The sequence below is a fragment of the Lepisma saccharinum genome, chromosome 15 (genome assembly GCF_977018435.1).
Source record: "Lepisma saccharinum chromosome 15, izLepSacc3.1, whole genome shotgun sequence".
NCBI classification, from domain to species: Eukaryota; Metazoa; Arthropoda; class Insecta; order Zygentoma; family Lepismatidae; genus Lepisma; species Lepisma saccharinum.
Window position 1 is genome coordinate 12835378 of NC_139243.1, and position 576716 is coordinate 13412093.

Here is a 576716-nt window from a genome sequence, read left to right on the forward strand (position 1 = left end):
CCGATTTTTGTTTCAGAAAAAACACGCGTCGGAATTTCGAAAAGTCATCTTTGAAACAAACAAAATATAGTGCACCACCCAATGATTTTGTTTGCATTGGTCCACACACGTCAGCATGGATTCTTTCACCTGGTTTTTCTGCACGAGTAACCCGCTGTCCAAAACTTTTACGATGTTGCTTGCCAACCACACAGCCTTCACAAAACTGATCATCAGTTTTTACATCAATTCCGTGCTGCACTAGAAACTTCCGAACATGTTGCTTACCTTGGTGTACCAACCTTTCATGCCACAGCTGCAATGTATCGGAAGCTGACACTAAGCACACTTCAGCAGGATTTTTGGGGGGTAATGCACGCATGTGCATTTGGTACAAACCACTTAAAGTAACACTTCCCCATGCATGTACCTTACCATTCCTTTTTAGTAAACACTTCATGGAGTCTGCACAGAATAGAAAACCTCTTTTTGTAGTGGAGTTCACAGAAAATAAATTCTTACTGATATTTGGCACATACCACACATCACGAAGATGATTTTTCACCCACCTACCATTGACCAACATTTCCACATTCACTATACCACTGCCATGTGCTAATATGATGGCTTTATTTCCCACCTGTAATTCCTTTGGTGCTGGGAATTTTTGGTACTGTAGAAAGTAGTCCTTCCGGTTAGTCATATGTGCTGTGCTTCCAGTATCTGCAATCCAAACTTCCGAAACAGGACAGTTCGATTCAAAGCTCACAAATGCTCCTCCTTCTGGAACACGCCCACTTTCACTGGTTGAAGATCTATTTAACACCAACTTGCATTGTTTGGCAAAATGGCCTACCTTGTGACATTTAAAACACTTTTTCGCTTTTTCTGGACGTTTCTTGTGTTTCTTCGGATCATCACTTTTTACCACAAAAGCTGTTGTGTCACTACTCTTGTTGGGAAGTCTCATTTCAATTAGCCTAAGTCGTTCAGTTAGCCTGTCTACAGTACGCTCTTCCACTGGAACTGATTCCCATACACTTTTGAATTCAAAATATTCACTAGGTAAGGTAGACATGATTCGACTCATTAGAAGCAGTTCTGGAACCTTGGACTTTGTGAGACGTTCCATTTCGTCATTCATTTCACGAAAATTTCTCTGTAATTTGGACACGTATGTTGCAATGTCTTCCGCTGCATCTTTGGATTGATTGAAGAACTGCTCTGACAATCGATCCAAACGCTGTGCTGAACTTTGTTCATATACTGACATTAGTTTGTTCCAAATTTCCTTAGACGTATCACACGTGCTGGTAAGTTCCGAATTTGCATCATCCATACTATTCACCAATATCATTTGTGCCATAATGTCCGCCTTCTGGAATGTTTTACACTCTGCTTCGTACTTACGTCGATCTTCGGTAGTACACTCAGCACCAAGTTCCTGTGGAGAAGTACACGTGCCATCCACAACTTTTAGGACATCGTGGTGTCGTAACAGCAGCTCCACTTGTCGTTTCCATCTCGGCCAGTTCTTTGCACCTTCTAGCTTGTCTACTGTTGTCTTGAACTCCATCTTCAGCAGCAAACGAAACACGCTTCTTCCGAAAGTGTAAAACTCTCACCAGTCCGGTTAGGAAGACAAAGGACACTTCCTGTTGTACTCCAAACAACGACGACACTTACTGTTGCACTCCGACAAACTACCAAATTTCACGGGCGCAGTGGGAACGTATCTGGGCCCATAACCTGTTGAACTTCAACGCAGATATTTCCGTGACTTGGTACAAGGAGTAACAACACGTGCTAACAGTTAATTAACACTTTATTACTGTCTAACGCGACCGACCGCGACGCGATGTACATTGCTACATTCTTGGTACAATACAACCTTCTTGGCGAGCATTCTCCACAGACTACTCACTACAGAGCAAAAACAAATGATAAGTCAATTTGACCATGTTGGGAAAGTGTGTCTTTTGTACAACGTTCAACAGAATATAACAAAGAATCTATGCTCTTTAATGTACAAACTTATATCTTCATGGAGGTTTTCTTGTTTTAAATGTTTGTATTTCGAGATCTTTCCTTATCAAAAAAATTCTCAAAGTTTGTGAGTCCGGATGTACAGTTTAAAGCGATATCCGAACCAGCATGTGGCCTCCCCGATGGCACAGTGGTAGCGTCGTCGCCTTGCTAACATAAGGGCCCCCGGGTTCGATACCCGGTGGATGCACATAGTGGTTCGGATCCCACTTTAAACTGTAGGTCCAGTCCCGATTAGCCTTACTGTGCATAAAGTGGACGTAAAAACACCAATTCAATCAATCAATCGGGACATCCCTAGATCGAAATACCTCTCGCATTTTCCTTTCTTTCGGATGAACGACAAATTTGCCAAATAATTCTAACCATACGCGTGTCGAGACTTTTTATCCCCAAAAGGGCATAAATCAAAACTATTTTCCAGGGGGACAAAGAATATGTACCCGTACTTATGGCGATGCTTTATTTTGAATTAATTAGTAAGGGAATAAATAACATTTATATTTATTTTACTTTCCAAGGTAAAAAGAACAGTGCACCAAATGAACAGCACTATCTTTTTCCAAGGGGGGTGACAAGTGCCCGTCTTGTCCCTCCCTGGTTCTAGCCACTTCCGCTTTTTTTTTCCTCTGACGAGGAAATTTCCTTTGAAGACCACATTAGTGGAAACCCGTCCTATTTCCCTGGGTGCCGGTCAAGCGGAGGAGGGAGGGGGTTGGTTCGGGTATCACGTGACTTGCTGGAATTTTGTTTTCAATCGCAGGCGCGGAGTGTGAACAAAGGGACCAACTGTTTCCCCCGAGCGCTCGAGGCGTCTTTCAGTCTTTCCTATGCGAGCACGGAGCGGTTTCGGTATTCGTTCGCGACTGAGCCATTTCGAAGCGAATCAGTGAACCGGATCAGTCGTTCGTTGAAAAGATTCGTTCAAAAAGATTCGTTCGTTCGCGAACGACTCATCTCTAGTTTGGACTATTTTTTTCTGTGTAAATCTTGGCAGTTTGTACGAAAAAGTAGATGTGAACCGCCATGAATAAAATATGATATACATGTGCCTAAAAAAGAATGCCATTATTTCTTATTTGTAATCTCAAATCTCGCCCATTCAAAGACAATATGTACGTAGCTAGCATAGATTTGTTGCAACGGGAAAATAATGGTGTCATTGTCGTCATGTGATATGATTTATTAGTACGCTTCGTGTAGATTTTGTTGAACGGTATTCATGTTGATGAATTAAATCGAGTGTCTTTAAGGGATAAATATTAATCTCTTTTTATCCAATGATAAACGTACTGTCCTTTAAATGGTACGATTTGTCAAACAAAAACCAGCTGTAGAACTTAGTGGTCTTGCTACTTATCCAGGGTCGTACTCCGAAGAAAGAAATTGTGTAGTCAAGAAATATAGGTGGAAAATATAAATTTATATAATCACAACACCGTCTCACCTAACCTAACTTAAAGATCTAAGTAGTATATGACGTAATTTTTTTCTTATTGGTTGCTGTGTGAGCTGGGACTAGTTGCATAACCCAGCAATGTAATCACGTAGTCCATTCTGTTTGACGTGTTTTTATTTGGGTACAAAAATTTACGTCGATTTGACATGATTTTCCAGGTGTTGTGTAGTGCAAAACATAGTGAAACATGACTGAAGACGAGAAGGCAATTGTAGTGAAAGCGAAGGGTGAGCGCAAAGTCTTCAAGCCTTCACCACGCGTGAAAGTGCTGAATAAAGTGCCAGATGAACTACTGCATAATGTGGAACTTCAAAGTGCAATTAAAATTCTTCCAGAAAACTATAACTTTGAAATTCCCAAAACTATATGGCGAATAAAACAAGCTGGAGCAAAGAGAGTTGCTCTGCAAATGCCGGAAGGTTTACTATTGTTTGCAACAACGTTATGTGATATAATTGAAAAGTTCAGTGGTGCTGACACAGTTATAATGGGAGATGTTACTTACGGTGCATGTTGTATTGATGACTACACCGCCAGAGCTCTTGGTGTAGACTTTATGGTTCATTATGGACATAGTTGCCTTGTTCCTATCGACGTTACAAAAGACATAAAAGTTTTGTACATTTTTGTGGACATTAAGATAGATACTCTTCATTTTTTGAATACTTTGAAACTGAATTTTACTGGTGAAACAAGATTGGGCCTAGTTAGTACTATACAGTTTTTGACAACATTGCATGCAATTTCAGCAGAACTGGGAAAAGATGGATATACTGTTACTGTGCCTCAGAGTAGACCTCTTTCTCCAGGAGAAATTTTAGGTTGTACATCCCCGCGGTTAAAAAATGTTGATGCTTTAATTTATTTAGGAGACGGAAGGTTTCATCTAGAATCTGCTATGATAGCAAATCCAGAGTTAAAAGCATATAGGTATGTATTATGTGTGCACTTAAAAATATTTTTGGTAAATGTCTGTTATATCGGAGACACTTTTGTAACGCGAATTTTCAGTTTCAAATGGTTCGTACTTACCAATTGTGTATTGCGGAACCTATTTCAAGGTGCCATTATGCTTTTTACACGAAAATAACTTCCATTTTTCACATTACGAGTAATTATTTTGGGTCCTTTCTTTCGTTGCGGAACATAGAATATTTCGCGCACAGCTGTGGATCATCACGTGTCGTGCTTGTGTTTTGTCGATTTGGAGTGGGCATTCAGTGTTGCAACTTTCTTAACCGAAAAATACCTACTTTCATGTTCATTATGTCATCACAAACCATTGACAGATAGCTCCAAAAACCATTCCCGATAGCCCCAAAAACCATTCACGATAGCATCAAAAACCATTGACGGATAGCCCCAAGAACCATTCACGATAGCCCCAAAAACCATTCACGTTAGCCCCACGAACCATTCCCAGCAATGTTAGTTTAGTTTAGGTTGGGTTAGGTTAGGTAAGCATAGTTCAAAAAATAAAAATAAAAAATTCTGGTAAAAAAAAGGCACGTTTGGAAACACTTCTTCCTCTCGCGAGACCGCGTGACTTTCGACACTCGCGCCATCTGCAGGTTCATAATGGAAACAACGGCATAATGTTGTCGCTTCGTACAAAAGGCTACTTTATTACATCACACGTGCTTATTTTCTGTTGTGCAGCATTCAATAGTGACAAAATACCTCTACGAAGTTTGATAAATGCAACAGAAACACATTTCCGTAAGTAGTTTCTCCTGTAAATTTGAAGAAAAGTGTCTCCGATGTAACAGACATTTACCATATTTTTACCCATAGGTCTAATCTTAAGAGAAATTGTAGGTTGTATATATTCTCACAATTAAAAGATGAAAATATTTAATTTACTTAAGAGGTAGAGTTATAACTCACACATGCTGTCGATTTTCACAAAGTGCACAGAAATATTATATTTATGGGACTGGAAATCTCAGGGAATTTGAAAAAGTCAAATTCTCTGGGAAATCACCTAAATGGACAATGAATCCCAGTGAAGTCCATCTGAAGGGTTAGAATATGCTCCTACCTGTTTCATTTCATTTCTTTATTTGTCCATCACAGGACCAAAGTCCTATTTATGCTGAACATGATGTACACAAAGATAATGTTAATAATATACACAAATATTAACAATAAGGGGAGCGAATTTACAATACCGGAAGTATCTTCAATTGCTTTCAAATTCGGCATACTCACTAATTTTGGCCTTGTAATCACGAATCTGCAGTTAAAAATTGGCAGTCATGTCTAGAAATTGCAAAATAAGTTGAAAAAAGTGGGTCTGTGAACAGAGTAAACGCCCTTGATTTATGAAGAAAACAACTATTTTTTGCAATGATTAGCATTTCAAAACTATGTTTATGATGACGCTTAATTTTAACTATGCTTGCCTAACCTAATCTTACCGTGAATGGTTCGTGGGGCAAACATATTTTCCACCTTTACGCAAGATGCCATTTTCTCGCATGCAAATGTCACTTATTGCACAAAACTTGAGCAACGTTGTGTTATGACACAACCCAAGGTAGCAAGACCGTTGTGCGGGAAGGAAGACGTCTTCATAACAGAAAACATGGTTTCCTTGATAGTGTATGGAGAATCATATCGGTAATTGACAAGGTTATTTTGCAATTTCTAAACGTGACCGTCAAATTTTAACTGCAGATTCGTGATTACGAGGCCAAAATTAGTGAGTATGCCGAATTTGAAAGCAATTGGAGATACTTTCGGTATTGTAATTTCATATCCAATAATGTTAATACATAAAATAATGTTAAAATTTATGATAGTGTGACAACATATACATACAGTTAAAACTCCTTTGCAGGCAAATCCGATAAAATATAATGTTTTACAGAATTTTGCACCTAATAACATTAGTAACATTAGGATGAATCGAAAAATTTGTCCAAATCATGCACTAAGAATAAATCATTAAACAATTCCTGAACTCTTACTATTGGAGAGTTTTTGTGTACATGGACATTTATTCTCTCTAACAACTTGGAAGATAGCCAATCTTGTCTTACTAATTTACGTAAAAACATTAGATCATTAAAAACTCTTCTTTCTTTCAAGGTATTGAGACCAAAATGGCTACATAAAGTTACATAATTTATATTATGATATTCAATATAGCTTTTAAAACACAACCATTTCACCATTTGCATTTCTACCCTTTCCACCGTGTCCAAGTCCTATGCTGAGGATTCCAGATTGAATTGAAATATTCTAATATCAGGCAAATTAGTGTGATGTATTCTGGTCACCATTGAGACTGAAAAATTATGCAAAACGTTTCTCGTGATGAATCCTACAAGCTTCAGATTTATTTTTATGATCGCTTGATAATGACAATTAAATGTTAAGTCAGAAGTAAAAGTAACGCCTAAATCTATGACATTGTTTGTTCGTTGAACTATTTTATTATCTGTACTATAGTCGTAAGGGGCAACTCTTTTCTTATTACTAAAAGATACAATCTTGCATTTATCTACAGTCAGGATCATTCCTGTTTGTGTGCACCACACGGCAAAATTGTTCAAATCGTCTTGCAGTTTTATGCAGTCTTCTACTGACCGAATCTGGTGGTACAACTTTGCATCATCATAGCGTTTTGCATTTTTAGGGGCACATCATTTACAAATAATAAAAACAAGTACGGACCTCATTTGGAACCTTGGGGCACTCCAGATGACACCTCCCTTTCAGAAGATGAAAAACCATCCTATACAACAGTTTGCATGAGGTTTGATATATATGGCTAGTTAACAGTTCTGATAGCTGAACCGATACCTCCACTGAACTTAGTCTTTCTATGAGAATTACATGATTCAGCATGTCAGATGCTTTGCTCATGTCAGTGTAAATAACATCCATTTGTTGTCTGCCATTAAAGCTATCAGCAATATGTTATTACAGCTAAGTTTGTAACCGTTGATCTTCCGCTTACAAAACCATGATTTTGGGGTGCAACAGCAATTGGTTTTCTTGACACAAGCTGCTTTGAAGATGTAGTCTTTAGATGTATGTTTGTTTTTCCATTACAGGTTAATTGATATTTTGTCCATTTGTAAACTTGTGTTTCTCAAAAGTGTGAAAATATTTGTTATGTATGTGGTGTGTTTCAATGTTATTTTGTGTACTGGGATGCCAATTTATTCTTTATTTAGTTTGGTTTCAGAAAGTGAACTAACATGAATTTTCTACAGTACTGTAAAACTACTGATGTACATTTTACCAATTTTGATAACAGAATAGCTACTGAACCAATACACAATTGCAAATGAACTGCATATTGAGACATTTACTTTACGCAAAAATTGCTAAAATTATCAGAAATATTACTGATACACAGATATGCCCATACCAACATAGTAACAATTAGTCTGCTTCTGCTGGGTCCCCAGTCATGTAGGCATTAAGCAAGGACGTATTTAGGGGGGTGGGGGGTTCAGGCCCTCCTCTCCCTGAAAGACTTACCAAGTACTAAATTTAAACAATGAAGATATGCTTCTTTAGGATTTGTTGTGTAATCAATTGTTATTAATTTTGTCTGAACTTATTGGAAGGCAACAATTACATTGGGATGGTTCTGTCCACACTACTATTTATGATAATATGCATAAAATCTTAATAAGGAACTTTACTTTTCGTAATATGGACACGTGAATCAAGCTAAGTATTGATATGTGTATGTTGTAAATAAAATGCATAGCTTTTGGGATATTTGCATTTTCCTGGGTCTTGTTGGGAAAGAATCACCTTGTATGATGTATGTGTTCATTATTGCGTAGTAACTGACTCTCCTTCAATCCTTGTAGGTACGATCCATACGACAAGTCATTTACCCAGCAGTTCTATGACCATGACGGAATGAGAAGCACCAGAAAGCAGTCAATAGATGTTGCAAGCTCTGCTGGAAAATTTGGTTTGATTCTGGGCACCTTAGGTCGCCAGGGCAACACAAAAGTATTGCATAATATTCAGGTAATATTACATTTTTTTCTGCTAGAAATGAAATGTTAACATTGTAGCTATCATGTTGGCCAAGCAAATTATGTAGCCAGCTCAGAGTCTTACTGCCAGAAAAAAAAAATGGGTTATGAATTCCCAGCCAATGTAGCCTTCATGGTTTGTTCCTTAATCACTTTCACTTAATGACCATTCATCCACATTATCATGGTTAGCATAGAAAGTGATGTGAAACAAGAAAAACCCATGTATACAATATATTTTGTAGTTAACAGTTGATGTTTGCAGTGGACAATTCCATAGTTAAACAGGGTGACTACTCACCAGGTTGAATTCCGGGAATTATGCATGAATTATTGGCTCCGGGAATTGTGTGTGAATTCTGCTTGAATTTTTCTCCGTAGATGTGAAAAATTGCAACTTTTTAAAATCCCAATTCCATTGAATTTATACATATTTGTTAATGACCTGAGACAAGTTTTTCACAGTTTAGATTTTATTTTTATCAAGGACTGAAAAGAAAGCTGCGTGGAAAGTAAAACAGAATTCTCTCAATCTGTTTGCTTTGTTAGTGTCCTTTGCGAAACAATCTATCTGATGGACGGAAGATTATTGCAAGATAAAATATCTTGAAGTTGATTAGGCAAATTTAAAATTCTTATAGAATTAACAATTTTTCGTTGATTACTATTTCCCGTAGCATTTGTGACTTGTAGATGTATTTATAGTCTGAGTAGCTATGTGAAATGACAAATAAACTCTGCACTTTAAATTATATATATGTACTGTTCAATTGAATTGAATTAGAATTTTTGGATTCATTGGAACCATTTATATTGTTAATATAAGTATTTGTGTGTGTGTAGGTGGTGAGAGACGGCAAAACCTTAGTTTGAAATTATAGAAAACACCTGCTTGGCCCCTTGAAAACCGGGAATTATACTTGAATTTTATTATGGTCCTCGACCACCCTGTTACAGATCAAGGGGTCCTGGGTTCGATACCCGGTGGAGGCACAAGTGGTTCGGATCCAAATTTAAACTGTAGGTCCAGTCCTGATTAGCCTTACTGTGCATAAAGTGGACTTAAAACACCAAATCAATCAATCATAGTTACAGATGTAACACTGAAACTTTGGCAGTGTGTATTCTTGAAACTAAACATATGAAAGTTGTGGTTGTAATGTGTAAAGTTAGTACTGATATGTAGTTTAAACAATCATATTTTAGAGTTTTAGGCTGTAATCTTTCTTTATACATTAGTAAAACTATACTGTTAAAGACATAAGGAAACACACTTTGATCAGTTAAATCAATTCCAAATGAACTACAGTGGAACCCTGATTTTACGTTCCCAGATTTTATATTTTCCCGCATTACACGTTCAATGTTAATGACCCCCTCCCTCCCCCTCCCTCCCCCTGCATACCTCCCTCTTTTCCTGGGTTCAAGGGGGCATCCCCTCCCCCGGAGGGTGAAAGAATGGGGTAAAAAGGGGAAGGACCAGATAGAGATAGAGGTCTGTCTCTCTCTCTGGGCCTCCTCGATGGCACAGTGGTAGCGTCGTTGCCTTGTAATCAAGGGGTCCCGGTTTCGATACCCGGGGGACTCACATAGTGGTTCGGATCCCACTTTAAACTGTAGTTTATTTCTGTAAACTGTAGTCCAGTCCCGATTAGCCTTACTGTCCCCCAAGTGGACTTAAAACACCAAATCAAACCAATCTCTCTCTCTCTCTCTCTCTCTTTCTCTCTATCTCTCTCTAACTAAGTGGAAGCTACAAGGTTCCACTGTATAGGCCATAGACAATAGAAGTGTTTTCCTTCCTACTCTATCTTATGATGCAAACAAGAAGTTCATATGCCTGTTATAAAATAATCAATGTCCAATTTATAAATATGTTGTGAATAATATTATTAATGTGTCGGGATCTGTGCATTTAGGTTTATTATTTTCAACACTTCTTTGTACAGTATTATTTTCCTGTAGTTTACGGTTATTACAAGCATAAGAAAACAGTTTTTTCTTTGTGACGTTTCAGGAGAATTGCAAAATTTTTTAGAAGTTTTAATTTCAAAATTGTTTTTAAATCACCAAGAAGTTTGGAATGTACATTTAATGAATTCAAAATGAGAAACTCGCTACCAGATGTGGAAACCACAGGAATATATAATATAAGTTGTTCATGTTCAAAAGATTATGTGGGACAAACAGCAAGGAAAATGGCAATAAGATGGCACGAACATGATTTGGACATTATAAATCTAAACCCAAGAACAGGTTTGTCAACTCATATCATCGAAGAGAAGCATTTGATTAAAAAGAGAAGGGTTTTTAAAAAGATTAACGGGAAAAACAGAGTTGAATGTCTGGGAAGCCTCGTTCATTGCAGAAGAACACTGGAATAAATTAAATAATGAAAATGGTAACATAGATCCAGTGTGGAGTTTTCTTTTTCACAAATGGAGTAAGCCACCATCTTTAAAATTTAATGTAACAGAAAACATCAAGAGACTTTGTGAAAACAACGATGAATTTGAATTACCTGATGATATTTGGGATTCATAATTAAAAAAAAAAAAAAAAAAAATAGACTGCTTTATTCACAGTTAAGTTGCTATATTACAACAATGTAACATTGACAACATCCATTATATAACAGATTCTTTTTGTTTAAAAATTACTAACCATTGTTATAACTGTATCTTTAGTCAAAATGAAAATAAATGTCTGATGAAAGGAGCGTGTGTTCTCCTGAAACGTCACAAAGAAAAAACTGTTTTCTTATGCTTGTAATAACCGTAAACTACAGGAAAATAATTCTATCATGCAAGCAATGCGTACATACAAGAAAAACTCTTTGTACAGTGATGTATAATTGTGTACCTCGCATTTTTAATTCACTTTTACATATTTTTTGTATATTTACTGCTAGTACATATACACAATAGTAGAATTGTCAAGATCAGGATAAAAATTTCAAGGTTTTTGTCCCTCCCTAGATTTTGGTGTTCCTTTGAAAGTATGCTTTAATCAATTTCATGTAATCATTTATCTTCATTGTCATGATTAGAAAAAAAGTGGCAAGAAAGTGACATAAATTTAAAATATGGAAAGAAAAAGATAATTTGCTATCCAAGGTGCTTACATTATTATATATTGCTTTATGTCTTTTCTGGCACTTTTTGCTAATTGTAACGGCAAGAATAAATAATAGATAACATTGATGAAGGGACAGTCACACAAACACCTAGTTAATGTGCACCGCAAAACATTTAGTGCAAAATTGTGAGTGAAGCACTCGATGAACTCTTTAAGCGAGGCAGCCACTAGAAATTTGGAGGCCCCATCATATGAATTGAGCTTGAGTTTTGGCCTTTAAGTCCACTTTATACACAGGAAGGCTAATCGGGACTGGACCTACAGTTTATAAGTGGGATCCGAAGCACTTGTGCCCCCACTGGTATCGAACATGGGTACCCTTGATTACAAGGTGACGATTTTACCACTATGCTATCGGGAGACTCCCTTCATATGAATTATTTGGATTTCCAGGTATCTGGGTGTTGCAGAAAAGTGGTATGTGCAAGGGGATGCTGGTATGGGCATATATCCCTCCCTTGGCCCAGAAAAAAAAAATGGGAAAGGTGTCAAAATATAGGTCTGATTAAAAAGAAAAGGGAGGAACACACATCCCTCCCTCTCCTGGGCATACCACTGGCCTAAATATCTGTCATTCAGATTTGTTGGCCATTCGGCTTTGGTCACTAGTTCAGTATATGAACTTACAGGTGTAAAAAGAAAACAAAAACCCATTGTGATGTGCATGACAGTAGGAGGTACAAAAGTTAGCCTAAAACATAAAGGGGGGGGGGATGTACCTCGCAGTTGGAAGTGACATGTTACTTTGTCAGAAATTGAGGTAGTATCCTGTAACAATAAAATGAGTAACTGTGGAGCAAACAAATATTCATTACTTTACATGTACACTCGCCGCAAAATGACTTTGGATCTCATAACAAAAGCACAAAAAATACAGAAAATTCATGTGAAAAGCTATTATTAAGGTATTAGATACAGCAAAAAATGCATACATTAGTACGGAGTCATGTTGCCTTTACTTTTGAGAACCATTTGGATGTGCTTGGGCATGGAATCACTAGGACTTCGGAAGTAATTTAAGTCCATGTCAATGTATCACATTTTCTTCAGTTCTGTGTGGAGGGTCTGTATGTTCTGAATCTTCTTCTTTCCCAGGAATTGCTTCATACGATGCCAACAATTTTCAATTGAAGACCCTGGTGCAAGAATCAGACAGCTCCACAGATTTGATGCGTAGTAGGAATGGAAAGGAGTTGTCTGGCATGTTTCTGCTGGCACATGATCGCAGACAGCTCCTGGAGCATTCTGGGTCTTGCAGCGGCTATAGTTCAGTGTCCAGCCACTCGGCGCCGTGCAGCAGTTGCTATCGAGACTGTACACTTCAATATGCATGTTACTGTTGCCTCTAGCTATTGTATACATGAATACCCATTACTTCTTCGACATTTCATTATTTTATTCAGCTTTTCGTGTCTCCTGAAAACTTTTATAATTTGGAGCTGTCTGGTTCTTGCACCGGGGTCTTGAATTGGGTTGGGATCGGGGCTATTCCCAGGCCACTCTAACATCTTTATCTGTTGTTCCTCAAGCCATTTATCTTGTTAGCCATGTGACAAGGAGCGTTATCATGCATGAAAAGATCACACTCCTGGATCTGAAGCATATCCACTAAATGGTCCTTAAGAACATTGATATATCGGTCTGCGTTCATTGTCAAAATTTTGCGGTAAGAAATATAAACCTGCCCTACCCTTTTCACCTGAAAAAAAACCCACACCATTACAGACTGGGGATGCTTAACGGTCGGAACCGTATACTTTGGGTCGTATCGATCTGAGGATGATGGACATCGACATTAGCAGCTCCCCTTTGGAACAGTTGGAATGAGCTTTCATCGGAAAATATGACTTTCCTCCACTGTGCTGGTGTCCAGTGTGCATGTTTCTTTGCAAAAGCAAGACTGTCTTTCTTCATGCGGGCGGTGAGTAATGGCTTCTTAGCAGCAGTACGACACGGCAAATCCAAGTCTTTCTGTAAACGGTGCTGGATCGTGCAAACACTAACGTTTTCCACAGACTTGGGTGAATTTCTTTAAGATCTGACGCTGTCAGTCGAGGGTTTTTCTTTATTTCTCTCATTAGGAGAGCGTCTGTAGATTTGGTTGTTTTTCTTTGCCTCCCACCACCGAATTTGTGCTTTGGAATGACCTTCATTATGGTTGATTTTGCATGACCTGTTTGTTTACATATCGTCTTTATTGGGACGTTTTCACTTCGCCATGCAATAATGCTGGCTTTTTCCACACTACTACAGTACTTTCCCAGCATATCACAAATACACCTGTACAGTAGTCAAATATCCAACACAAATACAGTAGGAGAATATCAAACACAAAGTGCACCACACGAAAACACTGCAATTTATCACACACACTACAGCAGAAAGTCACCCTTCCTGTGTGAACTAACAATACGAAATGAAATGAACTCGCTTATCAGCAGTAATACACTATTGCCAGATACATTCATGCAGGAACAATTCCGTGTTTGAAACAAAACAACACTAGATACAAGGCTACAAAGTGATAGACCGCTTACTACGGCAGATTTCACATGAGGTCCGAAGTCATTTTGCGGCGGGTGTATTACCTTGCTATATTTAGAATTGGACATTTTCTTCACTATAAACCATACTTTTCACAAATGAAGAATTGTAAGTTCATGGCTGACAACGATGCATACTTAAATATATGTATGTGTGTGTGTTGCTACTGTAACACATATATTTATGGTTCAGTATACATTTCTTATTTGTGTGTATTGTATAACAAAGAAATGCATTACTATCGAAGTAAAGTAATGCATAGTTCTGGTAATATGTTATTTTGTGCAGGAACATTAGTAACTAGTTACACAACCTTTTCTTTTCTTTAAAGAGAGAATGTAACTTACCCCCACTGTGGTATATCTACATTACAACTAATTAAAAAATTTTCATAATTGTGACAGAGGTCTTTTGATATTGCCATACTTTTTATCTGCAAGCCAATTTTCTCATTTCTACAACTTTGATTTTAGTGTATGTTTTTGTGTCCTATTTCCATTTGTAGTTCTCGTAAGAATAATTTTGTTTACTGTAACAAATACTCAATTTATTTTTCTCTTTCGTTGTCTTTTCCACAGAAACAAATAGCTAACTTATCCAAGAAACATGTGATAATACTATTGTCGGAAATATTTCCTGATAAACTTCGCCTTTTCCCAACCATCGATGCCTGGATTCAGATTGCCTGCCCTCGTCTTTCCATCGACTGGGGAGCTGCCTTCCACAAGCCCCTCCTCACACCTTATGAAGCAGCCGTGGTTCTGAAGCAAACAGAGTGGAGGAAGGAGTATCCGATGGACTTCTATGCTTCCAGTAGTCTTGGTGCTTGGACTCCCAATCATAAGCCGTGTGTGAATATTGAAAAGAAGAAAGAATGTTGCGGGAATAACTGTAAATACTGATATAGATGGTTGTAATTTGCTGATATGATTGTGGGCATTTTGTGCAGGCAATAAAATGTATGTTTGCCAGGAAGCCATAATTTTATTTTATTTAAAAATCAGGTTTCCCTTGACATCATTGTTGACCTAGCATCATGACAGGTAGGGAACAAGAAAGGGAGATTTCTGTTAAGAGAGCCAGATAATGGTGATGACGGGACTCAATGTACTGACTACACATCAACCAATACAAAGCTTTGGTCTTAAATAAATTGTTACATCAGAGAGATTAGTGTTAATTAGGGCTGAGCCAATACCGACTGATACCTTTACGACATTTTGGTCTACCACAGCCTTCTCAAAAATCCCTCCCGGCACTTTCGCAGAGTCTAATTTTCCTGGAAATTATGCAAAATTCGAGGATTCTCTTTATTTTGTACCAGTTTTGTGTGAAAAAACTTAATTTTGTGGTGACATCACATGTAATTTAATATTCTAATGTAATTTTTGTATATTTTAAAGCAAATATCTTGGTCAGTTGATGCATATAAGTAGAGTGTAATACTTACGCCTTATTGTTAATGAATATTTCAAATAACTTTTAATTGTTACAATTTTCAAGTATTGGTATGGTTGGTTATTGGTGGGAATTGGCAAGAGAATTGGTTCAAAGTGGTATTGGCTCAGCCCTAGTTTCAATTTCCCTTTTACATAAATTTTGTGGTCTGAAGAAATGTTGTTTTGTTACATTGTTCTGATGTAGTGCCTCCTCTTTATATTGTCACTGGATCCAGTTGCCTGGTGTTGACCCAGCATTAGGAAGGCAACTGAGAAGACAGGCAACAGGAAAAGTATCTGTTTCCAGCGAGGAGTGACTACTCTTAAACAACAGTAGTTATATATACAGGGTGTTCTGGGAGGAAGCGGCAATACTACGGGAATTGGTAGTATGGGTGATTCTAAGCATGAAAGTTCATATGAACATGGGTCCGATTTTGAATAATAACGGAGATATGAACAGAAATAAAAATGATGTAGGAAAACGTAAACAAAAACAGTAACAAGTAAAACATGGCAATGTAATGGTAATTGTGTAAGTAAATACGAGAAAGGACATGCTGATACTAATCTTTATTGCATGAATTTGTGGTGTAGCAGTAATTAGTACTCGATAATTAAGAAAAACTAAATATGCTGACCAAGGCAGTAATTTATTTTATTAAAAACATAAACTAACGTAACGTTTCAACCTTCTAGCAAGGTCTTCTTCAGACTCTGTATCAAGTACAAAAGTAACCAGATACAACAAGAAGGGTAATATATATACACAAACATTACTCCCTCCAGACTATTTAGAAAGTTGTTTGGAACTTTCTAGCAGATGACTTTCACTTTCCAACTTTACTTTCACCTAAAAGGCTAAACACAATTACTTCCATATAGAATGTGGTTGGACTTTTTAATCTCACGCTCTTTTCCCTTCATTTTTCTTCCTTCTCCTCTCCTCTTTTTCTTTTGTCCTTTCCACTCTTTCCAACATCTTCTTCCATTCTTTGTTTAACTTCAGTCCCCCATTCCAGTTTAGTTAGTTTATGTTTTTAATAAAATAAATTACTGCCTTGGTCAGCATATTTAGTTTTTCAAAATCATGGAAACAAGGTTTAATGGAGTTATAATCGATAATTAAGTAATGAAGCAAGCAATAAATGTAGAAAAATGAAATGTTAACACCTGCTGATCAGTACTCACATGAACGAATGTAGGGAGGGAAAAGGCCACAGAAATGATAGCAGGTCAGAGCAGATTCTCAAAAATACCACCACCAACATCAATGCACTTCTGAGTGCGTCGGAGGACATCTTGTGTTGCACTACAAAGTTCCCGGATTAATGCAGTTCAGCCCTTGTATTCACCCTGTCCCAGTAAACCTCCTGCTTCATCCACCCCCATAAACAGAAATCACGAGGGGTTAGGTCGGGAGAACGAGGTGGCCACGGAACCAAACCACGACAACGACCAATCCATCGATTAGGGTAGGTGGAATTCAGATGTTGAATGATCAACCGACTGGAATGAGCAGTTCTACATATTTACTTACACAATTACCATTACATTGCCATGTTTTACTTGTTACTGTTTTTGTTTACGTTTTCCTACATAATATTTATTTCTGTTCACATCTCCGTTATCGTTCAAAATCATACCCATGTTCATATAAACTTTTTTGCTTAGAATCACCCATACTACCAGTTTCCAAAGTATTGCCGCTTCCTCCTGGAACACCCTGTATAGTGTAGACCAGTAGTTCCCAAACTTTTTGTGTCACAGTACACTTTTCAGGAGAGAATTTCATCATGGAGCACTTTCGCCACCTATGCCAAAGACATGTGCATTCTTGGCTGCTTTTACCAACCTGTATTTTTTTAAAGGTGCAGTCAAAATATTACTTTTTTGATTCTAATCATATTAAATTTTAATCTAAATTTGTTTTTCCGCATTGATAGTCACTAAAAATGGAGGCTTTAAATATTATTGTCTCTACACATCGTACATGTCTTTGGCATAAGGCAATAGTTCCCAAAGTGTCAACCTTGGCTGGCTTACAGGGGCACCATGAAATGTTCCTATATTTTCATTGAAATGACACTTATTCCAAATATGTGTTTATTTAGTATAAAATGTTTCTGAATTTGAAATATGGGTTTATTTTTTAACTAAAGGCAAAGCAACCTACGCATATTTAACCAAGCGTTGCAAGTGTTATATAGACCTACAGGGTGTTCATAAAGTCCCGGTACCATTACAAAAAACATAGCTCAGAAACTACATGCAATAGAACAGTGCTGTTCATTGCAAAATGAGGTACAACTCTCCGCGTTTATGTCATACATCTCAATGTGCGTCCCTCTAGTTGCTCTCAGAACATCAAGGTGGTAATCCACTTCTCATACACGCCCCAGCATATCACCAGTAACAGTTAGAATACTCTCCGTTATTCTTCTTCAAAGAGTAGCAACATCTGGAACAGGAGTGTGGTAAACACATTCTTTGACATACCGCCAGAAGAAGAAATCCAAGGGTGTGATATCAGGAGAGCATGGTGGCCAGGGAATATGTCCATCACGGCCTATCCACCTGCCAGGGAAATGCCTATCCAGAAGACCTCGTACATCCTTGGACCAATGAGGGATCCAAATTATGGTTGGCTGGAATTCCTCCAACTGAGGAGAAGGCACTGTTCAAGCATGTCGTAGTAAATGTTACTGGTAATTGACTTCTCAGCAAAGATAAATGGACGTATCACGCATCAGTCGACACCACACATTCAATTTTGGGCTATCACATATGTGTTCACGAGTGGCATGGGGATTTTGCAAACCCCATATCCAAACATTATGGTGGTTAACATGTCCAGACACGTGGAACGTGGTTTCGTCACTTTCTGAAGGTAGTCGTCGTCTTCGTCTATTGATTGCAGCATGGCACTGGCGAAATCATAACGCAAAGGATGGTCATTTGGTTGCAAAGCCCGAGTGATTTGCACTTTGTACGCATTAAGCTGTAGTCGCTTATGCAACACTTTATGGATGCTTGTTGGCGGCACCAGTAATTCCCGTGAGGCTCGTCGAATTGACTTCTGGGGGCTGTGTTGAAATGCAGTTTGGATTTTGTTGACAGTTTCATCAGATACACTTGGTTGTCCACTCCGAGGCAAGTCCTTAACACTACCAGTCTCTGAAGTTATGCAACCATCTCATAATGCTTGATTTATACGAAGGATCTCTTCCGTATCGATGGCGAAATTCTCGCTGAACAGTTAGTGGTGATTTGTACTCAGCATACGACAGCACGCATTGTGCTTTCTCTTGTAGTGTTGTCATTTTGGTCAATCACGCCTGCAACAAAAGTAAACAAAGAAACCATCATTTTGCAATCAACATCATTGTTCTATTGCATTTGCATGTAGTTTCCGAGCTATATTTTTTGGTAATGGTACCGGGACTTTATGAACGCCCTGTATATTCTGACTTGGTCGCCGTGAAACGAAGAAGTTTGGGAACCCCTGGCATAAGGACAATGATGTTTTCACCAAGCACCTACATAAGTACCAAACAAAATGGCAGCAGCATTGACAGTGAAATGCATTTTTAAGCATGTAGGCATGTTAAACATCAAAGTTTTACTTAATTTGCAATTTCATTTACATTCAAAGAAATAAGGACCTTGACTATATAAATGAAAACCAGGGCACTTAGAGATGCTTCATTGAGCACAGTTTGGGAATAACTGGTGTAGATTATGTAATCTATGTAAAGAACAAGTTGACAAGGATGGGCTTAATACCAGGCATTGTAGAAGTTACATATAATCATTCTGCTTTCAGTTGTTGAAGAAGTGTAAGAAGTACCTTGTTCAATTTTTGTCAATTGTGGATAATTTTGTGCTGTGAGACAATATATGAAATCCATGACTTCTACAAAAATATTACCACTTTTGTCTCTCAACAATCTATTGCTAGATAATACAATATTTTTTTTATTGTAAACAAGATTGTTTTTAACTGATACATGTAGAATCCAGCTAAAAATACAGGCTCGACCAGGACTTGAACCTGGGGGTCTGGCATATTGTGCAATTGCTCTACTGACGTACTGAGCCTGCTTGGTTTTGCCTGATTTTTCACTGTTGCTGTTTTGCCTGTGTAGAATTGCCTCTGCCAGTGCTACTGCAAAGGAATATGTTGCCTTTTGAAACACTGATGACGAAGAATAATGGAGATCTGTGATTAGGAGTGGATATAGAATCTACTAGTGTTTCTTGTGCTTTGTGATTTAAGTTAGGAATATATTCGTATAAACTGAGAGTTTAAAAGGTAATATATAATATAATAATTGTGTGAACAAAGTGAATTGATAGATTAAGTGAAGATAAAGTGATTAATATGATATAAGTGTTTAATATGGCTCGACGCCATTAAACAAAATTAATTCCCAAGTAAGTGACACAGACACTTCGGAATGTATGGAAGTTTGGGTTCCTGCTAGCGTAACTAGTCAAGACAAAAGTGATGTCTCTCAGAACAACCTGTCACAGGATACAGTAAATACACATCAAGTTAAAATATTAAAGATCATGAAACAATTACATACAAAAATACTCAATTGGGGCCTTATGATATATTTGTAAGAAGTGCAAATGAAATTAATGGAACAAATAGAAGAAATATTGGACAGCTACATATACTAAAATTAGGGAAAAAACTTCATGAAACCAAAATAGAAGGTCTAAAGACAATTGAGACCATGGGGAAAAATCTGGTGAAATTGGAATTCAAATCTGCGAAAAATGCTAACAACTTTCTCTCTCATCCAGTTCTAATGAACAATAACTGGTTTGCTTATGTACCAGCACATAAAGTGAGGAGAATGGGTGTAATTAAAGGAATAGATACCTCATTTACAGATGATGAGTTATTAGAAAACATAAAACCTAATGTTTTTAACATACTCAAAGTGAGACGAATAATGAAATACAAAATTGACGAAAATGCAAGTCGAATTGCTGAGCCAACGAGATCAATAATATTGACATATGATGCCCAAACCTTACCAGCATATGTAACTTTATATTATTCAAAGATTGATGTAGAGCATTACATTCCCATGGTAAAGCAATGCACAAACTGTTACTATTATGGGCATTTCAAATCTAACTTTAAGAGTAAATTGAAGTGTAAACGTTGTGGGCAAAATCATGAATTCTCAAGCTGTAATAATAATGTCATATGCATTCACTGTTCACAAGAACACTGGGCAACAGACAAGGACTGTCCAGAAAAACAGCGACAAAAGGATATAGTCAAGACTATGACGCTTGAGGGCCTATCTTATCATGAAGCTGTGAAAAAATACCCCAAAAGCTACTTTAACTACTGCATCAGTAGTACCGAGTGAGAACAGAATATACAACATGCCCTACGCATCAACATGCAAGCAAACAACACAGACCCAATATAATATTAATGCAAATACTTATAAACAAGAAATCCAATACCAAACGCTTCATCACCAACTGCCTAACAAAAGAGCTTTTAATTACGCTCAACAAGTGGATCGTAACCAGGAAACAAGGAAGTTATCTCAGGGAAAACGTCCAAAATCATCAGAAACATCTGAAAATCGAAAACAAAAAGAAAGACAGAAGCCAGTGACAATTGACAAAACAAAACCACATTGGAAAGAAAAGCAGCAGAGTGGTTCAATGAACTCGGCTTTAGATCGAAAAGACAAATTACTTCCACTATCGCAGAAAATGCAAGCGAGTTCAGATTGTGGATCATCAATGAATGACCCTTTTTTAACAAATTTTTCTAAGTATCTAGCAGGAATATGCAACGTCTCCAATACCTCGTCATCACATAACATGAAACAGATTGGTCTGTTGTAGCATCAAGTATAATAAATTATCTACAAAAAGAAACAGCCGTAGAGAAAGAATGCATCTCAGCTGTGAACATTTGCACAACAAACTTTGAGCAAACGCGAGAATTCTTTCGCCAAGATTTGGATGCCGATAGGCTCTCCTTACACATGTCCATGCTTGGTGATATCGCCAAACAGAAGAAAGTGGTTCTAACTACCATGCGTGACATAAGGAAGTTTCTCTTGGAAGACAGCACCCTCCAGGAGCCAAATTCATGATGGTCCTCCGCACTGTGCCAGTGACGACAGCCACAGCCGAAAGGTCATTCAATGCTATTAGCCGACTAAAGACATATTTGAGATCTACAATGAGGCAGAAGAGACTAAGCAGCTTAGCGGTACTCCACATACATCAAACTGTGCTTGATAATTTGGACCTGAGACAGCTCGTTAATGAGTTCATAGAAAAATAACCCACTGCGTAGAGCAAATTTCGCTTTATTTTTAAATCATGTTCATATGTTTTTGTTGTGTATGTCACTTTATATCTTAGTGTACATGCTATTTTTTTATTCTTGCAAAATTAAATTTAAAAAGTAAAATATTGTAGCAAGAACAAAAAAGTAAAACTATTTTCCTGCGATTTGTGTTAGCATTTATGTAAATAATTAAATAAAACTGTTAAATATTGTAAATATTCGTTATTTTATGGGTTATTTGCAACCCATCACATGTCTGTTGCGGACATTAAAACACACCCATGCCCTCGCCGGGACTCGAACCCGAGACCCCTGGATCAAAGCGAGTTGAGTCGACCACCCAACACGCTCGGCTACAGAGGCCAGCATAAAACTGTTAGGTTGGTCTCTTAATGTAAATACATACTTTTCAATAAAAATGTTAATTGTTATCTAAAAAATAATGAGCAGACACAAAAGACATAGAGAGACTTTGAAACATTTTCTAAACGTTTTTCATGTTACATTTCATTTGCATGAGGAACATAATAGCTGCTTAAAAACTGCTATACGAAGACGTAATTTTTATTTTTAAAAAAGGGAGGGAGAGAGTCATTCATTCATTTATTTCAGTAATCAGAGCCCCCCCCAGTAATTTTGACAAGTCGGCGCCCCTGGTTGGAGTAACAATAGATAGTACTACATTTGTTACACTATATAATCCACCTTCGTCTAAATTACTGTATTCGTTCTGGTTTAATCTCTTCCAACAACTTCCGGCAAATACTTCTATCATAATCGGAGGGGATATTAACGCACATCATCCATTGTGGGGTTGTTATGGTTCAGATATGTCAGGGAAATCTCTGTGCAGATACATTCAAGAGTCAAATGTAACAATACTAAACGATGGCACTCCCACATATATCTCGAGACCAAATGAAAATCCTAGTGCCCCTGACATAACACTCGTGACAGAGAATATAGTTGCCGATATTAACTGGAGAGTTCTGCAAAATCCATATAATAGTAATCATCTTCCAATTTTGATATCATTTGATTCTAATATAGATACAACACTTATATCTAGTAATCTTCCGGAAAGACCAACACGTCCATACTATTCTAAAAATATTAACTGGAACGAATTTTCAAGACAAATCAATCTCTCTACTGAAAATTACCAACAACAAACTTTAGGGAAAGATTACGAAAACTATACAATACTAATTAAAGAGAATTTGAACAGATCTACATTTCCCCGTCGACGTGACTCAAAAAGATAGATTGCTCCGTGGTGGACGACAAACTGCCAGAAATTGATAAACGCTAGACAAAATGCATTCATCAAATACAAGGGTTGGATAAAAAGTAATGGCAACACTGGTATAATTGGTACTTGACTGTATTGGCAGAGGAGCACGTGTTACATTCCTTCAAAAGTAATCGCCCCTCATCTCTACGACCTTCTGCCAACCGTATGGAAGGCGCCGTACACCGTCAGCGCGTCCATCTCTATCGATGTCCTGCAGTGACCGCCCTATAGCACGTATGATGGCTTCGCGCATGTCGTAGTGCTTCCCGCCCAGTGGTTCCTTCATTTTGACAAAACGGTCGTAATCACACGGTCTCATACCGGTGAATACGGCGGATGTTCCAGTACTTCCCACTACCAGTTATGCAGGAGCGCCGTCACATTGTTCGCAGTGTGACACCTTGCATTGTCAAGCAGGATGATGGGACACCGTGCCGTCGCTTCCTTCTTAATGCGAGACGAAGGTGGTGTTGCAAGAAGGTGCAGAAGTAGGCTGCGTTGACCGTCTGCCTGAGAGACGTTGTTCTTCTTGCCTAAACATATTGTTAGGGCGCTTGCACCATATGCTTGCACTCTCGTCTTCTTCTTCAGAGCACTGCTGTTTTTGACTGAATAACATACAATCGCTCCCACTCACTATACTTCCTCGTCTGACATTCCTTTATCAGCCACGAAACGCTTGTGGAGCTGTGACTCACCCCTTTCACTGGACAGCAGTGTTGCCATTACTTTTTATCCAACCCTTGTATAAAGAAAACCCAACAATGAACCATTTCTTGAAGTACAAAGAAACAAAAGCCAAAACTCAAAGGCAAATTAAGGCAGAGTTTTGGAAAAAGTTTTGTTCCTCATTAACAAATGAATCATCCTTAACCACAATGTGGAAAGTTATTAACAGAATGTCTAATGCCAATAATATAAGTAGATATATTGGAGGCAACATAAGCAATAAATGAATAACAGAATTTCATCAAACCCTAACACCAGACTCCAGCGACTGTGATTTTAATGCCATATTAAATTCAATGAATGAATCCACACCATCAACATTGGAATGTCCATATACCAGTCCAGAATTAAGAAAAGTTATAAGTGAAAGGAAACCTTCGTCGTCACCAGGAATGGATGGCGGCATATCATATGAATGTATACAAAACTTACTTTAACTGGGGATAGATAAATTATTAGAACTTTATAACGTGATATGGAATAGTGGACAAGCTCCCCTTCAATGGAAGGAAATTGTTATAATTCCAATCCTTAAACCAGGAAAAACACCAGGATGTTCTAAAAATTATCGGCCAATAGCACTAGCGTCATGCTTATCAAAAATTTATGTATATCTTATACTTAATAGAATTACTTGGTGGATTGAATATAACAATATATTACCAAAATATCAAATGGGATTCAGAAGATGAATGGGGACAATAGATGTTTTGACTACACTTATTTTAGACATACAGTTGTCAATTGTTTGTCGCGAATTTTGTATAGTTGTGTTTCTGGATCTTTCTAGTGCATATGATGCAGTCCTTATAGATTTGCATGTTAAAAAACTAAAAAATCTCAATCGTACTAAGCAATTTATTAAAAGTATAGTTGGATTATTACTACAGAGAAAAATTTATGTTCGTTAAGGTCATCAACTTTCGAATGCTCGCACAACTAGTCAAGGACTTCCACAAGGTGCAGTGTTAAGTCCAACATTATTTAATTTGTATACTTATGATCTTGGTAAACAAGTATTGAAGTATGCTAGATTATTGCAATATGCAGATGATATTGTTATATACAAAAGCAGCAAGAATCTATCTGATGGTATAGAGAAAACACAACTAGCTTTAAACGAATTATGCACATGGTGTGGTAACAATGGCATAAACATTAACGTAGAAAAATCATCTGTAATTGTGTTCCATAGAAAAAGATTACAAACTCCAGTTGTGTTAGACATTAATGGATCACACATAAAACAAAGTAGGACACACAAATTTCTTGGTATTATTTTGGATGATAAATTGAAATGGAAAGCCCAAGTAGAACACATGGAAGAAAAGGTGCTTATGGCATTTAACATTATAAAATGCCTCACAGTCAAGAAAAAGTGGGGAGCAGATCCTAGACTACCCCACATTGTTCACAAGCAAATGCTAAACTCAAGATTAGAATATGGATCTTTCTTGATTAACAATAATCTAAATTGGGCATTTGGAAAAATATCTTCAATACAAGATCATAGTTTATGTAGAATCTCTGGCCTATGGAAAGGAACACCGAAACATGCTACATTTGTTGAAGTAGGAGAACCACCATTTCATCTACGGGCACAATATCTTGCGAGAAAATTCTTAATGAAAAAGATGTCTTCCATATCCAGTCCGATATACCAAAATTATCACTTTTACAATCCTTAATGTCATCAAACCATACAGCTAAATATAAATCAAATCTTCCAATCTTATTCACAGCATACAAGTCGATTAAGGATTTCATACCGAAAGTTATTAGATTTTCAAAGTCTCCGTGCTTTACAACAGACTATTTTAAATTAGCAACAATACTTCCTGTTCACTTTCCTCCATATCCAGATAAAGTTACACGAACGTCAATGCCAAGTATGGTGAATAACATATTCATGGAATATGTACACTCTGTAGTGCATGAAGATTTTTTCATAGTATATACAGACGCATCAAAGTCCACAACTGGTAACACTGGAGCTGCAATATATTGCAATAATCTAATGGAATACAAAATCTACCCATTACCAGCAGAATTTTCAATATTCACGGCGGAAGCGTTTGCTATTCGTCAAGCATTGTTGTATATACAGGAGAAAAACCTCAAGAGGATAGTGATCGCCACTGATTCAGCGCCAGTCTTACACGCCCTGGAATCGATTACAGCTGATTACTATGTAGACTGGTACATTGTTAACATAAAAATTTTGTATCACAAACTAACCAACTCAGGATACAGTATTTATTTTGTCTGGACTCCTGGGCATACATCCATAGAAGGGAACCACATAGCAGACGCATTAGCCAAGTACGCAGCTGAAGAATCAAGTCACCGATCGCTTCGAATCAAATTTTCTGCAAAAGCGCTAGAACAGAATTGTTGAAAAGTTGGCAGAAACAATGGACAACTACAGGGAAGACTAATGGGAAAAAATATTATTCAATTCAACCAATTATACCTAAAGAACCTTGGTATCAAGACATTAACCTTTCAAGAAACTCTTTAACAAGTATTCTTAGATGTCGGCTAAATTACACCCTAGCCCCTAAAGACCTGTATACTAAGAAGATTGTTCAATCCCCAATCTGTCAGTGTGGTGCAACTGAAGGAACACCTGATCATATTATATTTGAATGTCATCTTAATGCTACTACGCGTGATTATTTCTTTAGAGACCTAAAAGAAGCAGGATATAATGTCCCATATGCCTTGTCAACACTTTTGAGGAACCCAACGAAGAAAATAATATATGTACTTATCAACTATATTGTGAGAGAAAATATTGTATTATAAAATTAGGAAATTGTAAAATTATGAAATTTAAAACAAATGCAACTGGTGCATAGCAGCAAAGCTACAACCAGAGGCATGGCGTGCACGTAGCCGCTGTTACCGCAGGTAACACCAAAATATAAAGAATTGAAGAACCCGTCTTAAAATATTATTACGTACATAAACTGGTAATATTGTCGTAAAGTAAACATTGCAGACTGACATTTTTTCTGACACCGGCAAAAGCGAAGAGGAGGACTGATCCGGTACCCTCCACAGGCAACATGAGGAAAGGGCCCTGAGCCCACGCAAGGAAGACTTCGCGTTGCGGCAAAGATTGACCGCGGGAGGAGGAGGCGGGTTTTTGGCATGCCTGTTTAGCCGGCGCAGTTGCCTGTGATCCTTACCGGAAACATACCAGTGTTGCCATATTCAATTGACAGAAAAGAGCTAAGTCGCCTAATCGGGTCTATCTTACTCTGAAGGTGTCCAGTCACACTGGGGAACGATGGCGCAGTGGTAGCGTCGCCGCCTTATAATCAAGGGATTCCGGGTTCGATACCCGGTGGAGGCACAAGTGGTTCGGATCCAACTTTAAACTGTCCCGATTAGCATTACTGTTCCTGAAGTGGACTTAAATCGCCAAATCAAAATTTAAAAAAATCAAATCACACTGGGGCAAAAGCAAACTACCAAGTGATATTTTGTATTTACACTAAATATCAGCGATTATGAAAGTCCTCTTTGTCATCATGGGCGAGAAGGAGAGGAGAGGGATGGGTATGGTCAAGGGGTCCGCTGTCCTTCTAAAAATGTCAACCTAAAATTCTATATTTCACACATATAATATTATTTCGGTTACAGGAATTTGTGATAATTGTTGATGATACTGATTGAGATTGACATACGTTGTCGCAGGAATGCCATAATTTGGGATTGAAGCAATGTTTTTGAGGTGGTAGAACTGTTTTTGGGTGAAAACAATACTTACAAGCATAATTTCCCGATTGTTATCTTAGCACGCTCTGAAGTGTCAGGTGTCGCAGGTTCGAATCCTCAGCAAGAAATGGTTATTTCAATGTTCGTTGTTATTATTTTACTTACATAATTATAAAAATTAATAATTACATACACAAAGAAATAAAAATTTTATTTCAATAATTCACCATGCATCCTCATCGTCACGATTATCCTATAAAGCGAAAGCCTTAAAGGTAGCAAAGGACGTAAAATATACGAAATAGTAGTGGTGTCAGAAATGAGATTTCAGTGGATTTAGCGAAACATGGGAGTGGGAGTAGTTAGGAAACAGATGAAGACTACATCTACTCTACATTTGAAACGAAAAGTTTCGCGATTTGGGCAAATCTGGTTTCAAAAGAACTAAGATGGCAACAGTAGTAGAACTGGACTTCTTGCAGGTTCCGAAGGAAATATTGGGGAAGGGCCGATGCTGAGAGGGGAGGGGGCAAGGAGGGTGCTTCACGTGTTACAAAAGTAAACAACGGTTTGTGGGAGGGACTGTGCAGTGGGAGTTTTGTGACCGGTGTCTTTATGTTGTTTTCGGGCATTGTCAATTAATTAATGAAGCTTGCTCCGAGTTCCGAGGTGGCGGGTTCATCCTATCTGGACAGTGTGTGTAATCGTGCGATAGAAGATATTTTGAAGCAATCTTTCGGTTCGTTATTTTGCAGAAAAAATCGAAATTGTGGCGAAAGGGAGGGCAAAGCCTATTTTGAACGATTTAAAAAACAAGTCGTTGCTGGATATGACCGACATTTCAATGTTTCGTGGTATAACGACTATCCGTGGTTATGTGGATGTGTGCAGTTGTCGAAACTCTTTTGTTGGACATGTACTCTATTTTCGGGTGAAAAAAAAACGTGTCGAATTCAGATGTGGATAACATGGACCATGACCATGACGCACCCAAAAATTCAAATTCAAATGAAAAACTTCTCTTTATGACAGCATCATAGAAGTTTTTTGATTTGATTTGATTGATTTTGCTTCGCTTGTGCCACTTTTGGCTAATTTGCGAAGATGGGGATGAGTGATGATATGATTAAATTGATGAATAGACGTCACAAACGCCCATGCCCAAGCTAGGTTTCGAACCCGGGATCCCAGCATCATATAACTATTTTCAAAGTCGGATTGATCTGCTCTATAAGTAGCCTTCGATGTTTCTGTAAGTATCAAATTACGTATTATTGTGTCAACAACCAATGTTTGTGATTTCACTTTAGTCCTTATGTCAACATTTTTTTTCCTGATTAATAACTTTACCAAAATCTAGTATTGAATTGCATACGTACCAGATTAATATTATATGAACTACTTGGAAGACATGGGGGGGGGGGGCATGAGGTGGGGAGGCGCCCAAGTCTCCCTTAAATGTCCTACTGATAACCGGTAACACTTTTAAAAATCCACGCCACGCCACTGGCTACAACCAAATATTCATTTATATAAAAAAAAAACAATAAAGAACACTGATGACGTCGACAGTGATTAGTTTCTCCCAGCGTAGAGTTGTAAATTATGTTACGATTTGGCACCCACATTTTTTGTTGGAATTTCTACATAATACATGTCCTGTGTGTGCCAAATCGTAAGGTCATTTACAACTCTTACATCGAACAAGGAATCCGTGACTGCAGGCGAGTCTATTGATGAAATTGCCAGTAGAATTTAACATGAGCCATGGCTCTGTGTGCAAGATTATCCATGATGACCTTGGGTATAGGAAGTGCATAGCTGATGGGTTCCAAGATAGCTGTCCAATGATCACAAGTATTCACGGTAAATGAGTTGTCAGGAGCATTTGGACCGTTATGCTCGTGAAGGAGATACTATTATCAATTGAATTGTGGCAGGAGGAGAGGATATAAATCAACATCATGTTGTCTTCTTTGTAAATGAATGAGTTGATATTGGTGCTTGGTCATTTTTGCTTAAACACACAGGGATAGAGCTTCATCTGAAGTGTGTGGCAATGATGAAGATCTGTGTTGCTACCCATGTTCCTCAAATTTTACATGCTCTTGTAAGCAGTGGTGGCGATTGGATTCCAAAACCAGGGGGGCAAGATGCCAAAACTGGGGGGGAAACACAGTATATTTCCCTTTGTGGATAAGGTTTAGCATACTGCGGGGGCAAAAGTGGCGAAAAGTGGGGTTCAACTGCCCCCCCCCCAATCGCCGCCACTACTTGTAAGCATTGTTAAAGCTGCTGCTTTCGCGATTTAAGCTGCGTCCGTTTTTCCATCTAATTGAAGGCTAGTACGTACTTACCATATGTGATAGTATAGCAGATTGAGTTTCATGTAAATATTCATTTCTTCTACCAGAATGCTTCAAATAGCTTGTGTAGCCGTCCTCTGTTACATTTGAAAACAGAATTTTCAGTATCCTGTTGTAGATCATTCGCAATTCCAGGTGTCAAAGAAAGTCTATATGCAGCAAATGCGATTTCACTTTTAGGAAACATTCCTTGTTCTTTTATATTTCCCCAATTTCTTTGTTAATTTATTGCAGACGGTTTTAATGATATTGTTGAAATCATCTCTGCATTTACTCAATGGAAGAACCTTGTGTTCCTAAATTACAGGCAGCTTCATGTAGCAATCCCCTTGACATTGATAACAGACTTCAAATATGTACGTCTCATCATAAAATTAATGCTGTTTCTAGGACAGGTGGTAAGACACAACACAACAAAAATCATTGCAGTTATTTTGTTAAACATTAAATTACACTAAATACTACGTTCTAATGCAACGCTATTTTATGCAGGCTTATTTGTCAGTGTGAAGTTGTATGCAACTGGCATTCATTTTACATCCCTTAACTAGACAGAGACAAGAGTTGGCAGGCTCTCTTGAGTGCATTAATAATTGAATTGGATAATTGAATTATTCAGCATAAGCATCTTCACTCTACCTCATCCCAGAAATGTTGATAGCTAAAGGGTATTGTGGAACCACAGGCAATAGAGCCTGCACAGATCCTCGACTCTTGTGCATTGTCCTCCTGCATGGAGGAGAGGAGCAGAGTGGCCTGAGTTGAACTGATGGAGAGGAAGGTGTGCGGAGACTTTTGGTCAAAGGTTATGTTCCTTGTGGTTGCTCTGTAGAAACACACATCATTGCAACTCGGCTGAAAATGGAGCATATGAATCTGCTTGTATAACAATGCCCACAATTCAGTACATCAATTCATGTTCCACACAAAGTACATACCTTGATGATATGTAGAAATGTTTAACAGAACCCACACAGTGGTAATTCAGTATCACACCCAGGCTCAAGCCCCCCCGAAAGTTTTTAAGTTTACCCTAGATAAAATGAGGTTTTTGGTTCCTTGTGGTGTGAAATAAAATAAAATGAGGATAATTCAAGGAGAGAAATAATTATCGAGGCAAAACGGGGAATGTTCTATAACCCTGTTATTGTTAATAGCGCGTATCCAAGTTGGAGATCTGGGCCTCGAGCCCTCCCCCCTCCCCAGGAATTTTTTCAGTTTACACTAGATAAAATTAGGCTATTGGCTTCTTGAATAATGTGACGATAATTTAAGGAGATAAATAATTATCGAGGCAAGACGGAGAATGTTCTATAAACTTATTATTGTTAATAGCACGTATCCAAGATGGAGATCAGGGCGCTCGAGTCCCCTTCCCTTCAGGAAATTTTTCAGATTACGTTAGATAAAATTACGTCATTTGTGCTTGAATAATATGATGATAATTTGAGAGTAATAATTATAGAGGCAAGACGTAGAATGTTCTATAACCTTATTATTGTTAATAGCATGTATCGAAGGTGGGGATCAGAGGGCTCGAACCGCCCCTTCAGGAAATTTTTCAGTTTGCACTGCATAAAATTATGTTTTTGTCTTCTTGAATAATGTGACGATAATTTAAGGAGATACATAATTATAAAGACAAGACGGAGGATGTTTTATAACCCTGTTATTGTTAGTAGCATGTATCCAAGGTGGTGATCAGGGTGCTTGAGGCCCCCCCCCACACACACACAAACAGAAAACTTTCAGTTTACACTACATAAAATTATGTTTTTGTCTTATTGAATACTGTGAAGATAACTTAAGGAGATTCGTAATTATAAAGACGGAGAATGTTCTATAGAACCCTGTTGTTGAAAATATTGCACGTAAACTTCGGTGTTGTCGCAGTGAACTTTTTGGAAGCCGCACAACAAAGGTAGCGCCACAAGTAGGACGATTCGTTGTAATTTTTAATCTCTGCAAAGTCCGAGAGGGAACGTCCTTGAATAAGATAAGGAGTCGAACTACTGGCAATATTAACGAATCGTTTTATCTGCGGAACGTTCTAGAATATAATGAGGATATAAATATGCGGCTTCAATTTATCGGTTGATCTGTACACAGAATCCGGTTAATGAGACTTCAGAATTTTCAGAGTATGGCAATTCATACAGTCGATTAGTGATCTGTGAGTGTCCATTGCTTGCTTTGTAAGATCTAGTGATTCGAAAATAAAAAGGACTGAATATCGTAAAGTAACGAAGTCTACTAGTTCGGGTTCAAAGCTGAAGACACTGACGACAGCGGAACTTCCAGAGCCTCGGTGTAGTGCAGCTAGTTCGGATCGAGGGCCGAAGAGATCGAAGGTCTCTCTCTCTAAAGTGAATATTTCAGCTGTTTATTAAAACAGAAATAAGCTTCACAGATCAACTAAAAATCAAAGTTTTGAGTGATGATTTAGTTGTGCCCGAACAAAATTTCAAGTATGCAGTCCGAGAATTTCATGGCATAAAATAAATAATTTTGTTTAAGCCTACTAGGTTCGCACACACACAAATACTTAACTACCATGAAGGGACAACCGAAAATTTTATGAATGTCGAGAAGAGAAAGCAAGAAGATGTTGCATATGTAGTTATTTTAACGGAAATTGCAGGCTCTACCAGGACCCGAATCAGGGCTCTGGCATACCATGCCATTGCTCTACCAACTGAGCCACCGAGCCACCCTTGACTTCGACTGAGCTTGCGCTAAAATGTATAGGCTACATAGTACATGTTCTGTGTATGTCAAATTGTAAGATTTTACCTGTTTTATTAACAAGCACAGGAAATAAAGGAGAAAGAAGAAATCTGAAGGGCATTCCCATCGGTTGAGGAGACATTTTTCTTCGGTGGTCAATGCGAGCTGCCGCTTCGAGGTGACGATGACAGTGGCCTACTAAGGGAGATTTCACATTGTGTTGCCTGAGGATTTCACAAGTCGAACGTTGGGTTTGTGAGGCCTTTTGTGTCGCTACGGTGTGAAACGTTTTTGTTGATTGGCTCATTCCATACGTCATGTATCGCGTATCACTTCGGTCTCAAATCTACTTAAGTCTTGAAGATCCAAGTCACAAGGATGGAGAATTAGGGCTTTGTTGTTAAGGTTAGGTGCGAAGGCAGGCGAAAGCACCCTAAAGGATAATATCCAAACCTGCAGGAAGAACGCACTTTACCTAAGTCTCGAATACGAAATGAGAAAAACTTCTGGTGAGTTGATTTTTAAAATATGTGTCCGAGATAAAGAATGGCGTGCCCAGGATTATCGGTAGGGAGACGGGTCACGAATACTATTTTTGGTAGTCAGTCCTCATTTTACCATCTTTTCCTGTCTTTGACGTTCCTTTTTTAAGGAATACTGGCTCAAATGGGGTTATGACCCCACCAATCCTCCCTTGGGCATGTCACTAGAAATAAATAAGTAAGCATTTGATCATATTGGGAGACGAAACATTAGATGTGTTAGGAACGGAAGAGTTTTCAGAGGCCTGAATATGAACAATTTAGTGGGTTTCGGCTTTTATAAGAGCTGCAAACATGGGAGGACAAGACACAGTAGTGGTGTTCAGGCTCGAATCAGATAAATGTCTGCGTCCACCTCGCAGCCCACAGTTTGAATCTCGCGTTGTCGAGTGGATTGTCCATCTCGTGCATGTGTAACGGCTTCGTAAAAACACTCAGACACCATAGATGTGTTGATGCCTGATGAGAAGAAATGGACAAACACACACACTCAGATGGTTCTGGCACACAATGTTAATGCATGGAAACAGGGGAGTCGAGTGGTAAAAAACGTTCTGATTAAAATGGCAGCCTTAAACAGTGGCAACCATTTAGGGGATAGTTGCTCCCCTTTTTTGCCTCTTAATCCTAGGCCTTGTCTACCAAGAGAAAGTAAACTTTCCTTGCAACCCCCCCCCCCCCTTCGTTTTGGAACCCAATCGCCACCACAGGCCTTAAACATACAATTGTAAGGTTCTATCTATACCCTTGAAAATATGATGTTCAGCTCCCCCTCCCCCGAAAGGAATTCCTGGATACGTGCCTGATCACACCCAATAATGGACGTCCGTAAGGAGTGCCACGTCCCCTGAAATATGAATGTCAACCAAACATTGCACATATATTACAAACATATAATTTCATTTCAATGACAGTAATTAGTATAATTATTGTCAGGACGTTGCAGGAACATGATAACTTCAACTGAAGGGGTGTTTTTTGATTGAGGGTGAAAAATATGACTCGTTTCCCCTGCCCTGGGAAAAACTACACTGCTCAAAATAATTAGGGGGTCAGGGAAAAATAAGTATGGGATCAGACTAGATATGTTGTCAGCGCCTGTATGAGCTACAATCAGCTGCTAAAGCCTCGTAAACGAAAGTTCCAGTGCCTTAAACATGACGTAACCATTGCACTGGTGATATCAAAGGGTAGAGGGGAGGAGTGTGTGCATGCTGGTGTTATATGCTAGTCGTCTCTGGTTAGCGATACAGTTCAGTTGGGGAGGCAAAGGTTCAGGTGAGAAAGGCAAATGCAGCACCAACGTGATTTACCGGAAGCTATGGCTTGGAGGGCCATGGGAAGGATTGAAGCTGGGCAGTCACAATACCAGGTAGCACACGCCATTGGAGTGTCGCCAAGTGTGATTTCCAGAGTATGGAATCGTTTTTGAAACAACAGGAAGTGTTCGCAGAAGACAAGGCCAAGGTCGTCCACAAGCAACAACATCGAGGAAGGACCATTATCTCTTAATCACAGCCCGTCGGAACAGGGGGTAGCAACGTGCCTGGCAAACAGCAACGGGACGCAGAGTGTCATCTCAAACTGTCCGTAATAGTCTTCATGAAGGTGGCCTCTATGCACACAGGCCCATGGTGTGTGTTCCATTAACGTTACAACACCGTATAGCCCGTAGAAGCTGGGCGGAGGACATCGTGGTTGGGGTCATGCCGAATGGAGGTCCGTTCTGTTCTCTGATGAGTCGCGATTCAGTGTGGAACCTGACAATCGACGTGTTCTCATCTGGAGGGAACGTGGAACATGAAACAACCCAGCTTTTGTGCACGAACGCTCCCGATATGGTGGCGGTGGACTGATGGTGTGGGCAGGAATCAGTTTTGGTGGACATTCGGACCTGCACATCATCCGCGATGGCACCTTTACAGCTCGAAGGTATAGAGACAAGATCCCCCGACCTTATGTCGTGCCTTATGCTGGTGCCATTGGTGATCCTTTCCGTTTCATGGATGATAATGCTCGTCCACACCGAGCTGGGTTGGTGGACGACATGCTGGACCAGGAGGGTATCGAGCATCTGCCCTGGCCAGCTTGCTCTCCAAACTTAAATCCAATCGAGCACATCTGGGATGCACTAGGCCGACAAGTTGCAGCTCGATCAGCACCTCCCACCTCCAGAGCTGAAAATTGCCCTTCTGGCAGAGTGGCGACGTATCCCCCAACAGCTCATTGACCAGCTTATTGATTCCATGCCATGTAGGTGTGCAGCAGTATTGGTCGGTAGGAGAGACCATACACCGTACTAGACGAGAGTTGCTGTAGTGTTTGTGTCTGTGCTTTTTTTTGTGCTGTCCTACTGATGCTCTAATTATTATATCGCGTCACATGTCATTAATGTCATTATCATCAGGTATCATGACAGCATATCTTGCTGTAACTAATCTCAGAATGAAATAAAGGATCTGGTATTAGTATGCCTACATGAGTTTTGATATCTGGTTTGATCCCCTACTTATTTTTGCCTGATCCCCTAATTATTTTGAGCAGTGTACAGTGGGATCCATGAGTATTACCGTGCAAATTGTCCATCATCATGTTCGTGCACTTTATTTGACCCAATAAGAGCTTCAAGAATTAAAAGAAAACTCAAAACAAGCTGTTGACAATTTCTGCACCAGCATACATAAAAATCCATCGCTTAAAAACACACAGGATGTAAGTTAAAAATTAATGAAAATAGTCATGGTCGATTTGCACGGTAATACTCATGGATCCCACTGTACATAGCTGTCCCTCCCTGGATAAAATCCTACGGATGTCCATGCTCTCAATGGATAAAACTGAGTGTGAGGTGTCTGTGAAATGGTCCCAACTCCACACCCTTTACCCCATCAATAGTCAAGAAAAATACATCGAAATTAACTTTTAACTCAATTTCACATTTTCCATGTGAAATTTAGGGACAAATTAATGAGATTGCCCCTCCCCCACACCCTGTGTTCTCGTCCTCTCTCTCCCGGTAACTGCTTTTTGAAGGCCAACGAGGTTTTGGCATCTGGACCTGCGGCCACTATAATCCTGTGTGTGTCAGAGGCGCAACTACGAATTTTTGTCGGGGGGGGTGCAAGTATCAGGAGAAACGTACCAATAATAATAATAAAACATTATTATTATTATTATTATTATTATTACTAGTGGTGGTGGCAGTAGTAGTAGGATCAAAGATGTTATTATCCTCATACATTACGCAAAAAGGCGGGTAGAAGTCTCTCCTAGAGCATTGGTTTGGAACACACGATTTGAAATTTTTTTTTTAACACTGTGAATTTCACATTAACTAATAATGGAAACAGCACACAAACTATTTTTTGAATGGCAGAAAATGAATGATAAGTGCATTCCGAAGATAATATTTTTTTGGTACATATAACATGTATAACTTTCATGAACAACATACGTATGCAAGATGCTGACACTAAAAGGTGTACGTATTCAAAGTTTATTCAATACGGTAAAATTCAAGTTTCCCCGAAACGCATTTGTTTAATTTTACAGGAGAAAGTACTTACCGAAAAGAGTTTCTGTATATTCTATGAAGGTCTCGGAAGTGTTTTTTCGCCTAGCTGAATGAATTTTCACGGAAAATCATGTATTTTTTGAACATTAATGTCTCTCCGATGCACGAAACCTGTTCCATTGATGATGTCCTTCTACGTGAACCAAATTTTGCGGGCGCTTGACGACGTAACTACCTGTCAGTGTTTCCAAACACGCGGTTTTCCTACTGTGTAACAGTAGTATAACGTAAATGAACGCATGTAACTGTGCATTATTTCTGAATACGAACTTGTGAGAAGATGACGTGCACAGGATGCGTGGTGAAATTGCAAGGTGTCCAAGATCCAGTTGAATTTATTCTTCACTATTTTCGTTTGAAATTTTCGAGTCGAAATTTCCCACCGATTCCGGGCTCCGCCCCTGGGGTAATTGACCTACCACCCCCAAGCGCTAACGCGGCCCCGCCTCCGCTCCGGCTCCCCGGCTTTTTCTATAGACTCCCTGTTAAAGGCATGTTAGAAATTGCCCGGAGTCACCTGCCCCCCTGTCCTCACAATAGTAAACTAGTACCGTAGGTATTTTTCGATGAAGAAGGTTGCAACACTGCGTAACCACTGATCATCCACAACGCTAGTCAAGATTTCTACGCCATATTGCGTGTAACGCAAGCGAAAACGAACAAACAATAATTACTCGATTTGTCGAAAATTGAGATTATTTGCGTGAAAAAAACGAAATGGCACCTTCAAGAATCCTTAGGAATGCAGAATACGTAAGTACCAATACCCCAATGTGAAAAAGAAGAAAATAAAGAAATTCCAGCCGTTTCGGGGATGCTTAACATTTAATGTTAATGTTATTTATGTTAACGAACACTTAGGTATTGTGTAAATGATGTGAATTATGTATTATGAACCTGTAGCAACGATCAGTAGACGGGAGTACGAATAAAAACCGTTGTCACCTTCCACTTCAGCAAGGTAAGTGAATGATGAAAACAATTTTCAAGTATTAGGCTAGCGTTCTTTAGAAAGCTTTTTAATGGCCTCGAGTGAAGCTATAAGCGTTAGTTGAACGTGTCTTCAAACACTTCTCATAAGCTCACAATAGAAATAAATTTTCTTCTTGAACTTGTTACACCACGGTAAAGAAAATAATCAAGGAAAGTACTCGCAAGGGAACGATCCACAATTTGAAACGACATTAAAGATTTCCTTTGTAGACAGGAATGCATAAATATTACCGGGCAAATTGTACATATTTCATTCGTATTTATCTTACAGCATTGTGTTTAAGGAATGGAATTATACTGCTTCTGAGGTTGTCAGCTACAGCGTTCCGTTGCAATGAACCTTGCATTGTGTAGAACAAACGGAATGAACTTGGGCAATTGACAGTTTTTATGCTATCTATGCATCGCACCCTACCCTCTGTTTTCGATACAATTAGAAATGTATGTAGCAAATAAGTCTACAATTGTAAGCATGCAGTATTAATTGATCGTGTACCAAATATACCTTTTTAAAAAGAAAGCCTTATTAGTCTAGCACGAAAAATTGACGTCACAAGTGTACCGAGGATATGTAAAATTAGCGACGTGAAATGTGAACTGAAGCCGATTCTTGTTTTCAGAGTCTCTTAACGTAAGGGGCTAACAAGACGTTGCAGAAATATCCTGTTCATTTATCTTCATTAAACTAGCTTTCTGGCACGCCATGCCTGGTAGTTTAAAAACATTGGCTGAAAACAGCGGCTTTCCATGACTTACTGGTTAACACGAGTTCTCCCCTTGCACACCACTGTTTACAGAAATGACTCAGTGAGAAGAGATTACGTTTCGTCGATAAACTAACTCGTTGCAGCCAGCAAGGAAGCAGGTTGTGGAATTGGAAATTTCCGTGCATTAGAGAGATATTTGGGAAGGAGGCTAAATTGACTAGGGTTAATCAGGAAAACCCAGTGCAGCGCCCCCTCTCGACCTCTCATTTGTCCAGACGAGTCGACATCATTACTCTTACTAAATACGCTGTAAAAGCAAGTCTGCCGTCTCTCCGAATAAGCTAGGCTGGCGAGCTCAGTAGGGGCATCATTTTCGTGTAGTGGCGACGCTAGAATATTTTTATGGGGGCAGGGTAACAGAAACAGGCGTACGCGGGCTTTTTTTCGGGCGGGGCTGTAATTGGTGGATAGTATATACATAGATTCGTTCTAGGGTGTTGGGCATGGTGGAATGACAAACAGGTAGATGCACGCGCATGGCTCTTTTCCATACGTCAGAGCTCTGACGTCAACATAGTGGCCACAGCCAGGAGACGGGGTGATTTTCAGAGGCTGACAAGTGTTGTTTTCGGTTTTGTTCTTTTCTGTAGACCATTGAACTTTGAACTAAGTGTTTCTTCCTTTTCTTGTTGCCTTCGTTTCACTTTTAGTGAGAAGAATCTAAGTGCATTGCGAAAGAAAATATGCCTAACTGTGCTATTTACGGCTGTAGCAATCATTACAAAAAGAAGAAAGGAACAAATATCAAGTATTTTGGATTTCCTGTTTAAGATGAAGAAAATTGTCACAAATGGGTATTGGCTTGCAGGCGGAAGGACAAAATAAACCTCAGAAATAAATGATAAGTGTTTCATTTGAAAATGTAGATTTCTCAAAATTTCGGGAAGGTCTGTAGGCCCATCAGCCCCCTCTCTGCGTACGCCAGTGATAGCAGGTGAGGGTTAATAACAAACTCTCTGGGTAAGATATGCAACATTTCTACTTTTTGTTCTTGCAATAACACTCCACATTTATTGTTATACTCGGCAAAATCGCTTCCCAAGTCAGGGTGCGAAATCGTTGGGGCAATAGGGGGATTCCCCCTACCAACAAACTTGTCCTAAGAAATACTCCACCAGAAATTTCTGGGGGAGGGGTTGTAACAAAGATAAACAACTAGTTTTGACTTAAAATAGCCTATGCTTTACTTACAATTACTATTGAAAACACACGCAAAGAGCGAAGATAATCTCTGTGTGCGTTGGTGAGTGTTGCATGTTTTCTAAATCTCTCTTTCAAGAGACCAGATTTGTTTGTTTGAGTTTGTTTCTAAGTCCACTTTCTGCACAGAAAGGCTAATCGGGACTAAACCTACAGTTTAAAGTGGGATCCGAACCACTAGGTGCCTTCACCGGATATCGAACCCGGAATCTCTTGATTACAAGGCGACGGCGTTAAGGTATCTATTTCGTCTCAAGTTTCGGATGGGTCTAATCTCGTTCTCGTCTCGGATTTTAAACGGTGTCGTCTCGTTATCGTCTCATTACCATTCGCACTTCAAATCTCCAGAAGGATTAAAAAAAAAAAAAAAGTCACGTCCAATATTATCGATCTGCGGACATCAGATTTCCCCTTTCTTTAGGCCCCACCCAAACGTTCTTTTAGTCTTTCTCTCGAAGTAGAAAACTGCAATTTTTCCCAAGATCAAATCGTCGCCGAAACCAAATCGACTGTATTGATTATCGTTCTAGATTCTTGTGTCCCGGTCCTTGGAAATTTTCTTCTCCAGCGACTTCCACGATTGTCTCTGCTGTCTCGATGGGAGGGGAAGAACCTTGAAGTGATGTCAAAAACAGAATAAAAACCTTCAGTTGATGGATTGCGTGGCTTCGTTTCGTATTCCGTTGCTCCGATGCCAGAAAATGACCCACCAACGCATAGAAAGCAGTTACTACATTATGGAGTTTCTTTTCGCTAAACCGAGTCGCTTAGGGAACTAGTTTTTCTACTAGGAAGCCCCACTGTCTGCTAGAAGCAAGGGCGTATCCATTGATAGGGCTGATGTGGCTGTCCTCTAAGTTCTTGTTAAACGAGACGAAGATATCGAACTTAAATATAAACGTTGAGGATATTTGTGTCCTTCTCGTTTCCAGTTTCCTAACAATCTTGCACATACAATTATTCATTACTTCGTACTTTGTATATTCCATCAGCAACAAACTATATAAACTTCTCTCCCTAGACGTCACTTTGATCTCGATGCGTTACCGGTGCGGTAAACAAATTTTAAGGCTTTTTCTAACACCTCGAAAAGGAGCAAATTAGTACAAGAATTCAGTCATAACTTTTTATTGGTTAAAGATACATAAAAAAACCTTCACCATTGCATTTCTCGTGAAATTCTAGCCTGATTTGATATATCATATCACCCCCTTCCCATTTAAAATTCTAAAATTGAATTCAAGATGGCGGACATCAAGATGGCCACCGACCGTGCGGGTGGCGTCAATGTGGTTCCCCCTTGGCCTGGCAACGATTGGTCATCACCATTTCCACGTTGCGCGCTGCAGTGGCCTTGTACCGGGGGTGTTAAGTGACTTTTTGAGCCACCCTGTATACTTTTCCACCTGTTTAATCGACTCCAGCGCCCACCCAGCGTCGTATAAAGTGGGTACCTGGAGGAAACTCTGGGAGGTAAAGGCCGCCAGGTGCTGCTCACACCACCCCCACCTTCGGCCGTGATCAAGAAAGTGTGGGCCCTCATTCCATATCCCTTATACGCCTTCATGGTGTAGTGCAAAGCACAGGGGAGCACCTTGTTTGCAAACCGACAAGTGTTAATTTAACATTGTACAAATGTTTTCACGGGACGCCAACAATCGTTCGTTTCTCTTTTTCCTCTTCTGCGGGTGTGGAAATCTTTAGCAACGGCTATGACCATGGCGCAAACAGTTATACGGGTATTTGCTGTCAGTGTCTTGTTAAATTCCACAAAAGCAGCTGTTCCGTTTCCATTGTTATCGCGATAACATGAACACCAGCGACTTAACATGCAACGTAAATTGGACAGTATCCATTGTTTAGTGCAGTGGTTCTCAAACTGTGGTACGCGTACCCCCAGGGGTACGCAATCAGCTCGGAGAGTGGTTTTTCATCCATTGTGCACCTAAGAAACAAGAACTGAAATTGTCTAAATTTGGAGCCGAATCTCCACTTGAAAGTTTCAAGTGCACAACCGCACATCAAGAACCCCCCCCCCTCTTTCCCGACGCCCATGGTCAGGAGACAGCACATCAACTCGTTAACAGCTGTGATAGCCAGGAAGTAGCATGGGTTGTTCTTACCCCTAATCGGAGCGGACCTATTTGTAGAAGCAACAGAATTTGAATTGTTGTATTAAGTCCGCTTTACGCACAGAAAGGTTAATCGGGCCGGATCATAACCACTGTGCAATGTGCCTCCACCGGGTATTGAACCTGGGACCCCTAATTTTAATTGTCGCCGCGCCAAGGTAAAGAATCTATAGCTTTTTAGGATCGACCGACTCGAAAAAACAACAACATGTGTTGCACATTGACATATGCCGTGAAGATATATGGGAGATACGGAGATAGAGACCTACACATTCACAATTTCGGACATTTGTGGAGATGATGTGATCAGTACCGCCCTTTGGACTCCGACTTATTAGAGGCTGGGTGAACTCCGGAGCCGCTACTGAGGGACAATGCTGGAAAAATCCGACCTGAAATCATCCACCCACAGAATCGAACCCTGGTCTCCCACGTGGTTGTCAGACGCCTTACCGATTGGACCACCGGGACTCTCTTTTCATGAGTGTATCATAGTGAAATTGAAACAAACAGCAAAAACAAAAATATTAGAGATGTATATAAAGGTGTAAATGAATTTAGAAAGGGGTGGCAACTTAAAGTTAACTTGATAAAAGATAAAGATGGTGATTTTTTGGCTGATCCAAGTGATATTTTAAATAGATAAATCAGAAGTAAATGAAGTACACACAGCAGAACCTTTAGTTCCAGAACCTAACTTGACTGAAGTTAAAGATGCTATTAAAAGGCTAAAGAATAACAAAGCACCTGGCATTGATTTAATACCAGCTGAGTTAATTAAATATGGTGGAAATTCGTTAATATTTCAAATTCATAAATTAATTTGTTTAATATGGAATAAAGAAAAAATCCCTCAACAGTGGAAAGAATCCATAATTGTTCCTGTGTTTAAAAAAGGTGATAAAATGAACTGCAATAATTACCGTGGAATTTCTCTACTCTCAACAACATACAAAATATTGTCTAACATTCTTATAACAAGACTAACCCCATATGCTAATGAAATTATAGGTGATTATCAATGTGGATTTAAACGTAACAGATCAACTACAGATCAAATTTTTCACATCAGACAGACACTTGAAAAAAAGTGGGAATGTAATCAAAATGTCCATCAGCTATTCATTGATTTTAAAAAAGCAATTGATTCGGTCAAAAGAGATAAATTATATAATATATTAGTCGAGTTACCTACGTAAGAAGCTTGTTAATACGATAAAAGTATGCACCAGTGAAACAGAAAGTAAAATTCGTGTGGGTATTAATGTGTCTGAAAAATTTACAATTCATGATGGGTTAAAACAAGGAGATGCATTATCTCCATTGCTCTTTAATTTTGCCTTAGAATATGCTGTTAGGAAGGTAAAAGAAACTAAAGAAGGACTAAAATTAAACGGTATGACTCAGTTGTTAGTATATGCAGATGATATAGACTTATTAAGGGATGATATAAATACAATTAAGAATAATGCTAAAATATTTTTCAAAGCAGCTACAGAGATGGGTTTGGAAGTTAGCAAAGAGAAAACAAAATATATGCTTACAAGCTGAAACCAAGTGTTAGGTAATAATCGAAATCTAATAATTGATAACAACTCGTTTGACCCAGTTTCCAAATCCAAGTACTTAGGAGTAATACTAACAAATGAAAATGATATTAAAGAGGAAATAAAAAGCAGGCTTAATTCAGGAAATGCAAATGCATGTTACTTTTCTCTTCACAAATTTTTGTCTTCTCGTTTAATATCTAAGAAACTAAAAGTTAAAATGCACAAAACAGTAACTTTACCTGTATTATTATATGGATGCGAAACTTGGTCCCTTACATTGAAAGAGGAACATAAATTGAGAGTATTTGAAAGTAAGATCCTTAGGAAAATCTTTAGACCTAAAAGGGATGAGGAGACAGGTGAGTGGACAAGGTTACATAATTTAGATGTACGTAATTTGTATTCATGTCCAGATATTATTAGAATGATGAAATCAAGAAGACAGGTGGGCAGGCCATGTGGCACGAATGGGAGAGCAAAGAGGAGTTTACAGGATTCTTGTTGGGAAACCTGATGGTAAGAGACCTGTAGGAAGACCAAGACGAAGATGGAGGGATAACGTTGGGATCCACCTAAAGGATATCGGTAGGGATGGAAAAGAGTATATATAACTTGCTCAAGATAGGGACAGATGGAAGGCCTGTGTTGCTGCAGCCATGAACCTCCGGGTTTAAGAAGGCTAGAGAGTTAATTAGTTAGTTAGTACCATAACTTTATGCGGAAAATGGCTGACCCCCGTGACGGAGTGGTTAGCACACGCGCTTCCACGCCAGGGGTCTCGGGTTCGAATCGCGGCCTGCGCATGGGTATTCTTTGTGAGAATGCCTTCATCATATCATTAGTCATCCTCATCGTCGCGATTAGCCAAAACTGGAAGAAAGGCGACGCTAAATATATCGAAGAAAACAAATCAAATGTGGAAAGTGTCAAGAGTCACTTTTGAGTTTGACAGTCACTTTAGCGGCGTACATTGTAATTACTAGCTTTTAATGAGACGAGAATCTCGGTCTCGTCTCGATTTTACAAAAGGCCTCGTTCTCTCCACAATCCTCGCTCGAAGGGGCTGTCCTCGGTCATCTTTCCTGAACATTTAAAGTAAGAAAATAAATAACCACGACAAGAGAAACATGTAGCTTGGGTTAAGGTGGTGGTATTTTGGCCCATGTACTACATCGAGTCAGAAATTTTGTTCTCTTGTTACTACTAAGTGCAAAAGACAGCGTTAAAATATGACAGAAGAACAATTTGCATTCGGCTGCAAAACAGCATGTTTCGCCCCCTCCCCCCTTGCGTGCCTTCTGTATTCCCCATCCCGCCATTGTGTTTCCGTACATAACGCTGATTATTAAACAGGTGATCTGTAAAAATATCGATCCGCATGCAGTATTGTGGAAAGGCGGCAACGTCGCTCGGGAATGGCCGTGTGCGCAATGTCGAGAGTGCGCAGGATGTCTGATATCGACTATGTGAAGCGCTACGTCAGTGTTGCCTCTCGGAGGGAAATTTCCCTGTTGAAGGGAAATTCGAACCGAATTTTAAACCGAAAGGGAAATTTGATGATACTAAGTTCATAGTACACTTCTATTCACATAAAGTGGCACACGGTTGAAGAATCTGCCACTTTATGTGAACAGGAGCATATTAGGTTTCGATTTCGTATTCACAAATCTTTCCTGTTACATCTTATATTCACTACTTTAAGTACTGTATTTGCGAGCTACGACGTCAGGGGGCCCGGGTTCGAATTCTAGTCTGCGCGTGGGTGTTCTTTGTGAGTGTCCCTTCATCAGTTTCACCGTATCATCACTCATCTTCATCTTCGCGATTAGCCAAGCGAGGTGGTATATGTCAAAATCAATCAATCAAGTCTATTAACATTTGCATTTTGTCAATTTTACATTGCTTTTCTGCTACTTCGGTTAATACCAACCAAAAGGATGAATGATGAATATGGAATGAGTAATGGAAGTAACACAACCGTACATTCATACCTGAACAGGCTTCTATTCTTTGACATCTGGCCGGTATAGCGAAAAGGCTGGCTGTAAACATTCATATGAAGGTTTTTATACATAAAATCTAGAGCTGAGGCCACACCACATCGGAAGGAATCAGTCGGAATTTATTTACCAATACCGGCCGATACTCATTTGACATTTTGGTCTCTCGCAGTCTCCGCAAAAAAGCCGAGCGACGCTTTCACGAAGTCTAATTTTCCTGGATATTATGCAAAATTCAAAGTTTCTATTTTGAACCAGTTTTGTATGAAAATTGGCTTTTGCGATAACATAACATGTGATTTAATGTTCTGATGTGATTCTTGAATATTGCTATGTGGCTTTTACGCACACAGCTGCAAAAAGGGGGAAAAATATGTAAAAGTGTATTTCGGTGTACAAGCTCTGGCTCAGGTTGCTTTTTGCCCGGTAGTCGGGGAAGCCAACGGTTGTTGTTTTTTAACGGCTTCCCCGTTTTGAAAGGTAACAATGGGACCTTGCCTCGGTGGTTGGGGGGCGGGTCGTTTCTCGGAGGTATAAAATACCCGTTCCGACTTGTTACGGTCTCTCTATTTTGCCTTGACTCATCTCACTCAACAGGTCGCTAGGTGCCGTGGCTTGCCGCGAGTTGATAGCTTCCTGGAGATGAGGCCTTGCTCGAAAAGGTTTATTATTAGGGAGCGGAAGTTGATGAAATGTCATCTTTTTTCTGACATCTCGGACATGATGCCCATTAGATACACACAATATTACACTTCGTCTAGAACCCAAAAAAGGTAATTTTAAAGTGCATTTTTTTTTTCATTTTTGGCCAATTTTCAGGTTTTAGGTCATTTTCCCCGATTTTCGGCATTTTCAGTCATTTTTCGCAATATTCGGTGCATTGTTTCGTCATATATTGTCACTTCTTTCATTTTTGGTACTGTTCTTGATTCAGTGTATACGACTTTTTCGTTAAACTGTTTTGAAATTATTCGGTTGTTTCCATTGGAAATCCTCGTTGTAATATTTTAATTGAATGTGCATGTGGTATCATTTGGTGCCTTTTTTTCTTTCTTTTTGAAAGCAAGATTGCATTTTGTTTAATTTCCTTCTCATTTCAATTTTTAACCTGAAATTCACAAATTTAATGGTCATGTTTTGCATTTTTACGTCATTTTCCCCCATATTTTTTTAGGACATTCTATAGGTCATATACCTATATTTTTAGGTCATCAACTTCCGCTCCCTATTTATTATCCATTATCCCTACGGTCTCTCATATCTCAGAATCCCAAGCTCGCAGAGACTTCGATACAAGGCCCGATGGAGTGAGACCGTTTTTATGGATGTATAGAAATACACACAGAGTGAGCGCCGTAGTGTAGGGTCCTCTGGGTGATAATCTGCAGGTGCGGGTTAGCGCTAGTAAATAGTGCGCTCGTAGAGTGAAAGTCTTGTGTTATGGGGCAAAAGTCAACAGGGAGCAGTTGATAATGGATTTGTTATGGAAAGATGTATATATAGCGACGGGTAGAAGTGTAAATAAATGCTGTACATCAAGCGATAAACTACATGAGATGTCAATTCTTTATAACTATATTTTAAAGCATAAATCTCGGTAAATGAATGCATATAATTCGAGTGAAATGCTAACACACTACTATTACTCAATATATTTTAGAAACTTTTAATATGACAATTTTTAAGCACCGGTATCTGTACAAAGAGAATCGGTTATATGGGGGAACGAAAATAATAGGACAACAACTATTATTATTTATGATTGTTGTTGTGGTTATTATTACAGTAAAACCTCGTTAATCCGGATTAATGCGGGATAAGTTGACAGGTTTAACGAAAACCCGGATTAACTGAAATAACCTAAATGAACAGTAGAAAGTGCATTAAAACTCAGTTTATAGCAACAAAACACGTTTATTATGGTGTATTGAAAGGGCATAGGCCTAAATACACTATACAGTACAGTACAAAGTCTGCGGGAAACAGAATTTCATCAGTGGTTGATGCCTTTTCTATGGGAAGTTCTCTTGTTGACTTAAAACCTTGCATTCTGCTTTTTTTTCTTCTTTTGCCTGTCCGGATTAAGCTAAGTCCGGCTTATCGGGTCAGGTTTTACTGTATTATGATTATTGAAATTACCCTCACTTTGTTGTTGTTGTTATTATTATTATTACATGGCTTTAGTTGAATGCGTCTCCCGATGGCGCAGTGGTAGCGTCGCCGTCTTGTAATCAAGGGGTCCCGGTGGAGGCACATAGTGATTCGGATCCCACGTCAAAGTTTAGGTCCAGTCCCGATTAGCCTTACTGTGTATAAAGTGGACTTAAAACACCAACTCACAATTCGCTTTAGTTGAATGGAAATTCTGGGTGAAAACGGGATTTTTTTCCCACTGAAAGGGAAATTGTGCTCTCGTATTGCGGCAACACTGCGTTACGTTCGCCTCTCCGCTCCCCCCCAGACACAACTAGTCGCTGGTTGGAAAGCGCGAGAGTTGGAGTGCGTGCGTACGAGGTATCCGGGCCAACGTACGGCAGAGACTGTGACATACAGTGCAAGGAAGGAAACGGTTATTCTCGCATACGCTGCACAAAAGAAAAAAAAGTAGTGACAAGGGGGCGGTTACTGGTACGTTCCATGTGCACTGCGGGCAACGTGTTGCAAGTTCATTTTTTTGTGTGCGCGAGTGAAATTTGTGGTGTTTTGTTTGTGTACCCTGGAGGCAAATGACATCAATGAAGAAGAAAGCGTCTTGATAGTGAGAAATTTTTTTGGATCGTAACTGCGTAAAGGAGAATAATGTCGATTTCGGCACAGGGGGTCGTGGAGAGGGCAAGTGCCGAGCTGTCAAAGAGGATCAACGGGCTTGGGTTGCGGAACAAGCACAGGGACAAGGAAAACGGGAACGACGGGAGGTCGGGAATGGGGAAGACCAGCGTCATGGAAAGAGTGACCAATGTTTTCTGCGGCGGTGCCGGCGGGGGGAACGGGAGCGTCATGGGGGTCACCGGGAAGAACGGGCTCCCGATGGGCAAGGCGGACAAGATGAGCCCGCCGGAGAAACCAACCCGGTACCTCGCGGGCAAGGTGAAGTCTGTGGCGGCGGTGAACGGGTCCGGGACTCGCAAGGTCCCGCCGGTAGCTTCCCTGGCTCTCTTGCGGCCGGGCCTCAGCTGGGACGAACTCATGACGGACGAGAAGTTCCTGTCGAAGTTTTTCCTCTACTTCAGCCCCCACGAGCGTCGCACCCTGGCCCAGGTGTGCACGCGGTGGAGGGACGTGCTGTACCAGCCTCGGTTCTGGTCCGGGCTGGTGCCGGTGCTGCACTGCCGCGAACTGAGGGCTAAGAGTGCCGAGGGTACCACGGAACTTCGAAGACGCTTCTACCAGTCACTTCACCGTCGCGGGTTCGACACGGTGTCCCTGATGGGCGCCAGTGACGAGGACGTCTTCGACTTCATCAACAACTACCCTCACTCCTCCAAGCACGTCCATTCTATCAGTCTCCGATGCTCCAACGTCAGCGACAAGGGACTGGAGACTCTATTGGACCACCTACAGTGCCTCTTCGAGCTGGAGTTGAGCAGCTGTAACGAGGTGAGCGAGGCTGGACTCTGGGCGTGCCTCACCCCTCGAATAGTGTCCCTCACCATCACCGACTGCATCAACATCGCGGACGAGGCGGTGGGGGCCATAGCCCAGCTGCTGCCGTCTCTGTACGAGTTCAACCTGCAGGCGTACCACGTGACGGACACGGCTCTGGGGTACTTCAGCCCCAAGCAGAGCAACACCCTCAGCATTCTACGGCTGCAGTCGTGCTGGGAGCTCACCAACCACGGCATCGTCAACATCGGTGAGTACAACGCTCCGCCGTAACCACGTGGAAGTATGCCAAACCTTCTGTGCGCCACGGCAAGGTTTTCCATACTTCCACGTGCTTATTATTTAGTGATTCCCCTGAGGTCCTTCTATAATGACACCAGAAATAATAAAAGCAGTTGAGAAGACTGAACGTTGTGGTTTGGTCTTGAATCTGGAGTCTACTATAGACTGCAAGCATAATTGTTAAAGTTTTCAGGTACAAATAGATTTGCTCTTATATACAGGGTGTCCCCAGTGTTGGCGATTGGGCGGGGAACTAGCTTCCCACTTTTTGCCCTCCGCACTATGACCTCTTAATTTTACTAAGCCTTGTTTACCAAGAGAAAGTAAACTCTCCTTGCCACCTCTCCCCCCCTAATTTTGGCACCCAATCGTCACGATACAACACTAGCGTATACAGGGTTTCTTTTTTCAGAGAAGATTGGATAATAATTAGCTGCGTTCCAGGAAACGAGCGAAATACACAGTAAGATATTTCGCAATTACCATTTTAACTCCTGTTTTAAACGTTATGCAAAGTAAAAAATGGTTATCCGGATTCATTTTAAGAGGATTTTCCGTTTAAAACTTCTGGTTTTCCCGAGCTCTTCAATGCTTTTTCATTTGAAAATTTTGATTTTCTCCAAATTTCTTGGGGCTGTACTCCCATCATTTTCCGATGCGTACACCAGTGCGTAGAGATCATCAAAACGAGCAGCTTTTCTTTGTAACATGTTACTGCGAAAATTTGTTCGTCTTGTTCTACAGGAGTGTGAAGTTTGTGGTTGTTGTACGGTGACATTCTGTGTATAAATATGTGTGTGTGTTATGTGTAGTCTTTATTTTGATGTAAAAGCTATTTCCAAGCTTTTTTGTATGTTGAGATGTTTGTAGAGGGTGACCTTCCCTTGTCTTTCTTCTCCTAAGGTCAGTAGTACAGAACTCTTTGGGTAACTCATGACTAGGGCCCGGGACTTTATGTCCTATAAAACTGTAAAATATGTATGTAATTATGTCATATAAATTGGAAAATATGTCATGAAAAATTACAAATATGTCAGAAATGCAGATATATTTCCAGTAAAGCCAAAAATATGCACAACAGTACTCTTGAATTTCTCCCATACTCTATAGAGTAGAGTAGGGGCTGTAATGTACCTAATGTTTACTTTTGACTGATTTTTGTGAAAAGCGGAAAAGGCAAAGAAATGAGAACGAAACTTCTTTACTTCCCGTGCAACAATGAGAGAGAACATTTTGCCTCAATAATGTTTGCATGGCTATCAATTGTCGGCGGGATAAAAAAAGTGGGATATTATATTGTTCTGTACTAAGAAAAGACGGCACCTTTCTTCCTCCGTAATTTCAATATCCTGCCATCGACAATATGAACTATCCGTTGTGCTAAAGTTACGAAGAAAGAAATTATGAAATAACCGATTATGTGTTAGAGAATTACGAAATTATACAGAAATATGTCTTATTACAACAAAATTGAAGAAATATGTTGTAAAAACGCGAAATTGGTGAAATATGTCAAAATATGCTTTGTCAAGTTTGTCTATTTCGGCTGATTTTCATCAGATATGTAAAGATCTCACCCCAATAATAGATCCGAAGCCAATTAAAAAATATGTTGTAACATAAGTCCCTACTCATGGCTATTGTAAAGTTACAGCGTAAGATTAAAAGGACACCAAAGAAAGTTTCAATACAAACTCTTAACCAAGTAGATAGGTTAGTATAAAGTAATTAGTAAAAATAACTTTTTCACTGCGTTAACAAGATATTATGCAAATGATTCGAAATGTTCTAGTTATTAATTTCGTACTTTGAAATATACGCATATTAGTATGAAACGTAATTTCTCACCTGTGTTTCAAAAATTCACTTTTTTCGCGTATTCATTTGATGGGGCTGCAAGCTTATCAGCCCCTCCCGTCAGTACGCTCTTGTCCTTCAATATTATTGGTTAAAGTTTCGCTAAACTTTTGACCTGTCTCACCAAATACTTTTTAGCATACTCATTCCAAATTCTGAAAAAAATACAACTATTTAAAATACTTTCTTTACGCACCGAGAGCTTCAAGAATTGAAAAGCCAATCAGGCTGCTGACAACATCTGTACCAACATACGTAAGAAATTATTTCTTAAAAACACATAGGATGCAAGAGAAAAATTATTGAAAATAGTCATTGACAATTTTCGGAGCAATTTTTATACATCCTACTGTACCTAAATTGACGAGTTGTACTAATTTTAAAACCTCGATTTCTAGGCACCAAAATGTGTACAAATAGAAAGGAAAAAGACACAAAAATACGAAACAAAGGTACTAAATAAAATACTAGAAAAGTCACAATAATAGGCAATGAAAACAAAAAAAGATATCACAGGAGACATAACTTTCAAAATTGCTAATCCAAAAATTTAATATTGCCTTAATATTAACCAGAGAAGATTGTAGAATTTTTTAATTAACAGAAACAATAAGCAGTATTTAATGATACGTATTATATTTACTCAGTTACAGAACAGAGAAGTATTTAAATATATATGTTCCCTAACTTTACGAAATAATAGGAGTTACACAGTACACGCAATCAAAAATTGCTTCAGTCATTAAATCTTCGTTTTGTTGTCCGTGACGTCAAGCGTAGTCTCTTGGAGGCCAAAACTCCTCCACTCAGGTCCTATTTTCTTGAAGAAATAGTTCAATATAATTAACGGCATTCAAAATGCTTTCTCAGCAGCCTGATTCCCCTAAAAACCTTTTGGATGTAATAATCGTGGCTTGCAGCTAAAAGTTATCCCCTTGCATTGCACCGTACCATGAAGGTACAGTCACCGCCAATAAAAACTGAATTTTAATAGCAAATTTTCATTGGCAACTTCTACCACCGCCTTAGAGTGCCGCAACACACATAACGCCTTGCAGGGAAGCGAGAATTTCAGGATGTACGTATCCAGTTTTTATTGCCGCTGACTGTATATACCGGCTTTGGAAGCATTCTTAATCCTGACCATACTGGAGGTAATATGATCGGCACCATGCTCCGGCCATCTTCGGCGCTCAGGGTTGCACTCAGGTGGCTGGGCGAGTCCTAGAGCAGCTTTATGCAGGGCATTGTTGGAGAACTTACAATCTACCCCGGGAATCGAAACTGGGACTCCAGATGGCAGTGAGATACAATACCCATGTGACCACTGCGGTTTAGATGGGCTATGCAGGAAAATGTCTGGCTCCCAATGGATAAATCGAAAAGTAATATTTACGAAGCAAACACCATGTTTTGACACTGTTTACGTTGTTACGCTTATTTCCCCTCAGTCTTCTATACTAACCTACATAGGAATAGTAAAGCAATTACACATGAATTGTCTTCATGTTTCTTCACACGTGTGTAAGTCTTACACACACCAGTAAACATTTGGCGCGTTAATTACATCTTGGCCAGAAACTTATGTAGGCGAAGCCTGAAAACGTGATTTTATGCTCTGTGAAGGGCCTCGACGTGCAGATTTGGAATTTGAATCTTGTTCTATGTACCACGTGATAAAAATCAGATAATAAGAACCAAAACCTTGATCTGCCTAACCTACTCGTGTAAACATAATGGTGGGATGTAATTTTTCACACGAGAAATATACATATGAGTAGATTAGGTTTGGGCGAGCCTTCGAATAAGGCATACAATCGAGTTTACATATATATATATATCTTGCAGATCTATGTTTCTCTTTATGTAACGACTCAAATGTAGTTGTCTAAACTTCAAATACAAAAATGTAGATGTGAAACCTAACTATGTGGACGAAAAGGATCCATACACAAAAGCAACTATTACTGAGGATCATAACTGTTCTAGTTCCCGCCAAAAGAGCAGACGATAATACGGCGATGTGTCAGCTAAACCCAACCACGTCGTCGTACCGGCCCCAAGCGTTGCCAAACTTCATCCCACCCCTGTTGGAAGAGTCAATCCCTCTGTGTGGTTCATAGTAGAACGCGTGTGGGATATGGAAGGTTTGTTAGTAGTGATTCCAGCAGGTTTGCGGCACGGAAGATTTTAACGTTCGGCTGCGTGAATGAATGTGTAAAAGCAAATGGAAAAGCAACGTGTGTAGAATTCTTTCAATAAGCAGATGACACTAGTGTAGCCTATCGATTGATTGATTTGCATTATTTTACTTCGCCTTTGTGCCACTTTTGGCTAATTTGCGAAGATGGGGATGAGTGATTACATGATGAAATTGATGAATGGACACTCACGCACATCCATGCCCAGGCCGGGATTCAAACCCGGGACCCCTGGCGTCGTAACGCGATGTGCTAACCACTTCGACACGGGGGCCGGCACTAGTGTATCGGTAACAGCGCAGGAAGCCAGTACCTTTTGCCCTGCAAATGACTGCACATTCATACTGCAGGCTTTGAGATCGTTGACGTATATAATACCACGACAATTTCCTGAACACACTGAAAGATTATTCGGTATACAACCCTGTGTTTCGACAGTGTTATGTGACTTGCCTGACGTTAAGAAAACGACACTGTGTTCGCTTTCCTTAGCACAACGCAGCATTTCTAGAGAGCACTTCTCCCATCTTGAGTTCAAATTTGTTTGCTCCTCTTGCCGTTGGTGAGAGTGAAACGTACGACCGTCCCGTGAATAGCTATTGATCCAGTCAGTTAACCACTACTCCACAACTCCCCCAGGAATTCTGTAATATTTTGCTCCTTTAAATTTGTTTACCGTATACCCTTTGTACTTCTTGAGTAGGGCTAGCCATATTTGCCTGAACTTTAGACATGGATGACTTTTTAGTTTCGAGTCTGGGATATGTACAAGGGTCGTTCAAGGTTGACCAGGACTTTAGTGCGTAAAATATTAATGAATCAATGTAGCGCTGCATTACTAGGGCAGGACAGACCATGATTCCTTGCGAGTAACCATGATCCTTTGCGACACATTTGGCGGATGCGCAGTAGTGTAAACAAAGATGGCGGCAAGTAGTGTATCTGTTGCTGTGGAACAGCGGTGTATAATGAAATTTCTCGTGAAGGAGAAGGTGAAACCTGCTCAAATTTGGCGTAGACTGCAAGCACAGTATGGTGAACAAACACTGTCACGGGCAAGAGTGTACGAATGGTGTCATAAAAGTTCCCCTCCACCCAAGAAAAGCAAAGCGCTGCCGTCTGCCGGTAAGATTTTGGGAACAGTCTTCTGGAACATGAAAGGTGTTATCCATGTGGATTTTGTGGAGAAGGGTGCCAAAATTAATGCCAAGTATTACTCAACACTGCTTCACGGTGCTGTACGTGGGGCTGTTCGGAAGAAAAGACCTGGAATGTTGTCGAAACACGTCATTCTTCTCCATGACAATGCCAGGCCCCACACCGTCCATTTGACTCAAACATCACTGGCCAGCGTGCACTGGGAGGTTTTACCACACAGTCCTTACAGTCCAGATTTATACCTCAGTGATTTCCACTTGTTTGGGGCACTTAAAGAGCATTTGGGCGAGATGCACTTCCAGACAGATGAGGAACTCAAGAACGCTGTCCTGCAGTGGTTACGACACCAACCTACTTTTTTCTACGCCAAAGGCATCAAGGAACTTCCACAACGACGGCAACGGTGTCTGGATGTTCAGGGGGAATACTTTGAAAAACCGACATAGTTTGGTGCTTCTATGTATGTATATTTCCTGTTTAGAAATAAATGTCCCGGTCAACCTTGAACGACTCTTGTATGTTGCTTCTTTGATTTTTCGTTGCCTCCAGTTTGGTTCTTTGTGATGCAAGGTTATGTTGCTCTTCTGTATTCTAAGGGATTCATTCCACACATATTTTTCTACTTCAATTTTCCCATTTCTCATTGTGTTCGTTTTCTTGCGGTCCTCTTTTCTCTTCTCCAGAGGGCGTTTCGATTGTCTCATGTAAGTTCTCTTGCATTGAAGTGGTATTTCACCCATGCGTGCACTTTTACTGAGGGTTTCTGAGTAAGTGGTTCATAGTACAATTCTTAGTGTTTTCTTGCTGCCGAGTTTGTTCTTATTTGGAATTTGGACCTAATAAAAACATAGTTCACGTGAAAACGAGAGAACAAACACTCCCTATCTTGAAACGGTGTTAGTTGACACAACCTATTAAGGTATGTCAGTGGATCTCTTGAAGATAATTCAGTCTCAGACGGTACTTATATCAGTCCTGAATTCAGGATAAAACTCCAGTTTCCTTACTTCAGGATCGTGTGACAGCTTTGTTGCCCCAGGCCAGAAAGAAATAGAAAACGTCCAGAAAAACCATCCTCAAGTCCATTCTTAGTTAACTAAGTCAACTGAAGATAGGTAAAAGAAGGAAAAAGCGCAATAGGTGTTGCACTGTTTATTTTAGGTAGCTTGTTTTAGACACGAATACATATATGATTGAGGGGGAAATGTTTTTTTTTTTTTATTGAAGAGTCTGTTAATTATGATTGTCCACGTGTCTAAATTTCCTACTATTGACATTTCATTCTCGCAGTTGCATACGGATAATTTGAATGAACACACATGCAATTCTGTAATATATACTGTCACGGGCGTCCGGAAGGGGGGCAAGGGGAGGCCGTGCCCCCCTGGAAAACGAAAGTCAACCAAAAATTACATATTTCACACATATAATTTAATTTCAGACACAATAATGTGTGTTAATTATTGCACGAACATGATAAATTCAAATTTAAGCAATTTTTTTTGAGGGATGAACACTATTATTGGGGAAAATATGCCATGTTGCCCCCCCTGGAAAAAATACCTTCCTTGCCCCTCCCTGGAAAAAATCCTGCGGAATTCCATGTACTGTACTGTGTATAGCAGTTCGGGAAATAAATATTTATGTTTATTATGATGAAACACTCAGAAAGCTAATCAAGGCGGAATTTATTACAAAGTAACACACTATAAACAAATTACATTTTAGTTTGGTTCAGAGTCTGAGGAAGACTTTGCTATAGTTTAAAACGTCACGTTTATAGTGTGTTAATTTAATAATACAATAAATTCTGCCTTGGTCAGCTTTTATGGAAACAAGGCTTACCAGTGTTACCGTTATTATGATATATTAGAATGATCTTAAAAAGAATTACAATTATAAATTGTAAGACTTACAAGACTTGCAAGACTTTCGAAATAAATCTCCCGATAAGTATTTAGTAACCAAAGAGAGGTCAATGTACACTCTTAAAAGGATTTCATCAAAAATGAATGCGAAGTAATCTCTTGTAACGTAATGGAGTGTTCACAAGTGACAACCAGCATGTAGCCATCGTCTGTATCCCTCTTACCGTAACACCGTAATGTTCAACACTAACTCACTAGTGGTTGCATGAAAAGCCGTTAGTTTTACGCCATACCCCGCGCTACACAAGAGGCCCAGGGTTGGGCATGGATGTTCTTTGTGAGCGTCCCTTCATCAATTTAATCATGTCATCACTCATCCTCATCTTCGCGATTAGTCAAAGTGGCAGAAGAACGAAGTAAAATACACCAAATCAATCAACCAATCAATTTCGTATAATGCCAAATATGCAAGAATGCCAAAAAAGTTTACATTTAGTTAATATTGACTACGTCATTTTTAACAGTGTGATATAAACACTGTACCGCTTTCGTGCTTTGAATATTGTTCCATAAGTAGCTTATTTGACTAATACGTATCACGGAATAATTTTCAAAACAAAAAATGATTCATTACAAGATGTAACCCCTTATGGTAATACAGGTAATGGGATTCTCTACCAGGGTGTCTGTAAAGTGATAACTAGTTTGAAATATTTTTTTTATACCCACATTCACTACTACCATTAGCGCCAACTTGAAATACATGGAGAGGGGGCAAGCTTACCATTAACAATATTATATATACAAGGTGTATTATAAGTAATAGAAGCAAAATAGTCTCAGTAATCATGGGTCTGCAAACGAGCCGTTTTCGAGATAATCGCGAATGTGTGATTACAAGCCGCCACTGACTTCATTGTTCGTAAACGTCGTCCTAGTTGGTAAAATGCTAATAATACAATAGAGTCATTCCATGCCAAATCAACACAGATATGTGCAATTTTTAACCTGACCATCTCCGATTTTCATGAAATTTGGGGAGTTGAAACTATGCATGGAACTTAGTAACTATGAAAATTGTTAGTCTCGAACGTCTTGTAATTGTTAAATTATTCAAGGTCAAAGTTAGCAGAAATTGCCCTTTTTGGGCCCGCTTAGCTATACTAAATGTGCTGTAACTCCGCCACTATTTCGCCTAGAAAGCTCAAATAAAGCTTATTGTACAGGGAATTGAACAAGCTTTCCAGTGATATATAACAAGCCCACCTTTGAATTAAAATTTAATTTTGTCACGTGACCTTGACTTTTGACCTTGAATATCTCAAAACATGTCATCACCTAAAATCGTGGAAAAAATATATTTGGTCCCTCATGCCATACTCTAAAACATATCAAAAAATTATTCTGGGACTGCAATGGGATCAGAAGACACAAAATAATATGTTTAACTATGTGACTGATAAAAGCTTCATTACATGAACTGCGACGAGTCAAATGTCCCTTAACACCCCCTACAAAATGTAAAGGAGTTATCCTGGTCATGAAAGAAATATGTTAGGCACAGGGAGATCTCTAGCTGTGTGTGTCAAGCGCAGGTCCGGCATATTGTTGACCGCCATATTGAATTCAACGCAAACATTTCAAAGGAAAGTGGGTGATGTGAAATATCAAATCAGGCTAGAATTTCACGAGAAATGAAGCGGCGAAAGTTTTTCCAACTTATTTTTAGGCAGCAAAACGTTATAGGCATATCTTTCACTTACGATATATACACATTATAGTGTTTTCAATATTCCTGTGAGCACACTTGTTGACGTCTCTCACACTCACATAGAACATTTGGCAATGTAGCAGGTGCAACATCATCGCAAGCAGCAACTATGCCTTCTCTCAGATGGTCAATATCAGGGACTTTTAGTGCATGCACCATTCTCTTCAAATGTTTCTGAAGGTAAAAGTCCTCCTAAGATGTTAGATCTGGGGAATGTGCAGGCCTTTTAATAGATCCCCATCTGCCCATCAATCTACCTAGAAATTTACCATGATGACATTTCCAAAATGTTCACATAGTGTGGTCACACACTGTCCCGTTCCAAAACTCTGGAAAAGTGCCATACCCCGTAAGCAAGGATGAAAAACCTGTTCACTTAACATAACACATCCAAGAAGCCCTCACCATTTCAGGTTCCGTTGTTGAATATGACCAACCATTCCCGTTCTCTATACACTATAGCACATCATTAGCTTACCAGCAACAACCATTCGGCTGGGATCTGTCTACTGTAGATTATCAAATCACAGGTATTGCGTATAATTTTTATTAACTTTACCGGGAACATAAAAATTAGCATCGTCACTGAAGAATTTTTCATTCCAAAGGAAGTGTCACGTAATTGTTTGAGATACTTTTCTCAATATTCTCCACTATTCAAGTATTTGGTGAATGTTGCTGATTAAAATCATATGCAATGGTGCGTATACTTATTTCTGTCCCAAGATGTCAGCGTGATCTCGACGAGTTCCTAACCCGTTAGGAGCATTCTTAATACTTTGTTTTTAACACTTCGAAAAGGGGAAAATGATTACAATTATGCAGTAATTTTTTTTCTGGTTAAATATACTTTGGAAAAACCTTCGCCGCTTCATTTCTCGTGAAATTCTAGGCTGATTTGATATTTCACATCACCCACTTTCCTTTGAAATGTTTGCGTTGAATTAAATATGGCGGTCAACAATATGCCGGACCTGCGCTTGACACACACAGCTAGAGATCTCCCTGTGGAAATGTCTTCATGGTAAATTTCTAGGTAGATTGATGGGCAGATGGGGATCTATTAAAAGGCCTGCACATTCCCCAGATCTAACATCTTAGGAGGACTTTTACCTTCAGAAACATTTGAAGAGAATGGTGCATGCACTAAAAGTCCCTGATATTGACCATCTGAGAGAAGGCATAGTTGCTGCTTGCGATGATGTTGCACCTGCTACATTGCCAAATGTTCTATGTGAGTGTGAGAGACGTCAACAAGTGTGCTCACAGGAATATTGAAAACACTATAATGTGTATATATCGTAAGTGAAAGATATGCCTATAACGTTTTGCTGCCTAAAAATAAGTTGGAAAAACTTTCGCCGCTTCATTTCTCGTGAAATTCTAGCCTGATTTGATATTTCACATCACCCACTTTCCTTTGAAATGTTTGCGTTGAATTCAATATGGCGGTCAACAATATGCCTGACCTGCGCTTGACACACACAGCTAGAGATCTCCCTGTGCCTAACATATTTCTATCATGACCAGGATAACTCCTTTACATTTTGTAGGGGGTGTTAAGGGACATTTGACTCGTCGTAGTTCATGTAATGAAGCTTTTATCAGTCACATAGTTAAACATATTATTTTGTGTCTTCTGATCCCATTGCAGTCCCAGAATAATTTTTTGATATGTTTTAGAGTATGGCATGAGGGACCAAATATATTTTTTCCACGATTTTTGGTGATGACATGTTTTGAGATATTCAAGGTCAAATGTCAAGGTCACGTGACAAAATTAAATTTTAATTCAAAGGTGGGCTTGTTATATATCACTGGAAAACTTGTTCAATTCCCTGTACAATAAGCTTTATTTGAGGTTTCTTGGCGAAATAGTGGCGGAGTTACAGCACATTTAGTATAGCTAAGCGGGCTCAAAAAGGGCAATTTTTGCGAACTTTGATCTTGAATAATTTAACAATTACAAGACGCACGAGACTAACAATTTTCATAGTTACTAAGTTCCATGCATAGTTTCAACTCCCCAAATTTCATGAAAATCGGAGATGGTCAGGTCAAAGGCTGTGTTGATTTCGCATGGAATGACTCAATAGGAAAAGTCATTGCAGATCTCATTGCTTTTATTGAACACCCTACTTACTTTAACAAACGTTACTATGTTACATGTTAGAATTACTGTACACTCGTACCTGTTAAAGGAGGTGTTCAAAGTGTCGTCCTTCCATCTGGATGCAATACTGTACGCGATTCCGCATTGAGTTTCGAATTCTTTCGAACACCCCCGGTTCATTTCGGAATTGGTCACAAGCATGCACAATTCTCTGTACTGATTGTATTCATCCTGTTTGATTACAACGCCACCTCTCGGAAATGTTATGTTTTGTAAACAAAGAGCAAACCTCGGAACGCGCAAGGAGTAAAGCACTCGGTGTTTACAAAATGCAATCAGTGACGGCTTGTAACCACACATTCGCACACATTATAAGCATTTTACCAACTAGGACGACGTTTACAAATAATGAAGTCAGTGGCGGCTTGTAATCACACATTCGCAATTATCTCGAAAACGGCTCGTTTGCAGACCCATGTTTACTGAGACTTTTTTGCTTCTATTATCGTGTAGTTTCAACTGTGTCAGTTTGCGCTATTACTTATGATACACCCTGTATATATACAATACAATTTTGGCTCCTCTTGCTGACTGGGGGGGGGGGTCAGAAAGTACCTCCTGAAGTCGTAACCATAAACAGTACCAATGTTAATCTATTGTTCTTTCTTCGAGAAAACATTATTTTTTTCTCTCTCCCCCTCCATTTCTTAAACAGTTATTAGCATCTAAATGTGTGAAGCAATACATCATGTTTGTGCAGTTATCATTTTTAAGGCTACTAATTTAAGGATCGTGGGAGAACCTTCTTGCTTCCTTTCTGAACTGAATATATATATATATATATGAAAGTATGGTAGTTTCAAGCAGATATTTCGTCTTCAATATTAAGGGTTGAATTAAGTACCCGGTACTGCCAGTAGAAATTCCAATCAACAGAACATTTTTTTCAGCATTTTTTTTTAAAAACAAGGAAATGGTCGTGCTAAATAAACTTGAGCTCGGGCGAGAAACGTTAGCATGCTTAATCGTTAAATAAAGGTTGAGCTTGTAATCAGGAGGTCGGGGTTCGATTCCTGATGGAGGCACATTACATAGTGATTACGGACAACGCTTTAAACTCTATCCTATCTGCACATTAGACTTGAAGCAAACTTTTCAAAATGAAACATTTATTCTGAATCTTACTCCTCGAGCAAACAAATTTATTTATTTATTTATTTATTTATTTAAACAGTATGTCTGTATTTTGTATGCTTCGCGTGCCATAGTTTGATAAAGGCCAGTAAGTTCAGCCAGCGGAAAGACTTAATTAATTTCTGCCTACTTTCTCTATTGCGAAGCCGAAAGCTGTGCGTGCGTACCGGCTGGTCTTCCTCCGAAACAGGGTTGCCAACTGTCTCGGCAAATGTCCAAGTCTGGAGATTTTTCCAGTTGCGAAAGTACCGTGAGTGAATTTTGTGGTCATTTTCTTTGCTGTCTACTCTTAGTATTTTTAAGGTTAGATGGTGCCAAGCGACGATGCTTGGTCAGCGCTTCGAGTCCCATCGACGCTGGTTTCTGGCTGTCGAGACAGGAGCCTGTAACTTCTTTTCAAGCAGCTGGGTGGTGGAATAACCGCTAAAGGGATTAACCGCGAAATGTAACAGGATTAAACGCGAGAGGGATGAATTGCGAAACCAAATTAGAACACCAGAATAAGCGCAAAAGGAATTAGAGCGAAGGAAATAAGAGCGAAAGGATTAAGCGCGAAAATTTCAGTTTCGCGCTTAATCCATTTCGCTGTTATTCTGGCGACCGCATGTAGCTCTCTCAATTGTTCGCACGACGCTGGGTCAACACCGGGGGTTCTCACCGGGAATCGAATCGGGGTTCGCTCGCACCAAACGAGAGAGTTCCAATCATTTGGTCACGTGGAAGTCCCGTGTTACTTAATTACTGATGCCTATTTGCTTTGATATACATTAGACGGAAAAAAATCATGAAGCTATGAAAAGCAATGAATTATATTAAAGAGGAAATAAAAAGTAGGCGTAATTCAGGAAATGCATGTTACTTCTCTCTTCATAAACGTTTGTCTTCTCGTTTAATATCTAAGAAACTAAAAGTTAAAATATACAAAACAGTAATTTTGCATGTAGTATTATATGGGTGTGAAACTTGGTCCCTTACATTGAAAGAGAAACATAAATTGAGATTATTTGTAAATAAGATCCTTAGGAAAATATTTGGACCTAAAAGGGATGAGGAGACAGGTGAGTGGAGAAGGTTACATAATTTAGAACTACATAATTTATATTCATGTCCAGATATTAGTAGAATGATTAAATCAAGAAGACTTAGGTGGGCTCTGTGTTACGAATGGGAGAGGAAAGAGGAGTTCACAGGATTCTTGTTGGGAAACCTGATGGTAAGAGACCTGTAGGAAGGCCAAGACGAAGATGGAGGGACAATGTTGAGATGGACCTAAAGGAAATCGGTAGGGATCGAAAAGAGTATATATATATCTTGCTCAGGATAGGGACAGATGGAAGGCCTAAATCTCGTAATTTACTGTGTTACATACAAGAAAGAGAACGGTTACGAACAATAGCGACACCAAGTAAGTTTTAGAAGGTGGTAGCGGTGAGAAGGGGGTGCAGAGTGATAGATGGGGAGGTACACAAAAACATTCTCCGAACTTCGAAAGTTAACACAGAATATTGTGTATGGTAATAACGATGCCGTTATGTATTGAAAGTCGAACGATTTTTTTTCCATGAAAACTGAGGAACACGAGAGACTGTGGTTCACCCTGATCCCCCTTTAGGTTCGCCACTGACAAAGAAAGCATCAATAATTATTAAGTACCTTTTCCTGCTTAATAAGCATATTTTTAGCACCTGACAAGTTTTGAAACATCATTTACATTGTGTGTTTCAAAACTTTAATAGACAGTACAATAAATGCACGTTTTATCCGAATATGCGTAGCTATTGTGGTACGCAGTTTCAGCAATATTTTTGCCCCTGCAGTTGACAACACTGCTTTGAAATGATAGCACCTTACGTGTCTATTGGAATGCGGCGCGTGTATCAGGTAGAAAGTAAGACGTCTGGCAATGACTTCCAAAAACATGACTCTGACCCACTTTCTAAGCCGCGTAATCTTATGAAACTTCTGCGACTGACAATACGTAAGTCATTGCTCTGTTCGCCGCTAGGATTCTGCAACAGCTATGTTAACATATTAGAAGTATGCGTTGTATGGCTTCTCCAAGAATGCGGAATTCCTCGTCTTGTATAGTAACAATGGAACAAGGATTCTTCACTGTAACTCTTCTTTCTAGAGCGATAATTGTACTAGAAAAGCAACACAGTTTCTCCTTTATTATTTTCGTGTTCATTGAAATGGTACACTGATGTGTGCCAATGGGTAATCCTGATTTTTTTTTCGGAAATATATTATTGCTAATCAGACATTGTGAAGGTGGTCCACAAATACAGTATGGCCAAAATATACAGTACTGAAATTAAAAGACGAGCATTACATTGTTGTCATCTGTGAGTTTATTTATCCTGAAAGAAACACTAACATACACACTGTTAGCGAGTTATAACTTCCTTTTCACTACTGAGAACACGAGCGGCTGGAGCTATGTCCCATCGACAAACGCACATGCGCGTTCGAGGTGCGCGAGTTTCAGTACTGTATATTTTGGCGCATACCGTATTATGAGAGCATTTTCTTCTTGTGTGTGAGGCAAAGATGAATACATTATTTGGAGTTCCTTTGTAGTCTTGCGAAATGAACTTTTGGCTAATCGCGAAGATTGAGTGATGATATGATGACACTGATGACAGGTTCGAATCCTGGCCTGGATTCGAACCCGGGACCCCTGGTGTCGTAGCGCGCGGTTCTAACTACTGCGCCACGAAGGCTGACTCCAATGGAGTAGTGAAAATGCTGTCGCCTTGTAATCAAAACGTCCCGGTTCATATCCCCGGTGGAAGCACACAGCATAGTAGTTCGGATCTCCAACTTGAACCGTAGGTCCGGTCTTGATTAGCCAATCTGCATAAAGTGGATGTAAAACAAGCCTTTGGAGAGGGGAAGTGTGAGAGATATACTCTCTCCCTGGAATATGTTGAGCAGAAGGTAGAGAAGGGGGAAAGTTCCTGTGGGAGTAACGAAGCAGCACACGATGCTCCTAACATCTTGTAGCCACAGTCGCATTTTCCTCTCCATGCACTCACTTTCCCTCTCATACGTTCATCGGTCGAGCACTCTAGTCACTACTTGTGCAGAAGACTTGTTTTCGTTGGCCTGCTCCAGAGATTCCCGGGATAGAGTAAGAGAAACGGATGGAACTACAGTAAAACCTCGTTAATCCGGACTAATGGGGGATAAGTTGGCCGGTTTAACGAAAGTCCGGATTAACCTAAAAGAACAGTAGAAAGTGCATTAAAGCTCCGTTGATAGCAACAAAACACGTTTATTGTGGTGATATTTAAAGGGCTATACAGTACAGTACAAAGTCTGCAGGAAACAGAATTTCATCAGTGGTTGACTGCCTTTTCTTTGGGAAGTTCTGTTGTTGACTTCTAACCACATTTAATACCTTGCATTTTGCCTGTATTAAGCGAAGTCCGGCTTATCGGGGTCTGGATTAACGAGGTTTTACTGTAAAACAGAGACGCATGCACATACATACAGGGAGAAAGAGGTATAAAGGCCGAATCACAGGGGAGTGGATTCAAGTTAGTTGGCGCTAAGTGGCTGGCTGCCTGGTTGATTGACTTGTTTTGAGGAATAGGCCATTTTCTAATTGCTACTGGCTTTCCTCGACTGGATTATGTGGAACAGCCAATCAGAGCAAAGTTTGGCCATGTTAAGTTAATCCGTGAGTTTGCAAAAGGATAGTTTCTTGTCTGTGGTTTCCGAGTGTTAGCCTTTTTTTTGTTAGTTTCCCGATAAAAATAAGTAGAGATATGACGCGCAGTACATTCGTGTTCAGTTCATTAATATTTAGGTATGATTAGCCGAAAATGAAAATCCTTATTGTTACATTAAATGTTTGTTTTAATTTATTTATTATTATTATTATTATTATTATTATTATTTTTAAGTAATCCTGCGAATCTCGTGTATGAATATGCATACCAGAGTTCATTAAAAAGCTTGTTCGGTACGTTTTGATTACCATATTTTTTTCGAGCCAATTTTTCTCAATACTTTTCTTTTTTAATTTTTTATTAAAAGCACAAAGCAGTAATTCTCCTACAACATTCTTCAAATTGCTCGTCCATCATTACAGATTGTCTGCTCTGCACAATGTCTTATGGGAACAAAAGTCTATCGACAAGTACTGGTAACAAATATCGTGTGAGCCGAAAAGTAGCAAATGGGTAGCCAGTCCAGCGCCAACTAGGGCATACCTACTGGATATCCAGTTCCGTGTGATTCGGGCTTAAAAGACAGAAAGGGAGATAAATGTCCCGTTTTGAACGGGACAATCCCGTTTCAGAGGCGTGTTCCGGTCGTCCCGTCGATATGATTGAAAAAAACACTATTTGTCCCGTTTTAGAAAAGTCTGTGAGTTATCTTGGAAAGCAAATATCAATTTGAGATATATTTCATGCTAAAAAAATGTTGATGGAATTTTTAAACTAGCGTCATGGCAAAACAGCTGGACTGTGTTTCAAGCACTTCATAACAATCAAAATTTTCCATTATTGTCGAGAATGTTCGAGCAGACAGCAGTTTACTGTTTATGATAGCTCTTGTATAGTCCACTCGTTTACTTCGTTAACTTCGAAGAACAAAGAAAGCGGCCGCCACAAACGTGGGTGGGGATAAAGAGCGTGCGAGTTGTTTTCGTCCAATGACACTCAACCTTCAGCCAATGGGCGCAGCTGTCATTGTGCTTGTCTACTCCACGTGGAGTCCGTGAGCCAAGGGCGCGTTCCGTCAACTTCAAAGCCAGCCGGTCGTTAACGTAGCTAGCGTGTCGACTATAACGAGTTTTATTGCTTTGTGTGTGTTCTGTTATACAGGGTGATTCAGAATTCCTATTACAAACTTCTAGGGGTTGTAGAGGGGACGTAATAGATCAAGTTTTGATAAGGAACCCATGCCTAGGAACGTACCGTTTTGGTACTACACAGATGACAAGATCGCATAATTTCACATGTCCCACTTTATCTGCGTCACTACAAGAGCTGCTCGATGTGGCGACCCTGAAGTTCGTTGCAAACAGTGTTACCTCCGAAGGATGTTTGCATGCACACGCTCAAATATACCTTGTGTCTGCTGTAGCCAGAACTCGTGCACTACAGGAGTCTCATAAACAAGACTCTTCATGTGGCCTCATACGAAAAAATCAAGAGGAGTTAGATCCGGCGATCGTGGTGGCCAAGTAGTTGGTAAAGCGGAAGATGTGAAATTATGTGATCTTGTCATCTGTGTAGTACCAAAACGGTACGTTTCCAGTCATGGGTTCCTTATCAGAACTTGATCTACTAAGTCCCCCCTACAACCCCTAGAAGTGTGTAATAGGAATTCTCAATCACCCTGTATGTAGAGCAATGATTAAGAATGGCCAAGAAGTGTATGTGCATAATAGTTTTAATACAGACCTGCAACTAGAATTTGAATCCCTGCATCTTGATACAAACTTAAAACACAAATCTCGCGTACTGTGTACATTGTGTGGGGAGTTTTATGAACAGTTGAGAATAAAGTTGTTCTCAAGAAGATTGGTTCTTCTGATAAATACAGACTTCTGCCACTGCTCAACTTCAGTGTAGGACCAACATCAAAGGTCGATATCTTTTGACAACGGGAGATCATTTTTAATTTATTTATGAGGTGTGATTTATGTGGCCTATACTTTAATTAATCAATGGCTGAAGAGAGTAGGAAATAAGAGAGATGAAAGGAAGACGGCATAGATGCAAAGGATGGATAGATAGAGAGAGAAAGCGCGATGCAAGGGGAGAGAAGTGAAGAAACATTAAAAAAATAGAATAATGTAAGAGACGTGGAAGAGAACAGGTCTATATAGAAAGAAGAAGAGGGATATATCTCGAAATGCAGGCAAACAGTGCATAAGCCGACCCCGTTATGCGAGAGACTAAACTACACAGGACAATAGCTGCTAGATGAGTACACAGGGCTGCTGCAGTCTCTCTGAGCAAATAGCCTGAGCCAACCAAATTCCTGGGCTTAACTTGAAGATCCCTCGGCAATGCAATGCCTCGGATCACTGCGCACATCTTGGCCCCGCGTAATTGTTTCTAGCGCAAAGATCACAGCGAGATGCATCGTGTCGGGAGCCAGCGGAGATCAGCTGCTGTTTTGGCGAATCCAGTGCCAAAGTCCTCGTCTTAAAATCCAATGAGTAAATACAGTGTCGGATTTCTTGCTAACTTAAATCCTCTCCTTCAACCTTCCACCGAAATATTTTCCAAACGGAAGAATTAAGAAACTGTGTTTGCACACTCCCCTTATATCGCAATATTTAACCTTTAGTCGGCCGAGCGGGTTTTCGCATGTAGCCTCTCTCTGGCCGCCGCCTTTGCGCGCGATTTTTAAATTTTACACTTATTTCAGAAAAACGTTATGTCTCGGAGACTATTTGAGCAATCTACTTCGGGTAACTTTTGTTTTGCAGCTAGAACATCAGGGCATGCAAACGTGCAGGAATGAAAACGCCAAAGCCAATAAGAGGGGTTGGGTGGTCCGCAGCCCCAACTTTCAATGAAAAAATCAAAAAATGGGGAGTTTTTCACATATTCTATAATGTAATGCACCCAGGAACATGAAATGACTTTCATTCGGTTGAGAAGGACCATTCTTTGAAAATAAGGCTAAAGTTTGCCTCCCCTTCCTAAAATTAATACGTTAATGTAATTTATAGATTATTCATAATTCGTACATTAATTAATTCTGTATTATACGAGTATGTATTCATTATCTAGCTTACGCACAGTTAAGACCGCCAAAATTTGTATAAGAACAACTGTACAGGTAAGAAAATTAATGTCAAAATGACAATGAATTGAATATTTATTGAATAGCAAAAAAGGATGTTAGATGCAATTGATGAAAAGCAAAGTTTCTGATTAATATTTTCTGCATAAGTAGTAGCGTGCATAAATCTTCTTTGCTACTGTCATTCAAAGCCGTATGATCCCAATATAATCCTTGCCTTCCAATAAGTTCGGCGGAAAAAAATAACCCATAATTATACAACAAACGCTAAACAAGTATATTTTCATCATTTACCTGGTAAGTCTTTCGGTGGGGTCCAGGGACTGCCTAAAGCGGGACGTCTGGTAGACATGCATCAATGGTTAGAAAAATTTCTAGTAGACTGCACACTTCTGGAATTTGCCTCTCTCCAAAACAAACCCATTCAATTATGCAAGGACAAAACATATTTTTTTTTACAAGTTTGAAAAATCGTCGAAGTTATTTTCGTAGCTTTTTATAGGTTCACATTTAAATATTTCATAGCTCGAGGGGTAGAGCATTGCCTCCGTGGCTCCTCCCCTGGGTACGGGCCTGCATGTAACTCATGCTCTCATGTACGTACATAAACCAAAGGAAACAAACAGCACAAAGACGAAATTAAAATATAAAAGATACAAAGAAAAAAGAACAAGAAATGTCAAGAGACTTTTGTATCACCCTGTATTTTGGAGCGAGAGATATCGGGCCGAGAACTTTTTGAGCCTCCCCTCGTAGTATACATGCAACTGGCCAGAAGTCCTTCTCGTACTTAGCAGCGGTAACGTGGAATTCACTCCCGACGAAGGTCCAACTCAGTACCAGCAAAGAGCAGTTCTGTCGTCTTCTACGTTCACATGCATATAAATTCTAACTCCAGTAACATTATTTTCAGTGCTTCACCCCCCCCCCCCACCACCATTCCCACCACACACATATGCTTTAAAATTTTCATCCATGTACTCGAACATTAATGTCATACACACTCATACCCAAATTCACACACCCTTACATTTTCCTTTCTTCTAAATGTGTATAACTCTCAAACTTTCTTTATTTCATTGCTACTATAGAACACTTTATACTGTATACTCATGTACATTCATCTAATTTTCTTTAGATGTAGCTTTTGTATATTTTTTACCACATAGGGCACCAAGTCATTATTTGTATTAATATTGTTCTAAATGAAATGTTGTATGGCTTAATTGTAACCCTATTGAGATAATAATAAAAAATAATAGTAACCAGCAGCCTTGGAAGCGGTTTCTTCTCGCTCCTTTCTGGAGCGGACAGAGCGAGAGAGATCTCCCGTCCCATCGACGCTTTCTTCGGGAAATCCTCGTTCTTTGTGACCTTCACTTTATCGATCTCACCACAGAGGATTCTGTCAAGCGAGATATATTTACCGTCATCCAAATCCGGCGCTGGGAGACCCACGGCTCCCCCTTGCAATTGGTCACCGCGGCTGCAGATTGTGGTGGCACCGATTTTCGATGGTGGACCGTTCTATTCCGGATTGTCCTCTTTGAAAGCGCCGTGGTCGTCGGTTCGAAAGAAGCAAATGCACCGCTTTAACACAATAAACGGTGGAAACGAAGCGGTCGTATGAGCGACGTTTGGGGTGTAGGGGGCGACACTTTCCAAATACATTCAAATGTCAAACTCCTTTCCTGTATAATCCTCTGTGGGCAGGGCGACTGGGTGGATGACACAACATGAGCCCCACAGAAGCCTATACTGTCTATGAGCCAGATGGCAGAGCTTCGCTAGCCTGCAAAATGATGATAAGCAGTGGACTGAGTGATAGTGCCCGGGACTTAATGTCCTATAAAACTGTAAAATATGTATGTAATTATGTCATATAAATTGAAAAATATGTCATGAAAAGTTACAAATATGTCAGAAAAGTGCAGAAATATTCCCAGTAAAGCCAAAAATATGCACAACAGTACTCTCGAATTTCTCCCATACCCGATAGAGTAGAATAGGGGCTGTAATGTACCGAATGTTATTTTAACTTTTGACTGATTTTTGTGAAAAGCGAAAAAGGCAAAGAAATGAGAACGAAACTTCTTCACTTCCCGTGCAACAATGAGAGAGAACATTTTGCCTCAATAATGTTTGCATGGCTATCAATTGTCGGCGGGATAAAAAAAAAGTGGGGTATTATTGTTCTGTACTAAAAAAAGACGGCACCTTTCTTCCTGCCATCGACAATATGAACTATCCGTTGTGCTAAAGCTACGAAGAGAAAAAATATGAGATAACCGATTATGTGCGAGAGAATTACGAAATTATACAGGCTTTGTCAAATTTGTCTATTTCGGCTGATTTTCATCAGATATGTAAAGATCTCACCCCAATAATAAGATCCGAAGCGAAATGGAAAATATGTTATAACATAAAGTCCTGGGCCCTAGTGATAACTGTTTCTATATTATCTTTCAGGTCTACTCCTATCCTATCATATTAGTTTTCCCTGGCAGTTATTTATGAATATTTGAAAATCTAAAATTGTATTGGTTAAGATTTGTTCAGCTTTCTTTCTTAAGAATTACATTCTTGTATGTGTGAAGTTTTGTACGAATATTAACTAAAGTAATGTGACCATTCCCCATCCAGGATGAAGTCTGAATCATTAACGTTTATATGCATTGATATACAGTCTAAATCTCTTGTTAAAGAAGTTCGATACCCGGTGGAGGCACACGGTGGTTCGGATCCAACTTTAAACTGTAGGTCCAGTCCCGATTAGCCTTACTGTGCATAAAGTGGACTTAAAGCACCAGCTCTTGTTAAAGAACAGTTTCAGATTTAATCATAACCGGACTTTTGATAGGAGTTCTTTATTAATCAAAACATATTTTCTTATTTGCTAATTTCCAACTTATCTAAGCAGGGGTCGATTAACTAAAGGTTAATAAAAAAATGTTAAGAAAAAAGTCAAGAATTTTATATTTGTTATTTTGTTCAGACACCTGAAAATCAATCAATCAATCCAGAGGGAGAAAGCCAGGTATTTATTTACCCTCTCACAAAACGCTCGTTAAGTTTTAAACTATCGCGTTCTTGCATCGACTCTGTAGTAATGTTACGCGTAATCATCATCAGTTTTACATAATGCATATCACTGTGACTGAAATAAATGTGCAATACATTTTTTTTACATTAGTTTTCCAAGCGGGGCTATGACCACCCTTCCGGACCTCTTATGGTTATTTAATTTGTCGAAACGTATGTTTCTTTTTATATTGTTTCAAGGTGATCTTATAAACCCTGGTGAAGATTTCACTATTTTCCTCACTGTTATGGACACAGTGTAAACTTACGGGGTAAATTTGGTCACAATTATCTCTAGAACCGGTAAACAGCAAATGTTCAGATTTGACGTGAGCACTGAGAAATGATGTTTCTAGAGAACTGTTGTTTGATATTTTCATTCACTACGTCACATTCCCTAAAATAAATTCATTAACTTTATTCTTGAAATGTCGAATATTCGTTCACTTTTCATGACAGGGTGTAGTGATAATGTCGCCGCCTTGTAATCAAGGGGTCCCGGATTCGATACCCGGTGGAGGCACATGGTGGTTCGGATCCCACTTTAAACTGTAGGTCCAGTGCCGATTGGGCTATCTGTGCATAACGTGGAAGACTTGAAAACTCACTGTTTAATTTTTTTTATTCATTATTTCGATCATCCTTATCGTGACAATTCAGAAAGCTGGTAAAGTGATGTAAACATTAAGAAAATACAAAGATAACGGTTGATGCCGCTGAGTGCGTGCTTGCCTCACCTACAGAGAGACGCATGATGGAAAATCCAGGTCAGCAGCCGAAGTTCTGCAGAGACGGATTATGAATTCGTTAGACACTGAGTTTCCTGTCGTGCCGCCGGCGACCTTGACTTGATGTCGCTGACGGAGCGAGAAGACGAGCCTCGGGAACGCACGCATGGAAAAGCCAAACAGGCGAGAGCTCTTGCCGTGCGTGGCTGCCTGTGTATCTCGATAACGGTGTATTGTGTGTTTGGTCACAAATATTTGTGTCTTGTACTTTATTCCTCAACGGGAAGATTGCTGCAAGTTTTTTTTCATGGCAGACGCCTGATGGTGTGGTGGTAACGTCGTCTTCGTAATTAAGAGGTCCCGAGTTCGATACCCGATGGAGGCACGTAGTGTTTGACGCTGTGCGTAAAGTGGACTTAAAACAGGAACTTAATTCCAACAGACGGAGAATGGATATCGGTATAGAGAGAGAGATAGAGAGAGATAGAGATAGATAGATAGATAGATAGATAGATAGATAGAGATAGATAGATAGATAGATAGATAGATAGAGATAGATAGATATATAGATAGAGATAGATATATAGATAGAGATAGATATATAGATAGAGATAGATAGAGAGAGAGAGGGGGATATACAGAGAGAGATATAGAGAGAGAGATAGACAGAGAGGTAGACAGAGAGAGGTAGAGAAAGATAGATAGAGAGAGAGAGAGAGAGAGAGAATGGGAGAAATGATACAGACAAAGGGAAAGAGAAACAAAAATGCAGGAAAGAAAACATACATTAGAACTAGAAATAGTAATAGAGCAAGAAGAGATAAACGAGAGTAAGAAAAAAAAATATGTGATGAAAGAGAAAACGAGAAGGAAAGAAGTGTAGAGAAACTGAGGAATATACGAGGGTCGTTCGGAAAGTAACCGCCGTTGTGGCGTGGCGCTAGTAGTATGATTTCTTTTTCTGTTTCTGTATTTTCCTCTTTTACTCTTTATCTCTGTCCCTTTCCTACATATTGTCTCTCCTTTCTCTTTGTCTCTAATTATCCCCCCTCTCTCTCTCTTTCTTTCTATTTGATTAGTTTATTTGACTTGCTTTTCTATCACTTTGGTTAATCGCAAAGATGAGGATATGATGAAACTGACGAAAGCACACTCACAACATTCCCAGATCTGGATTCGAACTCGGGACCGCTATCGTCATAGCGCTGTGTGTTAACCACTACTCCACGGAGGTCGGCATATGTGTGTGTGGCTCTTAGTTTCTATGAAATGGGTACCTGAGAGCAATCCGGGCGGGAGATAAAGTGAAAGTGGCCGGAGCGTGGTGCTTATCACATCACTTCCACAAATGGTCGATATTGTGAATGTGTGGATCCCTACCAGCACATCCCGCTTTCATCGGATGCAACAATGTGCAAATATAGCTTTACCTTACATGCGTGTTTATTCATTTTCTCACACACTATATATCTCCGTCCATCTCTGTTTATGACAGGTGTCCCAAAATTAACGCAGGATTTAATTTAAGGAAAAAACATTTCATGTATTTATTAGTTGGCAAAGTTATTACATTATATGAAAGACTGAACATTCCCATTAAATGTGGAAGAGAATATCTGACAAAATGTCCTCCACGACGCATTTGACACTCGAATTGTTTTTACAATATTCTGAATCACTTTTTCGCATAACTGTGGCTCAATGCAGTCGATAGCTCAATGAATGTCTGCTTTCAATTCAGGAATCGTTATCTTCGCAGCATAAACTTTGGACTTAATGAATACCCAGAAGTGAAAGATCGCATAAAGGTAAAGTGTTCCCCTGTGCATAGCACCACGCCATGAAGGCGTATAGGGAGTGCGGGGGTAACGCCCCACACTTTCTTGATCCGGTCGTGAGTGGGGGTGATGTGATCAGCATCACGCCCCTGACCGCCTTTACCCCCCAGGGTTTCCCCCAGGTACCCATGTTATTCGACGCTGGGTAGGCGCCGGGGCCGCTTCCACCGTTAGAAAAGTTCCCGGATTTGAACCGGCCGGGGATCGAACCCGGGACCTTGAGCATGGTAGTCAGACGCGTTACCGACTTTTTTTTTTTTTTTTTTTATTAAAAGGAAAGCCCCTATGCGGAAGCTTCCCCCATCACACTTGATTCACTCATATCATTTCATATTTCAATTTCAAGACTTTTCAGGACAGACAATCACAAACATCCATGGCCGAGCCGGGAATCGAACCCGGGATCCCTGGCGTCGTAGCGCGATGTGCTAACCACTCCGCCACAGGGCCGCCCAACTGAGCCACCGCGGCCACGCATAGTTGTTTTATTTGGGGCGCTTTTCCTATCGAAAGTGTCAGGTAATTTGCCCACAATTTCCGTACTTGTAACGAATTTTATCGATCGTCACTCGCTCCTTCGTCATGTAGCGCTCCATATTGACTAACCGCAATATTTTTCCTACAACATGTGACCTCTCAGAACGCTGCTAACCTTTCGGGAAAAAAATGGCGCACAATTAAAATCGTGCGTTACTTTTGGGACCCCTATATTTAATCCATGCTTACTTATTATTATTTTATCAATAGCGTACGTGCAACTGAATGGTTAGCGGTGCTATCAGTTCAATTCCCGATCTGAGCAACAAAATTTTGAACGGTTCAGAAAGCCATGCAATAACGGCGATGGGACTTGATAATTTGACCACGCGTTACGCATTGAAGAAAACTTGGCAGACATTGGCTCTCAGAGGTCTGAATTCCCATTACTCTTATTATTACGAACTTTTTACGACTCTGAGGTCTTCCCCGATGGCGTAGCGGTATCGTCGTCGCCTTGTAATCAAGGGGTTCCGGGTTCGATACCCGGTGGAGGCACGTTACACAGTGTTTCGGAGCCCGCTTTAAATTGTATACCCTAGATGTCTTTATCTTATATTAATAGTATTTTTGTTGGTATTGTAAATACATATATTGTTAATTAATATTTTGTTCGGGGTGATGGGAAGATAATAGTTAACTATTTTGATTTTTAGTAATTTTTGTCTAATTATTCTTCGGGCCGTTGCTCAAACAATTTCTTGTGAGGTAAGATTTGTTTTAATTTTGTATCATTTTATTTTTTGTTCCCGATTACAATATCTGTGCACAAAGTGGATTTAACAATTGAAGACTAAAATTGGTAAACGCTGTAAGTGCCAAAAATTCAAACACCGTTTTCCACGTGTCATGCTTTATAATGTGGTAAACGTGAAATGTGGCTGGTAGCCCTCTAAGTAGTTTAAAGGGCGTGCAAGGAGGTCACTAGTGTGCACGTTCTTACGGGCTGATGTGCGGAACGATGCGATTTCCCAACACTTTCGCTTTTGGCACTTACAACGTTAACCACTTTTAGTCCTCAATTCAATTCAATGTTCCCGATCCTGTTTCGAGGTTGTTCTAATCAGAATAGATAAATAATCCCAAAAGTTATCTTTTTACATTGCACCCTTAGCTGTCCCTGACACTGAGCCCCTTGTAGGCCGCGAAAGTAATTTACCAGCGTTTATCGCCCAGGCTTTAAAGCTGTGTGAAGTTATTTCCGGTAATCCCCACCCACGCACACGCCGACAGGACAGGGGAAGTATCAACCTAAAGGAGAGGTTTATTGGCTTTATGGCTGTTATCCGGAACGAGGGCGATAAGGCTAGGGGTACACCGAATTGCTGGACAAACGGCGGAGACGTTTTTCTAGGCCGTGAAGGGGGCAGAGTGTTTGCGTAACGCTCCTTGAAGTCATCAACAGGCGAAATGTGTGCCATGTACAAAGTAGACTTTGTCCGCTGGCTTGTAAGCTTGGAATTGCTCTGTGAATATGAATTTTTTTTCCTCAGTTGCAGCATCCGTTCATTCTCATCTCGAGAGTGTGATGCACATCTGTTGCTCTGACCTTGATAGCAGTATTATCCGCAGCCCTGATCTTGCAGCAGTGGAGCTACAGATGCATCAATATATCTGTAGCTGTGAGCCGACCTTTGTGGAGGAGTGGTTAGCACAGCGCGCTACGGTCACGGGTTTAGAATGCCGGCTTGGACATGAGTGTTCTTTGTGAGTGTCCCTTCATCAATTTCATCTATCATCACGCATCATCAAGCCAAAAGTGGCAGAAAAGCTAAGTAAAATAACCTAATTAAAGCAATTTGCATATATGGCCTTGTTTCATTGACGCTATAGATGCACTGGTGTGTGCGTGTGTGTATGTGTGTATTTACATGTGTGTCTCACCATGAAGTATTGATGCTATAGATACACCCCACCAGCATATGGGTAATAAGAATCTCAGGGACCATTAAAATAGGGAGGACAACATAAAGCTATCCTCTAAAGCTCCGTTTCCATTACTACAAATTTGCCGCGCGGCATGTGCCAAGCATTTGTTGAAATCGAAACTGACAACGCGACGCAAGTGCCGGGCACAAAATTGCCCCAAACGATTTTGACACAACATGCGCCGCGGACAATGGAAACAGCCTGCAGCAAGTTCCTGGGGCACGGGCATGCGCACTAGAGTAGAAACAGACGACGCGAGTGCAGGACAGTCCTGTTTTTCGTAATCTCTGGTCCAACAAGATTTAGTAACAATTCAAAATCACTTGCAGTCACTCTTACAAAGTTTTCGTATCCACTTTGAAAACGTAAGTCTCTCATCAACGAGTTATGCGCTCCATCGGAATTTATTTTCGCTGGAAAACTTCTAATCCACCATCTACGTTGTTTTCGTCTCTTTTTTAGAAGTTCATGGTACGCGCCTGTCATAACCACAAAACCCACCATAGCTGTATTGTCCATCATTACACAAGTTAAATCACCACCAAATGATTACAATACAAGAGAAGAAACACTGACTACTCTAAAGCACTGCACAACGCAACACTGCGGTCCTGCACTTCAGTGTTGTTGCTGGCGTATTTTGCAGAAGTAGTTTTGAATTGGAAACAGTGCAGTAAATGACGCGCAACAAGCGCCGGCGCATGCTGCGCGTCATCAGTCTGGAACTTGTCAGAATGGAAACGTAGCTTCAGGAATACATGATCCTTGGTCTATATTCTTGAGACAAAGTATGCGCTTCGCCTGTCTCTCCCCTTTTTACTTGCACCTTTCCACTTAGTTTGGATTGATTTGTTTTATTTTACTTCGCGTTTTTGTGCCACTTTTGGCTAATTTGCGAAGATGGGAATGAGTGATGATATGATGAAATTGATGAATGGACACTCACAAACATCCATGCCCAGGCCAGGATTCGAACCCGGGAGCCCTGGCGTCGTAGCGCGATGTGCTAACCACTCTGGAATTTCAACTTGGTTAACATCATCTAAATCGTAAAGGTTCAAATGAGTGTATCGAGCGGAATGTATATTTATCCCCATAGGGAGTCGGGGGCTACTGTGGTCAAATGTTTAGGAATTGGTTTATTAATAAAAGGAAAAGCAACAATGATTACTTACTTAGACTATGTTCTCTTCATAATAAAGTTCAGAGTAATTGAAATTTAAAACATTTTCTAATTTCATAGCGAGGAAGATGAAGAAAGAGATGTTTCTTGTTTACTGCTATATTTCTTCATGTTTCGTCTATTCGCTAGTTTTAAGGTGATGTAATATCCGAGATAACATCCCCACCAAGCCCTCTTGAACTATTTCTTGCAGTTGTCGTAAAATATTGCCCATTTCTATCGTATTTGTTTGCACACATTCTATTTATTTGATTGATGCATTTGGTTTATTTTAGTTCGCTTGTCTGCCACTTTTGCCTAATCGCGAAGATGAGGATGAGTGATGATATGATGAAATTGAACGGACATTCACGAAGAACACCCATTCTCAGGCCGGGATTCGAACCATGGCCTCCCCGATGGGCTAGTGGTAATGTCGTCGCCTTGTAATCAAGGCGTCCTGTGTCCGTACCCGGTGCAGACTCATAGTGGTTCGAATTTCACTTTAAACTGTAGTTCCAGTCCTAATTAGCCTATCTGTGCATAAAATTGGACTTGAAAGAAAAACTCAAACTAAAAAATACACCCAAAGTCAAACCTGGGACCACTGGCGTCGTAGGTGCTAACTATTCCACCATGGAGGTTGGTGCCAAGACATTCGAGAATAATAGTTCTACCGCAGTAGCTTTTACAGGAATTTTGTAAGGGAGGATTTTTATAATTCCCAAATATGAGTGAAGTAATAATACTCCCTACTAACACGTGTAATAAAGCATGAAAGTTAATCAATATTTAAATTACCAAATCGACCCTACTCATATACTATAATGAAACCCATCAAATCTTCCTCAAAAGTTTCTCTGGACACCCCTGAATATAAATTTTAAAAATCAGAGGTATATTTTCAATTGTCCTTCCATGAAAACTGGGGAAAATGGGGTGGTTATAACCCCTTGTGATTTGTGCACACACCCAACACATCCTTGTGTTTCAAAAAAGCCACATTTGTGTAATTTTGATGTTAAATTTACTCTTATATCTCCTAATAAACGACCCTACATCCTCAAGAGGTAAAAAATTCTGGAAATGCTCTTTAAGACCTTCCCCCGGACACGTCATTGTACTACGCACTCGAAGTAAAAAAAATCCAGCAAGACGCCATCAGAATTCATTGTACATCTGACGCCATTGATACGTCACCAGCCCACTGGAGCCTGGAAAGCAGCCATCGATAGCAAGAGACACCCAGCATGAAACTATGACGTCATAGTTGCTGAAACCCCGCACCGTTTACTGCATCCCCATTGTCTCGCTCCAACCGGGACTCCTACCGCAGCTATAAATAAGATAAATCGCCGAAGGAATGGATGTCAAAGGAACGGTTTTCTTACTCGATCTGACAGCCGAGGGGGCGTTGTTGGCAGCTTCCCCTGCACGCTGTCTGAAGCTGGGGGAGTTCTCTCAACTGTCGACGGATTGGAACGCTTTTGGAGAGGGCTAAGGTTTCCAGAGAAAACAAAACTTCCGAGAGCCAACGTTCCTGTTTGTTTCTCCTGACTTAATGAACTGCTGCCTCCTCCAAGCTGCGCCCTGAAGATCATCTTGTAATCTCTCCGTTGCGATGAAACATCTGGCCCAGACACAGGCTACTCACCAAGGCCGACAGAAATAGGCGCTGCGATGGACTCTTGAAATTGAAAACACACTAAAACAAACAAACAAGAAATAATATAAAATCCAAGATTTGTTATCCTAACTTATCTTATTCAGAAACTTCAACCAGAATTTTCTATCCAATGTCAAGATATTCCATCTTAATCTCCAGCTACAATTTCTATCCGAATTTAGGATCCAGGACTTGTCGCATTTACAATCAAACGAGTATATTATGTCCTAATTTAGAATCCAGGATAACCTGTCCGTCGAGTCAAGATTTAATACCCGAATCTGAAACTAGAATTTTCTATCCACATTTTTAATCGATGATTTCCAACCCCAATACTCGAGGTGAAAATTCATAAGTGGGGGAAGCTTGGACGAGTTTGGGAATGAAAGTAGGTAGGATGCTTGAGTGGATCAACATGGAGATAGTGTAGTAGATTGGGAACGCTTAATGAAAAGACCCCCCCTCCGCGGTCACATTCACTTAGAGCACTGCTCCAACCAAAAATTTTCTTCGAACGCTGTAATCCCTTATTTCTCGTCAGAATCAGAAACAAGGATTTGATATGATATGCTATACGAATCTAGGAACAGAATTTTATATCCAAATTTCTAATCCATGATTTTTCTATCCAAATCTCGAACCAATCTATCACATACGGATATCGAAATGGATTTTCTCTCCAAATCTGTAATCAATTATTTTTCTATCCGAATATCGAACCAGAATTTACAATTGGAAAGTCGGATCAGGATGTAATGTCCTAATCTCGAGCCAGGATTCTCCTATCCAAAACTCCAATCCACGTTTAATATCGCAATCTCGAACCAAGATTTTGTATCTAAATATTTTCATTCTATGATTTATATCGCAATCTCAATCAAGGAATTACTATCAGAATTTAGAATCTAGAACATTCTAGAGAAATTTGGAATGCGGATTTAGTATCCTAATCTAAAACAAGTATGTTCTAGTCACATCTCCAATCGGTCTCGGCCATTGGCGTAGTGGTAATGTCACATTGTAAATAAGTGTTCGATACCCGGTGAAGGCATATAGTGGTTCGGATCCCACTTTAAACTGTAGATCCAGCCCCGATTAGCCTTTCCGTGAATAAATGGATTTGAGAACAAACTCAAGCAAACCAAATCTCTAATCCATGATTTGATATCGTATAATCTCAAAACCAGGATGCACTACCCGAATATACGTACTTCAGAACTTGTTATCCGATACCCGAATCCCGTGTTCGAATCTTTAGAGAATCTGATCCGCCAATCCTTGGGGGAGAACTGTATTTCGCTGCCAACTGCGAGGGTTTGGCATTTTAATGACCCAGACCTGACGACGCGAAAATCGTTCTTGATCTTGTTCGCGTGCCGCGGGACAAATGGCACGTTTCTTTGGGTTTGGCTTCGCTTCGAGTAGCGCTCCGGCCAGGTGCGAGAAAGAAGAAGAAGAAGAAGTTGGAGACAGTTGCGGAATCATTACCGACCCTAATAACTCTCCTTAATAACTCCGACCGTGTTCGTTTGCGTTGGCAGAATTCCGAAGTAGGTCGATGCAGGCGCATTTTTCTTCTTCTTCTTTTCTGTTTTCCCGCGTAAAAACCATAACGTTCTGGTGAGTGGCACAGTTTACAAACAAGCCCTGACCATGTTTCTTTCCAAGTTCGAAGGCCAACGCGAACACAGGCTATTAAGGGCATTGAAAACGGTTGGATCGGCGCAATACCTTAGTAAAGGAACATTTATGTGCAGAGCCGTACTTGAAAACAGGCAAATCTAGATTTTTTTGCATAAATTTAATTTTTTTGTGTAAAGAAACTGGGCGTTTTCGCTTTTAACCTTGTCCTCCATTCGATTTCTCCAATTTTTAGTGCCGAATCTTCGAGTTAGTCACCCGTTTCGGCATTGACACATGGAACCATTACCTGTTCCCTACGAATTTGCATGATCTCAACCGTTTCAAACATGGTGTATTTGTTTATACACCGTCTTAATCAAGATGAGGGATTTATAAAACATGGAATGAATTTTTTTTCAACATGGGTGCTCAACAGAGAGGGCCTAGTGTGGAGGTGAATGGGCCTCCCTTGGAATATGGAAAAATAACACATTTTTTAAAATTATTAATTTGTTTTCTCTCTCTCTCTCTCTCTCTCTCTACATTTTTGGCTTTCTTCAAATGTATTAGAATCCATTTACACTTCATTACTCTTTCCTTCTCTCTTAAATAATTATATTATCAATTTTATTTCTATTTATATTATATTTGCTTCGTAAATATGACGTCACATGATTTTCGGTGCAGGCATATCCAGTTTCATAACCCCCCGCCCACCTGACACACACATACATACACAGATATATGTGATGAGATCTAAAGTGTCGACCAATTAACGCGATCCACTGAGCCGGAGTATGCTGTATGAATGTGAGTTACATGGGGTCCACAGAGAAAGTTTTTGAAGGGGTTAAAATATTAATAGTAAAAAAAAAAAGGTAAAGTGTTCCCCTGTGCATAGCGCCACGCCATGAAGTCGTATAGGGGGTATGGGGGTAATAGTAATAATAATAAAAATTTATTGTATGTATTTTATATATATATACCGGGTGGGGCACGCCATTCTTAATGATTTTTTCCGTACTTTCAAATCAGCTGAAAATAAAATGGGGTTTCCATTAAAAAAAATTAAGTTTCTGTTGGAAATCGTACTTCCTTACGTAGTTGATCGTATTGTGTCGATTAATTTCATGAGCCCCTCTCATACCTATATATCTGCGAAAGCAGTTTTTCAATATTTATTGTTCTTCACGAAATATTTCCGGTGGTACTTTTAGGTGTCCCACCCGGTGTGTGTGTGTGTGTATATACAAGTATATATAGGTATAGTTCCCCGTGGATGTAGCACCGTCCTTTGAAGGCACATTTGGACAGTTGTTCTGACGTCAGTGCGTTATTGTGTTATGCCCGCTTTAGACGAAAGCATTTTCCTTAGCATTTTTCTTAACATTTGTGCCATGACCAAAATGCTACCTTGTAAAGTGAGAAATCTTATGGCATTTCAGATGCCATGGCATATTTCATGGCATTTCTCAAGGATAGGCTCGGTTCGTAGCATTTTTCGTAGCGTAACCAATCAGAAGCGACCTCTAGGTCACGAGTGAAGTTGTAATGGCGGCCGCGTGAGATGTAAACAATGTATCACTTCACATTTTTAAGAGGCAATAACTATTCAACCGAGAGGAATAACGTTTCGTATAAAATGTTATTAGGTACAAAACAATGGCGCTGCTTAAATACATACTTTACAACGTTTACTGTACACGTATGGAAGAATATTTAAGTTGTTTCAAATGTAAACACAGTGCACTCAGCATAGATGGTGTAACTCGACGTGCCTTTCATGCTGTATATGTTATACATTGTAATCGCAAAAGCTAGCCGAAAAGTTACATCAAATGTTCGCGTGTAAAGTTACTAACTGCTATAAGATATTTGGAAGCATTTATATAGCATTTACGCTAGCAAAAATATTAAAAGAATAGCATTTATGCTAGCAAGAAAAATATAAGAAATGCTTTCGTCTAAAGCCGGCGTTAGGCTTGATAGTTTTACTTCTCTTAGCATAAATAATAGGTAGTGATTGCTGCTACAACTATTTTAAGCACTGCCATTGGCTGGTAGCTTTTTGGAGGTGGTGGTTAGGTTAGGCTTGTTGGGTTTGGTTCTCTTAGAAGAAGAAGACGACGAAAAATGCTTGTAGCAGCCACACCGACCTAAATAATACAAGTCCCGGAGAAGCCTCGAAAAATTGCAGTGTATTAATTGTTACATAACTAAACCCAACAAGCCTAACATAACAATGAAGGCATTTCGAACTGACGTCGGAACACCATGGTGTATATTTTCCGTGCCATGAGTGAGACCCCCGAATGTGGGCTGTGAAACTGTGTTCTGCATTTGTGTCCCGCTGGAGAAGAACGTAATACAAACAAGTTCAACAGCTTGTATATATTATGCTCTTTCCACTCTGTTGCATTTCTCCAGCGAAAGGCGGCAACAACAACACTGCTGTAAGTTTTGTTTCCTAAAGCTTCAAGATCGTACTACTTAGTTTTGAAAATGTCGAAAATGGACAAGAGGTGGAAATTATATACAGACTAGAGGCTAGTTTCAACGACATACTCGTGATCCTACATCGAAATCAAGGCATTCGCGGTGGTATCGCATTGGCGTATATCAGTGGCGGCGATTAGGTGGGGGCGAGGGGGCAGTTGCCCGTCACCCAGCGCCGACTTGTAAAAATTATTGGGGGGCTCTGATCACTGAAATAAATGAATGAATGACTCACTACCTCCCTTTTTTGAAAAAAATAAAAATTTCGTCTTCTACGTAGTAGCAGCTTTTAAGCAGCTATTACAAAGGCTGTCGCAGAGAAGGTGAGACTAATTCCTGTATAGGAAAACAGTGACCTCCATTGGCTAGCAAATGTACTAGTGTGAAAATTTGGTTCATTAGCTGCCGATTGAGACCAAAATGAGCGCAATAGGTCAAAAAGTCGAGACTGCGTAGCAGTTAAAAGACAAGCATGTACATGGACCCCTCCAAGAAACATTAAAATGAAACAAAAAAATTACAAACCACAAAATTTTTATTCAGAATCAGCAGTATCGAGTAGACGTACATCTTTTTCAAAATAGGCACCATTGACAGCTAAGCAAGCGTCCACACGCTCCTGCCACTTTGTGAATGTCTTTGAAAATTCATCGTCAGGTAGCGAACTGAAGAAAACTTGCGCTGCGGCGATCACTTCTTTGTTCGTCATGAAATGACGACCACGTAAAGCGGCCTTTAAAAGTGGAAATTGCCAAAAGTCGCAGGGTGCAAGGTCCGGGCTGTATGCTGAATGCGGGAAAATTTCTATTTTTCTCTTCGTCGCGTAATCCTGAAAAGCGCGCGCGGTAGGCGGGCGTGCGTTATCGTGGTGCAAAATGCAGGAGTTCTTCAAATGCGGCCTATTTTTTGCTACGTGCTGGCGCAGAGTCTCAATGACTCCTTGGTAATACTGTGGCTCTACTCAGTCTGTCTTGATCGGCATATGCCTGTTGAAACATTGCATATGTTTCCGCAGCACTTTTCCCTAAACGCCAACAAAATTTTATGGCATGTCGCTGTTCATCTTGAATACTCATCGCGAAAAGCAATGTTATACACAAAAACCTGGAAGGGTAAACGAAACACCTTCCACGTAAATCAATCCAGCTGCTCACTAACGTGGTTTCGCAACATGTGACAACTTGCTACGGAAACAGAATGAGTCATCCTACACGACGCGATTAGTACCGAAACCATAGACAGTGTTGCCAAGCCAGGAAAAAATCTGTTTCACCTTCTCTGAGACAGCCTTTGTATATTCCTCATGCAAATAAAATGTAACATGAAAAACGTTTAGAAAATGTTTCAAAGTCTCTTTATGTCTTTTGTGTCTGCTCATTTGTTTTTTAGATAACAATTAACATTTTTATTGAAATGTATGTATTTACATTAAAGGCCCAACCTAACAGTTTTATGTAAGCCTCGGTAACCGAGCGTTTTGGGTGGTCGACACAAATCGCTTTGATCCGGAGGTCTCGGGTCGAGTACCGGCGAGGGCATGGGTGTGTTTTAATGTCCGCAACAGACCTGTAAAGAAAGGACATGTGACGGGTGGAAATAGCCTTTGATTATAGGCGTTCCTGTTTTCGCAATACAGACTTTTCATAAGCTTTCCTTGCGTCCTTTACTGCAAGCGAGGGTTAAATAAACTCAAAGACTTTAGAATTATTTTCCCCTTATTCAAGGGACTGGAGGAAGAGATTTCGAGGATAACTAAATATCGTACATATCAATATTGCCTGAAAGTCGTGCTTACGACCTCAAATTGTTCAGAATTCACTAAACAACATACTGGTATAATTGTCATATCACCTCGTCATTTTGAAACTCTTTTTAGTAAAAATGTTAACAATACTCAATACTTAGTATATAGTAATAAGTTATGTGTTTTGCTGTCTCCGGTCATAGCCCCCCCCCAAAGTTGATGGTTTAGCGGTCTCAGCCCCCCAAATTTGATGGTCTACAACATTTCAAATGTGTATTTAAAGTTAAGTTCATGTGCCACAATTCAGAGTAAACTTTACAAGAGAAGCAAAATAATACTTTAGATCCTCTTAAGCAAAATTATTTTGGGGACTCTGCCCCCACATCGTTAACATTGGTGGGGCTCAAGCCCCATTGAGTCGGCGCCTATGTAGAAAGGGAAATATACTGTCTTTGCCTCCCTAGTTTTGGCACCTTGCTCCCCCCCCCCCCTAGTTTTGGGACCCAAACGCCGCCACTGGGCGTATTTCAAGAAAAAGCTTTGAAAAATACACTAAAAGACATCCACATTTATGTCCATATTTTGGTGCTATACCACATTTCACGTAAAATAGTCATGGGTAAAAGTTTACCAATTTTCACAAAAAGATATAAAGTTGTGAAAGCGACGACAAGACAAATACAGTACGCACAAACGTGTTTCGCAATGGCAAATCTTCTAAGTAGGAAGTATTCCTGTTTATCGTTAGAATCGCACAAAACACGAATAAGACCGAACAATTACGAAGTTAATTACAGCTAATGACGAAATTTAGAAAGTCTCCTTTTGAATTCCAAGGATCAAGCGTTAACTAGGAACTCCACGGTCTTTTGTTGTAGCGATCCAATTGTTGCTCTGAGGTAAGCATTTGTGACATCATTTGCATAATTAAGAACCGCGCATTCTTACTCAAAAGCGCATTGTTATTGCGTATTGCCGGATGAGGGAGGGGCTTTTAGGGAAATGCCTTGGAAAGCAAGGAAGAGAGTGATTTGTTACCATGCGTTATTTATGAGTCCATCAGAACGGACTGAAATGGGATGTCATCGAAGAACAACCAGCGAACCCAACGTACATTTTGTTGAAGGTAATTTGATTCTGACAGGGTCCTTCAGAAATTTTGGGATTGGGAAGCATCAAAATGAATTGCAAATTGACAGTCATTCATCTACAGTCTTGGATACGTTTTGCATACGCGTCAGATAGCAATTGTTCAAAAGTTTCATTATTTACTTGTACTTTTCTGAAGATGTTTTATTTTACAAATTTGGTCCGCAACTGTCTCTCTCTCTCTCTCTCTCTCTCTCTCTCTCTCACACACACACACACACACACACACACACACACACACACACACACACACACACACACACACACACACACACATACATACATATATATATATACAGGGTGTCGCAAAACTCTTTCAACAACGCTTGGGTGCTGGTAGATATCATAAAAACAAGTAACTTTTCCCTATAAAGTTTACCTCGAAAGCGCTTAGTTTCTGCGCTATAAGCGCTTAAAATATATCCTGTACGTATGCAACCCAACACAGCAAACGCTTGCTCTGACATAACTACCAGGGGCGCGTAGCAGGGTTGCCACTAGCGTTCCTCGTTAAGAGAGACGACTTGAAAACAACAACTTGTGAGTCTTGCCTGAGCAAAATCCAAAACATTAATGATACTTGCGATGTTGTAAGAAGCATTGACAGTATTTATAAACTGACCAAGATAAATAATGGGCAGACTGAAATTCAAGATTACTCATTCTAAAATATCTCCATAATTGATTGATTGATTTGGTTCATTTTAATTCATTTTTTTGCAACCTTTGGCTAATCGCGAAGATGAGGATGATATGATGAAATAACAAATGACACCAATGTCTGGGCCATGATTTAAACCCGAGATACCTGACGCCGTAGCGAGCGGTGCTAACCACATCACCACGGAGTGTTTCGTGTATCATGCGATATCAACAATTGCAAGAGAGACGTGAGATATGGGAAATCCACAAACGAACAAATGTAGACATAATGTGTTTGCTGCCTCGTTTCGAACACGCAGACTGTAATGTTATTACAATTTATTTATTAGAAAGTTATTCCTATCTGTGCTAGCGTTATTGCTAATCGTGTTCGTCTCATATGGAAATAATTGCAATGCTCTTTTAATTTAATGATTGATTCATCCATTGATTGATTGATTTGCTTCATTTTACTTCGCTTTTTGTGCCACTTTTGGCTAATTTGCAAAGATGGGGATGAGTGATGATATGATGAAATTGATGAATGGACACTCACAAACATCCATACTCAGGCCAGGATTCGAACCCGGAACCCTTGGCGTCGTAGCGCGATGTGCTAATCACTCCGCCACGGGGGCGGCTCTGCGTGTTCGAAACGAGGCAGCAAACACATTATGTTTACATTTGTTCGTTCGTGGATTTCCTATATCTCACGTCTCCCTTGCAATTGTTGATATCGCATGATACACGAAATACTCCGTGGTGATGTGGTTAACACAGCTCGCTACGGCGTCAGGTATCTCGGGTTTAAATCATGGCCTAGACATTGGTGTCATTTGTTATTTCATACTATCATCCTCATCTTCGCGATTAGCCAAAGGTGGCAGAAAAGCGAATAAAAATAAACCAAATCAATTATGGAGATATTTTAGAATGAGAAAGTAATCTTGAATTTCAGTCTGCCCATTATTTATCTTGGTCAGTTTATAAATACTGTCAATGCTTCTTACAACATCGCAAGGATCATTAATGTTTTGGATTTTGCTCAGGCAAGACTCACAAATTGTTGTTGTTTTCAAGTCGTCTCTCTCGGCCTCCCCCATGGCGCAGTGGTAGCGTCATTGCCTTGTAATCAAGGGGTCCCGGGTTCGATACCCGGTGGAGGCACAAGTGGTTCGGATCCCACTTTAAACTGTAGGTCCAGTCCCGATTAGCCTTACTGTGCATAAAGTGGACTTAAAACATCAACTCAAACCAAACTCAAGTCGTCTCTCTTAACGAGGAACGCTAGTGGCAACCCTGTCACGCGCCCCTGGTAGTTATGTCGGAGCAAGCGTTCGCTGTGTTGGGTTGCATACGTACAGGATATATTTTAAGCGCTTATAGCGCAGAAACTAAGCGCTTTCGAGGTAAACTTTATAGGGAAAAGTCACTTGTTTTTATGATATCTACCAGCACCCAAGCGTTGTTGAAAGAGTTTTGCGACACCCTGTTCATATATATATGAGGAATTGAAGGGGGAATGAATGGAACAGCGAGTTTCTAACACAAAGCACGCACTAAATCATAAACATGACTCATATTTATCTTAAAACTGCACGAAAGGAAACGACACGGGTAACAACAATACGCACTCAGTTCAACTCCTCGACGGCCAAGTGAAGCAGGTAGCTTTCTTTGTTCGCAAGTCTTCACTGGCCGAAGGCCTAAACTCGAGCCCAAGCAGCGTCTTCACGGTTGTCATGGCAACCAACGTAAACAGTTACCCTTGTGTGCATGGATATCCCTTTCCCGGCCATAGCTCTGCACTTCGAGATGGGTCGTTACGGCAGAACCTGTTTCCTAGAGCGCGTAACAGACTACAGTGCACAAATACATTACATTTAACACCAATACAAGTGTTAAGGATAATTCAATAAGAACATTTTGTATATTAATATGTGGCGCCACTGCACATACTTCTCCTGAATATCCACCGGAATGGAATGAATCGGAGAAAATGACCGATTTCCAACGACAAGATTTATAACAAGAGGGACTGCAGTAAGAAAACAATCTGGCAAGGAATTAAAAACAAAGGACTGGGGTGAATAAATCTGGTAGCCTTATCACAATGATAGGTGCTTTAGTATTATACGGACCACACTTATGGACATAATAGGAACAGTGTATTTGATTAGGTTAGGTTAGGTACTTATCATAATGAATGTCGATCACACAATTACACAAAGCAATACATCACTTGAGCAATGCAATGAGGTAGTCCGTATAATACTAAAGTACCCAATAATACGAAAATGAAACAGAAAGTGAAAACATGGTGGAAAATACAAATGAAGCTAAGGAAGTAACAGAAACAGGAGACGCACAAGAGAAAACTTAAAATCTAAGCAAGAGAATGAAGAGATGGCTAGGAAACGACAGGTAAAACAGGAACTAGAGAAAACTATAGATCTATTGTGAATATAAATGTGGCAAGTAAATAAAAACAAAAGAAGTGCAATATCGGATCTCTCCGATGGTAATTACGATATAAGGGTTCGATTTCAAATGGAAATCACCAGCGTAGCATTATTTTTTTTTTCGGAGGGGACTGGAATTGTAAAGGAGAATATTACATAACTGCGTTGTAAGAGGATGGATGAACAACAAAAGAGTTTGTAATTACTATTTTTAACCTTCGTCTTAAAAGTTGTTCAAAGATAAAAATGGGAATTGGGGTCACTTCAACGAAAGTTTTGTTTTTTCTCGAGCAGTTTACTGCTCTACATTTCTGGAGGGGCTGTAACCCCATCAGCCCCTGCCTATGCCAGTGCTTCGAGTCCTACTTTAGACGGTAGCTTGTCTGAGAATAATGTGTACTTAAACACAAACTTTGACTTCGAAACTGCAATAACCGAAAGTGCAAATACGAAAACTATAAAAATTAATAAATAAAAGTACAAAGCTCGTTGTGTGCGATAACAGTACCCAGAGATTGCAGTGAAACAGGCTGATTTACGCCACCTGAATGAGATCGTATCACAACGAGTTCGCAAACGGCACGTTTTCCTATAATTACGCCATCCAGCGAATGGGAATTAATATGCGCCTGTGCATTCACTTAAACGACTTCTCTGAAGCATTCGACTCTGAAGAGCTACAATTAGCAAGAATCACATGGTCGTCTGCTGCAGTCCCTGGAAATGTGAAATTATAATCTTTCCAAGGGCCTACTTCGTGGGTTTACAGCTCCGCTATTACGAATGACGTAAGGGAAATTTTCATCTCGCTGCAACAATACTGCCGTCTCTTTCACGATGAAACTGTATTGTTTAGCAAAGTGCCGTGCTCACCAATATTGCGGTCTCCGCATCAAATCACTCTGCAGAAACGATGTACAAAATTCGTGGTAAGAGATCAGATTTCAACGCACTAAAAGCTACAACTGTCTCTCCTTCGCTATATCTGGCATTGATGAATTATGACATCCATCAATCAATGATTCCGTGCTCGTAGCGAACACAGGATGGAAAGGATTTGCAGGTGCCTGCTGTTAGCGAACACACAAACTTGCCCTGTCTTGTTTGTCCTTGAAAGTGGTCAACATGCAAGTGTTGCCAGTGATACCTTATAGTTAGGGAACGGAACTTTATGTGCTAAAAATCTCAGAAATATTTTTTTTATGTGTCATAAATCTTGAAAATATGTGATAAAAACAGGAAAATATGTGACAAAAATAACAAAATCATTTGGTAACAAAAACAAAATATTACGTGCATTTAAAACACCTGAAATCAGTTTCTAAATGCTTACCTCTTAGTGAGCTATTTTTTGGAAGAGTTGCAGTGGATCACCATTGTTTTTTCCAAATTCTCCATTGTAAATCTGTGACGATTATCTCTAAAAAGCATCTTATATTGTGAGAAAGATCGCTCCACGTCACAAGAAACATTTCTTGCATATATGAAGGTTTCCAAAGCTTCCTCTACTTCACCTTCCAAAACACGTGCAATTTGGCACAAAGTTTGAAAACCTTGGTTTTCCCCAAAAATTTCTGTACATTTAGACATTAGCACTTGTGCGTTAGATCCAGGGGGGTAATATTTTTCCCCATAGGATCGTAGGCGAGGTGCCAGAAGTCTGCCAGCGAGCGTGTTCAAAGACAAAACAAACCTAACACTCTCCATATGAAAGAGGTGCGGAGAATAAACATTTTTTCCTTCGTGGATTTCGAGGTAGCTGAAGTCAATGAGCGATTTTATGTATTTAAAATGAAAATTTGCAAAATATGTATTTACATACGGAAAATTGGAAAATATGTTTTATGTAAAATAAAAATTGCTGTGTTGACATATAAGGCTATGATCAGAATTATGGCAAAAAACGAGGGTCTCTATCTTATCGCAAAAAAAAAAAAAACATTTATTTACCTATAGTTCCGTTCTCTACTTATAATAATTTTAGTTTGAAATTAACTAAGTGAAGGATCCTCAACAATTTAGGTTAACTACATGAAAGTTTTTGTTAAAATATTGATGTATTTCATCTTCCTTAAAATCAAATTTTGCATAGGAAATGTAAATGTTAACCAACCTAGGTTACTTTTTGTACAAAGGATAACTTCCTAAGACATTTGTAAATGTTATTATCAATTTTAGGTTAGGCTAGCTAAATAGTAATAATTTTTCATTGTATTTATGCTAATGGAACCTAACCTAACAGGCCTAACCTAACCTTGTAGGCATTTCTCGTCATACCTACGAACAGAAGGTAGCAAAACTGTTGTGCGACAAGGAAGACCCGATTGAAGTATGATCAGGGGGGAGTCAGGTTAGGTCAAGAGGCATCAGTCACTGAGGTGATTCTCCACGCAAGTTGGCTTATCACTGGCGACATTTGCACGATGACCAGTTTCAAGGACAAATAAGACAGGACAAGTTTGCGTGTTCGCTAACAGCACGCACCTGCAAATCCTTCCGTAACTGTGTTCGCTAAGAGCACGTTCGCTAAGAGCACGGCACCCAATCAATTCCAAATATCCTTGTCTAACTAATATTCATCTCTGTCTCTCATTCTTCACATCTTCATCTGTATTTTCCTCTACCTATCTTCCTTCTCTGTTCCTATCTCTTTCAGTATACTGCGTTACTCGACTAGAGGCGACTCAACGTCAAGCTCCCTTCTTTTTTACTTCTCCTCTGTCCGTGGTGGACTGGCTGCAGTGTTGCCAGTATAGTGTAATCACAAACGAGAGAACCTGCGCTGAGCCGCGTGTTGTGCGCATCGTAATCGCGCATGACGGGGAGTGGCAGAATGGAGTATTTGTTTTGCTCTGGAAAATAATATATCCGTTGTTAGATGCTTTTAAATCAAGTCAATCCTGCACTAACTATATCCTATATGCATATTTAGTATTGTTTATATCTGGAGATATACGAAACCATGGGCGCTGATATCTGCATGTATGTGCGTTTGTGTGTGTGTGCATTGAGGAATGTGCGACGAGATGTTTATGTGTCAATGAAAGATAAACATATTTTGGATTTACATTTACAATCAATCAATCAATCGCGTTAAGCGACCCAAAAAGAGATACATAAAGATATCATATTCTCTTCATCATAACAATCAATCGTCAAAATTTGTTGACCAGTTTTCTAAGACATAACAAGATAGTTGAGAATCTAAAGGAAGAAAGGCAGAGAGCTAAACGAAACAAAAGGGATACAAATATATAAACAAATCATAAGTGATTAAGCGAGTTTTCATATTCCAACGGTGTCATGTGACCCTACTGTAAAATTAAACTGCATGTCCTTGAGTCAACGTAACAAGTCCTTAAGATAGCGTATATATCGCCTCAAATTATCTAAGTTTGACATTTCATTTTAAAAGTAACCATTTGTTACAACTATACCACATGTACACCATTGCCTCACAATTAGGGAGGGACGATATCGGAAATTTGATATCGCGATATATCGTCAAGAAAATATCGTCACAGACGATACGATATTTTTTCCGTATCGTGATATCGGCGATATATCTTCTCCACGATATCGCCATATATCGTGACGATATATCATCGACAAGATATATATCGCCAAATATCGTGACGATATATCTCCGACACTATATATATCGCTAAAATATTGTAAGGATATATCGCCACAATATCGTGACGATATATCGCCAACACGATATATATCGCCAAATATCGTGACGATATATCGTCGACACTATATTCAGGGTGTACCGAAAGTCCCATTACCCCCTCTTTGAATTGTAGATAAACCTGCAAAATGTTATTTTAACAGCATGCGTATGATGAGAGGATGGTATACCATTAAATCAGACAATTGGCCACCATTTACTCTGTGTGCACACCGTCATTTTCATGGCACAGTATTATTCGCCTCCAGGTGCGATGTGAAACCCTCCGTAACTTGGCTGGCGTGAAGGAAGCAAACGCACTGCGAACAGCTTCTTGAAGTTCCTCAGTTGTCTGATAACGATTATGGCCGACTTTCTGTTTGATGTGCCCCATAGCGCATTATCATAAGATGTCAGATTTGAACTTGGACTGGTAAATTTGGCGATCCTTGTCTATCCGTTTGTCTCTGAACACATCATTGAGGAATTCTCTTAAAATGGCCACCCCGAAATCCAGATCTGGCATCTTATGTTACGGAGGATTTGACATCGTACCTGGAGGCAAATAATACTGTGCCATGAAAATGGCGGTGTGCACACAGATCCTCTGGAGTAAATAGTGGCCATTGGTCTGATTTAATGGTATACCATCCTCTCATCATACGCATGCTGTTAAAATAACATTTTGTAGGTTTGTCTACAATTCAAACGGGGGGGGGGGGTAATGGGACTTTTGGTACACCCTGTATATCGCTAAAATATCGTGACGATCGCCTGGACGATATGTTTTCAATATCGCGATATATCGTCTGGACGATTATTGCCCAACACTACTCACAATTCATATCAACAACAGAGTTACAGAATATAAAGCTCTTTGTTCAAATTTGACCTCCGTTCCTAGAACATTTAGCCATCTGTAATACTAGCACCTACTTTACTCTCCATGTGGACGTCCATGAGGGAAACCCATACAAATCCCTTCACAGGAATAAAATTGCCATCTGGGGTTAACGTACGCGCCCTTCCCGTGTCGACGGGTGACGTCTGGTTTGATTTCGCGACCAATTTACGAATCATAATCGGATGATAGGATCATCAGCTGACGCAGTACGTCAAACACATTGGGGATTATTAAATAACTGGGTGAAGCTGCCATCCACACTGTTGCAGTGTCTAATGAACATGGAGTTCTATGATGGATTAATTAATTGACCCCACCCTTCGCGTGTGATACATGAAAGGGTTTGCAAGTGCTGCTTGCAGTGTTACGGGTGGAGGGTGTGAATTAATGCCAGGCAAAGGGTGGAAAACTTGAAATGTTTTATCCTTCACCATATTTCTCTCTCTCTATCCTTAAGTTTGAGTTTCTTGTGTTTTAAGTCCACTTTATGCACAGTAAGGCTAATCGGTGCTGGACCTGCAGTTTAAAGTGGGATCCGAACCACTTGTGCTTCCACTGGGTGTATTGCTCGGGATCCTTTGATTACAAGGCAATGACATAGAGAGACCCCTCTCTCTATCCATAAATAAATTATACGATGCATAATGGGAACTGTAGTAACATGTGGTTACGAAACTTGGCTACTCAGAGAAGATAATCGGAAACTGATATTTGAAAGCAGAATATACGGTAGAGGAATAAACACGAATGAAATAGTTTACCTTGTGGTAATTATAATTAAAATTAGTATTGTATGATCATGGAAGAATAGTATTTGTTCTATTAGTGGGGAAGATCCATCTTGTAATCCAATTTGGTTTCAGGTGGCCATTTTTAAGAAAGGGTATCCCCTTATATTTGAATCTTAAATTCATTGCACTTTTCTGCCACCTTAAAAATTGGTTAATAATGTAGGGAGTTCTGAATACGTATGTTCGGACGGGGGAGTTGCTTGATATCATTCAATTGATGATGTTTGTTGTATATTAAATAGTGGTTCGGATTCCACTTACTATAGGTCTATTCCTTAGCATTTCTGTGCATAAAGTGGACTTAAAAACTAAGACAAATGAATTGGTAGATATACTAATAAGTAGGACCCTTGATTTTTCGGTGATATTTTCCCCAAAATTAGCGTTTTTATTACTTTTTTTTGCCAAATATCTACCTAAAATTATACCTTTATTATGCTTTTAAACTAGTATTTTAAAATGTAAAGGTCACATGACATACGCTTGTTCATGATAGTATGATACGCTGAACCGATTTTTGAGGGAGTTATTTTCCATTATTTCTCACTCCACAAATGGCGATGTTACGGCTCCCGTGTGACGGTAGGTGCGCACTCGATCTTCTGTCAAAACCTCGCCACTTTGCCCTGTGATGCAAGGTGAGAAACGTGGTATGTTGAGTCTAAGACCTGGTATCTGACTATGACACCTGGTCCTAGGCTATGGATAAGGGGAGAAGACTAGGCTAATTCTTGACGTCTTCAAGGAAGCCACATTGCCATCCCAACGGTAGTCAGGTTGCAAATTTATAAAAAATCAAGTTGCCAACTCCTAAGAATTCAGGTTGCCAACTTATAAAATTCAGGTTGCCAATTTATAAAAATTTAGGTTGCCGACGCCAAGAATTCAGGTTGCCAACTCCAAGAATTCAGGTTGCCAACTCCAAGAATTCAGGTTGCCAACTCCCAAGAATTCAGGTTGCCAACTCACAAGAATTCAGGTTGCCAACTCCTAAGAATTCAGACTGCCAAATTCAGAATCGCCATTATCTTCTCTTTGAAATCAGGTTAATTCGCAGTTTCTAATCGATTTATCTTCAGTATTTTTACTTTCTAAGATTCAGGCTTCGCAGATAGCTTAGCTAGTCTGGATTATACGCTCCTGGGTTTCATGAAGCTGTCGGAATTATTTCATGTATAACATACATTATAGCTTTCTCTTGATATTGTTGGAAAACGTGCCCATTATACATTTAGAGTATTATGATTTTTAAAGCTTAAAACACAAAAATGTGTTTTCGCGTAATTTTTCGTTGCTTAAGTACAAAATGTGCGAAAAAGGCCACAATTCGCATTTTAAACCAAATTCCCGCTATTTCGCGATTTCGAATGGGTGAAAAATGTGTTTGGAACATGTTACTGCACATTCACAAACACTATTTTGCAGCAATTAACATTTTTCGGTGTTATCGCGTTTTCGAAGACTCAAGGTCCCTACCAATAAGATATAAAAACAAAAAGAAGGTCTAACAAAGATCAAGTTGTCTGTACCGTAAAAAGATGATTGGAGAAATAACGGTCAATTTTCGCACCCATTTCAACTGCCGTGAACAAGTTAGCCGGCTTTTTCCAGATGTGATTGTAAGCAGTGCTTTTTTTCTGGGGAAGAAAGGATCCGGTGCTCTTCAAGTTGGTTTGTTCTTGCGTTCATCATAAGAACTACTAAAAATATTGTGCCATGATCACCTACAAGAAGGTGCCGGTACGGTGTACCGTTGCATACGGCCAGGAAAAAAGAACTGGATATAAGAAATCCATTTTTAGAGCTTCATTTATTGTTATTTGCATTTATGGGATTCATGAGCGCCTCCCGAAATTATGCAAAATTACACTGCAATTATATTTTTACAGTAACAAAAGAAAGAGCCTTCTTTGTAAATTTTCTAGTGCTGATTTTCAGTTAAGTTTACATTAACTATTGTTGATTGGATGTGCAAGGGGATTCGTCCAGTCCCCTTTTGCCCAGTACGTAAGAACTTGTTTTATTCGCCCAAGTGATAACCCGCGCCAGAACGGAAGTACCGTTTCGACCGTTACTGTTTCGCCCAGAGGGAAATGTGAAAGTAAAAATTCCCAGTCGTGTAGAGCCAACGTGTTCTAAACTATTGTGTTTGCCTAACCTAACCTCACTGGCTAATACTATTGTTGATGTTGTGTTTGTATTGTGTATTCTTATGTATACATGTATATGTATTTCTGTTATTAATGCATTAAACAATGAGACAAGGCTCTCCCCTTTGGAAGCCACATCTAATTATTTGGCTTTTTACTTTCACATTTCCCTTCACATTCAATCCATCTTTTAAAAATTCCCTCTGGGCGAAACTGTACTTCCGTTCTGGCGTGTTATCACTTGGGCCAATAAAACAAGTTTTTCGGTACTGGGCGAAACGGGAAGACACGGTGCAAGAGATTGTGATTGACACCTGTAATTGTTGTACGTGGGAAAGTTCTCTTTCCACAATTCTGATAAGAAATCGAAAAACATGTATTGTTGTCCCAACGCACAACAGCGAAATTATTAACATTTAGTATTTTACATGATGTTTAGTATTCTCACAAATGTCACCATATTCTAATATTCTGTGAAAAATCCCGCAATGATTATAAAGTTTTTTGTAAGTGAGTTGAATGTGTTCGATAACTTTAAGAAAACAGTCAAAAGTCCCATTACTCCCTATGTATTCAACCCTACATCTTGTTTCATGTGCCTGCGTAATGTTGTGAATGAAACTCCCAATTCTTGTGATCGCTTGCGGACTGATTTTATTGGTGACCTTTCAACGGATGCAGCAGCCTCTGCTCTCGTCGATGGGCGTCCGGAGCGGGTCCGTCTTTGATGGAACCGGTTTCGAAAAGTTTTCTCCCCCATCGCAATATCGTTTGCTTTGGCGGGGTTGGCTTGTTAAATCTTGCAACAAAATCCCTTTGGTTGTTCTTCATTGATTTTCCTGTGTGAGTTCGCTTATGTGCCCAGGTGCTCATGACAATCCGTTCCTCCAAGGTATACGTTGACTCATCAGCCATGGTTCTTACTGTTTGTAATGACACAATGAAAGACAAATCGTGAGATGTACATCACTATCTGCACACAACTACTACTACCACTTAGAACTACAACCACTAAGTATTGTTACGATCCACTACCACAGGACAGACTCACATACCTACGGGATAATGGGACTTTTGGCTCACCCTGTACAAATGGCAAATACATTGTTATTATTCCTGTACCAGCCCACTCCCATTAACAAATTTCCTACCCACTTTCCTTTTGTCGAAGGCTGAGCCAAACCTGAAAAAAAAAATCTGGGTCTGATGGGATTCCTTGTTTGTTTGTCATTAACACCCATTGATATTCATAAATCACTTAGAATTAATACCGGAAATTCGTACTTTACGGAAGTGGATATATATATCATTCTGCTCGTAATAGAAATTCAGCAAGTGGAAAGTTTGAACGTCAAAGTCGAGGTCAGGAGACAGAAATAGAAGGAAACAAACTGCCTAGCTAGCGTGTTTTGTTAGAAAATGTAATTTACAAAGGAAGTTCCCGATAACCCATTGGAGCCGCGTGTTTATTGGCCAGGAATCCATCGAATTCCGGGAATTTTCCCATCGGCTCTGCGATTTGTTTGCACGTCCCTAAATAAACCATAATTTTCACCACATCCTATGCGCGTCTCGAAAGATTTGAACTTGACAGTTGACCCTCTGGAAATTGTCATCGTTAATTTCACAATTACAAAAAATGCATATAAAGTTCAGTTCACTGGCATTCCGGCAAAATAACCAAAAGGTAAAAATGAGTTCCAAAAATTCAGTGTAAAATGCATGAAGCATGTTCGAATTTCATATTTTGATATTGCACCATTTAATTCAAGGAATAAATTGTTGCAAGCGTTTTCAAAATTTAAATAAATAAAAAAAATCGCGTGGAAGGCCAAACAACGTTAAATTCAATACTAAAATTTCGTTTATGAGGTATTTTAAAATTAATAATATGATATAACAACAATGCACTTCCGTATATTGTTAGTATGAAATGTGAAAAATAAAGAAAGACAGACTGTGATGGATATTCCCTCATCTGGTGTATTGGGAAGTCTCTCCACAAAGGTATAATAATAATAATAATAATAATAATAATAATAATAATAATAATAATAATAATAATAAATGAATAAATATTACAACACTTTATTATTAGTTTGTGTTAACTATTGTTATTACGTGTTTTTATCGCTTTTCTGCCACATTTAGCTAATCGCGACGATGAGGATGAGTGATTAGATTCAACGACGCTGACAAAGCACCCCGATACACAGGCTGGGAATCGAAGCCGGGAAATGGACCCCTTAACGCGCTTGGCCACCGAGCCTACACAATTTTAATTGGATTATTATTTCTCCTATTGGATTTTGTAACAACAGCCTCACTCTTTTGCAAAACTTACATGTCTACGCGTATAATTTTCACAACATACCACACCATTTTTCAGAGAAAGCTGATTTGGCCTATAGTAGTTTTGACAGACCATATTCTGTACACGTTATGTTGTTTACGATGGTGCTGAAGTTAACAGTTTATAATCTTCCTCCACACTGGAGTAACTATAGTTTTGGTTTTCAAAAACGAATGCGATGCATGGTATTGGACAATTCGATCAATGTTTTGTTATACCAAATTACCAGGGAACGGCTTTACATGTAAATATACGTACATCTTCATATGATGCTAAGATCAATGTTATTATGTATTATCTTTGCGTACCGTGATATTCAAGCTTGGAAAATGCTATTTTAATTTTCTATGTATTTACATGTAAGCTTTTAGTACATATTTACATTTATTTTCAAACATATATTCTTTATTCATATTATTACTACATTTTTCTTTCTTGGGTTAAATACCAAAGGTTTTCCGTTCGTCCGTATTCTGTCAGTTTTGTAGGCTCTGTTTATTTTAAATCTTGATACAATAGACATTGCGTGTTATTGTAGCATTCTTGTCAACAATGAAGATCGCAGGCAGGGGCGTAACGAGACTCATGGAGACACCGAGGCAGACTACTTAAGTGGGGCCTTCCAGTTACTGTAAATATTACAAATAAAGAAAACAACTTTAAAGACATCAGTGTTTTGAGAGTTGGGTTCTGCTTATTTCTTGTTCAAGACTTTAACTCTTGCCATCGCAGAATACTGTTACCAAAAAAATATATAGGAATTCTGAACTGTTACAAAAATACAGGGCTCTTTCACGGTCACATTATACAGTTAAATTATGACTAACTCGGGGCATAATTACTGCAGACGTGAAACCATACGAAACCACAAGCTGTGGGCCTCACACGTCAATATAATCTGCCTGGGTCAGTATAACAAAAACATAAATTAGGAAAAGACATTAGAGTCTTCCGGCTTTTCTGGGCCCCTTTAGATCGGGGCTCCGGGGTACCGCCCCGGCTGCCCCAGTCTAGTTACGCCCCTGATCGCAAGCTCAAGCTTTCGCGATGAAATTCATTGCATGTTTGAAATATACCCCCATTACTTCATACGGTATTGAACGCAGATTCAACTAACTAACTATCTCTCTAGCCTTCTTAAACCCGAAGGTTCATGGCTGCAGCAACACAGGCTTTCCATCTGTCCCTATCTTGAGCAAGATCTATACACTCTTTTCCATCCCTACCGATTTCCTTTAGGTCCATCTCAACGTTGTCCGTCCATCTTCGTCTTGGCCTTCCTACAGGTCTCTTACCATCAGGTTTCCCAACAAGAATCCTGTAAACTCCTCTTTCCTCTCCCATTCGTGCCACATGGCCTGCCCACCTAAGTCTGAACGCAGATTCAGTCAATATAAATTTGTCTTTGGGGACAACAGGAGGGAATTCACGTTTCAGCACTTAGAAAGAAAAGGTTTTGGTAACAAAACATATATAGTACATTTTGTATTTGAACTGCATCATGGATAATGTCATGCAAGGCTAATGCATATTATTTATTTGGGTAAGCCACTTGCTTAATGAAAGGTGCCATTTTACCTAATTTTAGGTCCATATTTAATTCCATATCTTGACTAAAATAACTGATTGGTTGAATTAGGTTATTTAGGTCGCTTTTCTGCCACTTTTGGCTAATCGCGACGATGAGGATGAATGATATAATAAAGTAATGTAGGGACACTCACAAAGGACACCCATGCCCAGGCAGGGATTCGAATCCGGGACCTCTGGCGTCGTAGTGTGCTGTATTAACCACTCCGACACGGGACTAATATATATGTATTTACATATCTAATACTTTTTAAAAGCGTGTAAACCGTTCTCTGCATATTACTATCCTTCCTGCAAGTTCTTTGCACCCTTAATTTTTATGCCGTAGTTTGATTTATTTGTTGTTTTAAGTCCACTTTATGCACAGGAAGGCTGATTGGGACTGGTCCTACAGTTTAAAGTGGGATCCGAACTACTGTGCCATGTACCTCCATCGGGTATCGAACTCGAGACCCCTTGTTTTACGCTGTAGTGTTCACTTCTTAATTCATCTGGGTTCATCCAGGATGCTATGGTTTTAGGACAGTGCTGTGGCCAGGAATTTTAAAACCCGGTAGTTATGTCTTAAGTTTTTAGTAGTCCGCCATATATTTTGGGTAAATTTCTGGTATCGGACAAACGGATTTCTTCAAATTTGCAGGAGAAATTACTTACCGAATGCAGTTTCTTTATACTTCTGGAAGTTCGGGGAAGTGTTTTCTCGCATCGTTCATTGGCTTTTGCCGGTAAATCATCTATTTTTCGATATAAATGTGTGACCGATGCACGAAAGCTCTTACATCCATTTACTTCCAGGTGGATGTAGCCTGTGTGTGATGACGTAATCCCAGTCAATCCCGGTCAGTGTTTCCAAACACGTGTTTTTGTAACTGAAGAAGGTACGTTTCCGCAAATGGTTTGTGGGGCTATGTGTCAATGGTTCGTGGGGCTATGCGAGAATGGTGTGTGGGCTACGCACATTTTTTCTAAACCAATTTTTAATTATTGTAACCTAAACGTGACCCTACCTTTGCTTTGCTACCTACCTTACCGGAAATGGTTCGTGGGGCTATGCGTTAATGGTTTGTGGGGCTACGTAGTTATTTTTGGGTGCAGTGGGGTGGAAACACTGCATGCCGAGTACGGTAGTGAAACTGTGACCGCCATTTTGCATGTTACCGAAGGCCAAAAGAAACGAAGAAAACTTACTCGATATGTCGCAAATAGAGCTTATTTCCGTGAAATAAGCGAAATGCCATCTTCAGCAATGTTTCTCAATGCAGAATACGTAAGTACAATATTTGAAATTAAATGAACTAGCAAATTTCAGCCGTTTGTCCGATACGAGAAATCTACCATGTTTTGTCACATTTTCCAGCATTTAAGTTATTTTTAGAGATGACGAGCCAAAGGGAGGGAGTTACAATACCCACAAATCCCCCTTAGGCACGCCACTGTTTAAGGATCATCATCGCATGGTATTATTGAGCCAATGTTTATTTACAGATTTTTTCAACTCTGGGTGCGGTAACGTTAGATGCTTTGAAGGTCTGATTTTGCATTCCCTGCTCATGTCATAGTCGCTTCGCTCTCTTGAGGGACGACAGATAATGTGTCCTCTTTCCGTTTTCCTTTTTTTTCCTCCCCTTCTGATGTTTATCCTCCGCCCTTTCCCCTCTTCGTACTGAAATGACGACGCAGTGACTCACCCCAAAAGGAAGGAAGGAGTGGGGGATGGTTCTCTCCCCTCCAAGGCTTTCTCTACACTTGCTCTCCATATTTCTCTACTCCCATGGATGAAGCAATGTGTTTTTGCATTGTTTTTCCCCCCTTGTGTGTGGGGGCGCTGCTTCATGCTTGCAAGCAGCTGTGTCTCCGTCACGTGGACAGACTACGTCACCTTCCAGTTTTGGGTTTATTTGCCCGTTGTTTTCGGGACGGGAAGACTACGTAAAGGAAAGGAATTCCAGAGTCGATTCCTGAATGTTGATCTGATTGATTGATTGTTTAATTTGCTTCGCTTTTCTTCCACTTTTGGTTTGATTGATTGATTGATTTGGTGTTTGTGCACAGTAAGGCTAATTGGGACTGGACCTACACTGTAGCGGCTCGTGCCTAAAATAACAGGTGAAGAAGTACATTTATAGGCAATGAAAAACAAATAGTGTCAGTGGGCCCCCCACAATTTAAAATGTATTTTTTGTCTTCATCCGTCCATCTGGAAAATGGTGTCTGCAACAAATTACACACTAAGTCATTTACTGGGTTCATTGTACAAACCACAGATCAACACATGAACACAACACACGATAGGAAACGCGAAACACACACGTGGATCAAGATCTCGCGAGAACGCAACGATTTTGCCACAACCACTGGATGCAATTTTTTCTGTCGACGAGAAAACTGCTGCACCTAGATGGCGACACCCGTTCAATTCCAACGCAAGGTGACGTCGCCGTTGCCATGACAACCGGCTAAAGTCTTCCGCAACCTGGCGGCGTCTGCTCTTGGTTTGTTTATGCTACGACGAACTCTTCGCGTGCGTAGCGCCGAGCGGCGTATTATTTGAGTATTATCGTGTGCGTTCTGCTGGAAAATAGTTTAATTTAACAAGCAAATGAAAAATGTCAATATTAATTTGAAAATTAGGTGAAAACATCTGCACTTGTTGCACTTGGCCAGCCGCCACCGCTACAGTTTAAAGTGGGATCCGAACCACTATGTGCCTTCCACTTTTGGCTAATCGCGTAGATGAGAACGAATGTTCAAAAAATGAGATGGTCATACAGGAACGACACAACACGAGCCCTACAGATTATCTGACTGCAGATCCAGACGCCGGAGCCTCGTTAGTCTGCAGAATGCAGTCCACGGCGTACTACGTTTCTTCGGAAAGAGTCTCTCTCACCCTGATGTTGATTTGATGTCTTTATTTTATTCTACGTCGCTTTTCTATTAACTTTGTTTAATCGCGACGATGAGATGAAGCTGATGGAAGGCAATTGCTGATCCAAGCCCTACAGAGAATTATACTTGCTGTTTGACCAGTCGCCAGAAGCTCGTTAGCTTGTAGGTTGCTGTGCATACCACGTGGAAGTGAGGGAACCAAATTTGTTCAAATCGCAATTCAGCGTATGAATACGTCGAGATCGGTTTATCGGAAAATGGAAAATCGATTATTTTAAGGTAAAGGGAAAGTTTCTCGTGCACATAGCACCGTGCCATGAAGGCACTTTTAGGAGATGTGGGGGTAGGAGCCCACACATTCCCGATCTCGGCCATTTTGGAGGTGATGTGATCAGCAACAGGCTCCGGCCGCCTTTAACCCCCAGGGTTGCCCTCAGGTAATTTAATGTACGGTAATAAATTATGTTTTGGTTTACAAAAGCGAGAATGTCAAATATTTTCAATACCATTATTTTCCATCTGTTTGGTTGCAGGGGAGGAACCGAAGGCATAACGGGTGTAAGAAACACGCTCAACTAGTTGTGGTAAACATCCCTTCCAAAGACAGTTTCGCGAGAATTGTGAATTACGGTAGGGTGATCAAAAAGTCGCAATCCGTTAACTTCAAGAACAGTCTGTGAACGTAACCAAATTATTGCGGATTGTCCGGTATATTTACGTTAAAAATATGGGTAAATATTTTTATGTGAAATGTGATTCTGTTCAGTGTATTAATGCTCAAGTTGCCACGTCAAGAAACTCAGTGACAAAAGCCGAACAGTTATTTCAAATTGCCGTTTTGTAATTCATGCATGGACATTCACGTGGAATTGGTTTGATTTAATTTTTGTTATTTAGCGTCGCTTTTCTACCACTTTCGGCTAATCGCGACGATGATGATGTGATGAGATTGATGAAGGGGCACTCTAAAGAACATTCATGCTCAGGCCGGGATTCGAACCCGGGACTAATGGCGTCGTAGCGCGCTGTGATTACCACTTCGCCACGGAAGTCGGCACGTGGGATCGGGTGGCAGGCCACTTCTGCAGTAATGTCGTCATAAGAAAGCGATTATTATTATTATTATTATTTATTATTTGAAGTAGGGTTACACTTAAGCTATTTTTACACAGATTATCTTACTATACAAACAGCTTTTTGCCCTACATGGATTAATTTGTTAAGCTATACAATTCTGCTAAATGTTTATAAACGTATAAAATATGGAAACATATAAGTGTGCCTATATAATTGAAACACAAAAGGAATAAAAACACACAAGAAATAGAAATTAAGTAAGTATATGTGAAGGAGGCAATGAGGCAAATGAGGCACGGTGTCAGTATTCGTAGATTAACATCTTATTTTGTTGTTTAAATTTGGCCAAATTTCTCTCCTTTCTCCAGGCTACAGGCAGTTGGTTCCACGCTTTACTTGCCAGCGATGATAGGGATTTTGGTCCGTATCTTGCATTGTTAGATTTTGGTACTCGGATACTGTTGGTGTTATTAGATCGCAGATTGGGATAATGCATGTTACTACATAGGGTACAGGAGGGGAAGTTCGCCACCAAAATGCTTTTCATTTTTTCCCTTCTAAACGAATGGGGGAGGACAAAATTTGTACGATACAAAAAGTAGTCATTGTGGATTATGAGGAATATGACATAAATACTGTGTTACTTATACTTATGACGTAATATTAAAAATACTAAAACGATAAAAAGTGGCGAAATTCCCGCCACATGCTGGGAAATTTGCCATATAACTTATTTATCATTTTTTCCTCAGTTTAAGTGTATGAAATACCAAGTTGTTGTCAATAAGTCAGACAACAAAGTGTATAAGACCTACAAATGACAATACAAAACTGCTTAAAAAGATACAATACAAACATGTTTAAGATACATAGGCCTAAATGTTTATATGCATTGTGAACAAGTTGTGTGTGAAGATCGCCTGTAAGAAGGGGAATTCAACACATTTTCTGTTACTCTGGCGAATTTACCAGCATATGCATAGTCGAAAGAAAACAACTTATGTTTACTTGTACATGCACGCTTTCCAAAGCAAATCTTTTCACGACATTCTTAAGGTTTGAGGTTACGATATCAATAATTAAATGGAAGAAAAATAATTCTTATCTGCCACGAAATGACAATTTTAAACGTAGTATTGAAATTCGGCACCTTTCTTTGTCTTCTGTGTAGACGCAACTGCGCATTCCAAACTGTACTGCTTGCTTGCTAGTTCGCTCACCACACTGTAGTTTTCAGTGGAAACAAGGCACATGTTACTTGATTTTTTACAGGCATCAGTAAGTGTTTCCAACCTATAGTTTCTATCTACGATTACAAAAACCACAAGTACGGCGAAATTCTCAGCATGGCGAACATCCCTTCTTTTACCCTATAATTACCTTGCCGTTTAGTAAGTGGTTGTGTGTGTGAATTGCCTGATGAATTTTGAGTAGAAACGCATGGGTCGGGGTGAAGGGAAGACAGTTTTAATATGCCTCTATCACAAATGAAATGCACATTTCAGATCGGCGGCGTGTCCATGGGAGGATTTGCTGGGGAGTCACAACCCCTCTCATCCTTTGGCAAGTCTCAACCTTTTTTTTGAGTGCAGGGGAATATGGCAAAATATAGGACTAACTGCTGGGGAAAGATGGCAAAAGCCACTTAACGAAATTACTAGGCAAGAGGTGAAAGTCAATCGAATTTCCAACCCCCTTTTTGGGTGGGTGGTGACGACTTTGCCGCCCAGGAACGTCCTCCCCGCTTTTCTCTGGCGATGTCTCTGAGCTTCTGCCGTCTCTTCGAGATCCTGGTTCCGGATGCTGCGTCTTCTCCAAGGGAGGGCATCTCCTCGTGAAAGGAGCTGACCCACGGGATGAAGCCTTCATCTTCTTGAACGCTACCTGCAGTGTTGCCAACTCTAGTAACAATACCCCAAATTTGGTATCTACCATTTTAACAACAAATTTTTGAATTTTTTGGAAAAATGGTCTCGTTGAGAGCAGAATGTTAGGGTTCTCCAGTATCATGGGTTAAGTCTTTTGACAGCCAGCCTTCCTTGCAGATGGAACTTGTCTAGATAGGACTCTTTTCCTGAGTATATGCACCCACGATTCGCGTTTCATCTGTCTATAACGGATTAACTTTCCAATGATGTAATGCAAAAGATATCACTCATTTATAAGGCGTAAGGGGAGACTTTTTGAGAAGGCAGCCAAAGGTCAACATGCATTTAGAAGGCCAACGAGGCTCTGGTGTTTGGACCTATCCCCAGTATAATCTTGTGTAAGAATGTGTGTTGTCCTGTGTTTTGTTCATGTGCAGAGTGCCTCTTCACAGCCTCAACTCTTAACTAGGAGTGCGAGCACGATAACAGCCGGTGCGGGAAACGCCTGTATGGCAGTGACCAGTCCCGGATTTTTCCCAATAGGCCTCATAGGCCCGGGCCTAGAGCGGCACTTTGGTAGGGGCGGCACGATTGTTTCTTTTAAATTTATAAGGAATACCTAATTCTCGGATTGCCTCTTCTTTTCTCCGGACACACGAATGGAATGACTTAATGTAGTTGGATTGTAAATATAAGTTAACGAAGAATATTTCTTAAGAGAGGAAGGCTAGCAGGGCTCGGAACTGGTTTACTAATTTGTTGTTTTAATTACCGACGTTGTTGTTTCGAATGTACAGTATTGTGCTGAGCCGGGTCGGCGATTGCGGCAAGAACGTGGAGCCTGCCGCTTGCTTTTGAAAGACAACACTGGGTTGGCTGCGTTCCAGGAACGCCGTTCCTTGTTACTGCCGGCATTGGCCGCATATCAAAAGCATGTGAAGAAGAAGGTCTTCTCTGAAAAAGAAGGTAAATGTTAAAATGTAATTTATATAATTTATGTCATGTCGCTTTGTCACATTTCTTGTATGTAACTATAATTTAATTAATACTGCATGCCGTTAATAGTAAAAATAGTAATACAAAAAATAATGATTTTTTCATTCTTGATAAACGGTATGGGGGCGGCAGAGCTTGTTTGGCCTAGGGGCGGCAAAGAGGTGACCTGGCAGTGACCCTCTGTTGTCTCGTATAGCTACGAAGAAACTTGCGGTCAAACTGCCAATTAGGCCTACCGCTGTTCTCATGTTTGGACATGAATCGGCAACATCAAAATCCCTTCTCCCCGAAGCAGTCAGCAGGGAAACAGGATTTTGTCAAAATAGCCGTTCTGCGCTGTAAGTAGGGACCGGTTTCTACAGTGGCTGAGGTAAGGAGATTATAGTCCTCAGAGGCAAGTGTTGACTTTAGTTATGTTAAGGGGCTGGGCTTCGTATAATGTGATGGATGCAAATAACCAAAGTGTTGACGCACCCAAAAAGTTTGTTTCAATCTATATATATAAAAATGGATGTATGATGTGTTTGTTCCGGCATAACTCTCGAACGCCTAGAGCAGTTTCAACCAAACTTGGTACACATATGACTTACAATCTGGAAAGAAATGCTGTGGGGGGTAAGACACTCCTGGCACCCCTAGGAGTGGGGGTGGGAAGGGGTGACATGTGGAAACAATCGAAAATGACCGACATTAGTGTGGAATCCATAGTTTTCGGGGTCGCTAAGATGAATACTGACACTCCGAATGCCGTTTAACTCCACGTTCACCCTACCTGTGGCTGATCGCGGCGATTGAGTTGAAACAAGGTCTGTCTAAGGTTAAAGATGGCCGTGCTTGAAATGAAACACCACCTCTTATGCCTTTAGAATCGGTTTGGATTGGTGGGGGGGGGGGGTGCTGTTCGCATTAATACAAGGTTAGTCGAACAGACAAACTTTTAAGAATAAGGTTCAATACACTAACAATGTCAGTGAGCCTGAGAGGTTTTGTACGTTTTATGTTAGCAAACATGAAAGTGAAAATAAAGTTCTTAAAGTAAACATATATTGCTTAAATATGTCTGTTTTATATTGTTCCTCAAATTTTGTTTGACAAAGATAATTTGAGTAAATAATTCGGCATAAAGGGGGGGGGGCGGGGCGAATGTTCTACCATTTTTGGGGGGAGTGCGTCATAGGCCTTGCGGGGGATGGGTTTAATCAAAGGGTTCCAGATTCGATACTGGATTCCACTTTAAACTGTAGGCCCAGTCTCGATTAGCCTATCTGTGCATGAACTTGGTTTTTGGTAACTTCTGTCCGTACACAGTTGGCAACATTTAAAATAAAAAAAAAATCAATTTTAGGAGAACTGCGAATCAAACCAACCAGAGAAACCATTCATTAATCACTTTAAATTATTTACTGTCTCTACCCAGGATGCTTCGATTCGCGCTCATGATTCATTCAGAGATTCTGGCGTGAATTTTAAGGTGACATCTTTCCATCGACCGTTGGCAACACTGTGTGCGAGATGAAAGGATATCACCAAAGGTGCGCTGGAGCGTAAAATGACGTCGGTTGGATGGGAGCTAATTAGTATTCTAATTACCTTTCAGCCTTCGTGGATATTTTACGTTTTCATTGGCATGAATAGGGGGAAAAATAGAATCCCTTATCTGAAAGCGGAAGTGGTAGAAATGTCACAGTAAGAGGCAGTATTTTTAAAAGATTTTGTTCGAAGCTTTCTGTTTTTCTTACAAAGGTAAAAGAGCATACAGTAGGCAAGCAGAAATCTTGGCGAATTTTAATTTCGATTTTTATATTTCCTATGTTTCCCGGAAGGAAAGTTGGAATGAGAGACCCAGGGAAACGAGTAGTTGTAACTGGTGGCCAGTGTTGCCAACTGGGCGGCACCCAAATGTCAATCTCTCTTCCACGTATTACATTGTTGCAGGCTAACGAGGCTCCGTCGCCAGAACCTCCAGCTAGGATAATCCTGTGTAGGAATTTTGTTGTGTCGTTCATTTGTGATTGTCGTTTCATCCATTTCACCTTCTCGCCGTTCATCCTCATCTTCGCCAAGGTGGCAAAAAAGGGGACGTCAAATCAATCAGAACTTAAAGGGCTGTCCGGGAACTTATGAATCTCTATGTACGGTCACTGGCAATAAAAATGGGACACTTAGATTCTCAAGGCGTTATGTGTGTTGCCTAATTCTACGGCGATAAGATATCTTTAATAAAGGGTTGTTTTAAGTTTAAATTCATTCTGAAAAAAAGGTTCCCGGACCGAATTTAAATTTATCCGGATAAAAGGTTCCTGGACCGAATTGAAGTGCTTTAAATATGAAAGGGTTATACACTGTCTGGAACTCATTTACATTTGCTGATTTTCTCTCCCAGTCCGGGATTTCATTTATTTACAATTCCTGAACCAGGGCTGACCGATCAAAAGTTACCTTCTAAAAATGTCCGCGAGTACGTTTTACATTAGAATGTCACACTGCGGTTGTAGAAAACGTAGCGCAGGGAATAAATCAAAACGCTGTTGTTCTCTCGTGGGCCAGGTTCAAAAACGCCCTTGTCGAAGAGTACATACGCGTAAAGCAATGGACTATATTAGTGTGGCGTCACATTGAGTTCAAACAAACCCGTCACGTGTTGCTCCGGCATCCGATCCAGGAACCGCAGCCAATAGGAGCCGTCGATGAGGTAACGTGAGGCTGCTGTGTTCCCAGCAGGTATCACAACAGGGGCGGGCAATGCTGCTACAACCAAGTGAATGAACGCGCGCGAGAGAATGGGGCGTATTGTTTCATTTCAATACGGAACTTGGACCCTATTTAAATTGATCCGGAAAAAATATTCCTGGACCGAATTGAAATACCTTACAGATAAAACGGTTCTTTACAATACAGAACCCATTTCCGCTTGCTGATTTTCTCTCCTGGACCGGAATTGAATTTAATTAAAATTCCTGGACGTTTAACGACCCTGCTTTAATAGCAAATTTTCAATGGCAAGTTCTACCATCGCCGTAGTGTTAGGCAACACACACAACACGTTGCAGCGATGCGAGTATTTCAAGATCTAGGTGTCCCATTTTTTTGCCGGTGACTTTACAAGGTGATTCGGATTTCACTTTAAACTGTAGGTCCAGTCTCGATTAGCCTTTCTGTGCATAAAGTGGACTTACATTCAATTCAGAAATAAGGTTTGGAGATAATAAAGGGGCCAGCCTCCTGTTTTCCGATTTTTTAACTGTGAACATTTTTATTTTTAAAAATTGAAAAAAAAAAAACATTGTTCTCTATAGTGCTTTCACAGCGTTACTGTGTTACTTTCGATCCTGAAATCGTAAAGGCAACGTTCGTGGGAGACAGAATTTACGCGGTGGGGCTATCACTCCTCCCCGTTCTTCTTGGGATGTGTGTTCCGATATACAGGGTAAGTCAAAAAGAATGAAACAACTTTACGTATTTATTAGGAGAACGTACAAGGCACCAAAATACAACACAACTCTCAAAGTCTTGCTACATGACAAAGATTCACGCACTCTTGGCAGGTGCGGTACGTACACTGCTTCCCTCACACACCCCCACAGAAATAAATCACAGGGGGTTAGGTCAGGTAACCTGGGTGGCCACTTGCTACATGATAGGTCACACGGCATACGAATGTCCAGGCGGTAATCGAGTTCTTGCCATACACGAGACAGAATGTCCACGTCGATGGTTACGATGGCAGTAGCAACACGCTGTCGTAACTCCGGCATATCTCTTGGCAGGTGCAGTGCGTACACAGCGTCCCTCCCATACCCTCACAGAAAGAAATCACAGGGGGTTTGGTCAGGTAACCTGGGTGGCCACTTGCGATATGCCAGGTCATTGGTAGTAGCACGGCCAATCCAGCGGTGAGGCAGATGTTTATTCAGGTAACGCCGGACTGCAAGGTGATAATGGGGTGGTGCCCCATCTTGTTGGAACAGGTAGTCCGTGGAGTCCTCATCTAGCTGCGAGATTAGCCACTGCCCTCATCGAAGAAGAATGGGCCTTTGTGATATGGCGCAAAAAATGTTGATCTTGGGTTAATTCCGGACGTGCTCAATGATGGCATGTGGGTTATGTGTGCCCCATATGCGCACGTTATGACGATTGACATTCCCGTTAAGATGGAATGTTGCTTCGTCCGAGAAAACTAGGCGGCGTAAAAAATCTTCATCCTCCACGTCCTCTTGCATCTCCACGCAAAATGTGTGACGCAGGATCTTGTCATTTGGTCTCAGGCTTTGTACCAGATGCAATTTGTACGGCTTGGTGACCAGTCGCTTACGAAGAAACGCCATACGGTTTTTTAAGGCAGCTGCAGCTCACGACTAGCTTGGTACGTTGATTTTTCGGGCTTCTTGTGAAAGTTTATCTGACTCTGTCAACGTTCGAATCTCACACACGTGGCCGCCCTGTGCTCTGTCGTTTACACACGAAACCAGCCTCTTCAAACTGATGTTACCATCGATAGATGTTTTTCCGAGATGGTGCATCTTTAACAAAACGTGTGCGGAAATGCCGTTGTACCATTGTGATGGAATCTGTCTTCTCCAACTCCAACACACAGATGCCTTCTCTTTATCAGACGCCATTGTTGTCGCACTAAGCTCCACGAACTTTGTTGGTACAGCGCTCGTAGGTTCTCCTACCTTCAATAGTTTTTTCATAATAAATACGTAAAGTAGTTTAATTCTTTTTGACTTACCCTGTAGAATAGAATAGAATAGAACAGTCTTTTTATTTTCTACTGAGCGAGGTTCAGCCTACCACGTAACTCAGGACAAGGTATTACAAAGTAGGATTACATGTGAAAAGCATTAAACAAAATGGTTTAGAATATATGAAATACATGAAAAGAAATAGAAGCACACATACCAGTTCACACACACACACACACACACACACACACCCACACACACCCACACACACACAAACATAATTCAAAATTGTATCTAAAAAGAAGTAATGTGTACACAATTCGCATTATTATGTCAGGCGGGTGTATGCATATTTTGGGGTGAATACAGATACTTTGAGAGTTGATTTAGCCATATGAGGAGTGACAAAATAGTTTTCTTTTTGTTCTTTTTTCAATAAATATGATATAATATTTTCTTTGAAGTGTTTGATTTGATATGACACTAGCGCATGGGCTGTGCATTGTTGGTAATTGTTATCTGTTAATAATGATAGTTTAAAAATTATTATAATTACTATATAACTGCACCTTTAGCATTGATGCAAAATCAGTATAGGTTTTTTTTACTGCCTCCCCGATGGCGCAGTGGTAGCGTCGTCGCCTCGTAATCAAGGGGTCCCTGGTTCGATACCCGGTGGAGGCACAAGTGGTTCGGATCCCACTTTAAACTGTAGGTTCAGTCCCGATTAGCCGTACTGTGCATAAAGTGGACTTAAAACACCACTTTAATCAATCAATCCATCAAGTATAGGTTTTTTAGTTTTAGAGTTTCAAAAAAAGCTTTGGCGCCCTTGTCGCCCGTCCCTTAAGCTGCCCGTGCCTCCACGTTACTCGCGCACGTGTTTCCGAGCGCCGAATGGAGACCGCCTGTCGTCGCAAGAGTCGCGATGGCTGTGGCGCAAAATTTAACGAGCTGCCATTTAGGCAAATTGGCACGAAGTGGCCATGAGCGAAGGCACAATGTGTCATTCCGGAGGAGGAAGGAAGGGGAAGGAGTTTTCTCGGCGTGTTCATAAAACCCAGACGTGACTCTTCCTAACGGCTGCGTCGTAAATGCTTCATGCACTTTTGCGGCAGCGGGTGAATTATGTGCATCAGCGCTTGAGTGAGCGCGAAGGCGAAATTATCGCACGTATCGCGTCGCTTATATTTCTTTCGCTGTTATTGTTTGGTTCGCAGGGTGGTTACTCACCGCGAATCCCTGAAATTATGCGTGAAATTTTCTCCGTGGACGTGAAAAATTGAAACTTTTATTAATGCAAATCCCATTGAATTTATGTATATTTGTCTCTTGTTGTTGAGGGCCTCCACGATGGCGCTGTGGTAGCGTCGTCGCCTTGTAATCAAGGGTTCCCGGATACGATTGCAGAACAATAGCCTATATCTGACAGACGGAACATTATTGCCTTGAAGTTGATTAGGTATATTTGAATTTGAAATTCTTATACCGGGTGTTTCAACAGAAACGCCGTGATTTCAAATGGCATTTTAAAAGAAAAATATACATAATCTGATAGAGAAAACCCAAAAGTTTATTGGAAAACATGTTCGAAATGTCAACCTTGATGATTTATCACTTTTCTCACCTGGTTGTACATCTTGTCAAATACCTGACAAAGGGTTGCACGACTAACTTGTGCAGTACAGTGTTCGATGTTTGCTTTCAAATCATGTAGTGATCGCGGTCCTCGTTTGAAAACTTCCTGCTTTAGGTAACTCCACGACAAATAGTCACATAGGTTTAAATCAGGGCTAGTTGGAGGCCACTCTAAACCATTTTGAAAGAAATGTGTGTAGCGATTTCAAATCACACGATTGTTGAATTTTAAGTGAAGGAAAGTCAGGACAGGTTCAGTTTTATGCGTCCTAGCTTCGTCTTGCTGGAAGCATTTCTGACGAATTGGAGAACGTTTCCGACGAAGACCAGGACACGTATTCTCCAGCCGGAACCATCGTTGGACAGAAAGAAGAGAGTGCGACTCAATAGACCAGGTCACCAACTGAATCTTTTGCTGGATTGAAAGTCTCCTGTCCTCCATTACTGTACTACTGTACTACGAACACCTGACAAACACAGATAGAAAAATATATTAAATTAAATTTTAGACTTTTGTCAATCATAACATATACAAATTATTACTGTGAATATACTCAATATTTTTTTAGGATCATTTGAAATCACAGCGTTTCTGTTGAAACACCCGGTACAATTAACAATTTTTCGTAGATTAATATAGCCCGTAACATTTGTGACTTGATTTGTAGATGCATTTCGTGTCCGAGTACAAAATATCAAATGTGAACTCCGCATCTTAAATGAAATATTTTAAATGCCGTTTAACTTAATTTAATCAGAATTTTTGGATACGCTGGATTCACACAGAGCCTTTATATTGTTAAAATATACATGTGTGCATGTAGGTGGGTGATGAGAGACGGTAATACGTAAAGTTGAAACAAAGAAAACATGTGCTTATACCATTGAATTTTTGGAAAGTTCGCATACTTAAGGCATAGTAGTGGGTTTTGTGGTACGGACAGGACGAGAAAGTACGAGCCCCCCCTCAAGCAGCTTTGCTACACTTAAACAGGCTCAACATGTCCATATGAGCTTTTTGAGCAAGTGTGGAACTCTTGCCTAATCCAAGATTTTTGTAAAAATGCCCTCGGGAATTTTTCAGAAAGTACGAGCTCTTCAGATTGATTTGCACATACTTACAAAAGTTGCATCAGCCAGATTTTTGTTCATAAATTTGTCAATTTTTGACCATACCAGAAATTAAGCTTATAGTATGTTTTTTTGTCAAAATCCCAGGAATCTTGAATTGATATCTATTGGGTTCTGAGACCGAGTGGAGTGTAGTGTATTGCCTTGTAATCAAAAAGGTTCGGGTTTGAGTCCTCATAAAATCTGATGGCAAAATGTTAATATTGTTGTTTTGTAAATACGGAGCTTTGGGTTCGAGTCCTGAGAGATGTGGCATTCCATACGTGAGATTTTGCTCTGTTGATAGCTCCCAGATCTTAAATTTGGTATAACAGAGCAAAATTATTCTCTATTAAGAATCGCCAGAGTTTTGTTATCTGGGAGCTCAACAATACGGGGCAAAACTGCATAATCAATACATTAGAATGGAGGTCAAGTAAACATTGCATGCTTTTTCCAATCTTTTGATCAGTTCCATGTCTCGGCCAACAATAAATTATTGCATGGCCGGGGGTTGTATGCCAACTGATATAATCTATACTGCGTCTTTTCAGAGTTATTCATCGTCATTAGATTATATCTGTTGATATTACCTCTATTGTGCCTTTTCCGAGGGAAATTACATGTCATTTGTCATGGAACTCAAAGAGAAATTCTTATCTATACTATGTACTCTTTCAGGGACCATCCATCATATTGAGGAATTGTCTTCTGGATATTGTCATTGCAAACTGAATTGCATTTAGGCTTGGTCTTGTTGTACATAAGTCTGTAACTTATAGAATAATTATTGCAATATTTCTGTATTTCTTTTGTATTTTGGATAGGTATCTGCTACGAACAGAGGTGGTATAAAATGGGTAGGTAATATATTTTCTGACGGTAAAGTATTGTTTTATATCCAAAGGGTTTCTGTGTTTAAATCGTGTTTCTAGTTCGAGTTGCTGTTTTAAGTCTATTTTATGCACAGTAAGGCTAATCGGGACTGGCCCTACAGTTTTAAAGTGGGATCCAAACTACTTGTGCCTCTACCGGGTATCGAACCCGGGACCTCTTGATTACGAGGCATGGGGGAAGCCATGGGGGAAGCCCTGAATTGTGCTTCTAGAACTGCTCTGTGACTCTCTCATTTCTCACATCATAAATATATGATTTTTCTCCTATGAGAATGACACTGCATATGGTGTCTTCAGGTACTGCCTCGTGGAATTCACAGATAATTTTAATGTTTGTTCTGTCATTAACCACAACTTGTTTTCTTTTTGAAGTGTTGATGACAAACATGGGTCTCTGTGTTTTGAATTCATCTGGTGTGTAGTACAGGTCAGTATTGCCAGTAGTGACGCGCTTGAAGGAAGAAAAAGCTTCATATAATTTAAGAAAATCATCCTTGGAAATGTCTAAATTATAATTTTCTCTAGGAAAAACCTCATTTCTGCCATTTTTAAGATATATGTTCTTGATGTTGCAGTTATCAAATCTACTTGAATTTTTTTCCTGATTATTGTGTCTTCCGGTCTGAAACAGTACCACCACGAAATCAGGCATGTCAAATTGAATACTGGAGAATGAATTTGTGGCATCAAACTCATAATAAGTGCCAGATGCGGGCTTCTGTACGCATTGATATGTGTAAAATTGCAGAGGAATCTGTGGATTTTTTACTATATCTGCTTTGTGTTTAAGAGCGTAACTGGCCTCATATTCAACAACTGGGATTCTTAACTCCATAGTCTGAATAATGCATTTTCCTGCATCAGGTAAGGTATTAGGCAAAGCTTCCCCTGTAGAGTTTAATGTGCTGTACCTCATAAAAGCATTGTTATCATTGGCAGCTCTTCTAAATGTAATTCTTAAACCACCCTTCCACATAATTTCTTTGTAATCCGAGAAGAATCCTGGCAACAGGCGCATCGGGAACAGCACTGTGTGATTTTTAGATAATATCTTATCACCAGCTTCAAATCCACCTATTTGGTAGTATGAAGCCTCGGTTTTGGATAATTTTAGTGTGGCCAAAGCCGTGGAGGTAATATTCTTTGCCATTATCTGTTTGCAAATAGCGCGGTGATCTTCCTGAATGATTGATGATTGTCCTGAGGGCTTCTGTAACGCATTTTCCAGTCTTGGATTTGAGTGGCACAGCCCAGGCAAATTTTGAAAATGTGTCTATTACAGTGAGTAGATACTTGTAACCCTTGTTGATTTTGTCTAAGTTTTTCAACTGCCCACTTGACAACTCAATCAAGTCGCTCTGCCATAAATCATCTATGCCCTTTGTGACTACTGGCAGTCTCTTAAAATTATGCCTGGCTTGTCTGTGTAATTCATCAACAATAATTTCTCTAGACATAATATGTAAACAAGAATATTGCAACTATGGGGTATTCAGCAGCTGATACTGCAGGATTTTCTAAATATAATTTGTCCCCTATTTGTATATTAAATTCCAGAGAGCCATCATCTTCAGTATAGGCTGTTTCTAATGTATTGGGATCTGTAAAATCCTCCAATTCTACACTGGTGATTTTCACTTTGTTCTCAGCATTTGTTATTGATAAGGTAGGGTAGTGGTGTGCCTGTGGCTGATGCCAATATTTGATCTTGATTGGTCTCAATGTGCCCCCAACAAAAAACTGGTAATAAAATTGTGCAGGGGACAGCATATATATTTTGCCACCTGGTGTAAATGGAGAATCATATTCTTTGTTGGGGATGCTGTACAATTCAAGAATTACTGTATGTTTTGGATTCTCGATTATGCCTGTTATTTCCTTTTCTGCTGTGAGCAATCTACTTGTTACAGATTCAAGGTGCTCATTGATGGTCCTAACAACATCATCGTGGCCTGGCTTGATTTTTATGTCCACAACAAGTTTCTTGTATTGTTGCACAATCTCTTGAAGCTGGGTGGCAAAAACAGACAGAGCATTTGCTTGATTGGATTCCATGGTCCCTAGCTGCTGCTTGATATTAGCTACAATTTGTTGCAAATTTTCAACAACTGCCAATTTTGAATTTTGAGCAGTAAGATCATGGACCTGTCTTCTGATATCCTCAAACAGGGCATGCAGTTCATTAATATGTTGATTGGTTGGTAGAGTGGCCACTGTCTGAGTGAGTTGTTTGATCTCTGCTTGGATATTCTTGATATCTTCTGATTTCAATATCCTATTCACTGCTCTCTTAATATTTTTAAGTTCCTGTGATGTAGGAAGATTTGATACTGTATTTTGCAAAGATTCAAGTGCCAATTTCACATTCTTTAATTCAGATGCATCAGCCACATTTTGCATAGCATTTTGGAGCAGAGCTATATCTGCCTGAGTGGGTGTTGATTGTTGTAAAATTTCAAGCTTTGTTTGGATATCATCTATCAAGTGATGAAAATGAGACAGTTCAGATTCAGTGTTGAGGTTTTCAAGCTTTGTGATTTGTTGCTGGACACTGACAAGAGTGTCTACAATCCCAGGCAGGCGAGTTTCTTGTACATTTGCCAAATCACTTTGCACTGCTGCTATTGTACCTTCAAGATGGGTTATGGTACTTTGAATTTTTCCAAAATCTTCATATGTTTCAAGTTGCAGCTTAATATTTGCTACACTCCGAGTTATTGCATTCAAAGCATCAGAAGATGGCAAGTTGTTCATAAAATTTTCAAGCGTCTCAATTTTTTCTTTAACCTCGGCTATGGCATTGTGCAGAGGGTCCAGATTAGGTATCTGGAGTGACTGAATCTGTTCTTTCAGAGTGGAAATCACTAGATCAAAATCTTCCTGTGATTTTATGCTTTTGACAATTGTTTGGAGCTGTGCCTGGACATTATTTATCTGCTCTTCCAATTGCTGTTTCAATTGCTCGGAATTGGTGGCCTGGGTCTTAAATTTGGCTTGAAGAGCTGCTACAGCTTCTTCTAACCTTTGAAAATTATCTAATGTTGCCAGATCAGTATATTTCTGAAGCAGCACTTTGAGTTCAGAATCAATTTTAAGAAGAGGGTCCATGCATTGTGATTGTAAATTTGTAATTTCTAATTGAAGACTGGCATTGAGTGTGGTTTGTAAAGCTTGTAAATCACTTCTTAATTTCTTGACTCTGACATCAAGCATCAGAATCTCATCACTGTGATCTTCATGTCTTGTATGGCCAAATATATCATTAGGCATTTTCTTTTAGTGGTTATTTATTATAGAGTATCTGATTCTTAATTCTATAAAAAAGGGTATAAGCTTGTCATAGGATCCAGGGACCTCAATATATAAGCAGTCACCAGCAGAAACAGTATATACAGTGCCAGAAACCATGTTTGAGTGCTTAATTCTGTAAATATTTCTCCCTACTGAAATCTTGACATCACCCTCAGGGGTTGTAATAAATTGCAATTGCCCACCTACAGGTAATTGGTAATGATTTAAATTATTGTTAAATATGTACAATGTTTTACCTGTTTCTTCATCAACATCTGTAAGTATGCTGTTCAGATGAATAATTAAGAAACCACTCAGTTTAGACAGCATATCAGGAGAGGGTTGTGGTGTCGGCAGCTCCATAATAGCCTGTTTCTTGAACCCAAATAAGTTCATAGGCATGTTTATTTATTTCAAATCATGCTCTGTAATTGGGCATTGATTCCCATTTTTCAAATCACAATGCCCCCAAGGTAAAGTATGCATGCCGCATGATAAAATGCATCTCTTGTCATCATGTGGGTCCAGAGCCACTTTTGTTACAATATTTGAAGTCAATAAGTGATTCTCACTCTGAATTCTATTTTCTGATGTTCTAATTGAATTCTGTGATTTGATGCAATTTTTATAATCTTCAAATACAAGCTCTTTTTCCACAGTAACTCTGCCAATGCCCTTGGCCTTTTTGACAACAGCACTACATGTTTTAAAACTGTACATCTTGGCACTTAACCCAGCAAATTCCACAATAACATCGCCAAGTGTCTCATCTTTTAACTTGCCAGGCACCTTTTTGTTGTGGTGTTGTTGAATCTTTGTATGTTCACTGGTATCAAAATATTGAAACAATTCAGGCTGTGACATATCTTGATAAACATCTTCTGTTTGAATTTCAAGAATAAAACTATCCGTGTCCATGTACAATAATTTTACACGATCACCATAAAAAGGTTTCAGCACATCATAATACAATATTAACATGTGTAATTTGGACGATTCCAATATCGCAGCCCCTTCATAAATAGGTTTATCAAACTTGATCTTTGTTTTCATCATGTTGAAAAGTGCCATGTGCTCATCATAAATTCTTCTGTAATTGAAGTTGGGCTTTGCAACCAATTTTTTGCTCCGGCTGGGGTCAGTAATTATTTTAACATCGGTATGTTTCCTGACATTTTCAATTGTTTTGCCATACACTGAATTCACCATCAATTTAAACAAGCTCTTATCAAATTGGCTCTTTGCAGATGTTCGAAGCTCTGTATTTGTGTCAATATATGGTTTCAGCCATTCTGAGTGCCTGAACCTCAAAACTTTGCCAACTTTGGTCACTTGGACACCATGTTTCATCAGGAACTGGAGGTTTTTGTAATATATGACATATCCCTGTTTCGGCTCCAGGGTCATCATGAGCTTCTTCTGTTTAGAGCCAGGTGGGCACCTAACCTCGGGAATTGGGGGCAGATCAGAAAATTTGTTGTGCAAATGATCTGGAATTATCAGACCAGCCTCTAAGAAGAGGCCATGTTCACGGTCATCAAAATTCTGAAGATCCTCAATTTTGAAATCTTCAACCCACTCAAGCTCTGCATATGGCAGTTTTTGCATCATGGCGTGACCATAGAGGTTGTTTGCATCCACATAAAGTATATAATTTGATGGCCGTGCTGGATCATAATCAGGCATATGCTTGTTATTTGCTCTGGCATATCTCTGGGAACATTGCACCATCCCTCCTCTTATACATTCCTCCATAAACAGATACTTATCTTGATCGTGGATCAGATCCAATTGCATTTTGGTGTTGAAAAACGTTGCGGCCCATGCTAGACCAGGGGCACTGTAAAAATACACTGGGTCCAGTCCATAATTTTGCATGGAAGATTTTCTGAATGTTTGCAATATATCAGCTGAGAGAGCGACATCAAGTTTTAAATACGCCATGTGATAATCACCAAATGTCTTGCATTTAAAACTGTTCCACATCAATTTGGCATGGTGATAATCTTCATCAGTAATTCCAGATCCTCTGATTTTGCTATAAAATGCTTCTTGTGGTGGCAGGGAACACTCATCAAATTTAGAAAAATCTGTGACATAGTCGTATGGATATACACCCTTTCGCCTAATTAATTTCAGGTCCTGATCTGGAAACAAGGCACGTGTGATTTTGAATTGATCATCAGATAATTGAGTTGCCAGTGTAGCCAGGCCAGCAGGTAAAAATCTGTAAGAATCAAGAAATCTTAATTGAATAGAAACACCATCAACTTTAATTATCTTGCTAATAGATATATATTTTTCATCATTTTCAGCTAAAATATTTAAATTCTGCTTGTCAAACCCCTCGTACCTGATCAGATGATGGAAATCATAATTGGATGCTCCATGGCAAAATATGGGGATAAATCTTGGTCTCTTGATCTTAATATTACAGCTATTACACAGGGCCTGTTTATATCGACCATCTGTATGAGAATGGTGATGAACCTTGATATTTGTATCTGAAAATTCACAATCACATACCGGGCATTTTTCTGCATTGTTGAAATCTTCAATCTGTTCCTCTGTTAAAGGCAGCATAGGCTTTGATTTTAATAAGATGTTAGATGCTATGTCACGGCACACATTTTCTATTCTATGTGCAAATATTTTGATGGCATTTGGTCCCTTGTATGAATATTCTTTAATAACAACACCATCCCGTACAACTACATAACAAAAACTGGAAGGTTCATGTAACTGGTATGGTGTAATTGAGGATTCTTCAGGATCTGGATTGCAGAATGCAAGAGATTTGAGATTCGATTCAAAATCATAGACAATAAATGCTGGGTGTTCCAACAAGGCTTCAAACTTTTTGAATTTGCAATTTTCACTTGGATTGGGCATCACCATATGAACAGGTTTATGGTTGCCACAGTATTTCAGATGCTCAATTAACTTGTTTTTAGCAATTTCTGCACTCTCTTCACAAACACCATTCACCATTTTTCTACCATCAAATACAGTTAAACATCTTCTACACAACTTGAATATTGTATGAGTTTTGTCTAGTTGTGTTCTCACTAAAGCTTCAAGATTATGTATTAGAGTGTAATGGCATGTATCATCCCCTTCAATTAAGAGCAGATCAATCGGAATTGCAGCTTCATCATCAAGTGTACTGATTCTGAGAGGTGCTATCGGGCAATTGCCAGTGGAACAAATAAATACATTAATAGATAATTGTTTGCCATTGATGTGCCTGGCCTTTTTTTCAAATTTATCAATATTCTGAACAGACATTGGATATTCCAAACCCTCCATTGCATCGTCAAAATCGTGTTCATGTTGTTTGTAATAACTTATTCTCTCAGGATGCCTTGAAACTGGATACAGAGCAGCTAATATACACCACAAAAAGCATTTCTGGTCGGCGTTTTTTATATTGACCACGGCTCTTTTGTTTTTGATATTAGCAGGCAATGGCACATAAGTGGATCCTTGTAATGGGTTGAATTCAGAAATATTAACATAGAGCTTGTGTGATGAACCGCATAGGCTCCATCCTGACTCTTTTGCCGCAAATTCAGAGTGTTTGATATTCAGTTGATCCATCAATCTGCCTATTATTGTGTCTGAATTTGAATTTGAATATACAGGTACAGTTTCTGTTATGTGGGGCTGTGTAAATTTTGTGCCGTTTGGTTTCTTATATTGTACAAACAATTTGAGGGACAGCTTATAAGAGCCATTTTGTGCATTAAGAATTGCCTGCAGATCAGAATTTACACTGTTCAAGAAATTCTCAATGCCACATCTTGGCTCTGATACAAACCGGTGATCCCTTAATTGGCCGTTAAAACTGCTACAGATAGGTTCATAGCGTGGCTGCTTTGCTGCTCTGGCATTAAGAGGTGCTTCGTGCATTCTCTTCAGACCAGATGTAGATGGTTGTGCAGAGCAAGTATCTTTATGTTTATATGTGAAATATTCCATGTTATATTTTCTATTGCATTTGTGGCAAGTTATTGTGGGAGTTTTGTATTTGTCTGGATTACAAATTTTTTGATGCTTGGCCCAATTAGAGCTGGATATATTCTTATTGCATTGATTACAATATTTTTGATTCGGCATTTTTGTTGTTGTTTATTATATACAATTTCCTGGGCTTCAATTCAAAACTTTATACTGGATAAAAAATATCAGTTGGGTTCAGCTGTGTGATTTGTATGTGTATATGTCTGTATGTGTGTATACACTTAATATTTTTGGTTTTGGTATTTATATAAAATTTCCTGGGATTCAAATCTAATCTCTATGGATTAATATTATTAATATTAATCTTATGACAGGTTGTAAAGCCAATAGCCCACAAGTGGAAAATCATTCACACTGACCCAGCGCAAATGCCTGCACAAACATGCATATCTTGAATAGCAATAATCTTGTTATATATAACAGGCTGGGACAAATATAAGCTTGACTCTAAATATGAGTGGATTACAACAAATATCAGATTTTATATTGTTCAATATGAATTTAAACCAGTAAGTATGAGAAGCACTGTATCAACACATCTGTTCCCCTCAGTCACTCTCACATAACTGGCTGATGCAATAATCGGGAATTTCTGTAAATACTGGCGCTGAGGAAAAAAATCAATACTACCGTCTCGGGAATTCCACACACTGACGCAGAGGAAAACATGCAAACACGAAGCAATTCTAGAGGTAGGCTCTGCATATTACATTGTTTTAATATTAGATAAGCAAATTGAATAGTATCCAATTAAACTTAAACCAGAAGTAAATATGTATAGGCGGGTATAGATACGAGTTTATAGACAAACTGATGCAATTTTGTAAATCTGCTTGAGGGGGGTTTGATCTCGAACCCAAAGCCCCCTGTTTACAAAACAACAATATTAACATTTTGCCATCAGATTTTATGAGGACTCAAACCCGAACCTTTTTGATTACAAGGCAATACACTACACTCCACTCGGTCTCAGAACCCAATAGATATCAATTCAAGATTCCTGGGATTTTGACAAAAAAACATACTATAAGCTTAATTTCTGGTATGGTCAAAAATTGACAAATTTATGAACAAAAATCTGGCTGATGCAACTTTTGTAAGTATGTGCAAATCAATCTGAAGAGCTCGTACTTTCTGAAAAATTCCCGAGGGCATTTTTACAAAAATCTTGGATTAGGCAAGAGTTCCACACTTGCTCAAAAAGCTCATATGGACATGTTGAGCCTGTTTAAGTGTAGCAAAGCTGCTTGAGGGGGGGCTCGTACTTTCTCGTCCTGTCCGTACCACAAAACCCACTACTAGGCATGATATTTCACTCACACTTAAATATCCAATATTGTCTTCCTATTCATAGTCCAATACATTTGAAATGTTACACAATGATTTCTTTCTGGGAAATCTTAAAAAGAAATAAGAAAATTTAAGTAGATATGAAATTTTATGTGGAATTTCTGTGACAAAACATGCACTTTATGCATTTATGAGCGAATCTTATAAAAATGCGTATTTTCATAATAAAATAGAAAATATGTGTTTTTATGTGAAATAATATTTGGTATATAGGCTCCAGTTATCATGATCGGAATTTGTAACTCACGAGGTCATATCTACTCGCAGAAAAAAATATTAAAAAAAATCGCACACTAGTTTTAAACGCAGCTCCAACATCTTTCCGCTTGCGTGAACTGAAAGCCCCCTCTTTTCTTCCGGAAGCGCGTCGACGCTGTCGCCACCTAGTGGCGGCAGGAGCAGTCACCTTGAGGGTTCATTGCATTACGGAAGAGGAAGGAGAATGTTTGGCGAAGAAAGTCTCTCATCGCTAACCACGTGATAAGAAGACAATCGACGATCGATATCGCTCGACAGTCCGACTCCTGTCAGCGACTGAAGTTTCTTTTATTTGCTCTGTTGCTCGTTTATTTGAAGCTGTGCAATTCTGGGTTAAGCCGGTACCTTCTGAAGACAAGGCCCGTGCAGAGACTACTCTTTACTTGCAACGTTATCATTGTAGGTCGAGGATCGCAGCACGTTATCAGCATCACAATTACAAATGTGTATTGAAGAGGCGGAAGATTGACGTGGTTTGTACGTGGGGCTATGTAATTTCGACTTATAGATATCGAACTTCGATATCGTTCGAATCGAGAATTAAAAATATCGACGTCAATTTCAATAATGAATGTTTAGACTTAATTTTAAGTAGGAAGACCAGAGAATCGTGTTGATGGTTGAATAAGCGAAAATAGGAGTCCCACAACAGAATGGTTCGCTTTGCACTCTGTAGTTCTCAGGGGTCAGGGGTCCTTGGTTCGAATCCCGGCCTGGGCATGTGTGTTTGTGAGTGTCCCTTCATCAATTTCATCATATCATCCCGCATCCACATCTTCGCAATTAGCCAAAAAGTGGCAGAAAAGCGAAGTAAAATAAACAAAATCAATCAATTGTGATGTTTTCGTGCCTACTTTAGGAGATCTTAGAGCGTGTTTAGACATATTTTTTTCTACAAGATTCCAGGTTGGAAAGTGTTCATTGTTGACCGTCAAATTCAATTATAAGGAAGCCGTTGGAAATTATGGTGTAATAATTGTTATTCAACGAATTTTAATATTTAGTGTGTCATGGTAAGAAGAACATCTGTGAATCTGCAAAAACCTTCATACATTGGGAAGGCTGTCCACTCATTTACTGTAGGCTATTTTGCTGTTTTCCTCTGTGAAAAGTTTTGTTAGGTGGAAGTGCTTCTGTATCGAAGTGGCTGGCGGGACGTGAGTGGGCGGTCCTTCAAGAATTATTCTACTTGAAGCCTTATTTCTTTTGTTTGATCTTTGAGGTGACCCCACTCCACACACCACCCACTCTGCTTTCTTCGGAAATCGTCAGAACTTCGCGAGAAAGAAGAGAAAGATAACACAAGGCCATTTCTCTTGGATGTGGCATTGATTGTTGCGATGGGTATGTTCATAACGACAATGAAGAACGGCAACGTCATCATCTATTGTAGAACTTACAGCCTTAGCTTTGGTCACTTTTGCCCAGGATAAGAGTCCTGCCACGCTCGAGCGTATACAATCGAACATCATTTTAATGTTACACGTTCACACATCCATGTAAATTATCCGCCTTGGTTGTTTCAGTCCAAAATCATCTATTTAATTTTCATGTATCACTGTCATAGGCGTAGCTACGGGGTGTGCCGGGTGTGCCTAGGCACACCCTAATGGGCTGCTTTATGAAAGAGAATTAAATACAGATATTTCAATAAGAGCGCGGCAGTTTGTAAGAAGTTGAAAATGTCATTACTTGGTACAAACGTGTGCATTATCGCTGATGAAACGAGTGTCTATAGATTTTCGATTTTTTGATGTCATTGGAGAAAGAAGATATTTACTGCATTCTACTCTGTACTGCAGCGCTTTTCTTCTATACCTGTCACAAGCTGCGCGTATGAGAGAGCTTTCTCCAAGCTTACCCAAGTTAAAACTAAATTAAGAGCAACTCAGAAGCAGGATAGATTGGAAGCCCTGTTCTTGCTATTTGTGGAACAGGAAAAAGTTTAGTCTATTGATGTAAATAAAGTTATTGATGAGTCTAAGAACATTGTGCCTTTTGACAGACGTCTGTTGTTATAGGTGACGTGTATTTTGATGTATTTGTTTCTAACATTTATGAACATTTTGTTTGTGTGTAATTTCTACGCAATTTGATTTTTTTCTACTACATATATTCAGAAATTTTCAACACTGTCATTTAGTGAATTTATATTCCTTTACAAACATCAGTGCAGTTAAAGAGTCAAGTGATTGTGTTGCAAAATATGCTATTAAAAAGGTACAAGACCTCACTTTTATCTTTGTGCACACCCAAATATAAAGTTCTAGCTACGCCTATGATCACTGTGTATTGGTAAGATAAACTAAACATTTTAACATGGAGATGGTGACTATGTTCACCACTTCGGGACGCGCACCATTGAAAATTTTACAACAGCGTTGTTCTTTTGTTAATAACAAAGGCATTTGTTATCGTTGCAACGTGACGCCCGTGGCTATTCTTTGATTTGACTCCCCTCCACGACTTCCATAAGTTAAAGTAACTCCCCTAAAGGTTTGCCAGTGGCAAATAAGGTTTCGAACAATGAATGTCAGTGAATGTTGTACTTTTTACAACACGCGCCTTCTCGCGTAGTGTTTTATTTTTGGTTGTACTTTTCGCGACCGATTTTGTTTCATTCACCATATAACACGGATTAGATACAAGTGAAATAGAACGATTTCTTCAAGAACTTTCGGGCGAGGAGAACCATATAGGCGTAATTAGTGATTTAGATCAAAGTGAAAGTGTCCTGAGTGAAGAAAATATTGAGCATAACAAGAAGCAGCATGTCCAGAAACAAAACATGTGCTTACAGTGTGTGGACAGGGTCGGATTAAGGTGGGTGTTATTGATGCTGCAGCATTAGGCCCATTCCTGAAATAGGCCCAGATGAAACAGACGAGAATTTTCCGAAAGCTGAACAGTTTTCTTTTGCTATATTAACCTGAAAATAAATCTTAGAATGAAATTTGGAGCCCCAATTTCGGACGCCTAGACACAACGTTACTTATTATACAGTTACTATTATTCTTTGCGCTGTGACGTAACTCTAACGTTGTTGTGTTTATTGTTCACCGAAGATTTCAAGCATCAGGCCCAATTTCGTCTTAATCCGGCCCTGTGTGTGGATGGTAATTTATATTGTATTCTTGAAAAAAAACCTTGTCGCCGATATAAAAAAATAAAATAGAATATTAAAATTGGAGTTTTAAGTCCACTTTATGCACACGGAGGCTAATCGGGACTGAACCTATAGCTTAAAGTGGGATCAGAAGAGAACCATTGTGTACTGTGCCTCTAAAATTAATAAAATAATCTCACCCAGCAAAATAAATTAAAACAATTTATAATAAGAAAATATATAAATATAAAGACATAGCCAAGAAATACAAGATAAATAAAATTTGTAAAAGCAGCTATGCATATGTTGTAAAAAGTACAACACGCGACTGCTCGCGGAAGTGAAATAAGTGAAGTGAAGGTTACATTTCAATTTCACTCATGGTCCATATTTGAGGGTTCACTATTACAGTATACGTGTAGTACGGGCCTTCGAGTGTGTACCGCTCGTTTTGCCTGTTCGAGCGTTATTCGCTCGAGCGAAGAAGCCCTCAATTCTTTACGCTATCTAGCGTCGTCCGTGCGAACTATTTGACGCTCGAGCGAAATACTCTCCCTGCAGCACTTTACCCAGCATACAGTTCAACATGTAAAATTCAAATACATCCATAAATATCATTCGTTATACATACGTACACTCATCGGCAATTAAATTGAAAACACCTAGATCCTGACATACTCACATCCCTGTAATGTGGTTTACCTAGCTCGTAAGCGATGGGTAAAGCCTGAATCACACGGAACTGGATTTCCAGTAGGAATACTCGAGTTGACGCTGGACTTTCTACCCATTTGCTAGTTTTCGCCTCACACGGTACTTGTTACACCGTACTTGTCGATAGTGTTTTGTTCCCATAATGGCGGCCGCGCGAGATGTAAACAACGTATCACTTCAGACTTTTAAAACACGATAACTATTCAACCGAGAGGAATATCGCTTCGCATTAAATGGTTTTAGGTAGAGAAGAATGGCGCTGATAAACTGCATACTTTACAATGTTTACTGTACACGTATGGAATAATATTTTAGCTTTTTCAATTGTAAACACCGTACACTCACCATAGACGGTGTAACTCGACGTGCCTTTCGTGCTGTATGTATTATACATTGTAATTAAACAGCTAACCTATATGATCCATAAAATGCTTTAATGTTATATTATATCTGTTATAATATTTTTGGAAGCATTTACGTAACATTTATGCTTTCGTCGAAAGCCAGCTTAAAGGTGGACGAGGTCGAGCAATTTGAAGAATGTAGGAGAATTACAGCTTTGTGCTTTTATTAAAAAAGGAAAAGTATGAACTACAGATTGGGTCGAAAAGAAAATGGTAATCAATGCGTACCGAACAAGCTTTTTAACTCGGGTTTGCATTATTCGTACATGAGATTCGTATGATTCATTCACACACACACACACACACACACACACAAAAAGTCAAACATGTATTAATACACATGTAATAATAAGGTTTTCATTTTCAGCCAAACATTTTTGTCACGTACACATCTCATCGCTTTGCATAAATACCTAAATATTAATGAACTGAACACGAATGCACTGCACGTCATCTCCTTACTTTTCTTTTATCGAGAAACGGAGAAACTATAACATAACCAGCCAGCACTCGGAAACCACAGACAAAAAACGCACCTTTGCAAACTCACAGATTATCTTCACATGTCCAAAGTTTGCTCTGATTGGCTGTTCCACAGAATCCAGTCGAGGAAAGCTAGTAGCAATTAGAACATGTCCTATTCCTCCAAACCAGTCAAGCAGTCAGCCAGGCGGCCATGATTTCTACCTAGAAAGTCAGTTCAGCGCCAACTAGGGCATTCCTACTAGTAATCCAGTTCCGTGTGATGGGAGCTTTATTTCATATCAATTTTTCCCTGGCAAGTTCGAATATCGCCTTAGAGTTAGGCAACAGACATTGCAGTGAAGTGAGTACTTGAGGACCTATATAGGTGATCCATTTTTATTACTGCTGACTACATTTTTTAGCTAAAATTATTTCATTACAATCTTCACTTTTTATACAATATCGTATTAATGAGTCTCAGGCTGTGTCCGAAAGGCACAAAGTACAGACTTGAAGTATGGTCTTGACGGAAGTGACGTCAGCTAGTGCAGTTCGAAACCGCCAAGTACACAAGCAATGGAGACCACATCTCGGAGCACTTACCGTTGCAGACTTGGTCACGTGATTTCTGAACTCGTTGTTCATTTGTTTGAAATCACGGAGGTAGAAAGCCAGCAACACAGGTTTAATACACGTTATAGGCCAGCAAGTTGTTGGTTAAAGTTCTTGTAATGTGTTGAAATGTATGTGTGTAAGAATATTTGAAAATGTTGTGATTTCTATGGTGAAAAACAAGTGTATAAAAAGCGGGGAAATCAACGAGTCCTCAGTTTTACCTACTGATTGTATTTGGCGCTGCAGTCGAAGTGCAATTCGAAAGACGTTCACTGCCAGTCCACGACTTCAAGACCGAACTGCAAGACCACACTCGGAGGATGCTCGCTTCAAGTCTAAACCCCGCGACAGGTTAAATTTGCAGCAACGTTTCGCATACATAGACCCAAAGGTGCGCACAGAATATAGTTCTGTTGCAGTAGTGCCGATTTTCTCATTGTCTGCGACATAAATAGCTCGGCGGTTGAGGCGAGACTGGAAAGGAAGATTCTGAGCGCCGTTCTCGCGCGGATTAATACATAAAATCTGCTGCAAACTTAACTTGTCGCTGGGCTTAGCACCTATCGGATACGGCCTCGGAACAGTTTCGTCAAATCTCCATCGCAAGAGGCCAACGGCTTCTAGCGGATCAATAAAAAAATAAAGTCACCTTAATTTAAAGTTGGAAATACTGGGAAAACCACGTAACGCAATAAGGTTGAATTAAGCGCTGGCGAGCGGGTTGCCCACTTTTCAGGCAACTCAAAAGATTCACTTTTTTACCCGGTTTGGCTGCCGAACGCTACAAACTGACCTTCGGGAGTTGCTCTCTCTTTCTCTCTCCCCCTCTCCTAGACGACCCGGAACCGAAATGGCGGGGGCCCTCCTTTCGCCCCCACCCGCTGTTGCCATGGCGACGAGCTCCCGAAAACGACCTCGGCTGGGTTTTAGGGACAAGGTCGGGATTCAGGAATGAAGCTTGCTGGGAACGGAATGGGAAATGCGGGAGTTCACGGGGGACGAGAAGGGAAAAGGGGGGAGGGGGCACCAGTGAGTTCTAACACTAAATCAACGTGGAGGGGTGCAGCGGGTATGCTCGCGGGTAAACAAGGACGACCATCTCGCGAATGGCATGCCGGGAATTTATATACTTTTCGTCTATCTGTCCGTACGTAACAATCGATAGCCAATCCGTGGATCACAAAATATCCCAACACAGCTCCCTTTCCCGTCACGCTTAATATAGACGGCAAATAAATAAAGCGTAATGATTTCTTACCGGTTATAAGCTGAGAATCCCTCGATTGCATGTTAAGTTATTAATACACACATAGTCTTACTATATATATTAAATGTCTAATTGATATTCCGTAAGGCTCGGCAGAATCTTTCAAAAAGCAGCTACATATTAAAGGGAAGTATATTCTTGGAATTATTTCTAGAGTATACACATTATACACATGATTCTTCGTGTGGTATGCTTTCGCTTTTGTCTACAGGGTGGTCACATAAAGTGGGCGTACCCCCCCCCCCTGTATTTTCGACACTACGATGGTTATGGTTGAATGCTTGATATGAACACATACCATTAGGGCCCGGGACTTTGTCCTATAAAACTGTAAAATATGTATGTAATTATGTCATATAAATTGGAAAATATGCCATGAAAAATTACAAATATGTCAGAAAAATGCAGAAATATTCCCAGTAAAGCCAAAAATATGCACAACAGTACTCTCCAATTTCTCCCATACCCGATAGAGTAGAGTAGGGACTGAAATATACCGAATGTTATTTTTACTTTTCACTGATTTTTGTGAAAAGCGGAAAAGGCAAAGAAATGAGAACGAAACTTCTTTACTTCCCTGCAACAATGAGAGAGAACATTTTGCCTCAATAATGTTTGCATGGCTATCAATTGTCGGCGAGATAAAAAAAAGTGGGGTATTATTGTTCTGTACTAAGAAAAGACGGCACCTTTCTTCCTCCGTAATTTCCATATCCTGCCATCGACAATATGAACTATCCGTTGTGCTAAAGCTACGAAGAGAAAAAATATGAAATAACCGATTATGTGCGAGAGAATTACGAAATTATACAGAAATATGTCTTTATTACAACAGAATTGAAGAAATATGTTGTAAAAACACGAAATTGGTGAAATATGTCAAAATATGCTTTGTCAAGTTTGTCTATTTCGGCTGATTTTCATCAGATATGTAAAGATCTCACCCCAATAATAGATCCGAAGCCAATTGAAAAATATGTTATAACATAAAGTCCCGGGCCCTACATATCATGGTTTAAGTGTCCGGAATATCGGTATGGAGACAGTCTTTTTCGCAGCACGGCTGAACTCTGCGCCATTTTGTGGCACACTTCGCGATGCAAGTGTGGATAAGACCTTTTTCCGGGCGGTGATGTTCCCCTCAATAGCGTTCTGAAGGGCCTCCAAGAAGTTCCAAAGGTGGCTAATCAATGACACAGGTATGTGTTTACATCAAATAATCCAACTATTACCATCGTAGTGTCGGAAATAATGGGGGTGGTACGCTCACTTTGTGACCACCCTGTATATATTCTCAATAGTTTAATAGACTTACGTAGCCCTGAATCTATTGAGAATATCCAGGCAACAGAGAATGCAAACCACACGAAGATTCATGTGTATGCTCTAGAAGGAATTCTAGGCACAGGTAATTTTTAAGATTTTGAAATAGTATAGCGGATTTTCGAATGAAAATAAAAATTGGAAAGCAAGCTGCCCTGGCGTCGGCTGTTTACTTATTTCATTCCCTGCTTTCTCTCTTGAATACGAATGCAGCAAGTAACTCATCTGTGAATTTGTTTCTTTATATTTTTCGATTAGGATCCGCGCAGGTCTAGTCGGTATGGCGTCTGACTGCCACGCGGGAGACCCGAGTTCGATCCCGAAGTGGGTGATCTAAGGTCGGAATTTTTCCAGCCTTGTCCCCGCATAAAGCTACTCTGGAGCTCACCCAGCCTCAAGTCAATGAGTACAGAGCGACCACAAGGAAAAGAACCTTCGGCCAAAAGTCTCCGCGCACCTTCCCCTCCATCGGTTCAACTAGGGCCATAAGTACGCATTCTCCACTCTTCCCCTCCCCTCCACGCGGAAGTACGATGCACGGGAGTCGCGGGTCTGCGCAGGCTCTTGTGGGGGTGGTTCCACTATGAGCGGGAATAAACGCGACCGGAGCGTGGTGCTGATCACATCACCTCCAAAATGGCCGAGATCGATAATATGTGGGACCCTACCCCCCACATCCCTTAAATGTGCCTTCATTGCACGGGAAACTTTACTTTCAATTTCGGTTATGGACGTAGTGGTAACGTGGTCGCCTTGTAATCAAGGGATCCAAGGTTCGATACCACGTTGGAAGCACAGAATGGTTGGGATCACACTTTAAACTGTAGATGAAGTCTCGATTAACCTACCAGTGCATAAAGTGGACTTGAAGCAACAAACTCAGTCTCTACTTAACTTTTTTCATCGTCGATTTTCCACTTCCCGAGTTATTCGCGAAGATGTGGATGAACTTACATGACAAACACGATATCCACGTCTTACTATGATTTTGGGAGCTTCGGGTTCGTAGCATATATACTTTACAGAGGCCGGACTCCATGGCATAGTGATTAGCACAGCGCGCTACGATGATTGAGGTCTTGGGTTCAAATCCCGGCCTGGGCAATGGTGTTCTTTGTGATCGTCACATCACCATATCATCACTCGTTATTAGCCAAAAGTGGCAAAATAAACCAATCAATCAATCAATACTTTACTGAAGTTTCGAAGTCACCTCTAGAATAAGCTACTTGACCGAGATGTGAATGACGGTGCACCCTGACACGGACAACACCACCAGCTGTTCAACGCAGCTGCACTGCAATGCTTATTATCGGCAGGCAACAAACAGAGGGAAAGCAGGGCGCGAACAGTTCTGACTAGCAATCTCTGCCTCTGCTTTATTCCTTTGCCTCTTTCCAATTAGCATTCGTTACACACCGGCGTTCATTAACGCAGTGCCGTGTAATGAATCCCAACACAAAGCTATGCTTCTCATCCCCGAAAGGTGTGTTGCAGGGAAGCTCAGTGCTAAACACTCCAACCTATTGGTGGAACAGCGTTAATTTGTATAGCAGGGAGCTTTAACGAAGATGACGTCATCAAGCTTTCCATTGACGTTTAAAGAGGGAATGGCGTGGGAGGTACGTACATGTTATTTAAATCTTTACGACATAAATAGAAATTAGAGCACAACAGTTCAAGAATGGTAACACACATCGTCGTTTCGTCTTGTCAGTGACAACGCGTGCCTCTTCCCCATTTTCGTATTAGAAATATCTGTGTTGTTTTCAACTATCTTGTCTCGCTGACTAAACCCCACTGAAAATATGGATATCGTATCTATTGCATCTAGTTTGGAAATTAAATATACAAAATGCAATCAATAGCCGGCCTCCATGGTGGAGTGGTGTGCACCCGGCCTGGGCATGGATATTCCTTGTGAGTGTCCCTTGGTTAATTTCAACTAATCATGGCTCATCCTCATCGTCGCGATTAGCCAAAAGTGGAAGAAAAGCTACGCTAAATAACTAGAATACAAATACTAATTAATAACATTGATTTTATCATCACTGAAGACATGTGTTCTGATCCCTGTTCATCACATTGTGATATTATTCCTAAATATATTCCGGGAATTATGTTAAACAGTACTGAAGTAGTAATTGTAATTATGTATTTACCGGGTGATCCATTTGAGATGTCAGATAAGTAAACCTTTATACACAAGAGGTTAATGTTCGTATCTGTGAGCAGTTTGTTGTAATATAAGCACAAAGGATGTAAGTTTCGAGTGTTTGGAGGTTTACTGACTTCAGCTGCGTGGCGGCAGTAGCATGCATGTAATACTCGAAAATTTCGCATACCATACGACATACTGTGTGCGCTGTTGTGACGTGATCACCACCTTTGTTACCATGCACATTAGCGCCGCCATGTGGTCTGTAAACCTCCACTCATTTGAAACTTACATCCTTTATGCTTATATTACAACAAACTGCTCACAGATACGTACATTAACCTCTTGTGTATAAAGGTTTACTTTTCTGACATCTCAAACGAATCACCCGGTATATCTTTTTCGAAAATTATTATCTTGTCAAAATCCCTCCCGATGTTTGTTCCTGAGCTTGACTAAAAGTTACGCAAATAGCCAAAGTGCTGACGCATCCAAATTCTAATTTAAGTCAATCATAAGAAATAACTGCACGGAATACAATAACAACCTGTTCGACCCGAAAGTCGTCGCACTCTTGTCGAAACATCTGCGAGACAAACTAAGTTGAACAATTGCTAACTAGATTATTTACGAACCCCCTTCGGTCGAGGGCCAATTGCCTTGTCGGCATGCGGGTATGACGTCATCGAACGACAACTCTGCTCCCCGTGGCGAAACGCCGAACCGACACACGTGGCCTTCGCTAATGATGACAAATGATTCGTTTTTTTTCCAGAGGTTCAAGAGACTGGGAAAGAGGGGGGTGGCTCATTTAAAGCGTCATGCCCCGAACTTGTGGGACAAGAGATTGATTAGTTGAGGGAGGGATTTATTTCCCATCTTCGCCTCTGTTGGTCGCGTCATTGTGATTGGTGTCTAGAGGTACTTAGCCCCAGCTGGTGCGAGAGTTGCACTTGGAGTGGAGTCAAGACAGCTGCACGCATCTTGCAGTAAACAAGATGGAACTGTGATTACGACACATGATCCAAGAGTGACGACACTAGAGGGGGGAAGGGGGTGAACGATCAGGGAAAACTGGTAACAGTGCTCAAAGCGAGGTGGAACGTGGGGATGCCATCTGTTTTAAAATGTTATTTTAAAATTACCTCTATGATATTCCAAAATCTGAGAAATTACATCAACTTAGAATTTCTTCCTGAGCATTGACGTGAATTTTCTTGTGGTTTGCTTTCGCAGTTATTAGAGATTATATATTATCAAAAGTTTAATATACTTACGTAATCACGAAACTATTGATTACCAGCGAAAGCAAACCACACGAAAATTCACGTCAGTGCTCTACAAGGAATTCTAAGCTGATGTATTTTTTTTTTTCAGAGTTTGGAATACGATAGTGGTTTTTCGAAAGCAGAGGAGAGCGAATAATATAATTTGGGGGGGATGCATGACATTGGCCTTGTTTGTAGCTTCTCGTCTTCTTTTATCGATCGTAATTTTCTTGCTTCCTCCCTGTTATTAATTTCCCTTTTCTCTGTTTTATTTTTGTACTCTTTCTCTCTTTAACTTATTTTAAAGCTGCTCTACTTTCTTTCTCGCCCTCTCTCTTACACACAAACACGCACACACTTTACATTTCTCTGTTTTTCTTTATATCTCTTCCTATATCTCGTTCGCTTCTCCTTTCTCTCTGTTTTCTCTTTCTCCATCTGTCCTCACGCTCCGCTTTCCCGTTTCTCTCTTTCTCTAACGCATCTTCTATTTCTTCTCGCTCGTACTCTTTGTTTCACCTTTTTATTTCACTTTCTTCAACTCTCCCCCCTTTCTTCCTTGTTTCTTTCTATTCCATTTTCTCTCTATCTCGTTTCTTGATTTCGTCTATCTCCCTTTTGTGTTTGTTTATCTCTCTCTGTGTGTGTATTGCTTCTTAAGAGTGGCTCCCCAAAATACTTATCCGATAAGATCTGTTCTCGTAGAACATCAGCCGAACATAATATCCGCAGGAAGCACAATCTAAAAATCCCCAAACATAAAACCGCCACATATAACAAGTCCTTCATTGTTACAGGGATCAGGGAATGGAACAAACTGCCTGCACCATTGACTAACATTATTTGCCATCAAAGTTTTATGAAAAATCTGAAGAACTTACTATTGCCCCAACAACTTCATTAACCTTCATATGTTAACAATTGCACCTGTACTTATACATCATATAATGCATACCTAACCTAACCCTCCCCCCGCACACACATTGAACTACCAAGGACTTATTACTTATCTTTACTCCACAGTATATATACTAATCTATTCAATGTATTATTTTATTATTGTATAATCTTTATTGTATTATCATGATCATTATGTGTTTTTTTATTCATTTATTGTATCTCTGACAGGGGTTGGTTGTAAGAACGGCCCACGAGGCCGAAACACGCCTGCTTAAATAAATACCATTCTATTCTACATATCTTTCCGCTTCTTTCTCTCACAATGTTTCTTTGTTTCTATCAATTCCTCCTTTTTCTCATTCCTTATTTCTTCTTTCATTCTGTTCTGTCCTTTTTCCCTTATGACGCTCAGTAAATCCCACTTTTGATGTTGCAGTCCATGCAGCCTTTTGCAGTCTTTTACTTTCCCTACTCAAGTTCTCTCAATTTCTCTCTACCTCTCCCTCTCTCTCTCTCCCTCTTTCAGTCTTTGTCTCTCCAGATGTCTATCTTTATTTCTTACGTACTTTCCTCTTTTCTCTCTCCGTGTGTGCTTCTGTTACATTACAATTGATAAAAAGAAAGACGAACGCAGTAAACTTTGTACATAAAAATGGCTGTTACGGACGCTTCCACATGGCTTCTAGCTGTGAAGCAACTTTCGAAGCACGGTGAAGAAACCTTTATCGTTTCTTGCGAGCTTCTTAATGGAGAATCGATGGACGAGTAACCCTCCACAGCAAGACCAATTATCATCTTCACCACTGCTTAAACACGACCTCAACGAGTTAGCCGATACGCTATTACGTCACTCAAGGCAGATGCATACAGGTAGGGTCATCAGGAGTTATGAGTAGGCAATGGCTGGCGGCAAATGACGTCAAGTTGTTTATGATAAACTGACTCAATACGAAAGTAGCAAAAGTTTATTAACAAATATTATGATCCTTTATGCGTTATTATTTCAAAGGCATATATATATATATATATATATATATATATATATATATATATATATACACACATACACACACACCCACACACACACCCACCCACACACCCACACCCACACACACACACACCCACACCCACACACACACACACACACACCCTCACACACACACACACACCCACCCACACACACACACACACACACACACACACACACACACACACACACACAGCATGCCTGGTCGTCCGCAAGAGGAGAGGAGGGGGTAAGTGGGCAGTGTCTCCTCTGGTGGAAAATGAATATTGGTGTAAAATTATATATTTCAGTCGCAGTTAATTGCGTTAATTATTGTATGGAAGTGATAATTACAATAAAACTGCTACAGATTATCTCAGGAACGGGATATCTCCAAACAGAAGCCATTTCACGTTTTTTTGAGGGGATTCTTGGAAAAAATGTCTTGTTTGCCCCTCCGTGAAAAAATATCGTGTGGCAGTGATGAAGAATTATTTGTATGCGATAAAGTATGTTTGACATTCGTTCGGATAAGCAATATATTTATTGTTATAAACCAATATACGAGTATTTATTGTTATTTGCGTAAATATGGCAATTGTAAATTGTACTAATAAACTCTATCTACTCTCTGAGTATTAAAAATTCACAATTCTTGTAATAATGACATTCATAGGAATCGATCATTCATTAATAAACAAATCGAAAATTAATTTACTTGAAAAATCCAATGCAATTACCATTTCAATATTGACATTACCGGGTATTTACTTTCAATTAATGACTTCCTTCCCGGAAAGTCATTACACAATTTTCATTAGAAGCTTTCCAATCATAGAGACCAAACATGTTTCATGACGTCACTATCCGTGCCAACAATAACAAAAACACAAGAAGAGGGAAGTGAGTCATTACATAATTTGACGAGTAAAACTGACAGTTGGAAATATAATATAAAGGCTGCGGGAATGTGATGCCGATGACATCTTCAGGAGCCGAGATCGAGAATGTGTATGGCTCCACCTTATGACAAGGTGCAATACACTGGATATAATTTCAACCATTTTTTTTAGCCATTTAGCACCAGTTATGCTAGTTTTCGTATTATATTGTTGCTCTTGCCAGTATATTTCTTGCAACGATACTTCACACTGAATATATATTGTACGCGAAGGATGAGCAGACTAACACAATTTTAGAATTAAATTGCAAGTCCTCAGCGCTCAATTGGTTTTCATAATGTTATTATACTTACATTGCAAGAATTAAGCAACACAACTCAACTTCCAAAATATTATTTCACTTTATAACATTTGATATAAACTTATTTTCGATTTTTAACACAAGACATTTTTAATTCAATCTTCTTACATATATATAACAAAAACGAATCGGAATCAACAACTTAAAACAAATATCGGCAATGATACAGCGTTCTTAATCTCAATAGTTCCCTGTTAATTTTATAAACTTGTACGCAATCGAAATAAAGTAAATATTGGTTATTTGTGAATGTAGAAGACAGTCACATAGTCCCCCCACTCTGTATAGAAAACTACTCGAGGGATCAAACATTTTATGATCACCCTGTATGTTATCTAAAGTGTGCAGATCACAAGGAGTTTTCTCAAGACATAAAAATTATGGGTCAAATTATGAGGCATATATAATTCACACATACGTGAAACAATACTTAGTAGTAGCCTTGCTTAACCCAATCTCCATGTTGGCTAAACTACTTAATATAAACAATATACAAAATGCTGAGTCATTACAAAACTCTTCGGTACATTCATTATTGAAACATTACACATTCAATAAACAACTTGCCTCAAATTGTCATTATTTGATCCCTATATATATTTTCATTAACCTTGATTTGGTTAAACCCTGCCTGATCCCTGCATAATATTTAGACATACAACAATATGCGACAAGTTTACTAGTAAACATTCTCCTCAAAGTAGCACATTTCACAACCATAGTGACTGGCTTCCACATATCATTCTACAATCACAATGAGATACATTTATGCTTAAATAGAACAATGTAATTATTAAATTCAATTAACATCAATTAACTTCGTCACAATTGCTTCCCAATAACTGATTTTTCTTCTTCTCGGAACAGTTGAACATTTTTAAATTAGAGAAATTTACCTTTCCATAATTTTCACCATGTAAAGTGCACAAAGATGCGAAATTTCCTTTAACTTCTTTTACCATAAATGGTCCAATATATAATTGAAATAACTTATGAATTTGTTTATCCAGTTTAGAACTCATTTGTCGATTTCTTGCCAACACTAATTGTCCTGGTTTCAGTTTAACTGCATTGGGAGCATTCCTTATTTTTGATTTATTCTTCTTCCTCTTTGAATTTATCTCTGCCAAATATAATTTTTCCTTCCATGGCAACTTCCGCATTTCCTCAGGCCAATTGAGTTCAGATGTTATGGAGTCTCGGATTTCTTCGTGCAAGAATAATTCATTCGGTGTAAAACCGGTTATGCTCGAACAGGAGTTATTTACTAATTTTATAACCTTATCGATCTTAAGTGACCATGTGGTGTGATCACGATGACAAAATAATCTTAGTAATCTTACAATTTCCTTATTATACCTCTCTATGGGATTAGCTTTGGGATTGTAAGACGTTGTTGTTAAATGAATTATTCCTTTTGATATCAGATACAACTTCCATTCTTTGGAAGTAAACTGGCTACCACAATCGGACAGAAGGATTTTGCACACAGGATAATGCTTGAAATAACCATCCTCAAAACGATTAACAATCTCTCTGGTAGTGGCCTTTCTCAGAGGATAAATCATAATGTATTTTGACATAATATCCACAATAGTCAACAAATATTCGTAACATTTAGATTTGGGAAGTTTTCCAATAAGATCTACTGATAGAAATTTGTGAGGCTGAGTAGATAATATATGATATTCGTCCCGAAATATTGGCTGGCTTATTGATTTAGATTTTGCACATTCCAAGCAATCTCTTAGATAACGTCGAATACTCCTTCTCATGCGTGGCCAATAGTAAACTTTCTGACACTGTGCTAAAACTTTATCATAACCAAAGTGACCTTTTAAATCATGGACTTTATGCAGCACTAAGGGAATAAGTTCCTCAGGAACAAAAATTTTACATCTTTCCTCAGGCTTTGCTCTGTAGAACAGAATATCTTCATGTAGAAAATATTTACTTGAAATTCTATGCAAGGAGTCATCCTTAAGTGAATTTATAATACGATTACAGGTCTCATCTGACCTTTGTGCAGTGCACCACATATTTGAGACTTCCTCCTGCTTAAAATCTAGTATAACTTGATTTATATACAGGTATTCTCCAGATATTTTATTATATTCACTCACTGGGAACCTGCTCAAAGTGTCTGCTATAAAATTAGAGGAACCTGACACGTGATGAAAGGTAAAATCATAGGACTGTAATTTCAGTGCCCATCTAGTTAAACGAGGGTTCAATGACTTTGCAGTTTCCAACCAGGAAAGTGACTTATGATCAGAGTATATGTGGAAATGCCTTCCCTTAAGGTATATCGAAAATTTTTCTACTCCAAAAAGAATAGCTAAACACTCTAGTTCATGAGTACTGTAAGTCGCCTCTGTACCACGAAGTGTACGACTGGCATATTGAATGACACGTGTTTCATCACTTGCTTCTTGCCACAGTACACTTCCTAATCCTTTCTGACTAGCATCAACGGATATAGAAAATTCCAAACTGAAATCCGGCTGTCGTAGGGCTGGGGCAGCGACTAATGCATTCTTTAACTTAACGAAAGCTTCCTGATGTATCGGAGTCCATTCATAAATAGCATCCTTACGTAACAGGCTGTATAATGGTGTGACTATATGCGAGTAGTTAGGAATAAATCGGCTTCTCCAGTTCGCCAACCCAATGAATTTTCTCAGTGATTTCTTATTGTTTGGGACTGGAAATTGTAACAATGCTGCGTCCTTAGAATGATCCACTTTAATTTTTGTGCCAGATATTACATGTCCAAGAAACAGAATTTCTTCCTGGAAAAACTTGCACTTTGCAAACTTAATGGACATATTTGCCTTTCGAAGAACCTGCAATGTATACTCCAAATGTTTGAAATGTTCACTAGCAGTCGAACTAAAAATAAGAATATCGTCAATATATACCAACACAAAAGAACTGGTTTCCGGTCCAAAAAGGTTGTTCATGCGATCCATAAACACAGACACAGCTGATTTAATACCAAAAGGTAAATAACAGAAAACGTGCTGGCGCCCTCTATATGAAAAAGCCGTATATGGATAGGAGTCTGGAGTTAGCGGAATCTGGAAATATCCACATGATAAATCAATCGAACTAAAGAATGTAGCACCATGAAAGTGTTGCAGAAGTTCAGTTATGGGTTCGACTTGAGTGAGAGGGGAAATCACATGCTGATTCAAACGACGAAAGTCTACCACTGGACGCCATTCTCCATTTGCCTTTGGAACTATGTGCAATGGATTGAGGTAAGGGGACGACATTTCTTTTATAATGCACCAGTTCTTCCACTTATTCAATTCACTCTCCAAAGCTGTCCTTTTAGCAAAAGGAACCGGATAAATTGGAGCACGAATTGGTAAATCAGTATCCAACATTATCTTGTATGGTTCAACATGAGCGGGTCTAGGCTTATTCGAAAACTGTGTTCTATATTTTAATAGCAACTCACGTAAGAGCGCTTGCTGACGTGAGGAGAGTTTACTACAATTTTGTACTGTTGATACAATTTTCTCTTCAGTTACTATGTAGATTTCTTCGGAATCTGTGTTCATTGGCAAATTTTCTGCCGTAATGCACTGAACCCTTTCATCAACATGCTGATCGTTAGACTTCAGTCGATACAAAGACTGTGTCACCTCTTGTTTTGCAGGAGATACCAATGTAACTTCTTCCTGTCTAAAATTCAGTATAGCTTTATATTGCCTAAGGAATGGTATACCTAAAATTATATCTGCATGTAATTGTTTTAACACAAACATTTCCAACGGAAAAATCTCCGACTGTATTGAAAGGTGAAGGATTTTCCTACCAACAACTCGAAATTTTTGCTGTCCAGCAAATGGTAATAATTTTACCTGATCTATCGATTCCAATCTCGCACTTTGTACAATGGACTTTATACTGCACCATAATTCGTAACTCATTAGATTACATTGACTTCCACTGTCAATAATACATCGAATTGTTAAATTACAAATAGACCCAAAAATAACAGGTTGATCAGTAATAGGAAATGGTACACCACTATCATCCATGGTCCAAGTGGGTTCCTCTTCGTACCATTCCAGTTGGAAAAACACTGCTAGCTGGTCATTGTCTTTAAAATTATCATATACAGGAAAAATATTTGTAATTTGTGACTGAACATTTTGTGAACCATATTCTGTGTTAAAACTTGCAACACAGCCCTCTGTATTCTCACTGCGAGTAAATCGGGCTCCATTTACCCACGGTGTTCGTTTGACTGTGACTCCATCGCTGGTTGTATTAATTCTTTAACTTGTGTTTCCCTGGGATCAAATGAAACAGCGTTTTCATTCAATCGGCTACCTGAAATAGCATTACTGTTATGAGAAGCGAATGATTGTTTACAGGGCTGACGACAATTACAACATAAATTTACTTCACTGATTAAACCTTGACTATTGTTCGGGGAATAAGGCAAACAAGCCACATTAGGATCTGAATTGGAACTCGTTTGTAGATAACCTTGCCTTGTATTAGAACGTCTATCATTCTGTGGTGTCGCACTGTCTCGTCTAAATTGGGTATTGTTATAACTTCTGTTATTTGCATTTAAGTTTCTTCTAAAGAACTGTTGATTGCCACAATTATTTTGATTCCTTCTTCTGTATGTAAAGTCCTGACGCCGATCAGAATTGTCATTCACATTTTGACCTCTATTATACGAGCTACCACCGGATGTAGAACCAAAATTAGAATCTCTATTGTTGCGAGAAAACTGTCTATTATTCCTTTGATTAGGATTTTGCTCGCTGTTCCTTGGTTGTGTGTTAACTGTCTGAACTTTGTACTTTTGTTTATCTCTGAAATCTGACGCATTTGAATCCTTAGTAAACCTGGATGTTCTCCCTTCAAAATCACTAGGCAAATCACACTTCTTACTAGATCTGGTCTTTATCAAATCCAGTGTCTTCAGTAAATTAATAACGTCGTCAACCTTCGTTAAGCCAGCACCTAATATCGTCTGTGCCGTAATCGATGGAAACTGATTAATCAAAATGTCTATGACTTCTGCATCTTTAGGACGCTCTACCAAATTGTAATATGTTGAATAAGTACGAGTGGCAAACGCCTCCATGCTCATACCGCTATTTTGATCATACTTTCTGTTCCTCAATTCTGACAACTGAGCCTGCGTCAATGAGTATGAAGTGTACTGGTTCAGAAACTCATGTACAAAATGTTTGTATGTCATAAACGAATCCACGTGTGTATTGTACCATCCCTCGGCTGGTCCTTGAAAACAATTCCGAATACATTCCAATCTCTGAACGTTTGGAATTTGAAGCAAATCCAAATGTGAAGTTAAGGTTTTAATAAACTTCCTTGGGCTAGATTTCTCTGGATTTCCAGAAAATTTAGGTAACATATTCAACTCATTCAACCGTAGATACTTTCGTGGCTGTTCCTTAGAAGTAGATGGTTTATTTGTATCAGAATCAATGATAGTAGCGTGCTTATGATGCTTCGTGTTGTAATTAGGTTTAAATCGTTTGCCAGAAGTTCCTTGCGAATTATATCTAGTTTTGTTTACTTCAGACATATCAGAGTCTATATTGCTAGATTCTGAAGCATTATTTGCTGGATCAACAAGACTAACATGTGAAGTTTTATGAGGCTTCTTTAATCGAGAATTTCGCACATTAACTGGTGAAGTAGGAGCTGACAAATTAGATTTAGGATTTCCTGTAGATTTGCGTTTTCCTGACATATGCAATGGAAAAGATTCATCTTCTGAAGCACTGGAAGATGACAAGGATAAAGGTACAGGATGCTCTGGATTACGTGATATTTCAGTAATGTTGCCATTGTTCCCTGCAGCTTTATGGATTGTTGAAGTATTAGTCATCAGCAGTTTAGCTGTTACATCACTTAATCGTGCTTCACAGATCTCAACACGTTGAATTAAACCTTCATTATTACTTTCCCTAATCTGGCTGATAACATTCCACTGCTCGTTTACCTGCAAACCCAATCCAGCAACACTATCTTCTAACTTACGAATGCTGTTGGTATTCGCTTCACCAGATATATTCAACTGTTGGAAATTTTCATCCAACACTTTAACTTGTTCCTTAATTTGATCATTTGCTGTTTTGCAAGCTTCAGCAACCTGCCCAATCTCCATCCGGAGTGAGTTGCCCAACTCCTTAACAGTGTTGTTCATATTTTCCATACACTTCACCGTTCTGTCTTCAAGTTCTGCAAACTGCTCTTTCTGAGATTTCTCATGCTCTGACAACTGCTCTCTCTGAGATTTCTCCAGCTCTGACAACTGCTCTCTCTGAGATTTCTCAAGCTCTGACAACTGCTCTTTCTGAGATTTTTCAAGCTCAGACAACTTTTGCCTTACGCTGTCATTCGATTCCTTCAATTCCCGAAACATGACCAATAATTGAGCATTAAAATCTGAAGTACCCGTAGGTAATGGCACGATAGGAACATTCTTCGTTGTCATTGCACTAATTTGTATTCACGACAACAGAACGAAAATATGAAGTACACAAAGGAAGGGACACTAATAAGTCTAAAATTTATAATTCTTCAGTGTAACCAAATCTCCCCACACTGGCCACCAATTTCTTGCAACGATACTTCACACTGAATATATATTGTACGCGAAGGATGAGCAGACTAACACAATTTTAGAATTAAATTGCAAGTCCTCAGCGCTCAATTGGTTTTCATAATGTTATTATACTTACATTGCAAGAATTAAGCAACACAACTCAACTTCCAAAATATTATTTCACTTTATAACATTTGATATAAACTTATTTTCGATTTTTAACACAAGACATTTTTAATTCAATCTTCTTACATATATATAACAAAAACGAATCGGAATCAACAACTTAAAACAAATATCGGCAATGATACAGCGTTCTTAATCTCAATAGTTCCCTGTTAATTTTATAAACTTGTACGCAATCGAAATAAAGTAAATATTGGTTATTTGTGAATGTAGAAGACAGTCACAACCAGTTATGCTAGTTTTCGTATTATATTGTTGCTCTTGCCAGTATCGTTAGTTAATTGTTCATATATTTCCTCCATCGACGTCAGGAAGACCTGTGTGTGTGTGTGCGTGTGTTATTACACGCATGGAAATCGCTTGAGGTGAAAATTGTTGGTTGGAGGGATGTTTGCTCTAGCCTAAGGGTATGCTCCTATGTTTTAACAGGTGGCGGATGCTTTGCTGGAGGAGGGGGGGATACCATCCTCCTGAATTCCCACATTCCTAGTAGTGTATATACGGAACACTAATGTATGTTAAAATATAATAAATGCTAATAGTGAGTTACAAATGCAAATGCAACAACCATTGGTGCCCCCTGAGATTTCTGGAAAGAGTTTTAATGTATTTCGATTGGTGAAATTGTAGCGATTTTTTATAACAAAATATGTTGTTTTCTCTGACTTACATAAGTTACATCAACTATTGTTATTATTATTATTATTATTCGAAGTAGGGTTACATTTAAACTTACAGTCTATTTTACACTGATCATACAGCTTTTTGTCCTACATGAATTAATCTATGCAAATTGTGCTATTGATACACATAATATGGAAATTACAAATGTATGTAATTTAATAAAAAACACAAGTATTAATAGTAATAATAATAATAACAAAATATAAACAATAATAGCAGTAATAATTATAGCAATAATAATAAAAGTTTCTATGACTCTGCCCCCCTGAGAAAAAAATCATGCGGGCGTCATTGGCAACAACAACAACAAATCTTTATAAAAACGATCCCCTCTTTCTACTTATTTATTTAGTTGCTATCACCCACGCCCTGTGCTATTCCATTCTAATAAACCTTTTTTTTAAAGTAACGTCACTGAGATTATCTTCTAACAGAATTTGCTAGTTTAGAGAAGAAAGGCTTGCCATTCTTCAAATAAAAATTCTTACCTGAAAGAATATTGGTGGGTGTTTAACGGTGATGTCTCCCCCCCCCCCCCAAAGTCGACGTCCGTGACTATTTCTCTTCAGAAAATCAAAATTTACCTCGTTTGTTTGAGTTGGGTTTTTAAGTCAACTTTAGCATAGGCTAATTGGGACTGGGCCTACAGTTTAATGTAGGATCCCCGCCACTGTGAAATGTGCCTTCACCAGGTATCGAACCCGCGAAAAATTGTCACGTGACGTCACCTGACCGCGTTCGTTGAATACTCTGGACCGATTTACCTTCTTGGCTCATTCGGTATTCGACCGTTTTTTTTTTTCCAACTAGTCTTATAGTCCAGAAGGTACAGTTCCCGCCACTAAGAGGTTTGTCATCTGCGAGCTGATGTTGCCAGACGTATGCTTGACGGAAATATGATGACTGGTACGCTGTTGGGCGTGGGCTTCGAAAGGGCGAGCAAATTCTTTTCGGTTCGTTATCTAACGTACGTAACGCATGCATGCTTCATGTTTGTCGTTTGCCGTTCTCTCTAGGGTCTCACTTATCGCACACCGTATTGAGCACCTTCGTCTACTGACGTCACGATAAATATTCTCGTTGTTAGGTTAGCCTTGTCGGGTTCGGAGTTCATAGCATAAATAATATCTTTTTGGCCAATCCACGAAAAGCCAGTGTATTTATCGTGTATTTATGCTAAGAAACCTAAACATAACAATAAAAGCTGATGTCAATAGACGAAGGTGGTCAATACGGTGTGCGATAAATGAGACACTTTCTTTCCCCTCCCCTGTGAATGTTCAAACTTTGTTGGTATGAAAAATGAATTACGAATGTATAATTTGCTGCACAATATCAGGGTGGCTACTCACTTGGCATTCCTTGAATTCCGGGAATTATGCGTGAATTATTTGCTCTGGAAATTATTAATGAATTTTGGATAGACATGAAAAAAGGATGTTTTCTCTAGTCCCATTTTTTCTCCTTAGACGTGAAAAATTGCAACTTTTATTAATCCAAATCCCATTAAATTTAAACATGTTTATAAATGCCCTGAGAAAAGTTTATCTCAGTTTAGATTTTATTTTATTTTATTTTTTTACGAAGAAAAAGAAAGCTATATGGAAAAAAAACAAAATTTTCTCAATCCGTTAACTTTGTTAGTGTCTTTTGCAGAACAATCTATCTGACAAACGGAAGATTATTACAAAATAATATATCTTGAAGTTGATTAGGTAAATTTTTTGGTACATTGGAATCATACAAACCCTTTACATTGTTAATATTTCTGTGTGTGGAAGGGAGGGTTGAGAGTCTAATACGTAAGGTTGGAATAGAGAAAACATCTGCTTCTATCCTTGAATTTTTGGAAAGTTCGCCTTGAAAATCAGGAATTATACTTGAATATTTATCATGGTTCTAGTGACCACCATGAATCCTTTTGCGTTATCCACACTCAAACTCCACCTCTTGCCTGTGAGGACCATTTTTCATGTGCTGAAAATGATCTTTCAACATAAACATAGTCAGTAGTGCAATTGTAATCAAGGGGTTTCGGGTTCGATACCCGGTGGAGGCACTTAGTGGTTCGGATCCCACTTTAAACTGTAGGTCAAGTCCCGATTAGCCTTACTGTGCATAAAGTGGAATTAAAAAACCAAATCAATCAATCAATTAAAGCAAATTTGAATGCTGAGACATTCCTTCGCAAGGCGTGAATGCCAAAAAGGACCAAACTGACACGAGAGTGAGCAAGGCCGCACAGATCAGAAGTTTGCACTTGGGACTGTGCAGGCAGTAGAGACGATTGGGTGCCAAAACTGAGAATGGGGAGGGGGGGGGGGAAGACGTTTACTTTATCTTAGTGGGCAAGGCTTAGCATTAAATGTCTATAGTGCAGGGGTCAAAAGTAGGGGGGAACTGTCCCCTTTCGCCGCCACTGTGTGCAGGTAACAGTGCGTCAGACATTTTGTTTTGTTTAGAGCTTTGATAAACATCATATACTTGGAGGAAGGGAAATCGTCAGGAAACATGTTTCAAACACGCCAGTCATGGAATTATTTCGCCACCAAACCTAGTAAATACCTCTGTGAGATATAAAAAACCTGTAAAACCTAAAAAAAATATAAGAACCTAAAAAAAGGTTTAATTTAGGCGCACAAACCTAAAATAGGTTCTAACAAGCAAAATAGGTTATTTTAGACACTATAAAACTTCGTCAGTTGTTTCGTTTTTTAATGAAACGCTGATATATTTCTTATTTACCTGCAAAGGAAAAGAATAGGTTAAAATCTAAAATCCGAGGTCTAGTTATAAGCAAATACATGTATACCTTTTCAATTTCAAGTTTATTACAACCAAAGCATTAACAAGTAAATAGTAATTACTAATAACAAGAATTCTAACACCACTAACGTTTATACAAATAACCAGTAAATAATCTTGACTTCTTGGCACCTAACTTGAGTGTTTTCACCCCCCTGTATATGTTGTATAGTCATCTGGCGATATTAATTCTTTACATTATCACGTGTAACATTATCGGCCATAAAAAAAGCTATGGAAGTTAAAATTAAGAAAAAACAACACCCATTTTAAGTAGATTATTTGTAGCCCTAATGGCCAATAAGTAGACTAACACGGATTATGTTATTGATTAATTCATACTTTAATTGAAATACTTAACTGCACTAGAAATCTCCCCAAGTGTGTATGTGTGTGTGTGTAGCTTCGCTACCCGAGCAGTGTTGCCACAATCTAAGGGTACAATTTCCCTTTCCAAGAGACAAAATTTCCCTTTGTGGACCATTTTTTCCCTTCATGTAAACAAATATAATAATAATAATTATTATTATTATTAGCAGTGGTACTAGTAGTAGTAAAATTTCCGTTGGTCAATGATCGTATGAATAAAAAAAATGTTACACAAATTTTTCACATACATGTAAGCTTCATCGCTTTCTGGTCAGATGTCCCAGGTTTAAATCATGGGCAGGAATCGTTAATTCTAATCGTTACAATTATTGGAAGATACAGAAAAGCGACGTACAATAAACTTAAGAGAAATAGATACAGGCTGATATTCAGGGGGAGCAGAAATAAGAAGGATCAGAAAGAAATAAAAATGTGAATATGAAACTGGAATTTGACATAAACTGTAATAATGTAGAGTCAGAAGTCTTAAAATTTCCCTGAAATTGTGATATTTTCAATCGAAATTCCCTTTTCCCTTTTGGCAACAACTTCAGTCCGAATTTTCCTGCAAAAGGGAAATTTCCCTTCATGTGGCAACAGTGTACCCGAGATTCGGACACGAGGCCTCGAGATTACGTAGCGTGACGTCAGAGCATGTGATGTAGCGTTGCCAAGTTTGTCGTACAGCTATGAAATGGGGGGCGGGGTGATAACTGTCTTGCAGTGTTGCCGTCTCATTGTTAATACAAGTGTATAATGACTTGTAATAATCTTTGTTGTGAACTTGACAATTGTTTGTTGCTGATTTCATGTGTATTGATTTGTATTTTTTTCTTATTTACAGGTGAGTTATTTATGATTGGTGTCTTTGAGGTTAACGTGCTTTGGGTAAGTTGAAGTTGGAATTACTTTTGATTAAAAATCAGTTTTTGCGATATGAGTGTTCGAATTGAATGGGGGACCCTCCTCTCCCCAGTGTTATCTTTGCCATGGCCCACATTTCTAAATTCGTTTCCAATAAAAGAAGTAAAATTATTTCCTCCCCGTGAGAATATAGCGCAGGTATTTTTTTTAGTATTCATCAATAAGTTCCGGTTAATTACATAAAGACCAGAAAGAGTGTAGTGAAAATAGTGTTTTTGTGGAAAATGGAAATTTGCATTTTAATTACACAATCTGAATTTACGTATCAAGTGCGTTAACATAGCAAAATATTGCGGGGTGTGTCTGAATGTACCACCCCCCTTCTCCATTTTGTTCAAGTCGAACAAATTTGTCCGCAAAGCAGTGCAACGCACAAAAGATGTGCATGTGGTAAATGGAGAAATGCTTTAGGCTTACATGACATTAATTGTTAATGCAAAATTAAAATTCAAAATGTGCTTCATTTTCTGTTGTCAAAACAATGGATTACCTAACCTTTTTTAAAGTTGAAACGTTAATCTCCTGCTGTTATCTCTAAAACAGATTGTTGTTGACTGAAAATGCATTCAATATCGCATGAGTAAAGGGAATTTAAAATATTAAATGGATTTCACCACGAAAGCTGAGTTCTATTGTTGACAAGAATGTTAGAATTGCAGACGCATTGTCTGTTGTCAAGATTTAAAATAAGCACAGACTACAAGACGAACAGAATACATGAACGGAAGCACCTTTGGTATTTAACACAAGAAGGGAAGATGTAGTAAAGCATGGATATGGAGTATACGTCGGAAAAATGTTTGAAAATGTTCTAAGATCCAATGGAAAATAAACATAATATTTTTCGAGTTTACATACCACAATTCGCAAAGATAATACAAAATGACATTGGTTTTAGCATCATACGAATATATGTATTTATATATAAATCACGACGATCACTTCTTAATCATTCATAGAATACCAATTCATTCATTGGTTCATAAATGCCTTGAAAGAAAACACGAAAGCGAACATATTACTTCTGTGGATTTATTTGTTAGTAATAATACAATGCAAGATGCCATTCACTCTTGATTATATTCAGTTTTCATCATCTTGACAACGGCAAAATTACAAATATTACATAATTTACACAGAGTTTAGCAAAAAATAGTAACATAAAACATAATCAACGTCGTACAAAAGTAATTATTACACTTAACGTTTACCGTATTGGCCCGAAAATAAGCCGCACTCGGATATCAGCCGCACCTTAATAGGATAGGTCGAGGTGGACCAATTGCATGGCCACCTCGTTCATCTGGTCTAACATCCGTCGATTTTTAATTTTGGGATTTCATTCATCGAGCTGGAAATCGGATATTGAGAATATCCCGGACTTCGATGAGGTGGTGCGCCATCTTGTTGGAAGTGGACGCGGCCTTCAAACCAAAACACTCGGTGAGCTCGCTCTTGATCTGTGAAAGCAGTCATTTTTAATGGAACTGCCGCTGGCGCTTGCGGTGGCGGAATTCGGTACTGTTCCACCACGTTAGTCAAAATTGATGTATTTCCTTACAAAATGACGCCACAACCAGTTCTGTAAAGTTTCCGAATAAACTTTTATACACTTACAAAATTGTAAAGTCCTTTGTGGATCACCCTGTATAACAATATTGTGAGAATCCATGGGACCGTAGCATCCCCGATTATGAGTTTTATCTTGGCTCAACTTAACCACTGCATGAAAACAGCACGCTTGCCTGTCACTCGCATAGCGATACTTGCTTTCTAAGGAAGAATGCTCCCGTTATGAACGCGGAATGCGGCAGGCGAGAACCCGGAGATGGGACGCAGCATCCGGTGCGGACGGCGAGATGTATCCGAAATCCTCTCCTGCAGCAACGGGAGGAGAAGTATGACGAAGTAATTTCATTAAAATTCCACCAACAGCTCCTTAAGCGCCACTTTCTTCGGCGGAGGGACTACCCAGGAGAAGAGAGGAGAAGGGTGTAGTCGAATTTCCTTCTGCAAAACCGATGGATTCTTCCCAGCGGAGTGGATCGTATTACACGGCTGAGGAATTTCGTCCGAGAGCTCTCTGGAAGCAATTGTATACCGCCGGTGGGGTTCCAGGACTGGAAAGGCTCTTCCGGCGACTATCGGGAAAGAAAGATCTAGATGTTGCCTCTAGCATGAAGACGTAGGGAGTTAGGAATCGCTTGTTTCGATGTCTCGAAGAGAAACTTCGATTTCGATACTCGTATATTCGCTTGAGCCTCCTGGAGAAGATTATCTGAGAGACTCGAGGCTTTTTTTTTATACTAAGGGTATCGAGAAACTTATGGAGTTGTCTTTATTGGTTGCAATGCCAAAGCGAATTTTGAAATTCAGAATGTTCGTTGTATAAATTTTGTTTCTCCAGTTAGGAAGAGATGACAGTGATGAATGAGCATTTAAGAATTCAGAATATTTGCTGAATGTATTTCTTATATTTCGATTTGTTTGTTTGCTTTGTTGCTTTAAGTCCACTTTATGCAGAGAAGGATTAATCGGTACTGGACCTACAGTATGTCCAAACCACTCTGCCATGTTGCCTCCATCGGGTATCGAACCCGAGACCCCTTGATAAGAAGGCGACGACGTTATACCACTATGCCACCAGTCGGCATGGTGACTGACTTGTCATGCGGGAGGATTGGGTTGGATTTCTGGGCCGAATGAATCACGTGGGATTTTTTTCCAGCAGTAGAGCGGTTCTGGGGCTTTCCCAGCCTCTAATAAGTGAGGGCTACCCTTGGCGGTAAAGTTGGCAGGAGTGTTGCGCTTATCTCGTCATTGTTAATACTGGGGTTTCGCTTTCGGTGATACAGGGCTTCCACAGTTAATACAGCAATTTTGCTGCCAGTGCTACGGGGACTTCTGCCGTTAATACCGAAATGTTGCTGCCAGTGCTACGGGGACTTCTGCCGTTAATACAGAAATTTTACTGCCAGTGCTACGGCGACTTCTGCCGTTAATACAGGGTTCTCAAATAGAACAAGCATGTTTCTCTTCATGGGCATATTACCTGAGATTTCTTTGCAGAAATCTGATTATGTATTAAGCAGATCTTTTACCTGAAACTGATGAAGGAACACTCATAACGGAACATCAATGCCCAGGCCAGGAGTCGAACCTGAAACCTTCGGTGGTGAAACTGTTGTGTACAGCACAAACATGCTCGGCTACCAAAGAAATAAAAAAACCGCAAGTTTGTGCCCAAAAGAGGTGACATATCCCCTATATAATAATAACCTGCGACGTAGTCAGTGCCTACCTACCGACTACCGGCGCCACTCCCACCATGCAACCCGTTACGGGGTGACCTGTGGTCAGCACGACGAAGCCTCAGTCATTTTAGGTTTTCTATGACCGGGTTACGCTACTCATTCGTAGCTCTCCAGTTGTATTACTATGGTGGGTGGCCACCGGTCTCTGGAGACTTGAACCTTCGCGCATCTCGCTTACGCTATCTTCTATATAGGACGAATAATTCTTTTGAAGTTCCAGATAAGATTATTGGGAGTTGACCTGCAGAATACTGTGAAATGAGCCTCCACCGGGTATTGAACCCGGCACTGGTAGCTTACAAGGCGACAGCTTTACTATCAATCCATCAAGGATATCCGATTAATTCTTTCCGTTACCTCAAATACAATGTGGTCTTAAAGTCTAGAAGCATTGGGAGAACTTATAAACAGCGCATTGCCTTAATTTAGAACGTACTCAAAGTGCTCGCTACCAGTCTCAACACACTTTCTCAATGGTTTCAACATGTTTCTTTGAACCGTCTTCAAACTGTGAGGTCCCCTGCAGGTGTTTCCTGGAGATAATCATGATCCTGGAATTTCATAACATACGCCTCGGATTTCAAAATTCCAAATATGGTAAAGTCAATAGGGATGAGGTCAGGCGACTGCGGTGCCCATTGCACAGAACACCTTTTTTTTTAAGTTTATCTAATTTTTCGATATCTTTCTTGAATTGTGGGTTCCAAGGAAGTGAGGAATGGTTATTTATTTATTTATTTGAAACACAACAGGTGCATGCCCAATTACAGTGTTCAATATTGGATGTCACCATTACATTACCAAGATCATAATAAAGATAGTTCACAAGAAATATAAATGACATAATATACAATTTGCATTAAATAACAATTGTGCAAATAATTTAATTATTAGGTTATAGAGACAAAAATCACAGAGGTAATACAATAATAATGAAACTAAATTGTGGGATATGACCTTACAAGCTAATTGAAAACTGAAACTCTAAGAACAGAACAAAATATATAAAAATTCAAAGATTAGATCTAAAGTTACAATTACATTTAAATAAGTCTATGCTTGGGTTATTCTTAGAAAATGAGTTAAATAACTTGTACATTCTCCTCATTGGTTCAGCTTCGGCCATTTTGGTTCTTCCGAGGTGGATTTGAAAGAGGTCAGTTCTGGGCCTTAACATACAGTTTGGTACGTAAAAATTTAAAATCGACAGCAGGTTAGAAGAATTTATTTTACCATTAATAAGTTTGGAGAGGAAAGTTAATTGACTTATTTGCCTTCTTTCTTCAAGTGACGAGATATTAAAGATTTCGCGTAATATGTTACTAGGGGTGAGTTTTGGATATGTGCCATCAAGTTTAAGTAGTAGATATCTGAGAATTTTTTTTTGAAGTTTATCTAATTTTTCGATATCTTTCTTGAATTGTGGGTTCCAAGGAAGTGAGGCATATTCGAGTGTAGATCTGACGAGCGTATAGTACAGCAATAAAAATGTTTCCTTCTTTCTAAATTGATTACCCATTCTCATTATAAATCTCTTCTGTGAGCGTCGCTTAGAATGCGGGCAATGTGTGGTTGGAATGATAACTTTTAGTCAAAAGTGACCTCTAGGTCAGTAACGATATTCTCACTTTGTACTAACACATTAGAAATAGTATATGAATATTGAGTAGGGTGTTTGTTGTGGGCGAATGATACATGTTTACATTTCTTTAAGTTCAGGCTGACTTTATTAATTTCACACCACTGAAGCAAGTTATCCAGCTCTTTTTGTAATACCGTACAGTCATCAGCATTTACGATATTTTTATATATTTTAACATCGTCAGCAAAGATTAACGTTTCAGATTTTGTGAGTAGCTCTGGCAAATCATTTATAAAAAAATAAATATAGCAAGGGACCAAGATTCGACCCCTGTGGAACTCCTGAACTGGCCATGTATTCAGTTGATCTGGAGTCTTGATGCATGACATATTGTCGGCGGTTCTGCAGGTACGAAGAGAGAAGGGTTATAAGTGGAGGAGAAAGGCTATTGTTGGCTAATTTCTGTATTAATATATCGTGGTGAACTGTGTCTAATGGTTTTGAAAAGTCTGTATAGAACGTCAACTTGCCCTTTATTATCTATACTGGATGCAATATAGCTTGTCAGTTCGACAAGATTAGTTACGGTTGAGCGCTTTTGGACAAATCCATGCTGATTGGGGGGATGAAATTGGTTTAATAGAGGAATATATAAGCTTGTATATTATCTGCTCGAAGAGTTTTGCTGGTGCTCACAATTTTGCAATAGGCCTGCAGTTACATATGTCGATCTTATCAGCGGATTTGAGAATCGGACAGATTTCAGTTGTTTTCCACATTGCTGGAAATCTCGAAGTTCTAATAGCCAAGTTGAAAAGGGTGTGAGGAGGATACTTAAGTATATCCGAACATCCTTTAATTACGGGGAGATTGAGTCAGGGCCAGCGGATTTTTTAGGTTTAAGTTTTTTTAATGGTTTGCTGAATTTGATTTAGTGATATTTCAGATATATTTAAGATACTAGGAAGTGAGTTCATGTTTACATTCGGATGGGGATCTTTGTAGGAAGATGGTTCTTTGGAATGTACGGATTCAAAATACTTTGCAAAGAGATCTTGGATACTTTCATTATCATCAATGGTGTTATCATTATACTTAGTTGGATGCACAGGTGGATTTTTTCTTTTATTTTTAATGAAAGACCGAAACTGATTAGTGTCGTGAGCAAGATTAATTTCTGAAATTTCAAGGTTGTTTTGGTAAGCTTTACTGATATCCCATTTTATTTTCGTTCTTAAAGTTTTGTACTTAATATCATGATTATTACGTTTCCCACTCTTTGCTTCCATTTTTTGTGGTGATGTGATTTTGTTTACAGGTTTCTAATAATTTCCCGCGAGAACCAACACGGATGAGATCTTTTTAGACAAGAGCGTGTGCATGAAACGCATTCATTAAAGACGGTTTTGATTATTTCATAGAATTCATCAACGGCAATATCTACATCTTTGCATTCTTTTAGCTGATCCCAATCGCGTTTCCGATACATATTAAGAATATCTACTCTCTTGAAATTATATCGTTTCATGTTTGGATTTAAAGGTTTTTGTTTAGGCACGGTTTGCGTTAAAGTTATTCCTAGAGCGGGATGATGTTTATCTTAGTTCTACTGTTGGCGTGGAATGGAATTTTTGCTTTTCAGGTCGTTGAAATCAAGGAAGTATTTCAGTTCGCGACATTGTGCAACTAACGTGAGCAACTCAGTGTTGGAATTTTTAATTTCAGGGATATTGAAATCACCGAAAATGTTAGCACATCGCGCTGCGACGCTAGGGATCCCGGGTTCGATTCCAGGCCTGGCCGTTTCTGAAAGTCCATTCATCAATTTCATTATTTATTTATTACGTCTTGTTTATCATGGCTATGTTAAGTATTTGTAGCCTTTTCTACCACTTAACCATGTTTACATCGAAATTTGATCATATGAAAATTAGAAAACAACATTTATACCATTACACAGAAAGGTAAATATTAAAATAAAGAAAGAGAAATATAAAATTACAAAGAAAAAATTACAAAAAAAAGGATAAGAAAAATAATACATACGGGAATAAAAACACATACATACACAGACACACACACACACACACACACACACACTATCACATATTAATGACAGTAGTCAGGGATTTCAAATATTAAGGTGAATAAGGGTTTTGTGTTTTTCTGCGCTTAACCGTATTTAGTTTATCACTAAAATATAATGTGCTAACTATTTGTGCCCAATAAAAAAATGTTTTAATTGTGTCTTAAAGACATATGGTGAAGATGAGTTCCGGATTTCGAGGGGTTTCATAACTCATCTCCATCCTCACAATTAGCAAAAAAGTGGCAGAAAAGCGAAGTAAAATAAAACAAATCAATAAACAAATCATTTTAATCAGAGAACAATTCCGCCATTGGTTCAGACTTTATGGTCACCCTTTTGTTCCCACGTTTGATCCTAACGATATCAAAACGTGATATGCAATGTTGATGTAGACTTATTAGTTAGTTAGTTAGATATGCAATGTTACATAAATTCAATCTTTACCTGATATAGTTGGAGACGCAATATTTATTATGTTAATGTTTTCGGGCGTAATCCACCATTCGAACAAGAATGGAACAGCAAAAATGTTTTACAAAACCGTTGCTGACAATGCAGTATGATTTACAAGCTACAACAGCCATTTACGTTTCAACTCTACACGGATGTTGCTCAGGATCAGAGGCGTCTCGTGAACGCATGCGTCAATTGTGGGAAAAAGGACAACTTGCACTGCGACGACATTCATGAGCATTTCTACATTCTAATTTCTTCATATAGAAGAAGTATTTATTTTACACGAGAGCGCTGAACTAAGCTTATATTACATTTCTTTCTGAAGTGACGCATGCGTCAATTGTGGGAAAAGAATTATTACTTTCTTTCACTTCAGATCCAAGAAATGTAATATAAGCTTAGTTCAGCGCTCTCGTGTAAAATAAATACTTCTGCTATATGAAGACATTAGAATGTAGAAATGCTCATGAATGTCGTCGCAGAGAAAGCTGTCCTTTTTCCCACAATTGACGCATGCGCAGCATGCGTTCACGAGACGCCTCTGCGCAGGATTGATGGGAGACCTGAACTCTGTAAATTTGTCCACTCGCTTGTACGTACTACATGTCGGCTGTCCATCCATCAACCTGCTTTGCGCATATGCATGTCGTTTTTTAAGTGGGAAGCTCCACGGGACGCTGCATTCATCTGTTTCTTTTTTGTTCTGCGTGGAGCAGGCTATATGTGCCTGCCTCGTCTTTCTGCTTGCATTATACACCGTCGCACTGCTTCAGAGATCAAAGGGGCGAAATATGGTACAGCGAAACATCCCTCACGGTACCCAGAACACGCTTCTCCCCCCTTGAACTTCCACACGGTGGATAGAGCCAGTGTTGCCAACTACTTCTTAGCAATATACCTATGGGTACATTGATTTGATTTGACCTTTGTAACGAACCTGAGAGTTGAAGGTTTTATATTTGTAAGAAGTTAAGATTTTTAAAATGTTTGTTACTTCAAATAATGTGCAAGTTGTCACGGACAATTATAGTTAGACTGATACAGTTGTAGTTGGAACTTTTATATATGTTTATAAATACGTCAAAATCTGTTCGTGTTGACGTCACTTTCTCATCTCGGCAGAGGAAGTGAACTCACCTGAATGTTTCTCACCCGACGACAGACTGAGTTTGGATAAACAGGTGAAGGTGAAGGACAAATAAGAACTTGGAAACGGAGAGAATTGAAGTATAGATTTTGGGTTTTCGAGTTTTCTTCTTGCCGATAAGTTGAAAGTAAGCAATTAATTATGTACTTTGACTTTCGCTATATGTGAGAGAATTGCCCAACGTTAGTATTGAATGTTCTAGTGTTTTATTGGTAAGTGATTATGAAATATACGCGATTATAAAACTGCGTTTTAACTTTGAAAACAATATTGTGTTTCTTTTCTACCCAGCAAGCCCTGATGATTTGCAAAGATTCTCATGTTCCCGACTAAAGGAGTGGCGGACTAACTTTGTGACGACTGGTGTACAACCGGGGTGGACGTTGCACCTTGTTTCTTAGCGTCGATTTTCTGCCACTTTTGGTTAAGCGCGACGATGAGAACGAGTGATACGAGAGACACTCACGATGAATACCTATGCCTAGACCGGGATTTGAACTCGGGAACCCTGTGCTAATCAGTCGGCCGTGGGTATATTGAGAATTTCGACCTAACACCTGGTGTGTAAGGGGTAACACTTTCGGCGTGTAACTGGCGTAGCCTGGTCTCTTGGACCCGCTCTCGTTCTCTGAAGCAATTATTACATGTACTTCCCTCTCCTTTTCGGTAGCTTAATATTTTGAAATATCACTTAACCTGCCGGCGCCACTTCGCTAGGTGCGTCATAGTTTCAGAGCAATAGACGCTCGTGGGTCCCACGGACCACGCGACGCCGTTTGCATAAGTCTTTCGGGCAAGGAACCTGGTGCGAGAATCGGAGTTGACGATCCGTTTTTTAGTAAAAATATCCTTGACACGCTTGAATAAGTTGAATTATCAGGTCTGGAGTCTGATAAAAGTGATATGAAGTACATATCTCCACTGACTATTGCTACGATAAATTAATTACCTTTACCCCCTCATTTTGACATTGTGCAGAATGTTTTATGTCATTTTTTTTTCTATGGGTAACTTACATGTATTTTCTGTGATAATTGAACAACTAAATGATTTTTCGAATCTTACAGTCACGTGAAGATGTATTTACAGAGCAGTTTACTGGTTGGTTGATTTGGTGTTTTAAGTCCACTTTATGCACGGTAAGGCTAATCGGGACTGAACCTACAGTTTAAAGTGGGATCCGAACCACTTGTACCTCCACCGGGTATCGAGCCCGGGACCCCTTGATTACAAGGTGACGACGCTACCACTGCGCCATCGGGGAGGCACAAAGAGCAGTTTACGAAAAACGGACAGATTTTTTTATTGATTGATTTGGTGTTCACGAAGAAACGGACAGATTTTTTGATTGATTGATTTGGTGTTCACGAAGAAACGGACAGATTTTTTGATTGATTGATTTGGTGTTCACGAAGAAACGGACAGATTTTTTGATTGATTGATTTGGTGTTCACGAAGAAACGGACAGATTTTTTGATTGATTGATTTGGTGTTCACGAAGAAACGGACAGATTTTTTGATTGATTGATTTGGTGTTCACGAAAAAACGGACAGATTTTTTGATTGATTGATTTGGTGTTTTAAGTCCACTTTATGCACAGTAAGGCTAATTGGGACTGAACCTACAGTTTAAAGTGGGATCCGAACCACTATGTGCCTCCACCGTGTATCGAACGAATAGATTTTTGTAGCGTTAGATAAATTGAGTAATAAAAACAGAAATAACGGAAATAGTGGAGAAAGGTTTATCATAATTCCATAGAGAAGATCCGAAATAGAGGATAATTTGTGAAAAGGTTTGATACTGACAGTAGTAGTGAATTGAAGTTGTTGGCCCACGGGACAAGGCCGCGCTCTTGCTTTACAATCTGGCACCACGCCAGTTACGGGTTAACCTCACTTCCACGTAGTACACTCTGCACTGCATTTTGTAGACTAACGAGGCCCTGGCGCCTGGACCTGCGGACGAGATAATCCTCTGAAGGACTTGAGTTGTCCATATGTGTTCGTGATTGCCCATTTATCCTCTCAACATATCACCATTCATCCTCATCTTCGCGATAGCCAAAAGTGGCGGAAATGCGAAGTAAAATAAACCAATCAATCGGCTCAACACTTTACTGTGTGTCTTTGCATCTACTTCATCCTATTACGACGGTTTGATACACTTGAAATATTCCTCCTCAGTACCGAACGTGTTAAGCTGCCGACCTCGCAACCGAAGTTTCCGGGTTCGAATTCCGCCTGTTCCTTTGTGAATGTTCCAATCATCATTGGTCCTCGTCGTCACGATTAGCCAAAACTCGGAAAAGCGACGCAAAGTAAGCAAAACATAAAGAGAAAAGTACAGTTCAAATACATTGTATAAAATACTATGTTTAGCAGAATTCCCATAATATGAAGTGAATATTATTTATTATAATTCATATTCCCAAAACCTTTAACTAAATACGTCCCTACTCCAAAAATTTTTCCGGCCTTGTCCCCGCATAAAGCGTCTCTTGGGCTTGCCAAGCCTCAAATCAATGGGTACCTGCGCAACCCGGGGGCGGGTAACGGCAGCCGGAGCGTGGTGCTGATCACACCACCCCCAAAATGGCAGCGATTGAGATTGTGTGGGGGTCCTACCCCCACATCCCCTAAATGTGCCTTCACGTCACGGTGTTATGTGCACGGGGAACTACCTATATAAGGGAAAGAACCCGAATATGGTCCCTTTTTTTAAAACCCAAAACTTTCAGTTGAAAAAGCTAAGTGCAAAAATAAAAAAACAACACGATTCAGTAGAATATTATATATATTTCTTATATATGTAGGCTGTATATAAATAATATACAAAATACCTGCGAAGAAGAAGGTTGTTAAAAGCAGTGGCGTACGCAAGGGGGGGTTACGGGGTTTAAACCCCCCCCTTGAGCTTGTGAAATATTATGAAAAATGCTATGAAAAAATTAAATGGACAATTTTTCACAGTCAAAGATCTGGGACAATAATATTACTATTACTACTTCTACTAATAATAATAATAATATAATAATAATTTGAATTATTATTTCCATGCAGCATGGAGAAAAGGACAGCATTCCAAACACACGCGTCTTTCAGAGTGATGCCTTGAAAATAACCACGAGTTTATGAGGTTAGGTTAGGGTAACTATGATTTAAAAGAGAAAAAAGTTGTTTTGTATCTCAGTTGCCACAATGTTCAACACACTTGCGTACGCAGGATTTTTTTTTCTGGAGGGGCTGGAATAGTAAATGTGGATAGCAAATGGCTTCGATTTGGAGGGCAGGATGCATAATAAAATATTTCGTATTTTTGGAGCTTTTCAATCTATTAAAATTGTATTCAAAGACAAAAATGGTAATCACTTTAAAAGAGGTTTCGCATTTACACATTTTGATTCTTTAAAGTTCTTAACGGATTTTTATTTGAAAATTCTGATTTTATCAAAATTTCGGTAGTGGCTGGAACACCATCGGCCATCCCTCTACGTACGCCAGTGTTCAACGAACATGTATTTTTTTGTGCGTGAACAATGAGAATTAACTAAATAAAGTTGTTGGTTCGTTGTAAGAGGCTAATATATAGACAAAGGCTAGGCGGACAAGAATACAGTCACCAATTCGCCTTCCCATTGTATTGTTTACCGCAGCTCGTTTGAATGTCTCTTTAAAATATGTCACCTTGTTGACTAGACAATTATTCAAATGACAATAAGCTTAACTATTGTAAAATGTTTTGTTGGTAAGAACAGCAAGATAATCCAGATGTGAATTATCGGGGACATTTATGCGGGAAAAAAGCCGGAAAAATTCCAACCAATTTCGGGAATCGAACTCGGATCTTCCGCGTGATTGTCAGACGCTCTGCCGACCAGATCACCGCAGCTCCTTGGATGAGTTCCATACTTTGATTATTTCAATTTATTTTAATAAATTTTCTTGTATTTATGGATCTTCTTCACCCCTGAAATGTCTCACCTCGTTGACGAGACAATTATTTCGTAACAAAGAAACAAAAAAAATGCTCCCAGGATTTGCTAAAAATCGAATGACTAGAAAGTAATTTCGTTCTATTGTTTTCATAAATAATATATTTATGTAGATCTCTACTACTCAATAGTAGTAGTAGTAGTGGTATTTGTACTATTATTAGTATTAATTCAGCTAATTAATTAATTATAAGTATTATTAATTAATTGTGATTATTATTATTTAATTAAAGTATAATAAAACAATGGTAATGTGAATTTGGAAAAAAGTTTTAGATATAACACCCCCCTTGATGAAATCCTGCGTACGCTACTGGTTAAAAGTGCTGAAATGCACGAAAGTAAGGAATGGGTTGCCTAATATCGTCCCTTGCAAACATAATGAGAAAAAATTAAGCTGATGGACGTTGGACTGAAAAAAACGCAAACGTTTATCTAAGCACTTAAGCAAACTGAACAGGTGAAGTGAATAGGTGGCTTCTGTCCTCCAGCACAGTTCTCGTGGCACCACTTTTTACAAGTTGAGCATTGCACCCATTTTTCACCATTCCTGTCGGCAGAAAATAAACCATCACAATACAAGCACACGGCATCTTCTTCACTGTCTTCATAATCCTCGTTTCCGTCTGGATAAATCGTCATCGCTGTCGTCATCATCTGTGCTTACAAGTTCAGGTTCTTCCTCATCTTCCGATGACGAACTTGGATATTTGATGTTCTTCTTTCTGTTCTTTCTTCAGGCCCATTTCTTTCTTGCGAATTTCTTCCACGGCTCGAACCATAGCTTCTTTATCCCACTGTTTTCTTAGTTTTGCAGGACCAGGAGGCATCTGAAACGATGAAAGCGCAATGTAACTGTGAGCCTAATATCGTCCCAGGGACGGTATTTAGCACACATAGGGGGACGATATTCGGATCTATCCTATAAGCACTATGGCGTCGTGATTGAGCATGACGTGGTACGAGAAACGACCAATCAAATACATTTACCTATACTTCACAACCTCTATTTTTTTGATGTACTAGATTAAGGTAAAGTGAAACACCTATCTTTCTGTGGTGCGGTGGTATTCATTACAGCACTCCTAAACTTTTGGAAACAGCAAAACACTTATTTTCCACAACACAATCGCTAGCGTGCACACAGCAACGTTTGTTCTCTCACTGCATACTAAACAGGCCACGTTAAAATAGTTCTGCCTGTTTCCCGTAGTTGGCAGCACGTTACAACGCCAATACCATGGGGGACGGTATTGGGAGAGGGGACGATAATCGGGTCCTTTCCCTTATCTATGAAAAGTTTCATCTACGTTCCAGGAAATTCTGAATAAATTTAATAACTCGGAAACGAAAAGAGGCCGAATTTAAAGATAAGATTTTTACGTGCAAAACATCAATTTCTTCCATAATATTGTCAATTACTCTTACTTGTCATGTATCGGTTGGGCATCAAGATATTACTCCGATCTTCCATTTTAAACACCCGTAAAAGACTAATAATAAGATTTTAGTTTTTTCAGAAGATTTTTCCTACCTTAGCGAAATGTGGGTGGTAGGAAAAAGCTATACCTAGGGAAATATCCGTACGGTTGGCAACACTGGCAAATCCAACATCGATTTCCACTATGTAAATCGCCTATGGCTTCCGGCACATACGCCTTTCAATCAAGTTCCAGGAAAGCGATGTTCTCTTGTTTTTTTGCTTCTATGTTAATAAAATCCCCACCCATAAGTCTTTGCGGTTGAGACCCGAAGAAACAACAATAAAAAATCCATTCACTGCTTCCAGATTTCACCATGGCTCGCTTTGCCTGGAATGAAACTTTTAACGGGATTTTGAACCGCGCTGAAGAGAGAGGGGAAACTACTCTGTAACAGTATTTTCACCGAAGAAATGACGTTATTTAAAGCTGAGAAAAATCGATATCCTATAAAGTCATAAATTGGTTCCCAGCTAAACTTGTTATATCCCAGTTTCTGTGTTCATTTTATTGCAAAGCTTGTTTTAATCTTTTCTAATCTTAAGAGATTATATGTACAGTGGGATACATTAATAGTAGCAGACAAATTGTACATATTTTGATTCACTTTATAGTATACAATTCGAGGTTGAAGAATTGAACGACGAGGTTGACAAACCACCAGATCAGTTTAATTCCTTGGCCTCCTCTATGGCGCAGTGGTAGCGTCGCCGGCTTGTAATCAAGGGATCCCGGGTTCGATACCCGGGGGAGACACATAGTGGTTCGGATTCCACTTTAAACTGTAGGTCCACTCCCGATTAGAGTTACTGTGTATAAAGTGGACTTAAAACACCAAATCAATCAATCAATCAAGTTTCATTCCTTAAACGAACGTAAGATGTATAGTCAACGGCAAAGATAATAGTAGACAAATTGTTCATCGCTATTATCATTCTTCTTTATTCTACATCCTGTATTGTTTTAAGGAATGGAATTCTGTTTATGCGCAGCAGGTGTTATCCTCTTCTTATATACTTTATTACTTCAATTCATGATTATATTGTGAAAAATGGAGTGAATGAAAATTTATTTATTTATTGCAATTTCCAGTACAGCAGAAGCTATTTTAAACCGGAAAGACACAACAGTAAAACAGTACCCTGGTGTTAAAAAGAACACACGAAACAAGATAAAATAAAATAATCAAAACATAAACATAAATATAAACATAAACAAGCCAAGACAGTACCAAGGTAAACAGATAACTTTCACAATGCATTACTTATGTACAATATTTTCTAAGTTGGTGATAAAAGACGAATATGAACTGAAAATATCTACTTGGTTTGATATGATATTGAATTGGTTCGGTAGCCTAAGGAATAATTCGCTTAGTATTTCTTTTGCTTTAGATACGAGAAACAAATGAAAATAGAGATGGACAATTTGCCTGGTAATACTTATGTATTTCACTCTACATTCTGTTTGCCTCTCTAATTTTATAGTTGAGATTTATAAAGCTCACAAGAGTTACATTTCGTGGAAATATTTTCAAATGTGTTAGACGTTAGCTTGTTCATAAACACGCGTCAATATATATATATATATATATATATATATATATATATATATATATATATATATATATATATATGAGATGACGTAATTTGAAGATTTCTATCCATGCTGAGTTTTAAGTTAGTGGTTTGCAAGGAGCCAGTTGAAAATGACTGAAATCTGGAAGTATGCCACTTTTTAGAATGATAAACCTGGATGAGAGCTACGAATCAACATCTCTATGGCAAGAGACAATCTGGAAAAGGCACAAACTGAAACTATCTAAGCAACAAACAAAACAGGGTGTTCAAGAAAATTAATAACCATACTCCTTCATTTCAAAATTATCTTTCCTTGCAGTAATTGCAAGGTGGTTAACACCGTGGGTTTATGTACAGGGTGATTCCCTCGCTAGAGGCCCCAAACTTTTGTCTATAAAACTGCCATTTACTTAACGTTTGTATTGAAAATTTGTATGCACATACCTTCAACAATGTAAAACAGAATCTGCTCATATCCGATGCTGAAAATGGTCCCCTTCCACATGCAAGCACTCTTTTGCAGCTATTACTTTCTTTGGAAAGACTTTGCAAGGATTTTGATGGTGATGCAAGTGATCGCTCCTGTTTTGTCTGTTCAGACATTTTCCGGCCTCCTGAATGCTGTGTGACAAGACTTCCCGTCGTCTCTAAGTTTCTTACCAATTTCTGGATACAACACTTTGAAGGTACATGTCTCACACGAAATTCAGTCTGAAATGCCCTATGACATGCTTTAAACCAACCAGTTAGCCAGTATTTTCGAACGAGGAACACACGCTCTTCGATTGCGTACATTGTATAATCCCTATACATTCGACCCAACACTACCGAGATGCATTGTCGTGGAACAAAACAAATGAAGGTCACTTGAAGAGTCCAAACCTATTGCAAGGGATTAGATCCTGTTTTACATTGTTCAAGGTATGTGCATACAAAATTTCAAGACAAACTTTAAGTAAATGGCAATTTTATAGACAAAAGTTTGGTGCCTCTAGCGAGGGAATCACCCGATAGTTTAGGGTTTAATTGTCTATGACTACTTTAATTAATTTTTCTCTTGCATCCTATGTATTTTTAAGCGATGGATTTTGGGCCTCCCCCATGGCGCAGTGGTAGCGTCATTGCCTTGTAATCAAGGGGTTCCGGGTTCGATACCCGGTGGAGGCACAAGTGGTTCGGATCCCACTTTAAACTGTAGGTCCAGTCCCGATTAGCCTTACTGTGCATAAAGTGGACTTAAAACACCAACTCAACTCAAGCGATGGATTTTTATGTATGCTGGTGCAGAAGTTGTCAACAGCATGTTTTGAGTTTTCTTTTAATTCTTCATGCTCTTATTGGGTCAAATAAAGTGCACGAGCATGGTGATGGACAATTTGCAAGGTAATACTAATGGATACCACTGTACGTACGGGATTCCATAAAATCCAAACGTTCGGTCCATGAGAAAATTCCTGTTCATTTGACATCCGTGCACCATATAAACGTGTTAAGGGGTTTTCTCATATCTTCAACACATCATCACTAGAGTCGAGAAAGAATCTCTTATTTCTTCTTCCATGCTTCAAATGAATTTTCCCTTCATTTTTCTACTGATAATAGCTCGTAGCTACAATTTCTTTTTTCTCGTGCTCGAGGATGCTAACAACGCCATCTAGTTTTGGGAACGCCTAACTCCCATCGGACATTGGATGTGACGCTCCCTCTGGCGGTCGTTAAATTGCATCCTTAAATTCCCGCAACCAAACGCACAGTTTTGTTGAGTTGGTTGTATATGCGCCAGGGGACGACAAACGAAGGGTGTCCGCTGAAGTTTTTACATGTCGCAGTAGTTCCCAAAATTGTCGCGGCGGCGTCCTGATGCGCTTACTTGTTAGTCTACGCAACACATGGTTTTAGATATGATTGCTTATCTAGTACTTTTTCCATGTAAACTGTTTCTGAACTTGAAACTTGAACTTGAAGTTCAACTGAGCATTGCAAGTGTTAGATATGCCCACATTCTGACTAGGGCACCGCGGGGAAGATCTTGAAACACTATAGGCCCCGTGAAACGAAAACGTTTGAGAACATCTGCACTAGAACATCCGCGAAACTGTATTTTTTTACTTAATTCTTTCCGCCGTTTCTTGTTTTTTAATTTGTTTTAAATTTCGCGCTTTTTTCAGTGTTGCATATTGTTTTCTCCCTTAATCTTATTCGTTGCTGTCTTTCGTGTTTAACACGGTATTGTACTTTAGATTCGCGATTATTCCCTCGAGCTTGTTCCCTGCCTAATTTTGGTTTTTCACTTAATCCTGTTCGCGGTTATTCCTTTCCAGCTTAATCTTGCCAACGGTTGTAACAATATTTCGTAATTAGTATATTCCGTAAAATTTGTGACTTATGTTTGGAAATGTATTTCTAGTCTCAGTTTGTGAAATGGCAAATTTAAACTCCGCACCTTAAATTGAATATTAGAAATAGTATATATTGTGTGTGTTTGTATATATATATATATATATATATATATATATATATATATATATATATAGCGTGTAACAAAAGTCCGGGAACACTTTTAAAAAATTATTGTAGCCAAACGAGTAGCATTACAAAGTAACAAAGTACATAATTTCAAAGAGTAAATTTGCAAGTTTTTTTCTCATTGCAGGTGTTACGTGTAGTTCCATATATCGTCGCTAGGTGGTGTCATAATCAAGATGGCGCTTCCTGAAGCTGGTGTTTGATTTAGGATATAACTTTTGCACTAACTGTAGTCTGTACGGTTTCATGTTTAATTTTTTACGCAAAACTCGCCACACAGTCATTGTTGACATTTCCAACTCACGTGAAGCTATGCGTATAGATTTTCTCGGACTCCTTGTGAAAGCTTTTCTCACTTGCTCAATGTTATTTTCACTCACACCTGTCCGACCACATCTCTTCTTGACACACAAACACCCAGTTTCAGCAAACTTTACATGTCAATTGTAGATTGCCTTTCTGGTTGGTGCTGCTTTCCAGTACTTCATCCTAAATTTTCGTTGGGCATCCGTTGCACTCTCTCTTTTGTCAAATTCTAGCACGCAGAAAGCCTTCTCAGCTCCAGAAAGCGCCATCTTGATTATGACACCACCTAGCGACGATATATGGAACTACACATAACACCTGCAATGAGGAAAAAACTTACAACTTTACTCTTTGAAATGATGTACTTTGTCACTTTGTAATGCTACTCCTTTGGCTACAATAATTTTTTAAAGTGTTCCCGGACTTTTATTACACGGTGCATATATATATATATATATATATATATATATATAAATATATATAATTTTTAAATTGAATTGAATTAGAATTTTTGGATACATTGGAATCCCACAAACCTTTATTTTGTTAATATATTTATGGGGGGGGGGGCTGGTGAGAGGCGGTAATACGTAAGGTTGAAATAGAGAAAGCATCTGCTTGTACCCTTGATTTTTTTGGAAAGTTCGCCTTGAAGACCGGGAATTATACTTGAATTTTATCATGGCCCTAGAGTGGCCACCCTGTTGTTCTTTCGGTATTATTCCTGTCCGTCGTTGTTCCTTTAACTTTTAAAACGTGATTATTCCCTTCACGATTATTCCTGTCCCTGGTTGTTTCTTTTGCCTTTAATCCTTCCCGCGGTTGTTCTTATATCTCATAATATCATTCGCGGTTATTCCTTTCGCGCATTCTACGTGTCCGAGTGGCTGCACAGCACCCTACGACGCCAGGGATCCCGGGTTCGAATCCCGGCCTGGGCATACGTGTTCTTTGTGAGTGTTCCTTCATCAATATCATCATAGCATCACTCATTCTCATCGCCACGATTAGAAAAGATGGCAGAAAAGAAAAGTAAAATAACCTTATTCAATCTGTCAATTATTTCGCTTTTAATCCAGTCAGCGGTTGTTTCTTTCGCTCTTAACCCTGTTCCTAGTTGTTCTTCTTGAAGTTCATCCCGTCTTCGGTTTATCCTCTTCGCTCTTAATCTTGAGTTACCGTTTGCTGTTATTCCGCCATCGTAACTTTATAGGGTGGCATGGAGAATTAACTGCTGAAAAGGGAAGGGACAATACAACGTAGGGGATGGACTAGTGAGACAAAGGGAAGTATTATTATTATTAGATGACAGTTACAGCTATTTTCACAGTAACGATTGAAAACATGAATGAGGCTACCGTCAATATGACAGTCACAACAACATGGTCTTTCTTCAAGGTTATTTGAGAATTATACATATTTGAAATATGCTAAATGAGACAATTGTGCTTCCACATATTCATTTTACATCGTTCTCCTGCTTATTAAAGTAAATGGCGACGAGGAGGATGATTAAAAATTAGATGGAACTCTGAAAGAAGCACTTATGTGCAGACCGTAAGTAGATGTATTTGGACAGTTCACCAACCTCTTGTGAGGAGCTGAGTGAGGAGCCCGCCTTAATGGATTTCTCTCGTAAGGCAGGAGCTCTATTTGATGGCGCAGTGTTGCCAGCTCCTTACTCGAAAAAATCACCAAGGTTTTTGGGGTAACCTAACCTAAAGCAAGGAGCTGGCAACCTTTTTCTCGCAGTGTTGCCAGCTCCTCACTCGAAAAAATCACCAAGGTTTTTGGGGTAACCTAACCTAAAGCAAGGAGCAGGCAACTTTTTTCTTGCAGTGTTGGCAACACTACACCCGAAAGTAAAGCTCGGTGGGGCTTGCTTTAATGGTTTGCTCTTGTAAGGCATAACCCCCCCTATTTTTGGACATAGTATTACCAACATCTTACTTGAAAAAATCACCAAGGTTTTTGGTCTAACGTAACCTAAAGCAAGGAGCTGGCAACCTTGCTTGAGGTTTGCCTTACAGTGCATAAAGCAAGGTTGCCAACCTACTGGTATTTTTGCCATAGCTTTTTACAAAAAAAAGAGAGAGGGGAGAGAGAGAGGGAAGAGTTAAACAACCGACAGCTGCCAACACCCACCCTAACCTAACCTAACCTAACCTAACCTAACCTAACCTACTCTAACCTAACCTAACCTAACCTAACCTAACCTAACCTAACCTAACCTAACCAGGTCTAACGTAACCTAAAGCAAGGAGCTGGCAATCTTGCTTGAGGGTTGCCTTACAGTGCATAAAGCAAGGTTGCCAACCTACTGGTACTTTTGCCATAGCCTTTTACAAAAAAAGAGAGGGGAGAGAGGGAGGGAAGAGTTAAACAGCCGACAGCCTACCTACAGCTTTTTTTTGTCTAACCTAACCTAAAGCAAGGGGCTGGCAACCTTACTTAAGGCATGCCTTACAGTGCATAAAGCAATTTTTGCCAACCTGCATATACTAAACAAAGAGAGTCGGCACTGCCGTAAAAGAGAGAGAGATGGATGGGTGGGAACACTACACGGGTTCAACGTCATCAAGTAAAAATCGCCTTAATGGTTTTCTTGTAAGGCATGATTTCTATTTTCTCGCAGTGTTGCCAACTCCTACCTAAATTTTTTTTTTTAGTTGGCAAGGGCTAGAGAGAGAGAGAAAAACTTATAGCTGGGAACGGTAATGAACGAATGCGCCACATCGTAATTTTCCAACTCCCGGGGGCCAACGTTTGTATATCGCGACCTTTGTAAACCTTTCTCTCTCGGGGGAACGACGTGCCGCGCACACACACACACACACACGCACGCACGCGCGCACGCGCACGCGCGCATATGTATTGTAACACAAACAAACAAACAAACAAAATAATAATTGTTGTTTTTAGGATGCCTGGCCCCTATAACCTCGCCAGGGTGCGTGGTGCCCAACCAAAAATGTAAAAGTTTTCTAATGGCTGCGGTTATAGATTACCGCACCTCTGTAGAGTTTCACGTGTTTTTTTTTCCCCCCAAACTTCCATGAAACCCTACAGAGGACCTCCGTAATGCATGCAACGTGTACTAACGACTCTAGTGTTATTTGATGTTGTGATATTTTTGGATATAGAGTTTTATTGTGAGATAGATAAAAATAATTATGTTTATTATAATATTTTCTTGATGAAGATGGAGAATGTATGTGTATGTGTTACAAATAAAGTTGCATGCTTTTTTCTAGTGTGTGTGTGTATGTGTTTTTGATGTTTCGACAGCATCTGAAACGATAAAAAAAAAATGTTATTGTTAATTTTCACGTGTAAAAACAACAACAAATTTTTTTGTGCAAATTTTCTGATTGTCTCGTGCTATAGTGCAAAAAGATATTGTAACTGATAACTAATGAAATTGACATTTGTAACTTATCTGAACTAGTGAAATTCGTATTGTGCCATTGTAACTGATTGTGCTAGTGCAGAAAATTACTTATTGTGCAAGAAAAGATGTTAAAAAACCTGTTAAAACTGCTCTGTGACCCTCTCGTTCTTCACGTCGTAGGCGAAGGACTTCTCTGCAATCAGGATGACACTGCATAGGGTATCCTCGGGCAAGGCATCGTGGAACTCGCAGACGACCTTGATGTTGGTTCGATCGTTGACCACAACCTTTTTTCTCTTAGATGTGTTGATGACGAACATCGGCCTGCGGATTTTGAATTCGCTGGGGGTGTAGTACATGTCCACACTTCCCTCGGTCACGCGTTTGTAAGCCGTGTAAGCTTCGTAAAGTTTGAGGTAATCGTTTTTGGTCACGTCGAGGTTGTAATTCTCGCGCGGGAACACTTCGTTGCGTCCATTCTTCAGATAAACGTTCTTGATCTTGCAGTCGTCGAACTTGCTGGAATCTTTTTCCTGATTGTTATTGCGCCCGGTCTGAAAAAGCACTACGACGAAATCTGGCATGTCGAACTGTATGTTGTTGAACTGCGTCGTCACGTCGAATTCCATGTGACTTCCCGACGCCATCTTCTGCACGCACTGGTAACCGTGAAACTGAATCGGCACCTGCGGACTTTTCAAGATCTCCGCTTTGTACTTGAGGGCGTAGTTCGTTTCGTATTCCACCACCGGCATTCTCAATTCCATGCTCCGGATGACGCACTTGGCTGCTTCGGGTAGAGTGTTGGCTATCGGCGTGGTGGCGTCCGGACCCAAAGTAGAGTATCGCATCAGTGCGTCGTTGTCGTTGGCCGCTCTTCGAAACGTAACGCGCAGTCCTCCCTTCCACATGATCTCCTTGTAGTCCGAGAAGAAACCAGGCAGCAGACGCATGGGAAAGAGCACCGTGTGACTTTTCGTCGATATTTTGGTCCCGGCTTCGAATCCCCCGGCCTGGTAGTACGCTGCGTCCGTTTTGGATAATTTCAACTTTCCCACCGCCGTCGACGTGATGCCTGGATAATCTATTCTGTCGATGACGGTGTTGTGTTTCCTCACCTCCACCTGCGAGAACAGGTGAGGCACGAAGTTGTCCACGAGTATCAAGTTTGCTGCTGCGGGAAACGCGTCTCCGCTTTCCTTCTTCACCACGTCGAATTGAAGGTAGAGGTCCGCTCTGTGAGGATGAACAAACCCATCCCCTACGTCCACGTCGTATTCGATCTCCCTGTTCGCTTCGTTCAGATTGGCGAACGTGCGACGGTTGGGAGGGAAAGATTGCAATTCGTAACTTTCGATTTGCTCCATGCTCACTATGTATGGTTATTTATTATACGTTGATCTCCACGATGGCCGTCGTAGTGGCATCTGCGAAATCCACCACGTCTCCTTTCTCGTTCGTCACCACCAACTCTATGTCGTCTATGCGGTTGCGACATACTGGAAAATAGATCGGCGAAGAGGGCGTGTAGATGATCGGTTCCATGAACTCGGAACTTGGTTTGAAAGTGGCTATGATTCCCGTCTGCTTGTGACTTCCTAACAATCCGTCCGAAGATTTCGTGATCATGCCTTCCGCCACGTTACAGTGTACGTTCAGAGTCTCTATGGCCAAGAATTTAGGAATGTTGGTTGCCACGTGCTTGATGCCAGCTTCGAGTTTGGTGTCGTTCTCGAAACCTAAAAGTTCTCCCATGGTGCCCAGGTCCACGGTCTCCGTCGCGGATAGGATTTCCACTCTGTGCGTGACCGAATTTTGAGAAAGGTATGTGCCTTTGGGTAACTGAGCTTGCAAAGTGGAAAGATTGTATTGGCCTGGCGTGACGACGATGTGTTCGCTTCCGACGCTAATTTTGTTGTTGTGCTGCGTAACATTGGGTATGAGGTACATGCTGTAGAATGCACGCAGAGCCACGGATTTAGGATAGACGATGTCGTCGTGCAGCGTGAGTTTCAAGATTGAAGATTCGCTCGTGAGATGGAACACGCCCATCCTAGTGATGCTGTTTGAGGTTCCTCAATGCTTTCTGGAAATCTTCGACCGTAGGGTTATTTATTTTAGAGAGAAACGCGAGCACGGAGAGGCAGAGATGACCGCAGTTCACGTCTCCGAAATCTTGAATGCGTTCGTCGTTGTAGTATATGGAGGTTTTGTTCGTTTTCAGATAATGAACTAAATTTGTAGGTGGAACACCTCCGAAAGAATCGAAAACGAATGCTTTGTTATTGTCATCGTTTTTGTGGTAACATATCCAATGCGTGCCTGGATTTTCTTGACCGTCCAAGTTGACTACTCCACATTCTCTTCTTTTAACGCTTGAAGGTAACGAGTCGGACATGAAAACTCCTCTGAAGTGTTTGATTTGTAACGGTCCGATCAGAGATTCAATGTCTCGGTTGGTGAGTGCTTCTGTTTCTTTTTTTTAAATTTTTTCATCACGCCCTTCCCTTTTTTCTTCTCCATGGCCAGGTTGTGACGTTTCTGTTCTTCCAATTCCGCCTTGTTCTTCTTCGAGTCGATGACGGTTTTCGCGATGGCGGCACTTCCGCCGGCCAAACTTCCAACGGCCCCCAATGCTGCCAGGATGGCCGGGATGCTGAATATGAAACCTCCGATCTTTTGCTGTTTCCGCGAACGCTGCAATCTTTTCAATTGAGGTGTGCTGAGCAGCAATTTCATTCCATGTCCTTTCGACAAGCAAGAACGTTTCTTCTCGCGTTGTTTCTTGGTGAGTAACCCATCGAGGGCACCTAGATTTTTTAGATTCGAATATGGTATCTGGTACACGACACCCTTGGGCTTCATGTTGATGCTCTATGTGTTATTTTCACGGTATGTTATTTATATATATATTCTGAGATTTTTTCTTGTGTAGTTTTTTACGGTATGTTATTTATATATTTTCAAGGCCTCGCAGTCGTTACACAAATTCTATTACGTGCTTCGTTTTCTTGCCAAGAAGTTCCTTTGTCCCCTTGTACACAATTCGAGTTTTGTTCTCGATTAAAATAGATAGCTTCTCGTCAGATAACATGTTAGCGTATCGATCTGGTAAAAATAGACTGTATTGTGCGTTGAGCAACAGGCGTACCTTGGGACCATACTGGGTAGAAACGATTGAACCGGAAGTTATCGTGTAAGGTTTGTCGACTTCCAATTCCTGAATTTTTACATACTCGACTGACAAATTTAGCATTTGTTTTAATGCTTGGAGATCACTTATTTTTTCAGTCGTCATATCAAAAAAAATTTCAAAGTGTTAGAGAGAAATTTAATTGTTTTTCACGATGTGTGTTATTTATATATACCGAAGATTATTTATTTATATATCAAGTTTCTTTGACACGTATATATATTATTATTTTTAACAAAGGAAAAAAGTTCGTGCTTCGGAGAACGCGATGATGTGCGTAATGATATCTTCCCTCTCCTACATAGACTTGTACCAATCATCAGTATACCGTCTTCTTCCCTGCATTGCCTCGTGCAATTCATCGAACCTCTCGTTTAATTTTTCCCCTGCAGCCGAAAGCAGAATGTTGAGATCACCGCACCTCAGGCCACTGATCCCCCGAGGACGGTCCTTGAGAACTATTTCGCACGGAATTCGAAATGCCGGCGTCGTTCTTGCTATGATCACAAGTTTATTAACATCTCCGTTAACTACCTTTTTGAATATTTTAGATAGTAGTTCGTGCGGCAAATCAGTTATGCAAGCCATGTTGTTTTTTTTTTTACGGTATGTTATTTATATACCCCACCCCAATTTTTGTTTCGTGTTCATGGCGATGGTGGTACCCAGTGCGGCGACCCGTTCACCCAACGATGCGTCTCTGCTCGCGAACCTTTCGAAAGCTGCGTGCTCTAACTTTCTGTCTGCTTCGTGACGTGCATCCAGATCCGTCTGTGTGGTGTTGTAGGCGATGTCGTGATCTTTGCATGCGGCATCCAACGGATTCACACCCTTGTCTCCTCTCTCCAATCTTTTCTCGAGTTTGGTACCCGGTCCGCAGTACTGGTAGCCAGGTAGATGCATCTCGAAAGGTAACTTGTTGATGATGTCGTTCACGAGTCCCTTTCCTTCGGCCACGTTCCAAAATTTCGGAGGCAGCGTGTTGATGATTTTGATCAGGTAACCTATGCCCTTGTCGTCGTTCACGATGAAGTTGGAAAGTTTCGTGCTGATCATGTCCACGATGCCAACCTTCTCGTTGTAGAAATTACGGTTGCCTGCATTCTCTTCGCCGGCTATCACCAACAATCGGTCCACCAGCTTCCTCACGTCGTCCACCCAAACGAATTCTTTGGGTAACGTGTTGTAGCGTTTGACGCCGCTGCCCGTTTTGACCTGGTTCCAAATCGGTTTGATGAGATTCCTGTACTTCTCGCCGCTGCTCGATTTCACCCTATTCTGCGAGGCGTCGTTGTTCTGGTACAAGGCATCCGTCATGATCAGAATTTCCTTGTAACTTTGGTAATCTTCGTCGGTGTAATCTTTCGGCTGCTTTTTGGCGACGAGTTCCCACAGTCCCACCGTACCCGGATACCTGTTCCAACTATCCTTGTCGCCTAAATTAACTTTAATGTCGTCGCCTTCGAAGGTCACCTTCGATTTCCCAATCTTCCACACCACACCGCCCCCTTCGCTGGTTTCCATGCTGGGATACAATCCGAACACTTCATCCTTGTCGAATTTCCCCGTGCTCAGGTAGTCTCGTGCCAAAGGTCCCAACTCGATTTTATCCGAAGACGACGACGTGCTACCAATGGCTCGACGTCGTGCCGGTGCATCCTTCAGTTCGAACGGCGTCGAAGGAATGCTCGAAATGGGCGTGGGCACGGCGTAACTTTTAGCTGCGAGCGGTACGAGTTCATTAATCAAATTTTTATTTTGTTCCGTGACACTTTTAATTTCTTTACCTAGACTGCTGATGGCATCGATCACGGGTTGATCCTGACGCTTCTTCTCTTCGTAGAATCCGCGATTCTCGGATTTCCAACCTTTGAAGCGTTTCGCGAGGTAATCGCGAAGCTTGAGATTTTCGTCTTCGATTTTTCGTTTCGTCATGACGTTATTTATATACGTCGTTTCTCACAACGTTGCAACGTTTAGAAAGTCGTTGATTTTGTTTCTGTATTTTCCGTCGTTGGGTTTCCTCGTCATGTCGATCGTCGCGAATCCGAAATCGTCACCGTTCCAGCAAGTAGAGCAGCAGCCTTCCGAAAATTGATTGTAGTTCATGTCTCCGCCTACGTAGTCATCGTACGCGTGCTTGAGGTTGGTGTGATCTTGACGAAACAAACATATGAAATTAGCGTTGTCGCGCACTAACTGTTTTGGAATTTTGGAAAACGTTTGAGCTAGGTAAAAACAATCCATTCCTTTGTGACGACCTTGCGTGAAAAAGTTGCGAATTTCATTTTGATTTTCCAGGATGGCGTCGTCGAACACAACGACCGAATTTTCACGACAATCGTCGAGTGGTTTTATTTCCGAGGCGAACGTTGCAATGTCCAGACCATCGTACAGTTTCATCAGTTGCTGGTATTTGGATTGCTCCAAACTTTTCGAGAACACGTACAGGTGCCTGTTCCTCCAATCTAACCAATTCGGTGCGAGGAGAAAATTGTCCACGAGCAGTGTCGTTTTCCCACACCCCGAAGGACCTACGATCAGACAGCGGATCAACAGCGTTCCCAATCAACAGAGAATCTCCACGTTCGTCGAAGGTAACAAACTGTACATGTTGCATCCTTATCATCCGTACTACAAGTTTCTCCTCGATGGCACGATTCAGATAAACGAATTTTCGTACTGGTCTCACGGTAGAAAAGCTAGCGTTCCCACCATGACTTTGATATCGAATCGTGGTGTCCAGAAAGCAGGAAACATTCCTCTGGCACGTTGGAACGAAACGCGCAACATATATGAAATACACGAAGACGAAGATCTCACCGTTTTCGACGTGAGTGCCGGCGATAAGCTGATCGTTCAAAACACGAGCGAGGTGCCACCCTCTTTGAATCCCATCACGCTTGTGCTTCTCTTGAAACGTAATCTCTAAAAAAAAATGTCTAGGCAAGCCATCGTCGAAGAATTGCATAAACCTGCACGCCGCAACTACGAACGTTTGGCTGTGGTAACCAAGGGCATCGACGACCTCTGGCAAAGCGACCTCGTGGAGATGAGTAGCGGCAATTTGAAAAACGTACATAAATTGAACAAGGGCAACAAGTACCTTCTCACCGTCATAGACACGTTTTCGAAATTCGCATGGGCTCTACCTTTGAAGGCGAAAACGGGGACGTGCGTCACGGAAGCATTCAAATTAATTTTTCGCGAAAGCGGTGGCAGACGACCACGGTTTCTGCAAACGGACAACGGTAAAGAATTTTACAACGCCGTATTCCAAAAGTTTATTCAAAAACACAAGATTCGACATTATTCGACCTTCAGTCACATCAAAGCCAGCATCGTGGAAAGATTCAATCGAACCTTGAAAACACACATGTGGAAACGATTCACGCTTCGGGGAAATTACAAATGGGTCGACATCCTGCCGGAACTCGTCGACACCTATAATCACACGGTACACAGAACGATAGGCATGAAGCCAGCCGACGTTACGAAATCTGACGAGCAGCGTTTAATTTCTACCGTTTACTGTCCAAAGTACACACCCACGACAAAAAAAGCTAAATACAAAATTGGAGACCAGGTGAGGATCAGCAAATTCAAACGCACCTTCGAGAAGGGATTCACAAAAAATTGGAGCACGGAACTCTTTATGGTGGTTCGAGTTTTACCCGGAAACCGACACACGTATATAATAAAAGATAGTAGCGGCGAGATTTTGAAAGGAAGATTTTACGAAGAGGAACTCTCTAAAACGAAACACCCCGACACGTACCTCATCGAGAAAGTATTGCGTAGGAAAGGTGACAAACTGTTTGTCAAATGGCTGGGACTTCCGGAAAAGAGTTGGATCGACTCGAACGAAGTGATCTTGTGAGTACGTGGAACGTGGTGAAGCGTCTACCGGATCCGGAAAGTCAAACGAAGAAAAAGAACGGCGAGTTGCTTCCCGACAGCATCCGCTGTCTGATCGTAGGTCCTTCGGGGTGTGGGAAAACGACACTGCTCGTGGACAATTTTCTCCTCGCACCGAATTGGTTAGATTGGAAGAACAGGCACCTGTACGTGTTCTCGAAAAGTTTGGAGCAATCCAAATACCAGCAACTGATGAAACTGTACGATGGTCTGGACATTGCAACGTTCGCCTCGGAAATAAAACCACTCGACGATTGTCGTGAAAATTCAGTCGTTGTGTTCGACGACGCCATCCTGGAAAATCAAAATGAAATTCGCAACTTTTTCACGCAAGGTCGTCACAAAGGAATGGATTGCTTTTACCTAGCTCAAACGTTTTCCAAAATTCCAAAACAGTTAGTACGCGACAACGCTAATTTCATATGTTTGTTTCGTCAAGATCACACCAACCTCAAGCACGCGTACGATGACTACGTAGGCGGAGACATGAACTACAATCAATTTTCGGAAGGCTGCTGCTCTACTTGCTGGAACGGTGACGATTTCGGATTCGCGACGATCGACATGACGAGGAAACCCAACGACGGAAAATACAGAAACAAAATCAACGACTTTCTAAACGTTGCAACGTTGTGAGAAACGACGTATATAAATAACGTCATGACGAAACGAAAAATCGAAGACGAAAATCTCAAGCTTCGCGATTACCTCGCGAAACGCTTCAAAGGTTGGAAATCCGAGAATCGCGGATTCTACGAAGAGAAGAAGCGTCAGGATCAACCCGTGATCGATGCCATCAGCAGTCTAGGTAAAGAAATTAAAAGTGTCACGGAACAAAATAAAAATTTGATTAATGAACTCGTACCGCTCGCAGCTAAAAGTTACGCCGTGCCCACGCCTATTTCGAGCATTCCTTCGACGCCGTTCGAACTGAAGGATGCACCGGCACGACGTCGAGCCATTGGTAGCACGTCGTCGTCTTCGGATAAAATCGAGTTGGGACCTTTGGCACGAGACTACCTGAGCACGGGGAAATTCGACAAGGATGAAGTGTTCGGATTGTATCCCAGCATGGAAACCAGCGAAGGGGGCGGTGTGGTGTGGAAGATTGGGAAATCGAAGGTGACCTTCGAAGGCGACGACATTAAAGTTAATTTAGGCGACAAGGATAGTTGGAACAGGTATCCGGGTACGGTGGGACTGTGGGAACTCGTCGCCAAAAAGCAGCCGAAAGATTACACCGACGAAGATTACCAAAGTTACAAGGAAATTCTGATCATGACGGATGCCTTGTACCAGAACAACGACGCCTCGCAGAATAGGGTGAAATCGAGCAGCGGCGAGAAGTACAGGAATCTCATCAAACCGATTTGGAACCAGGTCAAAACGGGCAGCGGCGTCAAACGCTACAACACGTTACCCAAAGAATTCGTTTGGGTGGACGACGTGAGGAAGCTGGTGGACCGATTGTTGGTGATAGCCGGCGAAGAGAATGCAGGCAACCGTAATTTCTACAACGAGAAGGTTGGCATCGTGGACATGATCAGCACGAAACTTTCCAACTTCATCGTGAACGACGACAAGGGCATAGGTTACCTGATCAAAATCATCAACACGCTGCCTCCGAAATTTTGGAACGTGGCCGAAGGAAAGGGACTCGTGAACGACATCATCAACAAGTTACCTTTCGAGATGCATCTACCTGGCTACCAGTACTGCGGACCGGGTACCAAACTCGAGAAAAGATTGGAGAGAGGAGACAAGGGTGTGAATCCGTTGGATGCCGCATGCAAAGATCACGACATCGCCTACAACACCACACAGACGGATCTGGATGCACGTCACGAAGCAGACAGAAAGTTAGAGCACGCAGCTTTCGAAAGGTTTGTGAGCAGAGACGCATCGCTGGGTGAACGGGTCGCCGCACTAGGCACCACCATCGCCATGAACACGAAACAAAAATTGGGGTGGGGTATATAAATAACATAGAGTAAAAAATAATAATAATAACAACATGTCTCGCATAACTGATTTGCCGCACGAACTACTATCTAAAATATTCAAAAAAGTAGTAAACGGAGATGTAGGAAAACTTGTAATGATAGCAATAACGACGCCGGCATTTCGAATTCCGTGTGAAATAGTTCTCAAGGACCGTCTTCGGGAGATCAGCGGCCTGAGGTGCAGTGATCTCAACATTCTGCTTTCGGCTGCAGGGGAGAAATTAAACGATAGGTTCGATGAATTGCACGAGGCAATGCAGGGAAGAAGACGGTACACAGTAGATTGGTACAAGTCTATGCAGGAGAGGGAAGATATCATTACGCACATCATCGCGTTTTCCGAAGCACGGACTTTCTTCCTTTGTTAAAAATAATAATATATATACGTGTCAAAAAAACTTGATATATAAATAAATAATCTTCGGTATATATAAATAACACACATCGTGAAAAACAATTAAATTTCTCTCTAACACTTTGAAATTTTTTTTGATATGACGACTGAAAAAATAAGTGATCTCCAAGCATTAAAACAAATGCTAAATTTGTCAGTCGAGTATGTAAAAATTCAGGAATTGGAAGTCGACAAACCTTACACGATAACTTCCGGTTCAATCGTTTCTACCCAGTATGGTCCCAAGGTACGCCTGTTGCTCAACGCACAATACAGTCTATTTTTACCAGATCGATACGCTAACATGTTATCTGACGAGAAGCTATCTATTTTAATCGAGAACAAAACTCGAATCGTGTACAAGGGGACAAAGGAACTTCTTGGCAAGAAAACAAAGCACGTAATAGAATTTGTGTAACGACTGCGAGGCCTTGAAAATATATAAATAACATACCGTAAAAAACTACACAAGAAAAAATCTCAGAATATATATATAAATAACATACCGTGAAAATAACACATAGAGCATCAACATGAAGCCCAAGGGTGTCGTGTACCAGATACCATATTCGAATCTAAAAAATCTAGGTGCCCTCGATGGGTTACTCACCAAGAAACAACGCGAGAAGAAACGTTCTTGCTTGTCGAAAGGACATGGAATGAAATTGCTGCTCAGCACACCTCAATTGAAAAGATTGCAGCGTTCGCGGAAACAGCAAAAGATCGGAGGTTTCATATTCAGCATCCCGGCCATCCTGGCAGCATTGGGGGCCGTTGGAAGTTTGGCCGGCGGAAGTGCCGCCATCGCGAAAACCGTCATCGACTCGAAGAAGAACAAGGCGGAATTGGAAGAACAGAAACGTCACAACCTGGCCATGGAGAAGAAAAGGAAGGGCGTGATGAAAAAATTTAAAAAAAAGAAACAGAAGCACTCACCAACCGAGACATTGAATCTCTGATCGAACCGTTACAAATCAAACACTTCAGAGGAGTTTTCATGTCCGACTCGTTACCTTCAAGCGTTAAAAGAAGAGAATGCGGAGTAGTCAACTTGGACGGTCAAGAAAATCCAGGCACGCATTGGATATGTTACCACAAAAACGACAATGATAAAGCATTCGTTTTCGATTCTTTCGGAGGTGTTCCACCTACAAATTTAATTTATTATCTGAAAACGAACAAAACCTCCATATACTACAACGACGAACGCATTCAAGATTTCGGAGACGTGAACTGCGGTCATCTCTGCCTCTCCGTGCTCGCGTTTCTCTCTAAAATAAATAACCCTACGGTCGAAGATTTCCAGAAAGCATTGTGGAACCTCAAACAGCATCACTAAGATGGGCGTGTTCCATCTCACGAGCGAATCTTCAATCTTGAAACTCACGCTGCACGACGACATCGTCTATCCTAAATCCGTGGCTCTGCGTGCATTCTACAGCATGTACCTCATACCCAATGTTACGCAGCACAACAACAAAATTAGCGTCGGAAGCGAACACATCGTCGTCACGCCAGGCCAATACAATCTTTCCACTTTGCAAGCTCAGTTACCCAAAGGCACATACCTTTCTCAAAATTCGGTCACGCACAGAGTGGAAATCCTATCCGCGACGGAGACCGTGGACCTGGGCACCATGGGAGAACTTTTAGGTTTCGAGAACGACACCAAACTCGAAGCTGGCATCAAGCACGTGGCAACCAACATTCCTAAATTCTTGGCCATAGAGACTCTGAACGTACACTGTAACGTGGCGGAAAGCATGATCACGAAATCTTCGGACGGATTGTTAGGAAGTCACAAGCAGACGGGAATCATAGCCACTTTCAAACCAAGTTCCGAGTTCATGGAACCGATCATCTACACGCCCTCTTCGCCGATCTATTTTCCAGTATGTCGCAACCGCATAGACGACATAGAGTTGGTGGTGACGAACGAGAAAGGAGACGTGGTGGATTTCGCAGGTGCCACTACGACGGCCATCGTGGAGATCAACGTATAATAAATAACCATACATGTAAAATGGAGCAAATCGAAAGTTACGAATTGCAATCTTTCCCTCCCAACCGTCGCACGTTCGCCAATCTGAACGAAGCGAACAGGGAGATCGAATACGACGTGGACGTAGGGGATGGGTTCGTTCATCCTCACAGAGCGGACCTCTACCTTCAATTCGACGTGGTGAAGAAGGAAAGCGGAGACGCGTTTCCCGCAGCAGCAAACTTGATACTCGTGGACAACTTCGTGCCTCACCTGTTCTCGCAGGTGGAGGTGAGGAAACACAACACCGTCATCGACAGAATAGATTATCCAGGCATCACGTCGACGGCGGTGGGAACGTTGAAATTATCCAAAACGGACGCAGCGTACTACCAGGCCGGGGGATTCGAAGCCGGGACCAAAATATCGACGAAAAGTCACACGGTGCTCTTTCCCATGCGTCTGCTGCCTGGTTTCTTCTCGGACTACAAGGAGATCATGTGGAAGGGAGGACTGCGCGTTACGTTTCGAAGAGCGGCCAACGACAACGACGCACTGATGCGATACTCTACTTTGGGTCCGGACGCCACCACGCCGATAGCCAACACTCTACCCGAAGCAGCCAAGTGCGTCATCCGGAGCATGGAATTGAGAATGCCGGTGGTGGAATACGAAACGAACTACGCCCTCAAGTACAAAGCGGAGATCTTGAAAAGTCCGCAGGTGCCGATTCAGTTTCACGGTTACCAGTGCGTGCAGAAGATGGCGTCGGGAAGTCACATGGAATTCGACGTGACGACGCAGTTCAACAACATACAGTTCGACATGCCAGATTTCGTCGTAGTGCTTTTTCAGACCGGGCGCAATAACAATCAGGAAAAAGATTCCAGCAAGTTCGACGACTGCAAGATCAAGAACGTTTATCTGAAGAATGGACGCAACGAAGTGTTCCCGCGCGAGAATTACAACCTCGACGTGACCAAAAACGATTACCTCAAACTTTACGAAGCTTACACGGCTTACAAACGCGTGACCGAGGGAAGTGTGGACATGTACTACACCCCCAGCGAGTTCAAAATCCGCAGGCCGATGTTCGTCATCAACACATCTAAGAGAAAAAAGGTTGTGGTCAACGATCGAACCAACATCAAGGTCGTCTGCGAGTTCCACGATGCCTTGCCCGAGGATACCCTATGCAGTGTCATCCTGATTGCAGAGAAGTCCTTCGCCTACGACGTGAAGAACGAGAGGGTCACAGAGCAGTTTTAACAGGTTTTTAACATCTTTTCTTGCACAATAAGTAATTTTTTGTACTAGCACAATCAGTTACAATGGCACAATACGAATTTCACTAGTTCAGATCAGTTACAAATGTCAATTTCATTAGTTATCAGTTACAATATCTTTTTGCACTATAGCACGAGACAATCAGAAAATTTGCACAAAAAAATTTGTTGTTGTTTTTACACGTGAAAATTAACAATAAAATTTCTTTTTTTTTTGTCGTTTCAGATGCTGTCGAAACATCAAAAACACATAAACACACACACTAGAAAAAAGCATGCAACTTTATTTGTAACACATACACATACATTCTCCATCTTCATCAAGAAAATATTATAATAAACATAATTATTTTTATCTATCTCACAATAAAACTCTATATCCAAAAATATCACAACATCAAATAACACTAGAGTCGTTAGTACACGTTGCATGCATTACGGAGGTCCTCTGTAGGGTTTCATGGAAGTTTGGGGGAAAAAAAAAACACGTGAAACTCTACAGAGGTGCGGTAATCTATAACCGCAGCCATTAGAAAACTTTTACATTTTTGGTTGGGCACCACGCACCCTGGCGAGGTTATAGGGGCCAGGCATCCTAAAAACAACAATTATTATTTTGTTTGTTTGTTTGTTTGTGTTACAATACATATGCGCGCGTGCGCGTGCGCGCGTGCGTGCGTGTGTGTGTGTGTGTGCGCGGCACGTCGTTCCCCCGAGAAAGAGAGAGGTTTACAAAGGTCGCGATATACAAACGTTGGCCCCCGGGAGTTGGAAAATTACGATGTGGCGCATTCGTTCATTACCGTTCCCAGCTATAAGTTTTTCTCTCTCTCTAGCCCTTGCCAACTAAAAAAAAAAATTTAGGTAGGAGTTGGCAACACTGCGAGAAAATAGAAATCATGCCTTACAAGAAAACCATTAAGGCGATTTTTACTTGATGACGTTGAACCCGTGTAGTGTTCCCACCCATCCATCTCTCTCTCTTTTACGGCAGTGCCGACTCTCTTTGTTTAGTATATGCAGGTTGGCAAAAATTGCTTTATGCACTGTAAGGCATGCCTTAAGTAAGGTTGCCAGCCCCTTGCTTTAGGTTAGGTTAGACAAAAAAAAGCTGTAGGTAGGCTGTCGGCTGTTTAACTCTTCCCTCCCTCTCTCCCCTCTCTTTTTTTGTAAAAGGCTATGGCAAAAGTACCAGTAGGTTGGCAACCTTGCTTTATGCACTGTAAGGCAACCCTCAAGCAAGGTTGCCAGCTCCTTGCTTTAGGTTACGTTAGACCTGGTTAGGTTAGGTTAGGTTAGGTTAGGTTAGGTTAGGTTAGAGTAGGTTAGGTTAGGTTAGGTTAGGTTAGGTTAGGTTAGAGTAGGTTAGGTTAGGTTAGGTTAGGTTAGGTTAGGTTAGGTTAGGGTGGGTGTTGGCAGCTGTCGGTTGTTTAACTCTTCCCCCTCTCTCACCCCTCTCTCTTTTTTTTGTAAAAAGCTATGGCAAAAATACCAGTAGGTTGGCAACCTTGCTTTATGCACTGTAAGGCAAACCTCAAGCAAGGTTGCCAGCTCCTTGCTTTAGGTTACGTTAGACCAAAAACCTTGGTGATTTTTTCAAGTAAGATGTTGGTAATACTATGTCCAAAAATAGGGGGGGGGGTTATGCCTTACAAGAGCAAACCATTAAAGCAAGCCCCACCGAGCTTTACTTTCGGGTGTAGTGTTGCCAACACTGCAAGAAAAAAGTTGCCTGCTCCTTGCTTTAGGTTAGGTTACCCCAAAAACCTTGGTGATTTTTTCGAGTGAGGAGCTGGCAACACTGCGAGAAAAAGGTTGCCAGCTCCTTGCTTTAGGTTAGGTTACCCCAAAAACCTTGGTGATTTTTTCGAGTAAGGAGCTGGCAACACTGCGCCATCAAATAGAGCTCATGCCTTACGAGAGAAATCCATTAAGGCGGGCTCCTCACTCAGCTCCTCACAAGAGGTTGGTGAACTGTCCAAATACATCTACTACCGTAGCTCGAATCCGAGACCTTCTGTTGTGTGATCGTTATTCAACGCGGTAGGCCACCGAGGAGGCTATGTCGGTTTTAGCTCTCGGATATATGACGTACAAACACCCGAATGTTTCCGATTAAGGGATCGTAGATAGGCTATGTCAAGCCTGATATTCGAAGTTAATTGGTTGCGAGAGGTGTATCGTTAGAGGGGGTATTGCTCTGAAGAGCTACGTTTACACTTAACCAAGCAAGGGGGCTAGCCCCGGGAAATAAGAACTACACTCACGATTAACTTTAAACACTACAATTGACTGGTCTGGCACGGGCGTGAGAGAATGATGGACAAGGATTTTAGGAACGTTCGTTACCTGTAGATCTCGAAGCGACGATCGACTCGCTGGTTCGTTGATGAACTCTGATGAACTCTTCTGAAATAAAACTCCTTTCCGATAGAGTACTACTCCCCGCTGTAACTCCTTTTGTAACGTTCGGTAATCCGACTTTAAGTCGGAGGCAACAACTATTCATGGCTGCAGCAACACAAGCCTTCCATCTGTCACTATCCTGAGCAAGATCAATCCAATCTTTTCCATCCTTACCGATTTCCTTTAGGTCCATCTCAACGTTATCTCTCCATCTTCGTCTTGGCCTTCCTATAGGGCTCTTACCATCAGGTTTACCAACAAGAATCCTGTAAACTCTTCTTTCCTCTCCCATTCGTGCCAAATGGCCTGCCAACTAAGCCTTCTTGATTTAATCATTCTAATAATATATGGAGTTGAACCTTCTTCACTCACCTGTCTCCTCATCCCTTTGAGGTTCAAATATTTTTCTAAGGATTTTGTTGTCGAATATTATTAATTTATGTTCCTCTTTCATATTCGTGTATTAATTTTAATGGTGGATTTTAAAAAGGCCATTCCAAGCTTGCGATAAGCCAAAAGTTGTAGAAAAACTGGGCTTGATAACAGAATAGAACAATATAACATAACAGAATGCTATCAATCAAGATCCCTGTTCGCCATTTTGCTTTCCTTAAGCGACTTGCCCTCATAATATCGTATCAATCCCTAAGATTATATGTTTATTTTATAAAGCCTCTCTGAATGCTTCACGTTGACCAGGGCATTCACTTGTTTTTCTCAGTTGTCTCAGCCTCTGAGGCATGTAAACAATGCCCAGTGTTGTGCTATGCAAACCTCCTGAGCCATTCAGGAAACAGGTAGTTTCTTCTGCCTATGGAGTCGGCGGTTTGCATAGTGGCAATTAAAAAACACGATTCGGCATGGAGGAAGAGCTCGATGGCCTAGTGATATAGAGGTGAGACAAGCTGAGAGGGGACTGACTTTTGGATTGGAGTTGAGAAGGGAGAAGTGGTTAGGAGAGCAGTAGGGCAGAAGTGAGACGACGCTCTGGTCGACAAATTGAGAAGCCAACAGAGGACTTCGTATATTCTATTCATCTTAATTCATCAGATATACAGGTAATTATCCTAACACCCAGCCATGATTCAGGTTCAAAGGTTCACAAAACCCAACGAGTGACCATTGTCTTTTCTGCAGTTTAGTTCCTTAATTTTATTTTGTACCTTAATTTTATTTTGTACCTTTCGCATTGCCAAGCGTTAACTCGTCAGGCCAATGACGAGTGCTCTCATCAGAGGATGAATGATGAGTAACTTACATCACCCAGCAATTAATTGCACAATGACAGGTTCAGATCCCATCATTCTTTAGAATGACACGATATGTGACGACTATGGAAGGAAATAATCAAGGCACGGAGGTGGGATATTACTTAAAAATCAATCGATGTCTTAAGAAATATCATTAGTTTTCACAGACAGGAGTTTGAAGTCGAATTTAAGCGTTGGTTTTCATTGATGACGTCATCTCGAACACGTGAAGAGGCGTTTAGTTGCTGCAGAAAAGTCAGACGCCTCGGAAATAATATCGAGACTGTGGTTGCGAGGGAGCCATATGCATTTTATAGGTCACGTGACGTCCTCAAGAAGCCTTTATTAGCCTATCAAAGCACAGAATGACGACAAAGACGGCATTTTATGAGCAGAAAAATCCTAGAGGACCTATAACGTAAGATGTATTCAGCTTTGCCTCGGGATAACCATTAAGAGGACCTCGTTGTTGCTAAAAAAAAATGGCGGCACTGAAGTTTCGCAGTCCAGTTTCGAACCCTGATAGCTCAACAAATTTATTGACCAGATCTCAGCACTGTTCATGAATTCATCTCCATGCTTTTGTTGTATTGCTCTCCGGTTTTCAAAAATATATTTTCAGTTTCTTTTCATGTTACGCTAGAATGATGCGATTATTGATTTCGAGTAAAGGCCAGAAATAGATTTTACCTATAAACTTTCATTCTCAGAAGACGTTCATTGCTACGGTGCTGATCACAGACTGGACTTTTTTTTACCATTTTATGAAATATTTTGAAGGCTGCCAACCACTATTTTATTTTGCTGAATAAAGTATAAAAAACAATCGTAATTTGACAAAACATTAATTGTCCCAATTTGGCAAATCATTAAACTGCGTGATATACAAACTAAACAATAAAATCTGATTCTAATTGCAGATTATTACGATATGTTACCTCTTATTTAAAATTGCTTTATACATTGATCGACCTCTGTGTGGCGGACTGGTTATCACACCAGGGGTCGCGGGTTCGAATCCCGATCTGAGCATGGGTGTTCTTTGGGATTGTCCTTTCTTCAGTTTAATCATGTCATAATTGAAGGACTCAGGTGTAAAGCCCCTATCACACGGAACTGGATTTCTAGTAGGAATGCCCTAGTTGGCGCTGAACTGACTTTCTAGGTAGCAATCATGGCCGCCTGGCTGACTGCTTGACTGGTTTGGAGGAATAGGACATGTTCTAATTGCTACTTGCTTTCTTCGACAGGATTCTGTGGAACAGCCAATCAGAGCAAAGTTTCGCCATGTGAAGATAATCTGTGAGTGTGCAAAGGAGCGCTTTTGTCTGTGGTTTCCGAGTGTTACTCCAGAATGTATAACGTATACAGCATGAAAGGCGCGTTGAGTTACACCATCTATGCTGAGTGCACGGTGTTTGCATTTGAAACGACTACAATATTCTTCCATACGTGTACAGTAAACGTTGTAAAGTATGTATTTAAGCAGCGCCATTGTTTTGTACCTAATAACGTTTTACACGAAACGTTATTCCCCTCGGTTGAATAGTTATCGGCTTTTAAAAATGTGAAGTGATACATTGTTTACATTTCACGCGGCCGCCATTGCAACTTTTCTCGTATGGGAACAAAAGCCTATCGACAAGTACGCTGATAAGTATCGTATGAGGCGAAAACTAGCTAATTGGTAGCCAGTCCAGCACCAACTAGAGCATACCTACTGGAAATCCAGTTCCGTGTGATGCGGACTTAAAACATGGTAAGTGACATTTGGTCATTTCTGAGTTCATTAAGGAAAAACGTTATTAGAAGCTATACTGCAGATAAATTGTTTTCATGTTGTGTTTACCAATTTCACAAGGCTTCACTGAGTCCAATCCAAATTGTATGACATGGCAATTTCACTCGAAAATTGAAGGATGGCATATTTTACTTTGCAACTAGAAAATTATCAAAATGTCACCATGTTTTACACCCGAGCTCTTCAATTCATCCTCAATTTCGCGATTAGCCAAGAGTGGCAAAAAAGCGGAGTAAAATAACCAAAATCAATCGTTCAATAAATCTATATTTATCAATATTACTTCCTAGTAATCCTATAGCGCTAGAACCCAATATTGGGCCAAGGCTTACCTACCGACTGCTGGTCTCCCTTCCACGCGGGCCACAAGGGGGCGTGGAGATCTGCAGCCAGATTAGGAGGACGGGTGGTCGGCCCGACTAACCCCCAACCGTTGTAGGACGTCGCGACCGGATTACGCTCACTCACTCGGAGCTTCCCAATTTACTCACGATGGTGGGTTGCCACCGGCCCTATACACAGACCGAAAGTTCCCGGAGACTGAACTGCACGGGCACGGAGGAGGACATCAATATTACTTACTGTATCTTAAAATAGATAGAATACATTTTTTATTCTCTTAAAGGAACATATTTTCAAGTGTATAAATTCTTAAATAATTTTCCATGTTGTTCGATAATCGGATCATTAGGGACATTGAATTTTCGCGATGCGTGAAATCGCGAAATGTGAAAAAAAGATGCAATTTTGAACATTCTGCACGTAACTACACCCCCAATGATGAAATATGCATGAGTTTTATTCGCGAAGTAATGCGAAATGTGTGCTTTTCCACGAAATGAACGCTTTCTCGCGAAATAACCGTGACATATCATCAAATTAAGTAGAAAACACGCAAAAACCGGCAATCGAGGTTGTGCGCGCAAACTGCCGATTTGTAATGAAACATTTGCCTAAAGTTTCCTACCACTTGCAGCTGAAGAACGTTTTATCTTCAATTACATCAGGAAGATGCTGCAAATTGGGATTTCCCATGCACATAATCTCAGTTCGAAAACTTCGCTCCCTGTCAAGCTGCATTCCTTTCTTCCCCCAAATATGCATTTTAGAAATGAAGTGATTTTGTGTTGATGTTTTATTTTTGGTTGGACAGCTAAGTACTTGTGTATGTGTACAGTATATAAAAATGAAGTAGTTTATCTATTTATAGCTCTTTTGTATGTTGTTTCCTCTCATAATGAAAAAAAAGTGTGTGCCAATTTTTCTTCCACCGCTGGTATATACTGCTGATCTAACATTTTATTTACCGCTCTCCTCAGTTTTTATTTACCATAAATTTGTGTCCCTACGGATCATCAACATCTTTTTTGTAGTTACAGCTTTACATTCAGCTGTTTATGCTCAACATGCTCCTTATCATAAATGTGAATTACCTTCACAATGTGTTCACGTCCCGCACCGTGACTGTGTGGTCCAAGGCGCAAGCTTTGGGCTTTCCCTGGGCTACGGGACGCTCGAAGGTACAAGTGCCCTGTTGGAAGCGTAACAAATTTTCTCCTGAGATTTCGGCCTGTGTATGGGTACAGTGGCCACCCACTATCGTGAGGATATTGGGGAGCTACAAATGAGTAGCACAACCCGGTCGTGGAAACCTACAACGACGACTGGGGTTCGTCGTGCTGACCACACGTCTCCCCGTAACTCCTTGGATGATCACCTATCTCTTGTATGGGCCGCCACGGGTTATTATTAACGTACTAGGTGATTACCAGGCGTTGACCGGGTATTTATTTATCCCAATCTTCTATTAGACAGGAAAATAATGAATTCTAACTATAGTGTAAAATGTAACTAATTATGAAGTAAAATCTTTTAAAAATTCACTATAATATTAATTGAACTAAAAACTCGATTACTAACAACATTTTTAGTTTCACCTCCAGGAGCAAGAATAAATAAATTGCACGGCATTTGGAGTGTCACTACTCATCTTAGCGACCCCTAAAGCTATGGATTCCACACTAATATCGGTCGTTTTCGATTATTTTTACATGTCACCACTTCCCACCCCTAGGGGTGCCAGGGGTGTCTTACCCCCACACTATTTCTTTCCAGATTGTAAGTCATATGTGTACCAAGTTTGGTTGAAATTGCTCCAGGCGTTTGAGAGTTATGCCGGAACAAACATACACACATACATCCATTTTTATATAGATTACAAAATGGCCAATTGGAAAGTTGAACTCGTCGGCTCGGCATATACGGTTTTTTAGGGTTCAGAAATTTTCGTGTAATAAGCGTTGGATATCTTCAAAACTATGCACAAAATTACATTTTAAAGTGCTTTGTTTTCATTTAAGGCTTGACAAGGATAATGCAACGTACTTTTAAACATATTTAAGAGATTAATGGCATAATTAAAATCATACTCCGAGTAATAGATAGTTACATTGTAAACGAAGCATCAGCTTGTGTGGTTCCTAAGAGAAGGCTTTTTACTAGGGCTGAGCTGATACTAGTGGTATCGGTTGAAATTCCTATATATTTCCCGTATGTTCGTTTTTCACGGACTGTAATTTTCCTGGAAAATATGCACAGTTCGAAGTTCTTTATATTTTTCACCAGTTTTGCGTGAAATAACTGAATTTTGTGGTAACATGTGATTTAGTATCCTGATGTAATTCTTGAATATTTTAAAGCAAAAATCTTGCTAAATTGATGCATTAATTAGAGTGAAATACTTATACACTAGAGGAAAAGGTCTAAATATGAGCACCCCTTTTTATGTTGTCATTTTCGGAGGGAAAAATTAATATATCAAGCACCTGCCTTTAAAATGCATATCTATGAAATATATACTTTAATGTAATAGCATGCTAAAGTATAGAAGGTCTCCATTTCCTTTTATAAAAAGCAATTTCCAAAAAATGGTAAAATGATGTATTTCAAAATTGTGTTCTAAATATGGGCTACTAGTGGCAATATCACAAAAAGCAATTAAAATTTTTAAAAAAAGTCATTTATCGCTAAAACATTATAAAATTCATATTTATGAATAATCTGTTGCTTTGAAAATCAAGGGAATGGGAAAATCGAAATTAAGAAAAACATCCAAATATTTCTTGAAAATGTGATCTTAACATAAGACCTCATGTAGTAGACCATATTTAGTACATATTTCACAAACAAATCATGGCATTATAAAAGCCCACATTTGTTTTATGTACCGCTAATCATAACTTATACAAAGCAGATGAGAATTCAGAAAACGTTGAGTTAAAACATACGTGCAATACGTTTTCGGGGGTCGCAATTCTATAACAGCGTCCAAGGCCGAAACTAACCACCACTTACTCTTGCGAATTGGCGCCGCAACCTTCGTCCTTGACAGATAACCAGTTCCAATAGCCTCCGTCAGGCTGCAGCACCCGGTATCGCTAATAACTCCAAAACCCATATTTAAACCTTCGCCCATATTTAGACCTTCTCCTCTAATAGTAATCAATAGGGAGACAAATTTATGGTAAATAAAAACTGAGGAGAGCGGTAAATAAAATGTTAGATCAGCGGTATATACCAGCGGTGAAAAAAAAATTGGCACACACTTTTTCATCATGAGAGGAAACAAGATACAAGAGAGCTATAAATTGATAAACTACTTCATTTTTATATACTGTACACATACACAAGTGCTTAGCTATCCAACCAAAAAGAAAACATCAACACAAAATCACTTCATTTCTAAATTGCATATCTCAAGTGATTTATTCATTGTATGTATTTAAAGGATATCCTGCTGTCCAACAAATAAAATAATCACTACTGCACATACACACACATGTTGAAAATCACATGATGATAAACAAAATTCATTCATGACTGAACACAAATGACACCATTGTTTCCCTTGATGTGCGGGAACAGACAAATCTTATCGCTGCTACAGCTAGCAAGTTCAATGAAACTGGAAGTTCAGTAGACATTCGGGTGAAGAAAGGAATGCAGCTTGACAGGGAGCGAAGTTTTCGAGCTGAGGTTATGTGAATGGGAAATCCCAATTTGCAGCGTCTTCCTGATGTGATCGAAGATAAAACGTTCTTCAGCTGCAAGTGTTAGGAAACTTTAGGCTAACGTTTCGTTACAAATCGACAGTTTGCGCGCACAACCTCGATTGCCGGTTTTAGCGTGTTTTCTACTTAATTTGATGATATTTCACGGTTATTTCGCGAAAAAGCGTTCATTTCGTGGAAAGCACACATTTCGCATTACTTCGCGAATAAAACTCATGCATATTTCATCATTGGGAGTATAGTTACGTGCAGAATGTTCAAAATTGCATCTTTTTTCCACATTTCGCGATTTCGCGCATCGCGAAAATTCAATGTCCCTCAAATCAATATTTTGAACAACTTTCAATTATTTCAATTTTCAAGTATCGGTGTCGGTGGGAATTGGTGCGAGGATCGGTATCGGATCAGCCCTACCTTTTACATGAGATGGGCCTGAGGGGAATAAGCAAGGTATTTAGAACAAGCTGAAAGGGCTGCTGTGGTGCTGGTTGCCTTTATGAAGTAGAAAACTTGACTTTAAAAAGGCAACCCTGAAAGTATATCTTAATTAAACGCACATCTAATTTTTAATACGAAGTTGTGTTTTTTTTCTCCCCCGCTTTTTGATCTTCCTTAATCCCCTCCCTCATTAAATAAATCCCCCACTCATGGAGATTCAATTTCCAGGAGCTTCAAAAAACCCAGAGTAACTAATGAGAAAAAATTTACCCCCTTTTTCAGGCGACTGATTAGCGGATTTCGTCAAGTACTTAAAGTTCATTAGAATATAGTCAATCACTGTCGATTACGAGCGCATCCCCTGGAGTTCTTAGCACCCTCTGGGAAAGAGTGATGTATGGCAATTTTTAAATTGTGGTGTGGGGTCTCTTTGCGAGACCTCGAAATGCACACCAAATTCTAAAGCATTGCATTGCATTGATTTGGTGTTTTAAGTCCACTTTATGCACAGTAATGCTAATCGGGACTGGACCTACAGTTTAAAGTGGGATCCGAACCACTATGTGCCTCCACCGGATATCGAACCCGGGACCCCTTGATTACATGGCAACGACGCTACCACTGCGCCATCGGGGAGGCACCAAATTCCAAAGCATATCACCTCTGGCTAGTGACATAAATATGGTTGAATTGTCTGGTTGCAAGTCTTGGGGACCTCCCGGATGGCGTAGTGGTAACGTCGTCCTTGCAATCAAGGGGTACCGGGTTCGATACCTGGTGGAGGCACATAGTGGTTCGGATCCTACTTTAAACTGTAGGTCCAGTCCCGATTAGCCTTACTGTGCATAAAGTGGACATAGAACACCAACTCAATCAATCAATCAAGTCTTAACGAGATTTCGCACTGTAGAGACAAGCGACACGCAACACGTGCCACTTGACGATTTCACCAATCGAACGCAGGCTTCTATAGCCTGTCATACCGCTACGGTGTGTGAAACGTTGCTCTTAATTGGCTCGTTCCCTAGCGACATGTGTCGTGTGTCGCTTTAGTCTGAAATCTCCCCTAGTGAACCAACCATCAGAAATAAATGCTATCTTCCGAACCGAGGCGACACGACAAGCTGCACGTGTCGCTCGGACTGGGCCGTTTTCTCAATGCCGTGCATCGTGTCGCCTCGGTCTGTTCTTCGCGTATGTGCGGTGAATGTTTTGCTTTACACTGAAGAAGCTAGTACCACTTCTCGCTTCGGTTTAAGGGAGATTTCAGAACGAAGCGCCCCCATCACATTTCGCTTGGGAACGAGACGATCAACAGCAACGTTTCACAACATGACGGGCCTCACATGCGTGCGTACTATTAGTGAAATCCTCAATCGACACATGTTGCTTCAGCCTGAAATATCCAATCAAGTTGCTGATTTCAGAGTAAGATGACACCTTTTTGATCTAACAGCTAATTTCGTTAGCTTTTAGTTAAAATAATAACAACAATAATAGCAGCAGCAGCTACAATGACGACTAATACTGGAAAACACTAAGTGGTTCCCAAAGTGAGCCTCGCGGGGCCCTAGGGCGCCACGAAATGTTCCAATATTTTCACTGAAATGACACTTACTTCAAAATATGTGCTTATTTAGTACTTTTTACACGTAAGATGTTCCTGATTTTTTTAAAAAAGTGTTTATTTTTAACTTACACAAACAACCTTGAGCAACCACCACACTAACTGAGCGTTGCAAGTTGGTCTACATTCTGACTTGGGCGCCGCGGAAAAATCGTGAAATACTAAGGGTGCCGTGAAACGAAATAATTTGGCACCCCTGCCTAAGATAATAATACTTATTCAATTCATTCTATCACATTAATATTTTTCTCGGGCATAACTGTTCTACATTAACAGTTTAGTGTAATGAAACTTTTCTCAATACCGTGGTATGATCGATGCGCAAAAGAGATATTCACTCTTCATTTCAATGTGATATGGTGTGGTAGCGGTAATAATCAAACATATGAATTTAATACAAGTGCCTTATTGCAAGACCCAAGGTTCAGCCGAACCCGAAAGTAAAATCTTTGGCACGCCGCTGTTCAGACATTATTGATTTTCGTGGTCATGGAATTCTTGCACCTGACAATCCAACGTCAACGTGCACGTCACCGGCCCCTGTGCAGTGCAGCTCAGCACGATTTATGCACTACAACAAGTTGCGGGGCCCGGACTGTAATTCTTACCTGAACGTTCGGCCCATTAAATAAACTCGTCCATCATTTGGACCCTAGGAAGGTTAAAAATAGCACCCTTTTCCCAGAACAGGCCATAAAGAAATCCATTGTAAATTTGCGACCCATTTCTCCAAAACGAGGTCATCCTTTCGTGCCACGGAAGGGGCAATTGAGAAAATGTTCTCGTGCGTTGTTAATTTTTCGTAAGTTCGTCAAAGCAACATCTCCTCTTATTATTCTATTCAGTAGCGGAGCGATTTCTTGAAAATGCAAAGCGAACAAGCTGGTTGTCAATCATTCTTTTGTTAAACAACCTATTTTCAACTCTCTTACCTCAGTAATAATGTCTAGAAAAAAGTGTTCTTAATACTTTGCAAGAAGATTGCATTTACAAGTTGTTAAAATAAACGTACATTACTAGCCTTGTTAGGGATGGTATCAAGTCGAGCCGACCACAGTGGCGTAATGGTTAGCACAGCGCTACGACGCTAGGAATCCCAGGTTCGAATCCCGCCCTATGCATCGGTGTTCTTTGTGAGCGTCCCTTCATTAATTTCATCATATCATCACTCATCCACTCGTCGCGATTAGCCATGAATGGCAGAAAAGCGATGGAAGAGAACCAAAATCAATCAACCATTCAATCAAGTCAATGGAGACGATACCGATAATTAGTAACCCAAACTCTTTGCCTTATTAGAGACTTTCCTATACTGCAATGTATGATATTTGAAAACCAATATTTCCTCCATATGAATACAGTAAACCATCGTTAACACGAATCCCAAGGGATCGAAAAATCAAGAGTTCGTGTTAAAAAAATTCATGCTAACTCAAATTTTATTGTTGCAATACAGTTCTTTCTACACATCTACCATTAACCATTATGTATGTCATCATAGATAACACTAGTACAGTACTACAGTAATTAACATTTAAGAAAAGTATTCACAGATCATTTTATGGTGAAAAATTCCTGTATATTGCGCTGTCGCAGACGGAAACGCAAATGCCTGGTACCTTCATGGCCAACTGTACTGGTTACGTTTTAAGGAATAGAGAAACACATCTGAACACGCAAATGAACTTTTTGGTTAAATTCGTATAAGCTCATTGTTGACGCGATGGTCGCGATTGTCGAGCAATTGCACCCAAGTAATACTTGTACTGGCTATGTTTTAAACTATAGAAAAACACATTTGAACACATTGTTGATCTGAATCTGTTGGTTACAATACTGTATAAGTTGATTGTTGACAAGATGATAGTGATTGTTGAGCGATTTCTTACATACCTAGCAGAGGAACAACAGAAAAAACTATGAAAAACTTTGAAAGTTCATGTTAAATTAGATCTAATGACGCAACGGACTAGAAAACAGTTCGTAATTCGTGGCAACCGAAATTCGCGTTAACCGATAAAACTTTTTATAAGATATAATACATCCCTGCCGGGACGAACATTTTGTTCATGTTAACCGAGTGTTCGTCTTAAGCGAGTTTGTGTTAACGAGGGTTATCTGTATTTACATTTTATATTTATTGCAAACTTAATTCTTTACTAGCAACTATGGACCTGTTCGACATGGTTTCATGTATTCAGGATAAAATTCTGTTTTTGGATGTCTTGCAAGGGAAGAGAGGAGGTGAGAAGGAGAGAGAAGGCAAGGTATGGGAATGGAAGGGAAGGAAACTGAAGAGGGAAGATGGAAAGGGAAGAGAAGAATGTTAAGATAGGAGAAGGAATAGAAAGAGAAGAGTAGATGAGATAAGAGAAAGGATATTAAGAAAGGAGAAGAATGAGATTTGATCGAAAGAGAAGGGAATGAGGAGAAGTCAATATATGGGAAGAGAAGAGATGAGAAAAAGAGAGGGAGAAGATGAAAAGAGGAGGGAAGGAAGGAGAAGTGAATTTAGAGGAAAGGAGGAGAAGATCAGATATGAATTTTGCAAGGAAATTATTTGGTAAAGCTACTTTTCAAGGGAGGAGGATAATGAAATAAAAACGTGAACACAAACCAATCTTAACTTTGCTCACTTAAGAAGATATTATTGGTGTATGGTACACTAGGTTTTATCCGACTAATCATCAGGACTGAAGACTGTCTCCAGCGTTCCCACACACAAGGAGAAACTGGAAATCTCAGAGAATTAGAAAATAATAAACAACTCATGCAAATCTCAGGGAAAATCATCTAATTCCCCAATGAGTCCCAGTGAAGTACACCTGATCGACTAGAATATGCTCTGCCTGTCGATTTTAATTATAACTTGCTTCACACAAGCTACTCGAAGATATAGGCTTGAGGCATGGGCTTCAGGTATATGTTTATTTTGCATTACAGATTAACTGATATTGTGTCCATTTGTAAACTTCTGTTTGCCAAAAGTGTAAAAATATTTGTTCTATATGTGATGTATTTGACATTTTATTTTGTGCACTATTAATAGAGTTTGAAAAAGTGTGTATAAACACAAAAACCTGTAACCATAGTCCTTAATTATATGCACAAATATGTCATTTTATTTTTGAAATAATTTTGTTCTTGTATATCGACCAAAGCCACTCGAGTATATAATTATGAAATAATACAATGGATCCTAGAATCTTATTCATCATCATAAGTTCATATTGTAGCTCAAGTTCAGCTATTAAACCTCTTCCATTTTTGAGACATGTTAGAATTGAGATATTCCTCTGGGAATATCTGAGAATTTTATAAGATATATTATTAAAAACGTATTCACTCTCTAGTTGGAAAACAAAATCTTGAGTACAAAATTGTTCCTTTTTATTTCTCTTCTTTCTTCTAAGATAGACATATTCAACTGTGTTAACCATTCAGAATATATAATAATAATAATAATAATAATAATAATAATAATAATAAAGAAGGTGAGGATGGTATGACTATGAGATGAAATAGAGGAGGCTATTGTAAAGTAAATTTAAAGTAGTAATGTACTGTGTATTGAGTACTCTGGAACAAATTGAAGATTCTTGCAAACTCATGGGAATCTCAGCTAAAAAACTTAGAGTTCTTGTGGGAAACTATCTATCTGTTTTTAACACCATTACTACAAAGTTTCTGTTGCCTAACTGCAACAACTTTTGGCAGGACCTGGAAAATTTCGCCGTCACTTCTTCCAAGCATTCGTCCGCGAGAACAACAGAAGGCGGAGGAAACCGCTCAACTTAAAGAGAATTAAGCGAATATCTTCCAGGCGAAGTTAATTTTAGGCGGGTTTCGGTGGGGGGCGCTGTGAAACCACTTTTAGGTAGTTCTCTCCCGAGATAGTGTTTCGTCTTCCTTCAGGTCGGCAAGTGGCTCCTCCCCGCAAAGGAAACAAGAGTGCTTGTGGGTAAACGGAGGACGCCACGCTTGGAATTAATTAGCTAGATGGTGACGTCATTCGATGGCTTGGGGAAGTAATGGACGGCATAAATAAATACAGAGATGACAGTTCTGAATGTGAAATGAATGGATGAGAGAATCGTCTAGTGGAGTTAAGGTAGAACCACACGGAGCTAGATTTCCAACTGGAATGCCCTAGTTGCCGCTGGACTCGCTACCACGCTGGAAATGATGGTTTTTGTGCTAACAACCAACCAGAGCGAATCTTTGGTCAAGTGAAGTTAGTCAGAGTTTGCCAAAGAAAATAGTTTTTTTTTGTGTTGGTTCCGAGATTTTTATTATGAGTGACTGGATAAGAAAGCAGAAGAACTGAGGTACATTCGTGTTTATTAATATTTAGGGATGTATTCATAGCAATGAAATTTGTGCACTACAGATGTGATTAGCCGATAATGAAAATCTTTATTTATTACCAGTGTATTAAAATGCTGCAAATCCCATGTATCCGAGTTCATTGATTGATTGATTTGGTGTTTTAAGTCCACTTTATGCACAGTAAGGCTAATCGGGACTGGACCTACAGTTTAAAGTGGGATCCGAACCACTATGTGCCTCCACCGGGAATCGAACCCGGGACCTCTTGGCTACAAGGCGACGACGCTACCACTGCGCCGTCGAGGAGGCCAAAAGTATGTTAACATAACATAACATGACCCATGGCGCGACAGCCCTTGAAGAGCCTTGGCCTATCTCCCGACTGCCAGTCTCCCTCCCACAATCCTACCTAAAGTTGTTGAGATCTTCGACCAGTAATGGGGTGGCGTGTGGTCAGCACGTCGAACCTCCAACCGTTATAGGGGATATCCGTGACCGGGTTACGCTACTCACACGTACCTGCACAATTTCCTCACGATGGTGGGTTGCCACCTGTCCTATACACAGGCCGAGAACCCAGAGACTGAACCCATGCCGTGCCGCAGTCTGTGTCCAAAGCACAGCGCCTTAGACCGCAAGGCCACGGAGGACAAAAGCATGATGAGTATACCTTGATTACCATTCCTGTTCTCGAGCCAATTTCTTGTCCATATTCCTCTTTCTTCTTAAACACTAAATTTTGTCGATTGTGAGGAAAATAGTAGTATAGTTGCTAATCTTCTACAACGTTGCTCATCAAAGTCACTCGTCCATCTTTTTAGCTTGTCTGCTGTGCACAGTGACTTGTGTGCACAAAAAGTCTGTACCAAAAAGTACGATAACGAGTATCAGGCGATTTTTTTCTCAGAATTTAGAATATCGTCGCGGTTTTTTGAAACATGAGAATTTTTTTAAAAAATGTATGCTCTGAAAAAGATCAAGGGTTGTTTTTTTCTTTTGGAAAATGACAGAAGCTTTTGTATGTAGCTCAAGCTTCTAGTCTAATTAAAGAAGCACATCATACAAGATAGGCAGATGTTAGCTTATTGTCGGACCACCTTTGCCAGTAACATAACTAAGATCGCGTACCCCCCCTCCCCCCCTCCCCCCGCAGTATTGGCAAATGGGCCCCCTGCTTTGAATCTTCCTCTTATTCAAGTTCTTAGTCTTATGTTAACACAAGTAAACATAACTGATTCCATCTGATCTTACTTTTGTGAAACTAAATAAAGTTACCTTTGGCAGATCTTCGTCACATTTTCCCGAAGCGTCGTTGTTTCGAGGACATGAACTCCTTTACCACAGTCTCAATGTTTATGTTCTGGCTTTCTTCGCTTTCAATTGAGAGTAAGGATAACGAACTGAGCCTCATCTGCGACATAGTACTACGTAGATAGGTCTTTACAAGTTTAAGTTTGCTGAATGACCGTTCAGTGGATGCTGTTGTAACTGGTAGAGCGAGGAAAAGCTGCAGAGCGTCACACAAATCAGGTACACCGCTGCCAATCGCTGAATTTTCCACCATTAACAGCCTGGCCACTTCCTGTATGGTTGAAAGTTCACGTAATCGTTCCAACATTATGGATCGAAAGCAAGGAAACAAGGAAAAAACTCATAAGTAAAAGAGTGAACATTAGCAAGCATCACATTATTGAATATGGACGAGATTATATTCTAGAGTTAATAACGTACGGGCTAGGCACGGGCCCCATTTCCTTGGTGCCCCCCCTTCCGCACTTTGGGCCCGTTAGTTACGCCACTGACCTTTGACCATACAGGGAGCCGTGGTGGTGTGGCTGTTGGGGCGTATTATTGCTACGGGGGGAGAACCCGGTTCGATTCTCGGGCTAGGCGATCTAATATTGTAGCAGTTTTTCGAAACGATATGAATTTTTGGAAATGTCTTTGCTGAACCGCAACTTAATGTTCCTAAACATAATATCAAATTCTCATCATTTACCTCACATCAGAGAGATTCTTGGTAATTTCTTCCGACAGCAAGAACTCACTACGTTATTCTAAATTCTGAGCAAAAAAAAAACGACAAAAAACAACAACATCTATTCAGGCACGTATCTCGAAATTTCAATAATAATAATAACATAATTAGAATAATTATATTTAATTAAATTAAAATATTATTTAAATATGTAAATGAATCAATATTGTATTGTTATTATTATATTAATAGGTAAAAGTATGAGCACATATAACATCACGTATTCATTATCTAGCTTACGTGTACTTAAGATCGCCAAAATACAAACAACTGCCCTGGCAAGGAAATTAATGTAAACTAGACAAAGAATTGAATATTTATTGAATAACAAAAAGAAGTTACATCCAATTGACGAAGAGTAAAGTTCCTGATTAATATTTTATGAGTATTATCATTAATAGTGTGCATATATGCGTTAGGTCAGACTTATATAGTAAATTTTGGAACTATACTTGAAAGCCGTATGTTCCCAATTCCTTGACTTCCAATAATTTCGGCGGAAATACATAACCATCGATTATATAACAAATGCTAAACAAGTAGATATATTTTGATTATTTAATTTAATACTTCGTAGGTCTTTCAGGGTGGAGGGGTCAGGACCCCAGGACTTCACGCTAAATACGTCTTTGCATCTATTAGAATCTACCATTTAACTGAACTTTCATGTGATTTATTATTTTTCTCTTGTCTAGATGTCTGTAATAGTTTCGTGTTAGCTTAAACGACATCTATCACATATTTCTTGACAAGAAATAGATTCTCTGGAGTGTTTTTTGAGAATTTGGAATATCGTATCAGTTTTTTAGAAAGGAGATAATTTTTTTGGGAAATGTCTTGGTTGAACCACACCTTAAAGCTCGGAAACTCAATCCCGAAGTCTCTTTTCCATCACGACGCAGCTTACGTAAGAAGAAACTTTCTCAATTTCTTCCGACATCCGAAGAGAAGCGATGTATTGCTGCTGGAAAAGACTTCCTCCTGACCCATTCTATTTTCTTCCATTCGCCGCCAAACACATCCATCTGCAGTCGATCAGCGCCACCTGGAATGTAACCTTTCGGAAAATTCCTCCTCGCATCGGGACGTGACCGTTTCCGAATCGTTTGTTTCTTCCTTATCTTCCTCCAATCGGATCGTTCGCACTTGGGAGATGGCAAGGGTGAAGAATAGAGACAGACTACCCGTTGAACCCAGAAGTACGGTGTCAGAAAAACTACATCCTGTTCGAAACTTTGCCCGTTTGAAGAGCACGTCAATACATTGCAGATGTGTGACCTCAACAAATTTTCTTCGGAAATTGAAGATAGCGGGCATTTTTAAAATTTGTGTTTACATAGCTTTCTCGGAGCAGATACCTACACAATACATACATACATATTTGATTTGAGTTTTTAAAAAAAATTAGTGTCGCTTTTCTGACACTGTTGGCTAATCGCATGAAGGGACACTCACAAAGAATAACACCATTAAGCCTTGTTTCCATGATTATGAAAAACTAAATATGCTGACCAAGGCAGTAATTTAGTTTTTCACAAAGAATACTTATGCCCAGGCCGGGATTCGAATCTGGGACCCCTGTGCTAATCACTCCGACACGGAGATTGGCATCACACACTTACCAATTTATTTTCTCTTCCATTTATGGCAAATAAAAGTAAAAAGGCGTTCCAAGATTAGGATGATATCACGTCCCGGGATATTAGTTTAAGTATATTAAGTGCACTTTAAAAGTAGTAAACAAGGTGACTGTTTAAATAAACGTACAATGCTGCATTTCATCAATAAACGATTGGTTGAATTGATTGATTGAATTGTTGTTTTAAGTCCACTTTATGCACAGAGAGCCTAATTGGGACTGGACCTAGAGTTTAAAGTGGAATCCAAACCACTATGTGTCTCCACCGGGTAACGAACTCTAGACTCCTTGATTACAAGGCCAACAATAAACGAGACTGCAAGAAATTAAGGAGTAGTCATTTTTACCACTTCCTCTAGTCCCCTTCTGCCATCATAGCGTAGGGTTTGTTGCCTCGATCCATCTCCTCCATTCCTGTCTGTTTCTCATCATTCTCTTCATCATATTTATTGTCTTATTCCTTTCTCTTCCAATCTTTTCCATTCTGTCTTCAAACATTATCCTTGCTCTTCCTTTACCTCTCCTACCTTGCACCTTTACTTCTAGAATGTGCTTTACCTTTTTGTCTTCATTCATTCTGAATACATGTCCCCACCACTTTAGCTGTCTCTTTTCAATTATTTTCTCTAGCCACTCCTGTTCCACTTCTCTTCTTATTCTTTCATTCCTCACTTTATCTCTCCTAGTCTTATTAACAGCTCTTCTCAGGTATTTCATTTCACTAGCCTGAATTTTGCTCAGATGTTTATCTTGAAGTGGTAAACTTTCCATTCCATATGTTAATGTAGGGACCAATACTGATTTGTATAGTTGCATTTTTGTCTTTCCTGCCACTTCTTTCTTTCCCATTATTGTCAGGACATATTGGAGAAAGAAGTTTTCTATACTCAATTACAAAGAGTAGTGAATAAAGAGAATGAAGAGAATAGGAAGGTAATATTGATGGGAAATCTTAATGGTAGAACTGGAAACAATAGGATAAGGTCACATGGTTGTATGGGACCATATGGAGGGGAAAGTGTGATAAATGAAAATGGACAAAGATTAATAGAATTCTGTGTAGAGAACCAATTGCTGCAAGGAAACTCCTTTTTCCAGCATAAGAAAATTCATAAGGAGTAGTCATATTAATATTTATTTGTCTTAACAAATATCTAATCTAAACAATGGGCACAATAATTTACACTAAGACTTATCTTAATCAGTTCCGGCACAAAAAATTGGAATTTAAAAAAAAAACACATATTAGATGTCAGAGTACTATTATTAGCTATAAACCTCTTAAAGACTTTACATTATTCTTTGAATCTGTGTTCGGAAAGGAATTTGCGTTGAGTTTGTTTTATGTTCACTTTATGCACAGAAAGACAAATCGACACTAGACCTACAGTTAAAAGTGGGATCAAAATCACTATGTGCCTCTACCAGGTATAGAACTCTCTTGATTACAAGGCAACGAAATTACCACTACGCAATCGGGGAAGCACTGTTCAGAAATGAGCTGATGTTCTAATATAGTACTTTGCTTTACAACTGCATTCCGCATTGCATTTCTCAAAAGTTTTAATGTCGACGTAGACTGCATACGTCCAATAAAAAGTGTCAACTCAGATTTATTCTCCGCTCGTCACCGGAACAAACTACAGAGGATTTCGCAGTCCGCGAACAGAGAGAAACTCTCCATTCCTCATCCATCACTCTGAAATGGCAGCGAATCTGAAGGCATTCATTTCCGCTTTGTTTCAGGGGATGACGATCGCGGGACACCTCATGAAAGGCTTCGTTCCGAGACAAATGTCCCCCCTGACGTGTCCCATTGTCACTCGGTTCGTAACTTTCTCTCTCTTAGCCGGCCAGGAAAGCAGACAGTTTGAACCAACTCTCGGGAAATGTCGGAAGGGTTGTTTTCTGTGCTAGCTGCTTTTAAGGGGTTATTTAGGTACTTAGTGATGATAAAGCAGCCGAAAATGCCTTGAAATGAGGGGTTCCGTGTTTACAGCAACATGTATAGTCTATGTGGCCTGCCTCAGTTACATGCCCCCACTATCTACACGTAAATGTAGAATAGCACTGTTTATTAGTATCTGTCTGATTGATTGATTTATTCATTTGATTTATTTTACTTCGCCATTTTGCTTTTGGCTAATCGCGACGATGAGGATGAGCGATGACAGGTGAAATTGATGAAGGAATACTCACAAAAAACACCAATGACCAGCCCAGGATTCGAACCCAGCACCCTTGGCGTTCTAGCGCGTTGTGCTAAACACTCAACTACGGAGTTCGGCTATTACTGTTGTCTACGAAAATTATTGGACTGCACTATTTACACTTAGATGTAGAATGTAGTTTTTATTAGTTTGTGTTTGCATAAACTATTTTCCCAGACTGTCTACATAGATGTAGAACAGAATTCTTCATTAGTCTCTGTTGTTTACGTAAGTTAACTGTCTGCAATATCTACACGTAGAATTGGAACGTTGTTGTTGATTAAGGATACTTTTAAACATGTGCGCCTTTGTCGGCTGTGCCGTGCAAGTTTACACGTGAAAAACATGTACTTCTTGTTTACATATTCGTTAAATATTTTATAAGCAATATTTTAACAATGTTTTTAATTTTTAGAGTTATTTACAACAGTTTTTTATTCAACATTTAAAAAATGAAAAACCTGCTTTTTAAAATTTTGAACGCGTAGTATATTGTTAATCATATCAATGTACGTACGTTTGTGACATTTACAGAAATAAATGCATTTGCAAGGCAGGAAGTAAGCGTTTTCTCTTACAAAGCAATCTTGCTGCGTAATTCCAACTTGAAAACTTGCTGCAAAGAAACTAGTTTTAACAAACTTTGGTTTAGATGCATACAAGATGAAATAAGATGATTAGAACTTTATTCGAATTCTGCCACATCTAGGCTCTGCATGTCCACAATTGATAGGATGTAATGATCACGCATCAGAAATGTTTCAAGAAGTTTATCCAAGTAATTGCGACAACACATTGTCATCATTTTCTATAAAGGTGATCCCGTTAGACGCTTTTTATGTTTGGGAATTTTACTTCGTGGATTTTCGTGTGATGTAGTTTCGTTTTCGAGAATTTTTGTGTGGCGTAGTTTGGACCCCTCACATTTGTCCAAAACTACATCCAACGAGAATTGTTTGTAAATTAAAGCATATGTGGCAAATTAATTACACAAATGCTTACAATATTAAGGAGGAAATCAAAAACCTCCACTGGACTTAAACCGTGGCCCCAGATTGCTTTGTACACTTTAAATTGGGAGTTTCGTACAGACGTATGTTGTATTAGACGCAGTACGTTACTGGTGCCTTAGTTTCTAACCGAAGGCGGCGTTAATAAAAGGCATTGTGCCACAACGAAGATTTGTTGCTGATGCAAATAAATCTATGTTTGGTGTAATTGATAGTTTCCGCGAGGCTGCAAAAAAATAAACAATTGCGAGTAACAGCCCTTTCCTGAAGAATGAATGATACATTCTCTCTATCTAATACGAGAGACCAGTTATACAGTGAGATGCATATACCTATATTAATCGGAAAATTGGCTGTGCCTATTTTTATTAATTTTTCTCTTGGATCCTACGAGTTTACAAGGAATTGACTTTTAGGTATGGAGGAGCAGAAGTTGTCGTTGGTGTTTTGTTTCAATTCCTGAAGCTCTCATTTCGCAAAACGAAAGAATAAATTTAGTGATGAGCAATTTGCTTGGTAGTACTTAAGCATCCCACTCTATGCAGGTATGCGCAGTAGCTACTGAAGAACTTTTTCTCTGCGCAAACGATCTCTTAAGTTGCATCTGGATGCATTCAGTTTGAGTGCCCAAGCTAGTTTTTACAGCGTCCTGTGTTCCGTTAAAGTCATGTGAGTTTGGAGACACCCTGCAGTTTACACTCAAACAAATATATGCACCATTTGGAATTCAGTCTTGCCCTTGCCCGAAGGAACATATTTGCAAGAAACGCTGCGTCAATTTCTGGGACAAACGTGACGTGCAAAGTTCAAACATTGATATCAGGCTCGCGAATGAGTTCACGAGGTGCGTGCTCATACGAAGTCACGCGCGTTCCAAAACTCGGAAAGTCGTGCTGGGACATTTTTGAGCTGGGAAAGAGACGTCACTACAGCAACAGATTTCTTTGTCGTCGCTTAGTCTTGTCAGCGTCGAGCGTGCGTGTGCCTATTCACGACTGCATGGCAACGAATCCAATTCAGTACTAATCTATACTTCGCAGAAGTATACAGTCGCTTCCCCCACGGGTAGTTATTGGGAATTTTCCATTCGCCCAGCTCCACCCCCTCCCCCCCAATGGATACTGGGATGGAACCGACATGAGACTCCCGTCTCGTTTCAGACTTAAATAAATCAGAATATAAGTCGCATGAATTGCGAGCAGCAGTGGGCCAGCCTGTATGGCGTCTTAACCGCCAGTCGGAAGACACAGGTTCGATATCTGGGGTCAGTTATGTCAGATCAGAAATTTTCCTTTGATGTCCCTGCTAGGGATGGCCACACAATCCTTCGGATGCAACGGATAATTTGGATATTCGGATAATATGGATATTCGGATAATTTGGATATTCGAATAATCTGGATATTCGGATAATTTGGATATTCGGATAATCTGGATATTCGGATAATTTGGATATTCGGATAATTTGGATATTCGGATAATCTGGATATTCGGATAATTTGGATATTAGGATAATTTGGATATTCGGATAATCTGAATATTCGGATAATCTGGATATTCGGATAATTTGGATATTCGGATAATCTGGATATTCCGATAATTTATATATTCGGATAATTAGGATATTCGGATAATCTGGATATTCGGATAATTTGGATATTCGGATAATCTGGATATTCGGATGAAGGATTTGCAAAAAAAATCGCACAGTGAATTACGAACATGACGAATAAGATAATATGTGGATAGCCCGTGAAACGGATACACGATAAAACTGCCCGGATAATGCATATATTCGGATATCCGGACAATTCGATTAATCGGAATATCTGATATCCGTCCAATTCGAATAATCCGAATATAGGAGATCCGCATGATCCGAATATCGGGATAATCAGAATATATGGATACCAGAATATCCCATATCTGGATATTTTAAATCCAGATAAAAAATTATCCGGATTTGGCCATCCCTAGTCACTGCATAAGGTCTCTAGGGACCACCCAGTCTCATATAAATATGGGTGGCATGTTTAAAACCAGAATGTTGAAAACAGTTTAAAGTACAAGCCTAAGATTTTCTTACAAGTGTTTAAAACACTTTTCCAATTGAATAGTACATGGATGAAACAGTTTTGTTCCTCACTTAACTTTGTTGTTAATGTCAATGTATTTACTTGCATTTACAATAGCTCCTTTAAGTATAGTAACGTAGGTCTAGCTGGTGGTTGTTTGACGTACACCCAGAAATGCAATGAGAAGAATGCCCTTTGTGTCCCAACGCATCAGCAAGTTCGTGGTTCTATCTGTGACTGCTATTAAGGGACGACCACTCGTCGGCTTATCTGCTACGTCAGTTACTCCTTCTTGAAACTTCACACAACGCTGCACATTCCTAATGTCCACTAAAGCATCCCCATAAGCCTTCAACAGCCGAATATGGATGTCCTTAGGTGAGCAACCCTCTTTCGTCAGAAATTCAGTGACAGCTTGTTGGTTTAGCCTAACATTCATGATTCTAGGCACCCAATCCAGAAGAGAAGATCATCCATTAGTAGGGTATTATTTAGAACTGCATAATTTGAATTCGTGTCCAGATATTATTAGAATAATTAAATCAAGGAGACTTTAGGTGGGAAGGCCATGTGGCACGAATGGGAGAGGAAAGAAGAGTTTACAGGATTCTTGTTGGGAAACCTGATGGTAAGAGACATTTAGGAAAGCCAAGACGAAGATGGAGGGATAACGTTGAGACTGACATAACGGAAATCGGTAAGGATGGAAAAGATTGAATTGATCTTGCCCAGGATAGGGACAAATGGAAGGCTTGTGTTACTGCGGCCATGAACTTTCGGGTTTAGGAAGGCTAGATTTGATTTGATTTGAATTTAAAATCTTGGGTCTCAGCACTAAGGCACTAAGGCTATTTTGCACCCGTCACGTTATACGGGGTCCAGCCCCTTATCGTTACACATAACAACTCTAACGTTGCATAACTAAAATCATAAAATATTAAAATCTTCTGACTTTCGTTAAAAGCTGAGGATGTAAAGGAGCACTCAGCACAAATAAGGACAAAACACAGGACAACACAAACAAAATTATACTGACGATGGGGCCACTCGCCAGAGCCTCGTTAGTCTACAATCTAGGGTGTACTACGTGGAAGTGAGGTTGACTATTGGGTGCACTACGTGGAAGGAGCACCCCTTACACCCCTGGGAAGGCTAGAGAGTTAGTTATACATTACTAGGGTAAGGCACCTTTATAACATCCTACATAGACATTCATAGTCTACTTATCGAGAAACTACGAAACACGATTTTATTTTGCATTGCCCTGATACATGATTGTCATGAAACTCTTGTAAATAAAACATTTTCGAAAATCGTACACTCGCCTCACTTCACAGTGCGAACATTTACTTCTTTAAACAGCATTGTCAGTTGAACTGAAGCTTGGACAAAATGCTGTATAAAGTAGCAAATTTCCGCACTATGGTGTGAGGCGTGTGTACGTGCAATGTGCGCACAATGAACTAAATATACGAGCTGCTTGGGATTAAAACGTGATAACCCACTACAGATGTTCACGTGTGTTTCTGACCTTTACGGCTACTGAAGGAACTTTAGACTGTCCAGCAACTGAATCCAGTCTTACCTCAATTTTGAACGGAGTGCAGATTATCAAGTTTTACTCCCGAGTTCTTCACATATACAGGGTGTCGCAAAATAACTTCAGCAACGGGTGCTGCTAGATACCATAAAATAAGTAACTTTCCCTCATTAACGTTGCCTCAAAAGTGCTTAGTTTCTGCGCTATAAGCACTTAAAATCTTACCTGTATGTATGCAACCCAACACAGAAACGATCGCTGTGACTTAACTTCCAGGGACGCGTGGCGGGGTTGCCACTAGCGTTGCTTGTTAAGACAAAATACTTGTAAACAACAACTAGGGAGTTCTAGCTGAGCAAAATATAAAAGAATAATCGTACTTGCCATGTTGTAAGAAGTGTTTACAGTATTTACAAACAGACCAAGACAAAGAATTCCCAATAATTGCGGCCTGAAATTCAAGAGTGTACATTCTAAAATGCCCCCGTTATATTTCGGGTATCATACCATATCAGTAAATGCAAGAGACACGTGCGACGAATGTTGATGAAATCGACGTACCAACAAATACATAGATAATGTGTTCATCTCGTTTCGAACACGCAGAAAAAAGGGGGACCCCTGAAGAAGCCAACCTCCACCCGGATACATTCAGGAGTATGCGCTTATTGTCCTGATGCCTATAAATAAACCAGGACGTCATATCCTCAGAATTATGGTTTCTCTACTTTTAGTGTGCTGAGCACTTTATTTGTATTCTATTTGATTACATTTTCATCTAATACATTACAAATTACATATTGGTCACTTCATTCATTGTGCCAATTTTACATGATTGTATACTTAGGTTACAAGTTGTTCCTATTAGTTTTTTTTTCTATTTTGCGTGTAATTCGGCAACTTTTGTTCTTTTCATATTAACATTTGTTCGGGTATCCAGAGCAATGTTTTCATTATGTTGGTGAAAGTAATGACAAAAGAGAAACAAATATTTATAATGAAAACAGAGTATATCAAGCATGAATGAAATGCTAGAATATTAAATGAAAAAAAATACCAATAAAGATTAGTAACTCTTATACTGTTGTATGTTATATTTACAATGATTTGTACTTTATTTCAGTTCACTAACACATATCTGTAAGTTGCATATAGGTATATATTACATAACAAATAAAATGTCTAAAGTTAGTAAATGTTTGTGTGAAGTAAATTACATATAAAATTGATTGATTGATTTGGTGTTTTAAGTCCACCTTATGCACAGTAAGGCTAATCGGGACTTAACCTACAGTTTAAAGTGGAATCCGAACCACTGTGCCTGCTTCCACGGGGTATCGAACCCGGGACTAAATTACATATAAAAGGTATACATAGAGAGGATATAAACAGAAATATAAAGAATAGGGTTAATATGTGTAAATGCGAGTTACAAGTTGCGATTGATTGGAGAGAGAATGAATGTAGGAAGAGAATAACTATTAAAAATAAAAATAATTGCTGCAAAACAGCAATATGATACCATTCCGGAGGGTCGTCGGAACACGCAGACTGTAATGTTATAACTATTTATTTATTTATTTGGTACTATTTACGTTAACGCAATTGCTAATTGAGTCCGTCATATAATACGCAGGCAAGCCCCTTACTGAAAAAAATAATGTTAAGGGCTCTTGTAACAAAACGAGAAACGTCGTTTAACCCCCCCCCCCTCCCCTTCCTCGAAGAATCGTCAAAAGATGTCACTTACCGAGCCAATACCTTGCAAGCTGAGTAGGCTTTTAATCCCTTCCTTCACTTAGAGAAACACTACACCGTCCTCCCTTCCCGCCGACGTCACCCAAACTTTGAAAATTGCTTCGTCCGTTGCAGGTTTAGAGGCTCGTTTGCTGACGCCTTTGATTGCACTTCCCGTCCGGGACGCGGTTATCGTCGGAAGCGAGTCTTCGGTTTAATGCGGCCATTCCGCTGAACGGATTGTATCGTTTTTCCTGCGGCATGAATTTTTAATTGGTTGCTCCTTGTTGTGGCTTGTTAGTCTCTGAATCACAAGAACCTTCGTTACATGACCGACACACCTTAACGTGGGCGTTTGCGGATATAGTTATTATTTTATTCATTATATGATGTGCCGGGGATGTTCGGATTGGTAAACTTCGGTGTGTGACTTCTTGGTCTTCTGAAGAAAAGTTGGCAGTCCAGTCTCTTTGGCACAGTTCCAATCTCCGCTGGTGTACAGCAGATGTTCTCAAACTTCTAGACAGAAGTGCCACTGAACCATTTACTAATTGATTGATTTGGTTTATTTTACTTCGATTTCCTACCACTTTTGGTTAAACGTGACTATACGAATGATTGATGATGTGATGAAATTGATGAAGAGACAATAAAAAAAAACTTGCCCAGGCCGGGATTCGAACCCGGGACCCTTGACGTCGTAGCGCGCTGCGATAATCACCAAGGTCGGACGGCAAGTGGTACTGTTGCCGTACCACTTGGTAATTGCTAATATTTAATATTACATGATTATATTGCCTAATACTAGTAACAATTGACTTTAATAATGTGTACAATACATAATACAATTATTTGTGGAGAAACTGCAACTTGGGGGAGAGTTGCCAAAATTGGACCAGTTGGTACTCGTATTTTGCTTCTGCATCAAAAACAAGACCCAGAAAAAGAACGAAATTGTAGGTATGAGAAGCACAAACTATTAGCTTTCACTTCATATATGTATTTCAACCAAAAATGCAGGAACCAATATAATAGGGTACATAAACATAAGGAGTGACATCGGTCCATTATAGGCAACTGGTTTCCTAACTTGGACCACAGGTTGCTTAGGTTGGACCGCTCACAAAAGGCATGTACGTATGTATGTCTACGGTTTCTAGACACCTGCAGAACGACTGCACACACCATTGTGGTATTTACTCCACGTTCGTCGCTTGAAACAACACCTACCTTCCTTTGCTACAATTTTTTGTGGACATTTCTGGACTGCGGTGAAACCTGACTCATCCACGTTGAATATTCGGTCAGCTGTAAAACCAAACAAACCATTCCTTCTACTAAAATTGTTCAAGCCATAGTCCCCATTATTGTATGCTGCTATAGCCAGTTTCAATTCCATCTCTGTCCACAGCCTATACTTTCCCCGGTCCAATTTAGGAAACACGTGGTGGTCCAACTTAGGCAATTATACCGCGTCAATAAAAATATGACACTACACGAACATACGCAACTAAACCATAGTTTTACCACATGTAGTTAGTGGTTAATGAATGGCACTTTTATAATACAGGGAGTCCATAAAGTCCTGCAAGAAACTGAAACTCTATAACTTTTTAGCTGTTGCGTTTAACAATACACATTTTTTGGCCGAGAAGGGTGGAAGTTTAAAGTTTTGTTCTGGCCACACTGCTCAGTGACGCTTGCACTGGTAATCACGTGATCATGTGACTTAAGATGGCGTCCATCCAGGAAAAGGCACTGTGTGTTCTGTGGTTTGCAGAGTTAAAATCTTGTGTTTCAGCGCAGAGAAAGTTCCAGACAACATATGGGAAACCACCCCCAGCAAATTCTAATAAAAAGAGATGGTGTGAAAAGTTCAAGGCAACGGGAAGTGCGTCAGATTTGCCATGCAGTGGAAGGCCAGGATCGAGTGACGATGTGATTCCAGTCAGTGCAGGACAGCGTGCATCGGAGTCCAATGAAATCGCTGAAACAAAGATCACTGGAACTGGGAATACCGAAGTCAACATTACACAAGATCGTATGCAAGAAGGTGAAGGCCCGGCCCTAAAAGTTCGGCAGTTTCTTAACGAACAAATTCAAGGTAGATGGATTGGCCGAAGAGGGCCCACACCTTGGCCTGCAAGATCACCAGACTTGACACCTTGCGATTATTGGTTGTGGGGACATGTAAAGACAGAGGTGTATTCACAGAAACCAGCTAATCTGGATGACCTAAAAGAAAAAATAAGAGATGTGATTCTGAATATCCCAGGAGAGCACCGGCAGCACGCAATTCTCTGTTTCACCAAAAGACTGCAAGAGTGTTTGGACGTGAATGGTGCACAATTGGAGGTTTGGCGATGAACCTAACAAGCAGGAAATAAACTTTTAACCTTGCTGTAAGTACACACAAAATATTGTGTTAATAAACTTAATAGTTTTCAAGTTATAGAGTTTTAGTTTTTTGCAGGACTTTATGGACTCCCTGTATACTACAGGACATTTGATTACTTAGCCCTAGTCTACACAAGAGCTTAAGATCCGAAGCTCAATAATTGCAACACGAACAATGGAAACACAATAACAGCACTCCTACTTCGTCGAACGTCTCTAGTTGAGTGACCATTCAGTCATTTCTACATGGCACCGACGCCAACCAGTAGTGCCGATTCACCTGTTTCAAATACTCGTCTATAGGCAAAGACGAATGTGGTCCAAATTAGGCAACGGTCCAATTTCTGCAACTCTCCCCTATACATTGCAGGAACCTTTTGGTATATATTTTTTGTTTTGTTTGTTTTATATTGAAGGTGGACCTGCTTATACAAAATAGGATACAGATGTAACAAAAACTTTCTGTATTTTTCTATCAAGCTAGCGTACCAGAATCCGAAGGCCAGCACTGGTACGGTACCATAATTTGAGAAACCCCGATGTAGTTGCATGTTTGATATCTCTTGTCGTGTTTTTTTCACTCGCGACCATGAGATTGATGAATGGACAATTATTTTATTTACATTCAATACGTCTGACTACCATGCGAGAGACCTTGGGTTCGATCCCCGGAGGGGGAGAACAGAGATTTTTTCCACCTGTTCAAGCGGCTCCGGCTCCCACCCAACGTCGTATAAAGTGGGTCCTGGAGGAAACTCGGGGGATAAAGGCGGCCAGGGGCGAGGTGCTGATCGCATCACATCACCCCCACCTTCGGCTGTGATCAGGAAAGTGTGAGGCCTGAGACATAATTAACATTAAAATCTCATCAAGGTGATTTCTAATTAAGATTACTAAGGTCACTGAACAACAGATGGTAGCAATGTCTATCCCAGTAACACAAACGTTTCCACTTCTAACGCAGAATACTAGGATTAATATTCAAATATCTAACTGATCAGAATATTCAGTCCTATAAACAACACTTAGCTCAGTAGTATAATCTTATAGTTAAATAATATAATTCTTCTAGAAACTGCAAAACACTTTTTTAAGCTTCATGGTTACACTTCTTATACAGGGTGGGCGGAAAGTAACTCCCTATTTTTATTTTTTTCTTCCTAAGATATTGAAGGTAGAAACTTACTTTTTTGTACACATGTAGTTTATTGTATACCATTATCTTCCCTCAAGTTACAACTCAATGTGTGCTCCAGTATTTTCTAAACACTGCCTTAAACGAACAGGTACGTTTGCTACGACCTTCCACAATAACTCAGCAGGAACACCACTCATGACCTCAAGAATCTTATTCTCAAGTTCACCAAGAGTTTGAGATTTGCTGCAATACACTTCTTCCTTAGCCCAACCCCATAAAAAAAATCACATGGGGTGAGGTCTGGACTTCGAGCTGGCCATTCTGTGGGCCCTCGGCGACCTATCCAGCGTCCTCCAGCGTCCTGCGAAGCGCTCACGAAGCCATTGTCTTAACAGTCAAGGCATAATGTGGGGGAGCTCCATCTTGCATAAATAACAGTTCATGTGCCTCGTCCCATTCAGAACATCTCTCGAGCATCTCCCTCACTGTGACCACCTTTTCCTCCGATACTGAAGTCGAGGGCCTACCTGATCTCTTAATGTCCACGACACTTCTGGTAGTCATTAATTTTCTGTGTCAATTTTTAATTGTTTTTGCATCCAGAACAGCTTGCCTCCCATGTTGACCCCTCCACCACCGTTGCACCTGAATTCCAGATTGCCACACCTCAAATATTGATGCAATTTTGGCTCTCTCTTCAATGCTCAGTCGTACTACCATCTCTATCTTCAAGGGCACTTCAAAGAAACTTCAAAAGCTTCAGAGGTTCTGGAAAAGTATACAATAAATGGCATACTTTAGTCTATAAAACAAGATAACTTTCATTGCAATATGTACAAAACTTCAATAGAAATACAAAATTAAAAATAGGGAGTTACTTTCCGCCCACCCTGTACAATGTTACACATATAGAACTTCATTTGTTAAATCAACAAGAATTATAAAGGAATAAAAGAAGAAGAAAATATACGTACTGCTCAATTGGCAGTTTCAGCCCATAATTGCGTTTCATATTACAACAGTCTTACAATAGAGAAACGAGATAGAAATAAACTAAGCATTTTAAAATATTTCATAGGATTGGCCTCCTGTCAGGCCCTAACTCCACACCCCCATATACGCCTCCATGGTGTGGTGCAATGCACGGGGGAGCAATTTACTTTTTACAATTTCGAATTTCTGTCATTAGAATTACCGACACAAGCTGTTATGGCGTCTCTTATTAACTGAGACATTGCTTCCACGTATTTTTTCATTCGAGTAGAGTTCATATTCTTATGTATAAAATGTACACCAGTACTTCAGAGGGGAAAAAATTCTTCGTAGAGCCCCAAGACACCGTGGGTCCGACAATTGACTCTATTAACCTTTACTCGGCCAATGGGTCACATGTGACCCATAGAAAATATAGGCGTAGTCGGCCGATGGGTCACTGGTGACCCATTGTGCTGATTAAAAAGTTCATGTGCTTTTAGCACCGTCATACTTGTATGTGAGGTTGTAAACGCTGACAGATGTTCAGATAAAACTTTGAAATGTCATGTGGAAGAAATCCCACCCACCCAGGACCCCCTCCCCCCGACTCCAAAGTTACGTATGGAAGCTGGCGCGAATTTTAAATTTGTACACTTATTGACAAAAAAATGTTATAACTCGTAGACTATTTGACCAATCTACTTCGGGTAACTTTTGTTTTTCAGCTAAAACATCAGGGCATGCAACCGTGCAGGAATCAAAACGCCAAAGGCAATAAGAAGGGTTGGGTGGGCCGCGGCCTTCAACTTTCAATGAAAAAAATCATAAAAATGGGGAGTTTGCTCCCTCTTCCCCTGCTATTTTTGGAAGGGGACGAAACCTTTAGCCTTATTTTCAAAGAATGGTCCTTTCTCAACAGAATGAAAGTCATTTCATGTTCCTGGGTGTATTACATTATAGAATATGTGAAAAACACATTTTTATGATTTTTTCATTGAAAGTTGGGAGCCGCGGCCCACCCAACCCCTCTTATTGGCTTTGGCGTTTTGATTTCTGCACGGTTACATGCCCTGTTGTTCTAGCTGAAAAGTAAAAGTTACCCGAAGTAGATTGGTCAAATTGTCTACGAGTTATAACATTGTTTGTCAAATAAGTGTTACGAATTTAAAACTCGCGCCAAAAGGCCTCGGCGAAACCGAAAAAATGTTTTAACTCGTAGACAATTTGACTAATCTACTTCGGGTAACTTTTGTTTTGCAGCTAAAACACCAGGGCATGCAACCGTGTAGGAATGAAAACGCCAAAGCCAATAAGAGAGGTTGGATGGGCCGCGACCCAAAACTTTCAATGAAAAAATCATACAAATGGGGAGTTTGCTCCTCTTTCCACGCTATTTTGGGTAGGAGAGGTAAACTTTAGCCTTATTTTCAAAGAATGGTCCTTTCTCAACCGAATGGAAGTCATTTCATGTTCCTAGGTGCATTACATTATCGAATATGTGAAAAAACTCCCCATTTTTATGATTTTTTTCATTGAAAGTTGTGGGCCTCGGCCCACTTAACCCCTCTTATTGGCTTTGGCGTTTGATTCCTGCACGGTTGCATGCCCTGATGTTCTAGATGCAAAACAAAAGTTACCCGAAGTAGATTTCTCGAATAGTCTCCGAGATATAACGTTTTTCTAAAATAAGTGTAAAATTTAAAAATCGCGCGCAAAGGCGGCCGCCAGAGGGAAGTACTTTCGAAAACCTGCTCGGCGGTCTAAAGGTTAATATCCATCTCTCTTTTTTTTTACGAATGCTGTGTTTTCCTGCATTTTTTTCTCCTTCTCGTTCAATCTTTCCCCTCTCGCGTGCGCATGTACGAGCGCGTGCGCCCTATGTAAATAGTACCCCGAGTTTCCAATTATGAAGCAATGGTTAACAACGCTATGCCGGCTGCAAAGAGGTTAACAAGAGGCCATACAAACATCAGCTTGATCCAACGTGGAAAAATCCGACCGTTATTACATACCGGGAATTCAAGAAGGAAGCTGAATCTATGAAAATAATGAGGGGAATTTTGTATTGCGTCCGCTTGGATAGCCAATACATGGATAATTGTAACGAGGGGAGGGGGGGAGAAGGACATATAACAACGCAATCTGAGTAGAAAGATCGACAAAATCGCTCTCAATAGAAATAACAAGGAAATGCATTCAGATGAGGCAATGGCTTAAAGGCCTATTAGATTTTTGTACAGGAGAATACAACGGAAATCAATTCAACACACACAACAGTCTCTACAGACGAAATACCTGGTATTTTTAGTTTGAAACGATATTAACAAATCCAGGATATTTATAATAGTTTTAGAATTATGAACAAATGTATTGCCTAAGAATCATAGGCATCCGCAAGGCGAATGTTTGTTGAAAGTTGCATATTTCACGCATGTAGTTTCATTTCAATCATATTCATTATTGCATTTATAACGGACTGTGCATTATTGCTAGAGGTTCGTCACCAATTTCAAGCAATGTTTTGTTGATTGCGGACAGCGATGTTCTGAGAAAAAATGAGTGCATTGCTTGCTGTTTCTTGGTAAAATCCTCGAGATGTCCATGCTAGGAATGTTGAATATTCACAAATGAGAAAATTTTATAATCAAGATCTAGGTTGGATAACTGCAAATAAAGTTGTCTTAGAAATTATGGAGTGTCTAGTTGACCTCTGATTTGAAAATCTTATACATTTTAAAAGTACGATCACCCTTACGCTTGTAGGTCACAATTAGCAAAGAGTGCTACGCCTGGTTTAAATTCATTCAATGATATTTATTTGTTTATTTGCTGGTATTATTATTATTGAGTTCAAGAGTTAATTGCGATATGAAACAGGCATGAAACATTTATCTTTAGAATGCATCAAGTTCCATCGAAATCGGACGGTTGTTTCCTTAAAGAGGCGTGGTCAATGATATGGAACGGAACTACAACAGACCGTCGTAGGTAGCCTTTGTCACACCGAGAATGGGATTACAAGCACCCCGGAACCTATGTATATATCCGGTTTTCCGAAGCTCCCACAATAGCGTCGCAACTTCCATGATTTCTGCGGGTAGAAGCTCGAAGAAGGCAGTGAGACTTAAGTCTGATTAATTGATTAAAATTTAGTGTGCATCAGCACTTAGGCTGTGAAGTGATATTTTACAATTTCTGTGAGTTACACTCCCTAAGCTCGGAAAATGTATTTGGTAAAAAATGTCCAAATGTTTGAATGCTGAGGGCAGTTCTATATCTAGAGATAGATGTAGTACATCACAAGATCCTGAGGGCAGGTTCCACCATTAGGGATCTCTGAGGTAGGACACTAAACACTCCTCGAAAGTATGTCCTATTTTGCACGTTGCTCAGAGATATCGGGTGCAGCTTTGGACTGCAAGAGGAAGACGTTATGCAAAAGATGACGTCACCATGCAGTAATCCAGTCCCAAGGGGCTCATTCCTTGCACCTGTTCCCGAAACAGTGGATTCTCAGAACGACGTGCCAGAGGACTTTCTGTCGAGCGGAACTCCTTTGATACTTTCTAACCTGCACTTGCGACCTAATTACTCGTGCACGTCGCAGTTTCCGGTCTCCTCTCAAGAACTACACTCAGCGGCGCATGCTAAGAATAAAGACCACTCTTTGATGCTACTCTTCTCCAGTGTTATAATGACATTTTCGTATTGCCTCCCCTCATTTAGTTCCTTTCAGATTTAATTCCATACCTGTGTCTTCTTCAATCTTTCTAGACACATTTCCATAGTATCTCCGTCTGTTTCTGTCTTGCCAACTTCCGTGACTGAGTGGTTAGCACACTGACACGACGCCAGGGATCCCGGGTTTGAATCCTGGCCATACCACCCTTTATCCTCATATTCGATATTAGCTAAAAAGTGTCGGAAAAGCGAAGTAAAATAAATCAAATCAATCAGTCAGTCTATGTCACTCTTTTGTATTCATATTACCCAATTATCTTTGTATATCTCACTCTTTTGGCTAACTTACCCAATCTTTATCTATTTGACTGTTAGCCACAATTTCCTATCAGCTGTGTCTATTTCATCCTTTCAACGCCGTTTTCCTTTTCGCTCTTTTATCCCAATTGTCTGTTCCTATATCACTTTGTTCGTCACATTTTATTATTATCTGTACGTATTTCGATAAATTTAGTGACATCGTTGTATCGTCTGTGCATGTTTCGCCCTGTTAAATCACACTTACCCGATTAACTATGTCTGTTTCTCTTTTCACTCATATTTACACATCCTCTATAGTTTCTATTTTTTCTTGACTTTATGGATTATTTTGACATGCTTCAAATAGCAAAAAATTACTGAAATGATATTCTAAACAAAGTTCTATGTAAATCTCGTGTTCAAATATTTCAATCAAATATAAAATGTTATTGTAGAATTAACTCATGAAGTGAATTTTGTTTTGAACAATCTACAGCGTCAAAATAGAATGAAAAAGTAAAAAAAAAAAGTTGTGACAGAGAATGTTATTGGTATGATCAAAAATTGTCACTTTCATAGGGAAAGTAATTGTTTGATATCGAACATACCTAGTTTTGTAATTAAATATAATGAACGTTGCACCTTTGGCGCATCGGTAATGAAAACTCTGATTTATAAATTTTTATTAACCTCCCTAAAATCTTGGTTTTGTGCTTCATTGTGGTCTGATTATTGCTCTTAGCTAATAATACGAAACATACAAATTACTTATTGGGTGAGGAAAGAAGAGTTTACAGGATTCTTGTTGGGAAACATGATGGTAAGAGACCTGTAAGAAGGCCAAAACGAGGATGGAGGGATAACGTTGAGATGGACCTAAAGGAAATCGGTAGGGATTCTGGCGTATATTATGTGCCCCAGGCCCCGCTACCATCTAGGGCAGGTCCTGCTTGTATGTACGAGTGTAGTGTGTATGTGCTTGGACTGGACATATGCGAAACCAATGTACTTTATGTCTAATGCAGTGGTTACCAAGGTGTGCACCACGGCACCCTGGCACGCCTTGACTGGCTTACAGAGACGCCGCAAAATGTTCCAATATTTTCACTGAAATGACACTTATTCCAAATATGTGCTTATTTAGTACTTTTTACATATAAAATATTTCTGAATTTGAAATATGTGTTTATTTTTTTAACTTGAAGCAAGCAAGCAACCTAACCACACTAACTTAGCGTTCCAAGTGTTAGATAGGCGTACATTGTGGTAAAATCTTGAAAGGGCGCCGTGAGACGAAGATGTTTGGGAACCCCTGGTCAAATGTATTAACGCATACTTTTATGTAAATAGTCGAGTGGAAGAAAAGGTTCTGTACAGCCTTAACTCCGCTATATAAAATATTTATAAATAAATAAATTCGTAAATATACCCTTTGAACAATGTAGTTGCGACTCACAAGGGAGGTTATGTAAGTGTCCCCCTCCGATTTTCATGAAACTTGGCAGGTGTATAGAGGGGCCCAAAGGAAGAAATGCGTGTTTTTTTTTGTTTCGGCTAAAAAAAAAAGGTTTTAGGGGGCAACCCCCCCTCAAATGTCGAGATGCGGACAAATTGAAGTCGGGATCTGACCCCGAAACCACGTAAATATGGCATAGGAAGAACACGCACATATAATTGGAACACACACAGCACAGAACTGTAGGGTTGTGTGTACCAAACGCAAGTGCTATCGTGGAGGACGATGTCGGTTGAAGTTCTGTGCTAAGAGTACTGGCAGATACACAAGTGGGACACTTGAGATATGAAATGCATAACGCTGGCAAACACAGCTCTGTGCTGCATGTGTTCCAATTATATGTGCGTGTTCTTTCTATGCCATATTTACGTGGTTTCGGGGTCGGATCCCCACTTCAATTTGTCCTCATCTTGACATTTGAGGGGGGTTTTGCCCCCCTAAAACAGTTTTTTTAGCTGCAACAAAAAAAAACACGTATTTCTTCCTTTGGACCCCTCTATACACCTGCCAAGTTTCATGGAAATCGGAGTGGGACACTTACATAACCTCCCTTGTCAGTTACTCTCTAGAAGGTAACCTTCCAGACACTGGCACTTGCGTTTGTTTCATCGCTGGCCAAGTATAAGTGGTTACAAGAACGAGCATTAATATCCCTGTCTTCCCGAGGGTCGAACCCCGCGTTCCTCAGCAACCGCAGGCTGTCCTTCTGCGGCCGTGAAACTTGAGAGTTGACTCATCAGCGGCCTAGAGCTCAATTAGCATACGACCAATCTGCCTCCGGAATCCGAGTTCCCTGGACATCGTTTTCGTAGCAACGGCGGGGTGGAAGGGAGGAACGAGCAGATAAAGTTACGTAACGAATACAAAAGCCATTAAAACTTCCATGACATTTGATGAGATTATTTTTAGGGAAACAGTTTTTGTTCATTTTCGAAATATGCTGGACATTGCGGAATAACTGTGTTGAAACATGTTTTGAAAAATATAAGTGTCCTTTTCTTGGATTTTAAAATCCACGTTGAGGCTGTGCTTGCGTCACCAGATGCATAGGGAACGGATTACCACGAGATTAAGGGGCCAAATAAACCACAAAATGCATGTAGAACATGAAACAAAGCTTAATTTTTGCGCATATGTTCGAAATGTTAACAAGTATTAAATACTGAAAGTCTCGAAATCCGAGCTGAGCTTCCTCCGCTCAATTGGAAAAGGGCGGGCAATTGTCTATTTTTAGCTTACGCTTCGTACATACATTCGACCTTCAGTATTGAAAGGATCATTGGGATTGGACCTGTAGTTCAAAATGGGATCCTATTACTATTCCCCTCCACTGGGCATCGACCCCGGAGTCCTTGATTACAAGGCGACGACGTTACCACTACACCATCGGGGAGGCACACAGGAAGTGATATTTTTTTATGTCGTTTCACAAAGTCTAGCCTTTTGGGATCTACCAGCCTACAAATAGTTTGTGTCGTTTCACAAAGACTATTCTTTTGAAATACCTACAGAAAGTGTATCTACCTTTGTGCTTTTTCGAAAATACTATCCAGTTGAGACACCTGCAGAAAGTGTAATTGTATTTGTGTCGTCTCACAAAGACTACCCTTTTGAGATACCCACTGAAAGTGTAGCTTTCTTGTGTCGTTTCACAAAGACTAGCCCTTTGACCTTGTGCTTTCATAAGGGTGAGGTCGTGCAAGTTCATGGCACCATCCGAAGTGCAACAAGACCTATTGTTACGCGGCGCCTGGCTGACCTATCGGACACATGAGCGACCACTGCGACACGCAAACCAAAATTATGACATCCGCCGCACGCCAGCGTTTGCACAATAAGCAACCTCAGAAATCGAACTCTTGTGCTTCCAGTTGCTGCCGCCGCTTTTGATCAATAAACTGACCGCATTTGCTACGTGAAATGGCGTATTTACCAATGGAAGTGTGTGTGTTTCACCAATTACTTTGGAAAAAAATAAGTCAATATGGAACACTCAATATGCTGACCAAGGCAGTATTTTTTTTAATTATAAAACATAAACTAAACGTAACGTTTCAAGAGAAGAAAGGTGAAGAAGACACAATGAACTGGAATGGGGGACTGAAGTTAAACAAAGAATGGAAGAAGGTGTTATAAAGAGTGGAAAGGACAAGAGAAAAAGAGGAGAGAAGATGGAAGAAGAATGAAGGAAAAAGAGCGTGAGATAAAGAGTCCAACCACATTCTAGATGGATAGTAAATATGTTTAGCCTTTTAGGTGAAAGTACAGTTGACAAGGGAAAGCCACCTGCTAGAATGTTCCAGAACAACTTTCTAATAGTCTGGAGGGGGAGGAATGTTTGTGTATATATATCGTCCTGTTTTTGTACCTTGTTACATTTGTACTTGGTACAGAGTCTGAAGAAGACCTTGCTAGAAAGTTGAAACGTTACGTTTAGTTTATGTTTTATAATAAAATAAATTACTGCCTTGGTCAGCATATTGAGTGTTTCATATCATGGAAACAAGGCTTAATGGTGTTATAAGTCAATATGATACAAAGAGAACGACGCTAAGCAGATTTTTTATGTTTGTAAATTTTCAACGTTCATCAATCGATATTGTAGTGTTGATTACGAATGTGTTATTCATTTTTCTGTAATACTAGTATACTAGAGATTAAGTTTATAGCTTCATAAGAGGTTAGGACTAATAGCTTCCGAATGGATAATGAATTGCGGAATCATGTTTAAATATGTCGCAAGCCAAACAGCAAATGTAATACAAACACTTAACAAAAGAAAATTTATTGTGTTTAGAAAACTCTTTCATGATAAAATATTTCCAACAGATAGCATTTAATAAATTTTATGTAACATTTCTGCTAGTTTCGTATGTAAATTTGTCATAATACTTTTATCATAATCATTTCCCTAAGAGCTTGTATAAAAATAATAATTTACATGTGGAGACATTATTCTTGCTGCTTTAGATAATCAACTGACGTAATGTTCGCAAAATAATACATAAGAAAAGATTATTCATTTACAATCTACCGCAATGTTTCACGGGTCCAAAATATGTGTAACACAACACAACAAGCAATTTTTGAATGAACCTTCCTGAGATAGAATAGTTTGCTTTAATATGTACGATACTTACTATTTGTACAGGGTGTACCAAAAGTCCCATTACCCCCCTTTGAATTATAGACAAACCTGCAAAATGTTATTTTAACAGAATGTGTATGATGAGAGGATGGTATACCATTAAATCAGACAAATGACCACCATTTACTCTAGAGGATCTGTGTGCACACCTCCATTTTCAAGGCACAGTATTATTCGCCTCCTGGTCCGATGTCAGATCCTCCGTAACACGGCTGGCGTGAGGGAAGCAAACGCACAGCGAACAGCTTCTTGAAGTGCCTCAGTTGTCTGATAACGATTATGGGCGACTTTCTGTTTGATGTGCCCGCATAGCGCATTATCACAAGATGTCATATCTGAACTTCGGGGTGGCCATTTCAGAGGTGCTGGCAAATTTGGAAATCCTCGTCCAATCCATTTGTCTCTGAACACATCATTGAGGTACATATCGGAATTGGAACGTTTGGGTCTTCTTGGTCGAATCTGATTCCAACAGGATGGGGCGAAAGTGCACTTCGCAATACGTGTAAGAGAATACATGTGCCATGAAAATGGTGGTGTGCACACAGATATTCTGGAGTAAATGGTGGTAATTTGTCTGATTTAATAGTATACCATCCTCTCATCATACGCATGTTGTTAAAATAACATTTTGCAGGTTTGTCTACCTCAAAGAGGGGTAATGAGACATTTGGTACACCCTGTACATAGTGGCCAAGTGCATAGAACGTGAATTGTGCATGTGTATAAAAAAATTGTAAATAAAATGGCGGTTACCCTGTTTGTAGTGTGCAAATCTGACATCCACTACGGATCTCCCCGATGATATAGTTGTAACGTCGTTGCCTTGTAATCGAGGCGTCCCGGGTTCGATACAAAATAAATAGTCAAACTGACTGACATCCAGTAGTATTTCCTCTTCATGAATGCTTATCTCTAAAAAAATAACAGAAATAATTATTTATATTACATATTATCTATCTTCTGTAGCCGAGAATGACATCCCTTCCTTTGTGTCTGTCTTGCAGTCCACTCTCTTCCCAACCTGACGGTGCTGAGCTTGTCTGGGTGCAGCAAGATAACAGATGACGGTGTGGAGCTGATCGCGGAGAACCTTCAGAAGCTGAGGAGTCTCGACCTCTCGTGGTGCCCCCGCATCACGGACGCGGCCCTGGAGTACATCGCCTGCGACCTCAACCAGCTGGAGGAGTTGACGCTAGACAGGTAGGTTCCTCATTGTTTTAGTGTGTCGTTGGGTCTGGGAGGAAGTCTTTAAGGTCGTATCTATGTACGCTCTTGCGCAGAACAAGTAGGAGCTTGGAAGAGATTCCTTTGCTACGTCAGATCTAGCATGCGCAGTAGACTGATACGCATGAGCGGTACGGAAATCGGAGAGTGGGAGGAGCTTCCTGTGCTACGTCAGAGGACACAAGTTGCATGCTTGTAGTTTCCTGCCTATACATGGAGGAACCCTTCTTAACAACGTCACGTGCAACATCAACAATTAACGTGAGTCCAGTTGGCCATTGCTGCTGCCGTTTTTAATGGATTGATTGATTTGAGTTATCTTCTCTTGTCTGGAACTTATGGCTAATAATTATCTGAATTTTAATGACAGTGGTTCTAGAGGGTGGCCAGAAAGTCCCTTTACACCTCCACTTATGTCATCCTTATATTAATAATATTTACAGTTAGTTGTCCAAAACATCCTTTCGGGCTGATGGACGACCAGAACGAGGGGCATCCAAAACACTTCCCAGGCGAAAAGCTTTCTTCTCCCACGTGATCAAAGTCTGACGACTTGGTGGCTCCTTAGCGACCCGAACCGTTCACGAAACCTATTCATCACCTGCGGCATATTTTTGTTGTTGTGCTTCCGTTCATGGACCCACACACTTGTCACTAAGCGCTCCTCCAAAGTGAAGTCACTGGTATCTGCCATTGTTGTTCACCAAACACGGAAAGGCGCGACAATGAACTGGTCAACGCACAGACTTTATTCTGCCTCCGCGGGCAGTCACGTGTCAGTTACGCGGCAGGCACGTGACAATTCACGTGAAGAGCACTGTTGCCATATCAATGATCAGGATATCTTACCATCTTACATTGTTACACGCATTTAGTTCGGGTGTAAAGGGACTTTCTTCCAACACTGTACATTAGCATGCAATGTTAAGTGGACGCTATTCATTGTCTATTGCTTTAGACCAGCGGTTCTCAAACTTTTTTCTCACTGTACCTTTAGTTGTAACTAAACGTCTAATGTACCCCACCATCAGTGGCGTGCCCAGGGGGGGGGTTGGTGGGGGTTAAAAACCCCCCATTGGTTTCGTCATTTAAAAAAATTCAAAGCAGAAATACATTTTATTTCATAAATTGCCAATATTGTAAAATGTTTACATTTGGCAATGAGAAATGTATTGCTTCTTCAATTACTTTTGATAATATTGGAGTTGAGTTACAGCAATGCACAAGCATTCATTCATTCCTTAGTCACTGAAAAGTAAGGAGAATTTCCTTCTCAGTATGGTCAAGAAAAGAGCCGCAACCCTTGGAATACGAACTGAAGGAATCCCTCCTCCCTTTTCTTTCACCCACGATGACCCTCTTAGGAGAATGACCCTCCCTTTCCTGTTACGACAGTGCTGCTAACTTCCCTTTTCTTTCTTTCCCCCTCTTATACCATTTATACCAGCAGAGCAAAGTTCTGTGAGATTTGAATCACTACAATTAGTAGGCAAAGTAAGTCAAAATCTTATTTCGCACCTGGATGAATATTTATTTCAAAATATCAATAATTATAATAATAATAATAATTGTTGCAGGCAGTAGCGAGGCATGGTTTTACGAAGGAGGCAAGCGATGTTTTATACAATAGCATGCCGGGAGGGAGGGAGGGATGCGTTATATAGCGCAACTGGCCCAGTCAGTTTCATAAACAAAATAAAAGCAATTAATATGCCAAAATATTATACGTTTTACTCTTGTGCTCTTTACAAATTAGATATTTTTTTCGCGACCAATTTCCAGACTTCAGTTTATTGAATTTTCTTGTAACACGTGTGAAAGATCTCGCTTGAATTTGTGCGTAAATAATTTAGCAGTTGCCAACACTACTGACACTGACACTACTGGTTGCTGTCAACACTGGTGACGTAATTTGAGCTGGACCAAGCTGGATGCATGGTTCAGACATTCGACCGCCCGGTATCTTTGTCCCAAGTCCTGGTGTTCACTGGGGTTGTAGCGAGTTGCAGTCTGCAATGTAGCAAGTCGAAGTGGTCGTGTTGTGTGTTACGTTTCTGCGTGTGTAATAGATTTTTGATGGATAGAAAAAAGAGGAGAAATACATTATTAGATTATTTCAAAAAGAAACAAAAAATGGAAGTTGAAGCTTCACCTTCCACAAATAGAACGTCAGAAAAGGTCGATTTAAGTTCAGAGGAATTCCATCCGAATTGCGAGAGTGAAACGTGCGAACTTTCAGACTCTTGATATTCAACAAGAAGGCATAACAGAAGATATTGCAAACCTTGTTGCAACATTATGTCAAGGAACTGTCGAGGTAAGTGACGTTCATTATTTGATAGCAGATATATCCATAGGCGGATTTAGAATTGTTTTTCTGGGAGGGCATAGCATGTGCTGTAAGCATACAATCGTGTGTGTGCAGGGGAGGGGTGTGCCCGCGTGTGTATGTCTGGAAGACGTGTGTAGGATGTCACCCTATATCACCAATAAACTTTCGCAGGGCGAGAGAACATTATGATGAACAAGTTTCCTCAATGATTTCAGGGGCCTCACCGATGGTGGTGTAATCAAAGAGGTCCTGGGTTTGATCCCCTGTGAAGGTGCATTGCACAGTGGTACGTATCCCGATTTAAACTTTAAGACCAGTCCCGATTAACGTATCTGAATATAAAATGGACTTTAAAATCATTTACTTTTTGTTTTGTTCACGAACCCTCGAAAAACGATATTACCTATCTTATAGATCCACCAAGGTATTTGAAACCCTGGCGTCGGAGCAGTGGCACTAATGTCGCTAGTGTATATGTATGCAACCACATTATAAAATCACGGTTGGCATGGACAGTTTTATTATTTTGTAGGAAAGGGATAAAGTTTGTATTACGACACGGGATAGACTAGATAGGCATCCTATTAACTGTAAATATTCCTTACAAATCTTCTGAATATTTCTCTTGTACAAACGCAACAAATACAATAAGTAATATACGTGTGCAGTAATAAATTCATTTTCTGAAAGCATCTTTTCTGGCATCAGTGGTCGAAGTAGGGGATGCTGCCTCCAGTTAAGAAAGTTTCACAAATCATACCCCCAATTAGAATAATTTTCATATTGAGCATCCTCCACCTACTGTATTGTCTCCATGTTGATCCATACAAGGATGTACCCCCTCGTATCTCCAAAATCGATCAAATATCCCCTCCCTTTTCGGCTACGAATTTCTATTTCGAGCACTGTGTGGCAAGATTTTGTCGGGCTCAGTGACAGATCCTGTGGTGCGGTACTGGGCTTCGGAGGGGAAGGGGGGAGTGGCCCCTTCAACAGTTGATTTCGCAGTTCCATAACGTTAACATTATACAAAATTCCTCTCCATAGACCTAATATGAAAATGAATATGACACATTAATGACACTGTAGTAGAAAATGTTAATTACTGAAGCGGTTCGTATTTGTTTGTCGACTGTCAAACAAATGTTTTGACCAATAATATAATAATACAATGCCAATAATGTACACAATATTTAGCAAAACCATCTCCACAACAAGTACAATGTTGATTGAATTGATGTTTTAAATCCACTTTATGCACAGTAAGGCTAATCGGGACTGGGCCTAAAGTTTAAAGTGAGATCCGAACCACTATTAGCCTCCACCGGGTATTGAACCCGGGACACCTTGATTACAAGGCGACGACGCTCACACTGAAATGAAACTGTGGTATCGTCATCTTGCAGCAATGCAAAGACGTCTAGTAAATGCTCTTGAAGCAATTGATATATGCAGTGAAGTAATATTTCCCTGGGTAAACACACGTTTGCTCATATTATGTACAATCCCGGTAACAACAACATCAAATGAGAAATCATTCTCAACTTTGAGGCACTTGAAGACCTATCTTCGAAATACCATTTGCGAAGAAATATTAAATGGGTTAGCTGCTCTGAACATTCACCGGGATATAAAAGTTACTTGTGACGACATACTGTCAGAACTCGCACAGAAACCTCGATGCCTAAATTTCAGAATTTAAATTGTTGAACTGTGGTACCTTATTTATTACTGTCTTTAAGACATCAAGTAGTCTTAATCTCTTTAATGTTGTTACAATGTTGAGTGTACATATTTTTTGTTTAAAAATTATATTTGAGCAATTAAATATAAAATATTAATAATTTGGAAATATTCAAGCAGGTGCTTTTATATGATGCAATAAAAACATGAAGCATCCATAGCAAATACATTGATTGCGTTCATTGGGGTAAAATCCAAGTATATTAATTATCTAATTTATTACAAGAAATTTGACCTGTGAACTGGAAAATGTGTTAGATTGATAACCCCCCCCCCCTTACGAAAATCCTGGGCACGCGCCTGCCCACCATATGTTGTCTCCGAATAGTGGGTTTTGGGAAATTTTCTTTGCTGCTTGATTGGTGGGGCGTTTTTCATCCGTTGGAGGCGTGTGTCTGAAATAGAGCAAAATAGCATTCGGGCTGTATGTGGAAAGATGGTAAACAAATAAGCATTAGAATCCTATATTTATTATTTTATTCTGTGTACCTGCGTTTACAATCTTTATGATTAATTACAATAATAAAAACGTGAAACACATGTATGCTAAGAAATGCGAGGTGGTATCAAAAAGTTTTGCATGTTGAGGCATAACTTGTTTAATAATGGAAAGATTGAAACAATGAACATACATATAGTTTGCATGTGGAGTCCTCTACTCAGAGTTACCCTTCCACACAGTTGCCATCACGTTCAATGCATTTGTGCCAGCTTTTCATCCAGCCCTCAAAACCAGTTTGGAAAAATTTCACAGGACACTCCCTGCCCCACTGTTCAGAGCTGTAGGTCATCGAATCTCATGCCACGAAGCACAGACTTAAGTACGTAGTTAAGTTCAAAGTGGGAGAAACCGAAAGTGTGGACATGACAAGGAGTGGCAGGCCATCAACGTCGTCGATCGACGACAACTGCCACAGGGATGATGAGCTCATTCGGAATGATAGACGCATCACCATCCAGGAAATTTCTGATGCAGTGCACATGTCCTATGGGTCAGCACATGCAATGATTGAGAGTTTGGGATACCGTAAAGTCTGTGCTAAGTCTATGCTTCGTGGCATGAGATTCGATGACCTACAGCTCTGAACAGTGGGGCAGGGAGTGTCCTGTGAAATTTTTCCAAACTGGTTTTGAGGGTTGGATAAAACGCTGGCACAAATGCATCAAATGTGATGACAACTGTGTGTAAGAGTAACTCTGAGCAGAGGACACCACAGGCGACTATATGTATATTTATTGTTTCAATCTTTCCATTATTAAACAAATTATACCTCAACAGGCAAAACTTTTTGATACCTCCTCGTATATTAAAAGAAAAATAATTTTTGATAAATTTTTTGGGAGTTCTTGAAAAAAGAAAGATCAAAAATATGTTTATTGATGTCTGGTTGTGCACTTGAAACCAAAAGCCACGCAATGATTGTCGCCTTTTCTTAAGCCACTGCATTTACGCCTTTGAACTCCATGTTATTCTATTCAAAACCGGAAGTTAAGTTCCCGCCGGCGCCAAGGAAGCACAGAAATGTAAACATCCGGTGAATAGCGCCCATAGAGAAGCAACACAACTATTCCGATGATATTCGAGTTGATATATGCCCTCTGTACGTATAAATACCTCGCCCTGGTAACCCTACACCAAGGCGCTTCTAGAGCATGAGGATTTCTCTATCGAATCGATTCCTGGTTGCCTGATAAATGGCCAATAGCATATCGTTTCTGGCCGCAGTACGGATCAGAAATTCCATGCATATTCCGCGCGCCAATACCGCATTCAGAACTGATGGAGAACAGCGCGCACAGGGTATCAAAGCCTACGTTCCCGTTTAGCCCATAATTTGTTTACAAACTGCCTCTTCGTAAACAGAGAGGGTTAAGCATTGTTTTGCGGCTTATCCAATGCCGCGACCTCCCCACACCACCTCGCGGCCACAGCTCGTCGATGCTAATCTGATTCTAGCAGAGTCGACATTGATTGCCCCAGGGCGACTGCAACACGCGATACAAGCTTGTATATGACGTTGCCTAACATTGCAGGAGTTCTGCATTGTCACGGTGCTCTTTTGTCTTGACAAGAATGAGTGGGTATCGTAGCAGTGGCTTTGTAGTTTCGTTTGGTAGGTCAATCGCGGCTATGAGATGATAATGGTAAAAATAGAAATCCAGGTATTGAAGTCGTGACTTCTCGTTGGTCCAAGTGGTGAACACAATTCATCTTGGCGGTGAGAATGAATCATGAAGTCCAAAGACAGACGAGAAAGCAATCATAAACCGATACAGTCAACTCTAGGTGTAGTGAACTCTGTTACAGTGAACATTCGCTTAAGAACTGGTCCCAAACCAAATACTTTACAACTTTAGTTTATAGTGAACCCTCAAGTTCGGTTTTATTGAACCTAAAAATGAAATATCTAGTAAGGTAATAAGTAGAAGATCTAAACTGAAAATATAGAAAATACAGGGTGAGTCATAAGTCTCCATACAAATAGAAACGAAAGAGGAACGGATTGACATCATTCTGTTGGCTGGAAGTGGTACCACCTGTCATGTAGCACGTACATTCAATGCAACCCACAGAACGCAGATAACCCATGACACCATGACCAACATTATCAAGAAATTCAGTTCCCTTTCACAGAACTCTGCTCTACGGTCGGGGTCGTCCTCTGTAAGATGTTGGAAGAGGTGCAGCTTGTATTGGTGCCACTTGTTCACTTGCAAAATGCGCATGACACTGCTTTGGCTGATTCCAATTTCCGCAGAGTGGCGTCGGGTCCCCTTTGTCGGACTTCTAGTCATCGCTGTCAGCACCTGCGTTGCCCTCCTTTCATCTGTTGCTGTCTTTGGTCTTCCACGCCTGCTTTCGTCGGCGACGGAACCTGTCCTTCTGAATTTCTTGATGAGTTTGGCCACGGTGTCATGGGTTATCTGCGTTCTGTGGGTTGCATTGAATGTACGTGCTATATGACGGGTGATGCCACTCCCAGCCAACAGAATTATGCCAATCCGTTCTTCCTTCGTTACTGGCATCTCTTTTCATTGGTTCATCTGCCTGAAAAGGAAAAATAAACATTATTCACAGTTTTCACCATTTGTGAACTTACGACTAGGGAGCGCAAGTTGGTGAAATGTAATCTTTTTTCTGACATCTCGGACACGATGCCCATTAGATACACACAATATTACACTTCGCCTAGAACCCAAAAAAGTTAATTTCAAAGTGCATTTTTTTTGCCAATTTTCAGGTTTTAGGTAATTTTCCCCGATTTTCGGCATTTTTCAGTCATTTTTCGCAATATTCATTGTATTGTTTCGTCATATTTTGTAACTTCTTTCATTTTGGTAATATTCTTGATTAAGTGTATCGACCTGATTGATTAACCTGAAACTCACAAATTTAATGGTAATTTTTTGCACTTTTTACGTCATTTTTCCAATTTTTTAGGACATTGTATAGGACATATACCTATATTTTTTAGGTCATCAACTTCCGCTCCCTACTTATGACTCACCCTGTATATAAAACATTGATTAGACCTATAGTAACCTACGGTTCAGAAGTATGGACGCTCACCAAAGAAAGCGAACTTAAGCTACGTATATTTGAATGGAAGATAATTCGAAAAATATATGGTCCTGTTCAAGTTAACAGTGAGTGGAGGATCCGAAAAAATGAAGAAATTAGTAGCATACTAGAAGATCAAGACATTGTTAGATTTATAAAAGCGGGAAGGCAAAGATGGCTTCGACATATTGTTACAATGGAAGATCATCGTTTACCAAAAAGAATATTACAAGACAAGATATACTCCTGTAAAAAGAGAGGTAGACCCAAACAGAGATGGCTCGACGATGTCACGAAGGACCTGGAAACGATGAAGATCCAAGGATGGAGGGAAAGAGCGAAGAATAGAGAAGCTTGGAAGCGATTAGTGGAGGAAGCCAAAGCCCACTAGGGCTGTAGAGCTGGATGGTAAGGTAAGTAAAAATGAAATATGTATGGAAAATTATCCTGGTTAGCATCATAAGCACAGCGCAGTACAATACTTCAGGACAAATCTTATATTAGCTTGCAGAAATGGGCTTCCTGTCAGTTTTTGCGTGTATTCCCGTTTCGCCTAATCCCCTTTCGCTTATCAGCACAATGTAATGTGATTTCTGACCTGGCCGCCATTTTAGACGGAACTGGATATCCCCTTACGCCAAATCCCATTTCACCTAAACTGGTTGAAAGGGAAATATTTCAAATGAGGGAAATTTAACGGTCTCTCAACCGGGACATGCGTTCTCTGTTTTGTTATGTTAATTGATCCGCACTCCTTGTCCAGCCAATAGAAAAAGGTTAGGTTAAGCTAGGCTATTTAGGGTTAGGTTAGGTGTAAATATATACTTTGTGGATGTATAACTATTATCTTATAGAAAATACGACAAACATTGTATATTTCTTACGGGTATATATGTATATATGATATTTTACCAGCAGCTTACAGCTCCATACGCAGTTTATCATATATGAAATATTACAAGTGTTATTATAGAGCAGCCTCTCCACGAAAATAGACCAGTCAAGGTCGGAGCTTCCCCTTGCCTCTTCCACATCCCTGGCCCTCCAGGGTTGCCACACTTCTTCTCATCGCGCGTTGTACGTATGCGGTTGATTTCGTCGGTTGAAATTGTAGCTGATTGGCAACACTGTAAGTTTTCGGCGTGACCTTGACTGTACTACTTTCATGTCTTTAGCTTTAGTCTGAACCTCGCCCGCTTAATAAATATATTTAGTATTATTATCGTCGCGATTAATCCAAGAGGTGGAAAAAGCGACGTAAAATAATCCCAATAGAACGAGACAGCTATCTAAAAACACTAAAGGATTTTCCAGGAAACGACAATTTTCCATGATTTTTTTTCTCGCAAGATTCCCCAGCTCGAGCACATCTCGGTCTTTACCAGGTCCATTGCGTCCGCATCCACGCACGCGGACATTCCCGAACAGGTCAAAGGGTATCAACCCCCTCCCCCTTTCCCCTGCCCGCAACGTTCCCTCGCTGACACGTAATCGGACGACAAAGGGATCCGTCCCCTTCCACGCAAGGTCGCGAGTGCGGCCCGGCGTTGCCGTGACGAGGTGGAACCAGCCGAGTGTTAAGGCGACGCTCGGGGGCGGTTCAATAACCTCCTTTGACCTACACACCGAGCGGCCATCTCAAAGGGTTCGGGTTCTCTTTTTTTTATGCGCAGAAAATATCCACGCCACGGAAATTTACCTGGCAAAAATATATGCAATCTATAATGTAGGGTAAAGCTTGGATGGTTGATGATACAGGCAAGAATGAACCAAGGATCGCAAACTCGCTATGTGATTGATTAAATTAAAATTGTTAGGTGTCGGCACATATGGCCATTTTGCACCCTTCAATGTACACGGGGAAATACCCGTTATCAAAAATTCTTACTTAAAGGTTAAGAGAAGGGGTGTAAGAAGTCCCTTGGTAAAAGTTAAAACTGCATGGTTGTAAAGGGACCTGCACAAGACAAACACAACACATTAGAAAGTCGGAATATACTAAAAGCTTCCTCACAGACAATAGCCCCGTCTTGTTCGCTGAACTTTTTGACTCGCTTGGACTCTCTTTGCACCGAAGCGTCCAGTTGGTTGCACGTCTAGTTCGTTGATTTGGAGTCAAGTAGTGTATTTGGTGTCTGCACTACCTTCCGGACCGGTGTATTGGTGGTGTATGGTCACGTGGTGCGTGCTAACTAATCAAATGACCGTTTAAAGCAGCAGACAGGCATTTGTTGAATCTTCTGAACTCGAACACCGCTTTCCGTCTACTTGGTTGAACGTCATTTCCTTGCACCACTCCGACACTGGATACACCTGCACTGCACCGAGTGTCAAAAGGTGCAGCCAACTAGACGGGGCTATTGGAAGAGTCCGGCTCTTCGTAAAAAGCTAAGAACATTTGATAAAACATTGTCGTATTCTTCAAACAGGGATGACAAACTCTCTATGTGATACGTGTAATGTGTGTAAATGGGACGTTAACTCCTGCCATCTACAGAGTCGTTCCAAACTAATCTGTTGTTACGTAGGATGTTAAATCACAGTTTACTTTTTAAATATTCTCTCCTCTCTCTCCCTAAATATATATATATATCGCACACACATACACACGTTATTAGTAGTTTAGTATATACGTACACATACCCACAGTTTGATTTTTGACTTTTATATACAATTTTAAAGTTTGACGTTTCATTACCGTGTTATTTAAACCCAGAAATGTATGTAAATTAGTAAAAGAAATACAATAAGAGACATCTGTTATTTAGCCCTATGAATAGCAATGCATTACACCTGTACGTGTCGGGATCCTGCTTAGCCAAATTATCTTTGGTGCGGACCCGGGTTCGATTCCTAAAATTTTGGTGTTGATCCAACATGTTGAAAACAATTTATTTGGGAGCTGGTTGAAAATTTAAAAACGAGGCATGTGCTTGAAAAGAAGTCTCGGAAGTCGCAAAACAGCGAGGTTGGGACTTTACCCAATTCATAACCGCTTGGCAGGGACCGGCATATGTGTGTGTGTGTGTGTGTGTTTCTACCTCTCAGATTAATACCGATATGCGTGGCCTAAAGGTGCCGTGTTCGAATCCCGGCATGGGTGTTGTTTGCGATTATCCCTTCATCAATCTCATCACATGATGACTCATCCTCATCTTCGCGATTAGATAAAAGTGCTAGAAAAGCGAAGTGAAGAAAATCAAATCAAACAATCTTAGATTCATCACTACAATGAGGAAGAGTAAGAAACGGGTAAAATGGATATGATGGGATAAATAGAATAGAACCGTTCTTGCTTTGACAATGATTCGAACCTGGGACATCTGGCTCTCCACTGGTCAACACCCTTTTACCAATACCGCTTCCAATTTGTATTGGTCACTCCTATAATAAAACATCATTTTTGATTGATTGATTGATTTTTTAAAGTCCACTTTATGCACAGTAAGGCTATTCGGGACTGAACCTACAGTTTAAAGTGGGATCCGAATCACTATGTGCCTCCACCGGATATCGAACCCGGGACCCCTTGACTACAGGGCAACGACGCCCTGTTGTTCTGCTATCGTCCAACATTGTGGCGTAGTGAATGATGTTATTGCCTTGCACTCAACATTTTCGGGTTCGATTCCTGGTTCGGATGACACATTCTGGTGGCCTGCACATTTCTCATGTATCCACAGCATATTCCTCTTTGTTATGTTGAACATTTTTTCTCAATTGTCTTGGAGTCTGCTCAAAAAGTATTGATTGCGGAAGTACACCGATATCTTGTATCTCGTTACACAATGTTTGCATTCCTGTTCCGGCCTTGCATTGTTGGAGAGAAGGAGGTTGCGTGCTTGTTAGCTGACAACCAGCGCTCCAAATAGACTGTGGCATCCCTTTGAAACGTGGAGATGCGAGGAACATTGAATTACGGCTGAGAGTCCTTCGTCTTTTGTCGTCGCTGTTTGTCATCATGTCAAGCGTCGCCTACCTGCTCACGGTCGGCTGAGCCCGTCGGTTTGATATTACGAGATGCAAACACAATTAAGTGACGAAAGACGGCCGCAAAACCACAATATGGGGCTGCCAGAATCACTGATACAATGTGGTGGCATTAGACCGATGTATGTAACGACGCATTGGCGTCATAACCCGATAGTCTAATGACTTCATAAGAAGGGCCAGGTTGAAGAAGCTGAAAAGAGCTTCCTTCAAGTCATAACACCGGCAACCTTCAGCGGATCTTGAAAAATCCGCTGATACGAATTCTTCCGGAAATCGTAGGAAAAATAATGCAAACGCAACCTTATGCTAAAAAGCACCGTTATCGACAGACGCGGTTTCGTCAACGGTTTTAACGATCGGAAATTCGAATTCCACATAAATGGTTCAAGACACCAGATCTCAGCCCAGTTGTAATCGGAAATTTATCGCGTGAACAGTTTGAGCTCTAACACACCTTCTACTGGCCATTAGCCATTTTGCGACACTGGAGATCCTGGTGGAGCATCGTCTAAGCAGAACAAGCTCGCTAAGTGGGAATTAAACTTCCAGAGTTTTTCTTTATATTGATGCCTTGTCTGATTTTCAATGATAAATAGTAACGTCATAATAACTGTGTAAAATTGCACCATTCATTTTGAAATCCCCTGTATATGCAGAGTGAAACTGAACTCTACCGAAAAACTTTCACAGGTTTTTCAGGGACGTTAGTTGAGTGTTTTGACATGATTGTATTGCTATTCATGATATGACAGTAGGCGATGAGTAGTTAATTAATTTTTCTTTGTAATCTATCAGAACCCATCTATCACGGTCCCAAGGACATAATACAAATGTAACACATCAAAAACATTACTCTGCAATAAGGTACCGGGGACCATGGGTTCCTCATATCAAAACACCCAGCCATCATCCCTGAACTACCTGTGAAAGTTTGTCGGTATAATTCGGTTCCACCATGTATAGAGATACACTTCGACGTAGGGGTGGTGGATATGTATCTCAACCTTCAGGCTGTTGAAAATTACAATACACTCGACCGTAAGTCTGGTGTAAATATCGATATACTGGAGTATAGGGTGACCAGTAAATGTTACTATATTTTGTATTTTCTACTTCACCTAAGTCAGCGCTATATTGTCAGCTTGTGTTATACTCAAGCATTAAGAATCATAAACTCCAACTCAGTTCCAGTCAGTAGTGAATGCGCTCGACAAGATTGACCACAGCCAATCAGTAATCGTGACGCCATTAGCTTCCATTACATTGTACCGCTCTGCCATCTATACGCAAAGAAACAAAACGTCATCTTTCTTAGATATCCTTAACTGAGGCATACAGTTCGGTCCATTGAGATTCTACCCTCTTGTTTCCAGACGGAAGGAAACATTTTCTAGCTTCAATGATGAATATAAGGTTTATAAATTAACTCTTCATTTTCCTCAACATGTTTCTACGGTCTGCTGATTACAGTTGGAATTCGGCCAGGTGTCTGTCACAGATGCGTGGTAAATTGTTGGAAAAAAGTATCGGAATCCCATTAACCTTGACAGTCGGATATTCCAGAGCATTAATTGCCTGGCAAACCGACCAAGCGCTGTAGCTCATTCAAGAGAGAGGGAGCAGTGGCGCTCTCTGTACAGTACCTGGATATTCATTTGCATTGTTCTCTTTTAAAATTATTTACATTATCACTGAAAATCAGTGAATAGAAACGGATTTTAAACTATCAGTCTTCTTTTTCCCTTTCCAACGAACCATAACGTTTCATAATATAGTCGGTTTATATTGTTCTCGCATAAATCTTCACTTCTGCGCTCGTAGGGTGTGTCCTAGCCAGTGTTGAATTCAGCCACGTTCTTCCTCCTGCCTCTTTAAGTTAATCGTGACGATGAAGATGAACTGATGAAATAGACAAAAAGGGCTTTCGCACACAAGCACACGCACCATTACGACAATCGAGCTTTGTTTATTATTTGGAAGATATTTCAGCGGGTTTGAATCCCCATAATTCCATCTCTCTGTATATTGAGACAAACACAATGTTACATGCAGGATTCAAATCTCAAGACTTCTGGGATGTAAAGGTGATTCCCTGTTCTTGAACTCGACAAGACTGATTCCAGTTAATAATCGTGATTTCAACAGTAGCTCTCATTACATTGTTCTGCACTGATATCTACGTCATCTTGCTTAGATATCCTTAACATAGGCCTAAAAGCTTAGGGCTGAAAAAATTAGTAGTTGAAGCGAAACATCCATAAACAGTTATTTGGTTCTTTGATTGTTTTGCAAAATCTGGAGAGGGTATTGTTTACAAAAGCTGCCATATCCTTCAACCCTCCCCGTCAGGAAGCAAAGCTAATCTCTCCCAGCCCATGTCCTGCTTTCATACTGTCCTTGTTATTATAGAATATGCAATACATGATGTGACAAAGAGGAAAATGACGTCACGTGCATTACTATTCTCCATAATTACAGATGGCAGCACGGTGGGCTTGCGACAGGCAACTGTTCTAGCATTTAAATACATGGAGAATTCTACGCTGGGCGTGCTGTTGTTATATTCAATTACACATTTAATTTGATTTTTACCTGAAGTTCTCTAAAACTAGAATTTAATAATACATTACTCTAATACATTAATATTTGCATAGTATATAGTGTATATTCGCACTATAGTTACCTTATTTGCATTATAATGTATAAAATGGTGTTTGATAATTTTTAGTTTTGAATCGTCCTCATCAGTCTAGTGACTATATATTTCTTTTCCAAACACGAAACACGGGCAAAATATTATTCAAATTGTCCATGTCCCACCTAGAATATGCCATTCAGGTTTTACCAGCATTCAAACAGCGATTCATGTTTCCACAGTCGCCATCTATGGCGGAAGTCTCGTCTTGATTTAACATTCGCGGTCTCCTTGGACGAGTTTAGAAGGATCTGGTCTCATTCTTGTCTCGTATTTCCACACGAGACGGAGATTTGGTGGTAGAGCAGCCTAAGGCTGATCTTCGCTCTGAAGTAAATAAAAATATTTTTTCTATTCTATTCTATTACGGTACCATGCTTGTATCCTCTGCACAGTACATCATGCTGTGAAGGCATGTGGAAGAGGAGGGGGAAGGGGTCATTTTTGGATGTGATATGATCAGCACCCTTATCCTCCACAGTTACTCCCAGGCACCCATTTATGTCCATGTAGGGGCATTGTGCCCCGCACCTCTACCACGTAACGCAATGTTACTTCTGTGTTTGGGATCGAACCAAGAACCTTTAGATTGTATTCATCTCTCAGGTGGTTGTCACTCGCTTGGCCTAAATGTGATAAATGCGAGAGTTTTGGTTTAGAAAAGGATATTACTTGCTTTACAATTAGATGAAGATTATTCCCACACACACACTCCCTGTCAATTCCAACACTCCAAGCCTCCTCGTCTCTCAAGTCAATAACCTCACGTTTCCCTCATTGCTTATTCCGCATTCTTATCTGTTTCCTACTATGCTAAGAATGACATAAGACTTGTCATTTCTATTTAATATCTTGGGTACGATACGCTTGAAACTAGGTCACCCGCTCCGGGAAACGAAGCCCCGTCTCTCACATCCACTGACTGAACTACTGTGGCTCCATCGCAGCTAGTACCGTGGATGATAATAGGAACAGAACCTTGATATTTTGAATAATTATACTGTCCTTACATTAAGCAGGCTTAATTCTCTTCATAAACTTTTGTCGTCTCGTTTAATGTCTAAGAAACTAAGAGTTAAAATATACAAAACAGTAATTTTCCCTGTAATATTATACAGGGTGTCCCACGAACGGCGCAACTGGGAATTAAGAGTGGCGTTACTTTGTAACCGAAACCTGTACATACATAAGTCATACACCAAATGTTAGCCCTGTACAAGTAGATATTTTTAAACATAGAAAAAACGAACGGGGTGCAGTGTTGTTCATGCAGTGTTGCCAAATGTAAGTGAAAGTGTAAATTTATTTTTCCACAAAGCATGGAAAATTGCATGTCAAACATTCGTACGGAAATTTTGACGTCAATTTCCACCTTGGGTAGGTGGACTATTTCGCCATCTATAGTTCAAGGAAGAAAACCGATCGTTTTCGCGTATAGCCAATCCTGAAATGCCTCGTAAAGGCGTACTGGTCCAAATGGGTGTTTAAAAAAAAATGAGGTACAGTGGCAACAACAAAGGTGTGTTTAGTGATGGTCTATGACATGGAAATAGTGGAAACAGTTAAAAAAGAAAATGAAAATTATGGTGAAATTATGTATTATATCCCTTACATTGAAAGAGGAACATAAATTGAGAGTATTTGAAAATAGGATCCTTAGGAAAATATTTGGGCCTAAAAGGGATGAGGAGACAGGTGAGTGGATAATGTTACATAATTTAGAACTACATAATTTGTATTCATGTCCAGATATTATTAGAATGATTAAATCAAGAAGACTTAGGTGGGCAGGCCATGTGGCACGAATGGGAGAGGAAAGAGGAGTTTACAGGATTGCTGTTGGGAAACCTGATGGTGAGAGACCAGTAGGAAGACGAAGATAGAGGAATAATGTTGAGATGGACCTAAAGGAAATTGGTAGGGATGGAGAAGAGTGTATAGATATTTTTCAGGATAGGGACAGATGGAAGGCCTCTGTTGCTGCAGCCATGAACCTTCGGGTTTAAGAAGGCTAGAGAGTTGAGTTAGTTAGTTAGTCCTTACATTTCATATTTGCTTGAGAGATCAAACTCCCGTATAAAATATACAACCAAATAGATTATTTCTTATGTCAAAAAATTCCTGCCCAGGTTAAAAACAACCTCACCTGACATTGGCAAAGGTCATAGGGTACACTGAGCACGAAATTGCTTCTCGATGAAACGAGGACCGATTCCTTTTTGTCTGTATTTATAGACATTTCTAAAAGAGTGGAAAGGGGGGGAGAGGGGACAGGAAAAAGTTTCCCCAGGAGTTAGGGGGAGACGAATAGATTGCATTGGAGGGATTGGCAGCGCTACATGGAATATTTCGCACGCAATACGCTTCGAGGGATCGATATTCGGCGAGGGTAAGTGACCTGCCAGGTTCTCAGAAGGTGAGGGAGCCGGGGCGTGCCTGGGAAAAGAATATTTGGGGATGACCCATGCCACATAGTTGGACAAAATGGTAAATTTCAGGTTTCATTCATAGTATTATTATTTTAAAGTTGCTTCCTTAGGAGGGGGCAGGATTCGATTTAACAACAGTGCCCCTCTTCTTGCGCTCGGCACAGCTTTGGTTGATTTATTGAGTTGGTGTTTTAAGTCTACTTTATGCACAGTAAGGCTAATCGGGACTGGACCTACAGTACAGAGTGGGATCCGAACCACTATGTGCCTCCACCGGGTATCGAACCCCAGGACCTCTTGGAACATCTTTGGGAATTGAAATGTTCCTCTTCTGGCAGGGCGGTCATATGATTGAAATTGTATGTCGATTAGGTGGAAGTTGCTGTCGGTTTAGCATCTGAGTTTATTTTCATTAATTGATTTATTGTTTTTTATAGTGTGGGCACATCAGCGCATAGCATATTTTTACCTGTCACGCATAAAGAGCATAAGCTCCTTAGCTAAAACAAAATTGAGCGCAAACCCGTAACAGGAAAATGAAACATTTCTGTTAAAAACTTCTTACTTCAATTTCTAAAACTAATTCGTTTTTTTTTTAATTACTTAAGAACTAAAAGTGCGAGGGCTGATCAACATGCTCTGCCTCTGACACGCTTGCAGTTCTTGGAGGGGAAAAATATGTTGTTTGCCGCATTCCCTATAGTCATGAACAGCCACAAGTTTCTTTGATCTCATGCTTATTGTTTATGTTTTACATGTGACTGAAGTGTGAGGGGTGTAAGCATTCCAAAGAAGATGGAGAAAACGGAGATCCAACAGATATTTATAATGATATAAGGAAGACACTAGGGGAGTCTGTCCCTTCGTATGACATGGTTAAAAGGTGGTGTGGGGATTCAAGTGTGAAGGCAGTCGTATGATGATGAACATGCTGGTGGACCCCCAGTGACAGTCGTGACTGAAGAAATTATCATTAAACTCCTTGATATTGTTATGGATGACCGTCGTGTGGCTATCCGATATTTAGCAGAGATCTAAGATTTCATATGGAAGTGTACAGGCCATATTGACAGACCACTTGCACATGAAAAAAATTCAGCGCGATGGGTTCCGAAAATGCTCACGCCAGATCAGAAGAGGGATCTTCAAGTGAAAAGTCAGCAGCTTCTGTCTCTCATCAGTCGACAAACAGAAGTTCATTCATTGTGTTGAAACAACGGATGAAACGTGAGTGTACCACTTTGATCCCGAGTCAAAAATGCAGAGCATGCAGTGGAAACACCGTGGATCCCCAGCACCGAAGAAGTTCAAGGTTCGACAGTCCAAAGGCAAGGTCATTGCTTCCGTATTTTTTGATGCAAAGGGGATATTGCTGGTGATTCCACGGCACCACAGTCACAGGGAGTTACTATGATAGCCTAATTGAAAAAGAGCGAAAAGCTATCAAAACGAATAAGCGCGGAAAACTTGTCAGGGGTATCTTCTATCAGCATGACAATGCGCCAGTTCACACATCCCAAATTGCAGTAGCCGTTATACACAAAGCACAATATCAATTGGTTGACCACCCACCGTATAATCCAGATTTAAGCCCCAGTGGCGTATACTGAGTCTAAGGTTTGGGCTATCTCACTATGTCACATGGTCGTAGGCTATGAATAGAAATAAGTTTACCAACTCCTAAGAAATCAGGTTGCCAACTCATATGAAATCAGGTTGCCAACTCATAGGAAACCAGGTTGCCAACTCATAGGAAATCAGGTTGCCAACTCATAAGAAATCAGGTTGCCAACTCATAAGAAATCAGGTTGCCAACTCATAGGAAACCAGGTTGCCAACTCACAGGAAATCAGGTTGCCAACTCATAGGAAATCAGGTTGCCAACTCATAAGAAATCAGGTTGCCAACTCATAAGAAATCAGGTTGCCAACTCATAAGAAATCAGGTTGCCAACTCATAGGAAACCAGGTTGCCAACTCATATGAAATCAGGTTGCCAACTCATAGCAAACCAGGTTGCCAACTCACAGGAAATCAGGTTGCCAACTCATAGGAAACCAGGTTGCCAACTCATAGGAAACCAGGTTGCCAACTCATAGGAAACCAGGTTGCCAACTCATGGGAAACCAGGTTGCCAACTCATAGGAAATCAGGTTGCCAACTCATAGGAAATCAGGTTGCCAACTCATAAGATATCAGGTTGCCAACTCATAAGATATCAGGTTACCAAGTCAACAAGAAATCAGGTTCCAACTCCAGAATCACCATCATCATCTCACTGATATGAATAATTTTATTTAGAATTTCTGATAGATTTTTCTCCTGTATTTTATTCTCTAGATTCCAAGCTTCGCAGGTAAGCTAGCTAGCCTAGAATATACGCTCCTGATATATATATATATATATATATATATATATATATATGTATATAAAGCCTTGCGTTGGAGAATTTTTAGCAGCAATTCTGAAGTGATGGAGGCTGGAAACGTATGGTTTCAGGAGCAGTCGGAATATTTTTTCCGTGACGGAATTGAAGCCCTAGAGCAGTGTTCCGCAACCGGTGTGCCGCGGCACACTAGTGTGCCGTCATAAGGTGAAAGGTGTGACGCGAAATTTTACCTAATATTGTAAGAAATTAATTGTCGATTTTAAGTAAGAAGGTGCTTGTTTATTCTTGCTGATAACTTTTATGTTTCATAGAAATTAAATGTAATTTATTTACTCAATATTGTTATGGTTTGCTCATCTTATATGTATTCTCGCCTGTAATATTGGGCCGGTTTGATGGGTTACAGGCGGCAAGCTTTGTGTGCCTTTTAGCGGCCCGCACCAATCATACAATAGAGCTATTCAAGCGAGTTCTTTGTTTGTAATACCGCATCTTTTGTGTACGGCTGGCTGTTTTGTGCCTGTTTGTCGGCGCTTCTTAAACTTTATTGCTCTTTTCCTTCGCCGAAGGACCCACACATTGTCAGACAACAATTACAGTATTTCAGTTCAGTTCTATCACATCTGTGCTTTGCATATGCGGATTTATTTGCAGATGATGAATGGGTATCTAAGTCGGCATATCTTTCCGATATTTTCGTACACTTGAATGAACTAAACAGAAAAATGCAAGGTAGAAACGAAAATATTCTGACTAGTATGGATAAGATTCAAGGATTTATTAATAAGTTGAACTTGTGGATACAGACAATTGAAAATGGATCTTGTGAGATGTTCCAAACTGTATGGTCCCTTGCTGACGATAACAAGGTGTTGATGGGACTTAATTAAAGAACATTTAGTACTCTTGCAGCAGACTTTCAAAAAATATTTTGGAGAGAGCGTTGAAGATTTTGACTGGGTTCGTGATCCATTCTGTATGGATTCAAAATATCTTCCGAAAAATTTACGATCACAAGAGGAACTGGCAGATTTAAAATTAAAATTTTTCGAAGTGCCTTTGGATACATTTTGGATGTCAATAAGCAGTGAATACCCGGCAATCTCCGAGATGGCAGTTAATGTGTTATTACCATTTTCAACTACTTATTTGTGTGAAATGGGCTTCTCGACGTTGACTGCAATTAAAACATCAAAGAGAGAGAGACTAAAATCCATCGATGAAGAAATGAGGTTTGCTTTGTCAACGATTCCACCACCAATCAACCGTCTGTGTGCAGCTAAGCAGGCTCAAGTATCACATTGAAGGTATGAGTAGAGTTATTTACTTTAAAATTCGTATTAGAAATTTGTATTTTCTACAGTGAATTAAAGTTAATAAATTTTTAATAAATGCATGTCTATTCATGTTTTATAATAATAATAATAATAATAATAATAACAATGATAATAATAATAATAATTGATTACATAACGACGTAATATTTCGTAATTATATTAAGATTCATATGATTTTGAGGGGACAGACATTTTGGTGTGCCGTATTGTGTCTAGGCCCGTCTGTGGTGTGCCGTGAGTAAAAAAGGTTGCGGAACACTGCCCTAGAGCACAAATTGGAAAAGTGCATTGAAGTTGCGGGGGAGTATGTTGGAAAATAAGAGTAGTTAAATGGTCATCTGGTAAATCCTTGTAGGTCATGCTGCTGATCACCCCTCGTATTCTCTCTCTCTCTCTCGGATGACTCTCCTAATGAGCAGAGTTGACCATTATTACACGCGGCAATCTGATCAGGACTTGCTGCGCTGCAAACTGAGACGTGTAACACGGCCATTAAAGCAAGTTCTACAGAGATGTAGGAGGAGCCGGTAACTCAAATTGCAAGGAAGTTTCTCCGACAAACGCTATGTGCTTAATTGCGTTAAGGACGTCTCCGCTATAATTAGAACTGATATTTGTCGGGAACTTTCCTCGTGCGTAGGATTTTCCGCCTTTTAGATATGAAGACAGGAATCGGGTTCCGTTTCGTCCAACGTGGAGAGTTGTAAGCTGCCGGCCGTTGAAGTCACCGCCTCCGGTTTTCTAATTCAATATCCGTGAGAGGAAGAGCGCGGCCAGGTAGTGCGAACGTGCGTCATTCTGCTGAAAGAAGATGAAATTTATTTATTTATTGCAATTTCCAGTACGACAGAAGCAATTTTAAACCGGAAAGACACAACAGTAAAACAGTACCTTAGTGTTAAAAAGAACACAGGAAACAAGATAAAATAAAATAAACAAAATATAAACATAAATATAAACATAAGCAAGTCAAGACAGTACCAAGATAAACAGATTACTTTCACAATGAATTACTTATGTACATTTTTTCTAAGTTGGTGATAAAAGACGAATATGAACTGAAAATATCTACTTGGTTTGAGATGATATTGAATTGGTTCGGTAACCTATGGAATAATGAACGTTGTATGAGTGATAGTCTGGGAGTTGCAGTGTGAAAAGTCTCCTTGCTCCGTGTTTTATGTCTGGGCACTCTGAGGGAGAGTTCGTGGAGTGGGATGCTACATCTTTTGTTTCCATTAATGATCTTATGTAGTAATTTCATATCTGCAACGTATCTACGTGATTCTGGAGTATTTATGTTTAAGTTTACAAGCAGATCTCTCTTAGGTAGGTGTCTCAGGGCCGACACTCTATATCGAACGATGGAGAGGAAAAAACTGAGAACATTGTCAATCTTGGAGGTATGAGATGGGGCAGCTATATTCCAGATGAGTGAAAAGTATTCTAGAACACAAACGTTTTGAAGTAAATAGAAAGTGATTTAGGGTTATGGATTTCGGTGAATCTGATACCTGATACCGAAGAGCATAGCTGTTTCTTTTTTGTTCCAATACGGAACATCCATCATTATTTTCAACCATCAACACTGTTGGGCCTCCCCGATAGCGTATTGGTAATGCTGTTGCATTGTAAACAAGGGGTTCGAAGTTCGATGCACGGTAAGGCCACTGTAGACCCAATCCTCATTAGCCTACCTGTGCATAATTTGTCTTAGCGCAAACTTTGCGAAACCTTGCTTTGTCATATTATCCTACTGTTATTTGAGTTGGGGATTCACGATCTCGCTATCGAAGGTTCCAGACGGATGTTATTTCTTCAAGCATTTCATGAAATTGTCATTCCTTCTCATCCTAACGATGAGTGGCAGAGAGACGACACGAAATAGGAGAGATTTAGAAAATGCCAAGAAAAGAAGTGCCGTCATTTTGATTTTTCATTCTATTCATTTTGTATTGTTTATTTCTAATCTAATTGTTTAGATTTCTCGCTGTTAATGTTGTTTACTTTTGTTCTCTGCGTAATTCTTCAACATACTCTTCGGGCTGTTATGAATACATTTAAACTTTATAATACTATGTGTAATGGTTTTGTTATACTTTTTTGTTTTCTAATTTCATCTTTACTCACGTACTCATCATTTCCCTTGTCTTTCAACGGTTTAATTTTTCTTGTTTCCCATTATCTCGTCTTCTATTTACTTCTAGTGTTGGCTTATAATACTCTGTCAATTATTTATCCTTTTTTCTTACCATTGACAATTTATTTTCATTCCTTTATATCTTCTTTATTATAATATTTAATTCCATCCCTTTTCTACTGTTCAGTTTGCCAGTAACATCGTTTTCACTTCTTACATATATTGTCGTAAAGTGGTTCATTCTCTTCTGTTCTGTGAAGTTTTGAAAGTTTGTTTTACGCCTGTGCTACTGGAACTGCAATTTGAAGTGAGATCAGAACTACCGATATGTGCTTCTGGTAATCGAATAACGGACTCTTTATTCACGAGCTTGTACTATTCAATTTTGCAACTTTGTTTATATATTTCTGTCAGTTTTTATCCTTGGTATTGCAGGGTGTCTGAGAAGTCCCCGTACCCCTGCTTGCATGTATCCTGTTCCGACCGTGTCGTAAATAGGCCGGCATTCGGTTGCTTGGGAATGATTTCGTTTTCGTGGTTGGCATCCCTGCTCTGAAGATCACAAGGAACGCTCGTCCGAAGTAGGGGTGGCCAGATCCGGATCCTGGCGGATCCGAAATCCGGATCCGGATCCTAAAATTTTTCGGATCCGGAATTTTCAGATCCGGATCCGGATCCAGAACTTTCGGATCCGGATCCAGAACTTTCGGATCCGGATCCAGAATTTTCGGATCCGGATCCAGAATTTTCGGATCCGGATCCAAAACTTTCGGATCCGGTACTTTCAGATCCGGATCAGGTACTTTCGGATCCGGATCCGTTTTGCCATCCCACATGCGCTTCTTTGGAAAGTAAAAATGTGCTTATAACATATTGTTACCTGCTAATATATATATATATATAATATACACACACACACACACACACACACACACACACACACACATATATATATATATGTGTGTGTGTGTGTGTGTGTGTGTGTGTGTGTGTGTTTGTGTGTGTGTGTGTGTGTGTGTGCTCGCGTGCGCGATTTGTAATTAATTAATACACTTACTTGCTAGGGAGGTCTAAGTCTCCCCCTCCGATTTCCATGAAACTTGGCAGGTGTATAGAGCCCCCCCCCTTCAAATGTCAAGATGAGGAGAAATTGAAGTGGGGATCTGACCCCGAAACCACGTAAATATGGCATAGGAAGAAACAGGGGGCATACGTCCTCTCTATACACCTGTCAAATTTCATGGGAATCGGAGGGGGACACAGGGGTCAGATGATTCCCACGGCAATTTGTCCTAATCTTGACATTTGAGGCGGGTTTTACCCCCTAAAACAGTATTTTAGCCGAAACAAAAAAACACGTATTTCTTCCTTTGGGCCCCTCTGTACACCTGCGAAGTTTCATGAAAATCGGAGGGGAACACAGGGGTCAGATCCTTACTTCAATTTGTCCTCATCTTGACATTTGAGGGGATTTTGCCCCCTGAAACAGTTTTTAGCTCAAACAAAAAAACACGTAATTCTTCCTTCGGGCCCCTCTATACACCTGCCACGTTTCATGGAAATCGGAGGGGAACTCAGGGGTCAGATCCCCACTTCAATTTGTCCTCATCTTGACATTTGAGAGGAGGTTGCCCCCTAGAACAAATTTTTTGCCGAAACAAAAAAACACGTATTTCTTCATTTGGGCCCGTTTATACACACACCTGCCAAGTTTCATGGAAATCTGAGGGGGACACAGGGACAGGGGTCAGATCCCCACTTCAATTTGTCCTTATCTTGACAATTCAGTGGGTTTCGCCCTGTAAAACCGTTTTTAGCTGAAACAAAAATAAAACATGTATTTCTTCCTTTGGGCCCCACTATACACCTGCCAAGTTTCATGGAAATCGGAGGGGGACACATAAATCAAATGCCCACTTAAATTTGTCCTCATATTGACATTTGAGGGGGGGTTGCCCCCTAAAATAGTTTTTTAGCCGAAACAAAAAAAAAAAAAACACGAATTTCTTCATTTGGGCCCGTTTATACACACACCTACCAAGTATCATGGAAATCGGAGGGGGACACAGGGGTCCGATCCTTACTTCAATTTGTCCTCATCTTGACATTTGAGGGGATTTTGCCCCCTGAAACAGTTTTTAGCTCAAACAAAAAAACACGTAATTCTTCCTTCGGGCCCCTCTATACACCTGCCACGTTTCATGGAAATCGGAGGGGAACTCGGGGGTCAGATCCCCACTTCAATTTGTCCTCATCTTGACATTTCAGAGGAGGTTGCCCCCTAGAACAAATTTTTTGCCGAAACAAAAAAACACGTATTTCTTCATTTGGGCCCGTTTATACACACACCTGCCAAGTTTCATGGAAATCTGAGGGGGACACAGGGGTCAGATCCCCACTTCAATTTGTCCTCATCTTGACATTTGAGGGGGTTTTGCCCCCTAAAACCGTTTTTTAGCTGAAACAAAAAAAAACACGTATTTCTTCATTTGGGCCCGTTTATACACACACCTGCCAAATATCATGGAAATCGGAGGGGGACACAGGGTCAGATCCTCACTTCAATTTGTCCTCATCTTGACATTTGAGGGGGTTTTGCCCCCTAAAACCGTTTTTTTATCTGAAACAAAAAAACACGTATTTCTTCCATTGGGCTCCACTATACACCTGCCAAGTTTCATGGAAATCGGAAAGACACAGGGGTCAGATCCTCACTTCAATTTGTCCTCATCTTGACATTTGAGGGGGTTTTGCCCCCTAAAACCGTTGTTTAGCTGAAACAAAAAAACACCTAATTCTTCCTTTGGGCCCCACTATACTGCCAAGTTTCATGGAAATCGGAGGGGGACACTTAGATAACCTCCCTTGTTAGTCTTACACTTTGTAATTATATAACACTGCATATATTATAATGTTTTATTTTAATTTGTAAAACTGTAACTGTAGAACAATTGTATAATTTTTGTATAACATTTCTATCTTGTTATATGTGTTAAAGGTTTCATCCTGGAATAGAATGTCTCACATTTATGTGTGTTTTCATTTCCAATACATTCGAATGAATACATATTCGTTTCAATGGCATTTACAAAATCACCTCGGACATTTTTGCACGAGTGTGTTAGCCGATGCGTAGCAAAGTATTTTAGGAACAACAGTTGAAAAAAATTCTTGTAGGACTAAGGTGTGGTAATATTATAATGGGATTGAGATACGAAACTCTCGGATCCGGATCCGGATTTTCGGATCCGGATCCAGATCCGAAACTTTCAGACCCGGATCCGGATCCGCGGATCCGGAACTCTCGGATCCGGATCCAGATCCGAAACTTTCAGACCCGGATCCGGATCCGCGGATCCGGAACTCTCGGATCCGGATCCAGATCCGTAACTTTTGGATCCGGATTTTTCGGATCCGGATCCGTTTGGCCATCCCTAGTCCGAAGTCGTATGTCGGTTGTTGCGCCGTGGCTGATTTTGACTCGCTCTGCACTCGAGCGTCTATAACGGTACACTTCGTTCATTTCATGTCTGCACTACGTTCTGGAGCGGTGTAGTGTGGGGTGTATTGTCACGTGGTGCGTGCTAACTAGTGACATGTACGTTTAAAGCAGCAGAGAGGCATTTGTTGAATCTTCTGAACTTGAACATAGCTTTTCGTGTACTTGGTTGAACGTAATTTCTTTGCACCGGTTTGACACCGGGATACACCTGCGCTACACCTAGTGTAAAGAAATGTAGTGAACTATACGGGGCTAGTTAGAGTACTCAGGAACGGCTAGTGACGTGTGTGTGGGTCCACGAACGACAACGCATGGGGCAAACAATGTACTCTAACGAATGTTCGCAAGTATGTTATGATCTGGGGGTAATATGTACTATGTAATATATACTCGGACATGTGGTGAGTGTTAGGGGGTTTGTCAAATTAGAAAACAATGTCTTCATTTTTCTCCGGTTCAAAGCATTGCGTGTCTTTACCGCAATTTGCCATAACCAAAATGGCACCTTCCTTCTTTAAGAAGAGACCGCAGTGTTAAAAATAGAATATAAGTCTATATGGAATTCAAATATGCTCACACACAGGCACAAAGACAAGAAGCGAAGATGGCTTATCGGCTTTCCATCCGGTGGAGGCGAAGTATTTCTCTTCTTTTATGAAAATTCGAAACATAAAGGGCTGACGACTTTCTCTGCGTTCTCTTCCCGTTCAAGTATCTCTTGATTCTCTCGCTCGTTGGTAGCAGTTACATCCTCTCCCCCTCTTTTCCATTCCTTTTGGGCTGAATCAGCCACCCGATTGGAGCTGAAAGAGACGTGAGATTCGCAGAGAAAGAGGCTTCGGGCTGCTCGGCGAGATGGCGTCTTTCAGCATGATAATGCGAGACTTCACACCTTTTGCATGCACGATTGCTGTTGATGCGTTTCTAAAAGGGAAGCTGGGATATATTTGCGTGCGAGTCTGTTACTCATGTAGGTTCTCTACTTTAGAATCCCAGTAATGGGATGAATCTCATTGCTGTAAACCGAATCGAACCAGAAACTCAATTGGTTGAGTTGCGTCGACATTAGGACACGTTCGCAGATGAAATTGTGATCGATATTAACGCAGCTACAACAATAGTCTGAATTAAATCCAAATTTATTATCAACTATCGGAATTCAAAGACAAAAACTTTCAAAATATGGCCGAAAAACTGAAAATATAAAAAAAGTATATTAAAAAATTACAAAATATGCCTTTTATTAAGCATTTTGTAAGGTCACTGTTTTTCTTTTGTAGTAGAATGTCGTTTGCAACATTTAAAGGGATAAAATATAAAGTGAGAATATTTGGGCGTGAATTAAAGAAAATGGAGATATTTTTAACATCGTGCATTACCAGCTTAAGCTTGATTTTATTAACAATATTTGTGAACCCTCTTAAATATGACAAAATTATCCTTTATGCCATGTTCTGGCCAAAATATGAACTCAAGCTAAAATATGGTTAAACCTTTATTTATGTGATGAAAAAGAGTGACGTCTCTATTGTTTGTTGCACTCACGTGCCTCTCCACTGTGCACAGCGCATAAGAGTTCATCGGTCATTGTTAGGGAGACAAATTTATGGTAAATAAAAACTGAGGAGAGCGGTAAATAAAATGTTAGATCAGCGGTATATACCAGCGGTGGAAAAAAATAATTGGCACACACTTTTTCATCATGAGAGGAAACAACATACAAAAGAGCTATAAATTGATAAACTACTTCATTTTTATATACTGTACACATACACAAGTACTTAGCTGTCCAACCAAAAAGAAAACATCAACACAAAATCACTTCATTTCTAAATTGCATATCTCAAGTGATTTATTCATTGTATGTATTTAAAGGATATCCTTGCTGTCCAACAAATAGAATAATCACTACTGCACATACACACACATATTGAAAATCACATGATGATAGACAAAATTCATTCATGACTGAACACAAATGACACCATTGTTTGTTTCCCTTGATGTGCGGGAACAGACTAATCTTATCGCTGCTACAGCTAGCAAGTTCAATGAAACCGGAAGTTGAGTAGACGTTCGGGGGAAGAGAGGAATGCAGCTTGATAGGGAGCGAAGTTTTTGAACTGAGATTATGTGCATGAGAAATCCCAATTTGCAGCGTCTTCCTGATGTGATCGAAGATAAAACGTTCTTCAGCTGCAAGTGGTAGGAAACTTTAGGCAAACGTATCGTTACAAATCGACAGTTTGCGCGCACAACCTTGATTGCCGGTTTTTGCGTGTTTTCTACTTAATTTGATGATATTTCACGGTTATTTCGCGAAAAAGCGTTCATTTCGTGGAAAAGCACACATTTCGCATTACTTCGCGAATAAAACTCATGCAGATTTCATCATTGGGTGTGTAGTTACGTGCAGAATGTTCAAAATTGCATCTTTTTTCCACATTTCGCGATTTCGCGCATCGCGAAAATTCAATGTCTCTAGTCATTGTATTTGGCTAGCTGATTGTATTAAAAGTTATTTTAAAGTGAATTCAACCGCGACGTACCTACAAAGTATTTCACAGGATCGACGAACTTTGACGGTTCTTCCTTTGTCTCTTTACCTACCTCGGTCTTTCTATTTCGTTGTTTTATTATTTATTTCTCTTTCTTCACTTCTCTATCTATCGTTCTTCGTTTTTTTCTCAATCCTTCACTTTCTCGCCCATTTTTAAATCTTTTTATCTCTTTATTCACTTTTTCTTTCTTTTCTTCCTTTTTGCTTAATCCTTCTCTTATTGTAAATCTTTTCTTTCTCTTTTTCTCAATTCTTCACTTCCATTTCCTGTTATTCTACTCTTCCCATCACCATCACTCATCATCTTAATTCCTGTCTCAATCTTTCAACAAGTATAAACTCCATTCCAGCATATCGGCGTGATCTATTTCGTCGTGAATATCATAACGTCTTTCTTTACGAGATTAGTTTAGACAGATTTGGCGGCCATTCCAGGGTGAAGTGCCCGGTATTCCTTCAATATGGCCGTCTGTCAACCGCCATTACCCAAGAGCTTTCGAGTTAAGATCCATTTCAAGGCAAGGGCAAAAGCTGGCAAATGGCTTCGGGTTGCATAATCACATAAACAAGAGCACAAGACTCGCATCAACACGAGGGATTAATCCATTTAGAGCGGGAGGTAAACTCTCAGGTCACATGACTTGACAAAATTCCGAAAAAAATAAGAGAGAAAGGTCGTTCTGGACACTTTTCAATCCTTGTTTTCAGTTCAGTCACCTGCAGTGTTGCCAACCATTGCGATTTCTGTTCGTGTAGGGATGTGAGGATATTTTTTTTTCACGAAGATAAAAATCCAGGAAGACTTTGGCGAGCGAAAACATTCTGCTTGTACATATGTTTTACTAGTGTTGACAACGTTAGAATCTCATTAGTGTTAAATGAAGGAAGTCTTTTTGAATTCAAGCGTGAGCAGTGACGTCAATAGAGAATTTCTTTCGATGGCACAGGGGTGATGCTGCTAAGAAGCTCTCTTCCTGTTCTCTCTCTTTGTCTTTCTCCAGCCTCCGTGGCGGAGTGCTACAACGTCAGGGGTTCCGCGTTCAAATTCTGGCCTGGGCATGGATGTTTGTGAGTGTCCATTCATCAATTTCATCACTCATCCCCATCTTCGCAAATAAAGCAAATCATTATATATCTGTCTTTCTTATACACATATCTGGTTCGTCTGTGTCTCTTCTTTCTTCATGTCCTTCGCTATATCCTTTTATCTTTCTCATTTCCTTCCATTTTCCTCTACGTCTTCCTTTATTTTTATCTTCCTTTCTCTTTTTCCCTTTATATCTCATTGATTGATTTATCTTTTTCTCTTTCTAAACTTTTTTCTCATCTTTTCATCCTATTTTTTTAAATTTTATATTCTTTTCCCATGTTTTGTTGTGTTAATACTTCCCTCTCTTTCTTCACTTTTGTCTTTTATTCCTTTTTCTTCTTTCCTCAGATTTGCTTTTATCTTTCTTTCTTAACTTCTTTCCTATATTTTCTTCCTTTTTTTCTCTAGTCTCCTAGTTTTGTTCTTAACTCATTTTCTCTACATGTTTCCTCAATTGTGTTGTACCAATTTTTCTTGCTGTTTGTCATTCACTCTATCTTTTCTTCCTGTTTTTCCTAACCTTTCTATTCTTTTCTTTAGTTTTGTTGTCTTCATATTTTCTTCTCTTTCTTTCCTTGCTTTTATCTTTTATTATTTTTCTCTTAGTTTCCACAGTTTTATTATTTTAATCTTTCTTTCTTTTTTTCTGAATTTCTTTCTTTCTAACCTTTAAGCGCTTCTCTTCTTTTATTCTCTGTTTATCTACTTATTCCGTCGCTCTATCTTAAATCCTTTCTCTCAGTCTCTAATGGGAAATGACAACAGATATGATAAATTAATAAGCGTGGTGACTTAATTTGTCGCAGGTTGGCAACACTGGTCATCCGTTAAAAACGACAATGAGTAACGGTCTGGAGCGTCGAGAGGACACATTTCAATCAAGCATAGCAATAAACATTTCCGTTGCTCTTTTTTATCAGCAATTTTGCAAACGGTCGTGGAAGATCATTAGAATATTAAAGGACACATCCATCTGGATACAGTCTTTTATATTTAGATGGAGCGTGGTCGCAGGTCGTTTACTCGGATTCGATTTTTTTGTCTTTTCAAACTCTTTGTCTCCACACCACTCGTGTGGCCCAAGAGACGAAGATACTTTTAAAGTAATGGAACATGCCATCAACAGTAATAAGTTCGAGGGTTCTATTTGAATATCAGTAACCACACACTCAGAGGAGATGAAGAAAGGCGCGCATCTCGCAAGATGATTAACCTTAAAAGGAGAGACAGAAGCTTAGAACACTTTCCATAAATTACTTTCCCATTAGTGTTTACGCATGAAATATGCAGTGTCATCTTCGTGATTGACCCAAAGTGGCAGAAAAGCGAAGGAAAATGAATTAAATCATTCAGTCAATCAATGTGTAGGAATGTTTAGATGTGGAAGATGGAATTTACAGAGGTGAGTCCGCCTGGAATATTCAAGCTCGACTATATGACGTCACGTGGTGGATTTTGACAATTTCCATGTGAGCATATGCATTTACTTGAATTAAATGAAGCTATCGAAGGATAATGAAAGGGGAAAAAAGCACCCTAGAAAGAGTCATTTCGTGCAAGAAGCAAAACCTACCTCGCACGAAAATCCCCGAACATCAATCTACGTCACACGAACATTTCGAACCCCAAACTTCGTCAGACGAAAGTTTCCGAACACAAACTACGTCACACGAACACTCCCGAACTAAAAAATGTTTCAGAAATGTACACAAGAGAAGGGGAATCATTTAGTCAGTGAATGAGCATTGGTTAAGGAAAGATGACGTCACTTTGGAACTGCTGGAGGCATTTAAATATTTAATCAGAGCACATATTTCGTACGGAGGCACGAAAGAGGCACACTCAAGAACATTATGAACCCATTTCTGGGTGTATGTGCTTATGAGAATAAACTGTCAGAGAATCTGGAATCTTCGAGTTACCTTTCATGCATATGAAGAGTAAGATACCATGTATAATATAGAAAAATCATGAGAATTTTTATATACCAGGAGGTCACAATTAAGAGTTCTCCTTCTCAGATCCCTATGGAGCCCGTCTAAGCATCGGTTTACGGTGAAACTGGTGTAGAGACTATGGAGACAATGGCGAAGCAAATGCTGATAAAAAATATATAGTTCCAATTTTCACCACCAGGTGGAAATGTGGCGCTTAGAATTAAATGCTCTACTCGTAGTTCTCTGGAGCCTGTTCGAAGCAACAGATTGCTGTGAAACTTGATCATGGGGATCATGGGGAAGGAAATGCTGATGAAGAAGATAGTTTAAATTTTCACCACCAGGTGGAAATGTGGCGGTGAATTAAGAACAGCCAGAAGTCGGACATGCAAAACTTTATTTTGACTTCATGTCATTACAGCAGTGTTGGGAAGTGTAAGACAGCACAATTAATGATTCATCAGCAGGATATTATTCACCATGCACTAGCTTTCAGCGCCACATTACCACCTGGTGGTGAACATTTTAACTATTTTTTTCCGTCAGCAATGGCTTTTCCAAAGCCTCTATACCACGTTTCACCGCAATTGATGCTTCGAACGGGCTCCAGAGCGGGTTGAGTAGGGGAAATTTAATTCTGAAGACCTGGTATTTGTTTGGTGGCTTACAACCATTCGATTGCACTCACAGGCTAACTAAACAGGCGGTAAAGGTTCATTCGAGGCTGCTTTTAAATACTCTGATTACACAGAGGATAATCGGGAGTGGACTTTGCACTTTGGACAGGATTTTTCAATACTGTAAATTAATCCCAAAAGTCTTATACGTCATCACATGAAATTTCCTAGAACGAGTCGCATTGTAGCAATTTGAGATTTGTGGCGTCCCTCTTGGCCCTAGAGTCTAGGGGAATGACCTGGGGTACCATGATAAATTTTGAACGGGAGATATGGTTAAGGAACCCTTTATTGGATATTTATCCCAGTCTCAGTGATTCTTTGTAGGATATGGGACACTCGTGTTCAAATCGTAACATACCCCAGCGGTGCGGGTAGAATCATGCCAAGACTTGCCTGAACTTGCACCTCGATTTTGTTGAGGAGAGAGGTTTTGACAGGAAACAAGGCGAGAAAGATCGAGATGAAAAGAGTCTTTTGTTGGTCATTGCTAAGAGGAGAAAGACTGTCTGTGGCCGTGTCCCAAAGGTGCAAGACTGTACTTGAAGCGAGCATCCTCCGAGTATGGTCTTGCAGTGCGGTCTTCAAGTCGTGGACTGGAAGTGAAAGTCTTTGGAATTGCACTTCGACTGCAGCGCCAAATACGATCAGTAGATAATACGAGTACTCGTTGTTTTCCCCACGTTTTTAAACACTTGTTTTTCACCATAGAAATCACGTTGCATTTTCAAATGTTTGTACACATACATTTCCACACATTAGAAGCACTTTAACCAACTTTCTGACCCATAACGTATATTTAACCCGTGTTGCTGGCTTTCTATCTCCGCGATTTTAAACAAACGAACAACGAGTGTGGATATCACATGACCTAGTCACCAACCATCTGTGCTGCGAGCTATGCACTTGCGTACTCCTGTTCTTGGCGCTTTCGAATTGTACTAGGTGACGTCACTTCCGCCAAAACCATGCTTCAAGTACGTACTTCGTACCTTTTGGACAGAGCCTGAAAAGAGACTACTCGTACCGTACGGGGTAAGTTATTCCCTATTCCTGTAACCAGGCATTCTCAGTCAGAAGGGTTGGGACAAGACATCTGTTATGTCTTTTAATTACTTATGCTAGGTAATTTACCTCACACCTGGCCCTTTTAGGGCCGTCGCAGCAAGCAAGTGTTATTATTTGGGCAATGAGCTACTTCACCATTGGTTCGATCCTCCGTTCTGCAGGGTAGATTTGATATTGTATTCGATTTGGTATTAAATAGTGACATTTCAGAATTGGGGAGAGGGGGCTTATTACTCAAAGTGCGTCAATGATGTTAGTGATCGTTCATGTCGTTTTGCGAACTTGAAGACGAGCTACGGATTGGATGAATGATGATTAGATGAAATTAATGAAGAAACACTCGTAATTAGGAATGAGCCGATTCCACTTACAACCGATTCCCACCGATACCGATGCTTGAAAATTTTGACTATTAAAAGTTGTACAAAATATTGATTAAAATAATAAAATTAGTGATTGATTTGGTTTGTTTCACTTCACCTTTCTGCCACTTTTGACAAATCGCGAAGATGGGGATGAGTGATGATGTGATGAATGGGGCGTCACCAGTGGCGTGGCGTGACTTTTTCAAAAGTGTTACCGGCTATCAGTACGACAATTATGTCTGCTATACGTTATCACCCCCACCCCCAGTAAAGAAAACGTGTCTTCGGAGCTAGATATTTGTTCATTTCGTTCTTGTTTTGCAATCAGCACAGTGATTTAGCCACAAACACTCCTAGAAAGATCAATACCACTCATGAGACAGTTAACACGAAAATCCAATGAATAGTGGTAGACCCTTGTCCATTCTTCATCTGCCTCTGTTTCTTTGCAATGAGGTGCGAAGGGGAAGAAGAAGAAGCACACTTTTCTCGGGTCAGTTTGACGTTTGTGTGGTGAGCACTGAGCAGACGACAGAACTCCGCTCCTTTGTGGAAGGGAAGCGCCCAGCTGTACGTACTACTGTTGCCAACTTAGTATTTTGGAGCAAGGTTTGTCCAAATCACGAATCACACCAGGGAACTATATTTTCGTCTATTACCTAACTGGTCTCAGTTGTAGTTCAATCCATCCTTGTCTACCTTTACCTCTAGTTGCTTCACAGAAATGGTATTCCTATTTTAGGCGGGATTTAGCTCTTTTCTGCCAATCCGATGTGACAACACTGGCTGATACGGGAAGGTCTGAACGGCAACGGGGCCCCTTAACAGGCATATGAATAACCCCAAAGTCCTTCCCCGCTCTTTCCTTGCATTGGCGCCCTCTTCTCCCTTGTTGCCTCTTCAGGGTAGCGGAACGGCCTCCCTCTTCGCTTCTGTCGGCTGCAGGAAAAATGTCCTACAACAGTGTTCATTAACGTATTTAACAATGTTGTCATTTTATTGAAACAAATTTTTAATTCTTTACATTTTGCTGTTAACTGCGGTAACACCGGCTACATGCACGCCACGTCTCTGAGAAGCGGAATTCTGGAGGGGCCAGAGGGGGCCTGCCCCCAACTTAAGAAAGACTAAAAAAATAACACACGATCAAGTTCAGTTACTACATTTTTGTTATGAAGCCATACCGCAAATCTTGACGTTTGGCATGATGGCATGTGTGGTAATTGCGCCGCAATAGCGGGATTTAGACGATTTGATTGATGTGCGCAGTTTGAAGAAAGAAAAACGTAACAGTCAACAGTTACTGCTGAGGCATCAAAATAACTTTTCAATTTAATTTTTCTAAATTTCTGAAGCTTACTATTGTACCGTAACTTTTTAAAAGTAATACGAGTATTGTATCAATAAAAAATTAATGAAATGCAAAATGAAATAATCGTACTGTTTTGCTTCTTTTAAAACTGACAACCAATATACTAATTAATATTTGTTTACTTAAGCGAGGAAATTTAATATTTTCAAATTTAAAGGCCTAGAACTCAGTGTTTTTAAGTTGTTGTTTTTTAATTTCCGGGGGAAGGTCTCCGGACCCCTTATAAGCTAAAGGATATTAAACAACCCTCAGGTACATCATATGCTTCTCCCAGAGTCTGCCCCCCCCAAAGCAAAAGCTCAAACTCCGCCCATGTCTGGGCGTCACAAACACTCAGACGTAGGCCGGGATTCGAACCCGGCACTCCTGGCATCGTAGCGCTACTATGAGCAAGTATTCCACTTCGACCGCAAGGATCAACGTTTTAAAATACCTGTTATGTAATCACAAGATACAGTTTTTTCACAATATTGGTGTAAAATCATTGTAAACCATGAATTTAGCATGATTTCCAGTATAAATAGACTCTGCAAAAGTGACTTGTAGCATTTTTGGGTACCCGGCGCATGATCGAAATACCGGAAAAGTGTCTGCCGGTATCGATAAATAAAATCTAATGGATACTGTTCGATACCGATGCATCGGCATCGGATCAGCCCTACTCGTAATACAACGATCAAGTCCATGACGTGACTCAAACCCGGCCTTTCTTTAGTGTAAAGTTACCAAATGATACTCGTTCCGTGTACTACAAACAACAAATACCGTCCTTGTGCGCGAGGTATATTTCCAGCTTCTGGAACCGTGAGAGCCAAGAACAACACGTGATATCCTTCCGCTTCTGCCAGGAGCGGAATCTGCGTGGCTTGGAGCTATGCCTGTGTGTCGGCTGTCTTGTTTCCAATGCACTGTCGACGGTGCATGAGAAGAATGGCAGCTGCCGTGCACTGTGTGCCTCGAACGAGTCGCCAGAACTATCGCGAAAGAGATTACGCGCGAAAGTGAAATTTTCGCTCCTATTCCTTTCGCGCTTAATCCGTGTCGCGGTTGTTCCTTTCGCGCTTATTCCTGTTTTGAATTTTCGTTTCGCGCTTATTCCGGTGCTCAATTTAAGTTTCGCGGTTGCTCCTTTCGCGCTTATTCCTGTTTTGAATTTTCGTTTCGCGCTTAATCCTATTCGCTTTTATTCCTTTCGCGTTTATTACGGTGCTCAATTTTAGTTTCGCGCTTAATTCGTTTCGCTCTTATTCCTTTTTTGAATTTTCGTTTCGCGCTTAATCCTATTTGCTTTTATTCCTTTCGCGCTTATTACGGTGCTCAATTTTAGTTTCGCGCTTAATCCGTTTTGCGGTTGTTCCTTTCGCGCTTATTTCTGTTTTGAAATTTCGTTTCGCTGTTATTCCTTTCGCGCTCAATTTTAGTTTCGCGGTTGTTCCTTTCATTCATATTCCTGTTTTGAATTTTCGTTTCGCGCTTAATCCGATTCGCTGTTATTTCTTTCGCGGTTATTCCGGAGTTCAAATTTTGTTTCGCGCTTAATTCGTTTCGCTCTTGTTCCTTTCGCGTTTAATCCTGTGTTACGCTTCGCGGTTGTGCTCTTTCGCGCTTAGTCCGTTTCGCATTTATTCCACGCCCCCCCCCTCTAACATGACCTTCTATTCGGACGTTTCTTCTTTGAACACTGCTGTTGGTGTTCGTTTTTATACGGTCATGAGCAGAAGTAGTGCAGTGGTTCTCTCATACATTGGTTTATCCAGAATTTTCCATGGGCGGGGGGGTAAATTTGTATTTACGTGCGTGTAAGTGTACACTCGCCGGCAATAGAAATGGGACACTTAGATCCTGAAATACTCGCTTCTCTCAAGCCGTTATGCGTGTTGCATAACTCTACGGCTCTGGTAGAAGCTGACATTCTAAGTATGCTATTAAGGCGAGGAGGGAGAATTTCCCCTAGGTCTTTCTCGCTGGGACAGCTGCCGATCACTGTTGCCAACTTCACTTTTTTTGGATCCAGATCTGGCTCTTTCGTGCACTCGTTTGACTGTGAACTGTGGCACCCGAGATTTCGGCCTCTGTATGGGACCACCCACCATCGTGAGGAAATTAGGGAGCTACGAAGGAGTAGCGTAACCCTGTCACGGAAGTCTGCAACAAAGACTGGGGGGTTTGTCGTGCTGACCACAAGTCACCCCGTAACTGGTTGGATGATCGGTTGGTAAGCCCTGGTCCTCACGGCTGTTACTAGAATCAATATACGTATTTTATTATGAGACTATACCTTTTGCAAAATTGCATTCCTGTGATTGCCCTGAAAGCTGAAATAATGCACAAAAGGCTTGAGCGTTACCAAGAAGGTAGAACATACGGATGGCCTCACTTAATGAGGGTGAGGAGAGTGTCCTCTTGCACTCGTTGGAAATTGAGTATAATTGAGTTAAAAGTGGTAAACGTTGTAAGTGCCAAAATCGAAAGTGTTGGGAAATCGCATCATTCCGCACATCAGCCCGTAAGGGACCTCTTTACACGTCCTTCGAACGACTTAGAGGGCTACCAGCCACATTTCACGTTTACCACATTACCACATTGTAAAGCATGGCGCATTTCACAGTTTAACGTGGAAAACGGTGTTTGAATTATTGTGGCACTTACAGCGTTTACCAATTTTAGTCTTCAATTTACACCCATACGCGCGTCCTTACGGTCGTTGAATGACAGCCGTCATTTTTCCAGTCAAGTTTTTTCATTGTGTGTAAACAACAAGTTACTACTCTGTGTGAAAGAGGTGCGTAAGTTCAGAAATGCATTTGAGAATCATTACTTTTTGATCGACCCTCGTATATTTTGGTTCCACAGTGTCACTTTTCCTATTTAAATTGGTCCGAAGGGTAACAATGGCTTCGGAACGAGTGGTCACCGAGGTGGGACCATGTAGAGACTCGCCACTCGTTGAAATATTTCCAGGCGACGGGGCGTTTGGTGCCGGAACAGGCTTTTTCCCTCTCGTGCCTTTGTCCAAGACCGGATGCAACGATTTATGAGGCTGATAATGGCGGTGATTAAACAGGGAATTGGGAGGCCTCGCTGTACAGATGAGACCTCCGCCGAAATGAGCATTTCAAGGTGATAAATACCAGTTTCATTTTTACTGGCTTTCTTGTTTTTCTCTTGTCTCTTCTCGACGACTATCCACTTGGATTTGGAGACGTCGAAAGCTTGGAGAAGGATTTACCAAGAGAAATGGGCAGGAGGGAATAGTTCATGTTGTAAGCAATACACGGGAATGGGCGTTGTCAGGAATTTCTGCAGGGTTAGGGAGGGAGGGGTCCAGTTCGTCAATGCAACATTTATTGCCTAATAATAATATCACAATTAATATAACTAATAATAACAATTATTATTATATACTACTACCGGGTGGCCACTCACCGGGAATGCATTGAAATCCGGAAATTCTGCGTGAATTAATGGCTCTGGGAATTATGTGTGAATTCTGTTTGAATTTTTCTGCATAGACTTGAAACATTGCAACTTATATTAATCACATCGATATTATTCATATATATATATATATATATATATATATATATATATATAAATCACCTAAGGTAAATTTTTACAATTTTGCTTTTACTTTTATAGAAGAAGGAAAAGAAAGGTGCGTGGAAAATACCGGGTGGGCCATAAATCAGTTGTCACTAGCAATCGTTAGACTTTCTTTTGCCTAACGTAGGTAAAGTCAGTTGTGAACTTGACTAGTGCGTATTACCCGGCATTCTTATATTGGGTAATACGCACTAGTCAAGTTCACAACTGACTTCCACTACGCTAGGCAAAACAAAGTCTAACGATTGCTAGTGACAACTGACTTATGGCCCACACTGTAGAACAGAATTCTCTCAATGCATTTACTTAGTTCGTCCTTTTTGCACATTTGCGGCTTGTTTGTAGATGTCTTTCCAGTCTGATTATGTAAATTCCGCATCTTAAATTAAATGTTTTGTATACATATACCGTTTAATTGAATTGAATTAGAAATTTTGGATACATTGGAATCGCACAGGCCCTTTGTATTGTTAATATATTTGTATGTGCATGTGTGGGGATGGTGATAAGTAGAGTTGAAATAGAGAAAACATCGCTTGTACCCTTGAATTTTTGCAAAATTCGCCTTCATAACAGGGGACTATACTTGAATTTTATCATAGTCCTAGAGTAGCCACCTTATATTAACTGTTTATTTTTCTGTCACATCGCAAACTGTATGATTTCATTTTATTTTATTTTTGTTATTCAGCCTCGCTTGTCTGCCCATTTTGGCTAAAAGCGAAAATGGGGAAGAGTGATGATAAAATGCAACTAATAAATAGACACTCACAAAGAACACCCATGCCGGGATTCGAACACAGGACCTCTGGCGTCGAAGCACAATGCGATAACCACTCCGTCACGGAGATCGACACGCAGACCATCATTAGACTGAAATACATAGACATTGTCATATTTTGTTACAGCCTAGTTTGGAATATTAGTGCGGAAACATTCATTTCTTGGCTAAGTCGTATAATCTAAAACCTTCTTATTCTGAGCTGGTCTCTGCATTTTAGTTAACTTTTAAACTTAATCATACTTTCCTTCGGGTATTCTGATCGAAATATTACCACTACTATAATAATTATAATTATAAATTTCTATTAACTGTTTGTTTTACACATCTCAAACCATTAATACACTCTTATTTTATTGTAATTCTTACCTTCCTCAATGAAGCAATGTCTTTGTTAGGGCGGGAAATTACTCTTGGGGAAACATTCAATTTTTGAATTGAGAACTTAAACTCCTTAATGCCTGACCTTAATTTTCCAATATAATTTTCTAGCTAACTTTATATTTTGGCTAATTATGGAATACAAATTGACTGAAGTGTATTTACTTTAGCCACTATTACAAAAGCAAATTTTTCTGTTGTTAAATGGACGACGCTAGGGGAAATGACCAATTCGAAATCACCTCGACACACCCTTGTACACGGACTATTGAAAGTGTTGCTTGGACCAGAACATTTTACTAAGATTCATAAGAAATTGACAACTTGTAAATCGCAATAATAGTGCTAACATCTGGGTCTACTTGTTTCCCACTCACCATTATTCATATTTTCTGAAATTTTTTACTATCTACCCTGTCTTCTCAATGTCCCTCACACCTCGCTAATTACCTTGGAACATCTATGTTATTGTTCATCGGTTTTTATTTTCAAGGGTTTTTAGATCGTTATTTTAAATCACCCCACCCCCTAATACCTGGGAAAGTTACGCATTTGGTCAGACGAAACATCGAAGGTACAGTCACGAACAAAATTGGATTCCAGTCTGTGTAAGAAGCGTGCCCTTGCAGTTATGCGACCCAATCACACAGTTAGATGGCGTGTTGCATACAGTGAAAGGATACTTTAACATATCCTCTTGATATTCCTATCCTATGCTATTATTGCTTTTATTCCACACGAAAAGCAACTAAAGAGGGAACAAACGACTTGACGTCCTCATTCACACACCCCTGTACACTCGCTGAAATCGGACCGTTATTAATAAAATCATGGGAAAAGCCTACAAGATTCACAAAAAAGATTCAAACACGTGGAAAAGTCATTGAATATAACATATGTTTGTAGTACATGGGGCGAATGTAGATTTTCAGCTATTTGTGAACGAAATAGCTATGCATATGGACACAAGAAACACGATGTGTGTTTCTTGCAAATGGAGACAGTTCTTCCTCATTCACACTTTAAAATTGGACTGTAAAAAGAGTCCAAGTAAGTCATGGTAACACAGAATAGTCTGACGATTTGATTGAAAATAAGTTGAGAAGTTAGAGAACGTGCTTTTAGGAAACGAATTGGAACTCGGCACTTATCCTATAAGGTTATGCAAAACGCTAATTCCTTATGCGCTTCGGTGTGCTAGCCTGTTAGGGACGCATAGTTGCAACCCACTTGTGATTGGGCCTGTACGTCTATGGCATAAGGCAAGGAGCTGCACATGAAGGCAGAACGAAGAGGCCCTGGAAGTGACAAGGACGCTGTACAAAAGAGAATAAACTGCTGGCTGCAAGAGACAGGGAATCCTGCTCTTACAGCGAGAAGACCTCGCCAGCTGTTTCCCTTTTTCAAGGCCTTGGAAACGGCATTCGACTCTTCTGTAGGAGCGAGAAAAAACAAAAGAAGAAAACAACTGTAGTGTTCTTCCACGAGGCAAAAATCCGAGACAGATCCTTTCAGCTCATCCAAACGCTTCATCTGTCAAAGAAGCGCTAGGAAAGTACACAGCGTGAACACCTGCACCCCCTGGTGGGAGGCAACTTAACCAGAAATAAATTGCTCTTATTTCTTATGCAAGTCGATATCTTATAATTATGAAACGTTCAAATCCCCACAACCAACCATGCTACACGATTGCTTTGTAGTCAGTAGATCCCAGGTTCGATTCCCAGCAGCACTCTTGCTTCAGTTTTTTGGATCCCAGTTCAGACTTTACGTAAATAAAGTAAGTAAATAATCCACAGAACAGAAATTAGGCACGAAACGTATAAATAGACAAGAAGCAAAGAAATAAGACCAAGAGGTAATAAGGAAAAAGCCCAGTAATAAGTAAATAAGACAAATTTGAAATAAGGGCGCAGACAAGAAGGAGAGCTACGAGATGAAACAGAAACAAAAAAAGAACAACCAAGAAAGATGGAGCTTAAACAGAAACAAAGAGAAGAAATAGGTAAGAAAGGAAAACCCTTAAGATGAAACAGAAACCAGAAGGAAAGAAACAAGACAAAGCACTAGAAATACCGAAGAAAGAAGTAAACGAGTCGGATCAGAAACAATGATGTATAGAGCGTCTGAACCTTAAAAGTCAGTATGGGTTAAATGAAGCGCGGCGTTGCCAGATCAACAAACGGAGTCGCATCGAGTCGCTGTTAATCGCTAATGCTTGCGACAAATTTACTTCCTTAATATCGTATAGGAAATCATCAAAATCTATGTATTTGATGCATTTTGAAAAAAAAAAAAACAATAGTTACCTCAAGATTTGCATGTAAATGTTTATATTTCGACGTAACTATTTACCATTTTACATTTGCATTATATGTGTAATACACGACCCAACTATTGTTACTTCTTTCGTTGAATGTTGTATCCTTTACATAAACAGAATTAAATAAATGCAAAAACAAACATTAAGATACATTTTTTACGGCAAATAAAGCACACTGCACTTCCTACGAACCGGGGCACCTGCCTGCAACTGAATTGTAACCTCGGTGGCTTGCATAAAAAAAAACTCTACAGGATAATGATTTCACTGTTTGAAATTTCTGACTTTTACATTTTGTAAATTTTGTAACTTCTCGCTACGCAGCGTGGTAAAGATGGACAGAGCTATTGGCAAAACTCATGTATGAAAGAGAGAGGGAAGTACTCCATTTGCTTCCATACTGACTTTTAAGGTTGGCACAGTCTATAGACAAGAAGGAAAGTCATAATACTAGACAGACATAAAGAAAATCCAAGAAGCAAGTAAATAAAACAAAAGCAGTAAATAATCAAGACATAAGTAAAAAAGAGAAAACAGAACAAAGAAATAACCATAACAACAAGTAAATAGAACAAAATAGAAAAGAGAAGTCAAGAAGAAAAACTATAAAACGTAACAGAAGCAAAGAAGCAGGCACGAAATGTCTTCCCCAAAACCCAGAATCGCACATTCTTGTTAATATACAGGGTTGCACAAAAAAATGTATTAGGTGGGCAGTTTTTTTGTTACCTTTTGTGCTGTAGTCTCTACTCTACCATCCAACACAAATATTAAATTTATAGAAACATCTGTCCAAACAGCAGTGCCTGGATTTGGCTTTTCTGTAATTTTCAGGAATGACGCATTGGTCTTAAATATCGTTTGTATTTGCTGTTGTGCTGTATGTAAATGTAATTGTTTACATTATAAGTACAGCAGGCGCCCTCTAATGCGGCCACCTCGGGACCGAACCGTAGGCCGAACGAACCGAAGTAATGCAAAAAAGACCTATAAACGGTACGGCCATACATTAAAATTAGTTATATGGTAGTTTGAACCATGTTTAAGTGTATTTTACTGTACAAGAAAAAAGCTACACCTCTGTTCCATAGTCACAAATGTACGTTTCCGTTTAGAACTCTTTTTCCAATAGTACAGTGGGATCCACTAGTATTTTTCGGCAAATTGTCCATGAATATTTTCATTAATTTTTCTCTTACATCCTGTGTGTTTTTAAGCGATGGATTACTATGTACGCTGGTGCAGAAGTTGTCAACAGCTTGTTTTGAGTTTTCTTTTAATTGTTGAAGCTCTTTTTGGTCAAATAAAGTGCACGAACATGGCGATGGACAATTTGCACGGTAATACTCATGAATCGCACTGTACACGTACCCACAAAACAACGCAGCGCACAGAACGGTACAGTACAGACGAAAAAACAAACGAACGCGAGCAGTAAGTCCGCACTAGAGTTCTGCATCGAGCCTTTTTTTGCTCTATCGTCTAATAGTTCGCAAGGATGTCGCTAGATGGCTTACGGAATCGACAGTTTCTTCGCTTGAGCGAATAACGCTCGAACTGGAAAACGATCGGTATACGCTCGAAGCACAATAGTTCAACGTACAACCGTAATTTGTCTGTAGTGGTGAGCCTTCAAGTATGTTCCGTGAAGTGAAAGACGCAGTGAAATTGAAACTGAAGTGGACATAGTCATCATCTCCATTTTAAAATTGTAATTTAGTCTTTCTTACCAATACATAGCAATATATGAAAAATGAATAGATGATTATGGGCTTAAACTACCAGCACGAATTTTACATATAGAGTTTGTACGATTATTGTCATATTGAAATGATATTTGATATTCTATATATTCGAGCGAGTCACACTCGAGCGTGGGAGATTCTATCGGGTTTGAGCGAGCGAAAAGTGGTCCAATGCAGTACTCTAGTCCGCACAATAGCAAGAGCTGTAGACGACTGATCTGCACAGCACAATACTTTCCAGTGCTAGACAAACAAGTGGTGACTTGTCGTCGGCGGCCGAACCAACCGATGATGAACTAGATGGCGCCTACTGTATATGTTTCATTTTTCCTTATCTTTTCTAGGTATATAACTTGCTGTGAATGCCCTGCATTTTCAGACAGTGTCCTCCTGTGCGCTTGTGGTAATCTGCTTACCCTGGGCGCGGCAGAGGTTCCAGGTGAGGAACTGGGGATATTTTAGCCCTCGGTGGCTTTTGAAGTCTTCTGCCGCACTGCGTAGAGTCCGCGGAATTGGAGAGGCCTCTTCTAACGGCTCCTCTGGGGATTGAACTCGGAGCATTTCTTGCTGTGCTTCGGTTCATCCTCTTAACTAGCGTCGAGTGATCGTTTTGCAGGTTTTCTCATTCTGTACAAGTAAAACTAGCGTCGGGACGGGGTATGGGGCCTCGCCAGATTGATAATATATTGATTGATAGTTAGTGCTCTGGCCTTTGGTGCGAACGGTCCCGGGTTCGATTCTCACTGGGAGCCCCCAGAATTTCGGCGTTCAATCAGCGTCGTGATAACAATTGGGAAGCTACTTGGATAGATGAAGTAGCGAGCTCCGGTCTCGAAAGCCAGAAAACAGCGACGATGGGACTCGATTGACTGACCATGGAAAGCCAGTATGGCAGGTCTTGGCCCTTAGGGAGATGTTGAGAATGGAGTTTAGTTTTTTGTAGATTCATTAATTTTTGTTACTTAGCGTCGATTTTCAGTTACTCTTGGCTAATCGCGACGATGAGGACAAGTAATGATATGAAATTGATAAAGAACTCATAAAGAACACTTATGCCCAGCCCAGGATTCGAACCCGTGACTACCTTTGAACACTAGCAATAATAATGATGATAATAAAGATTGAATTTGATTGATTGGTTGAATTGTTGTTTTAAGTCCATTTTATGCACAGAAAGACTAATCGGGACTGTACCTACAGTTTAAAGTGGGATCCGAACCACTATGTACAAAATAACAATAAATTTCAATTTTCCTATATTTTCAAGAATTTTTATACTCCGCGAGAGTGTGTCGGCCGATACCAGTGGTATTGGTATTGGAAAGTATCGGCTGGAATTCATCTACTGATACCAACCGATACTTTTACGGCATATTGGTCTTTCACGGGGTCCGCAAAAATGCCGCGTGACACTTTCTAATTATCCTGGAAATTATACAAAACTGAAACTTTATTTTTATTTTGCACCAATTTTGCATAACAAATTGTATTGTGTGATTACATAACATCTATTTTAATATTCTGAAGCAAATTTGTTGGAAAATGGATGCATACCTAAATTGGAGAAGAACATTTACACACCAATATCGGTTAATAACTTGAACAAATTTTAATTATTGCAATTTTCAAGTATTGGTATCGGCTCAGCCCTAATATACACACACACACACACACACACACACACACACACACACACACACACACACACACACACACACACACACACACACACACACACACACACACACACACACACACACACACACACACTATATATATACGAGGGTTGGGGAGTAAGTCATTGATTTAGTTTTTGATTTAGTTTATTTTACTTCGCGTTTTGTGCCTCTTGGCTAATTTGCGAAGATGGGGATGTGTGATGAAATGATGAAATTGATGAATGGACATTCACAAACAACCAAGCCCGACCAGGATTCGAACCCGGGACCCTTGGCGTCGCAGCGCGATGTGCTAACCACTCGGCCACAGGGTCGGGCGGGGAGTAAGTCATGGCTACCCAGTAATACATGTGTATGTCACAGGGTCAGACAGGTTTTTGTAACTTGTACATTAATACATGTGTATGTCACAAGGTTGCTTGGGTTTTCTTTCATGATTCCTACCAACAAAATATCCATAATGGATAATCTTTCAGTTGTATATAACAATTTTTTAATACATCCTTCGATTGTCGAATTATTACTGGGTTGCCATGACTTACTCCCCAACCCTCGTATATATATATATATATATATATATATATATATATATATATATATATATATATAAACAAACAGACACACACATAGGTGTACACCGTTTTTACGATAATCATGACCCTGTCGAAACCGCTCCGAATTTTCTTTCTGGGCCTGCCTCTCTATGCGGAGTATTGTTGTTTACACATCACTGCCCCTACAAGCTACAGTGATTCAATTACTGCCACGTTCTGTGCAAGCCTTTGTTTGTGACAGGCTTCTTTCGCAGTTTCTTGTCTCTATCTTGGGAACACGAACACACTGATTCACGTGTGTCGACCATGGAACTTCAGTCCGTCCGCCCTCAACCCGTTGGTGTCCGCGTGCTAATTATTTCGCTCCAACTGACTCCGGATGAAACATCCAGTTTGTTTTATACAGCGTAAATAAGCTGGGGAAGATACAGCACGTTTTCTCCCATGTGATTACACTCATAGCGCCGCGTGTGTGGTACACACGTGGTATCGTTAAGTGGATAAACTTGTACGCAGTTAAAATATACTTAATGCAGCCAGTTTGTTACAATGCATTTCTTCAGTCTTCACAGAATGTTGCCTTCTTGGTAGCCAATCGCGTTGAGCGGTTGACTAACGATCTTGCTAACGCTGGTTCGAGGTTCGAGGTTCGAATCATGTGAGGCTGATGGGTTGCATCCACATGAAGTTACATGCAATATCAACACCGCAAGTTTGTTATTGCAGACTTGAAGATGATTATTTGTTAATGCCATCCATGATTATGTAACGAACCTGAGAGTTTAAGGTTTTTTATTTGCAAGAAGTTAAGATTTTTAAAATGTTTGTTACTTCAAATAATGTGTAAGTTGTCACAGACAACTATAGTTAGATTGATACAGTTGTGGTTGGAACTTGTATATATGTTTATAAATACGTCATAATCTGTTCGTGGTGACGTCACTTTCTCATCTCAGCAGAGGAATTGAACCCGCCTGAATGTTTTTCACTTGACGACAGACTCAGTTAGAAAACAGGTGAAGGTGAGAAATCAACAGAAACGTAGTAACGGTTAATGGAATGCCCGAATAGTGTAATTGGTAATTATTTTCGTTTCATTCTGGCTATACTCGGAAATAATAATTAAGTACAGAAACTTTCGTGTATTTACGTTTGTCTTGTCCAACGTTAATTCTATATGCAAGTGTGTTTAGTGATTGTGATGTGATTTAATATGCTATAGAATTGTTCCTCTTCATGCAGAAACGTAAGCAAATCTGTACCTTGCTTGTAAGTCGACATACGATAGGAAATATAAGTGATTATAAAACTGCGTTTAACTTCGAATACTGTGTTGTGTTTCTTTTCTACCCAGCAAGCCCTGATGATTTGCAAAGATTCTTATGTTCCCGACTAAAGGAGTAGCGGACTAACTTTCTGACGATTGGTGTACAACCGGGGGACGTTGCAATTATAATCAAAATTACCTGAAAGAGAAAGCATATTGGCGACTTCGACATTTGATAACTTGTCAACCGCTACGCTTTAGCTGAAACTTGTTTCAGTTTTAATTCTTAAGTCCATTTTATGCACAGATAGGCTAATCGGAATAGACGGGTATTTAACCCGGGACTCCATAGGTGAGTACTACTACCAAAAAGTTCACCAGGCAATTAACACGCACCACCACTTATTAAGGACAAAGTAATGATATCTAGTAATATACATCATCCCAATCTGCGATCCAATAACACCAACAGTATCCAAGTAGCAAAAAGTAACAATGCAAGATACGGATCAAAATCCCTGTCATCTCTGCCAAGTAAAGCGTGGAATCAACTGCCTGTAAATTGCAGAAAGGAGAGAAATTTGGCCAAATTTTAACGACAGATTAGGACATTAATTTATGAATACTGACACCGTGCCTCATACCTCATTGCCTCTTTCATATAACGCAGCTCCAAAAATGTTTGTTTTATTATATTTCTTATATATTTCAATTATATAAATTTATAATATTCCATTTTATGTATACTTATAAACAAATAGCATATCTGTATATTAATTCATGTAGGGCAAAAAGCTGTTTTTGTAGTTACAGAATCAATGTAAAGAAAATTGTAAGCTTAATTGTAACCCTACTTTAATAATAAATAATAATAATAATAAAGCTGGTTGTGGATATGTTTTTCTTGTGAAATTATAATGTCCTTTGATGTCACACTACTCCCTCCTCATTAAACATTCAAACCACATCGAGTATGGTGACATGAAGATGTCGAGTATTACAGTTGTAATTTTTGTCAGTTCGAACGTCACCACCGCGCTCTGGGGAGCAGGTGCACAATACGGAAGCAAAAGGCAGATGCCAGCGAAATCCTAATGCTTTCCACGTATTTACTGCATACATTGAAAATGTGGCATGTTAGATCCTTTATAATTTCACTAAATATAGTGCTATGGATGAAATGTCCACTGAGTTTTAGATGGTGTACGCGATGAACGTTGCCTGTACAAGATGAAGTTGCAATATGGCTGCCGAGCGTAGCGCCACAACGAGTCGAAGCGTGTACGTATCTCATTTTCTACCTCTCCCCTCCAACTCCGTTCCAGTTACACTGTGTAACGTGTGCTCGGTTCACCCATAGCCACACAGTTCAAAACTGCATCATCATCAATAGGAATTAAAATAGATGCTACCCCAGGGTGACTAAAGCAAACAGAAGTAAATATTAACCGAGTATTATCTATTCTTCGGACAATGCTCAGAAATCTATGATTGGCTCCGTCTTCCCTAGCGGATTTGAAGTTTGTGTTATTGGGTTCCAGTGTTGAACTAGTGTTAATGTAACTAATTAATGCACCTTAGCAAGAAGATGCAGGCAATTCTTTTGGAATTAGATTGAGAGAGAGTTGCGAAGTAGGATACCTGTAACATTCTTTGGCCTTTACTCTCTGGGTAACCAGGACCTGCAGATAAGTATAATTTTACAAGACGCTATAGAGTTCTTTCGTTCGCTCATACTAGTTCGAGTCGCTCACCCTCGAGCGTATGCAATCTCTCTCTATATAAAAATTTACGTATGTGTATGTTTGTTCAGCAATAACTCTCGAACGCCTGGAGCGATTTCAACCAAACTTGGTACACGTATCACTTGCAATCTGGAAATAAATACTGTGGGGGTAAGATACCCCTGAAACGCCTAGGGGTGGGGTGGGAAGGGGTGACACGTAAAAATAATCGAGAACCACCGATGTTAAATTCAGCACAAACAGACATCCGTGACTCTATGCAATCCAGCACAACGATAGTGTTTCTCGGGTTGTCTAACATTCAGGTTGTGTTGCGAATGGAATCCATAGTTTTCGTGATACTCCCAATGCGGTTCAACTCCAAGTTTATCACCTATCGGTAAGGGGGGGGGGTGAGAGGGAGGGTGAAAAAATGACAAAAATGACCTAGATTTCGGAGTCGCTGAGCTAATTGGTGACATTCACGATCACATTTAAAATTAGTTACATTTTACACTAAAGTTAGAATTCATTATTTTCCTGTCTAATACAAGATTGGGATAAATAAATACCCGGGCAACGCCGGCTAATCAGCTAGTGGAATATAATTTTAATGTGACAATAATCGTAGACACATACATGTTAAATATCCACCTTGGTAGTTTCAGCCCACAATGATATATATATATTTCATTTTCATATATCACTGCGTATTGGTGAGATAGACTAAAGTACATTTTAACATGGAGATGATGTCTGTGTTCACCTAAGTTTCAATTTCTCTGCTTCTTTCCTTTCACTATAAATATTTGAGAGCCCACTACCACAGACAAGTTACGGTTATACGTGAACTACTGGGCTTCGAGTGTATACAGCGCGTTTTGCCTGTTCGAGCGTTATACGCTCGAGCTGAGAAGCTCTCAATTCCGTACGCTATCTAGCGTCGTACGTGCGAACTATTTGACACTCGATCAAAACCTCCCTCGCTGCAGAACTCTACAAGACACTCAACACCAGTTCCTTCCCAGGGCATGCGGTGATGGAGTTCACGGAATTGAACTTTACAGACGAAATTCTTCAAAAGATGTCTCTCGCAACGGTAGCTGCGAGCTCTGGACGGAATATTAAATTGCTAATGCTGCTTTCTCAGGTAGCCAGCGGGGGTGAAAGGGGTGGGTGGTATTGCAACCTCATAGCAACCCCGTAGCTACACATGCCGATTGTTAAACCTTAATATGACAGATATGCCGTGTGCAGAGTCCTGGCAACCACACGCACACACATGCAGAGCCAACCTTGCAGGCGTTTGAAATCTCTCTTGGCGGGATGCCACGGTTGCCATGACGACCGTTGTCCCAGCAACTGAGGGTCAGCGTGGGCTCCTCTCGGCTTTTCTCCTCTGCCCAGAGGCTGCAAATGCTCCTGAAAGTGGGGGAGGGGGAATCTGATGCTGTACTGCAGCGGGAATATTCGCGAATTTGCTAACGACGTCCTGGCTTTAACCACAGTGTTTCGCTAATTCTGTCCTCCCGAGAAGTCAGGTCAAACTTTCACAATGGAGCGAGCAGTGCAGAGGGTGTGGATAGTGAAGTCCGTTGTACGGTTAATTGGAGAAGTGGGTCTGCCAACGTCTTCTAATGAACAGCGCCTGCATAGCGACATGTGACGTCATTAGTGGTAGGTCATGGATCACGACGCGATATCAGTATTCCATCCGTAAATATGTGTGAAATGAGCGGAAAACTGACTTAAATTGAACGTTTGTGGAGAATGTATATAAATACACATGAAATAGCTTAAGACGAAAGCATTTTCCTTAGCATTTTTCTTAACATTTATGCCATGACGAAAATGCAGTGTAAAGTTAAAAATCTTATGGCTTTTCAGATGCCATGGCATATTTCATGGCATTTCTCAAGGATAGGCTCGGTTCGTAGCATTTTTCGTAGCGTAACCAATCAGAAGCGTCCTCTAGGTCACGAGTGCAGTTGTAATGGCGGCCGCGTGAGATGTAAAGAATGTATCACTTCACATTTTTAAAAGCCGATAACTATTCAACCGAGAGGAATAACGTTTCGCATAAAACGTTATTAGATACAAAACAACGGCGCTGCTTAAATACATACTTTATAACGTATAGAGTACACATATGGAAGAATATTTTAGTTTTTTCAATTGTAAACACCGTGCACTCACTCTGTGTACCTTTCGTGCTGTATATATTATACATTGTAATCGCAAAAGATAACCGACATTTTACATTAAATGCTTCAGTGTAAAATGCCATCTGCTATAAAATTTTTGGAAGCATTTATATAGCATTTATGCTAGCAAAAATGTTAAAGGAAATGTTCTCGTATAAAGCTGACCTAAATAGGTATAAGATGGACAAGAAGGAGAACCATTCAGGAGCAGTTCTGGAAAAACAAATCACGATCCTCTTGCTGATAACAACTCGTAGAGAACAGCTGGCGATGAACAGTTATCTGAAAACGGTTCACTGAGAACGATTCACAGAGAACATCTCTTTCAAACAGCCCATATACATCAAACCCACGGGCCTAAACAGTGTGGGCAATTAACGCTTTGGGGTTTAGAAAGACAAGGAACCTGAAATACGTCCTTGGACATTGATTTTTCGGGATTCCCCTTTTGTTGTTCTTGGTAAGAGGCTTTCTGTTGGCTGAAATGTAATCCCCCGCTTGGTTTCGGGAATTAACTTAATTCCTGCCTTTCGGTTGAGTTTCATCCCATTGTTATCCGGAATAGTCCATGGAGACAGTTTGCAAGGACACGTCTCTCTCTCTCTCTCTATCTCTGCCAGTACGTTTCCGCAACGTCCACAGCCAATAGCCAACTCGAATTTCATTGCCCCTCCCTGCACCACCTTCACCCCTCCTTTCCCCATGAAATATTTCAAATGTGAAATCAATGTTGTCACGGCCATTGATAATCACGAAGAGCCTGTGAAATGGGCACGTGGGTTAGAAAGTCATATGGACGGATAAAATGGGCTGATAGGAGGTGATTCCCCCTACATCAGGAATGATTGATTATGTTCATTTTACTTCGCATCTTCTGAAACTTTTTGGCTAATCGCGAAGATGGGGTTGAGTGGTGATACGATCAAATTGACGAAGGGACACTCAGAAAGAACAGCCATCCTCAAGCCGGGATTCGAACCCGGGACCCTTGGCGTCGTAGCACGCTGTGCACCTCGCCACGGAGATAGACCAGGAATGAGTGGAGAGGCAGAGGAAAAGGACATTTTCTGTGCTAGGCACAAAGTCAAATTTAATATGTCCCTGAATAAAACTCAAAAGACAGCCTTTTTGATTGATTGATTGATTTTCTTTTCGCATTTTTATGCCACTTTTGGCTAGTTTGCGAAGATGGGGATGAGCGATGACATGGTGAAAATAATGAATGGACACTCACAAACATCCATGCCCAGACCAGGATTAGAACACGGGACCCCTGACGTCGAAGCGCGATGTGCTAACCATTCCGCCACGAGGACCGACAACAGCCTTTTTGAGGGCGAAGATCTGCCGAGGGAGGTTTCATTTGGTGACGAGTGAGAGCCAACATATCGAATCTCATGACCACTGCTTTCTGGTTTTCGAAATCTGAGTTCGCTCCACAATAACTGATTTCTATAATAATAATAATAATAATAATAATTAAAAAACTCTACCGGTATGAATTTGCATATTAGAACATGTGTAGTTAATTAAAACTTAATGAAAACTAATGTTATTGTAGGTGCTCATCAGAGGCAGCCCGGTTGCCCGCTTCATTTTCATTAAAGCAACATGCTTATCTTTTATCTAGAATGAGTATCGGTAAATGTAATGGAGATACTTTCCCAAATATGGAGCCGCGGTGATCTAGTCGCTATGGCGTCTGACTGCCACGCAGGATACCCGGGTTCGATTCGCGTGGTGGATGATCTATGGTCGGAGTTTTTGCGGCTTTGTCCCCGCATAAGGTTGTTCTATGGCTCACCCTGCCTCAAATAAATGGGTAGATAGTGGTAAAGGCGGCCGGAGCGTGGTGTTGATCCCATCACTTCCAAAAATTGCAGCGATCGAATAATGTGGAGGGCCCACGTCTGCCATCCCCCTATCTGGAGCGTATATTCTAGGCTACCTAGGCTACCTGCGAAGCCTGAAGTCTAGAGAATAAAATACAGGAGAAAAACCGATCAGAAATTGTAAATGATATTATTCATATCAGTGAGAGTTGATGCTGATTATGGAGTTGCCAACCTGATTTCTTATGAGTTGGCAACCTGATTTCCTATGAGTTGGCAACCTGATTTCTTATGAGTTGGCAACCTGATTTCCTATGAGTTGGCAACCTGATTTCTTATGAGTTGGCAACCTGATTTCTTATGAGTTGGCAACCTGATTTTTAAGGAGTTGGTAAATTTATTTCTATTCATAGCCTAGGACCACGTGACATTGTGAGATAGCCCAAATCTTGGACTCGGTATACGCCACTGCCCTCTATATATGTTTCAAGGCATGGTGCAGAAAGTGTATCTTTACCTTTACTTTTCCAAATGAGTAGCTACTTTGCTACCAGCATCTGTAACGCAGTTACTTTTAGAAGGAAGGAATTGCAATAATAATTTATCAAGCAACTTTCCCGATGCATGTTACAGCGAAGTTGACGGCATTGTCCTTGAAGTTCATTCCTCACTTCTTGTTCTACTCAATCCCGAGTCAGCTGAGGAAAAAAAACTTCCTACCCTACTCTGCATGTGATTTAGAGAGTGTTACTAAGGAAGAGAGCTTGCTTACCCTCACCCTCCCCCGAACAGAGGGTCCCCGTTCGGATACTTAAGTTTTATGGCCTTCCGCCGTTGCCATGACTCCCATTGTCTTCCAGGGATCGTTTGCAACCCTCTCCCTTCCAGAGGGGCTGCCGGGAGTAATCGGAGGCTGATGAAAGTATTTACAAAATGGAGGGAGAGCTGAACGTGACTCTGCATGCTAATATGAAGTAAACGACTCGCTTTAATGCTCGGTAATGCTTTAACGTCGGGAGTGGCTGAGCGTCAGAGAGGAGATTAGTTTGGAAGCTGACGTTTACTCCCACCGACTCTTTGTTTCAAGTTGGAGCAACAATGAGGCGATTTGAGAGATGGCAAGTGAGCTGCGGTTACGGCGGCCAGTGGCGGATACAGAAAAAATTCCAGGGAGGATCCCAAGATAATAATAATCAGCGGCGGCTCAAGGGGGAAAGCCGCCGTACCATGGCACTACCCTCAGAAGAAATGCATACCTAGCCCAAGTATTGTTAAATTAATACATTGATAGTTTACAGACAAGGAGTTTCGAATCTTGCAATCGGTCAAGCTGACGTGACGACCGCCCTAACGACAGACTAGATATGAACCGCCCCAACCTCCTCACTGCATCGCCAGCTGTTTCGTACCCTCGGCGAGGCAGCGGTCCGCGCCACCCAAGAGCTGGCCTAACCAAGTTGAAACACTTGCAGAGGGTTGGAGAAGTCTCAGCGAGTAACATTTCCACCATGAGCCGGGAAGAAGGTGGCAGGTGGTGGTGTAAGCCAATGGGGTTAGCCCATAAGACACCAGCCATGTCCGTTTTCGCTTGGCACAGCGAGGGAACTTTCGCAGTGTTGACACAGTTGCCATCTTCAGAGATAAGTCGCTAAATACGACGGATTTGTAAGACCTGTTGGGGAAGTAATTCGTGAATAAGATACTATCTACTTTTCAGCCAACTTCTGGAGAAACGAACCTAGTATTTTCCCAAAGTTAAATGAACATTTTGATAATAGGTAGATGCGCCTAGAGGGCCATCCAGACGTTTTAAAAAATATAAAAGTAAAAAATCTTATGGTGATGCGAGTTTCCTTTGGCATTTCGACAATTTCTTTTTACATCAAATGTCTAGAATATTTTCAACATCCAGTTGGAATACGTGTGCATGGGGGAGGAGAAGGTGAGGAGATTTGTTTTCTCTTCCTCTTGTAATTGTGTTTTTAGTGAAGTGTCCTGTAGTGTATAAAGATAGGTGAAGATGAATCGTATTAGTGTGTTATTACTTAAACACACACTGTTTTCCACGTTACCAAACGAGGATAAACATCTTGGCCAGTGGGGTAACCTCAAGGAGGGGAAGGGGGTATTGCGGAGGTTTTTTTTTTCGAATTCTTCATCACGTTGGCACTACCCATCATAATTGCCGCCGGCCGCCACTAATAATAATAATTTCCGTTGGCCCATGGGTATGGAAAACGTCATACAATACAGGATTACAATGCTAAAATTGTAAAATGAGAAAATACAATGTTAACATGAAACAATTCAATGATCTAGTTTACAACTTGAGCTCATTAAGGTTATATAGTGCTATGTCTGTTAAGTACGGTTTTGTTGCTTTCAGTTTCTTGTATGTATTAGTAATTTGATGTATGTGGGGAGTTTGTTATAATATTTTATTCCTGCTACATGAGGTGCTTTGTTTGAAAGAGCATGTCTTGCATGTGAAAGTTATCTTATTTGACGTGTGTTGTGTTGATGGATCATCGAGCTTTTTTCCATATTACCTTGTGTTAGTGCGTATGCAATTACTTTATAAATATACTTATAGAGAATATATAGTAATAATTTTATTTTCTCGGGATGATTCTCTACATGAGCTTCTAATCGATATTTTAAACATAGCTATACTTTATTGCTCTTTTCTGCTCTTTTACCTTTCTATCCCTAATAAGAAGCTCCCAGAAAAATTGTGTCCGTAAGTCATGGTGGGGCTTCAAAAGTGTTTATTGAAAGAACCACGAACAGTAAACATTTGAAACACATGTGAAAGGAAAGACCAACTCGTAATTTTTGTTTTCATTTTTAATACAATTCGATGTGGCTTCCGTTTGATGCCCTGTTCTCCGCTTCTTGCCGCACGCGACTGAGCACATCAGCTGTGACAGATTGCAGTCAAAACAGTTTACCTCATTGGATTAAAATCGGGAAATGTTTATTGCGAAGTGTAACGTTGCGTGTCATATTTTGAGACGCATTTTTTTTCTCCCAAATATCCTGTGAGGACAAAAGATGAATGATGTCAAAATGTTACGGAAGTGGTGGTTCACGTTGGTTTCAAGCTTCTCTTGACAAGAGCACTTGCTCGATAATCAATGTACTTTTCATTTATGCGTTTTCACCCTTTGTGTCCACATGACGAAACAAGCAGAAAGAATAGTCATGAAACTTCTCGCCAGATGCCATATCAGATAGTTGGAATCGATAATATCTGGCTAGGTCTACCATTAGACGACGGAACGTTGATTAGCGAGAGCTGTTTCTGGTTTAACTTCCAAGCCTACACAATGGAACCCACGATCGTTTTTCATTCATAACTTTCTTAATGTTACAGTTGCAATTGATTTTTTCAGTGCCAACGTTTCTGTTCACTATTTACTTAATCGCTCCCTATGTCAGCATCTATTTAAGGCATGGGTGGCCAACGCGTCGACCGGCAAACCGCAAGAGGTAGCTCGCGGTGCTGTCATATTATACGGATTTTATTATGCTTAGTCACAAAACATGTTATTACTTACCTCTCTGTATTTTCAACTGTTGTATCAGGAAAAGAGTTTTATTGTAACAGTTAATTTCTTTCCTTGTTGAATAACATAATAATTAACCATAAAAAATGTAAATGTTCTTTGCCTTCTCCGTTCGGAGTAACCAACAATTCGTCAAGTGTCTGGAAACAAGTGAACACAGTACTGAAGCCAAAACTTATTTAATAAATAAATAAGTAAATAAATAAATACATACATAAAACAAAATAATGAATGTCAATTTTATGGTATTGGCCCTTTGTTTCCTTTCTTAGGCTCTCGTCGTTATGTCTAATAAGATAAGTAGACCACCAGTGATTCTTGAAATGTAAATTAACCCTCAAATCAAAAGAAGGTTGGTCACCCCTGATTTAAGGAAATGCTGAAAGAGCATAATTCAATGTACGAACTTTTTTATTTTTCATCCCCAAATAATATTTGTTATGCATATAAAATTGAACCGAACTTAGGTGTTTTGCAATGTAGTAACTGATTTAATCATAACTGTGTGAAGTTGGAAACTTGGTTCTTACGCTTTAACAATAATATAATATCTGTCTACATTTAAAGGAAGATTCAGTAGCAAATATCGCAACAGATCCATTTTTCTCGGTTCCTGAATATTCACCTAAAAATAGACTAAGATATCATCATATATTCTGTGGAAAGTCTAAATTTGGAACGGCTGAAGGGTCCGCCCAACAGATATTTTTTTAAATATTGCGTCATTTTTTTTAATCATGCAGATACTATACTGTTTCTGTATAACTGTATTGAAAATGCAACTTTTATCGGGTTAGGAGTGAAGGTATACCGGTTAGGAGAAACGTTGATGCAAGGGTAGAAATTCTGTTTAGTCTTTAGTGTTAACAATCCCCTTTTTGACATTGTCTTTCTTCTCTTCCAGGTAAGCTTTCATATCTGTAGAGAGTGAAGCCAAGAAAGGGTGAGTAGTTCCCAACTAAATTTTTCCATCCACTTTGATCAGTTTGGTTAGACTATTCTCCAACCACTGTAAGAACAAAGATAATATAAACTAAACCACATGACTTCGAGAAATAGTTTCCTGTGTGTTAGTTCTAGTGTTATTTTGGCTCTACAGCTCATAATATAAGATCCCGCAACTTCTATATGGTTCTATGACATGCGCCACTGGAACAACCAATAGGATTTCTCAGAAACCACGTGTGTTTACATTGACTTCGTTCTTACAGCGGATAAAGAATGGAAACAAAATTACTCACGTGAGTAACGTTTATATACGAGGGTACACTAAAATGTAAGTGTGGCCCGGACACAGTTAACATTTTCCAATAGTTATACTCAGGATTTATAAGTTGTAAGGTATTCAAATATGTATATAAACTAAATCAACAAGCAATGAGCGATCACTCTACATAGTTTATTTGTAGGTCCTGTGTTGTATATATTGTTACGTATTAAACAAAAGCATGTAACGCGTGCCAATTATTATACATTTTTGCAAAACTGTGAAAGGTAAATCTAGAGAAATATAAATTGGCACGACCTTTCATAATCTACAATCAGAGTTTAGATAATGCTAACACTTTCCATGTTTCGGACCATTATGTGACAACAAACTTTACGCGAGCCAATTATATCATACTGTGTGACGTCACGTAGGTCTAAGTTGTAATAGTGCACAGTAAAAGTTGTGTTGAAAGTTTTAAACTATTAAATGTTATTTTCATACAATAGACTGTTGACTACGTACAATTGGTCCCGCTGTGTATTTTTTTTATTTTTTTATTTTTTTTATAAAGCCCTTAGAATGTTTGATTGGTATATTCTCGTGTTTTAAATTACGTGTATGTTGAGAGTGTGTGGTGTATTTGAAGTTTGAATGTTTTAAAAAGATGATGATCATGAATGCCCGTCGATCAATTAACACTATGTAAGGTGGCAATATTTCATCAAGCAACATGATTTTTGTTGTTCAACATTCACAGTATTGATCAAGCCTCTCTCTCAATTCCATTTGAAAAATTTGGTTATGCCATTCGGGAACATATAATTTACATTCATACCCTTCACTCGCTTAATTGATTGATTTAAAATTGGTGGTTGCATCGGCACATGTGGCCATTTTGCGCCCTTCAATGTATGCGGGGAAATATCCTCTTATCTAAAATTCTTACTCAAACAAGGGGTGTGAAAACCCTTGAGAAGGGTAAAAGTGCGTGGCCATCTCTGTTTAGAACACATGTGTTGGTTTTTGTTTGTTTATATTTTTGTTATTAACGTCGCTTTTATCCCACTTTTGGCTATTAGTATTGTATGGGAGTGACGACGCTCAGACGGGGCCGTGGGCCCCCTCAGGTTTAAAAACGAAGTAATTTTGCTATGAATAAGGTACTTTGAAAATAATATTCCCATCCACATGTTCCGCATTAAGCTTCCATTCTTGGTGACATTTTCAACTAAAGTTCGAAATGATATTATGAATTATTCCCAAGGAGCAGTTCATGAAATGGATTTTGTTGGCTGGAGGAATGTTGGCTTTAGCCTTGGGGACGCTTCTGTGTTTGGACAGCTGGAAGGATGCTTTGCATAAGTTCTCCACTTAGAGAACTGCCAAGAAGGAGAGCGTATTTCCAATTTTTAAGTGAACGTTGGGCTACATCCAGATTGCGCACACTTTTCCGGTTTTATCAGTGGTATCTGATAAGCGTTTGACAAATTTCTAATTTTTCTCTCCCTCTCTTCTTGTCTAAAGAAAAAAAAACAGTTTTGCGCACAGACTTTAAAGCTATCAAAGTGGCAACGTTCGATCAAAATCTGTGCGCAAAACAGGTCAGTGAGAGTTGTGCGCAATCCTGGATCTAAAGTGTGCGCAATTCGGTTACGGCGGAATGTTGATGCTAATGGAGATGAATTTCCTTCCTTGATGTTCCTGTTCGTTTCTTCTATTAGGAATGTGCTATACCTCACGTTGTTGGACTTGCAGTATTTGCAGATTTGCTTAAGTTTACTTACATTATTGTAACCATTTCACTGTAGTGTTTCTTTAGACTTCGATCCAAAGAGAACGATGGGTGACGACTACGCAAGTGCTATTGTTATGTTGAAATTAAATTTAAAATGCGTGTGGCTGTCTCAGTAATAGTCTACAAGAGTTTGATAATTTCTGTACCCACTTCCACTTCTCCCCTTCAAAATGCTCTACAGTCTCTACTGTTGAGGAGAATATTGGTTGATTTATTTATACTTCACTCTTCTGCTACTTTTGGCTGATCGCGAAAGTGAGGGATCATATGATGAAATTGACGAAGGTGCACTAACAAAGAACACCCGGGATTCGAATTCGGGAGGTCTGGTGTCGGAGCGCGTTGTTCTAACCACTTCGCCACGGAGGTCCGCGCTAAGTAGGATAGTCCACGGTTACAGTAGTAATAGAAGAACAAATTATTATTAGAGCCCGGATCCTTAAGTACGAACTTTTGACCGTTTACGTGCAAAAAAGGTTTATATATATAAAAAAGTGCATTTTAGGAGCATAAAGAATTAAGAAAACCTTAATTACATTCATGTGTACCACATAATTTTTCATTTTAAACATTACAAAGGATGTAGAAATGAAGATATACCGGGTGGTCCGAAAGTCCCGGAACGATCACATATCGTGAGAAATACACATCGAATCGAAAAGGAAAAAATACGTGTTTAATAAGTGAAAGAAAGCTATTCAATGATATCACACTTGATTCCCCACCCCCGCATGTGAACGGAACGGGACGGAATCTGCATGTGATCGTAGAACCCCCCTTCCATATACTCTATTGAAAGGTCTTGACGTGCAGACGAAAATTTAAAATTGCCATATCTCCGTTCCTAATTGATCTAGGAGGACGGTTGATAGCTCGTCGGACTCGGAATGAAGTCCTCTTTCCGATTCTACAATACAAAATGGGGTCTCCATTTAAAATTTCTCAGTTGTCCCCGTCCCACCCCCAGGGGACGGGGGTGGGGAATCAAGTGTGATATCATTGAATAGCTTTCTTTCACTTATTAAACATGTATTTTTCCCTTTTCCGATTCGATGTGTGTTTCTCACGATATGCGACCGTTCCGGGACTTTTGGACCACCCGGTATATGTACTTTGATTACATATACATTCATCAGTCGAGAATCCTTGAGTCTTTATCTTCACTCATCCGTGGCACTGGTTTCTTAAAACAAAAAATTGAGTTCTACTGAATTATGTTGTACCTTTGCATGTTGATGAACTCAAACCTTAATCGTTTCGGTCGGGAAGAATTTCGATTTTCGTAGATTTTCCCTTTAACAAGGCCAACATTTCGAATTACTTCCAAAAAAATTCCCCCGATTTACAAAACGTCACGTATAGTCGTTCATGTTTACTTTAATTTGTTCATTGCAACCATGTTTTAGAAAAAATATAAATATGCTGACCAAGGCAGTAATTTATTTTATTAGAAACATAAACTAAACGTAACGTTTCAACCTTCTAGCAAGGGTCTGATGAAGACCTTGCTAGAAGGTTGAAACGTTACGTTTAGTTTATGTTTTTAATAAAATAAATTACTGCCTTGGTCAGCATATTTATATTTTTTCATAAAAATTGAAACAAGGCTTAATGGTGTTACCATGTTTTAGGTGCAAAATTCATGTTTAGGTGCAAATTAGGGTGAACAATGAACCAAGGAATTGGTCTATACAAGGTGCGAGACTCTATATAGGGTCAATCCATATGAAGTCATACAACATGGTTGCTTGACCATTTTTAGAAAAGTTTCCTCTTTGTGTGGTGTGAGCCTCATATGTTGACAGTTCAGAAGCACGTTCATTTTATTTTTACTATCACCGATTTGAAGATGGCGGGCATTTATTTTTATCATGCCGCGCGTCATTTTCTCCATTCGTAAGCATCAGCGGCAACTTTTGTATCTCAGCTCTGGGAAGTCCTACGACAATGAGACAAAATCTGTGATGTTAAGCACATTATAGGCTACAATTATATTTCTGTATAATTTTGTAAATATTACTCCTTCATAATAAATTTTAAGGTCAAAATTGTGTATTTTAATCGCTCAAAATGACATTTTCGGACATTTTTTAGGGGAGGAAGGCACTTTGCTTGACACTTAATTTTTTGTGTGCAAATCCTGTGTACCATTAGTGTGTGTCAAAATTATTTGAAGCTTGAGACTTTAATTTTTTTTCTACAGGGTCATAAACATGTACTTTTTGTTCAAAAAAATTCCACACGACACAGAAAATAAACTTTTTTAAAAATGGTCAAGCAACCATGTTGTATGCCTTCATATGGATTGACCCTATATGGAATCGCCCAACATTATTTTTTTTCTTCTTAGGTGCACCACATAAAGTACCGAACTCTAATTTCAACACCTTCACCTCCGAAACAAAATCTGACTACGTCCTTGATAACTGGATAGAATTGCTGGCGCTTGAGAAAGGTTAGAGTGTCAGTGGTACCAGCTGTCCCTTTTAAATTCCCCGTCGTCGCTCACCCTTTCCCTTTGCCCTTGCGTGGCCAAGACCCTGGCGGAAGCGAAGTTCATTATTTAACCGCCAGGAATCGAAGCTCTGTCCAAGCGCGTGCTCGGCACTGCGGTCCGTCGCGTCAGCAGCTGTCTATAAGAGTTTTGTGAATTCACATTGATTGGACCGAAACGATGTCTAGGCGCGAGTCGGGCTAGTAAGGACCCTTGCGTCCCTAGCTTCATAGACAAGGACGTATTTAGGGGGAGGTGTGGGTTCAGACCCCCCTCGAAAGTTTTACTAGGTATTAAAATTAAACTTGTTGTTTATAAAATATATATTTTATTTCCGCCGAACTTACTGGAAGGCAAGGAATGTATTGGGACCATATTGTTTTGAATAACAGCACCAAGATGATTTATGTACGCTACTACTTATGATAAAATGCATAAAATATTAATCAGGAATAATTTTTGTGGATCTAACATAATTTTCTGTTATTCAACAAACATTCGATTCCTTATCAATTTGACATTAATTTCCTTTCCAGGTTGCTTGCTTTTATACAAATTTGGCGATCTTAACTATCGTCGCCTTGTAATCAAGAAGTCCCGGGTTCGATACCCGGTGGAGGCACAAGTGGTTCGGATCCCACTTTAAACGGTAGGTCCAGTCCCGATTAGCCTTACTGTGCATAAAGTGGACTTAAAACACCAAATCAATCAATCAATCAATCAATCAACTACATGTAAGCTAGATAATGAATACGTGCTGTTATATACCATTTTTTTTTACCTATTTACGTAATAATAACAATACAATATTAATTTATAGGGTTAGGATTTTCATGAAAACATATTTTTTTTGGTAAGGGTGATGTGTTCCCTAAATATATAGAAATCCATATTGTGAAGAAACTAATTGAATTAAGGTGCTTTTTAAGGGCATATTTTGGCATATTTGGCCATTTCTACGTGATAAAGCATATTTTGATGATTTTCGGTCATATTCAGCATATTTTCGCTTTTTCAAGAAATATACAGTCATTTTCCAAGTGGATTCGTTCTTACTTCCATGTTTACTCGAGGATTTTGTTGGTTTTTTTGGACTGCAGCAAAATCTTTTTCAATTTTAATTGAAAATTTACAGAAAGTATTCATTGTGCATTTCAACTCATCAGGGCCCATAAACTGAGCTAAAAATAGTATGTATATGAAAATATTTCAGCATATGTTAGATATTGATTTTCGAAACAGACTAGTTATAAGGGCATATTTTTCGAATTATAGTGCATATTTTGTAAAATTTTAGCTCATAAGAGCATATTTTATTTTGCATATTTTGGTGATTTTTATGTAATAAAAATCCTAGTCCTATTAATTACCTATTCATTCAATACTAACAATTTTTAACATCGACGAACTGAGGTGTAGAAAAACAAATATGTCGACAATATGAAACACTGGAACAAAATCATGTATTTAATCCACATTAGACAGAAGAAAATGGCATTCTGTTCATATTAGGAGGAACATTAGACTGTGATGGTATGAATATAATTACTCTTTCGGAGATTTTTTTTGTGTAATGTTATCCATGTCATTGTTACAGGAAAATTTGCAAATTGCTTATCGGAGAACAAGTTTCCACACGGCCCTGACCCGTTTCAGAAAAATAGCCTTTATCGATATATTCGGAAAAGTTTCTTGAACTCAATTCCCGGATCTAGTCGAGCGGAAGTCGTCACACACAAAGAGCTTCGGTCGAACCGCGTAGATTGGGTTACAAAGCTTCTCCTTTTCGTTCCTCTCTCCGCAAATTTCTCCGTTAATTCCGTCAGGTGGAGATGCAGAGTTTGTGAACCACTGAACTACAAGGTCAACGAACGTAGATCGTTCAACTCGGAGATCCATGACCCACCCAGCATCCTGGTTGCCATGGCGACCGCGGAAATCTTTTCAAGTCCCGGCAACCCTCGATGAGGGATGCTCCCGACGGCCCGGGCCCTACTGACACATCTGACTCCGTGACGTCATGCCCTGTTTCTTGTTTGGACAGCGGTCTTCGCCCCCGAGAGAAAAACCCGAGTGCGTCGTTCCCAGGACAGCGGAATGGGTTACTCGAACTAGGTCAGATGTGATGAGGGAAACTTGTGATATTAATTCATAACGTAACATGCCAGGAATGACTACTACTGTTGCCCAAAGCTTGATGCTGTTATTTCTAATACTACTTCCACCACCATTATTATTACTGCTTTTTTGTGTTTTGTTTTAAGTTCACTCTTGTGCACGGATAGGTTAATTGGAACTGGACCTACAGTTTAAATTGGGATCCGAACCATTTTGTTTATTATTAATACTATCACCACCATTATTACTACAACTACTGCCACCATTATTATTACTACTTCCACCACCATTTGAATTACTATTACCACCACTACAACTACCACCATTATTGTTACCACTACCGTCAGCATTATTACCTCTACCATTATTATCACCACTACCATTATGATCATCACTTACATTATCATCACCACCACCCCAAATACTAGCATTACTATTACCACCACTAAAACTACAACCATTATTGTTACCACTACCATCACCATTATTATTACCTCTCCATTATTATCACCATTTCCATTATCATCACCACCACCATTAGCATTACTATTACCACCACTACAACTACCACCATTATTGTTACCATTACCGTCACCATTATTATTACCTCTACCATTATTATCTTCACTTCCATTATCACCACCACCACCACCATTAGCATTACTATTACCACCACTGCAACTACCACCATTATTTTTAAGACTACCGTCACCATTATTATTACTTCTACCAATATTATCACCACTACCACCACCATTATTACCACCACTACCACCACTAGTATTTTTCCACTACCAGTACCATCATTATTACCATTACCACAACCATTAATATTATGCCACTACCGTCACCAATTGCTTCAGTTTGAAAACAAAAAGCAGCATTTGCAGGTTAGAAAAGCCAGGGTGGCTACTCACTAAAATTACGCATGAGTTATTGGGTTTGGAAATTATGCATAAATTTTGCGTGAATATTGCTCCATCGACGTGGCAACTTTTATTAATCCAAATCCCATTGAATTTACACATATTTATAAATTTCCTGAGGCAAGTTTTTTCACAGTGTAGTTTTTATTTTTATCAAGGAAAATAGAATTACCATAATCTGTCTACTTTGTTAGCGTCCTTTGCAGAACAATCTACCTGACAGATGGAATATTATTGCAAGATATTTTGAAGTTCATTAGGTAAATTGATTATACAATTAACATTTTTTCGTAGATTAATATATACCGTAACACTTCTGACTATTGTCAACGATATATATCGTGTAGGCGATATATCGTCATGATATTTGGCGATGTATATCGTGGAGACGATATCACAATACGGAAAATATATAATATCGTATCGTCTGTGACGATATGTTCTGGACCATATATCGCGATATCAAATTTCCGATATCGTTCATCCCTACTTCTGACTTATGTTTAGATGTATTTCAAGTCTGAGTATGTGACATGGCAAATGTATACTCCGCACCTTAAAGTAAATATTTTAAATATAAATACTGTTTAATCGAATTGAATTAGAATCTTTGGATACATTGTAATCACAAGGATTCTTTATATTGTTAATATGTTTGTGGGGGGGGGGGGTTGGTGAGAGGCGGTAATACGTTGAAAGAAAGACAACATCTGCTCGTAAATGTTTCGAAAGTTTGCCTTGAAAACCGGGAATTATGCTTGAATTTTATCATGGTTCTAGAGTGGCCACCCTGCTTACACACGTGCAGCTTTGTTAAATTAGGGAAACCATGTGGAGGTGAAATTACGACCAGTAACATATGGGCAGAGCACAACATAAATGAAATTTAATTGCTTGTAGTTGAAACCTTAAAAGAATGGGAGAAAGCTACATTTCTCGCAATTAAAACTGTTATCCAACTCTTACTAAGCAGCTGAAGTATTGCCTTAAAAGATCTTTGCATATTATATTGAGGTAAACAATAGCATACTTGGAAATGTATCATTATAATGATTAGTCTGTGACGAATATAGATATAAAAATAACTATGGAAATATACGTGTGTGTGTGTGTGTGTGTGTGTGTGTGTGTGTGCGTGTGTGTGTGTGTGTGTGTGTGTGTGTGTGTGTGTAACTGTCCGTTTACTACACACACAAGTTTATATACAGATTTATATAGTCCCCCAAATTGAAAAGAGAAGTTTGAAAAAGGCCTCCCCGATTGCGTTGTGGTCGCCTTGTAGTCCCAGACTCGATACTCGATATACACCTTAAACTCTAGGTCCAGTCCAGATTAGACTCTAACTCAAGGGTGAAATAAAAAACAGCTTAATTCTTGGTAAATATTCAGATACTGATGTTTGACACAAAATGTTGTGAACAGTAAGGTCGCTTCCAAATGACATAGACCTGCAGAATAATATATAGCCTCGTTAAAAAAGATCATCTAGACTGAATAAATACAATGTGGAATACACAGAGGTGGGTCCGGCGGACACTTTTTTGTTATTTAGAATTCAAATAAATCACGCAAAAATTCCCCAGCACACGCAGGAAAAACAAGGTTTAGAGTATATTCAGAGATGTATAATGTTAATGTTACATTTTTTATTGTAGTTGTAAATCAAATTTCTTTCTTAACAATTAATAGCATGCTGGGTTAAACAGCAAAACGTGAAGCTGTAAGTCCAATAAAAATATATGATGATTTTAATGATTAACAAACCTTTATACTGAACTTTTTAGAGGTTTAAGAATTTCAAAACACGTTGTGTTAATAAAAATCACGAAGAGTTTGTACCTTTCAAAATGTAAGTAGTAACTTATGTTGCTAAATATACAAGATAGAAATAGGACTTAATATATCGTATGCAATTATTGAATCTGTGGTTTTCGTAGTTTTCTAAGTGGCCAATAAGTGATAACTCATGCGCTATCTAATTACTATTTAATCTGCATAAGGGTACTTTTAACTTAAAACTTCTAATTTTGTATTAATTTTACTCATTGAAAATGAAGTACTTGGACGTAATGTCATCTGACGATGTTCGGTCAATACAGACAAGCCCTCCTGTTGGCCTGAGTACTGTTGTGTTCAAATATTTCAACAGAAAATAGTGTGGAGGTAGGTTCCCACACGTTCTCGATATCGGCCGTAATGAAGATGATGTTAGCATTACCATGCTCCAGCTAACTTTAACCCCAGGGTCCTCCCCAGGTACTCATTGTTCCGACGCACATTTTCAGCAACAATGTAATCTTTTCTGCAATTGTTGCACTCATTTTGGGGAGGGGACCATGTTCCCCCACATTTTTCGAAACTGTTTCCGACCCACATTTTTACCAAGAATGCCGCCTTTTCTGCAATTCTTGCACTCATTTCGAGTTCAGATTTCGAGCCCCTCTGATTCATTTTTCAGTAAAAATTTCAGCATTTCTGTAATGTTTTTCTCTCTTTGATCACATTTCGTGCCTTTGTCGTTCATTTTTCTGCAGCTGATGAGAAACTGCGATCTTCTTATCAAGAGTGACCCAGGAGGTGAGCCAGATTACCCAACCTTGCTTCATCGTCCTTTCTTAACCTTGATTGAATCGATATAGTTCCTTCGTCCTAGTTTAAAACTGGTAAACGGCTTCCAATGGCGTTGTCTCTCTGGGCAGAGGACCTTCTCCCCTTCCTCTCTCTCTCGTTAAGCTAACGGCCACAATTAACGGCTGTTGACGCATCAGCTAATTAAATCGGAAGTTCTCTCTCTCTCTGTCCTTGGCATCCTGTCAGAAGGTGCGGAAGAGAGCCTCACCTAGGCTTTGTCCGCGTCCAGAGCAATTGGAGGTCTGCCAGGACGTGTTCCTGTTTACGAAAACCTCCGTGACCACGGATGACCCGCGCGTCGACGTCCTCCACTGATTGGTTCCGGTGATCTCGAATAAACAAAAGTTTGGCATCGCGCAGGGGAGATTGGATACAGGCTTCCAGAGTAAGAATGCAGGAACCACTTTCGTGAACAGACCCTGTAACTACTAACCTTGGGTGCAGGCATGCAAGGTGTATTTATCTGAAGATAGTTCCATTAACAAAGCGTGCAATCATTTTCACTTCGAACGCAACATTTGCGAAAGTAAAGGGAAAAATATTATTGTAAATACGTATCGTTCCCTTAGGAACACCAGGATTTTAACCTGGGACCATTAGATGTGCCTTGAGTTGCCATAGCACTTTGCATCGCACACAATCGCCTGGCGATTAACTCTCATGCGAGAGGTTGTACCTGAAAAGCTTTGAATGGCAAATGAACACACATTGCACACACATTGGATTTTATATCTCACAAAGATTGTCTCGGCATGATGTTTAGGAAAATACCTGTTTCAACTAGAAGCTGAAGCTCTGAAGAATCACCGAAGAACGTAGGCTTGTTCTTACTAGCGTCGAAGTATAGGAAGAGAGCAACAGTACCACTTTCCCTGATGTCAAACCATCGACAGTCCTACAGACTGATGTGCGAAAACTGACCTCTCTCTCTCTCTGCCTCAGTACTTTTCTGATCTCACCTGTTCTGATCCCTGTCTATCAGAATACACACTATTTATCCTCCAAGGATTGCTGTCGTAAATAATAGGTCGATGCACTTCTTTATTTCCTCAAAGTTGTTTGTTTCCTGCTGTCTTACTAAGATTGAAGTAACACCTTTACTCAGCAATGCTTAGGGTTCCTAGCGACTGCTTCCTGGCTGTGATTCTAATAGTTAAGAATCGAGAGTAATTACCTTTTTGTGTTCTTAATACCTGTGTTCAATAAATATGGTGAAAGATTGAATGAATGATTTCATGATTTATTTGCAGGAAAGGCGGTATATGTATGCAGGAATACAGCTTATTGTCCTTCAAAATAATTGCCTCCAATGGTAATGCACTTTTGAGAACGCGTGTAGAGGTCTCGCATACTTTGGGCGAAGGCAGCCTGTGACATGCGGTTGAGTTCAGCGTTCACATTGCGTTGGATGTCGGCAATGTTCGAAAACGGTTGTCCTTTTAAGTGTTTCTTCAAGCGAGGGAAAAGGAAATAATCGGCAGGGGCCAGATCTGGTGAATAAGTGGGGTGATGGAGTACAATAACCTCCTTACCTGCCAGGAACTGCTGCACGGTTATGGCGGTATGTAGGCGTGCGTTATCGTGCAGCAAATACTAGGATCCATTTTCGGTATACTGGGGGCACACACGTCTGATTATCTTCAGGGGGTGATCCAAAATGTTCACGTGTGTGGCCGCATTCAATATCGTGCCTTCTGGCAGGTATTCTTTATGAATGATCCCTCCAGCATCAAAAAAGGTAATAAGCATTGTCTTGATGCACGACTTTTCGCACCTAACCTTTTTGGATTTCGGTGACCCTGACGGAAGCGCTTGTACCACTCGTACACACACTTTTTCCATACAACTGGCGCAGCATGTCGTGACATTCCCTTGGCGTTTTCCCAAGTTTGAAGCAGAATTTCACGTTCGTACGTTGCTCCATTTCACCCATAACAGCGTCTCAGCACTGCACCTTACTTCGACAACGCGTACACGCAAACTGCACATCTGGACAACCACACGGCTTCACGAACGATGACTGACAGACCTAGGGGTTCACTGACCTGACCATCAACCAGTAGTACCAACTACACCGCACGCCAGCAATTCATTCACCGTATTTATTGAACAAAGATAAAACATATGATATTGTATAGAAATTATACGAATATTGCCTACTTTTCTTTGTAGGGGCATTCTAGCGTTACGTGTGTTCACACATTTTACACACACAATGTTCCAGACATGAGATTGGATTAAAATATTCATAATGAACTGATTTCATAGAATTATGAAGTACTCTGAGTATAATAGCATAAGGTTAATACATGAAAAGCATTAACAAAAGTGTGTTACGTGTACGACCCTTTAAAAATGTAGCAAATTTTGACTTCATTTGCCTGTGAAGCATATCGGCTGCAGATACTAGTAATTTTTGTTGGTGAAATGTTGAAGTTATATGCATTCACAAACATCTAAACCTTAGTGCAATTAAAAACAATAATAATTTCCATATTAATTCATGTTGTTCTTTAGATGGAGTAGAACCACTGTTCGCGGAATGCCTCTGTATGTACTGTAAATACGTTATATCACTTTTGTTCTTTGCATACCAAGTTTGGTACAGGATTAACTTATCTACCTTTAACCATGATCTTCTTCGTAGAGTAAATGTACTGTATGTATAACTTATATTCTTTTTACCATGGCTTTTGTATATAGTAAATATACCATCTCTTTTTGGGCGTGATCTTCATTGTACACATATTTATTTTGCTGGAATATATTATGTACCTCTGTATTAAATCTCAATTTGACCATTACCTTTGTGCAGTACGTTTGCTGCAGGAATATCTTATCTTCCTTTGAAAATATAAACTATGATTATTTTGTTCATACAGTTTTCTGCAGGAATATTTTATCCTAGTTTGACCCTGACTTTCATTGTGCAGGAATATGACCCTTTGGCCATGGTTTTACATGTGTAACATTAAATATGGTTCTTGGTGCTGACTTTCTTTGTACAGTAACGTTTTCTGCAGGTATAATTTGTTCTTGTATGGAAATAACTCTCTCTGTATAGTAAGTACGTTTTCTGCCGAAATATCTTTGTGCACAGTTCATCTCTATAGTCCTTGAACATGACTATACATGCTTATACAGTAAATGTAGCGTTATCCTTGCCCATAAACTTTGCAGAGTGAATAAAGTCGTACGTATGCTCCTCACTGTCTTTGTTCAAAAAATGCCATTCAGGAATAACTGTTTCTCTTACAGTGTTGCATTCCTTGCATTGTGCACGTGCTAAATTAACGCTTGGACTCCATTCTTACCACGGAGTATGCATTTTGAAAGGATTTAGGCGCTTCAAGCCCCAATGTTGCCATCTTATTTTTCGTTTTTCCACCGTTGGTTATTAAGTGGCATCCTTCCCGGAACATCAAAGCCGGACCATGACGCGAATTGGGTTTTACTTTCATTCGAATAATTAAAGCCTGCAACAACGAGACGCACCTGCTATCCGCTCTCCTCTCGCTTAAACCCCAGTCGATATTTCGGGCAAAGGGGGAGGGAGCACGTGCTATAGTCACGTGATTGTCGCCATGGTAACCCGTGGCATCAGGGAGCGTTTGGCACCTGCACCCTCCCGGCCCTTTGCATGCCGTGCCCCCCCTCTCCCCAACCAGAAATCCACACAGGAGCTCTGGGGAGTGGCGAATATCCATAACAACGCGAGGGGGAATGCAATAAGCTCTTATTTTCCAGCGTGGAGAGGACAAGGTTTATTCTTGCGCGCTGAACGCCAGACAAAACTCCCAATTCGCAAAATTAAATTTCATACCGTAACCTCAGACCACGCCGGACAGTGAACATCATATAGGAAAGGACGCGAATGTTTCTATTTTAAAGCTAACACCGAAAGTGTTTTTTAAAAACATTAAAATAAACTATGTAAATATTTATTTAAACATTTCAATGAAACAGATATAGGCTTCATACAATAAAGGAAAACCTCTGCAATGAATATCAATAACATATATAAGCACTCACATGCAAATGTATTTTGCAGACTAACGAGGCTTTGGCGCCTCGAACCTGCAGCCAGGAATTGTTACGTGTCGTCCATATGTGCTTGTGATTGTCCCTTCAGGACCTCCCAGATAGGTTAGTTGTAAGTTCGTCGTCTTGTAAACAAGGGGTTCTGGGTTGGATACCGGTGTAGGCACATGGGGCGGCGGTTCGAATCCCACATTAAACTGTAGTTCCAGTTAGCCTTTTTATGCATAAAGTGGACGACTTAAAACATCTCAAACATGGAAACTGAGAACGCGCAGATATTGAGAGAGGAATCTTCATTTTAGAATGCTACCATAGCAATCTGTTTTTCTCTTATTCATTTGCATTCTTTAAGTTGGAGCTGAAGTGGGGAGATGTTGGGTTGTGTTTTATTGTTGGTCCGGGATGCTTCCATGCTTCATTATGGGATCCCCCTCCACTTTGAGCACTGGTTTAAGTACAAGTGTTAACTCGCAAAATACATTTACCGAACATCAGTAGCTCGTTTCGTCAATTAGCACTGTAGCAATGTACTCTATCGTAAACAGGGTTAATATACTTGTGTCTTTGGCAACGTTTTCGTGAACCTTCTTAGTATGTTATTGAGAGAGACTAAGATGAACTTTCCAACTTTACATTAGCCGACCTCCGTGCAGGAGTGGTTAGCACAGCGCGCTACGACACCAAAGGCCCCGGGTTCGAGTGTGAGTGTCCTTTCATCATATCATTACTCATCCGCATTTTCGCATTAGCCAAAAGTGTCAGAAATACGACGTGAAATAAAGCAAATCAATTTTACATTATTTTCTAACAGCTGGGCCTCCTCGATGGCGCAGTGGTAGCGTCGTCGCGTTGTAATCAAGGGATCCCGGGTTCGATACCCGGTGGAGGCACATAGTGGTTCGGATCCCACTTTAAACTGTAGGTCCAGTCCCCATTAGCCTTAGTGTGCATAAAGTACTTAAAACACCAATTCAATCAATCAATTTTCTAAAAGCTAAAAGATCTAAAATTAAGGGGCCGTTTGGAAGGGAGATGAGAATTTTGTACTACCTGTTATGAACAGAGAGACACGGAGTTCTGATGGTGAAGACTCTCATTGATTGATTGATTTCGTTTACTTTTTTGCTTTTCTACTACTTTGGCTAATCGCGAAGATCATATTCACAAAGAAGCCCAGGCCGGGATTCGAACCCGTGTGAAGGCTATGAGTATAAGAAGCTGAAAACTGCAGGAATCTAGTAAAAACCAGAACACCAGATAACTGTGCCTGCGATTTGAACTAGGACCTCTACTAGTTTAGCTACAGGTATGGTATCAAGTATCTGGAGTAGATCGGTGCTTGTTGAAAATACTACGATTTCATTTATGAAACCCTATTTCACCCAGTGAATAGATTCATAATTTAATATACTGTTAGAAGTTACCGCCGTAAATTTTACAATCTGTTAAAATTTAACAGCGTGCCTGTTAATTTACAAAATGGGACACATTTTTTCTCTTCGGTTTAAGTCCACTTTATGCACGGATAGGTTAATAGAGACCGGACCTACAGTTTGAAGTGGAATCGGAACCACTATGTTTCTCCAAAAGTGTTGACTCCCGAGACCCTTTGACTTCGAGGGGTGACGTTACCACTACGCCATCGCTGGGGCCTTGTTGTATCAATTTTAATTGGAATATTTTATCTTGTATAAAGATGGATAACGCCTTTAAATTGCAGTTGTGTGCATGTTTTTACAAACTGAGTTATTGTATTCCATTAATTAGATTAACTAGTAACAGACGTTACTACTTTTAAAAAAGATTATGTTAGTGTTTTACGGTAGTGAATTATGACGGAAATTGACGGTCTTAGATCTTCATTTCTCGAGTCAATTTTGTGCAGTGTATGCACAATTCACCAGTTGTCCAATTTACGACCCTTTTGCAATTTTTATTCTGACAATTTGAACCTTAGACGTCTACTATTACTGTTCTCAAATATTGATACTATAATGGATCAAGGTTTTTCTTTTTGAGACGTTCATGTTTCAGCCTCGAAATGCCGAAGGAAGGGTTAAAATATTGGAACTGAAGCAGAAATGGAAGTTCAGTCTGATGGGGTCGAGAGAGACTCGGTAAGGAACCACACACAAGTTCTTTCAAATCCACACAAAGGCAATATGTTTGGCCAGTTGCATAAACAGTTCACTCACAAGAAAGGTGTGTGATATGATTTATGATATGATTTGCTTTATTTTACTTCGCCTTTTGTGCCACATTTGGCTAATTTACGAAGATGGGGATGAGTGATGATATGATGAAATTGATGAATGGACACTCGCATATATCCATGCCCAGGCCAGGATTCGAACCCGGGACCCCTGGCGTCGTAGCGCGATGTGATAACCACTCCGCCACAGGGGCCGGCGAAAGGTGTGTGAGTTCATCTTTTCATAAATATACAAGACGTTGCAAATCTGGTTCGTTTGATTAACTGATTTGGATCGTCGTAAAATACTCATGTCAGTATATGTTTATTAAAATTATTAATTTATGTTAGACAATTCACTTTCTGTTAAAGGCTAAAAATTTGTATAATAATTACTTTTATGCAACGTTATGTTTTACGTGTTATTCACTTTCGTTAACGCTGAATAAGCATTGTAATATTTGGAATTCTGACGTTGGTGTATCAACTGAAATCAGCAATCATATAATAGCGGTATCCCTGGTGGAAAACCTGATTAGAGTCAATAGCATCTTGCATTGTTTTATTTCTAACAAGTGTTTTCTTTCAAGGTATTTATGAACCAGTGAAACGAGTTGAATAAATGAAGTGACGTTCCAAATTAGGCTATTTTAGGTCATATTTATGTCACTTTTGGCTACGATGAAGATGCGTGATGATATGATGAAGCTATGCTCGGGATACCTGGCGTCTTAGAGCACTGTGCTAAAACCTCCACCACGGAGGTCGTACGGAATCTCTGCATGGCAGGAAAACTACTGCAAACGTACGTATTGGAACCCCTGATACGTATGCAAACCCATAAGACCTCGTTAAATGCTAGAGTAATTTTCTTCGACAATGTAAATTATTCGCGTGTCGTCTGGAGAAATGAATCAGATGTCAGGCGGAGAGCGTCACGAAACTTCACGACAGGACTTTCATGATGCAAATGCATTCTCTTACACATACTCGTCGAATACGTCTGGCAAAGGACTGTATATGACAGCAACGAAACTCTTACAACACTTGTGTTATTCATTCATTGTTCTTATATTTTGGACCTAACAGCTTTTAAGCCTTTTTTTCATTAAAAATATCCTTACATTCCCCCTTATTTCGCAGAGGATATATGAAGACTATTTACACAAAATTAAAAACGTTCCCCTTTATAATTATGTTACATTTTCTTTAAAACGTTAACGAATTATATCCCAATGGAAATTATAGATTGACCACCTACCTTGCCATATTTATTGGAAACTGAAGCTTTAAATTATTTGAAGATTTGTATGTAATATTTCGCTTCCTATTTTATTTTGGGCATTTCAGTATTGTACGATATGAAATTATATCGTATGTTAGATATTAATTTTGCATCGTTTGCTGGTGACGATGAAACAGGATGTGACGACAATGCATTTCTCGGTTGTGTTCAGTTAAAATGCAACTAATTAAATATGTTTTATCATTCGGCCCTCTTCAATGGCGTCGTCGCCTGTTATTCAAGGATTCGTGTTCGATCCACGTTGAATACACATAGTGGTTCGGATACCACCTTAAACTGTAGGTCAAGCCCCGATTAGCCCATCTGTCCATAAGTGGACTGCAAGTAACGTTAAAATATTTTGCCATAAGATGTATTGTGGTCATAACTTTTGAAAATCAATTAATTCGGCTGTGATTACCATCGTCTCCACATATCTTTTCCTGTAGGCAGCTCCCAAGCTTATATTTACCGTCCATCTCTTTATTCGGATCTGTTGTCGGAGGGAAATGCTTATCATAAAAGGGTATTTAGCTGGGGCTGTGCTGGTACCGATGCCAGTGTATCGGTATCGGAAAGTATCGGTTGAAATTTACCGAATACTGGCCAATCCTTTTCCTCCATTTCGGTATTTAACGGGCTCTACAAAAATGGGAGTCTAATTATCCTGAAGAATTATGCAAACTTCAAAGTTTCTCTTTACTTTGAACCAGTTTTGTGTGAAAAAAAGTGTATTTTGTGATAACATATGAAGAAATGTTGTGATGTGATTCTTGAATATTTTAAAGCAAAAATCTTTTTAAGTTAATACGTGTAATTAGAGTGGAATACTTTCATGCAAATGTTAGTCAATACTTTGAACAACTTTTAAATATTACAGTTTTCAAGCATCGGTATCGGTATCGCTAAGAGTGTTGGCATAGGTAAGAGTATTGGTTGGCATCGGTATCAGTAAGTATGTTTGCATCGGTAAGAGTATTGGTTGGCAACGGTATCGGTAAAAGTGTTGGCATCGGCATCGATAAGAGCATTGGTTGGCATCGATAAGAGTATTGGTTGGCATCGGTAAGAGTATTGGTTGGCATCGGTATCGGTACGAGTGTTGGCATCGGTAAGACGCATCGGTAAAAGTATTAGTTGGCATCGGTATCGGTAAGAGTGTTTCCGTCGGTATCGGTAAGAGTATTAGTTGGCATCGGAAGAGTATTGGTTGGGATCGGTATCGATAAGAGTGTTGGCATCGGTAAGAGTATTGGTTGGCATCGGTATCAGTAAGTGTGTTTGCATCGGTATCTTTAAGAGTATTGGCATCGGTATCTTTAAGAGTATTGGCATCGGTATCTTTAAGAGTATTGACATCGGTATCTTTAAGAGTATTGACATCGGTATCTTTAAGAGTATTGACATCGGTATCGGTATTGGTTCAAATTTGTATGGGCTCAACACTAGTATTTACCATTTTACAATCTCTGTATCTCACAGACATGTAGGTTGCAAACGTAAGGCTTTGGGACAATCCTTGCGCGCACTGTTTCATTTACTCTTGTCATCACACACCCACGAACATTTAACTGGGCTTTCCGAAAAAAATGATGCAAAGGTATAAAAATCCCAGCCTCAGTAATAAATTTCTCCAAAAGTGCTTGAATTGTACGCAGATCAAAACGTCAGACTTATGTTTTGATTGGGTATTGAGGGATAATATATGTGACGTTTTGCTAATTAAATTTGTTTATTTACTCATAAATAACACTTATTTCCCCCAAATAATCCGTTGCCTCACTGCTCACGGTCTTCCTCGTTAATGTGGAAACGGCGAACGGGGTTCGGTAAATGACAAATTCGTTAGCGTTGCGGAAATTTCGTTCCGAACGCCTGTCACGTATGCAACCCACCGTTCGGCAGAGCTCTGTGGGTTGCGCACGGATCAGGAAAAGAAGGTCAAAACCTGAACCTGGCTGAGGGATACGAAATGTGTTACAGAATCTATATTTGATTCGTGCCGCGAGCATATATATGGTGAAGAAGATGTGAGAATAAGACTTTACATAGTTTAGAACGTATTTCAAAAGCCAGTATGGAAATCGTGTCTGTGGGCGTGGCTAATCTCAACGGCCAATAGTGACGCTTTCTTGGATGATGCTTTCCTTGATGGATAGATTTAGTTTATTTTACTTGGCTTTTCTGCCACTTTTGGCTAATGATGATGAGATGGATGAAGGGACAATTACCAAGGATTGTCCTGGCTCCAAGCGCCAGAGCCTCGTTAGTCTGCAAAATGGAGTCCAGGCTGCGTGGAAGAGATTGACATTTGAGTGTCTTCCCTTACACCATCTTAGATGACGCAACTGGTCATCAGCTAACATTGGCTCCTACAATTACCGTAAAGCAAGATAAATCACGAAACAAGTGGGGGTAAAACCCTATACAATGAACCATAGGGTGTGAGAGATCTACTAATAGCATAAAACAACAGGTCGTTCCTAGCACAAGCATAAAATCCCATCAAACATCACACATAACCTAAGAAAAATACAATTACTAACAGCATGAAAACCTAAAGCAAAGGTAAAATACCTTCCTTGACCTAGTTATTTTCATGCAATCACCTACGTTTAGTGGATTTTGCCTTCTTTCTGTTTGATCTGTTAAATAATCCAGTCAATATAAATATACTTACATAGAATAATCTGGTTTTGTATAAGTTTAACATATAATCCTAATATAGTTTGATTCTCAGAAATATAGTTCCTGCTACATTTATATAAATCGAAGTCTAGTTAGTGTTGGTCTGTAAATATTGGATATGTAAAAGGCAAACTGAATTTTAGTTATAATCCAGAAATTGTCGATAATTTCCGTTCCTTTTGTAGCACTAGTTGCATATTTTTAAAACTTTTTATTGATACCAAACCAAAATGCAGTCTATCAGAGGCACCCACCAAATGAACAACATAAAACCAGAAACCAGATTCATCATCGATGCCAACATGGATATCATTATTCAAGGTACTTTCGCAGACACTGAATTGATTTTGAAACATGAAAAAAAAAATACATTGTCCTAAATAAAAAAAAGAGTACCCATCATGCGTCTACAAATCAGATGTGATCTTCGACACTTACAAAAACAGATTCCCCACACCAAAAGACAGATTCAGATCTATAAACATTATAGGAGAACTTTACTTCACCTTCGAGGGCAGTGGAGAAAATATAAAAGTGGAAATCACCAGCATCTCTGGTGGAGTCACCCTCAACTTTAAACAGTGGCAAAAATTTCTCTCTTACTACAAATCCCTCATGGAAGAATTTCAGCATCGGCTAAATCGTAATCCCTATGTGACTTTTGCTCTTTGGTAGAGTACTTTTCATACATGTAAATTTGATATATTCTATATTTGTATATTAAATAAAAATAAACTTAAAAAACAACTTGAGTGTTTTATTTGAATCCAAAATATATATGTAATCTAATAAAAATAATTTAAACTTTATAAATATTATTGCTAAACAGTCACAATTCAACATACAAGTTGTTCTTGCAGGCTAATAAGGCTCTGGCGTGTGGGCCTATGCCTCCTACAATCCTCTGTAAAATTCGTGTTGTCCTGTGTTTAATCAATATACATAGTAAGCCTAAGCTTTAAGGTTCAATCAGTGGATTTTAGTCCTCATAGACATATAGTGATTGTAGCCTCGTATAATAAACCAAATGGAAATAACCCCTGTGTTGATGCAGCCAAAAAACCAGTAATACTTGAAAATACCTTGAATAAAGGCTTTTAAACTAAATAACAACATAGAAAACATTTCTTTTTCACAAATCTTTATTATTTGCACTAAAATACATTACACATTAATATTTTTATTATTGTACCAACATACAAGTCTTTGAACATTTCTGAATGCGCAACCTTGTTCAGCTGGGGGAGAAGTATCAGAATGATACTTGCACAATCCTCCTTGAAACATATACAAATTCTTAAGGGATGGACAGTTTACAGTTTGTAAATCAACAATGTTATCAATATTAAACAAATCTTTGATAATTTGGGATTTTCCTTTGCAGAAAAATGTACCACCTTGACAGTTCAAGTTCCTAACTGCCCTCCGGACATAGTATATTTCACATCCACAAGGAATATCATACATTAATGCATGGAGATTGTCTTTAACCCAGCGCGATTCTTTGTTCTCTTTGAAATAATCGGGAACACTCACAAGCGCATAATACACAGTGTCCAAATTTGTAGAACTCACACAAATCTCACGCAATATAAATTTTCTGTTATAAATAAATCCTTGTACATCAATAATGTATTGCACCATTTTCGGTGTTATTAGTCTCTATTCAACTCTCACAAAAATCCTGTGCTACCATAAGTAAGCTCTGCTGAGCGTATATGCGGTATAAGAGTTTTCACTAGTTCGATATTGTTTGAAATTTCACATAACACACTATAAAAAGCTTTGTATTCTGTCTGTACCTCGTGTGTCGTCAAAGCATCCGCAACATCCTCATGGTTAGTAATATAAAAATCAAAAATATGTTTTGTGTTATCCAAGTCCTGTAAATAATACTGGATTCTCTCGCACATCCACTTAACACATCGTTGGTATTTATTCAAACAGCGTTCTCCTTGGCAAATAAAATAACGTTCAGAGAGTAAATCTTCATCTTTACAGCATACGCACTCACACTCGTAGAAATGGTTAACTACACAATCGTGGGCTAGTTGGTTGCCTTGATTAGAATAACATCCCCAGCATATAATATACTTGCCAGGTGTATACCTCTTCAAAGTCTCCAACACACAATCCTTATAGATATAATTGGAAAAACATGGACATGATGCAATTATTTGACTCATGTCCTTGTCGGTTACTTTGTTGACGTTATTTCCAGTAATAGATCCTTCCACTCACAGGTACACAAATAAGAACACCTGAAAAATAGAAACATAGTTGTAGTACTTGTTTATATTACGCATATTCATTTCTGTATTTACTTTTTTCGTTTCTTTGTTTTCTGGATTTATATATTATTTAAAAAAACTAGTGGAGAAATATACATTCCAATGGTAAAATCTCTTGCGAGGTACTCACCGCAGTGTGGTTAGCCTTGTTTGTGGAGCTTGAAGACGCCATCTTTCACTAATGGTCCCTTTCAGTCACCCATACAAAATTAGAAGCACCTGAAAAAAATAAAAATAGTTGTAGTACTTGTTCACATTACGCATATTCTTTTTGGTTTGCATTGACGTTTTCCTCGTTTCAATATTTGCATTTACATATTATTTAAAAGCACCATACATATATGTAACAATTCACTTACCTTAATTATAGCTTTTTTTGAGTTCTTTGTCTTCAAATCTCAGACAATAATCACAACTTGATATCTTTTCTGACACAATGCTTCAGAAATACTTCTCAAAATAGCTTCTGCTTGCTTTTACGCGCTTTTTATACCTCATAAGCAAAACTGACGCGTTCTCTGATTGGTTGAAATAAAATCAACGCGTTTTCTGATTGGATGAAATAAAACCGACGCGTTTTCTGATTGGTGGAAATAAAAACGACAATTTTCTGATTGGTTGAAATATTCTTAACATTAGTTCATCCAAATACCTAATAGTTATTATCCAAATGCATTAACAAATACACCCTGAAAATAGTTTGAAATATTATACACACCTTAGAACTTTGTAATATCGAATGTGAAATACAAAACGCAATAAATAGAAAATTTAATACAAAGATTTAAAAAAATCTCTTTGTAAGTCCAAATTGCAACAAAAATGTTGCCTGAATAGTTAAAATTGTGTTATTAGAATAAAAAATTACATAAACTTGTGAAATAATAAATTAAAAATTGATAAAATGTCTTTGTGAGTAAAATATAACAAACAAAATGTTGTCTGAATAGATGAAATTGGTTATTTGAGTAATAATAAGCCTAAACTTGTAAAATAAAAGGGTAGAACTTGACAAAACATACTTTTGCATCCAAAATATAATTGAAAACTTTCTTGAATTGACGAAACACACTTCGTGTGTACAAAGTTTAATTCAAAACACATTTAAAATGTGTTATTTGAGTAAACTTAGAGAATAATCCTGTAAACTTGGAAAATATATCTGTGTGTGTGTGTGTGTCCAAAATGTAATAAAAAACACGTTCAAATCGTGTTATTTGAGTAAATATTAGGCTAAACTTGTGAAATAAACATAAAAATTGAAAACTCACACTTTGTGTGTCGAAAATATAACTAAAAGTCTTTCCTAAACAGATAGAATTGTGTTATTTGAGTAAAAAATAGGCATAAACTTGTAAATAATAAATTAAAAGTTGAAAAAATCTTTGTAAATACAAAATATCCTGAATAGATGAAATTGTGTTATTTGAGTAATAATAAGCCTAAACTTGTGAAATAAACAAATAGAAGTTGAGAACACACACTTAGTGTGTCGAAAATGTAACTACAAGTCTTTCCTGAACAGATTGAATTGTATTATTTTGGTAATAATAAGCCTAAACTTGTGAAATAAACAAATAGAAGTTGAGAACACACACTTAGTGTGTCGAAAATGTAACTACAAGTCTTTCCTGAACAGATTGAATTGTGTTATTTTGGTAATAATAAGCCTAGACTTGTGAAATAAACAGATAGCAGTTGAGAACACACACTTAGTGTGTCGAAAATGTAACTACAAGTCTTTCCTGAACAGATTGAATTGTATTATTTTGGTAATAATAAGCCTAAACTTGTGAAATAAACAAATAGAAGTTGAGAACACACACTTAGTGTGTCGAAAATGTAACTAAAAGTCTTTCCTGAACAGATTGAATTGTATTATTTTGGTAATAATAAGCCTAAACTTGTGAAATAAACAGATAGAAGTTGAAAAAACACACTTTGTGTGTCGAAAATATAACTAAAAGTCTTTCCTGAATAGTATAAATAGTGTTATTTTGGTAAAAATAGGTATAAAATTGTAAAATAATAAATTAAAAATTTGTAAAAATATCTTTGTGAGTGCAAAATTTAATAAAAAAATGTTGCCTGAATAGTATAAATAGTGTTATTTTGATAAAAAATTAACATAAAATTGTAAAATAATAAGTTAAAAGTTGAAAAAATGTCTGTGAATCCAAAATTTAATGAAAAAATGTTGCCTGAATAGTATAAATAGTGTTATTTTGGTAAAAATTAACATAAAGTTGTAAAATAATAAGTTAAAAGTTGAAAAAATGTCTTTGTGAATCCAAAATTAATGAAAAAATGTTGCCTGAATAGTATAAATAGTGTTATTTTGGTAAAAATTAACATAAAGTTGTAAAATAATAAGTTAAAAATTGAAAAAAAAATGTCTTTGTGAATCCAAAATTAATGAAAAAATGTTGCGTAAATAGTATAAATAGTGTTATTTTGGTAAAAATAAGCCTAAACTTGTGAAATAAGCAGATAAAAGTTGAGAACACACACTTTGTGTGTCGAAAATATAACTAAAAATCTTTCCTTAATAGTATAAATAGTGTTATTTTTGTAAAAATAAGGATAAGCTGTGAAAATGTTTGACATAAAGTCAAAGTTTGGTAAAAAATAAACTCAAAATTAAGTTAAATAGCACACAGTAACATACATTTACTACCTAAATCAATAATCAAAGGGTCCTAGGTTCGTTACCCCCTGATAAAAGCAAATGGTGAAAACTGTAGGCCCCGTCCCTGATAGCTCTCCCTTCTTCATAGTACAGATAAAAAAAAAAACCTGCGCTAAAGCGTCCTGTGCCTTGGGGCAACCCTGAGCGGAATATTAATTGGCGGCGGAAACCAGTTCTACAAGCGACGCATAGCTTCGGAGATTTGACCCTTGCTGTGCATTTCCAGACATCCTTTGTTGTCTGGATCAATCCCTTCGCATGCCCTACGGCGTTGCATAGCTTTCCCCTGTTATTGCGTACTGGTTAACCTTGGAAAAACCGGTTCTGAAAATCTACCGACGCGTTCTCTGATTGGTGAATCAGATTCCTTCTTTGTCCTAGCGTTCTGACGTCATTTGACCTTGAACGCACACTCCCCAAATTCCTTTCTCGTCTACCTGCGTGGAATATTAATTCATTCTCTCTGTCTGGCATCAGAGCGGAGTCGAGATTCGGAGACAGTATTCTGTCTAGCGTGTTGCACCACCGTGTTTCATAATATAATGCAATTATTACATAGTACTAATTAATAATATTACATATCGCGGGTTCGAGTACCGGGACCGTCCCAAATCGTAATTGGACCTGTACCTACACCCATTACCACCTTTCATAGCGGTTCATAAACCATAAACTCTTATTTTCAATATTATAAACATTAATTATTATCGATTTATACATTACAAACTTAGCAGTAATGAATATAAAACCATATGCATAGCGTTTAGTACCTCTAATTACTTTCTATATACATATTTTTCATAAAATAAATAATTATATATTCATAAAAGTTATAAACATGCAAATACATAAATGTAAAGTACTCTAAGTACTTGCAAATGAATTCTAAGTACATGCGAATTAGTTCTAAGTACATACAAATTAATTAAAACCCGTGCAAATTAATTAACACCCGTGCAAATAAACTGCGAATATTAAATAGCGATTGACGTTGGCGCGTTCCTCTTCTACTATCGCGCATCTTTAACCAAAATACATAAAAACTTATACCATTTTAAAGATTATACAACTTTTATTCAAAACAATTTCTAGTCTCATAATTAATTTTTTTAAAAATACTTATTTTGTAGACTGACATTAGCGAAAAATCAAACAGAATTTTTTGTCACCCAACTAATGAGGAACAAAACTAAATCACGATTCTTTGCATATTCGCAAAAATGCCTGGAACAATACGTACATTGTTTACCGTGTTATTTATGCTATTTTGTGGTTATAACTATGGAGCGGAAGTTGATGAAATGTAATATTTTTTTTCTGACATCTTGGACACGATGCCCATTAAATATACACAATATTACACTTCGTCTAGAACCCAATAGGGTAATTTTAAAGTGCATTTTTTGCCAATTTTCAGGTTTTAGGTCCTTTACCCCGATTTTCGGCATTTTCCCGTCATTTTTCGCAATTTTTGGTGTATTGTTTAGTCATATTTTGTCACTTCCTTCATTTTGGTAATATTTTTGAGTCTATTCGCCAAGGTGAAATTTATATCTAGCAGGATTGCAATTTACGAGCAAAAGAAATGCTGAACTGGTGAGTCTTTGTTGTGTCGGGGGAAACCACCAGGTGTCCGTCTGGGGCAAACTCAAATTTAAGATCAGATAAGGAGATTGCATTTTGTTTAATTTTTAACCCGAAACTAACAAATTTAATTGTAATTTTTTGCATTTTTACGTCATTTTTTCCCCATTTTTTAGGTCATTCTATAGGTCATATACGAGGGACGTTCATTAAAGATTTCCCCTGAACCAGTTCCCATGGACGGAGATAAACGAAAATTGGTACAGACATTAGTCCTTCTTTATATAGGAACCACCAATGACCACACACTTTTCCCATCATGACTTGACCTCAGAAATCAACGTTTCATCATCCCCTTCAGAAAACACTTCATGGTTGGGAAGGGTGGAAGTCTGATGGTGCGAGGTCTGGAGAGTACGGGGGATGAGGAAGGATTTCATATTCGCAGGACCGTGCTTCTGTCTGGGAAACATTCGAGTTGTGAACTGGAGTGTTGTCTTGCAGGATGTGGACGCCTTTGGTCAGCATGCACGCCTCTTGGTTTTGATGGCCTTCCGCAATTTCTGCAGCAGTGAAGCGTAGTACGTCCTGGTATTTGTGGTACCCTTCGCCAGGAAATCCATCATAACTACTCCATGCTGGTCCCAAAAAAAAAACATGAGCATCACTTTGCCCGCCGAGGGTTGGACACGGGCCTTCTTTGGTGGTGGTGAGTCAGGAGCACGGGACTCGTTCCTTCATTTGGAAAGGTGCGAGTAGCCTAGGAACCCATCGGTCAGATACCTTCCGCATGTGCAAATGGTCATGGATGATTTTTCCCACAGACCTCACACTGATCTTTACATCTTCAGCTAGTTGGCGAACGGTTATGCGGCGATCCTCCAAGATGGCGGCTATCACTTGCCCAATGGCGTCTTCGTCAATGGCTGACTGGGGTCGCCCGGGAATGGGGTTGTTTCTACTGAAGTCCGCCCATGCTTGAACTGACAATGCCAGTGCTACACTACATCATACGATGGGGCATCCTCTCCATAGGTCACTTTCATCTCATCAAACATTTCCTTTGGTGTGCTGCCTCTCAAGTAAAGAAACTGGATGACTGCTTGGTATTCCACTGGATCCATCACTATACCTTGTCTCAATTCAGTACTTGTATGAGAAAAACTAAGTGGAGTTCAGAATTGCAAATTACCTCACGACCTATGCACATATGTATCATTACACATATACAATTTCAGTATTCTACATTAACTAGAACTGGGTCAGGGGAAATCTTTAATGAACGTCCCTCGTACCTTTATTTTTTAGGTCATCAACTTCCGTTCCCTAGTTATAACAAAGGAACTAATATTAATTCTGGTTGTTGTAAGAGTGTTCTTTATTTGTATCTTCGGCGCAACATGTAATTTCATAAACCACGTGGTTTGAAGTTTAGGCAAAAGAGTGAAAAGGAATTGTACACAAACAATGATTAAAATGGGCTCAAAAAGAGCCAAAGGTGTATGACACGTGTATCACAAAACATTAAATCTGTCAAATTTCTCTCCATAAAGTGAGTTTATCTGAGTTTAATTTTTTCAACTAATGAGTCCAATATTATAGCCAATACTGTATACACACATCTCCTAAAACTTACTTCACAACTCCGAAATTAAAAATATTTTATAGACCCTGCTCAATGTGGAAGCGACACGCTTGAAAATATTTTACATATCTATAGACTGCCTCCATTACGTGGTAGTTAGCTTAGCGTGACACAAAACGAGTGGTCTCTGGGTTAAAATATTGGGTAAGATTTTAGCTATTTTATCTGTATCAATACTTCACTAGTCATCTTCATCGACACGACTAACCTTAAGAGGTAGAGAAGCGACGTGAAGTAACTAAAAGTAGAGAATCTTGTGTCGTTAGAAGGTGTTCTTTTCTATGCATGCTTGTCTGTTGTTTTTAAGGAAGTATATTATACAGGTGTTTCTTTCTTTTCAGGTAAGCTGCTTTTACGATGAAATAAAAAGAAAACAAGTAATTGATGCTGCTTCCCAGGTAAGACGAGGAAACTATTATTTCTTCCAAATGTGGGTTTGGCACACTGCCATCAGTGTTACTAATAAGAAGTGTTGCACAGAAAATTCTTTCTTTGAGAGAAGTGTGGCTTAACTGATGTAATTTACTGGGAGAAGATTAGTCGTGAGGGAAGGGGCTATGTACTTGCGTTTCTGTTAGAGAAAAACGTTACATTGCATTTGCATGTGTGTATGTATGCTTGTATGAAAGTATGTGTGGTTGTGTGATTGGTGCTGCCGCCTGTTGGCAGAAATCTGAATATTTCAATGTTGCTAGGTCAGTGAATAGTCTGTGAAGAATATAATATATTAGCTGGATTATGTTCGCAACTAGTATAATGCAGTTCCATGTGGCGTGCATCCGTGTTAATCTCCTATACGAGTTGAAGAGTTTGAATTGCCCTCACATGTAATCACGGGAGTTGTTAGCGGAGGAATCGTGCCCCCCCTCAATATTATAGAAAAACGTGTTGTGATATATTGGTGTATTATTCGGCATATTCCCCTCCAATTTATATCTATCGAACCGTACGTCTTTATTTTCCGTGTTGAAGCCTCTGTCAGTTAAATCCAGGGTGTACACGATGAACCTCCGGGATTTTGAAGTTATGGGAAATTTAAACGAACACGCCTGCACATTTTTTGGTACTTTTATTGCAAATAACAACCCAAAAAGTTTCATACAAAAAATTACCACACTTCTATGTTAGCACCTTTAGTGACACGAAGAATGTCCAGCCGGTATTCCAATTCGCGCCACGTGCTCTGCAGCAACAATTCCGTCACGCAAAGCATCCACATTTGGCACCTTCGTTGAGTAAACTGCGTCCTTAACATACCCCCAGAGGAAGAAGTCCAGAGTAGTGCGGACGAAAACATCACGAACATGTCTCGTTGGTGACGCGTGACGTTCCTCCCCCTGGCTTCTTCAACACACTCCACGTTTCCAGAAAGCCTCTGTAACATGCCCTGATGCTCTTGTCCACTGCTGGGTCCCGAGAGGGCATTTGGTAGGTCTCGAATCTTGGCTCGAAAAAGTATTTACTGTGTCTTAAAAACCTATTACATTTAAATAACTACGATATATTGCTTCAACAATTTAAATTCAACCTGTGTTGTATGTAGTCTACACCCTTCATTTCTGTTATTCGCCATCTACCATTGCTTTATACCGGCATTTCTCTGAGGTTTAACTCAAGGGATTCGGATATCTGTCATTTCCGTTTCGGCATTCCAGAATCAGTTTATGGTCAGTGTGTGTAAAAAAAGGATAACTTTTCTGCCTTCCAGATCTTAGAATCTTTTGTAGTGAGAATGACCTTTCCTTGCCTTGTGAGTTATCTCATCCCTCAGCTCTTGGTAACGAGAATGAAAATTACTTTCCAGAAAGTTACAGAGAATTCAATTGGATTCGAGACCCATTCTCGTATTTTGAATGTTCAAACATGTTGTCAGTAAAACTAAGGGAAGAACTGTGTGGTATCAGCTGTGATTCTGGCATTAAAACTAAATGTTTAGATTCAGACTTAAAAGTTTTGGATATCTTTCAAAGGTGTACATCGTGAACTTTCGGATGAGGCATTGAAGTTGCTCATATTTGTGTGAGAAGGAATTCTCATCTCACATTAGTTCAGTGAGTAAATGAAGAAAAAAAATCGTGTGTGTGTTCAGTTAGATGTTGGACTAGAGTAAGTTGGTCTTTTGAATTACATATTTACTTTTCTAGAATGAAGTATGTGTGATTTTTATAAGAAAGCTTAAAAGAGGGCTTCTTAAAATACTCGACGTTATCAGAAATATGATTTTCAAAATGGTGCACACTATGCACGTTAAACTGACATGTTTAATGCATACAAACCTTAAATTAAGTGCGCAGTGGAATTTCCGCCTTAAAGGTCTACTTACTTGCTATGGGGCAGCTATGCTATTAGAAAGTATAGATACAACCTTTTCCAAAATACGTGAGTTTATTCACATAATGTGCAAGCACAATTAGACTACAATAACGAAAGATTGTTCGATGATAAACTCGCTGAAATGAACCTTGTTGTATCACTTGGCCAGTTTGATGGGCATTAGTTTAACTAATGAATAATAATGAACTAAATATGTTTAGTTACTGTCAAGCCACTTCTCCACGTTGTGTAGACGAGAAAGATGAACAAAATATAATTTGAGTGCGTGAGTGCAAGTTCAAACTTAAAACATTACGGAAAATACTTATCCTTCTCCTCCATATCGTAGTTCTTCGGACACCTCTACAAAGTGTCTACCTAGAGGAAGCCAATTTCCTCTCACTGGGTCAGAATCCAAAATGCGCTGCCTGAAGGGCTGCGAGTTCGCACCGAGGCTTCCTTGTTACGTCATTGCGTAACCGATTCTATTGACCTCTGGTGGCAACATTAAGAATGATTCCATCAATCTGGCACAAATGAACAAAATGACGGCTCCGCGCGCACTATGGTCCATAACACCCTTACAAGTAATTCTGCCGGCGGCCATGCTTATGGATCTTATGAAGTGTAATACAGAAGGTCGTTTCACGTCCATGGTAACAAAGTTAGACCCCACCTGACCTTAAGAAAAACCGTGACGCCACGACCGGTGGTGCTCCACGTGATACCCCTGTCTTGCAGCAATGGCCCTACAGTGGAGTTTCTATTGGAGGAGACTGCGTTGAAGAACACATTGGTCCAAACGATCATATTCCTCCTCACAAGCTTTCCAAAGACCCTCAATTGTGCGGGGCCGTCTGCTTCCCAAGGCTCGTTTCAACAACGGAAACCCACAAAAATCCATGGAAGAGGCATCGGAGGATTTTACAGGGGTGTCTGTAAAGGGGATTGCATGAATGCCCGTTTCACGTGCCATCCGATCCATGTATGCCTGCGTGGACTTTGCCGTACGACTGCAAGCCTTGTCCTGGTGGATGACAACGCGAGATGTGTCGCTGCCATAGAGAGAAGGAATATCATGTCTGTAAAGTGGCTCCAAAATATTCGTCTGGTAATAGGCTGTATTTATTTTAGCCTTTTTTTCCACTCTGCGCAGTGGACGTTTGCCGTTATGGCAGTAACCACCAACAACCATGAACCCGCGTGGAAAACTTTCAGCACATTCACGTACCCACTCAGATCGACCTCTTGCATCACGTGGACGATAGTAGATGGCCCTTTTTTACCACATCCCGACAGATACACCCATGCTTCATCCAGGGACACCACATACTTCCAGCGGTCCCCTGCCAGATGGCGTTCGTAGAGCTTCCGACTGTTGGTCTTCCTCTCTTGGACATGTGAGGCACGCAACTTATGAACTTGAACCTTGTGCTTCCGCACAAGTTGTAAATCTTGGGCTATGATGCGATTCACAGTTGCAGGGAAACATTGCTCTGCCTGTGCAATCACTCTTTGCGGTGCAGGGTTTTCACATCGCACCAAGGATCTCACTTTCCGCACAACATCGGAGGAACGCTTGGACTTCCGATATGTCCGAGGCCCACTTTGACTGGTTCCAGCAACAGGTACGGTGCAAGCTTTATGGCGATTCAACACTGCATTGATGCCCTTCTTTGACACATGGAATGCTTTCATGTGGCACTGTTTAATTATCTGGCTATAACTATAACCAACGTCGGAAAGGGCACAGATGTACCCCTCCCAAAAGACTGGAATTTTTGGTGCCATACAAAAACTCACTCACACACCAACCATCGTTTTTGCAAGTCAACACACAGTACTTTCGTCCTACTGGCTCTGGCTGCTCTGTGCTATGCCTACGTGCTGCTCCTTGGTGATCGAAATCGTTACCATCAACGTGAAACAACCTTCTGTATCATTCAAGGTGGGTCCCGGAAAAAGGTTGAGAGCTACTGTTCTGGAGCATTCAGGCGAATCTTCGTGTAGTTTGGTTTCAGTTTTCTAGAATCTCTGTAATGGGGAATAGGCTTACTATGCCATGAAACCATCACGGATATGTGAACAACAGCCAAAGTAAATGAGACGAAGATTCACTTGAATGTTATAGAATGAATTCTAAACAGTTGTAATTTGTCAGATTTTTTTTAATATCATGGCGATTTTTGAAACAAAAGAAATTCGAAATAATGCGCACTGACTCAGGGAATGGGTCCAGCAACACTGTAATTTTTAATAGGTATTTTCTGTTAAAAATTACGTATTTCGAGACTTGACGAGATTAAGCCTCTTCTCGTCTCGGTCCAGTAAACATCCTTAAATACCAGCGTGTATTTTTCAAATTATTTGTATTTTATTGAGGGGAAGGGGACTAGTAGTGTGGCAGACAAGCACAAGTTATTGCCGAGCCTTCGTAGGTGAATTATGACACGTCTAATCATCTCTCCACGTAGCGATTGTTTATCTTCGAGTGTCACTCACCGAAAATTTTTCCCGCCGCCGTAACAAGATGAATGGAGCATCATGAGGGAAGCAAAAACACGAGAACATCGGTGGAGCAAGCGTTGACACCCTGTCTCAGGGAGGATCATTTATCTCGCGCGCTTCGGTTCTTGCGCGCTTGTCGCTTCTCCTTTGTTTTCACAGGGGGGCGCTCGCGAAGCACAAGTGTACGTGACTTTGATTGGAGGAGAGGGATTCAGCTCGGTCGGGCAATGATGGATGCTTCATACTACCTTTCTTTTTTTGCTGCAAAAGTTGGCAATGCTGCTTTGGTTTACAGTGTTGCCACCTCATGTGAAAAATGTATTTCATTGCTTGCTTGATTGAATTAGGTTATTGTACGTCGCTTTTCTCCCACTTTTGGATAATCGAGATGATAAGGATGACTGACGATATGATGAAATTAACGACGGGACACTCACAGAGAATACCCATACCCATACCGAGATTCGAACCCGGGACCCTTGACCCACTCCGCCACGGAGGTGAGCACTGTTACTTCTAGTTTCCACTCTACGTCGCCTACATGTCTATTTTTGCTTATAAGGGTGTCCCAACAAAAGCGACGGATTTAATATTCTTAATAGAATACTTTTTTTAAGAAAAGAATGACAAATATGTTTACATCATTACAACGGGAAAATGTTCCGATTTAAGAATGCCTACTTTGATTGTGGTTGGGTTGGTAACACTGTTCTTTCAAGTTCCTTTATCAATGATTGTTGCAGCTTAGTTGAGATGGATCGTTCACACAAAGGAATTACGAGTTTTGATAGTGAAAACTCATTACAAGAATGGCGAGTGTTTTGGAGATACTGTTAGGAAGCTTCGTGCAATCCTTGGAAGTGAAAGTGTACCTAGTGAGAGTACAGTTCGTAAGTTGAACAAGAAATTTGAGGAAACAGGTTCGACAGCAGACATAAAAACACCGCGCCGGGGGACATATGCCAGATGTCATCTTTCATTCTTAAATCAAAACCTTTGCCCGTTGTAATGATGTAAAAAATTTTGCCATTTTGTAAACATACAGTATTTTCTTAAGCATATTAAATCCGTCGCTTTTATTGGGACACCCTTTACTTTTTATACTTGTTTTTCTAATTATCTTTATTGCAATGATGAGAGTGGCCGCGGTAGCTCAGTAACGGTTTTGTCTTAGTTATTGTAAGGAACGTTCTAGTGACTGGAATAATAAATATAATTTTTATTACCGTGTGCTGCGTGAACTTATTCATGAAGCCACTGAAGGGAAACAAGTGCAAACAGAGGTAAAACGTGTACAAGCTGTACTGCTGAGGATGACAGCTGAAAGACGACAAGGTGTAAAAATTCGCAGCAGACTCCCCCACTTTGATAAAGAAGAGGTTGCATCTATAAGCCATGTGCTGCAAGAAAGACACAATGCGAAAAGACAATTTATTAGCGAAATAAACGACAATTCTGAAATTAAAATAACAACAGCCCCGGAAATACGTAACAGATTTTACAACTATTTTGAGAATCAATTTTCCCAACCAATAACACATAATGTAGATTTGACGAATAAATTGGAATCCTTGTCCGAGGTCCTTGACGATGAGGAACGTGAGCAATTAAATAACGACTACACAAGCGAAGAAGTATTCCGTGCGGTTAAGTCAGGGAAGCCGTTTTCTGCACCTGGTCTGGATGGGATACCAAACAAACTCTACCAAACATTTTGGACGTTGATGGGAAAAACACTAACTGAATGGATAAATGCAGTGTTCCGAAGGTATAAAATGGGAAAATCCTCAAATACTGGGATTATAGTTTTAATACCAAAATGTGTGAAACCCACTGCAGTTGATCAATATAGACCCATTACCCTCTTATGTACTGATTATAAAATATTCTCTCGCTGTATGCTAGGCAGACTTATGCCTTATGTAGAAAAACTAGTTGGAGATACACAATATGTTTTTGGTATGAACAAGAAAATTACAAATGTCTTACAAACGCTTCGTGAAGTGCTTACTTGTTATAGAGTCAATAGCAATAACCATGATAATGCTATATTAGCAATAGATTTTCAACGAGCATTTGACTCGGTACACCATGATTACATATTTAATGTGCTTCAAAAGTACGGTATACGTGGACATTTTTTGTCAGCATTTAAAAGCCTTTATAGTAACGCAACATCCAAAATACAAATAAATGGATTTATGACAAGAGAACTTCCTATTCACAAGGGAGTAAGACAAGGTGACCCATTATCGATGATAGCTTTCTGTATCTCATTGAGACCCCTCCTTTCTGCATTAGAAAAGCAAGTACAAGGCATCACCATACAATCTATAAACACAAAGGTGTTGGCCTATGCTGATGATGTCAATATATTAATAAATACGCAGTCTGATATTGCTGCGACGTCTAAAGTATTACAGGAATTTGGTCCCCTTTCAGGGCTCACAGTAAATCAGAAAAAATCAACTCTTATGCATTTAAACCCGGATATAACTTACCCTCAGAGCGGAGAATTTCATGTTGTTCCATCGATAAAAATACTTGGAATAATTTTCGCGCGCTCCCTTCAACGAATGATCCAGTTAAACTATGACAGAGTGATAAATTTTGTTAAAGCAGTTCTACAAATGAATAAATTTCGAATACTTAGTATACAGTCAAGAGTGACGTTTGTACAGGTGTACGCTCTCTCCAAGGTGTGGTATGTAGCAAAAATCCTCCCGTTGCGGCAACTGGATATTTTTAAGCTCAAGAGTGCTGTGAACTGGTTTGTCTGGAACGGTCAAATCTTGCGTGTAAATCACGCAACGCTTTGTTTACCCTATGCAGAAGGGGGAATGAACCTTGTAAACGTGGAATATAAAAGCCAGGCTCTACGTATTCAAGCTGATGTAACGACACTGATTCAACACCCAAACAGCCTCACTAGTAAAGTTCTGAGACACGCCTTGGACAACATTCAATTGGAGGCCCCCATTGATGTTACAAGACTTCCGGACAGATTATGGTATTTTAAGAATACAATAGTGGATATCAGTTACGCTTTAATACAATCTCCAATCCTTCCAACGCAAGAGACGTCAAAAATATATAAAAGACTGTGTTCACTATCACAAAAACAGTGTAAAATTGTAGATCGGAATCCAAGAGTCAATTGGCGGGAAGTATGGAATAATATACAGGCCCGCCACCTTACGTTAAGAGTCAGATCAGCGTGGTATATAATTGTACACCAAATATTCATTACTGGAGTTAAACTTTATGATATAAAATTAGTAAATACTCCAATATGTGCTACATGTAATGTACAAGATAATTTAGTGCATAAGCTTAGTGAATGTCAAATAATCCAAAAATCATGGTTATATATAAAAAAACTTGTGAGTACAATTTGTCGTACATCAGAACGTAACATTTCAGTAGATATTCTTTTGTATCCTTCCTTTGCATATTATCCAAGAACAAAACGCCACAGTGTACAATGGCTCTTAGGCCAATATGCCCTTTTTGTATCCATATATAGGCAACAAGATTTTCACATCCAATTTATCAATCACCTGCACCAGGAATACCAAATGATTCCTCGTTGTAAAAGAGATATGTTATATGCAAATTTCCTAAATGTAATGTTAACTTTATAATGACAAAAATGTATAACATGTACAGTGTCTCTCAAAAGTTTTAGGACAACGACATTTTAAACTAGGCAACCCAATTTACACAAGGCGTTGGTGGGTTGCGTGTAGAGTTAGGCTCAATTTCAGGGTTGCCACATGCACAATAGATATTTATAAAATACGCGAAAAAATAAAAACAAGTATTATTGTATAAAATTATTAAAAATATCACTATTATATCGCAATTGGCAAAATTTATTCTCAAAGAAAATAAAATAGGTTTTCTGGTATTTCATCGCTGATGAGTCTACAGAAAGGAAAAGAGGTGAGAGAAAACGAGAGGTGACAAAGGAGAGCAGAAAGAGAAAGCGAAAAGAGAAGAGGAAAAGTAGAGGAGAGAAGAAAGAGAGGAGAGAAGAGGAGATTGGAAGAAGATTCTAGGAGAGATGAGGAAAATGGAGCAAAGAAGAGAAAAGAGGAGGAAAACGAGATGAGAGAAGAGGAGACGAGAAGAAGGGAGTGGAGAGTAGAGTAATGGAGAGAAAAAGAGAAGAATGAAAAGAAGAGGAGAAGAGTGAAGTGGAGTCGGAAATCTAAGACAGGAAAGGAGATACGAGGAGTGGGGATGAGTGGGATGGAGATAAGATGCAAGAAAAGTAGGGAAGACGATATGAGATAAAAGCAGAGCAGAAGGAGGGGAGAGAAGAAGGAGAAGAGAAGAACAGAAGGGACTGAAGAGAAGAGGTAGTTTCAGAAAATATCGTCTCAGCGTCAAGAATTGATGCATTGGTTAAATTATCGACATGAAACATTCAATAACATTTTGAAATGTATTGGAGAATGTATTAGATCGGTTCGAAATGCCTTTTGGGTTCTTTCAGAGCAAGATAAAATCTTCCATGTAAGATCTTTGATTTTACCTGCGATTATACCACTAAAAACATGAATGTAATTTTAATATTTATAAGAATTGTCCAATCTTTGTCCACTTCTCCGTTGAAATGGAGATTTTGTAATTTAATATTTCCCCTTCCCCCATCGTTAATTCCAAACTGAATCATTCCGTTTCACACGGACAATGAACACAATGGGATAGGTCTAAAACTTACGAAAATTTTCTGCCACTGGAAGGGTTTGAACCTACGACCATCAGATTGACAGTCCTGAACGGTAAACACTACCCCACAAGCCTTCGCTCCTGAAAGTAAGTAGAAGGAGCTGACCAATGTGAAATGTAGATGCAACTCTCCTCCTACATGTAATGTGAAAACAATACTTGTTTGTAACAAAGAAAACGAAGGTAGTACGACTCGGCGAAAACATTTAATGGAGAATTGCACATGATGAGAACTTTTCATTCGATATTTGCGGAGGTATCCTTCCATTGAACTCGAGTGGGAAAAGGGGTAAAATTAGTATGTAATGAATTGCCACAAATATAAATAGTTATTTCATTAATATTTGTCAATGTCCTTGAAGCAGTACACAATTATCGTTAGAGTATCATAATTCACGATCTTATACATGAAAATATCCCTTTGAACGTGTGTCAATTCATTTATTTGTTTATTTTTTTTATAAATTCCATATGCAGAACAATGTAGTCACTATACACTACTATTACAAATAATGTTACCATGCTCTTGTTTGATAGAAGGGGATTTAAAAAAAAGAAAGAAAAGAATACCTAGTATGGAGGATCGAACCTGGGACCGCAATCAATGCTTTCAAGAACTCTAACCAATACACTACGCCCTTTGTTTCCTTTGGAGCTACAGTTCTTAATTATTCTGTCGCGTCAATATTGTAAACGTTATCCTGCAAAAAGATGTTTAACACTCTGATATAGCTCTGTACTTCTAGAATTACTCTATACACATGCTTTTGAAATTTAACTCTGAATTTATTTCTTCGTTTTTAGTATATCTAAGCTTGTGAATATATTTTATTTGTATTTTTATAACGGTTACATGAACATCTACGAAATAGTTCCTTATAATAACCTCCGGTTGACTAAGTTGCCAATATAAACAAATTGTCTTCGAGCTTACATTGTTAAAAAGGAGCGGATACTCATATTACTATCCCGATACTTATTCAATAAGGTTTCTTGTTTGTCAGACATTATCACTTAAACTATTTCATGTTGAGCTAGTGCCCAACTTGAAATCTATCATTCTTCAGATTCTCTTTAAAATTCGACTCTGGTCACTTGTAACTTGCTGGGTGTAGACACTGCATCGACAGTGGTTTGCGATAAGAAGCGGCCTTGAATAGCGTGAGTCACTTTGAACGCGAGCAAGCTACGATACCAAGCTTGTCTGCCTTTGAAAACCAAGTCATTTTTATTCACCGTTTCCGAACGCGATTGCTATTGTAGAAGTATATATTCTCTCAAAAGAGCAAGAAAGGAAATTCGACCAATGTTCTCCCGTTGTTTAAAACCAAATATTATCTATTAAACGAAAAGTTCACGATTGTCACTAAACCTATCTGAGCATAAGGTGGATGTAAACAATAAATTTAATAGAAAGATTCTCCAAAATTTCTCTCGCACTGTCTACGTCAGGCCAGTACCCAGGGGGGGGGGTGCATGGGGTCCATGCCCCCTCAAACCCTGAAATAATTCAATGTGAACCTATCAGTAACTACGAAAATAACATCGTCGATTTTAGAAATGTGTAAAAATTTCAATTTTGTTCTTACATAAATGAATCTGTTTCTTGCGCAAAAGTCTTCAGGGTGCAATATTGGATGGTTTTAGTTTTTTAATGCAAGGCTAGGAAACGTCCGATTTACCGATTTAGTCAGGACAGTGTGTTACTTTCAATCCCTGTCCCGACGTTTTCAAACTGCAATCGTGATGCGAGATGTCTCTTTATTATTGTTTTTTCTTAACTCACAATTAGACATGTTCTTTATTGTAATGATAATTCCTAGTACGCAACATTTAATTTATAAATATATTATTTTCTAAACATAGAATTATCATGACTTTTCAATGGCGCTTGCACTATTTGAACTATTTTGTAATATCTGTCTCTCTTTCTCTCTCTCTCTCTCTCTTATATATATATATAAATTTGGGTCTGGCCCCTTCCTCAAAGAAATCCTGCGTACGGGCCTGGTCTACGCCAGTGACAGAAATGCAAGCAATATTTTTATTTATTTTTAACCCAATTAAAGGAATGTGGAAGAATTTAAAAGAAATAAGAAACGGCGGAACGACTGTTGCTCTACTTTAAAAATTGTTGTTCTTCCAGGAAGAAAAATAAGAAGGATTTCCTCCAGCACCTTAACACAGTGTCCCACGAGTCTCTCTTGATGAATACTGTCAAATGTGAAGTGATTTTATGAATAAAATTTTCCGCCTGTTTACGTCTAACGTTGCGCAGATTTGGTAGTTCGCAAACGGTGTAATTATTTCGTGTTACCTTACGCAAAGATCAAATACATTTCATAAGACTGTTCTGAACACGAGACTTGCGTCAGTAAACAAGCATTTCGTCTGTTGTAGTATCACAGGAAAAGAATATCGTCCTGCAATGTTCAAGCCTCTAGATATTTTCCATTAATAATGTCTAATCACAATAACAAATTTGAAGAAATAACTCGCATTTTCACAACTACGTACCAAAATTCTCGTTTTTCTTCATCACTTCGAAAATAATTTCTCGAAGATATCTGCTATACTACAAGAAAGCAATCCAAAATTAAAGTAAAAGTTCAACTACATGTATACCCAACAACATTTACAATATTGGAGAGACAGAATATTTAAAAATTGTTGTTTCAGTCGAAGGTAAGGGCGTGGTGTAGTGGTTAGAGTTATCGGTTGGACTGCTAGAGATCCCAGGTTCGATCCTCCTTAGAAGGTTTTCTTTTTTTTAATTCTCCTTTTATTATAAACAAAAGGATGGTAACATTATTTGTAATAGCAGTATATAGTGGCTATATTGTTCTGCATATGGAATTTATAAAAAAATAAACAAATAAATGAATTGACACACGTTCAAAGGGATATTTTCATGTATAAGATCGTGAATTATGATACTCTAACGATAATTGTGTACTGCTTCAAGGACATTGACAAATATTAATGAAATAACTATTTATATTTGTGGCAATTCATTACATACTAATTTTACCCCTTTTCCCACTCGAGTTCAATGCAAGGATACCTCCGCAAATATCGAATGAAAAGTTCTCATCATGTGCAATTCTCCATTAAATGTTTTCGCCGAGTCGTACTACCTTCGTTTTCTTTGTTACAAACAAGTATTGTTTTCACATTACATGTAGGAGGAGAGTTGCATCTACATTTCACATTGGTCAGCTCCTTCTACTTACTTTCAGGAGCGAAGGCTTGTGGGGTAGTGTTTACCGTTCAGGACTGTCAATCTGATGGTCGTAGGTTCAAACCCTTCCAGTGGCAGAAAATTTTCGTAAGTTTTAGACCTATCCCATTGTGTTCATTGTCCGTGTGAAACGGAATGATTCAGTTTGGAATTAACGATGGGGGAAGGGGAAATATTAAATTACAAAATCTCCATTTCAACGGAGAAGTGAACAAAGATTGGACAATTCTTATAAATATTAAAATTACATTCATGTTTTTAGTGGTATAATCGCAGGTAAAATCAAAGATCTTACATGGAAGATTTTATCTTGCTCTGAAAGAACCCAAAAGGCATTTCGAACCGATCTAATACATTCTCCAATACATTTCAAAATGTTATTGAATGTTTCATGTCGATAATTTAACCAATGCATCAATTCTTGACGCTGAGACGATATTTTCTGAAACTACCTCTTCTCTTCAGTCCCTTCTGTTCTTCTCTTCTCCTTCTTCTCTCCCCTCCTTCTGCTCTGCTTTTATCTCATATCGTCTTCCCTACTTTTCTTGCATCTTATCTCCATCCCACTCATCCCCACTCCTCGTATCTCCTTTCCTGTCTTAGATTTCCGACTCCACTTCACTCTTCTCCTCTTCTTTTCATTCTTCTCTTTTTCTCTCCATTACTCTACTCTCCACTCCCTTCTTCTCGTCTCCTCTTCTCTCATCTCGTTTTCCTCCTCTTTTCTCTTCTTTGCTCCATTTTCCTCATCTCTCCTAGAATCTTCTTCCAATCTCCTCTTCTCTCCTCTCTTTCTTCTCTCCTCTACTTTTCCTCTTCTCTTTTCGCTTTCTCTTTCTGCTCTCCTTTGTCACCTCTCGTTTTCTCTCACCTCTTTTCCTTTCTGTAGACTCATCAGCGATGAAATACCAGAAAACCTATTTTATTTTCTTTGAGAATAAATTTTGCCAATTGCGATATAATAGTGATATTTTTAATAATTTTATACAATAATACTTGTTTTTATTTCTTCGCGTATTTCATAAATATCTATTGTGCATGTGGCAACCCTGAAATTGAGCCTAACTCTACACGCAACCCACCAACGCCTTGTGTAAATTGGGTTGCCTAGTTTAAAATGTCGTTGTCCTAAAACTTTTGAGAGACACTGTACAATAATATGTAATAGTTTCAAATAAAAATAAAAAAAAGTCGGTAACGCGTCTGACTACCATGCTCAAGGTCCCGGGTTCGATCCCCGGCCGGTTCAAATCCGGGAACTTTTGTAACGGTGGAAGCGGCCCCGGCGCCTACCCAGCGTCGAATAACATGGGTACCTGGGGGAAACCCTGGGGGGTAAAGGCGGTCAGGGGCGTGATGCTGATCACATCACCCCCACTCACGACCGGATCAAGAAAGTGTGGGGCGTTACCCCCACACCCCCTATACGCCTTCATGGCATGGTGCTATGCACAGGGGAACACTTTACCTTTTTTTTTTTACCTTTTTGCAATGATGAGAATGAATATTGAGAGAATGAGTGAGGAGACAGACACAATTGTACAGTCACCAGCAAAAGAAATGGGACACCTAGATCCTGGAATTATCGCTTCCCTGCAAGACCATATGTGTGTTGCCTAACTTTACGGCGGTGGTAGAAGTTGCTATTGAGAATTTGCTATTAAAATCTACTTATCGCTGTAGAGACACGCCTTGCAGGGAAGCAAGCATTGATCTAGAGGTCGTATTTTTATTGCCGCTGACCGTACATTCATGCTTGACCATGGTTCGAACTTGGGACATCTCGTCCGGTAGCGAGTAGTCTTTGAGCATGAAAAACTCAATATGCTGACCAAGGCAGAAATTTATTTTATTATAAAACATGAACTAAACGTAACGTTTCAACCTTCTAGCAAGGTCTTCTTCAGACTCTGCACCAAGTACAAATGTAACAAGGTACAAAACAGGACGATATATATACACAAACATTACTCCCCTCCAGACTATTAGAAAGTTGTTCTGCAACATTCTAGCAGGTGGCTTTCACTTGTCGACTGTACTTGCTAGAAGGTTGAAACGTTACGTTTAGTTTACGTTTTATAATAAAATAAATTTCTGCCTTGGTCAGCATATTGAGTTTTTCATATCATGGAAACAAGGCTTAATGGTGTTATTATCGTTGAGCATGTATGTGTATGTTTCAATTTAAATTTTTTCTTGTACACAAACACAGGCTAACGAAAACATTACTTATTGTAATTATTATTTCGTTACATGAAGGGGGAACGTTTGGTAATAATGGGAAGTTTTGCCCCTCGCCAAGCTAAGTTGTGCCCTCAAATTGTGGGAACACTGAACCTTTCCGAGATGGAAACTGACTGATGTCGACACATCCGTGCTGTTTATATTTATCTCAAACGGTGCGAAAGAAGAGTGAAGAAACACATTCCTCATCCTAGATCACAACTCGCGGCTTAGCAGTGGTTTCTCCCTGTGATTACAAGGCGACAGCGTTAACCACCACGCTATCGAGGTTTCCCCGCGTGCAGCGCTTGACAGAGCTGGGATATGGCTGGCAGCTGCTGACTGGAATTCCAGACCGGAAATCGATGGAGCGATTAATTCGGTGGATGGGCGATTTCAACCCTCCTCCCTTGAGTGGGGAGGTGTCAGCCCCAAGGACACCCCGGGCTGTGGCTTGCAGGGAGGGTCTCACATTTCCTATGATTAAGTTTTCAATGTCGGATATGACATTTCCCCTTTAGCTATTTTATCCCACACAAAACCTTAAATTTCCCATCTAAATATGATTCTTTCCATGTGAGATAACACTTCTTTTATAACTATGATTTTCCCATGTCAAAATTTTTCCTTTCAGCTAAGAGTTTACCATGTCAAATATGATGTGATTTTCCTCATGTTAAAGAATAAAATATTATTTTTAACTATTATTTTCCCCCATGTTTAATATCAAATTTCCCTTTTAGCGATGATTTCACCACGTCAAATTAAAAGTTGTCCTGTAGGTTATGATTTTCGCATGCAGAGTATAAAATGTCCCTTTTAGTTATTCTTTACCCATGTCAAATAACAAATTTATCTTTTAGATATGATTTTTCGTGTCAGATATGAACTTTCTCTCTTAGCTTATTTATTTATTTATTCCAAGTTTCAGATACAGCACTTGCAAGGCCATTTTACACTGAAAACTCTAATAAATCAACAAGAACAAGTCAAGATGGTTTTAAGTAAAAACAACAAAGGTTAAATAAACATGATAAGACATAAACAAGAAAACAAACAAAATATTTACGTACTCATTCTTGGAGAAGATCGGAAAATAGTTTCAGGGGCAAAAATGTCTATGTTTGTGGGTAGTTTATTATAGAACTGGGGCAGCCTGTGGAACAGAGAGCGCTGTATAAGGGAAAGTCTAAGTAGTCAGGTTTCTGAAGATGCCGTAGAGAAGGAATTCTATGGCGAACAATGGCGGTAAAGAAGTTGAGGGCTGAATCCATGCTAGAAAGATTTGCGCATGTTGTATACAAAAATTCCCGTTTAGCTATGATTTTCCCCAATTTCAAATCTAAAATTTCCCTCTAGCTATGTTTTTTCCCCGATCAAATATAAAATTTAACTTTTAGCTTATGATTTCTACTATGGCAAACATTTTTTTCCCATTAATCATGATTTCTTCAGGAAACCTGCTTCCCTGTCTATGTTACGCTTGTAGCCGTCACCCCTATTCTCACAGTGACCTTGATTTATTGACGCATGCATGGTTGCAGACATACAGGATGTATTGCCGATTTTTCAAGGCTCTTCTGCGACCAAGTTTAAGTCCACTTAACTATCAGATAGGCTAATCGGGACTGAACCTACATTTTAAAATGAAATCCAAACCACTGCACAATGTGTCTACACGGGAATTCGAAAGCGGGGATCCTTTGATTACAACACAACGTATCTACCTCAGTTTTGGAAGGATTCATTGATTCGTATAGTTTTGTGTTTGACACACTTTCCTGTAGATGGAAACACTTACCTATATGAAAGGGTTTCACATTCAAACCGCGGGGAGGGCATGGATATTCTTTGTGAGTGTCCCTTCATCAATTTCATCATATCATCACTCATCCTCATCTTGGCGATTAACAGAAAGTGGCACAAAATAAAAATAAAATGGAACTAAATTAATGAATCAAATAAATAAAATATACGAGGGTTACAGCAAAAGTCATGGCAACTATTGTTTTGCACGATAATGCGGGTCAGGCAAGAAATTGTAAAATATACAATTGCAAGTGCACGATATATGCTAACGTTTAATGTATGAATTTTGAACAACAAAGAGATCTGTATCACGATAGAGAAGAAGACAAAATACGGGCAGTCACAGGCCGTCCTGAATGTTGATGTCGGCAGTTGCTTGTCTTCCATGCCCGAACGCTGCTCCCACCTCGCAACAGTTCGGTATGGTAGAGCATCGTTTCCTAAACCTTCCAGAAGCTCAGTGTGACATTCTATCGCATTCCTTCCACGGAGAACTGCTATTTTCACATAATAACGCTGTTTAACATCCTGCACGACTGTTAAACACTCATCGACTTCCCTCAGTTCAATGTCTTGGCAGCCACTGCCATCTAGTGGCGTCACAATACATTGCATGTGACGGACTGCTGTAACCCTTGTAGTAATAACAAAGCATATGTAATGCAACACTTCAGTTTCCTTTAAAGATATATGTATATACAGTTGAATATTCACACAGATAAAAAAAATTGTTGAAATAACAAGAGAAATTGTTTTTAGCAAACAAATTATTGTTTACAAGTACCAAATTGTTTTAGAAAAATCATTCACATTTGCAGTTACTAAAGAATTTTATCATAATTACCAAATTTAGTAATCTTCTAATTTTATTGTTTAGTTACCAAGAAATGTAACCAAACGTGTTTCGTTAATTCCAATAAATCATTTCTGTGTGATTGTTTTATTGAGAGCAGCAGAAAAACATCCCTCATTTTCCCAATTTGAAGGATTTATTTCCCAATGTCGCCTGATAACACTGCTCGGCTCGTCCAGTTATATCCCGGTAAATTTATGACGTATGCGCCACGGCGTCCCGTTACTCACCTCATCGTTATATATCCCCATTAGGTGACACCACTTAACTTCCGTAGTCTCCGTCGAGGGCCTTACATTAGCCACCGCGTCATGCGACGAACTCGCATTGCTAATCCTCGACGATCCACTCTCGGATTACGCCAAAGTCACTTCGCAAAAGGATCGGTTTGCTGAGGCTGGGTCATTCCTCATTTGCGCCGCCTTCTAGCGCTTCAGGAACTGTGTCAATGACCAAATAATATACGAGGATCGTTTAAAATTTAGGGGATTACTCAACACTATGTAACGAACCTGAGAGTTTAAGGTTTTATATTTGTAAGAAGTTAAGATTTTTACTTCAAATAATGTGCAAGTTGTCACAGACAATTATAGTTAGATTGATACAGTTGTAGTTGGAACTTTTTTATATGTTTATAAATACGTCAAAATCTGTTCGCGTTGACGTCACTTTCTCATCTCGGCAGACGAAGTGAACCCACCTGAATGTTTCTCACCTGACGACAGACTGAGTTTGAAAAACAGGTGAGGGTGAAGAATCAATAAGACCTGGGAAACGGCGAGAATTCAAGTATAGATTTTGGGTTTTCAAGTTTTTTTCTTGCCGATAGGTTGAAAGTAAGCAATTAATTATGTACTTTGACTTTCGCTATATGTGAGTGAATTGCCTAACGTTAGTATTGAATGTTCTAGTGTTTTATTGGTAAGTGATTATGATATATACGCGATTATAAAACTGCGTTTTAACTTTGAAAACAGTGTTGTGTTTCTTTTCTACCCAGCAAGCCCTGATGATTTGCAAATATTCTCATGTTCCCGACTAAAGGAGTAGCGGTCTAACTTTGTGATGCCTGGTGTACAACCGGTGGACGTTGCAACTATGTTCACTGTTTGTCACTGGTAGAAAAGAAAATAATCGTGGATTCAGATAATGGCTTTATTCCCGCTTGTGGGTCTCCCCGATGGCGCAGTTGTAGCGTCGTCGCCTTGTAATCAAGGGGTCCCGGGTTCGATACCCGGTGGAGGCACATAGTGGTTCGGATTCTACTTTAAACTGTAGGTCCAGTCCCGATAAAATGAACTTTAAACATCAATTCAAATTCTCTCTCTCGTGATACGAATGTTCATTCCGCACGTAGCAAAAGAAAGCGCAGTGTTGCCTGCACTAACGGGATCCTCAGCGCCTTCAAAATAAGATTCCTATGCTCGACCTTGAGCTGTTCCTGACAGCCACAGCATTCGTGACGGAGCGCACTAACAATCCGCAGAATAAAGAAGGACCTTCTCGCGTGTCTCAAAGAAGAGGATTCTGGCGTGGACCTGCAGAAAGAAAGAGATACATGTTGAGAGGCGGGTTCTTTCGATTGAAGGCGGGGCCAACTTAATCAGACATCTTGCTTTGCTTTACTCTCAAATTCCTGTGTCTAACCCAGTTATGACAGAGGTAGGGCATTTAGAAATTAATATAAGAAATTAATCAGTGACTTTTTATCGACATGTCTATCGCAATGGTTACTGCTTTTACCAACTGATTTCATATATTTTTTTTATGTACCGGGTGTTTCATAAATACTTGAGGGGTTACAAATATTTCTAATTGTGATCTATTCATACGTTATTCTTATGTGAGAGAGAAACAAGTGGGGGGTAGGGGTAAGTTCGCAGGAAGTATACATTTACGTCAGGATAAAAAAAAACACTTTCATTAAACAAATTCAAATAGTTATTCGTAGCATTATGCAATTGAACTTTACGATTGGAACGCAATGAAAATGTTCGACGAGTGAGGTTAATTAACAAAAACAATCTGGGGACCGGGAAAAACTCTTTAAAATTTAGGACAGTTTTGCACGGGAGTGTACAAAATGGTTTGAAAAAGTCAAATTTTCTCTATTATGAAGTGTTAGTTGAGGGATTCTTCTTGATTGGTACAGATACAAAGTTGTATAGGTAGAGTGTTAGTTGGGGGTGGACTTAAAATTTATAGGTAATTTGTACTGGAGTGTACAAAATTACGACAGAGCCAAAAGCATCTCCACCATGAAGTGTGACTCAAGTGAAGATCGGGGGTAGCAAAGAGTCACCGGGATGTAGCAAATCATAAAGCGAGAGGTTTATGTTTATAACTAATTCAAAAGGAATCCCGCCTGGTGAATGAAGGAAAAGATGAATTATAGATGCGTGAGAATGCTCTCTTCACACTATCATACCTGCCCGAAGTTCTTGTAGAGTCTTCTCCTAGATAAAGATGTACGTTGTGTCCATATCGTGTCAGAGTCCGAACCTCGACTCTGACCAACTTGTCCTCCGTTATCCCGCGCTGAGTGTATCGAGGTAGATTCAGAGTAAAACTGTGAGCGAATGAGAGCGATGTCCTTTCGGACTTCTCTTTTATACTCCTGCCGGACTAGAGGTTGTTACTCATCCAGTCCTCTATCGGCGAGGCTACTTTCGTAACCTCCCGTACGATTTCAGTATTGAAGCAACATGAAATGCAGCGCATTCCTGGGATAACGTGGAGGCAGGTTAACGAACAGTGGAAGAGAGCATTAAACAAGCCTCTTCTCTAACATCACTCATTATATCTCAACAATATGTGTATATATATATATATATATATATATATATATATATATATATATATATATATATATATATATATATATAGTTGTAATCCCGTCTTACCTGGGATCTGAGGTCACAGGGATACTTCAATAATACATTTTAGCTAGAGCTAAAATATACTTGTGAGTTGGAATTGTCCGACCAGCGAGTCCGCGAAGTTCGTAACTCTTATATTACTAGTACACATTACAACTAACTAGACTACGGCGACGGTATACGAAGTTTACGGCTGCATAAGCATGCAGCCATTCGCGCGGGATTGCTCGGAACAGTGAGTCAAGGGTCACTGTATCGAACCTTGACATCAGTCACAATTCGGTCTGCAAAAAGAATCTGGACAATAACATCATTCGCCTACCAGGTATGAACAAGCGTAAATAACTTTTAAATCCAACCTTCCATATCTCATTCCTGCTCATTAGTCGGAGCAGGTTCAACTCACAAGTATATTTAAGCTCTACCTAAAATGTATTATTGAAGCATCCCTGTGACCTCAGAACCCAGGTAAGACGGGATTACAACAATATATATATATATATATATATATATATATATATATATATATATATATATATATATATATATATATATATTAGAGCGTCGATTATCCGAAGTAATTGGGGGACATGGGTGTTCGGAAAACTGGTTTGTTCGGATAATCGAACTGTACATGTTTATTTGCCAAAAAGAAGTACTGTACAGTAAATTTATTCATAAAAACAGGCATCTCTTTAAGTATGTATTACAAAGTAACGTACAAAGGCAACTTTAGTAGGAATATATAGTATGTGGTACAGTTTATTAAACGAAAATATGTACATATTACATACGCATTTTGCATGAACAATACACACAGTACACAAAATTAATGTTTAAAAAAATCCTTTATTTTGGTCTGTCTAAGCAAGCCTACACGCTTACGAGCAGCTAAGTCACGTACTTTTTTCATTACAGATATCTGAAAGTGAGCGAGTACACAGTTCGGTTAAGCGGTCGTTCGGTTGACCGACGTTCGGATAATCGACGCTCTACTGTGTGTATATATATATATATTGCAAGTAAAGTATTGACCTTACGTTAATACGTTAATGAAACCAGTCCAGAACGAACAAGGAACTCAGGTTGTTTTTTTTTGACACCTCCAATTTCACACGATAAATTACTTCATGCGACACTCGCATCAACATTGACCTGTCGCTAGTGCATATCGCTGCGATAATACTCTCCCTTATGGCTGCTATATCACGTGACGTGACATCGGTGAGACGAATACCCTGACTTTGATGAAACCCCCACAAAAAGCAGTCACACGGTCTAAGGTCCCTTGGTCTTGGGAACCAAAACATTGCACAAAACACTGTGAGTGATGTGCATTTTTCATGTTTTTTAAAATTTTATTTATTTATTATTAAACACAAAAGGCGAATGCCCAATTACAGTGTTCTACATTTCTTGCTTCGAGTTTGTAAATTTATAGTTCGATATGAAATATTATTGTGCAAAAATGTAAATAATCATAAAACATATCAACGCTAAATTATATGTGTATACAACAGTTAACAAAGCGAGTTATAATAATACATGTTAATTGAAGAGAGTGGAATAAAATATCTAACTATTATCTACAAAGATAGTCTATATGAATACAATATTTCAATTATTACAATGCACAACTTATTTATCTTTACACTCAGCATTTCAGATCTTTACCACCATGTACAATATATATATATATATATATATATATATATATATATATATATATATATATATATATATATATATATACAGGGTGTCATTTTAATGGCGCCCACGGACCACGGAAACGTACAGAGGACATCAAAACAAACAAAATTTCTCAATAACATTTTTCTCGTTGGTGCATCATTTCGGCGTTACAGTCGTTCAAAAAAGCCCGTTTTGCCGCCTGAATGCTGGCAACCACACACAACATTTGATTGCATTCGTGACGTCATATCCCGTCGTGAAGCGATGCGTTCCAGGGTTGCCAGGAGCACTCATATTCTGTGAAAAATGACATAGCTACAATCAGCCACATTATGTACCGTAAAAGAAAACGAGAAAACACGTTCTTTAACCTAACAGTAAGTAAACAAACTATATGAAAAATGATAGGAAGACAATAGAATTCAAGTGGAAGTGGGCATATCGAATTTTGTCTCAGCTTGCATGTCAAATATTTGGAAATCTAGTTACCAAGTTGGGATCTACAATTTAGTCTATCCATTTCGTCCTTTTGATACTAGTTGTCTGTGACACACTGAACAGATGACAAAATAGAAATGAGAAAACTCAAAATTCCAAAGGTAAACAACACATAATATATTATTGTATATTCAGGGCATTATGAGGCAAGTGACAAAAATGGTTGAAAATACAGGGATATAAGTAGTAGTAATACAAGCTCTCCGACGACTGTATTCCATGTGTATCCGGTGCATAGATAAACACTTAGCAACTGTGAATAGGGCAGTATATTCCCTACTGATTCATCATTAGATTGTTACTGTGGCTGTACGTGTTTTACCCCTAATTTAACAACGTGAACCTCGGATACTTCCGTTATCAGCACGAAAGTACCACAAGTCATCTGGATACAAACCTGTAGATATCAACCTTGCAACGAGATTTACAAATATTTGACATGTAGCTGGGCGTAAACAGCCACATTTAAGCTGTAAGCCCAATAAAATGTATTGTTGTTGATATTTGACATGTAGGCTGAGACAAAATCCGATATTGACACTACATTTTGAATACGTTTTTACCATTTCTCATATCGTTGGTTCACTTCCCCCTTCCCTTGAGATGACTGCTGATCTTCTGGCTGGTAGGCTATGATGTTCGGTCTACTGGACGCGTTTCTCGCTTCGTTTTACACCTAATCATGTGGTTGGTAGTTTGTAAATTTTCACAAAATTTGTGTGTTCCTTGCAACCCTGCCGTGCGCTGTTTCGCCGCAGGAAAAGACGTCACAGATACGATCAAATGTTGTGTTGGGTTGCCAGCATCCAGGCGGCAAAACGGTCTTTTTTGAACGACTGTAGCTCCGAAACGACGCACCAACAAGAAAAATGTTACTGAGAAAAGTTGTTTGTTTCGATGTCCTGTATACGAATCTGTGGTCCGTGGGCGCCATTAAAATGACACCCTGTATATATATATATATAAGGAGATACTAATATGATATATTATAAATTACATAAAATATGGAAATAAAATAAACACAGTATAAATCAATTTACCTTGAAGAAATACATTAATTATGTGTGCAATAAAGGACCTGTAAATAATTGACACTCTAGAAAGTACGTACATATATCTATGTAATTGAGTATAAACTACGAAAGAAATATATATTTACAAAAATTTCGTTTATGTTTACATTGTTGACATTTATTCTTCCATTCCTTGAATAACTTTTTTGAATGTCAAAATAGACATGTGAAATAAATCTCATTTTGGTTCCCTTTCGGAACATCTGTTGTACAGTTCACACATTCTCCTGATAGGTGATTTATTTATGATGTTCGATCTTCTGTTACTACAGATAGGAACACGTATGTGTATTTGTTCTAGAAGATGTTGCACTTGAATATTATTGTTCATGATTTTGTACAAGAAACAGAGCTATTGCATCTTAACGAAACATGCACGCACAAACTGTTTGCGTTGCTATCGTGTTGATACGTGCCGTGTCACCCTTGGTGCATACACCGAATATTTGTAGGTGTTAAAAAAAACTGTTCGAGTTCCTCGTCCGTTCTGAACTGGTTTCATTAACGAAAGTTCAATACTTTACTTGCAATAAATATTTGTAACCCCTCAAGTATTTCTGAAACACCCGGTATTTAGCTTTAATATATGGGTAATTACTCATTATATATTATGCAAACTATTAAAACAAGCTTATAAACCGGAATTCAAGTAAATTATTTAAAGAACGTAAAGACTTGTTTACCTACGCCACTGATCATTCTCCATCGCACCCTTCTGACGACCGGATTTCCTCCCCGATTGAACGCGGGGAGGGCGAGGGAGCCGAAGCGAGTGGCTATTTAAAAACACGCGGCTTGCGGGCGTCAGTTCGGGCGCTGTAAACAGCGTTGGCGGGAGAACGCTGCTTGTTCCTTCCTGTTTCTGTGCCGCGCTTGGCAGTGACAGTGTTTCCAATGAAGGGAAAGAGTCTTTTGAAGTTTTTTTTCTGAAGTTGAACTTCACATGCTTCAAGATATCCTTCCTAATACTCTCAACTGCTTGCTCGATAAGACTCCAACACTGTGTACCATCACAAGGTGATCACTTGAATACATTATTTTTGGTTCGTATCAGTTTGTGTGTGCGTTTGTGTTTGAATGAATCTCCAAGAAGTGTACAGATTGATGTTTCTGTTGTTGTTGCTTTTTAAATTACAGTAAAATCTCGTTAATCCGGACTAATGAGGGGATAAGTTGACCGGTTTAACGAAAGTCCGGAAGAACTGAAATAACATAAAGAACAGTAGAAAGTGCATTAAAACTCCGTTTATAGCAACAAAACACGTTTATTATGGTGTATTTAAAGAGCGTGGGCCTAAATACACTATACAGTACATTACAATGTCTGCGGGAAACAGAATTTCATCAGTGGTTGACTGCCTTTTCTTCTGGAAGTTCACTTGTTGACTTCTAGCCACATTTAAAACCTTGCATTCTGCTTTTTTTCCTTTTGCCTGTCCGTATTAAGCGAAGTCCGGCTTATCGGGGTTCGGATTAACGAAGTTTTACTGTATATCAAAGAAGTGTAGAATTTATTCCATTTACATACCATGCTCTAGCGAAACGTGTTCGGTTTATTTGTGCCATTTTGAAACCGTCAGCCAATCATGCTCAATCCCGGTACTTCATCGTAAAGAGTAGCCTGTTCCGTGATCGTTGAAGAGAACTGCTTCTTCCGTCGTCCGTCATCTTGGGATATTTCTTCCCTTCTGCCTGTCTTGTTGTTTTTAGAAGCAGCCATTTCTCACGAGTTCTTCCCTCGCATTGACATATGATAGGGAAGGGACCTCCCATAAAACGTTTCTGCTTTGAAGGCGAAGGCATTGTTTTATCTCTCTTGGGAACGGCGGTTTGATTTACTATCGTCGTGTTATCGATTCGCGGAAAGGAATTCTTAAGTACACTGTCAAGACTTTGGAGACGAACGAATCTAACTTTGCACGTTTCTTCAAGGAACCCATATGCAATATTAATAACTAACTAACTCTCTAGCCTTCTTAAACCCGAAGGTTCATGGCTGCAGCAACACAGGCCTTCCATCTGTCCCTATCTTGAGCAAGATCTATATACTCTTTTCCATCCCTACCGATTTCCCTTAGGTCCATCTCAACGTTGTCCCTCCATCTTCGTCTTGGCCTTCCTATAGGTCTCTTACCATCAGGTTTCCCAACAAGAATCCTGTAAACTCCTCTTTCCTCTCCCATTCGTGTCACATGGCCTGCCCACCTAAGTCTTCTTGATTTAATTATTCTAATAATATCTGGACATGAATACAAATTATGTAGTTCTAAATTATGTAACCTTCTCCACTCACCTGTCTCCTCATCCCTTTTAGGTCCAATATTAATAAGTGACGCGAAAAGAGGAACTTCCAGGATAAATTTTTCGCCAAACACTGTGACCTTTCGATAAGTATATTTTTCTGTAAGAAATACACTCTTGCTGATTAATTGATTTTTATATTATGGAGACGTCAGCACATAGGCTATTTGTGCACGCCACTGTAGCCCCGTAGCTAGATATCGTATTGGGTAAGAAGTATAAAGTCTTAGGATAGCAGGAAGCAGAGAAAGGAATGCAGAATAAGCAATTAGGCAAACGTGAGGTGAGTGTTGGGATTGTCAGGAGGTGTGATCGGTTGGCGAGAATAGGAGAGAGAGTAAGGTCTGCGGATTGTGAGAGAGGAACAAAGTGGAGAACGATAATTAGACGATGGTGTGTGATAGATTCGATGTCTGACAGGGAGGTCAGACAAGTGATAGTTGAGAGGACAAGCTAGGAACTACTCTATGTGATCAGAAGTATCCGGACACCCACCTGAAAATAAAGTACAAGTTTGCGCAACCCTCCATCGGGAACACTGGCAGTCAATACAGTGTTGACCCACCCTTAGCCTTGATGACAGAGTTCACTATCACAGGCATACTTTTAATCAGGTGCCGGAAGGTTTCCTGAGGAATCGCAGCCCATTCCTTGCAGAGCGCCAAAATGAGAAGAGGTACTGATGATCGGTGTGGTCTAGCACGAAGTCTGCATTCCAAAACATCCCAGAGATGTTCAATGGGATGCAAATCAGGACTCTGCACAGGCCAGTCCATTAGTGGGACGACGTTGTCGTCAAATCACTCCCCCACAAGCCCTGCAGTATGGACGGGTGCTCGGTCGTGTTGAAAGACACAATGGTCATCCTCGAACTGGTCTTCAACAGTAGGCAGCATGAAAGCAGTTAAAATGTCAACGTAAGCTTGTGCCGTGACATTGCCATGTAAAGCAACAAGGGGGCCAAGCCCCCTCCAGGAGAAACATGACCAAACTGTAACCCCGCCACCTCCGAATTTCACTGTCGGCACTATACAGGCTGGTAGGGGTCGTTCACAAGGCATTCGCCACACCCACACCCTACCATCGGGTCGCCACATTGTGTACTGTGATTCATCACTCCACACCACGGTTTTCCACTGTTCTATGGTCCAGTTTCGACGCTCCTTGCACCACACGAGGCGTGGTTTGGCATCTATCTGTTTGATGTTTGACTTATGGGCAGCTGCTCGGCCATGGAAACCAAGTTGCCGCACCTTGCGCCAAACAGTAATGGTGCTTGGAGTAGATCCTGATGCAGTTCGGAATTCCTGCGTGATGGTGGCGATGGATGGTTGACGATAATGCTGTACGACCCTCTTCAACACTCGATGGTCTCTGGAGGTCAACATGGGAGGTTGGCCTGCACGCTTTTGAGTTGTACACATCCCTTCACTATCGGAAACAGTGGACCGAGGGATGTTTAGGAGGGTGGAAATCTCACACACAGACGTCCTACACAAGTGGCACCCAACCAACTGACCACGTTGAAAGTCTGTGAGTTCCTCAGACCATCCCATACTGCTGTCTCACTCTGTCTGCAGACAACTGAGTTCGCTGACTATGTGTTCCACGCGGTAGATGGCAGTACTGTGTCACCCTATATGATAAACACACGTTTCGTGGTGTGTCCGGATACTTTTGATCACATAGAGTATCTCCATATATTTGTAAGGCAAGTAATATCCTTTCATTAACCAATCCATATCGATTCAGTCATGGAGAGTATAAAACCCATATTTATTCTAAGCTAATTTCTATCGCCATTCCTTTAAAAGGTAACCTCTTGCATTTATCACATTTAGGCCAAGCGAGTGATAACCATCTGAGAGATGAATGAGGAATAGCTACATCACACAATTAAATCTAGAGGTTCTTGGTTCGATCCCAAACGCAGCATGGGAGTTGCGTTACGTGGTGGACGTGCTTTGGGCTTCTCATCCTTTTTCGCAAATGCGATGAGAAAACACTGCAGTACGTGATATACTGCGATTTTCATGTATTTCATCCCGAAATATGATGAAAATAATAGAGCCTTCTAGCTTTTCAAATTACGTACGTGCGATATGACGCCGAAATTTTCACTTGTTAAGAAAAGAAAGCAAAAGGTAGACCTATCAATATGTTACGCGGTAAGGCGCAAATAAATAAGAGTAGAGTTTTGACTAGGTTATTCGGCGTACCATATTGTATATTATTTTCCTTGAATATTCTTAGGCTGATTGCAATATCATTAGGGGAGAAAGAGTCTATAATGGACAACGAGATTTCGAATTCTTAGAATATTATTTTACGTATTTCAATTTATGTGGACAATATTAGCAAGTGCACAGGATATTTTACAATTAATCCTTATTAATGACGTTATTTTTAACAATATTATACTAACAGAAGGACGATCGTTCGACACATTATTTTTTTTAGGTAATATTTGAAGTATTTCATTCCATTCAATTGTTATTTATAAATATTTTCAGTCAATTTAAGCATTCATATATTTTCGGAAATCAATTATAATTTAAAATTTTGCAGTAGTATACAGTATACACTCATAACATCTTCAAGAGTATTTACAGCATTACATTCAATTCATATGTAAAGTTCAATTTGCTTTTAGTAATTATTAGTAGTTATATTTATTTATTTATTTTCTCCAGATTGTAATTATATTTGGTGTGTAAAGGATGGCATTAATTAGAATTTGGGTAATTTATAGTAAGAGTAAATGTTATGACTGAATCGGTACTCCTTTTCAAATTCCATTTCCTCAAATATTACAACCCTCAACTACAAGATTTTTCATACTTGTAATAATTACAAGTACTACTTTCTTAAAATAAGGGTGACTTAGAGGCGCCCTTGTCTCAACAAAACCTCTACACATACCGACATATTAAGTTCTCTCACGAACAACATTACACTAACGATCAGGAGGAAATGCCTGTTCGGTACATGATGCAAATTTCCTTTCCAAAACCTACCTGAATTGCCTCACAGATAATTCAAATTTTAACGGTGAAATTAACATTTTAACAATATTATGAAACCATGTTAACAGTCCTCAGTTCAGCTTTTTCACAGATGTCAACGTCTAGAGATGGTCACCAGCTAAAACCTTGGAGAAATAAGAAGTCAACACGATTTACACCTGAAAGACGCAGAGACATTATTATTTTGGTCTACGAACTCTTTTTGAGAATTTCTCAAGATTTTCTTTTAATTTTTTGACACGTGGAAACATGAATTACAATTAGACCTTTCATCAGTTTTAATTACGTAGTTCAGCGAAATCAGTTGATAAGCACCAAATCGTTTAACACGGATCTCCTTCATTATATTCTAATTAACTCCTACTAAAGTCAAGTAGTAGTGAGACCTGACATTCAACACTGATAATACATACATTGATTTGAAGGAATATTTACATACAACTAAATACTTCACATTCACAATTCGACGATATGCATTTCTCTACTGTACGTTTTCATCAATGACAATATTTGTAGCTGCAAAGTTAATGCATCAAAGTGAAAAACATTTTTCACGGCCACAAGGAACTAATATATACATATATACGTGGTTTGGTTCAAGAAGAAACTTCATTGCTATACGCAAAGACTATTAAGTGATGATAACAAGAGTAAAATTATGGTATTTTACTTGAACCCTTTGTGAGAATCAGGATAACTCAAGGATTATTTTATGGACAAATGTTAGAGCTGTGATTTTATCTATCGAACACTATTATATTCTTATCTTCAAATACATAAATTAATGTACATATATTATTACTCAAGGACAGTTACTGATACAGTGTATATATTTTGATTAACTTCAAGTTTTTTTATTTAAATATTTACTGTGATAATTGACAGATATTATAAATAAAAACGACAGCGATATTTACATGATACACTAAAGTAAGAGACGGTGAAATTTACATCGATAATATGACATATGTGTGCAAGTATAACTCGGATGAGTATCACAAACTTTGCTGATTTTGTAAATAATTAACTTCAAAATATTTAATAGTGTTGTGCAGTGTCAGTGTTTACAGGATTGATGACATATTACCTCGTTAGTGTGTTACTGTGCCATACACCTTTTAACTAGGTCAATACGGATGGAACAATAACCTTATAATTGTGTCACGTGTTGTGTGTTTACATATTTTATGCATAGACAATCGTAACGTCAACGTGTGTGACGTAAAACTCTCAATCATTGCATACATGAGTCAGCATAACAACCTCACATGTCAGAATTCACCTTTCATACGCTGACAAGTATTGTTTATTTATTTTGTTTATTTATTGTTTATTTTTCTCCATTCCTTTTCCTTTTTCAAGAACAATATTACTCAAATTTCATATTTTCGGTTATGGTATGTTAATTCAATAATTTTGGGACCATATTTTGTAATAAAAAAAATCTCTCCATAGAAAGGATCGATATGGAATACAACTTTAAATCTTTCATCTTTAGGTGAAAATCAAAAGATTTTCATTAGGGGGTAGAGGAGCGTATCGTACCCAAGGTATTGGGTAAGAAGTATAAAGTCTTAGGATAGCAGGAAGCAGAGAAAGGAATGCAGAATAAGCAATTAGGCAAACGTGAGGTGAGTGTTGGGATTGTCAGGAGGTGTGATCGGTTGACGAGAATAGGAGAGAGAGTAAGGTCTGGGGATTGTGAGAGAGGAACAAAGTGGAGAACGATAATTAGACGATGGTGTGTGATAGATTCGATGTCTGACAGGGAGGTCAGACAAGTGATAGTTGAGAGGACAAGCTAGGAACTATCTCCATATATTTGTAAGGCAAGTAATATCCTTTCATTAACCAATCCATATCGATTCAGTCATTGAGAGTATAAAACCCATATTTAATCTAAGCTAATTTCTATCGCCATTCCTTTAAAAGGTAACCTCTTGCATTTATCACATTTAGGCCAAGCGAGTGATAACCATCTGAGAGATGAATGAGGAATAGCTACATCACCCAATTAAATCTAGAGGTTCTTGGTTCGATCCCAAACGCAGCATGGAAGTTGCGTTACGATATTTTGGCGTCCTAGTCAAGATTGTGGGTTGAAGCCCCGTACTACCAAGCACCGACATTTTGTGTGCGTCCTTCGATATTTTCTCCTTATGCCATGGTTTGTGATATTTACATTCTACAAATTTTAAAATGGGAAAAAAATTAAAACTCACAAAAATGATATAGGTTATATTTACAGATTCTTGGACCCTTTGCGTGTCTTTTTTACTCCTTATTCTTTCTCTCTCTCTCTCTCTTCGTTTTTTCCTTTCTCTGTCTCCCTCCTTTCCCTCTTTTATATGGCTCAAGATAAAGGATTAATCGTATGTTGATTGGTGACGTCCCTGTGCCTCACTCAGAAACTTTGCGAGCTCGAGTTTTGCCTTTCATGAGCTAAATGTGGAAATGCGTCATCGTGCTGTAAACGGCTTCGAATCAAGACGACCGAGCATTGCGCTATCTAGATGACATATCTTCCCGAGGAAAATCGGGGCTGTTAGGGAGGTTTCCCTTCGCGAAGATCGATCGTGGCTGTCTATTCACGGCGGCACGACGTCCCTCATTGTTCGCCCATGCTCCTCCAAGTCCTCTTCGTAACGAAGAGAACAGACGGCGCTGCGGGGAGGAGATACCGCTCGTCAGGACCTGTTCCTGCTCGTGCCACTGTTTTGAAACACAGCCGTGAGTTTGGTGCAGATATGTCAAGTCTGGATGTTCTAGATTCAAGCATCGGCATGTCCTTCCTTTATCTTCTTCAGAAAAGCGCGATCTGTGCGGATGACTTGCTTTGTGGCAGTTTGCATGCTACTTTCGTGCAGCGGGTAGCGTTTTGGACCAATTGCAACACGTGATTTGTCGCCACGACTAACTGGACTGGTCCTAAGCTTTATTGTAGGCGCCTCGCCGCAGAAACCTTCACAAGCAAACTTTCTAAACAAGTTCTGGGGGTGGGAAGGGGTACGGCAATGTACGGGGCTCATAGAGAAATGGGAAAGTATAGGGAGGAAGTAGATGCAAAAATGAGAGGTTTCAAGTATTGGGCAAGACTGCTAAATATGGGGGATGGAAATCTAAAAAACACTCGCGATACATGTGCAGAACAATGACCCAAAGGAACGCCAATGGGTAGCAATGATAAAGAAGGAACTATACACCATAATGTAGATGGCTGGGGATGCGGGTGCAGAACGTTTGCTTCCTGGTGTACTTCTCGTCCGGTTTCCTCCGTCTCCTGGAATGTTCCGACTTGCAGAGGAGAATTCCACAGGAAACGGAGGTTGCAAAGTACAGCGGAACTGGCTACTATTTAAGCGAAGGGTGCCCTGTCACCAGGTCTTATTTTGGGTTGTAATCAGTTGGTAGTAGCAGCCAGTGCCGCCGCCAGGAAGCAGAGGTAAGTGCTGGCGCTTCCCTCAGCCACCTACCCTTCTCCTCCTACTCTCATTTGATTAACCGAGTAAACTGTAAAACTCCATCTGACCTTCTCATTTCTCCCCTTAGTAAGTGCTCGATCGATATGTAAAGAAGACGATTTAAGTGGTGGAGGCTTGGCTTCCCGGTTTTTCAACCTTTATTTTTCTCTCTTTTGACATCAAACCCCCCCCCCCCCTCCCAATTGGCATGTCCATTTCCATTTGCCAAGCAATGAGTGTTCAATGGATAGGCTCAATGAACTCGAAGATGAACTTGATCGCTTGGGGTGGATTTGGGAAGAAGGAGCCGTGGGGAGGGCGGGCAGGCAGGAAATGGGATCGTACGGTACAGATTGGAGGACATCAGCAAACAAAACATTTTGGTAGAATGTGCGGGGAAAGTAGCTTTAACTTCGGAGCAAATAAGTGGATGGGGGATACTCAATGGGAAGGCGAAAATACGTAGACGTGTGTGGAGCGAATGTCAAGACTGGTTTGGCATGGTTCAGGCTAGGGGGGTGGGCACAATTCAAGCACGTGAGACAGGACGAGAGTGCAGAATGTCCAATGTGTAGGGAAGACGAGACGAAATTCCACATTCTCCTCCAGTGCAATGAAACAGGAGAGGCTAGACGGAAATAAGGGTGTTTCATAAAGTGCGCAGTTTTTGAAAATGCAATAACTCAGCCAAAATTGCATGAAAGTTGACATTTTTATCTTTATTATTTTACACATTCACTACGATTTAAAAATTCAAAAGTGAAAAATGTCCAGCATATGCCCGTATGCGATTTAAAAGTGAAAAATTATGTCTGGCATATGTCCATATGGCATATTTCTTCGTTTCGCATGATCGGTTGCTTTTGATCTCTTGCGTCAACTGAACCTCCTTGTAAGGGTGCATATGAAGGTCTTCTTTCAGTATTCGTTGCACTGAGGATACCGATATTCCCAACTGCTGTGAACGACGGCGAAGTGACTTCGCGGGGCTAACGTTCACACGTCTTGCACTTCTGCAATGTTTTCATCTGTGCGACGACTACGTTTTCGCCCAGGTGAATTTATGGTTGCAACTGACCAGGATATCTCGAATTTCTTCACCAACCTCCTAACTGTTGTTGCAGTGAGGGCATAGTTAAGTCCGAAGATCGCGCGAAGATTACGAATTGTCTGTGCATAAGACTCCCCGTTTCTGTAATGTGTTTTCAAGATAACGACGCGTTGCTCAATAGTGAACCGCTCCATGGCAACTAAACTGAATAAATGACAACAAATTGCTCAAGTAATAATCGAAGTGATCAGAGATTACGTAAGTGATAAGAACAGTGTAGCCAACCTTCAAACAAAACAATGACAAGCGATTTAAAAACTGCGCACTTTATGAAACACCCTTTACATAAGGGATATGAACGAACCAAAAATGGAGGGGTTAATGAGGCCCATTACGGGAAGGGAAATGTCTGGAAGGGACGAAACTCGAATAAGGGACCTGGGAACCTTCCTACATTACGTCTGGACAAAGAGGGCGAATAATGTGAGGGACGGGAGTGAAAGTGCCTGAGAGCGGGTTGCAGAAAGCTTCCTTTTGACAATATGATAACTAGTGCTATAAGTGTAAAATTATGAGAATAAAACAGATTGATAGACTGTAGTGAGAGAAGAACCCACAATTAGTATGGTAAAGTTGAACATGTGAGGGGGTGAGAAGAAGAAGGTGGGGAAAACCTTGATTCATGTATGGAAATGTGTGTACAGCCGCAAAGGTTCATTCTGAAATAAACCTGCGTATTCTATTCTATTCTATTCACAACAAGGCCTAGAGTCCTAGTTCTTGGTCCCGTCTCTATCTGTGAAAGGCCATCTCGGTCTCCGGATGTGATGCTTAATGTTCCCTCATCATGCAATCACAAATTTATCCATATGGTCGTAGTTAGACAAAAACTGGGAAAAACCGGCACAATAAGAAAGGAATCAATATGAAAATATATCTTCGGCGCTCGACCAGGTGAGATATCACCTTGTCGATAGCCGGAAAGAATATTTTATCATTCGCCGACAGAAAAAAATTAAGACTTACTTAGGAATAAATATGTTGCTGACCTCTTTGGTGGAGTGGTTACCACAGCACGCTTCGACGGCAGGAATCCCGAGTTCGAATCCTGACCTGGGCATGGGTGTTCTTTATTAGTGCTCCTTCTTCAATTTCATCATAACATCACTTATTCCCATCGTCGCGATTAGCCGAAAGTTGCAGAGAAGCGACGCTAAGTAACAAAAATAAAATAAAATGTTATTTTGCTTGTACGTGGTTTTCTGCCACTTTTTGTTAATCGCGACGATGGGAATGGACGATGATGAGATGATATGGATGAAGGGACAATCCCAAACGCATGGACGACACAGCAAACCCCCGACAGACGGTAGAGTCTCTTTAGTCTGAAAAAAAAATGCAACCCTGAGTGTGCTACGTGAAGTGGAGGTTGATATTTGAGTGCCTTCAGAGAATGTCACCCCTCGCAGCCCCGTGTGGTTCTTGAGAATGCGTGTTTGAATCAAGTATCCTTTTTCCCTCTCACTTCCTTCAAAATCCCTACTTTCCGGGGATAAAAAACAGAGTTGCGACTTTTATCTGGCGTCAAAACTATGGAAATCTCACTGTTAAAACTACTTTCCAATAATGCAAAGCTATTCCGAAAGGGAACCGAAATTAGATATATTTCACATGCTTATTGGGACATTCAAAAAAGTTATTCAAGGAATGGAAGAATAAATGTCAACAATATAAACATAAACGCAATTTTTGTAAATATATATATTTCTTTCGTAGTTTATACTCAATTACATATATGTACGTACTTTCTACTGTGTCAATTATTTACAGGTCCTTTATTACACACATAATGTATTTCTTCAAGGTAAATTACTTCTATCCTTGATTTATACTGTGTTTATTTTATTTCCATATTTTATGTAATTTATAATATATTATATTAGTATCTCCTTATATATATATATATATATATATATATATATATATACATATTTGTACATGGTGGTAAAGATCTGAAATACTGAGTGTAAAGATAAATACGTTGTGCATTGTAATAATTGAAATATTGTATTCATGTAGGCTATTTTTGTAGATAATAGTTAGATATTTTATTCCACTCTCTTCAATTAACATGTATTATTATAAATCGCTTTGTTAACTGTTGTATACACATATAATTTAGCGTTGACATATTTTATGATTATTTACATTTCTGCACAATAATATTTCTTATCAAACTATAAATTTACAAACTCAAAGCAATAAATGTAGAACACTGTAATTGGGCATTCGCCTGTTGTGTTTAATAATAAATAAATAAATAAATAAATAAATGTACCTGGTCGGAGGCCTAGGTCTGGAACCTCATTGGATTTAGACTTCCGCATCGGACGTCCGCTACTTTACAAGAAAATAAATTAAAGAAATCTCTTCGCGAAACCCTAACAAGAAAGGAAATGCCCGGAGACCTTCGACTGTCGCAAATTCGATTACGGAAACTCTGAAAAGATGTTCCCAGGTCGAACGTGAAAAACCGGCTCGCATTCGAAAAGTAAAAATTGCACGGCGTCGTCGAAACCGTATTCCACGGGGTGTAGAAAAGAGGGAGGCAGCATATTTGGGAACTTCCGAAAAGGGAGGTTTTCCTACCACCCTTGGCGTCGAGACGCAGGAAGGAAATCCTCTGCGAATCCAAGATTACCGCTGGATGTAAATTCTGCTCACTTGAGAACTGCACGTGAAGAAAGGAAGAGAGAAGTTAGGGTGCGGGGAGAAACTTTTCTCTGAGCATCGCGCGAAGAGGGTAGTTATGAATTCTTCTATATCTTTATCCCGTTTTTCAGTTTTTAGTTTGCGAAGTCGTGGGGTATCTGAAAAACTATCTCTCTCTCTCTCTCTTCCTCCCTCCCCCTCTTTATCTCACTTCGCCTCTCTCTGCCAGTCTGTCTGTCTCCCTATCGCTCTGCTCCTCTCACTCTTTCTGTGCCGTCTATCTCTCTCTTTCCTATCTATCTATCTATCTATCTATCTATCTATCTATCTATCTATCTATCTATTTATCTCTCTCTCTCACTCTCTCACTATCTCACTCTCTCTCTATCTATCTCTCACTCTCTCTTTATCTATCTCTCTCACTCTCACTCTCTCTCTCTCTCACTATCTCACTCTCTCTCTCTATCTATCTCTCCCAGCTGTGTCTCTCTCTTTCTGTGGCGGAGTGGCTAGCGAATCGCGCTACGACTTCAGAAGGCCCGGGTTCAAATCCTGTCCAGGGCTTGGATGTTTGTGAGTGTCCATTCATCAATTTCATCATCTCATCACTCATCCCCATCTTCGCAAATTAGCCAACCCAAAAGTGGCACAAAAAGCGAAGTAAAATGAAGCAAATCAATCAATCTCTCTCTTTCTCTCTCTCTCTCTTTTCTTCTATCCCTCTCTCTGTGCTATCTCTCTCTCCCTCTCATTGTCCCCATCTCTCTTCCGCCCTACATGCAACGAAAATACCGAGCACTTTCTTAGTTTTCGGTAACAGTATATTCACATTGTGCACGTGGTTTCGTGCGCACTTTTACAATAGCGTACACGTCAGGAAACGGTAGAACAAACATCGCCATGTCAATAAGTTTGGACGGCCACATTGGAGTAGGTCTATTCTGATTGCAAACCCAGACCGTACTTCACTGCCCACCTAATGGAACCCTATCGTTTTCTTTTCCGACCGAATTCAACAGAAGTGCAGCACGGTGCTCATGACTTCTTGCATTGCGTGTCACGTGTGTCGCCGTCAAAACGTTGTCCTGCCAGAAAGCTCTTCAACTGAATGAAGAGATCTTGCCTCCATAAGCGCATCGCGTTCCGACCACTAGCGCTGCGTACGGACGCCATCGCAACTTACTTTCTGAAAGCGCCTCGTATTTCATTGTATTTGGGGTATACATTACGCGAGAAAGAAATCACTCTTTTTCCCTTTTTACCTAAAATTCTACCTGAAATTTCCTGCAGTGAGAATTTTCTCTTTAGGTGGCAACACTGGTTGCAGCTTTCTCCGATTGGTACGAGCCAAGACAAAGAAAGAATCTTGTGGCTTTCTTTGCCTCTCCTTGTTCCAGACTTCCCAGCCACATGGTGCTAGGCTGCACGTTCAATTGTAATATATTGGTCCCCACAGGGGAGGAGGGGGTGCGAAGAAAGAACTCCCCTCATTTCACCACCTCACTTTATATGCTAATGGATTCTGGTTATGTTCTGCGGACGTGGAACTTTAAAACTTTAGCTGACATAACATAGCGTGACATATTTTAGTGTTAACATCACAAAGGGTGGGAAGGGAATATTTTTTTCTGGTGTTCTTTGGCAAGTGGCTGAGATTGGGCCAGTAGTCTACGAGTGGGAGCGCAATGCGGTCTACAGCACGTTCCAAATCCGAAAGTTGTGGGTTTTCGGGAGGGAAGTGAAACGATAGTTCGGAATCGTGGATTGAATTAAAGCTTAGGAAAACTTTGTTTGGAGTGGACCGGGATTGTCATTGAGTGCGTTTCCGAAAATGTTTTTCGGTTCAGACTCTGACTGTTGTATGCTTGTTTTTTTTTTTATTAGTCTGTAGACTAGAGTTGAGGAAATTCTCGGTCTCGTTCCAGTTGTATATGTCTACCTTGTTCTCGTCTCGAGGTGTTTGTGTCTGTCTTATTCTGATTGATTGATTAATTTGGTTTATTTTACTTCGCTTGTCTGTACATAGTATATAAGCAGCATGTACTCTACAGTCACGAATACTTGTGGGCTGTAATCATGAACGTCCGCAAGATTTTTTCCAGGGAGGGGCAAGGAAGGTTTTTTCCAGGGGGGGTGGCAAACGAAGGCAAATTTTCCCCAAAAATAGTGTTGTTCCGTAAAAAACATTGCTTAAATTTGAACTTATGCTGTTCATGCAATAATTAACACATATTATTGTGGCTAAAATGAAATTATATGTGTGAAATACATCTTTTTTTGATGACTTTCATTTGCCAGGGGGGCCACGGCCCCCCTTGCCCCCCCTTCCACAGCCCATGGCTGTAATGATCCCATGTACAGGTCATTACAGAGATACTAGACGAGAATAGACTTGACAGTCTCGATCTTGTCCTGATTTGTAGATGTCTGTCTAGTCCTCGGTTTCGTCTCTAAATTCAGACAGCATATTTCAGCGTGTCTAATCACAAACATTTGCTTTCAATTTTCTTCTGTTGGACTCCTCGTTTCGAGGCTACGAGCCCTTGAAAACGAAATTTTATCCAGAAAATATGCAACCACGCAGCACAGGCGTGTACTAATTACCACCAGTAGACTGACTTTGCAATAAACAAAACATATGACTTATCTATAAATATCCAGGTAGATCTGTAAATGTTTATAAATATTATCTACAAATAATCGGGCTGGTAAGGCAAAGAACCTTTAAAAATATAATTTATCTCTCTGAGTCCTCATATCGACCACGAAAACGCTTGGGGAAACATTTTTTTCGTGAATGTATGAAACCACGCTTCATAGATTAAGTTTGTTAGAGCTGGGTCAACTTTGCAAATTACAAAGCGTATATCTGAATATGTCGCATAGTGAAGTAATGTTGTTTTGGGTGAAATTTTGAAATCCATGTTCTAGTCACCAAGGTCACGAACGGAATCAATCTCCATTTAAAAAGGTCTGATTCGACGCGAGATTTCTTGCTTTGTCTCTACCTTCCCTACTAAGTTCATTGGAGAGTTGACCTGATGTTGCATTTGACCGAAATTAGTCCACATATTTGAAGATGGCGGACATAAAACTAATTTTACCTACATTTAAATTAATTTAAATTAGGTTCCTTTTAATCGCCATATAAATCACTCTAAGTAAATAATTTATAGAATAATGTACATATGGATTTTGTACATATCAAAAACACTTTTGGTGAAAGTACATTAATCTCGTAATCATTTAATGGTGATTATTAGGCTCTAAGATAGGAAAAGAAAGAAAATTAAATATATGCACTGATGGTGTGAAGAAATGTAAACACAGGATTTCTCTTGATTTAAAATTCAATAATTTTATGGGCAAAAATAGCAAACATTTTGTGTAGAAAAATATACAAAATAGTAATCATGTTAAACCATAAATTATGTCAATATCATTAAACTGTAAATAAACATGGCAAACTATCATTAAAAAATATCCAAATTTCAGCTACAAGGTAAAAAAAAATTTAAGTTAATATAGTACATTAGAGTCAATTATAGAGTACATTCAGTGTGTTTTATTTTCACTGGAAGAAAAGTTACTGAAATTATTATTAGTTTCATTAACAATCTCAACAAAACATTTTCAAAGTAGTTACAGTATCAGTAACAGAAAAATGTATGTTAACGTATATTTTTATTTGCTTTAATCAAACTGTTCAAATATTTTACAGGGCCGTTTACTAGAAAAACCTTTCTATAGAAAACATATATCTATGTGCATGGTGCCAAAAACCATGCAAGCAATTTTAAGCATGTTTGTTTTAAAAAAATAGAAAATCGATTTAAATCAAAACAATCAACAAAATTGATTTTTTAAATGAAAAAAATCATGATTTTTTTTATCCACCCTGCTTTACAACTTGCCTTAATAAACTTGGGAAAATACACTTATCGTGAGAGAGGCTTTGTTTTTAAATGAACTTATGTAAAAGTTTATGATTCTAAGCACTTAATGGGCTTACTCCTCTCCCAGCTAAAGCTTTTGCCACTTGTCTCACGTTGCTAATTGTACAACACTCATGCCGAGTTGTGTAATACGACCCTGAGTGAAACTGGAGATTGTTTCATATCGAAGTGGATGCGAGCGATACAATCATTTGCAAGCTCAGTCAAGGGCCACAATGATTTAAGAGCGAAACAGAGCACTTAACCGCCAGGCAATTGGAGTTGAGTGTCACTTAAGGGTTGCCAGGGATGATGAAATCTGACGCGCGAATTAATCTCTACAACGTTACGTTGGTCTAAATCAAGTTTCAACCGATGGTATCAAGGAACTTTGATCGTTGGTTGCTTGAAACCGAAAACGATGCACGCACTTGTTTTACTAATCAGCAAATCTGAAGTAATTATCCTTCCTTGAGCGTCGATTGTGTCGAAGCTTTCGTGGCGGCGAAAGATGAAGAGATGCCGTTATGATATGAGGCAGGTAAGTTCCGAATAGGTTTCCGAGCTTTAGAGAGCTAACGTCACTCTCATCTTAAGGGACTGAAGTGAAGATAAGAGTGACGTCAGCTCTCGAAAATTCGGAATCTCTTCAATTTTACAAATCTTTCGTTTCACCTAAACTTGAATACTGTTCTCCGATCTGGTCTATGGCATGTCCCTCAAAATTAGATAGACTAAATTCTGTTCTAAATTTCTTCCTGGCCATTGTTCGTCACCGAATTCCATCCACAAAACATTTACAAAAGTCCATCCTTCTGAAAACGCTTAATATCCATACCCCTCATGATAGACACATACTTGCAGACCATATTTTCCTCCATAAAATAACCAATGGAAACATAAGCAGTGATCGTCTTTTTCAAGAAATTCACTTTGGAGTACCGTCCCGCACCACAAGGAGCACTCAGCTTTTCACATATCAGAAACCAAGATTAAGCCTAATACAGCGTTCTCTCTTCCACAGACTACCCGGCCTATAAAACACTCTACCAAACCAAGTTGATATCTTTGAAAACCAGTCACGTTTTAAAGAGCTACTGTGTAACAACATGTAATCCATTTTATCTCCTATGTATGTATGCACAAACGTGAAGTATGAAGGGAAAAATTATGTATTTTAGTTTGTTATTATTATTTATTGTGACTTCCATTGTTATTTTTTGTTATTTCTATTGTTATTATATTCCAATGTAAAATGGCCAAAGCTGTTTTTAGAATTCTGTGGTAAATAAATAAATAAATGAGAGTGACGTCAGCTCCAGAAAGCTCACAAGGATACCCGGAACCGCCTTTATGGCAGTGATACTCTGTTTCCGCGTTTACCTACGAAGGAACTCGCGGTCAAAGAACTAATTAGGCCTACTGCTTGGGCAAGAAGCGGCAACATTAAAATCCTCCCTCCCTAAAGCAGCCAACAGGGAAACAGGATTTTGTCAATATAACCGTTCTGCGCTGTGAATCTACACCGCAGTTGCTACGGCGGCTCCATTATAACCTGGCTGATATGGAAGCCCATTCCCTATTCGGCGCTGGTGGCAATCGTTCGATGAATCCATGCATAACTTGAGACTTCTCAGGCACTCTAGAATCTAGGTTGTTTTCTGAGCGTCAGAACTGAGGGATATGTAGGATTACGCCTGCGACATATTCAGCTCGCTGTGAAGGACAGAAGTTCACATTGTCACATCACACGAAGTTATTTGATTCTGAGGAGACAGCCCCATCATCGTTGCTGTCACAGCGTACGGGCGGGGAAACGGCTCTACTATCCCCTGAAGAGGATATTTCACCAATAAACCATCTCTTCGTCTTGTTGAAAGGTACTTTGAAATTATATTTCATTGAACTCACTTTAATATGACTGCCATTATTTATAGTGTACGGGAAATCAAGACTCTAGAAGAGATTCCGTGGGTATTTACAAGTGCTGTTCTGGCCCTATATTCTATGGGGTCAAGTTTGAATTAGTTTCTTTGTATTCCAGTTATTTTATTTTGCTCTTCTAACCCCTGAGTTAATCGCGACTATGAGGAAGAATGATGAAATGGATAAATGGACAAACATTATACCACATCCATCCTAAACCAGAATTCGAACCTGAAATTTCTGGCATCGTATCGCGTTACGCTAAACACTACGCCACGGAGAGAGGAAAGGGGCAAGTTTGACAAACTCTATATTTATATATATGTAATTTACGTCAATGCGCGCGCGCGCACACACACACACACACACACACACACACACACACAAAATGTGCTTTTCTGGAGTACGCGAAAGTACTATTTATTGCACTATTTTTTTCAAAGGTGAGAATATAACTAATAAACTTTCAGTTAATGATAGAACAATATAAATAATCGCTGGCAATCATTTATAAATGTACTGTAATCGTATAGTTTAGGGCCTCCCCGATGGCGCAGTGTTAGCGTCGTCGCTTTGTAATCAAGGGGTCCTGGGTTCGATACCCGGTGGAGGCACAAGTGGTTCGGAATCCACTTTAAACTGTGGGTCCAGTCCCGATTATGCTTTCTGTGCATAAAGTGGACTTAAAAAACAACAAATCAAATCGTATATTTTAGTTCCTGTTATTTATAACTGTGCGGACGTTGTGTTATTTGCAACGTCCGTCACACACTTACACACAATTACCACACTCTAAACACTTTAATTAGTAGGACGGCAAAAGTCTACCCATATGCGCTAACTTTTTGTCAGCCGCAGAACATGGACTCAGAAATATCTTAGGGCTTGCTGGGTGTAAGGAAAGACTATACCAGCTTAGTATATATATATTTATATATGTTTATTATAGTCTCAACACAAGGGTGTCCGTTTGCACACTTACACACGTGTCTTTACCTGAAACCTTTACCACGCTCGTGCATTTACTTGTACCACACACGTGCTTTTACCTGTTCCACGCACGTTCACCAAGAGATAAGGGGGGGCAGGGAACATCCAATTTATTCCTCGCTGTGAGGCGCCAGGGGGAGTATGGGGACCTAATTTTATTTAGGGCCTTGGTCGCCGCTGACGTCACGGGTTCCCCTGTAAAAGAGAGTAGGTTGTGCGTAGTACCCCAACCACAGCCGGGAATTGGCCGAAACCAATCGGTACTCCCGAATAACGGGCGCAGGGTAAAAGGATTAAAGGATGCCGCGACACCCCGGCGTTAGCTGGGAGTTGGCAAGCCAACCGGTGTCTCCTATGAAGGGACGGCAGGTTAGAAAAGGAAGGTCCAGGTGCTCCCAGACAAGCCGGGCAGGTAGAACCTGGGCACCTATCAGCCTAAGCGAGCAGACCAGGTAGGTAGGTTGCTGCTAGGCTCTTCTTCTTCTTTCTTCTTTCTCCGTCCTTCCTTCTGGGATGGCTTCTAGTTCTCAGGCTGGGAGGCCAGTTAACCCTGGATGTTTGCCTGTTGACATCAGGGAGCCAACTGAACTCCGGTCTCTCTGCGCTGGGTTTTATAGTCGCGGTGGCGCATGGGTGGTGAAAATTTTAACTACAAGTACGCGTTGCTAACTCATTTTTTTACATATTGCAACCTTCGTACTGAGAAACATCCGAGATGTGACATTAAGAAAACACTAATGGGAAAATCACTAGATGCACGTGTTAATATAAACTAAAACTGTGCGCATTCAGACAATACAATTAATAATGAGCCTCGCAGGACTCTGTAATTCTAAACAACGAGTTGAACAGTGTATATGACAATAATTGATAACATTTTCTGAATACAGCAACCACGCAGGGTCTAATAATAAGCGAAGCTAATAAACGTAGAGGTGGATCCGTTAGCGTTTACAGAACAGCGACCACGCAGGGTCAAATAATACGTAGAGGTGGATCCGTTAACACATTTAAACTAAAAGCGTACGCCTCGGAGGGACATATAGCATGCATTCTTCTTAACAAAATATAATATGGCGACCACGCAGGGTCGTTAAATGTGGCGACCACGCAGGGTCGTTACATATTACTAGAGCTCGGATTTTTAGGTTCTAAAAAATGTGCGTTTAGGTTCCTAAAATAGGCTCTAAAAATCCTAAAATAGATTCTAAAAACCTTAAAATAGGCTCTAAAAATCCTAAAATAGATTCTAAAAACCTTAAAATAGATTCTAAAAACCTTAAAATAGGCTCTAAAAATCCTAAAATAGATTCTAAAAACCTTAAAATAGGCTCTAAATATCCTAAAATAGATTCTAAAAACCTTAAAATAGATTCTAGAAACCTTAAAATAGATTCTAAAAACCTTAAAATAGATTCTAAAAATCCTAAAATAGATTCTAAAAACCTTAAAATAGATTCTAAAAATCCTAAAATAGATTCTAAAAACCTTAAAATAGGCTCTAAAAATCCTAAAATAGATTCTAAAAACCTTAAAATAGGTTCTAAAAATCCTAAAATAGATTCTAAAAACCTTAAAATAGGCTCTAAAAATCCTAAAATAGATTCTAAAAACCTTAAAATAGGCTCTAAAAATCCTAAAATAGATTCTAAAAACCTTAAAATAGGTTCTAAAAATCCTAAAATAGATTCTAAAAACCTTAAAATAGGTTCTAAAAATCCTAAAATAGATTCTAAAAACATTAAAATAGGTTCTAAAAATCCTAAAATAGATTCTAAAAACATTAAAATAGGTTCTAAAAATCCTAAAATAGATTCTAAAAACCTTAAAATAGATTCTAAAAATCCTAAAATAGATTCTAAAAACCTTAAAATAGGCTCTAAAAATCCTAAAATAGATTCTAAAAACCTTAAAATAGGCTCTAAAAATCCTAAAATAGATTCTAAAAACCTTAAAATAGATTCTAAAAATCCTAAAATAGATTCTAAAAACCTTAAAATAGGCTCTAAAAATCCTAAAATAGATTCTAAAAACCTTAAAATAGATTCTAAAAATCCTAAAATAGATTCTAAAAACCTTAAAATAGGCTCTAAAAATCCTAAAATAGATTCTAAAAACCTTAAAATAGGTTCTAAAATCCTAAAATAGATTCTAAAAACCTTAAAATAGGCTTTAAAAATCCTAAAATAGATTCTAAAAACCTTAAAATAGATTCTAAAAATCCTAAAATAGATTCTAAAAACCTTAAAATAGATTCTAAAAATCCTAAAATAGATTCTAAAAACCTTAAAATAGGCTCTAAAAATCCTAAAATAGATTCTAAAAACCTTAAAATAGGTTCTAAAATCCTAAAATAGATTCTAAAAACCTTAAAATAGGTTCTAAAAATCCTAAAATAGATTCTAAAAACCTTAAAATAGGTTCTAAAAACCTTAAAATAGATTCTACAAACCTTAAAATAGGTTCTAAAATCCTAAAATAGATTCTAAAAACCTTAAAATAAGCTCTAAAAATCCTAAAATAGATTCTAAAAACCTTAAATTAGGCTCGAAAAATCCTGAAATAGGTTGCAAGAAGACTTAATTTGGTACGAAATTTCTGAAAAATACTGATTAGATACAATCGTTAGAAACAAAATTTCACAAGAACCGTAATAACCAAATATTAATTTTCTAAACAAATTTTCATTTCTTTATATCAATTTCAAAATTATCTACAAATTATTATAATACTGCACTTGTGCTGTTAAAAAAGTTACTTGTTGAACTTACGTATACCTATAATTTGCTGCACAATATCAGGGTGGCTACTCACTTGGAGTTCCTTGAACTCCGGGTATTACACGTGAGTTATTAGGTTCGGAAATTATGCGTGAATTATTGGCTCTGGAAATTATTCATGAATTTTGGCAAGGCATGAAAAAAGGTACAACCGGATATTTTTTTCTATTTCAATTCTTTTTCCGTAGACGTGAAAAATTGCAACTTTTATTAATCCAAATCCCATTAAATTTAGACATGTTTATAAATGCCCTGAGGCAAGTTTCTCTCAGTTTAGCTTTTATTATTTTTTTACAACAAAATTTTCTCAATCCGTTAACTTTGTTAGTGTCTTTGGCAGAACAATCTATCTGACGGACGGAAGATTATTACAAAATAATACATCTTTGAAGTTGATTAGGTAAATTTTTTGGTACATTGGACTCATACTAACCCTTTACATAGTTAATATTTTTGTGTGTGGAATGGAGGGTGAGAGTAACACGTAAGGTTGGAATAAAGAAAACATCCGCTTGTATCCTTGAATTTTTGGAAAGTTCGCCTTGAAAACCAGGAATTATACTTGACTTTTTTCATGGTCCTATTGAGCACCATGAATCCTTTTGCGTTATCCACACTCAAACTCCACCTTTTGTCTGTGAGGATCATTTCATGTGCTGAATATTATCTTTCAACAGAAACATAGTCAGTACTGCAATTGCAATCAAGGGGTTCCGGGTTCAGTACCCGGTGGAGGCACATAGTGGTTCGGATCCCACTTTAAACTGTAGGTCCAGTCCCGATTAGCCTTACTGTGCATAAAGTGGACTTAACACCAATTCAATCAATCAATCAATCAATTTTGAATGCTAAAACATTACTTTGCAAGGCGTGAATGCCAAAAAGGACCAAACTGGCACGAGAGTGAGCAAGGCTGCACAGATCAGAAGTTTGCACTTGGGACTGTGCAGTCAGTAGAGACGATTGGGTGCCAAGACTGAAAATGGAGAGGAGGGGTGTGTGGCAAGGACAGTTTACTTTATCTTAGTAGGCAAGGCTTAGCATTAAAAGTCTATAGTGCAGGGGTCAAAAGTAGGGGGAACTGTCCCCTTTCAACGCCACTCTCTCCAGGTAACAGTGACGTCTGGCATTTTTTGTTTTGTTTGAAGTTTTGATAAACATCATTTACTTGGAGGGAGGGAAATCGTCAGCAAACATGTTTCAAACACGCCAGTCATTGAATTATTTTGCCTCTGTGAGATATAAATCCTGTAAAACCTAAAAAAATATGTAAAACCCTAAAAAGAGGTTTAATTTAAGCACATAAACCTAAAAAAGGTTCTAACAAGCAAAATAGGTTATTTTAGGGACTATAAAACTTCGTCAGTTGTTTCGTATTTTAATGAAACTCTGACATAAATTGTTATTTCTTATTTACCTACAAAGAAAAATTGGTTTAAAACATAATATCCGAGGTCTAGTTAGTACGTTATGAAACACACATGCATATCCATATCTCCCACACATTCTGTCACCTCTGACTCACTTGATAAATTTCTCATTAGAAAAGAACACGTGACCGATATGAACGAATTGCGACCAATTAATATTTTACCTGTTTTTTCCAAAAATTATCGAAAAGCAGTGTACAAGTAGATAGAAAGAAGGTTTGTTGCCAAAGATCAAATATTGTCTGGTTTCCGACCTTCCCAAAGCAATGCAAAAGCACTCCTGACACAATACGCTAACCATTCCAGCACGGAGGCAACTAATATCTGGAAAGTACGACAGATAACTCAGGCACAGCGCCATGTAAAGTGATTTGTACAATAATAAATACAATGGACAACATCCATTCGAAATTTCTGTTTGTTTGTTTTGTTTTTTTCGTGTTTTTTTTCGGGTCTTCTTAACTAGATCTCTCGCCGTTGTGGATTTGGTTCAAACAAAATCCAGTAAACAAGACTCAAACAGCCGTGAAACGCAGTTGGCTGCGTTTCTGCTTTTTGCGTTTTGAAATCTGATTTCATTATTCGCCGAGTCGAACATGGTTTCGCATCTGGTGATCGCTTGCATTTCGTCGGAATGGAGATTTGGAAACAGCTGTGGCGCTATCTGTACTGCGTTATTCTACCATCAGGTGTCACTTTTAGAGAGTTATTTTTTTTCTCTTTTTCGTCCTGCTCGACAGTTGGCGCTCTCCCAAATATACGGTCCGATATCAGCTACTTTATGATGAAAATAAATTCCACAGTGCGTGTGTTTAATTCTAAACCGATGGTCAATTGTTAAGAAATTATAAGTTTCGGATTCCAACTTAAATACCTACAGGAGGGTCTATAGGTCATTTTATTGTGCTCTAGAAATTTCGTGTGACGTACCTTGGTGTTCGGGGATTTTCGTATGACGCAGAGTTGGTGTTCAGGTTAGAAGCTTCACAATTGCACAAAACCAGTGGCGTAGGAGCGTTTCTTATTGGGTCTACAAAATTCAGCCTCTCTCTCTCTCTCTCTCTCTCTCTCTCACACTCACACACACACACACACACACACACACACATATATATATATACATACATACTTCTTCACAGTTGCCTATACCTAGGTATAATGTGAAGGCACGGGAAATTTTCCATTTTAGAGCAGTACCCACGAATTTCCTGTTGTTGTTTTTTTAAATGCATAAATAATTTTTATTTCTTTGTTTTTCTTAGAATTTATGGTTATTTTAAGAACAAGACCAGATACAATTCCAAAACACGCAAAGCTCTGGACTTTGTTCTAGGCCCATTTTGAATTTAACGGAACGGAAAATCAAGAGGTCGAAATGTGAAAATTGCGAACAAAGATACATACATCTATTCATTGTAATGCAGGATGAGATTAAAGGGGCTAAAAAGGATTCCCTCTCCTTTATCTTAAGCCATCCCAACCAGGAAAAATCATCCTCCACCCACTGAATATAGAAACCATATTATTGAATATATCACACTTATAGAATTCCATTCAGTTCAGTTCATTTTAATTCTAAAGTCCCATAGCCACACATAAAAATATATTTAAACCAATTTTATCTGATGTGTACCACATCTAATCCCTTTTACAAGCCGGTATTTTCTCAGACATCTAGAGGACGTTGTATTATAAAACAAAAACAAAGATAAATGAGTTGAGATGGTTCCCGATCAACTCATAAGAGTTGTGTCTAACTTTGGAATATTTGTAAAACATTTGACAAAGCATCGTATTTGTACCTAGACGTTCTGAAGCACTAAAAGTACTACAATATCATTAATTTCATGTACAAAACCGAAATCCTACAGATCTCAGAGCAAGCAAGGAAAATCACACGCTCAAAAGTTTTTTTTCTTTTCAATATTTGGTGGACAATGTGAAGAAAAGATACATGCGTCTGTTTTAGGATGGCATGCCAATTCTTCGTTTATGTGAAAAGGTGAACTTTAATGTAAGCAAGATCATGTGCGTGTCACAGTTAAAGGTTTTCGCATCTACAAAGAAAATCCAAAACACAGTACCACCTCACCGCTTCCTTAGGGGAGTGGCTAGCATTACACGGTACGACGCCAAAGGTTCCGTGTTCGAATCCCGGCCTTGGATGGGTGTTATTTGTGAGTGTCCCTTCATCATATCATCACTCCTCATCATCTTCGATATTAGCCAAAAGTGGCAGCTGCGAAGTAAAATAAACCAAATCAATCAATTAAACAATTCCATCTCACTCCAAAGATCTTGTGAATCAAATCCAAAATCTACCAATATCTACAGCGAAATGTGAAAACGGGTTCAATGCCATAAACTAAACCTTAACTGATTAGAGATATCACTTAGAAGTTTTAAACTTACTTTTGCTATCTAACGCCTAGTGCAATCCTTTCATGCAGAACAATTTACAGGAAATTGGATCAAGTCTAAGTATCACATTGCCCGTGACAAGCCAACTGGCAAACCATAAAACCTGCAGTGAGTCAGTCTCATTTATCTAACGCAGTCATCTGACTAATGTAATTTTGTTACAGTTTGACTTTAGAGTTTAACTTAAAGTGGCGTTTGTGTTACATTCGATATCAAAATTAGATTTTAATCAATTAATGTCCAATTCTAAGTATACCTAATACATAATTAAAAACCAAGCTCCTTTTTTTATATAAAATCACAAATTGATCCCTGTTTCATTTAATTTCACAATTTCACGTAGGAATGATATAGCGATGCGACGAGTCGAGAATTGTCACAGCCTCATGTCGTCTTCTGTGTGGTAAGGTCTTTCTCATTCTTCTTTTTGTTTTTCTTTCGGTTTCCACTCAGAAGTTATCAAAACTTATTCTAGATTCGCTACATGATTCGATAGGCTAATCGGGACTGTATCTGCAGTTTTAAGTGGAATGTAAAGCATTGTGCATGTGGGACCCCTTAATTATAAGGAAAGATATATATCATCCTGACCAACGAAATGTTTAGAATAAGCAACACGTACATTGTGTCACCACTCAAACTTTCACAACGTACAATATGTCATTAAAACAAAAACTTTTCCTCATAACGTTTTTCTGCTTTACATCTTGTTTCGACGCTGCGAACCGTCGAAATATGGAATTTTATCCTGAATAGATGAAACCGGGCAGCAAAGGCTCGCAATTGTCAGTAATGGATTAACTTTACATCTACGACTTATTTGAAAAAATCAATAAGATATAAGTTTGATATGTCTGGATAAGACAAATAGTAATTTAAATTTATTTTAAGCGATTTCTTCAAATATGATACCAGAATTTCCAATTAGATCGTCACGGACATCAAGGATCGTCTCGCTTTCATTTTGCAGAGATTTATTTCAGTCTCGTCTAAAATCTTGTCTCAGTACCTCTATTTTCAAAAAACCTGTCAATATATAGACTTAAGTATAGTTTGCCGAACACTCTCTTACAAAGCTATGAAAATTATACTCTTCTGATGAAGCTTTGTATCTTATCTTCGAATTGACGCGACCACGTCTTTAGAAAAATGTACCCCCCGCTTACGCAAAAGAGCATTCGCCTGAAGCGTGAATTTCTGAGAGTAAACTTTACCTGATTCCATCGTCCCACACACATTTTAAACAATTTTCATCTCCTCATAGAGGTTTCCAAGAACACAGGTCAATGAACTAACTAGTAGGTAGCACAATGTAGTAGAATAAGTTTACAATGAATGTAAGTTATAAAGAAAATAAACTTTATTTTAGTGAGCGAATTTAAAATAGGTTTTATTACAGTAGTTCCTTGCCTCTGTCAAATTATCTAAGGGGGGTACAGAGGGTACAACTGGATTTACAGATTTAGTGGGGTACAGCCTCTTCACAAATTTTGAGGTACAATATACCCCTGTACCCCCCCCCCCCCGTTCTTCCGCCACTGCACAAAACGACTCTTCTAGAGCGTCTTTTTTTGTTTAATTTAAGGCTTTCTACGTAGAAATTCGAAACAGATAACCCATATATGAATAAAACTGTAAAATTATAATACTCGCACTGTTTTGAATATCAAAATACGCCACCTGACGTCATCTCCTCGTGTTCGTTTTAATATCACGAACGAGCCTCTACTTCCTTCCTTCTTCTTTGATTGGCACACACCGCCTATGAGCGATTTCTTGCCAGAGCCTCTACTTGTATAGGCAGATCCATCTTATTTTGAGCGATACAGCTCGCTCAAAGTGCGTGGCTAACAGGCAGGTCAATCAGGTACAGGGAACGTGCACTGGTTGTCAAGACATGACGTCAAATGGAAATACGAAAAGAAGAAAATTGCAAGCCAACTTATGAACCATTATTAATAGCAGTACTTATAGGAAGCACTCAAAACAGTGCAGTGGGATTAGATCTTCAGCGTCCGTTTTCTTTTATGTTTTCTTATTTCCCCATCGCGATTAACCTAATGACATAAGATAAGCCTCAAGAACTTATTAACGATAACTAACAGATAACAAATCTGTGTCTACAGGTCATGTGCTTGTGTGTGTGTGTGTCCGAATTGGAAATTTGATGTGTAAAAGTAGATATTCATAATAAGGCTTGGTATTTAACAACTTTTAAAGGATAAAATTACATATCAATTATATTTTATTATTATAAAATTTGCCTACAAAAACAATCGAAGTTGTTGAATACTTCGAGTTCGGTCGAGAACTAGACGAAAGAATGAAATATTTCTTCATAAGGTTATTAAGGTCGTACATACATATCGCCGATGTGGAGAATATTAAAAAATTAAAACAATTTGATAGTTACAAACAAGACCATTGGCATCCTTCCTATGAACCTGAAATAACTCTTAAATAAAGCCCTTATACGTATGCACACTTGACGATAATTATTTGATATTTGATTGATTGAATTGCTTTATTTTACTTCGCTTTTTGTGCCACTTTTGGCTAATTTGCGAAGATGGGGATGAGTGATGAATGGACACTCACAAACATCCATGCCAGGCTTGATATTTGTTAGTGCAACAGTCTGATAAACGATAAGAATGACTTGTAAGGAGGAAATGTCGCACGAACGCCAAACCCACGAACTAAGTCTTACTTTTGATGTAAAATCATTTCAATATTCAAGGTCCCTGAAAAAACATAGGTTTTACATTTGAATTAATGTTGTCATCGGTAAAATGCATCCGTTGAAAGTAAATGGGTTGGTTACAAACCGGAAGTGTCCCGTGACTGTCCTGTAGGCGCTGAATTTAGGGGAAAAGCACTTTCTGCCCTCCAAAAATTTCTCAAGAAGTACTTGTGTGTGTATTATACATAGAAGAAAATATTATTGTCAATCTTCAATATTTATATGAAGTCGGCCTCTCTGACTGTCCTTCTTATGGCTATTTATTAGCTCATATAAGTTAGCACAAGAATCCACTGAAGAAAAAAAATAAAAACTGCACTAGTTGAAAAAAAATCAAAATTTGCACATTCGTGTTTTCTCGCATTGGTGCAACGATTCTAGAACCATTGCATGTATTTGTATTTTATAGAAGGTATGGATTCTGTAATTAGATTCATACGTGTTGACTTCAGTGTGTGTGTGTATGTACGTGATGTAGTTTAACCCTTCCGCATCGTTGCATTGTAATCAAGGGTTCCCGGATTCGATACCAGGTGGAGTTACATACTGGTTCGGATCCCACTTTAAACTGTAGGTCCAGTCCCGATTAGCCTATCTATGTATAAAGTGGACTTAAAAACTTAAATGCAACAAAGAAACCTACCAGAGTTTTTCCTATGCCGCCTCTGAAAGCAACACAGTCAAATGTAGCAGCGAACCAAGTAGTTTTTCCATGCAAGTCAGTAGGGAAATTATACTCTCGTTACTAGGTACATTTTGCGATAAAACAAAGGATATCTTTGCTAATTCCCATCTTGCTGTTCGCACAATTATTAATAAAGTAGAATTAAGGTGCGAAGCTCAACTTCGTGTCTCAAGCCGTTCGCCACGCTAATTAACTGAAGGATCAAAACAAAAGAACGACGATTTTATGGCTGTTTACAAGACTTGCCGTTAATGCACGAAGGTCGGCCCTGTTCCCTGTTTGTCTCGAAAAAGGGGATGATGCAAATCCGTCTGAAACAAAACAGACTTTAATTCTCTCCGTCGTTGTCGCGGGCGAGAAAAACTCAGAGTGGAAGGGGGAGAAATGCAAGCAGATGTGAGGTTTCTCATATTTCTGGCGAATGGAAGCCTTTGAAGTGAAGAACTGCACTGAATTTAATAAACAATAGAATTTTGCAGCGAAAGTGATTTTTCAGGAGGAAAAAAGTGTCGTCGGAGCCAAGTAGGAAACCGTGATACTCTCTGTATTCTTCTCAACGACATAAATAGACTCGAAATCATGAGAATGTAAACATATTCATTAAGTATCCTGATTAATCATTGTAAACTGAATGAAAGGTGAATGGGGGAGAGGGGAGTTTCTCTGTAAGATATAATTATTCCACAGTGCTTTGGAAATGTTTATTTCTAGGCTTTGACAAAACAACTGTTTAACCGTTTTGCATGAAAAAGAAAGTTAGTGTCAACTAAAAGGGAAACATCTTGCATATACTTACTCGGAATGTAGTATGTGTGTGAATTTCGCAACACGTTGGAGCTACGTTTACAGTGGAACCTTGAAAACTCGAACTTAAGGGGAACAAGAAAAAATTCGAGGTATCAAGGATTTCGACTTACCAAGGTTCGAGTTATTGAGGGCCAAAATCGCCGACTTCGAGTTATAGAGGTCTAAACACATTAACAATGATGGTTACATACGCGACAGGGTGGTGGAGTTCAAGTCCCGACATGTTGATCACCTGACATTGTACGTACGCACCCTACACTTCGACTTATTGAGGTCCATGCGACTAAAACTTCGAGTTATACAGGTGATTAGAATTTAACTTCGGCTCATAGTCTACCTTCAAGTTATTGAGCTCGAACGGCATTCCATAAACTGTACAAAAATTCGTCTTATCAAAGTTTTATTCGAGTTGTGAGTGTTATGGACAATTCAAGGGGATTACAAAAAAATCGACTTATCAAGGAATTCGAGATGTTGAGGTTCGAGTTAAAGGTTCCACTGTATAGTTTTTCCATCTGCTGTGATAAATAGATAATGTTCTGAATTCGTCAAGCAGAAGCAGTGGACTTTGTCCTTTCTCCTTTCAAACAATCCTTCACACCACCGAAATGTACAATAAATGTTTGTTATTCACATTAGAACTGCGAATACATATTTCACATTAAGGGCGAGGAAGTCTCTAACGTTACGAAGTTAGACTCATTGAAACCGTAAAACCGTTATTCTGTTCGTCACTTCGGAAACCGATTCTCTGGTCTCCCCTTCGAAAACCGTTTGCGAAACCAAAAAATCAAGACATCTTTCGAACGGGATGTCACTCTACCTTTTTACCATTGGAATTTATCGAAATACTCCTTAACCCCTTCGTCTTGTGGGTACAGTTACAAAAAAGCAAGCTTTTTGAGTGAGTGTTTTTTTCCCTAAAAGCAGCCGGCCTTTTTGGACAAATCCAGAAATTTTGGCTTTTTACTTATTACAGCTAACCTATTTCACTTGCAATGTCAGTTATAGAGTTTACAGGTTCGTAATGTCATATTTTGGATCAAGTTAAATAATTTTACATGGTGTAGCAACCAAGAGACACACAACACATTGGCCATTTCTTCTACCACGATGTACACAACAATGAAACATAGTTTTGGCTACCCAGGCAGACATTAATGCGAATACGCAACTTCTTCACAAGTGACAGTGTGTGCAAGTTCTTACTCGTCATGTTTCGACATGATAATTTCCCAGGCCGCACTTGTTTCTGGTACGATTAAGCTGCAGCAATAAACCGCACCACTATTGCTACATCAGAACTTTCGCTGTAAACGAGAAGGCACAAGCAAGCGCCATTAAACGACTCAACGAACTTCTTCGTGCATTTAGAGCAGTTAGAGCGACGGGCTTCTATCATTTCTCAGTCATGGTGGAGTCTCACCGTATGGGAGATGACAACTGTGGTCGAAAGATGTGAATTCTGTATGCATCCGGATTCTGCTTCACAAGTATTGAGAGAGGCTGTCCAGATTGTCATTAGAGACAAATTTGCTAAGTTGGTAACTCATATACACGAATATGCGATTATTCCACTATGGTTCTGTTTCCACGAAGCTCGGATTTATATGGAAGCCTGGAGCTAACAACATCGTCAGTCCCAAACGTGTATAATTTCGGTTACAGCTTAAAATCAGAGTTATGTCCACTGCAGCTGTGAACGTTTTTCGGTGTTGTGCGGCAACACCATGCGTGCTAGTGTATTTTCTAACAAAATTTTGTCGTATTTGCCAACTTTGCGACATCGGCAACAGATTTAGAACAACTGTAGGCAACGAATATCGAATACAGAATCTTTTAACGATGAAAATACCGGATATCTCCTAATATCTTTGTGAAATGAGGGATTCCAAGGTAACGCGCTTGCACACTTACGTAGAAGGTGACAACAAACGCAGGCGGTTTGTGTTACCTTGTCAAAGGCCGTTGTGAAGTCTATTCGTCTGACCAGGGCACTAGGACACATAACATGCACGGGGTCTATTACGAAAATTGTTGAGATTAATTTTAAAAATCCAAGATCTCAGTGATTTATATACCCCCTAAACTTTTTCACAGGGAATAATCTATTAACATTTTGGTGCAATTTTTATTATTTTACCCGCCTAAAGTCGTCCATACACCCATCAAATTTGAAAATACTGCATAAATTCTTGCTCATTCCGAAAGTCGATTCCCTAAATAAGAAAGTTATTTATTACATATTTTGTGTAATGTGAAACTAGTATCATTTATGATTTCCACTGCCTTTATTGGCGTTATTTATTAGTCTACCAAAATTCAACTTTTCTTGTCTTCTTTGATGCAAAGTTTTCAATGAGCTCCTCGTAATCTAGAGACGAGGAAATTCTCTTCTCAATGCGACGTAGTTGATCTCAAGTAACTTTTGAGAAGTTTGTGCTTCGAAAAAATTCTCTCAGCACTACCTACAGTAACAGGTATTGTCAGCAAAATTCTCAATGCAATGTATGTTTTGGAAAGGAGTCTGAAAGATGCCGATGTAGGGCTTGTAATTTCCTGACGTAAGAGATCGCACAACACTTTCAGTTCTGAACATAATTCACACTGCCATCAATATCGCGATATTCGGTATGGCTCAACAGTGGCGCACGCAAGGGGGGTTACGGGGTTTAACACCCCCCTTGAGCTTTTGAAATATTATGAAAAATGCTGTAAAAAAATTAAAAATGGCCAATTTATCACAGTCAAAGATCTGCGACAATACTACTACTACTAATAATAATAATCATCATTATAATAATAATTTGAATTGTTATTCCCATGCAGCATGGAGAAAAGCACAGCATTCCAAACACATGCCTATAAAATGAACACAAATTCTTGAAAATAAAACATGAGGACACCTTAGATTTAAAAGAAAAAAAAGTTGTTTTGTATCTCAGCTGCATCAATGTTCAATGAACATGTATTTGTGTGTGTGTGTGTGTGTGTGTGAACAATGAGCATTAACTAAAGTAAGTTCTTGGTTCGTTGTAAGCGGGTAATGTATAGCTAGGCGGACAAGAATACTAAGCCACCAGTCCCCCCTCCCATTGTTTACACTGGCATGTTTAAATTTCAAACGACAATAACATTAATTATTATTGTGAAAAGTTTTGTTGTTAAGAACAGTGAGATATTGCAGATGTGAATTATGCGGGGACAAGAGCTGAAAAATCCCAACCAATTTCGGGTATCGAACCCTGATCTCCCGCGTGGTTGTCAGACGCTCTACCGACCAGACCACCGCAGCTCCTTGGATGAGCTGGATGATATTTTAATATATTTCCTTGTTTTTATGGATTTTCTTCACACTTAAAATGTCTCACCTCGTTGACTAGGCAATTATTTCGTATCAAAGATACACAAAAAATGCTCCTAGAATTTGTCAAAATCGAATGACTAGAAAGTAATTTCGTTCTGTTCCTTTCATAAATACTATATTTATGTAGATCTCTACTACTTAATAGTAGTAGTGGTATTAGTAGTGTTATTAGTAGTAATTCAACTAATTAATAAATTATAATTATTATTAATTAATTATGATTATTATTTAATTGAAGTATAATATAACAATGGTAATGTGAATTTGGAGAAAGCTTTAGAAATACCCCGCCCTCCCTTCTTGATGAAATCCTGCGTACGCTACTGTGGCTCAATCTTATATCCAAATCATTATAATGCTTGGCTAATTCTTCTTGAGTCATATCCCGTAGTCATGCACCTTTACGCATTGTAAATGTAAAGCATAATTATCGTCTTACAAGTATTTTTAATATTGTATTTGCCGATGAGGATAAATACTTTATTTTTAGTCTGTGTGAGAATGGCCTGACGAGGGGCCTCGGACGAGTTTACACCCCTTAAGGCCGGCTCCGAGGCTCATATTTCGAAAGATTCCATTCCACCTGCCAGTCTTTTTCTCTTCCTTCTAGCCTCCCTGTTCCTTTACCGTGCTTCGGGAACAGCCGTACAGGATAGCTCGCACGTCGGAACGTTCATAATTGATCAGCTCCTAGTGTTTCAGTATCCGAACAGCTTCGAAGAATTTCGCGGAAACAATGCAGAGAGCTTTCGCGGTATTTGCGACTCGCGGGTCGAGCTTTAATTTTGCAGTGCACGGGATTCGTTGTACTCTTCAAAAATGCACAGGGAGACTGTTTAAGGACGGCTTCGGTAGGTAAATAATGAAGATGATGAGCTGCTCGCTATTTGGATGAGCGATTCCTCGAATGTACCGCCTTTTTGTAGATTCGGTCCTAGATTTCTTAGTTCATTGATTGGTTTTATTTAACATCCCTTCTTGTGCCACTTTTGGCTAATTTGCGAAGATGGGGATGAATGATTATATGGTGAAATTGATAAATGCGTAACGAACCTTAAAGTTCGTGGGATCTTATGAATACCTAAACTGTTAACCAATTCATCAATGGGTGATGTAAACTACTCATCATCCATCGTCTTGATGAGACCACTCGTCATTGGTATGACGAGTTAACGCTTGGCAATGCGAAAGGTACAACATCACACTAAGGAACTTAACTACAGAAAAGACAATGGTCACTCGTTGGGCTTTGTGAACCGTTGAACCTGAATCATGGCTGGGTGTTAGGATAATTACCTGTCTATCTGAAGTCTTTAGCTGAATCAAATAAGCGAAGTCCTCTGTAAGCTTCTCCAATTCGTCGACCAGAGCGTCGTTCCACTTCTGACCTACTGCCTTGCTGACCACCTCGTCTCTCTCAACTCTATCCCAAAAGTCAGTCCCCTCTCAGCTTGTCTCACCTCTATATTACTAGGCCATCGAGCCCTTCCTCTATGCCGAATCGTGTTATTTAATTGCTACCATGCAAACTGCTGACTCTATAACCAGAAGTATTACTTGTTTTCTGAATGCTCAGGAGGTTTGCATGGCACAACACAATGCATTGTAAACATGCCTCAGAGGTTGAGACAACTGAGAAAAACAAGTGAATGCCCTGGTCAACGTGAAGCGTTCAGAGAGACTTTAATAAAAATAAATATACAATCTTAGGGATTGATACGAATGGACACTCACAAACAGCCATGCACAGGCCGGAATTCGAACAGCTAGATTTTCCAGTGTCTGCAAATTTTTCAATTAAATGGTATAAATTACATCAAGACGTATGCTCGAAAACGAGGTACGAATAACCTTCACCATGAAACAGTGGCGTCTCGTGAACGCATGCGGTTCATGCTGCGCAATTGTGGGGAAAAAGGACAGCTTGCTCTTCGACGACATTCATGAGCATTTCTACATTCTAATTTCTTCATATAGGAGAAGTATTTACGCGTATTTTACACGAGAGCGCTGAACTAAGCTTATATTACATTTCTTGGATCTGAAGTGACCAATTGTGGGAAAAGAATTATTACTTTCTTTCACTTCAGATCCAAGAAATGTAACATAAGCTTAGTTCAGCGCTCGCGTGTAAAATAAATACTTCTCCTATATGAAGAAATTAGAATGTAGAAATGCTCATGAATGTCGTCGCAGGGCAAGCTGTCCTTTTCCCCACAATTGACGCATGCGCAGCATGCACCGCATGCGTTCACGAGACGCCACTGCCATAAAAACAATGTGTGTCCACCTAAAGCGCCAGGCTTTGGGCTCCGGCTACAGGATACGAGCAGGTTCGAGTTTCCTGGGGGAAGCGTAACAACTTTTCTCCTGAGATTTCGGCCTGTGTATGGAATCGGTGGCCACCCTATATCGTGAGGAAATTGGAGAGCTATGAATGAGTAGTGTAACCCAATCACGAAAACCTTTTTTTCAAAATTGAGTTCCTGTTGCTTTATGCACAGTAAGGTGAATTGGGACTGGTCCTACAGTTTAAAGCGGGATCCGAACCACTAGTGCCTCCACCGGGTATCGAACCCGGGACCCCTTGATAATCACGGAAACCTATAACAAAGACGTGTTCGTAGTGCTGACCACACGTCATCCCTTAGTGAGGCCGGAAGTCAGTAGGTACGGTCTGACCCTCAACGACTGCTGAGCCACGGGTCGTTATTATTATTATTATTATTATTATTGTAATAAAAATAATAAGTGACGGCGAATTATTATTATTATTATTATATTACTAGAAATCAATAATCTATGGAGATTAGGTTATAGTGTTGCTTGTATTATAGTATGGCGGATGTGTATGTAACTGCACATATTTAAGGCAAGGTGAATCGTGATGATAATAGTATCTATACATAAATAAATTCTATATTATTCCAAATATGCATTTTTGGTATGTTAAACCTGATTGTTTCCATGATAATATTATTCCTCATCCAGCCGCTGAAATATGAAATCAATAGAGCCGACTTGTCCCTTAGCAAATTGGTTGCCGTTGCCTAAGCTACCAGATGTTGTAATGTGGAATAACGATTATACAGCTAATGGATTTCTTAGCAGTGAGTATCTCTCTCTGTCACTCCCCTCTCCTCCTCTCTCGGTTTCCCTGTTGTCCCTATCTTTCTGCCTCTGTTTGTCCCTGCTATTCTCTCTGTTTATCTCTCTGAGCCTCCTTTTTCTCTTCCCCCCTCTCTGTCTGTTATTTTCTGTTTCCCTTCTCTCTCTCTCTCTCTCTCTCTTACCCCTCTGTCATTTCCTATCTCTCCCTTCTCTTTCTCTCTATCTTTTTACGATCTCTTTCTTTTTGTTTGTATTGTTTCTCCCACTCCTCCTTGATTCTTTCCTTTCCTGCCTCTCCCCTCTCTATGTTTATCCCTCCTATCCTTCTGTCTCCTCTTTTCTTTTTCCTATCTCTCTCTCTCTCTCTCTCTGTGTGTTGTCCACCCTTTCTCTCCTATCTCTGGTATTTCCCATCTCCTCTCCTAGCGTGCAACTACTCCAGGGGTCCCGGGTTCGAACCCCGACTTGACATGGGTATTCTTTGTGAGTGCTCATTCATTAATTTCATCATCCCATCACTCATATTGATCTTCGCGATTAGCCTAAAATAAACCAAATCAATCAAATACACAAATCAGCCTCCCCTCTCCCTTCTTGTTTCTCTGTCTCTGTTCTCCTTCCCTTTCTCTATCTGCCATTTCCTGTCTCCTCTCTTCCTTCCGTTATTTATCTTTCTCTCTACGTGTGTCTGTCTCTATTGTCTCTCTTCCTGTGTGCCTGTCATTTCCTATCCTCTATTTCTCTGTCTGTTCTCTATCTCTCTCTCTCTCTCTCTCTCTCTGTTTGTTCCTCCTTTCCCTTCTTTCACCCTTCTTCTCTGCCTCTCTTTTCGTCTACCCTTCCTCCCAAGGGCCTCCCCGATGGCGCAGTGGTAGCTTCGTCGCCTTGTAATCAAGGGGTCCCGGGTTCGATACCAGGTGGAGGTACAAGTGGTTCGGATCCCACTTTAAACTGTAGGTCCAGTTCCGATTAGCCTTACTGTGCATAAAGTGAACTTAAAACACCAAATCAATCAAATCAATCAATCTACTACCCTTCCTATGAACCCATCATAGCTTTCAACGCTCTTTCTTGAGAACCCAACCAGGTTCATTCAGTATTTGTGCAGGGACAGCCATAAGTGGTCGTAAAAAAATCACATTACTTCAGCGGTGGGAGGACAGCGTATTTTCCCTCAGTCGTTTAACCACCCACGACAATTCGACCACCTTCTTCCCTCCCTCCCTCCTGAAATAATGCGGAGGGGGATGATGGATGCTTAATGGGATGGGGAGGAAGAGAAGGTTGAATCCCTGATCCTGTGTTTTCTTCCGAGCAAACAGTGGATTTAATTTGCATATTTAGTTCGCTTCCTCTGACGTCATAAGAAGCCTAAGATGAATTGGGGAGTCCACAGGAAGAGCGGATATTCTTTTCTCCTCCTCCCTCCCTTTTTTATTGTTATTTTTAAGTCTCTTTTTCCGCTCTGTGATGCTGCCGAGGACCGGATTATGCACGTCTTTTCTTCATCTTATGCTTTCTCCAAGATGACGAAATTTCCGTTCTCCTTAAAGGGGTAGCGTCGTCGCCTTGTAATTAAGGGATCCCGGGTTCGACATTCGGTGAAGGCACGGAGTGGTTTGGATCAGACTTTAAACTGTAGGTCGAATCCCGACCTAGCTCATCTGTGCCTAAATGGACTTAAAGCAAACAATTTATTTACACCTTACACCGATTTATAAACACCCTTATCGTAAGGGTGAGAAGGCATCCAGTTGTCAACCTCGCTTCCCTTAGTACACCCTCCGGTAACTGCAGTCTTGGAGGCCAACGAGACTCCGACCATGGTACAAAGTACATACTTGAAGTATGATCTTAACGGAAGTGACGTCACTTAGTACAGTTCGAAAGCGTCAAGTTCACGAGGAATCGAGACCACAGGACAGAGCACACGAGGTTGGAGGCTGGGTCACGTGACAAATGGACTTGTTGTTCATTTGTTTGAAATCGCGGAGGTAGAAAGCCAGCAAGTTGTTGGTTGCAGTTCTTCGAATGTGTGGAAATGTGTGTATTAGAGCATTTACAAATGCTATGTGATTTCTGTGGTGAGAAACAAGTGTTTAAAACGTGGAAAACCAACGTGTCCTCTGTTATATCTACTGATCGTATTTGGCGCTGCAGTCGAAGTGCAGTTCGAAAGATCTTCACTTCCAGTCCACGACTTCAATACCGCACTGCGAGACCATTTTCGAAGTATGCTCGCTTCAAGTACGGTCTTGCACCTTTCGGACACGGCTTAAAGGTCCAGGAATTTTAAATAAATTCAATTCCCGTCCAGGAGAGAAAATCAGAAACGTATATGAGTTCTAGACAGTGTATAGCCTTTTCATATTTAAAGCATTTCAATTAGGTCCAGGAACCTTTTTCCGGATCAATTTAAATACGGTCCGGGAACCTTTTTTTCCAGATGAATTTCAATTCGGTCCAGGAACCTTTTTTTCAGAATTAATTTAAATTCGGTCCAGGAACCTTTTTTTCGGAAGAATTTCAATTCGGTCCAGGAACCTTTTTTTCCAGAATGAATTTCAATTCGGTCCAGGAACCTTTTTTCCAGAATGAATTTCAATTCAGTCCAGGAACCTTTTTTCCAGAATGAATTTCAATTCAGTCCAGGAACCTTTTTTTCCAGAATGAATTTCAATTCAGTCCAGGAACCTTTTTTCCAGAATGAATTTCAATTCGGTCCAGGAACCTTTTTTCCAGAATGAATTTCAATTCAGTCCAGGAACCTTTTTTCCAGAATGAATTTCAATTCAGTCCAGGAACCTTTTTTCCAGAATGAATTTCAATTCAGTCCAGGAACCTTTTTTTCCAGAATGAATTTCAATTCGGTCCAGGAACCTTTTTTCCAGAATGAATTTCAATTCGGTCCAGGAACCTTTTTTCCAGAATGAATTTCAATTCAGTCCAGGCACCTTTTTTCCAGAATGAATTTCAATTCAGTCCAGGAACCTTTTTTTCCAGAATGAATTTCAATTCGGTCCAGGAACCTTTTTTTCCAGAATGAATTTCAATTCGGTCCAGGAACCTTTTTTCCAGAATGAATTTCAATTCAGTCCAGGAACCTTTTTTCCAGAATGAATTTCAATTCAGTCCAGGAACCTTTTTTCCAGAATAAATTTCAATTCGGTCCAGGAACCTTTTTTCCAGAATAAATTTCAATTCAGTCCAGGAACCTTTTTTCCAGATGAATTTCAATTCGGTCCAGGAACCTTTTTTTCAGAATTAATTTAAATTCGGTCCAGGAACCTTTTTTTAGGAAGAATTTCAATTCGGTCCAGGAACCTTTTTTTCCAGAATGAATTTCAATTCGGTCCGGGAACCTTTTTTCCGGAAGAATTTCAATTCAGTCCAGGAACCTTTTTTTCCAGAATGAATTTCAATTCAGTCCAGGAACCTTTTTTCCAGAATGAATTTCAATTCAGTCCAGGAACCTTTTTTCCAGAATGAATTTCAATTCGGTCCAGGAACCTTTTTTCCAGAATGAATTTCAATTCGGTCCAGGAACCTTTTTTCCAGAATGAATTTCAATTCCGTCCAGGAACCTTTTTTCCAGAATGAATTTCAATTCAGTCCAGGAACCTTTTTTCCAGAATAAATTTCAATTCAGTCCAGGAACCTTTTTTCCAGAATGAATTTCAATTCAGTCCAGGAACCTTTTTTCCAGAATGAATTTCAATTCAGTCCAGGAACCTTTTTTCCAGAATGAATTTCAATTCAGTCCAGGAACCTTTTTTCCAGAATGAATTTCAATTCGGTCCAGGAACCTTTTTTACAGAATGAATTTCAATTCCGTCCAGGAACCTTTTTTCCAGAATGAATTTCAATTCAGTCCAGGAACCTTTTTTCCAGAATGAATTTCAATTCGGTCCAGGAACCTTTTTTCCAGAATGAATTTCAATTCGGTCCAGGAACCTTTTTTTCCAGAATGAATTTCAAGTCGGTCCGGGAACCTTTTTTCCGGAAGAATTTCAATTCAGTCCAGGAACCTTTTTTTCCAGAATGAATTTCAATTCAGTCCAGGAACCTTTTTTCCAGAATGAATTTCAATTCAGTCCAGGAACCTTTTTTCCAGAATGAATTTCAATTCGGTCCAGGAACCTTTTTTCCAGAATGAATTTCAATTCAGTCCAGGAACCTTTTTTCCAGAATGAATTTCAATTCGGTCCAGGAACCTTTTTTCCAGAATGAATTTCAATTCAGTCCAGGAACCTTTTTTCCAGAATGAATTTCAATTCAGTCCAGGAACCTTTTTTCCAGAATGAATTTCAATTCAGTCCAGGAACCTTTTTTCCAGAATGAATTTCAATTCAGTCCAGGAAACTTTTTTCCAGAATGAATTTCAATTCAGTCCAGGAACCTTTTTTCCAGAATGAATTTCAATTCAGTCCAGGAACCTTTTTTCCAGAATGAATTTCAATTCAGTCCAGGAACCTTTTTTCCAGAATGAATTTCAATTCGGTCCAGGAACCTTTTTTCCAGAATGAATTTCAATTCAGTCCAGGAACCTTTTTTCCAGAATGAATTTCAATTCAGTCCAGGAACCTTTTTTCCAGAATAAATTTCTATTCAGTCCAGGAACCTTTTTTCCAGAATGAATTTCAATTCAGTCCAGGAACCTTTTTTCCGGAAGAATTTCAATTCAGTCCAGGAACCTTTTTTTCCAGAATGAATTTCAATTCAGTCCAGGAACCTTTTTTCCAGAATGAATTTCAATTCAGTCCAGGAACCTTTTTTCCAGAATGAATTTCAATTCGGTCCAGGAACCTTTTTTCCAGAATAAATTTCAATTCAGTCCAGGAACCTTTTTTCCAGATGAATTTCAATTCGGTCCAGGAACCTTTTTTTCAGAATTAATTTAAATTCGGTCCAGGAACCTTTTTTCCAGAATGAATTTCAATTCAGTCCAGGAACCTTTTTTCCAGAATGAATTTCAATTCGGTCCAGGAACCTTTTTTCCAGAATGAATTTCAATTCAGTCCAGGAACCTTTTTTCCAGAATGAATTTCAATTCAGTCCAGGAACCTTTTTTCCAGAATAAATTTCTATTCAGTCCAGGAACCTTTTTTCCAGAATAAATTTCAATTCAGTCTAGGAACCTTTTTTCCAGAATAAATTTCAATTCAGTCAAGGAACCTTTTTTCCAGAATGAATTTCAATTCAGTCCAGGAACCTTTTTTCCAGAATAAATTTCAATTCGGTCCAGGAACCTTTTTTTCCAGAATGAATTTCAATTCAGTCCAGGAACCTTTTTTCCAGAATGAATTTCAATTCGGTCCAGGAACCTTTTTTCCAGAATGAATTTCAATTCAGTCCAGGAACCTTTTTTCCAGAATGAATTTCAATTCAGTCCAGGAACCTTTTTTCCAGAATAAATTTCTATTCAGTCCAGGAACCTTTTTTCCAGAATAAATTTCAATTCAGTCCAGGAACCTTTTTTCCAGAATAAATTTCAATTCAGTCCAGGAACCTTTTTTCCAGAATGAATTTCAATTCAGTCCAGGAACCTTTTTTCCAGAATAAATTTCAATTCAGTCCAGGAACCTTTTTTCCAGAATGAATTTCAATTCAGTCCAGGAACCTTTTTTCCAGAATGAATTTCAATTCAGTCCAGGAACCTTTTTTCCAGAATAAATTTCAATTCAGTCCAGGAACCTTTTTTCCAGAATGAATTTCAATTCGGTCCAGGAACCTTTTTTCCAGAATAAATTTCAATTCGGTCCAGGAACCTTTTTTTCCAGAATAAATTTCAATTCAGTCCAGGAACCTTTTTTCCAGAATGAATTTCTATTCAGTCCAGGAACCTTTTTTCCAGAATGAATTTCAATTCGGTCCAGGAACCTTTTTTTCCAGAATAAATTTCAATTCAGTCCAGGAACCTTTTTTCCAGAATAAATTTCAATTCAGTCAAGGAACCTTTTTTCCAGAATGAATTTCAATTCAGTCCAGGAACCTTTTTTCCAGAATAAATTTCAATTCAGTCCAGGAACCTTTTTTCCAGAATGAATTTCTATTCAGTCCAGGAACCTTTTTTCCAGAATGAATTTCTATTCAGTCCAGGAACCTTTTTTTCCAGAATAAATTTCAATTCAGTCCAGGAACCTTTTTTCCAGAATAAATTTCAATTCAGTCAAGGAACCTTTTTTCCAGAATGAATTTCAATTCAGTCCAGGAACCTTTTTTCCAGAATGAATTTCAATTCGGTCCAGGCACCTTTTTTTTTTAATAATTTCAGTTCGGTCCAGGAACCTTTTTTCCCACATCAATTTAAATACGGTCCAGGAACCTTTTTTTAAATGTAACAATACGCAACTTGGACCGAATTTAAATTGTGCGAGAAAAAAAATGTTCCGGTCCTGCAGCGGAACCCATTAGAATTTATGACTTCCTGGTCCTTTAACAACCTTAGCTCCGACATCTGAACATACGGCCAGTATGAGTCTCTGTAGGGTTCTGTGTTGCCCTTAACACGGGTAAAGAGATTTCAGTCCTCAGGGATAAGTGCTGAATTTAGTTAACGGTAAGGGGCTGGTCCCCGTGGAATGTGATGGATGATTGATTCGGTTTATTTTGCTGTGTTTTTCTGCCATTTTTGTACAATCGCGAAGATGAGGATTCGAACATGAACCCCTGTCGTCGCAGTGCGCTGTGAACCACTCGTACTCTTCCCGAAATACCTCGTAGTCGCATAAAGAAATAATTCTGGTTTATGTGGAATTTTCCAACTTGTTTGTTTACCAAAGTCTCGGTAATACGTTTCTTCTCGGTACCATCCCTGCACCTACGCTGTTCCACGCCGTTGCACACGCTGGTGAAAGGACATCGTAGACATACGTGGACAGGACACAGCATAAGCTCTACTGATGATTACAGTGGCAGAGTCATTACTGTGGACTCTGGAAAATGCAGTTCGGGGTGTACTGCTTGAGAGTTGATGCCTTCCGAAAAGGGCACCTCTTACACCGCCCCTGCACATTGCAAGTTGAAGTGAAAACATATGGGAGGAATAAGGCAACACACATTCACAATATCTGACATTTGTAAAGGGGGTGTGTTCAGCACGAAGCCCCTGCCGATATTACGCCCATCTAACCAATCATTTAAGCGGAGTGAGCCCGAGAACCGCTCCGTGAAGAGACTATGGGCCCGTTCCGAAAGTCGCGCGAGTTTAAGGCGTTAAACGAGTTATGGTAACTGGCTGTCCCATAAGTGCTTCCGTGCGTTTCGTGAGTTTCATTATGCTGTCCCAAAAGTCACATTCCGTGCGTTTCGTGCAAGAACGAGATTCACCATACGCACTAGCCAGGAGGCTGGTTTGTTCGGTGAGAATCGTCTGCTGCTTTCAGACATCGCGCGTGCTGATGGATTCAAACTGCACTAGTTCGGAAAATGTATTATAATTTTAACAGATAGCGATATGAAGCAACATGCACAAGATAAACATGCCTTAACCGTTCTTAGAATGTGATGAAAATGAGTAAGAGTGTCCACAGTAGTGTTTAATTTTGACGTAAGGACATTCCTTGCGCTGGACGCCATGTGGAAACTTTCTCTGCGCCTGCGCTTTCGCCTACAGTGTCCCATAAGTCTGTAAAATAACTGGTTTCACCAGATTCACGAGCCCAGTTATTTTCGTTGAATGCGTTCGTTTTGTTAAGACTTTCGGAACGCACCCATCGCTGGAAACATTTCCATCCGGAGATCGAACCCAGGTCTCCTCCGCGGCGCCGACCTCCGTGGTGAAGTGGTTAGCACACAGCGCGCTACCACGCAAGGTGTTTTTGGTTCGAGCTTGAGCGTGGGTATTCTTTGTGAGTGTCAATCACTTTCATCATATCATCATCACTCATCCTCATCTTCGCGATTAGTCAAAGGTGGCAGAGAGTATAAGCAAAATAAACAAAAGCATGAGTGATGGCGCTACCGAATGACTTCCGCGGATATATATACACACACAGGGCGCCGCCCGGTCTCCATGGCGACTGAAAATTTTCGACTGCAGATTGATTTTTTAAATCTAGTTGTGTTTTGTTTTTTTAATATTTCGAGTTGGATTACAGAAATTTGCATTACGTGTTTTTTTTTTAAAGTAACGAGTACAGTATGTGTTTTTAATGTCTGTGTGTTCTCTGTATCAGAATAATAAACATGCATAATAAATTTTTGTGCTGTTGCTAGCCATATTTTAAAATCTGTATCAATGTGGTAGAGACGACCATATATTAGAATGTATTGCATAGTTATTCATGCTGTTACCCGTTGAGCCTCCGGGTGCAAGAATTAATTACTTTTAATCCAATCTTATATTAATTGATAAATTAAATCTTTTAAGATCACATATCGTAGCTTCTCTTAGAACATGGCTTCTTTCTTAGCAACAACAAAGAAAAGTAGCTAAGCTCCTGAGGAAAAGGTTTTGGGGGCTGAATTATTTTTAGTTTTGTCTACCCCTGTATGTGTGTGTGTGTGTGTACACATATATATGTCTATGTAATTGACAAAAGTAAATAAAATTATCATTGATTAGTTTCTTACAGTAGGGTTCGTGTAGGTTCCTACCCCCCCCCCCCCCTTTCGGCTTTTATTATTTTTTTATCCTGATATAGCTACTGTTTTCAATGCTTCTAAATCCACAATCCACTTATAAATATGGGTGCCAGAATTCTAACGCACATTGACATATTTTTTGCTACATTAGAACGTCCCGAAAATGTAGTTTTTCTCCTGGAATTGTGAAGACAGAAATGTATCTTCAAGGATAAACACATTAGCAGCTATTTTACCGCTGACACTCCAGAGATTAATGCATCTGTTTTCTTGGGAGTGACGTAGCACGCGAGACGCTAAGTATGAGTTCCGGGCACATTTCGCACGAAATGGCAGCAAATGGAAGCTTTCGGGATAATCCCTAATGCTCCATGTCAACAAGACAAAGCGTCGAAGATTCGGCAGAGCACAAAACAGCGGATTACCTTTGGGGGAGACGATGGTGTTTTTTTTCCTCGCAACACCCGCTTGTCCGCAGCAGCGCCGAAGAGTAATTCCTCCCTATTGTCGATGGGTGGCAGCACTGTCGATAACAGTCATCAGGTCTGATGAACAGGGGAGGCTCGGATTCATTTCGCTTGGGTGACCTCGAGGCTCTCTCCCCCCCTGGCCATTAGCTCCGTGGGGCTGGCGAGGGGCCAAGGCGTCTCGTCTTCATACAAGGAAGATGGTTCGCAGCAGTGTTGCAGCGTGGAGGGAAATTCCCTTTCAGGAAAGAGAATTTTCCCTAAATGGCAGAAACTTTCACTAGTAGAGGGAATTTTCTTAGAGAGAGAAATTCTTCCTAATTAGAAGAAAAATCATTAAGATGAAGAGAATTCTTCCAAAGCAGATTCTTCGTGAACAAGAAATGTTCCCTAAGTACTCATAGATCAGATATTACCACAAACTGCTTTCCTTGAGTATGTGCAAATAACAAAACGCACTGTTTGTACGAAAGTAACTGGTCTCGTGAACTTTGTAAAACCAGTTGTTTTACAACCTGTGGCGTGGTCATGGAGGGTTGGTGCGGATCATAACCCCCCTCCCTTTGGCGCAGTATTCCTGAAAATAATATCACGTCAAAGGCAAGAAAAGATGGCAAAATGAGGGCTGTCTACTAAAAAAAAGTGTATCCCCCCTTCACGCTACGCCACTGTTTGCAATTGCACCATAGCCTTCCACAACATTTACATCACATTGACTTCTCTTTGGTCAAAAAATGTTTATTGTGAGATTTGCTTCGAAAGTCACAAAGCAGTAGTTACCATTCGTAATTTAAAAACAATCATCATATGCCACAGCTTCAAACAGCTTCCCCCCCTTATGACGTCAGCCCGAAAAGCCTTCGTTGTTAGGTTAGCTTTGTTTGGTGTGTGTCTCTTAGCTTAAATACACTGGCTAAGAAAAGTAAACCTAACGAGTTTAACCTAACAACAAAGGCATTCAGCCTAACAATGAAAGCATTTCGGCTGACGTCAGAAGGCAAAGGGCGGGGAAGTTGTTTGAGGCTTGTGTGATAAGTGAGACCGTCAGTCGACAGCGCCCTCCTCAATTCTTATTGGTAGTTGAACGGGTTAAGGTTTCTTTTCTGACCCGAAGACAAGATACCTCTCACACGGTCCTGAACGAAGGAAGCTAGAGTTTCATCCTGAATTCAGAGCTGACATAAGTACCATGTGAGGCTTGCTTCAGACGAGATCGGTTGACGTGAAGTTACGCTGCTAGTCAGGGTAGGCGATGAACCTTTGTGATGGGCCTTCCTACGCGATGTACACCAATCCTTGTCCATATACTTGTGGCGGATTCCTTCATAAGGCCTTCCTTATGGGACACCAAGTCTGCATGTTGCTGTATAATGCGAACTGTCTGTTCGCACTAGCGTAGAGTGCATCACACATATCTTTGCCGTTGCGCACATACCAATTTTCGTTTCGTCTCCCTCTCTCTTAGCATCACGTGTTCTACGCTGCTCGCCAACCTTCTCAATTGTTGCCATATTGTCATTCCATTCCTGGAGACTCTCGCGCAAACATAATTGAAAACAATTGAATAGCGCTCCAGCTCGCGGTTCACACCGTTCGGCAGGGACGGTAATGTGGCAATATAGCATGACGAAGTGGTTGCTTCTTTTATGCAGTGCATGTTCATTGGCTAGCTAGTAACTAGTGTTGCCAACTGTAATAATGAAGCACTATTTCTGTCACGGAAGGAGAAAGGCAGTTAAAGTGACGGTGAGTTTTGTTGGATTGGAAGCACCATCATATTTTTATTTTATACTAAGTATTTGACCGGTTTGACGTTGTGTGCGTGTATTGCGTGTGTATGTGAAAGTGTGTGTTTGTTAATGAACGTTAAATTCCATAATGCCTCCAGTTCTGTCAAAGTTGAAATCAAAAACCTTGCATAACCAAGCTCGGGAAATTCACAAATTGTTCATATTTCATAATTTTGGAATTGTTCAAAAGAAATAAATTATGTGGCTCCATGAGTATTTAAACTCTTGGCTCCGGCACGTATTCTTGTAGAAATTGCATAGAGGAGGCTGTCATTTTTGCTGCTTAATGCGATGCATATTGTTTTCTGTGTTAAAATTGCCATGCTTTAATGGGTGACAAGTTCATAGCAAAAAAAAAAACAAAAAAAAGCCGCGCAGCTTATTGTCTAGTGGCAGTATATGTACTTGTTATTGTTGTGGAAGCCGACATCGTTTGTAAATGTACAACAAAGGCAACCGACTGTCGCCGATCACAGAGAGGCAATAATACTGCCTGAGGAGGAATATTGTGGTCCAATTGTCGCAGTTTAACACGTTCGCATGCTATTAGTTCTCAAAGCAATGGTAGTGTCGGTCGTGTATTATCTGCCGTTGCAGTTCCTGTTTCGTACCAGTGTAGACGGGTTTTGGGAGTGAACAGTTAGAACGCCACCAGTGCATTAATGCAATGGAGAATAATAAAGTGTTTATTTTGTTTGAAATCATGACGTTTAAAACTCAACGTTAGATAGACCTGAATTCTCTAATTTTCTTGTTGTACGTAACAGCTATGCATCTGCGCACTGCAGCGATTTTTCTATCTGCTCCATTAGCAACACTGCTTCTTGAGTTGTGACGCACATCGCACGGCAGAAATATATGTGTTGGGCTCTACACAAGATTTTCGGAAGGTGCTGTGCCTGTAGAAGTGGATATCATACAGCTGTGTTAAAGGTAGGCACGGGATAAGTTACACTATAAAATATTTCATAATTACCATTTCTTAATATTTAAAAGTTGTTCAAACACAAAAATAGTAATCAAAAGTCATTTTAAGGGGAGTCTACATTTACCACTGCTTTTACTGAGTTCTATACTGCCTAGATTTGAAATATTTATTTTCTTAAAAAAGTTTCTGGAGGGGCTGTAGCCCAATCAGCTTCCCCCTGCGGACGCCAGTGTCTGTTCGCATCCACTTAAGGTTCTTACAGCTTTATTGTGAGCCATATAGTTTGTCCGATGAGACTTCATACAATGGATTTGCATAATTTTGCTCGTATGCGGAGGGAAATTTTACCAGCTGAAAGAGAATTTTCGATCTCAGAGTTGGCAACACTAATTCCCAGACGAAATAAAAGACGATCTCAATGGCAGAGTCTTCCAGCGGACACTATTTCATGACTTTACACTCTTCGGCGCTTCCTGCTGCTGGAAATTGCGTGTGTTTCCTTGGACGGAATAGCGTTGCTGTTTTTCGTCTCGAATTACGACATAAAAGTGATCGCGAAGAGAAAGATACAAGGCACCGTTCCCCTCCGACCACTGTCTCTCTTAAAAAGATATATAGATACGGTCTGCAGTTTGGTGTAACCGGGCACAGCTTTGCCGAACGAGCCTTATTTCGAGATCCGATCGTCAAGATGGGTCTCCCAATCAGTGGCGAACTTTGCTCTATGTCCATTTCGTGCACTGATAGGCTGATCGGGATGCGAACTTGCCACTAAAGCAGACGGCGGAGAACATTCCGCGATCTCAGCTTCATAGGTCCCGGGTTCGAGTCCTGGACGTGCGTGTTCCTTTGTGGGTGCCCCTTCTTCGATTTCGTGTAATCGTCATTCATTCTCATTTCTAGAGAAACCCCCCCTCCCTTTCGGACGTCCATGATTCTGATTGTTGATTTGGTTTATTTTACTTCGCTCTTCCGCCACTTTTGGCTAATTGCGAAGATGAGGATGCGTGATGATATGATGAAATTGATGAAAGGAAACTTTCAAAGAACACCTATGCCCAGGCAGGGATTTGAACCCAGGAACCCTGTGCCACCACTCTGCCACGGAGATCGGAGACTATTTTAACCATTTCCTTTTGATTGGAAAGTAGTTCAATTAAACAATCTTCCAGCGTCCTGTTAGTATATTTAACGTAATACGTAAGCGCCCTGTTATTTGTTTTTGTGGTGTAGACGCAGGTGAATCTCTTCCTGCATGACAACGATCCAGCACACAACGCTAGCTCTGACCTGCCAGAACCCCCTCACTGTGTTCGGGCGTTATCATGCAGAAAAATCGTTTGCGTGCGTTCTCATTCGAAACGCTCCTTTTTCGAACCCAAGGAAAGTTGATTCAACATGTGTTGTTCAGTCAATGCGATTCGTACAGTTGTAAAAACCAGAAAAGGGGGGGGAAAGTAGCATTAAATGTAGACCTGTAGTTGACGTGCGTTCATGAATAGCGTGACGTCAAGAGTCTCATTTTCCGCTTAGACGTTTGACGCGGGAGAACCCCTTTTTTCTATTGAGACCAATCAGAGGTTCCAGCTCGACCTAGCCAATGACGGAGGTGTTCCGAGCGTGTTTCCATAGCAACCATTGACGCCAAAGTTCGTTGGTGATGAACTTGCGTGGAGGAAGAATGGCCATCCTATTTTTAAGTCTGCCGAGAATCCAGGATCAAGGAGAGCTTTATGGAGACGTTTCGGGGGATAGCTGAGGGATTCCTTTTCCAGTGCAACAGATTGAAAACTTCCTAACGACAGAAAACTGGGACATTTGAAGTCAGTATCTTTGCATATTTGTGACTGATAGATGCAGCATTTGAATTGTATGTCCTTCCAGCATAAGTGACCCGTTAAACAAGAGACTTACGAAAAGATAAGAGTAAATCTGTAAATTTCCTGCATACTGTTTTTGAAACTAAAAATAAAAAGTGCATTATTTCAAGGCCAATGCAACAAAACTGACGCAGCAGGTTAACAGGTGGAATTTTACATTCTCAGTGTTCCCAAGATTAAAGCATGCATAGGCAGCGCCCACAGGGTGAGCCAGGGAGACACTTGACCCCACCCCCTTCCCCTAAGATATCTGATAAAGGTTCATGTAATTGGAATGGTGAAACTGTGGTGATATTTTATTACAAATACTTTTGTTTTCTGCAATTTACAGGCTGTTAGTTACAGCAATTGACTGCCATGTCTAAGAAAATAACAAGAGAACGTTTTCACAAAAGACATTAGATTGATTGATTGATTGATTTGGTGTTTTAAGTATACTTTATGCACAGTAAGGCTAATCGGGACTGAACCTACAGTTTAAAGTGGAATCCGAACCACTATGTGCCTCCACCGGGTATCGAACCCGCGATCCCTTGATTACAAGACAACGACGCTACCACTGCGCCATCGGGAAGGCCCAAAAGACATTAGAAACATGTTGAATGCCGTAACTAGGGGTGTGCGGGATGCGACTTGCAAGGAAATATTAATAATCCTGAAGTTCGGAACTAAAACAAAATCTCCATATCCAGACCACGTCGGAAAATTTTCGAGACGGGAAACTTTCCAAATTTCCATCTGCGCTGAAAATCTCGAATTGTACGCACTATATCCCCTTCAAGTGATTATTTTTACACTTCTGAAATAAAAACTGTTAATTTCAAGGCGGTAAATATCAAGAATTATTTTCTTTTAAATAATATCCTTTTGAAATTTCTCGGCTGTTCGGGAGTACGAAAAGTCGGAAAATCATATCCCGAAGTCTGAATCTGACCTTGATATTCACACGTCGTTATTTTGAATTATTATTTTTTATTTTTACGGTACCCTTCGGCACGTAAAAGCATAAATCAGAGATACCATGAATGATAGTAGATTAAGTGGTCTCTCTTTGGTATCTGTACATTCTGAAGAAGTACAAAAAGCTAAAGAACTATTCATCAACGAAGTGATGGATGTTTATGGAAAGGAAGCGAATCCAGTACAACGCCAAAGAATTTTCAATTCAATTTGAATTTTATGATTTGTAAAGTAATAATAATAACAATAATTCTATGAATGAAGGGTAAGATATGAAATCTTACTCCCCCCCCGTGAAAAATCCTGCAGGCTCCCTTACATGGGGACTCCTTCCCCTTCCCCCCCATATGAAAACCTTAGACACGCAGCCGTCTCCTTCGGAATCTACTTCTTTCAGTAGGATTTTGGGAAGAAGAGAAAAGAAAACGCTGATGTTTTCAGAGAACTCTGTCACTTCAGCTCAGAGTTACGATCAAGTTTTTTTTTTTTTTTTTTTCTGCAAAAGTTTGGCAAACGAACAGACTTACTGCTGACACACAAAAATGAAAGTTCTCTAGAAAGTGGGAAGAACCTTAACTTATAATTCTGCTTACATACATTCACCTGATGTTAAAGCACCCCATATCAGCCGCCGTCATCTTGAAAGATGACGCCATGTTGAATTTTCGTGGCGATATCTTCAAAATTAGTTTTCTCGAGAACCACTGTAACTATTTCAACAGTTTTTTTTTTTTTAGTTATAGCTCAGGAACAGTACTTTGATGTAGATCTTCGCGAAAATTCGTGATTTTAACAAGTAAAATGAAAAACTTTAGAATATTCCTTGCCGTTTCATTTACCGAGAACTTAATCATGCCGTTGTTGCATGTGATAATTCCGGGCCACAAGTATGTGAAGGTGACGCATAGCTCTTACTGGCATTGACGTGTTGCTGATAGTTGCGTGTGTGGTCGGCGATTTTGAGGTCGGATAATTGTCGTGTGTAATTCTATCTTGACAGATTTGTGCGTGGTGCTGATAGTTTCATGTTATGTACGTCGTGCATCCTGTGCTCAAATTACAGCCTGCATTCCTGTAATGTGTGCTTGACTTATCTGCATGCTGGGCATGTACTGGGACTGCCTTTGCCAACCTCCGTGGCAAAGTGGTTAGCGTAGTGCTCTCCTACGCTAGGTAGGGTTATCTAAGATACGTTTACAGTTTATTTGCTCAGAAAACTAACTCAGTTGCGGTTACTGTTTTCGAAATGCACCTTAGTTACTGTTATATTTTTTGGAATGCAACTCGGTTTCGGTTATTCTTTTTGGAATGTAACTCTGTTACGATTATCCTTTTTGGAATGTAACTCGGTTACAGTTATTCTTTTTGGAATGTAACTCGGTTACGGTTATCCCTTTTGGAATGTAACTCTGTTACAGTTATTCTTTTTGGAATGCAACTCGGTTACGGTTATCCTTTTTGGAATGTAACTCTGTTACGATTTTCCTTTTTGGAATGTAACTCGGTTACGATTATACTTTTTGGAATGTAACTCTGTTACGATTATACTTTTTGGAATGTAACTCGGTTACAGTTATTCTTTTTGGAATGTAACTCGGTTACGGTTATCCTTTTTTGAATGTAACTCTGTTACGATTATACTTTTTGGAATGTAACTCTGTTACGATTATACTTTTTGGAATGTAACTCTGTTACGATTATACTTTTTGGAATGTAACTCTGTTACGATTATACTTTTTGGAATGTAACTCGGTTACAGTTATTCTTTTTGGAATGTAACTCTGTTACGATTTTCCTTTTTGGAATGTAACTCTGTTACGATTATACTTTTTGGAATGTAACTCTGTTACGGTTATCCTTTTTGGAATGTAACTCTGTTACGATTTTTCTTTTTGGAATGTAACTCTGTTACGATTAAACTTTTTAGAATGTAACTCTGTTACGATTATACTTTTTGGAATGTAACTCGGTTACAGTTATTCTTTTTGGAATGTAACTCGGTTACGGTTATCCTTTTTGGAATGTAACTCTGTTACGATTATACTTTTTGGAATGTAACTCTGTTACGATTTTCCTTTTTGGAATGTAACTCTGTTACGATTATACTTTTTGGAATGTAACTCTGTTACGATTATACTTTTTGGAATGTAACTCGGTTACAGTTATTCTTTTTGGAATGTAACTCGGTTACGGTTATCCTTTTTGGAATGTAACTCTGTTACGATTATACTTTTTGGAATGTAACTCTGTTACGATTATACTTTTTGGAATGTAACTCGGTTACAGTTATTCTTTTTGGAATGTAACTCTGTTACGATTTTCCTTTTTGGAATGTAACTCTGTTACGATTATACTTTTTGGAATGTAACTCTGTTACGATTATACTGTTTGGAATGTAACTCTGTTACGATTATACTTTTTGGAATGCAACTCGGTTACAGTTATCCTTTTTGGAATGTAACTCTGTTACGATTTTCCTTTTTGGAATGTAACTCTGTTACGATTATACTTTTTAGAATGTAACTCTGTTACGATTATACTTTTTGGAATGTAACTCGGTTACAGTTATTCTTTTTGGAATGTAACTCTGTTACGATTTTCCTTTTTGGGAATTTAACTCTGTTACGATTATACTTTTTGGAATGTAACTCTGTTACGATTATACTTTTTGGAATGTAACTCGGTTACAGTTATTCTTTTTGGAATGCAACTCGGTTACGGTTATCCTTTTTGGAATGCAACTCGGTTACGGTTATCCTTTTTGGAATGTAACCCTGTTACGATTATACTTTTTGGAATGTAACTCTGTTACGATTATACTTTTTGGAATGTAACTCGGTTACAGTTATTCTTTTTGGAATGTAACTCGGTTACGGTTATCCTTTTTGGAATGTAACTCTGTTACGATTATACTTTTTGGAATGTAACTCTGTTACGATTATACTTTTTGGAATGTAACTCGGTTAGTTATTCTTTTTGGAATGTAACTCTGTTACGATTATCCTTTTTGGAATGTAACTCGGTTACAGTTATTCTTTTTGGAATGTAACTCGGTTACGGTTATCCCTTTTGGAATGTAACTCTGTTACAGTTATTCTTTTTGGAATGCAACTCGGTTACGGTTATCCTTTTTGGAATGTAACTCTGTTACGATTTTCCTTTTTGGAATGTAACTCTGTTACGATTATACTTTTTGGAATGTAACTCTGTTACGATTATACTTTTTGGAATGTAACTCGGTTACAGTTATTCTTTTTGGAATGTAACTCGGTTACGGTTATCCTTTTTGGAATGTAACTCTGTTACGATTATACTTTTTGGAATGTAACTCTGTTACGATTTTCCTTTTTGGAATGTAACTCTGTTACGATTATACTTTTTGGAATGTAACTCTGCTACGATTATACTTTTTGGAATGTAACTCGGTTACAGTTATTCTTTTTGGAATGTAACTCGGTTACGGTTATCCTTTTTGGAATGTAACTCTGTTACGATTATACTTTTTGGAATGTAACTCTGTTACGATTATACTTTTTGGAATGTAACTCGGTTACAGTTATTCTTTTTGGAATGTAACTCTGTTACGATTTTCCTTTTTGGAATGTAACTCTGTTACGATTATACTTTTTGGAATGTAACTCTGTTACGATCTTACTTTTTGGAATGTAACTCTGTTACGATTATACTTTTTGGAATGCAACTCTGTTACGGTTATCCTTTTTGGAATGTAACTCTGTTACGATTTTTCTTTTTGGAATGTAACTCTGTTATGATTATACTTTTTAGAATGTAACTCTGTTACGATTATACTTTTTGGAATGTAACTCGGTTACAGTTATTCTTTTTGGAATGTAACTCGGTTACGGTTATCCTTTTTGGAATGTAACTCTGTTACGATTATACTTTTTGGAATGTAACTCTGTTACGATTTTCCTTTTTGGAATGTAACTCTGTTACAATTATACTTTTTGGAATGTAACTCTGTTACGATTATACTTTTTGGAATGTAACTCGGTTACAGTTATTCTTTTTGGAATGTAACTCGGTTACGGTTATCCGTTTTGGAATGTAACTCTGTTACGATTATACTTTTTGGAATGTAACTCTGTTACGATTATACTTTTTGGAATGTAACTCGGTTACAGTTATTCTTTTTGGAATGTAACTCTGTTACGATTTTCCTTTTTGGAATGTAACTCTGTTACGATTATACTTTTTGGAATGTAACTCTGTTACGATTATACTTTTTGGAATGTAACTCTGTTACGGTTATCCTTTTTGGAATGTAACTCTGTTACGATTTTCCTTTTTGGAATGTAACTCTGTTACGATTATACTTTTTAGAATGTAACTCTGTTACGATTATACTTTTTGGAATGTAACTCGGTTACAGTTATTCTTTTTGGAATGTAACTCTGTTACGATTTTCCTTTTTGGGAATTTAACTCTGTTACGATTATACTTTTTGGAATGTAACTCTGTTACGATTATACTTTTTGGAATGTAACTCGGTTACAGTTATTCTTTTTGGAATGCAACTCGGTTACGGTTATCCTTTTTGGAATGCAACTCGGTTACGGTTATACTTTTTGGAATGTAACTCTGTTACGATTATACTTTTTGGAATGTAACTCTGTTACGATTATACTTTTTGTAATGTAACTCGGTTGCAGTTATTCTTTTTGGAATGCAACTCGGTTACGGTTATCCTTTTTGGAATGCAACTCGGTTACGGTTATCCTTTTTGGAATGTAACTCTGTTACGATTATACTTTTTGGAATGTAACTCTGTTACGATTATACTTTTTGGAATGTAACTCGGTTACAGTTATTCTTTTTGGAATGTAACTCTGTTACTATTATCCTTTTTGTAATGTAACTCGGTTACGATTATCCTTTTTGGAATGTAACTCGGTTACAGTTATTCTTCTTGGAATGTAACTCGGTTACTGTTATACTGTTTATAATGAAACTTGGTTAGTTACTTTTTGGAATGCAACTCGGTTACGGTTATCCTTTTTGGAATGCAACTCGGTTACGGTTATACTTTTTGGAATGTAACTCTGTTACGATTATACTTTTTGGAATGTAACTCTGTTACGATTATACTTTTTGTAATGTAACTCGGTTGCAGTTATTCTTTTTGGAATGCAACTCGGTTACGGTTATCCTTTTTGGAATGCAACTCGGTTACGGTTATCCTTTTTGGAATGTAACTCTGTTACGATTATACTTTTTGGAATGTAACTCTGTTACGATTATACTTTTTGGAATGTAACTCGGTTACAGTTATTCTTTTTGGAATGTAACTCTGTTACTATTATCCTTTTTGTAATGTAACTCGGTTACGATTATCCTTTTTGGAATGTAACTCGGTTACAGTTATTCTTCTTGGAATGTAACTCGGTTACTGTTATACTGTTTAGAATGAAACTTGGTTAGTTACTTTTTGGAATGTAACTCTGTTACGGTTATCCTTTTTGGAATGTAACTCGGTTACAGTTATTCTTTCTGGAATGTAACTCGGTTCAGATTACGCTTTTCGACTCGGTTTCTTTTACAATTACTTTATTCTATTTCATTATCGACAACTCGTAACCCTTGTTACATAAATGAAATGCAAGGTTATTTTATTTACAGATGACCTATTAATTACATTATATTCAACCTCGTAAGTTTAAATATAAAACATATGTTGGTATGAAAATTCAAAGTGTACTTTGAAAAACTAGCACAAAACATTTGGTCGTAACAAATACCGGGTTGTTCAAAAAATATATACACACTTTAAAAGCATGTCATATATGCGATACGCTTCAATTCACGTTGGGTACAGGTTCAATGTGTAGTACTATTGTTCTTTCGACTACGTTTTTACTGCCCATTCTCAATTCGAATCATCATCAGTTCATCACCTCTTAAACGTCCTTTCTGTTGTAAAGAAATAAAAAGAAGAAAGAAAGAAGTACATTTGAACCATCCCTGAAACGAGAGAAAAACATTTTTGGACCGAAAGAAGATGCATTTCAGTCATATAGTTTTTTCGCACTGTGTTCGATACCACCAGAATTTTGTATTTCTTTTATTCATTAAATATGCAATTAAAACTGAAGTTATTAATTAATTTGGATCACATTTATACGTCCTTTTTTCCGTTTTTAGGTCTTTTTATAGGTCTTTTTTTTTGGCAATTTATAGGTTTTCAACTTCCCAGCCTTAATAATAAGTAAGAGAATTTTACAGATTTCAAGGGCGGCTCAAGTTATCCAACCCCCCTCCAGCCCTAAGGGTGGATAAATCACAATAGCCTCGATTCGTTTATTAGCTTCAAAGACTCCGTACATCAGGAGAGATCCTATTACTGTTTTTCTTTTGTTTTCCTTCTCATTTATTGGGACATCAATAGTTTCATTTTTTTTAAAATACAAAATGGTCTCTACCCTATTTTTGATCCAGCAATTATCTTCGGGAGTGGAAAACATCTGAGGATCGGGAGGTGAAACAGATGCCCCCTTTACCTGTGAAATATGGGCCACCTCGAACCGGAAATTAAATTCGGAATTCGACTGCTGCTCGCCGCCGAGAGTGTTGAGGGAGGGAGAGGGGACGGCAGCCACACTGCTCGAATATCCTTCTGCGTATTGATTCTCCCAAACGTTACGGATCTTCTCCCGCAGCTAATCCCTCTCGTGGAGAAGTCTATCTTTAATAGAAGCCTCCGCGGGAGGGAGTTAATAACGGTGCTGCGACGGGCAGAAGGGACGGGACGGAACGGAATTCTTGTTTGCTGTGAGGTGCGAGTGGTGGAAGTTGGCAGCTACTCATGATTGGCCTTCATGTCATTCCTCGCAAGGTCACGTGATACTGCACGTGCAAAACTTTCTTTTTTGATTGATTGATTGATTTGTTTTATTTTACTTCGCTTTTTTGCCACTTTTGGCCAATCGCGAAGATGAGGATGAGTGATGATGCCATTGATGAATGGACTCGCAAATAACACAGCATTCATTGTGTATAATTCGTTTCTGAGAGAATTTCCATCAGAAAGTAAGTAACTAGAGTGCTTTTCAAGCAACAGTAACTGAGTTACTTTAAGAAGTAGCCTCCCAGATGGCGCAGTGGTAGCGTTGTCGCCTTGTAATCAAGGGGTCCCGGGTTCTATACCCGGTGGAGGCACAAGTGGTTCGGATCCCACTTTGAACTGTAGGTCCAGCCCCGATTAGCCTTAAAGTGGACTTAAAACACCAACTCAACTCACCTTTTAAGAATAAACTTACCGTACACTGCTTACGTACATTTCGACATGGTGCCCTACACTGATTTTGGGTGGGCTGTGACTCCACTGTGGCCCCTCTCTTGGCGTCGCCTCTCTTTCTCACACACAAGATGAGAGATGGCCTAAAAGCTGAAAAGACAGAAACTTCCATTAAGCAGAAAAAGTCCTGGGAATCGAAGAGCTTTTGGCACGTGACGCTGCCTCCGTCGTTCCTCCCACGTGCAGATTCCGGGCGAACGCTTCTCCTCACTTTCTTCTCGCGAGGAGTCTGAGGATCTTCATATTGTCTACCGCGCTTACGTCAGAGGCAACTGGAATATGATTTTTGCATTTCCTGCCGATGCAGTGTGAGCTATTTCCGTCTGCGTCACCGTGTCCCGAAATCGATATGTGACATCCTTCCCACGCTCTGTTCCTATCTCTCTCCTTGTCTGTTAACTTTCTGTTTGTCCATCACTTTCTCTCTCCCTCTCTCTCTCTTTCTTTCTCTCTCCGTCTTTCTCACCCTCTCTGTCTCTCTCTCTCTCTCCCTCTCTTTCTTTCTATATCCCTCATTCACTCTCCCTCTCTCTCTCTCCCCCATCTCTTCCCCTATCTCTTTCCCTTTCTCTCTCTCCTCTCCCTCTTTCTCTCTACCTCCCTATTTCTATATTTTTCTTCCTCTCTCTCTCCTCTCTCTCACCCTCTCCCTCTCTCTCTCTCTCTCCCCACTCTCTCCTCCTTCTCTTTCTCTACCTCTCCCTATTTTTCTCTCTCTCTCTTTCTCTCTGTCCCTCTCTCTATCTCTCTTTCTCTCTGTCCCTCTCTCTATCTCTCATTCTCTCTCCCTCTTTCTCCTCTATCTCTCCCCTATCTCTCCACCTCTCTCTTTCTCTCTCTCCCCTCTTTCTCTCTCCCTCTCTCTCTCTCCCTATTTTCTCTCTTTTTCTCCCTCTATCTTTCTCTATCTCCCTCTTTCTCTCTCCCTCCCCCTCTTTCTCTCTCTCTCCCTATTTTTCTCTCTTTTTCTCCCTATTTTTCTATTTTTCTCCCTCTCTCTTTCTCTCCCTCTCTCTTTCTCTCTCACCCTCTTTCTCTTTCTGTCTCTCTCTCCTTCTTTCTCTTTCTCTCTCTCTTTCTCTCCCTATCTCTCTCTCTCCCCCTCTTTCTCTGTGTCTCTCTCTCTCTCCTTTCCTATCTGTGTATGTCTATAGATGGTAGAGTTGCCAGAAATTCTGTTTTGACGTCCCGTTGAAGTTTATTCAGGATACTCCATTTGACTACCAAAAGTTTAAGTCTCATCCATTGAGCGAAATTACAGAAGCAAACGTGACTATTATGATTTTGTCTACAATTTATTAGAAACGAATTTTAACTATCAGAAAACTCTCTTACTGAACCTTTTACTATTCTGTCGACTAAGTAGTGGAATAAGAAAGCATGGAACTTCGTCGAGTTTCTGAATTATACACTCTACTATTTGATTGATTCATTGATTTTAAGTCCACTTTATGCACAGAAAGACTAATCGGGACTGAACCTACAGTTTAAAGTGGGATCCGAACCACTTGTGCCTCAATAGGGTATCGAACCCGGGACCCCTTGTTACAAGATGACGACGCTACCACTACGCCATCATGGAGGCACTCTACTATTTGAGCTTACTTCTGTGATTTTACTACAATACTACATCATTTATTGTTTTAGAATACTAATTTACTGTAATCTATTCATTTCATCAACCACTAAAGATAATACTAAGAATACAAAGTTTTCAATAGAAGAGTTCCCTTATCTCTCGCGCCCATACTATTTAGTAGATCACGAATTGATATAATTCAGTCAGCTTGTGTACAGCAATCAAAATCTTGTTTCTACTTGCACGTGTTTGAATTAAATCTCTGTTACGCTTTCAATTAATGGATTTCTGCTTCTTACTAATGTGTTAATCATGCCAAACCAGAAGTGTACTACGAGTGACGACTATGCAAAACAGTGAACATAGAGTTTAATAATATTACGAAATCGAAAAGTCCTTGCGCCTACTTTTTTTCTAGCTTGTTATAAGTGTTATTACAAAAGCGAGATATAGGAACGATGCAGTAGGCTCTTCTTGGAACGGCGTTATTTAACTCCGATTTCTTCCACGGCACTGTGCTGTTATCAGTTGGCAAAGATGGCCGGCGTGCAGCGCTTTTTCCCTTTCTAGTCAACTTGGGAATGCGGGTTCATTTCTTGCTCTCTGATTGGCTGTTGGAAAGTTACGGTGCTCTGATTGTGAGAATATCGAATTTGCGCTGTACGTTAGGTTAGGTTAGATTAGAATAGAAAGCAGCAAATTTGAGCTGAAAATAGGAAATAAGATATTCTCACAATCAGAGCACCGTAACTTTCCAACAGCCAATCAGAGAGCAAGAAATGAACCCGCATTCTCAAGTTGACTGGAAAAGAAATCACGCTAAGGAAGTCCACGCCATATGAGCAGCGAAGTGTTATTCGTTTCTTATGGTGCAAAGGAGAAACAGCCACAGATATCCACAGGGAAATGAAGCAAGTGTATGGGGACAAGTGTATATCAGTGCGAAACGTGCAGTGGTGGTGCAAGGAGTTTGAAAATGGACGGGAAAATGTGAGCGATCGGGCAACATTACCCGTGTTGATGAAATGGTGAAAGCTGATCGACGTGTTCATCTGAAGGACATTGCCACTGAAGATGGCATTTCCTATGGTAGTGTTTACGATATTGTTCACGATTCGTTGGGATACCGAAAGGTGTCGTGTCGGTGGGTTCCTAAGCTTCTTGATGATGAACGCTGTTCGTCGTTGGTTCCGTGATCAGCGGGCCACCTTCTATGCAACGGGCATTGCGAAACGTGTGGTACGTTGGTACAAGTGCCTCAAGAGGTGTGGTGATTATGTGGAAAAATAGCAAAAAGTACGTGGAAGATTGTGTATATATCTTGATTTTCTTTTTTGGTTTGTAATCTGGCAATAAATAGTTAGGCGCAAAGACTTTTTGATATTATTAATGTGTGGTGGTGTATAAAAACTCGTTTTGACATTCCCTTGCAATGTGTGTTTTGTATTGGCAAAGGAGAAATAAGGAAACCGTAGAAGATGTTCGCACACCCATGGACGTCCGCAGGATTTTTTCCAGGGAGGGGCAAGGAAGGTATTATTTTCCAGGGGGGGGGCAAAAAAGTCACATTTTCCCCCAAAAGAGTGTTGTTCCCTAAAAAAACATTGCTTAAATTTGAATTTATGGTGTTCATGCAAAAATTAACACATATTATTGCGGCTAAAATGAAATTTTATGTGTGAGATACATAATTTTTTGTTGACTTTCATTTTCCAGGGGGGGCCACGGCCCCCCCTTGCCCCCCCCTTCCGGACGCCCATGCGCACACCCACGCGCATATAATATAGTCCATACACTTACACACACATATGTGCTCTTGCATATGTTTGTATGTGTGTCCATGTATGTGAATAAGCACACACATACATTGCTGCATACACACACACACACACACACAGAGACGGGTGTAAATACACACTTCCTCATGTAATGTTGTATTTTTTGTTGTCTTTTTTTTAGCCCTGTGTGTCCATATGTCTCCTAGGAACCCTAGCAGCTATACTACGTCCCAGGAGTCTGTGCAGCAACGCCGCGCATAACGGTAGAGACGGGGAGAAAGCGAGTGGGAGGAGGAAAGCAGTGCGTACCCTTGCATACAATGTCCTCCCTTCTCACGTGTTCATTGGTCGAGCCCTCTCAAGTCACTACTTGCGCAGTGGTCTTGTTTTCATTCATTTGCTCCGCAGATTCTTGGAACAGTGTATAGCTAACCATTCGTCACGAAGGCTGCCTAACATTCCACTGTTGAGGTTTCCATAAGAATGAGCCGTAAGATGTCCTCTCTTTGTTAAAAGACGTTTTGCTACTTTCTTATATTCATACTTGTTTGTTAACTATATTTAGTTTTATATAAAACATATATTGTTAAAGATAACATGCAACTTTTTTTAATGCTACATATTTAAGTACAATCGCCGGCACAAAATGGGACCCCTAGATCCTGAAATGCGTTATGTGTGTTGCCTAACTTTACGGCAACTATCGCCTCAGAGTTAGGTATAGTCGACGCGCTAGCTACGTTAACGACCGGCTGGCTTTGAAGTCGACGGAGCGCGCCCACCAGCTGCAACAATCACATTCAACGCACCGTGTTGTCACGCATCTACTCTACGCCCATGGAGGAATGACAAACAGGTGGATGCACGCGCATGGCTCTCAGCCATACGTCACAGCTCTGACGTCAACATAGTGGCCACAGCCAGGAGAGGGGGGTGCTTTTCAGAGGGTAACAATTGGAGTTTCCGTGTTTGTTCTTTTCTGTAGACCATTGAACTGGTGTTTCTTTTTTGTTGTCTTCGTTTCACTTCTAGTGAGAAGAATCTAAGTGCATTGCGAAAGAAAATATGCCTAACTGTGCCTTTTGCGGCTGTAGCAATCATTACATAAAGACGAAAGGAACGAATATCAAGTATTTTGGGTTCCTGTTAAAAAATAAGAATTTTGTTACGAATGGGTATTGGCTTGCAGGCGGAAGAACAAAATAAACAATTTTATATATCTCTCTCTTTATATATATATATATATATATATATATATATATATATATATATATATACACATACATATAATATATATGTTCATGTATTGTGTGCTTTCACGTATCACATTTTACGTTGCTTTTCTGCCTACTTGGGCTGATTGCCCAACACAAATACTCTTACCCAGTTCAGGATTCGAACCCGGTAACTTCTGTGGCAATATCGCGAGTCAAGAACCCGGCGCCCTCAGTCACCGAAGCGACTCACGTATATATGCAGTACTATACATATGTGTATATATAGGGTTATTAATGCAGTCTGTGTTATATGCTCTTTCGTGCCTCAAATTTATTTCTAAGTTCCCCGTGCATATAGTACCGTACCATGAAGGCACATTTTAGAGGTTTTAGGTGTAGCGACCCACACATTATTGCACAGTGAAAACCCTTCCGTTCCCAACACATCTAATGTTTCTTCTCCCAATATGATCAAATGCTTACTCATTTAGGTATCTCCAGTGATGTGCCCAAGGGAGGGTGGGTGGGGTCATTACCCCATTTGACACAGTCCTTAAAAAAAAAGAACGTCAAAAACAGGAAAATATGGCAAAATGAGGACTGACCCCCAAAAATAGTATGCGTAACCCCTCTCCCTGCCGAAAATCGTTGGGACGCCACTCTTCATCTCGGACACATTTTTAAAAACAACTCACCAGAAAGTTTTATAATTTCGTATTACAGACTGAAGTAAAGCACCTTTAACACGATCAAATGAATCATGAACAAGTCCTTGAATTGAACGCTTAAGAGGAAATGATGTCAGAGACAACGCCATTTTTCTCTTGGATCCAAGGTTCGGTCAAAGAATTTATATTTAGGAATGGTTCTAATTAACGCGCATTTATATCCTCAGTATATTCTAGAACGTTGCGCAGATAAATGATTTATAAATATTGCCAGTAGTTAGACTCCACTTATTGAAGAACATTCCCTCTCGCGCCTTCCAGAGATTAAAAATTACAACGAATCGCTCTACGTGTGGCGATACCTTTGCTGTGCAGCTTCCAAATGCTGACAAGTCTCTACATAGTGCTCAAGTTTGCTGCGACAATACTGAAAGCTCAAGAAAAGTTTACGTGCAATATTATCAACAACAGGGTTATAGAACATTCTCCGTCTTGCCTTGATAAGTATTTCTCCCCTTAAATTATCGTCACATTATTCAAAAACCAAAAATCCTAGTTTTATCTAATGTAAACAGAAATATTTCCTGAAGGTGTGTGTGTGGGAGGGGGGGGGGGGGTTGAGCCCCCTGATTCCCACCTTGGATACGCGCTATTAACAATAACAGGGTTATAGAAAATTCTTCGTCTTGCCTCGATAATTGTATCTCTTTAAATTATCATCACATTATTCAAGAAGACAAGAACCTAATTTTATCTAGTGTAAACTAAAATATTTCCTTTCCTGGGAAGGGGGGGCTCGAGCCACCTGATTCCCACCTTGGAGACGTGCTAGTAACAATAACAGGGTTATAGAACATTCTCCGTCTTTTCTTGATAATTATTTCTCTCAAATTATAATCACAAAATCCTAATTTTATTTAATGTAAACAGAGAAAAATCCTGAAGGTGGGGGGTGGGGCCTCGAGCCCCCTGATTCCCACTTTGGATACGCGCTATTAATAATAAGAGGGTTATAGAACATTCTTCGTCTTGCCTCGACAATAATTTCTCCTTAAATTATCATCATAGGCCTATTATTCAAGAAGACAAATACCTCATTTTATCTAGTGTAAACTGAAACATTTCCGGGGGGGGGGGTCGAGCCACTTGATCCCCACCTTGGATACGCGCTAGTAACAATAACAGGCTTATAGAACATTCTCCGTCTTTTCTCGATAATTATTTCTCTCAAATTATCATCACATTATTCAATAAGCCTAAATCCTAATTTTATGTAGTATAAACAGAAAAAAATCCTACAAGGGGGGGGGGGCTTGAGCCCCTTGATTTCCACCTTGGATACGCACTATTAACAATAACAAGGATACAGAACATTATCCGTATTGCCTCGATAATTATTTCTCTCCTTAAATTATCGTCACATTATCTTATTTCACACCACAAGAAACCAAAAACCTCATTTTATCTAGTGTAAACCGAAAACTTTCGGGGAGGGCTCGAGCCCACTAAGACCTCTCCTTGGATACGTGCCTGGCTCAGTACACCATGGTTATGGTTATTCCGCGTGTTTTGAAGTTATATTGAGTCTGTAGTTGAAATTTGTTTCACGAAGAACGCTTCACTGTAAAGCGAACGGACTCCCTGCAGTCCTCTTCTGCAACGATGATGACGTCATGCGCCGGAAGGGAGAGTTTTCAGGATCGGCTTGCATCCACCTCTTTAGTCTTTACACCATGCTCTACGCCACCTTGTCCCTCCGCGCAGAAGCACCTTCTCACGGTCTTTACATTGAAGTTGCAAAGTACGGCAACAGCGTATACGCAGTCATGTGACTGAGACTCCACGTGGAGTAGACGAGCAGAATGACAGCTGCGCCCATTGGCTGAAGGTTGAGTGTGATTGGACGAAAACAACTCGCCCGCTGTTTAACCCCACCCAAGTTTCTGGCGGCGGCTTTCTTCAGTTCTTCGACGTTAACGAAGTAAACACATGGACTATAACACACATAGCGCATTGCAGGGAATGCAGTATTTCAGTACCTGCTTCATCTTGTTATGCTACATATTTATGTACAGTCTTCAGCAATAAATATAGGACAACTAGATTCTGAAATACCCGCTTTCTTGCAACGTTTTGTGTGTTGCCTAACTGTACGGCGGTGATAGGAGCTGGCATTGAAAAATGGGGATTAAAATCCACTTATCGCCTCAGAGTTAGGCAACACACATAACGCAGAGAAGCGAGAATTTCAGGATCCAGGTGTCCTATTTGTATTGCCGGTGACTGTACATACTTTATGAGCTAATGTTGCATAAAAACCTGTCCTTTAGTGATTATACCAGAATTGTGCCTTATTGCTATACACTGAGGTTTCAACGCCAGACACACGACTACCGCATTCCTATCACCTATCGCTATCGAGTTAAAAGAGAACTAAAAAAAATGCAAGCCCGATCGACCCATCCTTGCTTGGCACGAAGAGGACTTCTTTCAGGCGCGTAAAAGAGCGAGTCAGCTACTTTTTTCTAATTCTTCCGCTCAAGGGATCCAAGAATTTCCCCCCACGTGGTCCAACAATATATTTTTAACACCCATGTGCGAACTGAGCACGTGCGGATGTTGGAGATTAATGAAAAACAACTCACCAGCATCATTGACCTTGGGTTGAAAATTCCCCAATGCAATTTCTTATGCCTCTGTGCCAATATGTCCGAGAGCGTGTGATTTGGCAGAAGGTCAGGCTGGACTCCGTATGCACTTTGCTTTCCCTTCCCTCCCCAAAAAATGCGACAAACGTGCCAAGCTTTTTCTTACTCGACGACGCATGCCTTGAGATGTTGGAATGCCTCAAGGGGGAAATGGTCGGGGTGCAATCCTCCCTTGTGACCCAGTTTTTCTAAAATAAAGAACTGTAGATCAGGGGCGTAGCTACGGGGGCAGTCGCCTCGGGCGCTGTGGCAATTGGGGCTCCGAACAAGGGTAAATACTAAACATTGGGTAAGAGAAAATGTCGCCGTACACCAAAAGTATTAAGTTAATATCGTCAGTGTTCAAATTATGTATGTACATATCTGATATTTTATGGAGCGAATTGACAATATAGAGAAAGTCTCCAATTTTGTTAATTTTCGGTATACTAACTAATTTTTGCCTCCTAATCACGAATCTGTTGTAAAAAACCGGGGGTCACGTCTGGAAATTTGAAAAAAAAATATTTCATCAAAATGTACAATTTCCAGACGTGACCCCCGATATTTTACAACAGATTCGTGATTAGGAGGCCAAAATTAGCTAGTATACTGAAAATTAACAAAATTGGAGACTTTCTCAATATTGTCAATTCTTACCTATTTTAGACACACCACATTTATACTTATCGATAAAAACAGCTATTGCATTTGTTAATGTTATTGCTATATGCAAGATATTACCGACTACTGGCTACATTGTGTGGAAGGACATGTAGATAGTCGGAAACAATGAAGATCGGGAAATACGGGTTTGGTGTCTTGATGAGGTGATTATTATTATTATTATTATTATTATTATTTATTTATTTATTTATATTCTCAATAGGTTTGCGATTAAGCCATGCAACATTCCATTTAGAACAATTTTAATCAAGTAATGGCTTGATGACAAGGAAAATGAGATGATTTTGCAAGTAGTACGTAGAAGTCCTTTCCCAGACATAAAAGTAGTTATTATGAAACATTTCATCTTGGTGTTTCTAAAGTATTTAAAACACACCCGTAATGTGTACATTGTTCTTCGATTATAAATAAAGGGTGTTCCGTATAGAACGCCGAATTTGAATCGAGTGCTATTGTTTCGTTTCGAGTTTGGCAGAACTGTTCTTACCAATGTTGGCATCTGTCGTCATGCCGATTGATGTAGCCTCAATTGTTTTTACTCGTTTGTTGTTGTTTCCTTCCGAAAATCCTCGAATAATCCAGAAGCGTGAAATCCATCCAACCGCTGAGAACGACTGTGTGGTGTGGGTTTTAGCAGGTGGAGTGTGATCTTACACCCTGTGATATCTTCTTACGGGGTTTGTGAAATCACAGGTGTACGCCAACAAACCACGGACTCTTTTGGAACTGAAGGCGGAAATCATACGGGTGATTGGAGGCATCGGGACAGACATCTGCGAGAGGGTTATCAATAATTTTGTGGAGCGCAGACTCAGTAGGGGTGGACATATGCCTGACATTGTCCTTCATACGTAAATGGGAGATGTTACTGCTTACATATATGTGAAATACTATAACAATTCTCATGATATTTTTCCTATTTTTATTTATTTTTCTAATTCGGCGTCCTATACGGAACACCCTATAGTATTGGAATAACGATTTTGTGTACTGTAAAATCAAATAATGCATTTCGAACTTCTTTTCTCAGGACAATTTTATCTTAATATGCAGTTGAGCCACTAATGAGTTTTGTTGTAGGGAGTGCGCGCACTTGATACAAAATTTCACGTATTGTTTATGAAGAATTACTTACCTGTTTGAAACGCGAATATTAACGGCGTATGAACTAGGACAATGACAGCATTTATCCCAAGGGGAGAGAATAGGCATAAATTCGGTTCAGGGGCGGTAGATTTAATTCTCACCCCAAACGTAGGAGAGATCTTCCTATAGGGGGCAGCCCTGTAGCTAGATGTTTTGGCGCCCTAGGCAGGATTGTGGTTTGACGCCCACCGCCCTCCCCCCTTTACATCCTACAAATTTTGAAATGAGGATACGAAGAAAAAATCATTTAAAAAATAATATATTTTATATTTGTGATTTTAAAAATACAAGTTTAGCATATTTAAAAATATTTAAGAATATATCTTAAGGTCTGAAGAGCATCTTTAAAAACACACTATTACTACAACTTTAGGAAAGAGAAAATTTCAGCAGCGTATTACGAGAATATAAACCTAGAAGTAAAAGAAGAAGAAAAAGTTTAAGAATAATCATTAAAATAAATGTTAGAGTATGCATTATGTTCTAAGTAGAAGCATTTGTAATTTAACATTACTCAACTCTGCTTGACAAAAATTACATCGCTATAAATTATGTGCTACCTATTATTCTAAGTAAAATTTACAAAATGTTTATAAAATTCGACAGATACAAATATTTAGAATTTATCTTTGTTTGCTTTCAATGAAGAAAAATCGCCAATTATCCTTTCCAAATCGATCATATTTTGCAATTTATTTTTCATACAATATTGAGAGATTATTTAACCTCTCTCGACCCATTGACGATAAAATAGCTTTGAATGCGTGCCCTGTGCATGGCGACCTAGGCCTCAGCCCCCTCCCAGCCTACCCCTCTCTACGGACCTGATAGGAGATGTAAGTGTTTGTATACATAACATTACCCCCAACACACACACACACACACACACACACACACACACACCATCTAACACGCACACACACAAAGTCGAACACAATTTGGAATGAATTTCAGCGTAAATACAGTGTGTACATACATTCAGGACCCACTTTGAAAACTTTATTTGCAACAACCTATGTTATCACCATCAGGAATACAAAATATTGTAGAGAATACATGAAAGTTTTTTTCATGGCAATTTGGTTACAAATGTTCTATGGGGGAAACGTGGGTGACCCGACAAATGTCTACACGGTAATCAAACTCCAGCCGAACACGGCTCAACACGTCCTCTGTAACTGTGGCTGTTGCTTGCTCAATTCTCCCCCTAAGTTCCACAACATCACGTGAAAGAGGAGGGACATAAACAAGGTTCTTCACATATCCCCATAAAAAAAATCGCAGGGGGTGATATCAGGGGACCTAGGGGGCCACTTCATCACACCGTTTCCTGCACGACCAATCCAGCGGTTGGGAAGCTCTGCGTTAAGAAATGCCCGAACAGCACGGTAAAAAGCGGAGGAGCTCCGTCTAACTGTAGCACATAGTTTTCTGAATCATTGTTCAACAGCGGTATTAACCAATTCTGTAACATTTCAAGAAACGACTGCCCGGATACTGTAGGTTCTGGAAAAAAGAACCATACAATTTTTGGCGAGACAAAGCACAAAAAACGTTAACCTTTGGAGAATCTCGCTCGTGTTCCACAATGGCATATGGGTTTTCCAGTCCCCAAATTCTACAATTGTGGCTATTCACCTTCCCACTTGTATGAAATGTAGCCTCGTCACTAAAAATTAGCATATTCACAAGATCACCATCTTTTTGTTGCAATGCACACCAAAAATCAAATCGCCTGTATTTATCTTGGGCATATACCTTTTGCATTAACTGAACTCTATACGGTTGTTTCATGCTCAATTTAGGACGTAAAATCTTCCACAGTCATTATTGGCATTTCCAGCTCAGATGACGCCCTGCGTGTAGATTTCGTGGGACTTCTCGTAAATGCTTCTCTCACTCGTTCAATGTTACCTTCACTCACGCCTGGCTTACCACCTCCTTTCTTCGCACACAAGCACCCAGTGTTAACAAATTTTCGATACCAATTGAGGATCGCCTTTCTGGTAGGAGGTTCTTTCCCATACTTGGAACTAAATTTCCGTTGGACATCTGTAGCACTTTTTGAATTCTCAAATTGTAGCACACAAAAGGCCTTCTCAGGTTGAGAAAACACCATGATGAATCTGGCACACTCTAGCGGCAGAAAATGGAACTATTAGAAACACACACACACACACAAAAAATCAACTTTACTCTTTCAAATAATCTACTGTGTTACTCGATAGTGCTAACATTTTGTCTACAATAAATTTTTCGAAGTGGGTCCAGAGTTTATGTACACACTGTATATGTATATAGAATTTGTTTTAGTATTGTTCCGGACAGATTTGAAGAAACTCGAACAATATTTTCATCGCAATATAGATCCTGAAACACTCGCTTCCCTGTAAAGTGTTGTGTGTTGCCTACCTCTACGGCGATAAGTTGGTTTTAAAGCAAAATTTTCAATGGCAAATTCTACCAGCCCCGCACAGTTAGCCAACACACACAACGCCTTGCAGGGTAGAGTAGAGTGCTGCAATGAGCGTTTTTTGCTCGACCGGAAAATAGTTCGCACGGACGACGCTAGATAGCGTTAGGAACTGACAGCTCTTCGATCACTATGACGTCACGAGCAAATTTCGCTCGAACAGGCAAAACGATCAGTATACGCTCGAAATCCAGTAGTTCACGTGTAACCGTAATTTTTCTGTAGTATTGGCCCTTCAAACATGGATCGTTAAGTGAAAGACGCAGTGAAATTGAAACTGAAGTGAACATAGTCATCATTTTCATGTTAAAATGTAATTTAGTCCATCTTTACAACACATAGCAATTTATGAAAATGAATAGATGATTATGTGCTGAAACTACCAGGACGAATATTTACGCATATATTTGTACGATTATTGTCCCATTAAAAAGATATTTGATATTCTATAAATTCGAGCGAATTACGCTCGAGCATGGGAGATTCGATCGAGTATTTTCGAGCGCAAGTGGTCCAATCCAGTACTCTAGTAGCGAGTATATCAGGATCTAAGTGTCTCATTTTTATTGCTGCTGACTTTACATAGATTTTCACAACACGCTGTGAAACAAAAGGTTCAAATCGCGGGCTATTTTTAACAGAAATTTATTTTTAATCGCGACGATGATAATTTTGAATGGCGGATTGTAAATACAAGTTGTGATAAAATCTTTAAATTTTGTTGAAAGATTTGTTCATAGTGTGTTTAGAAAGTCGCGCAACCCAAATTTTGAAAAAGTATATCGTGAAACCGTAAGAGATATTTACACAGAGTTTTCTGCATTATAAAGCCTCATCCATTGAGATATTGTTCAATGCTTGACATTATCAATTTACTCCCTACAGAAAATCAGATAAATTAATAACTGGCGTAAGGTAGCGTTAAATTTTTTTCCCAGAAATGTACTTTTGAGTGAGAAAAAGATATAAGAAATTATCAAAGGGCCATAATTAGAAGGTTGATAACTGATGCCATGTCAGTCTGTCATTTACGACCAACATTGATCATGTGTAGTATTTGATGGATTTATGACTGGCCATTTTATGGATTGAGTGAAAAAGTGCCATTTTTGGGACATATCTCCGTACCTGGCAACACTAGACTAGCAGGTCGAAATTTTGTCAACAGACGCATGCATGTATTACACAATATAATTAATTGAATGTTCATAAACGTAACGGTCTTAGAAAATTTGTCCCATCTAATTTTTTCCCAGTCATTCTGTGACCTGCTCCTACCAAAAACACTTACAATACCAGCTACAGATTAAGACAGACCTGTTGGAAAGGAGTCTAGCAAGATACAACGTCCTTGGCTTTTCATTATACCTTCTTTGCACGTAAAGGGCTGATTATACTGGTAGTTGGCGTACGCCGTGAATGTGGAAGTGGCAAATCGATTGTTTCGATACGAATGCGGCGTGTGCTGCCATCTGTTGCAGGTTTCTGCAACTGCAACGAACATCTAGAGTACCAGAACAGGGTTTGGCGTTGTAGTAGCTGGCAAAGATCTTATATGCAAACAGGAGATCAACCAAAGATCTTGTAAACAAAAGCCAGATCAACAGACGTCGCCCTGATTGCCCTGTACAATTCGAACAATACTTTATTCGTGTTTTAAAAATAACAACATGGTTCCTCTAGTGTGAAGGATAGCTGAGCACAAATTGTTAAAATCGTGTTCAAATATTTCAGTCAAAACTAGTTAACATGCGCTATTCGTTTAAATATATAATGAATTCAGTTATAAGAAGATTTCATTAAGCATGGACGTATAGTTCACGTAAGGGGGGGGGGGGTTAACTTTTGGTATGATAAGGGTTGCTATATCCGGGACACTGGTGACCGGAAGCTTGTTGGGGAGGGGGGGGTTGCTGTACCCGATGAAGTTGTGTGTATGTACAGTGGGATCCATGAGTATTACCGTGCAAATTGTTCATCACCATGCTCATGCTCTTTATTTGACCCAATAACAGCTTCAAGAATTAAAAGAAAACTCAAAACAAGCTGTTGAAAACTTCTGCATTAGCATACATAAAAATCCATCGCTTAAAGAGACATAGCATGTGAGAGAAGAAGTAATGAAAATAGTCATGGACAATTTGCACGGTAATACTCATGGATCCCACTGTACATGTCCATTATCATATTCCTTACACTTCTTAAAAAGAAACAGAAATCTACATCCATGTATATCATTAATCTTGCAATTCCTTTTCGGTGCCACAATGAACTAAGCTGCTATTTCACAATGTCGAAACTTTATTTGAGAACTGCGGACTGAGCAGTGCATGCACCCAAGCCCTGGCGGTTTACAGTAAACAGCTTGCTACGCAATAGAAGAGATTTGCAACTGAAATTCAGTGCTGCAAGGAGACGGAGGCGCTATCGCTAAATCAAATATCTTTGCAGCATCTTCTTGTAAGTAGATAACTCTTGTATTATCGAGAAGGAGCGGTTCAATGTACAGTTAGATTGTTTAGTAAAATGAGCATTTTAATATTACGCATTTACATATAAATATAGTTGAGGAAAGTATAGTGTTAATCATTTCTTGTTTCCCACCCGATTCGAGGACATTTGTGCATCCCGAAGAAACTATTCGCGACACCAGGACAAATTATATCATTCCGGGATTGTCTCGGAAAATTCGGGACGTATAGCAGGTCTAGGTACGAGGGTCACTATTTATATTTTGAGCCGTGGCAACACTGATTGAAGTTAGGCGCGATTTGACATTTGCATGGAATCGTCTGGCATTATTGACCATAACGTACTTCAAATGTTTTGTCAATAGCTTCATTTGTGTTGTTTATGTTGCCTTGGAGATTGCGCGACAATAAAATGGAATTAACTCGTGAACATTTTCGTGCGATGATTTTTTTACGATTTTCAACGTGGATTATCAAGACAAGAGTGCATCGATCAACTTACTTCCACATTTGGCGATGAAGCCCCATCCTTTGCCACTGTGAAACACTGGTATAACGAATTTAATCGTGGCCGCCATTCGCTCACCGACGAGATTCGCGAAGGTCGTCCAAAATCAGTTGTTCAAGAAAACATTGATGCTGTGCAAAACCTAATACTGCAAGATCGTCATGTGACATACTGTGAGATTGAGGCAACCATAGGCATTAGTTCCACCAGCATATATAAAATATTACATGATCATTTATCTGTGAGAAAGGTATGTTCTCGTTGGATCCCACACAATTTGACAAAAACTCAAAAAGACGCTCGTGTCAATTGGTGCAAACAAATGCTCAATAAATACAATCGTGGTGCTTCAAAAGACGTATATAAGATTGTAACAGGTGACGAATCATGGATATATGCATATGAGCCGGAACGTAAACAGCAGTCGACTGTATGGGTGTTTCAAGATGAACCCAATCCAGCAAAAGTTGTTCGCGCTCGAAACAAATGGTCGCCTGTTTTTTTGGGAAAACTGGTCATGTGGCAACTGTGCCTTTAGAGGAACGTAGAACGGTCAACTCTGAATGGTACACAACAATTTGTTTGCCAGAGGTCTTCGGTCAAATACGGAAAACAAACAAACGCCGTCGGATCATTCTTCATCAAGACAATGCCAGCTGTCACACATCTCGTCTAACAACCGACTTTATGAACAGTCAAAAAATCGAATTGATGGGTCATCCGCCGTACAGTCCTGATTTGGCACCCAATGACTTCTTCTTGTTCCCGAATGTCAAGAATAAATTGCGTGGACAACGAATTTCGTCGGCGGAAGACGCCGTTGATGCGTTCAAAAACCATATTATGGAGGTGTCTCAAGAAGATTGGAAAAACTGCTTTGACAAATGGTTCGAACGAATGCAAAAGTGTATTGACCATAAAGGAGAATACTTCGAAAAACAATAAAGCAGTTTTCAATGCCAAATTCCTGTTTTTTCATTGTTAGGCTCAAAATATAAATAGTGACCCTCGTATCATCAGGCTATCAAAATCCAATATATCAACCAGGCCATCCAATATTTTCACACACTGTCCAATGAATGAGGGATAGCCATTTCACATTTTTGAAATAAGTTGTTGCAATTTTGCAATGTGTTTACTGTGTTCAGAGAAACGTGAGTTCAATTTCTAGTACAAAATGGTCCAACAACGAACAACGAAAGGTTTACCTTGTAATATTCTTTTGTGCTCTCAGCTGATTCATTATTCCCTCAGATTTGACGGCGGGGTGTTCTAGGTCTCTTCGTTTCTTCATCATAGTCTCTAAGAAGTTTTTTTTAAATATCTCTATTAGAAACTGTCATGTTCACAGTACTGAACGGTCCACCTTTTGAGGTGCCAAACATAATCTTGCATTGCATGAAAACAATTTGGTTAGAACAAGTGGAGATGTTTCAAACTCCCCACAGGTTACCTAAATTCACGCTACTTAGTATTGATATTTTTCTGTTCATCTTTTGTCAAACAACTTGAGAATGTTACGGTGTTTCCCTAGTTTTCTTGCATTGCGTTTTTAAAAACTAAATTCCTTTATACAGACTGGAGGGGAAAAATTATAACTGATTTGACCGTCCCAATGCAGTTTCTTATAATGCAGTTTATATCTCTATTAGAAACTGTCATGTTCACAGTACTGAACGGTCCACCTTTTGAGGTGCCAAACATAATCTTGCATTGCATGAAAACAATTTGGTTAGAACAAGTGGAGATGTTTCAAACTCCCCACAGGTTACCTAAATTCACGCTACTTAGTATTGATATTTTTCTGTTCATCTTTTGTCAAACAACTTGAGAATGTTACGGTGTTTCCCTAGTTTTCTTGCATTGCGTTTTTAAAAACTAAATTCCTTTATACAGACTGGAGGGGAAAAATTATAACTGATTTGACCGTCCCAATGCAGTTTCTTATCTCAGAAATACCGAAACTATCAGGAAATTGCAGACATTTGGTCAGCAGTCCCATCTGGTATGTGGAAATAAGTAATTTCCTTCCCATCCGTAGCCCATCCTATACGTCTCGAATTTAGGAGAATATAATAAGTTCGAAGAAATTTTTATGAAGAAGCGGATAGAACAGGTAATCTGGTAATTTTATTGAACCATAAGGGGGGGTTGGATTCGTTGAACCCCCCTTAAATACGCCCATGAGCACACCCCTTCCCAGCTAGGATAATTTATACTGCGTTGTGTCCATGTAATCCATACGAGTATCGTTCACATATCCCGCAACTCGATCAAGCATTTCTCAGCTAATTGGAATTTCCACTTCGAGCACTGCCTCTAATAGTTCTTGGTTTTACCCTTCAACATGTACTGCTTATTTCTGTTCGGTAAAAATTAAAAATACACGGGACCTACAACCAAAATTTTTCAGAACCGAAAAAATTAGTACGTGTGTTCTGTACAATCGCAATATAAACATTATTGCAACAATTAAACAACTTAAATATTTCGCATTTTACTACATCATATATATTGTTGAACTACCTTTATTGGCAATTCGGGGATATAATTCTGTAGAGACACTCGCTTTCCCTTTTGGGCAATATTTCTTTTATTGTAACACCGTGACCACGCGGACCCGAATGTGAACAGGAAGTGGACCCCTTACTTACATTATTTTCCCCTCCCCTGGCACCACCTCCTTTGGCCACCTTCTGAAACGCAACTCCTCCATCAGCCACGACTTTCTCCCGGCCAATGTCTGCCACTTTTCCTTATCGATCAGATCAGATCAGATCGATACTTACATTCTTCTTTCAGGATCTCCTTTTCTGTCCACAATATATATCGATAGATTCAAACTTGAATTCAAATTTGCGTTGCTGAAAACTAGAGGCGTCTCGTAAACGCATGCGGTGCATGCTGCGCATGCGTCAATTGTAGGAAAAAGGACAACTTGCTCTGCGACGACATTCATGAGCATTTCTACATTCTAATTTCTTCATATAGGAGAAGTATTTATTTTACACTAGAGCGCTCAACTGAGCTTATATTACATTTCTTGGGTCTGAAGTGAAAGAAAACAATAATTCTTTTCCCACAATTGATGCATGGGTCACTTCAGATCCAAGAAATGTAATATAAGCTTAGTTCAGCGCTCTCGTGTAAAATAAATACTTCTCCTATATGAAGAAATTAGAATGTAGAAATGCTCATGAATGTCGTCGCAGAGCAAGCTGTCCTTTTTCCCACAATTGACGCATGCGCAGCATGCACCGCATGCGTTCACGAGACGCCTATTTTCTTCCACCTGTACATGATTGTCATATCAAAAGGGGAAATTTGTGTGGATACATTTCAAGATGACGGATTAAAAACTTATTTTGGCTACCTTGCGCGCTTTCCAAATTGTGTAAATTGAGAGGTGTTGAGATGAAATGTTTGCAACACCAGTTTATAAATAACCTTGGCATACTGATCCAGATTTGCATATGATTGAAATTGATTTGCTCGTTTCAGACTTTAGACGTAGGGAAGACTGTTGCACTTTGAGCATAGTATACATTGGAACATGTATTGGTTATGATTATTTCTTGCTACTTAGCGGGCTCAAACTCAGCTAAGTTGTAGAGAATGACGATAGGTAGCGCTGACAGCAGTTCTGGTTTGTTTTGTTACAAATAGGGATGGACAATATCGAAGATTTGATATCGCGATATATGGTCAAGAAAATATCGTCACAGACGATACGATACTCGTACGATATTTTTTTCGTATCGTGATATAGGCGATATATCGTCTCCACGACATATATCACCAAATATCATGACGAGAATATCGCCTGAACGATATTCTCTCAATATCGCGATATATCGTCTGGACGATATATCGCCCAATACTAGACAAAGCGTGGATTCTTTGGACGAAACAATTTTCTCAGTGTCAAAAGTAAATTTTTTTTTTGGTTGTAATTTGTGTTCTAATCAATAAGCGAAATCGTGTTTGTAACAAATTATACCTGTTGAAGCGTCAATGACATTAATTGAACACAACTGTCTGAAAGTATGCGAGTTCTACATGATGTGTCATTGTGTTTTGCAGGTGCGTCCATATTACAGACATCGGTGTGGGCTACATTTCCACGATGCTGTCCCTGTCGGCGTTGTTCCTGCGATGGTGTTCCCAGGTGCGGGATTTCGGGTTGCAGCATCTGTGCGGCATGAGGAATCTGCAAGTCCTGTCGCTAGCAGGTGAGGACATTTTATAATTTGATTTTACCAGGTATAATTTCGAAGGAAACTGGTATTTCTGTTATTAAAAAAACACTATAAATTATTATTATTATATTTAAAAATACATCATATTTTACAGAACGTTACACAGAAAATACGTATTGCAAGTAGTGTTGCCCACGAGACGAGACTTTGGCCTGTCTCGTCTCGTGGAGTCTCGTGGAAATGCTGTCTCGTCTCGAAAATATTCGTTTGTCTTATGACACATGGTCAATCTCGTCTCGTCTCGAATTTTTAAAAGCCTGTCCCGTCTCGTCCCGTGGGCAACACTAATTGCAAGATTAATGACGTGCACAATTGGTTGTGGGTCAAGGGGTACCGGTTTCGATACCCGATGAAGGGACATAGTGGTTCAGATTCCACTTTAACCTGTATGTCCAGTCCCGATTAGCCAATCTGTGCATAAAGTGTACTTAAAACAAAAACTAAAACAAAATAAATTGGTTGTGGGGTTTGCCTAAAAAAAATTAAATTCAGAAAAAATGCCAATTTTTGTTACTTCAAGTCTACTTTATTATTCAGAGACGTTAATCGGCACTGGACCTACAGTTTAAAGTCCGGCCTGAACTACTGTGCAATGTGCCTCCCACTGGGATCGAACCCTGGTCCCCTTATTTACAAAGCTGCATTTATAGCTAGAACGGTATGGGGAAAGATATGCTAAGGATTCTCTTACGGTCCAGCTGCCCTCCTTTACTAAAAGTATGCTACATATTAAAGTTTTAAGTATTATTAGTGTGCTAGAAACAACTTATTTACATACTACTTTTACACAAGCAACAAATATGTTGTGCATACGTAATACATTTAAATAATATTACACAGGATTGTAACTTTAGAAAGAAGATATATCATAAATCTTTTACGTAGGTAAAGTTAAAGTAGGAAAATATTTGGACCTAAAAGGGATGAGGAGACAGGTGAGTGGAGAAGGTTACATAATTTAGAACTACATAATTTGTATTCATGTCCAGACATTATTAGAATAATTAAATCAAGAAGACTTAGGTGGGCAGGCCACGTGGCACGAATGGGAGAGGAAAGAGGAGTTTACAGGATTCTTGTTGGGAAACCTGATGGTAAGAGACCAGTAGGAAGGCCAAGACGAAGATGGAGGGAGAACGTCGAGATGGACCTAAGGGAAATCGGTAGGGATGGAAAAGAGTATATAGATCTTGTACAAGATAGGGACAGATGGAAGGCCTGTGTTGCTGCAGCCATGAACCTTCGGGTTTAAGAAGGCTAGAGAGTTAGTTAGTTAGGTAAAGTTAATTAATATCAGTCTTTTAAGTAATGCAATAATTACAACTGATTTTTATGTTAGATCTAAGTTAAACATTCTTGGGTGCTGTTTGTTAACTTCGCTTTTCCTGTGGGGTTTTCGAAATAGGTTTTCAACCTATTGGTTATTTAATAAATTGCAAATATCTACAAAAATACTTTTTCACATTGGATGAAGTTATTCCGAGAATCCTGTCAAACAATGTTTAGGTTTTTTTAAAAATAGATCCGATCGCTTGTCACACAGGTGGCGGTACCACACGAGCTGCAACTCAGTCAAAGTAGTGCGGATCATACGTTAATGGAGGGTGAATCGCCACTTGCTCTAAAATTAATTAAGGAGTTATTGTTAATTATCTGTTTGATGAACGCTTAATATATATTCGATATATAGGGGGGAAAGGTCGCCGTTTGAAATGCCAATGAGGGAGGGAACCACCATTTAGGCTCATATTTAGAACGCTATGGTGGGGGGGGGAATCGCCCGTATACCCTCATGCCCTCCCCATTATTCCTCCCATGTTTTCTGTCTGGTCATACTGTTACACCTTTCACCATTGGCGTATGTGTAAGCATATATCATTAGTTGGATCGCAGAAAACGCTTTTGTAAGGAATCGTGTCACGTACAGGTTATACACAAATGAATGGTGCGGTTATAGATGTCAATCAAAATTTTATTTTTCAACTTACGTGGTTGCAGCAAACACTATTAGAGGCGGAAACTATCCTAGTTTTTGATATGTGAGTTAAAATTACAATCCTTCAATGTGAGCTTCCCTGGGCACACGACACACATCAACGCGGTAATCAATTTTGTTCCAGACACGGTGTAACATGTCCATTGTAATATCCTGCACTGCATACATTATCCGATGACGAAGTTGGCATAAACTCTGTCTTTAATAACCCTCCATAGAAATAAATCGCACGGCGTAAGTTCCGGGGAACGAGGGGGCCAAGAAAGAATTTGATTTTTATGGAAAATCCTTACGTGATAGAGGCCATATTTGGAATCAACGTATCAAAAAGATTGTAATTTTAACTCACATATCAAAAACTGGGACAGTTTCCGCCTCTAACAGTGTTTGCTGCAACCACGTAAGTTGAAAAATAAAAAAAATATTGACATTTATAACAGCAGCATTCATTTGTGTAGTTGTTTACTCAAAAGAAACAAAATTTTCTCAACACCACCTAATATTTTTCACAATGGCCCTATTTTGATCATTTTGACTCTAAATTTACCCTTACACTCCCTAAAACTGAACTCCTCCACCAAAATAGAAAATTCTGAATAAACCGCTGAAAAAAAGTGTTGAAATAAAGTTTTCTGTAAAAGTTGGAATTTTAGTAGGTTGGACTCATTAGAATAATCAACAAATACGGTTAAATGACGTTACATAGAGTTCCTTCATTTTCTGAAGAATAACTGGGTTAGATTTTAAGTTTTGTGCTATTAATTTCACATATATAGTACTATATGCCTAAACGAACATTTAGTTTACCTGGAAAGCCTTAATTTGGGAAAACCCCTCTACAAAACTATCGTTTGAGGCAAATTAGTCAGGGCTTCCTCAACATACATCACACGAAATTTCCGGAATGGACCATATTCGTGGTGACATCAACAGTAGACAACTAAGCACGATTGAGTCCAAACAAAGTACTAGGGACGTTCAATATATAAGTTTCTCTGAAGAGAAATTGAAGAATTGGGGTGGGAACGGCTGCCCTACCCTCCATGCCCCGATTTAGCGCCGAGTGATTTCCATCTTTTTCCGGTGTTAAAGTCTGAATTGAAAGGTTACCATTTCGAAACAGATGAAGAAGTGAAGCGGAATGTGAGAATAGTGCTGAATAGCCAGAGCCTATTTTTCTTGCAAAGGGTATGGACAAATTGGTGCAACGGTGGGACAAATTCCTGAATCTCTATGGGGATTATGTGGAGAAGTGAGGAAGGATCCTCCTCCACATGTATGTATAGTTTTCTAATGTATCTTAAAAATATTCTTTTTTACAGCATAGGGAAACTTATATATTGAACGACCCACGTAGTCACGTGGTTTTGGAATATTTGGTAGCATTGGATTTTCCATCGCAAGGGGTAGCTTTAATGATTGTGACAGCAGTTATGAAACAAAATTATGATGTGTACTGTACATTGGGAACCATGATTATTACCGTGCAAATTGTCCATGACTATTTTCATTTTTTTTTACATCCTATGTGTTTTTAAGCGATGGATTTTTATGTATGCTAGTGCAGAAGTTGTCAACAGCTTGTTTTAAGTTTTCTTTGAAACTCTTATTCGCGATTAAAATTATCCGATATGCCATCTGGTGGGATTTTCCGGAACTACTCTATGTAGGATAGGAAGTCGTTCAAAGCATGGGAAATGTTCGAAAGAGTATCGTCTACTGTTCAGTTTTTTGCTCTAAATCGTTTTGTGGATCAGGACAAGTGAAAAGTTTGCATGTGTTTCCACCCCGTGGAATTAACAAAATGAAATTTGTAAATATATCAGAGAAAACAGAATTGATTGACGGAAGGTTGGTTTTATTTATTTATTTATTTGGCGTTTTAAGTCCAATTTATGAACAGTAAGGCTAATCGGGACTGGACCTACAGTTTAAAATGGTATCCGAACCACTATGTGCCTCCACCGGGTATCGAACCCGGCACCCCTTGATTACAAGGCGACGACGGACCGAAGATTGGCATGGGGGATAACATTGAAATGCAGCAAGGAAATTACGAAGAATGCACGATTCTGTTCACTTTATTTTTCCGAGAGATGATTCTATTACCATGAAAGCAAAGTTTTAAATTGTTCTTTATGTATAAAACTTTTTATTCGAAAACAATGTATTATGTATGAAATTTGGAAAAGGTGCAAGTCGATTAAGTGCGAAGATGAAAATAATTTGAGAATTAAATAATGTCTGTAATCATAAAGGTAACCAGAAAAAGAAAATCGACATGTGAATGTTGTTGAAATTGTGAATTCTATTATTATTATTATTATTATTATTATTATTATTATTATCATGTGTTATTTTTAAATCAACCTGCCTCTTTGGGGGAAGAACTGCAACGGTATGTTTACATTTTTCTCCTGGCCAAGCTTTGTAAATACAGGTGAATTGCTTTATTTTCAAATCATTTCCGAGAGCCCTAGTTACAACCTGAGGTGCAGATGAAACAGCACTGCTGTGAAGATCCAGTGCGTATACATTAGTTTCGTCTGCGTTTTCCGTGTTATTTTTGCCTATCATAATTAAGTTCTTCGTTCTCAGCACAGCTTCACCTTCGTTATAGTTCCTGGAATTCACATCGCATTCGCAATATTAAAAAACATCGCGTAATTTAAACGTTTCTTCCATACCAGCCGTGACAACATGCTGCTCTTTCGTACTACTACTGAATGTAAACAAAGATTTATCCTACATAGAGCGGCCATATTGGAAGCGACACTAGCGCTCAGGTGGTAATTTTAATCGCGAATTGGGTCAAATAAAGTGCCCGAACATGGTGATGGACAATTTGCACGGTAATACCCATGGATCCCACTGTACATCCATGTAGAGATGAGATGTCGGAAAATACGTCTATATATCACATACTTTACAGAGAATAAGATATGATGTACACTTCATAATTTGATTTCACAGTTCACATAATTTGATTGCTGTCAGAGTTTTAAAAATTACCCCTTGCAATGAAAAACCCAAAGTTATCGCTTGAGGCAAAACCTCGTGAGAAGATTGTTTGGACTCAACCTTGAAGCGTGACGTCACACTAATATCGTCTACTCTACAATAACTTACGACACATGAAAATTCCCGAACACCAACCGACATCACACGAAAGTCTTCAAATGCAAAAGTATCTGCCATATAAACCTCTAGGTATTCAAGCGTTAACATTGTTTATCGGTATCAGCAAAAATTCAATTTACTTTTTATTCCCAAAAGAAGAAAGTGGATTCCCTTGCAAACATATACATTCCCATTTACACTTGAATTCAGCACATAAAGAAGTATAATTCACACTCTATTATCATCAGAAAGTCTATAGATATGTTAATATTTCGGACAGTCCAACCTGTGTAAAATCCACCTTAATTATTATTGTTATTTCTTAAGTTACAATCTGATATTTAAATAATGTGACAATTCTTTCTAGGCTGTCCTCTTCTTACATCCAGTGGTCTCTCTAGTCTAATACAGCTGCGCCACCTTCAGGAACTGGAACTAACTAACTGCCCCGGTGCATCTCGGGAGCTGTTCGAGTACCTAAGAGAGCATTTGCCAAGATGTCTTGTTATAGAGTAACAACCTAGGTTTCACGTTAGAAGATAAGGTTCGATAAGAATAGATTGAATTATAAGAATTGTATTGAACAATACTAGTCTGTGGTATTTTGTGTACACGTTTTTCTATTTGACAGGTATCAAATAGTCTGCCCACTTTATTTTCGATTTCGAAGAAAAAAAAAGTAATCTGTGTTCGAGTCTTTTGTGATTAATGTGTGTGAGACTATGAAGTGATTGTTGTGTACAACAATTATAAGTGAAAGTTTTGTAGATGTGAGAGCTGTGATTGTTAGGTGATCACCGAAGAATACAAGAAAAAAAGTATATAAGAATCTCATTGCCCAAATACTAAATCCTAACCTTACCTCTTAACCATATAGCGTAAAAGCTGTGTACGTTCATAAATATTTACAAGTACACTCCTTTTTTGTATCGAATAATAGTGTGTCTGATTAATTCACTGTGTTATCTATAAATTTAAAAGAAACATGAGTGGCTTATTGTTTGACAAAATAAAACAGATTCACAAAAAAAAGAAGACTGAACTTGCTTCTATTATTTGTTTTGACTTTTCTGTTATTTTTCATGTAATAGGTTTTTGAAAAAGTTGAGACATTTCTTAACATAGAATTCCAAAATTTTGAACAAGAAAACCTGCCACAAATCAAAACTGTGGTGCTCGAGTGTGTTGAGGCACCTTATAGGTTTGCTATAGAAATGTAAGTGCATTTTTATATAACGCAAGATAATTTATTTGTATATATACATAAGCACGGTTTGAAAATAAAGGAACAATGTGAATATATTTTACTGAATTGCGTAGAGAATGTTATTAGGTTGTGCTAAGCAGTCTCTTCTTGCAGTTGCTCTGTAAGCATTCCAATAACAGAAAAGCTTCCAAGTTTTAATTTCACCTGTTGAGAAAAATGTTTTATGTGATGTATGAAAATAATATTTACTTATTCTAGTCCGTTCTATGAAAATTTTTAATATTTACCGTATGTAAATATATATTAGTAACGGAAACAATAATCATGAAATAGTAACGTATAAATGACCCTAACTGCAATAATAGTGGTGATAATCACTTTTCTGTACTGTTCATGGGAGCATGTACCTTACAAACTAGTGTTGATAGGGCCACGGCTTTAGTGTTTGCTCAAGTTGCCAAACATATAGGCTATGTTGTATGCTACCTACTCCATTTTATTGTTATTATTTTTAACTCCTGCTCTGGTTAATGATAGTGAGGAAAGTAAACGGCGCCATGTTCAATTACATTGACACAGGGTCAAAACATTTGCAATTCAGCTAGGATTGTCAGATATTCAAATTTCTTTTCATGACAAGCAACACCAACTTGATACTTGTGAGGAAAGTTCAAAATGTATTGAAATTATAAATTTACGTAGTACAAACAGTAAGAAAAACTTCAGTGACAATTATGGTTTGTTATGTTATTCAGTCTTGTTCATTATCTCCACACGTTGAGTGTCTGACAATTCTAATATGTACATAAAAAAAATCATTCTTGAGAATTTCTAAACAGCTCAACTTCCTTCATGTAGTTATATATTGTACAAAATGCCATATTTATCCAAATATTTCAAATATATACTACTTTTTAATTCTCCTACACCAATCATACCAAAGAAAATGGTCGGATAATAGCCTTTATTTAGTACTTTCTTTAATCCTCAACCCTTATTCTCCATTTATATTCCAATTTTATTGCATATAACGTAGATAAACATTCCCCTTTTGCAATAAGGTACTGACTGCTATATACTAGTCAAGGCTATTGTGTATTCTGAGATATATAGATGAGCATCTTGTGGTCCTTAGTTGTTGAATGGAAGAATACATGAGAACAGAAATAAGAATAAACTATACCCTCATACTGCGCTTTTATAATATAAGTGAAAGGACCGGAACTCGTATCTATACATACTATTTTTCTCAAGAGCGATAAATAAAAAAATATATTTGCGTAAATGACGATATTTCTCACCCTAAGATTTATTTGTCGTTCCATTTACAATGCTCTATGATCAAAGCAGTTAATTTAAGCCATATTCTAAAGTATGACTGTGTATCTTAACTCCTAGCTAAAAAGCACAAGGAGCTAAGAAATATACCTAGCTAATCCTAGACTAGAGAGAAAGATAAATGTAATAGACAATTGACTGTAATTGCAGACATGGTTTTTGGACTTTAAAACTCGTCTATTTTCAGTTCTTAAGATGATCTTAATCTTACCCAGTTGCAGGCATTTTAAAAATGGTACTACGCATGTTTCAAAATTTAAGATATGTCGAATTATTGTTCTTAGAAATTTTCTTATCGTGGTTTTGGTATTTTCAGTTAATAGTTTAAGGTTAATTTGAGTGAATCAATCAATTATGAGGTTTTAAACTAAGAATCTACGTATATTCAGTGATGTGTATGTCTTATTATTAATAGCAAAAATGTATTCTATTCTTATATTTACAAAAGATTTATTGCATAGAATATACTTTTGTAAGGTAAATCTCATTTTGTTGCGTAAACGTAAACTTTAAATTTTTGTGGTATTTCAAATTTATTTGTGATTAGTTTTAACTCTATAGCTTATATTTCCTAGTGAGAACTATTTTTATTGCTCTTTTTAATCGTCTGATATACGAGGTGTGATCAAGACATGTTTCTTATAAGCTAATTGTCACTCCACTCCACGACGAAATTTGATGACATATAGCTTTGTACCTTACTGCGCATGTGTTATTTTTCCTGGCAGAGTTTGTTTGCAGTGCCCGTCGGATATTCAGCTTTTTTGTCGTCCTGACAGAAAAAAATCGTGTGAGTTGCTAGCGAAACATATATTAAATAAGGTTATATCCGTAAATATAAATTTCTTCTCCATTTTCCCCATTAATCAGAAAGTCAGAGTTAAACGCAATTCTCTTGACATACCCTGCATAATAAATCGACAATTCTGTGATTCTTTTGTTAACTCGTCAACAGCTTGAGAACAAACACAATCACACTCGCCGGTTGCAGTAGACCAACTGAACTGGTAAGATTTCTGCAAAAATCACGCATGCGCAGAAAAGTGCAATATCACACCTCGCTAAATTTCGAATCTGAGGGGGTAACAGGTTTACAAGGAATAAAATAAAACTGGAAACTTTTATTACCCTACCCCGTATTCTTTTTGATTAACACAAAAATTGCTGCTCTGAAATTTGTGATAATATCAAATATATGTAATAGAATGACAACCAGTAAAATTCAAAATTCACGTGCAAAACAGTTCTATAGTAGAGACTCCCCAGAATATAGATAACGTTTTTCATAATACTTGTTTCTTTTAGTCTTTCTAAAGTCAAAAATCATGTCCAAATAATTTTTGAAAGCAATTTTTCAATCATTTCTGTACTTTCCAAGTTAACACTTAAATATTTTATTGTGAAAACGTAAGGCATTTTAACTGACATATTGTTTAATTAACATATAACCATTCTCTCAGTCCACGAAGAAATTGCAACATAGTTGACTAGTTGTTACCTTTAATTCTTCCTCTCACGAATACACTTGCAAATAATTAAAATTGTGTACATAGTAAAAAAAGAGGGTAAATATGTGGAAAATATGTATAAATACTTGTTCATATAGTGTGAGAATGTAGATGTTAACCTGTATTTCGTCAATGTTAATATTTTCATAAAACCACAGTTGTTACAGAAACGAACAAGAGATGTACGGTTTATATATGACTGAGCGTCACAAGTTACACTTAGAGATGTGTTTTTGTAACCATTTTACGATAATCATTTCTAGTGTACAGCCAATTGTGATTTTATTTAATATATTCTTACTAGGTAAGAAACTATATACAGTATATATAATAAGATCATACAGAAAATATTGTTCTTAAGGACAAATCATTGCAGGACAGTAAATGTTAGTTTATTTTTATATTCAAAGCATATTATTGCAAATTTACATCTACGTAATAGCATATAAGTATTATTATTGTAGTAATTTCACAGCCACTATGTGTCAGTTTCCAATGTGTGTCCAATTTAAAAAAAACAACTGGAATGACTTAACAACTAAAATTAAGTATGACAGTTGTTTCTTGTGAAATCAATGTGGAAATGATTCATGAAAATAGCCTCGCTTCAACAACGGCAAAGCAATACAGTGTATAGGCTACATCTTCGCGTGAAAGAGTTACTGAAAAGTCAAAATAAGAAGCATTTCTCTCTGTTATGAAACAAAAACTTAGGTGTTTGAATATGAAATGACATCACATTGTAAACTAAACTAAAACAACGTCTGCGGAGGAATCAAACTGGTGGAGAAAGTTTCGTTTAGTGATCATGAAAGAACCAAATGAATCTATTTAACTAACATATTAGCCTGTGTTTAATTTTTTGGGAAAAGGTATTTATACTTTAAAGTAGATGCAATATTTCAGAATATTCGGGCCAGTTATAATCAAAATTCGTCAATAAAATTCTCTGCTGTTTTTCTTAAATATAATGACCATATATATATATAAAGTGTATGTATTCATAAACTGCGATCAAAGAATCTGTTGTTTACACATAATATCTCTACAATATATGGTATGTTGATTCTCTGTATTTCTGGAAAATTATGTTCATTAGTTCGTTGATATGCATTTAGGCGCCGTAATAAGTATTAGTGACTGACTGTTACACAAAGAAATTACAAACAATGTAAAAAGTTTTAATTTAATCTTATTGGTGCAAAATTATCAGCTGCTGGGAACAATAAGATGTTTGAAAACAGTGAAAATTGCTCTTTCATGATATTTAGCAAATAAAGTCCAAGAAAATATTGGAGTAAAATGCAGCTTATCAGAGAGATTTCATCTTTATGATTGATTTCAGGTACATACCTAGTCTATGGGATGATCACGAAGGAGTTCACAGAAGATAACATGGTTTCAGTATATTCACCATTATTTGCTTTTAGTCATTACTACACTCACAATCTGTAAAGTTGCCCACTTTTTCAGTTGTTTGACTGACAAACGAGTGTGTTTGCTTAGATTGTTAAGAGTGCAATGAAGCGTTTCTGATTTTGTGAAAATGAATACTTAATTAAAAATATCCGTTCGTTAAAATTTTCAGTCCTGCACAAAAAAACATACATTTCGTCAGTTTCAGCAGTCATTCACTAGATTTCTTTCGTAGTAACATGCATTAAACAAAGGCTGTACACTTTTATATATTTGTTACTAGATATTCTACTTTAGCTGTGTATATAAAGTGCATGTGAATATTTATTCCACATAATTTGTTTATTATGTATTGCCTGACAATATGTAAATATTGTACATTTCTACTGGTAATTCACCATCCAACAAAAGATATTGCAAATAAAAACTGTAACTACTGACTCTTTCATAATTTTACCCCTTAATCACTTTCATACACTATAAATTAAAATAACATGTTAACTGTGTATGGCGCAATTGTCCACCCTTCTTTTTACAGCTAATGGAAACTTTGCAGCATATACAGAGATCAAAGAGCGTATATAACAAGCAAGGTTCTCTTTTCTAAGCGAGAGGCATCTGTTGGGTAAATGCCAAACTACTAGGGAGGGTGTCCATCATTGATTCATGTCACAGGCGCACGTCTGAACATTTTCTTTTACTTCTTATGATTGACTTGTGCAACGGGATAATTTGCGATTGCGATATGTTAATTGTGTGATGTATTGGCGGGGTGTGTAAATACGTTATCTTGTGGAATATCGTGCACATTTCTTTTTGGCAACTGCAGGCCGTAAAGGGGAGGGTTGTCTTTTCTGAATGACTTGTGGGATGGGATAATTTAAGAAAAATGCTTATTCACTTAATGTTATAATTGATGTACAGCATTTCAAATAAGTCTACTTTCAACAAAATAGCATCCCAGAAAAAGCTTTCTCTGCTTGCTTCAGAAATTTCCAGAAATGACGTAACAAATCTAACTAGCAAAGAATACATTTTAATCTTCTCCGCCACACACTGCAAGAAAATTGTTTAACTTTGAACAGAGAAAATTTCCAGAAATTTAGGTAATCGAAAACCGAGTATCGGCGTATAAGACGCACCCTGTTTTACAAACCTATTTTTAAGGGGGAAAAGTGCGTCTTATACGCCGGCCAATACGGTAATTCGTTCATGGTTAATCTAATGAAAGCAAAATTCCCTTACAGAAAATAATTTGAGCGACATTTTAAATGGTGTGTATGTATCAGAAGCTTCACCATAATGCCAACACTTTGAAAAACCATACTCTCATACATGTCATGTAAAATGAATTCTCACAATGTCATTTTTTCTGTAATAAAATAATCGGGGCAGATTAGAAGAGCAGCATGAAAAGTAAATACGTAGGAAACCGCATCGATTAGAATTCAAAGGTGAAGAATATATAATCATTTATATTTATATATATTATGTTATATTATATATTATATTTATATTTAGAAAGGAGTATCGGATCTATAAACCGCAAAACCCCGCAGTGTGGGGGCCCAGAGATGAAGAAGCCTTTAGGTAACCCTTGCCATGCATGTAATATGAGGTTCGTACTAGAATATGTGTATGTAAAACAATAAACATAATAATTTGTGTGTGTCGCCTTGTAATCGAGGTATCTCAGGTTCTATGTATGGAGGCACATAGTGGTTCGGATCCCACGTTAACTGTAGGTCCAGTGGACTTGAAACCAAAACTCATAATTTGTCCAGTACCACAAAGAGCAAAGAAGAAAAGACCACCTAAATATTGTAAGGTGAAACGATTTGTTATTCATTTTAGGTTGTCTAACAAACAGTAGTTTTCCAGTTAAAAACTTCTGTTTAATGCTACTGAACATTGATTTATTTCTAACCAGTTTGGTTAAGAAATTCCCAGTGGGGGGGGGGGATTCTACTGACTGTCTAGGGACAGCATGAGATAATGACTTTATGCCATATAACATTTCCCCCATTGATAAAATTTATCAAGCAGAGGGGGGACACAAGTACCCAGAGAGGTGGAAATCCCCCTCATCCCCCTTACAAATACCACCCTGTTTCTAACCAGAACTTTCTCGTCCCTAGTTCTGTTGCGAGGCTACTAGATGAGACTATACATAGAATTGAGTTAAGCCCCTATCACACGGAACTGGATTTCTAGTAGGAATGCCCTAGTTGGCGTTGAACTAACTTTCTAGGTAGCAATCATGGCCGCCTGGCTGACTGCTTGACTTGTTTGGAGGAGTAGGACATGTTCTAATTGCTACTTGCTTTCCTCGACTGGAATCTGTGGAACAGCCAATCAGAGCAAAGTTTCGCCATGTGAAGATAATTTGTGAGTGTGCAGAGAAGCGCTTTTGTCTGTGGTTTCCGAGTGTTACTCCAGCAATGTATAACGTATACAGCATGAAAGGCGCGTTGAGTTACACCATCTATGCTGAGTGCACTGTGTTTACATTTGAAACAACTAAAATATTCTTCCATACGTGTACAGTAAACGTTGTAAAGTATGTATTTAAGCAGCGCCATTGTTTTGTACCCAATAACGTTTTATACGAAACGTTATTCCTTTCGGTTGAATAGTTATCGGCTTTTAAAAATGTGAAGTGGTACATTGTTTACATCTCACGCGGCCGCCATTACAACTTCCCTCGTATGGGAACAAAAGTCTATCGACAAGTACGCTGATAAGTATCGTGTGAGGCGAAAACTAGCAAATGGGTAGCCAGTCCAATGCCAACTAGGGCATACCTACTGGAAATCCAGTCCCGTGTGATGCGGGCTTAAAGCGATGAAACTGGTCTTACTAGAAGTCCAAAACGACAAAGGACGGGGATGAAGAACCCGTGGATGGAAAGAAATGAATATGTACTTTGGGGCTCATGAAACCTAATTTGCTTACCTAACCACCACCGCATACCCAATCTAATGCAAAACTAAAATTTTGTATCGCCTAACACAAGAGGAGACTTAACATCTGGTATTATTGGAATAAAACACAAAGAAAATATTCCTTTGGATATAAGAAAAAATAATTTATATGTGACTTTTCAAGATAATATTAAGAAAAATAATAAAAATAATACAAAAATTCAGTTGACTAATTTCTTATCTATTGCTTATGTACTTTTGGATGATATAATAGAAGAAAAAAACAGGAAGTAACTTGCGTCAATCTAAAGTGAAACTGTTCAAAACATATATAATTTCAAATTAAGATTGCTATGTAGTACCGGTAATATATAGGGTCTCATACTATAGAGTGACAAAATAGAAAATAACTTTCTGCCAAAAAGTCTCCGGGCACCTTCCCCTCCATCGGTTCAACTCAGACCATAAGGTGTGACGGATTCTTGCGAGATAAAATAAGTAATTTGGTAAAAGTTATTCGCAAGAAATCGTCACAACTACGTCTATCTCTCCAACACTGAATGTTTGCGCGTTTGTTATTCTTATTTTGTTTAATTAATTCCGCGCACATCCTACCAGGTGGCTCTCTCAGTCTCGCCGCTCTGCTTCTGCAAAAGCCGGAATCGGCAGTCGTCGTCCTTCTACAATCAGACACGGAAGTGCTTTTTTGGCACAACCCGGCGAGACTTCTTCTTCTTCTCTAATGTGTCCCTATCACGCTATGGTGATTTTGGACAAAGGTACTGAAGGAATGTATCAGACAAAATCCGATAGTATCCCACGTTAAAATAAACGGTAAATTTCTTGTATCGGACAAACGGCTGAATTTGCTAGTTCTTTTAATTTCAATATTCGTACTTAGGTATTCTGCATTGAGAAACATTTTTGAAGGTGGCATTTCGCTAATTTTACGAAAATAAGCTCTATTTGCGACATTTTAAGTAAGTTTTCTTCGTTTCTTTTTGCCTTCGGTAACACGCAAAATGGCGGTCACAGTTTCACTACCGTACTCTGCATGCAGTGTTTCTACCCACTGCACCCAAAAATACCTACGTAGCCCCACAAACCATTGACGCATAGCCCCACGAACCATTCATACATAGCCCCACAAACCATTTCCGGTAAGGTTAAATTAGGTAGGGTCACGTTTAGGTTACAATAGTTAAAAATTGGTTTAGAAAAGAATGCGTACCCCACACACCATTCTCGCATAGCCCCACGAACCATTGACACATAGCCCCACGAACAATTGACACATAGCCGCACAAACCATTTGCGGATACGTACCTTCTTCAGTTTCAAAAACACGTGTTTGGAAAGACTGACTAGTATTGACCGTGATTACGTCATCACACACAGGCAACATCCGGCTGGAAGGAAATGGATGCAACAGCTTTCAGAAACTGCATTCGGTAAGTAATTTCTCCTGTAAATTTGAAGTCATCCGTTTGTCCGATACAAGAAATTTACCAAATAAACTCTTCCTCCTATTTAGGAATATAAATAGGTCCTTTGCAAATATTAACACAAAAGACAGCACAAAACTCTTCCTCCTATTCCCGGAAGTAAATATGTAGGTCCTTCGCAATATGACTGGGACAAACACAACACAAACGTCCGCCTCACACCGAGGCATAAGGCGAACTTCCCCGGCCAGACATGACTTCAGTAATACGTCATACGCGGTCGCTCGCGAACCACGATAGGTGCTGGAAGTCTATCCTCATACCTCGTGAATAGTGAGTACGATCTGCCGAATAAGTGGACCCGGACTTTCTTGTAAGTGTTATCTTTTCTGAGTTGACTTTATAAGGACAGATATACCATACCGCAGATTCGGAGAAATAGACAACGCCCCTCGAGGGCGAAAACTACCCTCTCACACCATCGCAGACTTTCTAAACAGTGTATTAATACCCCATCTAACATGACTGAATCAAACCATTTCATGGATTTAGAGCCCAATGCTCAGCTCGGTGATAACCTTGGTGCTTCTTTTTACGATGATATCCATATCCCAGACTGTCATGATAAGGGCACTGGGAAAAGACTTTGCGACTCAAGTTCTGTTGAACGCGAGAGTGTAACTAACGTCAAATCCCGCAAAACTGCTGATATGATTGCGTCACAACATACTTACCCCACTGACCACCCAGGACCGTACGTGGTCCTCCTAGAAGGCACTCACTCCACATGCCCAGCACATTAGCCATTTGAATGGAGGTAGTCTAGAAATTTTTTTTAGGAAAAACGACATCCCGGTGGAACTTGTCGAACAGTGCGGGAAAAACCGCGTACGTGTCACCTTTCCCTCGGGACACGATGCCAATCACTTTGTTGAGAATACAACCACTCTCGTGAAGCTGGCGGTTACTGCTCGCGTACCCCTCTCACTTATCCAAAGGATATCACAGAAGACGATATCATCGACGGCTTGGACTCGGGTCCAATTCGGACACTGAGTGTGAAACGACAAAAAAAAGAAGATCTGGAAGGACGATGGATCCTTCCATCTCGAAGATGCCCGAGTTATATGTGTCACCTTCAGCGGCACTCGACTCCCAGAATTTGTCATCTTGAATCGTGAAATCAAAGAGGTGAAACCCCGAATTCGCCCTGTTTTACAATGCAAAAATTGCCTGCGTTATAACCACTCAGCGGCCCAATGCAGATCTCGAGCAATTTGTGGACATTGTGGGTCGGACCGGCATGAAGGACCATGTCTCACAGGTCCCAGCTGCATTAACTGCAAACAGGCCCATTCCGCCAATGACAAAACCTGTACCAAATGGCAAGAAGCAACTGACATCCAAAACCGTATGGCAACCGACAACATCTCATTTTTTGAGGCTAAGCACAGAATTCAAAGAACATACATTGCGCCAATAACTAAAGCAGAAGTGCTGCACTCGTTACACGACCCACGGGCATACCCGTTACTAAAAACCCCGACCCCTAACACTCCTGTCAAACCTGCCTTACCCATAAACACGAGACGCCAGTCTTTCCGACAAGCTATCCTCGCCCCTCCAGCCCATACGCCTGAACCCCTAACTAACATCGTACAATCAGAATACGACTCGCACCACAAACCACGGAACAAGAAACCGCATAATCCTATGCGCAAACAAACTAGCAACTATTCATCTAGTAGCTCAGCCACAGAGGAAGATATTTGTGCATCCTTGCCTGTGGGGAAACGGGCGTTTCCCAATGACCCCCCACAATTGCCGATACATCATCGACTCACCCCAGTTCGGTTAACCACAAAAGTGTCCTCCCAAACCTCAAGCTCTGCACAAATAACAAGGGAGCAAACTCAAATTTACAACTCGATACTAGCAATAATTCCCAATCTGTGGGACGCAGTGCGGGACACAACAAATAAACACCGTCGAATTCAATTAATAAATCAAATCCAAGCCTTAACATCCAACCTTCTGGCGATCCTAGAAACCACACCTTGACAGAACCAGGTTTCCGATAGATACCGGAAATGGAAATAATCGTTCAATGGAATATCAATAGTTTCTCTGCAAGAAAATTGGAAGTGATAGACTTAATTGCCGAATATCAACCCCAAATTCTCTGTTTACAGGAAGTTAAAGGTACCAAACATGAAAAATATCGCCTCGCGCATTATAATTTATACGGTACCCCAACCACCAATAGAGGAACTGTAATATTTGTACATGAACAAATACAACATACAGAGGTACCGATTCCGAATGACATAAGACTAGTACAAGATTTTCAAGCAGAAATTGTAGCCATCCGCGCTTCCATATTCCTCCGAACTTTCACGGTAATATCGATATACATCCCTTCCCATCCCAAATCCCAACGCATACGCTCAAGGGACCTCCAAGAACTGAGACAACACGATCCGGGCCCTATTGCCTTCCTAGGTGACTTTAACGGGCATCATTCAACGTGGGGAAACCCACATGATGACAGACTCGGTAAAGTATTAGACACATGGATTACCGAGAACAATCTCATCATCAGTAATGATGGAACACCCACCCACTTCCCTCTAAACGGGAATCACCCCTCTTGCATCGATCTGACGATAACGTCTCCGGAAATATTCACCCAGTTCTCGTGGGATAAAGAAGAAGACTTACGGGGCAGCGATCACGCACCCATTTTATTAATCAGACGTCATTCTCCGTCCCGACACCCAAGTTTGGCAAACAGGCAGACCCCCCCAGTGAGGAGATGGACTAAGGCTTCCATTAACTGGGAGATGTTCAAAGACACGTTTTCGCGGATATATATATACCAATCTTATCATTCCGAAATATCCATGTAGTTTACGATTATCTCATCGACACGATCACGGTCGCCATGGGTTACAGTGCAATACGTTCCCGCTTCCGTACCTCGCCCAGATATCCATCCATCAGCTGGTGGACGCGAGATTGTGAAACCATTAAAATCAGGAAAAGATATCAACTTCGCACATATGAACGATATCGCACTCGTGCTAATTTGCTTGAACTAAAATGCTTGCAAGCGAAAGCCAAAAAAATATATATATCCAGGCGAAGAGAGCAGCATGGCAACATTTTTGCAACACATTAGATCGCAGTGACAGTCTAAGCTCCATCTGGCATAAATTTAATACCCTTCGTAAACCAACCCAAAGTAAGGTAAAAACGATTGACCGAACCTGGGAAAATGACTTCATTTGCTTCTTAACACCCTCTTCGGTTAGCTTTGGTTACAAACACGACGAAAGATTACATGCCTCATTCACAGATGACTTTCCTGCGGTAACCGCATTAGAACTCATCAATGCTTTGGACTCACTCAAAAATACCGCACCTGGATATGACGGCATTACATATGACGTCCTTCGCCACTTGCCGGACGAAGGTCTTCAAACCATTGTCAGAATATACAATGAAATATACCATACAGGTATTATCCCATCAACTTGGAACAACCATATCGTAATACCTATCCTCAAACCATCCAAACCCCGCAACAACGCACACTCGTATCGCCCCATTGTCTTAATTCCGGTAATAACTAAACTTTTTGAAAAAACTTACAATATCGAATAAACTGGGCCCTAGAAAAACAACAGTTTTTCCCCCCAACACAAATGGGATTCCGGATCAATTATGGCAGTCAAGATGTCGTATCCACACTAACTTTAGCAATTCAAAATAGTCAGATACCTAAAGATTATTGTTTTAGCCTGTTCACAGATATAGATAAACCATACGATTCTGTTCATATACCAATACTCTGCAATGTCTTAGAAAAATTACAGATCCACCCTTCAGTGGTTAATATCATATGGAACTTATATAATGAACGAAATCTTGTCTTTTGGTTCGACGATCGAGTAGACGGGACCCGCAAAGTTAGAACCGGAATCCCACAGGGATCCCCCCTCAGTCCCTTACTTTTCAACATATATACTCAACACATCCACCACTTAGATCTCGCTGATTTCAAAATCTTACAATACGCCGATGATTTATGCTGTTATAAACAAACATCGGACGCCACTCAAGGCATCCTGGCTCTAAACCGAGGTATCACAGTACTTCGGGACAATCTCTGGAGTATAGGACTATCTTTTTCACCCCCCAAATCTAACATAATAATTTTCAACTCTCGACAATCCCTTACCTATTCCAACAATATATCACGTATACAAAACATACCTCTTGTAGAATCCTATAAATATCTCGGAGTTGTTTTTGACAGAAAATTAACGTGGAGATCTCACATAGCATACCTCAAAGCAAAGGGAAAAAAATTATTAACATATTACAAAGTATAGCCACCAGTAAGTGGGGGAGTCATCCATACATCATGTTACTATTTTATAAAAATTGCTTTCGTTCACTATACGATTACGCAGCCCCAGTATATGGCGGGGCGAATATAAAACTCCTGAATTCGTTTGATATACTGCAAAGACAGACATTACGTACTTGTCTCGGACTAATGCCTTCCAGTCCTAATGTGAGTGTATATCTCGAGAGCAATGAATAATCACTCACACAAAGACGGAAAAAACTCGCAGTAAAATTTTTACTTAAAACATGGGATACTCACCTACACCCTTTCAATAGAGAATTCGCCATCCAACGACAATGGGAGATCATAAAGAGCATCGATCACTCAAACCCCGATATTTTTTTCTTATACTGTTATTTTATAGATACCGAGGCATACCAGCTGTCCTTTACCCACGATCACCCACTTATATATCAACTAAATATCCCCATAGAGCCAAACCTAGATCTCTATTACGTCGACCGTGGGGAACATGGAAATTATGAAGAAAGATGGCCGGAGGCTACATTAATATATACGGACGGATCAAAAGACGATACCGATGTCGGTTCTGCATTTTATATCCCGTCCACGAATATAATTAGACAATTTAAACTACCTTCCGACGCGTCAATTTTTTCGGCGGAATGTTACGCAATTTATAGAGCATTACTTCATATCCTAACATCGGGCATTCCACAGTCTCTTATGCTGACAGACGCCCTGAGCGTGCTCCAAACGTTGTCCAGAGCTGGCAACGCAGCCCACAAACTTACGATTTTTCCTTATCTTATTCAAAGTGCAGCGTTACGACTTCGAAAACGGGGACAGAAAGTGACCTTCACCTACATCAAGGCCCATACCAATCAAAACAAATCCCACGATTTAGTAGATAACTACGCAAAACAAGCTCGGTCACTTGTACACGTAACTCCCTTACGATTACCTTATACAGACTTGCTCTCCTACAACAACCTACAAGTGGAATGCAAATATCGGTACAAAACAACCTTGGTATCAATCTCTGAATCTACCTCGGGCAGTGATTGTGTTCACCTTGAGAATGCGCACGGGTCACGTGCTCGTGAATCAACATTTGGCAAGAATACACGCGGTACCTTCAACTTCCTGTCAATGCGGAGAACCCAGCCAATCAATAACGCATCTGATTTTCCAATGCCCCTTACGACAAGTTCATCGGGAAATGCTCTATAAAACCCTACTTCGATTAGATGTTCCATTTCCGGTGTCAATTTCAACCTTAATAAGTCAGCCTCGAGCTCCCACTATGTGGGCGCTATATAGCTTCGCACGGAAACACAACATCGCCATGTAAACAAACAAACAAACAAAAAAACAACAAAAAAGCAACAACAACAAGGAAATCTACAGTGTAACATATCTCACAGGATACCCCCCTTAGTGAAAATCACGAGTGAAAGTGAAAGTGAATTGTGCAAGTGCCATAAGGGTTACCGAGGAAGAAGACACGAAGAAGTAGGAACACATCAATCAGTCCCGCTGGCTCGAAATCGCAAAGGATAGGCGGTGTGAGCCAAGAAACAGCAAGCAAGCAAGCAAGCGTCATACGCCTAGCACGTCTTCGATTCTGCAGCTGGGAGAACTCCGAAAAGATTGGGCAATGTTGGGCGAAATGGAAAGAACACATCGACATTTACACATAGTGCGGTAATGCACAAGTTTGTATAGCACTCGTCATGTTCGTGGTTGTACCCATATTGTCCATTGGTACCAAAAAGGATTGTCTGTTGGATGTAACACGTTAGAACCTTTTGAATTTACAGGTATGTTTGTGCACGTATTTTTGACACAAGTTAATTTGACCTTATTCTCTTCCGAGGCTGTGTAGTTGAAAATATGTACGTCTTTCAATAAAGTGTGTCGTGAACTGATAATAACAAGTTGTTAACCTAAAGGCAGTAAGATGACAGTACTTGCATGAAATGATTAACTGTCTATTTAGACCAGTGCCGGATCTACAAACGGCAAAACCCCGCAGTGCGGTGGAAGGGGGGGCGGAGACAAGTAAACTTTTAGTGGGCCTTCAGCCATTGACATAGTAAAGGGTTCGCGTATGTAAAAAGTAAACGTAGTTAATCAGGGGTACAGAATCGAAAACAATATACACATGTAAAGTTAAAGTTCCGTGTGCATACAGCCATGAAAGCACATTTAGGGTATGTGGGGGTAGGGCCCCACATATTTTCGATGCGGGGACGAAGTCGGAAAAATTCCGACCTTAGATCACACCACCTGGGTCCCCCGTTGGCAGTCAGACTAAAGTGTAAATCACCAACCCTGAGACCTTCTGTAAACAAACCGTCTCACCGATTCGATGTATCACTCCGCGTCAGCTGATTCATGACCGCAATCCTCTGCTGTTACACTCATAGTTCGCCGCACCTATTAATTTTATACAAGAGCCTCTGAATGTGAGAACCCGCTCTCAAAACATCAGACGAATATGCAGCCGCATACATTGTTACTTTCCCGGTCATTCTTTCTTTCATAACCCTTAAAACTGCAGACACTGACACACCCCTGCACTGGGTTACCAACTTAACCACTGCTTTTACTGGTTTCTCAGGATACCACTGACAGAACGTTACATAAATATTGAGTGCTTTGAAAACAAGCTCGGAGAACACGGAGACCTTCCTGCACGCATAGAACCAGTTTGAGAAGGTGATGATAGAACTCGCCATTTTATTTTTCTAATGACAAGTCAGGCAATATTACTAAGTGGCACTACTTCCTTGCTGTTCACATGATTAATTTTGGAAAATAACCAATGTTATAAAATATCATTATGTACACAAATCTCTTAGCTCATTGAAAGTTACAATGCATATTCCTACACTTATCTTGCCTTGCCATGTCACCAAGTTATTTTACGAAGTGCACTATATTTGGCGGAACAAAAATCGAAATTAGGATGCTTATCAAAGTTTAAAACTTTCTTTGTCTTGTTTTGATCATCATCATCAATATATTTATTGGACTTACAGCAATGCATATGGGTGTTTATGCCCATTATATATTTTATTTACATAATATACAATTTACATAAAATCCAACCAACTAACTAACCAACTCTCTAGCCTTCTCAAACCCGAAGGTTCGTGGCTGCAGCAACACAGGGCTTCCATCTGTCCCTATCTTGAGCAAGATCTATATACTCTTTTCCATCCCTACCGATTTTCTTTAGGTCCATCTCAACGTTGTCCCTCCATCTTCGTCTTGGCCTTCCTACAGGTCTCTTACCATCAGGTTTCCCAACAAGAATCCTGTGAACTCCTCTTTCCTCTCCCATTCGTGCCACATGGCCTGCCCACCTAAGTCTTCTTGATTTAATTACTCTAATAATATCTGGACATTAATACAAATTATGTAGTTCTAAATTATGTAACCTTATCCACTCACCTGTCTCCTCATCCCTTTTAGGTCCAAATATTTTCCTAAGGATCTTATTTTCAAATACTCTCAATTTATGTTCCTCTTTCAATGTAAGGGACCAAGTTTCACATCCATATAATACTACAGGCAAAATTACGGTTTTGTATATTTTAACTTTTAGTTTCTTAGATATTAAACGAGAAGACAAAAGTTTATGAAGAGAGAAGTAACATGCATTTCCTGAATTAAGCCTACTTTTTATTTCCTCTTTAATATAATTTTCATATGTTAATATTACTCCTAAGTATTTGAATTTGGAAACTGGTTCAAACGAGTTGTTATCAATAATTAGATTTTGATTATTACCTAACACTTGGTTTCGGCCTGTAAGCATATATTTAGTTTTCCCTTTGTTAACTTCCAAACCTATCTCTTTAGCAGTTTTGAAAAATATTTTAGCATTATTCTTTATTGTATTCACATCATCCACCAGTAAGTCTACATCATCTGCATATGCTAACAACTGAGTCACACCATTTAGTTTTAGTCCTTCTTTAGTTTCTTTTATCTTCCTTACAGCATATTCTAAGGCAAAATTAAAGAGCAATGAAGATAATGCATCTCCTAGTTTTAACCCATCATGAATTGTAAATTTGTCAGACATATTAATACCCACACGAATTTTACTTTCTGTTTCACTGGTGCATATTTTTATCATACTAACAAGCTTCTTAGGTATTCCAAACTCTACTAATATATTATATAATTTATCTCTTTTGACCGAATCATATGCTTTTTTGAAATCAATGAATAGCTGATGGACATTTTGATTATATTCCCACTTTTTTTCAAGTGTCTGTCTGATGTGAAACATTTGATCTGTAGTTGATCTGTTACGTTTAAATCCACATTGATAATAACCTATAATTTCATTAGCATATTGGGTTAGTCTTGTTAAAAGAATGTTAGATAATATTTTATATGTTGTTGAGAGTAGAGAAATTCCACGGTAATTATTGCAGTTCATTTTATCACCTTTTTTAAACACAGGAACAATTATGGATTCTTTCCACTGTTGAGGGATTTCTTCTTTATTCCATATTAAACAAATTAATTTATGAATTTGACATATTAATGAATTTCCACCATATTTAATTAACTCAGCTGGTATTAAATCAATGCCAGGTGCTTTGTTATTCTTTAGCCTTTTAATAGCATCTTTAACTTCAGTCAAGTTAGGTTCTGGAACTAAAGGTTCTGCTGTGTGTACTTCATTCACTTCTGATTTATCTCCTACATGGACATTTAAAAGGTCATTAAAGTAGTTCTTCCATCTATTTAGAATATCGCTTGGGTCACCAAGAAAATCACCGTCTTTATCTTTTATCAAGTTTACTTTAGGTTGCCACCCCTTTCTAAACTCATTTACACCTTTATATAAATCTCTGATATTTTTATTTTTGCTGTTTGTTTCAATTTCGTTAATTTTGCTTTTCAAGTAATCTCTTTTTTTACTTCTAAACGTGCAGTTAACTTCTCGCTTTATTCTATTATAATTGTTTAGATTTGTATCATCAGAGTTATTTAACCACCTAAGTCTAGCCTGATTTCTTATTTCTATTAGATTATGACATTCATTATCAAACCATGGCTTACTTTTTCTCGGTTTATGGTATCCTATACTTTCTTTAGCTGCTGATTCTATTGCATTACGTATGTGCTCCCAATTCTTATTTACGTCTGTTTTATTTATATTTTCATCATCATTTAAATCCTGCAAAATGTCAAATCTATTTGAGAGTTTAATTTGGTAACCTTTCTTAATTCTTTCATCGGTAAACTTTCCTGTATCAAATTTTAAAACTTTTAGATTTTGTTGCTTATGATTTATCACTGAGAGTCTTTCTCTTAATTTAGCAATTACTAAATAATGGTCACTGGCACAGTCAGCACCTCTATGTGTACGAACGTCAATTATACTAGTATGCCTTCTCTTATCAATGAGAATATGATCTATCTGATTATGAGTTTTACCATCTGGAGAAGACCAGGTATATTTATGGATATCTTTATGTTTAAAAGTGGTACTTTTCACAATTAAATTCTTTGAGGTTACAAAAGTAATCAATCTTATACCATTATCATTACTTAATTCATGAAGACTTTCTTTACCAATCGTGGGTTTAAATGTCTCTTCTTTGCCAATCTGTGCATTACAGTCACCTAACAGAATTTTCATATCATACTGAGAAAATTTATCAAAGACCTGTTCTAACTCTGTATAAAAATCATCTTTAGTATTATCATCTTTATCTTCCGTTGGTGCATGTATGTTTATTAAAATAATTTTACACCACCTACCCTGTAAAACTCCATATGATATCCTATCATTAATAAATTCTGCTGTTTTAAGAGCCGAGATAATTCTATTATTTATAAAAAAAGCCTGTTCCAAAATTATGATTTTCAGTGCCACCATAGAAAAAAGTATAATTTTTAGTTTTACAATTCCCTTCTCCTGGCCACCTAACTTCCTGGACAGCTACTACATCTAATTTATACTTAACTATCTCATTTTTTTTTATATAAAATATTTATTGGTTGTGGACAAAATCCATGCACCAGTTAACAATTTATCAATTGGTATTATATACATGTATGCACTTAATATTTACTCACAATTATTCGTTTCATAATAAATAGTTTCCAAATTTCATTACACTTTTACAGAATTATATTAGACTTATTAAGATATTTTGTAAGAATATGGATTACCGAGGATGAAGGTGAAGTCAGTAAAAGAGGCAGTGTCAGTGGCGCTTGATGTCCACTCCTGTACAATTCCTGTAAAAATGGTTCTCTGTAAGTTTCATAAAGTTTGCATTGAAATATAATGTGGTTTGGAGTAGCAGTATATTCATTGCACAAACAAACTGGTGAAGTTACTAAATTCTTCTTGTAAAGGTGAGTAGAGAGGCAGCACTTCGTTCCTACGCGTCAGCAAAAATTCGATGCGACTGGTGTTATGTTACATCCGGTGTAGCGGGGTACGAGCGATTTTATTGTTGAGTCAGCAGAACGTGTCTGATCAAATTGAAGACATCGGAAGCGGTGGGGGGAGGGGGGTCAATGGATTTGTCACGTTGTTTCTTGATGTATGCTAACCTAACATGTGCGTATGTTTGTGTGTGTGTGTGTGTGGAGGAAATGCGCGCGCAACCATTGCGTATGATGCAAACACATGAAGAAATGATTTAAAGATGGCGCCGAAGGTGCTGTACCCCCGAAAGCTTAGCTGCTAAGGTTATTGCTCTGTAAAACAAGAGGCGTCGAGGGTTCGATTCCTGGTAGAGTCAATATTGATTGATTGATAGATTGAGTTAGTTTCTTTAAGTCCGTTTTATGTACGGCAAGACTAATCAGGACTGGACCTACAGTTGAAAAGTGGTGATTCGGATCACTATGTGCCTCCACCGAGTATCGAACCTGGGACCCCTTGATTACAAGGCGACGATGTCAATATTGAATGGTCTCGATTAGCCTGTGTGTACATAAAGCCAACAAAATGGCTGAGTTCGAAAATCGAGTTGTGTTAGTGGTTAATGTTGTCACCTGGCAATGAAGAGGTCGCGGGTTCGATTCTCTAGGTAGTTAAATTAGGCCAATCGTTTAATCCCGCCATTATAGGTCGCGATTAGTCCATCTGTGCATAAATAGTGATTGAATAAAATCAATATGGCGGCCTTGGGTTAGTGGTTAATGTTGTCGCCTGGTAATGAATAGGTCGCGGGGTTCGATTTTCTAGGTAGTTAAATGAGGCCAATTGTTTTGTCCCGCCATTATAGGTCCCGATTAGTCCATCTGTGCATAAATAGTATTTGAATAAAATCAATATGGCAGCCGCGTTTTGTGTTTAGCGGCGGCGGCGGCGGCGCGGCGCGGGGCGGGGCGGCGCGGCGCGGGGGGTGTTTTTTATTCCGCGAGATGTTTTAACCAAGTGGTTGAGTGTTCGATTCCCAATGTTGGTGAAAATTGGATATTCAATTGTATTTGTTTAAAAGTTCCGATTAGCTTTTTTGTGCACAAAGAGAAAAGGAACTAATTGGAAATAGGATGTTTATGCTGTAATGAAAAGGTCCCGGGTTCGATTCACAATGTCAAATTGGCTGATAATGATGTTGTTTTTTTTTTTAAAGAAAAAAAGAAGTGTGTTGAGTCCCCATTAGTATTTATGCAGGAACAGATATTAAAAATCAAAACAAAATGCCTTTTGATTACAACGCAAAGATAAATTAGAATCTGTTGTTTTGCCGTGTGGGGCCCCAGTACCGATTAGCTTAAATGCATAAAGAGTAGGTAAAATAAGCAAGATGGCCGCCACTATTGTTTTGTGATCAAAGAGGAGTCACAGGTTCGATTCAATCAAAGGAGGCAACATTCTATTGCGACGGACTAAATAAGATTAGATTAAATTTATTAGTTTAAACCCAGCAGCAACGACTCAATAATTGAGTCTCATCAATCTTGCGACGAGCTACATGACCTTCGTTTAAACTTCTATGAGTGAACAAAAAAAAAGTGTTCAAACTATTCTTTTAGATTTAAACTAGGCTGCAACTACACAACAACTGAGATTCAACAATCTTCAGACGTGCTAATGTCGTTAGATCGAATTGTTTGTTTCGCGGAAATTTGCCTGGTAACGCCGGTGACGCGCGCAGCGCACTGCGTAAGAAATTTTTATACCTTTAGGTTTCAAATGGTAATACTTGATTTACAACTAACAATAACCACTTTCCATAGTAACAACACTAACCCAATTTACACATGCGAAATTCCCCCCCCCTCTGTGGAAGAATTAATCATTAAGGCATATACACAAACAACGAAATATGAATGAAAGAAATGTTGAAGAACGCAAATAGAAACACAAGAAACAATGAACTTATTTATTGAGTTGAAAATAACAAATGTTTCCGGTTTATGAGAGCATTATCAATCAGTTCTTATTAAACTATGAGACGTGAAACAACTATCGATACGTGATTGAAAAAATTACCATTTATGGTCATTAGGCCTACACATTTTATGTTATATAAAATGGGTTACAAAAGTCCATATTATTTCCTAAAATTGACGTAAAACCAATCTGGAACATGCTACTCATTTATTTTAGCATGTTTTGTACGTTTCTCGAACGAGAATAGTTCGTTTTATGTGTGCACACAACTTTTTTCAGACATGGCGTCGATGGCCATTTTGTAATTAACGCATGGTTTGTAGCGAGTACTAGTACTGTGTCAAGTAAGTTCCAACACACGCGAGATAGCTATCTCTTAAACGAACTTTGCGTATCTGTAGGTTCCACGATTTGCGAGAATTTTCTTCTTCTCAAAGTCACTTAAGGAAATTTAGTTTCCTTACCTTGTGTCTCCGGAACGAAGAATCCAGCATGCACGAGTCCACTCCTTACCTCTCTGGGAACCGAGAGCTCGACTCACTTCCAACGTTTTATCTGCGTTGTACTTTTACTCCATGCTTTTATCCGCCGTTTTATCCTAACAGCCGATGTCAGATTCGTCCAGAAACCACTGAAAACAATTACAATTTCCTCAATCGTCGTGACATAACTTTCTTCACTCCATTTTTCTGTACCGGAAGTCCTGTTTCGATCACCGCACACCCCTATCAATAACTACCATTCTTTTTCGCAGAGCACAATTGTCTTTACCAAACAACAATTTACATGATTTAGAACTCACACGTTAACAAATATGTGTATGCGTTAAAGAACCTATTGTAATGCTTATTAAGATAAACTTTTTGCTGTTAATTAACCAATGGCATCTAGACCAAAACGCTGTAAATTTTATTATTTTGCGCCTTTATTGCGAATTGCCCATGCGTGCAGTGACCGACACATCAAAATGTCCTTGTGCATAAGGAAACCGCGAGAAAATCGGATATCAAACAAAGGAATTTACAATTTAAACGCGCACAACGGTCAGAGCCATCTAGCGATTCTTCGCGTAAGTACTAAAGCAACAAAGTTTTTATATTGCATAGGCATTCCACCTATCGTGAATTCTCTGCACTAGACGAGTTCATCGTCTTAGGACATAAGTTGGGCTACTTTACCCCAGCAAACACACACGAAACTCAAGTTTCCAGAATACCTTATGACAGTTCGTCATAAATGGCGCCCAACATAGGGCTGAACCCTCACACAATACTTTTGATACAATACTAGGTTTAGACTTACATCAATTAAACGTTCATATTCTAAATATTCACTAACATATATATTTAATATATACAGACATACTAATTTATTGTTTACAATATGAAACATCCCAGATCACCAACTCTGGTGACTCCATCATTCTCCAGAAAGAAGGAACCCCACATGTGTCTTGCAAAACATAGTGGCTTGTATATTCTTGGTTGGAGCAGGAAACAAATAAATGCCTAGGCCCACCGCAACATTACACTTACTTGACTATTAGCCCGCCGCAAGCATAACCTAACTTGACCTTTACCACATCATACCTGCCCTCACCCGCAAACTCAACATAGCCCCCATGGAACTACCTAAACAACTTTTTATTTTGCTTCTGGATTCATTCTATCTGAGCTAATAACTATTGTAAATGTTTCACCTTATTTTGGAGCAATCAGGAAGATTTCAGGCTCATCTCGCATGCTAGTACGCCGCAGAAATTTCACCTACTTGGTCAACTCGCCCGCCGCAGGCTCAATCTCACTTTACCCATACGAGAAATTTTAACCTTGAACTTCCCCTACCCCGCGTTTATCTACACTGTCCTTAACTACCACGTCTGATTTACAGCTAAACCCCATCGTCTGTAACATTTCATCCACACCTTCCAAATTCAAATCTAGTAATCTTTTCACCCACATTTTTACCTTGTCCTCTGAACAATTCCAAACTTTACAATTTTCTATCGACTGGTGATCAAATTTTTCTCCTGTCACACAATCTATCAATGAAAGCGTGGAATCTTTACTGTTCTTAACACAAAGATAAGGGCCGACAAAGAGGTCACAATATTTCCTTATCACCTTATCTCCGGTGCCACTTAAGATCTGATTCTTAACGAAGACTAGCATACCCTCTCCCACTACAGGTTTCACATCCATCTTAGCATTTTGTTGCTTCAATTTATTTTGCCTTTTACTGAGGCTAGACAGATTCGCCATAACTAGCTTGTCATTCTATGTGACATTGTTAGCATCGACCCCCAGCGTCGGTATATCGGTCAAACTCCTTGTCATGTTTAATCTCAACTCCATTGGAGAATATCCTGTTTGTGACGAAATGGAACCATTCAGAAGGCGCAGAGCTTCAGGTACTCTTTCCGGCCATTTGTTATGATTGGAATTACAGAGTATTCTCATCAAACGGTTCAACTCCGAATGATAGCGCTCTACCCAATTTGAGCTCGGATGGTACACCGGAGTGTAAACAAGTTGTACCCCCCATGTTTTCATTGCATTCTGAAAAATTTTCGACTTAAATTGTGGCCCATTATCAGAAACTATCCTCTGAGGAATTCCCAAATGAACAAAGTACACTTTTGACAATTTATTCACAATGGTATTAGCATTGCTATTAACCACCGGGTATGCCACCATGGCATAATTGGGAATATACTTCGCTAACTAGTTGAAACATCCCAGAACCCTTTAACATGTTAAACTTACTAATACACAATATCTATATTCAAAATAGATCCCATAAAACTCAAAATTTGGTGTGTCAGATAGCCAGAAATATGTTTATCTTACAAACACAATTCGATGTTTGGACAAACTCAGCAACCTTAATTGCGACTGTGCAAGGAGAATTCACTAAAACCAGAAGCTAAATCAAACAGATGGCGACAACAGCTCCGTAAATACATGGCGCGCAATCACTACCACCAAATATCCCACTACCATTTTTGTTATAAATCCTGGAACCGAACCCGGATACTCGCCTTAAGTAAACCAAAGATACGTTTTATATGTCTTATAATTTCACGCTGCTATGCAAGATTAATTGAAATTAATTTGTTCCCTCTTGAATACTGGTTACCATCGGGTGGCATATCTCAGATACCCCCTACCATCACCACGTCATGTATACAGAGAAATCAAACCTATTGAATGTCGTTACTTAAACTCTCCAAAATACAGACTCCAGACGAACTTGTGTCAGGACTACGCCGACACTAATGGCAAATGTCCCCTCGACACCCTATCGTTCTCACATTTTCTATGTGTGGAGACGTATTTTCCCAAGGACGAACAAATACAACATCTAGTGTCCCTGATGTTCCCTTGTGTTTCTTTAGAACGCCAATCAACACGATTCTACCCGAGAAATTCGCACAAAATTTTACAATGAAACTTGCATGCACATGTAACAACAAATTCAAAATGATACTGCCCACTTAAAAGCTGTTGGCTCCAAAATGATAGTGAGGCTGCTTGACTTGTTAAATGCTCCCATTTTAAATTTCCCGCACCAGACTGTCCATCAGATATCTTTTCTGAGCTATAAATTTGACACTAGCCCCAACTGAACTGACGTTTGAAAATAAACAAAAGTTAGTATTCAAATGACAATTATATTCAAATTTATTTTAAACTTCCCAAAGATACATACGTTATTAAATCCGTCAAACTAAATATATTATCTTTAATATTTACATTTTGTACAAAGTAAAGTTACTATCACTGATTAGAGAGTGATGATCGCTCCGATGATCTCATCAGGCTTCATCTTTGAGCAATCATACTCAACCATATGCATCCCATGCCATTTTCTTCTGACATGAGTGCGATGCCAGATCATTCTAACCCTGTACCAAAGAGACAAAGCCAAGAGAAGACAAATACTCAAAATTTCCCCCCAAACTTTTGTATTGGTACTTTTCCGAGGAGACCTTTTTGTTCTTCTCTTCCTAATATGGCTTGGATGGAGAGATACTCTTCCTCCAGCAACAGTTCGATTTACTACCAAAGTTTTCTTGGGAAGTGAGTCAGTAGGTGACTTCATTTTAACTCTGATGCGCCTTCCATATCTGACTGAATAACCAGTGTCTAATTTCATGAAAGAAACGACACATGCCATACTGGCAATTCTTTTGGGCATAAGAACACGCATAGGACCACACCTAATGCAACTTCTGGGTTCGATCACTGAATTCCTCACAACAGTCTGCAATGGATAACCAACTACTGGTATGACTACGTTGTGTACCGAATGATCTTGAACTATGGACACTAAAGGTAAGTCAATACTATTTTCCCCAACAGACACAACAGACAGGATAGATTTGTTCTGAGATGATACTGAATTTGAGTGTTGGCACTGAGAATCCACCTTACTTTCCGGACACCCTGTATCAACTTGCACCGTGTGGACGCGCTTACTCAACGAAGATGAACCTAGAGAACCACTTTGTTTACAACCAACAGCCAGTAAAGGAATTTGCAAGCTCGGTTTTGGGAAAGATGCATCTTTTGTGCAAAAGCCGACAGGGAAAGACTCGTCTCTGTTACCCGACACCCCAAAAGACCACTCCTCGCTTATCAAATATTTTCCTTTATTACCCTTGTGGTGTTTTTGCTCTAACGTTCTGTTTCGGTTCAGTTCGCTGGTACTCTGTGCATAACTTTCTGACCAGGAAGTCAGAGTGCCTGTGCAGTGGTCATGTTCGACCGAATGTGAAGTACACATGCAATTGGTGACCGCAGAAGAAGTTACAACACCATTCATCAGTTCAACTTTACTCCCTGACAAATCAAACTCCTTTGTCAAAGACTCATGCCTTTTTTCTACCAACTCAGCCCTGTACTGTGATACTGAAAACGTGAGATCGTGCAGACCCTCATTTGTTTTAATAACATCTTGCTGCAAGTCTAAGATACATTTGCTGGTATCACTGAGGTCTGACTGAAGTTTCCCCACCAACCTACTAGTGTGAGCGGTAAGTTCAGACTTCAGCAATTGGTTACTGTCATTTAATTCTGACTTCAGCAATTGGTTACTGTCATTTAATTCTGACTTCAGCAACTCAATACTTGCTTTTGACGCTTGGAACCGTTGATCATTCCTTTCATCACTCTGCTTGATAAAGGCGAACAAGGAATCTAATGTAACCGGTTCCTGCTCCGTTGCCATTATTAATATTAGCTTTAACAACAGCAATTAACCAACTAAAGATTAACCTACTTGAAACCCATCAAAAAATTCAATAACGCAGCCCCTCTGCACTTGAGTCCTCGTAATCTTGCGACGGACTAAATAAGATTAGATTAAATTTATTAGTTTAAACCCAGCAGCAACGACTCAATAATTGAGTCTCATCAATCTTGCGACGAGCTACATGACCTTCGTTTAAACTTCTATGAGTGAACAAAAAAAAAGTGTTCAAACTATTCTTTTAGATTTAAACTAGGCTGCAACTACACAACAACTGAGATTCAACAATCTTCAGACGTGCTAATGTCGTTAGATCGAATTGTTTGTTTCGCGGAAATTTGCCTGGTAACGCCGGTGACGCGCGCAGCGCACTGCGTAAGAAATTTTTATACCTTTAGGTTTCAAATGGTAATACTTGATTTACAACTAACAATAACCACTTTCCATAGTAACAACACTAACCCAATTTACACATGCGAAATTCCCCCCCCTCTGTGGAAGAATTAATCATTAAGGCATATACACAAACAACGAAATATGAATGAAAGAAATGTTGAAGAACGCAAATAGAAACACAAGAAACAATGAACTTATTTATTGAGTTGAAAATAACAAATGTTTCCGGTTTATGAGAGCATTATCAATCAGTTCTTATTAAACTATGAGACGTGAAACAACTATCGATACGTGATTGAAAAAATTACCATTTATGGTCATTAGGCCTACACATTTTATGTTATATAAAATGGGTTACAAAAGTCCATATTATTTCCTAAAATTGACGTAAAACCAATCTGGAACATGCTACTCATTTATTTTAGCATGTTTTGTACGTTTCTCGAACGAGAATAGTTCGTTTTATGTGTGCACACAACTTTTTTCAGACATGGCGTCGATGGCCATTTTGTAATTAACGCATGGTTTGTAGCGAGTACTAGTACTGTGTCAAGTAAGTTCCAACACACGCGAGATAGCTATCTCTTAAACGAACTTTGCGTATCTGTAGGTTCCACGATTTGCGAGAATTTTCTTCTTCTCAAAGTCACTTAAGGAAATTTAGTTTCCTTACCTTGTGTCTCCGGAACGAAGAATCCAGCATGCACGAGTCCACTCCTTACCTCTCTGGGAACCGAGAGCTCGACTCACTTCCAACGTTTTATCTGCGTTGTACTTTTACTCCATGCTTTTATCCGCCGTTTTATCCTAACAGCCGATGTCAGATTCGTCCAGAAACCACTGAAAACAATTACAATTTCCTCAATCGTCGTGACATAACTTTCTTCACTCCATTTTTCTGTACCGGAAGTCCTGTTTCGATCACCGCACACCCCTATCGATAACTACCATTCTTTTTCGCAGAGCACAATTGTCTTTACCAAACAACAATTTACATGATTTAGAACTCACACGTTAACAAATATGTGTATGCGTTAAAGAACCTATTGTAATGCTTATTAAGATAAACTTTTTGCTGTTAATTAACCAATGGCATCTAGACCAAAACGCTGTAAATTTTATTATTTTGCGCCTTTATTGCGAATTGCCCATGCGTGCAGTGACCGACACATCAAAATGTCCTTGTGCATAAGGAAACCGCGAGAAAATCGGATATCAAACAAAGGAATTTACAATTTAAACGCGCACAACGGTCAGAGCCATCTAGCGATTCTTCGCGTAAGTACTAAAGCAACAAAGTTTTTATATTGCATAGGCATTCCACCTATCGTGAATTCTCTGCACTAGACGAGTTCATCGTCTTAGGACATAAGTTGGGCTACTTTACCCCAGCAAACACACACGAAACTCAAGTTTCCAGAATACCTTATGACAGTTCGTCATACTATGTTTCAATTCCATGTAAAAGTCTAAAGTTATGTTTCGATTAACCTCAATGCATAAAGAGGAATTAAACAAAAAAACAAGCAAAATGGCGACAGATGTGATAAAAGAAAAATTGAATTAGTTTTTTTATAGTGACAAGAAAAAATAGCGAATCACTCTTAGAAATAGAATGAAAATAAAGATACTTGCCTTTGCGTGTCCAGCGCTGTGCAGAAAAGCTCTCCTGCTTTATCTCCGACAAGTCCACAATACACATTTTTTTTATTGTATAGTTAATTATTAGTGTTGTTATTAACACAGATTCTTACCAGTGTGAAGAAAAGCTCTCATGCTTTATCTCCGACAAGTCCACAATACACACTTTTTCATTATATAGTTAATTATTAATGTTGTTATTAACACCGATTTTTACCAGTGTGAAGGAAAGCTCTCATGCTTTATCTTCGACAAGTCCACAATACACACTTTTTCATTATATAGTTAATTATTAATGTTGTTATTAACGATTGTTACCAGTAAAAATATAAACCATGAGGATTTTTAAAGGGGTGATAAGTGAAAAAAAAGCCAAGACATATATTTTATCCCTGTTTATTACCAATATTTACAAAATTCAAAAGAGCCGCACACACACACACATACATATGTAAAATGTTTATATTGTGTCACCAGTTTATCAGCATGTTATTTAACAAGTTTTTATTCTTCAAGTTTGTTCACTCACCCACATAAGGAATTGTGTCACTATCATATCCATTTTCTGCTGCAACCACTGAATTAAAATGTTTCACTATTTTTTCCACAAGCATGTTTTCGCAAAAAACAAACACTTCTTTGGAAAGTCTTTTTCCGTCGATGTTTTGTATAGACAAAGGCTCAGGTTTTGTACATCCATGTAGATGGGAAAGCACAAACTTCTCCTTATTACATGCATGGACAGGGGAAATATCTCTGCAACCGAAACATTGTTCGCGAAGGTCGAGAATGCAAGATTCCACACAGTTTCCAAAATATGATTTCAGATACGGCGACACTGTTTCACACATAACTTTCGCATGCTCGATGCACACAAATATGTTCATAAAGTTCCGCCACGAACTTTCTGCGATGAACACTATCTCCAGGGAACCGTAAGCTGGTTTCTTCCTTATAATGATCTGACGGCGATTGTACAGTGTGGTTATCAGCAATTCATGTTGCTCACTTAGTGGGTAGGAAACACGAGGCTGCTCACCTGGAATAGCGATGTAATTGTCGATTACTGGAAACAATTCCTGAAGAGCGTGCCACTCCTGCAACTGTAGTTCAACACCGGCCGCCCCGCTTCTGTGTAGCCTGACCACAGGTTGGAAATCCAGATGAGAGGAAAGTCCGATTGAGATAACCTTTGTTTTCGAAGCATTCAAATAGTAGACGTGATCAAATAATATCGACTGGCGTATAAGACTAGTTACTTGTTTTTGTTCTTCAGGTAAATGCTGATCGCTCTTTTTCTGAAGAACCCCCTTGAAATTAGTGTACGGTTGAAATCTTTTTTTCAGCGGCATCGAAATAGAGGATTCCATGACTAAGAACTGCGAGATACTGCATGTCGCAGCGTGCAGGTATACATTTGAAGAAATGCCTGGGTGTGTTTTTGAGACGCATGCGCGCGTAGCAAACCAAGCATATGCTGGACAAAAAAGGTGGATGGGGCGGGGCCTTACAAAGATCAATGGTGAGAGAAAAATCAGCAGAATATCATAAACGTCATATTGAGGAAATATTGGATAACAAATATTAATTAATTTAATTAAAACATCAACCGCATTGTCGATCTGAAATTAGGTTTATAGACAGGGGGCAAAATGGAAAATATCGACGATGTTCTAGTATTGGATTGTTTCTGTATTTCCATCGGTATAATCCTCCACCACATTTTAAGCATACTGTTTTATCCTCTTTTTGAATGTAAAATAATCCTGCTTCGGACAGAGCTTCTACAAACGGGAATTCTTTTGATTGCCAGTTTCTGAAAGAGGACAATCTAGCATTGAAAGATCCCATCTCTGGATATTGCGTCATTGTTCTGTAAAGACACAAAACAAGATAAATATTATAAGTAAGCTGTTGTAAACTGTAACGCTACAAAATTATTAATATACTATTAGGACTATATGTAATTTGTATAAAATTTCAAACAGTATTTACTGTCAATATTTTCTAGTATACGTACCGAGTATTATAAATTTAATTTACGAGTCAGCAAATAAGTTGTTATAATATTGTCGTTTTTTATCGGTACTGGGAATAAAATTTGAAATTTATGCATGGGTTTACCAGAGGCTCTATGGAATAAATACAGAAAACAGTAATGCCCACAGTACACAGACTCGTAACTTTGTATCTGATGAGTGTTGTACGTATAGAATTTAGAGTTATTTTCCAAAAATCGCAAATGGTTATGCACATGTGGAGGTTTTCCGTAACTATCAAAAAATTCCCCCCGGGAGTTACTGTCTATGTAAATTGCTACCCAGTGCTTCCCGGGGCTATCTTTGGGGTCTGTATTTACAATCAACGCTGCTGGTAGTTCCACATGTACAGGTAATTCATTAGCTGCGAAAACCCCCACATGATGATTGTCAAAGGCTCTATTTGATATTAACCCGTGAAGCAAATTTAAAGTCGACAGCATTGCTGGACACTAAATAGTAATATTGTGCAACTCACCTTGTTATACAATTAATCCAGATGAATATCTCTTTGATTATTAATTTCCATGAGAGCGTCAAATTCAGAGTAGATAACACAAGTCACAGTAGATTCCAAAGCCGATTTGAAGTGGACTTCCAAGCTAACAGCCCCTTGCCGTTGAAGACTGCAGTGGGATATGGCACTTGCAGCTGCGTCTGGTGTTATATCGAAAACAAGTAATGCGTATCCCTGGGGGTATTCCTCACGCGATATATTGTTTCCTTCATCCATATAGTGTATCCCTGTTCCAGAGAATAATGTGTGATATGCTGTTATGTACTTGTTGTTTTCAAAGTCTGGTTGAAGTGGTTTGCCGGGAATTTGGACTCCATCAACATATAAAGTAAAGAAGTTGTAATTGAAATGTTGAAAATTGAATGGGTTTGTAGACAGAGTGCCGTTGAATGCATCGTTGGTAACAAACCCCACAACTAATCGTTTCGAAGACGTCCAAGTATCACATTGTCAATTGTTTTTGAAACAATATCTTTTGGAATAGTTACAGCTTTAAGTTGTACTCTTGTTAGAGAGTATTTTGCTGTATGCTTCTGCAATATGCGATTGTGACTAAGTTAGATGGATGAACTGACCGATACTTTTCTCACATATAGTGTAGCATCCAGAATTTCCACTTTGCCTTCACTGTCATCTAATCCCATCAAGCAGAAAGTGTTTTTCGAAGGAATCAGTTTTATTCGCATTTCCACTCCATTGATCAAAAATTTCTCTTGATTGAAAATATCAGAATGCAAGTAACCAAACATATCAAATGTTTTACTCTGTTTTGTTAGTTGGTTACGTTTGGAAAGCCTTTGTTGTCTTCCGAAACGTTATCAAAAGCGCCTGCTGTATCCTTGTACCACAATGCACTTTGGAGATGAGATGATTTTGCAGATATGTCATAGTTCAGTGCTTTTTCAAAATAAGACCTGTATGGGTGCATGTGAGATGGAAACGAGATGAGTTTGTTATTTAAGTAGATTTGTACTTCGCTGAACATTGCATTGAGAAAATCATTGACAGGCCCAATTGTTTTATCTGTGGGTAGCAATAACTGACCATTCGCTTTTACAATTCTGGCATCTATATTCAACATTGTGTGTGCTAAATCCATATAATCATCACCATGTCCAGGTATTACAAACTCGGTGGGGGCATTATCTGCCAGAGAACTAACAGGTTTGTATCCGATGGTGTGGTGTTCTAAGATGCTTGTCTGAGTAGGTTTTACCGAGAAAATATCCAATTCACTTTTAAAACACTCACATGATTTCTCCCTAATTAGCGCCATATCTAATCAAAAATATCTGATGTTATTTGAATTTTCTTACGGTTTCGTTTGGTTGTTTTCTTGGTGTTTGTATTGGCACTGGATCTCTTCTTTCTCTGATCGGTCCTTCCAGTTCGCTGTTCCGAAGCAGAGTGATTCCTTTTGAAATGTGTATACCCCTGATAACCTGAACCAATCATTTCCTTTAGCTTTGTTTCAGCTTTTCTTTTAAGATTTGATCTGGCATCCGAAATTCTGGATTGTAGTGACTGTTTTAGGGGTGTTTTGTCTACAACATCACCTAACACATTTACCCCTGTTTTTAACATTTTTTTCCCTACAGCTTTCGCTCCTTTCTTGATAAGAGGCAAAGCTGACCGAAAAAGTCCTCCAAGAAAACTTCCAATGCCATGTCCTTTTTGATAGGCAGCACTGTAATATATGTTACCCACACCAGATCCAGCTTGTTGATGGTAGTATTGAAAATATGGGTAATTCATAATCAGAGCTTTTCACCACAACGTCTAAAATGAAGTTTCAAACACACTTGTCCGAAGGAGAATGGGATGTGTGCACCAGTGCTATCCCTTAAGTCAATTCCTATTTGTTCGAAATTATGTTTCTGCACTGGGATGTAATGTGGTGAATCGAAAATTTGCACACAATCACTTCCAAAATTATGTTCCATAGGATTAATGTTTATAATACGTAATAGAGGGGCGACAGCATCTCCCACCATATGTGATTCCGCAATATCTGTGTAAATATACATCTGGGAAGGAATTTCTCTCACAACATTTGGAGGCGAGCGTCCAATTTTTACTTCTGATAGATCATCGGTCGGTTTAAAACCTAATATCCGTGCCAGTTGAGGTGACAATCGTACATTTATGTTTCTCTGCTTGGTAGATATATCAACAGTCACATGTTTGTACGCAGGATGATTTCGGAGACTAAAATTTTATGTTTCAGAATATTTATTGATTTCTGCAACAATGCTGTTTATAGATGCGTAATAGCCTTCGGATATTCGAAGTTCGTTCCATTTGACATCATCCATAGATTTATATTGAATATAGTTGTTAAATCTTGTAATGTTTAGTATTGAATAAGGATAATGCACTTCTACCAATGCCATCTCCCATTTGTTGGTGTCCAACTCCACACGATTCTGAAGCTTTGTGGTGTAATTAGTTAGAGTATTACTTGGGAAATATTTCATGGAACTGTTACTAGGCAAAGTAAGGTAGAAAGTGTTTGCTTTTCTCATGATGTGTTATGAAGGTTATTTGTACCACTGATGAGAATACCTACAAAAATTTATGCCTCTCTCTCTCTCTGTTTGACTCCAAGGACGATGCGCTAATCCAACTGTCAAATAATCTGGAGTAACCTTTCCAATGAACTAACAACTTTTTACTGGCTCCTTTACGTTTGGTCGCAAGGATTTTATCAATTTCATGCATATCCGGTAAGCGGACCACTTGCAACTCTTCCGTATAAAATGTTCCATCGATTTTATGTCCTTGTAGATCTTTTAATTCATACACTTGAGGATTTCTTTTCAAAATACGTTCCACCACAAATATTTCTCTTGTCCAATTTTCCATGTAACCTTTGTCAAAGCGTTTTTTGGTTTTTGTTATTCTCACTGTATCTCCTATTTTGAATGGCATCTTCAATGACAATAGTGGAGATGAATCAGATTTGAATTTTTTGCCATACATATTGTGCCATACTTTCAAAACCTTCTCAGGAGTAACATCTGCTGGTGCCATTTTAATACTCGAGTGAATTTTATGATTATAAGCTTTCAAAAGCTTTGGGAGTACATTAACATAACAGCTGGTTCTTTGCTTAGTAAAATACTTCCACATGCGTTCCTTTAAAGTTCTGTTGAATCTTTCAACAATACTAGCTTTAATATCAGGATTCTTTGTTGTAAAATAAATTACATTTTGTTTTTTGAGATATTCCTGCACAATACTGTTGTAAACTCACGCCCTTTGTCAGTTTGTAATTTCAAAGGTTTTCTTTTGCTTTGTTTGAAAATTTGCTGGAAAGCCTTTTTTATACATACACCAGTTTTATTTTTTACAGGGACAGCCCAAGCATGCCTGCTAAAAATATCGATAACTGTGAGTATATATCTGTACCCTTTGTTGTGATTCCGCAAACTCTGCATGTCATTCAAGCCAGCCTGCCATTGGTCATCGATATTATGCACAAAATAAAAGTTTCTCGGAAATCGACGCTTTACAGGTTTATGCAAAGTGTATGCAGTTTGCTTTGTCAACCAATGTTTGATTGTTGACAATGGTATGGATATTTTTACAGCTTTCCATAGTGTTGAAGCTGTAGAATAGGATGCTGGATGAGATGGATTGTACCAGATATTCTCTAATACTTTTTCGCTCATGGTTTGTATCTTGACCAAACTGGAACAGTACGTTTACGTTTGTGCCCTGGAAATGATGATACAAAAGAAATTGGTTCCTTTTCTTCTTCTTCTTCTTCTGCTTCTGTTAATTCTTGTGCCTCTTCTTGGTTAGCTCCGGACAGCGGAGTATGGCGTCCGGGGTTGCCAAAAACAATCTGTTGAATAAACTCCTGTCTCCGGGGGTTTCCAATATATTCTTGAGGAATATTAGATAACGCCAGAGCTCTATTGAACAGTTGCCATCCAACAGGATTGCTTGTTTTTCGTGGTCGAATTACATCCGATACTAGATCGACAATATTTGAGCCTTCAATTTTATTATTGTTAATAAAAACTGCCCCATATTTATCCCAATCAATATTACTATTATGTAAAAGACGTCCATACAACAGTTCGGCTTTTCTACGATACATGCTAGGTGTAGCAGCTAGAATTTCTTCTTTCATATCAGTCAACTTCTCAGTAGATTCTGTAATCGGTAGCGACACAGGTTCTCTTTGTTTTCGAGTAATAGACAGAAATGTTTGGAGCACAATGCTGTAACGATTCCATTTTTCATCATCCGAAAGACCTTTGAGATTCAAAATTACTTGCATATCCTGATCCAATTGCGATAAGGATGTAGACGGTGCAGACGTAACAGGATGTCTTATGTTATCCATAAATTCTTGAGGTATTATAACCATTTTTTTGGCATGCTCCATGTTCAGATTTTTTTTCACTTAAATAAACTTGATAACACACCTCCTATTAAAGGGGCTAATAACGCAGGTAGAAATCCTCCGTGTTGCACTAGTATCTGTTTCTTCTGCTTTGTAGAGTGTCCTCTGGCAGAGAGATTACGTATCACCTTCTTGTACCAGCTCAATCTTGTTTTCTGAGGTGTTGAAAGAGGAACATTCCCTTTTAGAACATTGTAACAACACTCACAGATTGAATTAACTAAGGAAGAATCAGCAGCTTGTAATATCGCTGTGCGAAGAGCTGGTTTAGCATCCGACAAAACTTGGAGCACTTTAGCGTGTTTCACTCTTGGAGCCATGATGACAGAATAAACGACTAGTGATTATGCTTGCCTTTTTTGTAGGAATATATACATAATTGATATCATCGTCGGGAAATATCCGCGACCAAAAACGTACTTCTTCCGGAGTGTTCTGCTTCAGATCAAACAGCAAAAATCCATGGGGTTCAGCGGTGGCATTGTAATATGCATCTTTTATAAAATTTGGATTCTCCGGGTATACTTGTCTAGATAAATAATTAATTTGGGCTCTGTCTCTTGGATTTTTGAAGCATACAATATAATGACTATTTAAAGATATATCTCTATTCCCTTTTCCCTGATGGAATAGATTTTGAGTGATAAAGAAAAGACTAATATCACGATGATGACACCCTTTTGTGAATAAATCTGTGACTCTTTGATCTCATTCCCTCATCTGATCATCGATAATAATAAGATGAGGTCCAGAATTTGGCACAAATTGGTCAATGTTAGGCATTCCTTCCCGAAATTGTACAAAACCAGGGAAATCATTGTATGCAGATTGCCATTCCCCGTAGCACACCAAAATATTGTTGAATTTTACATTTACCATTTGGGGTAAACACTGGAGAAAATGCTTCACAAAATATGTCTTTCCGCATCCTGATGGACCAGCCAATATTGCAGAGAACGGGTGTTTCCACAAGCACTCCATTTCTCAAACTGTGAATAATGTTTTAAATTACATATAATATAAAAATCGAATGTTATGAATATTTTTCTAGTTGTTAGATTTTACTGCTATGTTGTATCTTCAAATTACATATATATATTATATTGTATTGTATTATATATATATATATATACACTTCATCAATAAATAAATATGTGTGTGTGTCTGTATATATATATACACACACACACACACACACACACACACACACACACACACACACACACACACACACACACATACAGACAATTTTCTTATAGTACAAAATTCACTTTACAACAGCACAACAAATGCCAGATAGCATTAACACTGTACGCATGCGCGTTTGTAAAACCCGCCTACATATTCCGAGCATCAGCGCTGTGTTAGATAGCTCTCCATTGTTTCAACAACGATAAACAGCTTGGTGGTCCAGATCAAATTGGTTCTGGAATCTACTGTGACGTGTACCGTCTACTTTGAAGTATAAAAAGGTGAGTTGCACAATATTACTATTTAGTGTCCAGCAATGCTGTCGACTTTAAATTTGCTTCACGGGTTAATATCAAATAGAGCCTTTGACAATCATCATGTGGGGGTTTTCGCAGCTAATGAATTACCTGTACATGTGGAACTACCAGCAGCGTTGATTGTAAATACAGACCCCAAAGATAGCCCCGGGAAGCACTGGGTAGCAATTTACATAGACAGTAACTCCCGGGGAGAATTTTTTGATAGTTACGGAAAACCTCCACATGTGCATAACCATTTGCGATTTTTGGAAAATAACTCTAAATTCTATACGTACAACACTCATCAGATACAAAGTTACGAGTCTGTGTACTGTGGGCATTACTGTTTTCTGTATTTATTCCATAGAGCCTCTGGTAAACCCATGCATAAATTTCAAATTTTATTCCCAGTACCGATAAAAAACGACAATATTATAACAACTTATTTGCTGACTCGTAAATTAAATTTATAATACTCGGTACGTATACTAGAAAATATTGACAGTAAATACTGTTTGAAATTTTATACAAATTACATATAGTCCTAATAGTATATTAATAATTTTGTAGCGTTACAGTTTACAACAGCTTACTTATAATATTTATCTTGTTTTGTGTCTTTACAGAACAATGACGCAATATCCAGAGATGGGATCTTTCAATGCTAGATTGTCCTCTTTCAGAAACTGGCAATCAAAAGAATTCCCGTTTGTAGAAGCTCTGTCCGAAGCAGGATTATTTTACATTCAAAAAGAGGATAAAACAGTATGCTTAAAATGTGGTGGAGGATTATACCGATGGAAATACAGAAACAATCCAATACTAGAACATCGTCGATATTTTCCATTTTGCCCCCTGTCTATAAACCTAATTTCAGATCGACAATGCGGTTGATGTTTTAATTAAATTAATTAATATTTGTTATCCAATATTTCCTCAATATGACGTTTATGATATTCTGCTGATTTTTCTCTCACCATTGATCTTTGTAAGGCCCCGCCCCATCCACCTTTTTTGTCCAGCATATGCTTGGTTTGCTACGCGCGCATGCGTCTCAAAAACACACCCAGGCATTTCTTCAAATGTATACCTGCACGCTGCGACATGCAGTATCTCGCAGTTCTTAGTCATGGAATCCTCTATTTCGATGCCGCTGAAAAAAAGATTTCAACCGTACACTAATTTCAAGGGGGTTCTTCAGAAAAAGAGCGATCAGCATTTACCTGAAGAACAAAAACAAGTAACTAGTCTTATACGCCAGTCGATATTATTTGATCACGTCTACTATTTGAATGCTTCGAAAACAAAGGTTATCTCAATCGGACTTTCCTCTCATCTGGATTTCCAACCTGTGGTCAGGCTACACAGAAGCGGGGCGGCCGGTGTTGAACTACAGTTGCAGGAGTGGCACGCTCTTCAGGAATTGTTTCCAGTAATCGACAATTACATCGCTATTCCAGGTGAGCAGCCTCGTGTTTCCTACCCACTAAGTGAGCAACATGAATTGCTGATAACCACACTGTACAATCGCCGTCAGATCATTATAAGGAAGAAACCAGCTTACGGTTCCCTGGAGATAGTGTTCATCGCAGAAAGTTCGTGGCGGAACTTTATGAACATATTTGTGTGCATCGAGCATGCGAAAGTTATGTGTGAAACAGTGTCGCCGTATCTGAAATCATATTTTGGAAACTGTGTGGAATCTTGCATTCTCGACCTTCGCGAACAATGTTTCGGTTGCAGAGATATTTCCCCTGTCCATGCATGTAATAAGGAGAAGTTTGTGCTTTCCCATCTACATGGATGTACAAAACCTGAGCCTTTGTCTATACAAAACATCGACGGAAAAAGACTTTCCAAAGAAGTGTTTGTTTTTTGCGAAAACATGCTTGTGGAAAAAATAGTGAAACATTTTAATTCAGTGGTTGCAGCAGAAAATGGATATGATAGTGACACAATTCCTTATGTGGGTGAGTGAACAAACTTGAAGAATAAAAACTTGTTAAATAACATGCTGATAAACTGGTGACACAATATAAACATTTTACATATGTATGTGTGTGTGTGTGCGGCTCTTTTGAATTTTGTAAATATTGGTAATAAACAGGGATAAAATATATGTCTTGGCTTTTTTTTCACTTATCACCCCTTTAAAAATCCTCATGGTTTATATTTTTACTGGTAACAATCGTTAATAACAACATTAATAATTAACTATATAATGAAAAAGTGTGTATTGTGGACTTGTCGAAGATAAAGCATGAGAGCTTTCCTTCACACTGGTAAAAATCGGTGTTAATAACAACATTAATAATTAACTATATAATGAAAAAGTGTGTATTGTGGACTTGTCGGAGATAAAGCATGAGAGCTTTTCTTCACACTGGTAAGAATCTGTGTTAATAACAACACTAATAATTAACTATACAATAAAAAAAATGTGTATTGTGGACTTGTCGGAGATAAAGCAGGAGAGCTTTTCTGCACAGCGCTGGACACGCAAAGGCAAGTATCTTTATTTTCATTCTATTTCTAAGAGTGATTCGCTATTTTTTCTTGTCACTATAAAAAAACTAATTCAATTTTTCTTTTATCACATCTGTCGCCATTTTGCTTGTTTTTTTGTTTAATTCCTCTTCATGCATTGAGGTTAATCGAAACATAACTTTAGACTTTTACATGGAATTGAAACATAGAATGTTGCCTCCTTTGATTGAATCGAACCTGTGACTCCTCTTTGATCACAAAACAATAGTGGCGGCCATCTTGCTTATTTTACCTACTCTTTATGCATTTAAGCTAAGCGGTACTGGGGCCCCACACGGCAAAACAACAGATTCTAATTTATCTTTGCGTTGTAATCAAAAGGCATTTTGTTTTGATTTTTAATATCTGTTCCTGCATAAATACTAATGGGGACTCAACACACTTCTTTTTTTCTTTAAAAAAAAAAACAACATCATTATCAGCCAATTTGACATTGTGAATCGAACCCGGGACCTTTTCATTACAGCATAAACATCCTATTTCCAATTAGTTCCTTTTCTCTTTGTGCACAAAAAAGCTAATCGGAACTTTTAAACAAATACAATTGAATATCCAATTTTCACCAACATTGGGAATCGAACACTCAACCACTTGGTTAAAACATCTCGCGGAATAAAAAACACCCCCCGCGCCGCGCCGCGCCGCGCCGCCCCGCCCCGCGCCGCGCCGCCCCGCCCCGCTCCGCTCCGCCCTGCTCCGCCCCGCGCCGCGCCGCCGCCGCCGCCGCCTCCGCTAAACACAAAACGCGGCTGCCATATTGATTTTATTCAAATACTATTTATGCACAGATGGACTAATCGGGACCTATAATGGCGGGACAAAACAATTGGCCTCATTTAACTACCTAGAAAATCGAACCCCGCGACCTATTCATTACCAGGCGACAACATTAACCACTAACCCAAGGCCGCCATATTGATTTTATTCAATCACTATTTATGCACAGATGGACTAATCGCGACCTATAATGGCGGGATTAAACAATTGGCCTAATTTAACTACCTAGAGAATCGAACCCGCGACCTCTTCATTGCCAGGTGACAACATTAACCACTAACACAACTCGATTTTCGAACTCAGCCATTTTGTTGGCTTTATGTACACACAGGCTAATCGAGACCATTCAATATTGACATCGTCGCCTTGTAATCAAGGGGTCCCAGGTTCGATACTCGGTGGAGGCACATAGTGATCCGAATCACCACTTTTCGACTGTAGGTCCAATCCTGATTAGTCTTGCCGTGCATAAAACGGACTTAAAGAAACTAACTCAATCTATCAATCAATCAATATTGACTCTACCAGGAATCGAACCCTCGACGCCTCTTGTTTTACAGAGCAATAACCTTAGCCGCTAAGCTTTCGGGGGTACAGCACCTTCGGCGCCATCTTTAAATCATTTCTTCATGTGTTTGCATCATACGCAATGGTTGCGCGCGCATTTCCTCCACACACACACACACACACAAACATACGAGGGGGTATCCAAAAGTTTTAATTATCACCATGAAATAAAAAACATAAAATAGTCACTTGCAGTGGTCAAAGTTAGTTCTTCTCCACGTAGTCTCCCTGCAGAGTCACACATTTTTGCAAGCGTTTCTTCACCTGTTTCAAGCCCTCTTTGTAGAAGTCCTCCGATTTGCTCGAAAACCACTGTTCCACTTTGAAAATGACATCCTCTCTGTCGTCAAATCGCCGACCACGAAGTGGTTTCTTCATCTCGGGAAAGAGGAAGAAGTCGCTTATCTCAAGATCAGGCAAATAAAGTGGATGGTGCAAAGGTTCATAGCCTAACCGGTGGGCGGCGACAACGGATGCTTGGGCCGTATGGACGGGTGCATTGTCGGCCAGGAGACGGACGCCTTTGCTGTTCATGCAACGACGTTTTTATTTTAATGCATCACGCAGTTTCTCCAGAATGTTGCACTAGTAATCGCTGTTGAGGGTCTCGCCCTTCGGAAGGTAATCGGTTAAGATTACCCCGCGGCTATCCCAAAAAACGTACAGCATCACCTTCCCGGCAGATTTCTGGACCTTCGCCTTCTTGGGAGGGGGAGGATGGATGTTTCCACTCCTTGTTCATTTCTTTGGTCTCCGGATCGTAGAGGTATACCCAGTACTCGTCCATAGTGACGAGACGAGCAAAAAAATCGTCTTCATTCCGCTCCAACAGAGTCAAATTCTGCTGGGAAAAGTCGTGGCGAGTTTGCTTTTGAAGAGGTGTCAACAAGCGAGGTACCCAGCGTGCAGACACCTTATTCATGTGCAGCCTCATGAATAATCCTCCACGCACTTCCGTAACTTAGTCCAGTCTCGGCCATCATTCTTTCCATGGTCGATCTTCTGTCGTCGAGGATGACGGCCTCCACTTTCTTCACCATGGCAAGATCATCCTTGATTGAGGGTCTACCCGCTCGTGACTCGTCTGTCAGGGACATGTGACCACTTTGAAAGTTCCTCTTCCACCTCACAACCGTGTCATATGATGGGCTTTCATCCCCATACACAGCTTTCATTTCGTCGTGGATTTGGTGTGCATTGTTGCCCTTCAAATGGAGGAACTTTATGACACTTCGGGCTTCAATTTTGTTCATCATGCAGGTTGATGTCTTCTACAGCCTGTGGAAAGAAAACTACTTTCGACAAAGATTTGATATTTGCACAAGTATGCATGACAATGACACTGATTATGCACCAAAAGTTTCATGTAAATATCTCTATAACTTCTTTATTATAATTAAAACTTTTGGATACCCCCTCGTACGCACGTGTTAGGTTAGCATACATTAAGAAACAACGTGACAAATCCATTGAAACCCCTTCCCCCACCGCTTCCGCTGTCTTCAACATGATCAGACACGTTCTGCTGACTCAACAATAAAACCGCTCGTACCCCGCTACAACCGGATGTAACATAACACCAGTCGCATCGAATTTTTGCTGACGCGTAGGAACGAAGTGCTGCCTCTCTACTAGGTGAGCTGCGGCGATAGTGTGATTTAACCTGCAGCGCATTATAGTTGTGAGGGAACTCCGGGAGAGTTGAATCTGTTTAAACCAACATTCCTTTGGAATTGTTTCTTGTATAGAATAGTAGGCCTTACTGCATTGAGTGCCAGTATTTGTCCACAAGCTTTGCCAGTCAGTAAATAGTATTTTTCTAGTGTGTGATTCCAAAACTACGGACGGAATCTTTATTGGAAGCGGCCGTTGGATTGTTTGATTCGCTGCATATTTTGCCAAAGTATCTGCTATATTGTTCCCTTCTATTAAAGAATGTCCAGGTGTCCAAATAAAGTTGATATCATATCCCAATCTCGTTAATTTCAGTGTGAGTATTCTTATGTTAACAATGTACCATTCCGTATGACATGACCATGATGCAAACTGTAAAGAATTTAGCACAGAGGCTGAATCGGTTGCAATTAGAACTGAATTTAACTTCTTCTTTTGTACATAAAGCAATGCCTGTCGTATTGCAAAAGCTTCTGCAGTGTAAATGGACAGATACGATGGCAAAGGAAAAATTTTGAACTCTGCAGAATTGTCACAATAAAATGCTGCTCCTGTTTTTCCAGACGTTGATTTTGAAGCATCTGTATATATGTGATATTCACATTGTAATTTTGAATGTATGTAGTCTTGATATATATTATTTGAAATTGTAGGGATTGTCTTTCTGAAAACTCTACTTGGGTAGGCAGGAAAATGAATCCTCATGGGAGATATCATATTGAAGTAGTCTGTCATGAAGCATGGTGCATTCGGTAAACGAATAATATTAGCTTGAAATTTATTAATGTCCTTATAAGCATAATATAGTATAGGTAATCTGGATTTATATTTTGCTGTACGTCTGTTGAGGATCAGAGAGTCTAACAATTGAAGATTTGGTATGATCGGAGATGTCGTGTTGGCAATTTTCTTAAGTAAAAATTTGCTCGCAAGATATTTAACTCTAAGTTTGTATGGTGGATCTCCCACTTCTACGAAAGTTGCTTGTTTTGGAGTTCCTTTCCAAAGGCCATAAATCCTGGATAAACTGCTATATTGGATAGAAGATAGCGTGTTAAAAGCCCAACTTAGATTATCATTGTACATAAAGGAACCATACTCCAGTCTTGAGTTTAGCATCTGTTTATGGATCTGATGTAATAATTTAGGATCAGCACCCCACTTTTTCTTAACTGTCAACATTTTTATTATGTTAAACACTTGAGATCCCTTACTTTGTGCCAGTTCTACTTGTGACTTCCATTTAAGTTTTTCATCTAATATAAGTCCCAAAAATTTATGACTTCTTTGTTGACTGATAGTTTTTCCGTTTATATTTATTGATATGCATGAATGAGATCTCTTCTTATTAAAAACTACCACCGAAGACTTATCTGGATTTACTTCAATTCCATTGATATCACACCATGATGATAATTCATCCAGAGATTTTTGAATTTTTTGAGCCCCTTCTTGAATATTTTTACTACTAGTGTATATAACAATATCATCTGCATATTGTAATAGACGAGTGTGTTGAATAATTTTTGAGCCTAAATCTGCCGTGTACATATGAAATAGCATGGGACTCAGCACTGCGCCTTGTGGTAGACCTTTATGTGTATAACGTGCGGTGGATAACTGTCCTCCATATCGAATGTATAACTTACGTGCCAATAATAATCCAAAAATACTTTTTATAAAATTACGTGGAACGTTCATTTTCTCCAATTTTTGTAACAGTATATTTGGAAGGACAGAATCATAGGCGCTACTTAGATCGAGAGAAACTACGATACAAAATTCCCGCCGGATGAAAGATAGCCATATATCTAAAATTAGTGTCGCTAATACATCTACTGTCCCAGTTCCTTTCCTAAATCCCATCTGATGTTTCGGTAATTTCTGATTATATTCGACCCACCATGTGAGTCTGTTCAGTATTAAATGTTCATATAATTTAGCAAGGCATGATAACATTGCAATAGGTCTATAGTTCGTATGTATTCCTGATTGTTTACCTGGTTTTAATATGGGTATTATCACCACTTCTTTCCACTGTGATGGAATTTCTCCACTATTCCATATTGAATTGTATGTATTTAGTAAAATTTCATATCCATTCAAAGGCCAGTGTTGAATACATTCGTATGTAATACCATCTAAACCCGGCGACGTTTTCTTTCGTTTATGAACAACATATTCTAATTCATCCATAGTGAATAGCGATTCTAACGTGGATACTTCTGGATATTTCATAGAGTTTAACAATTGACAAAGATTAGTTTCAACCGTATCTGGTGTCGACTTGCGGTGAAATTCTTTTATCCAGGCTGAATTGATATCTCCTCCAAAATAATGACAAGTATTATTATTGGACATACTTCTTATTATTTTCCAAGTCACTGAAATAGAAGAATCTTTAGTTAATGTAGAGCAAAATGACTTCCAAAAGTATGATTTTGATTTCTTTAGGAACCTCTGAGTTTTTGCTGCAATTTCTTTATATCTAATAAAATGATTGATGGTAGGATTCTCCTTATAATTTGTGTATGCTTTTTGTCGTTCGTTTACCCATTTCTGGCAATCCGTTGTCCACCACGGAGTCACTTTTCTTCTAGATCCAAAATTAGATACTGTTGCATTTATTTGTTCTTGTCGAATGAGAGACACCAATGTGTCATACGATACTTCTTGTTTCAACAATTCATTCTTTATTGCATTATTTACATTTCCGGAGAATTTCTGCCATTCAACCCTTCTTGATATATATTGACTATTGTTTTGTTCAGAGCGCATAGTAAACCACGTTATATTTTTATTATGTTGAAAGGTTATCATAATTGGCATGTGATTACTGTTGTAACACTTCTCTAATACACTCCAATGGATTTTTGAAGCTATATCATTTGAGGTAATAGTTATGTCTGGAGCACTCGGCTGTTCATTAGGTCTTGAGATTATTGTAGGGGTTCCGTCGTTGAGTAATACAGCTGAGAAATCTTGCAAGTAATTATACAAATCTTTACCTGATCGATCAGTTAGAGAACAGCCCCACATAGGGTGGTGTGCATTAATGTCCCCTGCCAGCACAAATGAAGTGTTTGGTGGAAGCTGCCCAACGATATTCTGCCACACTGTAACAGGGAGGTGCACTGTGGGAGGGCAGTAAATTGATACATAAGACGTATCAGCAATCCGAACACCTGTAATCTGAATTTGACTGTTTATATTTTGAAACAAAATAATGTCATACTGTATATTTCTTTTAACACCTATAGCTGAACCACCGTATCCATCTAAACGATCATCTCTTATCCAATTGTAACCTTTAAACTTCAATGTTGAGTCAGTTTTCAACCACGTTTCTTGTATAAGAAGGACATCTGCAGAAAAATAAGATAAAATATGTTGTAAATTATGTCTATTAGGAATTAAACTTCGTATATTCCATTGTAATATTTTCAAGACTTTGTCTGGCATGCTGGTTGTTGAAATAAGTATTGCAAAATACTTGTAGCAATGCAAGTCCAGTCCTGGTTAACGTTCAATGTCGAAGTCCCTGCTAGGCTACATAATTGTTCTATAAATAATGAAAAATTATTTAGGAATTTTGTAGAATTTTGTTCTTGTGTCCGATTTGGCTGGATAGCTTGAGCCGCCTCTGCAAGAACAAATAGTTTATTTTGTTGGCATGTTGTCGACAAATCCGGAGCATTGTCTTTTCGAGATCCTGACAAAGAATAATCAGGGTTTGTCATTCTCTTTTTATATTCATTTTGTCCAAATGGTTTCAATGTTTGAGAAGATTTCTGGCGTTTTCCTTGAGAAGACTCAGTCTCTTCCAAATATTTTCCAGCTTTCTTTGAACTGTACAATGGCCTTTTATTAGATACACTGTATTGATCTTGTATTATATTATTATGATATGAGGTGCTACTCGAATTGTTAGATATCGAAGCATATGTAAATGGCATTACTGTCTTTTCTATTTCCTGAACATGGCCAGTAGATATCTGTTCATATCCATACATATAGTTAATTTTTGGGACTTTCTTCATAGCTTCGTTAAACGTAACATTCTGAACTGTCATAATTTTGATTATTTCCTTTTGGCGTTGTTTTCCAGGACAGTTTTTGTCAATTGCAGTGTGCTCCTGATTACAATGGAAACACTTGATCTTATTTGTGCAAGAGGACGATTCGTGATTCTCACCACAGCATTTGCATTTTAATTTACTTTTGCAATTAGCCCTGAAGTGCCCATAATAAAAACAATTAGTGCACTGTTTAATCAAGGGAATGTACCTATCAATATCAAACTTTTTGTAAAACAGTGTGACATATTGTGGTAAGGATTGCGAGTCGAATGTTACAATTACCGTTCGAGTTGGAACAGCAACGCGAGTACCCTCCTCGTACTTATACTTCATAATGCGTTTTACCTTTATTACTTTGGCTGTTGATGATGTAACGACCCTGCGTGGTCGCCACATTTAACGACCCTGCGTGGTCGCAATATTATATTTTGTTAAGAAGGTATGGATGAAGAATGCATGCTAAATGTTTAAATGTGTTAACGGATCCACCTCTACGGTTATTAGTTTCGCTTATTATTATTTGACCCTACGTGGTCGCTGTTTTCTGTAAATGTTAACGGGTCCACCTCTACGTTTATTAACTTTGCTCATTATTAGACCTTGCGTGGTCGTTGTATTTGGTAAATGTTATTATTTATTGTCAATTACACTGTTCAACTCGATGTTTAGGATTACAGAGTCCTGCGAGCTTATTATTAATTGTATTGTCTGAATGCACACAGTTTTAGTTTATATTGACACATGCAACTAGTGATTTTCCCACTAGTGTTTTCTTAATGTCACTTCTTGGATGTTTCTCAGTAAGTAGATTGCAATATGTAAAAAAATGAGTTAGCAACGCGTACTTGTAATTAAAATTTTCACCACTCATGCGCCACCGCGAGTATAAAGCCAGCGCAGCGAGGCCCGAAGTTCAGTTGGCTTTCTGGTCGACTCCCGATAAGATCTCTCTTACCAACGGACCTGGAAGAAGGATCACTCCGCTCTTGCGAGAGTCCAAGCATCCTAAGGAAAGGAAGGAAGGAAGTTGCACTCCGCTCTTGCGAGAGGCCAAGCACCTAAGAGAAGTTGTCCTCCGCCTGCGGGCGATAGAAGCCGCACTCCGCTTTCCAGCGAGAGAGGTTGAACTCTGCCTTTGGCAAGAGAACCCACTCCACTTTCGAGTGAGAAATACCCCACTCCGCTTATTGGCGAGAGAGAACAACTCCACTTTAGAGTGAGAAGACCCGCTCCGCTTGCTGCGAGAGGTTTACCTCCCCCATCAACCTGCGGCACCCCGCTAGGGTAGTGTGGCGTTGGGTTTCCAGACAACTCACTCTCTCTTTCAGGCCAACACGTGACGACTGCGACGACCAGGCCCTAAATAAAATTAGGTCCCCATACTCCCCATTGGCGCCTCACTGCGAGGAATGAATTGGATGTTCCCTGCTCCCCCCTTATCTCTTCGAGTCTAAAGGTGGTACAGGTAAAAGCACGTAAGGGGTACGGGTAAAGACACGTGTGTAAGTGTGCTAACGGACATCCTTGTGATAGGATTATAATAAACTGTTACATCTATATATAAACCTGGTTTAGTCTTTCTTTACACCCAGCAAGCCCTGAGATATTTCTGAGTCTTTGTACTACGACTGAATCAGTTAGCACATATGGGTAAACTTTTGCCGACCACCCAACTGCAGTGTTTAGCGTGTTGAACGCAGCCAGTACTAGTACTCCTGCGCCTTTGTGCTGAGCACTGCGTGGGTGGACGTTGCATAAAGTTTTTGGCGCCTCAACGTGGGGCTCGACTTTAAAGACTGAAACCAGAAATCCAGTTGGGGGCCTATTAGCTACAAGGACTAGAAAGGGCTCATAAGTGTCAGTGTTAGTGTTCGTCCAAAGAATTCACGAAGGAGAAGATATAGTGTTGTGTTGTGGAAGAAACCATAGACGGTGTGCCAAAATGGAAAGGGACGCGTCAAGTATGAACTTAAGAAGCAGAGGGAGGAAAACCGTAGATGAAGAGACTGGGTTCGGATGCTGTGAGGATACCGGAGGAGAGATGGAGTATTTCCAGTGTTGCCAATGTCTACAGAAGTTCCATTGGAAATGTGAGGGGCAAGAAGAGACCTCAGTGTCCACTGCAGAGTCTAGATGCAAGACTTGCTCATCAGTACCCTTGATGGCTTCCGGGCAAGAACCAAGTGCTCCTAGTTCGACCGCATCAGACCATTGGTTATTAGAATGGCTGATGAGAGATAAAGAGGAGAGGAAGAAAGAGAAAGCGGAAGAAGCCGAAAGGAGAACTAGAGAGGAGGAAGAGCGTAGACTTATGGAAGAGAAACAGAGAAAGAAAGATATGGCTCAATTAGAGAGAGTTAGAAAGAAAGAGGTAATGGAGCTAAGAAAAGTAGTGGAGTCCATGGAGGAGAGAAGGCTTCATGAGAAAGCAGAAGAAGAAGAAGCTAAACGGAAACTAGAGACACAGAGTCTAATAGAGTCTCTTGAAAAGAAAAGAGAAATTGAAAAACGAGAAGCAGAAGAGAAAAGAGAAATTGAAAAACGAGAAGCAGAAGAGAAAAGAGAATTTGAAAAACGAGAAGCAGAAGAGAAAAGAGAAATTGAAAAACGAGAAGCAGAAGAGAAGAGAGAAAGAGAATTAGAAATTCTCCATGCCTTTGTTCAAAGTCAAGAAGAGAGGAGACAGCAAGAAGCTGAAAGAAGCAGAGCAGAATTACAGACTCTTTTCTCCCAACATAAGACAGACCAGTTAGAAAGTCTTAGGGAGGAATTAGAGAAAATTAGAATCTCTTGTCAGCTGGAAGTAGTGAAAGTAGTGGAAGAACAATTAGAACCTTTAGCTGCCTGGCGTGGTGAAATGGAGAAAAATTTAGATACCTGTCTACAATTGGTAGCCCAGACTACGACGGAAAGTGGAAGTGAAGAACCACAGAGAGTGAAGCAGATAGAAGCATCTGTAGAAACCATAAGTTCAGCAGTAAAGACTCTGAGTGAGCAAGCCGTAGTTATGGAGAAGGCGGTCCAAGAACAGAAAGTAGCTGCAGAAACGATGACTAAAGCAACCGGCAAAAAGGTGAACTCTCTCCGCGGAGATACACAGAAATTGGAAGTATCTCTTCGGCAAGAAATACATGAGCAGACTGGGTCTATAGTCAGAAGAGTAGGCGAACTGCAAGATAAAATTGAACGGTTGCAGCTACAACCGGGAGTCCCTTCTGATGTTCTCCCAGATTCCATTGAACGGGATAGAACTCTGAATCTTGAAGCAGCCACTTATGAACCTCCCAGAGTGGTGCAGAATCCTTTCTATCTGGGAACCATTCAATCGGATAAGCGTAAGTGGCCTAGAGAAGCAGATAGTTCCGATGGGACATCTCCTCGGCAAAGAACCGGATTTAAGATGCCTAGAATGGCTGACATCGCACACATCCCCAAGTTCAAGGGCGATATCGAAGCTCAGTCCGCTGAGAAATATCTTCGTGAGCTCAATGTAAGCTTCGAGCTTATGCAAGTACCTGACAATTACAGACTTGAATTGCTACCTAGAGTATTCACAGGTAAAGCTGAACATTGGCTGGCAGGTAACACAGACAGTTTTGCTAGCTATGCTGATTTCTGCATAAAGTTTAAAGAAGAGTTTGCCTCCGAGAAGGCTAAACAGAGACAATTAACTGCAATAAGAAATAGAAGATATTCCCGTCCCGTACATGAAAATATGGAGAGCTTCGCTTGGAGCATTTACGCCGCCTATAGGAATCTAAGTGACAACTTCAGCGAGAGCGAGGTGCTGAATTTAATCATAGGTCAGTTACCTTATAGAACTCGAAATCTCTGACTTGCGCACTCTCCCAGAACAGTCGACGAATTGACCAGCTTCCTCAAGGACTTTGAAATATACGATGACCCCGACTTCTGGAGAAATAAAGAGGACTTCAAAGGTAAAGAACTTCCCAATAAGAATTTCAAAGTGCGAGGCATTGAAACCAAGGGTGACACTAAACCAGAAAACTCTTGGAGAACTCGGAATTTTAATAGAGGTGGAGGTAACAGAGGACTGAACCGTAACCAGAATGGTCGATGGGAACCTTATCGACCAAATCCAGGGCGTTCAAGAAGAGAATTTCCCAGGGGCAATCTCCAGAGAGACCAAGACAGAAATTGGAGATCCTCGGTCGGAAGAGGAGGAAGTCCAGTCCAATATAGTTCCAGAAGGTACTCTTCCAGAAACTCAGATCGCAGTAGTGAACCCCCTGATCCTGGAGAAGTGCAGACTGTGGAGCAGCTGGACACTCTTGGGACAGTTTGAGAGTTTACGGGTAACCAGAGGTCACAAAGTTGCCAAACCAACTAGTCACCCTCACAGTGTCTCTACCATTTTCCATAGCCAAGCAGCCATCCCAGAAGGAAGAAAGGAGGAAGAAGGAAGTAGTAGGGGAAGAAGAGGACCAAGTGACTGAAGTGTAGAAGAGACAGAGACTCTTACCAGTTTGATCTTTAATATTTCCAGTAAAATTTTTCCAGAAATTGTAACTTTTAAATTTCTGCCAAAATTTTTGCCCGAGGAAGGGGCGTATGTAACGACCCTGCGTGGTCGCCACATTTAACGACCCTGCGTGGTCGCAATATTATATTTTGTTAAGAAGGTATGGATGAAGAATGCATGCTAAATGTTTAAATGTGTTAACGGATCCACCTCTACGGTTATTAGTTTCGCTTATTATTATTTGACCCTACGTGGTCGCTGTATTCTGTAAATGTTAACGGGTCCACCTCTTCGTTTATTAACTTTGCTCATTATTAGACCTTGCGTGGTCGTTGTATTTGGTAAATGTTATTATTTATTGTCAATTACACTGTTCAACTCGATGTTTAGGATTACAGAGTCCTGCGAGGCTTATTATTAATTGTATTGTCTGAATGCACACAGTTTTAGTTTATATTGACACATGCAACTAGTGATTTTCCCACTAGTGTTTTCTTAATGTCACTTCTTGGATGTTTCTCAGTAAGTAGGTTGCAATATGTAAAAAAATGAGTTAGCAACGCGTACTTGTAATTACAATTTTCACCACTCATGCGCCACCGCGAGTATAAAGCCAGCGCAGCGAGGCCCGAAGTTCAGTTGGCTTTCTGGTCGACTCCCGATAAGATCTCTCTTACCAACGGACCTGGAAGAAGGATCACTCCGCTCTTGCGAGAGTCCAAGCATCCTAAGGAAAGGAAGGAAGGAAGTTGCACTCCGCTCTTGCGAGAGGCCAAGCACCTAAGAGAAGTTGTCCTCCGCCTGCGGGCGATAGAAGCCGCACTCCGCTTTCCAGCGAGAGAGGTTGAACTCTGCCTTTGGCAAGAGAACCCACTCCACTTTCGAGTGAGAAATACCCCACTCCGCTTATTGGCGAGAGAGAACAACTCCACTTTAGAGTGAGAAGACCCGCTCCGCTTGCTGCGAGAGGTTTACCTCCCCCATCAACCTGCGGCACCCCGCTAGGGTAGTGTGGCGTTGGGTTTCCAGACAACTCACTCTCTCTTTCAGGCCAACACGTGACGACTGCGACGACCAGGCCCTAAATAAAATTAGGTCCCCATACTCCCCATTGGCGCCTCACTGCGAGGAATGAATTGGATGTTCCCTGCTCCCCCCTTATCTCTTCGAGTCTAAAGGTGGTACAGGTAAAAGCACGTAAGGGGTACGGGTAAAGACACGTGTGTAAGTGTGCTAACGGACATCCTTGTGATAGGATTATAATAAACTGTTACATCTATATATAAACCTGGTTTAGTCTTTCTTTACACCCAGCAAGCCCTGAGATATTTCTGAGTCTTTGTACTACGACTGAATCAGTTAGCACATATGGGTAAACTTTTGCCGACCACCCAACTGCAGTGTTTAGCGTGTTGAACGCAGCCAGTACTAGTACTCCTGCGCCTTTGTGCTGAGCACTGCGTGGGTGGACGTTGCAATGAATTTATATTTTGCAAAATTTCATCTTCACTTATTGACTGATGTACATCTTTCATAATTCCCATTCTTCGTACTCGGGGTGATGGAACAAAACCTTCCCAATTATTCTGTAACAGTAATGGATTCGAAAGGAAATCATTTGCATAATTAGATGTCGTAAATGTAAGTCTAGCTAGATTTTTCCCAAGGCTATCTATCTCTTTCAAACCTCTAATATTTTCTTTGCTGACTATTTGGCCCAATTTTAAAATGTGAAGTTGACCAATGTTTCCTTTGCCATTTCCACCTGAGGCATCCTGATGTTTAGATTTCACAAATATTTCATACGGACCTAAATGATTACTTCTGTACTTCAATACCTGTTGCTCATAAACTTTTTTGGAACTTGATTTAGTAATTTGTTGGGTGTAATCTATATTATTACACTGAGAATTCAACTTATTAACTTCTTCTACAGAAGTTATGATTTCCACGTTGCTGGAAAGTTCCATGGCACTAATGTCCGTGTCCATGTTGGATTCAGCTGGTTTTGTACCAGCAAATTTGGCTTTACGGCCTTGAGATTTTTTCATGAATTAATGTTCACATTGTCGCACATATATTTAAAACGACACTAATATTCAAACAATAAACTATAAAGTCTCAAATTCTAACTTAGAACAAAAAATTATCTTTGCAACAAATCACTTACACAATCACATCTGTAACCACAGACTCCAACTATCTCATTAACTGTACACTGAAATGCCCCAGGCCGGTAAAGGCTCAGAACATTCCAGGTGCCTAATTTAATATCCTTATTCCTAATGTAGATCTTATCCCTAGTCCAGGGACCTCCCAAAGTAGTCCCCACCCGGAGATCCGAACGGGGGACTATTTTACCTCCGGAATATTTTACCTTGGGAACATCCATAGCCTTATATTGCTGATTCTTGGCATGGCTTTTTACAGTGCAGAGTTGTCAGCTCTACGCCTAACCCCCAATATGAATGGAGGAACTACTACAGAAGACAAACACAAGCACATTAGACAGACATTTACATAAAATCTACAAACAAATTTCAAATACACTCCTATCTATATCCAACCTTAGAAATATACATTACCATGTTATATCATTTTGTCTAAAAAAAATGCAAGTAAAATATATTCAATTCGCATGCAAGAAAGAAGCCAAATATATGGGAAATGATGACTGGTGCAAACAGTTAACCATAAAGGTGAAGCAATAAGTAAAAAAAGACAGAGCATTGGGTTTAAAGTGAGACGTCATTTGCGGCAGCGTATCCCATACTACAAATGGCCGTTGTTTTACCTTATGTAATGAATCCTGTAACAACGCTGGATTTTCGTGTGGATTATTTTACTTCTATGAGTTTGCAATGATTTCTGCATGCAGGTGGTTTTGTTTCTTCTTCTTCTTTTTAACTGTCCCTCTCAGCATTATCTTGTCGACTTTGGACATCGTTATTGTTTTGTATTTGTTTTAATATATTTTCTTCTAAGATTGATAGTTAGTTTCTCAAATTAAAACGATTATTATGAAAATTCACGTTTTTGTCCTTTTGCTGTTTCTTATTATTTAAATATTTAAATTATATATATATTTCGAGTCTACGTTTTGTGACGGTTGATATACTGTACATAAATATCATCCCGCCACAGTCACTCTCTTCTCCTAACATACGAGAGTGAGATACGTCACGCGCCGAAACAAGTCAGGGATCGTTACGTAATCTATAAAGTTACGCAGTTTTTCTCGACAGAGGCCGTTTGCTGCCTCGCCTCGTCAATCGCACATGCGTAATCTAGACTCGTCGTTTGACCAGCGGTGGGAGCTGGGAGAACGAAGAGTCACAAAACAGATCTCTTACACGCGTTACCCAGGACAGACCAGGATCACTTCCCAGCCCGAGCGGAGAGACGACAGGTAAACTTAATATTTCGCGAAAAAAGGTGCCCGACCTTTTACCTCCCCCTTTGTTGCGTATTTGGCATGGTTTTAAGCTAACGTTATACGTTTGAGCTGCCGTAAGGTCCCAGTCATCAGGATCTTTGCCATGTTGCGTAACGGGGAAGGAGGAAGGTCTATATGGGGCTTTTGTCAAATTCATTTTTGCAGTTTGCTTACACGACTTGTTTAATAACAGATTATTCCTTCTAATTTGATGATCCACTAGTATTGAATTGGTTATTACGAAAGAAATCAAGTAGTGTTAAATTATATTTATATTTTTTTTTTTGTCTCTCCACTCCGTAACCGGCTCGAATATTCCGTGTATCCTTTTTTTTTATATAAAGTTAACCTGATCAGTGACTTGTTTCCGCATCATCTCAAATATTCTTTCCATAATTGTTGAGACGTATTTCAAGACTGGGTGTAGGTATTTATATTTAAATGTTTTAATAGTTAATGAAGATTTGGGAAGGGATTTAAAATGCGCGTATATATGAACTAAATTTTGGGGAGAGATCATTGTTATTTATTGTACGTTGTTTGAATGGGAACTATAAACAAACAAAAAAGGGTAAAAGTAAGGGATAAATGAAGGTAAAAGAAGTACTTGGAGGTGCGCTTATTTCTAATTTGTAAATATTATAGACTCCGAGGATTTTCATTGAATTGTTACATTTTGCATAATTTATAACATTGAATCTATTGTACTAATCAAGTCACTGTTACTCCTTTTTACAAAAAAAAAAACCGTTTTTGTTTATGAATAAAGGTTTGTTTAAACGAAGTATAAATTTGATCAATCTAAGAATAGACTAAGAGATTATTCCTTTGCAGAGGAAGTGGAGGTAGCTTGATCTAGCGATTTAGAAAGAATTTACCTGGGTTGTTTAGGGGCGTACGTAATTTTCTTGGGAGGGGGAACTAGACGATTCCCCCATTTCTCAAGAAGTTTACGTTAACCCAGATTGCATGCACTCGGCGATTTAAGTTGTTTTGTGTCCTGGAGGATTTCAGAAACAAATCGATCCACGAGATTCAGGGTCCTACATTGGGCCGGGCGAATTAATAAATATCACAGTAGCAGCTTCTTTTAATATTGTACCTTTCAATATTGCATTTTGAGAATTTTTGGGCTATTGGGTAGCACTCTACATGCAAGATTGAAGGGTAACTAACTAAATAAATAGCATTAGCCACAAAAAGATGGTAGCAGGCATGGAGAACTTTGAACTGCCGAGTGTTCCTAGATTTTTCTAGTTTATCAAAATTTATATTTCTTTGAATTCTTTGTTGTATTTTTTTTTTCTGGCAACGTGATGGCACATATGTTGGAAACTAGTACCTTTAGTATTGAATTGCCGACTACTTTGATTTCTTCACGTTTCCGTAGCAAATCATTGGAGACCATACCTCAAAGTCCTAACCCACAGACACCACGTTCTGTACTTAATCCTCCGCAACAAAACGCTTCACCTTTGCAAGCGTCTCCACAGTTATTAAGGGATAATGTAAGCCCCTTTTTGGGATTCCTTAGGAAACCGTTTCCTTCGCCAGATTTATCAGAAGTTCAATTACAGCTACGTTATAACACTGTTGCATATTTGTTAAAGGACTTGTTCATTACAGATGGGTCAAATTTTCATCTTTTGTATAAATTTCTATTGATGGTACAACGAGTCATTAAATTACAAATTTTGGACACTGAATCTATTCTTCTGGAATGTATACCAAAGACAAGCGGCCCTTTACGTCTTTGTTGGCTTGATTTTCTACATAATAAGCTTCCCTGCCAATGTTTAAATGTGCTCTTTGGCAGCGTTTTGTGTCACGCCAAGCTCTTAGTGACTTGATTTCTGCTTATGTTACACGTAATCAGGAGAAGGCGGAGAGTCTGTACTTTTATTTGCTGGAAATTATTGATGCCTCCAGAGTTTTGGAATTAGCATGGGCTGACAATCGTTTGCTTCGTGAAATATTGAACAATTTATCAATGGATACTCGTACCAGACTAATTGGCCAGCATACACCTTCTACCTTACAAGAATTCTTAGATATATCTAGAAATATTTGGACTATTGAATTACAAGACGGGATTCCATTTCACTCCATAAAGAAGCGCCTTGTTTCAAAACGTCGACTAAACCGTAATACAGGGCGTTCCCATCAGACCTCCTTACCTTCACCCTTATGCGTTAATGTTCAGGACATTTCAACGAGGAATATTTCTTCCGGCCCTGCGGTGCTAGAGGAGGATAAAACGAAATTGTCATGTGATACTGTTGTACAACCTGCGATTTCAGATGGGGACACTCAACCTCGCAATACACAAATTTCATATAATTCACCGCTTATTTCGGATCCTTTGATATCCTTTTGTCCCGTACTTTTTGCAAATGTGGGTGACCGTTCTGTTCGAACACTTCTCGATACAGGAAGTTCTGTTTCCTTGTTGTCTCGTACGTTATTTAATTCTCTTCGTGATGTATTACCGCCCCCTCAAATTAGCCACATAATTTTAAATGATGTCCACAATAAGACTTTGTCTTTAACGGAAAAAGTTCTAATACCTATCAAACTGGAATTTTTGTCGTGGAAATGGAATGTTTGGGTGGTGGATGATTTACCATTTCCCTTGATATTGGGCAGTGATTTTTTAGTCTCGCATCGAGTTACAATATCTTTTCCGGATAATTTAATTTCCTTCCCTTACTGGCCGGAGGGTGTTGCATTATGTACTTCGGAGGTTTCTGAACATGGCATTGAGGATGCAAGTGCCAAGGTGGACGGGTGCATCCTGGATTCTCACGTACTACAACTGAACAAACTTTTTTCAATGTATGACGATGTTGTAACCGAAAAGGTGGGAAAATGTCGTCTTGGCCCTTTTAACATCCCTCTTAAGACAGATATTCCGGTGCGTTCTCGCCCTTATCAATTGAATCCAATTCAATTGCAGGAAATGCGTGACAATGTGGATAGTCTTATTAAGGACGACATTGTGGAGAAATGCCGTTCGGCCTACTCAAGTCCTTGTTTCCTTGTTGATAAACCTGACGGTTCTAAGCGACTGGTGTGCAATTATAAATCTATAAATACCTTGATTTCTTATGATGCATTTCCTCTCCCCCGGATTGATTTACTCTTACAGCACCTTCAGGGTGCCTCTGTTTTTTTCGTCTTGGATCTCAATAAGTCGTTTCATCAGTTGCCCTTAGATGAACGCAGCAGAGACCTTACAGCCTTTTGTACCCCGTGGGGTCTATATAGATATAAAAAGGTCCCATTTGGTATAAATTTGGGAACGCAATTATTGGGTAGAGCCTTAGAGGAAATATTGGGGGACTTTAAGTACAAGTTTTTAGTTAACTATGCAGACGACGTCCTTATCTTCTCCCCGGATAAGGACACACATTTAAAACACTTACAATTAGTACTGCAAACGTTCCGAGAGGCGGGTCTCACCGTTAATCCTTCCAAAAGTGTTTGGATGTCTCCCCGTATTAAGTACCTCGGATATATTATTCAAGAAGGACAATTACTTTTGGATCCGGACAGGATTAACAGTATTCAAAATATCCCTGCTCCAAAGTCACATCTTGGAGTAATGAAGGTTCTTGGCATGCTTGGGTATTATTCCAAATTTTTACCTAATTATTCGGCATTAACTGCCTTCCTCCCTGATAAACGAAAGAAGGATGTTCCCTTCGTTTGGACTGACGAAGATGAGAAAAAGTTTAAAACCTTAAAAGAGGCATTTATTGATCATACCGTTTTAGCTTTGCCAGACTTCACAAAGCAATTTGTTTTACAATGTGATGCTTCTGGGTTAGCTTTAGGCGCTTCTTTGAATCAATTGGAACCAGATGGATCTTTGCGTCCTATTGCATTTGCTTCTAGAAAACGAACTCCGTTGGACCGTAAGCAATCCATTTATGAAGCCGAATGTAGTGCCATAGTATTTGGATTTAAAAAATTCGAAACGTATCTAACCTGTAAACCTTTTCTCCTTCAAACAGATAATCAGGCTTTATCTTGGTTGCTTCAGCATCCTGAACAATATGGAAAATTTGGTCGCTGGATTTTGTATTTATCTCGTTTTTCTTATCATACACAGCACATTACTTCTAAACAAAATCCAGTGGCGGATTGTTTATCCCGAATGTATTCTCCAGTTGATTTTCAATTATCTTCTTCACAGATTCAATCTACTCCCATGGTATGTTTAGCACCCAAATTAGCGTTAATTCCTTTTTCAGCTTCGGATATTCGTCACATACAATTACAGGATAAAACATTACAAGAAATTCGACGTCAAATTCAGACAGGGCAACAGGTCAAGCATTATTCCTTGTATAAGGATCTCCTTGTTTGGAAACCACCTAGATCTACTACAACCTGTATTGTTTTGCCCAAGATTCTACAAAACGTAATATGTAGATATTATCATGATTTTCCCTTAGGCGGTGCACATTTGGGGATTGCAAAAACACTACGCAAAATCATGTCACTCTTTTGGTGGGAAGGTGCACATAAAGATATCAAAGAGTATGTTAAGTCATGTGACTTGTGCCAAAGGGCTAAATTGACTGTGGGGAAGCCACCTGGATTTCTTTCTTCGGAAATCATTCGACATCCGTGGAGACGTCTTTATATTGATTTGGTGGGACCCCTGGTACGCTCTGCAAAAGGAAATGTATATATACTTGTGGTCGTGGGCGCATTTTCTAAATGGGTCTCATTGTTTCCCCTTCGAGCAGACACTTCCTCCCAAATAGTTGATAAACTACGTTCCCTATTCCTTTCTTTTGGAACCCCATGTGAGTTGGTGTCAGATAACGCATCATATTTTCGTTCAGCTATTTTTAATACATTTCTTTTTGAAAATTCTGTCAAACATATTTACACTAGTGTACATTATCCTAACCCTTCTTTAGCGGAACGCTTTATTCGTAATTTAAAATCAGCTTTAATATGTTACCATTCACATGATCACCGTAAATGGGATGTTACCTTACAACAAATTGCCTTCGCCTTCAATAATGCGTATCATGAGGCTACTAAATCGTCTCCCGCAAAGATTCTATTTGGTAGAGACCTTCAGGGTCCCTTGGGTTTTTTTTGGGAATTACAGGGTGAACAGGACCTAGGTGCCGATCCTAATCAGGATCGTGCTGCTCTTTGGGGGGAGGTTTTTCAGAATGTTGTCAAAGCATGGAATAAACGGCAGAGCCAATATGATCCGCACCGCCAAGCAGTTAAATTAAAGGCTGGGGATCTAGTACTCTATAAGGTCTTTCCAAAAAGTAATGCTTTGAACCATGTGGCTGCAAAACTAATGGAACGTTGGGCGGGACCTGCAAAAATATTGAAGTTGGTAGGCCCAGTTACCGCTCTTCTGGTTGACCCGGAAACTGAATGTCACCTTCGTAAGATGCATGTTATGCATCTTAAACCTTACCATCTTCAAGACACGTCAGATATTTATATTTTCAATGATCTAGTTGATACAGTTTCAGAAGATAACATTGATCTTGGGGCTTGTCTAATTAATCTTTTTGACTCCAGTCAGGAAATTTCTCCATTGGAGCGGAATTTTTCACGCGCTCCTGTAAATGATGAAAGGATGGATTATGAGAATCATAGGTTGATGGCGACAACTTCAAATCAGGTCACAGGCAATATACCTATTTCTAGTGGTTCTAGACTTAATAAACAATGTTATAGATGTTTAAAATGGGGCCATGTTAAGGCTAACTGCCGTGTTAAATTACCGGCCAATGTACGGTCCGGAGGCAGATTTAATCAGAGCATTAATAATGATCGTAGACACTTTGATTATAATGTAAACAACTAATAACTTTATGCATTAGACGTATAATGTCACCTTCTGGTAGCAATTCACATGTGTATATGTTAATCATATGGTATTCTTCTTCTTCTTCTTTCCTATAATTCTTGTTTTTCCTTCTTTTCTCTTCTTATTAGTAATTTTTGGTTTGTATTTATTTTCATATTATCGTTTCGCGGAGAATTGTACCATGATGACCTACTACACCTATTGAGCATATTGACATCTTCATGCAAGTGCCCTGCTATCAGATTCTGCCTTTTTGCCTGCAGTCATACGTCACCGTCGTCTATCTGGAGATCTTCGCTCATCAACTGCACTAGACAAAAATGGATTTAAATTTTCTTCTACACAGATCGTCACCTCTGCATCTCTTTGACCCCTGATGGATAAGGATTCTAGTACGGATACTTGGGATTAGTACCGATTGACTCTGGTGTTCCTCAGGTATGTTTTGCAGATAGTGTTTTACGCCGAAGAAGAAATTACGATATCTAATGTGCAGATTGTGACCAAAATTTAAGAAAATAAGCCGCATCGTGACCTTAGTGTGCTGTTTGAAATGCCTCTAGTGATGATACTTCCCTTGATAAAAATGTATTGAGGTATGTAATTTGTGATAAAAAGAAATTACATTGTTCAAGAAGATGGAATAGTTTAAGGATTCCTTGGAATTGGATTATATACACGTCTTGCCTTGTAAATGCATGAACTGTGTTGGATGTTCCCGATTACAGAATTAAGCATCCCCTTTTCTTATATGGAAATTTTCGTCGAGTTTTTCTCTTCTTTGTGTACCTTGTGCAGGAAGCATAAGGATTCTTAGAAGACGATTGTAATTATACACGAACATTTATTAGGATTTCTGTCACCAGGAACTCTATTGTGTGACATCATATGATATATGGGTAAAATTTATTTCAACACCATGGAATTAATGGGATTTTATAACCTTGAAATATATTCGTAGTGCAGAAACTTTGTTAAAAGCAGGACACCTTCTTTAAATTTTTTCAGTGATATAATAAAATTGTGTGGTGCTATATAGGTGTTCCTCATTGAAATATATAAGTGGTATATATATGTATGTATAGATATGGGCTCATAATGCCTCTTATTATTGCCAGTCTTTCGTCATCAGAGTATTATAATATATTCATTGTCATTTATATCTTGAGATACATTCTCCTAATATTTATTTAGATCAACTATATGATCTTATTTTAATCTTGTCTTATAGACTTTTACATATATTTATTAAAATGTGTTACTTGCTATATTTGCGGAGTGGATCTCCTCTAATGCATTGTTGACTGGTTGCCACAAGGAAGTGTATAATTCTGTATTATTAGTGGCTTATATCTAATCATGATTTGGATTTCATTTAGAGATATATAATTAATTCAATATTTACGGCTATCAAAAATTTTTTTGGGTTTTGTAGTTCATTAGGGGCGTAATTGGAAAAAATTTGCAAAAAAAAAAACAAAAAAAAAACAAAAAAATAAATAAATAGTATACACACATTTATAAAAATTTACTTGCTGCAATTTCATGAATATGTATTTAGTGATTTTAGGGGTGTAATTTTATCGTTGTCTATTGTTAAGATTTATGCCTGTGTGACCTGGATTTTTCGGAGCAGAGGGAGGTTGTGACGGTTGATATACTGTACATAAATATCATCCCGCCACAGTCACTCTCTTCTCCTAACATACGAGAGTGAGATACGTCACGCGCCGAAACAAGTCATGGATCGTTACGTAATCTATAAAGTTACGCAGTTTTTCTCGACAGAGGCCGTTTGCTGCCTCGCCTCGTCAATCGCACATGCGTAATCTAGACTCGTCGTTTGACCAGCGGTGGGAGCTGGGAGAACGAAGAGTCACAAAACAGATCTCTTACACGCGTTACCCAGGACAGACCAGGATCACTTCCCAGCCCGAGCGGAGAGACGACAGGTAAACTTAATATTTCGCGAAAAAAGGTGCCCGACCTTTTACCTCCCCCTTTGTTGCGTATTTGGCATGGTTTTAAGCTAACGTTATACGTTTGAGCTGCCGTAAGGTCCCAGTCATCAGGATCTTTGCCATGTTGCGTAACGGGGAAGGAGGAAGGTCTATATGGGGCTTTTGTCAAATTCATTTTTGCAGTTTGCTTACACGACTTGTTTAATAACAGATTATTCCTTCTAATTTGATGATCCACTAGTATTGAATTGGTTATTACGAAAGAAATCAAGTAGTGTTAAATTATATTTATATTTTTTTTTTTTGTCTCTCCACTCCGTAACCGGCTCGAATATTCCGTGTATCCTTTTTTTTTATATAAAGTTAACCTGATCAGTGACTTGTTTCCGCATCATCTCAAATATTCTTTCCATAATTGTTGAGACGTATTTCAAGACTGGGTGTAGGTATTTATATTTAAATGTTTTAATAGTTAATGAAGATTTGGGAAGGGATTTAAAATGCGCGTATATATGAACTAAATTTTGGGGAGAGATCATTGTTATTTATTGTACGTTGTTTGAATGGGAACTATAAACAAACAAAAAAGGGTAAAAGTAAGGGATAAATGAAGGTAAAAGAAGTACTTGGAGGTGCGCTTATTTCTAATTTGTAAATATTATAGACTCCGAGGATTTTCATTGAATTGTTACATTTTGCATAATTTATAACATTGAATCTATTGTACTAATCAAGTCACTGTTACTCCTTTTTACAAAAAAAAAACCGTTTTTGTTTATGAATAAAGGTTTGTTTAAACGAAGTATAAATTTGATCAATCTAAGAATAGACTAAGAGATTATTCCTTTGCAGAGGAAGTGGAGGTAGCTTGATCTAGCGATTTAGAAAGAATTTACCTGGGTTGTTTAGGGGCGTACGTAATTTTCTTGGGAGGGGGAACTAGACGATTCCCCCATTTCTCAAGAAGTTTACGTTAACCCAGATTGCATGCACTCGGCGATTTAAGTTGTTTTGTGTCCTGGAGGATTTCAGAAACAAATCGATCCACGAGATTCAGGGTCCTACATTGGGCCGGGCGAATTAATAATATCACAGTAGCAGCTTCTTTTAATATTGTACCTTTCAATATTGCATTTTGAGAATTTTTGGGCTATTGGGTAGCACTCTACATGCAAGATTGAAGGGTAACTAACTAAATAAATAGCATTAGCCACAATTTCCGAGCATATGCATACAGTAGTTAGAATGGATGAGAGTGATATTGGAAATGGAATTTTTAAACGTTGTAAACCTTTGTAGAGTGTGATTTGTTTATCTGAAAAAATTGGACATTCTAGAAATAAATGTTTAGCATCAAAGGTAAAAAAAAGGTAAAGTGCTCCCCTGTGCTTAGCACCACGCCATGAAGGCGTATAGGGGGTATGGGGGTAACGCCCTACACTTTCTTGATCCGGTCGTGAGTGGGGGTGATGTGATCAGCATCACGGCCCTGACCGCCTTTACCCCCCAGGGTTTCCCCCAGGTACCCATGTTATTCGACGCTGGGTGGGCGCCGGGGCCGCTTCCATCGTTAGAAAAGTTCCCGGATTTGAACCGGCCGGGGATCGAACCCAGGACCTTTAGCATGGTAGTCAGACGCGTTGCCGACTTTTTTGTTAAATATTTATTTACAATTTTTCTTTCATACAGTATTTTTACATTTTTTTTTGGATAACAATAGTTATTTGTACTTTAACATTCCATCAGCACCTTTAAAAAATGTGCGAATAATATTTTTCTTTTATCTTGAGGCACTTTATTATAGTCCTGTTTAACATATATTAAAAATTGATCATGAAAATCTATACCTTTGTGTATGCAGACAAACAATATATACTGTCCAACCAACCATTGTACACTACGCAATTTAGTACATGGAAAATACGAAAACGTAGGTAACATTATGTTATGCACAGTAAACGCATTGGGATGGGTGCGACAAATTTTACCTAATAACACACATAGATATTTCCATGTTTCACGTGTCCGTATGCATTCACTTAGCCAGTGTGAAATCGAACAATTTTGTTTACACCTACCACATAGTGGGTCTTGTAACAGTTTTAATTTATGTAATTTCTCTTCCGTCACCACTATATCCTGTACCACACAGTACCACGCAGATTTTACCAAGGACGATAAATGTGGTGCTTGAACATTGTTCCATATCTTGTGCCAGGGATGGGTTGGTTGTTTAATCATTATCTTGCAGCTAGGCAGTGTTGCCAAACAACGTGCCTTGGATAATTGAGATACTTTTGGTATTTCAAGGGGTTTCGCTGAAAGTAGGATATAACAAATTTCTAGCACTGATTCTTGTAAATATTTATAATGCGGTGGCACCGTTGATATAGCGATCGGAGACTGCAATGGTATGGTGTCCAAAATCTGCTTAAGTATTACACCCGTTAAACTGTCTGGGAAGTTTACTAACATTGACATAACTGCTTGTACGCGGAGAGCTTGGCTCTTTAACTCGACGTGCGTCAGGCCAAGTCCACCGCACAGTACTGGTAGACATACATTCTCGTGACTCACCCGCAGCATTTGGTGTGCCCAAACAAACCAGTTTATCGCACTCCTTATCTGTACAAAATCCAATTTCCTCATCGGAAGCACTCGTGCCACAAACCAAAGCTTTGAACTGGCATAAATATTTACAAAGGCTACCCTGGCAACCAAGCTAAGGGCACGAAGTTTATTTTGTTTAAGCACACTTTTCAGTCCAGCAATACATGTTGAATAATTTTGCGCAATCATTTCCTGTAAAGAGTGGGTAAAAATAATTCCAAGTATTTTCAGTACATTTACTTTTTGAATTTTATCAATTTGATACGAGTGGTTTGTAGCATCTAAGTGCACCCAATGAGTTTTATTATAGTTAAGCTTTAGGCCCGCCACCGAGCTGTATTTTTCTATCACATTTTCAAGTATTTCCATATCTGTCGGCAATTTCACAAACACAGTGACATCATCAGTATAACCTAATAATTTTATCGTTGTTGAGTGTATATTTAACCCCTGCAATTGCATTTCAAGTACCTTTAAAAATGGCATTAACGCTATACAAAAACTTATCATAGACATGGGATCACCTTGTCTGACACCCCTTTGTATAGGAAATGTCTTAGTTAAAAAACCATTGATTTTTACACACGATTTGGCATCAGTATATAAACTCTTAATCGCATTTACAAATTTTGGACTACAACCCATCCTTAAAAATACAGTATATACAAATTCGTGCTGTACAGTATCAAAAGCATTTTGAAAATCCAATGCCACTATACCATGGTGACCTTGTATGTTCGTATGTCTATAACTAGTTATGACATCACGAATTGTCTGTAAAACAGTAAAGATCGATCTATTATTACCAAAACAGTATTGATGGACACCGATCATTCTTTCCATATAGGGAAAAGGACGACGAAGTAAACATAGTGCAAAAATTTTATAATCCGTGCACAACAAAGATATAGGTCTATAGTGCTTTACTATCGTAGGGTTAGGAACTTTGGGAACCAGGACGATGACACCTGTATTGCTCGTCCTTCCCAAGCAGTGTTGATTATATACTGCATTTATCCAGTCTGTCACAATATTACCTACAAGTGACCAAAATCTTTTACAAAATTGTATGGGAATACCATCTATTCCTGGCGATGAGTTATTCTTCATTCCTAGAATCGCTTCGTACACCTCAGCGTCTGTAAAGGTCTTTTCAATCCGCAAGTTGTCATTAACAGAAAAAATTTCCGGAACTTGTTGTAAAAATATTTGTTCCTGAGCTGGATCATAACTTGTTCCTTGAAATCTAGAGTGATAAGCGCGGTAAAAGATTTCCTTTATGTCAGTCACATTACTATGTTAAGAATTATCTTCGTCTATTATCTTATTATTCGTTTGGCGTTTTCCACGATTACGTTCATGTAGAACATGACTAATATTGGCCATTTCAAGAGGGTCAAAAGTAAAAGTTTACTACGTATTTTGCACCCACTCCTTTTTTGCGCGTGTAATTGCAACAATATTGCCTGTACTTGTTTAATGTTCTGTTGCAATTTCCCCCGCCCCTTACCCCTTCATCAGTTAACTCTCTCAACACTTTATAATAAAAATTGTATTTATTATTCCAATCCTGCTTCCTTTCCCTACTATATTGTCTACAAAATCGTGTGATAGCTGGCTTTAGATATTCATCCCACCACTTAATTATATTTATTTGTTTCGCCCTTAATCGTTCCCAATACTTCCATTTCCCTTGGAATTTGTCAGCAAAAAGTGGATCATCAAATAAAGATATATTCATTTTCCAATATCCATACCCATATTGTATATTTGGCAGTTGCATATTTACCGCCATTATAATTGCACTATGATCTGAGAAGCAAGTTGGCACCATATTAACATTAGTGATATTAGGGATAATTGATGGTGAAACATAAAATCTATCTAACCGTGAAGCACCCCCATCCTTTACATATGTGAAGCCTGCACTTGTTGGGTGCAAAGTGTCCCATGCATCTTTCCATTGGAACCCAGTTACCAACTGTTGCAGCGCATTGGATGTATTAAATCCAGGGCGCTGGTCTTTTGGCAACAAAATACAATTAAAATCGCCTCCACAAATAATATGTTGCTTATTACCTTGAAGTTCCGTCGCTACTTCAGTTGCGAAAAATTCGTTGCGTTGCTGCCTTTGATTACTACCACAAGGCGCATACAGATTACATATCCACAGGTTTTCCACTTGTACAGTTGTAATTCTACCACTCGGATGGTATTCTACATTTGATACAGGTATATTGTCTCGAACTAATACAGCTGTTCCTTGCGCTGAATATGTGGAATTATTATAGACAATATAACTAGCGGGTAACTCATAATTAGTTATTGCTACTTCTTGAATGAGAGCAATATCTATAGCGGACTGAATTAGAAAGTCCCCCAATGCACTTTGTTTTGTTTTGTTTTGTAGTTTGTTTATGTTTATACTAGCAAGTCTAATGGTGGTAAGCATCACTATGGATATGTAAACACTTGCTTTTACAATACTGTTAAATATATACATTGTTTTACTGTTGTTAGGTCTAACTTACACACAAATATTCTTAAAATGAAAAAAATATAGCTATACTTTATGCTCTGGCTATGTATGGAATATTTCACACCAATCACTTGATCAAACATCATATACTGAAATTTATTTATATTAATCGTGGCTAAATAAAATATTGTATCATGCGCCATATCGTTTATGGTATTCCAATCTAGGTTATTCATGACAAGTAATATAAATACACACCAAAAAGTACCCGTTACTAACATTTCTCTTAAATATATCTCTTAACTCAACCCGTAAACAAAACCTTCTCTTACACTCAATACCAACAAAAGGAGGTGAGAGAAGGGAACATGAACACTTCTAGTTAATAACACATCTTTTATGTCAAATGTTGGATAACAATAGTACTTACATACTTTCTGTAGAGCCATTCTTCATATGTTTATCATCAAGAGCAAGGGTTGTTTCCAGATTGTTGGGTACACTTTGGGACAGGTTATCCCTCACTTGCGAAGGGGAACGTTGTTCACGTGGTTTCTTTGCTGGAGGGCCATTGATCGATTCGACGCGACGATTCCTCCTCCGTCTCTGCATCCCCACTATAGGTGATGATGTGATCTGCACTGATGAACGTGCTGGAGACTGGTCCCTGGTAGTCATCTGCAAGGTATTTTCATTTGTTGTAGGTGCATCTTCAAGTGTTTCCCTTGGTTCTCTTTCCTTAAAAGTGTTGGTGATCGGCAAACTGGGATCCTCGTCTTTGGTTGACACTGATCTCTACATAAATTCTTCAGTACTTTCCTCATTTGACGCGATTTGCTCTTTTCTGGTCGACATTTGGCGAACACCCTGTATTGTCTCATCACTGACACATGCAGGTTGTTCGTTTTGTTTCTTGGTCGTTACACCTGAGAGTATTGTAGGCTCACTGGTGATCACTTCTTCTGTGCTGTTCAGGTTATACGGGATGGGTCGGACTTTTCCTGCAAACGAATTGTCACCCACTCTTGCTGATGATCGCTGTCGATTGGGGCATTGATTGAAGAAGTGTTTCTGGGAATCGCACGCTGAACAAGTCTTAGCTTGACCATTATGTGTGACCCAATACCTCCCTCCACTTATAGACACGTAAGAAGGTATTGAACGGGTCAAGGTCATCTTTACAATTTTTCTGCCCGTACGTACTGGATATATATGATCATCATTATACTTCTCATCTACTAATGTATGTATGGTTCCATATTGGTTCAAAACTACTCGTATCGGGTCATCGTCTAATTCACTTGTAATCACATGAAGTCGAACTATTACTGTTGCACTGTCCGCCCATGTCATTAAAACCTCATGGGCACCTTCCGAATCATTATACACATAACATCCATTCGATTGATTCAACAACCGTTCACACAGAAGCTTCGAAACTAGCTTCAGATACAAACATTTTCTAAAGTGATCTAACTCGATACTCACGACCTGATCCGTGGTTAGTTTCAATGTGTCGTTTATCCATTGGTGTAATCCCGTCGACGTGGGTTTGTCTCTGATGTTGCTGAAATTGATTTTCAGAGTGTTGACCCTTTTAATCGCCATTTGACGTCTATGTATTTAACTTCCACAAGACACTTACGTAAAGCACTGGCTACGCGTACGCGTGATCGGGAGTTGTACGAGCGAGCGTTCGCACAACTTCCTTGTATCGCAGCTCTCGCCAGACTCACTGAGCCACCGCGGCCAACAATGTTTAGCATCAGGATGATTATTGCCACATTTACAATTTTCTTGAGTTTTAATATTTATTTTTGCTAAATGTGCTGGAGTACGTACATGTCCTTTTTTTGATCTATTAATAAAAACTATGACTTGCCGTGGGAGTGAGTATGAATTGAACGAAGGGACCTTGGACTTAAATTCTGCAATCCATCTATAACACTGGGGAACAGTGAAATTGCGGCACAGTGTTTGAGAGCTAATTTAGGGCAATTTCATGCTGCTGAATAATGATATAATAATATATTTCCTGAATTGACTCTAATTTATGAAATAAATGCAACTAAACCAAAATGGCGGAAACATAAGACATACATATAAATGAACTTCCAACAACAATTTAATATTTCTTTTTCTGATTACAATCATTATTATAAAAATAAATTTATATATGATCATAATAATTTTAAAAAATATGTACACAATGAAGTAACAAACTATGTGAAACGTTTTCTATACGATTTCCTGCTGTATTGATTTTTAGGACAATCCCTCTGTAAGCTCCAACAGTAGTCGGCCATCATGTGGCGATCCCACCGTCCCTGGTACCTTTCTTCCATTATCCTTATATCCTGATGAAACCTTTCTCCCTGTTCTTCACTAAAATCACCAAAGTTCTCAGGGAATCTGTCAATGTGGCTATGTAGAAAATGTATCTTCACACTCATATTAGCTCCCAATTTCTAAAAAATTTTTTCAACATATTTCCAACTATATCACGGTAGTTTTCTGCTCTGTGATTCCCAAAAAGTTTTTGACGACGGACACAAAGCTTAGCCAGGCCTCAGACTTGATGTAAGACATGTAAGTTGTAAAATTGGCATCATTTATAAGTGTACAAATTTGTGGTGGTCCGTCAAAGATTCCTGCCTTAAATTTTTCAATACTTAGTCCTGGAAAAGTGTGTCATATATATTTGAAACAATCACCACTTGTATCTAAGGCCTTGACAAACTGTTTTATCAACCCAAGATTAATATGCAGTGGCGGAAGGATGATTTTGTCCCTATCTATCAGCGGTTCATGAATGATATTAGCTTTTCCCACTAATATTTTCCCTTGGGGGTCAAACTTTTATCGTCCAATGCTTTTCTCTAGCACGACTATCCCACAAACATAGGAAACAGGGATATTTTGTGTACCCACTTTGCTGTCCTAGTAAAAAATTCACCATCTTGAAATCCACACACACAAGCCACTTATGTTCAGCATATTCAATTTTTTTCTAAAACAATTTTTATGTTTTGGTATTCTTCCTTAAGCTTTGTTCAGTGTCCGATATATTGCCTAGCCTTCATAAGTTGCCTAGTAATGCTTCATAAGTTGCCTAGCAACAATTTACAAATAAATAAATAAGTTTCTTAATGGGAATTTCAGCCCATTATCAAATTTTGATATTTCCGAGAAAAGCGTAGAGTAATTTTACCTCCTACATTTTCCATGGTGTGTTTATTTTTATAACTGGAGTCAATTCAACTGAACCAATCATACAATTGGCAATCACAGCTGTTTTGTGGGCTGAAACTGTTATTAAACTTTATGCCACAAAATAAAATCTTTTTTTGTTCCCCAGTGTAATGTATTGCCCACAAACTTAAATTGATCCTTGCACCATTCGTTCCATTGTTCCATAATTTTGATTTTCACTGGTTTTGTTTACAGAAGGTCTCAGGGTTGGTGATTTGAACTTTAGGCATAAACAGCCAGACGTATAGCTAATAATGGCAATAAAGTTATTGTTGATGAAGATGATTGATTTTGTTGAGATGTAATATGAATCCTGCTTGTTGGAGCTATAATGCTGCATTTTGGTAAGCAATAAACATAAAATATTCATAAATATAGAATAATGTAGTAACGTTGAGTTGCGTGAATAAATAATATTTAAAGAACCAGTAGATGAATTTGAAATGATAGTAAAAAGCCAATAAGTGGTTACATGGTTATTTTCAAATTTATCTGTATATCTAATATTATCCCAATTCGACAGTAGCAATTAATCCATTGCATTGATAATGGTTGAGTAGATATAACTTTAAATTAACTGACACTGACATACAAGTTGATTGTGACATTTAGAAAAGGTTGAGATGATAATATATATATATATATATATATATATATATATATATATATATATATATATATATATATATATATTGTGGTGGCTCAGTCGGTAACGCGCCTGACTACCATGCTCAAGGTCCCGGGTTAGATCCCCGGCCGGTTCAAATCCGGGAACTTTTCTAACGTAGCAAGCGGCCCCGGCGCTCACCCAGCGTCGAATGACATGGGTACCTGGGGAAGACCCTGGTGGGTAAAGGCGGTCAGGGCCGTGATGCTGACCACATCACCCCCACTCATGACCGGATCAAGAAAGTGTGGGGCGTTACCTCCGCACCCCCTATACGCCTTCATGGTGTGGTGCTAAGCACAGGGGAGAACTTTACTTTTTTACTTTTTTAATTGTTATTGTCAGCCTGAAATGAAACAAATTTGCAATAACACACTTTCATCAGAACTGGCGTACGTAGAGGTGGGGCGGCTGATAGGGCTACAGACCCTCCCGAAATTTTGAGAAAATCAAAATGGAATTCAAATGGAAGCAGTCAAGAACTCTGGAAAACCCAGGGTTGGCATGTTTAAAACAAAAGTGTTTAAAACAATGTGTTTTAAACATTTTTTCAGACCTGTTTAAAACACATTTTCATACTTGATGTTTGATAGTTTGTGGTTATTTGCTTATTTTGTAACTTTGTATTTTCATTCATTTCTTGTCATCTTGTTTATTCTGCATAAAAATCTGTAGAGTGGCCGAAAATGTATAATCAGTTACCAAATAAACATCGTGATGAGTACCCGTGGGCATCTTTAAAATGCCTGGGTATGTTGTCTGTCTTACGAGTGTTTTAAGAAAAATAAAATTTAATACTATATGGATGAATGTGTTGTTACTTACTTAAAACACTGCACATAGTTGATAATGTCAACATTTTGTTGCTTTCACGAAAAAAGTGGCCGCGGTGGCTCAGTGAGTCTGGCGAGAGCTGCGATACAAGGAAGTCTTGCGATCGCTCGCTCGTACAACTCCCGATCACGCGTACGCGTAGCCAGTGCTTTACGTAAGTGTCTTCTGGAAGTTTAATACATAGACGTCAAATGGCGATTAAAAGGGTCAACACTCTGAAAATCAATTTCAGCAACATCAGAGACAAACCCACGTCGACGGGATTACACCAATGGATAAACGACACATTGAAACTAACCACGGATCAGGTCGTGAGTATCGAGTTAGATCACTTTAGAAAATGTTTGTATCTGAAGCTAGTTTCGAAACTTCTGTGTGAACGGTTGTTGAACCAATCCAATGGATCTTATGTATATAATGATTCGGAAGGTGCCCATGAGGTTTTAATGACATGGGCGGACAGTGCAACAGTAATAGTTCGACTTCATGTGATTACAAGTGAATTAGACGATGACCCGATACGAGTAGTTTTGAACCAATATGGAACCATACATACATTAGTAGATGAGAAGTATAATGAAGATCATATATATCCAGTACGTACGGGCAGAAAAATTGTAAAGATGACCTTGACCCGTTCAATACCTTCTTACGTGTCTATAAGTGGAGGGAGGTATTGGGTCACACATAATGGTCAAGCTAAGACTTGTTCAGCGTGCGATTCCCAGAAACACTTCTTCAATCAATGCCCCAATCGACAGCGATCATCAGCAAGAGTGGGTGACAATTCGTATGCAGGAAGAGCCCGATCCATCCCGTATAACTTGAACAGCACAGAAGAAGTGATAACCAGTGAGCCTACAATACTCTCAGGTGTAACGACCAAGTAACAAAACGAACCACCTACATGTATCAGTGATGAAACAATACAGGGTGTTTCGCAAATGTCGACCAGAAAAAAGCAAGTCGCATCAAATGATGAAAGTACTGACGAATTTATGGAGAGTTCAGTGTCAACCAAAGACGAGGACCCCATTTTGCCGATCACCAACACTTTTAAGGAAAAAGAACCAAGGGAAACACTTGAAGATTCACCGACAACAGATGAAAGTTCATTGTAGATGACTACCAGGGACCAGTCTCCAGCACGTTCATCGGTGCAGATCACATCATCACTTCCAGTGGGGAGGCAGAGACGGAGGAGGAATCGTCGCGTCGAATCGATCAATGGCCCTCCAGCAAAGAAACCAAGTGAACAACATTCCCCTTCGCAAGTGTGGGATAACCTGTCCCAAAGTGTACCCAACAATTTGGAAACAACCTTTGCCCTTGATGATAAACATGTGAAGAAGTACTTTTGTTATACAACATTTGACATAAAAGATGTGTTATTAACTAGATGTGTTCATGCTCCCTTCCGTCACCCCCTTTTGTTGGTATTGAGTGTAAGAGAAGGTTTTGTTTACGGGTTGAGTTATGAGATATATGTTAGTGACGGGTACTTTTTGGTGTGTATTTCTATTATTTGTCACGAATAACCTAGATTTGAATACCATAAACAATATGGCGCAAGATACAATATTTCATTTAGCCACGATTAATATAAATAAATTTACCTCGACAGTAAAAATTAAAGCTTTCAAATATTATTTAAAAACTTATGACTTGGACATTGTATGTATACAGGAAGTCGGTATAGAAAACCTTGAGGTAGGAATAGACTATGTAGTTTATAATAATAGTAATCCTCAATTCACAGAAACGGCAGTAATTGTTAAGAAAACTATCCCTGTCTCTAAGGTATTATACCACCCATCAGGGAGGATTACATGTGTATTTGTATGATCGGTGTGGATATGTAATGTATATGCACCCTCGGGTACTGCAGCAAGGAAGGAGCGCGCAGACTTTTTTAATACCCCTGTAGCGACAGCATTAGGGGGAAATCGACAACATTTGATATGTGTGGGCGACTTTAATTGTACTTTGCGAAAAGAAGACCAAAACCCCGGATTTTATCCCTGCGACAGTTTGCAAGCTCTAGTAAATGGGTTTAAGTTAAGTGACGTATGGGAGAAAAAACATCCTCACGAGCCAGGCTACACATATATAAGAACCGACTCGGCAAGTAGACTGGATCGATTTTACGTAACCAGCAGTTTACTTTCACAGACTAGAAGAATAACTGTACAACCAACATCTGTTAGTGATCAGCTTGGAGTAAACATGGACATTCAGTTAAATATAGCTCATGTTAGGAAAGGTCGAGGATACTGGCGTTTTAATATACAACTATTGCAAGATTCCACATTCCGTATGGAATTTGAACAACAGTGGAAGAAATGGGAATCCATGAGTTTGCGTCAGAGAGATTTGATTCAGTGGTGGGACTCTTTCCTCAAACCGTCCATAAAATATTTTTGTCAACAATACAATAAACAAAGAATTTCTGACTTCTACAAGAAATATAATTTTTATTATGCTGTATTACGTGAACTAGCCCATAAAATAGAAAGTGACTCCTCACAATTTGCCGAATACAAGAAAATGCAAGCTGTTGTCTTGAAGATGTATAACCAAAACTTACAGGAATACAACTATCGTAGTCAATTACCTATGTTCGATCCTACGGAACTACCAACATTATCCCACGTGTTAAAGGAGCGACAAAGAGAACAACGGAAATTAATCACAGAAATAGAAGATGAGAATGGATGTAAACATATTCGGCGGATATATACCGATATCTCGTCAATCACTTTTCCAGTAAATTTAGAGCCCAGTCTACAACAGAACCACCAGATCTATCGATTCTCGCCAATTACATTCTGAAGATAACAAAAGAAGACAACAAAATGCTGGAGCAACCCTTTACAATGGACGAAGTAATGCAAGCGGTAATGACAGGAAAAAAGAATAAAGCGGGTGGAATGGATGGCCTTCCCATGGAACTATTTCAAACATTTTGGCCCTTGATGAAAGACTTAATGACAAGATGGGTAAACGACGTTTTTCGGTGTCAACGGATGGATCCCTCAAGCTTGTTAGGAGTTATGGTATTGGTACCGAAATCTGACCGCTGTCAATCTGCACAACATTACCGGCCAATAACGTTGTTATGTGTAGACTATAAAATTTACGCACGCCTTCTTACTAGTCGTTTGCAGCTATATACAGATAAAATAATTGGTAAACAACAACATGATTTGGAAACAAAGGAAGAATATTTGAATTATTAACTACCTTGAGAGAAATAGTAGCCTTAACACAAGATGAAAAGGAATCTACAACAGCAATTTTAGCATTAGATTTTGCAAGTGCATTTGATTCCATAAAACATGATTATCTATTTACATTATTACACAAAATTGGATTAGGAGACAAAATTATCGAGGCGGTCCAAGGTCTCTATTTCCAAGCAAGAGTAAAACTTAATTTAAATGGAACGCTGACGAAACCGTTTCCTTTGCAACGAGGCCTCCGACAGGGATGTCCATTCTCACTTCTCGCCTTTTGTTTAGCGATAACACCTATCATAAACTGGCTACAGGATGAGGTAATAGGAATCGAACTATATTCTCAAACACATCAAATCCTGGCATATGCAGACGATGTGACTATAATACTTCAAGATGAACATGATCTGAAATCAGTACAAAAAATATTTGAAGAAACACAAGAAATAACGGGCTTGACGGTGAATTACAAAAAATCAAAAATTCTACAACTCGGAAAACACCCAGCACATTGTTATAGAGCCTCTGTCTATGAGATTGTAAAGAACATGACGATATTAGGAATAGTTTTCGGTACCACCTTAACAGAAACCAAAGTAAAAACATATAATCAAGTAGTGACACGCCTCCGATATGCAACTTTTCTAGATCGGAGACGGGAATTATCAATAATAGCCAGAGTAACCTGCGTTAATGTGTTTTTCCTCTCTAAAGTGTGGTATGTAGCGCAAGTCTTAGAACTCCCCAAACCAAAAGCTGCTGAAATACGGCGTATAGCAACACAGTTTATTTGGCAAGCACATGTATTACGGGTCGCGTATGAGACACTGTGTGTAATCGAGTTGGAGGACTTAACCTGATGAATGTTGAAATAAAAGCACAGTCACTTCTAATACACCGCAACATAAAACAGTTATTGAGTACAACACAGAACCTGACAGGGCATGTGCTACATTCTTACTTACGAGATATCGAACTTACAGCCCCTGTCTCAGTGCCTAAATTAACCAGTACTCTCAACTATTTTCAAACGACGCTGGTGGAATTTACGTATTTACTCATAGCATGCCAGTAGTGTATATTAGTTGTTTCAACGCAGCACTTTGTAGGTATTCTCTTTTTTTATCAATTGAATATCACTTTTTAACATATTTTGACAATTTTTTGTCAACGTTTTAGCGTTTAGCGATGTTTTAGTACACTTTTCAATGCACAATTTTTTTTCCCACCTCGCACTTGGTAGGTATATCACGATCTTACGTGATATAACTTAACCTATCCATTTTATTCGTGCTAAACTACACGAGAGCCTCTACGTGCTTTGACCTACTTAGAGAGTAGGTGGAATGCTTCGTTCTGGACGTGCCCTTTGACCTACTTTTTATTTTACGACGTTTTACGCACTAAACTAACCTACAATGAGGTAGTAGGTGGAATGCTTCGTTCTGGACGTGCCCTTTGACCTACTTTTTATTTTACGACGTTTTACGCACTAAACTAACCTACAATGAGAGAAAAATGGACAGAAAAAGCTCTGGCATCACTTTTTAAGCTATTTTTTACCTCCTGCAAATATTTTGCTCTTATGCTAACTCGTCCTTTGACCTACATTTTTGAAATAACTTAAGACATTTTCCTATAAGGCTGCTGTCTCCTCTTACTGTAAGGTTCCTCAGTGTAATCTACCACGACCTTGTGCTCTCAGCATAATCTGCCACGATGTTTTTTTTTTAAAAAACTCTCATGTGTGATCTTCTACAATTCGACACGAATGCCCTGGTGACCCAACCGTCGATGGCAAATTCGAGGCACAGGCGATCATCGAAACTGACGAACAAAAAATTTACGTTCCCTAATTTCGTCGGTTCCATGATGGACGCTTCCAATATGCATCGGTGCAAAATCAATCCGTCGTCAATATATGAAGGCTGCGGGAAGTACAGGTTGATTTTCAAGTCCCGGACGACCCCGTAGTTTTCGAGCGTCGACAAGATCCACCCGGTGCTGTTAAAATTTTTAATGTATTTCGCCGATGGTAAATTCGGACCTTCCATACCGTTTGCGCTCACGCATACGGCAAAATCCACGCTCACCTACCCACCGCCGAATAATATACTGACCTCGCTCTCTTTTCGGCGTCAGTCCTTCGCAGATTTCGAGCATATTCAAGATGCGATTTTATATTTATCGAAAATTCATTTTTGCGTCTTCACGATGCATTATAAATTGTACTTCCATCTCGTCGCCAAGCACATCTTAAAATCGGATTTCAACAACACCATCATGCCCATCGTTTTGGACACGACGAGTTACGAAAAATGTACGTGGACGCCCATGGTCAGGGACGCTGACCGATTGGTTGCAGTATCCCCCGATCAACGCACCGCTCGCATCTTGTTGCAAAGCGATAGCGTCGAATCAAATTTACGGATACACGCACACCACTTACAATCTCAAACATTTTTTCACACCCAAAAAAAATTTTCCCATCATCGTTTCGGTGACGACGCAAGACCTCTACGAATATTACGTTAAAAATTATAAAAAATTGACCGCTCGAAATTTGGTCCCCATCCCGCCGGCGCAGTTGAATGGTTTGATAGAGGGAGACACCATTTACATCTTGCTGCCTTCGATCTACTTCATCACATTGGTCAGCGTGCGCAGCCAAATTCGTCAATACGTTATCCAGCAAAGTTTCGGTTTGCTGATAGGTGGCAAATTCATGGACATGAAACACATCCCCATCATCAACTTATCGTTCACTGGTCGATACCTCAACGGTAAAAATAACTATTTTCGTCGATTTACCTGAAAATTGTATTCACAGTATAGATTGAATTTTTGAGTTTTTTTGTATTCGCACCCAAGAAAATTCTATATAAAATAACATACCTGAAAATTCTATTCACAGTATAGATTGAATTCTTGAGTTTTTTTGTATTCACCCCCCAAGAAATTCTATATAAAATAACATACCTGAAAAATTGTATCGCTAGACACTTTTTTTTGATTTCTGTGATTTTGGAGAAAGCATAATGGCATCCACCACCAGTTTCAATGGTAAAAATGATAAAACAGAATGTGTTTCTTGTGGGAAGCTAATCTCAAGGAACAATTTATCGGTACACAGGGCAAGATGTAGCGAAACAGGTTCGAGAATTAATCGTTCGTTACCTTCTAAGCCTTGTGCTCGATGCGGAAAGATGATCAGCATTACACATTTAAGTAAACACCTGAAAATTTGTAAACCATCGACCGGACGAGGAACATTGAAAAGAAAAATCGATAATTCAGAAATGGAAGCTTCCACTTCCAAGCAAATTAAATTATCTAATGAACGCAAACCAATTAGATCTGCATTCAACCGTCATATTCAGGATTTCTCTTTTACTTCGGAACCAGGCCGGGACATTCTTAGTTTCTTGCGTGAAACGAAAACATCCGTGATAAATATTCTAAAAAATAAATTGGAAAATAATTCCATAAAAGTATACGTTGATCTATTTTCCGAATACGAAAAAGTCGATGGCACAACAAGTATTTTTTATCATCGAACAAAAAACCAGGCTCTTCATTTGGCGAACGTCGATAATTTGGACGAATTTTATTCTGATCTTTCAAATGAGCTGGTTAAGAAACACGACGATTTCGAGGCTAAAGGGTCGGGATGGTCTCTGTGTGGTAGTCCTCACACGTTAACCGTTTACGTGAACCGATTCTCACCTCTTCGCGCATCCAGCTACGTTCCTCTTCCACCGAACATTCAACACAAGAGGGCTGTGTTAAATATACAGAACAGCGATAACAAGTGTTTCCTTTGGTGTGTGTTGGCGGAACTTCACCCGATTCATTGGTCAAATCATCCAGAACAAGTTTATCATTACAAGCAGCATGAACCTGAACTGGAAAATGCAATGGCTGGCATAGAATACCCGGTGACCATTTCTAATATATCAAAATTCGAAACACGAGCACGAGATGCAGAAGGAAAACGCTTAATCATCAACGTGTATTCCTATATGTTGGATAAACATGTCGTGCATCCCGTCAGGATAAGCGATGTCGACGATGACGATGCTCGTGTGATTCATCTTCTTCTTATTTCAAACGACAGCGTTCACCATTACTGTCTCATTCGTTCACTATCACGCTTGGTCAGAAGTCAATCAACCAAGCATGCAAACAACATCGAAGTTTGTCCGAGATGCCTAACCATGTTCGACGATCAAAAACAAGTCGATTATCGAAAATACACCGGACGTCAGATTGCTATCGATAAACTTGCTCAACATAAAATATATTGCGGCAACAACAGACCGGTTCGAATGTTGATGCCCGAAAAGAACGAAGTGGAAGAATTCAAAATGCACAAGGCATTGTCGGAACATCCGGCCATCATCGTTGCTGATTTCGAGGCGTTCCTCAAACCACTCTCGTACTGCGATCCGGATCCCGAAGTTTCTTCCACCACACCTTACCAGCTTCACGAACCAAACAGTTTCGGTTACGTTGTCGTGCGACAGGATAAAATAGATGAACCGTACGTATACCGAGGACCCGATGCAATCGAACGTTTCTTCGAAAAGATGATCGAGGAGGTTGGGAAAATTGGATGCATGCTGCAAACATCGAAACCGATGCTTCCGTTATCTGCTATCGAACTTCAAATTTACTATGACACTGTAAAGTGTCCTGTGTGCGATAACCACTTCACGGACGACAATCGTAAAGTGTTTCACCATTCGCATACGGACGGTCGCTTCATAAGCGGAATCTGTAATGCATGCAACCTCAAAATCCAAAAACCGAAATTCGTCCCCATATTCTTTCACAATGGCTCTAATTACGACTTTCATACCTTAATTAGGAAACTCGGATACGACGCTCAAAAAATAGATATTCTTGCTCAAAACGAAGAACGATACATCTCTATAAGTAAGAAAGTTATGATTCCCGAGACTAAAAATACCATCGAGATGAGGTTTCTGGATTCGTACAGATTTCTGTCTGCCAGCCTGGACGCTCTTGCCGGCAAACTTTTAGACGAACAATTCAAAATTACAAAAGCTAGTTTTCCCAACGTAGACATAGAACTCGTTAGACGTAAAGGGATTTATCCTTACGAATACGTTAGTGATGATTCTAAATTTAACGACGACGCTCTCCCACTTCCAAGAGAATTTTACAGCAGACTCAGAGAGAAAGGAATCACGGACGAAGAATACCAACACGCGCAACTCATGTGGGAGAAATTAGAATGTAGGACACTCGGAGACTACCACGATGCCTACTTAAAATTAGACGTGACGATACTCGCGGATGTTTTTCAAGCGTTCAGGAAAACGGCAACGAATATTTACAAATTAGATCCAGCGTATTTCTACAGCCTACCTGGATTAGCGTGGTCGGCAATGTTATTCCAGACAAAGGTCAAGCTGGAACTGATATCGGACGTGGACATGTTACTTTTCATCGAGAGGGGGATTCGGGGCGGGATGGTACAATGTGTGCAGAGATATGCAAAAGCCAACAACGTGCACATGAAAGAAGATTACGATTCAAATCGAGCATCGAATTACATCTTCTACGCCGACGTTAATAACCTCTACGGACATGCCATGGTACAGAAACTTCCTTACGGGGGATTCGAATGGGCATCAATAGACGTAGAAAATTTCGACGATAGTGAGTATGGCTTCTTCGCAGAGATGGATATCGAATTCCCCGACCATTTACACGATCTGTTCAGCGATTTACCACCGGCATCCGAGTTCAAATCTTCGCCTCATTCTCATCAATGCAAGCTTTTGTTGACTCTAGAGGGAAAAAAGAGATACGTTGTTCATTACTCGAATCTCCGATTCTTGATCGGGAAGGGTGCTAAGGTAGCGAACGTTAGAAGAGTCCTCAGGTTTAAACATTCCGAGTGGCTCAAACCGTACATTGAAACAAACACGCAACATAGGACGGTTGCCACTTCCGATTTAGACAAAGATTTTTTTAAATTGATGAATAACGCGGTGTATGGCAAGACGATGGAAAACGTGCGGAATCACGTAGACGTGAAATTGGTTTCGGATAAAAATAAATGCATGAAGTGGGTGGCCGATCCTAGATTCAAGTCGAGAAAAATTTACAACGAGAATTTGGCACTTTTCAACCTTGATATAAAATTGATGAAATTCAGAAAACCAATTTACGTTGGCGCAACGGTTCTCGACTTGTCGAAACTTTACATGTTCGAATTTCATTACGACGTGATGAAACCCTTCTTCAAAGATAAGATATCACTTTTGTACACGGACACCGACAGCTTCATTTACAGCATACAAACACCTAACCTCTACGAAGACATAAAAAATCCTTCCATGCTCGAGTATTTCGATACTTCTGCGTATCCTCAACCCAACAGATTTGGGATTCCTTCCCTCAACAAAAAAGTCCTAGGTAAACTGAAAGATGAATGTAACGGTGATATTATTGTCGAGTTCGCGGGTTTGCGTTCGAAGATGTATGCCATGAGAACAGAGAGTAGCGTCACGAAGAAAGCAAAAGGTGTGTGCAAGAATACGGTGGAGAACAAACTCACCTTCCACGATTACATCGATTGCCTTTACTCACAATCGACGATACTAAGTATATAACAAAGAATCCAAAGTGTAGACCACGTGATTACAACAAACAAAGTTAGGAAAGTAGCATTAGATCCGCATGACGATAAAAGATGTATTTTGTCTTGTGGAATCCACACGTTGCCTTGGGGACACTATCGTTTAGAAATTAGTAAAAATTGTAGGCAATGCAAATGAAAAAAAAAACTTTAACTGTCTCACATACACAATAAATAGCAAGGACAATGAATCTCTTTGGTTTCCGAAAGCAAACAAACATGGAAACTGTACACCGCACGACGACAGATCTACCTTCCGTGTTAACTAAACTCAACGGTCTACTGATCGTTCACCTCAACAGTATCTGGACGAAACTGAATGACGATGTGGGCAAGATGTTTTACGTCTTCAATAACAATTTACATTTCTACGAAATTCCGATCGGTGGGAAACTTCAAATCACCGTGAATCCGGAAAACGTAGGCGAAATCAAAATTTCTACCGGCAAGAACATTTTTCGAATCAAGCACGACAAGATGCTTTCTAACATTACGTACGATGTTTCTGCAGGAGATTATCTTTACGTTCAACTCCTAGGAGATTACGATAAACTCATTCCTCTCCGTAGAATTACGAATCGTCTATCCTATTATAAATAACCGTTAACCAAAAAATGCCTAACGACATTTTCGGCCACACCAAGCGTGTAGACCACGCAGAAGAGATTCTCATGTTGGATGTCCGAATTAAAAAGTTGGGGAGCGATTTGATCGCTTTGCAGGAGACCTTAAACAAAAGTTTAGAGTCCGAGATCGCTACGCTCCAAACGCAATGTCTCGACCCCATTCTGAAAATCGATTCCGAACTGAAAACGCTCATAAAAAATTACGTCGACGTACCTTCTTACGACAACGTTCAAAATATACAGTTGAGCGTGGATTCGCTTCAAAATGATTTGGCCAAATTACAGCAATTTCAATCGAAAAATGAAGATTTGGAAAAATTGAAACTCGAAATCGAAGAACGAACTTCGGCAATAGAAAAGAATTTCTCTGAACTTCAAACCGTCGTGAAGGATATTGATGTGGAACGCTTGCATGTCGTCGTTTCCAAATTACAAGAAGAATTCACCGGCACGTTGGAAGAAATTAAATCCAAGTTACAGACTTTGGAAGATACCATGACGAACCTACCATCGTCAGACGAACTGCAGGTCATCGGTAAGAGCGTCGCGAACATAAAAATTCAATTGGAGGCTTATCAAGATTTCGAACACATTCAAACCACCATCGCTACGCTTCAGGCGTCTCTGGAGTTGATCAACGAAGAAATTAAAAATATTCACGCTGAAGCGAGCGCGTTGACGAGCATTCGAGCGAAGATTTGGAAAAATTGAAAACGGCGGTGACGGCACTATCCGATTCGAGCGACGTCAAAAGTTCATTGAGCGATCTCGAGAGTAGGGTGGCCAATCTCCCCACCTCCAAAGAATTGCACGCTTTGAAAAGGAACATATCTCGAATGCTGAAACGACTGGAAACGGAAACGGCGAACGTGGAACAGATTCGAGACGAACTTGCTTCGCTGGTGTCGACGCTGCCCACTTCGCAGAGCGTCGCGGACCTTCACACGCAGTTTACCGAGATGCGAAGCATCGTGAACGATCTTACCGAGAAAAGCTCGAAATTGAATCAAGTCGAGAACCTTCAGAGTATTGTCGTCAACATCAGAGATCAAGTTGGAGTGCTGGAATCCACGCAGGAATCGACGCTGGCCTCTTTCGGTGCCAAGCTGCAAGAACTCAACGAAAACTACAAGCAGTTGAACGTGGAAGTGAAAATCAAACCTTCATTTTCTACAGTAACGGATACCATAGTCGAATATTTGTTGCCCGTACAAAATACACTGGGACAGCTTCACAGCAACCTCGTTAGCGTCGATACTAAATTCGCTAAACTGCATTCTCTGCAAGCCATCGAAATCAACAGCGTACCCAATCAACAGAGAATCTCCACGTTCGTCGAAGGTAACAAACTGTACATGTTGCATCCTTATCATCCGTACTACAAGTTTCTCCTCGATGGCACGATTCAGATAAACGAATTTTCGTACTGGTCTCACGGCAGAAAAGCTAGCGTCCCCACCATGACCTTAATATCGAATCGTGGTGTCCAGAAAGCAGGAAACATTCCTCTGGCACATTGGAACGAAACGCGCAACGTATATGAAATACACGAAGACGAAGATCTTACCGTTTTCGACGTGAGTGCCGGCGATAAGCTGATTGTTCAAAACACAGGCGAGGTGCCACCCTCTTTGAATCCCATCACGCTGGTGCTTCTCTTCAAACGTAATCTCTAAAAAAAATTGTCTAGGCAAGCCATCGTCCAAGAATTGCATAAACCTGCACGCCGCAACTACGAACGTTTGGCGGTGGTAACCAAGGGCATCGATGACCTCTGGGAAAGCGACCTCGTCGAGATGAGTAGCGGCAGGTTAAAAAACGTACATAAATTGAACAAGGGCAACAAGTACCTCCTCACCGTCATAGACACATTTTCGAAATTCGCATGGGCTCTACCTTTGAAATCCAAAACGGGAACGTGCGTCACGGAAGCATTCAAGACAATTTTTCGCGAAAGCGGCGGCAGACGACCTCGGTTTCTGCACACGGACAAGGGGAAGGAATTTTACAATGCCGTATTCCAAAAGTTTATTCGGAAACACGACGTTCGACATTACTCGACCTTCAGTGACGTCAAGGCCAGCATCGTGGAAAGATTCAATCGCACTCTGAAATCGCGCATGTGGTCACGCTTCACGCTTCAGGGAAGCTACAAGTGGGTCACCATTCTTCCGGAACTCGTTAACGACTATAATCACACGTGCACGGAACGATAGGCATGAAGCCAGCTGACGTTACCAAGTCCGACGAGCAGCGATTAATTTCCAGCGTTTACTGTCCAAAGTACACGCCCACGACAAAAAAACCTAAATACAAAATTGGAGACCAGGTGAGGGTCAGTAAATTGAAGCGAACGTTCGACAGGGGTTTCACACGAAACTGGAGCACGGAACTTTTTACCGTGGTTCGAGTTCTACCCGGAAACCGTCACACGTATATAATAAAGGACAGTGGCGGTGAAATTTTATTGGGGCGCTTCTACGAGGAGGAACTCTCTAAAACTAAATACCCCGACACGTACCTTATCGAAAAAGTTTTGCGTAAGAGAGGCGACAAACTTTTGGTGAAATGGCTGGGACTTCCGGACACGAGTTGGATCGATTCAAACGAAGTGATTCTATGAGTGCGTGGAATGTCGTGAAACGTCTACCTGATTCGGAAAATCGAAAAAAGAAAAGGAACGGCGAGTTGCTTCCCGACAGCATCCGCTGTCTGATCGTAGGTTCTTCGGGGTGTGGGAAAACGACACTGCTCGTGGACAATTTTCTCATCGCACCGAATTGGTTAGATTGGAAGAACAGGCACCTGTACGTGTTCTCGAAAAGTTTGGAGCAATCCAAATACCAGCAACTGATGAAACTGTACGATGGTCTGGACATTGCAATGTTCTCTTCGGAAATAAAACCACTCGACGATTGTCGTGAAAATTCAGTCGTTGTGTTCGACGATGTCATCCTGGAAAATCAAAATGAAATTCGCAACTTTTTCACGCAAGGTCGTCACAAAGGAATGGATTGCTTCTTCCTAGCTCAAACGTTTTCCAAAATTCCAAAACAGTTAGTACGCGACAACGCTAATTTCATATGTTTGTTTCGTCAAGATCACACCAACCTCAAGCACGCGTACGATGACTACGTAGGCGGAGACATGAACTACAATCAATTTTCGGAACGCTGCTGCTCCCACTGTTGGAACAGTGACGATTTCGGATTCGCGACGATCGACATGACGAGGAAACCCAACGACGGAAAATACAGAAACAAAATCAACGACTTTCTAAACGTTGCAACGTTGTGAGAAACGACATGTATAAATAACGTTATGACGAAACGAAAAATCGAAGACGAAAATCTCAAGCTTCGCGATTACCTCGCGAAACGCTTCAAAGGTTGGAAATCCGAGAATCGCGGATTCTACGAAGAGAAGAAACGTCAAGTCAACCTGTTATCGACGCCATCAGCGATCTAGGTAAAGAAATTAAAGGCGTCACGGAACAAAATAAAAATTTGATCAACGAACTCGTACCACTTGCAGCTAAATGTTACACCGTACCCACGCCCATTTCGAGCATTCCTTCGACGCCGTTCGAACTGAAGGACGTACCGGCACGACGTCGAGCCATAGGTAGCACGTCTTCGGATAAGATCGAGTTGGGACCTTTGGCACGAGACTACCTGAGCACGGGGAAATTCGACAAGGATGAAGTGTTCGGATTGTATCCGAGCATGGAGAGCAACGAAGGCGGCGGTGTGGTTTGGAAGATTGGAAAATCGAAGGTGACCTTCGAAGGCAACGACATTAAAGTTAATTTAGGCGAGAAGGATAGTTGGAACAGGTATCCGGGTACGGTGGGACTGTGGGAACTCGTTGCCGAAAAGCAGCCGAAAGATTACACCGACGAAGATTACCAGAGTTACAAGGAAATTTTGATCATGACGGATGCCTTGTACCAGAACAACGACGCCTCGCAGAATAGGGTGAAATCGAGCAGCGGTGAGAAGTACAGAAATCTCATCAAACCGATTTGGAACCAGGTCAAAACAGGCAGCGGCGTCAAACTCTACAACACGTTACCCAAAGAATTCGTTTGGGTGGACGACGTGCGCAAGCTCATAGACCGATTGTTGGTTATTGCAGGAGAGGAGAATGCAGGCAATCGTAATTTCTACAACGAGAAGGTTGGCATCGTGGACATGATCAGCGCCAAACTTTCCAACTTCATCGTGAACGACGACAAGGGCATAGGTTACCTCATCAAAATTATCAACACGCTGCCTCCGAGATTCTGGAACGTGGCCGAAGGAAAGGGACTCGTGAACGACATCATCAACAAGTTACCTTTCGAGATGCATTTACCTGGCTACCAGTACTGCGGACCGGGTACCAAACTCGAGAAAAGATTGGAGAGAGGAGACAAGGGTGTGAATCCGTTGGACGCCGCATGCAAAGATCACGACATCGCTTACAACACCACTCGCACCGATCTGGATGCACGTCACGAAGCAGACAGAAAGTTAGAGCACGCAGCTTTCGAAAGATTCGTCAGCAGAGACGCATCGCTGGGAGAAAGAGTTGCGGCACTGGGCACCACCATAGCCATGAACACGAAACAAAAACTTGGGTGGGGTATATAAATAACATACAGTAAAGAAAAAAACATCATGTCTGGTATAACCGACTTGCCACACGAACTGCTGTGTAAAATATTCAAACATGCAGTAAACGGAGATTGTGAGGATATAAGAAAACTTTTGATCATAGCGAGATCAACGCCGGAATTTCGCATCCCTTGTGAAATGGCTGTCAAGGATTATCTTCGGGAGATTAGCGGCATGAGGTGCGGTGATCTCGACACTCTTCTTTCGGCCGCAGGGGAAAAATTAAACAATAGGTTAGATGAACTGCACGAGGCGAGGCAGGGGAGAAGACGATTCACAGATGATTGGCATAAGTCGAAACAAGAGACGGAAGATATCATCACGCACATCATCGCGTTTTCCGAAGCACAAACTTTCTTCCTCTAACACAGACAAAAAAAATTTTCGATACAAAAATCTCGTGAAAAAAAAATATATATAAAATAACACACATCGTGAAAAAAAAAAATCTTCGGTGTATATATAAATAACACACATTGTGAAAAAAATTAAATTTCTCTAACACTGAAATTTTTCTCCTTCGATATAAGTGAAAAAAAATGAGTGATCTCCAAGCATTAAAACAAATGCTAAATTTGTCAGTCGAGTATGTAAAAATTCAGGAATTGGAAGTCGACAAACCTTACACGATAACTTCCGGTTCAATCGTTTCTACCCAGTACGGCCCCAAGGTGCGTCTGTTGCTCAACGCACAATAAAGTCTATTTTTACCGGATCGATACGCTAACATGTTATCCGACGAGAAGCTATCTATTTTAATCGAGAACAAAACTCGAATCGTGTACAAGGGGACAAAGGAACTTCTTGGTAAGAAAACGAAGCACGTAATAGAATTTGTTTAACAACGCTGCGCGGAGTATATCCTTGAAAAAAAAAATTACACGAAACAAAAAAAAAATTCTCGGAACATTTATATATAAATAACATACCGTGAAAAAAAAATTACACGAGAAAAATCTCAGAACATTTATATATAAATAACATACCGTGAAAAAAAAAACATGAAGCCCAAGGGTGTCGTGTACCAGATACCATACTCCAATCTGAAAAATCTAGGTGCCCTCGATGGGTTACTCACCAAGAAACAACGCGAGAAGAAACGTTCTTGCTTGACGAAAGGACACGGAATGAAATTACTTCTCAGCACACCTCAATTGAGACGCTTGCAGCGTTCGCGGAAACAGCAAAAAATCGGAGGTTTCATATTCAGCATCCCGGCCATCCTGGCAGCATTGGGGGCCGTTGGAAGTTTAGCCGGCGGAAGCGCCGCCATCGCGAAAACCGTCATCGACTCGAAGAAGAACAAGGCGGAATTGGAAGAACAGAAACGTCATAATCTGGCCATGGAGAAGAAAAAGGGGAAGGGTGTGATGAAAAAGTTTAAAAAAAAGAAACAGCAGCACTCACCAACCGAGACATTGAATCTCTGATCAAACCATTACAAATCAAAAACTTCAGAGGAGTTTTCATGTCCGACTCGTTACCTTCAAGCGTTAAAAGAAGAGAATGTGGCGTAGTCAACTTGGACAGTCAAGAAAATCCAGGCACGCATTGGATATGTTACCACAAAAACGACAATAACAAAGCATTCGTTTTCGATTCTTTCGGAGGCGTTCCACCTACAAATTTAGTTCATTATCTGAAAACAAACAAAACCTCTATATACTACAACGACGAACGCATTCAAAATTTCGGAGACGTGAACTGCGGTCATCTCTGTCTCTCCGTGCTCACGTTTCTCTCTAAAATAAATAAGCCTACGATCAAAGATTTCCAGAAAGCATTGTGGAACCTTAAACACGATGGGCGTGTTCCATCTCACGAGCGAATCTTCGATCTTGAAACTCACGCTGCACGACGACATCGTCTATCCTAAATCCGTAGCTCTGCGTGCATTCTACAGCATGTACCTCATACCTAACGTCACGCAGCACAACAACAAAATTAGCGTCGGAAGCGAACACATCGTCGTCACGCCAGGCCAATACAATCTTTCCACTTTGCAAGCTCAATTACCCAAAGGCACGTACCTTTCTCAAAATTCGGTCACGCACAGAGTGGAAATCCTGTCGGCGACGGAGACCGTGGACCTGGGCACCATGGGAGAACTTTTAGGTTTCGAGAACGACCCAAAACTCGAAGCTGGCATCAAGCACACGGCAGTCAACATTCCTAAATTTCTAGCCATCGAAACTTTGAACGTTCACTGCAACGTGGCGGAAGGCATGATCACGAAATCTTCGGACGGATTACTGGGAAGTCACAAGCAGACGGGAATCATAGCCACGTTCAAACCCAGTTCCGAATTCATGGAACCGATCATCTACACGCCATCTTCGCCGATCTATTTTCCAGTATGTCGCAACCGCATAGACGACATAGAGTTGGTGGTGACGAACGAGAAAGGAGAGGTGGTGGATTTCGCAGGTGCAACGACCACTGCCATCGTGGAGATCAACGTATAATAAATAACCATACATAGTGAAAATGGAGCAAATCGAAAGTTACGAATTGCAATCTTTCCCTCCGAACCGTCGCACGTTCGCCAATCTCAACGAAGCAAACCGGGAGATCGAATACGACGTGGACGTAGGGGATGGGTTCGTTCATCCTCACAGAGCGGACCTCTACCTTCAATTCGACGTGGTGAAGAAGGAAAGCGGAGAAGCGTTTCCGCCCAATGCAAATTTGAAACTCGTGGACAACTTCGTGCCTCACCTGTTCTCGCAGGTGGAGGTGAGGAAACACAACACCGTCATCGACAGAATAGATTATCCAGGCATCACGTCGACGGCAGTGGGAACATTGAAATTATCCAAAACGGACGCGGCATACTACCAGGCGGGAGGATTCGAAGCGGGAACAAAAATATCGACGAGAAGTCACACGGTGCTCTTTCCCATGCGTCTGCTGCCGGGATTCTTCTCCGACTACAAGGAGATCATGTGGAAGGGAGGATTGCGCGTCACGTTTCGAAGAGCGGCCAACGACAACGACGCACTGATGCGATACACCAACTTGAACGCCGACGGCACGCCGATAGCCAACACATTACCCGAAGCAGCCAAGTGCGTCATCCGGAGCATGGAATTGAGAATGCCGATCGTGGAATACGAAACCAACTACGCCCTCAAGTACAAAGCGGAGATCTTGAAGAGTCCGCAGGTGCCGATTCACTTTCACGGTTACCAGTGCGTGCAGAAGTTGGCGTCGGGAAGTCACATGGAATTCGACGTAACGACGCAGTTCAACAACATACAGTTCGACATGCCAGATTTCGTCGTGGTGCTCTTTCAGACCGGTCGCAATAACAACCAGGAAAAAGATTCCAGTAAGTTCGACGACTGCAAGATCAAGAACGTTTATCTCAAGAATGGTAGGAACGAAGTGTTCCCGCGCGAGAATTACAACCTCGACATGACCAAAGACGATTACCTCAAACTTTACGAAGCTTACACGGCTTACAAGCGCGTGACCGAGGGAAGCGTGGACATGTACTACACGCCCAGCGAATTCAAAATCCGCAGGCCGATGTTCGTCATCAACACGACGAAGAGGAAGCAGGTGGTGGTCAACGATCGCACCAACATCAAGATCGTCTGCGAGTTCAACAGTCCGTTGCCCGATGATACCGTGTGCAGCGTCATCCTGATTGCAGAGAAGTCTTTCGCGTACGACGTGAAGAACGAGAGGGTCACAGAGCAGTTTTAACAGGTTTAACATCTTTTTCTTGCACAATCAGTTACAATAAGAATTTTGTGCTAGCACAATAATAATACGAATTTCACTAGTTCAGATCAGTTACAATGTCAATTTCACCAGTTATCAGTTACAATATCTTTTTTTTTTCATCAGTTTTTGCACTATAGCACGAGACAATCAGAATTTGCACAAAATTTTGTTGTTTTTACATGAGAAAATTAACAATAAAATTCTTTTTTTTATCGTTTCAGATGCTGTCGAACATCAAGCACACACACACACTAGGAAAAAAAGCATGCAACTTTAGTTTTTATAACACACACATTCTCCATCTTCATCAAGAAAATATTATAATAAACATAATTATTTTTATCTATCTCACAATAAAACTCTATATCCAAAAATATTACAACATTAAATAACACTAGAGTCGTTAGTATACGTTGCATGCATTACGGAGGTCCTCTGTAGAGTTTCATGGAAGTTTGAGAGAAAAAAAAACATGTGAAACTCTATAGAGGTGTGGTTATCTATAACCGCAGCCGTTAAAACCTTTTTGGGTTGGGCACCACGCACCCTGGCGGGGTTAGGGGCCAGGAATCTTAAAAAATAAAAATAAATTATTTGTTTGTTTGCTTGAGTCACAATACAGAAATAATAAGAGGCGCCAGCGCGCGCGTGTGTGTGTGGCACATCGTTTCCCGAGAGGTTTACAAAGGTCACGATATATAAACATTGGTGACCGGGACTTGGAAAATTGCGATAAGGTGCATTCATCCTTGAAGGATGAGAGGATGAGAGGATGAGAGTGCATCTTTCACTCATCACTGCTTTTCTGCGCCGTGAAACATCGTCAGCGTAATAAATGAGGCGCGGAACGGGGAGAGAAAGTGAGTTTTTGAGGTTTTTGTGGTCGTTTGGTCAAGAAATCAGAGTTGTCGTCAAACATACATTTACTATCTACTGTAATCTCTAAAAATGTCTAGGCAAGCCATCGTCCAAGAATTGCATAAACCTGCACGGCGCAACTACGAACGTTTGGCCGTGGTTACAAAGGGCATCGATAACCTCTGGGAAAGCGACCTCGTCGAGATGAGTAGCGGTAAGTTAAAAAACGTACATAAATTGAACAAGGGCAACAAGTACCTCCTCACCGTCATAGACATGTTTTCGAAATTCGCATGGGCTCTACCTTTGAAGGCAAAAACAGGAACGTGCATCACGGAAGCATTCAAGACAATTTTTCGCGAAAGCGGCGGCAGACGACCTCGGTTTCTGCACACAGACAAGGGGAAGGAATTCTACAATGCCGTATTCCAAAAGTTTATTCGGAAACACGACGTTCGACATTACTCGACCTTCAGTGACGTCAAGGCCAGCATCGTGGAAAGATTCAATCGCACTCTGAAATCGCGCATGTGGTCACGCTTCACGCTTCAGGGAAACTACAAGTGGGTCACCATTCTTCCGGAACTCGTCGACGACTATAATCACACGGTGCACAGAACGATAGGCATGAAGCCAGCTGACGTTACCAAGTCCGACGAGCAGCGTTTAATTTCCAGCGTTTACTGTCCAAAGTACACGCCCACGACAAAAAAACCTAAATACAAAATTGGAGACCAGGTGAGGGTTGGTAAATTGAAGCGAACGTTCGACAGGGGTTTCACACGGAACTGGAGCACGGAACTTTTTACCGTGGTTCGAGTTCTACCCGGGAACCGTCACACGTATATAATAAAGGACAGTGGCGGTGAAATTTTATTGGGGCGCTTCTACGAGGAGGAACTCTCTAAAACTAAATACCCCGACACGTACCTTATCGAAAAAGTTTTGCGTAAGAGAGGCGACAAACTTTTGGTGAAATGGCTGGGACTTCCGGGAACAAGTTGGATCGATTCGAACGAAGTGATTCTATGAGTGCGTGGAATGTCGTGAAACGTCTACCTGATTCGGAAAATCGAACGAAGAAAAGGAACGGAGAATTGCTCCCCGACAGCATACGGTGTCTGATCGTAGGACCTTCGGGGTGCGGAAAGACGACACTGCTCATTGATAATTTTATCCTCTCACCCAATTGGTTAGACTGGGAAAACAGACACCTCTACGTATTTTCGAAAAGTCTCGAACAACCGAAATACCAGCAACTTATGAAACTGTACGAGGGACTGGGCATTGCAACTTTCGCAACTGAAATCATTCCACTGGACGATTGTCTCGAGAATTCCGTTGTGGTGTTCGACGACATGATCTTGGAAAATCAAAACGAGATTCGTAATTTTTTCACTCGAGGTCGTCACAAAGGATTAGATTGTTTCTACCTGGCACAAACTTTTTCCAAGGTTCCGAAACAACTGCTACGCGACAACGCTAATTTCATATGTTTGTTTCGACAAGACCACACGAATTTAAAACACGCACACGATGATTACGTAGGGGCTGACATGAACTACAATCAATTTTCGGAACGCTGCTCCCACTGTTGGAACAGTGACGATTTCGGATTCGTGACCATCGACATGACTCGAAAGGCAAACCATGGAAAATATAGGAATAAAATAAACGTTTATCTAGACGTCTCAAAGGCTAACAAGAGGAAAATTTCAGATTTGCAACAAGAAGAAAATCCCAAGAAAAAATCAAAAGGTCGTGAGAATCTAAAAAAATAAAATTTGAAAAACGTTCTTTTTTTTTCAAACGTCTGACAAGCATATATAAATAACCATTACAACAAAAAGTAAGTGTTAGAAAAGTGGATAGTCTCAAGCGGGTGACAGCAGAAAACTACGAGAACCGAACGTATAGGCTGAGAATTCGACGTTTCAAAAACGTTTCAACGTATATAGCAAAATGTCAAAACGTCAATTTCAAGAAGACGAAAATCTCAAGTTGCGGGAATATCTAGTGAAACGCTTCAAAGGTTGGAAATCCGAGAATCGCGGATCCTACGAAGAGAAGAAACGTCAAGATAAACCTGTGATCGACGCCATCAGAGGTCTAGGTAAAGAAATTAAAAGTGTCACGGAACAAAATAAAAATTTGATCAACGAACTCGTACCGCTCGCAGCTAAAAGTTACACCGTACCCACGCCCATTTCGAGCATTCCTTCGACACCGTTCGAACTGAAGGACGTACCGGCACGACGTCGAGCCATAGGTAGCACGTCTTCGGATAAGATCGAGTTGGGACCTTTGGCACGAGACTACCTGAGCACGGGGAAGTTCGACAAGGATGAAGTGTTCGGATTGTATCCGAGCATGGAGAGCAACGAAGGCGGTGGTGTCGTGTGGAAGATTGGAAAATCGAAGGTGAGCTTCGAAGGCAACGACATTAAAGTTAATTTAGGCGATAAGGATAGTTGGACGAGGTATCCGGGTACGGTGGGACTGTGGGAACTCGTTGCCAAAAAGCAGCCGAAAGATTACACCGACGAAGATTACCAGAGTTACAAGGAAATTTTGATCATGACGGATGCCTTGTACCAAAACAACGACGCTACGCAGAATCGCGTCAAATCGAGCAGCGGCGAGAAGTACAAGAACCTCATCAAGCCGATATGGAACCAGGTCAAAACAGGCAGCGGCGTCAAACTCTACAACACGTTACCCAAAGAGTTTGTGTGGGTGGACGACGTGCGCAAGCTCATAGACAGGTTGTTGGTTATTGCAGGAGAGGAGAATGCAGACAATCGTAATTTCTACAACGAGAAGGTTGGCATCGTGGACATGATCAGCACGAAACTTTCCAACTTCATCGTGAACGACGACAAGGGCATAGGGTACGTCATCAAAATCATCAACACGCTGCCTCCGAGATTCTGGAACGTGGCCGAAGGAAAGGGACTCGTGAACGACATCATCAACAAGTTACCTTTCGAGATGCATTTACCTGGCTACCAGTACTGCGGACCGGGTACCAAACTCGAGAAAAGATTGGAGAGAGGAGACAAGGGTGTGAATCCGTTGGACGCAGCATGCAAAGATCACGACATCGCTTACAACACCACGCAGACGGATCTGGATGCACGTCACGAAGCAGACAGAAAGTTAGAGCACGCAGCTTTCGAAAGATTCGTCAGCAGAGATGCATCGCTGGGTGAACGGGTCGCCGCATTAGGTACGACCATCGCCATGAACGCGAAACAAAAATTTGGGTGGGGTGTATAAATAACATACAGTAAAAAAAAAACATGGCTCGTATAACCGATTTGCCGCACGAACTGCTATATAAAATATTCCAACACGCAGTAAACGGAGATGTTAATAAACTTTTAATCATAGCGAGATCAACGCCGGATTTTCGCATCCCTTGTGAAATGGCTGTCAAGGACCGTCTTCGGGAGATCAGTGGCATGAGGTGCGGTGATCTCGACACTCTTCTTTCGGCCGCAGGGGAAAAATTAAACGAGAGGTTGGATGAATTGCACGAGGCGAGGCAGGGAAGAAGACGATACACGGATGATTGGCATAAGTCGAAACAAGAGACGGAAGATATTATCACGCACATCATCGCGTTTTCCGAAGCACGAACTTTCTTCCTCTGTTAAAAAAAAAATAATAATATATATACGTGTCAAAACTTGATATATAAATAACACACATCGTGAAAAAAAAATAATCTTCGGTATATATAAATAACACACATTGTGAAAAAAATTAAATTTCTCTAACACACACTGAAATTTCTCTTCGATATGACGACTGAAAAAAAATGAGTGATCTCCAAGCATTAAAACAAATGCTAAATTTGTCAGTCGAATATGTAAAAATTCAGGAATTGGAAGTCGACAAACCTTACACGATAACTTCCGGTTCAATCGTTTCTACCCAGTATGGTCCCAAGGTTCGTCTGTTGCTCAACGCACAATACAGTCTATTTTTACCAGATCGATACGCTATCATGTTATCCGACGAGAAGCTATCTATTTTAATCGAGAACAAAACTCGAATCGTGTACAAGGGTACAAAGGAACTTCTTGGTAAGAAAACAAAGCACGTAATAGAATTTGTTTAACGACTGCGCGGAATATATATAAAATAACATACCTTGAAAAAAAAAAATTACACGAAACAAAAAAAATCTCAGAACATACATATATATATAAATAACATACCGTGAAAAAAAAAATTACACGAAACAAAAAAAAATCTCAGAACATTTATATATGTAAATAACATACCGTGAAAAATAACATATAGAGCATCAACATGAAGCCTAAGGGTGTCGTGTACCAGATACCATATTCGAATCTAAAAAATCTAGGTGCCCTGGATGGGTTACTCACCAAGAAACAACGCGAGAAGAAACGTTCTTGCTTGACGAAAGGACACGGAATGAAATTACTTCTCAGCACACCTCAATTGAGACGCTTGCAGCGTTCGCGGAAACAGCAAAAGATCGGAGGTTTCATATTCAGCATCCCGGCCATCCTTGCGGCATTGGGGGCCGTTGGAAGTTTGGCCGGCGGAAGCGCCGCCATCGCGAAAACCGTCATCGACTCGAAGAAGAACAAGGCCGAGTTGGAAGAACAGAAACGTCACAACCTGGCCATGGAGAAGAAAGGGGGGAAGGGGGTGATGAGGAAGTTTAAAAAAAGAAACAACAGCACTCACCAACCGAGACATTGAATCTCTGATCGAACCATTACAAATCAAACACTTCAGAGGAGTTTTCATGTCCGACTCGTTACCTTCAACCGTTAAAAGAAGAGAATGTGGAGTAGTCAACTTGGACAGTCAAGAAAATCCAGGCACGCATTGAATATGTTACCACAAAAATGACAATAACAAAGCATTCGTTTTCGATTCTTTCGGAGGCGTTCCACCTACAAATTTAGTTCATTATCTGAAAACAAACAAAACCTCTATATACTACAACGACGAACGCATTCAAAATTTCGGAGACGTGAACTGCGGTCATCTCTGTCTCTCCATGCTCACGTTTCTCTCTAAAATAAATAAGCCGCAGGTGGAAGATTTCCAGAAAGCATTGTGGAATCTTAAACACGATGGGCAAGTTCCATCTCACGAGCGAATCTTCGATCTTGAAACTCACGCTGCACGACGACATCGTCTATCCTAAATCCGTAGCTCTGCGTGCATTCTACAGCATGTACCTCATACCTAACGTCACGCAGCACAACAACAAAATTAGCGTCGGAAGCGAACACATCGTCGTCACGCCAGGTCAATACAATCTTTCTACTTTGCAAGCTCAGTTACCCAAAGGCACGTACCTTTCTCAAAATTCGGTCACGCACAGAGTGGAAATCGTGTCCGCGACGGAGACCGTGGACCTGGGCACCATGGGAGAACTTTTAGGTTTCGAGAACGACCCAAAACTCGAAGCTGGCATCAAGCACACGGCAGTCAACATTCCTAAATTTCTAGCCATCGAAACTTTGAACGTTCACTGCAACGTGGCGGAAGGCATGATCACGAAATCTTCGGACGGATTACTGGGAAGTCACAAGCAGACGGGAATCATAGCCACGTTCAAACCCAGTTCCGAATTCATGGAACCGATCATCTACACGCCATCTTCGCCGATCTATTTTCCAGTATGTCGCAACCGCATAGACGACATAGAGTTGGTGGTGACGAACGAGAAAGGAGAGGTGGTGGATTTCGCAGGTGCAACGACCACTGCCATCGTGGAGATCAACGTATAATAAATAACCATACATAGTGAAAATGGAGCAAATCGAAAGTTACGAATTGCAATCTTTCCCTCCGAACCGTCGCACGTTCGCCAATCTCAACGAAGCAAACCGGGAGATCGAATACGACGTGGACGTAGGGGATGGGTTCGTTCATCCTCACAGAGCGGACCTCTACCTTCAATTCGACGTGGTGAAGAAGGAAAGCGGAGAAGCGTTTCCGCCCAATGCAAATTTGAAACTCGTGGACAACTTCGTGCCTCACCTGTTCTCGCAGGTGGAGGTGAGGAAACACAACACCGTCATCGACAGAATAGATTATCCAGGCATCACGTCGACGGCAGTGGGAACATTGAAATTATCCAAAACGGACGCGGCATACTATCAAGCGGGAGGATTCGAAGCGGGGACGAAAATATCGACGAGAAGTCACACGGTGCTCTTTCCCATGCGTCTGCTGCCGGGATTCTTCTCCGACTACAAGGAGATCATGTGGAAGGGAGGACTGCGCGTCACGTTTCGAAGAGCGGCCAACGACAACGACGCACTGATGCGATACACCAACTTGAACGCCGACGGCACGCCGATAGCCAACACTTTACCCGAAGCAGCCAAATGCGTCATCCGGAGCATGGAGTTGAGAATGCCGGTGGTGGAATACGAAACCAACTACGCCCTCAAGTACAAAGCGGAGATCTTGAAGAGTCCGCAGGTGCCGATTCACTTTCACGGTTACCAATGCGTGCAGAAATTAGCGTCCGGAAGTCACATGGAATTCGACGTGACGACGCAGTTCAACAACATACAGCTCGACATGCCAGATTTCGTCATTGTACTTTTTCAGACCGGGAGGGACAAGAATCAGGAAAAAGATTCCAGCAAATTCGACGACTGCAAGATCAAGAACGTTTATCTGAAGAATGGCAGGAACGAAGTCTTCCCGCGCGAGAATTACAACCTCGACATGACCAAAGATGATTACCTAAAACTTTACGAAGCTTACACGGCTTACAAACGCGTGACCGAGGGTAACGTGAACATGTACTACACGCCCAGCGAATTCAAAATCCGCAGGCCGATGTTCGTCATCAATACCACGAAACGGAAGCAGTTGGTGGTCAACGATCGAACCAACATCAAGATCGTCTGCGAGTTCCACGACGCGCTGCCTGCCGATACTCTGTGCAGCGTCATCCTAATCGCCGAGAAGTCTTTCGTCCACGACGTGAAGAACGAGAGGGTGACGGAACAGTTTTAAATATATCGCCAACAAGCAAGAATAGTTTTTTCTACAACCCCTACAATTACAAAATTTTTAATCTAAAAAAAAACACCCAAAGCACTCCAATAGGGTTGCAGAGTTTTTTAGGATCAAATCGAATTTCTTGAAAAAAAAAAATTGAGAGGGCGGCGCGCTTGCTTGTACTCTCTCCCAAGCTCTCTCCTATTTGTTCACTGAACATGTGTGTGTGCCCTTCACGCGGCACAGTCGCTACAATATCATTTTGCATCATGAGGAGAAAAAACATCGTAGGAGAGAGGTGTCCCGGTTTAGGTCGTAGCAAGGGGGGAGGGCACACACATTGTAGAAGATCACACATGAGTTAAAAAAAAAAACATCGTGGCAGATTACGCTGAGAGCACAAGGTCGTGGTAGATTACACTGAGGAACCTTACAGTAAGAGGAGACAGCAGCCTTATAGGAAAATGTCTTAAGTTATTTCAAAAATGTAGGTCAAAGGACGAGTTAGCATAAGAGCAAAATATTTGCAGGAGGTAAAAAATAGCTTAAAAAGTGATGCCAGAGCTTTTTCTGTCCATTTTTCTCTCATTGTAGGTTAGTTTAGTGCGTAAAACGTCGTAAAATAAAAAGTAGGTCAAAGGGCACGTCCAGAACGAAGCATTCCACCTACTACCTCATTGTAGGTTAGTTTAGTGCGTAAAACGTCGTAAAATAAAAAGTAGGTCAAAGGGCACGTCCAGAACGAAGCATTCCACCTACTCTCTAAGTAGGTCAAAGCACGTAGAGGCTCTCGTGTAGTTTAGCACGAATAAAATGGATAGGTTAAGTTATATCACGTAAGATCGTGATATACCTACCAAGTGCGAGGTGGGAAAAAAATTTGTGCATTGAAAAGTGTACTAAAACATCGCTAAACGCTAAAACGTTGACAAAAAATTGTCAAAATATGTTAAAAAGTGATATTCAATTGATAAAAAAAGAGAATACCTACAAAGTGCTGCGTTGAAACAACTAATATACACTACTCATGCCCGCAATTACAAAGTGAAACAATCACGGGCAAATTCTTATATCGAATGCAGTTACAAAGACGACGAGTGATGCCAAGAATACAAACCGTGCACCCTACTATCCAATGGTCAAGAGCATGGCGTAATGTAAATGCACGACACATACCTACACCTGTGCGATCTATGTGGTACCTAGCAGCAGTGCATGACAAATGGGATTACAAGAGAGACGAAAGTTCCGATACTCACAATGGAAACTTTTCAGCAGCCGACGGCCAATCCAGAATGAGAAATTTAAACGAGATTGGCCAATCAGGAAGAAGTATAGAGTCTGTGCTGCCGCCACCGGCATCTCCCCCGAACTACTGCGGTTACCATAGCAACGCGGCTGCGTACAGGTAGATCCTATTCAACTTTTACGCTGAAACGCGCATTTCTATTTCGAAAAATTCGATGGCGAATTAGGCACTTTAAATTAAGCTGCGTGGCTGCTAAACACTATTAGCGACGTAATAAGCTTTCGAAGGAAAAAATATGTATAATTTAAGCAAATGTACTTAGGAATTCAGGTTTCATTGTACAGGCTATTGTAATTTTAAAAGTGCAGAAATATAGACGTAAATTAGAATTTATCTTGAAAAGTACACGAAAAAAAAAGGAAAACTTACTTATTTCGGTATACAGCATTTACTGAAATGCGTTTGTCATTCACGAACTTTGAATGTGTATCTTGTGTTGAACGGGAGAAATATTGTACCAAAAACTCATACATGTCATGCAGGTGCGATGAAAGAAACACAAAAAACAACAAGAATAAAAACCCGACGTCATATCAGTGATAATACAGCCACAGCTTTATTTTTTTTCCCCAGGAGGGAGCAAACAAACTATATCACCCTCATAATAGTGTTACCAAGGCAAGCAAACAAAAGGATAATATAAACAAAGATGGATACTCAAAATTTCATTATTGTCTCTAATTCATCATAACAGTACAGAAATATGTAATAAAAATATATAAATTACATATGAGTAATTGTTTCTCTTTGTAAAGATAACAAAAGTACCAGAAACAAAACCTCACCTAATTTTGTAATTTGTGATCAAATGAAGATTGATATGACATTTTAACCTATAGCCTATGATTGTTATGATATATGAACCTATACTTATATTGGATTGATAAACATTGTTCATTGCTTATTGCTATATCAGCTGAAACCAATAAACTATCAATAATCTGTCCCTTCTATTTTGGGCAAATTCTCTGACATGAATGGATATGCAAGGAAACACCCATGCCCTGACCCAGACTTGAACCGGAACCTTTGGTTATGAGATCATTCCATGTGTTTGGACACAGAGATAGGACTAATAATATTCTATAAAAAAAAATGATTGTTCAGTGAAACCCTTACTAATATGTGTTGTATCTACACTGTGTTGCAGCATTTTCTTTATTATGTGCCCAAATGCAAAAAATACTGGGTCTTGCACACAAACAAATATGCCACGGAAAACTGGAAATACTTTAATAATAATAATGTAATAGTTGACTTGCAGACTCATGCAGATCATTGTCACTATATTTTTAATGCAAAAAAATAACACATGGGTTTATTTCACAATGTACGCTTCTAAAAAGACTGAATTGCAGTGAATATGTCTTGGTTATTAAATTAAAAAGAAGCAAGAATTCCCTGAAAACTTTTGGGACTAGACAACAGAGCAAACATTTCTATAGTTGTCTTGCAACTTACCATCAGGTAGGGAATCTATACCCCAAGCTCCATCAAAGTATGAGAACAGGTTGTCAAAACAAGAACTTTATTTTAATTTTCATGAAATTTCCTTCATAACGCTGACACTATTCATTGCAGAGTACAAATACCCTTGTTTTTCAAGTACCAATCTGAAATACTCTTCTTATCTCCCCTTATTCAATAAAGATACATTAAATCTCATAAAGGAAAGGGTAAAAAGACACCTGCAAAATATGCAATTCCTCACAGTATATCACTTTCTCGCATATATATACACACACACACACACAAATGAGCAAATGTCCACAACAAGAATTGAACTTTTGAAGAATCAAAGCACTCACCAATTACTTTTATCTTGACGTAAACCATATAACAAGAAAATATTTCAAGATCAGAAGATTTTGGAGCATGGAAACACATATTTATGCATTTATGGTTGAGCTATTAGAATATATTCCACAACAGGACATCTTTGCACAGTGGGGCAGTAAAATTAATATCTTATGAGTTTTTACTTCATTTCACACTTGTCACTTAATCTGAGCTGAAACCACTTTCACATTATGTATAGACACTGCATAGTATTTCTCCGCATTGCACACTTCCAGGACTGGTCTTACAACAGCATCCAACCAATGGGAACATCTGTAAAACAAAGAAGAAAAGTTAAGATTACTTTCACTCTTAATTGATAGTTGTACACACATGTAATGAAAATCACATATGCACCCTAACTAGGTGATCTAAACACACACACACATGTGCATATGAAATTCAAGATCTGAAGAAATTGGAATTTGTAAAATTTAAAGTTTGTTCACATGGTGCTTATTCTTTATGTTGGAGTACTAAATCAGAATTTTAAATTTTATTTGTTATGTACCTAATTACCCTATGAGTGTGTGCCTTGGCTGCCACTACTTTCATCAGGTGGTGAGAAGGTACTAATTTACTATACTTCAAACAGATTTCTTCATTTTTACACAAGAAACTACTTACCGTAATAAGTTCCTGTAGCATTGTCTAACATATGGAAGGTGTTTTCTGTCATGTCTGAATGTATCATAGCGGGAATAATTTTTTTTTTAACTATGTTTGCCTAACCTAACTAAACCTAACCTAACCTTACATAATGTTTCTTGGGGATGAAACAAATTTTAACTATGTTTGCGTAACTTAACGTTATGTAATGTTTCTTGGTAATATTCATTCCATCCTCAAGAAACACTACATAAGGTTAGGTTTGGTTTAGTTAGGCATAGTTAAACAAAAATAACAATTTCCGCTATGATACATTCACACATGACAGAAAACACCTTCCAGATGTTAGACAATGCTACAGGAACTTCTTACGGTAAGTAGTTTCTTGTGTAAAAATGAAGAAATCTGCTTGAATTACAGTAAATTAGTCAGTGGCGATGCTACATAAAGGGCAACTAGGGCACTGCCCCACAACAATTTTAACATAAAAAGTTCATCTAGAGAGGCGATCGGTATATACGCGTAAATATTTTTTTTGTTTTTTCCCTCCACCCCTACGTTGCTGCAACCAGACTTACAGGGTATGCACCCTGTGCGAGGTTAATATATTTCTACGTCCTGTTGGAGAGAGTCCAATCTCGGCTCTGCCCAGGAGACGTGACGTCACTGACTGATCCAAACATTTAGAGCATAGGCAAGGGACGGTCCCCTCACAATGGAAAAGCGCAAAATTCGTAGCCGTCTCTGGGCAGTTAACGAGGTGCCCTGCCCATTCATGTTTGCCTCGTTCAGTGTTTCCAACGCTTGGCAGGCAGTTCATTCGTTCTTCCAGCATGCAGCAATAAGATAGAAAAAAATCCCTCGAATGCTTTTCTTCGCGCTTGTTCCGGCGACCTGAAAAGTTGACAACACTTTTTATTGCTCAAACTAGTCCCTCGTATTTTCAAAAAGGTCCTCCTTTCTTCCCATTGTAATACGGATTTGGATTTGAGTTAGTGTGTGAGTTTGCGTTGCGTTCCGTCTGTACGTATTGGTCGCTTATGAAATAATTAGTTTTTCGCGAGTTTATAGTTACTGTACGTGTTTATTTATTTGTGTGATTGTGTCTGTGTTCCAGCAACTTGACATGCAGAATATCTTCGTAAGTATAAACGAAATTTTTGGGGGTACATGGCCAATATAAGTGTTGTTACTGAACTTAACGCTGCATCATCTTCCAAGTTAGTCATTGATATTAGTGGATACTTGGTGAATATAGAATATTTCTTTTCATTATTTTGGAAGACATTTTGCGACGCTAAAATGACATTGAATCATGTAGAAACTTTAATATCTACGCCTTTCAATTCATTGACAATGGAAGAGAAACTGCAGATAAAGCTACTAGGACCACATCGACCAAATATTTCAATTCAGCATTCAACAACATGTAAGGGAAAGCAAGTAAATCGGAATTTTAACATGGACTGGTATCAACGAAAAGTGTGGCTTTGTGGTTGCGATAAACGCAGCGCTTTATTTTGCTTTCCTTGTATTTTGTTTGGGGGCGACTTTGCTTGGACACGTACGGGTATAAAGGACATGAAACATTTGTCAGAAAAGATAAAAAGCCACGAATCTTCCAAATTGCACATTAATGCATGTACGGATCTTGCATTACTGGGTCGTGTAAGTATTGCTAAACAACTGGACTCATCATATCGAATAGCAGTGAAAAGGCACAATGATATGGTTGACAAGAACAGGAAAATTCTATCAACTATTATAGACTGCATTAAATTTTGCGGTGTATTTGAATGTGCATTGAGAGGTCATGATGAATCTGCAGATTCACTTAACAGAGGAATATTTCTTGGCCTTGTAAATTTTGCGGCAGAACTTGATTCATCATTGAAAGAACATCTTGAGTCTGCTAGTGTATTTAAGGGAACCTCAAGCACGGTTCAAAATGAAATTTTGGACTGCATTTTGGAAGTATGCAGAGAAGAAATAAGCATTCAGATAGAGTAGTGGGGTTTGTGGTATTATAAGGACAAGAAAGGATGAACCCCCCTCAAGCAGATTTGGCTACACTTAAAACAAGCTCAACATGAGCATATGAGCTTTTTGCTCAAGTGTGGAACCCTGTCTAATCCAAGATTTTTGTAAAAATGCCCTCGGGAATTTCCTGAGAAAGGATGAGGCCCCTCGGATTGATGAGGCTACACTTATAAAAAGGCACTTCTGTGAGATTGTTGTCCATAATCCTGTCAAAAATATGCCCCTCTTGATATTTTTTTTTGGCTACACTTAAAAGTAGACCACCCACACCCACATACACACCTATATACACACCTACCCACATACACATATTTACTTCCGGTTTAAGTTCAGTTGGGCACCAGGCTCAACTTGTATATCTAGTATTAAAATAATATAATTCTTCTAGAATTGCTCTGTGACCCTCTCATTTCTTACATCATAAACATATGATTTTTCTCCTATGAGAATAACACTACATATGGTGTCATCAGGTAATGCCTCATGAAATTCACAGATAATTTTAATATTTGTCCTGTCATTTACCACAACCTGTTTCCTTTTTGAAGCATTGATTACAAACATGGGTCTCTGTGCTTTGAATTCATCTGGTGTGTAATACATATCCGTATTGCCTGTAGTGACCCTCTTGAAAGCCGAAAAGGCCTCATATAATTTGAGGAAATCATTCTTGGACATGTCTAAATTGTAATTTTCTCTGGGAAAGACCTCATTTCTGCCGTTTTTAAGATATATGTTCTTGATGTTGCAGTTATCAAATTTACTTGAATTTTTTTCCTGATTGTTGTGTCTCCCAGTCTGAAACAATACTACTACAAAATCAGGCATGTCATATTGTATGCTGGAGAATGAATTTGTAGCATCAAACTCATAATATGTACCAGATGCGGGCTTCTGTACACATTGATATGTATAAAATTGCAGAGGAATCTGTGGATTTTTTATTATATCAGCTTTGTATTTAAGAGCATAACTGGCCTCGTACTCAACAACAGGGATTCTTAACTCCATAGTCTGAATAATGCATTTGCCTGCATCAGGTAGGGTATTGGGCAGAGCTTCTCCTGTAGGGTTTATTGCACTGTACCTCATCAAAGCATTATTATCATTTGCAGCTCTTCTAAATGTGATTCTTAACCCACCCTTCCACATAATATCTTTGAAATCCGAGAAAAATCCTGGCAACAGGCGCATAGGGAACAGCACTGTGTGGTTCTTAGATAATATCTTATCACCAGCCTCAAATCCGCCTATTTTGTAGTATGAAGCCTCGGTTTTGGATAATTTTAATGTGGCCAAAGCTGTGGAGGTAATGCCGGGATAATCCACTCTGTTTATAACAACGCCATGCTTTCTGATCTCAATTTCAGAGAATAGATGTGGCACAAAATTATCTACAAGTCTTATATTAGAATTTGCCGGATAATCTGTTCCATCGAGCTTTACAACATCAAATTTGATGTATAGATCTGCTCTGTGGGGGTGTATAAATCCATCCCCTACATCAAGATCAACCTCAACCTCTGTGTTGGGTTGATTTAAATTTGCAAATGTCCTCCTGTTTGGGGGGAATGATTGTAGCTCATAACTCTCAATATTCTCCATTTTCTTCTTGTATGTATTTTTATTTAAATATTAATCTCTATGATTGCAGTTGTTGTGGCTCCAGCAAAATCAACTAATTCTTCTTTTTCATTAGTGACCATCAATTCAATATAATCTATTCTATTATGACACACAGGAAAATATAATGTTGGGGATGGATTGTAGATGATGGGCTCCATGAATTCAGAATTAGGCTTGAATGTTGCAATAATGCCTGTTTGTTTGTGAGTTCCTATGCTATTTGATTTGGTGATCATACCCTCAGCCACATTACAGTGAATATTCAGAGTCTCCATGGCCAAGAATTTAGGTATATTCATAGCAGTGTGTTTGATGCCTGGTTCAAGTTTTGTGTTGTTCTCAAATCCTAACAGCTCTCCTATAGTACCCAGATCCACTGTTTCTGTGGCAGATACAATTTCTACTCTGTGAGTGACAGAATTTTGACTTAATACTACACCTCTGGGTAATTGAGCATTTAGAGTGGATAGATTATATTGCCCTGGAGTGATGACAATTTTTTCATCCCCTACTGCAATTGTGTTGTTGTGGTGTGTAATATTAGGGATTAGGTACATGCCGTAAAATGCTCTGAGAGCTATTGTTTTGGGATACACTATGTCATCATGCAATTTGAGTTTCAATATTGAATTTTGGCTGGTGAGATGAAATACCCCCATGATGTTTTAAATACCACAAGGCTTTTTGAAAATCTTCAATTGATGGTTTATTTATTTCAGACATGTATCTAAGAACAGATAAACATAAATGTCCGCAATTAACATCTTTGAAGTTTTGAACACGGGCATTATTGTAATAAAGATTAGGTGAATTTAGATATTTTATTAAATTTTCAGGTGGAACACCCCCAAATGAATCAAACACAAATGCCTCATCTTTTAAATATTTAAGATAGCAGATCCAGTGAGTGCCCTGATTTTTGTACTCATCCAAATTAACAATGCCACACTCTTTGTTGAGTGGTTGTTCTGGTAGAGAATCAGACATGTACACACCTCTAAAATATTTGATGCCCAGTGGCTTGATTAAAGCTTCAATATCTTGGTTTGTAAGCGGCTCTTGTTTTTTTTAAACTTATTCATGGCTCTCTTAACACCTTTGCCCTGTTTCTCCATGGCCAGGTTATGGCGCTTCTGCTCATCTAATTCTGCCCTATTTTTCTTGGCATCTATTACTGTTTTTGCTATGGCAGCTGAACCCCCAGCCAAGCTCCCAACAGCCCCGAGAGCAGCTAAGATGGCAGGGATGGTAAATATAAATCCCCCCACATGTGATTTTTTTCTTGATTGCTGTAATTTTTTTAATTGGGGGGTACTAAGCAACAATTTCATACCATGCCCTTTTGCAATACAAGAGCTTTTTTTCTTGCGCTGCTTTTTGGTCAAAAGACTGTCAATAGTTTTAAGAGATTTGAGACCTGCATAAGGTATTTGATACATAACACCCTTGGCCTTCATTGTAGGTTTATTATATACATATTCACAACCCCCACCCCAGTTTTTGTTTGGTGCTCATAGCTATGGTGGTTCCCAATGCTGCTATTTTTTCACTTAAAGAAGCATCTTTGCTTACAAATCTACCAAATGCAGCCTCTTCTAATTTCTTGTCTGCAACATGTCTCTTGTCAAGATCAGAATGTGTGTTGTATGCTATGTCATGGTCTCTACAAGCAGCATCTAAAGGATTAACACCAGGATCCCCTCTGTTTAATCTATGATCCAGTTTTGTGCCTGGACCACAATACTGATAGCCTGGAATGTGTAGTTCAAATGGCAGCTTGTTTATAATGTCATTAACAAGGCCCCGACCCTCAGAAATATTCCAAAATTTAGGTGGTAGAGTATTAATAATTTTTATGAGATATCCAATCCCCTTAGTGTCATTCACTATAAAATTAGACAATTTTGTGCTTATCATGTCCATAATTCCAACCTTTTCATTGTAAAAATTGTGGTTCCCAGCATTTTCCTCCCCAGCTATCACCAATAACCTATCTACAAGTTTCCTGACATCATCAACCCACACAAATTCTTTAGGCAGGGTGTTGTATTGTTTGATTCCACTGCCAGTCTTGATCTGTGACCATATGGGCTTGATTAAAGTATTGTATTTTGCCCCACTGCTAGACTTGACTCTTTTTTGTGTGGGATCATTGTTCTGGTATAGAGCATCTGATTTTATTAATATTTCTTTGTAATCCTCATAATCTTGATCTGTATAGCCGCCAGGCCTTTTCCTAGTCATCAGTTCCCATAATCCAGGTGTGCCGGAGTACTTAACAAAAGCACCTTTTTCTCCAAGTCGAGATTCTGAATATACAATTATATCATCTCCCATAAATGTTACTCTGAAATTGCCAATTCTATGTATGATGCTGCCATCAAGCTCTGTGTCAGCATATAAGCCAAAAACCTCATCTTTATTGTCTTTAGGTGTGGTTAAATATTTTTGAGCAAGAAGACCCAATTCAATAGGATCCTGACTAGCTTCAATTCTTCTAGGAGCAATGGGACTAGGTGTATGAATACTTGAAAGTGGGGTGAATGGATAATCTAATATGTTCCTTGCAGCTACAGGTACAAGCTCTGTGAGCAAATTTTGATTTTGCTCTGTAACAGTTTTGATATTCTTACCTAAATTATTAATAGCATCAATTACAGGCTGTTCTGTTTGTTTGTGTTTTTCATAAATTCCACGGTTCTCTGATTTCCATCCCTTAAATCTTTTTACAAGATAATCTCTTAATTTAAGATCATCAATTATTGGCCTTTTCATGGTTATTTATTTATGTTTCAATGTCTAGAAAATTGTTGATTTTATTTCTGTATTTGCCACTATTGGGTGTTCTTGTCATATCAATTGTGACAAACCCATAACTGTCCTGGTTCCAGCACTTGCTGCAAATCTTGGAAAAATCATTGTAGCTCAGGTCCCCACCTACATATTCATCATGTATGTGTTTGAGGTTGGTATGGTCTTGATGAAACACACATATAAAATTGCTGTTGTCTCGGATCAGTTGCTTCGGAATTTTTGAAAAAGTCTGTGCCAGGTAGAAGCAATCAATGTTTTTGTGCCGGCCCTGTGTAAAAAAATTCCTAACCTTGTTTTGATTATCCAATATAATATCATCAAACACAACAACAGAATTATCGAGACAGTCATGAAGTGGCTTAACATCTGGTTCAAAAGTGGCTATATCCAATCCATCATATAGCTTCATCAGCTGCTGATATTTTAATTGTTCCAAGCTCTTAGAGAAGATATACAAGTGCCTGTTTTTCCAGTCTAACCAGTTGGGAGCCAATAAAAAATTATCAACGATTAGTGTAGTTTTACCACAAGCAGAAGGCCCAACAATAAGACACCTAATATTATCAGGTAGCAACTTGCCATTTCTCTTATTCTGCTGTTCAGGTTCTGGCAGCCTTTTTATAACATCCCAGGTGCTCATATTATTATTTTGTTTGCATCGATCCAGCTGTTTTCCGGATGACCTAGCCATTTGACAAGTAACTTGTTGCCTTTTCTGCGGATGATTTTTTCTATGAGATATGTGTCAGGCTGTTTAGTTTTGCTGAGCTCTTGTTCATAGAACCTGCCTTTGAGAATTTCTCCTCGGTGATCCTTTATTATATATGTGTTAAGGGTCCCAGGTTTAACATGAACCACTGTAAATAATTCAGTGCTCCAGTTTCTTGTAAAGCCTCTTTTGAATAAGTGCTTATATTTGCTGATTCTTACTTGATCACCAATCTTGTATTTGGCCTTTCTTGTTGTTGGCTGGTATCTAGGATAATAAACAGTTCTGATCAATTTTTGCTCATCAGATGAAGTTACTTCAGAGGGTTTCATGTTGATTGTGGAATGGACCGAGTTGTTATATTTATGTAGAAGTTCTGGAAGAATATTAATCCATTTATAATTACCTTGGAGGGTAAATTGTTTATACATAAGATTTTTTAAGGTTCTGTTGAATCTCTCTACAATTGAGGCTTTGAGATCACTGTAACTCGAATAATGTTGTATTGACTGGCTTTTAATAAATTGTTGAAACACTGAATTATAAAATTCTTTGCCATTATCTGTTTGCAAATAGCGCGGAGATCTTCCACTCTGATTGATGATTGTTCTGATGGCTTCTGTAACACATTTTCCAGTCTTGGATTTGAGTGGCACAGCCCAGGCAAATTTTGAAAATGTGTCTATAACAGTGAGAAGATACTTGTAGCCCTTGTTGATTTTGTCTAAGTTTTTCAACTGTCCACTTGACATTTCAATCAAGTCGCTTTGCCATAAATCATCTATGCTCTTTGTGACTACTGGGAGTCTCTTAAAATTATGTCGGGCTTGTCTGTGTAATTCATCAACAATAATTTGTCTAGACATAATATGTGAACAAGAATATTGCAACTATGGGGTGTTCAGCAGCTGATACTGCAGGATTTTCTAAATATAATTTGTCCCCTATTTGTATTTTAAATTCCAGAGTGCCATCATCCTCAACATAAGATGTTTCTAATGTATTGGGATCTGTAAAATCCTCCAATTCTACACTGGTGATTTTCACTTTGTTATCAGCATTTGTTATTGATAAGGTGGGGTAGTGGTGTGCCTGTGGCTGTAGCCAATATTTGATCTTGATTGGTCTCAATGTGCCCCCAACAAAAAATTGGTAATAAAATTGTGCAGGGGACAGCATATATATTTTGCCTCCTGGTGTAAATGGAGAATCATATTCTTTGTTGGGGATGCTGTACAATTCAAGAATTACTGTATGTTTTGGATTCTCGATTATGCCTGTTATTTCCTTTTCTGCTGTGAGCAATCTGCTTGTTACAGATTCAAGATGCTCATTGATGGTCCTAACAACATCATCATGGCCCGGCTTGATTTTTATGTCCACAGCAAGTCTCTTGTATTGTTGCACAATTTCTTGTAGCTGGGTGGCAAAAACAGACAGAGCATTTGCTTGATTGGATTCCATGCTCCCTAGCTGTTGCTTGATATTAGCTACAATTTGTTGCAAATTTTCAACAACTGCCAATTTTGAATTTTGAGCAGTAAGATCATGGACCTGTCTTCTGATATCCTCAAATAGGGCATGCAGTTCATTAATATGTTGATTTGTTGGTAGAGTGGCCACTGTCTGTGTGAGTTGTTTGATCTCTGCCTGGATATTCTTGATATCTTCTGATTTCAATATCCGATTCACTGCCCTCTTAATATTTTTAAGTTCCTGTGATGTGGGCAGATTTGAGACTGTATTTTGCAAAAATTCAAGTGCCAATTTCACAGTGTTTAATTCAGAAGCATCGGCCACATTTTGCATAGCATTTTGGAGCAGGGCTATATCTGCCTGAGAGGGTGTGGATTGTTGTAAAATTTCAAGTTTTGTTTGGATATCATCTATCAAGTGATGAAAATGAGATAGTTCAGATTCAGTGTTGAGGTTTTCAAGCTTTGTGATTTGCTGCTGGACACTGACAAGGGTATCTACAATCCCAGGCAATCTGGATTCTACTACATTTGCCAAATCACTTTGCACTGCTGCTATTGTACCTTCAAGATGGGTTATGGAACTTTGAATTTTTCCAAAATCTTCATATGTTTCAAGTTGCAGCTTAATATTTGCAACACTCCGAGTTATTGCATTTAAAGCATCGGAAGATGGCAAATTGTTCATAAAATTTTCAAGTGTCACAATTTTTTCTTTAACCTCGGCTATGGCATTGTGCAGAGAGTCCAGATTAGGTATTTGGAGTGACTGAATCTGTTCCTTTAGAGTGGAAATCACTAGATCAAAATCTTCTTGTGATTTTATGCTTTTGACAATTGTTTGGAGCTGTGCCTGGACATTATTTATTTGCTCTTCCAATTGTTGTTTCAATTGCTCAGAGTTGTTAGCCTGGGTCTTAAATTTGGCTTGAAGAGCTGCAACAGCTTCTTCCAAACTTTGAAAATTATCCAATGTGGCCAGGTCAGTATATTTCTGAAGCAGCAATTTGAGTTCAGAATCAATTTTAAGAAGAGGGTCCATGCATTGTGATTGCAAATTTGTAATTTCTAATTGAAGACTGGCATTGAGTGTTGTTTGTAAAGCTTGTAAATCACTTCTTAATTTCTTGACTCTGACATCAAGCATCAGAATCTCATCACTGTGATCTTCATGTCTTGTATGGCCAAAAATATCATTAGGCATTTTGTTTAGTAGTTATTTATTATAGAGTATCTGATTCTTAATTCTATAAAAAAGGGTATAAGCTTATCATAAGATCCAGGGACCTCAATATATAAGCAGTCACCAGCAGAAACAGTATAAACAGTGCCAGAAACCATGTTTGAGTGCTTAATTCTGTAAATATTTCTCCCTACTGAAATTTTAACATCACCCTCAGGGGTTGTAATAAATTGGAATTGCCCACCTACAGGTAATTGGTAATGATTTAAATTATTGTTAAATATGTACAATATTTTGCCTGTTTCATCATCAACATCTGTAAATATGCTGTTCAGATGAATAATTAACAAGCCACTCAGTTTAGACTGCATATCAGGAGAGGCTTGTGGTGTTGGCAGGTCCATAATAGCCCGTTTTTTGAACCCAAATAAGTTCATAGGCATGTTTATTTATTTCAAATCATGCTCTGTAATTGGGCATTGATTGCCATTTTTCAAATCGCAATGCCCCCATGGTAAAGTATGTATGCCACATGATAAAATGCATCTCTTATCATCATGTGGGTCCAGAGCCACTTTTCTTACAACATTTGAAGTCAATAAGTGATCCACACTCTGAATTCTGGATTCTGATGTTCTGATTAAACTCTGGGATTTGAGGCAATTTTTATAATCTTCAAATTGGAGCTCTTTTTCCACAGCTACTTTGCCAATACCCTTGGCCTTTTTGGCAGCAACACCACTACATGTTTTAAAACTGTACATCTTGGCACTTAACCCAGCAAATTCCACAATAACATCACCAAGTGTCTCATCTTTTAACTTGCCGGGCACCTTTTTGTTGTGGGGTTGAATGTTCAAATAGCCTGGCAATTCACTGGTATCAAAGTATTTAAGCAATTCAGGCTGTGCCATATCTTGATAAACATCTTCTGTTTGAATATCAAGAATAAAACTATCCGTGTCCATGTACATCAATTTTACATTATCACCATAAAAAGGTTTGAACACATCATAATACAATGTTAACATATGTAATTTGGCCAATTCCAATATCACAGCCCCTACATAAATAGGTTTATCAAACTTAATCTTTGTTTTTTTCATGTTGAAAAGTGCCATATTTTCATCATAAATTCTTCTGTAATTGAAATTAGGCTTTGCAACCAATTTTTTGCTCAGGCTGGGGTCAGTAATTATTTTAACATCGGTATGTTTTCTGACATTTTCAATAGTTTTGCCATACACAGAATTAACCATCAATTTAAACAGGGACTTATCAAATTGGCTCTTTGCAGATGTTCGAAGCTCTGTATTTGTATTAATGTATGGTTTCAACCATTTTGAGTGCCTGAACCTCAAAACTTTGCCAATTTTGGTCACTTGAACACCATGTTTCATCAGGAACTGGAGGTTTTTGTAATATATGGCATAACCCTGTTTTGGCTCCAGTGTCATCATGAGCTTCTTCTGTTTAGAGCCAGGTGAGCACTGAACCTCAGGAATTGGGGGCAGATCAGAAAATTTGTTGTGCAAATCATCAGGAATTGTCAGATCAACCTCTAAGAAGAGGCCATAATTACTATCATCAAAGTCCTGAAGATCTTCAATATTAAAATCTTCAACCCATTCAAGCCCTGCATATGGCAGTTTATCCATCATGGCATAACCATAGAGGCTGTTTGCATCCACATACAATATATAATTTGATGGCCGTGCTGGATCATAATCACGAATATATTTGTTATTTGTTCTGGCATATCTCTGAGAACATTGCACCATCCCCCCTCTTATACCTTGCTCCATAAACAGATACATATCTTGATCCTGGATCAGATCCAATTGCTTTTTAGTGTTGAAAAACATTGCAGCCCATGCTAGGCCCGGGGCACTGAAAAAATACACTGGGTCCAGTCCATAATTTTGCATAGAAGATTTTCTGAATGTCTGCATTATATCTGCTAAGATGGTCACGTCAAGTTTCAAATATGCCATGTGATAATCACCAAATGTCTGGCATTTTAAATTGTTAAACATCAATTGGGCATGGTGATAATCTTCATCTGTGATTCCAGAACCTCTGATTTTGCTGTAAAACTCTTCTTGTGGAGGCAGGGAACACTCATCAAATTTAGAATAATCTGTAACATAATCATATGGATATACACCCTTCCGCCTAATTAATTTCAGGTCCTGATTTGGAAACAATGCACGTGTGATTTTGAATTGATCATCAGATAATTGAGTGGCCAGTGTATCCAGGCTAGCAGGTAAAAATCTCTAAGAATCAAGAAATCTTATGTGAATAGGAACACCATTAACTTTAATTGTTTTGCTAATAGATATATATTTTTCATCATTTTCAGCTAAAATATTTAAATTCTGCTTCTCAAACCCCTCATATCTGATCAGATGATGGAAATCATAATTGGATGCTCCATGGCAAAATATGGGGACAAATCTTGGTCTCTTGATCTTAATATTACAGCTATTACACAGGGCCTGTTTATATCGACCATCTGTATGAGAATGGTGTTTCACCTTGATATTTGTATCTGAAAATTCAGAATCACATACCGGGCATTTTTCTGCTTTGTTGAAATCTTCAATCTGTTTCTCTGTTAAAGGCAACATGGGTTTTGATTTTAATAAGATGTTAGATGCTATGTCACGGCCCTCATTTTCTATTTTATGTGCAAATATTTTGATGGCATCTGGCCCCATGTATGAATATTCTTTACTAACAACACCATCCTGTACAACCACATAACAAAAGCTGGAAGGTTCATGTAGCTGGTATGGTGTAATTGAAGATTCTTCAGGATCTGGATTGCAGAATGCAAGAGGTTTGAGATTTGATTCAAAATCACAGACAATATATGCTGGGTGTTCCAACAAGGCTTCAAACTTTTTGAATTTGCAATTTTCACTTGGATTGGGCATCACCATATGAACAGGTTTATGGTTGCCACAATATTTCAGATGCTCAATTAACTTGTTTTTAGCAATTTCAGCATTCTCTTCAGGAACCCTCTTCACCGTTTTTCTACCATCAAATACACATAAACATCTTCTGCACAACTTGAATATTGTATTGGATTTGTCTAGTTGTGTTCTCACTAAAGCTTGAAGATTATGTATCAGAGTGTAATGATATGTGCCATCCCCTTCAATTAAGAGCAAATCAATCGGAATAGCAGAATCATCATCAAATGTACTGATTCTGAGAGGTGCTATCAAGCAATTGCCAGTGGAGCAAATAAATACATTAATAGATAATTGTTTATTATTGATATTCCGGGCCTTTTTTTCAAATTTATCAATATTCTGTACAGACATTGGATATTCTAAACCCTTCATTGCATCGTCAAAAAAGTGTTCATGTTGTTTATAACAAACTTATTCTCTCAGGATGCCTTGAAACTAGAAACAAAGCAGCTAATATACACCACAAAAAGCATTTCTGGTCGGTATTTTTTATATTAACCACGGCTCTTCTGTTTTTAATATTGTCAGGTAATGGCAAATATGTAGATCCTTGTAATGGGCTGAATTCAGAAAGTTTAACATAGAGCCTGTGTGGAGAACCGCATAGGCTCCATCCAGACTCTTTTCCAGCAAATTCAGAGTGTTTAATATTCAATTGATCCATCAACCTGCTTATTATTGTGTCCGAATTTGCATTTGAGTATACCGGTACAGTTTCTGTTATGTTGGGCTGTGTAAATTTGGTGCCATTTGGCTTCTTATATTGTGTAAACAATTTGAGGGAGAGCTTATAAGAGCCATTTTGTGCATTGAGAATTGCCTGCAGATCAGAATTTATACTGTTCAAAAAATTCTCAATGCCACATCTTGGCTCTGATACAAACCGGTAATCCCTAAGTTGGGCATTAAAACTGCTATGGATGGGTGCATAGCATAGCTGCTTTGCTGCTCTGGCATTAAGAGGTGCTTCATGCTTCCTTTTCAGACCAGATGTGGATGGTTGTGGGGGCAATGTTGATGACTGTACAGAGCAAGTATCTTTATGTGTATATGTGAAGTATTGCATGTTATATTTTCTATTGCATTTGGGGCAAATTTTTGTGGGAGTTTTGCATTTGTCTGGGTTACAATTCCTTTGGTGCCTGGCCCAATTGGGGCTGGATATATTCTTATTGCATTGATTACAATATTTTTGATTCGGCATTTTTGTTGTTTGTTTATTATATACAATTTCCTGGGATTCAATTCAAAATTCTATGCTGGATAAAAATATCAGTTGGGTTCAGCACTGTGCTTTGTGTGTGTGTGTGTGTATATATGTGTGTTAATATTTTTGGCTTTGGTATTTATATAAAATTTCTTGGGGTTCAAATCAAAACTCTGTACTGGGTAATAATTTGTTGCACAGCATGATGCAATATAAATAAACCAGGAATAGGCCACAACTTGGCCACAAGTGGACCGGAAGTAGGCAAACCGGAAGTAGAACCGGAAGTGGACCGGAAGTGGACCGGAAGTAGTCAAACCGGAAGTGAACCGGAAGTGGACCGGAAGTGAACCGGAAGTGGACCGGAAGTGGACCGGAAGTAGACCGGAAGTGGACCGGAAGTAAATATGTGTGTGTGTGGGTGGGTGTGGGTGGGTGATATACAAGTTGAGCCTGGTGCCCAATTGAACTTAAACCGGAAGTAAATATGTGTGGGTGTGGGTGTGTATGTGGGTGTGGGTGGTCTACTTTTAAGTGTAGCCAAAAAAAAATATCAAGAGGGGCATATTTTTGACAGGATTATGGACAACAATCTCACAGAAGTGCCTTTTATAAGTGTAGGCAAATCAATCCGAGGGGGCTCATCCTTTCTCAGGAAATTCCCGAGGGCATTTTTACAAAAATCTTGGATTAGACAGGGTTCCACACTTGAGCAAAAAGCTCATATGCTCATGTTGAGCTTGTTTTAAGTGTAGCCAAATCTGCTTGAGGGGGGTTCATCCTTTCTTGTCCTTATAATACCACAAACCCCACTACTAGATAGAAAATGCTCATTTTGTTGCAATTCAGGCTGACGAAACTACAGATTCTTCTTCACAGCTACAACTTGTTCTCATTTTCCGCTATGAGAGATCTGGAAAAGTTTACGAACGATTCTGGGGATTTTTTAATCCTGCTCGTGCCAGAGCAAACGATATTGCAGAAATATTGTTATCCGAAATAGGTCAGTTCTTAAAAGATAAGCCATATAAATTAATTGCTCAGTGCTTCGATGGGGCAGCTGTAATGAGCGGGCAACATGCAGGTGTTCAAACACTTATTAGGAAGCATTATGAATGTGCATATTTTATTCATTGCTATGCCCATCAATTAAATCTCACCATGCAACAGGCTACTCTGCATATAAGTGGGGTCAGGACATTTTTCATGCATCTTGCTGGCTTTGCATCATTCTTTTCGAGGTCACCTCAGAGAATTGCTGCTTTAGAATCAGTTGCATCAAAGCGGTTGCCCAGGGCAATTCCTACGCGGTGGAATTTCAATAGCAGACTGGTGAATACAATATTTGAATACAGGACGGAAATTATTGAATGTCTTGAAAACATAGAACAGAGTGCCGAATTCGACGGTGTGACAATTCGAGAGGCAGCTGGTTTATGTCATCAATTGAAAAACAACACCTTTATGTATTGGCTGTCACTCTTTCACAAAATCATGCCGCATGTTGACCACTTGTACGCCGAAGTTCAGAAAACGAACACGGACCCAGTACAAGTGCATGCTGCTATAAACAAATTCCAAAATGCAGTCACGGACGTGAGAAATGGCATATCCGGAAGAGAACGTTCATCCGAGGAAGGAAGCGATCCAAAACGTCGGCGTGAATCGAACTCAGCAACAGGGAAGCTAGCGGCATCTCTAGAAGTTTGCGATACAATAACAACGCAAGCCCGTGAGCGCTTCTCATTCACAGGGCATCTTGTGGCTTCAACACTTTTTAGCTCAAATAAGTTTGAGACATATGCTCTAAAATTTCCTGAATGTGAGGTAAACGCTGCTGTTGATGCATACCCCTTTCTAAATAAGCCACGGCTGAAAACTGAACTAACTACGTTGTACACGAGGAAAGATTTCAGAATCAGTGGTGGAGCAACCTCCCTCCTTCAGTTTTTCCTTCATAACAACTTAGAAGGGGTATACGCAGAAATTGTGAAGCTGTTACGTGTTATTGTAACCACTCCCATGAACACTGCGGAATCAGAAAGGTGCTTCTCTACGCTAAAGCGCATTAAAACTTTTATGCGTAACACCATGAAAGAGAAGAGATTAAATGCATTGGCCATGCTATCTATCGAAAAAGAACTTGTTCGTGAAATTCCTGACTTCAACAAAAGAGTAATGGAGAAGTTTGCATGTTTGAAGAACCGCAGAATGGACTTCTTATACAAAGACATAACACAGTAATATTAGTTTACATTATTGGCATGGTGAGGTGCAGAAAGGATGAGGAGCAAGATCCCCTCCCCCCAGTGTTAAAAGTGTGAATGTGTGAAATTTTGACATATTGTAGTGAATCAACTACTCTGCACTATATAACTTTGTGTGGAATCCAAGTCCATGCCCCCTCCCTCTATTAGAAGACGAGGAGCAGCCGCTCGCCTGGAGATAGATGATGCATATATCATTCAAAGTTCATCGTACGAAGGAAAATATTCATCGCAGAAACTGGAGAAGCTCTTCCATCATTATAAATGGAAAGAAAGGTATTTTATTTTCTCTTATTTCTGTAATTAGTATCTTCACTTCTTCATTTTATTTTGTTATTGATCAGCAGTGAGGGGTGCTGACCATTTCACAGATTTCACCGTCGTTGTTGAAAGTACGTTTCGCATTGCTTCCTTTCTCATGCACTTTATAGCAGAGTTAACAGTATAACATTTTCCTAATCATTCCAGTATCTACCCAAACTTTAGTTACTGCAAGAGTATAGGGTTCCGACGTCAGTATTCGAGTTTTTTTATTCATGTAATTTGTTCCATATGTTGCTGATATTTCGTAATCCTACGTAGTGAGTATTTAATGCTCTTTGGAGAGATATCTTGATCAGAATGTTAATTTTATTCCAAATAGTGACCCATTGTTCGAACAATTTACTTACTCCATGTCAAGGAACTCCACTCAAAAACCTTAAAGAGGAATATAGAGGTTAACTGCCCCCCCCTCCCCACCCAAAAAGAAAAATGTGCCCTGCCTGCCTGAAAAGGCACGCGCCGCCCCTGAAATTAGTACCAAAAATGGTTGCTCGCACGAGAGAAAATGCATTCCGATGTAATATTGATACGTGTCAACAACTAAAGAGTGTATGCATCAGTGTAACAGGCCACGTCGTAGATAATGTGCATGCACAGTTCAAACCCTGGTGAAAATAGCTCAAAAGCTAGCTTCATTGTGACATAGGTGTGTGTACACACACTCTTTCTTTCAATGTGTTTTCTTCATTTCTTCATTGAGAAATTGCTTTTCAGTACTGCTTTACAAACATATTGTATTGTTGAAGCATTTACTTATGAAGCAGAAAAACCTATATTCGAGTTTTACAGACTGAGCTTCTAGAGTGTTGAACTCACAATTTTGCCTCCAAAGGTGGTTGGTATCTTAAAAGTACTCCTAAACGTCTCCTTAACATTGGAGAAAAAACCCATAAATTGAACGGTGACTCCAAATCAAATCACCGGATATCCGTTCTTTTTGCCTACGTCGAGCTTCAGCAAACACGTCTCGCAGGTCAAAAGTGTGAAATTAAGTGAAAATAGAGGGTGGACCAAAGTATCATGCATCAGAGTTATGAATGTCGACAATCATATACGCACACCCATACGTAATAATATATATTTATTTTTGGCAATCACACTATTAACAAACTAATAATTTTCTAACTACATTTTCTTAATGTGAGTTAAGATTTATTGTACATACCTGTCTGGATTCTTCGGAATTCTGAGAAACGAAAGCTTCACATGGTGTTGATTTCTCCCGCAAATCAGACAAACTCGTAATTCGCTCGTACGAGGCACAGTGGGCTTTAAAATGCACTTCAACTGTTGCTAGTGGGCTAAAGAAAACAGCCAGAAAGCATCAAAACAACACGCCAAACACGGAACACGAACAAAAATCAGCGTCCAACCGACGCGAACGAACATAGACGGTTACCCACCAATTTCAAATTCAAACCTGAGCACAGCGCAACGCCACCTTCAGTTGTCAACAGTGGAGCGCTACGTTAGTTGGGGGAGATGAACGAGATGCCGCTAGTGTCGCTGAGATCCCCACTTCCCCTCCTAGCAGACGACGTGCGATTTCCACATTTGGGCGGACTTTCCGACAAACCAGATGGCGCTCCAGCTACAATTGGAAGGGAACGAAGAGTGAGGATTTTGCAATCAAAGTGATACTTTGAAACATAGACTCAGTACGTGCTCCGAAATACGTGATGATTGGCAATACCTTTGCCAAACACTAGGAAAAATGTGCCGACTTCCTGCCAACTACCTTACAGTAGACCACATCCTACTTCCAGATTTTAATTTTTATCCAAAAAACAAATTACAGGCTGTACAGTGGATCATAGCTCAGTATGTGTATTATGTCTTAAAGAAGAGACCAGCCAAATGTGAAGAATCATTACAGAATTATGTACAAAATGAATACTTAGAACTGAACTATTACAAGAGATGTTTGTATGCAAACTTTTTACAAAATGTACTAATGTAAAATAAATAGCGTAACTTTGGTACGATTGTAGCTTAATAACAATTGATTAATGTACTTCATAATGTAATGTAATATCTTATGTAAACTCTGAACATACTGACAAAGAAAGATGGAGAACTTACTTAGCAGAACTACGAAATTATATTGAATTACTGACGTGAAAAAAAAGTCTGTAACGCGTCTGACTACCATGCTCAAGGTCCCGGGTTCGATCCCCGGCCGGTTCAAATCCGGGAACTTTTCTAACGTTGGAAGCGGCCCCGGCGCCCACTCAGCGTCGAATAACATGGGTACCTGGGGGAAACCCTGGGGGGTAAAGGCGGTCAGGGGCGTAATGCTGATCACATCACTCCCACTCACGACCGGATAAAGAAAGTGTGGGGCGTTACCCCCCACACCCCCTATACGCTTTAATGGTGTGGTGATAAGCACAGGGGAGCACTTTACCTTTCTTACCTTTTACGAAAAAAATGTATTCCGAAAAACAGAGTAGCTACCACGTGGATAGAGTGGGGCCTGCAACTGTTCATTACTTCAAGCTTCTTGAACAACCTACATGCGAGATTTAACTTTGCAACGTGCCACCACTCCTTGCTCCGGCTGGTCAGTTGGGAGCACCAGTTCTCACCCAGGGATCGGGATTAAGACGATCCGCCCTTCCTCCAGGAAGGTAACCACCGAATTGCGACACGTGACAGTAAATAAAATTCCAAATACTTTATATTAAAAATATCCAAAATCTTTAATCACGCGCGTACATACTGATTCGCACAAGCCAAAAATATAATGTGTTGGGTCCTGCTCGCTTGTAGGCAGTGATGAGTAACTTATTTATCACGACAGAATCCGCGCACCGCCTTCACCGTTAACGCGATGGATCAAGGAGACAAGTTTGCCACCCTTACGTCTGAGACATCTGGTGGTGAAACTTCCGAATTACTAGCAGCCACCAACGATAGTTTCGCGAGCGGGCCCAACGCAAGAGTATGGCTTATTCCGCGATGGAATATAGTTCCCAGTTCATTTGCATTTTCCTCCGTCGCTGCAGTTCTTCCTCTACAATTTACCCATTCTTAGTGCAGCACACGAAACGTAGATGTACTTTGGCCGTATGTTATGTGTTAGACTAGACAAGATGCGAAGGTTGTTCTACATTTCAATTTAATTTAGCGGGAAAAAAATGAAAGGTGTAGTTGAATGTTCCCAAACTACTATAAGGAAGTGTTATACAGTGTTATCTGTGTACAATGTTGCCATTTGATTCCTTTTCTAAAATATAAGTTACTCACTCTGTATTTTACTTACAAATAGCGAAAAATAGTATACGCAAAAATAAAACTTTCACCCACAAAATACGAAACACGCGCCGACCCTCGTTCAAGCTCCCCTCCCCATCCTTCCGGGACTGTAAATTCCTTCCTCGCAGAACATTCAACCAACACCATTCGACTGCTTTTGTTTTGATTTCTGTCTGTCCCCGAGGCTAGGTTGACCAGCGACTCAGGTTGGGTTGGAATTTCCTATGCGATTGTTTTGGTGATGGTTATTCCGTGTTGTTACCAATAAATTCCAAAATCTGCATTTCAGGCCTCCTCCATAGCGTAGTGGATAACGCCGTCGCCTTGTGATCAAGGGGACCGGGTTCGATCCCAGGTGGGAACACATTATACAGTGGCTCGGAAACTCGACTGTATGCCAGTTCCGATTTGCCTATCTGAGCAACTAGTGAACCAAAAACTTCGTCGCTTTTCACGGCGAGGTTAAATGTTGAGCCGATGAAGCAGGGAATAGAACAAATGCACTAAAATATCCAAACCATGGACATAATTCGAACCTAGAGCCTTTAGAACAGAAGTCAGTTCTGCACCACGCAGTTTTGGAATAATAAACTCCTTGGTGAAAATGTCGTCTGAGGTTCAATACCTGCCGAGTGGCTTTGGATAACACCTGCTCAGCGCAACGAGTCCAATTGTCTTTATCGTGTCGTGCCGACCTTCGTGGTCGAATTGTTACGCCAGGATTCCCGGGTTCGAAATTCAGTCTTGGGTATGGATGTTTTTTGTGAGTGTCCTTTTATCAATTTCATAATATCACTCATTCTCATCTTCGCGATTAGCCAAAAGTGGCAGAAAAACGTTGGAAAATAAACCAAATAAATAAATCAATCAAACTAATTGTCGCTGTTATTTGGCTTTCTTGGCGAAGCCTTCTCCTTTTCAATCCTCACGATGCTTGGCCAACACTGACATTTGCGACTCCCATTGGGTATAAAAGGCCAGACAGTTCACACCGAAAGCAACATTTGACTACCTGGGACTACATATGAATTAATCATTCATATAGAAATATATTAAAGGCACAAATAAATAAAACGTCAAGGCAAAATCAAAATATCTCACCAGGAAATAGTGTTATTTTTACGAACATTATAAATTAACAGTATTTCAATAACCAAGAACAGTAAAATAATACTAGTAATATTAAATAATACAACCTCAGAAAGTGGAATATATCTGATTTTACTCTTTCACTCATTCTGTCTTTTATGCAACGCGTAGTTACTTTCCTACTTTTTGTTTGCAAGTCGGCTCGCAAATATGGCGGCGCTGCGAGAAACTCGTATATTGTGTTAAATCAATATCATTTTTTATTTGCAAATAATAAGATAAATGGTCTCGATCGCTCTACTAGGAGTTGAAACCTTTTAATAGGTAAGTCAATTCAAATATTTGTTTCCCATGAAAAATAATTTCGGCATAAATAAAAGTATGCTGAAATAAGTTCACGAGATACCAAATTCTATTCCCCCCTCCCCGGGGTCAGAAATCTCTGTCAACCAGTGGCGTGACGCAATATCCTAGCAAGGTCTATCTTCCAACGATCACTTCAGAATCCGTCACTTCCCTCCCAGCTTTCTTCGCCTGTTCAAAATGTTACTACGCAAGTCAAGCTCCTATCACGTTTTACTGAACTACAGTTTGGAAGAAAATCAACAAAATGAGAAATCATCTTTTTAAATTTCGATTTCGGCTGAGGAAGCTATGATAGCCCAGAACCTACCGAAAAATGTTTCAACTATCCTTGAACCCAGCCCAAGAGAAATTACTGGTGACGCCACTGCTTATCTCCAGGGGGCGGTTGTTCCTCGAGAAAATAGGACCAACCGCCCGCCCCCTCATTGAAAAAAATAATAAAAATTTTGATTTGATTTATTTTACTTCGCTTCTTGTGCCACTTTTGGCTAATTTGCGAAGATGGGGATGAGTGATGGTATGATGAGATTGATTAATAGACATCACAAACGTCCAAGCCCAAGCCAGGATTCGAACTCGGGCGTCGCAGCGCGATGTGCTAACCCCACCCCTTCATTGAGATAAGCAGAGACGTCACCAGTAATTTTTTCTTTGGTTGGGCTCAATGGTGGTTGAAACATTTTTGGTGGGCTTTGTTTCAGTTGTCGTGGCCAAATTAGCGGTTAAATTTTCACGCAAATCAGGTGGCATCAGCGTGATATAGAAACGCGATTATCAATTTATACACATGTCCCCCTCACACACACACGAACGAACGAACGGAAACTGAGACAGAACGGTAATTCTAAAAATCGAGCATATGAATTGGTCGTTAAACATGTAACTGAACTGCAGTAATATGAGTAAAACTCTTCGATAGCGAAATTTTTTATTTCATGCGCAAAATCTTCGACTTTAGCATATACAGATATCTCTCTGTAGTAAAGTGTGTACCCAGAATTTTTATTTCCTGCGGGGAGAGAATCTCTTGTCAATACTGATTTATAGAGTGCCCGAAGAAAATAATAATAATAATGTTGTTATTATCATACACAAGCAATAGAACACGGTACTTCTAGTTTCAATTGTTATACAGAAACGAAGCATTGATTCATACACAGAGCAGTAGGAGAAAAATTACGTTTCATTTGACGTCACTTCCTTTCGATAGATTTTCAACGACTTGTTCAGAGATTATTGCACAATGCACGGAGGGCTTTACTCAATTTCTTCTTCTTCTTCCTTTTTTCTAATCCCAGTCATCTAAAATTTATATTTTTGCATCGCTTCTACTTCACTATCCTTTCCAGTAGTAGTGACGATCTTCCATGTTCCAAATCTCATGTTGTGTCTTCTATACAGATGATATTTCATGTATTACGAGTCCAACCTAGGGCCCTGTTACCTCGGGACAACTGGCCCTCCCAATATTTGTATCCCCTTATGAGGAGAATGGTAGCCGGGTTATAACCCCCCCGCACTGGCTGCTTGGTTTGATTTGATTTATTTTACTTCGCTTTTTGTGCCACTTTTGGCTAATTTGCGAAGATGGGGATGAGTGGTGATGATATGATGAAATTGATGAATATACACTCACAAATATCCATGCCCAGGCCAGGATTCGAACCCGGGACCCCTGTCGTTGTAGCGCGATGTGCTAACCACATGGCTCCATGGGTTCTTATCCACTATTCGAAGCACCCCTTCGTACGTACTAAAGAGAGTTCCTCATCCGGTACTTGAGGGATCATTTGATTTTGTGCATTTTCACTTGATTATGATCTTTCAGGTACATAGATCGTTTCCGGTTGTTGGCGAATAGTTTGCTTTTCCAGTCCTAAGGGGTACAGGGAGGACATGAGGTGAAACTAAAAACATAATATTACGCAAATAGACGCATACTGATCAACACACACATATACAATCAACATACAAGGCAACTCTGGGTAAGATGACATAGTTATGTTTGTTTAAAATGAAATGTGAGATGGGAAAAACAAATATTATCACACTCAATATAGTGCGTGTTTAGTTAACTGTAAACTAGGAAAGTAATAATTAATTGTATTACAATTGTATTCGGCTCAATGTGAAAAGGTTAAGAAATGCAATGAAACTAAATGCGTCAAAACTTACATTTATCTTCGACAAGGGGATAGTGGAACAACATATGAAGTTTGCAATATCACAAAGAGAGAGAAAGGAAATTGAACACTTTGTATTACAACGTATAAGACTCAGTATACAATGTAAATTAAATATATAGTAATACAAGAAGCATTGAAGCAAAAAAAAAAAAATGCTTTCGTTTAGAATTTTTTACAATATAAATGGTCCTTTCTGCAAATTTCGTGGAGCAATTTCTTACATTTAATTCATTGAATCCAATCACATTTTGGCCCCTTTTTATCGAAATAGAATCATTCGCATCTTCATTCTCATTGTCACCACTACTGTCTATGAGATTCTATAAAATTTAATTCTGTCGTTCACATAAAAGATGATGATGCGTTACATGTTAGTAGAGCTAGGCCAGACTGTCATTTGGGTATAATCGCACCACTAGTCAGCATGGGGGTCCCCAGGATTCTTTCCAGGGAGGGGCAAACAAGGTAATTTTCTTTCCAGGTGGGAACAAAGGAGGCACATTTTTTCCCCCATAATAGTGATGCCCCCTCGAAAAACAGTTTTTCAGTCCGAAATTATTATGTTTCTTCAACTAATTTATAATAATGAACATGATTTACTGTAATTGAAATGAAATTATGTGTGAAATATATAAGTTTTAGGTGGACATTCATTTTCCAGGAGGGCGTGGCCCCCCTTGCCCCCTCCATTCCATATGACCATGATAGTCAGTGTTCCACCTATTAGGACCATAGCATTTTTTTATCCAGTAAAATCCAGTTGATTTGTCCGTGGCACCCAAAAGTTTTATCAGCTGGTAAACTACTTTCCATTATTTTCACTCAGTCATTTCCGCTTCTAAATAATATTTTATTTTTACAATAATTTTCATTATTTTTCATTTCTCAAACCCCACATTGAGTTAAACAGAATTTACTCGCTATTATTTTTGAGAGGGACCTTACGCAGCCAATAGTTTCATAGAATTTAGTGATAATGTGCTAAAAAATATTTCTCAAATATTCAAGGAAACAAGAAAAAATAAGCAGATATCCGGATGTAAATAAAATAATGAAAACGTTATTTTTATTTCTATTTCTATTTTGCTTACGTCGCTTTTGTAACTTTTGTGATATTTGCGACGATGATGATGAACGATGAAGCGATGGAACAAATACACATGCATATTTGCTTGGGATTCGAACCTACGACAATTTCTGTCATACATCCACCATAGAGGTCAATTATTATCATCATTATTATTATGTCATGTGATCAACCAGCATAAATATGTAACAAAAGTTTGGACAAACATAAAATACACAGATTCAGTACATTTACACGTAATATTTCCTTTTCAATGGAAAAGATAGCCCTGCTCCCAACAGAAGAAAGTTCCTTCCTGGCCTGGCTCTGGTAATCGACCATTCATTCCAAAGAAGGATTCTGAAATTCGACCTTGCCCTTTTGGCGGTGACAACACAGCTCTCTGAGGGAGGGTCGAGGAACGGTACAGTCCATTCCCCTCCGGCTATTTCGAGGGTATGGAGAACATAGATTTCTCGGATCTATGAATTTGCGGCCGGAATTGTTGGCGTGACAATTATACTTTCTTATATTATCTGCATTAGGAAAGTGATAAAAGACAGTTATACTGTTATACTGCTTTTGTCATGTCGCCAAATTTTCAAGTTAATTGCTCTCCTCTTTTTTCTTGCTAATAGAAACAATCCTCTCTTCTTTCTTGGCGGTGACGTAATTTCTTATTTTATGTTGACAACACAACACTCGCGAGACTCGAAAAACGTTTAGCTAGCAGAAGCTGTCCAACTCGAATATCCCTCCGCCCGCTGGAAGTTCCAGGCGGTGTCGCAGATGGCAGCACAATTTGCCGTGATAAAAATACGTTGCAGGCTTGGAATGTTAATATAATTGCAAAATAATACGCAATCTTGCCAGTAACAAAAGTATAGCAATCGCAGCATAAATGTTTCCTCTTGTGATCTACGTAGTCGTTTTTTTTAATATTCTTCTTGTGAAATAAGAAAATTAAGTGGAAAGACGTGAGAGCTGTATTTTGCGATTTATTATTATTTTGCGCTTAATGTAATTATACAATCTATAATATAGGTACGAGTACACACACGGACAAGTACGAAGAACAATGTCCTGCAAGCAGAATGTCGAAATTCCATTTCAGAGCTACACAATCACAGTAGCAATTTAACATGTAAATGAATGGGACGAATTTTCAAGATGGCGGCCGTAGTCTATCCCCTTAATAGCAAGACCTCAACTCCCTACCTCAAGCGCGAGACGCAGCATATCAGATTGTTCTAACTTACAATACAAACTCATAACATAAAATAACACAAGGAAAACTGATAATTTATATAACATATCAATGTTAATTAGCGATAGTAAGCTTTGATTGTGGTTGGCAACAATTAAAAATGCCAACGTGGAAGTTTTTACATCGCCAAGAACAGGAAGGGTGGTTCCCCCACTCCTAACATAAACAGCCAATAGGAATACGATATTTTATTGAAAACGAGGGAGAAATACTTTGCTATAATATTACAATGTTAAACTATATAGAAATAACTAAACTGATTTTATCAATAAATCATATTTGCTCTTGCACATAAAAATGATTAAATAATGATTTAGTTTATAACGAAGACAAATTACGTCAATCTTGTACATTGTTGAACAAAAATAGATATTAAGAAGAGATGTATTTAACTTGTGCTTAAACAATGAAAACGTTGCATATATTATTTGGGATAATTATTAGCCTATGAATTCTGAATAAATGTTGCAAAAATACGCGAATAATATTATAACATAAGATAAAACGTAAATATATACATGAATTATAAAAACAATTAAGTATAAATAATTTAATCCAAGTTCTTAACTTGAAAGTATACGAATAAGATAAATGCCAATATACAACTTAAATCTGCCTAACATGGCGGTCGTTACAACTTTTAAGATTAACAAAAATACGTAATTTAAGAAGTTAGTCCAGTGTTTACTTTATAACTAGGAACATAGTCCTGGTCGAGCCTGCATTTTTCGCTGAAAATTTCTACGTAGTCCTTCCTTGTATTAGTAACCGATTCCTTATTACTAATTATTCTTAGAAAATAAGTCTTCTTGGCATTATGTTTTAAACGTTTTATTTTTTAAATTTTTTTTATCGGTTCTTGTTTAAGAAACTGTTTAAAACATTAAAAACATGTTTAAAACAAAAAAACTGTTTTTTTTTTAAAAAAACCACAAATGTTGGCATCTTTAAAACGTCTGGGTATGTTTTTTTACAAGTGTTTAAAAAAATTCAAATTGAATACTATATGGATGAAACAGTTTTCTTCCTTACTTAATACACTGCACACAGTTGTTAATGTCAATATTTTGTTGCATTCACGAAAAAATGTATTCCGAAATACAGAGTAGCTACCAAGTGGATAGAGTGGGGCCTGGCAACTGTGCATTACTTGAAGCTTCTTGAACAGCCTACATGCGAGATTTAACTTTTAAGATATACAAAAATAACAGTGTTCGGAAGTAACTAGTTACAAGTAACAGTTACTTTTCTTAAGAAATTGTAACTGTAACTAGTTACTTTTAAAAGTGAGTAACTGTAAGTGAGTTACTTTTTTACGATAGAAGTAACGTTTTAACAGTTACTTCTACAGTTATTTCTACAGTTACTTTGCGACACTTAAATTGCTATGTAAGTGTCATAAATTATTGGCGATTTAGGACTCAAAGTGAGCCGGAATTTAGTTTCTGCTGTGATATAAAAACCCATTCTTTGATAAGGTGCGTTGCAAAATGATAAGAACGGTATGGAATTTGAACATATCGTGGGAATGAAAAGGAAACAGGAAACGAAAGTGATGCAAACTGATAGAGGAAAGCATGTTATGATAAACGTGGTACTGTTCAGGTGTAACAGCAGGCAAGATCGAAGTCAAAAGAGCGTTGCAAAATGATAAGAACGGAGTGCGGTTACCCCAGTAGATGTCGTTGCCAGTGGCTGCAGAGGGCGCTGTTGCAGCTAGCGTGCAGATCGCGATGTATTCATGCCCTGTTGAGGAGTACGACAGCATTGATGAAGGTGTAGAATGGGCCGTCGAGCAGGATTGTCGGAACGTGAAATGGGGCAGATATTGGCATATAAGGAAGAGGGAGTGTCTTCGAATGAGATTTCACGCCGAATTTGTCGCAGCGCGTGTGTGGTGAACAATTTCCTAAAACTTGAAGACAGGTATGGGATGAAGAAAGCACCGGAAGGCCGCGGAAATTGACTCCCAGACAGGAACGTGACGTCCTGAGGAAGCTGGCTGCTGGTGAAACATCCGTCAGACAGTTGGCTCGTGATCCTCATATTCATGTGCATCAATCAACGCTATCACGGGCTGTGAAACGCAGCAATCGTCTCCGATATCGCAAGGCCAAACGACAGCCACGACTCGCAGCACAACACAAGGAGCGTCGCGTGTCCTGGGCCAAGATGCACATGGCGTGGAAGGAGGAATGGCGGCGGGCAATTTTCAGTGATGAAAAGAAATTCGATTTCGATGGTACCGATGGCTGGAGATACTATTGGCATGATCTCCGCAAAGAGGAAAAGATCTTCTCCGAGAGACAACAAGGAGGAGAGTCTGTAATGGGGTGGGTTATCATGGGTTTTTGATTGATTGGTTTGTTGTTTTAAGTCCACTTTATGCACAGTAAGGGTAATCGGGACTGGGCCTACAGTTTAAAGTGGGATCCGAACCCCTATGTGCCTCCACCGGGACTCGAACTCGGGACTCCTTGATTACAAGGCGAAGACGCTACCACTACGCCATCGGGGAGGCCAAAGGAGTTATCATGGGAAAACGAATCTCGCCTTTCCCACAGGCCGTATGAATGCGCTTGTAATGAGATGTAGTCAAAATGTGATCCAATGAAATGTATGATAAAGTTATGAATATATACATTCTAAAGGTCAAGAAATGAGTAAACTGTCATTGATTGGCCTGCGATTTCCCCTGGCATTAACCCCATGGAAAACCTGTGGGGTCTTCTGTGCCGTTCAGTGTACGCCAATGGAACCCAGTACAACAACGTTCATGGCCTGAGGAATGCTATCGTTGCTGCATGGGATGCCCTTCATGCTAATCTATTGAAAATTCTGGTGGACAGCATGTGTGATCGGGTCTTCAAAATGGTGTACTGCCATGGTTCGTGTATTGGCTATTAAAACTGGTCTCGGATGCCGTTCTTATCATTTTGCAACAGTAAACATGGTCACTTTTAAGGTTCGTTGCTTTGTACCTTCTCCTTGCCTGCACATGACTTCTGGTCAACACGTTTTCTCTTTCTGTACATTAGGTGAGCATTGTAATGTGCTGTGTGCCTGTACCTGTAACTTGATAAACGTGTCACACTTACTTTTTGATTCGTTCTTATCATTTTGCAACGCACCTTACATTAATTCTTGCAAACAATAGATGAAGAGGAAAAGAGAAAGTGATTGTACTAAATTTGTCTCTTGGCAATGGTCAGTCGGTAGACTCCAGCCAGCTGCCAGGTGCCAGAAATTTCAAGGTTTATCGTATGTTTCATCTTTCGTTTGGTAGACCTGAATCCCAAAACGATAAACACACCTCGGAAGAGGGGTGGATTTCCCAGAACCGGGAAGATAAGCCTCTAGGAGGACAATTCCTTCCTATTGTTGACAGTTTGCCATTGTCAGTTGTGTGCTGTGAAGTGTTTCTTGTTTCTGTAGTTTGTTCCTCTGTGACCTTATAACTTTCCCCTTTGTAAGTAGCATCCGATAGTTTATTTCCTTTGCTATAATATTGGATAAAACTAAAACTGCGATATTTCAGTGTTTTTACGAAAGAATTCAACGATACTGGTACTATGAACGAAACTGAAGAAGACGAGAGCTAGCAAGTGCGCATATTAATGGAAAATAATGTAATTGTTTCCACGTGGTCTCATTTATCTCAGGCCCTGATAATTTAAAAATGGAAGTAAAAATATTTAAGTAGAAATTTTCAGCGAAAAATGCAGGCTCGACCAGATTTGAGAGAAGAACCTAAGACTGAAGGCGTCCCCCCCCCCCACAACCCCCAACCCCCGAGAAGTCTAAAATATCGATCATGCCTCGAACTTTCCACCTAAAACTAACCTCCCAACGTAAAAATAAATCACCCGTGAACATAAGAGTGAACGGTGTTACCTTTCTCTGAGGTCTAAAACTAAGCCATCAGCCTTAAACATGACGTTTAAAATAAAACAGTAAACTTTTAATAAGTCTAAATGGCCCTTCCCACGAGAGAGATGGTTCATACACTCCAAAGTTTGCAGCGTTAAAGCCCGAAAGGGCAGAGAACTGATGGTGTATCGGAACGATACTTGTCTGTCTCTAGTCTCGTCTTATGTCCTTTCATACAGAAAATATAAATTAGTAAAGAAAACGTAAGTAGATAAGTAAAACTTACCAATCTCTTGATTCTATATCAGGAGACTAATTGCAGTGCACTGATGCGCGATCTTGCAGTCGGTCTACTTTCTGCAAATGATTTATATGTATATAAACTAATTAAAGTGTAAATCACCAAGCCATCACCAAGCCTGAGACCTTCTGTAAACAAACGGTCTCACCGATTCGATGTATCACTCCGCGTCAGCTAATTCATGACCGCAATCATCTGCTGTTACACTCATAGTTCGCCGCACCTATTCATTTTATATAAGAGCCTCTGAATGTGAGAACCCGCTCTCAAAACATCAGACGAATATGCAGCCGCATACATTGTTACTCTCCCGGTCATTCTCTCTTTCATAACCCTTAAAACTACAGACACTGACACACCCCTGCACTGGGATACCAACTTAACCACTTCATTTACTGGTTTCTCAGGATACCACTGACAGAACGTTACATAAATATTGAGTAGAATCTGTTTCTCATCCCTTTTCAAAGGCTGTCCTTGCTGTTTTTTTGAAAACAAGCTCGGAGAACACGGAGACCTTCCCGCACGCATAGAACTCGCCATGTTATTTTTCTAAGGACAAGTCAGGCAATATTACTAAGTTGCACAACTTCCTTGCTGTTCACATGATTATTTTTAGAAAAAAACCAATGTTATAAAATATCATTATGTACACAAATCTCTAAGCTCATTGAAAGTTACAATGCATATTCCTACAAAATATTCACACTTATCTTGCCTTACCATGTCACCAAGTTATTTTACGAAGTGCACTATATTTGGTGGAACAAAACTCGTTATTAGGACACAGATTAACAAGATCGCTTACTTCCTATCTCTCCTTTGTAATCTGTGCGTATACCAAAATGGCATGTGGAGCCACCCTACGGCGCCTTCGAAACTTAAAGCGTTGTCATAGCAACCTCTCCGCCAATCACGTCTTACTATTGGCAGTGACAGTTGAATGCATCTCAGCGCAATGATCCGCTCACCCCACCCTTCCATTCCTGCTTTTATTTTCTGCAAATAATTCCGGACATATCTGCTAAGGTCGTATTAATTATTTTATTTAAGTGCATAAAAATGTTCTACAAGGATAAATACCATTGTTCAGTTAATGCATGTTACGTTTGAATGATTTCTTCATATAAGTTACGAGATATACAGAATTAGTAGCCCAGAAGCACAACATAGGAAAATAATTTCAAGTTCCTGAAATTCCAGCACGTAAATCATTCCGTTGTGCATGAAAAATGGTCCGTGTATTATCTGTGGTAATAACTATTCTTATTTCGTATTCTCCTTATTATGCGTTGCTTTTCTGACATTTTGGGCAAATCGCAATTTTATCTTGTGTAAACTCTACGGCGATTACTTTGTTCGTAGATCAACGCGTTTTACCCCTCCCTCGTCATTGTTTGTTATTTAGCATCGCATTTTTCCACTTTTAGGCTAATCGCGACGATGCTATGAAAAATTGATGACACAAAGAAAGCTCTAACTGGGATTCGAACCCAGGACCCCTGCATTAACTGAACAATGGTATTTATCCTTGTAGAACATTTTTATGCACTTAAATAAAATATTTAATACGACCTTAGCAGATATGTCCAGAATTATTTGCAGAAAATAAAAGCAGGAATGGAAGGGTGGGGTGAGCGGATCATTGCGCTACCCAAAGTGTTCTAAAGGGGGCTCGAGCCATTTTGCAACACTTCCCAAATTGTCTCTTTCTCTTCATAACAATTGCTGCACAGTTTAACGTGGATGGCAATCTGCAGGATACAGCACACTTAATATCAGCAACTGTTTCTGGTGCCGTCACTGAATGTCTAGTATTATAGGGGGATCGGCTGTAATTTCCTCCCTTGTGTACCATATTCAAACGCAAGTTGTAGACACTTCTGATTTACCAACGTAGAAAATTCCATTCATTTGTCTATGGCCGCATAAAATGAAAGAAAAATGCATTCACTTTCTCTGCAATTTATATCAGTGGAGTACCCTGAGAGGGGGGAGATTTGATGCTGAAAATGCCAGGGAAACAAAAGACAGGATACGAAGGTTTTGTCTCAGGAAATAAGAATAAAACATAAAAAGTATTATTAAAAACTACTGCTGGAACATTAGCGCAATTCATCTAACGAAACCATTACAAATAGGCTGGGGGCTTGTAGGTATGAAATATACTGGAATAAAAGATATATGTACATATATCCAGTACTTGTTTTCCAAACTTATATTAAAGGGACTTTCATCACACAGTTTTTTTTTTCTTATGGGCTTGAGTCCACCTGGCAGTCTCTGGGTTTTCAGCCTGTGTATAGGACTGGTGGCCCACCATCCTGAGAAAATTGGGGACCTACAAGTGAGTAGCGTAACCCAGTCTGGGAAATCTCCTATAAAAGCTGAGGGTTCGATGTGCTGACCCCACGTCACCCCAATACCGGTTGAAGATTTCCAAACCTCTAGGTAGGGTTGTGGGAGGCAGACTGGCAGTCAGGAGATAGGTCAAGGCCCTTCCAGGGCTGTAGAGCAGTGGATCTCAACCTTTTTCAGTCGGCGACCCTCCTTCAGGGATACTACACTTCATGGGACCCATAAGATGGGCACCAGCGGAATTACTTTGTAGGGGTTGCACCCAGTTTATATTCATATATTTGCTCTTTTACAACAACACGGCCTGAATTTAAATTGTTAAAACAATATATCTAAGTAATTTAATGTAATAGGATTTTAAGATCCAGTTAACAAAGTTTCGAGCCCAACTTCCCGACCCACCAAATTTCCCCTCAGGACCTAGGAGGGGGTCGCACCCCTATAGGTTCAGAAACGATTTTGTAGAATCATGGGTTATGTTATGCTGTACATGAAAGTAAATATTTTACACTACAGTTAATTTCCATCATAACTTACATTCAGTGTTCTGTAGATGAAATAATATTTTGAAAAATACAACATAGAAACTAGTTCAGTGCAATCTGCCATGAGAGAATAGAATAAAATAATAGCTATGAGTGACACAGCTATTGGAAAAGTTATCAAACAGAATAATTTCTGGAATTTAATTGTAATTGTTTTTAATTCTATCAGTCTATTTCTCTGTAAAAACTACTATGATGATGATAATGAATAGTTATGGGAAAACAGGCTATGAAAAGGTCACACCTTACACAAGTTAACCTAGAATGCCTATTAGCAACCAACTACCTCATCTGAAAGTAGTATAAAATTGCACTTTTCTGGTTTGCATGAGAGTAATTTCAACCCATTTCTAAAAACGTGTGGATGTTTGTAAGATATATTATTAACTAATTACTGCATGCTTATTCATTTAGTATTTGTCAAACATCCCTAATTTTTAATGTAGAATGGGAGTAGGAATATGTCATACAAGCAAGTTTTGTTCGAAGTTACTTACTGGAACCACTCTACATACTGACTACAATTTCATCATATGGCATTACATATATCATAGTTACAGAAAAATCTGGACTCGAAATATGAATGTCTTAGAATACAAAACCAATGCACTCATGGAGTATGCAGGATCAATAATCATACTGAATGAAATTATTTATATATACAGCACGGAAAGATCCTATTACTTATCCTGCACATACATGTATTTTATACATGCATATATTTAATACAGTATTGAACATGATACAATTCATATGTTCAGCATAAATATTGCATGAATGAATTTTAGAGTTGAAAGAGTTAACTGACAAACAAGAAATGCCCAAATTTCAAGCTGATGACAAATAAACCAAGAGGTGACATATGCCACTCTCTGTGTGGAAGTTTAATGTCTTCTTAACTTTCTACCATGCTGCGCAAATCCCCTGATGGTCTCTTTACAAGCTTGCATTTGTAAACTTTCTCAAGGGACTCTTTACATCTCTTTTTTAACTTTAAGGCAAGGGTTTGAGATAAAGAGGATTCTTCCTCTTATACTTTGAAGGGTACAAAATGGTCATACATTCCGATGCATCCTAATATTTTATCTCGTTCATTCATCCATTCATTTCAAACATCTTACTTGCTATTCCGGATGTAAATTATATTGTTAACATTAAATATACATGGAATGTAGAATAAAAGACTGAAATAAGTCTTAAAAATCCTAGATCAATTAATTTTCACTGTATTCAATGCTACCGTAATACTGTTAATGAAAGTCCATCAAATAAACCATATACTACTCACTATGGTGACATGACATGTTCTATTTCTCGTGGAATTCTCAGAAACATTCCAGAAGAAAATAACAATTTCACAGTAAATGCATTACACTTTATGATTTATTAATGATTCTGTAGAAAAGTAAAACATTACATTCTATTGCTAATAACAAATGTAAGGGAAAATAAACAAACATATTGTTATTCAGTTATACATATATTTATTGAATCACTAGTAATTAATATGTTTTGCATAAGTTATGTTAATCTCTTCGAGGTCCTACAGACTTAAATTGAAAGAGCTTAATAGGCAAGTAAAAGTATAAAATGAAATTTTGTATCTTTTGTGCCTCAAGTCCCGTCGCCATATTTTCTCCAACCATATCTCAGCTCTACGAGAAAAATAAAAGATGAGAAATTGTTTTAGAAACATATATCTATGCAAGACAAAGCATTATGCATTTTATGTCACTCAAAAAAGATAAATTCCAAGATGCAAGAGTTGTTTGCGAGCTAAGGTCAAAGCTTGTCATCACAAAGAAAAGTTACTGAAAATGAATATGCATTAGATCACTAACTGTATTTGTTGAATAAAGTACAAGAGTACTATAAGGGTCCATTCTACGATAGCTCCTTCAACTATTGGAGAAAATGTTATGTGCTTGTTAACATTCAATTGATTTATTTTTATTCAATTTTAACATCATTCTCATCGTAACTAATTCATCCTTCTTATGGTACCATACAGTTTGTGGCAATGCAAATACAAAAATTATCATAGATATTGCACTAAACTTCCTAACGTATGAAGCAAAGTTTTACCACATTATTTTTTAGAAAGTCACTTAACCTTAAGTAGAATGACAGCACTTCGTTCCTACGCGTCAGCAAAAATTTGATGCGGCTGGTGTTATGTTACATCCGGTTGTAGCGGGCCACGAGCGGTTTTATTGTTGAGTCAGCAGAACGTGTCTGATCACGTTGAAGACATCGGAAGCGGTGGGGGGAGGGGGTCAATGGATTTGTCACGTTGTTTCTTGATGTATGCTAACCTAACACGTGCATATGTTTGTGTGTGTGTGTGTGTGTGTGTGTGTCTGTGTGTGTGTGTGGAGGAAATGCGCGCGCAACCATTGCGTATGATGGAAACACATGAAGACATGATTTAAAGATGGCGCCGAAGGTGCTGTACCCCCCGAAAGTTTAGCGGCTAAGGTTATTGCTCTGTAAAACAAGAGGCGTCGAGGGTTCGATTCCTGGTAGAGTCAATATTGATCTATTGATAGATTGAGTTCGTTTTTTTAAGTCCGTTTTATGCACGGTAAAACTAATCAGGATTGCACCTACAGTTGAAAAGTGGTGATTCGGACCACTATGTGCCTCCACCGAGTATCGAACCTGGGACCCTTTGATTACAAGGCGACGATGTCAATATTGAATGGTCTCGATTAGCCTGTGTGTAAATAAAGCCAACAAAAATGGTTGAGTTCGAAAATCGAGTTGGGTTAGTGGTTATTGTTGTCACCTGGCAATGAAGAGGTCGCGGGTTCGATTCTCTAGGTAGTTAAATTAGGCCATTTGTTTAGTCCCGCCATTATAGGTCCCCGATTAGTCCATCTGTGCATAAATAGTGTTTGAATAAAATCAATATGGCGGCCTTGGGTTAGTGGTTAATGTTGTCGCCTGGTAATGAAGAGGTCACGGGTTCGATTTTCTAGGTAGTTAAATGAGGCCAATTGTTTTGTCCCGCCATTATAGGTCCCGATTAGTCCATCTGTGCATAAATAGTATTTGAATAAAATCAAAATGGCGGCCGCGTTTTGTGTTTAGCGGCGGCGGCGGCGCGGCGCGGGCGCGGGGGGTGTTTTTTATTCCGCGAGATGTTTCAACCAAGTGGTTGAGGGTTCGATTCCCAATGTTGGTGAAAATTGGATATTCAATTGTATTTGTTTAAAAGTTCCGATTAGCTTTTTGTGCACAAAGAGAAAATGAACTAATTGGAAATAGGATGTTTATGCTGTAATGAAAAGGTCCCGGGTTCGATTCACAATGTCAAATTGGCTGATAATGATGATGTTGTTTTTTTTTTTAAAAAAAAAGAAGTGTGTTGAGTCCCCATTAGTATTTATGCAGGAACAGATATTAAAAATCAAAACAAAATGGCTGTGACTGGTGTTTAGTATTCGAAAGGTTCCAGGTTCGAGTCCAAATGTTGGCAAATTTTTAATTTAATAGCTATAATTTTTTTTTAGTTTACAGAATTCTTTCCCATTTATTGCATTTTGGCGAACATGTCCCCTTTTTTTGTGGCATTTGGACATGATGGAGATATACATAGAAATTGTTGTCAAAGTGCCTAATAATGATTTTCTGTTTAAATAAAAAAAAAGTGTGTTATCAGTCCCGATTAGCACGAACAGATATTCAAAAACAAAACAAAATAGCTGATATTGTTGTTTAGTATTAAAAGGTTTTGGGTTCCAATGCTGGCAAATTGCAGAATAACATTGATTTGTTTAAAAAGTGAGTTACTATTCCCGATTATCCTTGATACACAAATAGAAAATGGGTGATTTTGGAGTTTTGCAACCAACGGGGGTCGAGGGTTCGATTTTCACTAGGGGCTAATGTTGGCTTTTTTTACGCAGTCCCGATTAACCGTAATGCATAAAGCTGTTTCAACGAATATCGAACCTGGAACCTTTTGATTACAATGCAAAGATTTTACCACTAATGTATGCTATGTTTTAAAACCAAAAAAATAAATAATAGTAACGAATTTTTTAAAAGATGCGTTACCACTCTCGATTAGCCATTATGCACAAAGAGATGTGTTTTGAAACCAATGGGGTCGAGGGTTCGATTCCAACTGGGTATGTGTGTTGAGGAAACTAAAGGTCAACAGGCATGGAAAGTTTTTACTCGCCATCTCAAAATAAGTTTTCGGGCTTGGTACAGGTAGCTTTTTGTAGAAAGCCCCACAACGGCATCAACGTGGCTACCATCTGTGGGGGCCTCTTTTTTTAAGTTGGAGAGGGGCACAAGGCCGCTTGTACCATACAACCTTGCACCGAAGAACCAACTTGTCAACTAGTCACTCACTCTATTATTAAAGTGCACAACATAATATCAGATTTGCACTGATAATAAGCAAAGAATTATAGCGGCTGCATAATTATATTTCAATGACAGCAAATAGTTTCAAATGAATGGTTTTCATTTTATTTTTTAATAAGTAACAGATTTGGTAATGAAAAGCTTTAACATTTGCATACAATATGAGATTTATTTTGGTATCCAGTTTGTATGTTGATCAAATCATAGATATACTATTCCTAAGGATAGCATTAACTTAATCTAATAAATATATATTCCAGTGCATTACAAAATTAACTCAATCTGTTTTCTGTTGTTTGAATCCATATGGTAAAGTCTCGAAACTTGATGCACATCTTTTTCTTTTGGTATATACCACTTGAAAAACCCTTATTTCCGGCTTACTAACAACGGAATGTCTTTTCGTGCGTACGATTTTGTTCGAGTTGAGTAAAGTTAAAGAGGAGGTGTTGTTGAGAATAGCATTGGTGAGTGATTCGAAATTGATTGTGCTGCTGTTTTTATGGTTTAGACATATGCCTTTCACCTTGCAAACAGTAGTAACATTAGTATTGTCTGGATTTACTACCTCAAATGCATAACTTTTCGGCCCACTGGATGAAAATGCTCTGATATAAGCATTTTTCCCATAGAGTTCTAGTTCATTTGTTAACTCCCCTAGGTAGTCTCCAACAGGCAGATCAACATCACCTGGCCTTTGAATATAAATGACACTATCGGTATCATAGTACAATACATTTTCGCCTAATGTATCCAAATATTCATATAGCTCTAATCGTGCATGGGTTGTAGTGTATGCTGCAATAACTACATTTACAGTCGATAATGGAAGTGCAGATTCTTCGAGATATTGCCAGTGAACTATCAACATATCTTCATTTATAGGTATAACTTGATGTACTTCAACATTGGGACTTTCTAGTTTATCGAAAAAATCCTTAGGATTGTTGATAATACTAACTTGACCAGGGTTTTCTCTCTGTCCAAATTTACCCCAAAATGAATTCAGCATAAGTTTTGCTAAGCTTCGTAATCCAGGATTAGCACATATTCTGTTTTCATCCAACAACACACCCTCCTTTTCAAAATAGTCAGCTATGTATTTTTTTTGAATTCTTCATCAATACACCACAATGGCCAGCCGCTTGCTTCAACTTTTGCTTTGAGAAATGTATTGATGTACTCTGCAAAAACACCACCTGATTTTTTTGCAGGATCATATTGTTCAACATTATATTCCCATACCTCATGTAATTCTAAAATTTTGTATTTCTTTTGAACTTTTGAACTGGAATGAATAATTTCTACGCCATTCCTACGCGTCAGCAAAAATTCGATGCGACTGGTGTTATGTTACATCCTGTCGTAGCGGGGTTCGAGCGGTTTTAATGTTGAGTCAGCAGAACATTCTACCCCCTCTACCTCTACTGCTATTAACAGCAATCAATCCAGACCCTCTGTCTCTATTGCTAGTGAGACCAACCAACATGTTGAAATGTTTCCTAACAAGTATAACAACCAGGATACAGGCATATTTGGGTGTATTGGAACAACTGATGAAAAATGTGGAGATATTTTCCATTTAGAATCTGTTTTAGAGACTAAAGAATTGGAGCAATGTACAAATCATATTTCGCCAGTGTTATACCAAATGGTTCTTCGGGATTGTATTCAGGAAGCGGAAGTGTGCAGACAGGTAGGCGGTGGCGATGATGCAGTGTTACATCATGTTGAAGTTATAGAAGGGACAAGAAGGCGTTACCAAAGATTCAATATGGAAGGACGAATGGTGCGTGCTCGGTTGCGGGGGGCACCGCACAATGAGAATCCGGTGATATGGGTTCAGGAGGGATTGCAAGAACTGATCCAATATCTTCTACGTTATGTGGCCGAGCATGACCAAGTTGGTATTACTATCAGGAATGAAGATCACCCTGATCTCCCTTTTTGGTTATCTTTTCGGGAAGCACAGGCGATAAATATGGAGATATTGTGGGCAGCATTGGAAAAAGTATTGCAGAGCAATACAACATTTCTTTCTGACAACAATTTCTATGTATATCTCCATCATGTCCAAATGCCACGAGGGGGAGGACGTGTTCGCCAAAATGCAATGAATGGGGAACAATTCTGTAAACTAAAAAAAGGAATTATAACTATTAAAAATTCCGATAGCAGGTGTTTGGCTTATGCGTTGGTTGTGGCAAGAGGTATTAATGTTTACAAAAATGAACCTAAAAAACGTTATCAGTATGTTAGACAACATAAATGTGTTATGGAAGAAGAAGTGGATAAACTGTGCAGAGAAGCTGGGGAAAATTTAAGTGGTGGTGGAGGAACTACCGAAATTCAAAAATTTCAGGACTATTTATCTGATTTCAAAATTACCGTATATAATGGATTTTCCGGGAGTGATGTGATATATGAAGGTCCTTTATTACCTAGGCGCGAAACTTTAAATTTGGTGTACATAAACAACCATTTTAATGTTATAACATCTCTTACAGCTGCATTCTCCGCTAATTTCTATTGTGAAACTTGCCATAAGAAATATGATCATGTTTCTAGACACCTAGGATGCTGTACAGCTGTTTGTTCACAATGCCAAGAAAAGCCCAAATGTACTGTTTCAGAAACCAAAATAAAGTGCACTGATTGTAACAGATTTTTCTATGGTCAAAAGTGTTACAATAATCATAAAACATGTTACAATAGAAAAAACTCTCTTTGTCAGACAGTAAAATGTTGTGAGAAATGCATGAAAGCGTATGCTATACGTACAAACAGAAATCCTCATATATGTGGGGAGAAATTCTGTGTCAGCTGTAAAAATATGGTACCATCTGAACATCTATGTCACATCCAAAAAATTTATGGCAAACAAATATCTTCTCTTATATCAAAAAAAGCAATGCTTGTTTTCTACGATATTGAATCGAGGCAGGACACAAAACTAGAAGGCACTGAAAACAATTTTCTGCATATTCCAAATCTTTTGGTATGCCAAAATGTATGCTATAATTGCATTGAGAACAAAGATATGTCTCAATGGTGCAGTGTATGCGGGAAAAAACAGCACATTTTTGATAGTACAGAACCTGTTTACAATTTTCTGCAATTTGTTTCAGCTCACCGCACCAAAATTAACAATATTGTGTGTATTGCACACAATAGTAGAGGGTATGATTCGCACTTTGTACTGCAAACTATGATCGAAAAAATGAAATGGACACCGTCTGTTATCATGAATGGAGCCAAAATATTATCTTTGAAGATGCATAATATCCATTTCATAGATTCTCTCAACTTTATTCCAATGGCGCTCAACAAATTACCGAAAGCATTTGATCTCCCAATGTCCAAAGGGTATTTTCCTCATTTTTTTAATACTTTGAAAAATAAAGAATATGTCGGATGTGTCCCTGGTACTGAATTTTACGCTGTTGATTCTATGATGGAGAATCAGAGAACCAGTTTTTTTGGAATGGCATAGTGAACAACAGAAAACAGGGGTAGTTTTCTATATGCAGAAGGAGTTGAGAAAGTACTGTGTAGAAGATGTTAATGTACTACGTGCTGCCTGTTTGAAATTCATGACCACTTTTGAAAAAGAAACAACAGTGAACCCATTATTGGAAGCCATCACCATCGCTTCAGCTTGTAATAAAGTATTCCGTAAAAGATTTTTGAAAGCAGAACATATAGGAATTATTCCTAAAAACGGATACAGATGGTGTGATATTCAGTCTATAGAGGCTATTCAATGGCTGGTATGGGAGGAAAAAAAACATAAAATCGAAATCCAACATGCAGCCAGAGGACCAGAAGTAAAAGTTGGAGGAAACTTGAAAGTAGATGGATATTTTAAAGATCAAAAGGGGCAAGAGCATGTATTTGAATATCAAGGATGCAGAACACATGGTTGTGTCAAATGTTTCCCTACTTCACGTACAGAACCTCTTCATGATGACCCATATGATACTTTTGTCTTTTCGGTATGAAAGAACAGAAAATAAAATTACCAGATTAAAAGCACTTAACTACATTGTCCATGAGATGTGGGGGTGCGAATTTCATCAGCAGTTGAGAAATAACAAAACCATGAAACATTATGTTGAAAAACATCCGTTATCAATTAAAGCCCCCATAATTCCCCGGGAGGCGTTTTATGGTGGTAGAACTAATGCTACCAAACTACATTACACTGTGAAAGAAAATGAAACAATTCAATATAAGGATGTATGGAGCCTGTACCCTTATTGTTGCAAAGTTAAAAAGTTTCCAGTTGGACATCCGGTGAAAATTTATGTGGGGGAAGAATGCCCCGATATTTATTCTTTTGAAGGGCTTGTCAAAGCAACAATACTTCCACCGAGAGATCTGTACCATCCTGTGTTACCATATCGAACCAATTCAAAATTAACTTTCCCTCTATGTAGAACTTGTGCCGATGAAATAAACCAGGCGGAATGTAACCATACTGAAAGGGAAAGAGCTATAACTGGAACCTGGGTTGTGGATGAAGTTCAGAAGGCAGTTCAAAAGAAATACAAAATTTTAGAATTACATGAGGTATGGGAATATAATGTTGAACAATATGATCCTGCAAAAAAATCAGGTGGTGTTTTTGCAGAGTACATCAATACATTTCTCAAAGCAAAAGTTGAAGCAAGCGGCTGGCCATTGTGGTGTATTGATGAAGAATCCAAAAAAAAATACATAGCTGACTATTTTGAAAAGGAGGGTGTGTTGTTGGATGAAAACAGAATATGTGCTAATCCTGGATTACGAAGCTTAGCAAAACTTATGCTGAATTCATTTTGGGGTAAATTTGGACAGAGAGAAAACCCTGGTCAAGTTAGTATTATCAACAATCCTAAGGATTTTTTCGATAAACTAGAAAGTCCCAATGTTGAAGTACATCAAGTTATACCTATAAATGAAGATATGTTGATAGTTCACTGGCAATATCTCGAAGAATCTGCACTTCCATTATCGACTGTAAATGTAGTTATTGCAGCATACACTACAACCCATGCACGATTAGAGCTATATGAATATTTGGATACATTAGGCGAAAATGTATTGTACTATGATACCGATAGTGTCATTTATATTCAAAGGCCAGGTGATGTTGATCTGCCTGTTGGAGACTACCTAGGGGAGTTAACAAATGAACTAGAACTCTATGGGAAAAATGCTTATATCAGAGCATTTTCATCCAGTGGGCCGAAAAGTTATGCATTTGAGGTAGTAAATCCAGACAATACTAATGTTACTACTGTTTGCAAGGTGAAAGGCATATGTCTAAACCATAAAAACAGCAGCACAATCAATTTCGAATCACTCACCAATGCTATTCTCAACAACACCTCCTCTTTAACTTTACTCAACTCGAACAAAATCGTACGCACGAAAAGACATTCCGTTGTTAGTAAGCCGGAAATAAGGGTTTTTCAAGTGGTATATACCAAAAGAAAAAGATGTGCATCAAGTTTCGAGACTTTACCATATGGATTCAAACAACAGAAAACAGATTGAGTTAATTTTGTAATGCACTGGAATATATATTTATTAGATTAAGTTAATGCTATCCTTAGGAATAGTATATCTATGATTTGATCAACATACAAACTGGATACCAAAATAAATCTCATATTGTATGCAAATGTTAAAGCTTTTCATTACCAAATCTGTTACTTATTAAAAAATAAAATGAAAACCATTCATTTGAAACTATTTGCTGTCATTGAAATATAATTATGCAGCCGCTATAATTCTTTGCTTATTATCAGTGCAAATCTGATATTATGTTGTGCACTTTAATAATAGAGTGAGTGACTAGTTGACAAGTTGGTTCTTCGGTGCAAGGTTGTATGGTACAAGCGGCCTTGTGCCCCTCTCCAACTTAAAAAAAGAGGCGCCCACAGATGGTAGCCACGTTGATGCCGTTGTGGGGCTTTCTACAAAAAGCTACCTGTACCAAGCCCGAAAACTTATTTTGAGATGGCGAGTAAAAACTTTCCATGCCTGTTGACCTTTAGTTTCCTCAACACACATACCCAGTTGGAATCGAACCCTCGACCCCATTGGTTTCAAAACACATCTCTTTGTGCATAATGGCTAATCGAGAGTGGTAACGCATCTTTTAAAAAATTCGTTACTATTATTTATTTTTTTGGTTTTAAAACATAGCATACATTAGTGGTAAAATCTTTGCATTGTAATCAAAAGGTTCCAGGTTCGATATTCGTTGAAACAGCTTTATGCATTACGGTTAATCGGGACTGCGTAAAAAAAGCCAACATTAGCCCCTAGTGAAAATCGAACCCTCGACCCCCGTTGGTTGCAAAACTCCAAAATCACCCATTTTCTATTTGTGTATCAAGGATAATCGGGAATAGTAACTCACTTTTTAAACAAATCAATGTTATTCTGCAATTTGCCAGCATTGGAACCCAAAACCTTTTGAATACTAAACAACAATATCAGCTATTTTGTTTTGTTTTTGAATATCTGTTCGTGCTAATCGGGACTGATAACACACTTTTTTTTATTTAAACAGAAAATCATTATTAGGCACTTTGACAACAATTTCTATGTATATCTCCATCATGTCCAAATGCCACAAAAAAAGGGGACATGTTCGCCAAAATGCAATAAATGGGAAAGAATTCTGTAAACTAAAAAAAAATTATAGCTATTAAATTAAAAATTTGCCAACATTTGGACTCGAACCTGGAACCTTTCGAATACTAAACACCAGTCACAGCCATTTTGTTTTGATTTTTAATATCTGTTCCTGCATAAATACTAATGGGGACTCAACACACTTCTTTTTTTTTAAAAAAAAAACAACATCATCATTATCAGCCAATTTGACATTGTGAATCGAACCCGGGACCTTTTCATTACAGCATAAACATCCTATTTCCAATTAGTTCATTTTCTCTTTGTGCACAAAAAGCTAATCGGAACTTTTAAACAAATACAATTGAATATCCAATTTTCACCAACATTGGGAATCGAACCCTCAACCACTTGGTTGAAACATCTCGCGGAATAAAAAACACCCCCCGCGCCCGCGCCGCGCCGCCGCCGCCGCTAAACACAAAACGCGGCCGCCATTTTGATTTTATTCAAATACTATTTATGCACAGATGCCATTTATGCCATTTTGATTTTATTCAAATACTATTTATGCACAGATGGACTAATCGGGCCCTATAATGGCGGGACAAAACAATTGGCCTCATTTAACTACGTAGAAAATCGAACCCGCGACCTCTTCATTACCAGGCGACAACATTAACCACTAACCCAAGGCCGCCATATTGATTTTATTCAAACACTATTTATGCACAGATGGACTAATCGGGGACCTATAATGGCGGGACTAAACAAATGGCCTAATTTAACTACCTAGAGAATCGAACCCGCGACCTCTTCATTGCCAGGTGACAACAATAACCACTAACCCAACTCGATTTTCGAACTCAACCATTTTTGTTGGCTTTATTTACACACAGGCTAATCGAGACCATTCAATATTGACATCGTCGCCTTGTAATCAAAGGGTCCCAGGTTCGATACTCGGTGGAGGCACATAGTGGTCCGAATCACCACTTTTCAACTGTAGGTGCAATCCTGATTAGTTTTACCGTGCATAAAACGGACTTAAAAAAACGAACTCAATCTATCAATAGATCAATATTGACTCTACCAGGAATCGAACCCTCGACGCCTCTTGTTTTACAGAGCAATAACCTTAGCCGCTAAACTTTCGGGGGGTACAGCACCTTCGGCGCCATCTTTAAATCATGTCTTCATGTGTTTCCATCATACGCAATGGTTGCGCGCGCATTTCCTCCACACACACACACAGACACACACACACACACACACACACACAAACATATGCACGTGTTAGGTTAGCATACATCAAGAAACAACGTGACAAATCCATTGACCCCCTCCCCCCACCGCTTCCGATGTCTTCAACGTGATCAGACACGTTCTGCTGACTCAACAATAAAACCGCTCGTGGCCCGCTACAACCGGATGTAACATAACACCAGCCGCATCAAATTTTTGCTGACGCGTAGGAACGAAGTGCTGTCATTCTACTCCTTACTGCCTAACCTAACAACTGGCTAACAATACAATTTTTGTCATTGAATGAATCATGGAATCTACTCCCGGGAGTGCTATCAAGAAAAAGTTAGGACACAACGTATTTCTGAAGAAGATACCAGGAAAGGAAACAATATAATCTGGTGTGAATTTACATTCACGGCTACTTCATACCTCAATCAGGGAGAAAGGTACTGATTATGAAATTCCAATATTCCAACATTAATTGGATTCTCATGTCTATAAGTACGAGATATTGATAATGTTTTCTGATTACTTTGTTTTATTTGCAGAACTTTAGTTTCATCACACTTTCATCCTCATGTGTACCAATCTGTAAGTTTTAAGTATGTCAGGGTTGGCCCAAGTTCCTTTTGTTTTATTGCAATTTCATTATGCTACGAATACAATTTTAAGATGGTTCGATTTCGATTTACTTCTGTTAGCACATACTGCGAAGTTTTAGCGATTACTTAAGATGCTTTCGTAGTTAGGTTAGGCAGGCCACGTTTGGTTCTCTTAGCATTAAAATAAAGTCCCTAAATTCATTCTACTAAAGTCCCGATTTACTTCTACATTAATTCCCACTAGTCTACGATACTTACAGCCACTTGTCAACAGAACATACATTATGATTGCATAAGATAATTTTTAAGTTGTTTTTTTAAACATAAATAACTTATTTTTTAAAAATCAAAAGAGTGCTAATTACTTTAAGGAAAGTTCCAATTTCGTGTGACAATGATTGCTAAAACTCTACGATAGTTAGTCTTCCTGCTAGGATAATATTTTCAAAAAAATCATAGAACGATCGGAACAGTTACCTTAGGTTTCATCGTTTTAATATTTACACGCTTTTTTCATCTCCTGTACATGTTGACAAAGTTTTGTATACTAAAAGAAATAAACTTCATGCAGTACCGATTAGGAGCGCGATAACTTGCAACTTTCTGCATTATAACATACACAAATGAGTTTTTCTTAACTTCAAACAAACTTCAATAGTCATTCCCAATATTCTCGTTAGCTTCCTATCCTTCTGTGTAACTTGTAAATAGCACAAGTTAAGTTACAAAATCGAACATTTACACTTTGTGATGATTTATTTAACATATGCCCTTTTACTTAAACGAAGCAAAATACAGAATACGAAGACATGCTAGGAATTATTCTCTGAGGCAACTAACTTATGGAAATAATTTTTACATAAAGAGCGAGCAGAATTCATAAATAACTAACCTCTCAGGATTTGACGGAACACCAAAAAAAGACAGCTCTAAGTTCCTCTTCAGACAGTTTGTACAATAAAAATCTGCACAATAACCCATGTTGTTTTATTCATTTTCTTGTTGTTCTATCCTTATAGTTAGTTAGTGCACGTCCATCACAGATCATATGGAACGATGTTACGTCACAGGTTTCGTCATGTAGAAATAGTGACTTCAAAAGTGCCATTTTTCTTATACATGTTTAAGAAGGAAAAGGCATTTAATAAAATACAAAATCACGTTCAATTGATTATTATTGATTAATAGAGACTTAAACTAAATTTTTAATGAGAAAATTAGGATTTGGCATCGATGGTCACGCCGACTGGTGGCGACTTCGTTCATGCAGAGACAAATGAATTCTGAAATTTACCTTATTCGGCTTTTTGCCGCCGGTGCAACGGGCCTGATTAGGATGCTTGTCAAAGTTTCCAACCGCAATAAATTTACGAACTTTCTTTGTCTTGTTTTGATCATCTTCATCAATATATTTATTGGACTTACAGCATTGCATATGGCTGTTTATGCCCATTATATATTTTATTTACATAAGATACAATTTACATAAAATCCACAAACAAATTTCAAATACACTCCTATCTATATCAAACCTTAGAAATATACATAAAAAAAGTAAAGTGTTCCCCTGTGCTTAGCACCACGCCATGAAGGCGTATAGGGGGTGTGGGGGTAACGCCCCACACTTTCTTGATCCGGTCGTGAGTGGGGGTGATGTGATCAGCACCACGCCCCTGACCGCCTTTACCCCCCAGGGTTTCCCCCAGGTACCCATGTTATTCGACGCTGGGTGGGCGCCGGGGCCGCTTCCAAGGTTAGAAAAGTTCCCGGATTTCAACCGGCCGGGGATCGAACCCGGGACCTTGAGCATGGTAGTAAGACGCGTTACCGACTGAGCCACCGCGGCCACTAGAAATATACATTACCATGTTATATCATTTTGTCTAAAAAAATGCAAGTAGAAATATATTCAATTCACATGCACGAAAGAAGCCAAATTTATGGGAAATGATTACTGGTGCAAAGAGTTAACCATAAAGGTGAAGCAATAAGTAAAAAGAGCATTGGATTTAAAGTGAGACGTCATTTGCGGCAGCGTATCCCATACTACAAATTGGCCATTGTTTTACATTATGTAATGAATCCTGTAACAATCTTGGATTTTCGTGTGGATTATTTTACTTCTATGAGTTTGCAATGCTTTCTGCATGCAGGTGGTTTTGTCTCAGGGTTTGTGATTTGAACTGTATATATATATGCGCAGTTATATCGCTTGGTGTGGAAGGAAATCCAAACTCATCACTACAATTTGCAGAGTAAATGCCGAAACACGCCGTCTGCAGTTATTCTACTCTGAACAATGATCGGGTCGCCTGACCAAGTCTAAATTTGGAAAACGAAGGGGAGATTAGCCTAGACTTGAATTTCCAAGAACTTACAAGGTGCACCTTTTCTCATGGCCGATGACCTTTTTGACAGCAAGGGGTCTAAAGAAAGCTCGTGTTCGGAAAGTGTACTGGAAGATTTAAAGTTAAGCTGTCCTCTGTGCCCCTCCCCGATGCATTGTTATATGCGAGAGCACTTGTAGGTACAAAACCTGGCAATCTTCAAGACAAAACTGGAAACAGATGCAGCGAATTCCTACGGGGATATTTGATTTGCAGAGACCTGACTGCGATGTCACGTGCTTCTTGTTGTTAACGGAAACTTGAGCGCACGTTCACAAATCTAGTTCAAAAATATTTTTCCAAATATTCTTCACAACCAAGATAAGTTGAAATATATGTAGTCTCATTTTTCAGGGTGTGACAGGGGCGAGGGGGAGCAAAAATACAATTTTGCCCCTTCTCTGTGGATTCTTAATATCAGGCAATACTGAGAGCACTTGTGGGTAGAGGAGGAACTTTCATTTCTTGATCATTTAGATTTATTAAACGTTTACTGTTTGTTTTAAACGTCATGTTCAGGGCTGATGGCTTAGTTTTAGACCTCAGAGCGAGGTAACACCATTCATTCTTATGTTCACATGTGATTTTGTCTTTTAACCCGTGCTAATAGCACCGTGCCATGTAGGCACATTTAAGGGGTGTGAGGATAGGGTCCACACATTTTCGATATCGGGCATTTTGGAGGTGATGTGATCAGCACCATGCTCCGGCCGCATTTACCCCCCAGGGTTGCTCCAGGTACCCATTCATTTTAGGCTGGGTGAGCCCAAGAGCCGCTTTTTGCGGGGATAAGGCCGGAAAAATTCCGAACTTAGATCACCCACCACGGAAACCGAACCCGAGTCTCCGCGTGGCAGTCAGACCCTGTAGACCACCGCGTCGTCTCGCATTTGTCTCGAATTTTTCCCACCTTCACCTTTTTACATAGAAGGCTCAAGCTCCACCTGCCCCCCCACCCCCCCTGGTTCAGAGCCTTTGCATCCATAGAATGTAGTTGCAGATGGATAAGAAGAGATTTAAAATTAGGCTGCTCTCTGCCACTTTCCCATCGGGGTACGCGGGGTTTATTGTTTCACACCGACCGCATCTGTCCGTAAAATCGAAGCGGCGAATTTCTAAAGGGATAATTCCACCTTACACTTGATTTGCGGGTACGTGGCTGCAATTCTTATCTGTCACTTACTTCTTACTGGTATCGAAATTTGAGTCCACATTCATTTTAGTAGTGAAAAAATATTTTTCCTATTTTTTCAAAACGAAACACAAGTTGGAAAAACAACACAGTCTCATTTCTAGCACGCGGGGGGGGGGCAAAATACTACGTATTTCCCCTCCCCCCCAGATGATGAGTGGGGGAGCAAGCCGAGCCCCCGGTTCCGACGTCCCTGATTCTACGTGAGTGATTTCTCTCTCTCTCTCTTTCTATACAGTTTCTAGAATTCCCCCCACTCCAATGGACATTCATTAAAACAGTTTGTTTTGTTTCTTTTAAAAAAAACACAAATTTGCCAACCCTATTTACAAAACACGCAAATAACCACAAACTATGAAACATCAAGTATCAAAATTTGTTTTAAACAAGTCTGAAAAAACATGTTTAAAACACTTTGTTTTAAACGTTTTAAACATTTGTGAAAAATGAAAGCCATGGGTTTTAAACGTTTAAAACAAGTTGTTTAAATACACTTTTGTTTTAAACATGCCAACCCTGCTGGCACTACCGCACTCACAGATCGCATAGTGTGACGTCACAGCAAACGACGCGCTGTGGCTGAGTCTTCACAACAGTGACGTGCGGTGACGTCTACACTTGGGGTAGCAGTCAGTGACGTGCTCAAGGGGGGGGTGTTGGTGTGGGTCACACCCCTTCTCCCTTTAGGGCCCAGTATTCCTAAAAAAAGTGCACGTAACCCCCACCCACATTCGAAAGTAAAAAACGATTTGATTTTACTCTAAGCCAGAGATCCTGGGTTCGAATCTCGGCTTGGCCATGGATATTCTTTGTGTGTGTCCCTGTAACAATTTTATCGTACCAAAAGTGGCGAAAAAGCAAAGTAAAATAAACCAAATCATGCAATCAATCAATGATTTGATTTCAGTTTTGTTCCTTAGCGTCTCTTTTTTGTCACATTTGCTTAATTGCGAAGATGATACGATAAAATTAATGCCCAGGTCTGGGTTCAAACCCGGAATTCCTGGTGTCGTAGCGCGCTGTGATAACAACTCTCCCACAGTTGGTTGATTTGGTGTTTTAAGTGCACTTTGTGCACAGGAACAAAATAGGTAAGAAAACACAACACACTTTTTTGTAGTTTCTTCATTGATATTCATTTGACTTTTTGAGTTCTGAGATACATTTTTCATTCAAAATTATTTCATTATAAACTGCAACACATAGGACAAGAATGCGCACTCATCACGGGTTCGAATCCTGGCCTGGATTGTTCATATGAGGTCCCTTCATCAATTTCATCATATCATCACTCATCCTCATTTTCGCGATAACCAAATGTGACAGAAAAGCGAAGTAAAATAAACCAAACCAACAACAATATGAGAGTGCGTTCTCTTGCCCAAATAAATACATCCGTATTTATGACTGTTAGAGGTCAAGATTAGT

General features: G+C 39.4%; 2 protein-coding genes across 2 annotated transcripts; both read left to right on the forward strand.

Moving 5' to 3' along the window:
• The first annotated feature begins 3572 nt into the window (after positions 1-3572).
• Positions 3573-15146, forward strand: Dph1 (diphthamide biosynthesis 1). Its single transcript, XM_083136646.1, has 3 exons — positions 3573-4414; positions 8323-8488; positions 14757-15146. The coding sequence occupies exons 1-3, from the start codon at positions 3672-3674 to the stop codon at positions 15078-15080; spliced, it is 1233 nt and encodes a 410-aa protein (XP_082992772.1). The 5' UTR covers positions 3573-3671; the 3' UTR covers positions 15081-15146.
• A 32902-nt stretch (positions 15147-48048) lies between these two features.
• LOC145999600 (F-box/LRR-repeat protein 16) lies at positions 48049-423068 on the forward strand. Its single transcript, XM_083136648.1, has 4 exons — positions 48049-49413; positions 228024-228219; positions 416479-416627; positions 422138-423068. Exons 1-4 carry the CDS (start codon positions 48360-48362, stop codon positions 422284-422286), a joined length of 1548 nt encoding a protein of 515 aa, XP_082992774.1. The 5' UTR covers positions 48049-48359; the 3' UTR covers positions 422287-423068.
• Positions 423069-576716: the final 153648 nt, after the last annotated feature.

Coding starts and splice junctions, on each gene's coding strand:
- Dph1 (XM_083136646.1), top strand. CDS start 3,672: ATGACTGAAGACGAGAAGGCAATTGTAGTGAAAGCGAAGGGTGAGCGC. Junction 4,415..8,322: donor CCAGAGTTAAAAGCATATAG/GTATGTATTATG, acceptor CAATCCTTGTAG/GTACGATCCATACGACAAGT. Junction 8,489..14,756: donor AAGTATTGCATAATATTCAG/GTAATATTACAT, acceptor TCTTTTCCACAG/AAACAAATAGCTAACTTATC.
- LOC145999600 (XM_083136648.1), top strand. CDS start 48,360: ATGTCGATTTCGGCACAGGGGGTCGTGGAGAGGGCAAGTGCCGAGCTG. Junction 49,414..228,023: donor CCACGGCATCGTCAACATCG/GTGAGTACAACG, acceptor TCTGTCTTGCAG/TCCACTCTCTTCCCAACCTG. Junction 416,628..422,137: donor GCAAGTCCTGTCGCTAGCAG/GTGAGGACATTT, acceptor AATTCTTTCTAG/GCTGTCCTCTTCTTACATCC.